The sequence below is a fragment of the Prenolepis imparis genome, unplaced genomic scaffold (assembly GCF_030444845.1).
Source record: "Prenolepis imparis isolate NDT839.2.m4 unplaced genomic scaffold, iyPreImpa1.0 SCAF_13, whole genome shotgun sequence".
Lineage (NCBI taxonomy): Eukaryota > Metazoa > Arthropoda > Insecta > Hymenoptera > Formicidae > Prenolepis > Prenolepis imparis.
The window spans coordinates 9,516,544-9,982,056 of NW_028141171.1; the positions used below are offsets into that span (position 1 = coordinate 9,516,544).

The 465,513-nt window shown below is 38.0% G+C and overlaps 11 protein-coding genes and 2 long non-coding RNA genes across 63 annotated transcripts; 7 read left to right on the top strand and 6 right to left on the bottom strand.

The window, feature by feature from the left end:
• Window positions 1–57,449: 57,449 nt before the first annotated feature.
• LOC145944888 (uncharacterized) lies at window positions 57,450–163,600 on the bottom strand. Its single transcript, XM_083053539.1, has 4 exons — window positions 163,576–163,600; window positions 139,754–139,952; window positions 139,624–139,664; window positions 57,450–58,138 (listed from the first exon to the last, which is right to left on the bottom strand). The coding sequence occupies exons 2-4, from the start codon at window positions 139,891–139,893 to the stop codon at window positions 57,762–57,764; spliced, it is 558 nt and encodes a 185-aa protein (XP_082909665.1). The 5' UTR covers window positions 139,894–139,952; window positions 163,576–163,600; the 3' UTR covers window positions 57,450–57,761.
• Ed (hemicentin protein echinoid) lies at window positions 150,351–175,534 on the top strand. Its single transcript, XM_083053537.1, has 7 exons — window positions 150,351–151,433; window positions 170,750–172,208; window positions 172,632–173,860; window positions 174,180–174,348; window positions 174,479–174,657; window positions 174,810–175,085; window positions 175,380–175,534. Exons 1-7 carry the CDS (start codon window positions 151,364–151,366, stop codon window positions 175,532–175,534), a joined length of 3,537 nt encoding a protein of 1,178 aa, XP_082909663.1. The 5' UTR covers window positions 150,351–151,363.
• Window positions 175,535–181,303: 5,769 nt separating this feature from the next.
• On the top strand, window positions 181,304–194,870 carry LOC145944886 (uncharacterized). 4 transcript variants are annotated; one of them, XM_083053536.1, is made up of 11 exons: window positions 181,304–181,533; window positions 184,886–185,355; window positions 185,665–186,103; window positions 186,395–186,598; window positions 189,762–189,832; window positions 189,919–191,239; window positions 191,379–191,497; window positions 191,594–191,881; window positions 192,003–192,540; window positions 192,950–193,203; window positions 193,267–194,870. In XM_083053536.1, exons 2-11 carry the CDS (start codon window positions 184,957–184,959, stop codon window positions 193,426–193,428), a joined length of 3,795 nt encoding a protein of 1,264 aa, XP_082909662.1. In that variant the 5' UTR covers window positions 181,304–181,533; window positions 184,886–184,956; the 3' UTR covers window positions 193,429–194,870. The 4 variants fall into 4 exon arrangements, with proteins under 4 accessions (XP_082909662.1, XP_082909661.1, XP_082909660.1 ...); XM_083053535.1 differs by lacking the exon at window positions 181,304–181,533 and adding an exon at window positions 182,092–182,711 and having other exon boundaries at window positions 193,253–194,870; XM_083053534.1 differs by lacking the exon at window positions 181,304–181,533 and adding an exon at window positions 182,092–182,711 and having other exon boundaries at window positions 193,282–194,870.
• LOC145944889 (uncharacterized) lies at window positions 188,593–196,143 on the bottom strand. Its single transcript, XR_014426760.1, has 5 exons — window positions 196,089–196,143; window positions 195,284–195,813; window positions 195,003–195,064; window positions 188,955–189,170; window positions 188,593–188,845 (listed from the first exon to the last, which is right to left on the bottom strand). It is a non-coding gene; the product is annotated as an uncharacterized LOC145944889 (long non-coding RNA).
• Window positions 196,144–196,498: 355 nt separating this feature from the next.
• Window positions 196,499–197,767, top strand: Kappab-ras (NFKB inhibitor interacting Ras like 1). Its single transcript, XM_083053182.1, has 2 exons — window positions 196,499–196,845; window positions 196,942–197,767. Exons 1-2 carry the CDS (start codon window positions 196,747–196,749, stop codon window positions 197,446–197,448), a joined length of 606 nt encoding a protein of 201 aa, XP_082909308.1. The 5' UTR covers window positions 196,499–196,746; the 3' UTR covers window positions 197,449–197,767.
• A 52-nt stretch (window positions 197,768–197,819) lies between these two features.
• On the bottom strand, window positions 197,820–200,839 carry Fa2h (Fatty acid 2-hydroxylase). The gene is made up of 6 exons (XM_083053162.1): window positions 200,298–200,839; window positions 199,449–199,674; window positions 199,161–199,321; window positions 198,924–199,056; window positions 198,284–198,403; window positions 197,820–198,223 (listed from the first exon to the last, which is right to left on the bottom strand). Exons 1-6 carry the CDS (start codon window positions 200,649–200,651, stop codon window positions 198,138–198,140), a joined length of 1,080 nt encoding a protein of 359 aa, XP_082909288.1. The 5' UTR covers window positions 200,652–200,839; the 3' UTR covers window positions 197,820–198,137.
• Window positions 200,840–202,137: 1,298 nt separating this feature from the next.
• Window positions 202,138–218,739, bottom strand: LOC145944632 (sodium- and chloride-dependent transporter XTRP3). 4 transcript variants are annotated; one of them, XM_083053125.1, is made up of 13 exons: window positions 216,461–216,595; window positions 215,483–215,590; window positions 211,674–211,906; window positions 211,210–211,230; window positions 210,763–210,984; window positions 210,506–210,616; window positions 210,175–210,416; window positions 209,536–209,683; window positions 209,259–209,460; window positions 208,999–209,158; window positions 208,760–208,922; window positions 208,461–208,661; window positions 202,138–206,540 (listed from the first exon to the last, which is right to left on the bottom strand). In XM_083053125.1, exons 3-13 carry the CDS (start codon window positions 211,878–211,880, stop codon window positions 206,388–206,390), a joined length of 1,830 nt encoding a protein of 609 aa, XP_082909251.1. In that variant the 5' UTR covers window positions 211,881–211,906; window positions 215,483–215,590; window positions 216,461–216,595; the 3' UTR covers window positions 202,138–206,387. The 4 variants fall into 4 exon arrangements, 3 of the variants coding, with proteins under 3 accessions (XP_082909251.1, XP_082909249.1, XP_082909250.1); XR_014426708.1 differs by lacking the exon at window positions 215,483–215,590 and adding an exon at window positions 207,839–207,912 and having other exon boundaries at window positions 206,402–206,540; window positions 211,674–211,933; window positions 216,461–218,739; XM_083053123.1 differs by lacking the exon at window positions 215,483–215,590 and having other exon boundaries at window positions 211,674–211,933; window positions 216,461–218,732.
• A 3,851-nt stretch (window positions 218,740–222,590) lies between these two features.
• LOC145944640 (venom serine protease 34) lies at window positions 222,591–249,048 on the bottom strand. Of its 4 annotated transcripts, none has more exons than XM_083053156.1 (8): window positions 248,769–249,048; window positions 224,440–224,657; window positions 223,999–224,217; window positions 223,681–223,879; window positions 223,337–223,537; window positions 223,071–223,222; window positions 222,819–222,975; window positions 222,591–222,706 (listed from the first exon to the last, which is right to left on the bottom strand). In XM_083053156.1, the coding sequence occupies exons 2-8, from the start codon at window positions 224,617–224,619 to the stop codon at window positions 222,681–222,683; spliced, it is 1,134 nt and encodes a 377-aa protein (XP_082909282.1). In that variant the 5' UTR covers window positions 224,620–224,657; window positions 248,769–249,048; the 3' UTR covers window positions 222,591–222,680. The 4 variants fall into 4 exon arrangements, with proteins under 4 accessions (XP_082909282.1, XP_082909280.1, XP_082909281.1 ...); XM_083053154.1 differs by lacking the exon at window positions 248,769–249,048 and adding an exon at window positions 242,657–243,882; XM_083053155.1 differs by lacking the exon at window positions 248,769–249,048 and adding an exon at window positions 228,647–231,035.
• LOC145944648 (uncharacterized) lies at window positions 225,699–227,220 on the top strand. Of its 2 annotated transcripts, none has more exons than XM_083053170.1 (4): window positions 225,699–225,922; window positions 226,022–226,283; window positions 226,385–226,992; window positions 227,046–227,220. In XM_083053170.1, exons 1-4 carry the CDS (start codon window positions 225,878–225,880, stop codon window positions 227,082–227,084), a joined length of 954 nt encoding a protein of 317 aa, XP_082909296.1. In that variant the 5' UTR covers window positions 225,699–225,877; the 3' UTR covers window positions 227,085–227,220. The 2 variants fall into 2 exon arrangements, with proteins under 2 accessions (XP_082909296.1, XP_082909297.1); XM_083053171.1 differs by having other exon boundaries at window positions 227,040–227,177.
• On the top strand, window positions 231,377–332,212 carry Shot (dystonin-like protein short stop). 41 transcript variants are annotated; one of them, XM_083053088.1, is made up of 46 exons: window positions 231,378–231,521; window positions 235,378–235,737; window positions 259,067–259,128; window positions 264,022–264,039; window positions 266,316–266,375; window positions 267,283–267,372; window positions 267,828–267,998; window positions 280,986–281,265; window positions 282,040–282,490; window positions 282,586–282,843; window positions 283,245–283,818; window positions 284,066–284,089; window positions 284,275–284,745; window positions 284,829–286,034; window positions 286,122–286,205; window positions 287,365–287,586; window positions 292,958–293,073; window positions 293,238–293,841; window positions 305,156–305,302; window positions 305,395–305,618; window positions 305,712–306,506; window positions 306,598–307,451; window positions 307,684–307,973; window positions 308,056–309,099; window positions 309,251–309,728; window positions 309,814–309,983; window positions 310,098–310,919; window positions 311,036–313,857; window positions 314,041–314,052; window positions 314,969–317,093; window positions 317,180–317,427; window positions 317,830–317,883; window positions 318,557–318,634; window positions 319,045–319,216; window positions 319,316–319,433; window positions 319,514–319,743; window positions 319,834–319,951; window positions 321,326–321,388; window positions 323,135–323,286; window positions 326,191–326,350; window positions 326,427–326,558; window positions 326,668–326,851; window positions 327,394–327,456; window positions 327,898–328,008; window positions 328,420–328,479; window positions 328,651–332,212. In XM_083053088.1, exons 2-46 carry the CDS (start codon window positions 235,635–235,637, stop codon window positions 328,808–328,810), a joined length of 16,680 nt encoding a protein of 5,559 aa, XP_082909214.1. In that variant the 5' UTR covers window positions 231,378–231,521; window positions 235,378–235,634; the 3' UTR covers window positions 328,811–332,212. The 41 variants fall into 41 exon arrangements, with proteins under 41 accessions (XP_082909230.1, XP_082909214.1, XP_082909215.1 ...); XM_083053063.1 differs by lacking the exons at window positions 231,378–231,521; window positions 235,378–235,737 and adding exons at window positions 244,357–244,923; window positions 252,693–253,505 and having other exon boundaries at window positions 293,238–302,742; XM_083053064.1 differs by lacking the exons at window positions 231,378–231,521; window positions 235,378–235,737 and adding exons at window positions 251,828–251,919; window positions 252,693–253,505 and having other exon boundaries at window positions 293,238–302,742.
• A 297-nt stretch (window positions 332,213–332,509) lies between these two features.
• LOC145944378 (uncharacterized) lies at window positions 332,510–335,522 on the bottom strand. The gene is made up of 3 exons (XR_014426664.1): window positions 335,401–335,522; window positions 334,299–334,524; window positions 332,510–333,039 (listed from the first exon to the last, which is right to left on the bottom strand). It is a non-coding gene; the product is annotated as an uncharacterized LOC145944378 (long non-coding RNA).
• On the top strand, window positions 333,836–335,678 carry Cpr5 (cuticular protein 5). Its single transcript, XM_083052664.1, has 4 exons — window positions 333,836–333,875; window positions 334,342–334,513; window positions 335,057–335,274; window positions 335,490–335,678. The coding sequence occupies exons 1-4, from the start codon at window positions 333,864–333,866 to the stop codon at window positions 335,673–335,675; spliced, it is 588 nt and encodes a 195-aa protein (XP_082908790.1). The 5' UTR covers window positions 333,836–333,863; the 3' UTR covers window positions 335,676–335,678.
• Window positions 335,679–388,117: 52,439 nt separating this feature from the next.
• On the top strand, window positions 388,118–390,357 carry LOC145944299 (uncharacterized). Its single transcript, XM_083052561.1, has 3 exons — window positions 388,118–388,192; window positions 388,542–389,268; window positions 390,284–390,357. Exons 1-3 carry the CDS (start codon window positions 388,118–388,120, stop codon window positions 390,355–390,357), a joined length of 876 nt encoding a protein of 291 aa, XP_082908687.1.
• The last annotated feature ends 75,156 nt before the right edge of the window (window positions 390,358–465,513 follow it).

A 465,513-nucleotide genomic window follows, 5' to 3' on the forward strand; every position in this document is an offset into this window, starting at 1 on the left:
TATTTATGTCCTGGGTATATGCACATATCTTATGTGTCGTGGATTTTTCTTCGTGTGCGCGTGTTTCAGCACTTAGCAAGATCGTGCGACAGTCGTATAATCTGACACGTCGTCGGGACACTATCGTGGTCTTTACTGATACGTGTAATCGGTTTTTAATCTTCGCGAATTACAATATATCAAATTAAAATAGTAAACGTGATCTGTAATATATATTTATAAATTTTTTACATTAATTTGCTTTCTTTTATAATATTAATAATTTAAAAATAATTATACGATTACGTTGACGAAAATTGTATAAGAAAAGACGTAGAAAAATCGCTCCGTTATAAATAGTTTCGATAAATCAAACACACACGATAATATAAATAAATCGCCGCGACCTTTTGCTTGCTTTTTGAATTCGATAGTGGGAAAATTTCACAGTTGAGTTATTTTTCTAAATTGTTAAATAGTAATTAGGAGATAATTTGGAGAGAATATATTAATATATTTAATCTACTTTCCATCGTTTAACATATCGTTCGCCAAATAATTTATTTCCCGTTAGAATAAATTTGGATTTCTCTCACTATGATCTTGAAATATTTTATCCGGTGGTATTTTCTTCGATCCCGAGAAAGTTCGCCCTAGGACAATAATGAATGCGTCTCTTTTTTATCCTTCTTCTTTCCTTCCTCTTTTCTTCTTTGTTACAAATAGATTCGAATTCATGAGCCAGTTTACTAGAAGCATTCCAACCATTACGGTATCTATTTCTTCCCATTTGCCTGCAAACTTTTTCCCCTTCGGGTGTATCTTTCAGGTAGAGTCGAGCGCTTTTACTCGCCTATGGAGACCGTCGATTTGCCGACTCGTAAACGCGCGATCGCTTACACTTAGACTGGTATATTTGAGTTCGTTACCCTTGCGTTAACATTTGTGCTATCATTCGCTATGAAAAATGGAGGACGAAGATCGATGTCGTCGCCAACTGCGGTCGTCGCCTTAGCGGGATACCGTATATACTTATCCGTACGATGCGTGAGCATCCCGCCGCTATTTCCATAAATAATGTACAACATTACGTTCCTATCCTTTCATCCTCTTTTTTATTTTTTATTTTTTTTCAGTCCTTTTCTTCGACCGATGCTAAACTAAAACGGCATCCCGGTGTCGAAGTCTTTTTTCAGTATTTTCGTCTACCGTGTAAACTATTACGTCGGATTATGCGAGATTTACGAGTATGATACAGTTAAAAACGCGTACAGTGTAATAATCCCAACCGGAACGAATGGAAGAGCGATATAACGCTAACATGATATAGATACGTAAATATTTGCAGTGTTGTTTCGGATAGCGCAAAATGAAACAAATTCTCATATATTGCATATCTTCAAATACAATTTTAACGATTTACGGTATTAATTTTCTAACGCGTTTTCACGCATCGCAATTGATTAACTTTGCATTGAAGGAAGTTTATAGTCGCGGAATTGACGATTGCTGATTGTATGCATGATCGCGAAATGGCAGAATTACCGTTTGAATAAGCTCAAACGGCTATTCGGCATTCCTGCCTGCGTCGTATAACTGTTGGCCACGTATTCCCTATATTACAATTGCTTGGGCCTGTTAAAATTGGACGCCAACGCGAAATGTCAGACCGTGATTGATTCTAAGTGACGAACGTCGTTATACGATGTCGTCAAACGTTCAACATTTCGCGTCGCTCGTACTGTTTGTCGTGCGCGCACCGACCGGAAATTTAATCAGCAGTAAATGGCTAATGCGTATACTCTTGCTGTCTCTAAACCGTCTCTTACAGTCTCTAACCATCTTCTTCCTTCTCTTTTCTTTCTGCCCTGTTTCCCTTTGTCGCTAGTTTTTGCCAAGCTTCAACCAAATTGAATTAAATCAAAGATTAATCGTGGTATATAGTTTGTATATACAATTTTACGTGAGTCTCTCATTTAATAAACATCACTGTTTACGATACGCAACATGAAAAATTTTCTCTAGGTATGGCAAATAAAACATTTGCTGTGCATATAAATTATTTTTATTAAATGCATATTTTTCTCAAATCTTTGTTTTTGAATATTTGTTTGCAAATTAAATATTTTTTAAGATATCAATTTGTGTTAGCTTTAAACGTCTCATGTTATAATACCTTGATCTTAAATACAATGTTGCGTTTAAAATTGATAATTAAAGTTTTTTTAATCAAGGCGTTTTAATCAAAATCTTTTCTTCTTGGTCCTTCAGGTTATCTATTTTTACAGAGAAAAGAGAGCTTTAGAATATATTTAGGAATATTTCTTCATCCTCCTTTTCTCTCTATCTTTTTCTTTCTCACATCTTTATATTTTCCGTTATATTGACAGAACAATTATTCGCGCGACGCGACGAGATAAGCTTCGGTAAAATTGAATTAAATCAGAGCTTGACCGCGGCCGGGCATTAATCAGCGTCAATTACGGTGCGTAAACGGAACGCGTGTCTCCGCGCTCTCTTTCTCTCCGTCTTGCTTCTTCGCCTTCTCTACTTCTCTCTGCCGGTGGTCCCGCTCTCCCTTCATGGCACAACGCCATCGTCCACCCCCGGCCATGCTCACGGCAGCGTGTTATTACGATAGCAGAGACCGACACGAACCCACGGCGGAATCGCGCAGCGCGACACGCGGCTCGTTTAATATCGATAATACCCCTTGCGCGTATAACTTGCGTTTTTCCCTCGCTTTTTCACCACCCTTTTTTCTCCCTCTTTCCCCCTCTTTTTTTCCCTCGCGTGCCCCTATCCTTATTCTACTCCGTTCTTGGCTGATTTTTATCGACATGCCGTTGCTTGACTAAGAATTCTTCGCGTTTTCACGCTGGATTTGTAACTTTTATTCGCCGCTTTCAATGATTAAAAGTGTATTATTTCTGATATTTTTCCCGAGATTCTGTCTAAACGTCAGGCGATAACGAAAACAGCGGTAGTTAACAATATTTGACACGTTTTACGAATTCAATAATAATGCAACATTTTCTTTAGATTAATAAACAATTTTTAATCTGTTTCTCTTTACAAATTAACAAATTAATAAAAAATAAAACAATTGCACGGAATCAAGATTGCGCACCTTAAGCGTGTATTTAAGTTTCGTCGTATGGAGACTTTTTCGTGCTTTTCTCGTCGCGCATATACGATATTCTGATGGTAGAGAAAATGGGCAGTATTTCATATTTAATCTCTTAACTCTTAAACGTCCCCGCGATAAATTTCGAGTATTAGCATAATGCGTTAGCGTATACGTGTGCGTAGCATGTGCAATTAAGTAAGTGTGCCATACTCGGCTTTTCGCGCGCGTTTTATCTCCCTCCTGAGGGTCGCCGCGATACGGATACGTGCAGTACCAATGTGCACGTGTGCATCCTTTTTGCACCAAAGGCGTGTCGTCGTTGGCCCCCTTGATCCCCCTTGATCGATGAGCTTCGTCCGTTCGTCCCCTTTGTAGTACTTTTCGTTCATTCGGCGACATTGCCGTTTGATAGCCTGCCTCGGAGTCTGCAGGAGCGAGATCGTAGCACAAATGCAATTCAAAGTTTTCGACGACGGTAAACAGTTTCCTCGTTGTGTTGATCCGACGGTGACTCAATCGCCCTTTGTAGCAACATAAAGCGAAATAGCCTTCCTGTGCATCTTCGTAAAAAGAAAAAAAATATATATATATGCGTTCCACTTTGAATGCATATCTCTGCAACGATATATTTCGAGCTTCCGTTATGAAATATAAATTCCGATATCGTTTAGCTCTTCCATAAAAACATATTTGATACGGGGATATTAGAATAGAAAAAACTAATTTATTTTTTTCCCCTACTAATGTAATGTTCCCGTTTATTTTCGTTTTCCTTCACTCCAACGAATTTTGTTTATGTTGTAAATTATTTTATTGTCAAAGGAATTTGTGTACTGGTAGGAATTTACGATTTCTCTCCTTTTTACGTATACGTTCTTTTTGCTTGGAACAATTTATACATTCGAACATATCACTGCACGATGAATAACTCTTACTATGTTGAATTTGACGAACAATTTCCGCAGATCTAAACACGCTGACAACAATGCTATCCACTGCACGCATTTTTACTTTGAAACAATAATGCTTTGATTGTTAACCATTTATTTTTCACTATCTTGAACTGACTATTATTTATCAATTCGAGATTTGGCACTATTTTAGTTTAGCGAATTGTAAAATTCTATGTGTAAATATGATTGATTATATGTAATATCGGATCGAAAAGATTAAAATCTAAACTACACACGAGTCATTTGAAAAGGCTGATTTCTCTATCTTGCTAGAAACTTTGTTAGAGATTTTATTAATATTGAAATTATTAGTACGTGATTACGGTAAAATATTTTTCAATTCAATTATATATTTCGAGAAGTACGTGTAAACGTAAAATATTTCGATGCGTCAAAATAGTCGTCTCCTAAAACGTTTTTGAACTAAAATCGAGAGAAAGAGAGAAACAGGGGAGGGAACACGTTAATATTTCATCCATTGATGTTTGTTTGAATATTTCATTGGGCTGTCCAGTAGATATATATTTGTAAATGTTTCATCCCGCCGCCTGGCCTTAGATTTATATTATTTTACACCCGCGGCCATGCTGCACGCGTAAAATGTACTTCGTATGAAAAAAAACCTGTATATATAAAATAACAAACTGCCAAGTCCTGTGGTTTTCAACCTCTCGCGTGACGCCGTTGTATGCATCAAAACGTAGATAAAACTTATAAAGAATTTTAATGTAGATTATTATATATACGCGACGGAAAAATACCGGCGTGTACCTACTATAGTTATTCCCCGTAAACGAAAATAGGAATGAGCGAGGCGACAAGTATGCTGCTGCAAATCTAAGTGTGAAAGTTATGCGAAAGCGCGTAATTTTGCCTGATTGTGAGTGAGAAACGCACTCATTCTCCGGTACTATGCTTTTTTTTATTTTGCATTTTACATTTGCTGCATATTTTCTCCTTTCCTCGTTATTTCGTGCGTCGCTCGCACGTTCTTCTAAATATAAGAACGTCTCTTTTTCTCAGAAAAGAGAAATTTTAAAAAATTAAAACAATTTATTTATTCACTTTTAACAATTTTTCGTGAATTTTGAATCAAATATATGTATATATATTTTTTTTAATATTACATCGAGAATTGAGAGATTGCGACACGTCGTAATTCGCGCGTATCGTGATTGACGAAACGAGTTAACTAACACGTTACATATCCGCGCTCCGAAGCTACGAGAGTAATGAGAGAACAGCGGAGAAAAGCTTGCGGAGACGACTGATACGTATGGCTATGTCGTTCCATGACGCTTCGTCCGGCGAAATCTCGTTTCGCGGATCGTGGCCGTTTCGTTGTGGCTGCGTGACATAGCCGGCAAGTTATGGTACTTCGTAGTAAAAAGGAAAAGATAATGGAAACAAGGAAAAATAAGATTCCCGAGCAAAAGATAGAGAGAAAGGAAAGAGCTGCTTTAAAATCTGTCTACTCTCAGAGCAATTATACAGTCTTCGAAGTCCTCTTCTTTTCTCCTTGTTTATATCGTCATTATAACGAATGTCTTTTTGTCTCGAATTTTTTTCATGATGTAATTTTTTAACTTTAATATTAAACCTTTTTGATATTTGTTTTTTTGAGCCATTATACGTATCTAAAATTTCTCTCTATTATATTTTTTGCATAAGATTTTATACAATACAAGAATTCTGAGATCACATTTGTGTAATTTATCTTGCGCATGATGCAAAAGTAATTTAGAAAAGCGATTGTGGTTGTAGGTGTTTACTTCTGCTTATCGACACGGCGCTAATTGCACTGCTTCTGCCGGTACGATTAGTCGTAATTCAAGCTTGGTTTCTGCATCCTGGTTAAGTTAACTTTGACATTTCGAGGGTAAAATCTATCGAATACTCCGAACTCGCGTGAAGTATCGGCGATCGTGCATTTAGCTAGAGGACGCAATGCATAATTTATTGCGTTATCTCCCTCCATTTACAAATCAAGTATTCGTGGTATTATCGATCGAATCGTTAAAAGAACAGCTAGTAGCACAAAATATAAAATTCTATTTTTTTCTTTAAGTGAGGGTTCGTCCAATTAGTGCATTTCTCTATTAATATAAAGCGATCGAAAGCTTACTTTGCAAAATTTCAACATTTGTTTCCAACATAGCTGACAAAATATAGGTTAATTAGATATAATAGATATATTTTTATGATGATATTTTTATAAGTACATGTATATTTTTAAATGAAAAAAACTAAATATATATATCTAAATCGATATCCTTGAATAATTATTATTTATAATAAATAAAGAAAAATTTGTAAATTAATTTAGAAACAAATTATCAATAAATTATAAAAAAATATAAATTAGTTATTTTAATCATATATATATAATAATAACACCGACTTCTCTCGACCGTACTGGTAAATATATTTTATTAAATAAACATCACGACGTTTCGACCATAGATTTAGGTCCTTATCAAGTGATCTATAGAGGAAAAATATAGCGTTACAATAGTAGTCAACTCATGATTAAATTGCATATGATTCAATCTGGAAATAAGTGTCTACTTGCGATAATCTTAAGATGTCAGAAAATTCATTTTTTTGTCAGGTACACATACGTCAGGTACATTCGACGAGCAAAAAGAAACTAAACGATCTTGATTATTTTGTCGTAAATGTTGTTTAAATTATCCGTGTCCTTTTGTAAATTGATTGTGTTGTCATTTTTCTTGATAAAGAACATTTCAGCTATCTCTCTCTTTCTGACGTGTTTTTCACTGTGTAACACATTCGGTTTGGACCAATCAAAGTCATGGTCGTAATCGATTTTATGTTTACTAACGACCGATAAATTGCTAGAGTGCATTTTTATATTGCTAAAATGTTCCTTAATACGTGTACTCAGATGTCTCTTTGTTTGTCCAATGTATGATGCGTCACAGTTTTTACAGTTAATCTTATAGACTAATTCGGTTTTATTCTCTATAGGTAGTTTATCTTTACCGAGCTTGATTAAACAATTTAGCTTTTTTGGAATATTATGTACCACGTTAAACCCCATTTTTCTAAAGATCCGATCAATGTTGCTCAAGCTTTCGACGTATGGTAATGAGATGAACGCCCTTGTGTCTGTTATTTCTTGATCAGTGTTGTTAATACCGCGATATTTCAAAAAATTAAGTCGCTTATGTACATAACGTTCGATAATACGTTTTGGGAAGCAATTGTTAAATAATATATATATAAGTTATAAAAATAATTTTTAAAAAAACATTTATATTTATTTATCCTTATATGTTCTATTACATAATGTATTACAGAGAAAAAGAGGAGACTTGATTCTAGATCAAAAAATTTACTCTTTTCATAGAAATATATTTGTGTATATATATGTATATGTACATATATATATATATTTCTTTTCTTTTTTGCTAAAAAATATTTTTGTCTACAACATATTTATATATTGCTTATTTATTTTGTTATAACTCTTTGTCTTTGTATTTTATTATGCATTTATTAATATTAAATATTGTCACAACGTAATAATATCTATTCTAATAATAAATAAATGTATAATAAAATATGAGGCATTATATATTCTGTCCTTTCAATCTAAGATCCGGTTTAAGTTTCATGCTAGCCTCTCGTGCTCGTGTTCCATCATTCGCGGTATAACAATAGCATCGTATCTGTGTTCGTCGCGCGTAGAATGCTCGATTTAATTACCGTCCTTGTCATCCAGTCTCGTCATATGTCGACCCGTTATCAACAGATCTTCGTCTTTGCCTTCTTCGACGACCGCTCGTTAACCTTCTCTCTTCGCTGTATATACTCTTCCTAAGAGCACAATTTCTTTAACCCGCCTTCCCTCCCGAAGTGTTAGGGGAATCTTTCGAGTGACGGTTAATTATCTTCCGCCGTTTTTGCCACGGCGACGTATTACTAACCAGTTGACGGTGATTGATTAGCATTGATCCATTGATTATAGATATCTAAAGATTAAATATTCAATGAGATATTTGCATAGTAAGCAATAATTCGCGTTGTCGTGACAACGTATGCTAGAAAGAAAGATATTAAAGTGACATATTTAAGATATGCTTTTCTTTAAAAAAATCCTTCTTGAATATAATCATTGTAATGTAATAAACTTATTAAACATCTTACTCGTGCATTTGAGATAATTGAATAGATTTTCGATAATGGGCGATAATGGAAAATCTTGCTTCAGAAAGCTCGTGAAAAATTCCGCTTTGAAATGTATATGTCGATGTATGTATTTCCGATGACTATCTGACGTTCTAGCGAAATCCCGAATCTAGTCAATCTCTCTCTCTCTCTCTCTCTCTCTCTCTCTATCGGTAGTGACCGGGTTCCGATTAACATGGCAATTCCGGTGTTCCGGGCGCTAACTGAATATCCGAGCGTGCAAATACGTCGCCCGTCAACGAACGCCTCGTGCAACGCAGCGGTGCAAAGTCGGTGCGGGATGTAGCGGGTTTGCGTCGATCTGAGGCCAGCCGATTCGCCGATGGCAATCACGGGCACGAAGAAATTCAATTTATCGGTACGGTCCTTGTCGCGCGCGGATCGCCTCTATCGAAATTCCCTCGAGGCTGCTGTCATCGTACTTTAACCCCGAGATACATTCGCGTGCCGCGTTATTGCCGCACGTTTTCATTTACTCTTATTTATCTCTCGTCGGAGCCCGAGCCAATCGCGAGCGTAATTGTAACAATTATGGAGCAAGAGCCAAGGTCCGAGGGAAGAATTAACCGGGCAATCTCCGATATATCTGGATAAAAAGGGAAAAGCGATCAAATTCAAAAGAAAAAGGCAATGGGAGTAGAATTAAAAATTTCTTCAATTAAGAAAGAACTCGCCGTACCTTCCTTAAATATTGTCACTACGTTTCTACTATTTCCAATGATAATTATAAATAGAGTTTATCGTCGTATAGTAAATACTTTCTGATATTTTTATTTCATATATATGGCCAGAAATAGATGGTTACTGTTTGCGCAATAGAATTTTACAATGCGATTATATTGGGTTTAACGCGTTAAAAAAATACTTTATCGCACTCGTATTCCGATTAAGATTATTTTTGCCGGGAATTTTTGACCCATTGTATCGAAGATTCTCTATTTTTCGGGGAAAAATATCCCAAGATCCGATAACACCGCGTATTGGTTTGATCTGCTCGGTAGGGATGTAACGTTTTAGATCCGACGATCGTGCGATGGATACACGGTTATGCGATCGCGGAGATCTATAAGCCGGCTGATCACCCTGATGCAGAGCAAGCAAATTCGACAGTCTGGGGAGACGGAATATTCAGCTGAGCGGGATTACCGATGCGGTGTCAGGGCGGGACGGATCGAGGTTACGCTAACGCTAACGCCGATGGTCGATATCGATTTATTCACAGGTTCAATTCCGGGCCACGTAGCTCAGGATCGGTATGCCGTGCGACCCCTACGAGAAATCCATTATTCGGACTGTCCTGCGTCGCCATTACTGTGTCCGCTCGGGTCGTTGTAACTCCTTGGCAAGTCGTTTCCATATCGGTGAAACGTGCGCGCGGAAGCGCGTAAATGTCCGTAACTCTATTTCAGATGACATTACGGCGATCGCTTTACGACACGCTTGGCGCGCCGCTAAGTGCACGTCCGCGCCGACGTTGTTCTCCTCCTCCCTTTTTCTCCACCCACACACGGCAGCTCGGTGCATACTAATGGCATCCTTTTTCCACCGTTATCGGAGCGCCCGGTCTTATCATAATTGGGCGAAAATGAGAGTGAACATTGCGCGATTCTTTCGCCTATCGCGTATACGCACGTCGCAATCGCTCGTCTACTGCCCTTATCTCGCCAATTGTCAAACATGAGCGTCGTGAGACGCAGAAAAGAAAGAGAGAAAGAAATTGTACATTTGTATTTTTTTTTTTTTTTTTTTGTATTTTTTGGGAAGAAGAAGAGAATTTAATTGGCAAATATCGCTTTCTATAGTAGAGTAAAATTAATCCTCGAATAATGTATCTATCTCTTAACAAGAAACTTTAGTTCAAAGTTTTTCTAAAAAGAAATGTCTTACGAGATACTCACGTCATCGAACAAACATCTTCAACTAATAAGTCGAATCAAGAGGAATCCCTCGGGATACTTTGTATGATCTGCTTTTCTCGTGCTGCATCGATAGAAAGATTACTAGATAAGGAGAGACGAATGAAAGTAAAGGAGAGAGAAAAAGAAGGAGAGAAAGACGGTCGACGTAAGACGAGCGGCAACGATAATTCCTCGATTGTTCTCGCCGTCAGAGTACGGTTTGTCGTAACTTCCGCGACAATGAAGAAGTTACAGGAATCACTGACGTCACTACCATTTTCATTGACTTTGAAATGCTTCGAACAAAGAAAATACTGTGCGCTATATTTTCGTTATGTAGAAAGAAGCTTTAATCAGCAAATATTCACGTAGCTTCAAATTAAAATAATGAATATATAATACTGCAATATTTATTAAATATGTATGAATATATACATGTGTGTGTCGATGTTCCTTTTCGCGTCCGCTTAATTCCGATAAAGCTTTTCAAAGTGCATGATCAATTTTCTAAAAATCTTTCAATACATTTTGCTAAATGAAACTTAAATCAAAGCTTGATAAATTAAAGCTAACTGCAAATTATGTACCGTGGACAAAGATCACGCTACGATAGCGGCCACCGTAATTTCAGGGGCGATTCAATCGGCGAGATAGGCGGGTGTTTTACTCGGGGGATGCGTCAAATGTGTTTCAATAAGTTCTCGTGTCGCGCGCCCGGCACACGTACTCCAAGTCACGCGCCGAATCTGCAGCGAATAGATTCAAAACGAATCGGGCGCGATCGACACGCGATACCTGCTCGCGTGATCTCGCTCGATTTACCGCAGGCTTTCCGCGTCATTGGCGTCGTCGGTGAGACAATATTTTACAACGATAAATTATTATGGCCGCATCGACCTCACGCCTAACGCGGATACACAAATCACCGCATCGCTCCTCTTTCCCCATCTCTCTTCCTCCGTTTTCCCTGCGTACGCGTTGTCTCTCTTTGCTATTCTCCCTCTTGCCTTCTCCACCTTCCCTCCCCCTCATCTCCGTCTCCCGTTCTATCGCATTGCATGTAGATGCATCGATGCACTTGGCTAGATGCATTAACTTTGTCACGATCGTGTCACACGTGACTCGCGTTTTTAATCCGCGGAATATTTATTCCCGTTCTACGTGACGATTATGGCGAAATGTCTTACATTTTATTACAGATTTTGGAATTTTTATCTGAAATGCATATTTACGCGTTAAAATCTGCAAAATATCGTGATCGATAAGAACTTTCTAATTGTGTTATTTAAAATAATTTTTTCTTTTTCACTTTGATACAACGCTTTATCTAAAATATTCAGAGATTAACGTGCTTCACACACACACGTATAATTTTGCGTTATTACAATATAACACATTGTAATTATCACCTCGAGCTTTCGCATTACGCTTATTCGCTTATGTAACCGCTATAATTCGTACCACGAGTACTATAGGAGCCAATTTTAACGATCCATGGCGAATTGAAGTGAAGTGAAGTTTGAAAAAGAAGCCGGAGAAAGAGAGGTCTCTTGAGGCAAGAATAGCGGATGAGTATATAGTCTTGCTCGGCTGCATCGATAAACTCGGAGAAACTCGAGAGGTCACATTGACGCTGCTGCAACCCCGGTGACGTTGATTAGGATTAGCGGAAGTTCGCACAATGTTGGCAATTTGCGGAGCGACGAAGTCGTCGAGTGGACGGTTGTTGAGAGAGAATACGGGACAAAGAGCAGAGGTAGGCGAGGAGGGAAGGCTTCCTGAAGTGAAATTTACATAGTTCACTCTCGATGATGATCCACGCGATACATTCTAAAACCTGTGTAAGCAGTGTTTCATTCCGAACGACGCTCTAAATTAGCGTTAACGTTAGAGAGCGTTAGGGGAAGCGAGCTTTTGGTTCTCTAGCGAGAAATGGTGCCGAGAAGTCAAACACGCGAACTGTATAGCCCCCTGCCCTTAATCAGAGACCGCGTAATACATATTGCGAGTTACGCCATGAATTTCGCGGGCGATAAGGATATACCCCGCGGGAGACATATGTTCGAAAATCACGCCTTTGTGAATGACCACCGGAAATTTTAGAGCCAATCTCTGGGGGGAACGGTGCGGTTCTTCAAGATCGTACGTTTCTCGGCGGACCGAGAGTTCGGTCGCGATTGAGAAAAGACTTTCCAGAGACTGCTTCCGCGTAACTTTTCCGTCGGCTACGCCTACTTCGAGATCCGAGATCGATAATACGAGCGGTGCTATAAGAGAGTTCTAGAGGTAATAATGCCAATCGAACATCCTAGATAAGGTCGTTCAAATATGGGAAGGCGGATAACGTTCTAAGATAGAGATCGACAAATTCTGACTCGATATGAATCGTATTTAGTTATTAATTGCGATATTAATACAATAATATCATTATTAATAAAAATGAAAAGAGAGAGAGAGAGAGAGAGAGACTGAAAGTATATACTGTTTGAATCTGTTAGCTTGTAGAATGACATTAATTAAATATTGACACACATAACCACGCGTTTATTGTTAGAGAATACTCCCGAGACTCGTTTTAGAAACGATTATAATCAATATGTCGATTTTGATATATTGTAGCATGAATGTACGCTGACCAATTACCATACATTGATCAATCACTTATCTGCTTCCTATGTGAGTTGTTTATTTTGAAAGCGATATAAGCTGAGTTGTGAAAATTTTACTAAAATCGATACGAAAACGCACACTGGTTTATATTCATCGAACGTTTCATTGAAATTCATCACCGAATTTGATTTCAAAACTCAATCTGCACCACACACTCAAGATACGTTTACGCGAATTGATACTCGATATATCCGTGTCACGGAATACGTAAAAATGAAAATTCACAGAGATATCAATCGAGAGAATTATTCAAAAATCGACATTGCTATATGGCGTTAAATGCATCCAATTGTCACTTTAGTTAAATCTGCGCAATTCCCCACGGATTAACACATTGATTGTCAGCAGTCGTTTATTGATATTTTAATTACTTTGGGGAGCGAATAAACATTATTAATTCTCAGCTATCAGTAATAATGTCAAACTTGAATGTGAAACTTGCGGATGTTTTATATTCATTTCGAAAGCAAGTATAATGAAAAGTAGAATTGCTGCTGCTTTCCAATTTATTGACATAAGTGATTCTAATCACAGTTTTTGTATAAATTCAATAACGATTGAAAATTAAATCCAAAATGGATGTAAAAATCTTTAAATTAAATAAAAATCCATATATCCGTATGTGTCTGACAACAAAGGAACGGCCGAAAGTGTCTCTCACCGATTTTTTAATGAGCTGTGAATATAATTACTGTTTTAAAGAACATTAAAAATCATAAAACTTTTATTTGAAACATTTTTTCATATCTTTTACCGTTTCGATGGTATGTATTAGCTCAGAAATAAAAATACCGATTTTTTTTTTTAAGGGAGTGTTTTTTTTAAGGGAGATACGCAGCTAACAAAAATATGGGTCTAATATTTTTCAATACTCTGCAACATATCCAAAGCTCATTAAAATCGATGAGGGACACTTCCGACCGTTCCCTTGTGAGTGTGTATCTGTGTGTAATATATATGAATCATCAAAGTTAATTATAGTATATTCTTATAATTCTTTTTTGTCGCAAAAGTCCGAGGAAAAGAAATGTTTTTATGTCATGCGCACGTTATCGTAATTCGGAGTATTTGAGTTTTATGTAACGGGAAGCGTTGTTGAGGAAGGATTTCCGTAGTACCGTTGCAACGATCGGTTTCCCATCGAGTCCAGTTTACGTTCACAAGAGCTGGGAACGACGGAATGTCGTTAAAACGTCAAGCAAATTGTTCACCAGTCTCTCTTGCCTCCGTTGTGGTAGGTTTAGTAATATCTGTTGTGTTTTTTCAATGTTAGGAGCAAGGTGTTAGAGACATGATGAGTAACGAGGGGAAGTTTTTATTAGTGACACGTAGTACTTTTTTCCAATCTATACAATATATATTTACGATAAAATTAAAAAAAATTTATATAACTGGTTGTTTACAATTAAATAAGACTTCAATTAATTATCTCTCGAGCGGAAAAAGAATATGAATGAAAATTTATAAATGCATTGCGATCGGTTCTCATATTTACATTTACGATTTAATGACTTTTATATTTTCATATTAATGTGAATATTTTTGCAAAATTAACTATTGATTATAAATTAGGTTTACATTTATATAAATTGTATGTGCACATTAAAATCTCAATTTATAAATTGGAAGCATTTCTGACAAATTCAAACAAAGCTGTTATTCTCTTTTACAACAGTAATTGGTCATTAAATTAAATATATTCGAGCAATTTCTCATAGCCTATTAATTATCGAGAATAATAATGGGTTACCAACGCTGTCGGATTAATGTTAATATGAAAATAGCAGTGACTTCACGGTCGATTCTTGGTCGCGGAAGTATCTTTACGCTGCAGTGCCATTGACCGTTTTTTATTCGGTCGAGTACTTTTCACCTGCTCGTTAAGCAAGAAGAATAGAATTAAAAGGTCGTTAGACGATTTATTATATTTCTTGAAACGACATTGTCGATACATCTTGGAAGAGAATCAGCGATGCTTTGGTCGGGACGTGAAATAAGTTAACACACTTTCTCATTTTTTCTCTAGCAATATTTAGCTTTATTATTCTCGCCAAATTGTTTTCACGCTCTCGGTTATTATTCCGAACTTATTCATATTCGAAAAAGATGATATATTAAATTTTTTCATTTAACTTTAAATAATATGATTCATAATATCGAACAATATTATGTTACTTTTAACATTAGATTTTAATTGTATTTTAAATTTGTCTTTTTATTCTCTTAAAATATTATATTTGTTCAAGAGATATTTCCTTTTTATGATTTTTATTTTTTACTTTAATAATAAAGCTTAATTATTATATACATATATGTATATATAATTTATGTCGTATATCTTAAAAATAAACTTAGAATTGTAATTACAAACTTGCACCAATCTAGTAATTATGTATTATTAAATCAAATCAAATTTGTTCAAGCAAATGAGCTTCTTATCACGCGCAATCATTCACACCCCGTCATACTCTCTTTAATGATAACAATTAACTAACACGCGCGCATGAATTTATCTGCTATATGATCTGTTGAAGCAGGATATTAGTGTCTGTTTTCTCTTTCTCTCTTCTCTTTTTTCTTTTCTTCTTTTCTCCCTTGCGAAACGATAGAGAAGAGGAATCGTATTTGCGAGTAAAAACTTGAATAAATCCGCAAATAAATTAAATAATTTCTGGCGCGTGTAGAAATCATAGTGGATACGTTAAATTTTCCGAAAAGTTCTACGTCCATCGTACGCGTATACTCGCATTGTTGCATATTGTCATGACGAAGTGATGTCGTCATCATGAAGAGTGATAAACACAAAACTGCGTTCCGGCCTAAATTTATGCGCGTTAACTACGTTGCTTGTAATTACTCTCTAATGGTCGTGCAGCAAGAGACAATGCGATTAATCGCGAAACGGCCGAAATGAGGAAGACGAGAGGCGCGCGCGATCCAGCGGCGGCAGCTTCTGCTGCTGCTGCTGCTGCTGCCGGTGCATCGCTGTCATAAGCTCTAAACACTTTGTTCGAAAATGTCCTAAAAGCTTGCTGCCTCTCTCGCGTTCGACAAATTGGAGCACCAGCCGGACAGTCGCGTCGTTAAAGACTGCTGCAGTATCTCGGGTCCGGTACGTTTTACCGCTCGTTAAATTGAAAAACTCGTTAAAAATTACCATTAGAGGTGCAAAGGGCGCGAGAAAAAAAATTCCATGGATATTGCGCGTATGAGAGAAAAGAGAAGTAAAACGGATACTTACAATTACCTGTGTTTAATGCCTCTTGATGAGGCATGATACTTTTATAATGCTCATGATTATTTAAATTTCGCGCGTATCATTTATTAGATTAATATACCTATACACTTGGAATCAAAATTGCGAATCAAAAATCTCAAACTTGTCGATATATTAAAACTAATTAAAAATGCGACAAAACGGAGAGCTAATGGGGGGACGAAATGGAAACGATACGACGATCTCTCGATCGTTATTCGGATACGATGGATTTGGTATAATTATACCTATCGAAGCACTGTCATTCGGCTAAATACGAACAGATGGACAAAGAGAAAGATAAATAGGGTTGATAGGGCGACGAGACGGACGGAATGAGAAGGGGGAGAGTTGATCGGGCGACGAGGAATGCGATCGAAACCGACCACCGGATAAACGTGGTGGGTCAAGTTAATTAATCTTATCGCTAATTAATTTCACCTGACGCACGATAAGCCGCTTCCGAACGAATAACGCGAAATCGGCCGCGATGCGACTCGCGGGCCGCGCATGCTCGCGCGCAACTGCGCCTAGTATTCTGCCTTGTTTATATATCCCCCGAAATAGATATACAATTTAATATATGCGCTCTCACATTGAGAGAGGACTCGGAATAACACTTTAAGCATTATACGGCTGCCACGCGATAATACTCGCCACCACATTAATGTCCATACGAACGATAATTCCCATTTAATAATTACCGGTGGCATGATAGCGCGCGCGAAGCCCGAGGTCATAATTACTACGCATCGACGGAGTACATCCCTGCCAATAATGTCCGCGAGCACTATGGGGGATTGCTTAAATACGGCTACTGATAATATTTTCATTAGCTGCGCCATTACCGAATTAATTAATAGAGTATGTATGTCATAGAGAAAGAGCAAGGTAGAGAGAGAAAGAGAAAGAGAGAGAGAGAGAGAGAGAGAGAGAGAGGAGACCCAAGAAAGCAAAGCTGTAGAGAAGCGCGTGTTAGAAATGCCAACAGATCTTACAGATTTTGTATTAAGATTTCTGACAAGTGACAAGAATATATATATAAAATTAGATGTAAATATAATATTACAGTGCGAGAAACGAGAAAAAGAGAGAGTGTATGCGTATAAAACATTTCATTCAATTTATTTGCTAAGAAGTTTAATATTAAACATTGCATACGGTAAAAGTATGACTTTCCCTGATATTTTTGTTGCGGAGAAATTTGGATTTATTAAATAAATTTGTAAAACATTTTGTTTATTTTTTTAACGAATTAATTAGCGCGTATTGTTTTTACTATAAATTAAATAAAAAGTTAATTAATTAAAGCTAAAATTATTATTTTATTAATTTATATATGTAGAATTAATATTCGTAAAAAACATAATTGTATGATAACATGCCAATCCGGTTGGTGAAATGTTTTTTTATTGACTACAGCGATCTCTCTCAGCGACTGCAAGCGCTACCCTCGAGTATAGGGATATTTTTCGCCCTAAGGCATCATCAGATCAAATTTGCAAAGTAAACGAAATTTCGGCTCGTAAACGTCGATAATCATCTCTTGTTGAATACTCATTATACCAACAAAGCAACCTTTTCCACCATAAAACGTTGTTTTTTGTATCACGAAAATAACCGGTATAATATTAAAGAGAATTATTTATATTCATGCGCTCAGAGAAGATTACACGTCGAGCAGATGTTTTGACATCATGTAGAGCAGGTTTTACAATCGCAAATTTGTCGTTTGTAAATGTTAAATCAGAAAACTGTGATGAAGATCGAGAGAAAATTGAACTTGTGTATATTCAGGGAAAAAAATGTAACAATTAAATCTTTCTAAAAAGGCGAAAATAGGTTCGAAATTTTAAGCATTTTAAAAAATATTTTGCAATACTAACGGTTTCAAGCATTCAAAATTTTTACACGGATACGTGCGAATTCTACGTGTCGAAACAGTTAAGCTGATTATAATCTATGTGAATCTGCATGTATATGGAAATCGTTCATCTGACATATTCGTGCTGCGAATAATAGAGAATAATAGCGTTAGGTCGCTATCACTACCAACTCCAAACTCTTGCAGCAGTCTATTATTTGAAAATACACAAAAACTGAAATTAAAGTTGATAAAGTAAAATTAAAGTTGACAGTTAAAATTGGGATGTATATTTGAGATGATATAAAAACGGATTTTTAAATCAATTCTAAATCGAGGGATCAAAAGTACTGCTTTTCTTAGTTTTTATTCAGATCTTTGGTATATTTCAGACATTATTCTGTCATTATTGATCTCTCGGTTATTTATTTACGTCGTTTTAACTTTTTTCCGCTTATGTTCTTGAGAAATAAAAATAACGCACATGATTAGATCATCCAATTATCTCGGAAAAAATACTGTAGCGATAGATTTTTAAAAATTTATTCGAATACTTGTATAAATAAGTCAAGTGTGCTGCCTGCACGACTACATATATGATTAGACACGACTGTTTTTCACAATCGTCACGTCTTGCGAGATCAGTCGAGTAGTCGTCAGGCTGCGCGGCAAACGAGATAGTCATGTCCTTGAATTTTCCGGGATGTCGCGCTGCTATAATTCCCATCCGCGACGAGGACGGTGGCGAAATAACCTTCGCGCGTTCTCACGCGAAGGGTATGCGCGCCTATTAGCCTGCGCACGACACGCTCGTGTATTATACAGACACTCCGACACTCCCGGGACGTCGTCGTAAGGAACGTAGAGTATATACGCAGAGATGCGTAATCCCAGACCTCGGCGTGCGCTTTCTCGGCGACCTCGTGATTCATACGTATTACGGATGAGCACCGGGTAACCCGTCACCGGGGTTCTGATATATGTACGTACATGCACACGCGTCTACGCATATGCGCGTGTGTATGTTGAGAAGGGAAGGAGGGAACGGATGTGCGATCGTAATAATGCTCCTTGACAAAGACACCGGTCGTACGACGACCCGGCGAAAGACGCAGCCGGGGGATGAAAGGTGAAAGGGGTAAAGGCGAACGTACATCGCGAGTGTGGGAGACGCAGCTAGACGATCCGCCCTGGACATCTCTCTGGAGATGGAATTTGCAATCCAGAAAATGTCAGCGTAGCGCACGGATGCGATATCGCTATCTTTCGATGTTATATTTACGATGTGATTCCTCGTTCCTTCGTTAAATTCGTCTCGATATTGTAAAAATATTGTGACAACCGCGCCGTTGCCGTTCGTATATCGCGGGATAAATCAAATTAAGCTTAATTGATTGCAAACTCGGGTAATACGAAAAAAGGTTCTTTATTACCGAGTGAATTGAGAATTAAAGTAAAAAACTGTCTGAAAATATTGCGATATATGGTATGGGATTTGTTAATAGCTTGCTTGTGAAAATGCCGATATGAAATAATAGATTCGAGATTTATGTAGCTTTATCACGCATATATATCATTCATCCATCATTCAGACTCTCGCATTATTGCTAGTACATATTAAAAGAGAGTATCGATTTCTTTAATTTTCAATCGTATAAATAACTGAATGATTGTTATAGTTGATTATATTATATATATACATATATATATATATATATATATATATATATATATATATATGCTTGCTATATGATGTTTTATTTAATTCAATTAAGAAATTACAATCTTTGTTTTGTATTTTACGATTGATTTTTTATCTAATTAATTCAAATTATTTGCTTTTTAAGCAAATTACTTTCTCTTTTGACAAAATTATATAAAAGTTAAAGAAAAATCTCTCCTGTACATTTTTATGTACTAAAACAACACAAGCGCGCACTACGCGCACACCATTCTTCGATTTTATATAAAAAAGAATATTTTTATATCAAGTTTGTTTAAACTTGATTAATATTTTCTGACAAAAAATCAGCTGATTAAAGCGTTAATTTGCTAATTAAATTTTAAAATAAAAATATGTTATAAAAATTAAAATATAATGTTATAAATAATATGTTATAATACTTTAAACTCGAATATTTTTTGACAGAAATCAGCTGATAACTGTCAAAAATATTAATCGAGTTTAAGGAATTATAACATATTATTTAAAACATATTATTATTTTAATTCTTATAACATACTTTTATTTAAAAATTTAATTAACAAATAACACCTTATTAGACTAGCATCAGAAAGGGAAAAATTGAAAGAAATGAAAATAAAAGTATTAGAAGTACGTACCAAATTTTTCACAAGCAATGATAAAAAATAAGTTAATTCTAATATTTTTTTTATTAAAATCATTGCACAATTATAATATCGATTTTTTATTTGAATAATTAACTTTAGAATAACCTTATCTTTTCTTCTTTGCCAATACTGAGAAATATACGTTGAGAAGATGACGGACCAGAAACCGCGCGCTGTTATGCCGCGCGTGCAATGCAATTTTGAAAGTGTACCGCTATTAATGAATCAGCGGTCAGACTCGCTCGTAATACGCGAGATAGAAGTCTGGCGAACGTTTAACTACCTTCACTTATTATTAGTAGCGCAGCGACGTAATAAACGCGAGAGTTCGTTTAAAAAGCGAACTTCTGTTGCACAGCGTTTCGCTGGCAGCTGCTGGTCATCGTGCTGTAGTTTGTGATTCGTGAAAGCCCGTCAAAGATACTGATTAATGCAAAACGCAAACGAGAGTCAGCGCTCGAGAATACGGATCACCGGCTTTGCTTCAGTTTTGGATTTTTTAGAGATCGCGATGTTTGATTCGTATTCGTGACACGCGGATTTAAACGTCACCGGCGCAAAACGATGGCCGAAAGAACACGACTTATAAATAAACGTAACATGTTGCTTGTGTACAGAGCGATTAATTCTTAACTGAAACAATACATTTTATTTTTCGCATTTTTTTCTCATAAAACAATTTGAAACGCAGCTGGTTTGGGTGAAATAAAGAATGATAATATTGAAAGACAATATTCGCGTAATATTTTTATTTTATGCATATAGATAAATCTTTATTCTCTGAGATGGGAAACGAAATAACAAACTTGAACAAAATAAATAGACAATCTTCTAAACTTTCCGAAAACTGTATATGTCTATACACATACATATTTCTGATTAAGGATTAATATACCGCTTCGAATAACAATTTGATAAATCCGATAAATTTAATTTGGAGTTTATATAATTACGTAAAATGGAATTTATATTTCTATTGCGTGCGCGCGCGGGATACATTCATCAAACCAGGGATTAAAAATATTACGATACTATAGTAACAATTACTGAAAGACAATTTCCTGTAGCACCGATAATACCGAAAATTATTTTTCCCGGATTATGACAGAGTGTTTCAATCCGCGTATTCAAACATACATGAAATTCGTACTCGCGCGTATTTGTGTAATGGGATTACGCTGCACTAATATCCCTGTTGATGCTTTGCAATAACACCCAGACTTATTGTTCGCGATTCTAACGCTGTTTCGCGCGATAGACGCGCCGCGATTGAAAAAAAAAAGTGATGAAAAATGTAGGTGGAACAAGTTTAAAGCGCGAAACGCTATCCTGTAGTCGATGCAATTTGAGCGCACGCATATTCGAGTGCGGGACCATTTTTCGCTTCTCTCTCTCTTTCTCTCTCGATTGCCTCGTCGAAATACATGGCGAAAAACGCAATTATTCGTACGCGCGCAGTTATCAGCAGCACCTGCAGTGCCACGCGTGATTGTACGCGAGAAAATGTTGTTTCGAACTCAGTAATTTCGCGAAATTGTATCATACGTAAGTACTGTTCAAGGAGACTATACTATACATACCCACACGCACGCACGCACACACACACACACACACACACACACACACACACACACACACACACACACACACAGAGAAGCCATAAACTTTCTGTTATTTTGCATTAGACGCTGAGTTAGCGAAATTTGAATAAGACGGGTTGGCATAATTTCTGAATTATAAATAACTGAAAACAAGATGCTTTATGCGTAAATTTACGCTTAAAAATATTTTTGCTGTATAAAAAATATTTTTTGTAATATTATTGTGAAAATATTTGAAAGAACAGATGGGAGACTATTGGAATATTAAAAATAAAAAAAATAATGCGCTCTGGATCTATTGTCGGTCGGTGAAAACGAATCGTATCACGCGAAAGATATTGCACATTGTAACACAATTCGACAATATTAATCCAAATATATTTCCATAAAAACATGTGCGGAGATCGTACGCAATCAATAATATTGCACTCTAAAAAATTGTTTTATACAATTGTTTTACTTGTTCGAAGTACATATTATTGTTACAAAAAACTCAATAGCCTTTCACTCTCATATTCTTATACAAGACACGGAAGAAGCACTGACCCGAAAAGGCAACAGGAGCTGCAACTATGGAAACAGCGTTGCGAGTTGCGAAGCAGGTAATCCGACGAACCAGAAAGAAATAGAGTAAGAGCGAGAATAAAAAGGAAAAGGAGAATAAAGAAAGGGAAAGAGAAAGACGAAACGGAGAAAGTGCAGAGAAGAAGAACAGAGGGAAGGAATAAAGCACAGAGAAAAGCAATTCCAACGGCAATTGTCCGTAAGCCGTGCAAAGATTGCGGGCCAATTTCCGCCCCTTCGTGCGTGCGCGAATTTATTTCTTCTCCGCTTTTGCCGTTTGCTCGGCCTCCACTTTTCTCGACCTCCCGATTTTTACGGTAGCCTCGGTCCAGCGGCATTTCTATCCGAACGTGAGGAATAACTGCGAATGCACAAAAGCGCGCGCACTCTTCGATCTTTGTAGTCTTCTTACAAAGCAATCCATTGTTTTCAAATTTGAGGCGAACGATTGGTAATGTCAATGTTAATAGTGATTTTTTTACACGAGAAGAAATTTCTATGCAAAAAAATGTACAGGAGAGAATTTGACACACTTTACATATAGAATTATTTAAAATTGATATATAAAAACGATAAATATATGTATAATCGTAAAAATATATTGTAATCGAAAAACTAGAAAAATAGTCGATAATACGAGAAAATTGAAATATACCTCCGTCTCTGGTGTTTCTGTGCGCACTATCCGAATTACTCGCTGAACAAATCCAATTTGATTGGGGGGAGGCTTGTGTTATCCAGTCACTGGGCACGCTCAGCCGATTCGGTCATCCTGTCGTCTCCGCGTATAGCGGCGATATCAGGTAAATACGTGCAGAAGAACTTTTGCTTTTGGCATTTGGCCAGATCAGACTGGAATCAGCCCCGTACACAACTGGAAGGGACGGATGAATCTTGTGGGTACGCCGCGGAAAACTCGGGGAAAAGGTCAAATAAGAGGAAAAAATGAGAGGTAGAAAAGTCGCCGATGCAGCGACTAACTGCAGCGTTTCGTACATCTCTTCGCACATGGCGTCTCCGTACGATTCACGTTCACGATAATAAACGAGCGCGTATATAATCGACTCGAGCGGGCATTCTCTTCCATCGCAAATCTCTCATCGTAATGTCGCTTAACTTTATCTAGCACTTATCGTTATAACCCGTAGCTAAACGTTTTACTTACTTAGTTCTGCGCTATGCAGCTCTTGCCTTATCTAAAAGTTGCAGATGATGTGACAATAGCAAGTATTTGCTCGTATAGCACGGTCTAATTTGTGTGTATAATGACGTAAAAGAAATCTCGTAATTTTTCAAATTTTATATTCTTGTGTGAAAATATTGAGATGTAATATGCTTCAATATTTTCGTAATTTTATAAATAATTTTATTTCTACGAATTCTCTCTCTATAACACGTTTATTTTACTTTTGATTGAAAAATCTTGTAACGTTACAATTCGACCTTCTGTCGACGGTCAATATAAATTTCCCACATAGCTTACAATCACTCCGCTATGGATCTCGGCACGATAAGATTCGAAACCGTCCCGGTTTAATCGTAGCAGGAGAAGAGCTTATCGCTCTGAGAGAATTAATCGTTTTAAAACTGCGCTCACTACGTGCCGCGAAGCGTAATAAAAGTATCCCGTGAGTTGATACGCGAAAAGCGTAAACTAGCGTCGGATTTTCAGAAGGTTTTACGAGCTCGATGAGGTAAATCGTTGCTCTGCGCAAGGTTGAACTCGTCGGGAATTTTAGTGCGCCCTATGACGCGTGGTATAACTTTTAGCAGCGCGTACACACCCACCCTGACTACGGGTATCCGTTCGCACACAGGAGTTTTGTGCAAGCACTAACTGACTGAGCCGCTATCAGATAGTATACTCCGTCGATTTTTCTTTTTTTTTTTTTCAGTCCATAGTCGCGAGACGCGAAGTAGAGCGGGTGTAACGAACGCTAAATTGGACAATGTGACCTACGAGCGACGCTATGGCTAAACCTCGCGCGTTTCTTCCGCCGATACCAATTCGTGAAGATTTACAACACAACCGGGCGGAATTGTTGATGCGACGCGAGAGAGCCGGGTACAAACGAGAGCAAAAAGCAAACACGATCTGTTTCTATGCGTCATCGAGGCGATTAACGTCCTGCGATTTCGATGCTCCATTGTACGCGAGCGAACTGCGACTAACCGAGGATTCATCGATCCCTAACTTTTTTTTTCTTTTAGTCGCAAATAAGCGAATCGTGGAATAGATACTTATTCGCGGCAAAGTTACTGCGGATATCGTCGAGAAAATACGGAGGATTAAAATATATAACAGAGCGTTAGATGCTTAAACGAAATAAATCGAATATTTACTTTGGCGGCAATTATTTTCGAATGTAACGACTTTGCGTTTTACTTCGCGTATTAGTTTACTTAATCGAGGAGATTAAATATAATTCACGCAGAAAAGTTTTTTCTCGCGAATAATCGCAGCGCTGCAAAATTGTCACAGTCGTGTGTGTAAACCGACCTAGAACCGAATAACAAAAAAAGGAACAACGAATCGCTACGTTGAGCAGTGTTATTTTTTCGTTATAAAACAACCAGCTGGAGCTTTTGTACTTATTCGTATGCTCGATATGCCGGACCGGAGAAGACAATTTAAATGAAAATGCTTAGTACTTTTTAATCTATCGTTTACGCGCAACTAATCCTCTTATAATCCTCGGTAGTTACTTTTGAAAACAATTTCACATCGTTTTTATCGCGCGACATCGTTTCTCTTCGCTCCGTGACCGATGCGAAAACCCGGAGGGCTATCAATTTTTTTTTTTTTTTTTCCGAGAGCCTGTAGCACTTGGTTTCCACCGCTCTTTCGGTGCACCGAATTTTTTGATCCACTTCATGTTTTTTTCAATTATTTCTCGACGGTGGCCTCTGTGTCCGTTCTCATTTCGTCTGCTCTCTGCATCTCTCTCTCTCTCTCTCTCTCTCTCTGTTTGAGTGCGCGTGTTGGAGAACGGAAAAAAAGGCCCGTCAGTGAGCTGGAAGAAGAGCAACTAGACTGCCACGGCGACTCCGGGGCGCTCGGGTTTTGATTAAAACTAAACAGTGAATAAAAATTCCTTGCACAGCACGTACACGACGCGCGGCCCCGTCGGAAATTCTTAGTTACGTCAGCGTTACACGCACGAAACGTCCAAACATTTTTTCTCCCCCACCTCTCACCTTGGTTCTCCTCGGTACACACAGTTACGGCGGGAGGAGTTGCTGAAGGGAAAGTAGAAGCAGTCCGATTTAATTTGTTTATTCCGCCTGGGCTCGCATTTCTCTTCTAACCGCCCTCGCGTTTGTTGCTCCGCCGAAGAGAGCGCACAATTTCCGCATTCGGAAAACCGCCTCCGGCGTTATTGCTGAAACGAGAAATCTTTCGGGGCCGTCCGACTAATGAAATGTTGCTTCGGTAGCTTTTGGTAGCGCTCGCGCGCGCACGGAAATACTGATTCTCGCCGCCAGAAAGAGAACGTCGGGCGAAAAGGTAGATGATGAGAGGGATTCATTCGGTGCGCGACATGTAACAAGAGCTCATAACCGTAGCTACGGTGCCTGCTTCCGCTCTTGCTTGCTATCCGCCCGGACGTATCTCGTGCACCCTTGCATCGTATTGACTATCTCATAAAAGCCCGTCTCGGTGTGTTGCTGTTCCATTTTTTCGCGAGAAAAAAAATCGGACGCATGCGAGAGCGCAGAAGAAAATAAGGATATTATAATCTAGATGTACGAAGGTCGATTCTTTCAGCCAGATGTTCTGAACCCTGATATGCGTGTTCTATAAAAAAAAATCGAGAAACACCATTCTCTTTACGCGTATTTTTTATAGATTAAAACGACACGACTCTATGACGTAACAAAACATGGTATCATTTTTAAATAATTCTTTAATTTGTAAACTTTTATGTTTATTATGTTGCACTGATGGAGAAAACGTGCGCGCGATGTAAATATTTCGAGAAATTCAGTAGCATAATATATTTTTTCCTGCATTCTGGTTGGTAAAAAATTATAAATATACAATGTTGTGGAGACAAAGTCTTCTCGATGTTGTCCGCAGTTGCTCGGAGAAACCAGTAACGATGGTAGTTGACAGAAGTGCACGATTTTGTCATTACGCGACGGAGAGTTCATCTCGGGTTCGACTTTGCGCTCGGCACGAAGAAAACGAAAAGAAAGAAAGAAAGAGAGAAAGAGGCGGACAAGGCGAGTATGCGACAATCGGGGCGATAGAGATAGAGGTTGGTCTCCTCGAGAAGAAAAGAAAACGGCAGGTCCAGTAACGCGTGAAGCACCATGATTACCCTTCCACCGTAGGCAAAAACCATGAAGAAACGAGACTAAATAGGCGGATGGACGAAGGCGAAGGAGAGAGGAGATGGAGAAAGAACCGTAGTACCGAGATGAGAGAGGAAGAAGAGGACAACGCGGTCGGAAAAGGGTCGCGCGGTCTCGACCAGAGTTCAACGGACTCGCGCGTTGAATCTAAGTACTCCGGTGTATAACTTCTCTCTCTCCTCTGTTACTCTCTCTCGATATATATGTTCCTTCTCCATCTACTCGTCGTACATCTTTTTCCGTGCCTAACGTTTCTACGTACGTGCACGAGGAGGTCGGTATCGGGTTGGCTGGCTGCGAAGCGCCGGCCGACGATGTAACGGTAGCCTTAAGCGCGGTCCGCGAACGTGGCTTAGTCCGGAGGATAGATAAACGTATAGTAAGATGGATACTGTCTACGTGTTCCGAGATAGAGTCTCTCGGGTTCTAAACTACGGCGCGAGAGTGTGCATAAATATCTCTTTGCTTGGCCGAGATTAAAGAAAATTTCGGTTACGCCGATTGAAAAATATAATGAGTATCGAATTTTCAAAAATATATATATATATCTTATATATGTATGTACTTTTTTTTTATATTTTGATAATATACAGGTTCATATATGTATATTTTAAAAGAACTTAAAATATAATTTAATATATTATAGGTAATCGAATTTCAACACTATTTCATAAGAATTGCGAAAAATGACAAACTCATTCATTAAAAAAATGTATGCGTTTAATTGCATTAATCAGGCGATTATTAAAATCATATTTACGATCATTGTGGCACAAATAGTGTAATTATCTTTTGGGTAGAGTACATTAGAGTCAGTTGGTACACTGGAAGAGGGTTGATAATAAAAAGGTTGGATAGTCGTTACGTCGTGTATACAAGAAATTGTAGCCCGTGGCTGAGAACCGGAAGACGATCCGTGCAGGGTTTTCGTCATGAATAACGCACCCGCTGCAGTGTGTCCGCGAAAGCGTAAAGTTTCGAACACGCTTTTTTGATTTAGCAAAGAGCAGATGGAACAGAGAGGCGACACGTGCACCCGACAAACGTGAAAAACTTATCGCAAATAACAAGTCCATATAGTTGTTCGTTACGCTGATGGTACGCTAACCGAACACCATCTGGAGGTCGATTCTCTTGTGATCGTACAAAATGTTTTTCAAAATAATTCTAGAATATCCATTTCATATATACTCGCCAATTCTTTGATTTGATTTGATTTTATTCTTTTTTTTTTTTTTTTTTTTTTTTACAAAAACATTGGAATATTGAAAAGTATCAAATACAAAATGCGTAGGAAAGAAAGTTTTTTAAAACAATTAATTAATTTAAACGAATGCTCTAGAGATTATATGTATATAGATTATATTATATATAATCTATTTATTTTTTTCACAATTTTTTTAGAGCATTCGTTTAAATTAATTAATTGTTTAAAAAAACTTTCTTTCTTACGCATTTTATTTTGACTAGAACAACCCAAGCCATTCTTCGGTTTTGTATTAAAAAAATGATATTTAAAAAAAATAATATAAAGTTTATTTAAACTCGATTAATATATTTTTTTACAGAAATCAATTGATTAAAGCGTTAATTTACTAATTAAATTTTAAAATAAAAATATGTTATAAAAATTAAAATAGTAATATGTTGTAAATAATATCTTATTTTCGATTATTATTTAATATTTTTTGACAGAAATCAGCTGATAACTGTCAAAAATATTAATCGAGTTTAAAGTATTATATAACCTATTATTTAATACATATTATATAATTTTAATTTTTATAAATTAATACATTATTTTAAAAATTAATTAGTAAATTAACGCTTTAATCATATATGTCATGTAGAGCTTCAATTAATTTTTTTTCAGTAGTAATATAAGACATTAATCAGACGTTGTGATTGCTCGGTAGATACACTGACAAATTATCCAAATTAATTATTATACAAATTAATTGTATAACAAATTAATTATTTTTTACAATAATCAAGCTTCAAATACACAAGACATCTCGAAAACATTTCTATGAATACGAGAGAGAAAATATTATTGCGGAGAAAGAGATATTATCTCTCTCTCTCTCTCTCAATGTCTCTTAATCAGCTGATTTTTCTGTCAAAAAATATTAATAAAATTTGCTAATTAAATATTCTAGCTTACCTATTTATATTTATATTGTGTATGTTATAATTTGCTAATTAAATTTTAAAATAATAATATGGTAAAAGTTATAAAATAGTAATACGTTGTAAATAATATGTTATAATACCTTATTCTCGATTAATATTTTTTCTTTCTAAAGCTATATCTTTTCGAACGAATCTCCTTCGAGTTTTAATCAATTATTAATATTAAGTCATGTATGTATATACTATCGCGCGCGCTATTAGAGTGAAGTTGCCGATGTTTGTAGCCGCGGCCATTACCGAAACGCCGCGAGTATCAAGCAGTTCGAGCTGCGTTCCGCTGTGATTAATTAGTAAGCATAATCATTAGAAACGATTTCTAACCTTTGTATTGTAATACTTATCAATCGCATATCATAATTTCAACGTTAATATGTAGTCGTAATTGTTCGAAACGCATATTTCGCGAAAAATTTGATGCAAAATCTTTTGCCAACATAACCCAACTTAATCTGTTGTCGCGCGCGCGAATGTGTTGCGATCCGTGGATATATTTATCGTTAATTCTAGTTTACATATTTATATTGTGTATGTTATAATGCGAAATAATAAGATTATTCTAATATGTATGTATTTTATTTGTTACAGATAACATGGCGATACACAGTGCGATTCACGCGTCGTGTCGGGAGTGTCGTGTAAAGTTTCGGGCAATCGTAATTATTCGTGTTTTCGCGAGTGTCGTGAGTGCTACCATGGACCAGAGAGGAGGAGGAGGCCCTGGGAGGCATCGGGCGACATCGGGGCAACTGTGAGGTATGCAAAATAAAACATTTTTTATGCTTATTGCTAAACTGCATTGTTTATGAGATATTCGACACACACATATGTATATACATAATTTGAATATTTTGTTTTCAGATCAATGTGCTGTATACTACAATTCCGCTATTGCACGTATCGGTGAGTGAGAAATTGTTTATTTTATAATATTTCTATTGCGGTAATGGGGATATATATAATATGTTATATAATATCTTATTCGCGATTAATATTTTTTGACAAAAATCAGCTGGTTATTGTCAAAAATATTAATCGAATTTAAAATATTATAACATCTCTTTCTAAAAAAGGCATGTTAAGGCGATTCTCGCAAGTATTGTTGCATCTTCTCCGCGATGCTGATTGACTGTTTTGATTCGCATTGTGCGTTATATTTGTAGCATCGAGAGGCTGTCATCGCGAGGGTTAGTAGTTTAACAGTTTGTTCAAAATAAAATAAAATTATATGTTTTAAATAATATGTTATAATACTTTATTCGCGATTAATATTTTTTGACAGAAATCAGCTGATAACTGTCAAAAATATTAATCGAGTTTAAAGTATTATAATATATTATTTAAAACTAATATCATTATTTTATTTAATTTTATTTTGAACAAACTATTAAACTGCTAACCCTCGCGATGACAGTCTCTCGATGCTACAAATATAACGCACAACGCAAATCTTGACAGCCAATGAGCATCGCGGAAAAGCGACAACAATAAACTTCGATATATGCGAGTATCGACTTTACATATCTTTTTTAGAAAAGGATTTTTATTTTTAAAAAATATTTTTTAGCTATATATATATATAGCTTGATGATTTCAAAAATAAAAGAGGATAATAAAAATCCGAATTAAAACGTCACTATCGTTAAGACGTTAAGACTAAAGAGTGAAGACAGACACACGAGTTTCGGTAAAAGGATGTTCAGTTTCCGTCCCTCAGAACTCCATCGACCCTGCTTAAAGTTTAACCTCGCCGCCCTCGATTGCCTTCGTTAACGTCGCCGGCGCATACGCACTTCCTTCTCTACCCGTACTCGCCGCCGCGCGAGTGCATCAGTTCCCCTTAAGCTGTTCCCAGAACACCTTGGTTGCGCGCCATTGCCTATCCGCATTCCCGTGGCGGTACATCCGGGCCAAAGTTTGCGCACTTAGGCGAGCTGGGAGTAACGAGACGAGGAAGAGGCGAAGCAACACGTTGCACGAAACTTGCTCTATTTATCAGCGGTTAAGAGATGCCCCGGCGAGAGTACTCGGCACGTGTATATTCGCGTTTGATGTAGGCAAAAGGACTAGTAATCGGGGGGGAAGAAACTAGTCTAAACCTGTGAAAGAAACGAAAGACGGGAATCACGAGAACGAAACTCTCACGTTATCAATATGATAGTGGCAAAGATCGATATTTTCCACTAGCAAGCTAAATTTTAAATTGAATTACCAACATTTCTTGTAATAGAGAGAAAGACAGAGCTCTCGTCTAAAATTTTTTTTATCTTAAATATGACAAGAAACTGCGTTATCACAATATTTTTTTTAATTACAAAATATTTAAAAAATTATAAAATGAACGCGACCGATAACGTCACGTTAATTAATTTGGACGAGGAAAAGTTGGTTTATATATCAGTATCCGGCTCGTATTAATTATAAATTATAACATTCGAAAAATATTGCTTATATTTTATTTACCGTTGTACCGATATACGAGAGGAAAAGGTTAATCCGCTTCGCAAATAGATTATGATTCTTGCGCGCGTAAATAAAATAAAATAAACTCTAAAAATACCACAATTTCGCCAAATTTACATATTAACGCGCAAGCAGTAGCGATTTAATACAGAACAATATGAATTTACATAGTTCGCATAATTCGCGGATTTCAATAAAGCATCAATTTAATAGCAAAACCTCATTTCACTTGTCGTCGTACGTAATCACCGTTGTGATGTTCGATTAATTAGCGCTGCCGTAAAATGAAGGCTAACGTATCGGTGCGCAGTATACACGAGCATGCTCGCTCAAAGCTTAATATAAATGCAATGTATAATTAATATACGCGTAATATGCAATAGTGTCGCGGTGCCGAATCGGTAAATATGTCTACTTGCCTCGCGCGACGGTCTAGAATAATCTTATCGCATAAATCATCGCGACTCATCGCTTTGATCGGATAAATTAAGAATCTATGAGAATTATTTTACGCGATTATTTTCTTCGCAAATTACGCACATACATACGCAGTCGAAACTCGATTCTAGTCGCAATCTCGCGTGAAAAATATGTCGTCTAGAGAAAATTCTTCTTACGCGAGCTTGACATTTTTCGCCTTAATCTCATTGCCACGAATTTCTAGCGTGCCTAAGTCGGGCGAAAAGAAAGACAGTCTCTCTCCACATCGGGGCGCGCAAGACTGCACCGGTACTGGTACTTAGAAGTGAACGATCTGCAGTCATTTCTCTCCTAGTTTACGGCGCTCTGGCGTCCACGGGGGTTTTTATGTTGTTTTTACGAGCGAACCCAAGCCTTTTTCCTTCGCGAAGGGAAGAACCCGCGAAGAAGTCCTCTTCGTCGCTTCGAGAAGAAGAGGACGGGGACCACCCCAGGATGCAGGAACAAAGGAACGAGAAGACCGTCGCGGTGTTCCGGATATGCGCGCTGTTTCGTTTCGCGTCGTAGGGAACACACAAAAGGGATTACAGTTTCCGAATCACTGGATGTCTCGCTTAGACGGCGTCGCTTCCGCGTATGGGGCCGGATGCGCGGGGACCCAGGGCGGAAGGACCGCGAAACGAAACGGGGTTGCGACAAACTCGAGTAAGTCTCTCACATCCCCGGGTCGACATTTGCCCGGGGATCGTACGCCCTAGGCCGTATGTTTGCTCTTTGTCGGGCGCGCCAAACTCTCTCGTCGCGGGCGAAATCGGGAACAAACGAAAACCCTCTCCCCCTCTCTGCCCCTTTACTCCAGCTCACGGTAATATCTGGTAGGGCGGGTCGATGAACCGCGCGGATTCTCTTGCGGTTTCTATCGCGGATTTCGTGCCGCGGAAGTCAATCGCGTTCGCGGTAACACCCGCGAAAAATCCGCGACCTATTGAAAAGTTCTACGATTCGCAGGATCCGACAGGGTAAAATGCGGAAACGCGCGCGGGCGAGAGAAGAAGTCGAAGAGTAAAGAGAGGAAATCTAAGAAGCGATTTGTCGGTTCTCAACGAGGTCGCGCTTGGAACTACGAAATCACGTCGTTCCTGCGCGCGCGCTCGCCACTTTTTTTCTTCTTTTCTTCTAATTTAACTCCCTCGAGTCCCTGCCGCCGGCAGATGCCCGACTCAATTGAAGAAATCCCTAAAGGGGGACTAGACTGGGGAAGCGGAAGGGGTTGACAACGTAGATTGAGAGCAGAAGGAAACGTGAGTCGCCGACGATAATTAGATTTGCGACAACATCGCCGCTACTTGTTTTGCATTGTTTCCGCATTATTTGCGACGGTATCGAACGAACATTATATTTTTCTTATATTACCAGCATAGCATAATTTCGAATTCATATAAACATTTGTTTTTATTGAGAGACGTAAGAGCGCACAGAGATCAAAGTTTATTAATATTGTCAATATGTTACGATCTTTCTAAAGAGATAAACTCAACTAGAGTCGAACTGAAATCTGTCAAGCGATAAAGCAAGAGGCTAAGAAGGTTAAGGAAACTCTTAGGCAGCTTTTAAATAAAGAACGAAGCTCGTGACCCACTTCTCTCGGTCACCGCAAAATCCCTCGAACTTTTTTTATCCGTTATTCGCAGATCAATTCACTCTTTTATCAGTCATCAGTCTTTTTATACCCGTATTTTTTTTACGTAAATAACAGACGTGATAAGCAGCTATGAAAGCGCCTAACAAAAGATAAAAAGAGTTTATGTTTGAGTTCCAGCTGTCATCAATATCGATATTATATATAGCTTCCGAAAAGAGATTTTAAATCACCGAAATTATGTAATCTTTTATTATGCGATACTAACCAATCCTGTAAAAAATAATACGGATGAATTCATGTTCTTGCATTTAAATATTTTCGATCATCTTCGTGTTTCTCTCATTTTTATGGACCACGAGATCGGAGATGTATAATATAATATAATATAAATTATTACGACAATGGCTTAGCTAGAAAACGGACGAAAATAAGCTCGATATAGGCAGTTAAAATTCTGAAAAGTTTATGAATCGAGAAGAATTATGGCAAACTTGCAGACACAAGAGAATCGAAATTCCATCGGTTTTCGTAAAAAAATTTATCAGCGTTTAGTCTCGTGATAAAACATTCTCTTTGACTCGTCGTCAAATCAAATCGTCTATATTCGGTTCTGCCGAGCAAGGAAAGTTCTCCCACATACTCTCTATCGAACATGCGGAAAAGAAATACAAAAAATGTTTTACCGCTCGATTTGTTCGAATTAAATCATATCATCAAATTAATCGATTAATTAAAAATTCGAATTATATAGCAAAATCTTTGTTTCGATTATAAACAAAAGATATTTCCAGGAAATTGTGTTGCCTGTTAGATAACAGAAACGTTACGTAATTTCTGATAACCGTCGTTCTCTGAAAATATCAAATATATACAAAGCTCTTCAATTCTGTCGGATAAAATTGCGAGATTGTCATTCTCGTGGAAAAATGAATAATTTTCATAGGAAAAACTTTTCGAGATTTATTATAAAAAAAATTACGAATTAATGGAAAAATTTCAGCAACTTTTTTCGCCAACTAACTTTGTCGTTTTTTAATTTCGTTTAATTTGTTGAAAAGAAGAGTACAGCGATATGTGATGAGGAAAGAGATGAAGTAAAGAAAGACAAATGGAAAGGTTAAAGTTAGGGAGGTCGCTTGCGTGACAAGATACGCAAGTACACGAAGATGTACATCGTGGTAGGATTGAACGATACGGGACAAATGGCATACACCACGAAGAAGGCGCATTATGGCTTTTAAATGAGTCGCTGACTTGTGTGAGGGCTTTCTCCCGTCCGAGTTTTCGCCCGCGCAACGTCTCACTGCGCTCGTAAAAGAAATAACGTTTCCCGACTACTTTGTCTTCCTCCCTTTTTCCGTCGCCTCATTTCTCGTTCGTCCGAGACGGCCGTAAAAAAAGATACACTATGACAAAGCACGGTCTTCGAAGAATCCAAACTTTTGTCAAAACTGTCCACACTGTGAAACTTTTTTCGAGAAGAGCTCTACGTATATTTTTCTTATATTAAAATAGTTGCATCTCTTGTACGAAACTAATTTATTTTTATTTTTCCACCAGTTATTTGTAATTTTTATATCTTAATATATCCAGCTACAGCGAGATCAATTTAATCTCAATAAATAAATAAATAGCGCTGTTAATAAATTGACAATATAATTTTCAATATCTTGCAATGTAATAAAATTACAAAAAAAATACAGTTATATATTTACCATTAGGAAGAAAAATAAGAAGTTAAAGATAAATATTTATAAAATATTTGATAAGATATTAATAAAATTTGAAAGAGAGAAAGAGTGAGAGAGAGAGAGAGAGAGAAGGAGGGAGAAGAGAAAGAGAGAGCTTGAGAAGAATAATTCTTAAATAGTCGGAAAAAGCGACGTTCTTTTTCATCGGGATTCCAAATACGAAAATCCTGAGCTTAGCTCCGACAGATCAAAGTGGACCGTATTTACGATCGAAGAGGAAGAACATGAGCTTATATAAGCCAGCCTGGTCTCTTGATCCCAAGACGAAACAAGTAATTCGAGCTGGCTATCTATTTATCGATCCAGCTTTCTCTCCCTCGTCCGGCTGCATCCTCTCTTTCCGCTTTTTTCCTCCGAGTATCCCCCTGTGAAACATCGCTGCTCGTGTTCATGCTCTCTTTGCCACTAGGATATTTTGTCATACGCGCGCACGCTCTCTCGTCTTGGTTTTGCGTTGCCTCTCGGTTGCAAACAGAAATGAAGATTTATCCCATCCGTGTACCGCGGTTGACTTCCGTTTGTCAAACTACCCCGTTTCTCGCGACTTCTCCGCTGCGTCACCCAGGTCGCCGATAATCGATGTCGTACTCGCGCGCACGTTGAAAGTTTCTTCTGTAAATTGACGATGAGAAACGGAGAGCACGCGGCGTCACGAGGTGTTTCGCATGGACGACTTACGTACGTGTGAACGCTCTTATTCTAAGCTCGCGGCGCGCCGCAAACGATCCAAATTAATCAAGGTGTTAAATTTGCGCGCGCGAGGTCGGAAACTCGTATAATTTTCACCCGAACCGGGTTAAGTAATACAGGGAAGTTAAATTGCCAACGGTTTTGCGTCAAGTCGAATCGGTCGATTCGAATCCGCGATGACTCGATGATTCGCCGAAGTAAGACACGGATAAATGACAAGTTTTTTCCTTCCTCGATCGACGAACGTGCTCCTTATTTTTCGCATATATCGTTCGCATGTAATTCCAAGTGAATAGAGACCGTGAATGACGAGATGTTCTTTTGTTGTTGAGAAGTAATCTGAGGTGGAACGAAAGAATTAAGAGATGAAGAGGCGATATAAACTTGTTATTTTTTTCTCAAGCACCAACTTCTCTCGACTTACTTTGCTCTTATCGCGCGTCAATGAGAGGAAGGAAGGCGCGGACTATTATCAAGCTGAGAGAATAAAAGAGATAAGGGCGAGAGGGGTGAAATGACGTCTTTTCCGCGCGCGCTGCTGTTCTCTTTTCTCTCTTTCTCTCACGAAGACGACTTTCTCGCTTTAGTAGCTTACCATCACCGGCTCCGATAGTGTCTCATTCGAACGTACGGCGGACGGATACCGGTGTTGTTGCCAGATATCGGATTTGGCTTTGTCGGTAGCCACCCGCCCAGCCTTTCCCAGGCCAGGATGAATCGAGTAGGATCGTGTTTCGGAAGTCTCTCTAAATCAAGTATCCGCGTCGCTCGAAACAATTTCTCGAGAAGTGTTGCGGTCTGTGAACCGTAATCGTCTTGCTGAATTTCGTTGCCCAAGTAACACACGTAGTTACCGTTATTGGGGAATTGTTCCTAGCGCTACTCGGAATCTTGGTGAAGAGGCAATGACGGGGGGGGGGGGAGTGGGGGGCTTAACCTGTTTCTTCGTATCGTGCAGTTTCTCCAACATTGATTACCTAATCTAATGGTTTCAACTTGATTTGTTAATGACTATTATCACTATTATGACGTGGAGCTGTATTGCAAATAATTTGTGAAAATAGTAATTTATTATTTTTTCTATGTAACATTTCTATCGCAGAATTGATTATTAATTTACTAATTTACTATAAAATTCATACGTCGAGAGAAATTATAATATGCAGAAAGATTCACGAATCAGTTATTTTATCAATTTCTGTTTAATTTCACGCTAGAAGATCATCCGTTTGCATTTGTTTTCGTAGAGAAATGAAAGCTAAAATTGCTCTTTTCGGAATATATGTCAACATATGATATATCTATATTTAGTATTAGGATTAAAATTGTAATCTCGTGAGAGAATAATATACATATACTCAAAATATACTGATTCGTACATAATAAAATGGGTATTACGCTACACACATTATTCTCACAATTTCAATAATAAGATTCGTCGATACATAATGCGCGTATGTAGATTATTATTACATTTCCTTACATATACCCTCCGCTTGTTTTGCGATCTCACGTGATAGATTGAGGTGTGTCAACGGCGTATAAGATAAGCAAGGATTTTGAACAGCAAACAGTGTTGATGTGACGGATCAGTTATCCGATGTTTATTATGGTTCAGCCATGCGAGGTGGGAAATGCGTAAAGGGGGTATATCGTTTTGTCACGGTAGAAATGTGCGATGTCCGTTTAAACCCTCTGATATAGACACGTTATTTTATACACGCAAGATGTGTAGAACACCTGCGATCTCTCTCCGCTTCAAGGCGCATATAATTTAAATACCGAAAACAATCCATCTTTTTCTCATGCAATCTTTTGTTGGGGAAAAAAAAAATTAAAACAACGTGTACATTCAGTTATTATTAAACACAATATTATATTTTGATTTTGAAATTCTCGTACACGTTATTATAGGGAAATTTTCGCTATATTTTATATATGTGCTGCAATATGTTTTATTATGAAAATGCACACTATGTACATACGCATAATAATGCTGTGAACAAAAGTAGCTTAACGGTATTGAAATATAAATGAAATGAAAATCCGAGGATTGCGTGGGAGTAATCCATGCACGACATTAATGTACAGTTTCACGATGTCGGCGTATGTACGCGATGCAACGTCCGGTGCCGTCTGAATTTAAAGCGCTACACACACGATGCACACATATATGTATATATATCTGACATTCTTACATCATGGTCACGGCCTTCTGTTTTAGACCAAACGATAAATGGTCGTTAGGGCACCTGCCAACCGCCACTCCCCGATGCCGGTTTCGTTGTATGTACATCGTGGATACGGTGTGATGCACATGAAAACCGTTGAAGCTCGCGTCGCCCTAAGTCGTCGTAAAGTCTCGTCTTCCGGTTTTGGGGTGCGTCGCCGCGACGAAGTTTACAGTTCTATCGTATACTTAAAAATAAGTCGCAACGGATTAAGTAAAATCACACATAGGAAAATATCTCTTCGTTGAAAGTATACTGTTTTAATCGTCGTTTCTTTTCGAGAAAAGTATATTTTCTTATAAATACATCTACATATACTTGTGATATTAAATAAAGCTTAAAATTACACATTAAAAACATATAAATATATAATAAACCAATATTGGATTATTAAATTTTGAATAAGGCGAATATTCTTTTGTCATTCGACATAACGCTATTAATCGTTCCTTCAGTTTTCGCACAACTGGGAATTCGAATAATTGAATTACATTTCTCGAAACTCATTCCGACGTCATGATCGAAGTTGCGTCAATTATGCATCGTATTGTCGACACCCAGACGACGAAAATCATAAATTATCCAATAGATAGGGATGCTGAACGTGAAGGCGAACTTGGTTAACGATACCCTTGATGAACGTTAGCAGAAAATTAACGCGTTATCATCTCGCGTTAGATGTGTCCTATAATAGATTCTTTCCTCAACTATTACGTGATCTAAAAGGATTAGAAATTGTTACTGACATTTAACAATAGCCATTCTATTTTATCAAATATTTTTTATTAGATATTATCTTGATTCGGTATACGATTGCCAAATCAGACAAAATCTTAAGAAACGATCGCATCATGAAGAGCGAAACGCTTTTTTACGCAAAGCGTGGAAACCGTGACGGCGCATGTTAATCTCGTCTCAGGTACGTTAGTCGAGGCCGGATATGAAAATGAGATGCTCGAGTCAATGTCACCTGCGACCCCTACGCGTTTACCTGATGACTCGATTTTCGCATCAATATCTTTATTTTTTCATCATTTTCCGCTATAAAAAATTTAACAAGCCCTGTCCTTCTCTCGTCATCTTTCTTCTCTCTCTTTCTCTTCACAGCATTTTATTATTCTTATTTAATTAAAACTTTATTAGGAGGAGAAAAAGATGGAAACTATCTTGATCGACAATCGCGAGGAGACAATCGGGAAGGTATCTCTATATTCGCGAAAACTGGCTCGATATAATTTCGCAGGTCACGCTCGACCGCGACCGCGATCTCCGCTTCGATTTCCCTCTCATTGTGAGTCCCGCGTTGATTCCCCTACTCGCGTCAAGGGCGACCTCCTCGCGCGGTCTACCCTTTATCTTTTCTGAACGTCTATCCCGGCGCGATGCGATGCGTGCGTAGGCCGTGCGACCGGAAGCCTCCGTCACGGCTCGTCGAGCCACCGTTTCGTGGACTTTGCCGTGGAAGAAGACGATATACATGCTCGCATGTGAATCACGTTTGTCTAAGTGGCGTGCCGTCTAGATCAGCGCGCGGCTAGATCAGAGATGAAAAACTTGGATAAGGAGCGCGCGCCTGAAAAATCCTGTGGGAGAATAAGAGAGCTCGTCTATATATGTATAAACAATTTTTCAAACGGATATTTAATTTCGAGACATTGGAGATATTAGCCGTAGAATTAAATTCATTTAAATTTATCCAAACTTGTTTCATCGACGACAAGGAATCGTGAATAAAAAGAAAAAAACTATGCGAAAGGTAGATCCGGATGATCATGAGCGGATGCGATCGTGTATCGTGCGTGTCATGTCTCCCATCGTATGCAAGTGATTATAGCTTCCTTGTCTCATTGTCACGCATCTCGCAACGCGTCGCGATCGTTCTAATTACGCTCTATCGCGCCGGTCCGGTCTCCAGGAACCTCCAGGTTCCCCGAGACTACCCTCGTGCACATTAACGATAGAAACCGCCTGAGATAATCCGAGACTCTCGATTCGCACGACCATGTATCATGCTTTCTCGGTATGTTTAGCGCCATAGGTACGTTGATATAGTATGCCGTGTGGACTCATTTTGTTAGATTTGTGTCCTTAATATTACCGCGCTAGCGCCAGTGTGTTGCGAGAAAGCGAGAGAGAGAGAGAGAAAGATTTATCCCAGAAATGTTTCCCCGCATCAGAATGTGTACACAACTGTATATTTGCATAATTGTGACGTTAACCGTGTTTGTGTAATACGCGTTATTAATGCACGAATTTGTCTCCTTGATTATGAAAACGATGCCGCGAGGTATCGGAATAACATCCGCGGATTTAATTCGAAGGGGAATAAAAGTGGGACACGATCGATAACCCATTAAATTTTAGCGTACCTAATTGCACGACATCGGGTCGGACGTGCCAACGCGATTCGACCTATATCCGAGAGATACGATATCGTGATCTTTGGCGAGCGCGTTGAGCGCGGCCTTAGAGGTAATTTGCAATCGTGTCGGCGCGCCGGCATATTTCGGATTAACGTCCTAATAACGGATGATATCTCGGCCCAGCGGGATACCGTCCGCGCAAACTTAGACGTACCTACTTGAGGAAGTTTGAGGGGTCGTAAGAGGATATATAGCGGCCTTGGCGAACCAGCTGGCACGCCGCCGCCGCTACGACGGATATAAACGTATCGCATGGGGATTTGGCACGGCGGGAGTGGGTGGCGTATAGATGAACGTACGTACGCGTACGCGAGCCATATTTAGCGGGGACGGGTTTGTGGTACCGGGGACGTATGTTAGGAACCACAAATTTCGGTCGCTACTTGGGGTTGCTTATTAACTCCGGGGCTCTCTCCAATGGGAGTAGGTGTACTTAAGGCGAATTTACACACATCGCGTTGCCCGAATTTCGGACGCGTCAACATCACGTGCCAGCGATATTTGAAAAATTAGACTCTTACGTTCGATCTGAAAATAATTCTGTAGGATAATTTTTTTCTTCGATGAAAATAATTTTTGAATTTTTGCTTTTCTTGAATCGTTACTTGAATAATTTATCCGAGAGTGTTTTTGGAAGATTAAAACATTTCGTTTCGTACATATAATATGATAGAGTTACACTTTTTTATAGGTTTTTATATAATATAAAATAATTTATATATTGTGGCAGAAATTAATTTGTTGCGAATTTATTATTTACGATAATTTACACAAAGTCGCGTTAATTCAAATTACAATCGACGCAAATATACATAGTGTGAATTTGCTCGTACCTTAACTGACCGTCACGACATGCACTTTCGTAGTCGGATTCATGGACCTTCGAAATGACGCGACTGCGGTGGTATTATGCCGGGTTGTCGACACCATAAAAGCCGTTTTCACGCTCCGCGCGACTCTAGGACCGGAGCAAGATCGAGCGATATACCTTCAGGATACTGCCACGGTTACGAAATCGATTCCTTCCGCAGTAGTACGCGAAAGATCGGGTCAGCGGCCGTTTCTCCAGAAGGCCACGTCCCAGCTGGACGAGGAACAACCTCGGACAATCCCCCGAGATATTCTTTCGAAAGAATATCTCCAAGATCTTGCTACGCTTTCGACATATATGAAAGCGTTTCTTATGCCATAAAAATGACCTCGCACAGATATTTCGGCCAAATTCGATCATATGGAATCATAAACATGGGCAGCATCCTATATCTTCCATATCGGAAAGAAAATCTATTTACAGAAAATTTACGCTATAGTTTTAAGTGAAAAGTAAAATAACGCTATGAATTTCATAATAAACAGCGAGATTTATGTGAGAAAATGAAATATTAATTAATTTTTTTAAGGGCACTTCTTTTTATAAAAAAAATATAAAATTTCTAGACCCATTAAATCACGCGAAATTACGAATCGGCGATCTATTTCACCCGGAAGAATGTCATCGCACAGAAATACAGGGCAAGTCGCTCGTAAGCGCCCGGCAATATGAGAAATTCGTTGGAGCGACGTTCGCCATCCAAACGTCGATCGAAGGATCAATTAACACCCTTTTAATCGAACGAAGCCGTGATGCCGGCAAACGTGGCACAACAAGGGCGCTCGGTCCTTCGCACAATGGTTCCTCGTCTCTATGGCATCGCGAACCTCTAGAACAATGGATCCCAATATCGTGCTCGTCGAGTTGCTCGGTCTTCCTCGCGTCCTCGGTTCCTCCGGTCTCTCTCGGTTCGACTCTTCCTTCGTTTAGACAAAACATCCAAGCCTAACCTAGCGTAACTTCGACAAGTAAGGACGATGACGGCGACGACGATGAAGCCGCCAGCAACTCGTTCCAGGCACGTTTCCGATATTGCACCTCGCCTTCGCTCAGGTGTGACGGTGGATTTAAAACTTTTAAAACGACACATTTAGGGACCTCATGTAGCGTGATCCTTTCAATTACGAAAGCATTTTCCACCCTATTAGAGCTTTTTATTAATCGTTAAGAAGAAAGCAAATAACAATATATTTTCAGTATTATATTCTAGGGTTTAGAGAGAAATCCTAATACATTGTGTGGGTTTTAATTAAAAAATTTACATAATTACTTATTAATACTTATTAATACACATGTGTTAAGTATAAATTTGGAGACAAATTATAAATTCATTCGATTATACAGATATTTAAGAAGTACTTGATAAAAATCGAAGAAGGGTCTCTTAAACTGCTTTTCAACCATTGCACTTGCGGACAAGAGTCTCGATTGATCGGTCGGAACGAAATTTCAAAGTGTCAACGACGCGCCTCTGATCGAATGGACGATCATCGTGCAGGGAGTTCGACGCTCGAGTTTGTAGGAGCAATGCGACACGTCGCGACGCCAGCCTGGTATCACGAGTGCTCGTAAAAGTCGACTATTTCGGCCGTTCGATGTCGTATCGAGAAGTCGTTGTCTGTACTTTTCCCGGCGATATGTCGATCGGCAAGTGGATCGGAAACGTCTCGCGCGAGGGGAGACAATCGCACAAAATTGTATGACGCAGAACGATTTCTCAGGAAGTGTTTCGCTGTGTAATATAAAAGCGTCTTGTCCCACATTATTTTTTGTGTGTCTTCTATAAGTAACATTTCTCCATATAAAATAAAATTGTCGAGGGAAATGTTTCTCAATTTGTTTGACAATTTTAATTATTTATAGATAGACGGATCGCGACGTCATTAGTTGTTCGGGAGGGAATGCAATGATTTACACAATAAGGATATAACATTAAAGACAATAATAACAAGATTTAAAGAACATTTATGTAACTAAAGTGCACGCTAAGTAGCTGAGTGTTATTAGCATAGCTAACAAGTACCAAGAGTAATCGATGCGACGAGCTCTTAAGCGCCAAGTGCGACTTCGCGACATCTCAAAGATGCATGAGTTCCATGACATGCTCGCACGTACAGTGCGTGGAAAGATCCTCGATAAGCGCGAACGACGCGATGTCGGTATTTTAGACTTCGATGTCTTGCACGCGATGCACGTTGGCCGGCGCGGATATGTGTAGATTAAAAGAATAGAGGGAAATGCTGCAGATACTTTTGCGTGCAAAGAAAATCGAGCAAATAAAATATGTAATTTGCACTTAGTCATTGAAATTTGATTGATTTTTTAAATTCTTAACTCTAATTATGTGTGGTTCAGCGTAAATCATCAGAATCAATATAATCTAATCGAAGATATTTTTTTATTTCAATTTTGTTCTGCTTTCAGCATAAAGATACATCTTATTTGCTAAATTTAAATTATATAAAGAGAGAAAGAGAGATTTGTATACAGAATTTTTATCTTTAGTAAAGTACTACACTTATATCACTTGACGAATTTCATCGCTGAAAGCAACAGAGCGAGCGTTCGCCAAAATAAATCATTCTCTTGACAAGTAACATTTTAAAGATACGGTTGATTCTACGGATGTCACGATCCGTATTGCCTCGATTTATTCGCGGGTCGCCGTCATTTTACGATACGTCGTAAAAGACGCACGACGATCAAAGATGCGGTAATGGCATGAGGTAATAGCATGAGATAAACGGGCGCGTGCAGCATGCAAACGCGGAAGCTGGGGAAAGCCGCTCCGTTCCAGCGATCGCCTTTAATATCTCCGGCGGTATCTTCGTCCTTATCCGCTTCCTTCGAGCCCGACCGGGCTCAATCTTCTTCTCTCGCACGGCGATCAGGTATGCCAGCATCGTCGAAACTTTTCCAATCGGGTCGAAAGTTTGTTCCGGTAATTAAAGCCGCATGAATACTCGATGGGGGCTTACCACCCATGTCGGTTACCGCCGCTGCTCTTGCCTCTTGCTTACTTCTGAGATCTGCCAGAGCGAAGAATGGTTAAAGACGAATCGTCAATTGCGCTCGTGTCCCGCGCTCGTGAGACCGTCCTTGTCGCCTAAAGCGAGAGGAAGAGAAAAGGGTGAGATGGGGGGCGGCGAGGGCGATCTTCGTTTCCGCCTCTGCTGCGCTCGACAGGCTGTAGATCCGGCCTTCATCATCGTCGACTACTTTATGAATTAGTAATGAACTGTATAATTCGATGTAAATCCGTGCCGTGTCGCTCGCTATAATAACGCCATTTACAATTTGTCTGCTAATAGCAAAATAATGTAGTTTACTTGTCATTAATATCACAAATAAATGGTAATTAAATCAGCATTTAAATGCTACTTAAATTTACAATTAAATGCTAATTAAATAAAATTAAGGCCAAATTTATCTATTATGGTAGAATTAAATTGGCAACTGATTAATTAACGGAAGAAGCCGACCGAGAATTGATGTTGCAAATTTGTGATGCAAAATTTTGTAAACTTGGTCAAATATCAGAATAAATAATTACTAAGAGACTAAAATATTATTTAATTAATGATAATACCAATATATAGTTAGATTTTTCTATACGTATATAAAAACGTGAGTGAATCGTATGTATGTAAGAGATGCGAAAATCGGTATCTGTGCCGATCTTATTGCGCTCCAATCTTGTTCCCGCTCGTTGCTCCAACGCGATTACTTTCTCACGAATGGGATTCGTCTCGCTTCTTTTCCTCCTTTGCATCCGCGAGTTACCGTGGGTTCGCGTTATCGCGAAAGGGCGAGAGGGAAGAGGAGGAGGACCTACCGACAAAAGCCACGTAGTTTCTCTCTCCTCGCTAACACGGAGCGACCGCGGCAGTTAGATTAGGCGAAACTGCTTAAACTGCTCCCTAGACATCCCTTCATTAGATTCCGCGCGCGGCCGTTACCCTTCCACGTGCTGCGAGAACCGAAAGCTCACCGGTCGTCGTGTGCCGCACGGCTGCATTCCCAATCTTCGATCGGCGGTCCTCTTCGCCGTCACGCTCTCGCCTTCCCTCTTTTCCCTTCCTGCCCTTCCTACCCTTCCGACTTTGCCCCGTCGTCGTCCCGAAGGATACGTCCGAGGATGTACGAGCAATTTGGACGCGTGCGCTCTATTTGACCCGAAAACATCGAGAACGAGTCGTTAACCCTGAGATGCGCGCTATCTCTTTTTTATTCGCCGCATGTTAAATCGACGATAACGGAACTCTGACGGCGAATATACATATAAGCGTCGTAAACGCGCTCGTGATTAATAAATTTTTGTACGATTATCATATAAAAATGGTGATAAAAATTTATTTAATGCGTAATATAATATAACGGTTGTGGAGGACGTAGTCGTTATATATATATATATATATATATATATATATATATGTGTGTGAATGTGAAAAATATTCAAGTCGGAACATTTAGGGACGGATATCGCGATTATTCGAATCAGTATTTTATGCTTCAAGAATACGAACGCGTCACGATCTTAATTGTGGATAAATATAACTGTCATAAGTGAAATCGAATTAAACTCTCGTCCCTGGTATAAGAACGCACGAATGAACCTAATGAAATTCATTTCCGCGTGTAGCGCGAGCGACGACCGTGAATTTGCACACGTCAACACATTTCTATACTCGGGCAGATTGTATTGAGAAATTAATGGACTTTATTTGCAAATCGCTCGATGAAATTTGTCATTGCGTATGACAAATATTACTGTTCACGTGTTATTAATAACGTTTTGATATAATATTATATAACATTTTAAGAAAATTCTGCACTAGAAATGATATAAAATATAAAAAATACATTGTATAAAGTAATAATACCTACAGTTTTACATTACAATAATTTTAATTTTAATTTTTTTAGTAAAAAGAACGCACGTTTCTCGTATAATTTTTCAACATTTTTTATGAATAAAATAATATCTTTTATATATAAAATAATATTTTATAAAAAATATTTTTAGCTATATACGTATTTATAAAGTTCGATTTGGAATAATAAATATCTCTGACTCTTTCTAGCCGTTTTCGAATTTGCACGTGCATTCAGCACCGGTGTGAAGTTAGCGCCCAACTTAATAATAAAAAATAAAAAAAAAAAAAAATACAGTTTGTACTTTGTTTGTACCTGTTTGTACCGTTTAATTTTTCGTTTGTACCTCAAAGGGTTACAAGATACCAGGGGGTTAAAAAATGGTCAGCGCCCAACTTTAAGATATTTTAATTTTATTAACGCCATTTGAAAGAGAATCGTTTGTACCTGTTTGCACCTCCTTTCAAATCGTTTGTACCTCAAAGGGACAGGAAGTACAGGCTTTTCAAAATTCGACGACGAAGTACTTTTGCTATTTTTGGAGATTTCGAAAAACGGCCGACGCCACTCGAAAGAGAATCGTTTGTACCCGTTTGTACCTCCATTCAAATCGTTTGTACCTCAAAGGAACCGGAAGTACAGACTTTTCAAAATTCGATCAAGAGGTACTTTTGCTATTTTTTGAGATTTCGAAAAACGGCCGACGCCACTCGAAAGAGAATCGTTTGTATCCGTTTGTACCTTCTTTCAAATCATTTGTACCTCAAAGGAACCGGAAGTGCAGGCAAATTACCTCTTGGTCGAATTTTGAAAAGCCTGTACTTCCGGTTCTTTTGAGGTACAAACGATTTTAAAAGAGGTACAAACGGGTACAAACAATTCTCTTTCGAATGGCGTTGGCCGTTTTTCGATATCTCAAAAAATGACGAAACTACCTCTTGGTCGAATTTTGAAAAGCCTGTACTTCCGGTTCCTTTGAGGTACAAACGATTTGAAAGGAGGTACAAACGGGTACAAACGATTCTCTTTCGAATGGCTCTAATGAAATTAAAATATCTTAAAGTTGGGCGCTGGCGATTTTTTAACCCCCTGGTATCTTGTAACCCTTTGAGGTACAAACGAAGTACAAACGAACTGTATTTTTTTTTTTTTTTTTTTTATTAAGTTGGGCGCTAACTTCACACCGGTGCATTCAGCTATTATATTTCGTCCTTTTAGATTATTTAGATCATAATGCAGCCGCTATTATTAACACATAATTTCTATTAACAGAAATTATGGAAACACTCTTCTCTCCTCTCCTCTTTCCGCTCTTTTTTTCTCTTTTCACACATTCGCACATTATATTTCGCGTATTTTTAGTTCGTATGTCATCTCCGTATTTTTGAAACTTTTAAGTCGATGCAATTCACTACAGCCAGAGCTCAGCCACGGACGTTAAAAACTCCATTACTGCGCTTTTTATACACAATGGATTATGTTTGCTTTCATCGGCATAGTACAATTTTTCTGCCGAATAATTGGGCGTTATGGAGGTGGACGGTATATCGAGGCAATTTGTCCTAAATGAGGTAATTTTCTGTTTCGCAACGGAATATTAATATGACATAAAGCAAATGTCGAGGCGCATTTGCAGTTTCATCGACTATTCTAGCAATTAATATAATTTGATACATAATGCATACATCCCCGCTTATTTTACGCTACTGTCAAATTTTTCGTCTGTATTTTCAATCTGTATGTTTATTTGCGTTTTGCCTAATTAACATACAATTACGCTTTCGTATATGCACGCATGAAAACTCTTAAATTATTTAGCTTTCAACAATATAGTTTACCGAAACGGTTACGCATAAATGTGTGCATTAAACATAAAAATACGAAAATAATTGTTTAGCTGTTTATTACTTAAGTGACCGTAACAAACGTATAACATTTTTACCAGTGTTTTTTCCATTTTACAAAATTAATGTATTATTTTATCAAGAAATATCAGAATATTAAAAAGTAGAAGATAAAATGAAACAATATAATTATTTCTCTTTGGATACCTTTCACATATATAGTGCAATTATAATACAATTACTGTAATAATTATTCGTGCTAATGAAACTTTATCAGAGAAACGAATCAGAGATGAGACACGTTGCGCGTTACGGACATTTGAAGCGAATATCGCGATGAATATCTCCGCGTGATAAAAAAAAACCCAACAAATTGGTAAGGTATTAAGCAGCCAGAACTGCGGCTCGGTTATGGTCTGTAAGTTACATCGGCGTCAAAATCCTTTCCCAGCGAAGGGCTCGTACAGTACTTACTAATGACGATCGAGACTCCCTTCAGGATCAGGTTGCCACACCGATTCGTGGACGATCGACTCGCGGACGCGAAGCGAGACGAGCGCGACCATGTTTCGCCGTAACTACGAATCGATTCTCGTTTTTCCCGGCTTCTCGACCGGAACGGAATCGACTCGCCGTCGTGCCGTGGACGCCCCATTGCATCCAGCTGAGAAGGAACCGCAAAGAGTACGACATCTCGCCGTCCTCCTAACATCCGTCCGGAAAGATTGGCGGCAGTGGCGTAACTAGGTGTATGCATGTGTGTGTGCTTGACTGCTTCAAAACATTCTCTTTCTCTTTTTTTTTTTTTTTTTTCTATAATATATTACGTATAGTTCTCTTTTTCTTCTCGTAGAACGTTCAAATTTGTCGCGATTGAAATTTACGATTATAAAACTAATTGACATCATTTATTATTGTTAGATTTTGCATCTTCAAGTCTTGCATTCTTAGCGCGATTTTTGCTTTCCTTCGTACCTTCAGGGTCTAACTTACGCCATTGATCGTCGGATATGCCGAGCTTTGACGGTGCGGAAAAAAAGTTTACGCTCGCTTTTGCCTATAGTAGTTAGCTACTTTCTGTGGCCGATGAGCAATCTTGCGGCCACGCATCGTTACGATACAATATTTCTAGCCCCAGAGGCAATTGTGTTCTTGCGGCGCACGTAATAAGCATGGCGAAACTTGTCGCCGAACAGCGACATTGAACGAGCACGTGCTCAGATGCAACGTACGTGATTATGGGTGATTCTGAAAAGTTTCTTTGTTCATACATTTTGCACGTGCAATATTTTTTATCAGATATACCTCGTGTTTAATCTTTTTTATACAGAATATACGCGGATTTTGAGAGATTTTTTTCATCATCAATCTCATCGTTTTATGACGCGGTTGAAATTCCTTCTTTAAAAATAGATGTTCGAAGGACACTTTGGTTAAGTGATCCCATAAAGAGGTTTATGTCCCAATATTTCATCGGAGATGCTGAAAACTGTCTGACAGGTAAAATGCGCAACGGCATTTCGATCGAACTGGAGCGGGAATCCCCTTTGGCCGGAGAATTTTATTCGAGAATAGAATAAAATGCCGTCTAGGCAAGTCAATAATCTTGAAGAAAGAATTCGGTATATTCTCGCGTGATGTCGGGATCTTTTTACTATCGATTATAAGCTTATTATCGATCGTGACGACCTAATTTAATTATAATTCAATGTATACAAAGGAATATAATATTTCATATACGCTTGCATTTATCAATTAATTGAATGAAAAATTTGTATTTTGCATATGCGCGCGATTTAAATATCACAAAGTTATGCAGCTTTAATTGTTATGCAACGTGTAAATTAATGAAGCGGATTCTCCCTCCGTATCCAACAACATGGCATACGTTACTTCCTTACTTGGCCTCTCTCGGCTTCATTTACCGCTTAATCCCGCGAAATTTAGTGCACTTATTTGCCTATTCGCAATATGCGGTTCTGCCCGCCGATTATCCCGGGCGCGTATTTCTCGCGACGAGAAACTCATCGGGCCGAGCATATTAAGGAAATCTCCGCTGCATAAAGGCGGGTCGGGCGTGCCCGCGCTTTCTTTGCATAGCCACTCCTCACGAAGATTCACTGTAGCGAAAAGCAACGCGCTTGTGCAACGGCAGAAGATTACGCGTAGAGGACATCCTCCGAAGACGTTGACTCCTGTCACACATCCATACAGCCATGGGCGATCGTGGAAACCGGTTTGTCTCGACGCGCGCGCCTTCCATCCGCTACATACGCTCGGTAAACCTTCCTTCGACGGCTTTTGTACCGGTTTACCGGACGAAAATTTCTCGAGTTTTCTCCATTTATGCAGTTTGTACAGGTGACATTTATTAAAAATTTCACTGTGCCAAGCTGTACTCCCCGATGGAATTCGTCGAACGATAATTGGACGCTCGAGAGACTTCTCTCTTTAAAGCCGATTTAGAAGACTTTGACTTTAAAAGTCGAAATAAGTCTTTCGTAATATGTGTTAAGCTCGATCGAATAACAGTCGGTGAATGAAGAAAAAATCTCGAGATTTTACGAGGGATTATCAACTGAATATTCTCGAGTTTTAGAACTTTATAATGTAGGATAGATTGAGGACATCTCTCTCTTTTTCTAAAAAGAGATAACGCAAGGTTGGAATATATATATTTTCGACTTTTCGCTATTGCCCTGAACACGTTTTATCAATATACAACGATTGTCGAAACACCTTCTGAATAGTTTAAAAATAGTCAAAGAGACCGAATGTGAGCAGATGTGAAGAAGTTTTAACATTTCAAGAAGTTGCTGTTTCTTATAGCGATGCGCACGGTTTACGTACAGAAAATAGAAAGAGAATTCTATCTTTAAAGATTATTGTGCATTATAAAAAAGTACGAATATAAATACAAATGCGAGCATGCAAGCGAGAGAATAAATAATATATAATGATACAGTAATTTTATTATATAACAGAAAAATCGATTTATTCGTACATACATATGTTGCGATAATGAGTTCGTTTAAAAATAGTATACTATTGACAAATTATGTATCTAAAATATGCAGAATATATTTTGAGACATCATATTAAAACTGTTGAAGCGAATAAATGTAACATATGCGAAACGCATAAAATATTTATTAACAAGAACTGCAAAAACAATCATTTTGCATAGGAAATTCACATTGATTGCACCGTGCTTTATAATTCACATTTTATCTCATTTGAATATTTTTAAATGTCATTTACAATGCGTTTGACTCGCTCTATAAGATCAGAAGATTTTAATTTTGAAAATCTGATAATTTGTTTACGTCAACAACAGTTCTATTTTTTCGTTATTATAAGCGGTTTTAACATTTTAATTTAATATAAATGTATGAGTGTATGTATGTATTTACTCATGCGTGGGTGTGTGTATATATATACGTATGTGTGTGCTTTGTCATATTAATTGTACGTCATTAATTGTAGAAAAATTAACAACAGATAAAGCAATTATTGAAATTTTACGAAACTTTTAAAGAAAAATATTCGATAATAATTATCTTTATTTTTTATTTATATTCAAAAAAATATTCGAAGGAACGTGTTTAACGAGAATGCGAGAGACATCGCGGAAGGAGAGGTCGCGGGGTTAATAATGTAATTAGGCCATCGTTCTTTGGACTGAGCGCAACTCGGCGTGCAATCGCGAGGCTTTCGACGGAAATACATTACGCGAGCAAAGTGGTTACGTTGCGTTATTGTCATCATCATCATTATCTTCATCATCGTACATACCTCTTTCGCCGGCAAAGAATACACGGCTGCTGCGCTTAGAAATCGCTCGCGGTACTTGACCGAGGCAACAATTTACACCCTAGAAACCCTACATCCCGGTATAGCCATAGTTTAGATTTATTCTTTTCCTGCGAGTTCGAACTTGCCGGTCGTCGAAATAAAGTAAGCGAACCAGGGACTCTCGTCTAGCCGCATTTGCTTCTCTCTCTTTCTCTCGAAATGTAGTACACTAAATCACAAACGACTATCGCCGTCGAGGGAAATATAGCGGAATCGCGATGCCTCTCGGTGTTCTCGGCGTTAATGGTACAAACGCCGCCGAATCGAGAGGATGGACGAAGGCGCGAGATTTACGGACGAAGCGCATCCGCGACAGAGCGACGGAGACTATAGTAGAGTAGATTCTGATATCCTGCCGGGTCCCTGGATATCCGGTCCGAGAAGCCGTTTCGACAGGCAGGCAGGCAGGCAGGCAGGAAGGAAGGAAGGAAGTCTCTCGGTCGCCCAGTTCGCGCACACAAGGACCGGTGTGCGCAGAACACACTATATATACGCGCTACCAAATAATATGCAAATTCAATACTCTTACCGTGAGATCGGTTCAAAGCGTCTCAAAGACGATAGTAGCTAGACGGTTTACGGTCCCGCAAACTCGCGCGCAGGTGGGTTGCCGCATGAAATAGTATGTTCCGCGTACCTGACAATTAAGGAAACATTCCGACTCCGTGCGCCTCAAACAAATTGCGGGATGATTGCGACGAGGAAAGACGACGCACGTTCTTTGTACTTGTACATTTTCGCTCGCGACACTGTTCTGTTTTCGCTTCAAGTTTTAGACGTGTATAAACGAAAAGAAAATGAGCTTTATTAGTGTGCAACAAAAACGCAACAAAAAAAAATTTTTTTTGCGTACGCAGAAGCATCCGAGTTTCTTTTCAAGCACAGTTTTCTTAAGTAATACAAATTTTCCATGTTTTACGGAATATCTAATGTGAGGAATATCATGTGCTCTCGTTAGCTTAAACTCGAAGAAGGAGAATTTAATATTAAACTAAATTAAGATTTAACGTTAAAGGGATCCAACGATATTTCATATTGAATTTTAACTTAAAAAGGGATCAGTAGGTTACGCGTTAAAAAATGAATAGTCCTGAAAATCCTGTAGATATTAAACAAGTCATATATACAATATAAGCTACGCTTTGTCAGGTTATATATTTATATATATAGAGACGTGCATTAAAGCGAGAATGAAAGATGAGAGCAGCGATTAAGTGCCGCATCATTTAATCGAAATGTTTTACCGGCGCAGATATATCACGCACCACGCGTGGACGATGCATATCGACGTACATAATTTAATGCACGAACAACGTCGACGATGCATCGTGCTAAAAATTTTCAATTTCCAATGAGCGCGTTGGTCGCCGCGCGTCGCGGTACCACACATAATTGATACCAGGGTCTCCGTAATTCAAATTATTTCGCCGTAAATTACGCATGTATGAGGGATATTCGTAATAACAATAATTATAATAATCTGATGGAGACTGGCACGAGTATCGGCACAGAAGCAAATGCAATTAGCGCACGCTACATTGGACCGCGGAGGGGAGGGTACCTTTGAAATTGATGAGTTAGGTAGATAGATTCTCGGGCACGCTGGATTTAGGTATAGAGCCGATTAGGTGCAGGGAAATGTCGCGTGTCGCTGGCCGAAAATCGCAAGAAATTTACGAATTGAATAAAAGCATCGTATAATATTCGTGGATTTCATGAATAAGGTTTTAACAAGCGGAATTGCGAACGTGGGTGACATCCGTATATTCGCGGATGAATAAAGGATATTAAATTCAAGAGGGAAGGAGATTAACGTAATGATTAATAATGCGTCACTAATTATTTCATTACTCGACTATTTCAGTTTTCGGTGCTAAGTGCCAATAGGTATATATATATTTCGATCCTGTTTGCGCTCGATATTTTTACCGTCAATTATTTTTACCATCGCGTTACTTCTCTTCTACTCCATCTACTCAAAAGTTAACGATCTCTTGAATAGTGAGCGCAGGAACTTTCTGTAAGGGATGTCAATTTACCCTTCCATCTCCATAAATTTTTATCATCTCGGGCCGCGCGCGATTCCGCACGGCCGTCACGGATGTAAAGGCAAAAGGTGAAGGAGAGGAGAGGCGCGTTGATCTCTACGTAGCGCGCAATCGTCGAAAACTTTATCATGATTCTCGACAAAGGCACCGGCGTAAAGACAAGGAGATCAAAGAGCGATCTGGGGCTCGCGTTCTTTCGCACATACTCGGTACCGGTAGCGTCCGCCATCATCCGCAATGCGCCTTACTATATAGTAAAAATGAGAATGCTCGTTCCATTAACGTTATACTCGCTACCCTTTGCATATACGCCCGTGCAAAGGGAGTCTCGAAACACGCGTGACAATGCGCGATGCTCTCTTTCTCGTGCGATGCAAAATATTTTGACGCGGCGTCGAACATGAGCAGCCGTTATTCGACGCGCCCTATTTCTGCCAAAACTTTTGCGCCGCCGTTAAAGCTAGAAATGATTGGATAAAACACATTAGCTTATTGCATTTTTTACTTTGTATTAAAATTATCTTCGAATAATGCCGCGAAATATTCTATCAGAATGTGAATTGGGAGTTTGAATTTACTTGAAATTAAATGAAAAACAAAAGAGAGAAAGAGAGAAGGGGCGGAGAAGAGAAATCATATTATATATTCTTTTAATGATATATGGCATTATAATATTGTCGTTCCTGCGGATTTATTTTTCAACTTAATACTCTCGCTCTCTGTTATATCTCTTTATTGTATTTGTGTCGCTTCTCTATCAACCTTTCTCTCTCTCGATGTATCACATTGGCGTAGCGCTTTGTCAAGCTGTCATCCAAGTATTGCTTTCTATGAGGAGCCACCGTCTCGCCGATACTTCAATTCAATATCGTTACATTCCCGACAACTCGACAATTTCTGTCCTACGTTTTTCGATTATTCGGCACATCCGCGAAATAGAAATATACGTTTACCTCTTTCATTCCAATTTTCGCGCTCGATACGAGATGAAGGATCGCGAACGCCGAGATTTACACAATGTTTAGTAAAAGAGGCAAGTTCCGTCGTTGATTAAATATACATTCTGATTACAGATATAATGGATAGATCGTATCTCCCCTTTTGCATGTTTTAGAAATGTTATTCATCGCAGAGTCAGAAACGACTCGGTTTATTAGATGTTTCCTCGGCGCGGTTCTTTCTAGTCTCTTTTCGAGTCCCTACGTAAGGTAACGTGTCTCACGAAGGTCTTCGAGGAGAGAGAGAGAGCTCATGGTTTTTACATATATACGTATACATAGTCTGAGACGCGTTGTACACGGAACGAATCCACTTCCCAACGCGGCATACTCTTCCCATTTCCTTCCACTCGATCGAGATGTTTCCAACGAGATTCGATGCTTTTCCGAAGGGATTTTTTTGTATACATTTATAATATATGTATACATGTTACATACATATGCGACTGAACACACGAGTCAGGCATAAATATGTATTTGTATATAAGTCACTTTTCGATCGAAATATCTAAAAGTACTGAAACCTGTTCAAAGATGAAAGAGAGGAAGGGTGATGTGAAGGAGGGGAGAAAAAAAACCCCTAATCGTAAGTCGCGCAAATTCTTTGGCACTTGGAACATTTTCGAAAGCGTCGCGCTTTAATCCTTCAGGAGAGAGTTAAATCCGGAATTTTAAGAATTCCGCCTCAGTGCCCTCCTTCCCCCCCCCCCTTCTCGTCTCCTCTTCCGCCGACCGTCGTAAGTCTCTTTTCTATCTACCGTCGTTCCCTTCGTACCCCCTCGAGCGAGTTTCTTGTCCCCGACCACGACGTCGCGGCGTCCAAGCGCATCCTGGACAGGAAATTAAAAAGGACCACCCGCGGATGCTGCTTGCAATCTCACGAAATTCCGAGACGGGAGCGATGATGCGAGACTCGTACTTTGCGGTACTTTGCCGGTGCATCTACGCGAGTAGATGCGACCTACTATCGATATTCGGATATATTGAATGAAACTGGTTATTGCAGGGAGGATTTTTTTTCCTTTCCTTTATGTGCATACATACGTTAGCAATCTCGTTTTCCCTTTTTCGCGATGCATTCAAGAGAAACGCCATTGGCTATTTAATATTTCATTCTGTGATCTCGCGCGCGTTTATATAGCGTTTATTAAATTAGTTATAATTCATTTTCATTAGTAAAAATGAATATAAATAGCAATCTCTCGCCCTCTTCCTCTTTTTCTTTTGTAACACAATAATATTTAAACTCTTGTGAAATAATAATTATGTTTTTTGCTAGTATCTAGAATCTCTTTGAGTGTTTCTAACTCATATGTAAAAAATACAAAGCTATCAATTTACATATTTCTGCACAAGTACATCTACATTTTTTTTGTTTCTTCCACATTTCTTATCTGTTCTTTTTCGACCATCGCGTTTTCTCGCAGACATTGTAAAAATACATACCTACATGTGTAAACGCTCGTGTTATGTCGATAATAACGACACGTTTAAAATTTTTAAGTGAGGAAAAAGATGTAAGTAATGCTGAACACGTGGAAGATTCATTGTTAATGAATAGAGGATATTAATTATGGACATTGAATGTAAAAGCTTTCAAGAGATCCTTAACCCCTTACCAGTGTCTGACGTCTATATGCGCAAAAATTTTAGTGACCACCAGTGTGTCTGACGCTTATAAGCGTCATCATAAAAAAATTCGATAAATACCAATTTCAAACATTGCGATTTCAATCAAACTTGGTGTGTAGGGATTTTTTGGGTCGCTGAATCCAAATTGAAGTTAAAATTGCAAAATTTTGAACAGTTGATCCAATATGGCTGCCAGAAATATAAAAAAACGTCCGATTGAAAATAAAATTGGTTTTTACGTCACATTCTGGGTTTTTGGGGCCACTGAATTCAAATTCAATATTATAATCATCAAATTGAAAATGGCAGATCCAATATGGCTGTCATGAATTTTGAAAATTTTCGATTTGAATATTTTCAAACTTTGCGACATCCATGTTGGATCCGCCATCTTTAATTCGATAATTTTGATATGAAATTTGGATTCAGCGACCCCAAAAACCCCCAAGGAATATTTTTTATAAAAATTGAAAAAAATTTTTGTCAACACACTTACGGCACAGAAACATTTTTTTCTGTACACTATTAAAGGGTTAATATTTTCGCATTCTATTCCTAAGAGAAATAAGACATTACATAACACACATACACATACGTGTATATATAAGAATTAACACTATATTTATTATAGCTATTTAATTATAAGTATTTTTATAATTTTTCAGATCTGTGCAGCATTCGTGTCAAATCTACACAACCGAATATGGCGAGCAGAAGAAATCACCCAAGAGTGAGTCTTTTTATAATATATAATATTTTATATTGTAGGCATATATATAACTCTTGCATTATTTATATAATATTGGGCTCCATCCGAGACTTCTATATCGATTGATTATTCTTAATTATATTCCTGATTACATTCAACAGACATAATCTCTTTGCCTACAATATATAATATACTCTTCTCTTTATTATTGGAGAGTTTATTAGAAATTACAAAAAATATCGAAATTGCTCGCATCCTTGTTTAAGCCTGCATGTTTATCACTCTCGATAATCTCGTGCGAATTTCGGATGCAGAGGCGTTAAACGCACGAATTTTGCGCGAATCATCAAACACGTACTTGCGTCTCTTTTTCGCCGCCCAGACTGCGAATATATACTGCAAACGTTCCCTTCTCTTCCCCTTTCACGGTCCCACCGATCGTTGCATCTGCCGTGCAGATATCGTCGAGTTGGGGCGGTACCCCGGCTGTTATTTCCAAGTCTTTTTGCGTAGGCGCTTTGCGTGGTACCTACCATTATATCCCGATGTCTTTGTCCGACCGGTTTCGCGACAGCTCTCGGTCCTCGTTCCCCTGGCATCTCGTGTGTAAAAACGTTATGCTTGCACGTGTCCCTCTTACGATCATCTCCGGGTCCTGAAATCGGCAAACGATCTTTCTGGTTAAAATATCTATAAATATATCGCATTTAATCTCCTCTCTTTCTTTCAATATTGAACTCGATTGACGCGATTTCAACGTTACTATTTTTGTCATTGTATAAAATTAGTCAGAAAAATAATACTAATTTAATAATAATCGATCGATTCTCTTCGTCGAGATATTTATATATTATGAATAAAATTACATATAATAATTAGAGTAGAGTTCAACTATTTTAGATTTCAAAACTTAAATAATATAATTAGGCAGGAACGTAATAATAGAGAGACGCGGAAGGATAAACATTTGTTAGTGTGAAATATCTATGTTGATACCTATAATAAAATATCTATACATCTCTTAACCATCGAAATGGTCGGACATTTCACATCCGCCATTAATTTCTTCGGGATATAATTATTCTCTCGATTACAAGTGACTTATCGCTTGTATTACCATCGCAAGGAGACGCGATCGGCGTGGATCCTAGACCGGGATACACATACAGACGCGTATAACGATCGAACGTTGTACATTACACACGGGGGGTATCGAGAAGAACAGAAAGGGGGCGGCAGGGTGAAGCGTTACGGAGCGAGGGCGCGAGCAAACGGAATGCCATAAATCTCATGTAAATTCGGTCTGCTTGATTTGCAAGCACAATGCCAGACGATTCTACTATCCGCCTCCGGCAACGCGCGGATACGCCGTCTATACGCTCCCCCCTGGACATCTACGCACTCCCGATCGAGTTTCGCGACGACGACTACGACGTCGTCGTCGTCGTCGGCCATGCTGGCTGTCCCGAAATGTGCGCTTCCCATGCTTCGAGTTATGAATAGTTAAACATGAGAATTTCTGGACGTGATAATGGGTAACAAATTTCCAGCGCAGACGATTATTCTGTATACGAAATAATTATACATATATGTGGAAGAAATATCAGGATAATTGCGATAATTTAATACGGATAGCGAAAATTAATTCATCCGTCATTATTTATAGTCTAATAAACAAGTTTGAGATGAAAATATTTTCTCGCAAAAACTTTAGGAGCTATGATAAATTATAATGGAGAAGGAGAGAACATTTATAAGTTTGTTGACGTTTATTCAACGAAAATCTGTACATGATTTAATATGTGATATTCAATGTGAATGACATAAGGAGATTAATGGGAATATCTTATATAAGAAGCAAGCTAGATATATAGAGATTTCCATTAAAATTTTAACTAAATAAATATTTTGACAGAAATATGTACAATATTTTATTAATATTTCTCTATGTATATGAAACATTATCATTTATGTATAGGTAAAATTTAATCGAAAAATGTCATCCTTAGCACACCAAATGTCGCGTATAACATATATTAATAATATACGAATCTTATTCCAAAAATTATGCGAGACATTTAAAAATATAATATATATGAATACATATAGCGAATGCACGAATATCCAAATCTCAAAGTATCATAGTGTCACTCATCTAGTTTTACTCTTTTCGTGCATCTGTACAACGCGATTCGATTTTATTCTTAGCGCCGCGACGGTGTCGCATCGATCGATCCTCGCCGTCGGTTTCGGACGTAATTATCGCGGTGAATCGCGCAGGACGCGAGCGGCGGAACCAGCTGATGTAGCCGCGGAATAGCTGGCGCGTTAACGTGGAAACGACTCGTGCCGGACGAAGCGGCAGCGAAGCGTCGAGACGGAACCCGCCGCAGTATTTCACGTCGCGCCCGCTACCGCCGAGGCACTCGGGACATTATATTAACGATCGTCGACACGTGGGGGGAAACGCCGACGCGTTAAGAAACCACCCCCTCAAGATACCGCCGCGTCGAGCTAAGATCCGGCCGAGTTAGGATTCCCCCGAAACGTCGCGGCCGAGAAAATTCTCTCGACACTTCCGTCGTCCTTTTCGTCTTCTCCTGGCACGCGAGGCCAAGTTCTCGACGACGAGCCACCGGCACGCCTCGCTTCGTGCCGTTTATCGTGTCCCTCTGTCCATCCCTCGGTCACGAAGAGGGATACCTTCGCCGACTCTCTCGGGAGACGACCGGAGGGACGATCTTCCCCGGCTTTCCTCGTGTCGCACGCGCGCCACCCGTTCTTCCGGTCCGTCACGTTCGCGACGAACACAATTCCGGGACGAGCGAAGCTCTCGTCTCTCGTGCACCCCACCGGAATTCGTAGCGCGAAACTTGAAGTCTCTTCTCGGGATATGGTATATAGTGTATATATATATATAGGGCGCGTATAGCGACAATCCGCATTCTCGTCATCTAGAGTAGCTTTGGAACTCGCAGGAGGGATCATTTCTCTCTGATTAGCTGAGGTTGTTACGGCTGCGACTGGTCGAGAGTTAATTTGAAATGGCTCCCGCTTTCAGCAGGAAACTTAGCCTGGATTTCGTAATCCGAATGTTTAGCGATGAAACTTGAAACGTCGCGATAAGAGAACGGTATAATAAACTTTCCCGACGATCAGTCCGCTTGAATAAAAATATCCGTGGAAAGGAAGGAAGTCGCGAATCTTTCTTCGAGACACTCTGCGTTTTATTTCATATAGACGGCGCTTGATTCCAAAAGGAATTCCAAGTTTATCAAAGCATAGAAAGTTACAAGTATCATTAAATAGTGAAACAGTACTTTTAAGTCCGATTGAGGTAATCGTTCATTTTTCGAAAGCCGAGTTTGATTAGATGCTTCCAGTTGAAGGAGAGTTGGTACGTCGACGGGAAACATTAAATTGAATTCAGAAAATAAGGAAAAAAGAATATGAAGAAAAATAACTCAATTTTTCTGTTATTCATAGCGAGGTGGCTCGGCAATAATTAAGTTATTTAGTAGACGACGTTCCGTGGCTTTATTCGTACGACGACGTGTTACTATATACGGGAAACCGCGAGCAGACGAGAAAACGTCGTGATAAATTCACGAGTCGTCTAGTTGAACGCCTAGATACGAAAGCGAACACAAGCACCTGCAAAACGGCACCTGTGACACACGTGTGCTAGCGCGATGAGTAGGTCGCGCGATCGATGAGATCGTTGGAAAAGAGGGTATATATACTACGTCCTTCGGTATACTCTCGAAAGAAAGAGAGAGAAAGAGACAAAGAGAGATAAAGCGAAGAAAAGAGGGGAAAAAAAGCATTGGACGGAAGGGTATTAGTTTGTTGTATCTCCGCGCGAAGACACTCCACGTCGCGTCGTTCGCGTCATGGCACTTTGGCCATCGAAGTCGACTGAAAATCGATAACGCGGATATCGAGCGTCCGCCATGCAACTGTGTAACAAGTTAATGAACTAACGTCGATACCTCGGGCGTTGAATTACGCTTTTCGTGCGCTAGGACGTCGATATTATTGGAGAAGCGAATTTATTTCTTCTGACGTGCAACTTTTCTCGCGACTATTTCTCGCGTGCCTCGGAAAATTCACGGGCTTGAACAAACAACTTGTTACTTCTTTCTCTCTTTTGCGACTCGTAATCTTTAGGTGCTTTTGCCTCGGCTGACTATAAGCGCGATGGAATGTTTTTCTTTCCAATAGTAGTAAACCACCGTAGAATGGATCGCGCAGAGAATAGCTTGATCAACCGAATAATCACATAATCTCTTTCTCTCAGAGGCTATTTCTCCTTTATATATATTTTCTTTTCCCTTTCATCCCCCTTTTTTTATTTAAGAATTGTAAGGCAACATTTTTCTTAGAAATAATCCAAACACAATGTAGCCTTATTCTTATTTTGTTTCTATATGGGCAAGCAATATCGGCATTTCTCTCCCTTGACTTGACTTTTGGAACGTACAACGCAAGAATGAGGACGATTACGTCTCGCAAAATAAACCGGGACGCGGCTCTTGCCGAAGGTATGCGCGGAATAATCATCCCTTATTCGCGGTTTGTTCTTAAAAGGCGGCGAGAATTCTGCGGCGAAGATCCGAGCGTATTCGAGCCGGGATTGCACGGCGATTCGGCGAAATTGAAAGCGACGAGTGTTACACGCTCGATTACGGCCGCTGTTAGAATAGATGACCGCGGAAGATAACGCGATTTGTTCTCTCTCACCTCGCGTCGCCCCAAGAATTCTTCAAACGAATCCCTCGTTGAAACGACCTTCCCACGAGGACATTATCGCGATTAGCTCGTTTTCCAGAGTAAATTTCCTCGTTATATAGACAAGTATTTATGTGCCAATTATCGCAACGGTCTTTCGAATCATCGAGAATATACGTCACGATAATCGAATATTACGTCATTAGCCTAATTGAAATCTTTTCAATGTCGGCCCATTGTCTATCATCGGCGTAACATACTAATTGACCATAAATATATATATATATTCATATTAGCAGATGGATATACATGCCACATCGATAGACAGATATCTGCCAATTATCGCGCCAATGAAATCGTTGAAAATATCGAATATTGCGATGTTAATACCTTTTGGGAGATCCAACGCGATGTCCGACACTTGAACGTCGTGTTCGCGTTAGGTGTTTCCATCGGCGAACAAGTTTTCCTAGCTGGCTCTAGCTGGGTCATCTTTGACCGACCAATTAACGACGAAGCTGCCGCTATGTATTATATTTAAGTCCTCGACTTTGCGTGACCGGAAGGACAAGCAAGCGGCCGAGGTCGAAGTGGCATCGCGCGTCTACCTTCCAGTTTTATAATCGCCTCGCTCGATAGACTATTATTATTTCTCTCTTCTCTTCTCTTCTCCAATCAACGTCATTAATTTATTCAGGAAGTTCAAGACATATGATGTATTTGAATTTTTCACGTCATGAGTTATGAATGAATGAGAGAAGGATTTGTTGCTTTCTTCGTTCTCGGTGCAACTCTTATATTCAATATTTTATATTAAACTTTGAATTTTCAAGATTTAATTAGCCGCAAATCTCATTTGTCTATTAGATCGATTCATAATAAGATGATACAATCTCGATGCTCAAAGATCGTTAAAAATTCAAACCTAAACATACATAACGGAAGAGAGTATCTCCTGATTTACGAAGAAGGCAAAATCTCATTATCTAGTGTTATCACTGGCAACACTGCGAAAAGAAGGCGATAGCTCGTTTGGTTCGCGTCTTTTTATTATATCTATATGGCGATCAGCTGTTACGTCGAGAGAACGTCGTCTTGATGACGTACATACACGTGTATGTGGATCGTCGCCTTTATCTCCAGAATAAGCCAACGTTTGCATTTAGAAAAAAAGCTGCATACAGAAAATCGTTGCATCGACGCGATGGCGATTTAGTCTAAAGTTTTTAAGATGGAAAAAAATATGTAGTTAAACGACGTAAGAAAGTAAAAAAAATGCTAACTTGCGCGAAGATATACAGCAATCTAATCACGAGAGAAAATAGCTATTCTCAAATCAACTAAAGAATTGCGTTTTCGAACTATACTTAAAGAAAAATACGAAACTTGGGAAAGATGACTGAGATATATATTTATAAATTTATTAAAATTATAATAAATTTAAAAAAAATTTTTTTTTTTTGTAAAATGAATAATTATTATAATAATTAGTTCGTTATCTCGATTTTATTAATTATAGGCATTATATATTTAAAATACTATTAATATACATAATTTAAAAATATCTTTAAAATTAATAACGATAAAAAATAAAACGATGTAGTAAAAGAATTAAATAACATGTTACAATTTGATTATAGTTTATGTATATATAACTTGAATAATTTTTCGCTCAACGTTAAAATCTCCTTCTACAATTTATTGCGCGTGTTTCAAATTCGTCGATCGTAAAAATGTAGCGCTCCGAGCGAAAGTGTAGCTGCGATCAATTTATGACTTCGAATGCATTGAAATAAGTTTGGATAATGTAGCCGTACATTATTATGTTGAAAAAACAATAACCGTAGCAACGTTTAAACTTTCAAAAAGTTTTCCTTTTATCGATTTTTTTATTAATATGTCTACACTTATTGCATCATTTACAGACTGCTAGAATCTAGTTTTAAGTAATTATAAAAAATCATCTTTATTTATCTATTTCTACTAAATCCACTCTTTCGATATAGTTAAGAGATTTTTTAAAAAAATTATACAATTGTTGCTAAAAAAGAAAAAAATAATGAAAAGCGAAAAATTATCGTCGATTATGTTAGTTTAAATACTGGTTGTTTGGATGTTTAATACTTCGCGATCGCGACACTATTTATTTCTATTTTTGTTATCCGGGACATTGACACTTTGAAGCATGAGGTATTAAGTTACATGAACTCTATAAAGGCCAAAACGCTGGGTTAGTGACTGTGTATTTCCCTCAAATTTAGTGGCATTTTGTGCAAGATCGTCTCTCGTGCCAGACAGATCGATATTTTAACGCGGCATCACTGGCAAAATAACAGAAATCTCTCATTAATCAATAACATAGCATTTGTTGGGCTAGTTTACCCGTATACAAAGCCATTATAAACATTATTTGGATTGTTTGCGAGTCAACAGGTTATAATGGCATTGTTCGCGCGAAGTATCTTTCTCCCGCGCATATTGGCCTTTATGCCAACTGAGACTAAATTATCCACGTGCAACCGTGCAGAAATTTATACGGTATGTATGGAAGTCATTATAAAGGGTCGCGCTGTGAAAATATTTGCGCTAACTGTGAAAAATAATTGCGTTTGAAGATCAATCAATTGCGATAAGTATGTATACATATATATAATCGACAATAAATCACGGTTGAAAACAATGTCGAGAATAATTTTTCAGATGGACTTGTCAGAATCTTTTCTTTCTGTTAAATAATTCTTCAAAATTCTTGAAAGTTCTTTAATAAAAGTCTCATTAAGGAAATGAAATTAATCTTAAATTTATCGAAGAATCTCTGAATGACGGAATCGAAGCATGACGAGTCAGGATATCGAGTGTATTATATTTCACGATTGAATAACGTACATTATGTATACCGGTATTTTATGCATCAAATAACGGAATGCGAAATAAGAGCGAAACAATGGTATAAATCATGTTTTCCTTATTTTGAGAAAAAAAAAAATGAAATCAATACTGGAGAGAATTTATGCAACGCGAGAGTCTGTTATTTTATCGCAGTGTTTTTTGTTCACGATTTTTTATAGAGTGAGATTAGTCACGCAGAAATAATTGTGCGCGAAAACCGACAGAGATACTCCGAAATTGTAGTTTTTTTTTTATTTTACCGACTTATGCTGCTATTCCGCGCGGCGGCTCAATTATCGTAATTTCGCCTTAAAACGCCGTCTCTATGGTACGCATCCAGTGAATTTGCGCAAATCTATAAAAACGATACCGGTGCACTCGCCCGGGCCGAGTGAAGCGGAGTGCAAAAATTGAGCGGATAGAGAGAGAGAGAGAGAGAGAGAGAGGATAGGTTTGAATAAGAGAGAAAATAGAGTTGGGTCCCCGCCAAGGCCCGCCAAGTATAGCCGACGATTACGACGTGGATTACGGTCGGGAGGATCCTTAGGTAACTTCCGTCCCGACTTCCACCTTCACCCGATATACTCGCGAGATCCTGGATTTTCCCGATTACCCGAAAGCCGAATTTCATCTCGCGCTCGCACGTCAAGCGATAGGATCTCCGTAAAGCGGTTTCGCTCGTGTACATTTTATCCCGTGAAAATGAGGCTTTGTAATTTCGCGGTGAATATGCAACGCCCGTAGAATCGAATCGACAGCCATTCCCTTGTCATCGAGATCCTTGATATATATAGTGCGAATGCGGTTTCCTCCAACTCCTTGTATCTGTCTCGCTTTTCGTAAAAACATTTTTCTCCGTCTCAGTTTTTTATCTAAAAACAATGAATGGATTTGAAAGAAAGTTATTGGCACGGAAGGAAAATGATTTTGGTAAAGAAGGTAAACTATAATTTTATATTTGACGGAACAATATTCAATCCTTTCTCCAAGTTACTTTTTTTTCGAGACAATCAAACTCCGAAGGATGTCAGAATTTTGTTGGAAACTTTTGATCTATCTTATACGCGTATTTTTTCGAAGATGAATTGTATCGCGAGAAATCGTTCGCGAGAGACGCATTTTAAAGTTCCGCAAGAAACGACTCGTCCGTCAGCCAGCATTCGTCTTCGCTTTTCGTATTTTTCTTCCGTTTCTTTGCCCGTATGGCTTAACGACGCCGCTTTCGGGATAAACCCCGGCAAGCTAGTTCGTTTAAGACTAAAAAGCCCGTCCTTCGTGTACTAATTACCGTGAACCGTCCAGCTTGCTCTCGTTTCTCTTCTCGCACCACTCCCTCTTTCTCTTTCTCTCCCACACATATACACTCTCTCCTTCTCCCTTTGTGCGGACAATGAAACAAAAACTCCGCCCTTTGTAGCGCTCGTTCGACCAAAAATCCGGGCTTTCCATCGTGCCCCTATTTCCCATGATCAAGCCGCATTATAATGAGCTCAGGAATGAAGCGCGATAGCGGAGAAATTCTGATTGGCCGATGGAAACTCTCTAACCGCGCGAGCTGCGTTCCACGAGCTGATTACACATTTTTACATTTTTACAGATATTTCGATATTGTGTTGGAGAGGAGCGAAACGTATCTCGCGCCCTACATTCCCGGCTCGTTCTCTCGCCAATCCCGTTCGACGTAACCCGTTTAGCTTCCTGATTCGAGAGATCGTTCTCGGTTTTAAATAACGCGAACAATACGACGGAGAGGAGAAAATTGTCTCCCTTTTTAGCTCGGCGTTCAAAGTCGCATTCGTAATCGCTCTTGTACTACCGTAAAAGTTTCGGCGAGCGTGTTGTTTGCCAAATCATAAAAAAAAAAAAAAAAGAAAAACAAACTTACCCAAGTATCCGACGAGACTTATTCGCGGTGATCGCAAGCTCCTTTGCTAAACTCATCCGCATCCTCGGCGCGGCTCGATTCGCCGGCTATATTCGCTCCGCGATTGCGCCCGGCATTGCTAAACCGATTACGCTTACGCTTAATAAAACAACAGTCGGATGCATTCAACGAGAGAGAGAGAGAGAGAGAGAGACGCTCTGCTACTGGCGCGGTAATTTCCACCCACGTAGTCCTCCCAACCCCTTGCATCTGTTTTCGTGCTGCATCTGAAGGCGGATTTACACGGTTCATTCTTGATGATCATCTTTACGAACGTTTAAAGAGTCGTTTGAAGAATCTTAGAATCGTTTAAGGAGGAGAAAGAATTTGAGAGTAAGAGAAATAAAATTGTGCCGATGACGCGTCTAATGAGAGAACCTTCTTCTTATCGTAGCGAGTTCACATCGAACTCAACGATGAATGAAATTGAAAAAGATTAGGACTAAGGGAGAAATCTATTCCTCGAAAGAGAGAGAGAGAGAGATGGGGAAGTTCGAGATAAATTTTAATGGCTGAGATTGCTAACGGAAAAGCTCCTTCCGCGTTTCCATGCGTCAACCTCCTCGCGCGATTCAATCGAGACGCTCATCGAAATGATGAGCGTGAATTCGCCTTTACTGTCGTATTCTCCGCATATCCGCCCTCCCATCCCATCTCATCGGTTCCTACTTCCGTAAATGGCACGTGCGTGCTCGAAAGCACTCCGTCGACCTCGTTTAGTAATGTCGCCGATACGCGGGCTCTTACGAGCCGCGGCGCGGCATTTCTCACGAATGTCGTTCGGATATCAAATTAGTTAGCTTTCCGTATCGCGGGCGCGCGATACATGCGCGTTGAAATTTTTTTTTTTCCTTTTTTTCCACCGGTTATTCGAAGGAAATATAAAGCTATTACTACGCTTTCGTCGGCTTTTAAGCGTCGCGTAGATATTACGGTCGGTTCGGGCCGCTACGTCGGGGCTCTTGTAGTGAAATAATAAAAAGGACTTTTGCGTGGAATTTTCATTTAGCGTTGAACGTAATTACACTCGCATGCAGAAACGATGAATCGCAGTTACCGGAACAAAAGCCGACTACTAATTATCGTAATTTAATTAATATGAAAAAAAAAACACACATACCGAACGATCGATAACATATTTGTCGAAACAAAGGGCATGTAATTTTCGCAATATGATAACATCGGGTCTCTCGCCCGCGTTAAAAGGCAATTGGAACGAATGCGCGCAACTCGAAAAATACGCGGCAAAGAAATTCATATTGTAAACTATCTACAAATGAAACGATGCGTGACAAAGACATTGTTGTAAAATCGTTATCCCCCTTCGGGGGACACGACTTTGAGCAGCATTCTCTTCCGCGTGTAAATATTAATATCGACTAAGGGTGGGAGGCAAGAGTATAATTACATAAATGTTGCATCGCGTGTCTAAATATTGTCGACGCAACTCTCGTCTTTACACTGGAAATCGCCGAGTGTAACTGACCTCGTGCACTCCTTGCGCTACGACGCCACAAAGCGCGATCGATCGTCTTTATTGTGTTATCTCTCTTTTTCATCGTGGTTCCGTATTGACGAGAGACTTGAGAATTAAAGAACTAAAATTAGAATTAAAATTAAAATCATTTTTCTCGCCTTCGCCTCTTTACGGCAAAGAGGAAGGGGACAGAAGGGTTTATTAAAAATTAAATCTCTCGAATTGAGATTTATTTAATTACTTACTGGTATCTAATCAATTTTAATGAAAATTAATTTCTCTTTCTATCCCGTTGAAATTTAAATCGAGAGCCTTACTAAAATCTTATTTGTTAGAGTAATTAAAATTAGACGAAAATATGTGCACACGGCAAGAGAAGAATAGATTAGCTATACAAAATATTTTTTTTTTTGTTGCAATAAGCTACGTAGATGGAAAAAGATTGCAAATACTTGATCGATTTTTGCGCTGAAGTATTAATGTCGAATCGATCTTTTCCGCTGTCGTATGCTCGTCGCGTCGTTGCAACGCGGAATATCGCGCTCGCGTTGTCCGTTTCATCCAACCGTAGTGCACTCTGTCCTGGATTGGTTCCGAGAGAAATGAAATTTCGTCCTCCAATAGGGCGTCGCGAATGAAACAATATGGTAATTTCCGGAGATGCGTTAAAATTCCATCCGCGCGACGGGACGGTCTTCTTCGGTCTGTCAGAGTTAATAAAATGATTGTGTAGTACACACGTGCTTCGGAAGAAATTTCACACTTGGCGCATTGCGAAGCATAAATGCAATTGGCAATGATATCCTTCGAATGTCTCTTGTATATAGCATCGCTTTCTTTTGAGCGTGTAAATTCTTGGGAAATTGAATTTTGTCATCGACAAAATTTTATAGTTTAGTTTTGCATTACTTATACGTGTACAGCAGGTTTGTGCTTTGATCTACAAATATCAGCTCGCGAGCAAACAACATATCCCTCTTAGTTACGATCAATAATGACTGATTTGCAATCTTTCTCTTATTGCTCACTTGAATATGAAATAAACGCGGCACTATCGTATATTCTCGTAGTCGCGGGCTGAAAATGTAAAGCTTATTTAAACGACTGGTTCGCGTTGCGCATTTAGTCCACGAATATAACGATATTCTCATCTCGTGTTTACATTACGTATACCATTATTAGACGAATAAAATTGAAAACGAGACAGTTCAACGCCAAGAGAACAGTTTCTCGAACATAACAGTGTTTGTGTACGACTCTGTTTTTATAGATTCTTGATATTTTTTAATAATATAACTGGAAAGAGTGTATACAGGAAGAGTAAAGATGTGCGTCCGCGTTGCATCGTAAACGTAAAAGCAGCGAGCGAGAAGCAACGGACGTGCTTTAGCAAGCAACGAGATCGGGCGAAAGCCCGGCTTTACTCGGCAACCCGCCCGAGAGAGGTTAAGAGGAAGGGTAAACGTCATTGAGGCCTGAACATCAGTCGCATAACGTGGCGTAAACGCAGCCATTGAACAATCGACGGCGACTTGAGAGACGATGATTTATACGGAAGCGATAACTAGAAAATTCGCATCCTTTCCGTCCATCGTATCGCCGAGAGTCGTTGACCTCTCTTCCGTTACATCCGGGACGCCCTGGTTTTCTCCGCACTCCCTTCCGTTCACTGATATTTTTCCCCGATGTTTTTATAAACGCTAAAGAAATTGGAGGGGGATTTAAAACTCGCAAATTGAGCTCGAAAGAGCGTAATTTGAAATCAATTCCAAACCGAATTTAATCGGATATTAATCCTGATTGACGCGCGAAGGGGCTCTCTCTCTCTCTCTCTCGCTCTTGATTTTAAAATATTAAAAATTCGGCAATTATATTTCGTATTAAAATTCTGTTTGCGTCGGCTTAAAATTGTGTGAGCGCGGAATAATTTTTCTCTCGTCGTGATTTAATTAGCGGGAGTTTTTTAAATACTCGTAATGTATTATTCAACAACTATTAAGGGGGTTTCAACATTCGTGAAACCGACTGGTACGTTTGGTCTTTAATATCCATCGTCGAGAGAAAAAATGCGAAAACAGAAACATTCCCGTATATATACTCGCCAAAGTATCTTCCATTTTTGCGCAGTCTTATACTCTTCCTTCTCCAGTGTCCTCCTCGGCGCGCGGGTTTCTGGCGATGCTGCGGAATAGCATCGTGTTGCCAACCATTGGCGGTATTGCAGTAAACCGACCGAAAGATCAGCCTTCCGACGAAGCCGCCCAAGCCAATTGGGTCGCGGATAATTTCATAAACAAACAATAGCTGCGCTAGCGGAAAATGCGAAAAGCCAGAGACAGTCGTGCGGAGACGAGCGTCTCTCTCTCTTTACTAAAAGCGTTCTAGTACTTCGTTCAGAGAAGAAAATATGCTCTACGTGCCTTAACACCTTTTGAAAAAGATGTTTGCAGTTCGCAACATATGTGCGCGACAAACTTGATATCTGGAGCGGTTAAAATAAAGTTAAAATATTGCACGTAAAAATAAATTTCCAAATGGAATTTATTTTCTGTCCATATAACTACTAGTAACTACTTAAAATACAACAGAGTGAATATTTTGAGTTAATATACTTTAGTCAAATATATTTACCAGATAGTTCTGCGTTATAATTTGTCCAAATCCAATTAGAACGATAAAACGGAAAGACAGCTCGAAGCAATTTCAGAAATGACTCTTGCCAAGTATATTTCGATTGTTTCTAAAATCTTGTCTAAATTATAATTATCATATAATTGAACATTTATATTCGACGACAAATGTAGAATATAAATTATTTGTTTTATCAAACAATCAAACAAAGCAAAGCTGAACTTGTTCTCGATTGAGTTAAATCGAGTGGAGTAGAATATTGTCATAATTCGGAGAATGTCCGCGCGAATGAATCTATTCGTAAATCACGATTCAACAAACGCATGTAGAACGCGTAGCGGTTTTGTAGTATCGAAGAATGTGATCGGCGCTGTCAATCCATTCACAATAACGGGACCATTCCCTTCGTGCTTTGCAATTACGCGCGCGTTGACCGTGGTACCGGTTCGTAAGCGAATATATCGACAGACGATGACGCGTTTCGGTTCGCGGTTGCTCAAATGAACGGTAAAAAAAAAAGAACGAGTTCTATATAGCTGTGTGACTTGTGGAGCGTGTACTTAGCAAAATTCGCGGGCACTTTGTAAAGCGCGTGCCGATAACCACGTATATAGAGTGATTCAGGGTCGATCGATTCTTCCAATTCGTTTTTTTTTTTTTTTTTTTTGTAAAACGTTTCCGGGTTTTATTAAATTATTTTCCATCATGTTTAAAAAGTATAATCTCCATATATATACATATTTTATTACATTATTCATATTTTTAGTTTAATATTTTAATATTTTTTTTTTTTTAATTAGAATGTAAGCTCTTCCACAAGCCGATTACTTTCCACAAGCACAATAAAACTAGGCAAAATCAATAGCGTTGTCAATGGATCTCTAAAGGTGTTTTTTTACTTTTAACTTTATACCACACAATGCTCAAATTTTTTTATCAAAGTAAATTGCGGAGAAAAAAAATTGAAGAACGATTCAAGTGTCTCGACGCGTGGTTTTCGATTAGGGGAAGGTGCGATCGGTAGCTCTCTGGTATCGCTCTGTGCATTCGATCCCGGATTAATGCCATCGACAGTGACGAAACAAACCCTCTCTCTCTCTCTCTCCTCTCTCCGCCGCGTCCGCGCGCGCTTTCAGCTTTCCCGTAACTTTATTACAACCGTAATAAAGTTGTACGCCGCTAGGCTATCGTTCGTATTAAACCGCGCACATCGCGAACGGAATCGATGGACGCGCGATTTCCATCGGTCTCGTAGTGCGGCTCGCCTCGCTAATACGATTGGCGGTCGGATTCAGATGAAATTGGAAGGTGTAGAAGATACGATCGCACACGGGGTAATTACCAAGGGCAAAATGCTAGTATCGTATCTGTATACCTTTATCCCGGATAATTTGCCGCCAGAAAGAATCGAAGGGGGATGCGAAAACGCCGCCAGATAGCACGGTAATTATCGGTGGAACGAGTGCTTCGCGCAAAATATACTTGCAGAAATAAATTTACAATTTAAATGCTTTATTTAAAAAGGCGACAGATGCAGTAATGACATAATATTGATTTTTTTTACTATATAATATTCTCTTTTTAATTATAACTTTTTCCATACGTATATATCAAAATGATTTACATTCTGCTTTCCATTATTTCTTGTTTCAATGAATATATATTTGTTAGTGCCAATTATTTTTTTCGAATTTTTGAGTCACAACGGCAACACGTTAGCTCTCGTATTCGTTATCATCTCGCAATATGGGAGATTCGGATCGGGTTACTTTCCCCGTCCATCGCGCGTATCGTCTTTCGCCAAGAGAATCGTACCGTGGCACTCCCCCGTGACGAGATGGGTTAGCACACTGAACCAGCGTTTCGTGGAGCGCCGCACCGCGCCGTCAGGAGAAGAGGTCAGGTCAGGTCGAACATGCTAAAATGGGAAAAGCGCGCGGTAATGCGCCGGAAGAAAAAAGGCAGAAGGCGAGCAAAGTAACATCGACGTCGTAGGGTAGTAGTGAATGGCCGGTGCGCGTTAGGAGTGGAGTGGTTGCTGGCCAAGAGAGTAGTACGGACAATTTTACGCACGTAAGTAGGTGAAAATTTAGAGCGAGATTTTCCATGGTAAATATCCGCGCGTATAGTAAATATCATTACGCGGAGATCCTTCCTTGATGCGACTTTGTCGGAGGGATATTTAGAGATCCTCTCTCCTCGGCTTCTTTTCCACTAGGTATAAAGACGAAGGCGAGACAAATAAGTGAATCGGGGGGGAAAGAAAAAAATTTACTTAATATCTCGATTATTTAAGGAAGCGGGACAATCTTTTTATCCTCAGGCGATTTTTTTTTGTCGACGTATAATAGTCTAAAATATATCGTACATGTTGGAATAACGGAGGAATAAACGTTCTTACTCAATGTCCCGTTCAAACGATACTTTATGGCCTTTACGACGAATTGATACCTCGTCCAGGAGAATTGATATCTCGCTAGAAACTATTGCTCCGGACAACAGTAACTTCCGGAAGATTGATTCATGTCCCGCAAGGAGAGATTCAGGCCGGTATAATTCCGGCGAATTGAAATTTCGCGATTCTCTGTAGATGCACGAGTGACACGCCCATGATATATACATATATATATATATATATATATATATATATATATATATCAAAATTTACATATTGGAAAAAGTGAAAAGTTACCATAAATTCCATATTTTATTAAAAACTGTCAGATAATTTAATATTTTTATTAAACGTACTTTCCATTACGTTTCCGATCCATCTTCGTGCTCTTATCGTTTAACTGCCATTAACATTGAAATTACTATCATGAACCGCGCGTTTGATTTTACGTGAGTGGATGTAGTGCCGAGTGTGAAACATGCATCGTTCCGAAATCATTCAGGCTGCAAATTTATGGCGTGAAATATCGTGCGTGTGCAATTAACGCGGCGTGAGTTTGTGTTGCAAATAGAGGACCAAAACTTGTTATGTTAATTATTATATAGCATCGCGCGCGCACATAAATTATTAAGTATACGAGCGATTGACATTATGTACAATATATGTATATCGCCCCGATATCGCTCTCTGATCGGCCACTATTGTCACCGTTTAACAAATTCATAATGAAAAAAAAAAAAAAATAGTGTGCGTAGTTCGATGCATTAATTGCACAAGCGACACGATCGTAAAACATCCCGATCGCCCTGCATCAACAGTGCGCGCAAACTTTAATATCGTTGTCCGCTGAAAAATATCGTGTCATCGGATTTCAGTCAAAATTACCGACATCATTGCCGATGACTTCTCTCGGCACTGTATTTTATTATTGCCGAACCTTTTCCGTGTAAATCCGCCGTGTTATTCCGTCGATAATCTCATTATCGAACGAGTGAGATGTAGCGAGGTATTCGAAAGCCTATCACAAACCGATTGAAATAATCGTACTGTGATTAATTAGCGACAGTCGACGTCCGCAGTTGATGTGAATGCATCGTCGTACATTCGCGGGAGAAAAAAAAGCAAAAAAAAACGAGAGATATCGACAGGAAGAGTCGTTAATGGCGTCACTTCTGAAACAAGTAACGTTGTTAACTATAACGTTCGTTGTATCGAAACTATTACAACGCACGTCTCCTGTTAACGGCCGCTGAAGGATTCAATTTCTGAACAATACGTCGAAATATCGGTCGCGCAAAAGAGAGAGAGCGAGGAAAAAAAATAACTCGAGGTAAAAGCGATTGCGTGAAACGCGTCGAAAAATCTGTTGCAAAGAATTCACAATATTTCGGTAAATCTCGCAATGCGATCAAATACGCGTGTGATAAATTCAGGTCAAGTTGAACCGGACAAACACACTCAGCGGCGATCGAGGGACCTGCTTACCTATCTACTACCTAGCCTTTGCACGTCTACCATTTCGCTCGCGTATATAACGCAATGTAAGTCAGTGGGGAATCACAATCAGCGGGAATACTCGCCGTACGGTCATGCGGAAAAGAGAAGGGAAAAACAAAAAAACGAAAACCCTCGATAAATATACCTACCCGCGAAACGAAGGCATTCATTCAGAAACTTCCACGTTCGTGCGCAGCTCTATTAAAAACGCAAATTTTTCCTACATGTATACGTACTACGTGCTTTAGAATGTTGTTTGCGAAACGGTATATCCTCGCGTGGGGATAGTCGGTTTGGTTTTTCTAATTTCTCGATTTATTTATTTTTTTTTTTCTCTTTATTGTTCTTGGGAATGAAAAAGTAGATCCGTCTATTTACTTTTTTCGATCTCAGTTGAAATAATCGCCATTTTTAATACAACTCGAAAAAAAGAAGAAGAGGTCTCGTGACCGGTGCGAGTTTAAATTGGAAAAGACCGCTATATAGAAAAGAACGTGTTGCCTCGGGGTATACCGGATGGACAAATTTGCTGCTCTTGAATCGGCAGGTCGCGCGTGCTAACCATCAATTTCATTGCACATGCATCGATCATGCGGATAAATGTAAAATTGTTGATTCTCGCGACGCGATATATATATAACTATAACGAGATTTTAGAATTCATACTATGATCAACGGAATTCCGCATAAATAGTGGAATTATCGTTACAATGCAAATAAAGAAAAAATACATGTTAAATGGATTTTCATACGCGACGGTTTTGGTGGCTAGTCGATGATGGAACAATTTTGCGCCCACCGCGTATATTTTGTATAGGTCCGTTTCGTGGATCGTTATGCACCCCCTCTCGTATCGCGCGATCAATTTGTCGGGGTAACGCAGGGGTAACGCAGGGGTAACGCATTTGTCCGATCGCACACAGGGAGATGAAAATAAGGAAAGTTCCACGCACAACGGAATTCCATAAGAAAATTCTATCCCTCGCGGCATGACGCTGTTAAAATATCAAGGGACGAAAAGCACAAATCCATCTCCATCGACTCGAGCAACATTGACGTCGAGACAATGTTTCGTTGATCGAGTTATGTCATCATTTTTTTATAAGCCTCACAACCCTTATCATTCATCTTAACCAGCCAGATGATATATATCGATAAACTTTAATTATTATTATTATTATTATATATCGTACAATAAATAATTGAGATTTAATTTTCTCTCTTTCTCTCGAAATACTCTTTTAAATAATACTTGAAATAGTCTTTTGATTGCACTTTTAATTTAACTTTAAAAACAGATCACGTAACCTTTTCAACACAGAATTTTTTCCGTCAAATTGAATCTTGCCAAAGATTAACATTTTTTCATTTGAGAATTACGTTGCATCTTTTTCTCGTGGTAGTCGTTTTCATACGATTTTTGTTATTACAATGCTGTCTATCTGTTTCTGGCCTGGAAAATTCGATACATCTCTATGATCTGCGCGTTATTATATTTTAAGTATATACCATGGACGCAGAAAGTAAAAAGTGGATCAAAACGAAAGTGGCTTTTCAGTCTTCATACATCATACATATACTCTTGCTTCCAGACAGAGTGACAACACTTTTATCTTCTTCATGTTCGGTGCAGATATCGATTTGTATTTGTCCATAAGTTAATGCGGTACAGCTTTGCGCATGTGAAATTGCATAACACTCGAGGGTCAGAATAATGACAAAAGCACTATACGGAGAAAGGGGGAGAGAGAGAGAGAGAGAAGGGGAGAAAGAGAGAGGAGAGAGAGAGAGCTATATATTCGAGAAGTCGAGGAAGGGTATAGTGCTTCGCTTTCGTGGCAACGTGCCACGTACCCGCCTCACGTTCGCTACCAAATTACGTAGCAAGGCACAAGCGGTATAAGCGCGCAACAGGAAGGCGTACCGAATCAGTACAAATAGCTTGATTCGCAGAATACTAGAATGGTACTGTATTCTAGACGGCGAGCGGCGGTAAACGGCTCTTAATCAGAACCGATGTAACCACTCACCTATAATCGGAAGCTACACGCGACGTCGCCTCGATGCAAATATGTCGGTTGCCTTCTATGAAGGATAGATCGAGGCGAAGGTTATCTTATTTAACATTTAATTATATTTCAAATTAAAAGAAGATTGTCAGAGCTTTTTAATTTATTATTAGACGTTAAATATATATATTTTACGCATCCCTTTTTATCAGACCATTTCTTCATCTTGATATCGAGATAGATCGTCAATCGCGTATGACATGGTTGAATGCATGAAAAACGTAAGGACTTTTTCAACGATGCGATCGTCGTTAAACGTGAGCGAAACTCGGGGAATCGGATAGGGATTTTTGAACCTCTCTACGCGATGTCGCGCCCAGTTTCCCCTCCGTGTTCTCCGTTTCCCTCCCTCGTATATATATATATCTCCCTCTCTCCCGGCACGCGTTCAATAATTCGTGACTTTGTCGAACACGCGATTCCTCGTGAATCTTTCACGTATGCACCGCTGGGAATGCGGTCGTCGCAGAGAAGTCAAACTACTCGCGTCGAAGATCCACGAGTATGGCACACCGCCGACCGAAATTGCCGGTCCTCGGCGGAAACGAACGGCGAACGCGGATACGAACATGAGGGGCCGCATGCTCGACAAGGGAGCAATCCCCGCAGCGCGTCACCGGCGCGGTGAAAGTACATTTTATATTTAAACACTGCGGCGACATTACTCAGAGCGTTGCATTTTCGATGTCGAATTGTGTGTAGGGTGTATCGTCCTAGCCCAAGTTACACTTGGAGCCAAATGGAACCTTCTCTTCCGCGACGCGGATAATTTCGCCGGAAATACGAAAACGAGCCGATTCCTTCCTCTTCTTTATACCTTGCAGAATTAAAGCGCGAACGCGCCAATTCGTTGGCGTGTCAATAACAGCCGGTACAATTTAGCGAACGTCAGGTTTTCCGCACTTTCTCGTACAATACGAGATATATCGATGAAATATCCGTGAGATTTAATGCTCGTTAATTTTTTTTTTTTTTTTACGTTTAATAAGAGATAATACCGTCCAAACGAAGCGGTTTAGTTCGCCACTTTAGGACGGATGAAAAAGTTAGCGCGAGAGGATAAAATACGCAGGCGCGTCAATCGAGATGAAAATTGTTTGCCCCGGACCGGGGGTTAAACTGCCGATGAATTCCAAACGACGGCCTCTACACTACACGTCCCGCGTAAAATGCACACGCACAAAACAAATGCACGGGCCGTTAATCGCCCGAGGGCCCTCCGCGACGGAAATCGCTATCGGTCGTTCGCGAAAAAAATCAGTAGCCTGTCCAACGAGAGAAAGAGAGCGAGAGAGAGGAAGAGAGAAATTGCAAAAAAAAAAACAGGAGAGGGGGAGGAAAAAAGAGAAAACATTTGTATCTCTCCGCGGGTCGGCCCTCAATCTCCGATGCGACGGCGTTGTCCATCGCATAGCGTCGATCCTCTTTCTACCGGTGGATTTATGGAGAACGATGCATTACGTAAATTGCGAACGCGCCGTAGGCGATAGGGGGAAGAGTAACAACAACGGCGTCCTGTTGTTGGAAATCACGTCGCGTCGATCGAAACGTCACCGGCCGACCGGTCGGTTCGCGACGTCACGTCCGGACCTACGTAGAAAGATAACATTCCGGAATCCCACGGATGACGTATACCGACGTACAGACCTGGCTCTGACCAAGTGTGGAGACCTTCCCCGAGGGAATCGCGCGCGGATATACCTAGATTTCGAGCTTCGACGTATATTTATATATGTATCTGTTTGAAGAGCCGCCAGAAATTTCACGTCTCCAGGAATATCTGAGAGAGCAAAGGTACAACGACGTGTACAAAGGTATTTCTCGGGATTTTACTGTAATTGACATATTCGTAGTTTGCACCAATTGAGGGTTCGGTCCTGCTAGGATTAACGTCGGATAAGCGGATTTTCCGGGGCGAATCGAAAAAACACCCTCGACGAAAACTAGCGCGCGCGCGGCCATTCCGATGTGTTCAACCGAAAAAATTCGACGGAAAAAGATGAAAAGGGACGCGTAATAGCTAACGAAATAGCGTTTCGGAAACACGACGCTTTTTTTCGAGCGCGCAAATTTGGGGGGGGGCAGAGGGATTAGCGAGCTAAATTTAAAGAGCGACCGCGCACCCTCTTTATTTAGCGTTCGCGTTCTGTTTTAATCCCGACTGATTTCATAACCGTCATTATTCTCGTCGTAGCTTCGACGAGCAATGGGCGGCCACTTTGCGGCCGTCCAGCGGACAATCGCGGGGGGCCGATGGGGGGCGTCGCATAGGTGCGTGCATGCGTGCGTGCGTTCAACGCGAACGAGTAATATGCGCGCGTGACGATAAAACGTGACTGTCCGGTCGATGACGATATCGGGCTGCGGGCAAACAACCGGTCGAGCAAATATTTCGCAATGACGGCTCGTGCTAGCCGCCCACATCAACCAAACCCCCGCGTGGTATTATTAGCTGGGATTTCAGGATGGTCTTAATTACGTTTTGTGCCGCTCGATGCAAATGTGGGCGATGGCCCATTAAGCCGCTTCCGCGACAGCATCTCTCTCTCCCTCTCTGTGTTGAAAATTGAAAATCATAAATCGTCAATCAACCGCGGGATCGACCGCGAATGATAATCCCCCTCGCGCTTTATTCGCTAGAAGAAATTGGTATGGTTGATTGAGTTGTGGAAAGTGAAAACAATGTGAGAAGGAATTTTTTTCGTGCGAATCGTTTATTGCATAATAATATATATATATATATACATATAATAATACTTTTATAATAATACTTGTCATAAATATCTCTTATAGCTATAGTTATTGTACTTGTTTCATCCAAACTTTAGGGGGAAAAAATGATAATTGTATCAATTAATCCAAATTGTTAATTCGGCGTTAATAATACGAATCGAATATTGGAAGCTCGTAATGTATATTGGAGCTATGAGTACGGTTTCGCATCAATCAGTCTTCTAAAGTTTGATAAGGTCTCTCTGCGAAGCACTCTATGGAATAATATCCAAAACACGGAGAATGAAACTGAGAGCAATAATAATACGATCGGGATATTGACGTTCTTTCGGGGGGGGGGGGGGGGGGAAGAGAGAAAGAGTCCGCTCGTATACGAGCGTGTTATCGAGCAGCAGGCGTGCCGGTCTCGATTGGAGCGATATGCGTCGGGCGAGGCGTGAAAAGGGTAGGGTAAGATGGGAAGGGGGAGAGGGAGGACAAGGGGCGAGATAAAGTGGTCCGTGGAGAATGCCGAATCCCGAGGAAAATATCGAGGAAATCTTCGGTGCCAAGAGGACCTTTGGCAAAAGAAATTGAAATAGTTTTGTAACGGCTTCTTAGAGTGAAATCAAGTGCTCTCGGATAGGATCGTTACGAGATAAAGAGAAAAAGATCGATCCTTTTGTGCGGGGGTTTTGCGCGAAAAGGGGCTGCTCATCTCTCTCTCGCGCCGTAATATCGCGATTGGTCATGTGAAATCGGTTTCCGCGCAATTCTTCCCGTTCTTCTTTTCCATTTCCTTCGACGGTTGCATCGATTGCCCCCCTCCCCCTTCGCGAAGCCACGTGGTTGGAAAACTGCATTTCATTAATTCTTCCCACCTCCCCCTGTTGTAGCTTATGTGTTGCCACGCATTTCATTCATTTTAAACGGAACGCGCGACCGGAAAGAAGCGAGGCAGAATGATAGAGGCAAGAAACAGTATAGGGTTCAATGTGGAAAAGTAAATCGATTTCCCCGGTTTTTCTACTGCACCGGCGCTATGTCAACCGACACGCTGCAACGAGTATCGGAGTTTATTTATTTGCGAAATCGTTAAAACGTAACGTAGATTGTGTTCTAAAAGGGAAACGGTCAGCGCGCTATGTTTCGTTATGTATTTCCAGTTAAATTAATAATTTTTATTTGAAATAGAACTTATTAAAGTAGAAGCCAAACCTTTGGCACATCGTTACTTCAACTAAGAGAAAAAAAAAGAAATGTAACGATAAATTATTACGTCAATCTTAATTTCTGATGGAATAATAATAAAGCGAAATGACGTAACAAAATATCGCCAAAATATCGTTACATCGTTTTTCTGAATTTAGCCCTTGGAATGTGAAATCTCGAACCCGCTGCTATTCGTTTCAACGATGCCAGTGAAAAACCGCGAACTTTCATGCACGCAAATAGACGACAATAAAAGACGGCGGCGGGCTTACAACGCGGATTTACTTGGCGAATGCAGAAGAGGCACATAAAAGGCTAAGTAAAGACTTGAGAGGAGAGAGAAAGTAGTGCACAAGCGAATGGAAAAGAATACTGAAACAGAGCCGGGGTCAGGCTGAGAAAGGAGAGCTTGAGGCGAATTCTTCCTTTTTCTTCCTCGCCAAAAGAAGCCGAAGGAAGACTGATACCACGTTTTTTGCCGCTTTTAATCTGCAAATGCGTCGTGGTTTAAGTTGGAATCCGGCTTCGACCTCCTCGAATATGCTTGTCGCAAACATAGATATATTCAAAATTTCGGGATCTTTACTTTGATTCAGTCGCTTTTAATACGCTGCATTTGAGTGCATACATGCCTGTGAAAAGGGAATTAATAATTTAAAACTTCCAGATATTGTGGCAAAAAAAAAAATAATATTATAATACCCACAGAATCCGGGAAATAATCACATTTTTCTACATAATATATAGAAAATTTTCCATTTGTGTGTGACTACATGTCCGAAAATAATTCCTCCAATACGCGCGTAAAATTCGCATGTCTTGCTTAAACCTCGGAGAGCCAAGTCTTGGCTTGATTAGGATCACGCACAGACATAAATCTGTCGCGAATCTCCGTAGTGTAAGTCTTCGTGACATTTTGGTCACTACGTAGGGATAGAATTTATTCGGGAGTTCCTATCCTATGGGCGAGCCTCGTGATTCTCCTCCAAATTGTATTTTTACGTTAGAACTTTTATCGCCGGCATACAGCAGAGAAGTCCTGCGTTTCGTCGTCCGACGTGTATCCCGGACGTAACTAATGGCAGATCGTCGTATCGGGAGAACCGTGCCAATCCTGAACGGGGGGATACCGATAAAAATCCTATACGTTTATATCGACGTATCTCCGTGAAGTAGCCTGGACGCAGGATATCGGATTTAGTACGGTCAACTTGTTTCTCTCGCCTCTCTTCTGCTCTCTCTCTCTCTCTCTCTCTCTCTCTCTCTCTCTCTCTCTCTCTCTCTCTCTCTCTCTCTCTCTCTCTCTCTCTCTCTCTCTCTCTCTCTCTCTCTCTCTCTCTCTCTCTCTCTCTCTCTCTCTCTCTCTCTCTCTCTCTCTCTCTTTCTCTTTCAGATAGGAACTTAACCCTCCGAGCGGCATTTAATTGGAGGATCGAAAATTCGGACGGTCGTCGTTGTACGAGAGAGTAGAGATCCATCTCTGTTACGGGATTAAACTGTAAAGGTAGCATATATAGTTAATATAACGTAAATTTTTCAAGTCTACTGAAACGTATCATTAACTACTATTACAGGATAATCCTACATATCATATAAATATGAATTTAAATTTAATTTTAATTAGCGTAATTATTTTAACATAAATCGATAAGAAGATTAGATATTGCAATATTGTTAAAGTTTTGAGATTTTATTGTTTTACGTTACTCGCACGGAGAGCGAAACGTCGAAAGTTAGTTGAAAAATTCCGTGTTGTGACATTTCCCGGATAATTCCCAGATGCTCGAGCAGCTGCTTGCGCATTGCATGCCTTCTTTCTAAGGCGTTAAGAGATTAACTATGCGCAGGGATAATACGATAAGCGTCAAATTTAATCCAACGAGAGCGACCGTCCGCACGAATTACAACGCTATATAGCTGAAAAGGAAAAAAAATGTACGCGCAAGCTGCGACAATCGCTTGGATTTCGCAGCGAGAAAATTAGTTTTTCTTAATTGAACGAGGGGGTATCCACACGTTCGATTCCGCGTAATTGGAATCGTAAACCGTCGTCGGACCCCCGACATGGGAGGGAAATGGGAGAGAGAGAGAAAGGCGGGGGCTATAACGGTTTCACGTCCTCGATGACTCTCGCGCGCGCGCCGGTCACGATTATCGTGAATGGATTTAATCGGAGATTAGAATCTCGGAATACCGGTGGCAATCTTCGGCGGTTGTATCAAACATCCCGAGAACGAGGAAGAATCGAGCAAAGACGGTTCTAAACTTTTTTTTTACGGCCGATTGATAAAAACACTGTAAAGCTTCTATATAAGAGGTGCTTAAAAGGAAAAAAACGAGAATTGAAAAAGAATAATTAAAAAAATGACATCTAAAATTTTACAAATTTTTTTTGCACAGGAAAAAAAAGTAACGCGGGAATTATAACGGAAAAAACTTTTCTCATTTCATAAGTAATCTAATGATCTTTTTTAATATCGCATACGAGCAGATTTTCCTGAAGGGGACACATCGCTGGACACGCGTTGTCGCATATTTTTTAATTCGCATTTGCCTTTTCCCTTCTATAAGCGTACGCTTTATATATACCGCGGATCGGAAAATTCTCAAACATATAACTTCATTTTCTGCGAACTCTCTTTCTCTCTTGCACGCGCGTATATCCTCGAGAAGTACAAGCCGGAGCGGCGACGAGTGCGCTAACCTCGGGGAAATTTACACGTGCGTACGTGCGCGCATGTATACATATATATATATGCAAGATGAATACTCTGAGATACGTAAACACGGACGGATACCGTACCGTGACTAGGTGTGAATCCTCTTCTTTTTTTTCTACCTCTCGCGAAAAGACGCCGCGCGGCCATCAGACTCTCACGTGCGAGCCAGTGGTTTTTCATCACTAGCGAGGGAATCTAATTAGATCTACTGGACGGGAGGGAGGAGAGAAGGGAGAAGGTAGATCCCCGTTCCGCGGGAGAGTGATTTAAGTGGTGACCGACTAGTCAATGCGCGCTCTTCTCTACGTACATATACATGCGGCTGTAGGGGATTGCGCACCTTGCCTGCAGTCCGAGAGTACGAAAATATCCGGCTGGCCGTCGGCCAAGTAGACGCCGCTTTTCCGTCGTTCTCAGCTTGTGGGTCCCTCCCCTCGTGCACGTACCGTCCAGGTATTTATGGATAGCCATTCGCGGATTTATTGGTATCGGGTGTATTTACGCGATACTCCGGCTCGTATAGTTCGTCCTAATAATATGCCGGCGCTGTGCAGGCTACGCGCTGCCAACGATGGTATCGTTCGTCTCGACGGCGAATATTTACGACGTTACATCTTGAAAAATCGCGCCCGGGGTGTGCGAATATTCTCTCTCTTTCTGTTTCTCTGCCGTTGCTGCAGCTGAAATTCGCCCGTGTTTTCCCCGTCGATCGTTTATTCCTTTATATATCGCCGATCCTTATTTATTTAGTCCTTTAACGACTCTGCTCTTCGATTGAGAGCGAGATGTTACGACTGATATCCCCCTTTGCTCGCAGCAAACCTTCCGACTGTCTGATACCGTGCAACAGATTGTTTTTTGAGGCATTCTTGATTTTTTGATGCGCCGTAAAACTTGATTGAACCGAGAATATGAGAGAAAGGGTTCCGCTTTTCGGGAATAAATCTAAGTTATGAAGTACGAAAGGCTACGACAATATATAATACATGTAGAAGCTAGAAAGAGTAAAATCGATAGTTTTCGATATAATGAAGAGGGGAAAAAAACCATTGAGGTTTTCTATCTATAGAGGGATCGCCTCGCGACTCGCAAATATTTGATGGAAAGACTCTTCCATCCAAACTGGTGGAAGGTGATTGCGGTTAGCCAGTTACATCGGAAATTCAATCGTTGTGTGCCAGCGAGCAAACGCCGCGAGACTCGCAAATCCCTCGCGGCTTCGATCCAAGGAAACTCGCTGGGAAAGCTGGCTATGGAAGTGAAGGGAAGAAGAAAGTAGGAAGAAACAAACCAACTCCTGGCACAAACTATTCACATCGTCGTCTTTCTCTTCGTCGTCGTCGTCGTCGTCGTCGTCGTCGTCGTCGTCGTCGTCGTCGTCGTCGTCGTCGTTCTCGTCGTCATTGCACGAGGGGCTCTCGTTTCATTAATCACAAGATTTATATCTGCAGTTTCATATCTGCTGATTTACGTTGCCCGAGAAATTCATTGATTACGCAAATTAATATTTGTAATGTAACATTGCGCACCCCCTCTCGACACAAGACGGGGAAAACTGACAATTCTCATCTTTCTTGCGTCGTCGAAAAACTAAGGTAGAAAGAGAGAGAGAGAAAATAACGACAACCGCGGCTCGTTCCTGGAATTCTTCTGTTTTCTCCAGGTTTCTTTTTTTTTTTTTTTTTCTTCCTCTTCTTATTCTCCCGTCCCGGCTTTCAGCGACTGCGAAAGGGCCGAGTCACGAGCAAGTCTCGCGGCGTGCGCGAAGCATATCACGCGATTCCGCAATCATACCGGGTAGGGTAACATGCACTCGCGTCCTTATCGCGGCCCGCAAAGTGAAATTATTCGTCGCGAGCCTCCGTTTCTGATACGGGGGTTCGGCGAGGTGCACCTTAGCGCGACGCGTTTGGTACACGTAAGAGGCCGCGAGGAGTAGTTTTTCGGATGACGCCCCCCTCGGAGATAAAAAAAATACTCCAGATACTTATCGAAGAAAAATGAACACCACTGACGTTTCTCATCATCCTCGGATATCAATTACGACGGATAATAATAAATAATAATTCGCGACGCGCGAGACGTGTCGAAACGTCATCGATTGTCATCGCGAGAAATGAGGCTACCTCTCTGCGAGCGTGAAAGCTGCGAGCTGGCGATCGAGGTTAATTAACCTCTGGATTAACGACCCGCTAATCTCTCTCTAGAATTTTGCAACACACTGGTTGCGTTATATATGGAAATATAATTCAATTAAGCAAGATTATTAGTATTTAATGCAATGAGATTTGAAGTTTTTTTATGAATCGCTAACCGCGGATAGATATTTGGCGGATCATTTTGCTCCGAAATTTGCAGCAGTCTAAACACGCACGCGTAAATTGTTAAAAAAAATTGCAAATTTATAAAATCATATTTTTCGACGATTATCCACTAGTGTAATTCAATTACAAGTAATCAATAACATTGAAAATTTACAAATTGCATCACACGCATTCTAGGACAACCGGACAAATATAAGGGCTCTCTACGCAATCTGCCGCTGATTAATAACGATTATCATGAATTTGTCATTCCGCTGCACAAAATATATTTATTATTCGCGTTGACGCACTTGCTTGTAATGAGAGTCTCGTCATTGACAGAGAGGAAGAGAAAGAGGAAGAGAAAGAGAAAAAGAATACGTAATGTGTGTGTCGAATTCTAATAATATACGGCCGCCTTCGCGCGCTCGAGAGAGGGAGGCGAGAGTTTCGCGTTCGAGACCGAAATTGATTTTTATGTTCGTGAACGCCGGCCAGATCTCGCGAGGAACCGCTCGATCGTGTCGGTATTTCTTAACGAGGGTATACTTTTTCAGTCATTAGCCGATCGCAATCGCGCTAACCATTGTGATTACGCGACGACGTTGGTGCACGGCACGTCGTCGTTGGGAGAGGCTCACGTGGCTAAGTGGCCCCCCGGCCGCAAGGTTTCGTTGTAACGAACACACACACGACGGGGGGGGGGGACTAAAGGGGCTAAAGACTGTCGTTACACCCCTACTGGTGAGAACATAGTCGGCGTATCGAGAGGGGGAGGGGGACACCGTGTGTTCTCGCCACGAAATATCTCGTGGCGGGGTCGAAACGAGGCGAGTCCCCCCGCGAGTCTGGCCACGAGAACCCGCTAATTACGATGACGTAATTAATAGAGATTAGCGGTTATCGAGGAACGCGTTTGACGGAAACGCGAACACCCCGCTATTTCTCGTCGACTAGAGGCTGAGGAGATTGCGCGCTATCACATCGCCTATTTCCCCTCCGAAGGCTCCGAAGCCTCTCGGATAACCCTCGTAAGGGCGGTCGCGTACGTGATACGGGAAATTTAAAATCATCCGCGATCCCGGAAATCCGATGAGAGACGCCGATTACAGTCTAGCCGATACAGTGCTAGCCCGAAGCGCGTATTTCGTGGGATGATCGAAAGAGAGGCGGAAGAAGGAGGGACGGGAGATAGAGAAGAGGGAACAGGGTAACAATTTGCTCTAGCTACGACAGTTTCTGCCTCCATCATTCGGGTATTCCAGCAGCGACGAATAAACGGTACCACCTGGCGAATTCGATCGGTCTATAAATTATCAAGACACGTTGTTATATCGACTCATATCGTCCATCCCTAGCTAGCCCGACGAAAATCAAACATCGAATATCAAGAGCCAGGCTAATACATTTTCTGACACATTAGTACATACGTGTATTTAATGACCGATATTATTACACGATTATAGACACGCGAAATAGAAATTAACGGTAGTGAATAATATTGCGTTTGCTGTGAAACTATTATAAATGCCTTTTAAAACCGTCAAATCAATTTCTTATTCTTACGTATTTCTAGTCATTTTGTTAACATTGCTGAAGAATAGGAAGGATCGTTGAATTCAGCAGGAAGAAAAAATGATAACGCGAAATATTCCAATGATGTATAACATATAGTTGAACAACACGAACGATGTTACGTAGATATACATTCTTATATTCCCGTGCATATGTTCCGTGCTCGAGTAAAGCACGTAGTTACGAAATCAAAATGGATGGGACAAAAGTTGCGCTTATCGCAAAACTTGCCTGAAGCATGAAAAAAACACATCAAAAATATGAACAATCCTTTTGAAAATCGTTTACGACGCGTAGTCGATTTAGAATATTGCTCGCGCGTACAGGGTAATCGAGGTTAATGAAAAAACAAAGCGATTGCGAAACACGCGAACTACTCATTCGGATATTCTCGTTACATTCATAAAAGGCATGCAAAGTATACACAGAACGCAACGTACCACTTAAATTGTAACACACCGTTAAAGAGGACGCGTTATCAATAACCGAAGTATCGCGTTGTTTTCTTTTTTCCCCAACGACCTAAAAAGCACTTCAGCAGTCTCCGTAAACTCTCTCGAGAGTTAAGATTCGTCAAGATCAGGATTCCGTTTCATTGCGCGTTTCGTGAAATTGAACATGTGTATAAATGCGTCGGGGATTTGAATTATATATCACCCAAGTACGAGATCGGCCATTAAAATGCGGTGCGGGGCGGTGTGCGAGTAACCCGATGCTCTGTAATATTAATCGTGGTGCGGGAAGCACCAGGCCGCGCTTTAGAGACGCGGCGAATCTGAATCTTGCTGGCAGCTTCTCCAAACAGGTGGAGGAAGAGAGAGAGAGAGAGAGAGAGAGAGAGAGTCGCATCGTTAAAATTCAATTCCGCGCCGCGAGCGCGTTAGGCCGTGAGCGAACGCTAAACGCGCGCACGTTCGAGACCCCGAAGAACGTTGTTCCCGCGCGTGACTGGTATAGGAAGGTCAGCGACTTTTGTTGTACGAGAGAGGCTTAGAACTTCTCGTGTGCCGCGTACCCAGCATTTTCTTCGCTACCCCCTTCTTTCGCATACGTATATGTACATATGTACGGCCATACATACCGTCTCTCCCGACGTTTTTACACGCGCATCTCTCTACTGTTGTAGACCTTACCTCCTATCTTCTGCCTACTTGCGTGCCCGGACCGTGTGTACCCGCACACGTTACTTATTCGTGTCCGGGATGTACAGAATGTTTCGAAACTATCGTCGAATGCAACTTGAATGCAACGAGATTTAATGGATATCGAGCGCATTTTAGCAAATTAAACCAGATGTAAGAGTGTAATGTAATTTTATTTATCAAATATATATGTATATAAAGTCAAACAGATTTCATCTTAATGAACTTTCCTCGTTCGAAACAAAACTGTCAGGACGGACAATATTGAAAATTAAATTATTTTAGAGATGGATTATCCTCTTGTGTGCGCAATCTTTTTTAAGGATTTTATTTTCTGAATTTATTAAAAACATATATTGTACATAACATGTATACATGGGAAGAACATCTCAGAGAATTCTGGAGCATTCTAAATTTCACTTTGCACGCGCGAGATTACTCTATCTATAGAGCATATTATTATTGTTATTATTTTACACAAAGGATTGTTCACGCATTCCCTTTCGAGTAAAGCAGATTCATAAACGTATGCGCGGTTTACAATTAACGGGTTTTCAGCGGCAAGATCGAAACCAGGACGGAATTTCAAGGATTAACGCTCGGTTAAGCTTATGCACCGAGCAACGACTCGATACGAACCAGCGTAACCGTTGGTGGTAGAGTAAACGCTCGGTGACGAATACCAATGAACCATATATGTCTCTATTTACACTCGCGTGCTATGTACGCGCCCCCGCGCACATTGGGCGTTGGAGGAGGAGGAGGAGGAGGCTGTTGCGTATCTGCATACCTAGGCATATCAGCATCCGTATACATGTGTATGTGTAGGTGTGCGTATACACGATGGCCGATATATGTATATGTATGTACATCGACTGTCGACGTGACGTTCGGGGACATCGGAATGAGCCTGGACCCCCTCCCCTCTTTTAGATGAGCTGAAATACTGAGGAACTTAAATATTTATTGGAATTTAAAAGTTCCGTTCCTCGGAGTATTTAAAAGTTTGCCGAAGCAATAACGGAGGGCGGGTCTCTCGGCACGAACGCGGCGAAGAAAACGCGCCCGCTCCGTTGCATCTCGCTCCGAGGAAACAACGTCCTGTGTTCTCGCCCTCGCCTCTTTTTCCTATTCCCCGCGCGCGTGAGAGCGATAGCGGTTGAATACCTGTGGAAGGTGGTGGTGATGCCGCGGCAAAACGGACGATAGGAGCCTCGCGAGGGCCTTCGTTCTTTCTCTCTCCCGTCCCGTATATATTTGTCCGTGTATTTGTCGATGCGGTGCCGAGGTGCTTCGAAATTCTCGTCTACGCTCCTAACTTTTGAATGTCGGCGAATAAAGGATGGAACCAAATGCCAATAAAATAACGACAGAAGACAAATATATTGTCATTAGATATACGGTGCTATTTCTCCACAACTATGTGTGAATGTTTTGGCAGCCGGAAAATCATTTATCTTTATTCGCGTATTCAAAAGTTTGAAGGGATGGATGTGATGACCCAGAAATACTATATATAATATATATACATATATACACGTAGAGAGAATATATATATAGAAGAAGAATCTCTCGAGAAAATAAATGCCATCTTTTCCGTAACTTTTAATATGCAACTTTCAGTGTCTTTATAATTAGAAGTTTCAACTTGAAATTAAAAATCTATTGAAGTTCAGTGGAATTTAAATGAAGAATAAGGTTTTGCTATACCTAATTGCAGCAGTCCTGCAGCTTATATTATAATTTACGAGAATTATCCGTTTTTCAAATCCTTTTAAACTCGCGGCTTGGGTAGGAGATGGAAGTAAAAGGCTCTGGCAACGTCAATAAATTTCCCCGCGTCTGCGGTTTTTCCCTCTATATCATTATCCGAATAACGAGACCTATAAAAAGTCGTGTCGAAGCTCTCTAGGCGAGATAAGTGCGTCTCGACTGGATGAATTCCGACAACAATCGGCGCAAAAGCGACGCTAATCGCCGACGCTTATAAGAAGGACGCGGAGATATATACCACCGGATGCTCTGGCACGCTTCCGCTCCTCTGGGCGGGAAAGTGTGAACGATAGCGTTACGGATGAGCGGAAGCAGCCGCCGCCTTCTTGGCGCAAGCTCATCACCCCGAACCTTCCGAGCCGAGCTAATAATATCCTCCTCGTCATCGAGCAAGAGCTTGTCCACGAACGCGACCAGCCAGTCACCGCTGATCGGATCGATAATTTGACTCGTCGTCGACTGCTCGGCCGACCATCGCATCAATCGGAAACAGCCACGCGACGAAAATTTTGTCTGAGCTTTGACGGAAATCGCCGCGGAAATTGCAATTTAATTACACGTACGTCTACATCAAACAAACGGAGAGAGTCGTTAATTTGTGACGCTCTCTTGCCGATAATAACTCGCGACAAACATGTTTTAACCGTATATATTATATTATCTTTTACATATTACTTTTGATCATTTTTTTTCTCCTTTAGAAAAATGATTTGCGAGACATATAAAATATCTGCGTATAAAATGCGTATATAGCTGCTACATCTTGTGTAACACGATGCATATAAGTTATATGCATCGTGAAAATATCGACGACATCCTTCACGTATTTATCTTTAGAAATATGTTACGTTCGTGTGCAGAGATAATATATCGTCCGGACACTTTAATTATTCGACGACCGACAGGAAACGCGGTTATTTTCGAAGAGGAGCAGTTTCATCACGGGCAGTAAACCAAACGGAAGAACGCGATTTTACGTCGGTCGATCACAGAGAGTCGTTTCGGTCCCACCAATAGTCGCATAAAGGCGCGTAGCCGCAAAAAGAAGAAGAAGGGGAATCGCTCGAAAAGAGGAATAAGAGACGGCATAGAGCAGAGAGCGAAGGGCGAAGAGGGGGAGAAAAAAAGAAGGCCGGCTTTGTAATGCAGAACGATCTCGCGATCCCAGGGGCGGGCGCGAGTCGAGACTTCCGGAGAACGCGCGGGAGAAACGAATTGTCACGCGGATTGTCGCTTTACCAAGATGAAACGCGAAGGTCGTAACCTTAACGAGACGGAAACCGTGCCGTCGTGACCGGGGAAGAGGGTGGCGCGGTAAATTTAATTAACCCGCGATGCGCCCCGCTGGGTGGGCTCGACGTTCTCCACCATCGTCTACGTCCTCCTACACGTATGAATTGTAAAACCGCGCCGCGCGAATAACTTGGAGGATATTAAAAAGAACGTGCGCCGGAAGCGCAAATGAAACACGCACGCCCGATTGTTGTGCGGCGCGAGAAATGCGAGAGAGCGAGAGAAGAATGGGAAAGTGGTGAAGGGAGAGAGGGGCTGAGAGGGAGGAAGGGGACAGCGACCGCGCGGATTCTTTGATATGCGGTGCAACGATGACTCGTCGATTTAGCTCGCGCCAATTAACGCAACTACGACGATGAAATTTGCATCCCCCCGCCCTCAGTTTCCATCTGAGGGGAGGGCGAGGGGAGGGAAAATAGAGACATCGCGAGCCGCGTATCAGATCGTTATGGAGAGCACAATGCCAACCGCATTCGCGACTTTTACGTTAATTACCCGGCGGTTTTGCATTGTGACACATCGCTCTGTCTGGATGTAATAAAGCGTCGCTATATTCATGCATATACAGGGTGAACTGAAAGTTTCGCGTTTCTCTCAATCGACGGGATAACAGGAATTTAAAGCGGGAAAAATATACCATCGAATATTTCAATGTCGAGACGCGTATATGATGGATTCTGAATTTAAAACGAAAGGAATGAAAAATTATTTAAAAAGTCAACATAAATGATAAAGGAAAAAAAAATATACTCCGATTAATTCGACAGACTTTCCATTTGAAAAAATTAGAAATTTAAATGTCGGAGAAACGAAAAGGAAATCTATACCACGCGCAATTGTTTTTACAAAGGGATTCGTATATATTTTGCGAAGAATAGCGCGACTTTTGATACTACCTGTATGCATCACAAAGGGTAACGCGGTTCGCGATTCTCGCCGGGGCCTCGATTCCTTTGCATTTCGTACAACCGTAATCAACGACAATAACCATCGATCTTCCAAAGCTCCCTGCGCTTCCTCCGACCCGCGGAAAGACGGCGAAGAAAAACGTTCTGTAATCTTGATCGGACTGTTGGGTTGTAGAAAGCGGTGATAAATACTATCAACCGCGATGGCTGACACGGCTGAACTACGACGGGCTGTGCGGATCTCCCGGATCTTACCGCATATGGCGAACATACAGTGCCGTCCATTGTCGAAGTTAATGGACAACTAGAGATGCCCGCAATAATTTTAGTAATAATAACGGTTTAGCTTCAACACGTGTGTATCTCTCGAAACAATCGATGCGAAATAAAAACGGATGTTAAATAAATGCCCCCAATATTTACGGGGGAAAATATTGATACAAAGAATAAGGTATGACGACCAATTAATCTTCCGGACATTTCATATCATCGTACGCATCGCATTTTATGTGTGTGTCCACATAGAAAGCGCAAAATCATTTGTCTCTCCCTCTCTCTCTCTCTCTCTCTCTCTTTCAGGAAATTAACGATTAAATAATCGTAATTGAAATAGTCAGTAATTTTATCGTCCGTTAATTCCGTATGCGAGAGAAAGCATATTCCGAATATTGAAACGGAATGGCGAATGTTGTAATGTAAAGTTTTGACAACGCTGCCGCGCGACGTCGGTGTAAAAGAAGAGTATTAAATTAATGTCGAATACGAAAGCAGAAGGGTGCGCGGTTTCACGGATGAACATAAAAAAGAAAAAAAAAAAAAAAAGCAGCTCCGTCGGTGCGGAATAATACGCGCGGATGGCGGTCGGAATGCAAATTGCCGAATGCGGTCCATTCGTGAAACGACGGTGACATTATGGTGACGTCATGTTGACGTCAAGGCGACATTCAAATCGCGGATTCAGACGTCAAATAGCTTTTTTGTCCGCGAAAAAATAGCATATGCAAATCGCCCCGGCGCGGAAAACGGTCGTCGGATTTTCTTTCATAAAATTCGCGCTGCGAGATTTCCGGCGGGAATCTCTGTGTGTTACGCGTGTTTCAGGCTCGAGTTACTTTGCTTACTTTTCCACGCTGGTCACGGGAGAAATATCATTGGAGAACCCAGCACTATGTCACCGTGGGTATGTCCTATCAGAATTCGTAATTAAACTTTTCAAAGCTCCGTCGTGATATGCGCGCGCGCGCGAATCCCGGGAACCGATGTAGCATTATGAAATATGAATTAATCGCCTTATTATAAATTCTCTTCGATGTCGACATATATGAAGAGATCGCGATAACATTACCGCGAAAGCCGAATCTAAACGAACGCTCGAAACCAGATTAATTCTTTCCATCGATCCTTAACGTATTCTCTCGAATATGAAAGAATATTATCTTTCAATCGCCACGCTCATCTCTCATTATATGTCATTGACAGCATAGTCGCGATCTCACCGATCTCGTTGAAAATCAATTAATTATCATTCAGACGCGTTATAAATCTTTTTCTTGCGAGGCTGATCCCGCCGCTATTTTCAATTTATTTAGCAAGCTTTTACGCTTTAGCTCGCATCCCGTCCGCCGTTGGCTATTTATTTGCACATTTAACAACTCTGATCTGAAATAAAGAAAGAAGCTTTAACGCGTATACTTCTCTCGTTTGAACGGTTTATTCCACATTTTTTTACGTTCTCTCTTTTTTTCCGCTCGCGTTGAAGCAGTGTCGAATATCTCCGCTTTCGTTTGATAAATATCAATCGACGATGTTCTTTTTCACATATCGCGCTTCATTGCGCGCTCATTTAACAGATTCTCCTCGTCGAGCATGCTAATTACTAATGAAAAATGGTCGGCGCGTTTTGTTGTCGGGAAATGACGCGGCGACGCTTCGAATAGACGTGATAATTATGAAGATAGCACGCAACGCACGAATTATTAATATTCATTAAAAAGTACAACGGCGAAACTTTTGTCTCCCATCTCTCTCGGCGGAAACGAGATGACGACTAACGTTTAAGAAGCAATTTTTTCTATAAAGAATAATGTCGCGTCATTATTCGTCAATGTTCGCATTCACATCCAACATTTTGACGCGAGAGGAGCGATAATGATCGCGATCGCGTAACGAGCGAATATAAGTCAGCCGCACACCGCGCGTTCATTTATACATCAATGTTCGTGTTCGACTACTTCTTCCTCTCCTACTAATATTACTTTCGCGCACGTTCTTGCGGTGCTTTTCCTCAACGCGTGAAGCGAACGTCGGAGACGGTTAACGAGTTTGCGCTCGACGCGGAGTCCGCGGCTGAAAACTTTTGCATTGTAATACGGAGACAAGTTCTCCTCGTCCCATCTCTCGCTCTTTCTCTTTCTCTTTCTCTTTCATCCTTCTTCTGCAATCTTTCGCTTGTCTTCTAAATTCACTGTAGTCGCCAAAGACTTTTGCGCACATTTCCTTCATCCTCCGTGTTCGTCATCAGAGACGGATCTCTCTCGATATCTCTTTCTGATACTTTAACAAGGATCACGTTGATTATATAAAGAAGAATAAGCAAAAAGATGCACACATATAACGATATGATAATAATATATTCGTTAAAATATATTTTATGATTATTATTCGCCTTCTGATTTAATTATAACATTAGATCGTCTTTCGGTAAATGAAACTTGCAACAATTTGTCATCCAGCGATGTTTCACGCTTTTAGACTCCGTATTTACTTAATCCGTCACTGTTAATCCGCCGTCTTCTCTTTATCTTCGTCTGTCCCTTCAGCGCACGCGGTGACGTAAGACACTCGCGATAATTAGGCGCGACTCTCCTCCTCCTCCCCCATTTCCTCGACGGTAAATACCGTTGAAAGTTCTGACATCGTCGGTTCAAATCCCAAGTAGATCCAGCGCGATACCCTTCTTAATCTCACCGAGAGTCCCACGTTAATTTCGCGTAGACGCGTCGCGAGGGCCGAGCTTTCGTCCTCGAGCCTTCTTCAAAACGTAACGGCGTCAACTTGAACGCCTTTCTAGGATGATAGAAACGCTGGCGCTTCTTCTCTCTCTCTCTCTCTCTCTCTCTCTCTCTCTCTCTCTCTCTCTCTCTCTCTCTCTCTCTCGCTCTCTCTCTCTCTCTCTCTCTCTCTTTCCCCGAGTTTCTATTATCCATTTTCCCATCCATCATGAAGGCTTTGTCGCCTGATGCGGGTATGTCGTTTACGTGCGCGAATTGTAAATTTAGCGCGAGAAGGTGTAAAATCTTTACAGTTGCTCACCGTCAATCTCAATTCTGCCCTAAATAGGTAAAGCTGCACGTTGAATTTCGTTAACGACGATTATACGAGAATTATGTTAATTATGATGTAATATAGGATATATAATAGGGTTGATATAATCGGGAAATATCGGGAAATTTCTCCTTGAAAAAGTTACGAAAAAGCCGTTGCTATTTTTCAATAATTTACCACCAATATTTTATATACTAGAGTAATAAATGAAAGATATTTTTGAGCATTATATACAAATAATATATAGGATTCATTATTTACATCGGTAAATGGCAATTAATTTAATTTATATCGGTAAATGAAAATTAAAACCTAATCAGTCGTGGTTCTACGCATGTTAACCATATTATTATACAGTTGTTTCATTGTTGTTACTCGTTGATTAAAACAAATGTTACGTGTGGTCTGTATATATTCGTGTACGAAAGGTGGGCCAACTAACAATCGGTAAATGAATGTAGACGATTCGTGATAATTAACGCAAGGGCGTTACATGGATTGTCCAGCCACAAAGAGATTATATTGCTTTCTAAATAAGCGATCATGTTGTTTTATTACGGAAAGCATCGCACGGAGATCTAATCACTGACCGATTCGGCCTACATTTTACAGTCTACAAAACATTATAGTAAGGACATTATCAATCATTGATTATTAATCGTATTAATATTTCCAAGACTGTGTGAAACGAAAACTCTAAAAATACACGCGTTGATTACGAACAATCTTGAACGATGAATCATCCTGTGCAAGATAACGCAAAGGTCACGATACTATATACGACATTCGTTCGCGCGATGCAGAGTGCCCTTTAGAAGGTAAAGTATTCGTTAGATAAAGCGTAGTAAGGGCTTTCATCGATAAGGCTTCAAGTACTAGCGAGCGCGCAAAATGATGGGGGAATGTTGGGGACGATTCGTTCGCGAGGAGACGAGAAACAGATATTCGAGAAATGGACAGATGCGCGAAATCGATTTTACACGCGCACCGGACACATACTTGGCAAGTTTTGAATTTTAACTTCGCAACATTGTAGCCAACATTGTACGACACACGAGGAGTGATCGGGTAACGTATCGCAGGAATGTACGTAATATGTTCAACGAGACTCGCTTTTAGCAGCGAAACGCGCGCGGAAGTTGTTTCGCGTTAACTGCAAGCCTTCTGTACAAAGTTCTAAACAGCCAATAATGGCGATCTATTAATCGCGGTATGTAGGCGACGATCGATCGAGCCGTAATCCGCGAATGTCGGCTCATAATAATGACGTATACGACCAATAAAATCCAGCCAGGTCGATACAAAGGGTATCAATGGCTCAGCAGCTAAATTGCAGCATTTTAAACGTATCTCTATATTCACTTCTAAACTATTGTCATAAATTTTAAACAGGTGAAAGATATATGCGAGAGGAAAAAAATTTTTATTCACGTTGGTATACTGTTAAAAGTGACTTTAACGAAATGATTTTAATGGAGGAGCTTCATTTAAATTTAGTTGCCGCACAAAATTGGTCTAATTTATTTATAGGAAGTGTTATTCGCGTAAAAGATTTAATTATAACGAGAACTTTATCGAGAATAACATATTGCAATTTTTTTTATGTGTCGGTTCTATATAAAAAACAATTAAAATCTTTATCTTATAGCTACATCAATAAAAGTTAATTAATCGACATTTTTATAAAACACAATATTTTTTACTGCACTTTCTCTTCTTTTTACACGAACATTGAATATAAATATCCTATAGTTGATAATATATTAAATTTCTGTATTTTATTAATAGCATTTCAAAAAACAATGTTTGATTACTCTATATGCCGTATCTGAAAGTTTAGCGAAATTACAAGCGTCAGTAATATTGAGATTCAACCAGATGTCCATATGTTATTTCAAAATTAAAAATAAAAACGGGAGTAATGGAAATACGGTCGCGAGAGGAAGCGCATTCACCTAAATTGAAAATTGATTTGCAGCATCTGTGATCATAAACATATATAATTTTACAATGTAAATGAAAGTAAAAATATATACAATTTTTCACAATAAAAGATCACAAATAGAAACGAAGCTCTACAATAGAATTGATTACCTACGCGTATGATTTCAACAATTTTATCAACGATATAAACTTATTCGTCGATAAATATTTACCGTAATATATATAAATTTGCTTGATAGAAAAATATTAAAAATGATTTTTCACATATAAAAAAGTTGTCGAAGAAGAGCTATTTATGAGAGTCGTGGAATTATTTTAAAAATATTCCGTCACTCATCTGCAATTTAATACAAGCGAATTACAAGCATTTCTTAATAGAGATATTAATTAGCACGAAGATCCAGGTTTTTTCTCATCTCATACTGATTCAATTATATCCGGAGAGTTCCTTTTAAATGAAATTCGCTACGGGGCTAGGAATCTCACAGAAAGCAACGATGAGAGAACCGACAAAGTGGCCCAATAAGTAAGCAACTACAAATTCTATGAATTTCCCGATTCTATTGTTTTCGAATGCATACACTCTCTCATAGACGCGCACAGCGCACACGCACGCACATAAGAGATTAAGCGTTTTCAAGATTATGATCATTCAAAGCTCCTGCGATTGTTTTCTATTCCAACAATCGTAATCTTGCTGGATTCGAAATTTATGCATTACGAATTCGTTTATAAGTATACAGGTCGTTTCAGAAATTAATTTTCTCAAATTCAACGAACAAATTAACAGAAAAGACCGATAAGTAATTTCATATATTAAGCATTATTTAATCACGCACACATTGTATTGAAAATTGAGAAATTTCGTCGAGTCAGCTTCGAGGCTGTAAATCGATAATACAATTTTCCATTTCTACTCACAAATTTTAAACGACCCATTTAATCGGAATCCGAATAATAATCAAATAAGTTGGTACAGTTGTGTTGTGATGTCTCGACATTGAAACAATCAGCACAGTCGGCGGGATGTGCGAGACGCTGTATACGCGCTCTCCGGGATAGAATGTTCTTCACGTAATAACGAACTAACTGCATTATTCCTGTAACGTGATTTAATATCTTGGCACTGCAACTGTACGTTGCTAGGAACGCAAAGACAATCCTATTACAATGCGCCTGGCAAGTTCCAGTTTCATGTATCAAGGTGAGACAATGGCATCGGGGATTTCGTGGGATCTTTATGTACCGGCGACCGACAAAATTTCCGTTGCATCCCGCATCTTGCAACTCGTCGGGAAAGAGAGAGAGCAGGTCCTCTCGTAAAACAACTCCGTCTTCCTCGCAATGGACATTAAAAGCGCGCGGGCAACGTACGACGGCCCGGTAGCTAAATTTATCCGCGAAATACTGAACATTCTCCGCCGCACACCGGTGGAAAACGAGCCGGCCCCGTTCGTGGCCCGCTCGTTTATAGAGCTCTCGTCGCCGTGTTATTATCGCGGCCGAGAGTTACGAGCATCGTCCGGTCGTGTTCGTCGGGGTTCGTCGGGGTTCGTCGAGCCCAGGCCTCGTCTTTAACCGGAGCGCGGCTGGCTGGAAGGTTCCTTAGCGAGATCCGAATCAGAAATAATTCATGCGATTGAGCTTTATTAGATCGTAAAAATGTGTTTGTAAATATGAGTACGTTCATACAGAATGGTGCGGTTCCGTTGGCTATACAATCTGGGAAAAGATTACTCTATGCGAGGGAATAATTTTATTATATAATTTTATATGAAGAATAAAATATACAGGATCAAATATTTTTATAAAACAAGTTGATTTTGAAAAATGGAGAGAAAATTAATATTTTTTTGCAACTTTTTAAAATTTGGACAACATACTTGTAATATAAATTGACGACGACACAAATAAACACACAAACAACTGGCATATTTCAATAACGACTATCAAAATATGCATAGAAAAAAATCCATTAAAAAAATAATTGAAATGTTTCTAAATAAATTTTTTCTAAATATCAGTATTACTTTTTTTTAATAATTGTATGTTTTAGCATCAAGCTTTTATATCCAGTTGCTGTTGAAATGAATTTATGGTACAAACGTCACTCAAAAGTGTTGTTAAAAAAGGAAAAAAATATTTTTTGTCAAATCTCAAATTTTGAAAACGGAACGTTGCAAAAAAATGTATATTCTTTTATTGTTCGTGTAGAAAATCCCCAAGTTGCATCACCAATAATGGACCATTTGACATATCTGTATGTGTATGCGCTTTATATTCCTATATATAATTGATATAATATTGATACAATATTTTTAAATAATTATTTTTTGCAAGATATATGCATAAAAGAAGAAAAACTATCTTTCTCGGGGCAGCTGCCTTATAAATCCACTCTTTTTCGACTATCCTTCGGCATATGAGAGCAATGTATCTCGGGTTCCCTGACTTTCAAGGATTCTCAAAGACGGAGGGTCCCCTTTTTATTATATTAAATTGAATATACCAAGATTCCTTGCATTCTTCACATCGATCGTCGTGGCCGCGTCCTCGATGGCCGTACGGTGGGTCGCGAAATCTCTCTCGGTAAATTGTTCGGCGAAGTTTATTCGAGATCTCTCCGGAAAGAGCGCGCGGTGGACCTCGCTCGTCCTCGCCAAAAGATCGAATTCGAACTCGGCGTTCATCATCCCGCTGGCTTTCCGCTAGATGCGGTCGCGATTCCGAGAGAGCGGGAGAGTTTTTCTTCCCGAAAAGCAAGTAGAGAAGCTTCGGGTCCGCCTTGTGGCGTGTCTCGGATCCGTTAAATGGACGGAGAGAGATCGACACGGCACGGATATACGTGTGGCCGCAAATATTTGCGGAGCGCTTTTGTGAAGTCGCGAGGCAGTTTCTGCCCGCCGTACGAGGAATCCGTTTGCCTTCGAGTAATCACCTCCGTACCTCTTCACCTCGCCGATCGATCGATCGATCGGCGAACGGGGTTGAACTTTGTCGAGAAACGAGTCCGGCCGCGAACGAGAAATGTGGAGAAGTTATCGTTAGCTGCTTTACTGACACCCCCGATCGGAACTTAAATCTGACTTCTCGAATCACCGAAATGTCATGCGATAATTTCGAACTAACGCAATATAATTTTTTTAACGCACGCTAAAGCGTTTTTATATCGGTAGCATATTATATTTTATATTTTATAAAAAAGATATCTATTTTTTTTTTTTTTTTTTTAGAAAAATACCATTTTGCGCCCTTATTCTTTTCCGATATCCCTCTGCTCTATTATGACCGAAATTTCTTCCTTTTACGATACGAACGCGCTATCAGCGTTCTTCTTTCGATATGAATAATGAAGGCAAGTATAGCTATTTTTCTCTCTTGGATGCTGCATCTCCGCTTCGCGTCGGTGCGATAGAAGCGGGAGAAAGCGCGAGGGAAAAAAAATGAAAAGGAAAATACATAACGAAGCGGGAAGGGACCGTACGACACTCGGGAGAATCGTTTCTCCTGGCGGATACGGAGTATACGCATTAAAGACATTTTGATATTATGCAAATGCGATTAAGCGCGCGGAAAGTAACATGGTTCGCGCGAGAGCGCACGGGAGAGAGAGCGGCTTTGTCGTTCCCTATGGTCTCCTCCCGGAATACTTTCGAGAAAAACGTCGGTGCTCCTGGTGCACGGTGCGCCGTTATCAACCGTATTTCACGTTAAACGCTCGATCGCGAAACGCCGGACGTATAAAATCATATCCGGCGTATGGCGTAAAACCGCGCTTGTGCTGCCTGCGATTTGCAAATCGCTTCCATGATAATCTGTCGAGCGAGGATGTAATGGGAACGAATCCGCGCTTTATACCCATTCAGCAGTTAACTTTGACTTTTCTCTGCCCTCTCTCCTCTACCGCTGTTGGTTGTAAATTTTTTTCCGGATAGCAAAGTAATTAGGTAAAGTAGCATTGTAAAGGTAAAGCAAACTTGGAAATGAATAGGTAATTTAGTTTTTAGTAAAAGACTTTAAAACTATACCAAGATGAAATGATATTTTGGAATGGTTTATGTCTCAGAATGATATAAATTGATTCAGAAACTTTGTTACGCAAATACGATTAAACATATGGATTTCAGAATAATTATTTTTTACTACAGTTGTGTTTTTATTTTATTTTTTTTGTATTTCGCAAATAATAGAATTATAGAATAATATCCTATCCGCGTTCTTTGAAATTTTATCTTATCCCATCCTTGTCACGTTGCATAAAAGATAAGTGCATCAGGCAGTCTTTTCAGCCTGTATTGGCCAACAATTATCGATATGTAAACGAGTTCTCAACAGTCAACAAGTGTTGGCCAACTCTATTGTCCAACAAAGTTGCGTATTCAGTGTAGAGCGAATTTCTTTGATGCCTAACTTTGTTAGCAATCCGTGTACATAGTGCACAGACATACATACGTAAACGTTTAGTTTTGCCCCGAATATATCCATTAACTGCATATCATAATATGTTTGTCATCATTACGTCTACGATACTGGGTACTCCTAAACGCAATATACTCGCACAAAACCACCTGCATTTAAATTCATAAATTGTACTTTTTTTCACAAAGTTTTTCATTTGTCTATTTAAAAAAAAATCACAGTCATTATACGAATGCGCGTATAATAGCGCGTATAATAGCGCAATAATTATACAGCCAACAGAGAAGCGTTAGTGAAGACATATAGAAATATAATATACGAAACGTTCCACGAAGCTTTTCTGTTTTCCGAAACTTAACTAATGGAACCACAACCGTAATGTTTAGTAATGTTTGGAATAACGTGTCGGAATGCAGTTTAGCAGTTATACTATAGCGAACGCGGCAACCTTTTGCTCTAGTTCGCGCGCGGAGGGGCACACGAATTTACCCTCGGGGAAAATTTTATGCATATGCGCCGGAAGTGGATCCTGTATAATCGCGCGCGCGCGCACGTAAATGCGTTCCTATCGATCAATGGTACGTTATGGGACACGTAGGATATTAGAATACTTCGCATAACGCTGGGGTTTATACGGAACGCCCTGCGCGCGTCCACATACGAAACGCCGACATTCCATTGATGCCGAAATGTACCTATTACGACGACCACGAGGCCGCAGCTCGTGGCTGCGGCCACGAGCTGGCGAGTCCGCGGGTCAAACGTGACCTAACCAGAGGCTAACCTCGGGTCGAAACGTCGCGTCGGGTCCAAAACGTCGAGCCGAAATAAATTTCGCGTTAGTATATATGCGCGCTTTATCGGATTTAGGAAAATATATAACTACGATACGTATAGTATGTACGCGTGACGTCGACAAAAGACAGGGTGCAGGGAATTAGAACGGAAGCGAACTCTGCATTCGATATTTGTCTGGTCTACTTTAACTGCGACAATAGTGCCTTGCAATGTGCGAGCTCTGAGAAATTCTCATCTACGCGGGATTATAATAAATTTACTATGTCGAGAGACTTGGAAATTGCACATATATTTGTGTAGACTTTCTATTGATAAAATGGAAAACCTTTCAACGAAATATTATTATAATTTGTTTTGTGCAATTAATTTTATGCAGAGGGAAAGTTTGCAAAAGAAATATGTAATTAAACATATACTATTGTGTACATATATATTTATATGTATGCATATGTATATTGTATATAATATATAGCCTATACTTAAATGTAAACTGTCTCGTTTTTTCACAAAACAGCCTCGACTCTCTCTCTCTCATAAATTTCATTGCCTAAAATAAAATTCGCCGAGCGTATTAAACTAACGGGGAAAACTTCGTCGCGAGTCGACGATGATTTATACAGAAATAAGTTACAAGCCTTGTTATAAAGTAAGCGCTGCGGTCGTTCGTCTTAAAATACGACGCAACGCGTTGTGCGTCGAACCGTTAGATCGTAACTTCACACATGTGACGATGCACAAGTGTATTTCTGCGAGAAAGACGACGAGAATAGAAAATCTGACACTACGTCGCGATTATTCGAACGATTATTTCACCAATGTTACATTACATGTCCGATGAAACAAAAACGGATACGATTATACGCGAATTGTCAGCAGTTTAATCGATCATGTATACAAAGGTGGTAATTAATAGGAATCGAATTACATATCGCGTATTAAATGTACCTATCAATTGCAAAGCGGTGGAGTCAACGTAGCAGTAGAGAGTCAACGTCGCGTGTTAACGTTAAATAAGCATCATACCGTCACATATCAAGCATCAATCCGTATTTCGCAATACAACGTGTTGCGTAAACGCGCCGGATTACTGTGCGTGCGGAGAGGTTTCTCTATTTACATCATACGCACCAGCGGCACGCTTATAGCAGTAGGTAAACGGACTGTAAAAGATATTCAGAAAGCCCGTGTGTGTTCTCCGCGATAGCGGGCGTGTTTAACTTAGACGAGCTAGCTCCATGTCGGAGCAAAGGTAAGTCGAGAGCGCCGCCGCCGCCGCGGCAGCGAGGTTGCATAAAGTCGAGGCAATAAAAATAGTTGTAAAAGTCGGGCGTTATATACCGAGGCGCGTATCTCGGCTCAATTTATGCTAATAGAGTTGGCCCGGTCTGGTTGAAGATGCATTACGTTTATCGCGCTCCGTGCAACGCTCCGTAAAGGGAGAGAGGGATGCCTAGATGAGACACGCGCGCATGATGATGACCGTCCTCGGCTAAATCGATTCGCATTCCACGCGAGATTCACTTTCGCCCCTGTCTCCGTATATACGTATATATCTCGTCGGGATTTAATTTCGGACAGGTGCGATTCAGCGGCGCTTTTCAACCAAACTCGTCATAAAGACGTTGCTCTCTCCCGAGAGTTGCGAGAGAACGCGACTCTTTATTCTTTCGGAGAGCGAGTCTGGCGAGTTTTCAAGAACATCGTTCACACCTGGACGTGTGCTCTCCCCAAAGTTGGAAATTTTTCGACGTTAAATATTTTATAATTCGGAAAAGAGTGAAGAAATTTATGTACGTTTTTTGGGAAGATTTCTGTTTTCCTTAATCGATTTAATCGATAACGGGAATTTATTAATTTAGAGAGAGAGAGAGAGTTATCGCATTTTCCTTATATTTCATCTATTAACCGCTCTGCATAATTTTCACATTTCGAGCTCATTAATCTCTACTTGTTTCTCATTAGAGATGATCACGTCAATTCCATTTTATATCAATACTCTTCATAATTATTCTGATTGTCGTTTAGTTAGCTCGTTATTATTTTGATATTATTGTGTATTTATATCTGTTTATATTACTCATCTTTTAATCAACGTATATAATATACCGCTCAAACAGATAATATCCTAGAGCAGTGATTCCCAATATCTTTTCACTCGCAAATCATATATTTTTTTATTTGTTATTTTAAATTTAAAATTATTCTAAAATTTTTTACTTTTTAAACTACAAAAAATACTACATTGTGTTTGCTACAAAATAGGTATAAATTTATGCTCTAACGCTACTAAATATTATTAACATAGATACTTCAAGAGCTTACAAGCCATTGTCATACAGTATATTAAACTTGTAGTGTATATTAATCAATCTATGTCTATATCAGTCTATCTCTGGCTTACGGCAAACTAGAACACAACTAGCTTACTTCTAGTACTATGTTATACTACCACTAATTGTTTCCGAGAATACATATTGTCATATGTAATAAAGTGTCTCATGTCGAGAGTAACTAGGGTCAGTTTTGAAATGTCATTACAAAAGAAAACCTAGTTGTATGTCGATAGCAATTGTGTGTTTTTTATTCGACTTTCTAACTACGATAACACTCGTATACACTGGTGCGAATACCGATGAAGTGGCGCAGTAACAGTAGAACTTGGAGAGAAAATACGCTTCGCAATCCGAAGCCGTTTGTCTCCAAAAGTTGGGCAGATGAAAAAAGAGAGTTGAAATATCAGTTAACATGTGCTCTCTGTGTAGTTTTCATGCGCTAAGTACGTTACAAGCAGTCGAAAGTTACCGCTCGTGCAAAATCACGTTGCAACGTGCTATTATTTATTGATCCACTTGAAAGAGCGGTAAAGTGGTTTCTTGTTTATTTCATCAGTCGAGTCAATAAATCCGCGAATACATAGAGCAAATACTCCGCCTACTATACTAGAAAAGTAACTAAGGAAATACTTATTCTATACTCGTCGCGACATCACGTCAAACTTTACAATATATCAGTCCCCCGATCCTCCTACGCGTACAAAGTTTGCTCGATTTCTTTTTCTTCCACGTAAACGGAATTGAATATCGTTGGATTAAAATACGGCTCGATACGTCGAATTAAGGGGTGGAAGGGGGTTTCTCGGAGAGACGACTCGGGCAAACGTTTTCGTCGCGATCTGTTTCCGCGCTGTGAACGATTTTTGCCAGGAAGAGGGAAGATCCACGTCCGCGGTGCGGTTCAGTGACCGTCGTTCAATCTCCAGGCAAATTGAATTTTTTCGGAGATCAAAGAACGCGGTATATAAGCTGGCGGGACAGAGGGAAATATCCGTCCTTTAGGCTTATAGAAACGGACGGATCTCCTCTTTTATGCGGTACTCGCGGACTCGTGGATGCTGCGGAAGGATGCGAAAACTTCCACCGAAAACCTTCATTCACGTTGACGGTCTCTCTCTCTCTCTCTTATTTGACCGCATGATTATTATCGAGGAATACGCGCATACGCGGTATTTCCATGCACGACCGTGGTGACATTCCGCGATATTTGACATTCCTGATAAAATTGCGGTTTAAGTTCTCGCGGCCAATGCGGGCGGAGAGGAGGAAGGGTCACGCTTGTTACGAGATGTGTAAAACAATCGATACACCAATTGTCGCGTATTCGCGTATATATTCGCCGTGTCGATTCGTGTCGTCAAGCCGATTTCATAAAACAGGAGCTATGTTTATTAAACGCGGTGCACCCGGGGGACAACTCCAAAATTTTTCGCAATTTTATTCCGCTTGACCACCGAACAACCCGGATATATCTATAGATACGGGCGGTTTTTATGTTGGTTTTAATGGTTGTTGTTACGGCTTTGCAGTCTCATCGAGAAATAAATGAATCAGTTTGTTGTCGCGCAATTTTGTCCAAATGTCAACACACAACGCGGTTTATTTTTCATTTGTATATATTTCCCGACTTCTTACCGTCGTTCTATCGTCCTCTCTAGCCAGCCACCGCTGGATGGATGAGCAACGAATTTCCGTGGAAAGAATGAACAATAACGTCGTGATTAAAATCTTCCCCGGGCAGAAACGGTGGAAACGGAACAAGTTGTTATCCGAACGAATTCTATCGCGTTCCTATTTCCGTTCCGCGGATACGCGGCCCGATTCCCAGTGCGCTATTTCTCATTACATGTTTCAACGAACTCTGAGGCAGCAGCATGTATGCGAGGTACCCGTTTCGTATTCTATAGCTCGAACCGAATAACGTTTGGTACCTGGTATCCCATTGAGCGAACGCGCACACGGTGCACCTCTTCCGATGTTGATACCGTTGCCTGCCATTGTGAGCACACCTGCCGGTGGTCGAAGATGCGAGAAAAGAGCAAAGAGCCTGGTGGAGTGAATTTGCGGGCGAACGGGCGAGAGAAAAAAATTGCCATATAATTCACGACAATAACGAGAGAGATCGAATTGCTTGGCGGTTATCACAGTATACTCGCGGAAAATTAATCCTTTAAATTGCCCACTGGCAATTTTAGCTCTATCGCGGTTTCCCCCCTCTCCCCATTCATTGCCGCGTTCGAGAGAGCGACGATTGACGCAATATTTTTTATGATTTTATTATTCTAAAAATTATCAAAGATATCGTTGGAAATATTTCATTCCATTCGAGATATGTCCCGCGAGTCGAGACAATGTACGGATTAATAATGGAACGCGCGATTTATTAAAGCTTTGAGAGACAGTTTTGAAAAGATTCTCGTTTATATTCAAATCTTTCTTCGTGCGACGAAAGAATTCAGCGCCATGAAAATCATGCACATTTATAAAAATGACGTTTGCCACGGATCGCCCTCCTTAATATAATTAATATAATTAATATAATTAATATAATTAATATAATTTTCCAAGAGTCGTATTTTATTTGGAAAAAGAACTTTGAGATGTTGGAGAAGGGACGATTTTTCTTAACGAGAAAGTTCCAAGTTTGACACCCCGTCTGACTTGGCATCCACGTCGCATCCGTCGCAGATATATATTCACGGAGTAACAGAAGCGCGCTTTCGCGCCAGAGAAACTTATTCGCGATAAAAACTTATCGGTCCGCCACGCCACGGTGCACAAGTAAGTTGTTGCCGAATTTCGGCGGGTCTCGTAGAATTTCCTATGCGGCGGCTTTCCCTCGAAATCCCAAACCGGCAGCCTCAGGAGAAGCCTCGTCCAAATACCGTGCAATTTGTAAAAGTGCATCGGCGGCCGAGTCCATCGTCCAAATGAAAAGCGAGTGCTACGTGGGCGCCCTTACGCCGACTTTCTACCGACCGTCTACCGCCTTTTTACCGCCGGCTGTGTGTACGGGGCGAGTTAATTAAGGAATACTTTTCGCGTCGAAGCTAATATACTCGGAACAGATCGAAGACGGCGGAGTTAAGCGCGGTCAGGAGACGGAGCGTCCGTACAATTTGTTAAGTAACAACGGACGCGATTAAACGCCGCGCATTTCCTCTTTATTTGGTCGCGAACAGAGAAACCTTCATTCTAAATGCTTATTAGGATACTTGGGACAAGACGTTACATGTCACGGCTTCTTTCGATACAGGAAATTATAATCGATCACCTATCATTTTAAAATGGCTAATTCTGTGCAATATTTAACTTAATTGTACATATATACCCTAGTAAATATGATGCTCTGATTCCAGACTTTATTTGGAATTTGATATGAAATATAGAAATTGCTAGGACATATTTATTTTTCAGCTCGAATTGTAAAATAAGAATCTCTATCCAAATAGCAACAATAAGTAATTTGACATCGAAATGACTTTTGTTAATTGGATGAACTCTAGAACTTTATATAGTTATTTTTTATATTTTTAAATTTTTTTATTTTTATTGTTTGAATATTATGTTAATATTTTCTGTCGATTCTATCGATCGAATAATTTGATACGTTCGAAATATTAATCTATACAAATTTCTTAATATAACAGAAATGTATCAAGATAATCAAATCTTGTTAATTCTGTTGAAACATAAATTTGCAAGATTATACATTTCAAGTGAGAAGATTGGAAATATATATAGACTAATTGATATCAATCAAGGAATTACATCAGCAATTACATTATAATATAGTCTATAGAAAAATTATATCTATAAGTACTTAAAAAATGAAACATTTATGTAGTTCGTAAAATAACAAAAATGTCTAGACAAAGAATTATATATATACTTTTCATAAATGGAAAAACTAGAAAAATGCAATATATACTTAAAAATATTATTTAATAGAAATATGAAGAAATGCCAAATTGAAAAAGAAAACAAAAATGAATTGTAGAGTTAATTAAAAGTGAAGCAGGGCCCCTTTAACAATTGAATATGAAAGAGAGTTTAATTTATAATGAGAGCCGGAGAGAGACGATGAATCGTATAAAAGGGCCCGGAAGTGTTAGCTCCGCCACTGCTCGGAATAAACAGTCGTTTCACGACTTACGGGGGGCAATTTCCAATTCGTCATTGTTGTGTCGCGCGCGGGGTTGAATCTTTGAACCCCGCGTCCCATCGCCCGTTAATGATCGGATATGATTCTATTGTTCCTCGAGTGACGCTCGATGCGAGGAAGGCGATAACAAGCGCCGACCGACGCGAATTGTAGGACATAAAAACGGATGAAAGGGGCGAATGTGGAAAAGAAGAAAAAAATGGCGACTTTGTAATCGCGCACTTCCTCCTACGATGCCATTAACCTAACCGGGCCGTTCTCACGGGCTGTTAATATCGCGGACTCGCTTATACGCGGAGCAGCGCTATTTAACGTCGCACGGAAGGAAGCTATTGCGGAGAGACGCGATGTACAAACGTTGACCCTTGTTCTTTAAAATGCTTTCATTCGAGAGAGGCTAAGATATTTTTCCCAGCGATTATATAGACGTCCGGGGGATTATATATAGACCAGCGAGATTGCTCGTTTTTCGGACGATTGATTTATTTAAATGCATCGCGATCGATATCTATTATATTTAAATAGTATCGTAATTTCAAAGAATAGTTTAACGACCCAAGTCTTTTGTCTGCTTATAAAATAGTAAAGACTCGACTTTATTTCCATCTGCCGATCTATAATTAAACACAGATCAGATGTTGGAAAAGAGATATCGATCTGTCGAGGGTCTCCTGTTCTCTTCGATTGGGAATTGCAGTCGAGATAATCACTTGCGTGTGGAAACCTGTTCGCGTAAATGCTATCGCAATGACCCACGGTATTTATCATCATCGTCGAACAAGTATACAAGGAGTAATTTTGCGAAACGATGGTCTCGGCAGTCTCATCTTTCCTCCGTTCGCTTGTCGAACAGGTTTCGCACGACTAGCAGAACTGAGTTTTCTGATCATCCGACGTAAATTCGTGAGATATCGCGAACGCAGCAAGTGGATAAATCAATTCGAAAATCTGGCAAATCTCTCTCTCTCTCTCTCTCTCTCTCTCTCTCAAGCTTTGATATAAACGTATCGCCAACGAAATTGTTCAAGTGCTTAAGCATCTTGGTTCGGAAGCAAGTTTTGCTTTGTGAAAACCGATTTAACAAAGTAAGCATCTTGTGAAAAATTCCTTTCCGCGTGAGAAAAAAAATTTTCATTTATGTACACACTCTACAATGCCATTACGAACGAACAGTCGTGAGAGGGAAGAAGAGGGAAACGAAAAATCTCGCAAAACTCTCGTATTTCTCAGGAGATCACAAGTGGACGGATAAGAGTGTGCTGCTCTGATATCCGATCGTGCCGTGTATATCTGGAACGAGAGCATCGCTTCTCTCGCGCGCGCGCAAACTATTCCATGCACGTTTCATGAATCATAGATATCGACAAGGGGTATCAACATTATCTCCGCTGATCATTTTAGGGGGATAGTTTCTCCCGCGCGCAAGATTGCACGGTATATCCTTTTAATGAAGCGCGGTTACTCGAGCGCATCCGTCTTCGCTTTCACGCTTTCTCCATCAATCATTTATCGTAAAGCCAGCGATCTTAGTCCGGTCTAATCGTACGCCGCAAACGACACCGAGAACCCAAATTACCAGCATCGCCCTACGTTGCGCACCCGTAGATATATAACTAACGTCGCTTAACGAGGCTAGTCGACCAGATCTAGTTTCTACTCCGGATGCGGCTCGTGTTCCATTGACCGCGACGTTATTGGCTCTCTAAAGGTACTACGATTCCGTAATTTCCATTAAGCTTTGTACGGGTATACTTATTTTTGCAAACGAGACAGAAGCAAATTTAGAGTAAACGCTATTTTCTCTGTTACTGTTTTGCATGTGTATTTATAGTTGCTTTCAATAAAACTAAAATAAACCGTGATTGTTAAAAAAATATGAATTTAAAAGGAAAAATATATGTGTGTTTGTATTTCGGTCACTGTAAACTGTGTTAAACAAAAAGAGAGCTATTAAAAATAAAATATTCCAAAAAATTCTCAACGCGCGTTTACTTTATTTATTTTTAGTTAGAATTCTATTTTAAGAAAAAGTTATTTAATTTTTTCATTCTTTGTGCAACTTTTATTGGAAATTTATACAGATTTTTTTTAAATCTCCGACATTAATTATAAAAGATAAAATTATATAATTTTTATTACTTAATTATAATATATAAAACTTTTTATATATACATTTAAATACGCGTTCCTTAAATCGAATCCTTTTACACAATTTGACAAACTATTTGCACATGTGAGATATCTTCTTGTATCGCTTTTCTGTTCTCGCTCATAACATCAACGAAAAACATTCAGCTTGATGTGAAGAGAAAACGTAAAGATATATGCTTACTTAACTTATGTCAGATGCCAAAGTTACGACTACTCTGGACGCCAATCTGTATGCTGGCAGCCCGCGAGTTTGCCTGTAAACGCGATTGTATCACTGCGCGTCACGGCAGCGCTAGACAGCGTCTGTCCTCGCTTTCTTTTCTCCCTTCCTTTCCCTGCCTGCTTTCCTTCCTTCCTTCCTTCCTTCCTTCCTTCCTTCCTTCCTTCCTTCCGTCCTTCCTTCCTTCCTTCCTCCCTCCCTCCCTTCCTCCCTCGTTCTCTCGTTATGTTTACGTTGCGATATCCGGCAGTTCGATCGGGCTATCTCTGATATCTGAACTGTCGAAAGAAAAACAAACTGTGTATATCTGCGTCGTTTGAGTTTTATGCACAACGGTGGCATCGTCTGCACACGCACGCGACTCTTACGAGGAAGGGAAAGAGAGAGAAACAATCATCTCCGATAAAAATTCTCGCACGTATATGACACACGACGATGCTCCTTTCTGTGTCTACTACCACGAATATTGTTGGCCAAAGTAAACTGAACAGCAAATTCTGCAATATCATCGAAGAATCAATTTATTTTTTATTCTTTTATATATCTTTTTAGTTTTCAATCTGATTTTTGCTCTCTCTTCCATATATTTTTTTTTTAAACGTACTGTATAATTTCTCAGAGATAGAATCAAGATTATTTTAAAACAATTATATACAGAGAATGATATTTAATATATATTTGGAAATAGGGGAAGAGGACAGTGCCTTGGATTTATTTATCTATTTTCTTCTGGAAGTTGTATTGTATTTTAATTATATGTATATAAAATTCGAAAATACACACATACAAAACTTCATTACTCTTCTGTTTAATTAATTATTGTCTATTTAAATATTAAATCTATTATATAGCTAGATTACTCTTTTACCATTTAATCTATTTAATTCATAAGCGTAATCGTAATCAGGTGTAACTAGGATGAAAATAAAACGATACTCGGATACAATGAAGTAATTTGATACTATACATGATCATTAATTGTGTGTTGTTCATTTATACTGTATAAAACGGAAATGGATATTTCCAGGCGAACAAACGTAATTGACTGCCATTGTTTAGATATCTCGTGTCATGCCTCGCTTTAAATGTCACAGAGCAATAATATATATCGCTTTTAATGATCTCTAACGAATATATACACGGTGTCCTATACGTAATTGCATATTTTTTTTCTCAGCCATATAAAACATCACTTAAAATTATTTAACTCTTACAATTTCTTCAATATTGAAAAGAATAATATATTTATTTTTAATATGATTTCCAAATCAAGTAAAAACATTTGGATTTCCTACATATATCGGGCTACAGAGAACTAAGTGTATACCAGAGAAAAATAAACGCGAGTTTGTGTAGCGGGAAAACATAACAAAAGTGTCGACAGTCAGCAAATATAAATGATCTCGTATCATTGTTCGTGTCTTCCTGTCTGCTTGTCGCGGTAGAGCTGTTTTCTAAACACGCACATGCGCGACCTAAAAATAGTTTACGACTAGTAGATCGCGTAGCTATGTAGCTTCTACTAGTTGCAATAGCGAGCGCGCCGAATAGAAAATGAATTCGGTGTCAAATATCAAACAGACCGACGTAACTCTCAATTAGTAGGATTTTTACGACCGCCCGCGCGATGGATGCCTTTTGTATATATGTGGAAAAGCGATGAAGACACGAGACAGGCTGACGGACGTAAAGGGAGCGAAAAGAAATATCGTATATGCGAGTAAACTGCACGATCGCGCGAAATCGAACTGCCATTGAACTCCACCGCGAAACTCGGCTCTATAATTGGATTTCGCGGAAACTTGATCGTTCATCGGAATTATTTTTGAATAGACTATTTTTTTTTTATTTTTTTTTTTTAAGCCCCACGCGCAGAATGAGCTATTTCGTGTCGGACTGATTTCAAAAACTAAATGAATAGGCGCTATTTCAACACTTTCCGTTTAAAAAATTCATTTAGGATATTTCGAGATTTCAATTTGGATCGCGCGTATCGTGGATATACATATATATAGCGATTTATATAAAAATCTACAAAAAAAGAGTTTTTTTTAAATAGAATTATCGCGTGTGTCTCTCTACGATTATATCGATTACGAGAAATGTTCTGCAATTCGTGATTTCTATAAATCCATTAACAAGTCGCGTGTCTATCAGAAACACCACCCCTGTGTACCGCGTGAGAATTAACCGCATATCCTCGTATTGCGGAATCAACAGGGCCAGCTTGTTCGATACAACGTTCTCTCGTATTTGCCATTATTGCTCGTACACTGACGCATTATGGACCTGTCTAGAGGCGCGAAAGCCTCTCATCGACGTCGCTCACAATAGGCTTGTGGCGGTTGACTCTTATCGGGGTATCCGATCTCCGGGGGATGTTTTCGTTTGAGGTGTCTGAGGAATGTATAGGAGGCTACAAGTTGTAAATCTTTCGAAGAGATAATGTAGGCTTCTGACCGTAAATACTTTACATCTTTTTCTTGTCTTTTGACCTTCTAAATTGGGTAATTATTTTCGAATAAAGAATTTTATCTTGTGTCGTTAAGATATATGTAATTTATATCATTAATATTTTACATTTTTACATATGTATAATATATATACTAAGTATGTCCTATATATATGTAGGGTAAAAAGAAATCATTGATTTTATATTTTCTTCATTATTTTCAATTAATTTTGCAATATTTCAAGTTTTATTTAATTATGATGATATTTTAGAGTTAATTGATTTGCCCTACTAAATGTATCTAAAAAGGAAAAGAGGACACGAGGCGACAGAGTCTCAATATTTTATTATATATAACTTGATCTCGTGCCTGAGACGCGATTTGCCTTAATTGTTAGTTTTATCCGTAAGAATAAGGGTGGAAATAATACTAGCAGCCTACGCTTTCGCGCTAACCTCTAGCAATACTCGAAGGAAATCACCGCCTGAGACTTTAATTCCTCGATTATCCTACATTGCCCCGTTAAAGGATATTGCTGGCGTTATGCAGGTTCTACAGGATAGCTTCTAACCCGCTTGTACAGCTTTTTCTCGGCGTAAGTCGGGAGTGATCCGAGTATATCCGCGATGTGCTCCGTATACTTCTTACTTAAGAAATCCCCATAAACACGCGCCGGAAAATTTATACACTTATTATATACGAGCGAAGTGACGGATATCTCTAATCTTTCCGCCGCGAATTCCCTGTACATCGAATAAGAGAGAATTGAAACATTTATAATACCGCGAAAAACGAATTGCGTATATATATCCTCATATATATTCTTACTATTTAATATATATGTATTTGAACCGATATTCGCAAATCGTATTCGTGAAAGACTATCTAAAAATGTTATATTGGAAGAATTGAAAAAATATCAGAATGATATATTACGTAACTTGAAAGTCTTTCAAGTTATTCGTTTTATTTCTCATAGAAATTTTCCGCGTATTCTTTAGGAAAAGTCATTGTTTGATGTAAGCCGCGGAATAATCGACGAAAAAAAATGATATTCGCAAACTGTTAAGACGAAAAAGAATCTCAGCTTGAAGCTAAATCTGGTTTTATTTCTCTTTTATATCGTAACTTTTTCCAGTCATTTATTACGAGATATCGTGTATATCTTGCGATTAAAGAAGCGAGCCACGTACAACAGCTTACTATAATTTCTTACTTATTAACTGCTTAACTTGTTTTCTGGATTAAAACTCGAATAACCTTCCTTAAGCATCGGCGTCCTTGTATACGGGATGCGCAACTACTCCTCCTCATCCTCTCGCGTCCCGCGAATAGGAACAACCCTGCTCGTCTCTGTGCTATTGCGCGCATATTGCCAAGCGATTACCCGCGACAGTGTCGCGTTTTCCGGGTACCAGGTCGGCCCGCGTCGGTTCTTTTTTCTCATCCCCCTGTTCCGGTAATGGAAACGTTTGGGCGCAACGGTTCTATCTTTGCCGATTCGGATTGAATTGCCTTTCCGGTTATCGTTGGTATTACTATCGCGGTCGTTATCCGCGTCCTTTTCCTCTTTTATCTCACCGCTCTTCTTCCCCCCTTTCGCTCCATCTATACGTCGCTGCTACTCGTTGGAAAACGCCTCGTTACTAGGTTTTCAGAAAATATTCCGATGTAAGCCTCTCTCGACCGGAGAGGCCGTACGATGCACACAGAAGACCTACGAGATGGCGAAACAGCGAGCGTCGCGATGCGACGTATAGAGCGAAGAGCAAGAGTTAGGTGATATATAAATGCAAGTATCTGTATCAGATTGCGAGAGCAATCGTATTTTTACCCGACTATAAGCGTATCTCACAGAATTAGCATATGTAGAACGCTTCGAGATAGCGATCGAAAATATATCTTTATTACTACCAATTATATATCGGATTAAAAATTGATAAATTCTTCACCTTTCTATATTCCGTTTCATTATATAGTAATTTAATAAACTCGCGGCTAAGAGAAAGAGATTAGCTCTTTTTCACATATAAAACATTTCTCTGCCGTGAACGAAGATAGATTTAAATATCCTTTCCATGTGCTTATTGCAATTATATATTATATGTATATATATAAAAGAGACATTTGTGTGACTCGATAGAAAAAGCGGGATACACGTATTTCCTTATTCGGTACCATTACAAGCAGGTCATCTATTAGAGATAGGAGAGCCCGGACACTTTTCGAAGAGCAGAATTCTGCCGACACGCAGTCGAATGTTCGCGCGCGCATTGTCAGCGTCTTGTTAATCCTCCCGCATCGTCAATCTTGTTCCCGCCGATGCAGCTTCCCATTTCCCATGCTTCTCCCGCGGAAACACAATACGAGCGTCCCGCTCGCTGAAAGCGCGACAAAGTCTGCATGTCCGGGGAAAAATCAGGAGCGAGCAGAAAACGCGACATTCATGTGAGAGAGAGAAGAGAGAGCAAAGTATGTATGTACATACATATACTACTGTGTATGTCACCGGCTGCGGTGACATCGTACTCTTGACCGAGATATCGATACCTTCCTTCCCCCCCCTGTATTCTTGAACCTCGCATGGGCGTTCCGGCCTCGAAACGTTCGCGATGTACCGGGAAAGATCGCGGGAGTAAAGCCATATTTGTAACTGAGAATCTGCGCTCGCAATGCTGTGTGTTACGCGGGTTGTAAAATGTAGGTCAGCAAGCTGGGATTTTTCATTAGGATCCGGCGGGCGGTTTTTTAAATTAATTATCCGCCTACGTAAAAATGTTTGCACAACATTAAGTATATGTTAATGCAATTTTGTAATTTCGTAATTAAAAAGATCAGTATGCGTATATATTCGTCTAGCTGAAACGTATAAAGGCAGCTCGTGTCCAAATGTTTCCTTTCTTTTGGCTCTCTACGCACAATAATGCTATTATTTCTACGCCAAAGTTATTTGAATATACCAATTATATTTTGTGGATATAATAATGTAACGTATACGCGTAATCGATATTTATACAAGACACAGTATTACATTTAACATTGCATTTGATATTATCCGAGATATGTACGTTTCGAGTTTGATTGTGCAAGCTATAAAATTTTATTTTATATCATAATATACGCAATATTTACACAAATATATAGTCCCCGATGCACTATTAACATATATTTTCAAGCTTTCGTTATTCGCATAAAATTGAGATTTTAAAATGCAGAGAGAAATATATTTATTTGAGTATATAATTCTATTAACGTACAATGCCGACTCCAATAAGTGAAATAAGAAAAAAGAAACGCTCGGAATCCTCTCTGGAAAGACTTATATATTATATATAAATTGCATCCATATGGCACATCATATAGTTCGGCTAAATATATTTTTCCCGAGAGATGGAAAACACACAGCGCTATTTATGCGATCCAAAAACGGATATTCTCGGGATCGCCGTTCACGATAATGTCCCGCAACGCGGCGTCCTCGAATAATCGGAGACTGGCTTTCATTTCGAAGGCGATGCACGTTGCGGCGCGCTTAATTGGCGCGAGGGCGGTTCTGTTCGTTCGCGGCAGGAAACCGGCGCACGCTAATAAATGAAGCGCAGACGGGAAAGCTCGCTTAGCACGTCAATTTACGTTTTAATTTCTCTCTTCCCCGGCTCTTACCTTCCTCCACCCCTATCCCTCTATTCTTTCCTCTTGCTCTCTCTCTATATTTCCCTTTGCTCGCCACTATCCTCCCACCTTGCCCCTCGATCCGCTTCCCCATCTGTCAGGAGCGATATATACGGTCGCCCATTCCGCATCTGTAATGACATAACGACGGCCGCATCTAGTTGTCAATAACGTGATATCCAATAACTTAATTATTCCACTATAGGCGTGTTGGGAACAGTACTGGATGCTCTAAATCGATCAGCAGCGTTTCGCCCTCGTCGAACAGGACGAACAACTTATGTTAGGGTTCGTATGCGGGAATCGCGAAGTATGCGTTCGCGCTCGCGCTATTATCCATCAACGGTGTCAGAATGTCTAATGGATAAATAATGCTAGTCTACGGCGTATCTACGTGTGGTTGACCATATAAATTACCCTTTATGCGTGCATTATACAACCGACGGCGTGATAATCTATATAAGCAACACTTGAATCTAATTTCGATCGAATACATTTTTTTATCGCTTTTATCGAAGCGTTATTATATAGGAAGAAACGACGAATTGCCAAGTTATTTATTTATAATTTTTATTTCTTATAACGTAATAGAAATACTAAGAATATAAACGAGAATATATGTATTTTTAAATGTGAAATATATATAAATTATGGATGTGATGTATTTCCAAAATTATTCTGTTAAAAAAATCTTAGTGCCATTTTATATATTTCTGTCAATATTAGTTAAAGTTGATTAAGGTTTAAAAAAAATTGTCCCCTTTTCTCCCTCTGTTCTTTCTCTTCGTTTCATCGTTTTTTTTTAATTTCAAGTAACAATATGAAAAGAGAACATTAAAGCTTAGTTAATTTTTAATCGTCGCAGAGACGATTCAGTTTGAAATTATTTTAGAATCGATCGAAATTATTGCTGCAACGTGATCTGAATTAATAAAATACACTCGAGCGATATCGAAGCAAAAATATCGACGAGTCTTGAGACATAACTTTTGCAAATCACATTTCGCGCATTTGTCGCCTCTAAATCGTTCTTCGCTTTCTACGCGTTCGCAACGATTTGCAAGTATTTTAGCTTCGAATAAGGAGCGAGCTTCGAGGACGCTCTGAACTTTTACTCGGTTCGCACGGGCTTAGTACTTATCGGGCCTTTTCACTCACCCAATCTTGAGCGCATTCGAGAGTGTGGAATAGCTTAATACTCGGGTTACAAGCATCGGACTTGGAGCAAACTCGAACGGAAGCAAAATGTCCGAGGCGAACAAAGCGCTCGTTCATCAACCATCTGGCAATGGTTAACGTAAATAATCTGTAGAGGTGGTGTAATAAATCTAGCGACGAAACGCGCGGGGAAAACATTCTCGTTCTTTCTCCTTCACGGAGTTTGCGTCCACTGTTTCAACCGGGTTCCCCAAAAAAAACCGCAAATATTTGGCCTTCATATAGAGATTGAATATTATGCTTAAAAATGTGCTCTGTTTGAGTTAACTCTTCCAAGAGGGAAACGACGATGGAACGCGCCGTTTATGTAAAACATATGCTTCATAATGTATTATATTAGCATATGACATGTGTATGTATACCTAACATATGTAGACGATCAGTTATTTTTGTTCCACATGCAAAGACATATAATGTCATTTTCGATAAAAATTTAATATTCTTTTTTTGTACAATGTATAAAAATTGTTACAAAGTTCTCACGTATATATGTTTGCCAAGACCGCATTTCGCGCTTCGCTTGAGCTACGGTCGCTTAACGATCTCTCGGAGTGTCGGTAGTCGCGTTCCGTTCTCCTTTTAACCGGGGCAAGTGCTAAAAGTGAGGGAACAACGGGGTGGACAAAAATCGTCCCGTCGAGTTTATCTTTGCGATAAAAGTTTACCTTTCGTTAGACGGGAAGTGCCTCGGTTTCAGAAGGCACTTACGTGCCGTGTATCCCGCGCGCTTTCTTGCGCTCCTTCTCGCCCGTGATTCGCGGGAAAGTACGGTTGACGACTACGCTTGTCTCTCTCTCTCGAAAAAGTGAACAAAATCCACCGAGTAAGCAACCGAGATGGCTCTTGTTTCGGACAAAGTCAAATATCGAAGCGACGCCAGTTCGAGTTTCGCGAAAAGAGAAAGAAAACAAGAGAGGGAGGGAGAGAGAGATCTGCGGTACTTACTTCGCCTCTAATTACAACGTAACTTCCCGACGAGAGGAAGGTGCCCAACGATGCGGGCCAACGATTTATCGCGGCCGGCATATTGCCGAGATATTTTCTCACCGAATCTGGCTACTCTGGAAAGACGAAGGCGGCGGCGCAGGCGGGGAACTTCTCCGTGAAATACGACTTTGAGCGAAAGCTCAGCGAGGAGCGTCCAGGGAGCGGGTCTCTCCCTCTCTATTTCCATCTTTCTCTCTTTCTTTGCTTCTATACGAAAGAAGTCGCGGAGTCTCTCGCTCGTAAAAGGCGAGATGCGAGTTTGCCGGGCCCTCGGGAAAAATGAATGAAAAATATTGTCCCGGACACAATGGCCCAGAATCCAGGGTGGGATATCCCTGGCGTCGTAGCCGACGCTCTTCACGATGGAGGGTGAGATCGGCCACATCTCGTGAACGGGAAAGAGGGTGGAAGAAGGAAGGGGGGATTGCCAAAGGAGCGGGTGGGAGTTGCGGGAGTAAGTTATAGGCTAGGATTACGAGATTGCCGCGAGGGGATTACGACGATGGCTCCTGGGACGTCCAATCTCAAGGATAAACACTTTCTGACGTTCTTACGCTCAGCCGGCTCTCCCTCTCTTTAGCGCCATACTTGGACCGTTCCTGCTCCCCTTGCGGCCTTCCTGGACGCGCTCCCGCGTCCTTTGTCCTCTGTCTCGCACCCGCCATCACGGGGCCATCATCCTGCCTTCCCAGCTCCTGTTTATAAAGAGCTCTCTCGCGGGTTGCCGACTACTTGCGCGAAAACTCATTTCTCCCGCACTGCGCCCTCCTGATTCTGTCTCTCTTTCTCTTTTTCTCGCTCTTTACGCCGACGGGCTTCTCGTGTTTTTGACGTGAACAGGCGCATCTATCGAGAAAGGTTTGGAAAGGACGTAATGAAGACCTTTCACGGTTTCGGCCCGAGTGGAGGGACGTGCCTTTCGATCGAGCGTTTGTCAAACATTCGCGTTTCAAAATGCAAGGCGGAGAAAATGGCGAAAATGAGAGAGAATGCTAGCCATTAAATTCAAATCGGTTATTCTCAAGTTCTTCTTCGGAACAAAAAACAACTTTGCTCTTTTTTAGACGAAACCTTTTTTAAATGAAACCCGTAACATCTAGATACATTGTTGCGTATTCACTATTATTAGTTGGACTCCAGTGCACTCATCGTATGTAAACAGACTGTTTGATAGCTCCTTGTTAACGAACGACAATCGATTTATTAATAATTTCCGGCATCTCGGCGAAACATTAATCCATTTTGCGGAAATGTAATATTCCGATGTACCTACGCGTTTGCTCGGAGAGAAGTAGATTATCGCATAAACCGATGTACGCGAACCGATTAACAGTGCAGCATTTAACGATCCACACCATTCACTTAATATTTCATCAAAGTTCGATCGGTGTCACATACAGAGTGTCGCGCTTATTTAAGCAACGCCGATCTCTCGCATCGCGCAATGTTTACGAAGCGTGTTTGATCGACGGCGTTCAATTTTGAAGACAGACTGACGAATTGAAGTCGATTCTTCCTTAATGAACGTGTCCAAATATAATTTATCGAGGGACGGTGAAACGCGCTCGCTAATTTGACACACTAATTCCGCGAAATGTCGTTCAGGACTTTCGACGAGGCGGGGGAAGGGGATGGGGGCGAGAAATGCGCTTTGACGGACTTAGGGAGTCCGTCCAAAGCAACCATCTCGACCGAAAAGTTTTCTTCCACCGTGCAAAGAACTATTTCCCACTACTTTTACTTCACCTCTTTTACCACACCTTCTACAGAGCGGCACATCTTCACCCTCGGCTACACCCCCGCTTCTTCCCTACTTACCTACCTACCTACCCTATTCGGTCGTTCTTTCCCTCGCTCATTCTATTCTCGACGGAACTACAGAAGTTTAGGAGGGATGCGTCTCGGACCTCTGAGTTGGCTCGTTCTCGACTTAACCGAGCTGCCGATATACCCGGGCATAATAATTCCCGCGCATATCGCGCGAGCTTTTCCTTAGGTCTTAGTAGAGAGCGGTGAATTCATTAGGAAGTTTCCACGCGGGCGTGCATCCGGCGAGGCTGCGCGCGCGCGAGAATTTAAATTCAATGTTTAAAATTGGTATTTCTTATAAAACCTCGTGCCGGGGATATATATGAGGTGCGGAGAATCGCGGTAGAAGGGAGGCGCCCGCGGTGCGCCTCCATGACGAGAGAGGGAGGAAGAAAAAGAGAGTTGCAATTTATTATTCCGCGAGCCAACTCCATCGGAGCGAAAACGCACGTAGAACGTATATAAATATGTCTGCAATGTATAGTAAACGATTTTCACGCACGAGAAGTTTACGCGCGAAATTAGTACGAAATAAACGGGCCAGCTTTATAACACGCTCTTAAAGATTTGATAAATTACGATATAACGCGAGATTGCGCGCGCTTCCGCGGGTCCTGTGTAAAGAGAGAATCATTTCCTTTAAAAATGACGTTGATTTTGTAAACTTCTTACAACAATTTATATGCATATCCCATTAAAATTCATAATGTTACAAAACTCGGTTTGCACCACTTTCGATATAAGCGGTTTAAGTGTAACGTATCACACAACTTTAATAATATAAGTAGATTGGAGAAAGAGCAGAAATGTATTTCGGTATTAAGCAACAAACTTTTATAATATATTAAATCGAATATTCTAATGAATGGATCCAATCGGTTATATTTCAGTAGCACGGATATTTGAAAAATGATTGTATCATTTGACTTGATATATCTTTTTCCTCATTTTTCGCTGACGTAAATTGAACAGTATATAAGATATATTTTTATATTTGAAAAGAATACGAAGTAAAAACTGAAAATAATAGAAAACCTATAAAATATTGAATATAATAAATAGCCTCAAGTCAAAGATAATATATGAAATACAATATCTCTCCTTACATATTTTTAGAAATTTATTTTTAATAAATATCAAATTTTTACACACACAAGGATGCTACACAATTTTTCTTTATAAAAATAATCTCCGGTATATATATATAGACAATACAAAATAATTTATAATGTATTCATTTTTCCATAAAATAACGATAAATTGAAAATAAGAGCTAAAAATATATTGTATTTTTATTGTCACGAGTTTATGACAAATTCTAGCAAAATATCATTATATCACCAATGAAGAATTATTAAAATACTAGTTCTAATAATAGTTTCAAAACCTTTGCATCGAAAAATCGCGATTATGAATTCTCAGGCGATATATAGTAGTTTATTGACTTTCAAATGCGATAGGCAAATATGAGGAACGCAAAGAAGGCGCGATGAGAAGAGAAAAGAAAAGTTAAGATAGAGTAATGGGTGAAGCGAAGAACGCGGAAGAAAAAACGAGGATGGAGGAAGAACGCGGCTAGAAAAGTTAAAGATCGGACGCGCGTTCTCGCTGTCTGGCGGAAAAGGCGCTGTCGTTTGTGTAAAGTCGCTCTCTCTGTCTTGCAGCCACGTAAACGCGCCGTCGACCTACGTAACGACCACGCAAACGCAATGCCTATAAATAAGGCGCTCGTGGCTAATAACCGGCAGCAGGCGCAGCCTGCAACGCGAACCGCCAGGCAATCCCTTTAACTTCGCTATAAGGCCGTCGCGCCGGTTTCGCACTTCCGGTCCTGATGGTGGGTGGTGGCGCTTATTCACTCCGGGGAAAAGTCAGCGCGCGAACGACAAATTATTAGTTACGGGGATTAAATCCACCGATACGGAGTTACGAAGCGCGAAACTCGTGGAATCCCCCCTCCCTCTCTCTCTTTCTCTCTTTTTCCCTATTTCTCGCGCTGTTTGTTTCCCCGTTTTATTTATCTTCCTTTATTTAACACCGTCCAATATTCTGTTGATTAAACTTCGAATTAAAATACCGAAAAGATAGACTCGAGCGGAATTTGAATGAGAGAAATAAGACTTTGTTATTTCATTGCTTTCCATCAACTTAGCACAGAAAGCCATTGTGTTTATTAGTCGTTTATAATTTGAGAGTTATCGGGAGACGCGCCCTGACATTTTAATTAAGGAAAAATTTAATCTATAGAAACTTGTTATTACAATTAATTTCGAATAATGTATATTGTATATAAACTAAGCACAACTCTCATAAAAATTCCGGAAGCTCGATTCCTGCTTCTTTAAATAAGCAAAGAATATAATTATAGAACGAATATACGTACTTACAAAAAGTGTGAATAAAGATTACTAGAGGAAAACTATATTTACAGTTTTTGCTTATCGCGCATACTTATCGTATGACAGAGAAAACGCAGGCTATATATAATAAAGCTGTGTAAACATATATATAGTGTATGCTGTTTTATCTCGTGCAGGTGATGAACCATTATCACACGACTAGACGGCTATCGAGGAAACCTTTTTAGCTGCATTTATATTATGCAACAGTAGAAAGAGAGAAGGCCACAAAACTTATTAAAGCTTAGGTTCAAGCACTGAGAAAGGTCATCGTCCAGACAGATTGCATATCAACATTGTAAATAATTTTAACTTTGACTGTAAAATATTTATGCACGTTTCTCTTTTTGTAGTAGTTTGTCTGCAACGTATGTATATCACCGAGAATATATAACCTCTTTCTTATTCTCGACATTAAATCCTGCCGAGCGTTTTCAAATGTGTGGGCGGGATAATATATACCGTCAAAGAGCGCCCAGGGCACACATTAATACCACGATTAATTGGAGCGGTCGTATCTCAGTGATGGCGAACAGAGCTTTTCGAGCTCCATCCACTCAAATTAAATAAGGAGTCCCTTTATACGCGACTCTCTGCAAAATGGCTCACTTAAGCTCTGATCATCCTTTTGTTATGCCGCTGACTGTAGTTTTCCGCCGTTAACGAACCAGATGTCAAATAATGACTGATGTCTAATGCTAGATCTCGTTTCGTTGTGAAGACCGCTTTATGCTTTGGCATGCCATATCCCAGATGCTGTATGAATGTATGTGTGCACGTGTTTGTACGAGAGAAATGTGGTAGGGGATGCAAGAAAGAGAGAGAAAGAGAGAGGTATGTAGACCAACGATGATGAGAAAGATCGAGATTGAAGATGAGACAGAGGGAGAGAGAGAGAGAGAGTGGCTGGGAGATGGAAATCAGAAGGAGAGAGCTGAACGTTAGGAAGGTAGGTTGCGAGTGAAAAGACAGGGGAGGTAGGCACTGGGCGAGAGGTGTATGCCACGGAAGGGAAAGGAAGGTAAATGCGTTGGTAGGAGCGGCAACCGGCTCGACTGGAATCCAACGGCGTGGAGCAAGCGATTTTCTTCTTCAAGCCTGCGAACCCGATAATCTTCCGCCGTGACAACATTTGCACACCCCCTCCCCATTCGGGATGCTTCTGCGAAAAGATTACCCTAATCGGCTTATCCGCAACTTTAAGTTCTTTCTTGCGAGTTTTTTTAGTTGACCGAGATTGTGACCGAAATTTATTTGCTCTTCGTCCCCTGTCTACCCTCTGTCTTCGAATGTTTGTACGTCAGTATATCTGTAAATATGTCCAAAAAGTTGTTAGATCGAAGTTATTACGATAACCAGTCATCATGAGTCTCGAAAAACGGATGTTATTCTTTCTGAAAGCAGAAAGAGAATGACTCGATAATGTATTATTCGTAAACCAGAATGTGAAAGTAGGACTAATGCTTGACATGGTGGACGCACGTGCGGGACATACGTGTAAGCACACGTGTCGTCGAGCATAACATTCTCGCCGACCAGAGAATGTAATAACATCGTATTGTTATTACGCTAAAAAGTGGTGGATTAATATAGAGATGGTTTCATGACTCTGGACTCTCCGGACAGTGATATGATTGCAAATGTAATGAAACATGGGAATGTTCGCGAGATATCAGAGAATCGGTCGTAAAAAGGGCGCACTTGCGTCTGTGTGCGTGTGTGTGAATGTGTGGATGTATGTGTGTGTGTGTGTGTGTGTGTGTGTGTGTGTGTGTGTGTGTATGCGTCTGTGGAAAAAGGCCACCTCCCCCGAGCCAAATAAATGGGGGCTTTGTAAAGGTGGCTCGTGTTCGTCGCTGAGCAAATGAACGTGTCAGCCGCACGAATGCGCGGCGTTCGAAGCGCAGCACACTTTGTACGATGAATTTCGTAACAGCGCGCAGAGGGCAAACGCGATATTGAATGAAAATGTTCGTGGTTCTTGCAAAGGGTTTGCCGCGAATTATAATTGGCCGAAGGTATTCGGCCACGTGCCATTTCTGCAACTGCAATCAGCGCACGTATATCAAGATATGTATCGAGATAGTAGGAGAAAGAGTGAAAGACGGAGGGTGAGAGGGGGAAATGGAAAGCGGGAAAGAATATTTATTACATTCCAGGAAAGATAAACTCTCTTTTCTGCATAACGATGAATAAAAGTGTAAGCTCCACGTTACAACGGCGCAATAAAAAAGATACAATACATACGATTGTACTATTATATTTATAACAATTAGAAAGTGAGTTATGGTAATTATCAAAGAAGAAAATTATTGCAAAGATAAAACTTAGAGATTAAAGAAAGTAGACAAATAATATGAAAATATTAAGGGAATAAAAATAACAATAATGAATTGAGAAGGAAGCCATTTAAATTGCCATCAGAGGAAAAAATATAGGAGAGAAATGGCACACGTAAGACATATCGAAAGAGAGGAAGAGAGAAAGAGGAATCGGAGTGAAAATCTCGATTATTCTACGCCACTGGAAGAAGCGGGACCGGTGTGACGGGTTCGCAGATGCGAGACCCGCGCGGCCAACGCCGCCGTTTCTCGACAACATGTGGTCGAAGCCAGTAGCCGATCACTCCGAAGCTGAATTCCTCGTTACTGTATATCGTCACACACGAGAAGAAGAGAAGTCCAGAAAAAGCGGGCTTCTTGGATTATATGGTCCTGCTTTTAAACCAAGAACAACTCAAGATTTAAAAATCCGGTTGTCTTCTTTCTTTCTTTCTTTCTTTCGTACACATATACACACAAATTGTTCGTCACAACATTTCTTATTTATACACGTGTTTAGAGCTACATTTATGCTTCAGAATAGACCTCGTCAAACATATTTCGATACACAAAAGCTAGCGTATTTGGGCTTAACGAGCCGATGGATCAACCAATACCTCACGTTTTCATTCTCGTTGTCATATGCAGTCGATACGTGCATATGCTTTAAACAGACTTCGCTATTAGATACACTGATGCACCATAAAGGGATTCCCTCGTCCCTGCCCTCGCAGCCATTGATATTTAAATATTCGTTCGCTTGGGTGCCCGAACAATATCCGGTTTCCGGCATCGAAAATTCAAACGTTGAAAAATACTTTCTATACGCATCGCGGTATTTGTCACGCTGACGTGACGTCAACCATCGTTGCTCATTCATCAATTTTTCGATTTTTCCCAGGAAAAAAAAGAGATATTTGACAGCACATAATACACCCAATATATACACCCAAAAAATACATGCACACATAACAAATTCGATTTCGACATACTCAAGTATTTGGTCAAACATCAGATTAAATATACATAAGATTGTATCGGTTATCCCTGTCGTACAGTAGTATAAATATTTTTTTGCAAAAAAATAATATCTGTACATTTGTTATTATGTTTGTCCTGCATCTTTTCAGAGATATTATTTCTTGTCGTCGCTAACCAAAATAAAACTAATAAATAACTGATATTTTATACGGTCTAAAATAATACAACGTTTTTCCGCGCAACGGTAAATAAAATCTCGGTTTTTATAAAAATATTGTATTTTTACTAGTTTTATTCTGAATAGCCGAGCTGGCTGAATTGAATCGGGACAAATCGATTAAATGCATCAACAGACTCCTCTGCTTTTTTTCTCGCTCGCTTACCCTAGCACGAAATCATACCAAATTCGCAAACGCGAATCGCGCATCGTGTTTGCGAATTCGGTATGATTTCGTGCTAGTCGTAAGCGAGCGAGAAAAAAAAGGATATATATATATACACACGAGCTTTGTCGGCGAGAGAGAGATATATATAATTCGTTAACAATACCAAACAGGGGAGGGGGTTGAGCATAAGCGAGTTTTTGGCGAGAAGATTCGTGACTGATCTTCCACGTCAGCATTTTCGACGGCCAATTATCCTGGTCCTTCTCATATAAAAAAAAAAAAAAAAAGAAAATACAAAAAAATAACGTTCGAGATGTCCGGTCACGTAAAGGTTCTGCCGGCTGAATACGTGAAACGAACGCGGATCTCGGAAATAAATACGCAGTCGTGATGGCATGCACGTTTCGTGCTTTCGAATGTCTTAAAAGCAACGGGGAACGTGTTTTCTACGTGTTTTCGACAAGATCGAGAGGATCTATTCGACAGGTGGAACCGACGACGGCAATGACAAGCGCGAGCTGGGCTATTCTCTCATGTCACGCATTCGCGCCGAGACATCCAAATGGACCAGGAATCCCCGGCGAGCGAGACGTGACTTTTATAAACATTTTAAACGTTCATCTCATAAATCGATTGATGACAATAGAGATTTTCTAGGCAGCCTTCTCCAAGCAAGCTACTTATGACGAAATTAATGTTTGCTCCGAAAAAGATCGAGACATATGCGGTTAAATTTCAGCATAAATAAATAAATTTCAGCATTATCCTTTCAGAGTAAATTACACACACACACACATACAGAGTCTAAATGTTCGTGAAATTGGTAAAAGAACGAAAGCAATCCACTTTACGATCCGGCGCCAGTTCAGCTTCCGCATTACGTACGCGGAATTTAGCGAAAAGTTTATGATTTTGACAGGCTGTCACGCGAATCGCAGCGCTTGTGTATGTGTATGTGTACCGATTTTCGTCGTGCGTACGCAGTTATACTTATACACGTACGTACATACGTACATTCAGCGTGCACGTATATGCGTATACATGGGGAAGCGCGCCGGAAATCTGTGCAACAGGTGGCATCGACGAACTGTGCGGGGGCAGTTTCGTGCAGTTTCGAAGGAACATTCGGCGGACAACGACAAAGACAATTTCGTATCACGCGTCGAATGAGACCGAGATTAAATGGACTCGTTACGCGAGTAATTCGCGCTGGTCGGATAAGTCCGGATAGAGGCGAGCAGATATCGATCTCCGGTCGGTCTCTCCGATAGGAGGAATTTCCGATAGAACGAGAGAGATAGAGGCGAGCAGAAGAGAATAGGGGGAGGAGGGGGAAGCATAACTGATTATTATCGTATGCTCTCTGCTGCGGAACGCAACTAATTGCATCGCGCGTAAGAAACGCGCGGATCGGGACCTTGAGGGAGAGTCGAGCGAGCGAGAAGCCGAGCTTGAAATTGCTCAATGCGGAATTGCTGAATGTGAATCATTTGTGGGAGGTGGAGCCCCGAGAAGGATGGCTTTTACGTAAGGCATTCCCTCGCGATTACGCGCGTCTCGGGATAAAATCCGCGAAGCCCGCTCTTAGGTAGAGAGAAGCTGCGATAGCTACCGTGTGTGTGTTTCTCCTTATACTTACATACATATATGTTCGCGCGGAGCCTATCACGCTGGAATGACTCCGTTTATCTACATCAGGGGTTTTCAGTCCAGATTGTCGGCTTTGTGCGCCGTGCATTCAGTGTAATAGCCACCTTTCACTTCCGTTTCGAGTTGAGAAATTTATCATTTTTTTTGTGTCTTTTAGAAAATTGAGATTATTGAGGAGATTAACGGAGATTAATTTTTTTTCTCTATCGCGCGATGAGCAGGCAGATTTCAATTGTAGAAAGATCCGTTCGTTGACTGTATCTATTTGTCTCGCGTATAACATATTCCCCGCGACAGAAGTATTACAATGTAATATTTCTCGACAATGTAAACGAGACCGGCGCGCACACTTTTTAGCGGGCGCATTCACTCCGTTTCCGTTTCTGCTTCGAGCGTCTGTCTTGATTCTACGACCTAAAATCGCCGGTTTCTTTCAGGAAAGAATGGCGAAGGGAGGGCATCTGGCGTCGTACGCGTATGAGTATGTCCCACGCTCTCGCCCATTGTTCGCGAAGGATACGCGTTCGAAGAGAGGAGTATTTCCCTCCAAGAATACTTTTCTCAGAATATTGTGGAGCCGAGACAGAAAGAAAGAGCAAGAAAGAGAGAGAGAGAGAAGGAAAAGGCGGCGGCTCTTAGCTTTGGGAATCACTGCAAGTGGCAGTGCAGCGAAAGCTTGACAAAAGCGCCGAATGCAGAAGGAGCAAAAGCGGACACCCACGAGTGTCGATTATGAGAACGAGCGATTTCGTCGAGGGATATATGCGGTCGCGCGCAGTGGGAAAATTTCGTGTCGATTGTTACTGCTACTCTCTCGTAAATAAACTGGTACATACATAGTTTATCTGTCGGATGAATCGCATTGAGAAAGCGAGGACTATAGGTATCGCTCCGTCGAAGATTCGACTTTCATATTTATACGGGATTCCTCCCATATTTTAGAACTTTAAAACGTCGGTAAAAACTTTTCCCCACTAAATTTCCATGCTAAATTAAGCACGGAATTATTTAATACAGTAATAAATATTAATTACAGCATTCTCTCTTGAAGTAAGTTTTAAGAGTGTAAAATGATATAGCGAATCCTTATCCTTAGTTAGTTAATATTTTAGGTACAAATTTAACTTTTAAAGTTTCGGAGGTAAGCTCGACTTACTAATCTACGAATCTTCACACAGGTGTTCGACGCGTTTCATTCAGGTACACGTGATTCTTCACGTGTTTATGCACGAAAACGCGCTCGAAACGCGACCGCGCGAATCGTCCAAAAAAAAATCTACCGCGAAGACGAAAGAGACAGGTCGGGGCTCCGGCTCCGAAAAAGCGCGCTGTCAATTCCGCCGTCAGCCTGTAAAAGGACAGGGTTGTCACGCGATTTATCAAAGTAAAGCGATGAGATTAAAGTTCGGACCGGGGACGCGGACGGGCGCGAGAAAGATGAGCGACGATAATGTAAAAGTGCAAGAGGAAAACGACGTCGCGTCGAAAGTTAGTCGCCGCGACCGGCAACTCCGGCTCTCCGCGTCCCTCCCGGATGGATCCACGAGGGCAAGGAGGAGGGAAAGGGGGGCAGGGAGACTCTCTCGTTTCACGAGGAGAGGACGGGCGAGCACGCGAGTAGAGAGCACGAACGAAGTAAGTAGAACACGGGCATAAAGTCGTTATCGGGGCCGGGGAAGGAGTTGGGCTTATCGCTGGTGGGCAGACTCTTTGACTTCTATCCGGCGAAGCGACTTGGCCGATTAGCGTGTCACGTTTCGACGACTCTGGATCCAATTATAGGGAGAGACGCGGAGGAATAAGGAAGAGAGGGAGAGAGAACGCCGGGTTTCTAATTTCCCCGATCATCCTCCCCTCTCGTCGTGTCTCTCGGTCTATCTACTGCATCGTGCATCGCCAACACGAGATACAGAGCCTCTCTCTTTCTGTCCTTCTCTCTCTCTATCCTTACAAAGGATTAACGTAAATTATTTCCCCTCCCGATCCGCAAGGATTACACTAAACTATCAATGTATCGCTGAGGCTTACGCTAAACTAGATGCATAGAATTTCATGGTGCTACGACATTTAAAAATTCCTCAAAAATCGATTAAAAACATGGAATTTCATCGATGCGAAAAAAACAAAAGATTGCGGTAAAGGTAAAGGATAATATTCTCTTCGAGGTATCCGTCATCGAAGATCTAGTTGATTCCGTCAATCGCGAGATTACGAGACATGGCACTGCTAGAGACGCGAAATTCATCAAACTAATGACTCCGCGTGCAACTAAGTGCAACTGTCAATCGTCCCGTTCGATGGCCAATGAATGAATGATTGTCTGTCGTTCCCAATAGAATATCGTGCACTTACAATATAAATCGAAAGAGAGACGATTTTCGTGGCCTTGAACGAGCAGCCGGATCGCGCCGCTATGACGCGGGGCACGGTTAAATTTAGCCGCCAACGTCTCTTAGGAAACGTTGAACCCGAAACCTTTCCTCATCCTCCTCCACCCTTCCACTCATGGGCAGCCTGCCATCGCTTTCCTCGTCTCGCTCGCGCCAACATCTTTCTGCCTCCCCCATCATCTCTCGTTTTCTCTCTCGTACCTTTCATCTCTGCATCCTTTGCATATATATATATGTATATCTCTTTCCCTTTTTCTCTTTCGTGGCTTTTTTGACTGTCCTTATTCCTTCCTATCCGAGGAGCGAGGGTGGACCAGAGAGCTCGACTAGTGTTTCTCTTTGTACCGCTTCTCTCCGTTCGTTCCGCGGCTTCTCTCGCCTCTTTTCGCAGTCTCCTCGATAGTAGCACGGATCTAGAAGCGCACAGACTCCGCGCGTAAAGGAGATAAGCAGTTTGACGCACTCTTCTCGACAAAGTGACGATAATGCGCAGTCGACGTCGATCTCTTTTTCTTCGTCGCGCGATGAGCGGCAATGCGCGTCCTCTTGTAACATTAAAGTTTTACAGTTTTGCGACACGTAAGAAGAGAGAGCATCCCTCCTTCCTCCTTATCTGCATATTTATCTCTCTCCTCTATATTCCTCTCTCATTCTACATTTCATCTCTCTTTCTCCCTCTCTTTCTCTCTTCATCTTCCGCTTGCTCTCATTTCTTCGTCGCGTCACGCTCTCAACCTCTCCCATCGCTTCTCCTCTTACTTGAGAGTGATGCATTTTTTGTCGGCGGTGCCTACCGCGGTCGCTCTGGAAAGACCGGAATGAAAGAACTCCTTGTTAGTTTCCGAGCTTTCGTTCCACCATGGCTACGAGCGTGTGTGGAATGCGCGGCGTATGCGCTTTGTGGAATATTACGCTCGTTCGTTAAACCGACGATCCTAGCCAAAGTTAGACGGAAATGACGAAGCTATAACGATCGTTTTGAATCGAAGCACAGCAGCCGGATTAGTGAAAGTCTCGGTTTATAAACTACAACATTAACCCAATTATGTCCACATGAGTTACATTAGAGAGTACAGTACACGCCTGCACATATACTTCATACAATCTCAGGCATCTACATGTGTCTATCAGTACATACATGTATAGTATATTCGTGAGATGCAGATATGATGTAAATAGTATGTTTCCTAATTATACGCGGGCATAACTTTAAAGATGAGTTCGCTACGCGAAAATAATGATCGTATCTCGACGTAAGCTCTTGAAATATAATGATTTGCGTTATCACACACACAATCTTTTATATAACACAAAATGAGTCGCTAAGATGTGATAAATTGCTGGGAAATTGCTCCAAGTTCGCGAAAGTGAAATCCACTAAGAAATAAGCTGGATCATGGAGTAAAATAAGTCTAAAGTGTCAAGTCATCGAAGCGGAATCGAAATATTTCACTTGAGTTAACACGACGCGGATGATAAAATCGACGACACAATAAAAGATAAAATACTGTACCCTACGAAATAACTCGCGAAAATGTGACGATTACGAAACGATCGGAAAATTATCTCAAGTTTCACGAGAGCGAAATCCTCCAGGAAATAAGCCGGATCATTGAATAAGGTCCATAAGTCTAAAGTGTCAAACTGTCGAAGCGATATCGAAATATATTTCATTTTACTTGCTAGGAACAGTTCCTTATGTACGAGACGCGCAAATTTAATAAGCGCGCGTGATTGAGAAATATTTCTACGGAGACTTATTCATAGATATATATATATTTCTGTAATTGCATTATATTCGTGTTTTTTCTCATTTGCATTTAGATTTTTTTCTCTAATATTAACGAAAGCGATCAGAGTTATGTGTAGATACATCTACGGATGTTCCATAAGCAAGTTTTCGTAATAATAGATGAAATAATTAAAGGAAAGCCGGGCGCGAAAACATTAATGGATAAACCAGAGATGTCGAACGTCAAGAGAGAGAAATCGCATTTCCCGGACGAATTTCGGAATGTGATTTACGACGCCGTGATATAAGAGAATGTGCGAGTTTACCCCCCTTTTAGACTTTGAGAATATAACTTGGCTTTAATGAAGATGTATGGGGCAGAGAGTCAAGAATTATCCGGAGGGTGCAATGATGCGATATAATACATCGCATTAACCCACTTGGTATTTTTCACATAAACTCGGCGAGTTTCACGGACTGATGGACGCCGCCGATGGAGTATTAATTACATGCCTAAATGAAATTCAATTTCGCCGCATTTTTCATATTTTTCATATATCTTGCCCTATCCTCTTCTCTTCGTTTTTTCAATCATTTTACTATCGCTTTATACATATACAGAAAACTTGAGTTTTATTTTTATCAAGAAATAATGTTTGCGATTGAACAGAAATACTTTGCAATGTATATATTATATATACATATATATTGCAAAGCGGCTATTAGGTACTGCATTTGAGGTATCCTAGAGAAGGCAAATCTCGTAAACTAGACGTTAATCGCAAGATACTAGCTTCGAGGCAATCGAAGAAGATTCCGATTTAACAACAGATGACAAAATATATAAGCAAGATCGAGGTATATTGATTTCTATATAAAATATTTCTTTATATATAGAGTTTCGGAAAAGGGAAAAGTACGGTGATAGATATTTCTGATTTCATTATTTTATTATAAGTTATGATTGTCTTATTCGCGCACAAAAAAATGAATATAAATATTATATAAATAAAATGCGAGATAATATAAAAATACATAAAATATTGAAAACTTAAAAAGAAAAAACTGTTATAACAAATAATAATCTTTTCACGCAAAAAATTATTATTTATTATCTGTAATAATATAAAATCAAAGACTATGTCGCTTCTCTCTTTTCCGAAATACTATAAAGAAATATTTAAGAAATCAATATACCTCGATCTTGCTTATATATTTTGTCGTCTGTTGTTGTTAAATCGGATCTTCTTCGATTGCCTCGAAGCTAGTATCTTGCGGTAAACGTCTAGTTTACGAGATTTGCCTTCTACCTCCAGGAAACCTCAAATACGGTACCTAATAGCCGCTTTGCAACGCAAAATGTATTATATTAGTATTCGTCCAGATTTCCAAATCTCTTACTAAACTAATTTCAACAAAGAGAATTACGGCGTTCTTTCTCGAAAGGAGAAAAGTAATCCCGGTCGTGAAAGAGAAGAAATATATCAAGGCATCGCTATTGCAACAAGCGGCCATCCAAAACCATTCGGAGCCGATTTTATTAACGATCACGTGCCGTAGCGTAAAGTTTAAAGGGAAATGGGAGTACGCGTGATTCTCGCAGGTAAAAAAAAAAAAGCGGTCGCCTTTGTAGTAAATACAGGTATACGAGAGAGCGTAAAACTTAAAGAGGGGGCCCTACTGCGTTTATACCCGGCCTTCCTCGCCTGAGGTCAAGACAATGCCAGGTTAGCATCAGAGAGGCTAGCCGGTTCTTGACGCCTTGCCAGGAACGGCGCTGGATCTTTCCCGGCCACGTTGGTATACAAAACGAGTATCTGTATTTGAGTATTCCGACGCATTTGCAGCCGCGCGATCGCTTGCCAAATCAGCGCTTTGATGTATAAGAGTCGCGTATGTCGGGATTCCAGGGTGAAGACGATTAATTAATCGGTCCTCGCCATCAAAACGAGGCGCGGCAACGAATATTTTCTCGTCGATTCCCTTTTTCGCGGACAACTCGACTCGAGATCGATTTTAATTCTTGCTTCGGAAGCAATCTCACTCGTTCATACGGTATTTGTTAGAGATACTTTAACAGACCTCGCCATCGAGCGAGTGAATCAATTAAACGAGTAAAAGGTACCGTCAAGGCTAACGACAATCACGCATCAATAGGCGCTATTGGTAAAGCGTCATGTGTAGGAATGGGGACGGGAATCGCAATGGGGGGAGACGGCCCTGAGTTCTCGGGTATAACGTCGACGAGGTAACAGCAGCGGGGCCCCGGTTGCAGCTAGAGCGCGATGTTGCCGCGCATTCTTGAACAGCGGGTCAGTGAGGAGATCCGGGGGGACGGCGGGACGGCGGGACGGCTGGAGGAGAGTGGAGAACGGGGAACACGCGCGGGTCGCCTCTCTTCGAAGTAGGGTTCACCAGAGTGCGGGGAAGAGAGCGTGCGTACGTGCCTGGCGGGCCCGAGGCCCGCTCGACGAGCGACGTTGCCGTCTCTCGATGACGCGGGCCCCGCAGGAAACGCTAGGTAGTTTTCTCGTACGATGCTCAGGCCACAGCCACTGGCGACCATCTGCTAGCCCTCGGGGCCTTTGAATCGCTGATGGGTGGCGTGACTCGGCAGCGCGGCCGCAGCCGGAGACGAGAGATGGTCGAGTTTCCGTACCGCAGCGAGAGGCTGTGCATGTTGCTGAAGAGAAGCCATCTTGGAAGATCAGCTCGATCGTCTCCTTCGTCTCTCGCGTCTTCGTATATATCGCTCGCATCGTACGAAGAAACGCACGCTTCCCTCCATCGATCGATGTGACATGTCTTCGTCTAGATGAACTTTGCCTTTTAACCTCATGTCTCTCTCTCTCTCTCTCTCTCTTTACTTACGTCCATTTAAAACTTGGGCTTCGTCGGAGCGATTAGACGCGCGACGTCATTAACCCCGTCGAGCGACGCTCATAACCCGGGAAACCGTTTAAATTTTGATGGTATGGGAGCTTCCAAGGGAAATATATCTCAAGTAATTACCGTTGCGGCTTGATGTCGCGTTATTACTACGGAAGACATCACACTTTCCATTCTTTTCCCTCGTTTATAATTGCCGGCGATCGTGTTAATCGCGTCTTCATACATCGCGGATTATATTTATAACTTGGATCGTATGGTTTAATCGTCGTGTGCTGTCGGAGAACACGAATATACAGAGGCCTTAATCAGCCGTTAAGTATATCGCGTTAAAAACACTGGGGAAGAAAAATAGGGTCATAGGAAGTATACACCTGAGGCGCGTAGCTCGTCGCACTTCCACCCCCCCGCCAAGATAAAAATGGAAATTGCACGATGGATGGCGATGATTTTCCGGCAGATAGTCGCTGATAAAAATAAGACAGCATAAACAACACGAATAAAAACAGCGTTAGCTAGACCACCCTGCGACCTCTTATCTCGCAGCGCCAAGTTATGAAATTTTCTACAGCTTCATCACTACGTTGTAACTCCCGCCCGAACGTCTTATCACTGTTTGTCGAGATAATACAATTTCGTAGCGCGGAGTGACTGGAATAACAGAGGAAAGGACGTTTCTCAAAGTATCGTATCCAACAAAGAGGATGTAACCGCGACGATGAGCAGGCATCCCTCTTTCGATTTAAAGCCGAAAAACTTACTTTCGATGACGCGACATTTTTTTTATTTCTCGGGTGTCTATTTCTCCTGATGTGCTCGACGAAATCGACATACGAAGGCGACGTGCGAAGGATACGGGTTCAGATATGTACCGTTACGTCGTTCACGCGAGACGCACTCGATAGGAAGTATGCCATGCGTGCTGTCAGAAGGTCATCGTGCGCCTTTTGCGTCGCTCTCGCGACGATTCTCGGAAGATTTTACCAGACGACACATATATATGTATGAATGAAGGGGCCCTCTTGCAATTAAAAAAAAAATAAATAAAACCTATTGCGTAAAAAATTGGATTGTAAAAGTAATATTCTGCGCGATGCATATTAAACTAATTCCGCTGCAGAATTTTCTACTAGATTATATAACGTTGAAAAGTTCATCCGATAAGGTCTGCAATATATAGAGATCCAAAAGTTAAAGTAGTTATTCAAGAATATTGTTTAACACAGTCATAAACAAGCAAAGTGTGTAAGCGAACTTTGATGCGGTACATTAGAGCATGAAGAAAAAGAAAGAGATCGTCGGGGCAGCACTTAATTTCTGCAGAATTAACATTCTCTCACGAGAGAACGCGTATAAGATGCACCGTTATTAATGTATAAACAGCCTTTGGCAAGTCTCGCCACGCATGCGTGTAACCTTATGCGCAAGTTTGTACATGAAACATTGGTATTTACGGGAAGGTTTAATTAGAGGTCTACGTGTTATACGGAAGCCCGTGATGGAGAGAATTTTGTCCAAAGTAAACATATATATGTATGATACACGTGTCTGTGCACGTATATGCATACATATTATACGTTTACGCATGTCGTTGAAAGATATTTTCTGATAATTAACTATAATGTGTATTATAACATTTCGGTGTCTTACATAACTTTGGTTTCATCATAAAAAATGTTCTCGTTATAAAAGTAAATAACTAGGATAGGTAATCTTAATTACAATATGTGGAAATAATGCATTCCTCGAAGAAATAGAGGCTCATGTAAAATGTCATTTCTATAAAGTAATTTTCATACGATTTATTATGTCATTATTTATTTATTTTAATTTCGATAGCCGTTACGGCCAATCATAGATTAATATACTTGCGTTTTAAATAATAATGTGTTATAGTTTATCTGTCAATGCCATGTGACTGCACATATGAGATTTTGAAATCTTAACTTTCAGGGTATTAAGACGATAACAATCCTTTTCTAAAAAAGATATGTAAAGTCGATACTCGGATATATCGAAGTTTATTGTTGTCGCTTTTCCTCGATACTCATTGGCTGTCAAGATTCGCGTTGTGCGTTATATTCGTAGCATCGAGAGGCTATCATCGCGAGGGTTAACAGTTTGACAGTTTGTTCAAAATTAAATTAAATTAAAATAATAATATTAGTTTTAAATAATATATTATAATATACCTTATCCGCGATTAATATTTTTTGACAGAAATCAGCTGATAACTATCAAAAATATTAATCGAGTTTAAAGTATTATAACATATTATTTTATTTTATTTTATTTTGAACAAACTGTTAAACTACTAATCCTCGCGATGACAGCCTCTCGATGCTACGAATATAACGCAATGCGAATCGAAACAGTCAATCAGCATCGCGGAAAAGATGCAACAATACTTGCGAGAAACGACTTACAATTAACATGCCTTTTTTAGAAAGGGATGTTATAATATTTTAAATTCGATTAATATTTTTGACAATTATTATCAGCTAATTTTTGTCAAAAAATATTAATCGCGTATAAGATATTATAACACATATTCTTTAAAACATGTTACTATTTTAATATTTTCAACATATTATATACACCCCATTACTGCTATAGAAAGGTTATAAAATAAACAATTTTTCACTCACCGATACGTAGTGGAGTTGTAGTACACAGCATACACATTGATCTGAAAACAAAATATTCAAATTATGTATGTGTGTGTCGAATATCTCACAAACAATGCAGTTTTTAGAAAAAATGTTTTATTTTACGTACCTCGCAGTTGCCCCGATGTCGCCCGATGCCTCCCCGGGCCTCCACCTCCTCTTTTGGTCGACCGTCATTGCTCCTTCGAAGCATTCACGACACTTGCGAAAATACGAATAATTACGATTGTCCGACACTTTACACGGCATCCCCGACACGCGAAACTTTACACGGCACTCCCGACACGACGCGTGAATCGCACTGCTACCTGTAACAAATAAAATACATACATATTAGAATAATCTTATTATTTCGCATTATAACATACACAATATAAATATGTAAACTAGAATTAACGATAAATATATCCACGAATCGCAACACACTCGCGCGCGCGACAACAGATTAAGTTGGGTTATGTTGGCAAAAGATTTTGCATTGAATTTTTCGCGAACTATGCGTTTCGAACAATTACGTCTACATATTAATGTTGAAATTATGATATGCGATTAATAATTATTAGAATGCAAAGGTTAGAAATCGTTTTTAACGATTATGCTTACTAATTAATCACAGCGGGACGCAGCTCGAACTGCTTGATACTCGCGGCGTTTCGGTAATGGCCGCTATTCTACAAACATCGGCAACTTCATTCTAGTAGCGCGCGCGATACTATATACATGGCTTAATATTAATAATTAATTAAAACTCGAAGGAGATTCGTTCAAAAAGATATAGCTTTAGAAAGAAAAAATATTAATCGAGAATGAGGTATTATAACATATTATTTACAACATATTACTATTTTATAACTTTTAACCATATTATTATTTTAAAATTTAATTAGCAAATTATAACATACACAATATAAATATAAATATGTAAGCTAGAATATTTAATTAGCAAATTTTCGCTTTATTAATATTTTTTGACAGAAATCAACTGATTAAAACGTTAATTTGCTTATTAATTTTTAAAATAATATGTTTTAAATAATATGTTATAATATTTTAAACTCAATTAATATTTTTGACAGTTATCAGCTGATTTCTGTCAGAAAATATTAATCGACAATAAGATATGATAACATATTATTTACAACATATTACTATTTTAATTTTTTAACATATTATTATTTTAAAATTTAATTAGCAAATTAATGCTTTAATCAGCTAGTTTCTGTGAAAAAATATTAATCAAGTTTAAACAAACTTTATATTATTTTTTTAAAATATCATTCTTTAACATAAAACCGAAGAATGGCGCGCGCTTGTGTTGTTCTAGTGTCTTAAACATCACATTTAACTTTTCTAGCTGAATGTTTGATCGTTTCTATTCGACGATTTGAATTGAGAGTATTATGTGTGTATGTATGTATGTGCAAAATATATGGATTTGTAACACGTCTGGAAAAGATATGATAAAGAAATAAAAGTACATAATAGTATTATAATATGCATTGGAATTGAATAATTGATAAACAAATTAATTATTTCATGATGTAATATAATGATAAACGCGACTAAATTGCGATATCTCTCGCGTGAGTAATTATTTTATTAATTCTATTAATTTAATAAGATGCTTTTGCACGACTGTGCTCACATTCGGCACATACCAGAGTATACAGACGTTATTACCGTAGATATTTAGATATTTGCAATGAAAAAACATCTTTCAACCGAGTTGAAATGTTAATATGTAGCGTTATTTAAAACCCTTTTCATTCCGAGACATCTTTAATCGATGAGCGCTCTCTGGGATTTTTAATCGACAGGATAACGATTGTTCACCCCGCGAAATTCGCCTGCGAGATTCTCTTCGCGAAATCGTTGTTAATCGCGACGAACGCGAGCGAGCGCGATTGTCAAGAAAGGCGCGTTCGCGAATTCAAAGCCGAGCGCGAGATTTGCTTCTGGTCCAATACGCGAATCGGAACGCAATTGTTGCCGCCGCAACTATGCGAGCGATGCTTTCTCTCTCTCTCTCTCTCTCTCTCTCTCTCTTTCTCTCAGAGAGACGGCCACCCTCGCACAGGAAGCGGAGTAGCGGGCAGATGCTTCATTAATACGCCAATCGTGAATTGTTACCATTTAATTAAATCGCATTTTCCGCGCGCTTTCCATGACTCCGCGGATCAGGAGAGACTGCTTCGGCAATCCGTAATTAAAACTGCGGCTCTTGTCCCTCTCTTCGTTTGTTCGCCCTCTGTCTCTCTCTCTCTCCCCTTCTTCCCCCCTATTTTCCTCCATCTCTTTCCGAACAACGATAATGAAGTCGCTGACGTCAACGTCGATCGAATCTCTGAACGGAAACGTCTATCCAGCTGTGAAAAGTTACGAGATCACACTTAGGATGAGGCGTCCTAAATAAGCATGACGCTCCTTCCGACGAGATACAGACTTAGCTCTCTCGTATCTCATACAATGCGCTTACAAAATGCTGGAGGGCTTGCCGATATCGATAAAACTTGGTAGGTTTGCATACTTAACGAAAATTATATTGAAAATACTTTTCGCGAGAAAGATGAGGACTATTTGTGAATATAGTAGAAATTAAAACATTTACGAGAGAAAAAAAATGCCAAAAAAAACGTTTTGAATGCTAACCATATACGCAAATTTTAAATTCATCGAAAGAGGGAAATGTTTTCACAAGGCATTCGCAATTGAACGTAAAAGCGAGCATTGAGCTTAATAACTGTTATTCCCACGACAACCCCCCTTTTGCATTTGGCTGTTCCTTAACGAGGAATTTTTAGAGCTGCGTTCAAAAGGTGGTTGCGCATGCCACATCTCGTATGTAAAAGCAAGAACCTCACCAGTGGGATGCATCCTTTTAACCCGAAACTTTTCACTCATGGGAATTTTGAACGTTCGTCCGAGATACGGTGGCATTACGCTTTGTACATAATGTATGTTAAACTCTTTTGGAGAGACTATATTATCGTCATTTCATACGCGGTATTCATGCGCGGTGAACGTGATAAGCGATGTCTATCTAGAAATTTATTATATAAATAACGAAATAAATTTTCGCTTTTTCGCGAGAATCTAGAGTGCAATCGCGATTGAAGCCGAGCTTCGAGTCTCTCGTCGCGGCACAATCCATGTTACAACTTCAATATTCTTACCGGTAATTCTAGACGGGCTTTTGCGATATCGGTTTATGCAATATCTTCATCGCGAGTTGCCTATCTGTTTCTCTGCAAATCTATATAAAGTCTTCTCTGTATTATCAATTAAAACTGATTAATAAAACAAATTAAATTTCTCGACAACGGTCACTAATTCTCTTTTTCCTTTGCCGATATTGGTGCGTTTCGAATGTGTGTGACACATGATTATTTTATTTCCAAGATTTTTATCTTTCGAATAATCATCTCCCGGAATTATCGATCGGTGGCGCAACTGTGTGAAAAACCGTGGATTCGCGGCCAAAAGGGAACGAGAAACCGCGGAGAGACGGGAGAAAAGAGAGAAAAATCCACGGGCAGAAGACGAAGAGAGAAAAAGGGGAGACGGAATCTCGCGATGCGTTCGCGGGGTCAAAAGGACTTGACGGGGTAACGAACCGTTGACGACGATGACAATAACGAGTTGAAAAGGATCGCGAGTGTGTATTTGTGTGCTGACTGCACCGCACTTACGGATGAGCCGGGCGCACTGCGGTTATCGCTTATTGCTCGACGCGAAGATGACCTCGGTCTCGGAGAAATAAAGACCCGATTGTGCGTCGTCGAATCGGCTGGCACCCGAATCCTCCTTCGAACGTGGACATATATAACATCTTGCGCGACCGCGAGCTGCTGTAACGTCTCTACGAAGAAAATCTTTATCATAAATATTCTCAGTCTATCTCTTCTGCGCAAACTAATTTTTTTTTTAATTTTTATACTTTACACAACTATATTAGGTATACGTAAGATGAAAAAATTAATTCATTAAATATTAAGAGGTAAATAACGTCTTTACGCAAAGAAAATCTTTATCATAAATATTAAATCTTCTACGCAAATTAAATTTTTTTATACTTTAAATAATTATATACGCAAGATGCAAAAATAACTTTTAAATATTAAGATAAGGATGCATTTTTTAAAGCTGTATCTACATTTATTCGATGCTTCTTTTGTTAATAATTCGTTTCATTATAATTAATTACACCTAGATTGCGCCATTTTTTTCTCTCTCCTGGGATATATTATGAAAAATTCGGACTATATGGAAAACGCAGTTTTAAATTCGAGCGTACGACGCTTCAGAGTAACAAAGAGATCAGTGTCAACGCATTTTTCTCTCCGGTAGAATAGCGGAATATATATTAATCTCTCGCGGTTGCAAATGGGCTTAAAACCGCGTCCGGTTTGCGTGATACAACCGGTTGTCCCGCGGGCGATGATAGAGCGCATATATACGCACGCATCTAGACACGCGAGTGCGTGCGCCGCGTGTAGATACGTATGTACGCATTCGTATGTAATGTTCGCGCGAGATCGGCGACGAGTCTCAAGTATCGGAAAGTAAATGACACGTAATGATGGCCTGGTCGCGCCACTTTGGCACTCGCGCAAAAATTTGAAGCGCGTCAATCGAGCCCGTGAATGAAATTCAAAATCGTTTATTGGGCGGATTTATTAACGCAACTTCAAGTGTCAACGATAACGCGCTTCAACTTTCCCCGAACAATTTTCCGATAATATCCCGACCATCGAACACGATGCAACGCGATCAATGTAGCGCGTGTAGACAGAGGTCGGACTCTCCGATTGGATCCGCGCCAGATTTATCGTTTGGCTATCCTACGACAATTTTGGTTCGTACATAAGTTACAAATATGGTACACATTACGTGCATATAATAGTCGTTGAATGAGAGTCTTCGCGGAAGGCACTGAAACTTTCTTTATCAAAGTAAGTCAGACACTTAGTACGCGTGCTAACTGGTGCGAGAGACATGTATTAACTCTCGCTCGTCTTACCTTTTTCGGGATATCGATCACCCGGGAGGGTCGAGAATACATTTTGAGCGCATGTTAAACGCATACGTCTCTCGCAAATGCAGCGAAATAGAATGTAGCGAACGCGATTCCAATAACAATGGCAAGACCGCGACGTTCTTTCCCCCCTCTCTTCGCTCTTTCGTTCTTTCGCCGCATCCCGCCGACCCGCTTTAGCATGACAATCCGAACAAATTGGACGGCTCAATTTGAGCGAATTGCAACGGGGCGAGCTTCTCTCCACATCGGCGCGAGATCTCCATCAACCCCCTCGGATACGCTCTCGCTCCGCTACCTCGAATCGGATCAACTCACTCGTGTCGTGTCCGTAGGTCGAAAATCGGCCTGGTCGCATTGTCGCGTTTAACGAACAAACGAATGCGTGCACGCACTCTGTTACGCACCGATACGCGCATAATCGGCCGCGATTGACTTTCTATGTACGCCGCTAATTACCCGGCGTTGATCGCGAGAGTTCGAAACGGTACGCGCGCGCAGTTAAACTCGCTTATGTTCTCTTTTTTTCCTTCTCGAACAATTCCACTTTTCATTAGATCGATTAGAATCTAGAGCAATGTCTAAATTTTAGCATTTGAATACTTTAATTGCAATTGACGTTACGTCGACTGTTGCGTCATTTTATAAATTTTTGAATACCATTAAAAAGTAATATCTTGTGTATCGATCTTTCAGAATAAACAGAGATTTGTCGCAAGCAATGATTAAATTTCGCTGCAGATATATATATCAGTATGTTATTAGTATTATTGATCATCAGAAATTATTTGCGTAATAAAAAAATACTTTTAATATCTTTAATTACGATATAGTTAAGAATTAAAAATATTAATTATTGGAATTTTATAATGAACATACTAGCGTGTTACGGCATTCCGCTAATGGATGCCGAATTGAGGACTTACATTATGAAAATCTACTTTGCCTATCCGGTTGAATAAAAAGTCGTTGCGCGACATCGAATCACTTTGCGCGATAAACGAATTCGGCTTGTTAATTAACTGATCGTATTAATAACACACGAACGATTACGATGCATATTTTATCATTGATTAATCGAATTCGTTATTTGCCGAAAACGGTTACATTAATTATTTATTTATTCAGGGTCGATCGACAATTTTTCCAGACTCGTACCCGCGTACACATCAAGTCTCGCCATGGGAAAACGCGCTACTGCTTTCGTTTCATAAAAGTTTTGTTAAAAGTGATGCTCCCTCTCGAAACGGGGTGACAGACGAGAGCGTGAACGAAGCTGTAAATAAAAATACACACAGGTCTCAAGCCGCGTTTACGATACCGCAACATAGCTGACATAATTGCTGGCAACGGAAATAAATTTCGTTGCCAAGAATATCCCACGTTGTCATATCGAATTCACTCTATTAGTAAAGAGAGACGCCGAGTTTTCGATGTCGCACTTCTTTCTCCGGGAGAACATTCAATACTCATAAAGCTTTATTAAAAGTAGGATTAAAGTGGAATTAAAAGAATTGGGACGCTATGTATTATGAAAAGAAAATGGCAATATAGAAGAGTGAAAAATAAAGTCGCGAAAGTGCCTGTCTTTTTGACACTATTGCCAGCCCCGAGTCAACGACTATGATACGATCGCTTAAAATAATGGGAAAAGTGCGCTAAAATATGAAACTTTCCGACAGTATCGTATTGTACGCAGTCGAGTCTCCGGCAGTCTTTCGACAACATTTTCTTTGATGTTTATCGAACGGCGAAAGGGAGCAAATATTTGTCGGCGATAATGTTATACCCGATATACGCATTGTCGCCAATATTGGGTGGTTACTTTGCCTATATTTGTGGACAACGCATGCCGATGCATGTCGATGTGAACATGATCGTGATACTTCACCGCGACATGTGGAGCTTGCATATGTTAGCTCTTCCCTCGTTTTTGGCCTCGGACGGTTGTTCTACGAGACAAAGGTAAAGATGACCATGATAGAGAGGGAGAGAGAGAAAGCGAGGCAACCACGTCCAAAGATTTAAGGCAGGCTGGCCAGGTAGGACGAAGGGCAGCTGAACATCCCGAAGGTCTTACGTGGGCGTGCCAGCTTGTGTTTCTAACGAAATTTCTACGGTGATGCGAAATGAATCTTCAACCGCTATCTTGGCCTCGTCTCGAAGGCGAAATTACACGCTCGCCTTTGTTCGCTAAAGACAAATAAGAACTCGTTTGTAAGCTTGAAAGATTGAAGTTTGCCTCTAACAGTGATCAACTCGAGAAGCGACGACGACACGCGCGCGTCGAGTATTCGTATACGATCCTAATAAACGTAGTGTTACGTAATAAACGCGTCCTCTGCATTCCACCGAGCGTTCCGGTAGGACGTGGCGCAACGTAAAATGAGATTGTCACACGTCGGTCTAGCTGTTCCTTCCTCTAGCTCGTAGCTGTATTTTAAATACACGATGTAGCTCGATCTCCCAGCACCGATCTATATATTTCGTGTGCTCGCGCGCGAGAAAGTGTATTTTGTTTTACAATAACAATGTATTTTCCCGGATGTATAAAACGATAAAGCGGTATTTTTATCGGCTATCGTCATCATCATTATTCGCCCATTAAGATTGTTTCGACATGCCGAAATTTATCGGATCGAAGTTTAATTTACATGGCCGCGGCCACTTGCAACTGGGCCATCGTGATCGACATCCTATGATGCGCCGCACAGCCAATGCAAAATACAGTTTTAATCTCCGCGACGCGGTTTATCATTTACCAAACGGCGAGAGACCCTCCCCCGCAGTACATCAAACGCTAATTTATGCTATCGCGCACATCCGAATTCCACGGCTACAATCGACAACGAAATAAGCTGCGATACAAACATTACATACACATAGTACGATACGCGTGAGTGTGTGTGTGTGTGTGTTTGTATGCGCAAAGAGCTCATTTTGTGTGACCTCTAAACCGGCCATCTCGGCGTTGGCTGCTATCTTTCCTCCGAATTGCGAATCTATGCAAATCATACCAGTTGAGTCTTCCATAAAGAGCCGCTTTTATTTAAAAGGAGAGGGGAAAAAAGCGGAAGATTAATGCATAGAATCGACAAACGGGGGGGCGATTGTGTGTTTATATAAAACTCTTTCAAATTCTCGCGATATCTATCACATCGCAATTGCGACTGGACACGCAAAAATGCTAACGACACCGCGATACTGTTATCGAAATATCACCATTTTGCCGCATCGATACATATATATATTTTAGAGTTACAGTATTCTCTGCTTGATATTTTATCAGATATCGAAATAAGCTCCACGCGAGAAAAACATTAATCCCTTTTTTTGGCGGCAAAATACATCAGGGATAAGAGAGAGAGTTTGCGAATGAAAAAAATCGGAATAAATATTTTACTAAGAAGTTGTAATTTCACGAATAGACTGTGTAAATGGCAAATTTTTGATAGCTGCGAATGTGTGCAAAACGAGACGATATATATAAGTGCGAGGCTTATATATACACGGAACGGCGAATTTCTATCTGGAGAGCCAGCGTTATTACGGGCGCGATCCATTAAAAAACCCCAACGCGCGCCCTTCAATCCGGGGTACAGCCGCGCTCGCAGCAGGTTTACGTCGTTCCGTATACAAGGCGATATACACAGGCCAAAATGCTTGGTGGTCCCTCGAGTACGAGAGAGCCCGCGGGAGAAAGAACCACCTGCCGTAGAGATCGGTGGGGGCAAACTGCCGTCGTGCATCTCTTACCCTATCCTCGCCTCTCCTCTCCAACCCCGCGCGCGTCCTCGAACCTCACGCGACTAGGGCCCAACGTTCGCCGACACCCTTCTGTCCCTTCCGCCTCGCCGCATGGTCTACCCCACTATTGGCATCGCCGCCACCACCGACAGGGTTGGCTCGTGCCGTATTAACGCCCCGAGCACAAGACAGATTTCTCTCGTGAATGGATTTCACATGTGAAGATAAGAGGAGACAAAGAGAAACAAAATAGATGGGATTTATTTAAATCCTATCGAGTTTTGTGTAGCAGAATAGTTATACGATTGAAACGCGCTTGTGATAATTATATTAATAATTTTAATTACAAGGGAGAATACTTAAAAAATAAAGAAAATAGGAGAGATATATTTATATTAAATAAAGAAGAAAAAAGAGTTATATAACACATATATAAGTGCAGAAGTACGATATAATAAAAAAATGTAAATCTATTCTTGATATTCTGCACTATATGTATATGTAATTAATATATATAAGCACACTGTATCAAGCAAACTGGCCGGAAAGTTCTCTTAAGTAATTAAAATAATTAAACTCATTCAGTCCCCTCGTGCAGTCATATGGCTACCGATTAACAGACCCAAATTAGAGAATTACGTAAATTTCGACGAAATTACCTTCCGCCAAAATTAGCTTGTCTAAATATAGACGTCATCACTGGTAGCATATTAAGTTCTTGGTGCAATTTTCAGCGGTTTATTTGAAAAAAATATTTTTAATTGAAAGTATGTTTAGAGAAGTTTTGATTATTTAACACTGCATCGGAATTTGTGCAATCGAGATATTTTTTATCTATAAATGAACATTCGATTGCTCATATATATATCGTATGTATCGGTTATAAATTCAGTGAAATTAAATTATAATAGCGAGTCACTCTCTATATGTACGATTGATGTTATAATTTTATACTGCACGAAGCACCAGTATTATTTTAAGAAAAAAATGGCTTAATTCTAGGAATAGATGATCAAAATGATTATAACCGCTTCACTTTGACATGTCTAATTGTAGATTTACTTTTTTTCCATTTTCGAAATATATAGTCATGTAATCTTAGAATCGCCAATCTTAGAAATCAGCAATCTCTTAAAAAAGCACGTTTTGTCTCGTAAAAAAACGTAAGCATTGATATACATATATAAGGACCTTATAAAAATTTACCGCCTTCATTAAATTCGTTGTTTCAAGAGAGCAAAACGTAATGCACCCTCTTCACATAACCAGAATGCACTATTACCAGCGAGTTGAAGTAGTTCCTAGTGTCGTCCAAGTACTTTACTTACGATATATATATCTCAAGAGGGACCATATATGCAGCAGGGACCATATTTCGAGACTTAGCCTTATTTAAAGCTATTTCATGCCATAATGAAAATACGACATGCTGAATACATTAAATAACAATAGAAACTTCTTCATGATACGCTCCGGAATATTATTCAGATATATATTATTTAACGCTATCGGGGAAAATGGTGACCGTGATGAAATTTATATTAAAAATTGCAATTTCTCGTCAAGAATTTTACCTGGGAATTATGAATCATCGAATTTGTCCTTCATTCGCGCACTCGTCCGTTGACTTCTCCCGTCTTTCTCCGCTATTTTCGCACCGTACAAAGGAGCATTTCGCGATTTCGTCCGATTGAGAAACCCTGCAGTAAGCGAGTTCTCTCACGGACGAGCCTCGAGTTAGCGCCTCTTGCACCTGCAGACGTGCATCCGGCTCTGGCCGGTTACCACCACCGTCTTCGTCATCGTCATCGTCATCGTCGTCGCTGCCACCACCACCACCATCGCCACCACCGCCACCACCACCGCCGTCGCTGCTACGATCGGTTGTAGTATGAACGCGGCACACTATGCGTGGCGGTTCAAATGGGTCGTGGTAGGGAAGAGAACTGAGAGTGGGGGCAGCAAAGGCGCGATGAGATCACAGGCTCAGTTGCCGTGCGACTGTCGAGGGACGCACTGGCGGTGTCGACGAACGTGCGACAGTTTTGGTTTTCGCGCCAGACTTGCTTTTCGCCGAAGGCTCTTTCATCTGTCTATCCTCGGGGGAAAAGGGAGCTCGACCGGTTTTACTCCGTCGTGTATTGTCTCATTGTACAACGGTGGTGATCTCCCGTGACGGGAGTAAAAAAAAAAAAAGAAATACTACAGTTTCCGAGTTGTATCTCTCTCCGCGTTCGAGACGAGGAGGAGAGGAGAATCTCGATTTAAATCTCCGACCGCAGGAAACCATTAATACCGTCAGGTGCACGCGGTTCACACGTACGTTTATGCACATACGTTCGCCGCCTCGTGCGGGAATGGGGTTTCAGTCTCATCTTCGTGCGCGAGTTTAAAACGCGATGATCGCGCGCGGATCGAAGCGCGTCGTCGTTTCCGCCTGATGTCTTCGTCAGGTCGCAGTGTCATCGTCGCTGACGTAAGGCCGCCGGCGAGTATCTGCCCGAGAACGACCGACAGATCCGGACGGTAGCGACCGACGACGACGACGAAGATCGAGAGAAGTGAGAGGTGGTGAACCCAAAGTCGATCGAAGGTCGAATTTTGCGAAACGAGTGCGATGAAGAATGGTGGAGCGAGGAGCGTCTCTCTCGCCGCCGACGCTTTAGTAGTGCAGTGAATGTCATTCGGATATGCGCGCGTGTTGTGTCACGATCTCCTGTGAGAATATAAATAAATAATAAATACGCACACCGCGAGAGATAAATTACACTGACGATGCGTATATTATTCGATTGCCACCTTCGGTGAGAGTTTCGGAATACAGGGAGGAATTTCGCATAACGACGACGACGACGAGGACCAGCGGACGAGGATCTCTCCGCGAGTGTGAAATTACTCTCTCTCTCCGTCTCCGTATAAACTCCATCTCCTGTAATCATGGATAGAAAGCCGAGGATCAACCGCCGCACGCAGATCGCGATAATGAACCTATTGCTGCTCTGCACCGGTGAGTATACTCTAGGTCCTTGTTACCGCGTACTCCTAACGAACGTTGGACGCTATGATTAAAAACTAATTCCGTCGAAACGCAGGATGGTAGTTAATTAATGAACGATTCACGAACCGGGGTGAGATAGACAGGGGGGTGAATCGGTCGGCCGCCTCTGCCGAGGTATAAATATCGAATAAATTGATAATTCTGCAGGGTATATACGATGCAACACGCTTCGCGGGAGGACGAGAGAGAGGAGATGTCGAGGAATTGAAACCGGATTTGCGCGTATGTCTTGCGTGGGTTGCAGATTGCAACATGCCCGGTGCGTTGTAATATCGAGAAGGGGAATGTTGAAACGTCCGATGTGCATTGCTGCATCGGAGATGCTGCATCTCTTATTCATGCCTTGTTTCTTCGAATATTCTTTCGCGATCCGAGTATAGTATTTTTCTCTAAATAAAGTCTTTTAACTTTTGTTACATATTATGTATTAAATAGGTCGAATAATATGTCAATAGTCGACGGGTTCATATCGAAGTACGTCGACACTTCCTCGCTCAAGCTGCGGCAGATATCGAGAACGTTTCTGTCTCCATTGGAACGACTAGCATCAATTCTAGTCGTACGATCGCTGGAAATAAAACAAGATGACAGGAGTACCAAAGAGAGAGAGAATAGATTAGACGTATATAAAAATCGTAAGCAAAGTAGTATAAAGTTACTATATATAGTATGTCTGACATTGCTACTCGTTCGTCAAGGAGGCTATGCGGAAGAAATATGTTGGAACAGCTGTGAATCGATTAGAAAATGTATGGCAGACAATAGAAATGTCAAGACGAAAGTTCGTTCTTTTCGAAGTTTCTCCACTATCTTTTTATACGGCGTCGTGATATAGCTGGTTAAATTGACATAAGAGAGATTCCGCAGATGCGGTGGCTGCAGGCGATATTTTAAAAATACTTCATCTGCCGCACAAGCGATTCTTCATTCTAAAGATCAAACTAGGAGATGAAAGAAAGACTTTCATTTATTACGAGTTCTCGGATATTTCGCCCATTCCATCAGGTGAAAAAGTACATAATGCGAAGACGAGTCACGGATGCGTGATCGCGCGTCGAACCGATCTTACAAAGAGCAGCTTCATGGAAGACTGCTTCGAAAATACCGCCAAGCAGCACAATTATGACCGTGTTCACTCTGTCAAGAATGATCTGATGCGACCAAGAATAATGATAATAATGCCGCTTTAACAACGAAATTAAAGTTTTATAAATAACATAAGCATAATCATGTCATTAAAATACAAAGAGAATGTTGCAAAGTTGTTGGAAGAAAGATATATACTCTGTGCGATACTTTCTATCTGTCTTTCTTCGTCATTTTTTTTATTTTCTTTTTCTTTTTTTTCTGAATTTATATTCCTTGGGAATATATAAATACAAATTTGCGCAATTTCGACCCGATTAAATGTCCTCGTGCTGATAAATCTTTCGAATATTACTCTTTATCGATATTACATCTTGATGCGAAATGGCATGTTAATGTTGCATCGATGTTCTTAACTCTCAGACGAGCTTCTTCCTCTCTTGGGATCTTTAAGCTGCTCTCTCAGTCAGTTTCACTTTATTCATATTCAAATATACATGAAAGCCGCAAAATGTATCGCGACATCAAATGCGTGCCTGATGTGTTGTATGTGTGTACTAAACCTTTGAATAAAATACTTAAAAATTCAAACAATGTATCAGAAGAGAAATGGCGTAACTTGTAAACTCTCAAAGTCATATTTAAAAATTATGGATGGTAACCGTGATACGAGGGACGGACGAGGGAAGTTTACTCGCGGATACGATGTTTGCGGGTGCCAGAAATGCAGATGCACAGCCATCGGTACAAGATGATGATAGTGCACCGATAGCGTCACGGATCGGTCCTTTGTGGCATGTCGAACCGCGCGGCAATCTAAACAGCCGCCAGTTCCCGCGTCAATCCCTCGGTGAACGGCGGTTCGCAAAGAGAGGAAGGGTGGATCGGGGGATGTAGAAAGAAGGGGAGGAGAAGAGAGAGGGAAGATTTGCATACGCGCAAGGTTTGCTTGCACACGCTTGCAACCGCGTACCTCATCCGCGATTTTTCTTCTTTCGGTGAATCGAAATGACCGCGGGCTAAGACTCGCGAACTGCAAAGGTCGAAATTAAAGTTGCTTTTGCCGCGAACGCTCGATTCACGCTCGGACGCACACGGGACTTTAATTGGGAGAGCGTAATTAGGTGAGAGGGCGCGTTGCAGTTACGAGCCGATTATGTTGCGCGTATAGATCGAGGGATGGTGGTGGCTTTTTCCCTTCTCTTTCCCTTTCTCTTTATCTCTCTCGAATCGACTCGTCGCGGTTCGCAGTTTGGAAAATCGCATCGGCGCCGCCGCATTAACGACGCCGCGTTTTCTAATCGTCGTTACCCACGAACGACCGCTTCCCACGAAGATCCGCGGCGATTCGTGGCAAATGTTATCGCTCCGCGGAATTATCGGAAAGTAATTAATCGCTAATCGGTCGGGGAGGTAGCCGGGGATTGGAAATCGCGATGTTCCTTCTTAACAACGATGATACATTTAATTGCGGGGAAAAACGTTGCGTTTCGAGTGCGTTTATCGGCGCGTATCTCGCGAGAGATACAATAGATTTAATCGCCACGGTCGCACGCAGTAGGTTGATTTATGTAGCAATTTGTATCTTGGAGATAAAATGTGAGATGCTGTAAAAAAAAAGCGCCGGTATAATTTATCTCGATAAATGTCTCGCAGAGTGTGTTATATCAGTTAATTAAGAGAAAAAAAGGAAGAGCTCCGAAAACGGTATTTGGTTACAGGGTAGTCATTTACAAGAAGATCGGTGGATATTTAGGTACGGGCGACAATCGTTCATTTAAAGTAAAGTGGCACGAGTAATCGATCGACGTCTTTGCGGCAGCTCTAATAAATTTCCCGCCCTTATTGCCGCTGTTTTTCCTCCGAGAGCCGAGTGCTTCTAAGCTGTCTGTCCACTCGATAAATTTCGACGACGCTTCCTGCAGGGGCGCGTTAAAGAAATGCAAGTTGCAACGCAGGTGCGAAAGCGCCGTTACCTCTCTCCGTCGTTGCATTACGAAAAGAAGATTACGAGCGCGACGCGGTGTTAATGGCACACAGGAGGGCGCCGACACATACCTCTTCTCCTCTTGCGCGAAACATGAACGATTAAAGGCTTTCGTAAACGACCCCCCTTATTTCTTGTCGTCGCGCAGAAATATAACCCGGAGTTATGCGCCCCTCGGATCCAAAATTATTTGCTTTCCATGTATAGCAATTATACAAAGTATCGTCCCTTTATTGCTTTATCCATCTTCATTTCCACCTATATCTCGACACGAATATGAAAATACCCGCGAGATATAATTTTTAGATTTCACTTTAATGGAATTTTAATTTGAATGAAAATCAGAAGAAACATTCAACTGTGAATAGAAAAAGATTACTTCTATAATCAAACTGTTGCAATTTCGCCCGAGGAGATTTAATAATTGTTATAAAGATTCCTCTATAATTCGTATAAATTTGTTTATAATATGAAGATAAATAATCTTATTCAATCAGGATTGAACCATCGCGAGTAAAGTTGCGGTGAAAAGAAGGTGCAAAACCGGAGACTGTATCATTACTCGCGTTTCGGGATTACTCGAATTTTCGGTATTCTGTGCCCGTTTTCACATTACTGCAGTTCTCCATTCCGTGCGTATCCGCGCTTCCTTACCGATTCCGCCGCGGGTCAAATATTTCCGTTGCAGCACGTTTGCTGCACCGATATAGCCCGGCCCGGAGCCGTTCTATTCCTTGAAAAGCGGAGAAACGGTCGAGGAATTAATTCTTTATATTACCGGACTGAGAGAGAGAAAGAGGAGATGCACACACACACACACAGGAAACGAAATGGATGCCGGAACGAGAGCGCATTTGTCGGAGGTAAACGCGCACGCACGTAGGGAGCATTATTTTGTTCGCGCTATATGTATATATGTATGTATACGTTTTCCCGGTTGTGCTGTGTGATGCGAAATAAAAAATTACCGACCCATTTTTTCAAATTATTTCGCACCTCGCTATCGTGCTTCGATGGCCGGGGGGGGGGGGGGCAGTCCGATGACCGGGGGGCAACGTATGTCAGTTTTCCCAACTTTCACCGTATGTTTCATATATACGGGATCGTATCGCAAAGGTCGAATACCACGATGTATCGAATAGTAGGTATATATCAATATATATAGATGTTACGGGAGTATATGTGAGAGAAAGAAGCAGCGGGCTTTTTGTCAAACAATGTGTGCATATATGTGTGCCGAGTGCTTCAGAGATCTCTCGCGTTTCTCTGCGTAATATACGCATATGTTTAAAAAGATTGAATATTAAATATCTTTTGTCGCGCAATTTCACATTTTTCCCGCGTTGCATAAAACGAGAAAGCACAAATATTTGTTGAAATATAATTGCTCTGTTTTATAAAGTTTTTTAAATGTAATTTAAAAAAGTATTTCTCTCTGATTATATATTTTTTAATTTTTCTCTGATATATATTTTTTATTTATAAAATTCTCTCCATTTTCTCTCTTTCGCTTCCTCTCTTTTAATTAAAATACCAACAAAAAATATTTTTAAGATAAGAAATCCCAACGTCATCGAAATGGCTCATGGCATTCCATGATTGATAGAAAGCAGGCGACTTCCTATGACATTCTATATGCCTTGCTTTGTACTACCATCCGGCCCGATAGCTCGTCGATCTTGAAAACCGATGAGTGTATTGGTATATGATCGTGTTTGAAATCAAAAGAAAAAGAGAGAGAGAGGAAAATCGAGAGGGCAACGTTTGATCGGACATGCTTCTTTCGCTGCAGCGGATTCGCGTTTTTCGCATGTGCGTTATGACTGCGATTCTCGCCGTCATATTGCACGGACGTATACATACGAGGGCCAATATTCACGCGGTGCAAGAATGCCTACGGCGATGATATTCGACACGGTGAAATAAGGTTCGGTTGCGCTGGCCGCGCGCGAGAGGCGACGTATTGTTATTGCTACGCCGCGCCGCAGACATTAACGCGTTTCGCTTTGTTATGTCCTACCCACGGGCGCTGTTGGGCGTGTATATATGTACAGGGTGTCGCAAAAGCAGAGACAGATATGTCAATAGGGCATAGAGATTAGATCGACGGGATTATAACGTCGAAATGCCGCTAATTTCCAAATTATAAGATTGAAAATTAAAGGATTTTTTAAATAAATTTAATTATAAATAACTAAAAGGACTCGATAAAAAATAAATAAATTTTCTATACTCTGATAAATAAATAGATAACGATAGTATGTGTTAGATGAATCAGTTTCGATTTAATTTTGTTCCGACAGAAAAAAACAAAGTAATTTGACGCTGATTATCACATATGGAAATATTAAAAATTGATTTGGTGAAATAATTATACTATATTTTTCTTGGGTCACGAGATCAGCTATCGATCCATGTTGAAAATTAGAAAATCGATTGTAAAATTTTAACAAAAAAATTAATTCCAATTAATCTAAAATTCATGCTATACACATATACAAATAACACAATATATATATTTTGTGGTCCCTTTCAGATTATACCAATTTTTCGTTAACAATAGCTCTCTCCTATAATGCATATAACACATATGTAATATAATATAGTTTTAATTTTCCATATTCTACGCTATCATATCAAATCATTCCATGTCGTATAACACGATGCTTTTGAATATTTCAGCGACATTAATACTTCACGTTTCTATAATTATTTTACATCCGTTTTATAATCGGCACGAAATACAATAATTCAAATAATAGTTCAAATTAATCGCATATTCACTCATATTTAGAAAATTGAAATATTAGGGACAGAGAGGGACAATTAGAGAATATAAGAGCGCGTAGAAAATAATGCATGCGTGTGTATCTTACTACAATGTTTCGAAAGATATTTAGATTACGAATAGTTCCCTTTAAGTGGCCGTTTAACGTCGCTAGGGGCGAAACCCTTCACGTTTATTACTACGGGAAGGAAGTTAGATGGTGCACGAACGTACGAGAGAACATGTTTGTTAATACCGCAGAGGCAACACCTCTGAAGAACCGTGCATTATGCCGGTGCTGAGCCCGAATCGGCACTAGTCACGTAAAGTTTCACCCATGCAGTTCCTCCCGTCGCGGTCTCACGTCCGAACAAGTAGCAAATGCAAACCCAGATCTTGCGCGAACCGAGTTTTCTAAATAACTAAAATCCATTAGCGGCGGCATATGCGTGCCTCTGTCGACGTGATGCGGGGGCGAAAACGCGCAACGAGAGAGAGAGAGAACCGCGCGGAGGCCCGAGGTATTATCGGAGTTTACCTTATATAAAGACAAGACACAGTCGTAGAAAATTCTCCATATATTTTCCACCCGAAGAAACACCTAAAGGCGGCGGTCACATTACACCAAGATAACAAGGAGATCGCACGAGAGAGACTAGGCTCTGGAATATAAAATCCGCGAAGAGAAAATTTCGATATTCTTTATGCCTTTATTTATTCTATCATTCCTCTGTACGCGGGTATACCGGCATTTTAAATAAAAGCACATACACGCGATAAAGAGAAGTGTTATCGAGAGCGTTCTCCATAAAATCGCCTCGCGATTATAGTTTATAACCTTCCGTGTTCCATTAACGATTAATGCAAAAATAATTAACGTAAATTTTACCTCAAGCTTTTTCGAAATGTACGTACATCGGTTGCCTGTAAAATTTCACGCGCACTCTATTATGATTGACAAATGTCCGTGTCAGTCTAAAAAAAATCCTTGTCAAGCGTATCGCGATACCTTTTCGAAACGTCAAACGATCTCCGAGACAAGTACACGATTTGAGAAACGCTGGCACGAACGCGTACAAATGACGATTTCTGCCAGCGACGTCGATAACATCGACGGTGAATAACATGCCTTTAGGTATTTACTATGCGCAATGTGCCGACGTTTGTTCGTTTGTGCTCGTTTCGCAGCTCTTTGGCCTCGCATTAGAGGCCGATCGGCACGTTTCGCGATTAATACTACAGGATGTTGCGACACACGCATCCTGCATCGCGTGTCACGTATTGCATTCGTGGTAGCGACAATTGTTATATTTACTCTTGTTATTATTATTTTTTTTCCAACTAGAAGAATAAATGAATAATATCTCAACATAATACATATTATATTTTTTCCGATAAAAATATTGTGCGAATAAAATATATATGCATTCGAGTGATTATATGATGAGTATCGTTGAAAGTACAGAATATCGATATAAGCTTTCCTACTTTGACATGTACAGGCAAAGTTTACAAAAGAAGCCTGACTTAAAATCCAATTAAGATCCATCGCGTCTTAATCTTTTTATACTCCTATATGATGGGAAAATTAAAACTTTTACGCCAAACTTTTATTTTTCTACTAACTCCTAATGTTCACGGTAGAACAAGTGAAAAATGTAACTTTTCACATAGCACATATACACGCAATATATATATGTATATATATATATGTATATATATATATGTATACACATAATATACACATAATATAATATATATAATATATATCATGCAATATCTAGCAGCTCGCGAGATTAACCCTAATCGTTAACGATCCTCTCGTATCGGTCGTGGTCGGTCCAATACCGTGGCGAACTAATTTATAGATGACCGCATAAACCGCCGAAATGTAAGGATTCGGCAATGGCGACGAATAGTATTAATCCGCAGCGGATTCGCGCCGCGATAATACACACACATATACGTATCAGAACCCGACATTAATCCGTCGCGTGCCGCATGCGACATCTCGCATGAAAAAAAAAGTACATATATATATACGTAGGTGTATATATGTATATCGCGTGTGCATTCATTACCGGGTATATTAATGCAAAAAAATTGCCGTGCCCGGCCCGGGCAATCGCTTATCGTCCCGTGCGTACGTAAACGAGCTTAAACCCAAGCAGCGTAATCGCTGATCGCGATCGCACGAGAGAGACCGCTCGACTTTCCTCGCCTCGCGATTACGCTCGTTGCTGCCAGACTCGCCACGATTTATCGCCGGTGTATCAGTACCGACAAAACCATCGCGCGTTAATGAGGTTTACAGAACTCGGCGTGTTACGTAAGAGACCAATTTTAATTTCGATAACGGGGAATCTTGGTATTTTCCTTTACACATATATCGGAATAACGAAGCTCTTTCTCTCTGCAGCATTTTATCGAGTTATGAGCAATTAAATGTAGAGATTTTCCGGGACACGATTAAATTGCGAAACGTTCGACGAAATTTCACGGAATATCTCTTTGATGCTATAGGTATATATATTTGTCATCGATATTGTATGAACACGTGAATTTTATAAATATCTTGGAGATCAATACCAACAATATTCTGGGGCGATAAATTATTTTGTTCATATATATACATATATATATGTATATCATAGAAATCACTGGAAAACTATAATCACTGTTATTAATTTGTATTACCGCATATTACTGTTGGGAATTATTATCTAATAGCCAGACATTATGGAATTAGCGTGCATATTTTTGGTTAGCGGTTTACACGGTCCCCTCGCCTTTTCCCGCCCCAAATATCCGATAATGATTTAATGCAATTAAATGCGACGAGCAAACTGCGCAACGCGATTACGATTTTGTGTGACAGATTCATGAGCGATAATTTTCTAGACCGCGTGCGTGAGTAGCGTGTGTATTAGGCGAAGGTCGCACACCAATTGTGTAATTTTTCATTTTGATCGCGGCCGATAACGCTAATTTGTTTTCCCCGGGTTTACTTACTTGCACACGTGTGTGTGCTTTTTATATTGCCGCCTATTGCTCTCGTTTATATTCAAATATATTCCGATACATCTGACATTTGAAATATTGGAAAGTGTTCGACGGTCCCCCAAATTATCGCCGTCGTCGATCATATATTTGCGCATCTCGTGACGTCGCGTCGTCCTCGAGAGTCGGCCTGCAAAGGCGAGAGAATAATCTTCCTAGCGGAAAATTCATCGGTGCCTCGCTCAACGACGGCTTCCATCGGTGCGGGAAATAACTAGGAGAATTTCGAGTAACTTTGCTACACACTGCGAAGCAGGCGCCTGAAATTTCGGTGCGAATATGGTTTTCATCGAGAGAGAATTCCTGTATGCATATGGCAAATAAGATGAAACGTACAAAGTAATCATTCTAAGAGATTTCTCCGAGTATTTATGTTACATTAATTATGTTATAGAAACTATTCTGAATTTACTGCAATAGAGTTGTGTAATTTTATATATACATATATACACACACACGTAGGGCATACATAAAGTTCGTATCTTTGTCTATAAAGAAAAGAATGAAGTGATTAAAACTGCACATTTATTAGGTTTTTTTTCTACATATGAATCTTGCAGAGTTTCACATTTTCCCAACGATGCGAGATCTGTTAGATACACTGAGAGAATTTTCTCTTAGAATTTACCCTAAAAATCATGTTAATCGTGGGACAATATGGTATAGAAAGAATTTTATGAGAATTTCTCTGATTAATATTTATCACAATAAAACTATCATAATAAAATATAAAACATGTTTGATTAATTTTATTAAACTGCATAGTAAGAGAAAATTCTCTGTGTATAATTATTGTAAAATTTGTGATAGTCTTTTAAAAAATTTATTACAATTTTATTAAAAATTAATGACATTTATAAAAATTAATTTTATAAATTAATAAACTTTATAAATTTTATTAATTTTTAATAAAATTTTAAAAACATTTTTCGATTTTAAATAACATTTTTCGATTTTTACAATGATTGTATCCGACAGATGTTGCATTGCTGGCAAAAATTTCTAACTTTGCAAGATTCATATGTAGAAAAAAAAAGACTAATAAATATGCACAGTTTGAACTACTTTATTCTTTTCCTTGTAAGCAAAGGTACGAACTTTATGAATGTTCCACGTATATAATCCATTAAAGTTGATACAAAAACAACTTGATTTAAATCTTTTTATTTTTATATGTTCGTTGATAAAAATATGAAAACAAATTCAAAATATGAAAGAAACATTTCTGCCGACTTTAGAAGAGCGACTCTTTCGCGTTGTTGCAATGTAAGCTCACATTTAAAACCGTAAAGTGATGAAACATCTTTTCTCACTTTAGAAGAGACATGTATGTAGATTACGTCGATCGCACAGCGCAACCGAGAGACGTGACAGTCGCGCCGACATCTGGCAAGGAGAAGGCGTCTTTGTCTGCGCGAGTAACGGGAGAACCGACAGCGAGTGGGTGAGTGGAGTGAGTAAGGAGCGGACGTAGTACCTCACGGCACTCATCTTGTGCCCATCGTCGTCTTTCCCTCCCGATCTTTTGTCCGCCGAATCGTAAATCTGTCCGTAAAACGGCACCTCGACCATACATCACGAGGAAGCGGCCGCGAAACCGCGCTTCCTTATTAACGTTGGTGCGATGAGCTCGCGGCCAAAGAGAGAGCCGCGTCTTCATATTTCGTTTGAGTACGTTTCTTTTTTTTTTTCTTTCGCATTGCGCTTAATTGGCCCGCGGCTTCGCCACGAAGCACGAAGTACTCTTGACGCAATGCGACCGACGCGACGGCGCGGCGGCAACGTTTCCCGAATGCGCGGCTTTCGTGCATCCCCCGGAGTTGAAAGACAGCGCCCGCGGTTTGCCCCTTCGTCTATTACTCGCGTGATTTACTGCAACCCAACTGCTGCGGGGCTGCTGCAGGTCTGCATCGGAGGCTGGCTGATGCCGTTTCGCGGGCTCCCAGATGCGGCGGCGCCATTGAAGGGATAAATTTACAAAGGGTCCGAAGTAGGTGTGTATGTGTGTGCGGGTACAAAATTCGATGGTTAATTCCATTTTACTCTGTCAGATAAAATTAAAACATTCGAAAACGAAATTTTAGCTTTATATATAGATTACATTTTACATAGGTCAATCGATATATACATATATATCGAGCATCTAAAAAAATATTCATCAGACCGTCAACGTTTATATAATTATTGAGTTTGGAAAATGTGCAAACACTTAATTGCAATGGTTACGCTGGGATGACGCTATAAAATCATTAATTTTTTCGGTGCAATCGTTCTCATTTCGTCGAATAACGTTTAATTCCCATTGGATTTTTTTTTACATCTTTTTTTCGGGTGATTTTCGATTGCCTGGTACGGCAACTCCCGAAACGTAGGAAACGTTTCAACAGTTGCCCACGGTTTTAACCGCGCGACAGTAAATCACAGTAGGATTGTGCTCGAAATACGATACCACGTGGCATTCCTTCGACAACGTGTTGAATTACATTTCCTACGCGACGCAAGCAAATTTTGGAAGCGAAACGGTTTCCGTTAACAAGGAAAAAAGCATTCCCTAACATCGATCGGATAAACTGTTAAATATTTCAATAAATGGACTGTTAATATTAATTTTTGCAAAATATATATTTAAAGCAATCCAATAGAGTATTAAAAATGTACGTAATTAAATTTTTAATTAGCTCCAAACAAATTATATAACAATTTGTATTATATAATTTTATATACGGAGAAAAGTTCAAGGTAAAATATAAAGACAGGTAATTGTGAAATAAGTAATTTATAACGTAATCTTGTTTTTATAAGGAACACATAACAAAAGTCTGTGTGCACAGACTCCTCCGAGTCGGAAAAGATATAAAGTATAACGCGAGCTCCCCTTTCTCTCTCTCAATCGCATTGTGCTTTAAGTTAAATACGCGAAAGATATTAAACTCTCCTCGTTCCTTTTTCGTTACTGGCTAGCTGGGATAACGCTCGTAAGATCGCTGTAAGTCACGTAAACGTCCGTTATCTGAAGTTGTATCTGCGCGTTCTTGTAGATCGCTTCCTTTATCGCCTGCCACGAGATAATGATTTCTACAACTTTTTCGCGCGGTACGTCCGAGTAACACGTCGCAGAAATTGCCCTTCGCGTCGAAAATTGCTCTGTCCAGAGCTTATCACGATCGATGCTGACGAGCGCTTTTACTTACGCCAATTGGCTAATCCCGTGTCCTCTTAATATTGCACAAAGTGTCGCCGAGAATATCGAGCCGCGCTACCTTAAAATGGCGCAATGTATCTTGAAAATTCATACTCCGTTGGCGCCAACACTAGTGAGACGTTCATGTTACACACAGGACTGGTATATGAGTCACTTGAACTTTGTGCGGCTTGGCTTCAAACTAACGCGCGTACTGTATGTTTCTCTCGAGATTAATCCCGAAATTTAAAGTTCGACTGAAAATTATACTATTCCACCTTGGCGAAAATTGTTCGAGGAAAAGAAAAAAAATCTAAAGAAAGAAAAAGAAATTAATTCCGTTCTCTCCGAATATAGGGTGAACTTTGAAACAAGAGAGACATAATCCGAACAATCTCTATCGTATTCTTTCACAGTGCGCACTTTCGTAACTATATAAATTTAAAATCTGTCCCATAATTCTCTCTTTTCTGTCTCATCAACGTTCTTTCCCGGAACGCGGAAAGCAATTTTCTTAAAGGAGAATTGCCGGGGATTTCCGAAAAAAACTTATTACGTACGCAGCATTGTATGTCGCCATGTCTTGCATTATGCAGTATTAACAGTTTCGCAATTGGCGCACGCCGTAGTAAGTGTGTGTGTGTGTGTGTGTCGTGCGTGTGTACGATCGAACACCTACGAGAGATCGGTACGATTGTTACCTGCATGACTAAGCCGTATTTACGCAAGTCCGTATTGCGCGAAACCTCGTTATGCCACTCTCTGTACAGGGTGTCTCGAATCAAGAATATTTACTTTTTTGAAGACAGAGTCCCGCGATAACATTTCAGAGTGATGACTTAAGTGGTGTACGACGAGCGCTCAATTAAAATGATATCTCATATGCACACGTGGATAAAAATAGTACAACTATCATTTTTATCATTCGCAATCGTGTCTGGTTTCACGAACATATGATCGCTCGTTACGCGCCACATGTATATACAATATGTATATGCACGTATATGTTCGCATAAAGTTACGGGTGAAGAACGACACGTCGCGTTCATCTCGTGGCAAAGCCGCCGCTTGTCGAAACGTCACAGGAATTATTCGTTATGCGTTATCCCTTGTCTTAATTACTCTGGTTCTCTCTCGGGTGATATACGCGGCCGGCTTTGTTCATTTGTGCCGGCTCACGCAGCCGTAAATATCGATTATACGGGATATAGCTTTGCGTCTATCGGGCCATTAATTTGTCGAAAGTTTGTTATCCGCCGCCGTCGAGCGTCACGCGCCGCGCGTAAATTGTTTGCAATACTCCTCGAATTCTGTGTCGCGCAGAATCTGCGCCGCGGTTACGCGAACTGACGCATCGTGGCATGTGCTCTGTCGCTCCCGCTCTACCAACAACTGAACTAATAGAGAATGATTCGTTATAATATCGCTTGCGATCGCTTTGAATCGATAAATTCGAGGCGCGTATTTTATTAATCAACGACAGCAACATGATTAAAAAGAAAGTATCGATGCTTCCTTTCTCTCTCTCTCTTTATTCGATCAACATTACTTTATTAATACCACTTACAGTGATACTAGAATCTTTCCATCAGAGCGATATTACTTGATGTATGTATTCGATACACCCGGCAATATCGAGATGATATGTATCTTTGCATAGTGACTGCGACGTAAAGCGCAACTCTTGTGCATTCACCATAATGCACGTGCGCGTGAAATGTTGATAATAGTGGTACAGATAGCAGTGGCGTATGGTGAGCAAGATATATGTATACGTGTATATATTCGTAGGAGTATGAACGTCTACATTCGCAGAAGTATATATGCTGGTCGGTCATACTTTCGGCGAGAGCAAGACGAGCTTGCCATTTATGCGAATCGAGGCGCAACATGCGACTGTTCCTCGTGGTTGAACATTCGTCACGGGAGAAAGTTTCGACGAAGGAAACGCTTTCGAGCACAGAGAGGGAGGGATCTTAATTTAAATCCGTCATCGCGCAATTGACAATAAAGCGGAAAGCCATAGAGTAAAACTACAAAGGGATGATAACGAGAAAGGCGATTCCGCAGAGACGGAATGAAGAGAGGTGAGACGGGGAAGAGACGGAAGGAAAAGGGGAAAGGGACTCGTGACAATAAGATATATTATATATAGGGGTTGGGGCGCCGAGGTTCTCCATCCACCCCCTTTTCTCGCGGCACGCATAATCGCGGCATAAGCAGAAACCTCGCTCGAGTACATCAGGATGTACCTCTAGGTCCTATCCTCCCGTTTTACGTTTCAACCGCAGACGTCGATAGATTCGGGATTTTAAAGGGATCAAGGAGATTTATAAGAATATGGAAAATTCGCGAAATTTTCACGATTCGAAATTAAACGCTTCTGAAACTCACGACGAGATTGTCCAGCTATCAAAAGTCCAAAAGTCTGATACTGAGAATAGCCAGATATAATATTTTATTTCGATAGATTTTCAACGCGAGATTTAATCATCGAGGTATTTAATATTGCTGCCATAAGTGATAGACGTTTATCGAATTTCTGCTATAAGAGAATAACGATTGGAAAATCGATAACCGTGACTGTGTGAGAAGTAACGCCGCTATGCTTTAAGCGTCCTCGCGTTCTACTTATTAGACTTATTTATTATTATTTCTTTCACAATAGAGATTAATGTGTGTATGCCTCCTTTTTTTTTTAAACGACCATATCTTGTCGCGAAAATTCGATCGCGCACGCAACGCGTACCGCACGCAAAGAACCAAGCGCATACTTTCAACGAAACTTGGTTAGAAATGGATTTAAGCAAAAGTAAGAGTCTCTCTTTGAAGGAAATGTAGAACAGAGCGGAATAATCTAGCGCGGAAAGTTGATTTTGCCAAGCAACGTAATACGTAATTCACTCGCTCGCGGAGCAACATAACGATTTAAAGTCGCTCTGAAAGCGCCTTACGACGACAAATTGTAGCAACACTTGCGATCGACGAAACGCTCTCTCGAAGAGAGAGAGAGAAAGAGAAGCGAAGAAATATGCAACGATCATAAAGGGATAATTTCCCGGGAAGCTCTGGCAAAGCATCAATATGGAAAGGAACGAAAAAGCAGTTTTGCCATCTGGATTGTCGCGCAAAAAAGTCACGTTTTTTTCACAAACACACGAGATCCATTATATATTTATATCAGTTTGAAGGCGTTTTTGCCTATAGATATTTTTAGGCCGTATTTAGATCGAATTTTCGAAAGAACAACGTTATATACCCGATAAATGATTAAATTTCGCAAAAACTTTCTCTTGATCTTTCGCGTATTCCATCCAACTTTGTGGATTTTTCTTCTCTCCGGCTCTCGTAACTTTGTAAAACTCACGGAAAAATTGCCGATATCGTTAAATGGGTTTAACGTTAGCTCAGCGAGATCAATGCTGTTCCAGTAATAATCCATCATCGGTAAATAATTACAAATATAGGGCGTTCCGTTTCAAAAATAGATTCCAATTAAAGCTGCAATACTGTAATATTTCGCGCGAATATAATAACGTCGGACAATGATAATATTTCTCTACTATAGAGAATTACAAATATGATTTCTCACTTTCTCTTATAATATTGTAATTCAATATATCACATAGCGAAATAGCTAGAATCTTATTTTCAGATGTTTTTGCAAAGAACAGAGAGATCTAAAAGGATTATTTTATATACCTTGGTCCATTTCGAAAATACCTGGTCCTCCGCGAGAGTTTTGGCGAAATCTACCTTCGTCTAAAAATCGCAAGCTGCTAGAACTTATTCACGTGTAATGTAATATCGTAATGGCGCATTCTCGGAGAAGCCACGAATCGGGACCTTTAAAAGGATGAACGTCAGCCGCGAGTCGCGGGAGGGGGAAGAGAAAAAGAGGAAGTTCCTGTCGTGAAAACGGAGCGAGGAGATTGCAGAAGGAAAATAATAGGACAATGCGCGCATCGCGCGAACGAGAACGGATATATACGATCGAGTTCGTCGATTCTCGATGTAGTATCAGCTGACGAGCAGAGAGATAGGTGGACGGATGAACGAACGTACGAACAATCAAACGCGCGATCGTAGACGAATAAATCGAAAAGGGGGTAGCCGAGATAAACGTTGCTGTCGAAATTCAAGCGAGGGAGAAAAAGAGAGGAACACGAGGTGCAAGATGCGTCCCGAACATTTCCAAACAAAATGGCGCAGGAGGACGAGCCTCAATAGCGTTGACAAGTCGAGTCGACCGGCGGTTTTACCGTTACGTGACCCAATGACGAGAGAAATACGTGGCCGCTTCCATCGTTCGTCGGTGCCTCGTAACCGATAGTAGTACGGTATATAACGCGAATGTGTAAATGGAATCGTTCACCGTGTACGAGAAAGTTCCACTTCACACCTTAGAAGCCGTGAGGTCAAACGTTTATTTCATTCGAATTCATTAGAGAGAGAGTTTCCGATGGATATATATTTCTTTCTCCAAAGATTTGTCGAGAATTTCAATACTCATTAAATATCCTTCTTCAGTATCCTGTTCAATTATTCATTATTCGCAGGAATCTGCGTTTCTTCGCGTATCCGCTGTTCGTTAAACTCGATATATATAATGCTGAAAATATATTATAATGCCTCTCTTTAACACCCATTTTCCCATTTCCCCATTTCTTTCTTCGTATTTTATTAGCACCGGAGTATTGAACGTATACCGGTATTCTTATTCACGATAAACCTGAAAATTCCAGCTCTGAATAGGTAAGCGAGTGGCAGGGCAGAACAAGTCCGAGATAGACAGACATACAGACGAACTCAAGTGGTTCATAGGGTTCCCATTTGAATATACGAAACCATGACAAGACGTACGCTTGCAACGTACGTCATGAGCTTCATTGTTGAATATCACGAGTCTCTGTGGGAGACTCAAGTCGAACAGACAGTATTCGCTATTCCCGCATTTGTAACTTCTCTGCGTGGATGTCTTTTTTATATCGTCATCGTGACTACTACGATTTAGATCGAGCATTTAGTTAACTTTGGTTAACGTTAGCCAACGACAGTGGAGTCCTAAACCATAAATATTCGCGATATTTGTGGTCACGACACTGCGGGGGAACTATTAGTTTTCAACGTCACCGCGCTGTGATATTCGATTTTCACACAGTGATTTGTGTCGACATTCGATATTACGTTACGATAGTGAAAAGCCACGATGCTGTGTCATACGACTATCGATTTTCATAATAGTGAAAACATCGTCCTTTAAAGAATGTACGAAAATTATTCGGCTAGAAGCCGAAACGTTTATTAATACTATAATTTGATATTTGATATACTAAAAATACATATATCGCGAATCTCTTCTCGCGTCTATATCTCTTGTCGATTAATTTAAAGACTATTTCTCTTTAAACCGTAGACAGATCAGTCTGAAAGGGAAGGAGATATATGCGTATAAAATTATCTAGCTTAAATTGGCGCTGTGTGTGAGATCATTGGATCATTAAATATTCGTTGAAACGGTCTCTCCGGGAATTGAAATAATTATAACCGGACTCATCAACGATATATATTATTGGAATATCTATTTCATTTTACGTTAGCCTGTTCTCACTGTCGATCACTGTTATAGATTTTTTAATAATTAAAACCGAACTCTATACGCGCGTCTCTCTTCATTTGCGTGAAGAATTACCGAAATTTTATACCATTTATATTTACTAAACAAATGTACGATACGCTGGAGAGGAATGGGTGGGAATGACGTGTTGTTTCCACGGTTGGTTGCAAAACGCACAAACAGCGTGGGAGAATGCAGAGGTTTTTTTTTGTTTCTTTTGTAAAGATGGAACAAACAAACTTTTAAACCGTGAATACTTTATGTACATACACGAAACAAACGTTACTTTAAACCATAAGAGACATATAATAAAAATATGTATTTTTAAACACGCATTTATAAATGTGGAAAATTTTTCTCATCGGTTATCATTTTTATATTGTGTCACTTTTGACCTTCTATTGCAAACTTTTTGCGCGTGTATAACACATATTGGTTATCGTGCATAACAGATTTGTACGTAATAGATTTTTTTTATGAAACATTCGGAATTTTGTAAAAAAAAAAGAAAAAAAAACAGAAACGAGCTCGTAAAATGTTTGTTGTCGACGCACAATGGTGTTACAATGGTGTTTCCCTCTGTATAAACACATGTAGAACATGTAGAATATTAAAGTTGAACGCATGCCGTGATGGAATAATTATTACGCGTTATTTATTTGAGTTACACGCACAATTTTCTCAACCTTTCTCTTCTTCTTCTCTCGTTCCTGTCTTTTAAATTAACCTTTATAGCCGTCATCCTTCGCGCTTTTAATTGGATAGCTCACGACGAAAACACGAGCGAGAGGGTAAACCAATTTCTCTTGCAGTATGCGAGCCGTTCCGGATATTCTCTAACGGTATCCCGCGCTGCTGCCGTAAAAGAGACAGGAATTCACGCAGCAGAGCGAGCTGTAGCCGGGCGACGAACCGTTTTCGCGTGTTCATTATTTCGTAAATGCGACACGGTGCGAACATCCGACGCTTTTCGCGTCGCCAAATCGCGTTATTCCTTCCCACTTGCTTCAATCATGCCCGGGCGACAATCGGCATTGTCATCAAGCTGCTGCGAAAACGGCGCGCCGCGCGGACTCGGCGTTAATTGCGCAAAAGGCGAGAGTCGGTTGAACCTGAAACTAGGTTGACAGCCGACAGGTAATTTGTATCGCATTAACGCGCTCCCAACGCATTATACTACTACTACTACTACCCGCACCGCGAATTTATATTCCCGTATCTTAATGGAAAACACGTGTATGTGCAAAAGTGTAAAGTGCGGCCAGAAGAGACCGATCGATCCTCGTCCATCGCTCTTGCGGTCGATTTGCTCATCGGGTCACCGGGTTATCGGGTTACCGAGGCGCCGATCGATCGTTCGTTAACGTTGTTACCGCGCAAATGTAGCCATAATGTATAATCTGAAAAATATTAAAAGACCATGTACCTATTTTTTCCTTTTTTTTTCTTTAATGGAGAAGAGAAAAATTCGTATTGTAAAAATATTCGTGAAAAACTTTAGTTCGATGATATTCGATCTTTGCAAGAGTCTATGATTTAACGAGCTTGATTTTTCTCTTGTTTTCAGCGCCCATCCATGCACGCGTCGACGAGACGCAGATGGACACGCACGAGGGCTCGACGGTGCAGCTGCAGTGCCGATTTCCGCCACCACGAGAGAACGTCACGTGCTTCTGGCTGACCCATACGAACAACAACCTCGACAACGCGGCGATCGAGAATCGCTCGCTGTCGCCGAACTACAAGGTGTTCATGAATCTGGAGGAGGGACGCTACGATCTGCAGATCAGGAACGTGTCCTACGAGCGCGACAACGGCAAGTACGAGTGCAGGGTAAAGGTCAGCAGCACCGGCATCGATCTTCACAGAAAGTACATCACCCTGACGGTGCTGAGGGCACCGGGACCGCCGTCGATATCGCCTACTTCCGCGCCAGCTACGGAGGGTCAGCGGCTCGAGCTTCAGTGTAACACATACGGCGGCAGTCCCGAGCCGGAAGTGAGATGGTACCGCGGTAACAGCACCATACCACTGCACACCGGTAAAACCCTGATGGTGGAACCTACGCGAGAGGACGACCGCGCGATCTTCCGGTGCGTCGTGAGAAATCGGGCGATGCGCGAAGGCGAAACCTTGGACGCCTCGGTGACGCTAGACGTCAACTATTTCCCGCGCGTGACCGTCGGCCCGGAGAACCCGCTCAAGGTCGAGGTGAACGGCACCGCGACTCTCAAGTGCCACGTGGACGCGAAGCCGATGGTCGGCATGGTCCGCTGGTGGCGGGACGGCAGTTTCATCGCTACCAATTTCAAGCATGTGATACCCAAGGTGACGCTGCAGGATGTCGGCACGTACACCTGCCAGGCGGACAACGGGCTCGGCAAGCGTACCGACGCCTCCCTTGTCCTCGACGTGCTCTATCCACCCACAGTGACGATCGAGGGCGATACCTTTCGAGTGGCCGACGTAGAGGACACGGTGACCGTCCACTGCAACGTGTCCGCTAATCCGACTCCGTCGGTGGTTGAGTGGCTGCGAGACGGTCGGCCGGAATTCAGGCAGTCGAACCGGATTTTGCGATTGACCCGAATCACGGCGGAGCACGCCGGTAATTACACGTGTCGCGCGGTGAACACGATCCATCCCACCGGTGGCGAACGCAGGAATCATTCGGCACATTCCACCGTCACCATTCGAGTGCGACACAAGCCTGGCCCAGCCAGAGTCACTCCGGACTCACCGGTCGCCGTCGAGGGCTCCCGGGTGATACTCACGTGCATGGCCAGCCCGGCCGGCTACCCTGAACCGCAGTACAAGTGGTGGAAGGAGGGCGAAGGCGGCACGATCCTGATGCCGACCCCGTCCGGTCCGAAATACGAGATCGACTCGGTGCACCTCGGCAGCGAGGGCACTTACAAATGCCACGCGATCAACGAAATCGGTATCGGCGAAGCTGCATCGGTGAACCTCACTGTTCATCAGCCGCCGAAGATACTCACTAAACTACAGCCTCATGTCACGAGAAAGTAAGTAGTAATGCGCGCGAATTTCTATTTATAAAAAATGACATAGTTATGTCTAAGTAGTTTCTTTTTTTATCGGATTTTTATCGGAAAATTGTTAAAATTCATATTTTTGGATACGTATATTTATATCGCATTTTACACGTTTTATTCTATATTTGGCGCGACGGAAAATAACAATTATATATCTATAAGTATAATCAATTTTTTTGTAAGACTGCATGGTCTTCTTCAGCTATTTGACGTGTAATTCTCCGGTTGTTTTAAAATGCGTTCGTGTAATTATAGAAGTCTACGGACTTTACGTTTGCTTTCTTCTACGCTTTTCTTTTGTGAGGTATACGCCGCTCGGGGAATGAAATAGCTGCGGGTAAAACAAGATATATGTTCTGTTCTAATAATGTAACGTCTTTTTGCTTATCGCAGAGTCGGCGAGTCGTCGTTTCAAGTATCCTGCGTAGCGCAGGGCAAGCCGCGGCCTAGCGTGCGCTGGCTGAAGGACGATCAAGAATTAACGGCCGACGAGAGGCTCTACAAAGTAATTACGACGGCGTCGGAGGGCCACGGTAGCGTAATAACCGTAAATTCCACGTTGAGCTTTTTGGGTCACGCTCGTCCGCAGACCGACGAAATCGTGGCGGGCGATCGCGGCAAGTACACCTGCGTCTTCATGAACGAGGTGAAGAAAGTCGAGTCCACGATGATGCTCAAGGTGGAGCACGAGCCGATAGTGCTCCATCAACACGGCAAGGTGGCCTACAATCTCCGAGAAACCGCCGAGGTGGCCTGCAAAGTACAAGCGTGGCCGAAGCCCGAGTTCCAGTGGAGCTTCGGTACCAACGCCGCGACTCTTCAGGGCTCCTCCAGCGACGGTCATTACGAGATCACCACCACGAGCGACAACTATGACGTGTACACATCCGTCCTGAGAATGACCAATATCCGCGAATCTGATTACGGCGATTATACCTGTCGCGCTGCCAATGCTCAAGGTAGCGTCACGTCTACCATCAGATTGCAGCCGAAGGGTGCGCCGGAAAGACCAACTAACATCACGGCCATGGAAATGGGACCTACATACGTTGCTCTTTTATGGCAACTGGGTTTCGACGGCGGCCTTCCTATCACCAAGTATTTTGTTTCGTACAGAAGAGTGGCCGGTGGTGACGAGATAGTTGCGCCGGATTGCGCACCTCCTCGTGGACCGGCCGGCCAATGGCTCGAGCTCGATTGTCGACGATCGAATCCGTGTAACGTGACCAATCTAGAGCAACATCAGACTTATACCTTCAAGGTAAAGGTCTACAACACCAAAAATCATTCCGATTATTCCGATGAAGTGACCGCCACCACGGCGGTGGCGAAGATACCTACGCCGCTGCGAGTGAGCTTCGATCCGGAGAGCGGCACACTCGCTATTAACGTAGGTGCCACGTGCCTGGCATTGGTGGCGTCTATCGAGAAGTTCGACGGAGGCTCCGATAGTTCGTGGAGAATCGTCGACGAGTGGCCTCTCGAAGTTCTCGGGAGTGCGCCCACTCAAAGGGAAGGAATATTGGACGATCCCGAAGCAGCAGATTCGGAACCTCGTCTCAGAGTTCGACTCTGCCTCAAAGCGGATCGGCAGAAGTGTGGCGAGTACGCGGAAGCCGAAAGTAAGTTTAATTATGAAAAGTAATGTGATTATAGAATTACAGAATTAGTTATAGTCAATTGAAAATAATGTTATATTTGTGCGTTTGCGAAATAAGAATCTTATCACCTTAGAATTTTAAAAAAGCATGAGATTTTTACTGATAAGAAAATTGAATTTTAATTACTTTTAATGTGAATATTTCCTTTATTAATTATTTATTTTCTGCAATTTTAAAATAATGTGAAATTTTAAGTAATTTGGGACAAATTAATTTTAGCGATTGTACGTTTGCCAACGACTTTCTTGGATTCAAGCAATTTTCTGATTCTTTTTCGCAGTTGGACCATCTTACATCGCGCAAGCCGGTGCACTCGCAACGCCAACTTTAATCGCGCTGATAGTGAGCGGAGCAGTTTTTCTACTCTTTGCAGCATTATTGCTGTTGTTCTGTCGGTGCCGGCGAAAACACGCGACGAAGGCGAAAGATTACGAAATGGACTCGAACGCGTAAGTTTTCATCTCGCACAAAGCTATCTCTCGTTATGAACGAAGAATGCTAGACGTAAGCTAAACGACGTGTTGCTTCGCACATGACTTGAATAAAAGAAGGCAGCTCATCTGTTCTTTATTTTTCCAGCGTTCGCCCGAGTCTCGTGGCAGGTAACGGGCAACAAACGCAACCACCGCCGCCCTACTATGCCGAGAATAAAGCGCTGGAGCATAGCTTGGATCATGCCTTAGCTCTGGAAGATTCGAAGACTCCCGCTTACTCGCAGTCGGGATATGGTTATCATCAACCTAATCATAACATCAACGGTAAACGTCACATATAAAAAAAGGATTTTTCTCTTTAACGATTGTGTCGCGTGCGCGCGTTGTATCTCAATAAAAATTCTCGAAAAATATCTATACTAATTCTCGAAAAATATCTAGTTCGTGTTATATGATCTTTTTCCGATTTTTCACAGGCGTGAATATGGGCTACATGGATAACAGTTATTCGAATTCCAACAACGGTGGTTCTGTGAACTCGCAGGATTCCATATGGCAGATGAAGTCCGCGGCGGCAAATGGCGTTAATCAGCCCTACGATCTTGCCGGATATGGCACTACGGAATCCGATTACCCCACGCATCCTCATTATCTACCGCAACGGGAGAATTACAGAGAGAGCCATAATCTGAGCCGACAGCAGTTCTGTGCGGAGCCCTTTGCCACCGTTGTCAAGTCTCAGAAACACGTTGGTCAGTATTAGCCTTACGATCGTTTCACGTGACTTCCCTCGTCCGGCGCTAGCTTCTAATGACAGTCCCTATATTACCGGTGTGCGTGTTGGGCTGCAGCGTTATAGATTATATCGTACGTTACATCGATCTTCCGCGGCTATGCTACATTGTTCGGCGATACCTTCTCCGTTCTCGGAGAGGCTTGTTTCGAGCCCTTCCGCTTCCCCCTGTTCTATCGACCCTTACCACCGACTTCCGCAGCCTTGCAATTCCGCTCGTTTTCATATTAATCGTTCGCTTCATTTTCGACAGATTCACCTTACGATGTGTCGGGATTACCGTATCAAGAGAATTACGATGAAGATACGAAGCCGCCGCAACAAGTCAGCCTCTCGTACGACGAGAGTCTGGAATCAGGCTACTCCACGCCGAACAGGCGTAGAATCATCAGAGAAATAATCGTTTGAGACCTGCCTACCGGCTCACGAGCCGGAAACACGCGTACCACCTGGCTATAGCAGCAAGCCCCCTGTCATACGGTGACGCAGCATCACCCGCATCTCTATCATCACCATCGACATCGTCATTGTATGGAGATAGTCCTTGAGAATCCTTCCGTGCCGCCGTCGGCGAGGACACCCGCCGCACCGTCAATCGCGACGTCGGCTACAGCAACAACGACGTCGCAACTGGGTCTTCCGATGCGTCATTTTCCGCAACGCGCGGCTTACGATGTAAGTTTAGGACGTGGTCCATCGTTGTTGCCCGCGGAAGATTACTACGCGAGAAATCGACACGGACTGACGTCATACTGCGATCTGGACGGCGTGTCGGCACCGGTGACAGTCCGACGGATTGATAAGTCTGGATTATTGGAGATCGCGGAGACGGATCCTGTGACATGTCCGCGTCCTTGCGTGCTCACTGGTGCGGAGGACGTCGCCGCACGCACTGTGCCATTACGGGTCGATCGTTCGGGACTGTTAGAAGCGGTTCCCGAAGCTGTCGATCAATTGGAAGAGAACTACAATGGCAATACAACAACGACGCTCGACGAGGCCGCGGCTTTGCCACAAGGAGAAACGTTAAAAGTGGATGCTGACGTGAATCCTCACGTGTTCGAGGGAGGTTGTCTGCTGGAACGGCCGTCTTCCTTGGAGGGGCAAGCCTGCCCGGACGAAGTCGACACGAAGGGCCATTCTATGAATACCAAGGCGCTAACCGGAAGTCCGCGAACTCAATTCGATGCTTCCAAAGCCACGGAGAGGCTATCGCACTTGCCGTTCTCACCCAGTCTTTCTTTGCGACTTCCTTTCCGGAACGACCCTTCGAGGACATCTCCACTGATAGGCCGTAGCGCGGACTCAGCCCGATCGCGTAATCAGAAGTCTCCAGAATGTGCCGCGAAGTATACTTCCGCTTCCAGGAAACTCGCAAATTCGTCGGAGAGTCCGATTACGCGAGAACGATCGCAAGTAGGATGTTCTAAGGATAACAACGATCCAACTCAATCAAATGTCTTGAAAGAGTCAACAGTCGACACGAGCGAAACTCGTCGCGAGTCGCTATTCGCGAAAGGAAGCGCGGAACAAGAGGACGATCCACCGGGAGAGGAAAGAGCCGAGGCGGAAGGATGCGAGCATACGACCGTCGAGAGTCTCGAACAGGACGAGGTATCGTTCAAAGGGTCCAACAAACTTCTCGACAACGACAGTGTTCAGACGCTCAGAGTGATTATTCTGTCGGAACAATTGTGAAGGTGATCGTTTAAATCGAATGCAATAATTACAGCAGTGATATCAGTATGCGAATGTACCGGGAATAAACAGATACGGTCTCCTGAGAGAATTTATCAACTGCCGACAATGAGGGCAATGTATGTTTAGCGAAACATTGCTCTTTCTTGTACGTTTAATTTATCGATTTTTATAGATAAGTTTATATAATTAAAACTATTTTTTTGTAAATTTTATTATTTGAAATTTATGTATTTTTGTTGAATATTAATCGCGTTATTTTGAAGAAATCCTTGGAGAAATCAAATTTGTATCATCCAGATCGCAACATATTCAGCCTTGTCTAATCTTAAGCCGTTCAAGACTGATTGAATATTATTATTATTAACGCTTTGAATTCGGCACATATATCAATATTTAACAATTGCTGAAATAACTGCCATTCCGGATTCAATGCGTTTAATTATTGTAAATATATTCAATCAACCTGGACATTCGCGCGCGCGAGCCACAACGAAATTTTTCTATGCATTATCGTAATGTTACTCTGTTGAATTTGACTAATGTGATGACTACGCTCGTGTCATGATTTCATTGCATTTATTCGTCTTTCCTGCGTAATTGCGTTTCCTTCTAGCGGGCGAATTTATATAGGAGACGTGCGACACTCTTCGTAAAATTGTGTTCGTAAGCGCTGTTCAAGTGTTACGGTGTTAAAATACTAGGACACTTCAATTTCCGGCCGCTCACGCGAGAAAGGATGTCGTACGTATAAATGGGAAGATATTTCAAGAATGACAGAGGGACAGATCGTTGAAGTCTCTCGAACCAATGGCGCGCAAAAGTTGTACGATTACGATGACGATATACGGCGTTCAATGCATTTTATACTTTTATATACGACTATGGGTGACTTCGTATCTTCGAATGACATGCGATCGCGGTTTCTCGCGATCAAAGATATATACATATATATATATATATATATATATATATATATATATATATATATATATGTATATCGACCGAAGCGATTAACGCCATCGGTTTTGTAAGTATGTGCTAGAGTTTATGGATAGTGTTTATAATTAAGAGATGTATTCTTTTTTTTCGCGGAGAACAGTTTTTGATCGAGACGACTGTCGGGCTGAAACGAGTGAGACGATTTAATTTCTCAAATGTTATCCGCCTCGTGACGGAGCCCGGACAATCCGAGTGTCCAAGAGATGTCTAAAGAGTTTTCTTTCAGATGTCTTTTTGACTATTGCATTGCACGGGAAGGCGACGGCGCATTGAATATTCATCACACGCAGTTGTAAATATTTCTAAGTAAGTTTCCTAAGGTACTTAACAACGTTGAAAGAGTCCGCGATATTGTTAGATGCGATACACAAGTTTGTAATCGTATTCGCCGCTTCGCAGTCACGAGAGACGAGAGATAAAACTTAGGAGTCCGAAAAAAAAAATAAAACGAAAGCGACAACGAACTTCGCTATTTCAGCCTGAATATATTTCGGACTAACGGTAGATATAAATGTACAGAGACTCCTCTTTTTTACGTTTGTGCGAATATTCTACGCGTCACTCCGTTTTATAGTTGTATGCGACGTGTAGAGATTACGTACGCAGCTTTTTTGTTGAATTTTACTCCCTCTTTTCTCTAATTTTTCATTTTTTTTTCATTTTTTTTATTTTTGTACTGTCGATCGGACGCCGGTAAAGTGTCGTCTTTCTTCGCTCGCGACAAACGTGAAAATATAACAGGATATAGAGTAAGAGAAACTAGATCGCGATGCTACATACACATCCGTTCAGTGTCACAGTTTTACGAATACCTGAGCAATACTACTTTAGTAATAAATCGTAAAGTATCTGTTGACAAATTTTCATCCTGAAGCTAAAAGATCGCCACGATTGCTCTACATCGTCTTTTTAATTAACTAATATTGCCGTTTTGCACATATTTTCATGTCCGCGGGAGCAGAAAAGGAGCAAAACGCTGGACCGCGCGTTCGTTCGCACATAATTTGTTGATCTCATTTGCTCGTAATGCAAATCTCTGGAGACATCGTGATCGGACGATCGCATCTTTACCGTTGCGATTGCACGCGGATCTGTGCGTGGCCATTAGTCTCGTGTATCACGACGTTATATAGGCGCAATTAAGAACGCAAATACTCTAAGTATGTACTCCACCGAAAGGATGTCGTGTTGCACGTACACAACGCGATCGTAACGAGTCTTGTTGGACGTAATAATCTTCTTCGCTGATTACTTCACTAATATGAAATAGGATTGTATTTTATCAAGCATAACGTCGGTCGAGTTATTTACTGTTCGCCCCAACAGGGCGAACTTTTATTGTTTCATTTCCTCACATTCCCGATCTTTCTTTCTCTCTGATGCATCTTTTACGAACGCGAATTCGTTTTACTAATACGCTGTCCAATATTGAAATATTTTCCGTTTTATATGCAAAAATATTTTATCTCTCATACGGTCTCGGTCTTTTACATCGAATCGTATTTTATTAATACTCCACCTCCTTTCTCTACTTCATCTTTCACATATTCTTGGTTTATCTGATTCGATCGTGTATTCATTATCGTGTCTCTTATTTATTAGAGTTCTCTTTTTATATCCTTGCACTATATTACATTCTCTATCGATGATATTAAACGCGCTGCCTCTTTGGCGCAAGGTAATTTCGCGATGATCGATGTATGAAAATCTCCTACTTCCATGTCTTTCATAGAGCGAAAATCGAGCGTTAACATTACGAACGTTATACGTGTTATTACTGCGTCTTGAAGCCGCCGATATTCGGAATCAACAAAAGGAGTCTTACCGGCACAATTACTTAAGGGACACGAATACACCCTTGTACAATTGTATTCCCGAGTCAGATAACGTAAATTCTAGCCCCCGCGAAATATACGAGGAAAGAAGGGTGGGTCGCGCAGAGAGCTAAATGCGGAGGCGGGAACACAGGGCGAACGGGAAAAGAACGGAGAAAATGTAGTCGACATATTTTTGCACACAACGAAATCGTAGAGGATACATGTACGTTAAACACGCGTATATACTACATAGGGTTAATAAATTCAAAGAACGCCAACAAGACCGTGTTCGATCGATTTTCGCTACCTTACGCGCGAAGAGAATGAGAATTACACTGCGGTTTTGTACATAATACATATAGCGAAGAGAAAGATAAAACGAGAGAGAAATATATATGTGCATGTGTGAGTGTACGGGTAATGTATGCTATGGGAAAAAAAAGGAAAATGTTATGTTATGTTATATAAGAAGAAAATAATTGTAACGAAGACGAGCAGCTCTAAGTTGTAGAATAACGTCGCTCGCCGAAGTAGATGTAAATACGAGAATGTACGTTTCTCTAAACCATCAAATAACGCAGTCCTCCCCTTCTCCCCCTGTGTATGTATGTATGTGTGTGCGTGCGTGCGTGTGCGTGCGTGCGTGCGTGTGCGTGCGTGCGTGCGTGCGTGCGTGCGTGTGTGTGTGTGTGTGTGTGTGTGTGTGTGTGTGTGTGTGTGTGTGTGTGTGTGTGTGTGTGTGTGTGTGAACGAGAGTCGCGGACCGGTTTATCTCGCTAAAAGTCGTCCATCACTCTACGAATATATGTAAAACGTATGTGTCGCGAAGGAATCTCGAGCGGAAGCGAATGCCTACGAGCGTCGGATGCTAGGATAGAATATTGGATCCCCCCAGCGAGGGTCTCGTCGGGCTTTTCGCCGAAAAATGGATCATTTTTTTTTTCTTTCGCGAAAAATCGCCGAACTCTCGCGCGACGATCCGATAACGCACCGCGTGCCGCGCATGCTTGCGTGTGCGTGGCCGCTCGCAATATTAATTAATTAATTAATAGCGCGTACGTCGCTCCCGCGCGCGCGCGCACGTGTGCGTGCACGCGTTGCACACACATCCACGAAAAAAAAATTCGTATATTAATTATTATCCATTATAGTTACGATATTATAATGAATTATTATTTGTACAAATTTTATGTTGCAATATAAAAATAAACGATGAAGCGACGATCTTGCTCGTCTTTAATCCTTCCGATCTCTCTTCGTTTTCTTCCTTATAATCAAATTGAGACCTACAGGATCTTCTGTCGATCTTTGCCAAATATAATAATAGTAGAATAATTTGCCATTATGTAATAAAACAATTTTTTTAAATTTGTTTCGATTAATATATTAGTTTGTCAATTTGTGAATTTTTAATAATAATCTTCGTAATATATATTTTAAGAATCGAACGATTATCCGAAGCAAAAGTCGGCGGTAAACAATCAAGATTCATGAGAATCTTGGATCCCAGAATCCCGCGTGCAATTTATATCACCATGAGAGCAAACTATCGAGAGGCGATCGTAGCTTTGTCGACCTCGACATCGAGACATCGACCTAGGAGGGCTCGATGGCGCGAGTTTGCGCTGTTCGGGCAGCTTCCTCCCACCTAATACACGTTCAATAAAACGCTCGAAGGCTTTTTACCGTGTACGATATTCGTGTTTTCCTCGCGGAAACCGAGGTGATATTTTACGCTCGTGACGCGAACGGCTGATGAAAAATGCGCGGACGGCTATATCGCCGGGAACAATCGATAATATGCAAGATGCGAGTTTTCAGTGGCACGCGTGAACCGCACGATGTAACGTGCAATATGTTGGCGGTGCTGTCGAAATGCGAGAGAACCAGGTAAGGGAAGCGAAATACGTTCACGAGATGCAACGCTCTTCTACATCACGTCTATTACATGGCACGTTTCCGACGTGTTACGAAATAGCAGGCTCCGCGAAGCGCATGATCCTACTGAACATGTAATGTTCGCGTAATCTCTTCGAGATTCTGACGGTGATTCTAATTCATTATGATATCGTAATAATGTTACACAGCTAATGTGTTACGTCGAGTCTTCTCGCGTTCTCAAATCACGAATATTTCTCGGATAGATATTATAAGTAATTGTAGGTAAGAGAGAGACTCCGATTGTTAAGTATTTTTCTCTTTAATCAATAATTTGTGTTATCTATTTATATTATTTAAATATTCTATGTGTACACAATAGTCAAATTCTTAGATTTTGCTCTGATAAATGTCAAATAAAAAAATTGCAATTTTTATAGTAAATTATAATAAATATTGAGACACGAGAGATGTTTTAACGAGACAGCCAAAAATTTCTGTTTCTAATCAATTTATCAAAGTTGACTAATTTGTATTTCGTCGCGATTTGCTGCATGAAAACTTTGGACGGCAATCATTCATGAGTCATGAGTTTACTATATTGAGAAACGCCTATTATTTCTTGCCCTTGAGATATCGCTCAAGATTGATTTTCCGATGTACAATGAAAGGTAACAGGCACCGGCGTTCTAGTCGCGTGACGGACGTCACACCACGTGGCGCATTAAATCGTTCTGACTGTTCCGAATTCCCGACCGCGTAGTTAATAATCAGTGTTTTAAAATTAAACGTTCAAAATATTATCTTACGTAAAAGAGAAAATTTCAATATTCTGTGTTATTCGTTCACTTTTGGAGTGTCAATAATATGTGATTCGATGTATGAAAGACTAGAATGTAATTTCAAGACATATACATACAATAACAACCGAGAGGAATATGCAACAGTATCATGTTTGTTGTAATCATGATGAATACCGTAGCGAAGAAATACCGGCATTATGTTAATTGTAATCCAAACACTAAACGTGCATAATGTTTTACGAAGCATTTTTGACATATTATCGCGTTGTGTTAAAAATTTGTCTCATGTATTATTCGTGAGCTCTCGTTTCTTCACGCTTGTTATGAACGTTATATCTGGAATTCAGCCGTGTCCTGTAGTCCAAACATTATCTATGCATCATATTTGTACGTATCGAAAAAGCAATATATTTTGTTTGTTTTGTCCGGTATAGAAACATGTTAAAAGTGCTTATAATATTCGCTTTTAAATATTTGATCTCGTTGGTGAATATATATTACATAATTATAAATTTTACATTCCTGATTTTTAATTATCTTAAATATCATATTAATTTCATGCAATCAAATTGTTTTTAGTCGAGAAAGAAATTATCATGACATTTCAACGTGTAAAACTTTTCACTTTTATTATATTTTTTTTACTTCTATGGAAAAGTCACACTAGCCTTGAGTGCGAGATAATAATAGTTGCCAATGACACCAACGTGTCCTAATAATAACAAATCGATGTTCCCTATATAAAAATATTCAATCATCAGTATTCAGGCGACAGCACGTCGCATCGCTTAGTTACCATGTGACATAAGGTTATTAATATTAGAGCTGTCAATATCCGATTACGAAACGATATCCGAGAAGTATCGAGTTAATCAGTTATCAAGATATATTTTAATTAAATTCATATTTTCTTCTTTCGCGAATTTGAACTAGACAACACAAGCTCGCGCTACGCGCTTTATTGCTCGATTTTATATAAAAAAGAATGATATTTTATATAAAGTTTGTTTAAACTTTATTAATATATTTTGACAGAAATCAGCTGATTAAAGCGTTAATTTGCTAATTAAATTTTAAAATAATAATGGGTTATAAAAATTAAAATAGTAATATATTGTAAATATGTTACAGTGCCTTATCTGTGATTAATATTTTTTGACAGAAATCAGCTGATATAACTGCCAAAAATATTTTTATAACATATTCTTATTTTAAAAATTAATTAGTAAATTAATGGTTTAATCAGCTGATTTCTGTCAAAAAATATTAATAAAGCGTTAATTTACTAATTAAATTTTAAAATAATAATATATTATAAAATGTAAAATAGTAATATGTTGTAAATAATATGTTATAATGCCTTAAATACGATTAATATTTTTTGACAGAAATCAGCTGATAACTGTCAAAAATATTAATCGAGTTTAAAGAATTATGACATATTATTTAAAACATATTATTTTGGACAAATTATTCATCATTCTTTTTAACATAAAATCGAAGAATGGTATGCGCTTATGTTGTTTTAGTCCCTGTTCTAGTCTAGTAGTCCTAAAAAAGGCATGTGAAGTTGATTCTCGCAAGTATTGTTGCTTCTTTTTTGCGATGTTGATTAGCTACTTCGATTTGTGTTGTGCGTTATATTTATAGCATCAAGAGGCTGTCATCGCGAGAATTAGCAGTTTGACAGTTTGTCCAAAATAAAATTAAATAAAATAATAATATGTTTTAAATAATATGTATATTTTAATACTTTAAATTCGATTAATATTTTTGACAATTATCAGCTGATTTCTGTCAAAAAATATTGATCGCGGACAAATAATTTTATATTATAACATATTATTTACAACATATTATTATAATTAAAATAATAATATTTTGCAAGTATTATAATATAATATGTTATAATACTTTATCTGCGATTAATATTTTTTGACAGAAATCAGCTGATAACTGTCAAAAATATTAATCGAGTTTAATATATTATAACATATTATTTAAAACATAATATTATTTTATTTAATTTTATTTTGGACAAACTGTCAAACTGCTAATCCTCGCGATGACAGCTGCTCGATGCTATGAATATAACACATAATGCGAATCGAATCAGCATCGCGGAAAAGCGACAACAATGTCAATAACATATTTTTTTTAGAAAAAAAAAAAGGAAGGATAAAGATTTAAGATCCGCTAATTTAGCGTCGGATGCGATAGTTTAATTTTGAATTTTAATTAATTTTAATACGCAAAGATCGCATCCACACATATCAATGTCAACACAATTAGATCGTCACGTTTATCAGTAAACTCTTAAATAATCTGGATTAATCATTACGCACTAGTTGGTCTCTTGTTTATCCTTTAATTTCTATTACTAATTAAGCTCCAATATTTATGGAAACGATTCTATCTGCGCAAACCGCATATATAATTGAGTTAATCAAAGTGTCTAGAGTTTATACGAGTGTTCAAATGCGATTGCATTCCGAGTCATCTCGAATTGATCAGGATGACGAGCTCACGAGGTGGTGACTCCAGCGTATTTGCTTTCGCAGCAACCGGCACGCGTCGGAGCGACGACGACGCCGTGATCGCGGATACCGCAGCTCTCGATTATCGACCACGGATGCACGCCCGCCATGGTCAAGGCGCAGCCGCGGCCCAGGCGCGGCCGCCGCGATCAAAGCTATCGGACTTCTTCCACCTCTGGGTCGACAACATCCGGCTGCTCTACTGGGGCAACTTAGATTTGGACCCGCAAATACCCGACGCGATGGGCAATCTACAGAGCGACAGCAAGAAGAAGCAGAAGAAGCGGGAGATTGCGTCGGTGCCGACGTCCACGTCTACGGAGGAGCTCGAGACTGTCGAGGACCAGAGGAAGGATAAGCGGGACCAGCCACCCAAGAGTCCTGATGGGTGCGACGAGCCGCACGAACCGATCAAGATCAGCTTCGAGAAGGTACAGACGCCAGGACACACCAAGAGGCAGGCACCTCAACCACCGAAAATCGTATTACCCAAGGTAAATGGTAGCATTTTTTCCCCCATGTTTTAAGTCAAATCCAACGCAACTATCGATTGGAGGAAAGATCTTTTCCGCGATGCGTAATTTGAGGCTGTGCGTATGTTAAAAAAATGAGAAACACGTTAAGTAAAATGACAAAAATTTATAATTCATTTAATTATAAAGAAACGCAAAATGGAGAACTGAATATTACCGATCTTGAATTAAAGAGAAAAAAAGTTTCCACAACGTTACATGCTTATCTTTATCTCAAATCACGATGTACGTATATATTATGGTTATGATATAGAATCGTCTTGTAATTAGGACACGCAGAAAAGTGAGAAAAGTGTAGAGCCCGAATGTCGCAAGGATACTGCAATGACGCCAAAACCATGCGTGACGACGACGGAGTCTTCCCCCCCAAGTATCACGACGCCGACGACGACGATATCGGCGCAGACCCCGACAACACCGCAGACCCAGCTGCCACCATTGCTGGTAACCGATTCCTGGCGCTTGGCAAACAAGGGTCTAGTTGTTACGGAAATGCCGACACCCCCCAGCCAGGATTCCTCGAGCGACAGTGTCTTCACCGACCCCGGGGAGCTCACCACGAGTCCGGTTATATCCGCTGAGATGCAAGTGAAATTGACGCTTGAATCGACTCCAAGGAAGTCAATCGACAACAAGGAGGAGAAGAAGATTCCGTTTGTGATCTCGAGATACAAGAAGATCAATTTATCAGTGATGAGTCCCCGAATAAGTGAGGAATATTTTATTAATTTTATAATTTAACACATGCATTGCTTATCTTCTTACGCAATTTTACCGAGTGATTAATCAGCTTTTAAGAAGTTAAATAAATCGTCAACGTCTTAAGTAAAGTTCGAGGACTTTGTGTGGATAAACTTACGTTGAAATACAATTATATAAGTTTGTATAAGTAATATTGTTTAAGAAGAGCCTAGAGAGCGCCTAATGTGTTGGACCTAAGTCAATATAGCATTTATGCGTCTCTGACACTTGATGTCTCAAATGAGCCTATCACTTTCAGGCGTGACGTCTAGCGAGAAGAGCACGATACCAGAAATTAATGCCAGCACTCTACAAAGACGACACAGTGTCTGCGAATCATCGATAAACGAAGGTACGGTGTTGAGAAGAGTGACCAGCTTGACCCTGGATCGTAATAGCGCCAAGAAGAAGAGAAGTCGCAAGAGTATCGTTATTCAGAAGGCGGATCATAAGCAATTCAAAGGTGAGAGAAAAATTAAGAAATAACGAATTGAAATTTGTTCGCAATTTCGAAATTCGTCAATCTTTTTAAGCGAAACAATAACAAGATTTTACAAAACGCTTTTCGAAGGTCTGAATTATTGCTCTTAACTCTGCGCCTCGCGAATCTAGGGCGTGATGATTTCGTTGAGATATAAAACATTTTTATAATTACGTATGGGTCAGCGCACGACCTAGAATCTATCTTCGCGCCAGAACGATATCGCGAATCTTATCTCATGACGGAAGAAAAGATACGGTACGCGATAACGTTACGGAGGGTAAACACATGGTATCTCGTTTTTTTCCTCTATTAGAATTACATAATTTACGAGACGCTCAACAAATCGCGAGATATCGCAACATCAGTAGATAGTGATCATGATCGGTTAATGCGCCGACAAGACAATCGCCGCCTTTCATCGTCGCGGCGCTATCGCGATTGGAAATGCTTTTTTTTTTCCACCGACCACCAAATAATCCGTATCACGCATCGGCGTGACCGAGGTTAAAACGAATGATATGTATGAATCAAATGTGCTTGTTTGCCGATAAGTCTTATCGATGGGGCGTATACGGGGTTAGGCTCGGATTTGCGATCGTGCTCTCCCGTGTCGTTCGTCAACGAGATGTGGCAGTTCCTTTACGGAGTAGAAGAGAAATACTACATCTCCGGGACAAGCGCGAGGTGTCTAATAGTGGATGTATGCGAAATAAAAAAATAATTGCGAGAAAGAAACGAATGAGTGTTATACGTGTATCCGGAACGTGCATTCGATGAAGAGAAATCGAGTTAATCATAATCGAGGAAGAGTATACATGACGTTAACAATTCAACAGTCTTCTCCGAAAAGTAGGTTTTTTTCTTTCACCGTGACGTTGTTATTTCAATAATGATTGTAGAAAAACTTAGAATTTTATATATATATATTTCATATATTTTTATTTATATATTTATATTATTTATATTATTTTTTTTATTTATATATTCTGTTAAAAATCTCTCATTAATGATGAAATGATTAGGAGATAAGATATATCTAGAAGAATTTCTCGTTTGTTGAGTGATAAAACGAGATAAGAATTACGCGATGATAAAGAGTTGCTTTGTTCTTAGAACATGCATCATTAATTAGGATTGATTATATGTTTATAGAGGTACAAGTGCCGTTAATACTGCTAATATAAAGCTTAAATTGAGATAAAACAGTTGCTCATTCGGAAATAGTTTAAAGCTTGCCAAACAATGTGAAGAGCGCATATCTAGATACAATTTGTTTCACAATCAAGTCAGTTTCCTCCTTTCTAAAAGAGGCATGTTAAGTCGATTCTCGCAATTATTGTTGCCTCTTTTCTAAAAGCGATGCTGATTGACTGTTTCGATTGTTAGTAGTTTAACAGTTTGTTCAAAATAAAATTAAATAAAATAATATCTTTTAAATAATATGTTATAATACTTTAAACTTGATTAATATTTTTGACAGTTATCAGCTGATTTTTATCAAAAAATATTAATCGCGGATAAGGTATTGTAACATATTATTTACAACATATTACTATTTTAATATTTTTAACATATATTATTTTAAAATTTAATTAGCAAATTAACGCTTTATTAATATTTTTTGACAGAAATCAGCTGATTAAAGCGTTAATTTGCTAATTAAATTTTAAAATAATAATATAGTAAAAAATTAAAATAGTAATACGTTGTAAATGATATATTATAATATACCTTATCCGCGATTAATATTTTTTGACAGAAATCAGCTGATAAATATCAAAAATATTAATCGAGTTTAAAGTATTATAACATATTATTTAAAACATTATTTTATTTAATTTTATTTTGAACAAACTGTTAAACTACTAACCCTCGCGATGACAGCCTCTCGATGCTATGAATATAACGCATAATACGAATCGAAACAATCAGCATCGCGGAAAAGATGTAACAATACTTGAGAATCGACTTAACAATTTTGTAGAAAGGGATGTTATAATATTTTAAATTCGATTAATATTTTTGACAATTATCAGCTGATTTTTGTCAAAAAATATTATTCGCGGATAAGATACTATAACATATTATTTAAAACGTGTTACTATTTTAATATTTTCAACATATTATATACATCCCCATTACCGCTACAGAAAAATGTTACAAAATAAATAATTTCTTACTCACCGATACTTGCAATAGCGGAATTGTAGTACACAGCACATTGATCTGAAAACAAAATATTCATTTTAATTTCAAATTATATATATACATATGTGTGTGTTGAATATCTCACAAACAATGCTGTTTATAGAAAAAATAGTTTTATTTTGCATACCTCACAGTTGTCTCGCTGTTGCCCGATGCCTCCCTGGGCCTCCTTCTCTTCTCTTGGTCCTTCGTAGCATCCACGACACTCGCGAAAACACGAATAATTACGATTGTTCGACACTTTACGCGGCACTCCCGACACGTGAAACTTTACACGGCATTCCCGACCCACGACACTTTACAGGGCACGACGCGTGAATCGTACTGTGTATCGCAATGCTATCTGTAACAAATAAAATACATACATATATTAGAATAATCTTATTACTTCACGTTATAACACAATATGAATATAAATATGTAAGCTAGAATATTTAATTAGCAAATTTTCGCTTTATTAATATTTTTTGACAGAAATCATCTGATTAAAGCGTTAATTTGCTAATTAATTTTTAAAATAAAAATATGTTATAAAAATTAAAATAATAATATGTTTTAAATAATATATTATAATACTTAAAACTCGATTATTATTTTTGATAGTTATCAGCTGATTTCTGTCAAAAAATATTAATCAAGAATAAGATATTATAACGTATTATTTACAACATATTATTATTTTACTTTTTTACTATATTATTATTTTAAAATTTAATTAGCAAATTAACGCTTTAATCAGCTGATTTCCGTGGAAAAATATTAATCGAGTTTAAACAAACTTATATTATTTTTTTTTTAATATCATTCTTTTTAACATAAAATCAAAGAATGGCGCGCACGTAGCGTACAACTTGTGTTGTTCTAGTTCTTATAAATTTAATATAAAAAAATTATTTTATAACAATTACATATATATTATTAATGGATTTTCCAGAACAAGACCTACCAACTTCTAAGATTTCCGCGTTAACAGGGAAAAGTGTGAAGAAAACCATCACGATCGTGGTAAAATCTTGATTTATTTATTAAATTGATAATGATTGATGTATCGATCATGATTATTTATTTTTATAACGTTCTGTTTTAATCAGACAGATCGGACAGACACCTGCGTGCTGGCGGATGAGTTTCTTTCAGCTCAAAGTAAATCGAACCAAACATACGGTGAACATTCCATGCCTGCAGATATACATGGATATGAGGAAGAGGTGAAGAAACTGAGAGATGAGATCAAACGACTGCGCGAGATATCTATAAATCAACAGAAAAGTACTAAAGGCCAGTCTACTCAAACGTCACCGAGAAGCTCGTCACCTATCGATGAAAGTGCTGGAGAAACAAACAACTTCGGCGTTAGCAGAAAATCATCGGTCAGAAATGATCTCGTTACAGATCCTGAGGAAATCAAGATGACACGCGTATTTTCTCCCGCATCAATCGACAAGGTCGAGAATCCATCGTGCTTATCGCATCAGATAAACGTGTCAAATAAAGACCCAGTGCAATATGCGATACCACCACCACCACCTCCACCACTACCGGAATCATTCTCCAAGAGCAGATCTATCTCAACAACGTCGTTGCAGTCCTTCATTCCGCCACCTCCGCCGCCGCCCTCTCCGTATGTCCTCGTGACGAGTACCGAGTCGGCACGAGGTAGCGAGAGAACGGTTGCATCATCGGTGACGAAACTGACGGATATTTCAAGGATACCATCACCGCCACCTCCGCCCATGCCGACGCAAAGTATCATACATACATTTCCACCCGCGCCACCACCGCCACCTCCACCACCGCCTACGCCGATGTCGAGTACGACGAGCACGATACCTCCTCCTCCGCCACCACCTGTGCAAGCTATCATAAATGCGATACCTCCGCCGTCACCTCTGCAAAATGCGATACCTCCGCCACCACCTCCACCCGCGCCTCCGTCCATGCCAGTGCATAGAATCGAGAGTGATATCCCTCTTCCGCCACCACCGCCACCACCTATGCCTCCTCAGGGTATTACGTGTGAAATCTCTGCGACTATGAAGAGCACCATGAGCGGGATACCTCCGCCGCCACCGCCACCACCTACCCCGATGTTAAACATGTGCGGGGCACCACCGCCACCGCCACTACCGCCGCCTTCGCTTGGGTTAATAACAGGTGGACTGATACCGCCACCGCCACCCCCGCCGCCGCCGTTACCTGGAGCGCAGAGTTCTGCGGATGGTCCACCGCCTCCACCGCCGCCGCCGGGGATGCCGATGTTAGACGGTATACCTCCCCCGCCTCCGCCACCAATCGGGGGATCAGGTGCAGGTCCTCCACCACCGCCGCCTATGGCACCCCCGGGGGGAACGTCAAACCCTTGTCCTTTACCCGCTCCACCGGTCGGAGGGTGGAATCCGCCTAGCAGAGCTAGTAGGTATCAAAATTACAAAAGTACAGAGTACTCTCGACTCTTATCGTTGTCTCGAAATAATCGAGAGTACGCTGTACAATTCTACCACCGCGGGATTCCGGTATTTGCACCGTGTAACACAGTGTTTTACCTTTGTAGTTATGAGAAAAGAACCTTTAAATCCTGATGTGCCTATGAAGCCACTTTACTGGACGAGAATTATAGTGCCAGTTACTGCGACTAGTCAAAGTTCCGCTGCTGCAGAATCGCCAACCCAGGTAAATAAAAGACAGAGATTATGACGATAAAATTAATTGTTGATATAAATAATAATTTCTTTAAATGCGTGATTGTTTTTATACTGCCTCTTCTAGGTGCCTTTGTGGTTAGAACTTGCGGAGGAAGAGAGCATAAACATGAAAGAATTCGCCGATTTATTTTCGCGGCAGGTGAGACAAAAGAATGCGACCAAGAAGACCGAGGAGACTTCCAGTAAAAGCTCTAAGATTCAACCAGCGAAAATATTGGACCCGAAACGTTCGAAGATGGTGGGAATTCTTGAGAAGAGTCTACACATTGATTTTAGCGAGATCGAGAACGCGGCTTATAATTTAGACACGAGTGTGATCAGTTTGGAGACGCTGCAACAGATCTACGAAATCGTAAGTAAACAATATGAATTAAAAATCTAAATATTTTAGCACATATAGTCTATTTTTCTAAATAGAATCAATTTCTGCTACGAATCTATAAACATCTACTTTGACGTTTCTTAACTTATAGAAACCTACGGAGAAGGAGATAGCAGAGATTGCTGCTCACGAAGCAGAGTATCCGGATATTCCTATCGATCAACCGGAATTATTTCTCAAGCGGTTAGCCGGCATAAAAAACTTCTCTGAAAGGATAGCCTGCTTGATGCTTCAGTCGGAATTTCAAGACGCGATATCGTCGGTCTCGTATAAATTAAATAACGTACGAACCACCTGCGATTTTTTGATCAAGTCCGAATCTTTGAAGAAAGTGATAGCCATCATACTAACTCTGGGTAATTACATGAACGGCGGAAATATGATGCGTGGCCAGGCTGATGGCTTCGGCCTGGAGATTCTTGGCAAACTGAAAGACGTAAAGTCCAACGCACCCGGGGTTACTTTGTTGCACTATGTCGTCAATGCGAAATTGGCTCAGGAGAAAGAGCATAACTTTGATGAACCGTTATCTTTACCCATACCCGAGCCGGCTGATGTCGAAGCCGCATCCACGATTAAATTTGACGATATTGCCAAAGAACTTGACAGATTGGAAAGAGAATTGCAGAGTAAGTAATATTATAATTATTGATGTTAGGCTGCTTAAAAATTTTTATAGTAGTGCCAAATATTGTTATTTTACTTAAAAAGTTCAGTGGAATTAAATATAAAAATATTAATATAATACCGTATTGTATAATTTTCGTTCATATATATATATATATATATATATATATATATATATATATATAATTTCTTATCTGATATAATCTATGAATTCTTCGTTTTCTTTTTAGTCTGTTTCTTTATAGAATATAATATACAATATTTAATATATGTATATACAAACTATTCATCGATAAAAAATTTATGCTTTGATCTAAATTTCGCAGATGTAACAAACAACTCTATATCAATTTCGTACAACGTATATAAATATGTAAAAATACTAATGCAAGTAAAATTAATTTGTTTTAGTATGCGCGCAAAAGTGTAACATTGTCGTGGAAACGGATCCAACTACATCCAAGATATTTAAAGAGAAAGTAGATTCGTTTATGGCGAGTGCGAATACCGAATTGGCGAACGAAAAAGAAGAGTTATTGGAAGCTAAAAACAAATTCAAGGCAATAATGCGATTTTATCAGTTCATTCCCAAAGGCGCCACACTGGAGACTGCGGAACCTTACGATTTCTTCAACCTATGGCTTGGTTTCTGTCGAGATTTTAAGGTATACTTTGCAGCGTGCGCGAAATATGTAAATAAATCAATTATGACAGAGCGCATTTTACAGGATATCTGGAAAAAGGAACAGCAGCGAATACGAAAGGAACGGATGGAGGAAGCTCGTAAGAAGCTCGAAAATAAATCCGATGTCGTAAGAGTAAAATTAAATCCTCACGGATTGAAGGCGCGATTACAAAAACTGGCGAGTAAGAAACAGACTCAAAGATAGTCTTATCAGAATATGCAGAAATTGATAACAATTTCAAACTTGGGCTTTCTTCGCCGACGATTTGTATATAATTATACTCGATAAATTACGAATTTCATAAGTAATCCCTTCGCGTTTAATATTGCAGCCTTCAAAGAAAATTTAATTGTATATTAATTTTTTATTTATATATTATTTATTTTTTTTGTTATTTTCGAGTCAAATCGAAAATGATGACTTCGCGAAATTTGTTCTCTCAGGACTACAAATTTTATTTTCAAAGCGTAATAAGCTTTGCGCACAAACACTATTAGTTTATATTACATCCATAGAAACTTCAAAAAAATCTATTCTACTTATAAACATGTATTATATATATAAACAAAATACGCGATAAATTAAAATCACGATAAAAGTCAAAAATTACTTTTCAGAGGCAAATCTTTAAATGCTCAAAATTAATGGGATAATATTATCGATTAAATTCTAATTAATTTTTATACCAAAATATTATACATACATAAATTAGAAGATACAAAATTTACGCAACGAAATGCGATCACAATACGATCCAGATACGATTGTCCAGATGGATTGTCAATCGCAAATGTCCTTAAATAATCAGTAGATGAGATTTGATCTATGATACGTAAATTATAGCTATTACAGACTGAAATGTTAACCGTACGTATTAAACCTAATGTAATTTCGGTAGAGAGAGATAGTTTCTTGAAATTTATTAATCATTAATATCGAGCATAATTAATAGTTCGACAGCAGCTTTACGGGTATCACTTACGGACACGTTTTCATCTCTATATTATTCGGAGCAATTTAGCAAATGTATATTATCGATGATTGGATTCTTTCACTAGAAGGAAATTATAGATAAAGTTCCTTTTAGCACTTTTCCGCATTATTTGCATTATTTAATATAAGGTACGCAAGCTTAAAAAGATTGTAAGAAATTTAAAAAAGAAGAATTAAAAAGAATAGGCCTATAAATATTATAAACATCCATGATGACTTTAGAAGAGAGGAAAGCTCTTTGTGTGCCTCTTACAATATACACTTATTCCACAAATTTTCGTTATTCTAATTGTAAGCCAGAGATTACAAGAAAAGAATCGTAAATCGTATGATTGCCAATCGTGATATTTGTCATTAAGTCACTATTTATTTATTTATTCATTTATGTTAATTTATACTAGATTATTATTAACAAATAATAATAATAATGTAAATAAATTGTTAATTGTATGAGATATTGATATTTAATAAAAATCTTTTATATTTTTCTTTTTTAAACAAAAAAACGGACAGGATTTATCCTTTTGCCTAGCTTAAAAATAATATTAATATCTCTATAGATACATTTAAGATAATATTAAGATCTTTAGATAACGTTTATCGTATCGCCTAATTATGTAAAAGCGTTATTGAGGAAAAAGAATTTAAACAGATCGAGTTATATTAATTATTATAAATTTTAAAATATATAAAATATATAAAATAAGAAATAAATATTAAATATAAATTAATGAAAGAATCTTACTATTATATATAGACTATATTAATCTTTATACACCGCTCACCTCATAAGATGCTCCGTTGTCGCCTAATGCCTCTCCGGGTCCCTTCTCCTTCTCACTGTCATCTATAAATATTAAAATTATAAAATTATTTAAAATTATATATAAAATATATCAAATCTTTACATAAACTTTTATTAAATATTTTTAAAAAATTTTTCTCTCAAAGTAAGATCTAAAGTACTTTATATTCATTATATATTATACACATTATATTAATAATTATCTACGTATATATTTACATAATATAGAAAATAATTAAATAATTTATAAGTATCGCTCACCTCGTGGGTTGCTCCGCTGTTGCTTGATGCCTCCCCGGGCCTGCTCCTCCTCTCTCATTCCTTTGTAGCATTCACTCGCGAAAACATTAACATTATCGTACGTTTGCGCGCGCTAATCGCAAAGTCGCAACGAAACTCGCCCGATACTTTATACGACACTCCCGACACTCCCGATACTCCCGATACTCCCGATACTCCCGACACTTCCGACGCTTCTGACGCTTCCGATACTCCCGACACTCCCGATACTCCCGATACTTGCGATTCTCGCGATGCTCGCGATACTCGACCGCAGGCGTTTCATTTTTCTACAACGAAAAATAATGCTCGAGAAAAGGACGAAAAGCCCGATTATTAAAGATTCGAATCACCACGATCCGCACGAAAGCCGCGACGTTTCACAAATGAGCGCAAACGACGAAGTTTTAGCGTTGGAGAAAACTCGAATGGCGCGGCTAATTTCACGCTGATAACCGCCGCCGTACTTGTTGCTTCGAACTGCGCTTTCCGTATACTCTTTCCAGTCTTTCCTGCACAATTTAAACAAATACTTGTACTTTCGAGGCGACTGTCTGTTATATATAAATGACTAAATATGCAAACTTTAATTAGAGATATATATATCCGCGGAACGCGTTACATCGAAAAACTGGTCATGATTTTGCCAATTGCTCGCATGAAATTTCGATCGATAAATTTTACGCATCTTAACAAGTTATCGGCCTGAATTTCGACAAACATGTGTTGCGCTATTGATAAACATTAAAATGTCATTAGTGTAAAGGTAATTAAGTGGATTACTTACTAATTAAACGCGTCGAAACACGCGTTGAACGCGGAGTCGATCCGTCCCGTGCCTGCAGCCTGGCGAAAAGGATCGAGTCGTCGAGAGAGAGCGGCAATGACGTCACGCGGCGCGCGATACTACGCGAGTCGTGTCGAGACTCGATGCACCGTGCAAATATATACAATCAAAGCCCAATATTGTAAACGTAATACATTTCCAACTAATAAATTCAACGTATAAATTTCGCTATATATATATCTAGTGTTAGTATATATAATAAAAAGTCTCGATATATGTCGTGTCTTTCGTCTTTCGTTATACTTTAAATCACTCAACGATTCATGTATTACTCCGCGCTACTCGAAAAGGCGGGCGACTTACGTGTAAGTAATGCGAAAGGTATATAAAGCGCAAAGTTGAAATACATATACTCAATTAGAGACATAATTGCAAGTATTACAAAAGTGATAAATATAAGAATGATCGTGTTCTATCTTTCGCGTCTCGAACCTCGAACAATACTGTGATACAGAGCAACTCGAGTCTCGCCGCGATGATATCAAGTCAAGGTCGCCGTTACGCGCGGATGTAGTAATGTATGGCTAAGTAGTTGAGAGTCTTTATGTCATCTCTACGCGAGGAAGTCGGTATCTAACGAGAAACGTTAGATTTAGGTATGGGGAAAACTACGAGAGTGGTAGTTTGCGGGATGAAAGGTGTCGGGAAGACGGCTTTATTGGAACAGCTGATATATGGAAATATCGATGCAAAGATGGTATGCGTTCTTAAAAGGTTATGTTATCGCGTGCGATTCATTGCATGTATCTGCAATGCAGATTTGTAATAACGCCTATATAATAATTAATTACAGGAAATTCATCCTACAATCGAAGACATTTATGTCGCCAACATTGAGACTGACCGGGGCACAAAGGAGAAGGTTAGATTCTACGACACAGCTGGACTTGAATCTCTACAAAGTAATGTAAACAATCAGCAGCTTCCACGACACTATCTTGGTTTCGCTGACGGCTATGTCTTAGTGTACGATACTGGTAAGCCTGAATCTCTCGATGTTCTCTTTCCTTTGAAAAAAGACATTGATAAAAATAAGGATAAGAAGGAAATAATTGTGATGGTGATCGGTAATCGCACGAAAACCGATGCTGTGTTGAATAACTTAGAGAATACTGCGAGCAAAGCGACTAATTGGTGCGCTAGAGAGAAGATTAAACATTACGAAGTGAACGTTATGGATAGATCTAGCTTATTTGAGGCATTTGTGTATCTGTCGTCCAAGTTGAATCCTCCAACTAATAAAAGTACATTTCCGCAATTGAGTATGGGTAGGAAAACTGTCAAGGCGGAAGCACAGTGATGCTAATTTAAGGGTGCGATGGGGAATTATATGGATACAAATCTCTATAGGGTTGGGACACGAGGGTTGCTCATGCGTGTTGTGCATTATACTCAGGTATAATTTATTTCATAACGGCTAAATACTACGATGCAGATATGCTTTGAGATCTCAGTAACGGTATATATACATATATGGCACAATATGACTTTTCCGTTAACTTTGAACATATTTGTGATATTAGGCGTGAAACGAGACAAATGGACTTACAATTAGCCATGTGTTTATCATGGATTATGTACTTAAGATATCAACTTTGTTGGTACAAAGCCGTATAAGATTTATTATCAAATAAATACAAAGAAAAGATTATCTAAATTTCTCAATATTTTGCTTTGTTAGTATATTAGATTGTCATTTTTTTTTTAAATATTTGCCGTACGTGCACATTTTTTAGTCATCAATATTATAAAGCTATATTGAATCTCTCTTAAGAACTTACATACTTAAATCTCTATGGGACTGAAACTATGGTGAAATTTACACAGAGTTATACTTAACTATTATAAGGAGTACAATCTGTACTTATTGCAATTACAGTTGTGATTATATTAATAACGCGAATTATTTATGCGATAAATATATTTTAAAAGAAGAATATTATCAATAAATATAAATGTTGGCGAAACATCTTTTTTTTCACTATTGTTTTACCATTCTAATGGTTTGTCTAATTTCCGCAAACTTAGATCCGTTTTAAGTAATCGATCCCACAAGTCACTGGTAACTCCAAATCCTGCAAATTATAAAATAATTAATACTCTATACATTCTCTCTGATAATTCCCATTCGTTACCTCGATTATGATGTAAAAAGTGATGATAATTGTGTCTTCTTTTCATTGTATACAAATAGGATTCGGCTTTCGGTGCTCCGTTATGCAAGTAATAGTGCATTAGGTCATAACATAAATAGCCTATAAAATAAATAGTTAAAATTGCAATTATATATATATATATATATATATATATAAATCTATAACATATTCACAAAGAGAATTTTCTCTTTGAATTTACCTTGAAAATCATAATAATCGTGGGACAATGTGGTATGGAAAGAATTTTATGAGAATTTCTCTGATTAATATATTTATCACAATAAAAATAATATCTATTACAATAAAATATAAAATATGTTTGATTAATTTTACTATGCAGTTTAGTAAAATTAATATTAAAAAAGTAAAAAAGTAAAAAAAAATATTAATCAAAGAAATTGTCATAAAATTCTTTCCATACCATATTGTCTCACGATTACCATGATTTTCAGGGTAAATTTTAAAAGAAAATTCTCTCAGTGTTTGGACTATAGAAATATATATATATATATATATATATATATATATATAATTAATACTGATATGAAATATATATATATATATATATATATATATATATATATATATATATATATCGGAAGATTTATAAGTAGCATACCCGTTATGGTACCAGCGGCGACAAGCTTAACTATTGCCAAAGAAAATATGGCTTTATAAATTTGCCAAACAATCGTTGCTACGATTAAACTGAATATCGGTGGAAACACCAGTCTTCGTTCATCCAATGGTGCCTATTGATATAGCTTTTCTTTACACATTCGTATACATTCAACGAATATTTAAAATATATTTAATTAAAAATATTAAAAATATTAATTAAGGCTCTAGATCGTACCTTATGATGATTCCCATGAAATAGAAAATGCAAAGTAATTAGTAATCTCGAATTATGCGGTGGTTTAAAGTGAAATACTTTTTGATGTACGAAATATTCCATAATGGTCCAGATAAATATTCCCAAAACGAATGACGATAAAATTCTTTGCAACGTAATTACTAAAATATGCAGCCACTTATATTGAGTACGATTATGATATTATATCGTAGATTACAAAAGTTTAAATTTTCTTGCTATACTTTTCATTATACTTTACAAATATTTAATTCAAATATAAATTATTACCGATGTTTGTCGAAATATTTGGTAGACATCCCATGTAAAAAAAATATGTAGCTATGGGAAACCAGACGATCGGTACGGTGTACCACGGCGTGATCGATAATAATTCTAAAATGTCCGATTGAAAAAATCGAATAGGTCGGCTTACTGGCAGGTTTACCCATTCCCAATATCGATCCCCCATAAGGCCCACTTGCCGCAATATCGGCGCATCCCAATTAATTAAGTTCTGAAATGAAACACAATTTCATTAATAATAATATTTTTTTTTAATGTATTATTTATTTGTTTAGCATCTATTTTTTTTCTATATCATCAGTCTTCAATTTACCATAAAGATCGCAAAAAAATAATGACGTAAGCTTTTGCATTTACTGCTTATCTGTAAATTTTTTTACTTACGCATCGTGAATGTAAAACGACGAAAAAACGAGATACACGTAAAGATAAATTTATCTTTATATAACCTTATATAGCTTTATATAACCGATATAGGTGTGCTAATTTTCTTAGATAAACCTGACGTGATATGAACAAATCATTTAATATGCAATGAAACAAAATGTCGTTTATTTTTGACGCCTGTAAATATCTTTATCATAATATGCTATTTTTACAATTGCAGCTATTTTTTAACACCAATATACACATACACATTCTTTTTTTAAGATTGAAACGAGGTTGTTTTTCTTTAAACTTACGTGTCTTTCCCGCATAAATACATTAAGATTATTTTTTCAAATAAGAATAGTTTAAAAAATGTTTTGAATAAAAACATTTTTTATATAATATATATATATGAATGTCATCGATTGATTATTTCTCATTTATTAATATTTATGTATTACTCACTTCGCACTCGTTATATCTCTCTTGATGTTGCACAGCAAATTCTTCGAAAAGATAGTAGGCAGATTTGGAATGAGGATATTTCGCTAACTCACCATCTAGAATTTGATCCTTAAAACGTAAAAGCGTATTTTTTCCCCCCGGATGAACACCTAAGAAATTTTGTATATCATAAACGCGATCGCGATATTTAACGTGAAATTTCGTTTTTTTCCGCGTCGTGTCATTACGATGATCACTTTCCGTTTTATTTGCGCAAATTGTATTGCGTACAGCGTTCCTCACTTTAAGTTTATTCGCACCCACAATTTCTGAATGAAATGTGTTATCGAATCCTTTATCTTGATGAACATTCATTTGTAAAATTGTTTTAAAAAAACTACGAAACTTGTTGCATACCGTGCACTCTAGTGCACTCGACGAAATAGACAACGTTTGCGACTTGGTAATCTGCTATAACAGATAAGATTTTGCCGTAAAGGTCGCGTGGGAGAACCCAATGATATCATTACATATCAGAAGCAACGATACTATCGTACTGAATATGGCATCGCAGTGATTATCAAGGTTATTATGTTTACACATACACTTTTTGACAAAAAAAATTGTAAAAAGTATTCAGAAAAAAAACACATGCAATAACAACATTAGGTATTATTAACACGACAATAGCGACAGTTATGCATTTTGATGGGCGTTCTTGTATGATGATTTAAACTGAATTTGCATATCTCTCCCTGCGACGTAACTGTATATTAACTTTCGTTCTTATTGAATGTGTTTTTCTGGCGGTGCTTAAATTCTTTTTTCAGTGAGTATATTTAATGAAAAGATACGAATAATAATTTTGTATCTACATATTATTATTAAAGTTACATTTTTGTGTGATAAATACAGAAAATGCAAAATAAGGCAATTTTCTCAAAAATATTAAACACGCTAAAAGAGAACGCATTTTCGGCAATAAATAAGCTTTTATTTAAACGCTCTGAATCTTGTATACACTGTGTACATAGTAAATGTCTAAGTTTCAGTCGCTAAAAAGTATGGCGACAATGTTCAAATTCAAGGACAACTTATGATTTGAACATTCACGCTATTAAAAACATACGTATTGTGTCGAGCAATAAAATACAATCGGAAGTACTCGCTCACTATCGAAAATCGATCTCTTTGCACTAAAATAATTATGATATCGTATAAACCTAAAGAACGAAAATATAATACTCGCTGTTTTATTCTCTTAATATTTACGCATAACTTAAGAAATTTTCTCTTGGGAGAGAAATTTCTCTCTTTCCCGAGTGATTGAATTGAACTTTAGCAGCGCCTAAGATAGAACTACCCAACATTAATTATGTCATTTATAACTATATGTACATATCACTTCGAGGAATTACCGAGCGCATCGGATACACAAACATTTAAGCGAAACTTTAAATACAGAAATATTGAAACGATGAGAGATTAAGCGTGTTCTCTGTGCTCAACGGTGCCATTTAATTTTCTTTATTTTACACGATAAAAAGATAGGTCAAAAAGGCATAATGTATCCAAATTCTTTAATTGTCAAATTTTAAGGAATTTAGTATACAAATATAGCTCGATTTGAAAATAGGAATGTCGCATGACAATATTGCGAATACTCTTTAACTTTTGTCTGGTAACATCGAAAAAGTCGATGAGAAGTAATGAGGGATTTCACACATATAGATCCTTTGCTTTTTTATATTTCTTTTTCGAATAATTCTTTTTTAAACATAATGATAATTGCTTTTGTTGGTATGTATTTATGTTCTTTAAGTCTAGGAAGACAAGAAAAGAAGAGAAAATAATTATTGCATTTTTAAATTAATATCTCTTTGTTTTATTTTTTTTAACATAAACAATAAGCAAAGTTCCAATTATGGAATCTAACAGACGCCATACATGTAAGCGTGAATTAAATATTATTTATTATGGATTAACACATATGCAAACTTTTTTGATTGAGAGTTACATCTCTGAGAGACTTTAAAAGTACTATTTATTTTTTCAAAATTAAACAATCTTTCTCTTGATTTTTGGAAGCAGTAGAGATATACAATATCTCTTTTCATATAGAAAAAACAAATAGTTTTTCAGAGAGAGTCGTATTCTATTATAATTAGAAAGCATCTTCTCCCTTTCATGTTTATTTTTTAATACTCATATATTTGCGATAAAATTATAATTATATTTCAAATAATTAATTCTATAATTAAATTACATTTTATGAATATATTATATTTCAATATAAACATTTCAATTATTTATTTTTTTAATTAATTCAGATAAAGAAATTATTTACGTATTATTATCACTTTTTTATATTAATTAATTCGTGCTTTCTTAATTATGATAAAATTTTAAAAATTACGAATAAATTAAAAAAAATAAAAATTTTATCCAATCTTTCAATAATAAATACATTCTTGTATATGCAATGCGTGCTGTATAAAACTAAATTTTCATACTTTTCTGAAAGCAGAAAGATTCAATCACATTTATCGAGTAAAATCATGGAAATTCTGCAAGATAAAAATTTTTTGAATACACGCGAGCTAATGTTAACGCGAACCTGAGTTTTATTTCTGAAAATATTTGGAATAATAGCTGAATAAATTTTGCATTTGAAATTAATGTTAATGTAACATTATGAAAGATTATGACTATTATCTCAATATGTGTATGTTTGCTATAAATATACACTAGAATAACCATTTCCTTTTGTATAATATATTTGAATAGCTCGCAGTCAATTTTAAAGTAAACAATCGCTCACAGAATAGTATACGATAAATTTTGCGAAATAGATTCTGATGCGGCAGGTATCATTATTCTGCAATTTGAAATTGATTGAGATATATTTGATATTGATTGATATATGCAGGATATACTTGTACAATATAAATACAGCCGTATATTTCCAAGGTTTTTCTCGATAAAGTAAGGAAAATATTATTTTAATAAGCAATTTTTCGAGAAATGTTTTAAATTTAATATAAAAAATAGAATTAAACATAATATAACTTCGCTGTATGACTTCTTTTAAATATGTAAACGGAAATGTAAATGCCGAAAGGTGGAATAATGGTCTCTGAAAAAAATGTGCATTTGCTGGGTCAGGTTTTACATTAAGTCGACGGTTATCTCGTCAACTCCTTCAGAATGGCTATTGCTTATCGTATATAACTCATATATCGAAGGAGAAAACGTTTCGCACATTGTCTACTTACATACGTCTACGTTTAGACGACTAGCTTCTAAAAGTTTGTGTCTCTCATGCACGAAGAAAAGGGGCATACGCTTTTACATGTAGAAAAGGGAAGAAAATAAGTAGGATACTTCGTCACACTATTCCTAAGCGATTCAAAAAATAGGTATTTTACGAGGTATTCTAATTTAGATGCGATTGGCATTATAAACGCCAAGTTATTATTTACAATGGCACACACGCGTTACGTTTTTCATCGAATTCGTAATGTCATTAATATAATAATAATAATAATAATAATAATAATAATCTCTCGCTCCTAGGGTTTCCTATTTTACATACCGTTGTTACTTTCCTCGCAATGCGAGCGCTTTTCGACGCACTTGCATTATTTTCACAGCACCGACCTGTCAATCTCCTGTCAATTTTATCAGTGTTCGCGAATTAATCGCGATATTGTACACGTTCTCACTGATTCGTTCAGTTATAATTGATCTCGGTTTAAAGTATGTATAATATAAATAGGACAGAGGGTTGATCACAATGACGTTTCTGAGCTTAGATCGTAACGTACACATATATTCGAAAGAATACTTCGCGAAGTTTGCACAGCAAAAATGCGATTCCCGCGGGGATCGCAATCTCTTTATTATTGACATTACGGTTATTCGAAATTCACATTGCCTTACGAACACGTAGGAGATGGAACTTGGCATACCGATCACTCGTTGATTATATCCTAAACGCGGAATCGGTACACAATATTTCCGTATCCAAAATAGCTGGGCCAGCCAAACAATGCCCGGCGAGGGGGCTATTTCACGAAAGGGAAAATCTATCTTGGAATAGAGCAGAGGTCCCGTATTCGCGCAAAGAGAACGCGAGATACTATGCAACCAGTACACCAGTGACACCAGTGTAGTCTCTCAATATATTCTGCACCGCGGTAATGTATTTTATCGAAATGTCACGTTTGTAATAGTGGCACCGCGTGACGCCCGTGAATACTCGTTTTTTTCTGGCAAAATTGATAGTAAACGCGTTAGACTATAAATATGAAGGCTTTTTAATTGTTAACTTAACGATACTCCTCGTCACAATTGATGACGAGTGAAATTTAAAAACGATCAAGCCAACTTTAAAGCCTGTTTGGATAATTATAATACTTTCTCGCGGAATATAATCTATATAATTGCTAATTAAATGAGTATCAACCCGTACTTGACGTGATTCGTTTACATAATATTGTTTGTAATACATAAGTTGTTTGCTGAACGAGATTGAATAATGCAAATCTGATCCACCATAATTCCATCGTGTTTCGAAAATAATCTTTCAATCTCTTTATGAAATATTAAATTAATTAACTTTTTAAAATCAAATATATAAAGAATATATGTACATGTATTATTCCGAAAGTTCGAAAACATAGTACAATATATACTTATAATATAATTATTTTTTCAGTATAAACATACGATTTAATCTCTTTAATATTTCTCTTGTTTTTTTCCGTAAAAAGTTACTTGTAGCTCAAAAGTGTTTTACTAATTTTAAAAATAGTTAGGTAAGAAAATAATAAAAGAAATAGCTTTGACCCGTTTAGAATCTGAGATCTATCTCTTTTGAAACAGTTTTTTGAAGCCAAGGTTGATCTTATCCGGATGGCAATGATACGCGAAAGGTAGAACCTCGGAGGAGTCAAAAGTATTTCATTCGGGATTCTGTAGAGAGCAGTAAACAATTCGTCTACATTTGGCTAACAACTCGACTACGTTTCAATTTTATTGTCTAGTCTTTCCGACGTTTCTCCATTGGAAAGATCAAACTACCGTTCTAATAAGAAGAAAAAAGAAAAGAATCGCGCCGTGTTCAATTAAAAATTGAATTGACTCGGACGAATTCAACGATCCCGCGTCAGATCGTCTTCGCATCACGCGATATTAAAAAGCCAGAACGTTCTATTCTCTCGTCGCTATTTCTCGCTCGCTATGCATCTATCGTATTCCGTGATTCGCGATTTTACCCGGAAGCGCATGTAAACGACGGTAAAGCTCGATACGCTAATCCGTCACGGCGCACAATTGGTCGCTCTCGCGTTACACCTCGCTAAAACTTATTTCGTATTACATATTGCTCCTAGTGGCGACCTCGATCCGATAGATTGAGCTCGATTTGTTGCGAATTCACCCTATATCCCTATCTAAAGTTTACGTATATACGAAAAGATCGGGGTCGACACACCCTACTTTTCGAGCAAACAAACGACGAACGCGAATTTTCGTCGTGAATTTTCATGCCAGATGTGTATAAATCATGATCGGACGCAGGTATAATACTTCGTAATACTACGTTAGTGCTTCACTTGCATCCGGTCCGATTCGCTCATCATCGTACATGAAAGGAAGTTTCAAGTAAACTTGAGTGTTCGCGCTACACGTTCGTTCGTTTGTTTGCTCAATATATTTGCTCATTTCGTAAGGACGCACCAATGACTGCAGTATATATAAAGACCAAACGTATGAAAAGATTTTTAACTTCAAAGTTAAAGATTTAAAGTAAAAAATTTAATCTCGTGTCGAAAATTTGCTCCCGCTTGTAACATACAATTTATTCTCTATTAAAATGTTATTTCTCGCAAGTGTTTATAAATTAATTATCGTAAATATCTACATGTATATTTTTTTCTATGATAATGTGTTAAGTGAGCGAACTTATCTCGCAAACACTTTGACTATTAATTTGACATAAATCATAGTTAGTCTTTATATATGTATATAATCATTGCCGATATCTCTCTCTTTAGCACGCAATGTCTCGCAAACAAACAGTACGAGTCACGCCGCTGTTATGCGCTCTTAAAAGTTCATTACTTTCATTTTAAAAGCCCTACCCTGCATTGCCTTCTTGGCGAGTTTGCTCATGGTCGGTGCAGTGTTCATATCGTCGTCGCTATTCATGTCCTCGTCCTCTTCCGGGAAGTCCTCTAGTCGGTCGTGATATTCATCAAGCTGAAAGTTAAGGAATTAATAATATTAGATATTTATAGAATATTGTTTGAACTAAGGCTATAACTAAAAGGAATAGACGAAGCCACGGTCTTGATTTTCGGAGCAAGAAAATAACTCCTCTTTTCGATCACAGTTTGTAGAGATATCTCTGGCAACTGTAATTGAAAATAGAAGTTATATTAATTTCTATTGTTGAGGTGTATGTGATTGTAGTTTCGAGAAAAAAAATCGAAAGGTTCAGTATCGTAAGTGATCTATATTGTGAATAGACGTCTATTTAATTTCCGTTCGCGCCCACGTAGCACATATTTTTAAACACAAGCTATTTATGAACTCTCCTCTTTCTTAAAGTTACAAATTTTTAGTTCATGATTGAAGGCTCATAAATAGCTTGTGCTTTTCATTTATTTGCTATTTTTTTATTTCCGCATAGCATCAAAAAGGCTGATTAAACAAGAACTTGTAATAATCATGCAATTTAATAATTGACTGACCACTTTTAATTCTCAACCGATCAAATGTACTGTCCTACGCATACATGAGTGTCTCTTCATTCCTGGTGAAGCATAACGTGAATCTTGATGATAGATGAAAATGTTGTGGAGTTTCATGTTTGACATGCTGATCAGGTCAAACTTCTCGAAATACATACTTACCAAAAGCAAGCATGCTGATTCATTGCATTAATGAAGTTTATATATATAAGTATTTATATCTCATAATTTTTTACGACGATTTTTCTCCGAAAATTTATCACAATTTTATTATGTTCAACATGCAAAGATCATTTCTGCCGATTATGCAAATTTCATTGGATTCTAATATAGTACGAATTTGTATTAATATAAAAATAGAATACATAAATTTAGAAATAGACGCTCAAAAATTTAAAAGTTTAAGTTTAAAATATTTATATCGCGCGCGTTTCCCATATAAAATAATTCTATTAAAAAAAGATTGTTTATACTGTTATCATTATAATTCTTTACATTAAATGTTCATATATGTTATAAGATTAGGAAATCTAATCATGCATTCTATCGATGCTGATGATATAATTTGCCATGAAGTGTGTTATATTAATTTGTATCGATACAATTTTTTTTTCATTACTCGATCGTGCAGAGTATTAATTAATCGCGACGTTGAATTCAGTGTGTATGAAGACAGAATATTAGAGCCGTGTAATTTTTCGCGCTATCTGCGATGCACGTTGACATCGTGTACGTGCGACGATGGATGCGCTAAAAATAACATTCATGAGGATGCATTCTCAAAAGTTGATACTGCAAACTCACGTGTATAACGTAGCTACGGGGATATCGAGTAATCGGTGTTACCACAGACAGAGAATGGAGATGCTTACCTACAACTGCAGATCGTACGTTCAAATGTGAATTACCTAAACACCTCGCGTGATACGCTTAATTGGCTCACCATGAGAAACAACTTGCGCCATAAGGAATTATGGCATCGATACATCTCATTTTTAACGAGTCCTTTTAATTGCGCAAGACTTTATTGCGATTAGGCATGAAATACTCGTCAGCCCGTGGTGCGCTAATTAAGCCAATACGCCGTTTAATAAACAAACTATCTCGGATAGGGAAAAACAACGCTACTCGGCTGAAACAGTCATTTTAAGGGGAGACACAACTACTTGCGTTCAAAATAATTATTTCGAAAGGAAAATGGACAACGTGCGTTTATCCTCGACACACGTCCAGTTATAGTGGACTGTTTGTCACGAATTTTACACACATTCCATCACGAACGATTACAAGCCATAACGCTATCTTCGAGGGAAACATTTTTCCTCAAGGCTCCCTTTATCATACAATTTTCAATAATCATAACGCATTAGATTTCTACGTATAAAAACACGATTGCTACGATTATATAATGACAAATTCTACTCACGTCAACGTCGCCCATCATTTCCTTGGTGGAAACGGTGGTGTCGATACGACGAATACTGCCTTGGTGGATATCCACGTCGAGTTTCACGCACTGGAATCGTCGCAAGAGGAAAACGATCGGAATCGGCGCGACACCCGCGAAAATTATAGCGGCTGCGATGCCCAGGACCCAGCTGGGATAACTCGTGGGTTCTGCTACACCCTAAAACAAAAACAAAATATTAGAAGAGATATTATTATATATTTTTATATAATTAAATATATAATTGAATATCTTTTGTAATTTATATAATCGCTTACCAATGTCGCATTCCATGCCGAGTATTGTGGTTTTTTGATGAACATGGAGACGATGCTTGATACGAGAATGCAAACCATTATTATGGGAGCGAGAAATCGCCACGTGACTTGCCAATAAATTCCCGGTCTGTATCCTGTCATCTCCTCGATGTCCTTTGTGAATCTGCGCAGCGTTCGCGTGATTGTTAAATCGATCGACCGTTTCGTTGGACGAAAAGAAAAACGGAAATTCAACTTACTTTTCGTGACCGTATACGAAAACCACGGAGAGCATTTCCATCAAGGCGACCATAACGAGGCCGATGGTACCGGCAAAGCTGTCAAACATTTTCAGCCAATACTCCCCAGCACCGGTGCAGAAGATGAGCCCCACGAAAAAGCAAACGATACAGACAACTCCTAAGTCCGCAAATTAAATGATTAAAGCAGATAATTTTATATATTTATTATTTTCCGGACGATACCGATAGATGATGAATCGATAGACAATTGCTCTCACCCGTCATATATTGCTTCTTTATTCTTTTGAAGAGATCTATGTCAAAGATTACGCAAAGCATGCCTTCGAGTATTCCAATTTGTGAGCCCAGACCGAGGGCCAGAAGCATCAGGAAGAAAATGCAGGACCAAAACGGCGCACCCGGTAATTCCACGATTGCTTGTGTAAACACGATAAAAGCCAATCCAGTACCCTCGGCAGCCTGAAAGCAATTATTATTTAATCATGTCATTAAACTGTACGCTCTCGATAAATTTATTTGTCAAGCATTGCTCACGTTGTTTAACTCATTGCCGAGACTGCATGATTTCATCGTGACATTCATTTCCGAAGAATTGAAGGTTTTCATAAAGAGATCGTAGTCCTCGATATTGAACGAAGTCGAAAGAGCCAATAGCCCATTATCCACCAGGGTGTTCTTCGCGCTATAAAATAAAAGCGATTTAACACATCTTCTATGCCCCTCATGTTGTTCGCCACATCAGCTATTAGCATATCCCGTCCCATTATGATTAAATCCCTCCCACTTCTAAATGCTCAACCATCTGACGCTTAACCGTTTAATTAAATTAAATTGTGATGATAATGTAAATCTGTGTGTATTATAATAATATGTGTGTTGGCAAAGTTTTGCAATTTAATTCGATAGCATCACTAACGTGAATTTGTTAAACGTTAATAGTAAGATCGATTTTCACAACTTGATTTAATTAAAAGATTTCTATTAATGTAACTCATATATTATACATTAAAAGCGTAACACTGTTAAAAGAGCGACGACGCATCTCTCGAACAAGCAGCAACAGTTAGCATTCGGTCGTTTAAAGATACATCTCCGCAGCCGTGGACGATTTTTCTCACTACTCTCTTCGCGATGGCGAATTTAGAAACGATGCCGCACTTGCGGTCGCATTACCTGACGACGCACTTCTCCACGTTTGACATTGCCTTGAACCCCAAAATGGCGAAAATGACAACGCTCGCGTAAATGGCAGTAAACGCGTTGCACACGCTCACCAGGATCACGTCCCTCACGCAGTTGTTGTTGGGGGTGTTGTAGCTGCCGAACGCGATCAGGGAACCAAACGCCAGCCCGAAGCTATAAAAGACCTGGGTCGCCGCGTCAAGCCAGACCGTGGGCTCCAACAGTTTCTCAACCTTGAACGAATAACGTAAATGTCATATCTAATATCCGTGGCCTTTTGTACCACTCGTCTCGATAAAGTCGGAACAAAATCGATCGTCACCTTTGGTGTGTACATGTGCGCCAGTCCGGCGCTTGCACCATTTAATGTAATCCCTCGGATGAAAAAGATGGTCAGTACGAGATACGGAAACATGGACGTAAAGTATACTACCTAGAAGAGAAATGATATTTAAAAAATGACATTTATTCAGTATCTGCGATATAAAAGAAAAAATGCATCGAGGCCAGTTTCTTCATCACGCGATTAATAAAATCAGATCAATCGACATCGATTCTGAATACGCGACGCGATCTTACTTTGCCGGACGACTGTATGCCCTTCATGACGATGAAGAACACGACGACCCAGCTGAGCAAGAGGCAAAGCACAATCCACCATTTGAGACCTTGGCCGTCCTCGATCGACGGTGCCGCGTCCAAGGTAGTTCTGTACCAAAAATATGCGGTCTCCGAACTTCTGGCACATTCCTCGACCGGTTTCCCGTCCAATTCCGGGCATTTCGCCCACGGCAGTGATTCCTAGTTACGTCAGAATATGCAAATAGATTATTAATAGATGCTTTAACGAGCGCACCGTTATTGCGCTGTAAAAGCTGAAGCTTTGAGTACGGAACTTTGAGAGCGTCACATGATGAAATTTGCATGTATGCTTTGATTTATGCAATTCTCTCATACAATAACCAGGGCAATAGCTAGGCAAAACTATACTATATTATTCATTGTTTAGAAGAGACTGATACTTACACCGAATTTGATCGTGACAGCCTAATTGAAACATAAAAAAAAATGAACATTAATAATCTTGCAGATATGTGGACAATATTACAGCGACGCCATCGGTAATTGTAGTCGAGGACATTTTATTTTGACTGTCGCATTTATTTAAAATGATATTACTTTTTGTATTCAAAACATTAATTTTTTAAATTGCTTGCAATTAAAATAATTTCTTATTTTTCTTATATAATTTAGATTCTCTCTAATATATATTTTTAATGACAGTATAGTTTTTATTAAAAATATTGATAGATTTTACACATTCTTGTATAATCTCATAAGCGACACGTGCTTATCTATTACATAAATTTTAATATTACCTATTCAAGAGGCTAAACTGACATGCAGAGTGAAGGGAGAGTTACTTAAGATGTCTCGACGCAGATTACCGTGGCGTCAATCGCCGCTACGAACGTTATCGATCTGCTTACCTCGAGCGAATTGAAGAGGTAGAAGAAGCACCAAGTAATAATTACGTTGTAGTAAAGTGCAACGAAAAACGTAACTATGCACGACGCGATTCCTATACCTCCTAACCAAGGATGTATATTGTTCCAAACCCCCAGGGCACCCTGTCGCATACGTTGTCCGAGACCCAGCTCGATCAGGAAGAGGGGTACGCCCTCTAAGATGAGCATCACGAAAAAAGGAATGAGGAAGGCACCTAGAATGTATACACACGCAAATATGGCTTTAACAGAATTATACGTACATATATATTATTTTCCTTATATAGATATTTTAGATTATTTTTTTTACATTACAATGCTATTATATGTTCGCGTGAAAGTGTTGAATATGACAAAAGAGTCACTGGAGAATATCTTTTGAAATATCTTTTTGAGAAAGAGAGAGTGGGCGTGAAATTTCCATTTTTATTTCCATTTGCAAATCTAGATCTGTCGAGATCTCGATTTAACAAAGGAAGAGGCTACGAGACAAAGATATTTATATTTTCAGATATCGTGTTGACAACAACAAATATTTTATACAACGACCGTTATTCATTATTCGGTCGAGTTTTGTTTCTGAATCGTGTATAGAAAATTTTAATATTGGCACTATTTTGGCATATCATGCATATTTTCTGCAAATTTGTTCTTCGAAGAACTACATTTAAACTAGATTACAATTTCTGCAGTATACGAAGAATACGAGTATGCATAAACGCAAGATAGAATTCATATGTAAAGATTGCTAAGTAAGCGAAAAATATGCTAAGCAAACTAACTTGATATCTGATTTATTATATGCCTCATTTGCAAGACAGATAATGTGCTTCTATCAAATCCGTATGAATACATTTGTATATAGGCGAATTGTGTTATTAATACAGAGTGAGAAAAACGGAGATTATTTTTAGAAAAACATTGCATACAATATATATGAAAAATTATATAATTGACATCGATCGCGTGTTTTATGCATTTAACGCAAGATTTTAAATAGATCTTTCCCTTTCCTTTATTGGATTCTAAAATAATTTTTAAATCACGTGTTCTTTTTTTTACTTTGTCAGCGGAATATTAATCATATTACACACGTTTTTAAATTACTCTTCTATTTTATAATACATCACGTTATCCGTTTTTTTTTTTGCAAATCTTCCCTTGTTCCTAACACGTTTCTCTCTCCCTTTGCCTTTAGATGTCTAGTTTCGCGGTCGTAGCTGGAGCGCCTTGTATTGATCGAGCAACCTAAGTCCTAACCCGTTGAGCCACTCCATCGCTTGAACGATCTCTTTGATAATCATACAAATGTAAATTAGAGCTAAAGGGAAAATTGCGAGCTGCGAAAGCTACTTTTTTTCTCTACCAATGTGTGTTTGTACAAAGCTATAGAAAAATAGCAGCAACACTTTTAACTCCAGTGATTGATTAATTGTAACTTGATTACAAATAACTTTCTAAATTTCGATACACTAATCTCTAATTTATTACGAGTAACTAAATAGTAGAAGCGGGTAGAATTGATGAAAAGTAAAATAATTGAAACGTGCAGAAGTAGATATAGATCTCTCGATCATAATAGCATTCTTTCGGATCTTACGAGCCTCACGTCATCGGTAATCCGATGTTATACATTGGCGTTTAACATGTCAATGGCTCGTAACGCAGACTCTTCGTTTAAAGTCGCTATTATACTTTAGAGCTGCGAAACAGAGAGCGGCAGATGTTAGGTCGTCGCGTGCTTTCCGTTACACAGTGGTATGAATCGATCGATAGGCGTTCGGCGACGCGGACGCGGCACGGTACGGCGCAACGAGGAAATTTCCATTGAAAGCCGAGTCTTTTTAGGTCTTAATGCATGTTGTATGTATCCCCACGTATGAGTTGAGAATCGCGAAATTTAATCGTCGACAGCGATTTGCAGTTACGCGGAAAAATTTTCGCCAGTTCGAAACCGGTCGGCTTGCAAATTTGCCAGTCTGACAAAAATTCAAGAATTCCTTCTATGTATTTAAAAGTAACATAAGATTCGACGAATTTTATTGCACATTTAATGTGTGTATAACATTTCATTTATAAAAACTTATTTTTCTAACGCGTTTTAAATTCATAATTAAAAGGAACCATTTAAAGCGCGACTTGGAAATACATGTATTTTAATTTTACGTGATTCTCTATTATATTTGCTCCAGAGATTTAAACCAGCGAAATTATAGATGTTAAGAGATTAATTCTGAATCTCTTATGAACTTCTGATTGTGAGTAGAGGGTCTACGGTGTATTTTTTTCAGACAAAAGTATTATACCTATGGCAAAACGAGATAGGTGTCTAAGTAGTAGTCTGGTAACGGAAGCTCGATCTGCGCAGTTGTTGGATGGTAACCGATATGATTTCGGTGTGCATATAAACTCCGACGTCATAATCACTCGAGGGCCACCCGCGTACACCTCTCGTGACCTATCTACCTACCCACATCCGCGAAAGTAGATGTATGTTAAATAGCTGTTCGTTCTCGCGATTGTGATAAAAAGAGCTACTCAGCGAAACAGAGGCTTAAAATAATTCGTATACGAGAGCAGAGCTTTACGCAACTTATTGTTAATTAAGGAACGGTATTTTCTCGGGCGGAAAATTTATGCTCATAAAATCTGTCCAGATTGCAATATATGTGCACATGTATATGCGGGTTGTACTCGTATTTCATACGGTACTAAACGAAATGCCACGCTGCTAATGCGTATGTCTTTTAGTATTTGCGGTTGGTCGACCTTTCATGTCAGGTTGAATTAAATCAGGTACAACCTTGAACTAACTTTATCTTGATGAATAACAGATGTCTCTTTTCCGTATTGATTTGGTATTATTTCATTTTACACATATATGTATATATATAACGCGATATGTATTTTTAGCTGAATTCTATAAATTATTTAAAGTAAGCCAAGTGCATTTTGAGATAGATTATCACATTTAAAATCTCGATAGCTTAATTAGATATTTGTGTGAAAAGTCGGAAATATTCAGATTTTAAGCGATATTTTTCAACATACGTGATATGACTGCAATATGATTGCATCTCAATATCGTTTTTCCAGGGAGAGATTTATTAACCTTCACTTATATAGAAGAGTCTATAAATTATAGTGAAGTATACCTTCAGGTATATACTCGGTATTTTTCCACGCAAAAAATATTGTGCCGCATTTACGCTACTTTTTTTTACTAGCATATATTATTTTTTATTAATTATTTTATTAATTATGAAATAATGAAAAATTCTTTGTTTTTTAAATCCAAACTGTGATTCGTTCTTTTCATATTAAAAGCTCTCTATTAAAAGTTGATATTTATAAAATTAAAAAATATAGTACAATGCTACATGAAGTTATTACATCTTAAAAATAGAAATAAAATAGATTTGAACGAAATTGCAGAGTTAATAAAAATTGAATTAGTCATGCGGAATAGAAAATCTTTCGTCATCGCGTAAGTTATATTAACCCGTTAGCGTGCAATCTAGTATATTAATATTTTTCACGATTTTGGCAAATTTCATTATTTATAACAGTATATTAAATAATTCTCTAGAGAAGAAAAAATGTGACAAGTTTTACTAGTAATTTCAAACCAAATATACATAAATGTACAAGATATATACAAGTGTTTTATAATATCGCAGCTGTTGAACATATTAATCGTTGAAATTGGCCGATCAGAGCGCGTGTGCATTTAAGAACGCGAACACACGAAATATTTCGTAGCAGTTATATTTAACGTCGGCGTGGGATACCTGAAAATAGTCGTTGACTAGTATAGTTAGCCTATACCGACTCCACTGCCCTCGCATCGTGCAACCTTGTCCCTGCTCTTCTTCGCTTTACATAGAGGCTGGCGCCGACTGCAAGTTGCGAGAGCTTTCAATGTTGCATGCAACTTTGCGGCAACTTTTTGGCGTACACGCTGTCAACACTCTCACTTATCAAGCAACCCGATATAAATAATTATATATAAAGTCAAATAAATCGTGCGTTTTACACTTTCCAAAATCTGATATTCATTCACATATTTTTCGCACATCTGCAAAAATATCTGAAGAAATCAAATGACAGTATTTTAAGGAAAGTTTAAGAGATTCTAGAGTTTTTGATATATGCAAAATGTAACAATTCAAAAATTGTAAAGTCAAGTTTCTAGATCAGAAGTTTTGGAAATGAGATTTTGTAAATTTGCATAGAATAACTTTTTTTTTAATTTTGCTTTTATGATATATATATGTATTGGACAAAAATTTAATTTTGCAAGTATAGACATCGCGTGTTACTTTATGGTGTATACGAGAAAAAACGTGCTTTTACAATATCTTGACTGTATTAACGTGGTAAGGGGTAATTTATGTATACATTGTGTGTGTATATATATATATAAATGTGCTCATACATATGAGAAACTGGGGTTATCTAGCTACTGATACGCGTTATGGTTCAAGAACACTTTGAGGTGTCACTTGTTGTGCGAAGGTCGCAAAAATAAAAACATACAGCTTATCAACAATATTACACACACATAGACAGTATATATGTGTATTAAAATAAAATTACGTACGTTATACATATATTTAATAATCTTAATTGGTCATCTTAATTAGCCATAATGTTATCATACAACTCGTACATCGGACGCGTTATTTATACGATTGCTCTGGAATTTGTGCGTGCAGTTGTGTGTCGCGGAATTATTCTAATCCTCGTATCGATTATATATTACTCACCACCTCCATTCTGTTGGCACAGATAAGGAAACCTCCAGATATTGCCAAGACCCACGCTGTATCCGATAATACTGAGAAAGAATTGCATTTTCCCACTCCATGCCGCCCTATTCTCCTCCTTCGTCTCCTGGCCGGTGGCATTTTGACTTCCGGTCGCCACAATCGTCACTGTATGGGCGGGTTGGCGATGGTCATTTAAAGGTGCCAGCTCGTGCCCATTTCTCGTCGCGGTCTCGACTACCATTCTCTCGTGGGTCCCGATGGATACACAAAGAATCGATTACCCCTTTTGTGGATAATATTACTTAATTGAGATCTTTAGCACACTCCTTGTTTGTTTGATCTCGTAGATATACGTCGCGACCCCACTTCTTCTCCCCACGTGCCACTTCTCCTCCACTTCCTGCTGCCTGTTTATTTCCTTTCCCGTGTGTAGCTCTTCTTCCTGCTTCTCCTCCGTCAATAATCTTCAATTAACGACACGATTTGACAGAAACACGCGTGTCTCACGCGTCCTCACGAGTATTTCGGCGATCGTTGTCACTGTCACTATTACCGCCGTGATTTCGCAACGAAAGGGATTGACGAGGTGACAGGGCAGCGGACATATAACAACAACGGGGATAACAATAATGTTAACAACGATAACAGTAACAGTGGTAGTACAACAGTAGTTATCTTCTTGTTATGTAATTATGATAATGTCAACAGTGCTTGCGCTGCTGCATCCGTAAAATACTAAGATCGGTTTTTCCCTCGAGGAACAACCGATAAAAATTCGCTTTCTAATATTGTATGTACAATTGTCGACGAGAAACGAAACGTTCTCTATATCTGTACTATGCTCTTCTCTTTTTGGTACTTGTGTGCCTCGATGATACTTCTTATTGACTGTTTGCGGACGCATACGCGACCATGTAGAAGCGAACTGCGGCAGGATGGAAAGACTGCGAGGTATGAGAAAGGATACGTCATAGGATGGGCTAGGAACTGGTGGAAACAGAGTGGGTGGCTCTCGTGGGTGACCCGATAAAGATCGAACACCGGCTGATGCGATGTTATACGAAAGAAATCCGCGATTGGATTGGGCCGTGTGTTATAGTCGGAGCTATTGAAGGATATCAACCACCGATGATGCAGGATACGCGAAGCTAGCACGCGCTACCTGACATTGATGGAAGAATCGACGATGGGGGTAAAGGGCTCGAAGGGGGTTACACCTTACGTTACGTTTGGAAGCAATCGTAGCGTGAAAAATGGAGTAGGAGGGAGCGAATGAAAACTACGCGTATCGTTAATAGCCACTGTCAGGATGAAATATCGATCGGTCCTCCGCGTGGAAGCTAGATATCTAAATGAAGGAAAGAGTTAGAGGAAAGTATAGAAAGAGAGATGGATGAGAGAAAGAGGGACGTGAAGAGATTAGAATTTCTGGCTCCTTGTAGCTGCTGGTAAGATGTTTGAAATCTAAAATAGCTCGATATATTCACGAAGATTTTCTCGTCAGCCGTTAAATCAGTGCCTCTTCAGCTTCAGCCAAAATCAGTTAGCAGTCTTCGTATATTTCGTAGGTCGGATTCCTTTAAGTCGCTGCCGTTTGGTATAGGTGGAAGTCACAAGTTCAGCATCATAATTTGTCTCCCTCGGCCTGACTTCGCATGCGAGGAAGACGTTGTCGTTGACGTTGCGCTCGTCGTCGTGGTTGTTTTAGATTTATTAAGAATACTCGATCGAAAAAATGCACTCTTTGCCGATGAATTATTATTTAAACTGGATAGTCTTCGGACGAATCGGATTGACGTCGCAGCGGACGCGCGTGTGTCGTTGAAAGGCAAAACTTCCAGGGCATTTGGTACCCATGTATACCACCTCCTTGCACTATTACTGCGCCAAAGTTGCCTCTGTACCCTCCACGTGCGTCGTTGTTCTATGTTCCATCAGCAGAAATGCGAAAAGCGCGAACGGCCAAGATCGCAACGTGTGACTCGATGAATATGCGCCTCGTTCGGACGTCGATATCGGACTGAGCTGCCGCTAGTGCGCGACGACGTGCGCGAGGGAACGAACCTACGGAACGGGCACCTCTGGAGCGACATCGACGTCTGTTCAACGCGACGAAGGTTCGTTCTACCGGTCCCTCGATTGGTCGAGGTAATTGTGCATGTACGCGCATACGCCAGCCGGCCGACCCTTTTCAAATGATAGAGAGCTGGGTAGCGAGTGTGTTGTTATTATATTATAAAGCAGAAAAGGTAACGAAGAGAGAAAAAGAAAAAGCAAATAAAATGGAGTAAAATTAATCGAGACATCGCGAAATTTCGAATACACTATAGAAAACGTAATCCGAATGTAATTATGTGAATTGAGATCGACAGACCGATTTTTATATAAATTCTCAAGTACGGTTGTTAACTAATTGCGCGATAATCTCGTCTTATCGCTAACTTTTTTCCTTGACAAGGCAGATTAGTGCACAAATTTAAAGAATGTGAAATTTAAATTGATATCCTATGTACGTCATAATTTTTTATCGGAACGTTTTGATAGTTGTTTTGTATTCCTATTGATCTTTTAGCACCGAGTGGATGAAAATGTTTTTCATTCCGTTGTTCAGTGACGCACATTTTATTATGACTCGTTTGAACTTCGCGCTTTTGTCGAGGTGACAAGAATTTAAACTGACAAACTGGCGTCATCGATCGAATTTTCACGAAGGGAGTAAATATATGCTCGCGCAGCTTCCCACGCGTCAGCGTCATATCCGCTCTGTCATATCCACTTCGATCGAAGAATTCCCCAACATCCCTTCTAGTGATGTAGATGACTTTAGACAATATCTTAATCCTTATTCGGATCGCTTTATTTGCCAATCGAGGGGGAAAAAGTAATTTTCGTCGAGATAATTACTTATCAAAAAACCTTTGTCGAATCCAAGTTGAAGTAGCTTAATGCGAAAACAGTGAGAGCAAAATAAATATAATAAATTTCTTTTTTTTTTTGGTATTTTTATTTATAATATTTTTTTCGTGTATTTTATCATATTCTATTCGTAAAAAGATTTCTTCCATTTTTTTTCTTTCTCCTTCACATTCTTGGCAAGTTCTTGACGTCATCGACTAAAGGGGGTCGCAATCACCCCATGACGTCATTCAACGCTATCTCTAGATATAACGTTTCGCAGAATTTCTGAACGCGCTATATACATACGTGTAATGTATACATTATATGCATAGAGCGAGTCAGTAGCTTCATCAAGTTATGCAATCAGTCGTGTAACCTTTTGACCTTGTTCTCGAGTTCTTCACTCTATCCGCCACTCTGTATATCACCGTTTACGTGATTTGCATCGAATAGCATTTGTGCATATGTACTCATGAGCGTGTCGGATGTACGACAATAACGATTCTCAAATAATGTTCTACATTGATTGGTCTGTGCCGAGTAAAGTTTAATCTCAGAACGTATATATCATTAAAACCGCTCCCAGTAAACAATAACAAAAATGTTTAATTAGAGATGTTTCAAAAAGTCCATAAAATCTGCTTAATTATATTTCACGGAATATTGGGTTCAGTCTTGTAGAAATCCGATATATCGTCTATCTTTCTTTTTCGCTTACCTGTGCTGATTATGGCATACCACGAGCACTGCTTGCATAATATCGCATAAACCTTGGAAGCAATTTTTTGAATACAAAATTTGAACAGTTCATTTTAGCCATTGTACTAATACATAAATATATCAAAGTCGTGAGTCTCAAATTAAAATATTATATATTTATATAAAAAATTAAATTACAATATATATACAAAATATATTTAAAAATCTATTTAATAAGACGAAAAGCATATAAAATAGATCTAAAGTGAAAGATGAAAACATATTTTCAGTGTTTTTAATATTTTAAAATTTCCATATTTATAGTTTGATGTTTATAAATTGTTCTAATGTGATTTTGAATATTCATATTTTGCAATATTTATTATACTTTTTTCAATAATTTGTTCTAGATTTTTATGATAATTTACTAGATTTTTCGGTAATTATGTTATTTATTGTTAGACTCTGTAAAATTCTGTATTGTCGCTATTGTTAGATGATTCGAATGCTTAATAGAAAAAAAAGACTGGAACAAAAAAATAACGTGCACGCAATAAGTAATGCATGTCCTTGCTATATAATGCACCGTGCTAAATATAATGAACAATCGACGATGGTCACCGAATGATGTACAAGAATATTTGTTGATCTCTTTTATTTTTTTATTAAAGAAGATTAATTTTATTTTTACTGTCGCTTAGAAATGTGTCGGAAGTAAAATTCACAGTGGATAGATCGTCTCGCGCGATTTCATCTTTTATTATATATTTTCTACGTGTAATATAAAAATGTTATAACAGATATCTGCGTTTGTACCTGTTTTATTCATTTAACATTGCATTCGAATGTGGTTATACAAGTCTATTGCCTCGTCCTCTGACAATGCTCATTCAACTTCTTTTTGCATATCGCTCTAAAGAATTTTTGTACTATTATTCTGAATAGTACCCGTGTTCCTCGGAAAAAAAACGTGGATTATACGGATCACAAACAGGTAACAGGATCTATTCGTCGGAGTTCTCACGACGAAATATTCGCTACTGGTCATATATTTTAATTTCATCTTGGAATTTTTTATAAAACATGAAAACATATTATTCATCACAAACGAAAGATATGTGATTTTCCAATTTTTGTGAATACATCAAATAGAATCGATCATCTAGCTTTTCAAAATGAAATAAAATTTCTGCCTTTATTAATAATTTTTTTTCACGTGATAAAAAATTATTATATGAATGATTTAAATTTCTCTGCAAAAAAGATATATTCGCAAAAAAGGACTTTTTGCGAAAAGTTTTTTATTTTATACGGTGTTCCGTCGTGATATGGGAAGAATATCTATTTACGTACTATCATTGGGTCAATAACTATGTCAAGGATATATTATCGCGATATATCGAAGAAATCAATTTATTTAATAATAAATGTGTGCCGTGGACACGAAACTATATACTATCACTAACTGATACGTGTTCGTAGAACATTGACTTTGCACGAGAACATTTAATATGGCATTAATATACAGTGATATAATAGTTTATATTTTGTGAGAACTATATATAACTATATATGTGTATATTTATCTTTATTTAAATAGCCAATCTTTATATAAATAGCTAAAAAAAAATACACACTGCACTTTACACAAATCAATTTCAATTTTAATGACAAATAATCAATATTCTCTATCATAGATCAAAGATTGTTTCGCTTTTATAATATACCAATTATTGTATCTGTTTATATCATATTTTATTTCTCTCTTATTCTCCTTTCTCTCCCTCTCTCTCTCTCTCTCTCTCTTGATAAGCATGGTAAAAGAGCATGATGTAAATCTTCGGTACATATACACCATGACAAGTAAGCTAATATGGTACTACATTGCTCGGTGTAAGTGGACGTTTACCATAGATTCCCTCCTATAGACAGTTTAACGTCACATCCTCATTCAGGAACTTATTAATAATGAGACATTGTTTACGAGCCGTTAATGTTGATCATTCTACACCGTAGAAATTGCTATTAAAGTTAATCTAAGGTCTCATAAGCGTACACACACTCTGGAACTAATAATTTATTATGTAGAATTTTCTCTTTATAATTCATTACAGTGAATGACAAATTTAGTTATTTTGGAACATCGTATATTCCCCTCCTCCCTTAATATGCGTTGAAATATATTACTATAAATATTCGTTCGAAGTTCTTCAGGATATCTACTTAAATCATGTAAATGCACACATGAAATATGCTACATAACAATTTCAATATTCAAGTCTCATTGAATCTATTCGAGATTTATTAAGTATATAATAATCTAGGTCTGAGGATATTGATTGCAGCGTCTTGGCTGAGGCAGTAGAAATATATTTTACTGTACGTTAAACATATAAATCAGAAATATGTATTTTAGCTCATAAATACATACATCAAATAATTCACATATAATTTTGGAATATTTCATGGAGAGGAGAAAGAAATAAATTTGTGTAAATAACATTATTACTATTTATATTAATATGTCGTTTGTCATTTATAAATAATAAACTATATAAAAATAATTTTTCACAAATAACAAGTGATCCTTTTCTTAATAAAAATAATTACGTGTTCCTCTTTATTCAGACTTGCAGTAATTGGTACCTGTAAGAGGATAAATAAATACGAAATGAGATGATAACGCATTGTATATTTCGTATGTTTATCCTACGTTTCAATAAGATGATAACAGGCATTGTATATTTCGTATATTTACCTGACGTCACACTTAGAATCCAATCTATGTAAGTGCCGACACGTGTGTTAATCCCTGGTTCGTTATTGCCGCAACCGGACCCGAAACTGATAATACCCACGAGAACCTCTCGTCTCGTCGTAGGATTCTGCCAAAGAACGGGACCACCACTGTCGAACTATAAATTATAGATACGAATATAACGAAGGAAAAAAATGTGTCTTTCTCTGCAATAATTTTATAGAATTTGCGCAGGAAAAAATACAATGCTACCTGACATGCGTCTTTCTTTTCCCCATAAGTACATAATTGACTATATAATAAATTCTGATCCCATCGACGACACTCTTGATTCGTGATTACGGTTAATATAACTTTCTGTAAGGTTTTTGATTTCATTCCGCCAAATTGTGTTGTTCCCCAACCTATATTTTAATTAAATTAGATGCATTAAAGGTTTGTTATTTATGCAATTTACATGAAACAACGAAAATTTAGTATTTCTAGAAACATATAGCGGTTTAGCGAATATTGCTCACCCAATAAATCTACATAACTTCCTGCAAAGGAATCGAACCGATGTTGAAACGGAAGACAAGCCGGCCCAACTTCTTCGTTGAAATTTATAATAGAATTCGTCGTCACTATAGCTATGTCATTGTCTAGACTCTCGTCATTATAAAGAGGATGTATATCGAATCTGGATACGGTGTAAAGGCGCGAGGCATTTGTGTCTGCGCCTGAAATGTTAGAAAATTTTTAGTCATTATAATTAGGTAACATATAAATTTAAAATAATAATAGAGATTAATAAAAATTAAATTGAATTATATATTTTATATGTTTTATTAGAAAATCTTCGATAAAGAGAAACACATTTTACCTGTAGTAAGATCGTGATCTCCCACAAGTACACCTACGTTACTTGTATTTCTATATGTCAGACAATGTGCGGCAGTCAAAATATGTTTTTGAGATATGATGGTTGCTCCACAATATACGTCTCTTTGAAAGGGATTGACGAGACCAGCCATCATGGGATATTCGTTCACCCCAGTTTCATTACCTCCCACTATTTTTGTCTGATAAATTAAAAAACGATAAAATATATAGACATTTCTGTTTGAAATTTATATACATATATCAAATTTATATTCATATATTAAATTTTTTAGTATTTAGTTTTATATGGTGTACTTACCGGATTTTTCCATCCGCATTTACAATTATCGTCCTCTGCTTCTTCGATCACTTGTAGTTGGCATAAAAATTTAACTCCCGATGACCAAAATGTGGTTGATAATTCAATGGTCATGACTTTTCCCGTCGATTCTACGCTAAATGTCTCGTTACCGCAATAGGTATAAGCCACAGATTTATTCACGTGTACAGTCAGACTGTCGAAGACACATTTAAAATTCTGCGAAAAATATTCTGGATATTATTGTAAAAAAATCTGTAATTTATTTGTGAATGTTAATTAGTAACAAATAATTTTAATTATATTTTTTTATGACTTAAAACTGAGAAAAACTTTTCTTTTCGTGAATGCACAGGCTCAACGATTACGGTAATAAATATCTTTCAATAATATTTAAATTTAAATAATATTGAATTTTTCCTTACAAACATAAAATCTTACCCAAGGTATGTTAAAATCATTGCATGTTAATTTCACTCGATAGTCACTTTCCGCAATCCACCTGCAGGATTGTCGACCTTTTGAAACGTTAGGATAATCAGGATTGTACACGTAATAAATACTACCAGGTTTTAAATATTGGGAATAATTGCAATTTTGATCAACTAAGCCATTTGACATTATAAAATATAATGACAGCTTCAACACGAATAATCCACCTATAAAAAAATAATTTATTATTAATAACTATATACGAGGGGAATGTCTTATTTTTCATAATTGTTGCAGATGTACAATATAGGAAAAATATATTATGTTACATACAATTTGCGTTATTGATAATCGTTAATCAGATTTCTGCGAAACGCGCAATATCATTTTTTTAACCAAGGTCACCCTATCTATAAGTATCGGTACTGAAATTACCTCGGAAATGGTAATGATAAATGAGTTAGTTCTGGCCAAGTATTACCTAAGAGTATTTCAAGACTAAATTATTGCGACATTATTACATAATAACTACACAGACATATTACATAACTACTTATTAAAAGATACGTATGCCTTCCTAAAATGTAAGAACTCTTTTTTACTTTGTCTATTTCCTTAATATCGTAGGAACGGAATTTACTAGAATATTTCTTTGGTAATCAATGAAATCAAATTTGCTTGCAAATCATCGTTATAAAACGGTACAACTCAGGGATAGGCAGTCATTTAATAAGAACTGCATTGCGGCTGTTATCGTATATTGTTCGTCCAGACAAATGTATGGTGATAAGCTCGCAAGAGTCAATCTTTTTCGTTAATTGTAAGTCGAATAGATCTGTTCTGTCAATGTTACGGTGCGGATTGAAACTTCCGTAAAAAGCTATTATTAAAATTTTAAATCTATTGAAAATAATTGGTGCGTATTGCTTCTATAATCGTACGGTTTTTAACGAGAATAAATTGAGGATAAGTAGAGTCGGAGCAATTTTATTATAAATGACAATTCTCTCTCTGTCTCTTTCTCTCCTCCCCCCCCCCTCTCTCTCTTCGATCTATGACACGTTTTCAGCATGCCCTACGTTGAATGAACTTGAGTGAAATGTCATACGCATGAATATGTGCGCTAGGTGCGCTTTTACATGTGTCGCCTTTCATTGATTCGCGTGACGCTAACAATAAGTCGTGCGAGAAATGATCACAAATGCATTTATGGCTCCATCTAACTGTGAATTCTGGTACCTCGTCGCCGATAGTTGCCATGGTGATCGGATCATGGCTGATTTCAAAACAAAACATCTGACATAAACAAGACATAAGCCTTCTAAAACTCATTCAGACTTGGTGCGATCTCAAGTATCACGTGTTTACGTTAATGACATCAGAATTGCAAATGAAATTTTAAAAGCTATTATTTATTACCTGTATTTTTTAGCAGCAGGTGTAGGCAATGCCAAATCGTGATAACAGTACTGATAAGCGTTATAAAGAAAAAGTATAAATATAGTTTAAGTGTATATTTTTCTGTATTTTTGTCTAATTTTTAATATAATGATTTACTTTATTATCTAACATAATTTTATTATAATTGCAGCACAGCAGTCGTAAAGTTTCAGTCACTGAAAATGAACTGGAACCAGTTCACAAGCCACTACATCGTTGTAGACGGTTTCATAGAAGACGTCATTCAAGAGTTAATGGTGAACTCCAAGAAGTGACGGACAAAAATAGAAATAATGACAGTGTTGCATTACCTAAGAAAAATGGCAAACATTGTATTCAAAAGAAAATTGATAAATTAGTTGATGAAAATCGGATATTGACAATGAAACTTGAAAATTCTGCGATAAATCCTGGTAAGTCTGTCTTTTTCTTTCATAAACATGTTTATTACAATATAAATAATATTTGACTAATTTATTAAAGAATAATTCTGTATTATTAATTATAATTTCAGAGACTATTGCAGAATTAAGAGAAAAGGATTCCTTAATGTCAAAAATCTGCAATAAATATCACAAATTGTTAAAACATTACGAGAGCCTTCAACAAGAATATGAGAAATTAAATACTGTTTTGACAGAACGTGAAACAGAATATCATCAGTTGCATGCATATCACAAAGAATTTATCGAAGATTTTCAAAAAGTAGAGAAAACCAATTCCAATCTTCTAACATTTAATCAAAGATGCAAAGCTGAAAATGTTCAGCTAAACGAAGATGTGTTGCTTTTGAAAAATGTGATATATTGTTTAAATGCAGAAGTAGAAAAATATCAAGATAAAATGAGAGAATTGGGACAAAGTGTAATATCTAAAAATATTAATGAAATATTAGATTCTAAAAGCCCAGCAGACAGTAATAAAAAAGTATTAGAGTCATGGGGTTCTGTGAATACTCATGTATTAGGCCCACTTTTAGATGCTTATCAGGAAAATCTATCGGAGAAACAAGAACTTATAAATAAATACGAAGAAGACATTGCAGATTTCAGTACCAGATGCAAAGAGGTTATCGCAGAGAATGAGTGCATGCAGAATGAAGTGGAAAAATTAAGATCAAAGGTATTTTAGTTATAAGAATTTATTGTTCACTTTACAAATTATTGTAGTAAAAGTTTTCTAGTGTACCAAGTATATGGATGAAATCAAGATGATATCCGAGGATGCTGACTTACTCAAGGAATTAAACGAGTGTTATGTAAGACAAACGGCCCATCAGAAGCAAAAGATACACGAGATCCATACATTGTATGAACAGAAAGTGGAGGCAATGTCATTCGATAATAACAGACTTCATGAGGAACATCTTGCGTCAAGGACAGAATTCAGTAATCTTCAAGGGAAATATGATATTCTTCATAAGGAATATGAAAAGTTACAAAACGACAATACAAAAACGATGCCTATTGATGTTCATAACGCTGCCGTTGAAGAATGTAGACAACTGTTTGAGAAACTAAAACATCAATATGAAACTGAGAAAGAGAAAGGATCTACTCGTATCAAAGAATTGGAAGAGTTGCAATGTCAAAATAAGACAAAATTAGATGTAGGTACAATAGAAAGAAATCAATTGAAAGTATCGAATAAAAATTTCGAAAAAAATTTAAAGTAAGTTTTAGTATATAGTTTTAATATATTTATTGTAAATTCCTTAACTTTGAAAATTTGATTTATATAATGTTACATAAATGTTTTATTTTGTTTTCTCTTTCTAGACATATGCAGCGAAAACTGGAGCATTTTCAAAAACTGGCACATTCTATGCGAGTATCTCGAGATTCTTTCAAAAAGCAATTGAGAAAGACTACAATATATTGCGAAGAGTTGTTCAGCGAATATGAAACAGCAGTCGCCGAACGAGATAAATTGATTGCACTTTTGCATGAAACAGAAAATAAAAATGCAAGTATTCATTTTCTCGGTGATACTATTACGCAACGAGTAGGTCATTTAAAAGAACAATTAAAGGTATATGAAGTATATCTATTGATATATATGTATATATATTTTTTCTTTATTAATAATTTTTTAAATATAATTATTGTTAGATTGTACACGAAGGTGCTAAACAGCATTTAGCATTGGCGGAGAAAAATATGAAAGTACAGCAACTCGGAGTGCATCGAATGAAAAACGAATATCATCGAGAATTACAACGTTTCAAGCATCTGCTAAGACAAAAAGAGGAAACAATTGGACGATTGCAGAAAGAGATTAATGCCACTCGTGAAAATTTGGAACATGTTTGGAAAACTGCTGCTGCGAATGATAAAAAAGGTAACGCAGTGCTGAAACAAGTAAAGATTCAGCACGTTTGATAAAATTTAGAAATTGATTATAGTAAAAAGGTAAAATGAATATCGAATTTTATTCGACACAAAAATTATACTGTAGAAATGTCACTGCCAATGAAAATTTTACATGGGCTAACATTGATTATCGCAAAAATGATATACTGCCTATAAACTATTATAGTTGTATTATATGTGTAGCATAATTATCGTACTGAATATAGTTGTAATATTGATTACGCACATACATGATTATATATATGTGAACTATACTATATTATTTTCTTTTAATGTCCTCATCTAAATCTATCTATAGCATAAGATATCAGAGCTATTTGATATTACATCACAATCAAAAATGGCATCAACATGTCACTCGATCACCAAGATAATATATTCAATACGATAATGTAATGACATACCTTGTGTTTGAAATATACTTAAACGCGCGTTTACTCATTCAATACTTAGAGGAAACAACAGATTTATCGATAGTATCACCGCCTTTATTTAGTGATGACATCAACCGCGGCAAAAGGTTTTGAAAGTTGTCATTCAACGACAGAGGTAACGTTGGGGACGACGTGAACGAAAAACTGACATCCCCACTTATATAGAAGTGATCTCACATTCCATTAATATTAACATGCAAACCATGCACATGTTCTCGTAATCATTCTATCGCATCTTACATCTAATAAGCAGTTTTTGCTAATTGTCAGGTTTTTTCTCTAGAATTCCTCATTCTTATGCAAACAATCTATGGATATTGGCTTGAAATTTTAGCATTGTTTAGTAAATCGTTTCTAAAACTATTCAGATAATTATTTAAATAATTATTAAATTATCAAAAGATATATTTTAATAATTTACAAGCATTTTTGTGATTGTGAATATTAGTATCAAGTATCTTGCTTTCTTTACTTTCTATCAGATAAATGAATCTTTATTATTAGTTACATATGTATTTTGCAAATTGAGAGAGATTATGTATTTAGATATAATTTTTAATATTTATTATAATATTTCGAATTTGATTTGAACGCTAAAACAATTGTTCGTTTTAGCTGCACTTTTCTGTACTTTTATCTTTTTCTATCTTTTATTATTTTCTATCCATGTCTCTCTTTTCCTAAAAACTATGTATTTCGTGTTACGAAATGCAATTGTAAAACGAACAGACGTGAATCTAATTGTCAAATTTGCCGCCTCGATCCTTTCGATACTTCGAGAATCGCAATTGAATCGAGAGATTTTGAACCGATCAGTTAAAGTTAACGTAACGGCAGAGAATCATGGAGTCGCGGCGTCCGGAATGCTCCATACATTTTCTCGCATTTTTTCCATTCAAAAGTGAGTCGTGCGTGCAAAAAATCGTCGCGAGTGTCTCCTACAGTTCCGGTCATTCGTCCGTGATGCCGTTTGCCATAATAATCTCCGTTATTTGTCAATGTCGCCACTTCGGTATCGGCGAGCCGTTCTTGCGTTGTCGGGGTTAGTTTTCCTAATCTTTCGCATATTTCTTCATTATTTCCTCGTCAAAGTGCGTCAAAATGCTAGTTACTAGGTATGTACATGTCAATTTCTCAATGATGTAATAGAGAGACCGTAAAAACAAGCTGAGATTCTCTCTCTCTCTCTCTCTCTCTCTCTCTCTCTCTCTCTCTCTCTCTCTCTCTCTCTCTCTCTCTCTCTCTCTCTCTCTCTCTCTCTCTCTCTCTCTCTCTCTCTCATACACACAATCTTGCAGAGCTTTTACGCATGAAAGATTTGTTATTAAAAGCCATAATTATACGTTCAGAAATCTCTAATCAAACTATAATTATTGTTACTTTCTGTCAGGAAGTATGAAGTTAATAATTAAGAATCATTAAATACAGATATTCACTAATATTGATATCTAAAACTGCGTCCTATTTTTGAGAATTTTTGAGGAAGATTATAACTAAAATCATTTTGTATTCGTAATAAAATTTTCACCGGGAGAATTAGATCTTGATTGAAAAGAAATTGTAGCATGGGACGCAATAAAGATTGCTAGTTTTTTATCGCAAGGTTCGACACACTAGTCGGCGGTTAGAGCAGGATAGTCTCAACTTGCTGTGATGTCACGCGTGCAGGAGAGAGCGAGCAAGAGATCGAATAAAAGAGAGAGAGAGAAACGACAAACAAGTAATTGCCCGTGAGCGCCTAGTTAAGGTTAACTGCCGCGCTGGTTACGACGCATGCCGGCTACACGCGACACGCATATTAATTCAAGAAACTAGTTCTTGCACAATGTACGTATATGACGAAGAAATTTCAAGCGAAATTCACAAGGATACGAAATTCGACGCGGCCGAAACGAAATGCCAGAGGTTTCGAAATCAAAAGTAGAAGTTACACGAAATTAATCGTGTTGTAAGTAACCAAATGATAATCTCCCTTTATATTATTACTGTTCTATTATTTTAATATACAGAGAAGAAAATGAAATAGAGAGATACTGCTGTACTTTTTAAAAACATAGTGCATATCGAACGATTACGATGATCGCGACAATTCGTTTTATCACACAATCATTATTATTATCATCGTATTATTGTAAAAAAATGTCGGAGTGATGACATCGAAATTATTAATATAAGAGTTATAATTGCTAGTAAAAAACGATAGGAATAGAAATCGGCTTTTCTACATTTACGAAACATATCGAATCGATTCAGAAGAAGGATATCGCGATAGGGATATTCGACGGCGGATGAATTAGAATCAAATAAATATTCGTGAAATTAAAATTTCGCGGTTATTTGACGGAGCGCGAGCCGCCCCTGTCGGCCGCTCGGGCGTTTCCGTCGCGCCTCGTGCGGACTCGCGCAAAGCAAAATGTCGTCTGCTAGGCGCGTCGTCCGTTGTCCGCGTACAACCGGGTCGTCGGGCATTCGTGACGCGAAAATCGTGGCGCGATAAGGTGATAATGCGCGCTGTGCGCGTTCACGACTCGGCGGTGCTCGACAGTTTATTCCGCCGCCACGTTTCCCCCTAATCGAGCGGGGATCCTCGCGTCGTTTCGCCGGGCGAATTCGACACAGTGCGAGTTGTATTATCGCGAGAGAGATATATATACCCGAGTGTGTGTGGGTGCTTGCCACCGGTGGAACATCGATTTTCGCTTGTTTTCCGGTCGCGAACGGACGGCCACTGTCGACGATCGGACACGTTTACGTCCCGGCGCGATTCATTTGGGGGTTTTTCATCCGGAACGATGCCGCCGTGAGGTGGCGATGCACCAGGAGGCGAGGACGGATTATTTTCAGCGTAAGTTTCTCTTCCCCCTCTCTCTTTCTCTCCCTTTTGCTCGTCCTCTTTCTCTCTTTCTCTCTCTTGGGCGTTCGTTGTCGCGTTCGCACGCGTTTTTCTCTTTACGCGTGAATTATCGTCGCGTGGCTCCATCGTCGTCTATAGTTAGTTGCACTCTCTAACTAAGCGTCGCGGCGACGACCGACAGGGAGGAGGAAGCGCAGCGTCGCGCCGCATGAGAACGCCGGAAGTAAGTCGAATCCTCGTTACACTTGGCGAACGCCTCGTAGGTTAGCCTAACCGCGGTAAAGTCGGCGCTCTCCGCGAGGAAGAGAGACATGGTGCGTGACCGCGACGACGTGTTTGGGTTACGTCGCTGACGTACGTGTTGCGACTGCGTGTGACCCTCGATTTGCTCGATTTCCGCGAAATCCCCGCAAATTTATTCGCTCGATCGATGCTGCGCGAGAATACGTATTTCGTTGTGCATTATATTATAATCACATGTTGCGTGTATCGGGAGATATAATCGCAGGTATGTTTTTACAAAAGAGAGTGAAAAGTTACGCAAGATATTCTTTTTTCTAAAAACAAAACGATGTCAGCTCTTGTCAAATGTCTATGTTTCGTGACAGCGATATTCTTTCCATTTCTTACTTTCGCTGATTTCTTAATTTTATGACGTTTTGAGAGCGAGAAGAAAGGAACGTAGATGCGGAACGCTGATAAAGATCAATATGACTAATCCTACTTTATTCGCGCAATTGCAAACAAAAGTAGACATTGCGAGTTTTCATTGTTTTTACACTTAATTAAGTTATGTATTAGAAAAGATAGATTGCAGCGACTAATTACAGATATGTGCGCTAGGCGATACTCAATTTACGCAATCAGCGAACCTTGTGATTGTCTAAAAGAATCACGATAACGGTGATAAACGTGATCGAAAATAAGCGTGTTGACAGGTGACGCGTGCAATTCTCTCTTTCGGAAGGTCGGCGAATTTTTGATTCATACTTATGACGGATTCGCGTCTACGTTTCTCGAAATATTTCGTGATCCCGAAAGTTTCGGTCGATACCGGTTTCACGTTTCCGCCGACCTTCTCGCGAAATTTATCGCTGCTGCAACCCTCGACCTACATATATACGATTAGAAACTAGTAGAACTTTCCGAAAAAATTCAGATATTCGCGTTCGTCGGTCGATCGATAAGCAACCTGTTTAATAATGCTGTTAAACTCTCTCTCTCATACACGACATGTATATTTACCTTTCTATTTCCGTTGGAAAAAGTAATATTACGGTTAATCTTATACGATTTTTGACATTTGACTTTATTTTCATTCAATTTGACTCATTACGATTTTTATTCTAGATTGAGATTATGTTATCCAAGTTTCCAAAGGAATTTTTTTCTTTCAGAATATCGAGATCGATAAAATTTTTTAGATAATTTACGCGATTTTTATATAGAAAGGAAAATATTAATTTTTATTACATCTAAATGTTGAATAAATCCAAATAATATTCAATGACAGCATTTCGTATATCATAGTTTCATGAACATATTTATATTGAAACGACATTATCGATGTTACGAAAATATTGATGGAAAATATGAAACAATACTCATATCTAAAGAATGACAACATGAGAGCTTATGTTCCATTCGTTATCTTCAAAGTAGTGAAATAGGTTGTAAAAATATATGTTTGTACGAAGCTAAAAGTGTGATTGAAATTGTGAATCGACATTGCAAGTAGACAGACTGGGTACTTTTATCTCGGTTTATCGGTACACATTTACGACCTAAACTCGATACCGTTTTATTTACTCGTCATGCAGATCGCGTTGGAGATGAAAGCTGCACTCGCCGCTAAAGTACGATGAGAATACGAGAGTTAAAATTTAATCGGTCGTGTATATCTATAAGAAACACGAAGAAGGCGCGCGTGTCACGGGCTGAATCTTTTATCTCGTGCGTGTGTTGTGATCGCGACCGGCTTCTACAAAGCGATACCGCGACAGATGTCTGAGCTTTCGTCGGCGACCGGTTATAAAACGTATAGCACCCTCGTGAGACTTCCTTAATGGTCGCTCTCGTAAAACGAGATCCCAGAGGCGTCGCTTCGTCTCTCTAAGCAAAACTGCATACTGCGTATATAAACCGCGTAGTCGCTTCGTGCACACGTGTTACGACTCGTTAATTTCATTAAATTCAACCGCCAATATACATATTGTCGACGAGCGCGAATATATGTATTTTTTCGGAAAATACGAATCCAATTCTGTAATTTTTTTTGTCACGTGTACAGCTGCCATCTCTCTTTAACACGGTCAGATATAATTGGATAAAAAAAGAGAGTTAATTCCCTCTTTGTGAAAATTTTCACGGTGTGTGACATTTCGTGAGTCTCCTCTTGACAAGCCTCGCGTTGCGAATCGCCCAATTAACGTCCAAACTGGCATTATTTCGCGCGAATCGAAGCCGTTCGAAGCCCGCTAAGTGGAACGGATATCCGCGCCGCGAAAGCGTTGTAGAGGAAAAAAAAAAAAAAAAAAGAGGAGCCTACGAGAGGAGCTCGTTCGCCTCCGCTTCTACTATACCGTGTGTTCCACTTCTTAATTACGCATGTACGAGGTTTCGTCGTGTGCGTTTGCCTTCTTTCATTCATATAGCGCAGATTTTCTCGTAGATGAATATACGGCTTAATGGCGGCCTCGTTATATACGACGGCGTTTGATACGATTTTAAACTAGCGCTTTTGTTTCACGGTGTTATATACGATAAGGAGAAAGGGCCGCGTTTACTTCTCTCTTTACCGATTGTTCGCGATAATTCAACGGTATCTGAACACGGCGACTCGACACTTCCGGAAATTCGATACCGATTGCTTAGTAATGCGAATAGAAGTGTGGATTCGACCACATTCGTGGACGCGTATCGCAAATAGAAGTCGATGTACGGAGCTGTGTGTGGAAGACAAACGAATAAGCTAGCGTTTTTATAGCGGTTTTCACATCGAAGATTACCGTACAATATTATGTATGATATACGAAAACGGAGCGTACACGCATGGCTATTACGCGCAATCTACGTCTAATCGACGCGAAAAAATAATGGTGGAAGGTATATAATTTTTACGGTCTACGAAATTTATTATTTAAAGAAAAAGAGACGGGTTTTTATATATAAAATTTGAGAGAGAGAGAGAGAAATACTTAATATTTGGTTTGAATATAACAAACATGAGACAATGTGATGGAAATCGCGCGGTTTACTCGTCTATACATATATATGTACGTGTAATTATTAATTCGTCAAGGCCAAGGTCAAGTGCCGCGACCTCGAGGTAGCTTGTATTTTCAATTCGTCTCCTAGGCAGCCGGAGTTCTCGGAAATATACGCTTTGAAATCACCCCATACATATGTAGCATCGCAAAACGGTCTCTCTCAATGAGTGGTGCGTGCGACGCTAATTCGTGACCTCCACCTAACCCTCATGAATTTTCCCCTCTTTTTCATCCTCCGATCGAGGGTTAGAGCCTCACGCGATCTAATCGAGAATCATCTAAAAGCTCTACCGAAGAAACGGGAAAAAAATATTCCTCCGCGCGCGGAGAAACAATGCATTAATCCCGTTATTACATACGCGTTGTTTCCTTCTATTTTTCTTTTCCGACTCATTGTCTCTTCTGTTTCGTCGCGCGAATGTATGTATACACACGTGTGTAAATGTAAACAAACGCGATCCGACGAGATCGTCACTCGCGTGATCCGCGCGGGCGCAAAAGCAAAACGAGAGAGAGATAGAGGTAGAGAGTGGGGAAAGCGGGAAGGATAAGGAGTGTGCGTATTATATTTCTCGCAGTAGTAGACGCACGTGCGTCGGGACGCACGTGTCACGTGGACAGTGGCGAACGACAAAAGCAGCCCGAATATCGGTGTATCGCGGTGGTGTTATAAACAAGTGAAGGATGAACGGCCGCGCGCGCGTTACGTGACATTGTAAGTGTATAGTGGTGATAATAGTGCGGTGGCAAAAGGACAGATATTATATTACACGTCGTACGACGCGGCTCTTGGAGCATGGTGTAAGGAAGAATAATCGCACGGCTGCCGGGGATCATGGAGTTCGAGCTGGACGGCAGCCTCAAGGAATGGGCGAAGGACAAGCCGTTGAGCATCCTGCAGCTCGATCCTGCCGACCGGGCCGTACTGCGTATCGCTGGTGAGTACCGCAATTCTATCGATTTTTCTCGCTTTTCACCTTAATTGCACGCTTGCGGCAGGTCAGCCTATATTGTGTACAATCCAAGGGATGTTAAAGTGCTTCGCGATACATTATCGTGTCTATTCGCGAGGATACGAGAAAAATCAATTCTGATAAATCTAAAATTGTTAAATGAATATAAATATAAAAAAATTTATAAGAAATTCAAATAAGATTTACATATAATAATTGACGCGAAATCACAATTCAGTCTGCTTTGAAAGACTATATTTTATTTATGAATTATATAAAACTCTCAATATGATATTATCAATATTCTTATGTTAAAGTGACTTCATATTTTAATTCATTCGATTCGGAAAATATATATAAAGATATAAAAATATGTACATATTTTTTTATAACGACGATCTCTACAGATTGTCAGATACACAAAAGCACGAGGCATAATAATTGCAGTGCTTTAGCGCTCGTCTTTAATATCCCAGATAGAACACGTAGAGAATAGCTGTCCTGCCGTTCAACTTGATTCTCTACCAGTTTCTTATTCACATTGGCGCAAATGCGCGGTGAGTTTGCGAAATCTAGAGGCACTGTGTCCGATGGTGCTGATTCATCTTAATGCGCTCGCATTTTCGTCGCAGTATGCGTGCGTTTGTAGGGTTATAATATTAACACATTGACATGTCCGCCTCGTCGTGGACACGACTATTTTTAGCCGATAGTTCTTTACTTTTCGCCGATAAAAATAGCGGCGTATGAGAGCAAGATGCATGTGCGCAGTGCATTATTTTCGGTGAAATACAGTACAAAGCACTGTTTGATCGCGATTTTATTCTTGGACGGCAACTGTCAACTTGAACTCGAAATATTTATGTAAACATCCGCGATTGTGTTCTCATCACGAGCAACACGTCGAATTTACGTGGCTTGTTTGAGATCAAACGAAATGTTAAATTGTTGATGTTATTATGTTGGAAAATATAAGCTTTGAGGTGCATTGATCAACGAAGAAATTAAAAAGTTTCGAAAAATAATAAATTATTAATCAATTATATAATGTGTTTGAAGTTGGAATATCATTTCGTGAAAACTCATAAATAATTAATAGTTCTAACATTATTTTCAATAGTTTTAAGTAATTCTTGATAGTTTTTAAACAAATAACTCTGGTTGTATTAACCCAAAGAAAATGCTTCAAAGACAAACTGACATGTCAAGTTTACGTAGCGTCTCATTTTGTTCTATGAGATTTTTTTTCTTAGCATTTTTTGTGAGATTTTCAATGATTTATAACTTTATGTGAATTCTAGAAAGATTTCTAGTTTTTTAAAGTTCTATTTTAATCGATATCGATTTTATTTTAATCGATATTATTTTTTAAAGGTGGAATTTTTTCTAGATCTCACGTAAAACTCAAAATTTTTGAAAATCTGACGAAAAATGAAAAGAAAAATGTCGCAGAACAAAATAAAACGCTACTTGACATCTTAGTTGTCCTAAGACATTTTCTTTTACAATTAGAACTGTTTCTTTAACCTATCAAGAATTGTAGATTATTGAAAATAAAGCTAAAAAAACTCTTAATTATTTATGAGTTTTCACGAAATGATACATTAGCTTCACACACAATTATATAAATAGATTAAAAATAAAATTTAAGATAAAAATTATGTAATATATAACAATTATATATTTTTTTATATAAATTAAAAAAGTATAGAGAGAGCAAAAATTAGAATGTACTATTTATAAATTTTTTAATTTTGCGACACACTTTCTCTGAGATAAACGTAAGTAAACTCATCGTTTACTACAAGATAGTTCAATTAGCACATACAACTCTAAATTCATTATGCACTTTAGCGTAATCTGACACCGCGGAAATGTAGACATCCGATCGTCAGCTGTATCGTATCGTTAGCATATAAATTCTTCTCCCATGGATTCTGCGATCTCTTTCTATATTATATAGAATGAAGCGCGTAGAGCATGACAAGTGAATATTTTTATTAAATAATTTTTTTAATATTAATAATATGAGAAAATATCATGTTAGGAAAAATTAAACTTTTAATATTGTTTGATATATTTACTCTCCTCTATGTGCCATTAAGGAAATTGAGATTATCAAGTTTTTTATAATAAACAATATAATTGCAGTTTATGTTCAGACAAATATAATCTAATTATAGTAATTTAATGCTATAAGAGCAGAGAATATAGGAGGTTGTATTTTTCATCTAAAAGTTTTTTTTAACAACTTCAAATAAAAAAAAATAAATATATAACTGAAAAATGTGCAACATCTAGATCTAGATAGAATATAACAAGTTTGCCTAAAAGCATTTTTAGACAATAGGCTCATATCATAAATGTCTGTGAAAATTCACTTGTCATGTTTCACGTCTTATCCTGTAGATTGGATCGTTCGTAACTGATGTTAGTTGACATTATCATTCATTGAATCTCTTTACCAGTTTATTTATTATCAAAAGAAATAGTCAGATAAGAAGTTTACTTTCTTTTGACATAGAAACTGCCTATTTATTCTGATGACGCTTATTTTACGAGCTTGAATTAATATTTTAAATACACTCTAACAATTATATGTTTTTTCATATCATTAATGAAAAATAACTCGAAAAATAATTAATGACATTAATGTGAAAAGTATGATTGGAGAGTCGTTGTTATTTCGATTATTTATTTCGTTATTACTGTTCTGATTGATGAAGATTGTGTAGATCAACGATGATCTTTGTAATAGTAAACAACTCGAAGTAATATATGCAAGCGCCTTCGTACAGCGGATTCAATTGCGATTCTGTTCCTCCGTCGTCAGTATTATCTCGGAGATGATTAGGGTCACGTCAAAAATAATGGATAATGAATGAAATTAATAATTCGTACTATTCTCTAATTGTAAGATCACGGTCGGCCTAAAGCCTTCGGGCGTTATCTTCAGACTTTCAAACATCGTATAATAAAACGTGGTACTTCTCTCTGTTTGTCGACTACCTTAATTTCTGAGCACAAAACTAACGATATTTAATAGGCAGTGTCAGATAAACAAACAGGTAGCTCCTGCTTCTTTAAATTTTCTTAAGAAAAAAAATATAAAAACCTTTTCAAATCTCTAGGCAATTAAAAGACAATAGAAATAATTATTTATTGTTTTTTTTTTTTCTTCACTGTTTGGTTATTTTATTTCGATAATTCATTTTTAACAGGATTATATAAATTCTTGTTCTCAAGAAGCTCTCGAATAATAAAAGATTTGTATTTCGAAAGATCATGCGATAAATAATTTCTATGATGGCATTAAATTTTAGTACAATTCCATCGCGTGTCTGTACATCATTGTGACATCATCGTCTTGCCGGGACCTTCAATGAGGGGTGCCGACGAGAGCAGAAACTCGAGATTATTCTGTAAATATCAAGTTGCGCGTCAGAGATCGTCTTATCGCGATAACTTTTTCACAGACTTCTCTTCTTTTCTTCGACCGGTTAAGCGCGTTTAGACTGCTCGGATTATTATCTGTCTCGGACATGCATGATGCTGCGTGGGTGACAATAGTCTTCATTATTTGAGAGGTTCCGGACATACAGAGACAGGCCTTTTTGTAAAGATTGAATGACCGAAGATGAATGAGCATAACAAATTTACATAACAATACGTATAACTTTTCTTTACGTTCTCTCACAAAACTTACGATTTTTTATCGCGAGAATGTATACAATTATATACATATATAATTTAATTTGTACAACACGTTATTAACTAGTGTCAAGCTAGGATTAATGTCAAGATCCTAATGTATCACGCATGGATCTATTCGTGAAGCATTAATGATCCGTGGCAATTGAAGTTTGTTATGCGCTATTAGTCATAAGGTGGTCAGCAGTCGTTTCGTACGTATCTGTCTATTTGTGCGACGATGATGTAATGTAGGAGCTACCTGTTATATGTTGCGTAATTGAATCATAACGTGTCTAGCTCTGTAGATCATCTATGAAATTTTTCTCAACCGGAAATTGCTTGTTTCAACCGTTGTGACAATTGATTTACATAGTGATGAACTTTGAATTTTGATTAAAAAATATAGAGCATTTTTATTAATCATTTCTCTCTCTCTTTCTCTCTCTCTTTCTCTCTATAAATAAATGATAAAAATTGAGAAATATAAATTTAAATTATTTTAATTACACTATATTTTTAAATAATTTTAATTTCATAGGTTTATATTTTATGTGACAACATAATATGCTAGGCTAGTGTATAATTCAAGCTGATCGCTAGGTTCTCATAGATAAACTCTTCAAGCTGTTGACAGTGACGTTGTTCTTGTCTACTGATTGACCTGATGGAATCGCTGCACCTTTTGCTGTAGGAAGTAAGGACAGGTTAGGTCAGTTCACATTGAGCCACGACCGTGGAGGCGGCAACAGGTGCTCGGGTCACGGTTCGATGCCCGGCTATACGCCATCAGCCGCCTCTCCGTTCGCCTCTCTGCCTATAGAGTCTATGCTTAGCGATGCTTGTTGCGCCCTCCACTTTTAATTATTGCCAGCTGGATGACTTTCTCCGTGAGAGCCATTTTGTGATTAGAGCCTTAAGATATCACCTTTATTTGAAAGAAAAAAGCGCGCTTTAATAATTTATTATTTTTATAATATGACCAATTCATAAAATAATATATACATATAACTATATAATATAGTTATATATACTAATATATGTATAAATAAATATATAATTTATATAGTTATGGGTTTGATTAAAAATTTTTGATATAATTAAACTTTCAATGGGTTAAGAAAAAGCAATATTCGAATTACTTTCCGAATTTTCTTTAGATAAAATTAAATCAGGGGACGCGCAAGATACGTTTCTCCGGATGTCAACACGTAAACGTAGAACACGGTTGTTTTAAACGCACAGATTCTTTCTTGCATTGAAGCGTGCAGACTAAACGTACGTGTTACGAGGCATTCATTCGTCGGTATGCTTTTAACGCTCGAGCACGAAGTCCTAATGTAAATTTAAACCGCGGACAATGATCACCCTCGAGTCCTCGAGTCGTGCGGCTTTTCGTATTAACTCTATAGTTCGTACGACAGGTCCAAAGACCTCGTCGTGATGTCACGCACGTTCCTGCATTTTCTCGTCCATTATTCTTACCAAAATAGAAAAGTCGCACATTATGTACTCGCACAATATTTAGTTTATAATGTAATTGTTGTATAATTCGTAGCACGAAATTAGAATATTTCGCGACACATTGTAGCATATCCACAACGTCGCGTTATGAACCTATGTATATAATGTGTCTGAATGGAGAAATATAAATAATTGAATCAATTCGGATTAAGCTCATTGCTCATATAAGAGCTTCTTGTACTCTGCAGTGATCTATCATAATATTATTCTTGAGAGAGCGAGAGAGTTTTTCAATTTTTTCAATATTATTAATGACTACAGTTCAAATTTCAAATATGACTATATTTGTATCACTATAAATAAACGATATATTATATATTATAAATATAAACATGTATATAGAATACAGAACGCATTTAACACGAAGAAACGTTATTCAAATAGCAAATTTTTATGAGCAAAGAAAAAAATTTTGAAACATCTTTTCGCACATACTTTTTTTTTCTGTAAAGACTTTCGAGATGTAAATGATACTTTTAGAATACTGCTCGTTCGACTCGAGTCTTGCATGTTCCTTTGTGGTGTCGGTTGCTATGTAAATACCATGTACCCGCCATATACCTGACGATACCGGGGTGCTCATCCTGACTTGTTGACACGTACGTTATAATTAAATCTCACATAATAACCGCAACTTGAAGTTATCACGAACGACAAGTTTCTCTCGAGTGTAAGGCTTTTCACTAAATTGCCATTTAAAAGAGATCTCTCTTGGAATAGCGGTGCGCGAAATAGCACTTGAGAAATTTTATTTTATTTTATTTTATTTTATTTTATGATCACAAAATTGCTGTCGTAGATATATCGAAAAATAATTTACGGTTATTCTATTCTAATGCTCGTCTAGAATAATGTAAAATTGTATCAAACTAGCGAAAAGTTTCGCTCGGAATACCGTTATAGAAGCCAAAGGTCAGACGAGTTAGTTCGTTTTATAAATGTCAGATTCTATTTGCGATTATTGTCCTTTTGATACTTGATTTGGTGATAAAGAAATATATATGCAAATTATATATGTTTTAATTTGTATTATAATTTGTATAGTATATAAATTAACACCGGAAATACCTTATTCTACTTTACCATCAGGAGATATGGAAATCCCATGAGAATATTAACATCAATTTCCCATCGATGCCATAACCGTTTTACCGTGTCTTAATGTTACTATCATATGGTGGCCAATAATATTTTCAGTCGCTGACAAATTTTTTTTAGGCATATTATTTTAAGATTACTCTGTTATATCGTTTTAAAAAAATTAAGGTGAACAATTTTAGATATGAAACGCTCCTATAACATCGATACAAACGAAAATTATCTCTCACATTTATCTACCCTTTCTCCTTATCTTTCTTCTATATTCTGACTTTCAAAGGAATTTGCTTGTGATATATATGACAAGACACGTACAAGAATGACGTGTCGTAGTTGACAGAGCGTTGTTGACGATTCGCGCAAATCTTCTACGATACGCACGTCGGTTTTGATTTTGCGATGGTTGATTTTGCACGTTGTCCATTTATTAAGTCGATTATGAGTGCATTTGCTTAAAAAAATGTTAATTTCTTTTAAAAAAATTTAACATTTCTCCAAAGCAGAATTTTTTAAAGAAATGTATTGAAATGTACATTAATTGTCCGTATATTTAACTTATAATATTGACTTGTACAATTTAGTGGAAACTTACCTTGTGGAATATTTTTGAATTTTTGTCGCATATTTTTCCGATTAAATAATTGATATATTTGCAATATCTAACACCTGCACGATACTTTCGATGCTCGAATAAGTTTTAAACTCACTCATAAATTACACATAAATACTTATGTAATTTTTGAAATTACTATTAAATACTTTGTCGACGATTAATATATTTGCGTGAAAATAATCGCCGTCCAACGATGGACTGATTTTATACGCGAAGCCGGCGTATTTATATATTTGGAGTAATCGTGGTCTCCATCATTGTACAGTTAGGAATGCCAGTTAAACTCGTTGCCAGCTACATAAAACGCGCATAAATTGAAAAAAGGTCTGAACCGTAATCGGTAATATTCAACATCTGACGATGAACCGGAAGATTGGCGAGCTTATTCGCATCCGCGTTTTTATTTTATTTTAAATTGAACGCAATTTAATTTGCAATCTCCAAGAAATGTTTCCGCCAGTCGATTCCCTTAACAAAATTTATAAAAATTAGACTTAGATGCGTTTATTTATCGATAACATTTAATAACATTTAATTAAGATAACAGATTATTAATGTAGCGTTAAAGATCTCTCTTTTGAGATCTATCTCGAATCAAACATTGTATGAGTTCTTGGTAGCAATTCATTGCAGCCACACGATTAGCCACTATACATCTTATACGTTGAATAAAAGTATGAATTGCTTGATCAAAGGTGTAGGCATTTCTACTAGACACGCATATCGCCGAGGGTTACGTGGCTGCGAGAAATAACGCGTGACCTCGTCGGGGAGATTTGACCGGTACTCTCTCTCTCTCTCTTTCTCTCGATTCGTCGAATGTGCATAAAACAGTCTCGCCACGCATTTCTGGCGGGGTGCATGAAAGATGACCGATGCTCTAAATAGTAGTGGTGCTTTCACGTGTGTCTTCCACTTGACCAAGCGAGTGCTTCTCCGAATCGAACTCTGAAACGTCGTTAGGAGCCAAATAATCGGGCGTGAATGCCTCAATGATGACGCCGTTATGATACAAATATACGACTGCTCTCCTGACAAATATCGTTCGAGAAACCGCGATTCTTGCACATCTTTTTACACGATATAGTGGCATTTATATGCAGTTAATCAATTAATTTTTTATCATAATCTCAGCTTTAAAATTCTAAATTTTTACGATTGTATCAAAATTTCAAGTTACGGGATCGTCAGATTCATCATCGCGATCGCTCTCTCTCCCTTGATAGGGCAAAAATAACATCCCGACCTAGAGGAAGAAAGAACGTACGAACGTGAGACGCGACTTCCGCACTCGTATATAACCCCTGCCGATCCGTGACCTGCCTTACTGCCTCCTTCAGCGTGTAGCTATTCTCCTCGGCGTTGAGGACGTTTCTCACCCCTCCGTCCTGTTCTCCATTCCCCTCTCTCATTTTGCCGCCTCTCCCACCTTTCTTTATCGGACCGGGCTCCTTCGCCAGGAGTGAGCAAGCAGGATCGTGATCGGGGAACCAGCCGATGGGTCGGCTAAGAGGGAGCGGCGAGGACGGTCGTCGGCGCAAGGTTTATACAGATACCGTGAGGAAAGCGAGGAGAGAGGTGGGGTGCGCGTGAGGCCCGTTTCTTGGATCTCTCTCTCCCCCTGTCAGGGGAGAGCCGGCCCGCCGGGTGGGCGGCAGTTGTCCAGGCGTCGGCAGTCTGCGTTTCGAGGCGACGTGGCCTGCACGGCGGAGCGACATACCGCATCCTCTCCAATTCTCTCTCAGTGCGCTCTCTTCTCTCTTCTCCTCTTCTGTAGCCTTCTCTATTCTGTAGCCTTCTTTCCCTCTCTCCGAGTCTCTCTTTCTCCCCTACTGTTCCTGCGCCTCTTCTCTCATCTCGCTGCCGCCTCCGTCCTTGCGCCTGACTCTATTTCTCCTCCTCCTTCTTATCCGTCCTCATCTATCGCGTACGCTTCTCCTTGTCGCTCCAGCACCTGGCTCGCGCGACGCGACTCTCCGCTCCGGATACTCGGCGACTTCGTCAACGCGCCGCATATATATATACATATGTACATATGTACGTTCTTCGCGACGGAGGAATTCGCAGTGCCACGTTTCGAAGCGCCCGGTCGTCGCCGTGTGTCGCTCGTGTGTCCAGGAGTTAGTGAACTGTGCGCGCGCGCCGGAGAACAAGCGGTCGCTCACTCGCTCGCTCGCTCGCTCGCTCGTTTTCAGCCTGGTGTTCGTTCGTTCGCGGGTGGCAGTGACATTATTCTAGTCTAATAGGTATACCTAGCGGTCTCGTAGAGTATGACGGTAACGACGATGCAGGATCCTCACGCTAATGTTTTTTTTTCCGAGCGAATCGACCGTTGTACGTCACGTTATCAGTCGTGATAAATGCGGCTTGTGGCCGTTTATGATATTTGAGTCACGTTGTTTTGCAATGGCGCAAGGATTCTGATCGCAATCTGTACTTATGAAGAGAGCTCGCAAAATTGATTTTTTTTATTGCGAGAAATTGAAATAAAAAAAATTTTCTGAGCTAATTATGCGCGAAAACATTGCATTCTGAACATTTATTAATTATGACAGTAATAATTGATGCAATTGAGTACATTCTTCGTCTTCGCACAGCATCGAAAAGTTAAATTTATCGAAATATTATACTTTTAATCGATTTTAATCCCTAATTTATTTTTTGACATGTGGCGATTGATATTTGTCGAGGCACATATATTATGCTATCGAAATATTTTTATTCAAAGTATTCAGTGTAGCAACGCCAGGCATCTGTTTGAGTCATACACTTCGTGATAGCAGCAGTTCCAACACTTCCCCATTTTTCCCCTCTCTTTTTTTCTTTCCCTCACGATCGATATGTTGATATTAATGAGTGGTGTACACCTTTTCTTTCTCCTATCACGGTTTTTTTCGCTCGCTTATCATTATCGCTCACGCGTGTTCGATATATCTGTTATCAGTATCGAATGTTTCATTGACACCAAAGTAATGATGCATAGTTTTAATTTTTGCATGACATATATATTTTGTACGTGATACTTAGATTGATTTTAGAATAAACTATGGTGGAAATAGGGATTTTTCAAAAGATTTGCAATATACATTAAAATTCTATATCTTTGATAATTTTAAATTTATACTCACTTTATTTTTGCAGACATTTTATTCAAAATTTGTTGAGTTTTATTTAGTTATGATTTAGAAAAAGATCACCGGAAGATTTATTAGCGTTTTAAAGATCTAAACACGCAATGTATATTCTTACTAATGAAGGATCAACAACAGTGTCATATGATATATCGACTATCAGTTAAGTACTGCGTGTTTATCTGTTATTATCGATATCGCAATAAACCGGATAAATACGAGATGCCAGATACCGCGCGAAATAAAAAACAGGTAATTTGCCTACGCTGTTTAATGATGAGCGACGCAAATGAACGCAAACTGATGCTCATATAACGCGAGATAACACGAGAGGAACACTTAGTTATCGTCGGAAAAATTTTAAATGTAATATGCGATGCTGCCTTTTTGTTCTCGTCACTTTAGTTTAATAGACGCGTCGTTATATTTTTAGAATTTTCCCAACATCGACGAGTTAAGTCATTGTATTAGGAAAAGATATGAATGACGGATGACAGAAGAAAGTAGTTTTTATCGAACACTGATTATGTAATAGATGCCGAGAGCGTGAAACAGCGAGACTGCGACAAAACTGGTTGAGACAGCACGAGAAGCACATTTAATGCACGTTTACTCACACACACGTGTCGTCACGACTTCTTAATTTGGTTAGATCGTGAAACTTTTACTCAAATTGGCGCTGTTCAGGGGATTAATTGTCGTTAATTCGTAGAAAATTTACTCGACACGAAACTCGAAGTATATGAAATAAAATCTCGATTTGCGTGGCTCGGTTATTACTCAAGATACTTGACGTAATAAAAAATAATTAATTAATTTTACAACAATATAAAAAACACCAACTGGAGGTATAAATTGTGCGTTTCGCATTTAACATTAAGAGAAAGGCTAAAATAAAATTGATCGGTGATACATATTTTGCACGAAAATATTTAAAAATAATGATTAATTTATTTCGATTGCATATTCATTTTCATTAAGTTATAGCTGTCTCTCTTTAAATTCGAATCTTAATATACATACATGGTGCAGGACCTTATATGGAGAAATAGTTTGCTGAATTATTATCAGTATTATTCATCTTTTGTAATGGAATTACTCATCGCTAAACCGCATTCTCTTTCTCGCTGATATTTTAAGCGATTCGCTTTTCCTTTCTACTTGTTATTCAACCTGCAATCAAATCACTTTTTCATCGCGCCGCGACGCTTTAAGTTGAATGTAAATTATCGCAAATGACTCTCGCGAGCGGTTCGACGACGAGATGAAATCATTCTCAGTTGTTTTCTCGGCTGGACTCCCCTTTGCTACGAACGTGAACTCATCGTCCCCTCGTAAATGATACTCTAGTCGAAGACAACAAGCTCAAAGACGTTCACGATGGCTATAAAATGTCTTTATACGGTTAATATGTCGAGACAAATTTGCGGATCGAATCGTGGTAAACATTTCGAGAGGTGCGATTCGATTTTGTGGGCGGACTCGTCTAGGCAAATACAGGTGGGGCCCGTTCGGGCCCGAATATACACGCGAACCGGTCTCTTTCTCTCGAAACTAAATTCGGCCAGTCTAAACGAGTTTTCCATTCTTGGTAGCGGCAGCAGGTAGAATTCACTTTTCATTACGAGATAAAAATCTCATCAGTTTTGGCAGTGAAAGCGATTCTATAAGGAATCTCCCCGATAATATGACCTGTTAATAGATATAAAAATATAAGTCGAGAATAGAATTTATTTTTTATGCTTTAATGAAGTATCTATAAATATTATTTATAGCTATTTTATATAAATATATCTATAATAAATAAAAATAAAATATATATAAAAAATATCAATTTTTATTTAGCGCAATATATTTTATAATTATATTATCACTATTATTAAAATTATCAAACTATTGTCTCACTCATATATTACAGTCACCTTTCATTTGTACACACTCGTCTATTAGTAGCTCGGGGTAAGAATAGAAGCGAGTCCGTTTACCCATGCTGTTTGACGTTGGCGGCGATTGCATTGTAATCGAACAAGGTGCATGTTCGTATATCCATGTAAATTACGCCTCCGCCGGTGCGCGGAAACTCGCAACCTGCTCTCGGTAAGAGCTCGCGACATCCGTGCGAACACTCTCGTATCGTTATCTCGCGTTAACCCACGTTCGCGGCTCGCACAGCCTTTTAAGGGCCGATCGAAGGCCTTCCCTTCATCGTTTCTGCATTCTTCTTATTGACAATGAGACTAATTCTTCGATTGAAATGAGAAAATTTCAGTCACTTTACAATTAAGCGGAAAAAAAAAAGTTTCTTTTATATCTTTGTATTTTATGATCATAATGAAAGTTTATTCACATTTGACATCATAAAAGTTCTCTAAGTTCTCTACGTCGCTTCAGGAAGCGATGTGTTTATTCTCCGACACTCTTCCGCCTACTTTGCTTTGAAATCGATCCTCGATTTCTCATTACCTTAATCGTCCTCGTCGCTTGTCTCATCTATGCATAATTTGTCATAATATAGCCAACGCCCTTCCGAGGTTAACCACGGTCGAACGACCTACGATGTGCTATGACGAAAAACACGGGTGTGTGAAGTTGGCACCCCTATGTTATGCTATCATAGTTCTGTTAAGAGTTCTGAGTTATTTAGAACCATAGGAAGAGTTCTTGATAATTTTTAGAAATAGTTCCGGTCATTACGATAACGAAAATCAGTTTCAAAAAATAGGGATGCCAACTTTACATTTTTTTTACACATCGAGTTCCAATAGTTCTGAGCAGAGTTTTAAGGTTCTTCTAAATAGTTATATAGTTCCTGATTATTTTTTGAAAGAGTTCTGCAATTTTTAGATAAAAAAACATATCTTCGATATTGAAAGTATGTTTCTTTATCTCTATAAAAATTGCAAAACTCTAAAAAAATAATCAGGAACTATGTAACTATTAAACAATTTAAATTTACTCACCTCACGGTTGCTCCTTTGTTGTCCGATGCCTCCCCGGGCCTCCTTCTCGTACAAGTTTCGAAACACTTGCACTCGCGTTATTTTTTTTCGTCAGCGACTTCGCCGCGACGCACTGAAGTCGCCGAAGGATGCAGCGAGACTCACGATCGACGAGATCAATTTCACGTGTGCGATCGCGATTACGATGTCGATACGTGCGACGCAATCGGATTTATACGATAATTAACCGCCAAAGACGCTAATTTAATACACTCGTCCTTTCGCGGACCGGCAAAAAGCGCGCGATCACGAAGAATCGAAGAAGAGCACTGGAGGTGGAGCTAGACTGGCACTGCCAGGTTCGGAACGCGCAACGACCAACGACACGTCGCGACAAGTTGAATGGTGGGGCATTGTAGGGCTCGCGATGCAACGTACGTGCGAGGTTCAGCGAATCACGTCGCGACTACATGCCCCCGCCAGGTCGTAGTGGTGGGGTATGTATAGTCGCGACGTGATTCGCCGAGCTCCCACGTCGCGACCCCTTCAATGCCCCACCACTACGACTCGGCGCGACGTATCGTTGCGCGTTCCGAACCTGGCAGTGCCAGTCTAGCTCCACCTCCAGTGCTCTTCTTCGATTCTTCGTGATCAATGGTCGCGCGCTTCTTGCCGGTTCGCGAAAGGACGAGTGTATTAAATTAGCGTCTTTGGCGGTTAATTATCGTATAAATCGTATAAAAGAAATATCTATTTCTAAAATATCTTCGATATTGAAGGTACGTTTTTTTATCTAAAAATTGCAGAACTCTTTCAAAAAATAATCAGGAACTATATAACTATTTAAAAGAACCTTAAAACTCTGCTCAAAACTATTAGAACTCGATGTGTAAAAAAATGTGAAGTTGGCACCTCTATTTTTTGAAACTGATTTTCGTTATCGTAAAATAACCGGAATTATTTCTAAAAATTATCAAGAACTCTTCCTATGGTTCTAAATAATTCAGAACTCTTAACAGAACTATGATAGCATAACATAGGGGTGCGAACTTTACACACCCGAAAAACACATGATAGTGTACGACGTATAGTCTCACATGTACGAGAAAATATAATACGGGATCAAAGTCACACGATAATAATAGTTTATATACGCTTTTTGTAATCCACGCGGGACGCGCGACTCGATTAACCGCGGCGGGCCTCAGAGAGGAGGTCCCCTTCAAGGTTGATCGCGGGAGCCCCAGGACCCCGGGAGTAGTAGTGGGCTGAGATCGACTATGTGGACCCGTTATGCGACTTGGCGCAAGAATGCCGCCGAGCCGGCCTCCGTAAAGTAAAGTCCGCGTTATGCTCGCGATACGAGCGCGCGTGCCTTTTCCTCTCTTTCGTCGGCTTCCACTTGCTCTCGCGAAGATCTTCGCGGATCCTGCCCTTCAAAGGATTTCGATAAAACCGAAAAAAATAATTTCTAATGCTATATATCTCTTGTGCGATATTTATTCGATTTGTTTAATGTTGCATTTAAACTTTCGCTCGTGGAGAATCTATATAATATCGAACATGCAAAGAAAGAGAGAGAGAGAAAGAGATCCTATCTCTAGCCTATTCCGATATTCCGTTGTAATGTCGTTGCGGTTTCGCTCCGTCATTTAACGGGTTCGTTGCTCGGTAATATCCCGCGGTTATATTTACGCTATATGTATACACGCGACGTAAGATACATTGAAGATATATTGGTGCGCGCCCCTTTAAGTAGAGATCAAATAAACAGATTCAAATACAATCACGAACAAGTGTCAGCAAATATCAGTATATATAGAAGCGATTATTTGATTAATAATTGATAAAAAAATTACCTTACGTGTACAGAATTTTATATAAAAGATTATCTAAAAGAGAAATTAAAAAATTGATAATAATAATTAACTCTTATTTACTATAGTTTGCGCTCTTTTGCTGGACCCGACCTTACACGGAGATTTTCGACGTACAATGTACTTCTTATATTAATGGATTTTTTATGGCTTTTTATGCATCCGCGTTTTCGGCATACCTTTATATACGTTCGCGATGTATGACGTGCTCTCTGCAAGCAGGCTATGCTCATATAAGGCAGACGAGGATGCGAGAGAGAGCGAGTTTTCTCAGAACGCATGATTCAGCACCCAGCGACATTAACAGCCGTCGTCGTCGCTCTGGTATACGGCCATTCGGCGTTTAATGAATTAACAAGGGCTCGTCCATTAGGCGTGTCCCGACGCGTTCACGGGATCAATTAAAGTCCACGGGTCAACAAGCAGCGAAAGATGCATTCGCCTCGCTTCGAGAGTATATATAGTTTAAATTGAATTCGGAACACGAAGAATATATACCGTTAGACTTTCAAAGAAGTCGGAAAAGGAGAAAGAGAGAGATGAATTGGTTTCGCATCGAGCTACCAAAGATTTGATTTTTAAGATCTTTCTTTTTTTTATTTGATAATCGATGAAATTTTTGGCGATATTTCTGCGTGACACGACGATCGCGTGTAGAATGACCTCACCTAACCGCGTGGCGTCCGGCGTCATTCTGTTTTCTTTCCGTTTCTAATTTCGTGCAGGGACACAAGAAGCGAGAGACGACCGACTCTCCTGCGTGCGTAAATATATACCTATGTACGTGGTTCGATTGCACGCGGCGACATGCATCCACGACTGCTTGCAGCGCAAGTGCAGCTGATCTTATCGTACGCGATGATGCACTTTTCGTATTCCGCATCGCTTCAATCACTTTGAACGATTAAAAATTCTTGTTTTTTTTGCTCTCTTTTGATTTTTTAACTTTAATTAAAATTTTTATTTTGATGGAAAGAGAGAGCGCGAAGATGATGACCTATCGAGTGACAGTTGAGTGCGTCTAGTCAGCCTCCGCGGCATCGGCGAATTGGTCCATGACGACCCTTTCCGATACGCAATGACGCGGGGCACCCACGTACCCATTCTCCGTTTACCATATGCGGAGAGTTCGATCTCGCGGTTAGGCGCGCTTCCATCGTCCTCTTAAGCCTCCGCCGATGCCAGGCGCGTGCGTCGGCGCTCAGTCTCCACGCGCCTTCGCGGATCGTCAGTTTGAAAAGGTCGCTCGATCCGTCCGTCCGATTTCGCTTTCCCGCTCGGTGTGTCGCGAACCGGTAGGTTCCTCGATTGTAGGTTTGGTGCCATCGGCATTTTTAATGCCATCGAGTAGAGAGAAGCAATTATCTTCGCCGGATTATTTTATCCAACAGTTTTTAAAGTGACAAAGATCGGACACTCGCTTTTCATCAAATTTGTTGTTATTATTCTTATTTAAATTCTGATTTATTTTTTCGGTTTTATGTGTAAAATCATATTTAAATTAGAACTTGCTATCAAAGCCCAAGTGCGGATAAATGAGATTGCGAAATGAATCACAAATTAATCATACTTAATCACGTTACATTTTATCGTCATTGTTGTGATTAGGTTATTCTCATCTTGGTTTTTAGCTTAATATGCTGGGATCGATTACAAATTTGATGGATACGCGGATAGGATAATGATATTTAATGGTCGGGTGTAACCATGATCGACTTTCCGAGTTTCTTAGGCGTGCACCAAGGCCGTTGAATTCTAATCTAACATGGATATATCGATTAATCATCCCTTCCACACCTACGTCGCCCCATTTCTCCTTGTTTCCATTGCTTTTCTACAATTTCCTGCATTTTTTTTCGCGGTTTCACGGTGGCTAGCATAAAAAGTAAGCTCGTGAAATAGAATATCGAAAAATTATCAATAATTTTTAGATTGACGTAATTTTTTTCTTAATGAATTTTTTTATATTAAAATTGTCGAGGGCTCTCTTCGTAAAGTCATTTATCTCTAAAAATTTCTCTTAACTCTTGAACGTCTTATTCGCACATTGTGCGTTATCGTTGCACAGGTTTTCCATCTTCGTGTTGTCACTGACAGGAGTACACGTGACGAGCCGGGAGTTTTTTCGAGAATTCACAAAGTGCCATACCGTATACGAGGTCGGAAAGATATAAAGCGACACTCGCATTTGCATACCGCGCGGCAGGTTGGAATCCGAAGGTAAGAGAATCCTTGGCCGATTCTCCGAACGATCGACGGAACGGTTTGAGAATTCGATCGCGTTCCAAGTTCGAACCTGGTGCACGTCGTGTGTGTAAACAGCGACCAGATAATCGACGGGCATCCCAGGACTCGTGCATCGAGCATTCTAAACGCTCTGACCACCAACGATACGGCAGAAACGAGAATCTATTCAACGAACGATCGATTCGTAAACTAGAAGCTCCTCCGACTCGAGGATGAATCTCGAGAAAAAGAGAGAGAGACGATAAACTTGCGAAAATGTAAAAAAAAATATTTATTATACGAACCGAACGAACAGTGAGTCAAAGTATCTCAAGGTGCGATTTTTACAAACAGATTAAAATCTCGAACGGTGAACGCGATTTAGACGCGAATAAAAATCGAATTTTTCGAACGAAGAGAACAGAGTGTGTCGGTTCGTGAATGGTGTCATGATAGTTGGCCTAGCCGGGCATGAACGTTGAAACTTGCACCCTTTACTTCGCTGGGACGGCCCGGGGTCCGGAGAAGGACAGGATGTCGACCCAGGCATATTACAAGGAGCGGCTCGGCTTCGATCCGGCCGACACCGTAGCCGAGCATCAGCGCGAGCAGCGCTCTCAACACGGTTACGAGGAGTCGCTCTCCAAGTTCAAAGGTCAGAATGCGAACGGATTCCCGGAGGAAAGTCCGGGATGCAATGGCGTGATTGGGGAACACCGCGCCGGCAACACCCAGGCTTTCTGGGGCTGCTGGGCGATGTTCATTGAGGCGCACGGTAGGTGGAAAAGAGGCGAACAGTTGGCATGCGGATGCTGGAAGATTTTCGTGAGAAGCTCACCCCCGTTTTATCTTCTCTTCACATTTTTTTCCTTCCTGTGAATTTATTTTTTCATCCCTTTTTTGTGTGCGTCAGAATTTTTATCCTATTCCCGTTCGTATTTTCTTATTATTTTCGATAGGTAAAACAAGTTTGTTAGCTGAATTGTCTATCTGATATTTTTATATAAAACCGGTATATAAATACGCGAGGGACGATTTATCCTTTTCGTGCGAAATAAATGTCTTCAGGAGTTATTCATTGCAAATTTTATTCTAAACACGCGGATGTCCTTCGCAGCATGCAAATTTCAACATTTTTACCCAATTTAAAAACAGATACTTAAAAGCGGTATTTATAATTACGGTGGCTCTATACAATTTATGACGATATTGAAATTAATATTTATGATGCAAGAAATATAAAAAAAAATTTATAAAATAATGTTAAAGATAATGTGACTTAAATTTGTATAAATAGTGTAGTACTTTTTTCTTGAACTGATATTATTAGTTATTTGAAACGCGCGTTTCAAGTTAATTACAAAATTTAATTACGGATTATTTATGGTATTTATAATATATAAATATTTTCAGCTGTACTGTATGTCTTTAAATATGTAGTGCGTTTGCTTACAGTTTGCAAATTTACTCACACAGTGTTTTTTATTAATTTTGCAATAAATTGATCCAACAATGCTTTTGTAACACGCGAGAGGCGCCAGAAGAGATCCGTCGAGTTTTGCTTTCGGAACGTTTGTTTGATAAATGTTTGAGTTACGAGTGTCGCTTTCCTCGCCTTGTCTGTCCTTTTAGCAGCGTCGGATATACATATTCAAAGAGAGTGCAGAGAATAATCTAAATCGTGTCACTGCGTTTACATAACATAATAAGTAGGCAGATAACGAAAGTCAGCGGTTCTCCCTTATCGTTTCGCCTATATACTTAAACCAAAATGCATCTCGACGCTGCTCTATTCATCTGCGTGAAAAAAAAATTTTCAGAATTCGACGTATTCGTAAAGCTGCCAGATCCGGTATTTCTTCTGCACGGCCCACTATTTTACAAACGTGCCAGGTGGACAAACAATAAACAATGGCCGTCGCTTTTCATAATCCCTACCCACTCGGATTGCGTATATATAAATGATTCGTGATACGCCCAAGTATTGGCTTTTCACTTAGCAAAAGTAAACGGCCGGAAGACTCGTGTACGAATGACGTCAGCGCCGTATCGTTAACCTGTTACGTTGAGATTGATCGCTAATTTATCGTAATTAACCCGGCATCTCGTGTCCGGTTAAGAGTAATTCGTTTCGTGATGCCACCGTTATATCGTTATCGCCGACGATGTTGTTGCATTCGTATATCGTATCCTATTCTATCGCGTCCGCCCGCTTAGCCTCTTCTTTTGACGGAGCCGACGATGCCGAAGGACGTGATATTATGAAATCGAGAGACTCTCATCCGCGCGTTACGATCTCCTCTTTGCATGAGCGAAGCAATTAATAACGGAAGCGTAAAATGCACGCGCGCGTCGTTGCTCGCGAATAAATGGTATACATGATATATGAACCAAAGATGTCAATCATGGCATTTTGCGCGAGGTAGGTTCTCTTTCATAGTTTCTTTAAAGACTTCTTCCCACGAAACGTTCGCTTGATGAATGTTTGAATATTGAGCGTATACAAATGAAACAACGCGTGAATCCTCTCTTGAATAACAAAAGTGCAACTAAAAGAAAAAATTAATAATATTTTGAAAAATACAAATAAATTTGAGAACGTTCACAAATTAATTAAAACGGGGCTTCAACCTTTGAAAATTCTTTTAATTAAAAAATTTGATTTATTATCAGGATATAATTGTATGTTTAATAAAATTGTTCATTCAAGTTTTTGAATAATCTCTTTACTTTTGGAATCATTGAATATTTGATAAAAGTATACCATATTATTTTGTATTAGCCTAAATGCCGAAAGGGTATCGCGTAAATTGCTGTCAAGAATTTCCGAAAAGAATAAATAATATGATGAATACGTTCATTGATATTTATCTTTAGCTCCTGTAACGTCAGTTACTTTTATCGGAGCTTCCACATTCCAGCATCCGTATCCGCCAACAAGGACTTTACTGAAGAAAGCATGCGTGTCAGCGCATTTCTTCGGGATTAGTTCATAGCTCTCTTTTTCTGCCGATGCGCTTACGTCTTTTTATAGGTATATAGAAAGAGAAACAATTGAAAGACATAAAATAAATACTAAATATAGGATTTATTTGTATTAGGAAAAAATATTTATTAAAAAATACATTTTATTAAAATTAGTAATTTATATAGGTAACTTAAATATGAATATAATTGAGGATTATTAATTATATGTCTGTGTTTATCATATAAGGATGATTTTAGAAATGTATAATCTATTATTTATTAATATGAATAATTTGAATTCTAAAGCATATAATTTAATCTCATGTCGTAATTTTTCGTCAGTCACAATCAAATCCTTATAGATTTGATTGTAAAATTTGATTGTCTGTAGACATAGATTGGCGAAAACTAGCCATTAGAATCGTGCCAATTAATGACTGACAGTTCACGCAAAGCTATCTCCGTCCTAGTTGTGCCATTGCGAGAATTGGATTCTCCGAAATTACGTTAGTTTCTCGTGATTGGGTCGTACTAGATCGCTATGGCATGATTGATAGAAATCGAAAGCCATCGTTGGCGGAATTTAGATTCTAACTCTCTTAGTAACATTCAAGATATCAACCGATTGAATTGAACCGTAACTTTGTTTACTCTCATTAATGTCAATACTGATTATACGCTGGAATTTCTTCCGAGACATAACAGATTAAACCATCTCTCAATCAATGCTCTCTTTAACTATGCCATTAAGTTTAAAAAATGTTTAGCACACGCCGGAAATACATTCAATATCGTAGAAATAACATTATTGGTTATATATAAGGTTATATACAAGGAGAGTTTCTATATTTTTTAATTTTTTTCATTAGAGAAGAATTTAAACGATATATTAATCTTCATGCTTGATTGAGATATTTTTCTGCCGATGCGCTTACGTCTTTTTATATATAGAGAGAAATAATTAAATAATATAGTATGGATTAACAAATAAACAAACATAATCGTTTAGTCACATGTTCCATTTTCTTATATTAGAAGAATTACGATTAAATATAAATTTCTTTACGCAAGCTTTTAATTCGAGAAAAATCGACCTTGAATTTCGTCAGAAAAAAATTAAGTCGCGATTTACAGGATCATATCTTGTATATTGTTAATTAAACCACGTTGTTCGATGTAGTGTTATTGGCAAAGTGTTAAAACTGGGCCAAACTTGGACCCAGCAACGAGGTGAGATAATCTACGAAGAACAAATGTTAGGTTCGCAGAAAATGGATATATGCGATTTAGCGTAAGTTAAGCCGCAAAGTTCGCTAAACCATCAGGCGCAGGTGCGTGCATATAAGACATTAATAAACTCTTTCCGTACTAAATAAAGTTTCCGATACATACTTGTCACGCAAGATCACAATCTACATCATCTGAATGATGAGAACACATTCTGAAAAAAGGTGTTTGAAATTAGAATTATTTCCTATTAATAAAATATAATGTAGCGGCTAATATAAATCATCTAGTTGCAAAAGTATTATAGTAGAGATAAGGTCTTGTGTTAAATATATTTCTCTCGCGGATGATTATTACATTTGACCATATTTACATTTTATTTCGTTAACGTTACCGTAAGGCATGTTGAGTAACTTGTAGCAGTGTCATTGAACGCGTCGTGCATGTTCATTAAAATATTTGATTCGCGATTCTCACAGTGAGAGCGACAGGCGCACTCGGGAAATGTGATCGTTCACAGAACAGGCCACTCGAGATATTTCTAAATCTAGAAGTGTTTCCGAGAGAGTGTACCTCTCGCCTTACCTCTTATTTTGTATCGTCTGGCGGCATTAGGCTGACACTTAGGCCGGCTTGTCGACCGGGTTTAAACATACCCGCGGTCGATGATACCGTCGTTCGAGAGTGGCGTTAACTTTTCACGGGATACGATGATGAAGTGTCAAGAGTACGCGCTGTAAATCATAGCTCAATCGAATCACGGATCCGATAAATCTCCACGCTAATTTTCCGCAATTAATCGTGAAGACGAATGACTTGTTAATTTAATTTCAGTTAAAACGTTCCACATAATACACACTATATTACATATATAAAATAACAGTCTAGTAATGTAATGTATTTTTACTATAAAAAAAAAAAAGTCGCTGCGGTCTGTATATGTTTCGACATCTCGAGTCGATCATCAAATTTATTATTTGTGTCGTAATTGATGTCGGAGATGTTTGCGTTGATTATTTACTGCTTAAATTTCTTTTAGTTACCGCGCGATTGCGCTACAAGAATGTAGTCATTATTTCGCAAGAAATTAATTTACATTTATATGTGCTCGATTTGACGTTTCTTACAATTTCAACTGTTGCGTCGTATCGACGATAAAACAACAAATCTTGAATAATAATTTCGGAACCGAAAAATATATTTGACACCGCATAATATGTGATGCATCAAAATTTTGTTCATAATTGTGTTTATTTAACACAATTATCGATAATCTTTAGAACACTATCTCGGACTTTCAAAGACAGTCTAAAGTAGGCTTCGCTTTTATTATCGTACGACCTATTGTCCGGATTTTTGTGCCTCGCATGCTAAACCGATGGAGCAGCTTGCCAAGCCGGCCGACCTTCTGTCGGTCGCTCTTCGTTCTTCGTCCGCTTGCCTACCAGTCTACCTGCTTGACCCTCATCTGACGTGACCCGATCTGGTTGCTTGCGACTTTGGTTTCATTATACTGACCTCGACCATCCTTAAAGGGCCCATTTCTAGGTGGCATTGCGCTACGACGTTCTCACTGTCATGTTGGAGAACTGAGCAAAACGTCACATCGACGCGATAATAGCTGCATCTATCAGTGTGATGAATTGCGAAATTCGATTTTCACAGTAATCTATCGTAGCTGTTGATGACGAGCTATTGATAGACACAGTGACATATATTTATAATATATGCATGATATCTATATAGTACATACATTCTACATTCGCAGTATAACACCGAACAAGGCTGCGCTTGTGACATAATTGTAGTAGCAACGATTATAGTTATGCGAATTGACATGAATCGTTGGTAATATATGCTAATGTTACAAGAGATACTACTTACATTTACTATTATGAATACAAGTGTAATGCGTTGTATTATTGCCTAATATTATTATTATAATTGTCATAACGCAAAATAGCCACTGAAGGAAGAGACCGTTCCACGTGTTTCTGATAACTTTTTTTCGTGTGTTTGCAGACGAACGAGATGCTATACAGAAGAAGACCTTCACGAAATGGGTGAACAAGCACTTGAAAAAGGTGAGACTGTTTCTCGAATTATTCTACCAGTTTTATTACTTATTTGGCGTTTTGCGAATAATTCACGCAAGTCTTTTGCTCACGCCATTATTTAATTAGCGCGATAGCACTATGAAATATATTCTACTGGAGTAACAATATACAAATGAACGAGCCTGGAACGAATTATAATAATTTGTAAAAAATTATAAATTGCATATCTCTCGTAAAAATGTTTTAATTATAGTAGTTTACTTTATATAATATTTACTTTGATAAATAAAAAACTTAATTGCATATACTTTCAGTATATGTACACAATATATGCTTGAATCAATCATATTTTTTTAAGAATCTGCAGTTGAAAAAAATATGATTTTGACACTCTGCTAAATATAGCTGCTAAAGACTTAAATTATTAGCGTATATTATACGTCAGGCTCATCCGTGGAATTATTAGGTGTGCGGCCTCTGCCTTGGTCTTATCGTTATGCGTCGAGATTTTCTTTTTCTCGTCTTTCGGTAAACAAATCTCAAATTTGTGCGTGATGACACATAATGGCTCGCTTCATCCATTTGCGGACTCTTTGTCCTACACGCATATAAACTATGTGACGAAATTACTCACGTAGGTGGATTGTCATTTCGCGTACAAAGTAATAAATCGTCCTCGCGAAAGGATTTACGGTCCGTGTTAACCGTGACACGAGAGAGAGAGAGGGGGGGGGGATATACATATATAGAGAGAAAATTTATTTCTCGTTCAAATTATTTTTACTCAATCGGAGAAGAGAAATTTATACGTTGATAGACACTTTCGAAGCACATAAAAAAACAAATCTACACGAAAGAGAGCGGCGTAAAAGCAGTGAATGCGCCGTCAAATCGAAACGATCCGTGGACGAACAATCGCCACGGCGAAAGTGCCAAAGTCACCGTTGGAAGTAGGAAACAAACGCGTAGAGTAGCACGAGCACAAACGAGCATTTGCATTTCGAATGCGATGAAACGACGACACGATAGTTGTTCCGCAGTTCACGCGCGACAAAAGGGGGCCCGACGCGGTCCCCGACTTTCGAAAGGATATATGTACGTCGTCGCGCCTTCTCTCGCATTCGTCGCCTTAACACAAGTAGGCGTCTCTCGCGTGCGCACGCGAATCGCTGCGTAAAAATAAGTAAACTCTCGTTGCGCAACGACGGTCCCGATATTGCGGCCCCCGTGTTGCGTATGTGGCACACACGTGGGTCGAAAGTACCTGGTCGCGCGAGAGAGGAGATACGACTATAGAAGGCAGCGGACCGAGCAAAAGACAACCGGGCGACACGCGCGATCGGGGAAAATAAATCGAGCGACAAATCGTCATGATACGTGTTTGTTTAATCAAAATTTTCGCCGGCCTATTTTACACGCGTCGGAAAAATGTCTATTTCTGTCGCTGTCACATTTTCGCAGACTAACATAAGAGATCGCGATTTTGAGAACTCTGTTGGCTCGATAAGAATTATCTAAAATAAATATCGTTTTTCTGGGCAAGAATCAGATAGCGATCGATAGTAGAGATACCGGTGAGCTTTGATCTTCGCTATCTGATCAATCTGAGCGCCGGACGCTGCATCGTATGTTCGTGATAAGAGTGCGGCTAAATGTTTCTCGACCGAGAGGACCAAGTGTCTGTTCTGTACTGTCTGTTGCTCCGCTTTGCATGTCTTCGAGATCGTCGAGCGTGAGTAACCGCGAGCTACGACTGGATTCTCCGCCATAAGAGAGTGCGTCGTGCACGCTTGCATTTCACAGCTATTGCAGTCGCGATTTTATGGCGAATATTTGCATATCACGAACAGTGTTGAGAAACATTAACATTCGCGCGCTTTTATATACTGAGATTTAAGAGAATTATCTACTCGGAACGATAATAAAATATATTATGTCTCGTAATTTCGCATCACGTCAGTCATATTTGTGAATCATTGCTAAATATACAATTCTTGCTAAAATATTTTTAGATTATGTTAGATAAAGTTGATAAATGATAAAGATTTTAGAAATCACATCAATTGTCACTTTGCGCATTTTTTTGATAAGATTCAATATAATATGGACTTTATCAGATAAATTCTTGAGATAAGTTTTAAGAGAAGTTATTATTTACGGCCCTTTAAGTAAGTGAAATAATATATTATATGATATTAATCGCGAGATCATTCAAGATATCTCACAATTATTATCGCTTTTTACACTACAAAGTAAATTAAAAAATGCCCTTGAAAAAATATTAATTCTTTCAAATTTTTAATTTTGAACGAAGATATCAAAGAAGATATGTAAACGAGATACATTTGCACATATTCGCTGCGAAATCTACAATCCAGATAAAGTCGTTTGCATATTAATCTACACGCAAACATAAATGTTTAATTAACTCGTCAATTACACTCTCGAGAGCGAGAGAAAATTCACGACACGCAGGAATCGTGTCTAGCTCGGTTCGGCAGTATGCACCGCGCGTATGTCAGTCAGGATTTAATACGGACAATGATTCATCCATCACCGCGGAGTCGAACCGAACCGAGTCGAGTCGAGTCGAGTTAAAGTCTGCCGCGAGGCAGACCGGGTCTTTGCAGCGGCGCCAGGAATGGTTCGCGAATCACGGCCGTATACGGGTGGAGTTGTCCCGTCGACGTATAATTATCGTAAGCTGGCATCGTTCTGTCGTGCCGTTTCCTGCTCCGTTTCTCGTTCTTCGTCTCACTCTCGTTGCATGCTTTTTTCCGTGATAAAGCAGGATTATAACGGATGCGATTTGCAGCGAGCGCACCGATGAATGCGCTTTATCGCCGGATGTCACTGATGTAGATCAAATGCGAAAAAATTTGTATAAATAGAACATTTAATTTATATAAATTTTTAATTTATCAAAATCACACAATACAGCACTTTTTATTGTCAAATGTCTCTCTCTCATTTTATATAAATTTTATCTTTATTTATATTTATGATTTTAATTAATATATATGAATTTAAAACTTATTTATAAATAAAAAAATTTTGTGAGAGAAAAAGAAGACATTTGACAGTAATAAATGTTGTATTGTGTGATTTTGCTTGTCTTGAATAAATCGCCTTTTGTGATTAATTTGATGTCGATCTCCTTTTAATAAAAACCGAGAGAGATCGAAAAAAAGAACGATAAGAACGAATATGTATTCTGAACCGAGTATAATACCTGCGAGTGTTAAGCGCGACTCGTGTGAATGGCGTTTTAATGATCGCGGCCTTCCTCGCAAACTCGTGTATCACGTGCACCTTTATAACGCGACATAATGTTCTATTGTTGATATGAGCAATCGGGCGGCCTCTCTCTTTCTTAGTGCAACGAATAATACGATTACAGGGTCAAGGTGTTGCGAACTTTTTTGCGTTCTCCAATCGTTTGTTCAAGCTACGCCTTCGCAATAAACAAATCCACCGATCTCTCTGATCTCTCTGACAACTTATTCATTGATATATATTTTCAATTGCTAATTAACACCATTGGAAAAATAATCTATTTTAAATTAGCTAAAGAATCCATATGGTTGAGTTTAAGAATGTCATTGGTTTCGGAACACTCCGTTTAGCGAATAGAATCGAACGCCTATCTCAAACCCTCGAAATGGCTAATTCCATCACCTAGGAGGTACCATAAAAACAATGACGATATTCGATATATTTACGTGTCGCGCAAATACCGGTTGCCGGAATCGACCCACGGTCGTTCGGTTTCGTGCGCCCACGTTTGGTCTTGCGAGCCTGACCTTATTCGGAAACCCTCTTCGAAAGTGCCCGTTCCCGATTTACCGTCTCTCCCGCCCTGGACGGTAGAGGTGGGGCTGTAGGGCAGGTGAGATAGCGTTCCTTCGGGGCACCGGTTGTCGGGGGGGGGGGGGGGTCGATCGAGCAAGCTCATGGGGCACAGGAAGGTTGAAAGGGGCGAGAAGAGCCTTTTACAGCTGTTTTGGATGCGCCTTTGATCTACAGCACGAAACATGCGGCGCTTACGTAATCACAATGCGACGAACACCCTACATTCTCGGCTTTTTCGTATCTGTTTTTATATTCATCGTATTGTATATTTGAAAGAGGAATATAACGTAGTGTATCTTCAAGTTGAAGATTTCTCTCTATTGATGTCATAATTAAATACATCATATTAATTCATAAAAGTTTAGTTAATTAATATAAGAGAGAATGAAAGCAATACAATTAATAATACATTTAATAAGCAATTAATACATTTATCTAATAATTGTTTATTAATGAATTTCATAAAGATCTATTTCTCTTGTATTTTCTTTTTAATAAATTATTTCTTCTGAAAAATTGATATTACAAGAGCTGTTTCCTTGGAACACAGCTTTTAACTGCATGTTTTTTTAAAAATTCTATATTGCAACTAGTCGATAGATAACAGATTAGTAGATTAGTAGTAGATAACAGATTGCGAATCGCTCTTCGTAAAAAGATGGCAATTTTGAGCTTCACATTTTGTAAGACCTTGTGGTTATTACGTTCGCGGAATCACGCGGATACAGGAAGTGGACGATTTTGTGCGAACCAGAGTAATGGAGGACAGAGTAATGAACATAGCCCAATGTTGCGTAAGAATGAAAGCTGTTTTTCGTCGGTCCCTCGAAGAACACTTACATCTGCGTAAAACGCATTATCTGAAAATCGCGTTACTTAAAAGTTGCGTGATCAACGCAACGTTTATCATAATAATAATTATAATAATGACATGTTACTGTCAACGTATAACGATAAGACCAAGAATGAAACGCTGTATTCAACGTAAGCTCTCCCACGCGATTGGCCTAATTATATGTAAATTGTTATCGCATTCACATCGATTTGTTGCATTTTTGTTTTCTGCAGCATTGGAAATACGTTAAGGTATGTATCATGATTACTCCTTTTATGATGTATCATGTATCAGGATGAAAATATGTGTGTCGATATGATGCATTCATTTATTATTGTGGACTTGAGTATTAACGAAACATTATATTTGACTGAAGATGATTTAGGAATAAGCAATATATCCGAATGACATTTTAATTGTTATTCTAATTATAACACAAATCACAAATTTCGAATAATAAAAAATTATAACGCAATAATTATAATGATAATGTGTCGCCTTTTAGATACGGTTATTAACCGCAATTCGCGCACATTTCCTCATAAAGACTGTTCTCAACATACACGTAAAATTATGAACATAGTTCGCAGCTGGATTAGAATAATTACTTTCGTTACTGTCGTAAAAGCATTCGCCATATACCGTTATGCGTCCCATCTGTTACTCTTTATTCTTTCGTGTCTCTAATGCCTTTATGACAAAGTGGCATTCGTGCCAAAACGGCACGTCAGGAATTGTCGAGTCGTGTCACGCGACAAAACAAGATATTCCGACAGTAATGTTCTCGCCCTTTACCGCAATGTATATCCGACCCTTCGCTCGTAACTTCAACGTGCGAGGATTTTGAATTTTTTGCCGCTCGAAGCGACTAGTCGTGAAATTTCCAGTCAATCACATTGTCTAAGGCAATTGAACGTTAATTGCGAAGAAAGTCAATTTATATGGGACAATTTTAGCGTTGAAAGATATTTTGCATGCACAAGAATAAGTGACTACAATAGTTTCTACATCTTTAAACGCATAATGTGAATAATGAATATAACAGTAAACATAATTGAATATAGAAATGAATAATGAATATATAATGAATATAAATATAGTATAATAAAGATAAATCTGTTATATATTGTGAACTTTATACGAAACGATTCTCATCTAACATGTCTGACAAATTTTAGAAGCATGTTTTATTTTAAGATTTTAAGACGAAAGAAATTTGTACGGATCTCCATTCCAGAAATACTTCCGTTTCGAGTTATTGTAGAGTTTTAAAACTGTCGGAATGGGTTGTTTATCTTTGAGTAAATGGAGTTTGCCAACAGTTGGTGAACAGTTGGAAAGTTATGCTTTATTATACGAGGAAAAACATAAATTACAACAATGTAATTATTAACGTAACAAAATAATTTTTAATATAGAAATATTTGCGAACTACGTTCAAAATTACTTTGCTTAATACTGCAATTAATAAAACAGATTTAGTCAGAATATATATTTCAAATTATATATGTATCTTTTTCAAATAAAAATAATTTATATAAATTTATATATTATATATGATACTTAAACTTATATGTTACATAATATAGTTAAACACATAAATAAATAATATACAATTTTTACGATATTTTAAACTACAAAACTTTGTATATAATTTGTGGGAGTCAGCTCTCTTATTTGGGAATTTTAAAGTTTCCGCTCGATTGCCATTTTTTATGGTAATGGTGCACGCATTGTGACATTCGAGGTCGAATCGTGTCAATATTTGTAAATTTCACATTTATAATCATCAATGTGATAAAACGGCGATTAATCCTCTTCATAATCGCGTTATAAAAGGAATGAACGTCACAATGTGAAACTGGAACGCGTCAAAATCATCTTTTGAGACATGTAGACATGACTTATTGCAATTAGTCACAATTACAAGATGTAGATAGAAGATGGATATAATGTGCGTAAAGCTGGTGTGTGATTTCGTTTAGAAGTTTATACATTATTAAAATTATTCAGATTTTTTTTATTAGTTCTTTAGCTCTTGATAGTTAAGTAAACAGTTCTGGTTATTAAAGAAATTGTCTCAGATATATTCAGCTTTACCCACATAAGGAGGAGGCGGATCACGTGCTATTCTGTCAGTCGCTTGACATTTACCCTTTGTAGCTGTACAAAACATTTAATGCACATTCGTGTGCAGAAGCGGATCCACGCACGAATTCTAATAAAACTCAATTATATTGATTTTGTTTGGTGAAATATTTTCAGATTAAAATATTTTTTACTTGTCAACACGAATATTTTACTTATCAACACGAATATAATTCGACCAAAAATATTTGCCACATTTTGACAGAAATAATAAAACTTTTAATAGAAGGAGAGTACGCTCTTTTTAACATTTTACGCTTTCGCTTGCTTTAAAAATGATCACTTTCGGATTCCAAAAAATCATCCTTCATTCGTTCCTGCTCGCACGAGCTCTCTTCAACTAACCCATGGTGACGGCTCTCATCGCTATCTTTTTCAGACTTACACGTGCCTACACGTGTGCGTCCTTGTGAACAACCAACCATGCTGTTCCCCCACCGTAAGTTTATAATTTTCGTTCACTATCTCGGCCGTGATGACACGCACGCATGATGATTTATCGTTGTGTTTACATATGGTAGCTCCCGCTTTAGTGTGGGCCACGATGTTGCAAATTGAAAAATTATGTAAAACGCGCAAAAGCGCGATATATCGCTCGCGTCGCGCTTTTGATCCCATGAGGAAGCCCCCCAGCCCCCCATTCGCTAGAATGCAATATGACGCGTTGTTCTCTCGTGTTGTTATTAACGCCAGCGTCTGACTAACACCTGCACGAGATGACGTATTCGCTTTGCAACCGTTGGAGTTGATCGTTGGTCGACCGATATGGTAGCGAATGGTAGCGTCGAGCTTAATGTGTGTTTTTTAAAAACCGGTCTGTAGATTTGCATGCGTTTACTGTCGCGCGTAATCGAATGAAATTTGAATGCCTGAAATCAGGAAACACCGATTTCAGACGTTTCGATAATTTTACTATTCCCTTTAATCTTCTATCACTTTTATGGCAAATTTTATGTCGTAACATAATTGACCATGTCGTAATTGTAAGATTTCGGATATTCGTCTGTGAACCTTGCATGCCTCTATTCTGCGTCATATGTGAATAGAACTATGTATTCGTTGTCGATGATACTATGTACACATTCACGACTCATACTCGCGCCTTTATTATTTGCAGTTTACACACAACGTGCAATTCTCAACATTCCTGCGATTTTTCATTCTCTATTTGTGGTAACCGCTTAGACGAGTACATTGCCGGTAGATTCTGTACCCTTATGCGTCCTCCCATTTAACTTTCCGATTTTCCTTCTCTTCGTGTATTGATATTTTTTTCTTTTTCTCGTTGGCTGTGCTTATTCGACTCATAAACGGCAATTAACTTGGAACTTTGGAATTTGTTGCAGGCGAGCAGACATGTCGGCGATCTATTCGAGGATCTACGCGACGGTCACAACCTCATCTCCCTGTTGGAAGTGCTTTCTGGCGAGCATCTTGTAAGTACATTTCTCGTAAAAAGCTCTCGGAACAATCTTTTTAAATTTAATTCTTATCACTTAAAAAAAAAGATATTTTTAAAATAATGAAATAGAAGGAAGAAAAGCAATAAATGAGACAATAGATTGTCTCTTTTCTCTTTTATTTAATTATCATTATCAGAACCTTTATATAATTAATTTAATATTTTGATTTTTTAAATAATTAAATTAAAAAAAATCATTTTTTCAAATATTAGTTTGATTTACTATTAAATGTCATTACAAATTTATTTTCTGTGAATGTTTTATAAATTGGAATTACTTGTATAAGTCTTTGATCACTGAGAAGTATATAAAAGTACATTGAATTCTAGTTGATTGTGAGTCGAGGTCTAAATAGATTGTTAGATCAAGCAAACGATAATTGTCCTCGATAGAACGCAATTAATCGACGATTCGATCGCGTGTTTCAGCCGCGGGAGAGAGGTCGAATGCGTTTCCACATGCTGCAAAATGTGCAAATGGCCCTCGACTTTCTGCGGTACAAGAAGATCAAGCTGGTGAACATCCGGGCGGAAGATATCGTGGACGGTAACCCGAAGCTCACTCTGGGCCTGATATGGACCATCATCCTGCACTTCCAGGTAAGTGTTTTTGCAGTTATTTTTAGTTTAAGAGACGTAAGAGGATAATGTATGTGGACAATCCGCGCGAACCTCCGAGTTAACGGTCGCAGTAACGATGTATTCTAAGCTAACGCATGGTCGGCCTTTCGAATCGACCATGCGCCTCGAGACAACGGCATCCCGGACGTTTTACGTTGAATTTGCCAGTAGCGTACGAGTATCGCGGCATCGTAAATTTTTATGCGCATCGCGCGCTCGTACAAGCGTGTCTTACGTCTATCTGATGTTAAATATTCCGGAATTTTTTGACGAAGATCGAATGGTGAACCATCATTGTCGCACATCTGTCACATCTTTTTCATTTTCCGTATATTTATCAGTACAACTTTAGATTTTATCAGGATTTTTCTAAACATAATATATCAAACGAAAAATCCCCAAGTTTTTAATCTTTTTTAATTTTGAATTCAATTTTTGCTAAAATGAATTATTTGATTTTTAAACGTTTAATAATTATGAAATTATCGATGTTTTTGAAGAAAGGTTAAAATAATCGTTATCCTTCTCAGTTTATCTTCTGGTGTCTAGTGTCTATAGCATAGCTTGTATAATGCAAATGAAGCGGCAGCATGATGGAAACCGCCCATCGCAATTTACTGTAATGTCCATTGGACTATATATGATGCGTCCAGTCGGCCGTGAAATTCGATAGAAAGTGAAATGCATACAGAGTGTCCGACCAGGACGTAATGCTTTTTTATAATCTCACGTCACTATCGAGGCATCGATATTTTTTATCTTTAAACAGGTCTGAAACTAAATAACGAAATTTGTGTATATCATACAAACATTATGTGACACATGGAATCAAGTTTTGATTCGGGAAAAGTTGAAGTTACTCGAAAATTTTTCGGGATAATAACATTATTTCCGAGACAGCCTATATATTATCCTATATACTTGTGATGTTAACGTTTGCGCGGAAATGATGTCGAATATTCATCAGTCTTCTGCATCATAAAACGCAGCAGCGATACGTTGTCGCGACATGGTTGGCGTCATGTTGCAAGTATTTTGCATTTGCGTACTCGCATGTGCGTGTACCGTTGGACTAACGGAATACGTTGGTTCTACTATAGGCGCGGCACAACACTTTCGTCGTATTGGAAATGACCGTACGGTCACTTTCCGCGGAATACTACAAAAGAGTAGCGCTTATGCAAGCTTTACTTCCTCTTGGACGTTTTCATCGAATTTTATTTTATTTATTTTATTCCGCGCAGCAATTCGCAATACAATCGAACTATGTGTAGCAATTAGATACGTTCGCACTATTATCGTGTGGTCTTGGGACTTCACGGTGAATGTAAGAGCAAGAGCTTGAAAGAAAATTTTTATAGCGATGCATTCTCCTATTTCGCAACACACAGACGCGGAAACGCCTGTGGAAGATAATTCGTAGAATTAACTATCGACGTTTCGTCATCGAGTTTCGCGTTGAATTCTCTATCTGCGTTCTCCAGTCCTCTATCTCGGGGCGACGCGTTGTGTCGTAATCTCGAGCCTTTTCTTCCGTTCAGTTTGTGTCACCGCGATGCGTAGATGCATAGAGATGCTGCTCCAGTATAGCAGAGACAAATTTATCCCGATACGTTTTACGCGCGCGCAAAACATTTGTCGCTCCGTTGCGTTTCGTATCTCACCAGCCAGTAGCCTGTGTCATACAACTTGACAGGTTGACCATTAGAATGTCGATCAACTCTATTTCTCTCCCGCTTTCAACAACGTGATATTTATATATTGTATGCGCGGAACTTCCGCTTTCCTTACAATCTGCTCTCGAAGAATGCTTCTAATTTTTTTTAATGAGGCTTGGAACGCCCAACTATTGAATTTCATCAGCGATGAGCGATTGAATAATACAGGGAGGACGATGTTTAAGCGACGCGACTCGACTCGACTCGACGTTAATCAAGCGTCGCGATAGGTCTTGCCGGTGCGTTTGTGTCCCACGCTAATTTTAGATTGCTCGTATCTGTCGATGTAACGATGTTGCGGTAGGTGCCGGTAAAACGAACGTATATAGCTCTCGCGCGGAATCACGTGCATTGTGCCAAAGAAAAGCGAAAGCGAGGACGGCCGCTCGCTCGTCTGTCTCGTGCCGGACCGAAAGCGATCGAGAATCGCGCTCGAATCGCCATACACAAGTATGAACAAGTACAATTCAACCTGGGAGAACAAAATGATTTCGCACAAATAAAATTAAAAAGCGATTAATTAAAAATGAAAATTATTTGTTCGGCATTTTAAACTCGAGAAGGTACTTAGACTCTCGATCTCGTAGCTCGATCGCCCGCGATCGACTTGCTTTTTCCGTTCAAATTGCTGCCGATGAACGTGGCATGAAATGAAGACGCATTAATGTCGCGATTGATCTCCTGACGCGTCTGATATCGGCGAATCTCGAAATGCTCGTTCGAGCCTGACGAAACGCGGCTTCTTGTATTCGCTTATGAATATTTCTTTTGATAGCGATTCGCTACCGTGTATGGTTCGCGATAAATGCATCGGGACGTATGCATTTATGTCGACGAGAAAGATCATTCGCGTTTCTTTCTGAAGGAACCGCAAAAAGTCGAGCGAAGGCGCGAACCGAGTAACCGAGTTACGCGAGCATATATAAAGACGACTTGTGTTTGCCCTCTCCGATGGCGCCTGCAGAATTGCAGTGTAGAAAGAAAATTATATAAAAATAACAGATATAAATTTAAATATGAGGAATGTAATATAAAATTTACATCTCTGTTTTTTATCTTATTTCTTTGCATTTTATTCATCTTTTTGCATCTCCTTCATTCCTTGCAGTTACTGCTAGTTGATGAGATTAAATGATCCATTCTCAGAATTTTATTAATGAACATTTCTAGGATTCATTCTCAGAATTTTATAATTCTGTATTTTATTTGAAATAAATGTACATTTTCTTTTCTGTGTTAGGCAGAGTATTTCATGATAAGTTTAGGAAAAATTTTAATATTTGAAAGCATATTTTAAGAATATATGATGAGAAAAATATTTTTTTATTTTGCGTTGCTATCGGTGTCAGGATAAATAAAACCGTATAGAGTCGATTATGTATAATAAACCGTAAAACATAGTTTTATAATTAATCTTAACGTCGTAAGTGATTCACCCTTCTAATAGTAAATTTTCTTTTCTTTTGCGCCGCAGAGATGGCGACGCAAGGTAAGTCGATCATTTACATCCTCTAAATGATCATCATCCTGAGCGCGATAAATAATGTTTGGGAACCAAAGTGATTACATAATACAACTGCATTATTTTCTGTATTACCGACTATACTTCCCAAGATGATCGCTTCGTTAAACACAGATGGCTCGTACAGGTAGTTAAACCTGAATTACAGCGAGCGAATGAATGGAAGCTCTCGGTTTTCCACTTGGTTCCCACCTTGAATACCCACACTCAGTTCTATACAGATTCATTCACGAAGAAAGAAAATTCCGTTTTATATATACGAACTTGAATTAATTAAATTATTTCATCATTTCCATTTTACTCAGAGTTCACGAATTATTGAAGTACCTGTTTCTATTCAATATGTGTACTCGAAATTGTGGGGGATTTATTTTAATTCTCTCTGATATAGAAAATATGTTCTACATTCTATTGTAGGATCACACATTGCTTTCTTATAAATAAGATAATAAATATTTTTCCTGATAAAGTAAACGCAATGTATAGCACGTGACTTAGCATTACTTGCATTATTTGCTAACTAATGTTGCAAAGTTATTTCTGCAGTTAAAATAAAATCAGAATTTATTATGCTGACGGTTTCTCCAGGTGGCCCCGTGCCAATGTCCTTTTTATTGAAGATCTCGAGATAGAGTTTGTGGCGTGAATATTAACGGCTCACCTTGCTAATTTTCACATGCTCGGCTACTTGTGACCTCCGATCTGCGCAGCGACATGATTCGCTATACGTAATTATATATATACAGGGTGTCCCAAAACTTATAATTAATCTTCCAGGGGCAGATTCCTGGGATCATTTGGAGACGATTTTTCCTCAGCGAAAATGTCGAGGGAGACCATCATTTTTTGCATGTTCCCAATTTTTGTCATCATGTATCTTTGTAACTAAGCCTTAAATTAAAATTCTATTAAAAGAAACTTTACTTGAAATTAATTGAAGAATGTGGTTTTGTTAATATTTTATTTTTAGAGGGCTTAGTTTACGAAAAACCCTTTATTTTTAATCGCTTATAACTCGAAAATTATTGGTGCCTCGACATTTTCGCTCAGGAAAAATCGTCTCCAAATGATCCCAGGAATCTGCCCCTGGAAGATTAATTATGAGGTTTGGGACACCCTGTATATATACATATATGTGTATCTGGTACTTTGTGACTGAATCGAGCTATTCAAGGTTTTTTTAATGAAGAAAACTCGGTCCATTTAAGTTATTTGAAAGAGTCGCGATAATTTCGATCACACGTTATTTACGTGCAGCTGATCGTATACGTAAGTGTGTGCGTTGTTTGCGCGATGTTTTGCTCGCAAACATTTGCAATAAAATTGCGTGTAGGTGGAATCGACAATGAAAACGATTATTTTGAAAAACATCGAGGCGCAATATTAAGCTCCGCAGGGTAACTGCAGTTTGCAGTTGAAGGTCTTCGCTAATCGATCGTGCAATTTAATCTATCGCCTCCGGAAATCTCCAGGTCCGCCATTTCCGATAAATATAATTTTTTGCTATTAGATGCAGATTTTTTTCTTACTACGTCTTGTCTTGAAAATTTTATCTGTTATGCACTTTGTCTTATATAAAATATATTTTTGATATTGTTTTTTTTCTTCTTAATAAAAAATATTAAGAATGTAGCTGTTCAATTATATTTCTTAATTTATAATACTTTAATAATTTTAATACTTAATAATTATCTGATAAAAAAATTTTTCATATCAGAGATTTTTTACTTCTTTTTTTTTTTTCAAAAATAAAAGTACTCGCAAAAAATTTAATAGTAATTTTATGGCGCTCTCTTAAATAGCCTCTTCGGACGCGTCGAGTGTTTCGATGATGACGCTATTACGAATGACATCATTCACCTGTGTGCGAAACCATTCAGGGTCCGTAAGTACAGGTTTCGGTGCGTGCTCGTTACGAGTTTCACTCTCTTCGCACGACAGCGCAAGGAAAGGCTTCTCGTCTGGAACTCTCGTTACCATTGATTTACGAAAAGTCGACATTAATTCCGACACTCGTAACCGTGTATTTAGGCTTTTTCACTACCGATTGATGGCCCACATCGATCGGTATAATAATCTTCAATTTACGCTGCTTATCTTAACGAGCGAACGAGAGCGAAAGTTGAAATTATTGGCCGCCGCTTATTGCGGAGATGTAATGTTGACGTTATACATTCTAGCCATGCGTAGACTATTCGTATTATTACATATTCCGATCGCGTGTACATACATACACAATAGCTTTATTTAAATACCTTGTTTGCGTATTTATGAGCTTTTCCCAATGTCATTATTGTCGGGGAGAAATTGCTCATTGTATTCGCTCGCTTGTCACTTTCTTATTCTTATAACCATTGTATAAAAGAGATATATCCGTACGTGTGCACGATACGTACCGTGCACATTACAGCGGCTGGATTGTATCCCATCTTCGCACCAAAGGCAACGAATTAGCGTATCCACGATGGCAGAAGCCACGCCGGAACGAATCAAGTAGCCTCGGGTGCGATGACTTCATATCCGCCTTGTGATCTTCGCGTGCAATTAGCATAAAGCTCCACAATTATAATATTTGTACTGCAACTGATGCGTTACGCACATTGCGAAAACTCGACGTGGCCAAACATTTTATAACTTTATATATGATAAAGTGCATTAATAGTCTCTGCCAACTATCTGTCAAAATATTTATATTTGATAGATAGTTCGATTAAAGAGAGATACTTTATATAATTTTGATTAAATTGATACGTCAAAAAGTCATCAATTTCATCAAGAATTATATAATGGATCGCGGGAGAATAATTTTCAATCAATTGATAGAATCTTGACAGCACGATTTTTTTTTTATTCATCGAGCTTTCTCGTTTGCTGCCGCTTGTAATTTTTTTTCTGGAATCCCTTTTTTCTGAGGACCCATCAGGGGCCGTCGACCCGTTTCCCTAAGTGCCGGCACGCGTATAAATTTGCAATGAAAGCTTGATTGTATGCCGTATCGGTCGGAATCGACGCGTGTACATCAGCGTCTGAGAATTCTTATTCTCGCTTCCGCAATTTGTTTCTAATTATTCTGGCTGAGTAGTCGAACTAATCTATAATAATATTAATGAAATATCTAACGAGATACATATAAAAGATCCTGTCTCTTTCTCTCTCTGTCGCTATATCGAGATATACCTTTCACGCGAGCTTTCACGCGATATAAATCTGTCTTATTACAAGCAATTTATGTGTCACATAATCTTGGATCGGTAGATACAGGGCATGTACCCCTCAGGACAGGAAAAGAATAAAAAGCTGCACAAGTGGGTCGCTTTTCCTTCCTGCCGTTTGTGCTCGATATCCGAACGTTTTCTATAGTCTTCTATGGTATTCTGAAGAAAAAACAACATGATGATATATCTCCATCGTGATTTGTTCTTGACGAAATCGTGGGCGATGCAAAATTGGAGCGTAGAATTAAAATTTGCCTCCGTTGTTACGATAAAAATCGATATTGACGGAGGAAAATTAACGAGAGGAAGCAAATTATCGAGGAAGTCTCTTTTTTTTTTACTGCCAGCAATTACGACATCGATTTTCCATTATCCTATTATCTCGATCGCCCTCGAGTCGCATAAAAGGGGAGATCGGGCTACGTAATTGTTTCATTCGGATTGACATTACCGCGTTTGGTCCACGAGAATCAAAAGCGTATCGATGTCAATTTATGATATGTGTTACGTGACGTATCTCCATTCGCAAAACAGCTTATTAACATCAAGACCTCGCTCGTTACATTCCTAAACACTTATAATCGGTTCGGAATGTGCGGCCCAAACAAGGACCCACGCCATTTTCCAAAAACGACGAGATTGTTCGTTAGAAATCCTACGTATCAGCTGATGCAAATGACATTTGCATCTTGTAGGAATAAATTTCAAGTTTCCGCATAGAGCATCTAGAGTATCTGCATGTTCCGTATTCGATTAATTATACGTAATAATACGTTTCTACGACTTGTTATTTTATTTTGAATCTTAAGCGACACATCTAAAAAACATGTTAACATTTTTATCTCTGGGATATTAATATTATTTTATTAATTTAGAAAACGTGAAGCTGCAGAATTACAAAATATATAATAATTATTGTTTTCATTCATATATGCGAACAATATATCTGCGATCTCGCGGTTGTTTCTCATCTCGTTTCTCACGGCTCTTTTCATACTCTTATCGTTATCATCGTTGTACTTATCAACGTGGCCGCTTATCAGACGCCTACCGAAACTCAGGCTCCTCTTAGTGATGTCACCAAGACAAAACGATTGCTTGCTTGCTCCGTTTCCTTTTTAGGCCTGTCCAAGGAATCTCGGTCTTTATCAAGGTCGCGTTCCCGATCGCGGCTCGACCTTGATATCGCGATAACCAACGCCGCCGCTCACGCGTAAATTATGCACGATACCGTTCGAGACCCTGAAGAGCGGAATATCGTGGGTCGCGTAAATATAATTGTATATACATGTACATATTTGCGCGCGTGTTTGCGCACCGGTGGAACGCGAAATCTCTAGAAAAGGAAAAGGAGGAAGGACGTGCCGCGACGATGACGTTTCGACGAGGAGGAGGAGGAAGCGTCACGAAGTCCACCGATCGTAATGTTAGCTCCGCTGCACGTGAAGTCGATCGATCGAGGACGCATGCGCGATCGAGAAGAGATTGGCGTGACTCGTGATGTACAGAGAAGTGCATTTAATTCAATCTATGATCTCTTCCGCTAATGTTGTCGTGAGAAACTACAATTTGGGAGAATAACATTATTAAAAAGGATTTTTTTCGAGCTGTAAAAAATAGCTATATGATCGATAGCTAAAAATGATAAGAGTTAGAAGAGGTCAAGTTCTGAATAGATTTTTCTAAACTTGAATATCGATAGATATTGAACAAATTTGATAGTAAAATAAAAAAAACAATGTTTGTAAACATCTCAAATTTATTTTCAATCAGTGACATAAGTAAGGAAGAGAGGGAGGTAGACGCATCGCGCATAGTACACTACGCGACGAGGTGCGGCGAAGCGCAAGGTAACATCAGGTGGGTGGTGATGGCAAAAAGGTGGGAGAGCAGAAGTGCCAGGGAGAAGAGGGAGAGCAACGTCTCTCACCTGTGCGCATTTCGTTGGCCTACTCTCGCCACGACGGCCGGATGCTACGCGGCGATCGTCCGGCGTGTCGCGTATAGAGTTGCTCGTCAGACGTTGGACTATCATTTTCAATCATCACCGTAGTCGTTGTCGTTGCTTTCGTCCTCATTAGTGCTCGTGATCGTGTCGTGCGTGGTCAGTTGTCAGTTGTCAATTCGCGAGAGTAGGTGCTTCGGGAGAGATCGTGATGATGAGCACGTCGAGTGCGCGCCGACAATCTTTCGCAGGTCCGTGTTGTTGAAGAAAGAGAAAGAGAGAGAGAGAACAAATTGTCATAACATTCGCACCAGCCCGCTGTGCTGTCTCTAACCGGCGCGGTTCCGCTTTACGGGCGCCCGGTGCCTAGTTAACATGCCGGCGTGAACGAGCTACAGTTAGCGCGATACTTAACTGTCGGAATCATCGGCAAACATGCAGTTAAAAAGATCAACTGGTTGTGGATAAATTTTTATGACTGTCAAATGGACTGTCGATGAATCCTTTAAAATGGTCTTACGAAGCTTTAATAAGGATATTGCCATAAAGGCGTATTAAAGGGACTGTAGTTCGTCTTCTCCGGTTCGTTCAGGCAATCGTATCGTCGATTCCAAACGTCAAAATATAATAATCTTAATTCTAATCACATGTTTGAATTGGAACATGACTATTTGATTTTCATTCTGACATTAACGTTGAATTTTTAATCTCGCGATTATATCCTACGAACAATTTGAACAGTTGAAAATCATATGATCGTACTTAGCGTACTTAAACGATGAAAATATACGAGCTGATACTTGTTATTATCACGCTAAATATTGTTATATGATGTTTGAATAGTAATTTCGTCGTGTTGGGCAAATACACTCGGTATCGCACGGCCTCGTTTAATTAAACGCGCGTTGAAAACGCGAACCGACGTGTGTGGTATTCACAAGGAAAAATATAAACACAGCGAGCGGTCTGGTGCGGTGTGCATCGCGTATGTAAATGAACAGTTTTAGCTCGCGGACGAGTCGCGGTTTGAACGATTCGGTCCGAGGAGGCAGGAGGAAGAGTGCGATACGCGTCTCGTGATCCACGTGAAACACAATGTCGATCTATCGATTCAGCAAAGGTGGCAGACTGTTCGTGCAAGGCACGAGGGAGGACGACAATCGTGACGGAGTTTCACCCAGTCCAACGGGATCGCGCTCAGCCGACGATCTGCGAGCTATACACACGAAGCGCAGATTGTCGACCGAAGTCTTAGGTAGCGTTTCGAAATCGCGGAGAAAGAAGGGAAAGGATTCACGTTGACGTCGGCGCTGACAGGAACGCTCGGGAGAGACTTGACGGTTGTATGAAAAGCGGACTCTCCTTGGCGTCCGCCGCGGAATCGTGACTTGCGAGTACTAATTAGCAGTTAGCTTAAAAATAATCTCTCTGAGAATGATGGTTATCAGTTAATTGATCTTTACTGAAACAATGAGAAATTATGAATAGTGAATACAAAATAAGACTACTTGTCTACGAGAGATAAGAAAATAATATTATAATTATTTTTATGTAATAAAATAAATATGTAGCAATGAAGGATAACAAATAAAATACTGCAATGTGTAATCTCTCACTGGAATTACGTACTTCCGATTTTAAGTTACCGCAACAAGGTGTATCGGTATATCGCTAACATCGATACACACTTTGGCGTGTAATGGTTTTCTCCAATGTTTCTCCGGGATCTTTTCTCAACGAGGTGTAATAAGCTGTTACATCATCGCGACTTAAAGAGGCACGTTTACCTCATTCAGCTAAAGTCAATTGCAGTATTACCGTATTCTGCCAAGTTAAATGGACATCATTTTCTTGCCACCAACTAATTGTAAGACACACATACACACACATCTGTAGATGATGTTGCGTGCAAGCACAGCTCGCACAGAAATCGGAAAATGATAATTATATACATAGATATTCAACAGCGTTGCCTTCAAAGTCGGCGCATGAATCGTCAAATGAATCCTTTTCCAAGTTCGATCGAGCGCGAAACCGTTGCTCGGTTCAACGGTTCGTCTTCTCGATCGAAGCTCCGATCTGAACCGTTCGTTCGCTCGTTCGCTCGCAGGTTCGTCGATCGAATCGACGAAAACGTCGAGACGAGGTGAGAACGGCACTAAGCGCATCGTCACTCGCATCGTTCGTAAGACAACGACTTTGACCCGCGGCGAGGAACGTAGCGTTGCCGAAGATCTGACGAAACGCGCCCAACCGAGGTATCTGAGGGAAGCCGCCAGTTTGTCGACTACGGCCATAACTCGACATGGTCCAACGAAAGCGAAAACTGTTCGGGTAAGCGATCTTGTCGTGGAAAATTATCGAAAGGTGGTTCCATTATTACTTATTGAATTATTCGATCGAGAAGGTAATGGGACTAATATTGCAACAATTGAGCAATTAATTTGTCGGGGATATATATATATCTTCAGCAAGTATCTATATTTGGTGAGCGTAGTTGATGAAAGTAAGACAGGCACGAGATGATGTTTCCACGAACATTTCAGAGAGCTGGGAAAGATACTCGCGTTAGAACCCGTCTCGTATACTTGATTTAAACGCTCTTCCAAAAGAAACACTCTCTCTCGTCGTAACGGACGCGTCGCCTTAATTAGGATTAGAACGGCAACTCGCCTCGGCATCCCGTAGCTCTATTACCGTTCTGCTCTTAATCCGTTATTTCGCTTCTGCGAAATTAACACTCGCGCACGAGAGAGAGATACATGTATATTATTTACCTCGTGTCGGCTCAAACTGGACGGACGTTAATTATACTGGCGCATGAAGAACGAAAGTCGGCGAAAATGCGGTTTCTACTTATTTGTCGATAACCGCTTTCGATGTTGCTCAATAGAATGGCGACAGACGAGAGATTCGCGAGGATCAAGTTTAGAAGACACGGTAGCCGATATAAACCTCGTTGAAAGCGCATTCGACGTGTGCGATAAATGAAATTACCTCGAAGAATTCGCGCCGTCCCGCATCCTTCTGCAGCAACCTGTTGCTGCGAATTGCGTAGGTTGGGGAAAACAGATGGTACAGTCGGAACGGCTGTTTCTCATCCTCGGAGTAACGCATATCTCACATGCGCAAACCACGATGACCCGAATACTAAACACCGGCCTTTATCAATGCCAATGGCAGCGGCAAGTCTCAAATGGACGCGATCTCAATTTCAGCTGGTCGGTGTTAATGTCAAGTCTATTGCCAACGATATTTGTCTCTATTATTTTACTACTTGAGCGAATTTGGTAGTCAGCCAGGCGGTCAAGTGCTCTTTCATCGTTGAACAACCGTGAGAGCCTGAAGTGGGGAGGTCTTTTGTGAAACATCTGAGGAATTCGATATAGATTAATTTACAATTTTATTCCACCATCTCTATAAGAGCTTTTATGGGAAAGAAAGAGGAGCGTAGATATACGTACATTATTTTTTCTACATTTATATCTTCTACATTTATATATATAATCTAGTTAAATGATTTATTATTTATTTCTCAAATACTGAAGCTGTCAAGAACCTGTTGTTTACTATATTATTATTGAGTTAAAATCACCTCGAGAAAAACGTATGAATGAAACATGAAAGACACGTGGAAATATATAGGAAGAAAACTTATCTTGTTTTTCCCTGTTTTACATCTGGAAAATGGGAAACGGAAGTAATTCTCTGTTGATCTATTATTAAATCAATTCTTCTTTGAAATGGTTTTATTCTTTCGCCGAAGAGAATATTACATGCAACGTTTTTATCGGTTACTGTTTTCTATTAAAATGTGAGCGAGACAATAGCGTTGGTTCAGTGAACGTAAACGAGAGATATGCCTTAGGTAACAATAATACGTAATTTCTGACAATCGATGAGTATGTGTAACTCGGGAAAATATAGGAAGGAGTACACATGGAGTAGATATATATAGGCATGATATAGCATATATATATGCATATATGTGAGATAAGATAATTCCTGGCATTAAAGTATGACGTGAGAAACTGAGCTATACTTATAGTTCTAATACACAAAAATCGCATTCACGTGAGACCCGTTTTTAGAATTATTTTGCTCCACATACATTCATGAAATTTTACATTATCATAATAAATCTAAAATAAATACCACAACATATACGAGATAAAAATTAAAATTTAATTTCAATTTTATACAATTAAATTAATAATAAAATTTAATTTTACATAATTAAATTAATATTTTAAAATCGTACGATTAAAGTCGTGACCAATGTTTTCTCGGCGCCGGCCGCCTAGCAAAATGTCAATAGTTCTTGAAAGGTTGCAGCATTCAGTTTCTATTAACATCAAATTCGAAATTATAATTGTGAAAGATTATACGAATACGTATGCATTTATATAATGCGCACGATTTTATGGTTGATAATTTTAAATAATAATCCAAAATATGGATTTCGAAATTCTCAAAATTCTTAAAATCCTCGAAGTCTGCGAAATCCTCGAGAAGTCCTCGAAATCTTCATAGATTATATAGATAATCCTTTTTTTCTGTTCGCAGATATCCGATATAGTGGTCGGTCAGGAACCGAACGTGACAGCGCGCGAGGCTCTCCTGAGATGGGCCCGACGATCGACCGCCCGATATCCCGGCGTCCGAGTGACCGACTTCACCGGTTCCTGGCGAGATGGCTTGGCTTTCAGTGCTCTCCTCCACCGGAATCGGCCGGATCTCGTCGATTGGAGAACCGCACGTTCGAACCAGCCGCGCGAGCGGCTCGATCGGGTCTTCTACGTCGCCGAGCGCGAGTACGGCGTTACCAGGCTTCTCGATCCAGAAGGTAACGACCGATTAGACGAGAAGTATCTCAACCTAACTGCAATCGAAAATTGTCGTAGTAATGTTAGTAATGATCTACGAAAAAATGAATTATTGTTCGTGTCATTTAACACTGTAAATTTAAAACGGAGAAAGAACCGGAACATATGCTCGTTAGATTTTCTCTGTGTATGCAATTTATCGTGCATCATTTTGGGCTTGCGGCTTTATCTTACAAAGAGACCTTTCACAGCCTACCTGTCGTATCTTCTCTACGTTTGCGTATGCGTGCGTGAGGTTTCCCGCGTGGGTTCCTGCACGGATGTATAGATAGTGGTGCACGTTCTTTCTGGTCACGGTACCTGACCAGAATCGCTTCCGGTCTCGGTTCATATACCGTAACGTCGCGCCATCGGCAGTCGTCGTAATTGTGCTTTCTATATACTTGGGTCTCGTAGATATATATCTGACATTGGTCAGGTTGCAAGGAAAAGTGAAACGGAATACACAGATAGATAGTATATCCATAATTCGATACGGCTTACTGCGACAAGTTTAACTAGATTTCTTCGGTAAATAGATAACATCTATATTGCTCTTTAATGATCTTTTAAATCAATATATCGGTAGTTTATCTCGGCGCTGATAACAAAATCACTTTCATTTTCAAGATATAAGATTAAAAAGAACGACGAGTCTGAAATTTAATAACAATTTCCAAAAAAAAATTGATCAGACATAATTTCATATTTGTCTTCCACGTGTATTTATGCAAACCCTTGTACGTTCCGTGCAGATGTTGATACCCCCGAGCCGGACGAGAAGTCCTTGATAACGTACATCTCTTCGCTCTACGACGTGTTCCCGGAGCCACCGGCCATTCACCCTCTATACGATGCCGAAGCACAAAGACGATCCGCGGAATATCGCGAGCTCGCGAGCTCGCTTCACATGTGGATCCGCGAGAAGATGGCCCTCATGCAGGAGCGATCCTTCCCGCCGACTTTGATCGAGATGAAGAAACTAGCAGCTGACAGTACCAAGTTTAAGAACGAAGAAGTACCACCGCGATACAGGGACAAACAGAGATTGACATACATCTTCAGAGATCTGCAAAAGTACTTTGAAGCGGTGGGTGAGGTGGACATGGAACCGGAATTGCATATTGAAGTCATAGAGAAGAATTGGAATCGCCTGATAATGCTACATCAGGAACGCGAGCAATCTATTATTGACGAAATTAAACGGTACATATACATTTATTATGATATAAATTAAACGTAAATATTTGTATGTATGTATGTATGTTTGATTATATATGTGTGCGCGTGTATATTGGCAGACTTGAGCGTCTGCAACGACTCGCTGAGAAAGTGCATCGCGAGATGAAAACGACCGACAACAGGCTGGAGGAGCTCGAGCGACGCGTGGAGGACGAGGCTCGCAAACTCGATCGTCTTCATCCTTTAGAGGCGAAACACGCGGTGGATTTGCTGGAGCAGGATATACGCAGCACGGAAACCCAGATACAGAATATATTCACCGATGTCCACACCCTTACGGAGGGTAGATACAGTCAGGCGCCCGAGCTTCACAAAAGGTAAAGCATTAAGATGTTTATTTTATATATATTATCACAAAAATATTCACACTATAAAAAGATTCACACTCTAAAATATTAATATGCAATTAAGAATCATCATCCGCGTGTAACGTGAGCATCATGCCTCCCTGAATATACTGAACTATATAATTACGTTGTTTCTACTCTCGTAATTTTCATTAATGAGTGGACTATTAGCGCGCTTTCCATATCAGCTTTCGAAAATCAAGCTCTATCGCGATTTTCAAATGATCTCGTATTATTTAATATTTTCTTGAATTTGGCAGTTTTTATTGTTTTATGTTTAGCTAATAATGTATGCTAAAACAATATTAATTAATGTGATAGGTAAAATAATATATTTGCCGCTGACAAATATTTATTCATCTGATTTTTAGAGTGCAGAAATTGCATCAAAGATGGGTCGTATTGCGATCACTCTTGCACAGACGTCTAGTGCAACCACTCTCCGCGGTTTCCTTCCCCGTTGAGGAGCGCGTTGTCACAAAACATCGCACTACGGTTCACGAAACGCGATTGGTTGATACCAATCCTCATTTCCGTGCGTTACACGATTGCATAGATTGGTGTAAGAACAAACTGAAGCATCTGCAAGAAGCGGACTACGGATCGGATCTGCCTAGCGTGCAAAATGAATTAGACGTACATCAGAGAGAGCACAAGAACATTGATCAGTTCCAGGCCAAGGTCGACAAGTGCGTACAGGCGAAGAACAATTTCCACGGCGAAGAGCTCACGTTGTACAGCCAGCATCTCGGCACTCTGCAGAAGCTTTACGCCGAGCTTCTTGCTATATCGAATAAAAGACTCTCTGATTTGGACACCTTAAACGATTTCATACAATCGGCGACTGGTGAGCTGGTTTGGTTGAACGCTAAAGAGGAAACTGAAGTCACGCGCGACTGGAGCGACAAGAACCTTAATGTACAGAGTATTGAGCAATATTATGAGGTTAGTTATAGGATAATTCTTTTAATGAAATAATAAAAATGCAATTTTGCAATATTGTAAACTTTTAACTAAAAAAGTAAAATAATACTTAAATATTTAAATAATATCTTACTGAAAAACTATAGTATCTAAGTACTTAAGTAGTACTTTTATATTGTAAAATTTTACATCATCTTTACGATATATAACAGTATTTCTTGTTTTGTTAAATTGAATTAATAAATTGGAGACTTTCTTCTTTCTAAAGCAAACGTATGGATCAGGCATAGAGGTAAAGAGTATTGAAAAATATACACTTATATTTTTTAACTTTTAATCTGGTATTTAATTATGTTAGATTATTTTCTTTTTTAATTACAAATTTATTCAATTGTGGCTAAATTCTTGATATAAAATTATATTTTCAAAATTTTATGCACACATAAATCGGAAAAATATATTTTTATTTGCTTGCAGTCTTTGATGAGCGATTTGGAGAAGCGAGAGATACAATTTTCGGCAGTGCAAGATCGCGGTGAGGCATTAATTCTTCAGCATCATCCCGCAGCGAAAACTATCGAAGCCTACATGTCAGCGATGCAAACTCAATGGGCCTGGCTGCTACAACTCACACTGTGTCTCGAGGTGCATTTGAGACACGCCGCACAAAACCAGCAATTCTTCAAAGACATTCAACAGACCGAACAGCTGATCTCCAAACACGACGAAACATTGAATACCATTTACTCGCAATCTGACTTCTCGTTGGATGAGGGGGAACGGCTTTTGAAGGGCATGCAAGAGTTGCGCGAGGAACTCAATAATTGTCACATTCACGTGCAGAGACTTGTGGAGAGAGCAAAGGACATCGTACCTATGAAGCAACGCAAGCAACCTGTTGTGCGACCGTTACATGTCACTTGCATCTGTAATTACAAACAAGTCAATGTAAGTATCATTTACAGTATTTCTTAATTCGAAGAAGTGGCACTTTGAATATACATATTTCTTATCAATATAAATGTTTCTAGATGTCCATCGAGAAAGGAGAGCAATGCACATTATATGACAATTCTGGCAGAGTTAAGTGGCGTGTGAAAAACACACAGGGCGTAGAATCTCCTGTACCGGGTGTCTGCTTTGCGTTACAACCTCCTGATAAGGAAGCATTGGATGCCGCGGAAAGATTGAGACGGCAATATGACAGAAGCACTGCTCTCTGGCAACGAAAAGAATTGAGACTAAGACAAAACATGATATTCGCGACTATCAAAGTGGTCAAAGGTTGGGACTTGCCGCAGTTTTTGGCAATGGGACAGGATCAACGTACCGTTATTAGAAACGCGTTAAACGAAGACGCGAATAAATTGCTTTCCGAGGGAGATCCAGCAGATCCACAGCTCAGAAGATTGAAACGAGAAATGGCGGATGTCAATCGACTTTTCGATGATTTCGAGAAGCGCGCCAGGGCCGAGGAGGAATCGAAGAACGCCGGGCGCATTTTCAATGAACAGGCGTCTTCGCTTCAGCAGGCGCTCGACGAAGCCGAGAGAATATTGAATACGCGCATAGCCGGGCCTTTACCTCGAGATATCGATAGTCTGGAATATCTTGTGCTGCAACACAAAGATTTTGAGCAGAATCTACAACGCCTAGCGCCAGACGTGGAAGAGATACAGCAGACGTTCCGCGGAATCACCTTGAAGACTCCGGCTATGAGGAACAAGCTCGATAACATCACGACCAAATGGAAACATCTGTGGAATCTACACAACTTGTACATTGAACGTTTGAAATGCATCGAGATTGTGCTATCCAGCCTCGAGGAAAATACGACAATTATTTCCGAATTTGAAATCAAATTAGCCTCTTTTGGTGAACTACCTGCGGACGTCAAGGGTCTTCAAATCGTACTGGAGGATCTTATGGTTCTGCAGAACGCTATCGCGCATCAGCAGGTGGCGGTAGATCAACTAAACGAAGATGCCCATAATGCCAGGCGTCTCGTGGAGAAGTCAAGACCAAATCACCGCGGTCCACATGGCGACATGGACAGACTGGATGCTGAAGTTAACAAATTGAACGCGCGATGGACAAACGTCTGCGGACAGTTAGTCGATAGGCTGCGAAGCGCTGAAACGGCTTATGGATTGGCACAACAATATCAAAATTCGTATCAGAACGAGGTGGACTTTGTCGACGAGTCGTACGGAAAGCTCGAGATGGAGAATACGAAGGTAATGTTAGATTTCGACGTATGTTATTATTCTTCTCTCATGTATTATCGATGAGATTGTGAAATCACGCGTTTTTTTTGTGTGCAGAATCTGCTGAGCAAAGTATTGGATCGCACGCCGGCAATCGAGGCGGTGAACATGACGGGCGGCAGACTGATTCGCGAAGGAAAGGTAATAACATGTGGATCGTGATGTTTAATTCGGTGCTAGTAAGCCTTATAGGTAGCCTTAGCTTACGGTGTGAATGCTTGCATGAATGGAGTTCTGCGTGTGTCTTACATACAGGTCTCATCACAATCACTATTTTACGGGTTTCGAGATTTTCAGAAATTATGTGCGCGATGAATCTTCTTCATTTAGCACTCGTCGGAGCGATCGCTTTTCTTTAGCGGCTGGGATATCGAGCGAGCAGAGTTGCAAGACGCACTGAGACGCGCTGCATCTGCTGTATATAAACATGAACGTTCCTTTACAGTCGAATCTGCTGCTGTTTTTTCGGCGTCTTCACGTCGGCGACGACACATTAATTTTCTATCTACGATAGAATTTTCTATTTGTATTCGGGGGCCCCGTGCCATTAAAAACGGCATAAACTGTCTTTTAACAGTCGTTCATTAAGTAAATATACTCACTTACATAACACACGGGACGATATAATCTGAAGCAACGCGCATTTATAATATCACTGGGGACTTTCTCTCCTTTTTAACCTTAATAGAAACCTCGTTAACTCAATACATCAGAAGCACGGTTGAATGAGCTGCACGACCTCGTGTTTAGCGGCGATTAGTGCCAATTTTTTTTTTATATCTTAGACGCGCATATCGCTTAAATGCTTTATAATATGATTGACACTTTTCCGAGAATTCTGTATTCATAGATGTAACTCCATAGCATGCACACGGTGGAGCCTGATCGATTAATATATAGTTCGCGAAGATAGATGTAACGAGTGTTTACGACACATTTTGACACGCATTTTAAGTGTTATTATCCCTTGTGCTCTTTTTTGTCAATATTAATTAGCGATTAATATATAGCGCGATTTACTTAATTGCTTGTCTTTAGCGCGATTACAACACGTAGTCTCCGAAATATTATTTGAAACATATTTAAAACTTAACGTACCCTCAAGTAGCTATCGCATTATTATGCCTCTATTTATCGGGATCGCATTGAGCTGTCAAAATTGTGTAAAGATCGCGATAACGATTCGCGTGGCAGTTTCAACGCCTCTTCTCGCTGTCGCTTTCGGAGGCTAACAGTAATTGGCACACACACCCAGCGATCTAATTTCACTAACCATAACGGACTAACCGGAAACCCCTAGATCTACGGACAAAGGCTCCGAGCGTTCAAAGAACAATTGGAAGATATCTGCCCGTCGTTGGACGCCTCGGTGAAGAGGCCGCGAAGAGATTCCGTTATTACGGTCGATAATGTTGCGCGCGATCTAGATACGCTGAACCGAAGATATACGACCCTCGTGAACCTGCTCGAGGAACGGATTAAGCAATTGGCTCTGCTACATCCTGAAGACATTTCCTTACAGGTGAGTCACGCATATTATTTTGGCCGTGATTGAAATCGTTTCTGAGAGAAGGTTGTATGACATAGTTTTGGTGGCCTTGTGGAGGATGGCATGAACCTTAATACGTCATACAACATTCTTTTAGAAACACTGTCATGTGTGATTTCATTGGAGTTGATCCCCGAATGGATATCGTATAATCTAGCGTGTGTATTTCTTGTGTCGCTATTATTGAGCAATCGAGTCGGCTGAAAATTGTTATAGGCGAACCGGTAGATATTTTAGATTAGGATTTAATCTTTAGCACATGCGTGTATGAGTGCGGCGTGTCGAAACGTGAACAAAATTAATGTCGGGAACCGAATCTCGACAAGGTCTGCAATTTGCATTGCTGATGAGTAAACGTCGAGAATCCACGAAGTGGATCCGCTATTAAACTTTCGATCGTGTAACACTTCAATATTCGGCGAATGGCTCATCATCATGATAACGAATTAGAACTATTTCTAATCACGCGATCATATTGCCTTGGCGAGAGTTTATTAACAAAGTTGTTCGCACACGAGCCCAGATTTTCTAAATATCATTTCCCGAAAAGAGAAAACGCGGTGTGAAAGCTTGAAAAATAATATCTCTTCTTTCTTATATAGGGTATAATTAAAAAAAAAATTACATTAAACGAGAATTAGTTTGAAATAAAAGTGCTATTAATTAATGTTCTTCGAAGGTAGCGCTTGCGATAATCGGCTGAATGTATGTCTCTTTAAATATTGAGAACAAAAAGATATACTCTTTTATAAAGTAACTCGGTCGAAACTTTTCCACTTCACCGAACCGCGAGTGACATAAGATTGAAATTAATGAGCAGAGATGAGGCAACCGGACATATGAACGAGCGCTCTCATCATGAATACCTGTATGCCCACATCTCTCGCAGGTATAATTATATTCCGAATGACGACGGCATCAGAAATAGCGGCTATTTTTCTAGTAATGCGCGGCAGAGACCTTGCAAATTGTTGGGAAATCGTACGAGGGAAAACGCCGGAAGGAGATAGACTTTTTTTCCAATTATCATCATCAGTTCAGCGTGTTGTCACCATCGAGTTCGTGCGTTATCACGTTCACGTTCACGTTCGTCACGCCGATACCTTAAGGCTTCGTCATGATTAAGCGGAACAACAGCACTTTGACACGCGACCGACTTTCATTTCGATTAACGACTGCTTTTCGTCTTTCCCGCTCGTGTGTCGGTCTCGTGTCGGGATCGATAGGCATGTCGGCGCAAAGATAGAAGAGCAGTGGCGGCGCGTTCGTCTCTATCGAGGCCCCTACTATGTTGTACTGTATTAATTAATGCGTTAATTTGAGTGAAAAAATGAGAAGGTATGTGTATATCTCTATGAAGCATAATATCGCGTTTATATTTCAATTAATTTTGCCACGAATCTTGGAAAGCGAAGGGGAGAGATTGTTTCGCTCATTACCTTCTTATCGCGTTTGCTGAATATAATTAAGTTTTGTTCTCCGTTAATTGAAACCTTAATTTAAATTTCTAGACGTGGAGAAATTAATAATACGCATGGCATATCTCGAAAACACGATAAATCTTTAATTTATGTTTCGCAGCAGATACCGGTTAAAATTAGCCAACAATCTCGATTTTTGATGCTTAAGTCGTCGCATCCTTAATGCTTGACATCTTCACCGTCGCGTAATTAATATATTTACGAGCCTCTCGGGGTGACCTCGAAATACGTGAGAAAATATCGAATAGGCAGAGTTACATCAACGATCGCTAAAATTGTGAAATAAGAGTTCTCTCTCTCTCTGTCTCTTACAATTAGAATAAAGGCGTGATTGCGTAACTCGCGCGCGCTCGATGAGGGCCATTTAAATTGCAGATCATTAAATCGGTCAAGGCCGGTTTTCGGCGGTTGAGCGTGTAATCCGTCAAAATCCTGAATGTGCGAAGAGCGCCCTGAGCGCACCCACGCACAGATGCGCTACTGGGTACGGCGGTGCGTCGGCGGCATTCGCGTCTCGTCCGAGAGCCGCGTCAGCGAGGAAGCCGCCGTAGTGAGGGACTCGCCAGGTTGCGCGGCTGACCGGTCTCTCTACATCCAACATGCACGATTTAGCCTCGTCGTCGTTGTCGTCGTAGAGTTAGGTAGAAACGTGACACACTCCGTCTTCGCTCCGATGTGAGCGATCATGATGATCGTGCGAAAGGTACTAGAGGATGACATATATCGTTTACCTCGTAGTCTGAAAACGGATGCCGGTATTCGGTCAGCGAAATTGGAGATACCTTTACGTGATTCAGTGATAAATTGACGAACGATTCATTATAAAATTTATTTTTATTTTTTACGGGAATAGGAGAGCGTGTTATGTTCAGAGTGTCAAGTTGTATATCGAAGTTCGATAATAGTGCTCGTGTTTAATAGATGAAGTCAATAAGGCAATGAATCTTACGAGTCTATGTTATTTTTTAAGTGTCATAATTTTTATAATTTTCACGTAAAATGACGTAGTTTTTTGAAGTTGTAAGTTAACATATGTTGAAATGATGATGATGATTGTAACTGTCTTCTCTGTGGTCTTCAAGAAAATGATAAATTTTTGTAGTCTCTATATTTATTTAGAACTTTGACACATTTTAAAATTTTCTGAATTTAATTTTTCACTGTTAAATATATTTCTTTAAGATGGCATCAAACTTGTTGAATATCAAATTGTGAGTGCGTAATCTTGTGAAATTCTCTGGCAAAATTCTTATATCTTCAAGTTACAATAATAAATTATTCTTGAGGACTTCTTTTTACGAATGTGTCGTTCTTTACGATGCTCTGGGCACATCTGGTAATATTTTTTACGGTTCTATTTCCGTCGAAAGTACAGGCCTCTTAACGTTTAGCTCGTGTGTTCTGCATAAACTCGAATAGGTGAATATTTCGAAGCCGATGTTTATTATTATTACAAATATGGACTAACTTTATCACTGACATTTCACATTCTCTTTCAGACTCGCTACTTTATTGCAACATCTATATTCGCATTTAGATTTTATCGAACATTCGCATATACATACGCTTATATAAGTGAAACCGCGGAATCGTCAACATCTTTACATATTCACGATAAAAAAATTGAAATAATTTTGAAAATTAAAATAAATATCTTCTTGTTATAGTTTCTAATTTAAACAAAATTCAGAAAAATTTAGATTTATAATATTCCCACATATACGTATGATATTTACGAAACTTTTCGCTGACGTTTGACTTAGTCATTACACTCTTATCGCTATGCGACACGTTTGATTACGCTGATCCGGCAAGATAAATAATTGTACCGAAGGCTCGTAAGTCTGCTATCGGTAGCACGATTCTCTAAGAATCGATTTTTGCACGAATGAAATAATTATATATAAGTATAGAAATATGGATGCATTCGCGTGGCAGACGTTGCACTGGGCAATTGCATTGTTATTTTCCCGGGAGAGCTCGCATCTTCGGATTCGTGTGTGTCGACGTGCATCTAAATAGCGGATTCTTATTTTAACGCGTGCACAGGGTGACCCAAAAATACTGGCTGGTATATTTGGACGACGGTTTTCTAGATTAATAGGCGGAATTGATTTCTTCATATCAAAATTTCTTATGGATCTCTTCCTTTGATATTTCGTTCGCTAAAGAATTTTTAATTTTAGTCGTTTGACACAACTCCAAAATTACTGACATTCTGAAATTAAAATCTAAAATTAATACTTTTCTTTGATCTCTGTTTATTGTGTAAAAATAATGATCTTTTAGAAGATTTTTTGTGCATACGTTCGTAATGAAGCTACATCACACGTGCATCACAAATCAACGGCGATGAAATGTTTGACAGTGAAACACAACGCTCGAAATACATATGTTGTGTATACTATTTATATAGGCGACGAGTTGAATGGTCTCGATAATTTTTCGAATGTGCAAATACAATACAAATTTTATTAAACACACATCAATGTAATCGTGCGACCGATAGTGTAAAGGCGATCGATACTGTCAGTCGAAGGTCAGCGATTACATTAATCAGATATAATTTTTTCTATTGATGAATTTATGATACAGATAAATTAATTACGGGTTATCAACTTTTTGTCGTTAATTTTAGACTTATTGAAATAAATTGCTTTATTGATGTAAATGTTGTAAATACAAGTAACATCATTATAAAGATGGAAATGTTACTTTAACGATACATTTTTTTCTCGTCGCATTTTATTCATACAGAGTGCCATAAATTGCTACTTCTTTTTAAATTTAAGTACAATTTTGATGCTAGTTTAGACAAGCTTTTAATTTATTCACGATGCAGCTGTGATTTTCTAAAATTCTTTCAAGATTTTACAATCTTTTTTTATATCAAACATTTCGACTTTGATATTTTTATCGCATGTCATCTCGTTTATGTTAAAATTTATGTACATGGAAAATTTTGCAAGGATATTTTGATGTAACTAATATTTCTTTTTTCATCGAGATTTCAAAGTGTTTCAAATGTTTCCCATTTTATCAGATCGCACGTGTTCTATCATATCTTAAGTTCATGTGTTCTATCATATCTTAAGTTCATGTGTCAAACAATGAGGAGACCAACCGATGACATAAGCGAATGACGTGCTGATTTCCTGGACGCCTGTGAAGGGAGTCCAATGTTCACGTCCGAAATTATGTATTTGGTATGCGATGTATCGCATTCGAAATTAGATAATTAAGGAAAGGCGCGCGTGCCACATCGCATTAGAATTTTGCGTAAGAGTAAAGTGCTTTCGGCGCATGCGTCGCGAACACCGCTATATTTAAGAGTCCCTCGTTTCGGCCGAAAGATTTCGCACAGCATATGGTCCAATTATATTCTAGTTTCTCATATATGTAAACTTATGCATCTCTCGTCACGTCTCGTTTAAATATGAAAGGTTCATGATTTATGTAGCGGACGATTATAGCATAGATGTCGACGTAGCTGTCAATCCGATTTAGGAATTAGAGATTGACAGATCGAACCAGATGTGTTCGGTGTCTTCGTAAAGGCAATAATGACATTAGCTGCTCTCGCGAATGATAGATTTAATATATCAAGAAATACATGTTTTTTTTTAATATTAACTTTAATTTTAATAATACATTTGATATTAAAAAATAATTTTTTATGCTGACATTATTAAAGAAAAACTTGAATAAGATTATAAATTTAATAAAAAAATTTGCGACTATTTGCGTTGTAAAATGACCTCGCGGATTCTTGAAACATCATTCATAGAGATATGAATATATTTAATCACGTAAAGCATACGTTTCAAAATATTTCCTGCAAGTAACGCAATGTTTACTTTCAGCGTGTTCTTCAAGAACAGAAGCCACTGCGAACGTTTCGTACAGAGTTCAACATATATGAAAGCACTACTAGCGAGGAGCGTTATACATCCACGACCACACACTACACTCAATCGCAGTGAGTATGAAAAGTTGATGAAAGTCTTGCTTATTCAGAGCAGCATTGAACGATTGAGGAGCTTTTCACAAAACAATTTTCAAAATTATATTTAGAAAATAGATTTTTTTTCACGGTGCGTTTATGCGCGCAAAGTATTTACATCTTTACATGACTTGTCGCAGATACACCTCTGAGAGACATGAGTCCACTGAGACGACTTTCTCGAGCGAAACCTCGAACCGAATTTACAGCGCAGAGCAGCCTCCGTATCGACCTAATGGCGAGACCACCAGTCCGGAGGTCGTTTCACCCATCGGTGGTAACTCGAAGCGCTCGTACGAGAGCGAGACGACGAGCTCCGGTAGACGACATCATCAGCAGCAAGAGTTCTCGTCCGTCGTGGACAGCGGCGGGTTTAGTAGCGAGCTTAGGGATCTTAGGAGGGTACCGCGTGTCGATGATGGGGGTGTTATCGGCGCGGAGAACGTGATTGACGTTAGGGGTATCGTAGATCCGAGCAGCGGCGAGGTCCTGACAGTGGGCGAGGCGATTCGACTCAGAATCCTCGACGTTAGGAACGGTAGGATCGTGACGTCGAGCGACGGCAGGACGAGCGTGTCGATCGAGGAGGCCGCGCGCGACGGTATCATCGACATCGCTCTGGCCAATCGGCTGTTAGGTCCATGCGGGGTGAAATCCGAGGAGGGCCGTCGGGTGTCCCTACTCGAGGCGATCCAGCGGGAGCTCTGCGACGCCGAGCGGGCGGACATCGCGGACCGAGTTAAGGTAACGACAGTACGCGGTGACAGCGGCGCCGGAAGCGGCGCCGTCGCGGGGGTTAGCGTTGTCGATGCGATGAGGCAAGGCTTGTTGGATCCGGCCACGGGCGAGGTCGTCGCCGAGAACGGTGAACGGATCTCGATTGAGGAGGCGTACTCGCGCGGCTATCTTACCAAGGTTGACGTGACTGTTAGGGTGAGTCGCAACGCTATCGCGCTTTCGGATGCGATATCTCAAGGTCTCGTGGACGATCGGTCCGGTCGCATCGTTGACAGGATTACCGGTGAGTCCCATCTTTTGGACGAAGCGATCGACAAAGGTATTATCGATTCGAAGGTGAGAGAGATCGTGGACACACGGAACGATACCAAAGTGACGGTGGCTGAAGCCATGAAGCGCGGTATATTGAACTCCAAGAGCGGCAGATACATGCACGGTTTATCGATGGAGAAGCTGCCGTTTAAGGAAGCTCGTCGTCGGCAGTTGATTGTTAAACCGATGACACTGAAGGATTGTTGCGACTTGGAAATCATTGACGACAAGGGCAAGATTATCAGTCCGGCTCATCGCAGCAAATTGAAGATACTAGAGGCTATATCTCGAGGCGTTTTAGACTCGGAGAATATTAAATCTATAGTAGATACTCGGACGGGTGAAATGATCACGCTCGCGGATGCCTTAGCCAACGGTATAATTAAAGTCGAAGGTACATATCGCGATATGCTAAAGGTCGAAGAGCTGTCTATCCCTCAGGCCGTCGAGAAGGGCCTGATTACGTCGGTAACGTATAAAACTATCTTTGACATCGACGGTTTCAAGGATCCGGTTTCCGGCGAATACATTAGTTTGAACGCGGCCTTGCTGAAGGGCTTGATTAGTTCAAAGTCCGGTGGTACTTTTACGATCGATCTGAAAACTGGAAAGACAGTTTCGTTGAGTGAAGCGGAAGAACAGGGATACATTAGATCGGAAGTGCTAGAGATGCTGAATCGTGGCATCGGCATCATCGAAAACGGACGCGAAGTGAGCGTTTTGGAAGCCGTATTGCTCGGCTTGCTTGATCCAAAGTCCGGCCAATTGCTGGATCCGCGTAGTAAGAGAATAGTTCCACTGGAAGAGGCAATCAAGCGTGGACTCATTACTCCTGATGGTGCCGCATTACTCACCAGCATGCTGAACATTGCAGTCACCACACAAACTGTGACGAAGACCATTAGGAAGTACGTGACGACGCTGCATACCGGCGAGGTCGTTACGAGGGATTACAAAATGAGTTATGAAGAAGCATTGAACAGCGGATTGATTGACGAAGATAGAAACGAATTCAAAGATCCTGACTCGGGAGTAACGATGTCTATCGAGGATGCTATTGAGCAGAGTCTACTCGGTAGTGATGCTCATCAACGTTTTAGTCATTCATCTCGAGAATGTACTCCGGATTCAGCACACACGACTTTCGAAAGCACTTTAACGACAAGTATCGATGACATATCTAAAAGAAGCGAGTCACCGCCTAGAGCAATTGGAACGATTACTACTATCATTACGAAAGAAATAACTCCACCAGCGTCTTCTACACCGAAGAAGGAATTGTCTTCCGTTACGATGACGATCGCACCATCAACTGATTATGTTTCTTCTGTGACAGATTCGCTCGCGTCAAAGACTGGAAAAACGACATCGTCTACGACAATTAATGAAGCAACCAAATCTCGGACATCCGAAATAACATCAAAAACAACTTCCTTTGAAGAAACACATGTAGTAAGTCATACAGGCACTCCTAAATCATCATCTGAAGAGAAAAGAGATATGGAAACAAAAGTAATCGCATCAACTACACCAACTACGCCAACTACAAGTTACAAATCAGAAATCACGAAATTTATAGACAGTGAACGTGTTTCCACCGATAAACAAGTGTTTGAATTACCCGTGGATGGCTGGACACTCGCTGAGGCTATCGACAGGAAACTATTTGATCCTGCGACAGGTCTTTTTATAATTCCAGGCACCGACAGATTAGTTTCCTTTGAAGAATGCATCAAGCTACAAATCATCAATCCAAATTCTGGTTTTGTTATCGATCCCAACAATGGAAGAAAAGTGTCCTTGGTTCGAAGCTTGGAAAAAAATATTTTGGACTCTACAGGTCACTATAGTTATCCGCAAAAGATTTCCATGAGAGAAGCGATCGCGAACGGATTGATTATATTGGAAGGCGGATTGAGTGCCGACAGTGATAATGCTAATCAAAGACTTCTGCAGATTACGAGAGTTTCGGGTCAACCTGACATAGTAGAATTGACGCATATTGGCGATCCTTCTCAACAAACGGAAATAAAGATCAGCGATGAAGTCTCCTTGCCAGATCCGGTACAAGTAACTCAGGGAGTAATTTACGATCCAGGAACGGCTTTGGTCATCTCCACAAAAACCGGCAAATCTGAAAATCTTCTGGTCGCGGTTTCTGAAGGAACAATACCATCTACCGCTGTAATCGTTAAGGATCCAATAACTGGGAAAGATATTAGCATGGCGGATGCTGTCAATCGAGGCATTCTTGATATGAGCACGCGCGAATATAAAATCGACGGTGGTAGGAAAATATCGCTGCTCGATGCAACGAAGTTTGGAGTAATAGCTGTTCTTGGTGCTCCTCTTGCAGCCACCGCGGCTGCTGTAGAAGCGGTGCAGAGAACGATGGTTAAAGATCCAGTAACCGGTAAGAAAATACCAAGGGAAGTCGCCATCGAACGTGGTATCATTTCAATGCATGACAGTGCAACTTCGCCGATTATTGAATCTGCAAGTGGTACACCTGATGGCGAAAATGAAAAAATTATCGCGCAAGTCACAATACACGATGAACCTGAAAAAGTTTACGTGCCAAAGGAAGATAGTAAGAGCGCAGCATTTACTGACTCGTCAACATCCATCAATGACGTTCCAGATGGCGAAAGTCTGGGCACAAAAACCAGAGCGCGAGTGACGGTCGAACCGAAATATCAAGTTACAATCGGCAAAGCGAGAACTATATCACAGAGTCCTGAGCGGGAGGCGAAGCCTATTGTTCTTCAGAAGATGCGAAAGAAGATAGTGAAGGTCGAAGAGGCATTGCAGAGTGGACTCATCGATGTAGAAACAGCGGATACTTTCGCGAAGAAAATGTGCAACGAGAAAGGAGAACAGATTACTCTTTCGGAGGCTATTCGCGACAATCAAATAAATGCTGATCAGGGACAGATCGTAGATCCTCAAAGGGGCGACGTGCTTACCATCAAGCAAGCTGTCGATCGCGGAATCTTGGATCCGGAGAACGCACACATACTAGTGCCCTTGGCAAAGAGTTTATCCGTGCATAGCTTGTACACGCAAGGCTTGCTAGATCCTTTGGAAGGTAAAATCGTTCATCCAGAAACCGGTGCGCATCTCACTCTCAACGAAGCTATAGTATGCGAAATAGTGGATCCTTTATCGAACTTAATATTTACCGTCAACGGTCGTACAGAAACATTGCAGTCTGCCATCGCGAATGATACTATTGATGCAGACAGATCGTTGGTGAAGACGCAAGGCGGTAGCGTGAATCTGGTCAAGGCGATAGAAAACAAGGTATTCGAATTGAAGGAACCAATCGAATCTTCCGATATACCACCGGCTGGAATGACATTCCCTGTCGCGTTAAAACGTGGATTGATAGACATGAGTAAGAAAGAAATTCGTCATCCGATTACAGGGGAACATGTGCCACTAGAAGACGCTATAAAAGGAGATTTCATTATGGCGTTACCTTATCCAGTGGCTCCTGATAGCATAGAAATAACGAAAGCTCTGGAATCGGGATTGATCGATAAGGATAACGATATATTTTTCCATCCTACTACAGGAACTCCAATTCCCATCGCCGAGGCTGTTGAGTCTGGTCTACTCATTATTAAACCGCCGGTCCGCGGTGAAAACACGAAAGCTGCTATCACCGAAACGATTACATCGTATCACACTATCACGACCAAGACTGTCGAACTATGGCCAGGTTACGCGTTGAAGAGTGCAACGGAAGTGCAAGATATCAACACCGGTAATATTATTACTATCACAGAAGCTCGACAGAGAGGTATAATTAAGGACGAATCGGAAAACAAGGAGGAATTCACGACTAAAGACATCAAAATGTCCTTCGATCACGCGATAGAGAAAGGATTCGTGGATATGACGAAAGATACTTATACTGATCCTTGCACCGGCACTACAATGTCTATCGCTAAGGCTGTCGAGGAAGGAATTCTTGATACTTCATCTAGCAAGAGCGAATCTGTATCACCTAGAAAATCCAACAACAGTTTGACCGTGTTAGAAGCGGTCGAGCAGATTTACGATGAAGAAACCGGAACGTTTAAAGATCCCGAGACGAATAAATCTTACAACTTGAAGGAAGCGATGGAAGTGGGCCTAATCGAATCCGATTCCGTGCTTTATAATGTGAAAACCAAAGAAGCAATTACCACCAAAGAAGCAATCGAACAAGGCCTACTCGATCCTGCCACTGGAAAAATGGAGACCGTGCGGGATCAAAAGAACCGTCCAATCAACATAGCGGAAGCTGCGAAAATGGGTCTTTTGGCAGTCATCGCCGCACCGGTTCTGGCTGGAAAAGCAGTATTCGACGCAATTTCAAGTCACAAGTCCAAGAAAACAAAGCCGAGTGTACTAGTGACGGCGAAATCATCCGTCGCGAAGAAGGAGCCGTCTACAGAAATTATTTCGACACAAATTCAAGTTAGCCAGAGACTTCCTCGTACTGACTCACACGAGAGTGAAGCGCCTATCTCGCAAGAAAGAAAAAAATCAGACGCGGCAATGACACAAGAACATTCATCGGCACAGAAAGAAGAATCTTTGTATGCAGAACAGATCGAAATTGAAGATATGGAAATAGAGGATGATAATAAATTGACGACAATCGAAGAAATGCCTAAGCAAGTTTCTATAATTATTACGAAAGAATTGACGCCCGAGATTCTCGCGAAATTTGGAGTATTTGATCCGGTGAGAGAAAAATTTTTGGATCCAGAGACAGACACTGTTACTTCCTTCAATGATTTGGTCTTGAATCTAAAAGTTTTCGATCCTGATCGGGTGCTTGTCAAGAATCTGTCTTCCAAGACGGACACGTATGTGAAATTGCGTGAGGCGATTAGCAAGCCTCTTATAGATCGAAATGTCGCTTACATGGTTGATCCGAAGACTGGTAAGAAGATACCGTTTTTCGAGGCTGTACGCTTAGGATGGATTAAACAGGAACTAGAAGACGAAGCAGAAAAAGAAAAACTCGCAGACTCGCAACCTCTGAATTTGCAGGACGCTATCGATACTGGTATATGTAATCCTATCACGGGAACGATTCAAGATCCTAAATCGGGACAAGCGTTATCTATGAGCGAGGCTATCGATATGGGATTCATCGATCCTGAGTTACTTAGTGTGAGAAATCCTATTACTGAGGAGATCATGCCGCTGTCCGAGGCGTTGGAAACCGAAGCTCTCGATCTCCGCAAAGGCGTTATGGAAGATACAGAAATCGACGTCGTCACGTCCGCGTTCTTACGAGGTTTGATCGTACCTACTTCTCGCAAGCCGATCTCGCTGGAAGCCGTTATCAGGAAAGGTCTTTATGATACCGAGATGGGTAAAATACAGGATCCATTTACTAAACAGCCGGTCGATGTCGAGGAAGGTGTTCGAAGAGGCATTATCGACGCTTTTATTACCGAGATCGAGGACACGAAGGCCGGTTCATCCGTTTCATTAGACGACGCGCTGACGATGAACCTGATTCACAGCACAGGTCGTTTATGTGATACGAGAGCGGGAGAACTTCTACCATTAGACGTAGCGCTTAACAAAGGTTTAATTATTACGACGCCGTTTGTGCTTTCATTGATTGACGCAATCGTTCAGGAGTACTATTCACCAAAGACCGGCCTTGTTTTAAATCCCATGACAGGCAAGAATCTAACGCTGAAGGAGTCGTTGGCTATTTGTTATATTAACGGCTCCACGACAGTGATAAAAGATGATAGGAAAGACAAAGTTATTTCCCTTAACGAGGCAGAGGAATGTAAGCTGATAGACCTAGTAAGAGGAACATTGATCTATCCACATTCCATGACGTTGGATATTGCTTTTGAGAAAGGATATATCTTGAGTACTGTGAAACCGTGGACGTTGCAAGAAGCTTTAGCTCTTCAAATTTACAATCCGAAGACTAGCAGTTTTAACATTGACGGTAATAATTATACTTTAGAGGAGATGATTGAGAAGAGTTTTATTAGCAAGGACAGTCCGTCTATTAAAGATCCAAGAAACAACGACATCATATCTCTGGGTGACGCTATCAAGCACGGCTTCGTCAACGCGAAGACTGGTACAGCTATCGATCCGTGCACTAGTGTGCCTCTTTCGTTAACTGACGCATTGGATCGCGGCTTTATCGTGCCAGCGAAACGCAAGATATCCTTACCGGACGCAGTCTTCAAAGGTTTATACGATCCGAAGACCGGACAATTCACAGTTCCTGACACGCAAGAGAAACTTCCTACCGATCGCGCAATTAAGATGGGCGTGATAGACACGACGACTGCGATTGTACGAGATCCCAACGGTGACGTGATGACGTTTAACAAGGCTATCAAGACCTCGGTAGTCGACCCTAAGTCTGGAACAGTCAGTTACGCCAGAGGACCGCCTGTAGATTTCCAAGAAGCGCTAGAACGCGGTCTGCTTCTTGAAACAAGAAGACCTATGAGTTTCAGCGAGGCCATTTCGAAGGGTATTCTCGATGAGAAAACCAATAAATTCTTAGATCCACAGACGGGAATTTATTTAACAATATTGGAAGCTATTCAAAAGAATTTGATAGACGCTGATTCGGTTACCGTCAAAGATACGCGATCCAGCATCTGGAAAACGATGACGTTGATGGAAGCTATACATCTGGGTTACGTGGATGGCACTACTGGTTATCTCAAGGACGCCAGCAAAAGTAACAGGAACGTATCTCTAAGGGACGCCTTTGAATCCGGTCTCATCGTTGACAGCAGAGCCGCCGTGTCCCTACAACGTACCATTCATCAAGGATTGTACGACGATAACACGGGCAAGATCATCGATCCCAGTACAGGAAGAAGCGTAACGTTACACGAAGCGATGAGGAAATGTATTATTAGCCCCACGTTGTCGTGTTATTGGGACAAGCGCGGCGAACGGTTGTTATCGTTGGCGGAGACGTGTCGCGCTGGCGTGATCGACAGACGCACCGGTATGTTTAAAGAGCCAGGCGCCAGTGGTTCAGTCTCGTTGTCAGTCGCATTACAACTTGGTCTCATCGTTGACATCGAGAGCATGGGATTCGGTCTTTACGAGGCATTATTAATGAACATGTACGACGTCTCATCGGGCAAGTTCGTGCATCCGACTAACAATCGCAAGCTAACATTGGCCGAATCGTGTCAAATGGATCTGATAAACCCGCTGATATCGATTGTCAAGTGTACCAAGTCTAACAGCTACATTCCGTTGGCTGAGGCGATCTCCGCCGGCATCATCGACGATATTCGCGGTATGTATATCAATCATGAGTTAGACAAAGCGATTAATCTGCAAGAAGCAAGGAAGAAGGGCTTCATCGTCACGTCGAAGACGCCTCTGTCGATCGAGGAGGCAGTCAAATGTTGTCTTTATCGCGGAGATAGCGGCAAGTTTGCCGATCCCGTCGCCAACGAGTATCACGATCTGCTTCAAGCAATCAATTGTGGCCTCATAGATTCCGACACTACTGCTCTGAAGGATGCTACGACTGGACAGATCAAATCACTCTTGGCAGGAATTGAGGATGGAACGGTCGATGTGTCTCGAGGGAGAATATTGGACCCGAAGACGACGCGCGCTTTTAATATCGATGTTGCTTTAGAAAGAGGTTTGCTGGTCACGATCGATAAACCTCTGGCACAACAGATGGTACATCGATCACCCTTGGAAGGTTTCAAAGCCGGACCTGGCGATAGAAGCGTCAAAGAATGCACTCTAGAAGAAGCGATCAATTTCGAACTGATTGATCCAAACACGTCGGTTGTGAAAGATCCTAGAACCGGTCGATTCGTGGCGACGACGAGAGCAATAACGGACGGTATCGTGGATCCATCCGTTAAAGGCACGATCGATCTGAACGGCGGAGGCAAAAGAGAACCGCGTTTCGTGCGTTTCGGTGATGTCACGGTTTTCGTTAGGGAACCTCTCACTTTCGAGGAAACTATCGAGAAGGAGTATCTGTCGCTGGAATCGGGCAAATTTACGGATCCGATCTCGAACGAGCAATTGACCCTCAAGGAAGCGGTCAGCCTCGGTATTATAGACCCTGATTCGGCGCTAATCAAAGATTCGCAGAAAAAGAAGCTGGTAAAATTGCCGGAAGCCTTCCGCAAGGGCATGATGGACGCGGAGAAGAGTAACGTGCTGGACACGGCCACGTCCAAATTGTACAGTTTGTCCAAGGCTCTGGAGATCAGTTTGTTGATTACTCCGAAAAACGGCGTTTCGTTTATCGAAGCGCTGCAGTTTGGCCTTTACAATCCGACCACAGGCGGTTTTCACGATCCGTTCGTTGTCACTTCCGTGTTAGATCGCAGACGTCTCACGTTGGCGGACACGATCGAGTCGGGTTTGATCGATCCGTCTACCACAGTGATCAAAGATCCGTTTACGGGTAATATCGAGAGTTTGTTAGAAGCGGTAAATAGCGGGAAGGTAGATTCCGTGGGGGGCAGATTAGTCGAGGACACGGACGGCAAGAGTATCGACTTCGTGAAGGCCTTGGAACGAGGTTACATACTCGCCGCTGAAGCCAGGGTAAGTAGGATCACAGAAGCAGAAATATCTTTTACACACCCTCGCGTCTCCCGCATCGATTGATTCAGATTCTTTTTTTTTTTTTTTTTAATTCTCCGTTTTATCTTACTGTTTGGGTTTCTATCATTTTTTATCTCACCCGAGTTCTACGTTGCTACTCTGTTTCCACTCATGATTCTCTAACAGCTTCCTGAGAGTTGGATGTGATTACCATTACATATATTCTCACATGAATCTACGTTTTACATTTTTACTGTCATGCGATTCTTTCCATCACACATCTCATTTTTTGCCTGAGACTTAACGTGAATTTTATCATTCGCGAGGAGAGACGCTTGCATTAGCGCATGATGGTCTCGCATAGACCTTTAATAGTCTTCATTCTTGACTCGCATGACATTTTTTTTTTTACATCGACAATTGAGAAAATTGACAGGTGCATGGACATATAAACAAGAATCATTTTCACTCTGGTCTTGTCTCTTTCTTCCTCTATTCCTCAGAGGAATCACCCCGTGCTTCCTTTTATCGGAATGCTCGCTTTCAATCCGTTTTTATTTCACATTATCAGTCCGTCTCCTCATCACGTAATACTATAATTCACACCTTTGTGCTTACCTTAATGTGGAATCAGTAAAGGGTGGGCTATCATCACGAACAACATTAATCGGACATCGCGTATGTTCCTTTGAAGGACTTGTCATTTATATAATCGGCGATCGACAGGCCATCAAGCGATGTATTGTGCATCGCATCAACAATCTCCTTCACGCAGAATATCATTAATCCCAAGCCAAGTTTGGTCGCATCAACAACGCTAATCTCTTTTCAATACATTATAAGTAGCATTAATCTATATAATTTTACCGTTAATCTAATTTTATCATTAATCTAATAATTTTCTCGCTTATTTATTTTATGATTAAATATCGTTTTATGCAATATAAGTATAAATATTACGATATATTTTTATATATATATCGTAAAAAATTTTTTTGCAAAAATGCAGCAATTATATATTCGATAAAATGAATTATAATTATTGGATCCGACTTTGATCCGATTCGAGGAAACTAATAACCTCTTCTTTAGTTGTAAAAAAAAATTGCTGAGCATACTAATGCGTATCAACATGCATGTATGGAATAAAAATTTGCGAATTGGCATTTTCACTTTTCATTCAAAATTAACACTCGTTTACAAGGAAAAAAGGATTTAATTGAGAAGTTTAATCGCTCGCATATAATTATATCGTTGCTATTTGTTTTTCATTACGAAGCATTCAAGCTTCATTAAAATAGAAATGGCAAACGCTTATGGCAAATAAATTAAATTTTTGAATAAGAAATAAAATCTGATTGAGTATTTTCAATAAGAAATAAGGCAATGATAAATAATGATACAATAAGTATTAATTGATCCATTTCTAACGTAATTTTAAATTAATGTTAAACGTGAAACGCTTAACAGTAATTAAGATCAACACAATAATTATAAATATCACAGCAGCATTAACAATAATTACATACTATTATGATTATAATTATCATGATTACATATTAATAATTACTTATAATATTATTTATAATATTATAATTACACAATAATATCAAACATCTCTCTAATAAGTAGATTCTCAAAAGATAACAGCCAGAATTCTAGTTGGTTTTATTTACCGCGCGTTCCGCAAAAAAATTCATACAATTAACACATTATAAAATAATATAGATGTATAATATCTTGTTTCAGTTTTGTCAATTTACTTGTTAATATGCTTTTAATTCACTAGTTAATTTTTAATGTCTATCTGTGTTCAAAGTTATGATATATAATTATTATACATTTAAATGTTTTTTCCTTTTTTTCAGGTATGATTATGTTTACTTATCACGAACCTATGTTTTCGCTAGCATGAGTTTTACGGAAGTTACTCCACGTTGTACATTACTGTATCATACATTATACGCATTATTTTTTACGCAGTACCATCACGTTACTCTCGTCATTGTGCGTTTTAATTTATTTGCTTGTTGGAATCTGTTTTATATATTACATGACTTTCCTACTGTTTATCGTATATGCTTTAAACTGCATATGAAAAAAGACCGATACGTAAGATATGCAGTTCTTGCAGATAAATTAAAGCTACCATTTAATATTACTGTATTTTACCTGTACGTTAAAAAGTGTGCCTGTGTTTGCATGCGTGAGATATGTCGTAAGCTTACCTATGTTTCTCTTAATATTTAATTAAAATGACGAGTATTTAATATCGTATTAAATATCGTCATTGGTAAGATGACGATAATTCTTATGATTTATCTTATTTATTTTCTAGCGCACAATTAGATGTAAATGGCAAATTGCATGAATATAGATCGAAATGAATTGTTTTCTTTTAACTTTATTTTAGCAAGCGGTGGAAGAAAAATACAAGCTCTGCGATGAAATGTTGTCTAAGCTTTTGCAATGGATCTCCGAAGTTGAGGACAAGCTGGCGAACCAGGACACCGTGAAGGAAGATGTTGAAAAGTTGAGAAAGCAGATAATTACCATGAAAGTAAGTACAATAAAATTAACAATCGAGCATTTGTAAATTCTTTAAAGTTAAAGAGTCAGATACTTCAATGTGGAATGTAATGTTATTCGCAGGATATTAAGGAGGATCTTGAGTCGCACAATCGGCCCATATCATCGTGTCTAGATCAGATTCGACAAGTCGTCTTGACTGGCGGCAACGTGTTGTCCAGCGATGAAGTGTCCACGTTGGAGAAGAATGGTCGGTCTCTCAAAACCCGATTTGACAAGGCGTTAGATCGCACTGATAAATTAGTGAAACGTCTCATTGGTGCTAGAGACGAATTGACAAAGTTCAAGTTTGTATTGCTTATATAATTATCGATTATTTTCTTAATTTAATTGATTTAACAACGAAGACTTTAATTGATTTATTTTTTTTTTTTTCACAGGAATGAGCTGACGACATTTTCAATTTGGTTGGATAAAACCAGATGTATTCTCGAAGATAAGGAACGTTCTCTGTCCGATCTGAACAAACTGAGCAGTAGTACGGATACAACTCGCGATTTCATTAGTGATGTCATTGCTCATCAAGCAGATTTGAGATTCATCACAATGGCGGCGCAAAAATTCGTCGACGAGAGTAAAGAATATCTTCAAGTTCTCAACGATTTCAGGACCAGTTTGCCGCAAAGATTGCCACACAAAGAGCTCACAGCTAGCCAAGATTCGCCAGTACGAGCCGAGGTATCCAGCGCGACAGCTCAGTACAAAGATCTATTGTCCCGAGCAAATCTTTTGTCAGATAGATTATCGGGCGTCGGCGGTAAACAGAGAGATTATCATGATTCTCTGAATAAGGCTATAACATGGTTGAGGGAAGTCGAACCGAAGGTGCACAGAGTTATCTCCGAGCCTGTCGCCGCCGAACCGAAACAAGTAGAGGACCAACTGAGCAAAGCAAAGGCGTTGAATAACGAGTTCCTTGCTAATGAGCGTTTAATCGATAATGCTAAACACAGCGTTGAGGCTCTGTTGAATTCTCTGGAAGGTCAACTGACGATCAAGGAGGCTCATGACCTCGAAGAACCGGTGAAGGCGTTAGAGGATAAGTACAAACAGCTCAGTAACGCCCTGGCTGAGAAATGTCAAGAACTCGATACAGCGTTGGTGAGAAGCCAAGGAGTACAAGATGCATTGGACAGTCTGGTTGCGTGGCTGAACAACATTGAAAGTCAATTTAAGTACGTATAAATATCAATTATAATTTCTGAATTTTATTGATCGTTTAACGAATAATTTAACTTATACTTTCACGCAAATTGTGTTGCATAGGTCGCTTCAACGTCCGGCAAGTTTGCAGAAGGAACGCTTGGAAGAGCAGCAAAGGGAGCAGCGATTACTTCAGGCAGATCTAGATAGCCATCGCTTGAGCGTAGAAACTATCACGAGAAACGCTCAGGATCTTCTTTTGAATTCCAGCAACGTTCGCATCGCCAAACGTATCGAGAGCAAATTGAAAGATGTACAAACCAGATTTGAGAAACTGATGGACAAGTCTTTGAGGCGTGGTGAATTTTTAGATGAAATAGCGCAAGCTCTGAACGAATTTCTCGCTGATGTATCCAAGTTTGAGAGTTGGTACGCGCACATGATGGAAGTTCTCGACTCGAGAGATCTGGGCAAGTTCGATATGTCGGAATATGAGGGCAAAATGGCTCGATTAATAGACATGCGGGAAGATCAACGCGGAAACTTTGAAGATCTCATACGTAACGGAAAGAACTTGATCTCCAAGAAGGATATAACCGAGGCCGGCGCGATTAGAGATAAGATCAAGGCGCTCGAGTCTCAATGGAAGGAATTGAATAATCTGCTCGACGAGAAACAACGATTGTGCAAATCGAGGGCGGAACAACATACGGCATATGAGAAACTGCGGGATCAAGTGCTCGAATGGCTCACTCGTACGGAGAATAAAGTGCAAGGACTCGAACCGGTTGCTGTTGATCTAGACAAACTAAAGATACAACAGGAGGAGTTGAAACCTATACAAAAAGAATATCGTGATTACGGCAACACTGTGGATAAAATCAACGATCTTGGTATCGCGTATGACAGTTTACTGAAAGAACGCGGCGAAAGTCCGACTCGTCGACGTGGCAGTACTAGCCCAACAAAGAGACCAGGTATCGTTTGCTAAGATTATTACTTGTTCGATTGCATAGATAACTTTTCGATAGCATGGCTATTTATCATGCCTGTGTTTGAACCTTTTGCGAGCCAGTTTATACTGCCAATTCGTGCAATTTATCAGTTATAGCAATTCTAGCTTATATCTTTCACGTTGCCTCTTTTTCAGCACACGAGCATTGCCATTTCCGTTATGTTTGATCTTTTTTTCTGTCATTTTTTTTGTAGTACTGCGAATGTCGCAAGACGGTCGCTCGCCGTCACCCACTAAATCCTACGCAGTTCAAAGTCCGGTCTCCCCAGGTGGTAGCAGCGGATTCAGCAGTCGCCGTTCGAGTCAAGATGGTTTCCATTTGGAAGAATTATCGCCGGTTCAACAGCAGCTTTCAGAAATTAATCACAGATACGGATTACTTGGCGTCAGACTATCGGATCGCCAAACAGAATTGGATAATATTAGGGAAGAATTGAAGAAACATTTGGACCATTTGAAAATACTCTCTCAATTCTTGGACAAGGTAATTATCTATTTTTTAAGTGATATATTTTTTTATTATAATCTTGTGCACACGCAGTAATATATAAAAATAATTTTAATAGATTCAGCGACAGTTGCCTAAAGAAAGTATGCTTGCCACTAAAGACGATGCGGACAAAACAATCAAGCAGATAAAGGTTCTCGTCGAAGAGATGTATGAGAAACAGTCTCTACTAGACAGCACTCGAACGCAAGTGCGTGATTTAGTCAGACGTAAAAAAGGAGCAGATGGTGTGGATAGATTGAACGACGAGATGGAAGATGTTGTTAGTCGATGGAAATCGATCTCGGATAAATGCAAGGACAGAATTAAATTCTTGGAAGACATTAAAGACTTTTACGATACGTATGAGAGTCTTGACTCTTGGCTTGGCGCTAAGGAACGTATGCTGAGTGCTTTAGGACCGATTTCGGCCGATCCTCGTATGGCTGCGAGTCAAATGCAGCAGGTGCAAGTCTTGCGAGAAGAATTCAGAACTCAACAGCCGCAAGCGGATCATCTGGCACAAGTCGGAGAAAGCATTCTCATCGCGATATCTATAGATTCTCCGGATGGACAGAAGATAAACGCGAGATTGCAGAGCATTCGGCAAAGATGGGCGGATCAAATGAGAAGATTGGACGAAAGAGCCCAGAGTTTAGGAGACGCCGCTGATACTAGTCGCGAGTTCGATGCCAGTCTCAACCGATTACGAAATGCCCTGCAAGGAATTTCAGACAACTTGGACGAGTTATCTCTCGAGAAGGATCCTGAAGAACAGCTTCGTAAAATCGAAAATCTAGAGAGGCAATTGGAAGGTCAAAGGCCGTTATTAGCGGATGTGGAGATGGCTGGTGCGCAGTTGTGCGAAGTTTTGAGCGATCCAGCATCGAAATCCGAAATCCAAGGAAAGCTTGCCACAGTTGGCAAGATGTACAACAACTTACAGAAGAAGTTAGATCACAGGAAGGCTGAAATCGAAGGCAATCTTCGAGATGGAAGACAATTTGAGGCTTCCTGTAGCAGAACTCTGGGATGGCTTGCGGATGAACTTGGCAACATGTCTGAAAAATTACTCGTATCTGCCGACAGAGAGGTTTTGCAACAACAACTTGATCATCACGAAGTATGTATAAATATTCAAGAGATTTTTTGCATTTTTTTCTCAATTTATATTTTATTTCATGCTCATTATTTTATTCTCAATTTATATTTTATACTTCTTGATCTACTTTTTATTATTATTAAATTAAAATTAAAATATTACTTTTTTTTAGCCTGTGTACCGAAACGTGATGGGCAAAGAACATGAAGTCATAATGCTGCTGAACAAAGGACGCGATATACTTGCAAGATCTCAAAAAACTGAAAATCGCTCTCTCCAGCGTGACTTGGATAAGATGCAATCACAATGGGATCGTTTGAAGAAGGACACCGTTGAAAGACACACTAGATTGCAGACTTGCGCAGAGCATTGCAAGAAATATTACAAAGCCCAAGACGTGTTTCTTCCATGGCTTCGACAGGCCGAAGATAAATTGGATAGTTTGATTCCCTCTTCCTTCAGACGCAAGGACATCGAAAAGCAGCTGAAGGAGTTATCATCGTTCAGGAACGAAGTGTGGAAACACTCTGGAGAATTCGAGAATAATAAGATGCTTGGCGAGACATTCGTCAGTGCTTGCGACATTGATAAACAAAATGTGAAAAATGAACTTGGTGCTATGAAAACTAGATGGGATAAATTAAATAATGGTACGTATTAATTAACTTATGTATTAATTAACGTACTTATTATTTAATATGTTCTAGTATTATAATTTAATTATTTTTTGTGCAGATTTATTATCTAGGACACAGTCTTTGGAAGACACCGCACGTCACTTAATGGACTTTAATGAGAACTTGCGCGATTTGCAGCATAGTTTACAACGTTGTGAAGATAAATTAGCTTCGCATGATGCTCTTGGTGGAGCGGCTAAGGATCCGAAACTTCTCGATAGAATAAAGGTAATTTAAAAGCGTTGTATTCTTAAAAAAAAAACCGCGCGGTTAATGCAAAATATATGTACTAATTATATAAAATATATGTACTAATTACATATACTAATTATATTTTTCCAGAATTTACGAGAAGAGACGACGAATTTGAAGAAACCTTTGCAATGCGTGAGACAACAGGCTAACGATCTCGTAAATAAAGCTGGTGAGCAAGGCGTCGATGCGACTCATTTACAAGACGAAATTGATAATGTTACCGATCGCATCAATGATTTGCAAGCGAAATTGGATGACAGATGCAACGAACTGCAAAGCGCAGCGACGGCAGTCGCGCAATTCAATGATCAAGCGAAGTCGATCAATCAACAGCTGACCGCTCTCGAGAAAGATCTAGATTCCATGAAGGCATCCGGTCGAGAAATTAAGATTGTACGAGCTCAATTGGAAGATATTGCCAAAGTCATCGGCAAAATTAATAAATTGTACGAAGAAATCGCTGATCTGCAGAATCATGGCGAACGTTTGGTCGATTACGGTTTCGCTGCTGATGCTGTAGCAACCAGAGATCAGGTCGACGGATTTAAACGACAAATTGGCAAGCTAGACGAGCGTGCGCGTACCAGAGAAGATGAGCTCACTTCCACTTTGAATAAATTACAAGAATTCTATCAATTGCACACGGATGTTTTAGAAGGTATCAGTGACGCGAACGAACATGTCAGAAAGTTCAAGCCTGTCGGATCCGAAGTGGACTCGATTAAGGCTCAGCAAGAGGACTTCCGAGCTCTTAAAATCAAGAAGATCGAACCACTGGCGCATGCTGTTAATGAATGTAATGCGCTTGGTCAAGGTCTAATACAAACTGCAAGACGAGATGTCAACACTAGCAATATCGAGAAGGATGTTGACAAGATGAATGAAAGATGGAATGATCTGAAAGACAGGGTAAATATTTCAATCTGTTTTTATTTAGATCTATATCAATATTACATGCAAAAATTAACCGAGATGGAAATATTGTTTTATTATTTAATTTAATGTATAATTGTATTTCTTTTTAGCTGAACGAGCGGGATCGCAAATTGGATGTTGGATTATTGCAATCGGGCAAATTCCAAGAAGCTTTGGACGGTCTAGAAAAATGGTTAACCGATACGGAAGAAATGGTTTCAAATCAGAAACCACCATCGTCAGATTACAAGGTTGTGAAAGCGCAGCTGCAGGAACAGAAGTTCCTACGAAAGATGTTGTTAGATCGTCAAAATTCTATGTCGTCTCTCTACAACATGGGACGGGAGGTAGCCGCCGATGCTGACTCGAAGGAGCGTAAAGCCATCGAGAAACAATTGAACAATCTAATAGGCAGATTTGATAATTTGACGGAAAGCGCCGCGGAAAGAATGGATGCTCTCGAGCAAGCTATGGTGGTGGCGAAACGATTCCAAGATAAATTGGTACCGCTTGCCATTTGGTTGGATAAGACGGAAAAGAAAGTAAAGGATATGGAATTAGTTCCAACCGATGAAGAAAAGATACAACAACGTATCAGCGAACATGACGTATTTCATGAGGATATTATATCCAAAACACCTGATTTCAGCGAACTCACAGAGATAGCCAGTCAATTAATGTCGCTCGTAGGCGAAGATGAAGCTAGTGCATTGGCTGATAAACTTCAGGACGCGGCAGATAGATATGCCGCTCTGGTCGAACGATCCGAAGCCCTCGGCAGCTTGCTGCAACGTTCGAAACAGGGTTTGCGTCATCTGGTTCTAACGTACCAAGATCTACAAGCGTGGATGGAGAGCATGGAGATTCGATTGTCAAAATATCGCATTTTGGCTGTACACACGGAGAAACTCTTGCAACAAATGGAAGATCTCGCGGATCTCACAGAAGAAGTCTCGACGCGGCAAACGGAAGTCGACAGCACCGTGGATTCCGGTCTGGAGTTGATGAAACACATCTCGAGTGATGAGGCGCTTCAACTGAAGGACAAATTGGACTCCCTGCAACGACGATTTAACGATCTCGTCACGCGTGGTTCGGATCTTTTAAAACACGCCCAGGAGTCCTTACCGCTGGTGCAACAATTCCACGATAATCACAGTCGATTGATGGATTGGATGCAGGGCGCGGAATCCGCTCTGCAGTCGGCTGAACCTCGCGAGGAGGAGATTATCCGACTCGAGATGGAGATATCAGAGTACAGACCTGTTTTGGACAAGATCAATGCGGTGGGTCCGCAATTATGTCAATTATCACCAGGAGAGGGTGCCGCGACTATCGAGGGTCTTGTAACCAGAGACAACAGACGATTTGACGCGATTGCTGAACAGATTCAGAGGAAAGCAGAGAGAATTCAGTTGAGCAAGCAGCGGTCCTTGGAAGTAATCGGCGACATAGACGATCTGCTCGACTGGTTCAGAGAAGTGGATAATCAACTCCGAGAGGCCGAGCCGCCTAGCAGCGAGCCTGAGATTATTAGAGTACAACTGAAAGAGCATAAAGCGCTCAACGACGATATATCCAGTCAAAAAGGCAGAGTTCGAGATGTCATATCGACGGCGAAGAAAGTAATACGTGAGAATGCTCAACACGAAGACACATCTACGATCAGAGACAAGATGGAAGATTTACGAGAAACAATGGAAATTGTATCAAGCTTATCGACAGACAGATTGGGAGCTTTGGAGCAGGCTCTACCGCTAGCCGAGCATCTTCGCGACACCCACGCTGGTCTGGTCAGTTGGCTCGAAGAGGCTGAACAACAAGTCGCCATGTTACCTATGCCAGCTTTGCGACCTGACTTGATAGCGGCGCAGCAAGACAAGAACGAGCTTCTCATACAGAGCATCAACGAGCATAAGCCTCTGGTGGAGAAGCTCAACAAGACCGGCGAAGCTCTCATTAAATTGTGCAATGAAGAGGAAGGCTTGAAAGTACAGGACATTCTGGAAAACGACAACGCTCGCTATGCGGCATTGAGAGCCGAGCTGAGAGGCCGACAACAGGCGCTGGAACAAGCGCTGCAGGAATCCTCGCAATTTTCCGATAAATTGGAGGGTATGCTGCGCGCCCTGTCTTCCACCGCCGATCAGGTGAACGGCGCTGAGCCTATTAGCGCTCATCCAGCTCGACTGCACAATCAGATGGAGGAGAATGCGGCTTTGGCAGACGATCTCGCTCAGCGATCCGAAGCTTACGCAGCCGTCAGGAAAGCTGCGGACGATGTGATCAGCAAGGCCGGCAACAGGGCCGATCCGGCAGTGAAGGACATCAAACGTAAACTGGACAAACTCAACAAATTATGGTCCGACGTGCAGAAAGCTACGAACGATCGCGGTAGTACTTTGGATGGCACTCTGGCCGTCGCTGAAAAGTTTTGGGCCGCGTTGAATGGAGTTATGGCAACTCTGAGAGAACTGCAAGACACACTCGCTGGACAGGCACCACCGGCAGCTCAACCGACCGCCATCGAGGCACAACAAGTGGTGTTGCAAGAAATCAGGCAAGAGATCGATCAGACCAAGCCGGATGTCGAACAAGTTAGAGCATCGGGACACAAATTAATGGGCTTGTGCGGCGAGCCGGATAAACCTGAAGTACGAAAGCACATCGAAGATTTAGATCAGGCTTGGGACAACGTCACCGCTCTGTATGCCAGACGTGAAGAGAATCTGATTGATGCCATGGAGAAGGCGATGGAGTTCCATGAAACGCTGCAAGATCTGTTAGAGTTTTTGAAAGAAGCCGAGATCAGATTTGAAAACATGGGTCCGCTCGGCAGTGACATCGACGAGGTGAAGAAGCAAATTAAACAGCTGGCCAACTTCAAGGCCGAGGTGGATCCGCACATGGTGAAGGTCGAGGCGTTGAACAGGTGACAATTAGTTTTCAAATTAAGATTACATTTAAACGTTAATGACGTTACAAAGAGTTCAATGCACAGCATTGGCCTTTTTGTACGACTCCCGTCCGAGAGTTATTTGCGATGAAACCTTTTAATAAAACGTAAATTCTAATCCCGACTTTTGTTTTTCTCTGCGCCGGTTCCCGAACATAGGAGTCTGACAAGGCAAGTCAATCTCTCTTTGTGTTGTCGCTGGTAGTTAGAGCATGGCTTCATGTTGTTGTCATCGTGTCTACTTCGTCCCATTTTAATTTAATCTTGCAGTCCTTAACACAATTTACATACACGTTTAATTGTATCCTTCCCTTATTTGTTACTAGAACAACACGAGCACGCGCTTGTTTTGTTCTAGTCTCTTTCTAAAAAAAGGCATTAAGTCGATTCTGGCAAGTATTGTTGTCGCTGATCAGCTGATCAGCTGATTTCTGTCAAAAAATATTAATTGCGGACAAATAAGTATATATTATAACATTATATTATTTATAACATATTATTATAATTAAAATAATAATAATTTAAGAAATATTTTTTTTTTTTAATCGGCTCTCAATATTAATAAATAATAAATAAATAAATATGATGTTTTAGAAGTCTGCCAATATGTCGGCCAATTAATTTTCGCGCTTGGCTCTATTGGCCGACTTCTAAAACATCATATTTATTTATTTATTATTTAATAATAATAATATTTTGTAAGTAATATAATATGTTATAATACTTCATAAATAACATGCCTTTTTTTAGAAAGGGATTTTTAAATAAATTGCTCATCCGCATGTAGCAGGTGGATCGAGCGATCAACCACACGAGAATTCGTAGATGATAATACAATTTATAATTTTGACAGAAATAATGTGGAAGCGGCATTGATTAATTCAGTTGATATTAATTCCCTCGGTAGTTAAACTCGTTGAAATTTTTATACCCGTCCTCCCTGTAGATAATGTGGTGTTCAATGTTATGTTGCTCGAGCATATATGTAGCAACATATACATGTTAAAAAAACGTTCTATACATGTTGCTATATATAATATCAAGAAATATATCGCGATACATTTTTTAACATTATCATCTTTTTTAGGCAAGCGGCCGAATTAACGGAAAGAACCACTTCCGAACAAGCAGCAGCCATCAAGGAACCGCTCGGTGACGTGAACAGGCGATGGGACGGATTATTGAGAGGTTTGGTGGAGAGGCAACGATTACTGGAGAACGCATTATTGCGACTCGGTCAATTCCAGCACGCCTTGGACGAGTTGTTAGTATGGATCGAGAAAACCGACATTACTTTAGATAATCTCAGGCCGGTAGCGGGCGACCCGCAAGTGATCGAGGTCGAGTTGGCCAAGCTGAAAGTTCTAGTGAACGACATACAGGCTCATCAGACGAGCGTTGACACCTTGAACGACGCTGGACGTCAATTAATCGAGGATGGCAAGGGTACCGCGGAGGCGTCCACTACAGCCGATAAGCTAGGCACGCTGAATCGTCGTTGGCGAGATCTACTGCAACGCGCCGCTGATCGCCAGCGAGAATTGGAGGACGCCTTACGAGAGGCGCAATCCTTTACCGCCGAGATACAGGATCTGCTGTCGTGGTTGGGCGATGTTGATAGTATGATAGTAGCTTCCAAGCCTGTTGGTGGATTGCCCGAGACGGCATCCGAACAGCTGGAGCGTTTCATGGAAGTGTACAACGAGCTCGAACAAAACCGTCCAAAAGTCGAGACAGTGTTACAACAGGGGCAGGAGTATCTAAAAAAAGCGGATACGACCAGCGCCGGTGGATTGAACCACAATCTGCGAACGTTGAAACAGAAATGGGATAATGTACTGGCGCGCGCCAGCGATAAAAAGATCAAATTGGAAATCGCCCTGAAGGAAGCCACCGAGTTCCACAACGCGCTACAGGCCTTCGTCGATTGGTTGACGAATGCTGAAAAGATTCTGACAAACCTCAAACCCGTCTCGAGGGTCATGGAGACCATACTTCAACAAATCGAAGAACATAAAGCGTTCCAGAAGGATGTCGGCGTTCATCGCGAGACCATGTTGAATCTCGACAAGAAGGGAACTCATCTCAAATACTTTTCTCAAAAACAGGATGTGATTCTTATAAGGAACTTGCTCGTCAGCGTGCAACACAGATGGGAGCGTGTCGTCTCCAAGTCGGCCGAGAGAACGAGGGCTTTAGATCATGGTTACAAGGAAGCTAGAGAGTTCCACGACAGCTGGTCGAACTTGATGTATTGGCTGGATGAAACCGAGAAGACATTGGATGAAGTCGCTGCTGATGGACTTGGCGGTAACGATCCGGATAAGATTAAATCACGCCTCAATAGACATCGCGAGATACAGAAGGCGCTGAGTGCTAAGCAAAGCACGTACGATACCACTATGAAGAATGGCAAAATGTTGAAGGACAAAGCGCCGAAGACCGACGAGCCTGCTTTGAGAGAACTTTTGAACGAGTTGAAGAACAAGTGGACTACGGTCTGCGGTAAATGCGTGGATCGACAGAGGAAACTGGAAGAGGCCTTATTATTCTCTGGACAGTTCAAGGACGCGATTCAAGCGCTGCTAGAATGGCTGAGCAAGACCGAGAAATACTTGGCCAACACCGGACCGCTGCACGGCGATCTAGACACGGTGACCAATCTAATGGAGCAGCATAGAACCTTCGAGAGAGATCTGGAATCTCGTGCCTCGCAAATGGAGTCTGTCATCAAGACTGGTCGCGAGCTAGAGTCTAAGGCCTCCATCGAAGACGCGTCGATGATTCGATCGCAGTTGTCCGAATTGAACAGTCTCTGGGACAGAGTGACCAGTCTCTCGTCGAAGAAGTCCTCGCAGCTGGAGGAAGCCCTCAGAGAGGCTGAACGACTTCACAAAGCCGTGCACGTGTTGTTGGAATGGTTGAGCGACGCGGAGATGAAGTTGCGATTCGCCGGACCGCTGCCGGAAGATGAGCAAGAGAGCAGGAACCAGCTGATGGAACACCAGAGATTCCTCCGCGAGTTACAGTCTAAAGAAATTGAGAAAAATCACACGTTAGAGTTGGCGCATATTATTCTCGGAAAGGCGCATCCCGATGGTGCTGCCGTCATCAAACACTGGATCACGATTATTCAATCCAGGTGGGAAGAAGTGGCGACTTGGGCTTATCAAAGGAATCAAAGACTGGAGAACCACATGCAGGGACTGCAAGTTCGTACTACACTATATATTATATACGTGTAATACTTTATCTTATGTAAAAAAATACTGATATTGTTATTGTGTGCATTTCTCAGGATCTTGACAATCTTCTCGAGGAGCTGTTAGCCTGGCTTGAAGGTTTGGAGAACACTTTGAACGTCTTGGAGGCGGAACCGTTGCCCGACGACAGGGCTACGCTTGAGATGCTTATCGCGGATCACAGAGAATTTATGGAGAACACCAGTCGAAGGCAAAACGAAGTCGACCGCGTGTGCAAGGCCCGTCAAATTAAGCCGATTAAGGATGCGAGAAAAATATCGAAAGTTAGATCGCCTGCGCCTACGTACGTATTTATCGATATAAAAATTTATATGTTTCATGTTATAATATATAATTGCATATTCCGATTTTACGAATGCAGATATGGACGCTGATAGTATCATTCATGCAAAGTATTGTGTTAGCTGTTATACCTGCTTTGTGTTCAAATTATTAAGTTTGCATCCTAGTCATTTGTGTTACATTTGTGTCTTTATGTATTTAATGAATTATTTTAGTTTGTTACATGTATCTTATTATGCATATTGCAATTGTAGCAAAAGTTTCAGATCACCGTATTTGAAAGAATCACCAGAATTTTTCACTTTGCTTGCAATTTTTTATGAGATTTTTTTATGTATTTAATCTCTTGTGTTTTGTGTCTGTAACTGTCGCATGATATGTTGCTTTTGCAATGGAATTTCAGTAAGGATCTCTATCAGGATAGCGAGCATGAGCAGCCTCAGCCTCGTAAACAAAGGTGCGTGTTGCTCATCGTAACATAAATCTTTCTTACGTACTAAACTTAATCGCACAGCTTTTTCGTAAGTATAGCGTGTTTAATACGCACATTTTTAGTAGATGTACAAGTTTCTTTTTGTGTTAATGTTTTGATATTCAAGACACACAACACATTTTCACTATACAATTAATTCCTATCCGCACAATAATTTCACAATAGCAAAAATTTTCGATTTAGCAATAACATCAAATGTATCAATAATGTCTCACTTGCTTTTCACTTGTAGTTGTCCATAATGTTTGAAGTGTCTGCGTTACGTTAAAGTGTCGCTTATATTTTGTTACTTACATAATTCATGTTATATGTATTACGTCATTATAATACATACATATAGCTTAAGATATCGTTACAATTGACAATTTTTTTCCAACATAAAATGGAACTGATTTTCTAATTCTAAAGTCAAATATAATTTATAATAAATATAACTTATCAAATATTAGCGTGAAAAAAATTATACATTTGATAAAAAAAAAATCTCGCCATTTTTCACACAGAGTCCAATACTCACATAAAAAAAACAATCTATAAACTAGATAGACTATCGTGTATCGAGATGTCGAGCAACCTTTCTATAGATGCTTTCTTTAGTAGAAAGTATTTGAGTGATGTGACGCATGTTCCTGTTTAGCCGAGGCAGCCCAGGTCGTGACAGAACACCAGATCTTTCGTTGCCACACATCGGTCCACGCTTCCCCCCTAAAGGAAGGTTCGTTTAATTTTTATTTCAGTTCATTCTGCGCTTCTATTTTCATCTGGAATCATAAGTTTTAATGTGTACGATTCGACGTATCATACGACTCGCTAATGAACCGGTAATGGGATTCTTGTTTTCTTGCGGGATGAAGTGTGGCTGGGTTTGATGAACTGTTCCTCGTTTCGCTCACACAAAATCGTCTGTTTTAAAAGTGTGAAGTTTTGGGTTTCTTGAGAGAGATGCGATATTTATTATATGTATTTTTGAACTTTTTTTTATTCAGTTCTTTATTTTCGCGAATATTTGACAATTTTTTACTGTGAAATGATGTAGTTGTCAGACAAGATATCATTCATCAATTTTTAGACTTAGACAGTTTGTATATATTTTTTCATATGATGTGTTTCCTTTCTTACGAGCAGCAAAGGAGCCGAGCCGGAATTCCGTAGTCCGCGAGTCAAGCTGCTCTGGGATAAGTGGCGTCACGTTTGGATGCTGGCGTGGGAACGACAACGTCGTCTGCAGGACAAGTACAATTATATTCAGGAGTTGGATCGCGTTGCTAACTTTAGCTGGGAAGATTGGCGCAAGCGGGTAAGTACAAATTTTAATTAAATTTTCAGATAAATCTGTCTGGTTTTTTGGGGAAGACAGTTCGTGTAAAATAATACGATGTTTATTATTTAATTGCAGTTCCTGAAATTTATGAATCACAAGAAATCCAGACTGACCGATTTATTCAGGAAGATGGACAAGAACAACGATGGACTTATTCCGAGGGAGGACTTTATTCAAGGAATTATGAACACGAGTACTTGTCATTTTCTTTCAAACGAAAGCATATCGGCGCGCTGTGCGTGTTTTCTAATATCTTGAATCTGTAATTTGTAGAATTCGATACTTCTCGTCTGGAGATGGGTGCTGTTGCTGATCTCTTCGATCGTCATGGCGAGGGCTTGATAGATTGGAAAGAGTTCATCGCCGCTCTGCGACCCGACTGGGAGGAACGACGAACCTATAACGACACTGACAAGATACACGACGAAGTTAAGCGGCTAGTTATGTTGTGTACGTGTCGTCAGAAGTTCCGCGTTTTCCAAGTTGGCGAAGGAAAATATAGGGTACGTATAGTTATAATTTATAGCTTTAATAAACAATCAGTTAATTAATATTAACAATATATTTTAATTACACGATATGTGGAATTGTAGTTTGGTGACAGCCAGAAGTTGCGATTAGTCCGAATCTTACGTTCCACTGTCATGGTACGTGTTGGTGGAGGCTGGGTAGCCCTAGATGAATTCCTTTTGAAGAACGATCCTTGTCGCGGTAAGTATTCCCCGCGAATTTTTCATCTACAAAATATTTGTAGACGATCCGAGATTAGGCTGAGATAAGTCGCGTTTTTTTTTTCAATTCACAATTCTTTAATAGCGAGAGAAAGCTGGTTGACCGAATGGTGGACCCGTAATTAATCGAGCAGGTCAATTGCTAAATGCGAAATATCTCTAAAAGACGAATTGCTCTTTACAAGCAACTGAAATAACTTTCAAAAGAAATATCAGTACACTATCTCCTTTTCTCTCTCCTTTCCTAAGAGGCAATTAAACTTACGTTCCTGTTTAATTTTCTAATTTTCGAAAATGACGTACTCTTAAATATATTTGTTATTATTAATAACATCATTAATAAATATCATGCGTTAACGTTTTTGTTTTCGTTCTTGTTTTATATTAATCGATATTAATTTGCTTTGCTGCATTAAATATACGAATAAGTAATGCCATTTGTGAGAATATCATTGTCATTAACGAAAGTGTAGTTGAATATTGATTCGATATAACTAAACTTCATACGCTATTATCCTGATACTAAAAAGATATTTATTATTATACATATACGATTTCGACTCCTGAGGTGTTATAACTTTGCCATTAATCACAGTGACATTAAACGTAACTGAATGTAAATCTAATATTTGATATTTAACAGTAGATATATCTAGCATTTAACGAATAATCGAGGGTAGTGTACACATTCGCTGTTTTTATTGCTTTTGCTTATCTAGTAACCATCTTTTTACCACACGTATTGATTTAATTCCTTACCATTTGATTGCTAAGTAAGGGTATTAAAAATTCGAAATTGTTTATTGTCGACATAATTTTTTCTCACATTGTATTTTATGTTCGCGCTACTCGCAGTAATTGCATGATGATTAATTCGACTGTGTATTAAATTAAATGAAAGAAATGTGCGTTTGCTCTATCGTACTTTTCTTTTATTCTATCTCTTTCACTTCGTCGATTAATACTCATCTTAATTCTGGTATATCAAGATAATCACTAATTCCTCCGTCAAAAAATCTTTTCTGGTATAGTAGATATTGTTTTATGGATAGAGAATAGGTAAAGGGTAATATTACAGTAGACATATATAATCTAATATCTTGTTGACTATGTACTAACACAACTATTCCTTATATCCGTTCCGTTCCTTCTTACATCCTGTACATCCAACTCTACGACAAATATTTCCGTTTATTTTATTTCTGTATGACTCTTGTTTTACGAATTTGTTTTTTGAATGCGTTTCGCGAATTGTAAAAAATCTTGACGAAAACCGCGACGAATGATTGCATGGCTGTACATTTCGCCGCTTTCTAATCGACTCTGTCTCTCGAATCGTGATTAACTCGTTAAGTTTTCCTAATGCCAATACCGGATCCTAACAAACCGGAACAACATGAGGGTTGGTGTCCGCTCGGTGAGAATTGTTTTACGTGCACATAATTCCTTCGTGGTCTATACGTCGAAAAAGAAAACTCGCTTGTTTGATTATTAAAAAGTCTCATACAAAACTCCAATTATGCGCGAGATATTTACAGAGAGATAATGTCCTGCGATAATTGCTATTACACTTAGTATAGGCCATGAAGGTAACATCCCTACGTATGACGCATGACGTGTTATTCGCTTACTCCGGACTAATTTTCTCAAGTGTCATCTTTTTGTTTGAGTATGTCTATATGCGTGCGTATACGTTTGTATCATGTGATTGAACGATTGGCTACTTTTCCGGGTAAGGTAAATATAATAGATTTGGTACCGAAGTGAAATACAAGAGCTATATAGTTATTGCGCTGCGTAATGTTTATTGTTTCGCCACTTCGATGAAGAATCGAATGTCAGTGTTGCGAAAAGAGTCTGTGTTTAGTGATGCAGAATTTTTTACGAACGTAGTTATGCCGCAATCGTTTTCGTTTTTTTCTTTCCTCTCCGCGGTCTATACTTTTGCAATTTCTTGATTTGGGTGGTTGGTTGAATTAGATTTATTCGATTTATTTTTCTCTCTATCCTCGCACAATCTTGTAATATATTCAATGTGACTGTTTTATATATTTATTTGCAAAGATCCATTCTCGTAGCCCCTCTGTAGAAATTTTCATGTCTTTGCTACAAGATGACCAATGCATGTTTAGTGTTTTCTAGTATATTATTATTTTTTTAATTAAATTTCCTACCGAACGAGAAGGAAATTTTATATATGTAAATATACTTAAAACTTCTCGTTCTTTCTTTTTTTCTATTTAATTTAACATTAAAATGTTCAACCGAGATACATTGGTTTCTTTTGGCATGGTTACGAGTATGATGCGTAAATTAATTTCTGAGATATATATTATAAAATGTACGATAAAATAAGCGACGTGACTCATTACGCTTTTATTATAAAAAAAATTAATAAATTATATAAAAATTATATATTTCTCGCGGATAAGATAATTTTCTTGCTAATCGTACATTTTATATAAATATCTTAAACATTGAAACGAGTACTTTATCAATGTTGTTACAAAATTGAGTCTCTCAGTGGCAGAATATTTAGATAGTGACTGTATCTTTTCTCCGTGATATGATAACTTTGTCTTAAATAATTATATTTATTAATAAGTATGTGTCCGAAATTATCTCGATTTTACTATAAATTAGAACTTTTTTTTTCGATCATATATTCTAAATACGCTGTTCTTTTCTTTTTTTCCATGACACTTTAAACATACATACGAACCTGGATACGCCACTTAAACATACACGTACTCGAAACATGCACGCATATCGTGATACATTTTTTTCGCCTTTTATTTTTTCCCTGTCCATTATTATCGCTATTCATTGATAACGCGCATGCCTTTGATATTGTGAATCTGTAAAAAAAAAATATATCGTCACACCTTCCGCTTCATACAATTCACAACTCTCGTTCCGGATGTTGTCGTTCCGATATTTACTCAATTTTTTTTGTTTTTTTTCCACCTCGTTGTTGATCTAACACGACATCGTTCTCCCGCGTTCGTTATGTCATCTCGATGTCATCGTTTCGCTCTTTCTCTCTCTTTCTCTGTCTCCGGGTTTTCTGTGCAAATTTCAAAAATCTCTCTGGCACCTTTTCTCATATACCCCGCATCCCCCAACGCCTCTTTCCTAACTGCGTGCACGCAACACACTGTAGCCAAGGGAAGAACGAATATCGAGCTGCGGGAGCAATTCATACTGGCGGATGGTGTTAGCCAAACCATGACGGCCTTCCGATCCAAACCGAGTCCGACCTCGACGTTGCAGCGTACTCCGATATCCTCTGCCAATGCTGGACCGATCACCAAGGTAAGGAAAGCGAGTCACTGTCGAGCTAGGGCTTGATATGCGACGAAGCACGTACAGTACTCATTTTCACCGAATTTCTTTTTTTTATTTCTCTGCCGTTAATTTGTACAAACTGTTGAATACTCTCTCTTGAAATTTTCACACCGAATCAGTAGATTAGAAGATTAGACTTTGGCTTATTGTTAGAAGAGTAGAAAAATTCAGTTGCACGTATAACTTTTACCTGGACAGCTCAATGTTCTACTCTCGTCGTCATCGAGAATCTACGTAAGTATGCGACAACGTTTTCCTAAATTGGTCAACCTAGCCATTTGATTTTTCGCATGAGCATGGCAGTTTTTCAGACAATTACGTTGTTGTTTGAACATGTAGATGCAGCTATAGAAAGAAATAACGCTTGTTTAGTTTCATCATATCGGTCGATCTTGCGAAAACGATTCGACTGTATCTATTAAAGACCAGATATTAGATGCGTTATGTCTGCGTCTTGAATTTTTCGTCCAACCTCAGGAGACGCGATTTCGTAAATGTTTTGCCTATCTTCTCCGGAAATCCTTTCCCGACCCCGTTGCTTTTGGCGAAAGGACACATCCCAACTTCTATACCAATCACCGATCCTTGCGAAATGTTAAGGAAAATTATGAAAGTAATTATATTAATTTGTGAAATATTTTCTTTTCTATACGATTTGTAATCCAAATGGTCGATTTTGCGATCAAGGGAAGAACGAATTACGTATTATTTTAGCGTGGAGATGTGGTAGCTGTTCGTTTCAGGAATATTTTTCACTCATTGGAGTGAGAGAGTTTTGAAAGAGCGATAAAGAGGGATTGCTGTGATTGCATGAGGAATCTAAAGATTTTCGTTTGTGGTGTAGCGGAGGAGTTTATGAGCCAGCTGATGCCGATATTTGAGAATTTGAGGCAAAAGGAGGACCTCCCGTGCTCGTATCCCCTTCACATGCACGCCCCCTCTTATCATTGGGTAAATAACGAATTTTCTCAATTTTCTATTGCCATTTCGTGTGATGTTGTTGTACATTGACACACTTGAGTTTGGGTTTCCAGTATGGTCGCGACACTTTGACATGTTTCTGTAGACTGTCATTGTGTCTGCTTGTGTCCTCTCTGCGCTATTCTTCTCTCTATATGTATATCACGAAGATCGCAATGAATAAGCAATTGTCAGAGAGAGAGAGAGATTATGAATAATGTAATATTATTTATAATCTATCACAAATGCTTCTTTAATCGCGATGCAGTTTATAATGTGATGAATGCATGTCGGAAGATTATCATATTTAAGAATAATAAGTAAAGGAAAATGGATAGGAGGCTTGGAAATAAAAGTTTTATTATTTTTAAGTTTTATAATTTTCAGTTTATTATTACACAAATGTCATGTCATGTCATGTCATGTCATTTTATTTCTGCCTCGTGCTCATCCATTTCTCTATAAGGAACGCATGACGAGGATCTCTTGCGTGTCTGATATATTTCGCGATCTGATCACTTCGATTAAAGAGATTCGTAGCACATGTTGCGCCAAATTCTGTGGAATGTAACACCTTGTCGCATCATTCACTTGCTATCACTTTGTATCGATTTTTCTTTAGTTTGATCGTCGAATATATCTGATTTTTATTGTCAGAATTATTTGGACGCCTCTAATTCCCGCCCCCTTTGCCCCTCGGTAGAGAATTATTGACACAATCTATCCTACGATATATAAGCATAAAGAGACTTCTGATTTTCATTTCATGAATGTAACACAAATCTTAAACGGTAAGCTCGCGCAATTTTTCGAAAAAATTCAATTCCTCAATTCTCGGGTGCATTTTTCGAAATCTCGACAGCGTTAATTATTATTGAGAACAATTTTTTTTACGCGAAACTTTTTTTTAAGCAGTTAGACATTTTGAAAATAAATTTACTGGAATAAAACACGCGTTTATTATTGCGACGAAACGGACACGCATCGGGGATATGTAGTTGATTTATTGAACATTGAATTTGCATAACGAATGTCGTATTACTGCGTGTGTAGTGGCATTGATCGGAGATACCTCGAATCATCATAAGCTACTGTATCTCTCCCAACATCTTCTGGTAAGTTTGCATGACAGTATAGCTTTACTCCACTCTGGTAAAAATAGTAGCGGTTTTATTTTATTCTTATATTATTCAATCTCTATTATTTTCAACAATGAAACAGCACTTCGACAAAAGTATAAAGGTCTGCAAATCGGTAGATTTTTACCAGTTGGCTACTGTGTACAAATTGGTGTTGCCTGTTAAACTTTTGGGCACATTTATTGATTTACATAAAAATTAATTTTTTTTGCGTTCTTGCACTTATTTACGTATTTTCAATAAATTATATATATGTTCAAGTAATAATTGAAGTCTAATATATTATTTATTATATATTATAGTAGTTTTTTTACGTTTTGCTGTAGACTTTTTTGTAGTAAATGTTAGAGGAAGCATTATCTTATATTACCGTAAAAATATCAAAAGAATTTACTAGTAATTAATTTATACAAATACAAATATTTTTTCCACTATATTAAATGTTATTTAATTTTATTTTTATTAAATAATTCACGAAAGTTAATGATATTGTATTTTAAGTAGAAGATATTTTTCTTCCTTCTTCAGTAGCTCTTTAATAAATTTTTGTCAAAACCATTTTATCATATTACATGTGACATACAATTTGCATTAGAACGAATATATTTTTACGGTGTTGATAATTTAATAATTTTGTTTATGGCGGCAGAGAACGCGTAACACAAAATCATACATCTGATGATTGTGTTGATTAAACACAAATCACGATGGCTTTTTTGCTTCCCAGCTTACGCTTACATGTAAAATTTATCAATTTTTTTAAATCATCTAGGTGAGAGAACGAAGTGCTCGCAGCGTACCTATGGGTCAAACGCGAGCCTCGCGCTCATCCTTGAGCGCCGGCACACCGGACAGCCTTAGCGATAACGAAAGTTCCTTCAAGATAACTGCTAGGAAAACCAGCACGCCTTATAGATCCACCGTAACGCCCGGTAAGCTATCATTCTAAATTCTCTAAAAACCTTCTAAAAATAACATCTACAATTAACCATGTCGCAATATCTGCAGGTGGTAGCCGTCCATCTAGCAGACCAGCCTCAAGACCTGCCTCCCGACCTGCTAGCAGACCTAGTAGTCGACCTGCATCGCGACAAGGAAGCAAGCCACCCAGTCGATATGGATCGACGCAGTCGTTGGATGGTACGAGTAAAACTCATGAATAAGCTCTTACTTTATATATATTTTTATCTTTATTTTGTTCGCCACACTTAAATAAATTTTCTAAATGTTATGTCTAAATGTTGTGCAGACGATTCGTGCACTCCGAGTCGCATTCCGCGAAGAACCGTCATGGGTGGCTCCAGCAATACACCGACATCCAGTAGACATAACAGTATATCCGGTAGGAGACTTACGACCCCGGTGAACGGTTCAAGCTCGCGACCCCGTACCCCGACAGGATTGATTAGTCCCGCCAGCGGGGTGCCTTCCAGGTTTGTAGTCCTCAAAACTTATTTTTCATCGAAATACAATTTAAAACAGATCACGAACTAACTCGCATCAGTGTGTGTGCCTTCAATAAAAACATACATTAACTGATTATTATAACGTTTGCATTAGATTAACGATAATCGAGCATCTAGTATTATCTCATCTTACATTGAAAACTGATTGCGATGGTTCGAGGAATGTTCGATATGTTATTTTTCCCTAGCAATTGATTTATTTACCGAATGAATTTTTCTTTTTATTTTTGTTCTGTTTTTCTTGTTTTTTTTTGTTTTTTTTTAAACCTTTATATTATGTTTCCACTGCATACATTCGATACGTACCACGTAAAATACCGTCAAAGTACTAGTACATAAAGAAACGAAGCTTTCTAATTCAAGGGATTCGCGACGCGATGACATTATATATCGATTGATCGAACCTTATTACATCTTGTGTTAATCGCAAAACATTTATACGACTAATCAATCGATATAATAATTTAATAATCATTAATTTAACGGATCTGGTTAACGACGTTTTTTAGGTTTGGCTCAATCCATAGAGCTTCAAGCATTCCAACCCTGACTGGTGTCGGAACACCTATCAGGTAAAGCAAATTAATGAATCGACAATTTCGAGTAAAACTGGCTGGGAAAGCGGATTCTTGCGGCTTTCGCTTTGCGCTTTGCATTCTGTCTTTATCATTCTATTTTATTTCGCATTTATAAAAATTACAACAAGAAACAAAATGCAAAGCACATATTGGAATGCTGCAAGGTGTTTTACGGTATAGGGTATCGCTTTCTATATAAAAGACGTGGTGACGGTGATATATTTAAACTTGTTTTATTGTTTTATTTCAATCCTTGATCGTATCTTTTTCTCATTCTGTTTCTTCATTTCTGTATCTTCGTTTCTGTCTCTTCATTTCTGTTTTTTTGTTCGTTAATTCTCGATGTAAAAAGAGATTCCTTTGTCGTATACTCTTATATACAATATATACAGTTTGTGCAATAAAATGACATTTCGATTGCTCGTAATGCCTTAGCCGCTCTAGGATACCTGTGTATGTGGGAGTGGATATAAAATCTCCTCAGTCGACCACCAGCAATATGTCGACTCAAAGCAACCATTCTACGATTTCTACTGATTCCACTGGGTATGGCTGAACTTGCGCTTTTACATGTGTAACCTGTTTTCCGTTTCTTCTTACACTCGTTTCGTTTCTTCTTCTTCTTACGAATGTTTTGTTTTCGTCTGTTGTGTCTGCGTTTCTTCTCGCAATTGATACCATCATTATTTTGACATTTGATATCTCATCTATCATTAATATCTGATTATGCATTCGCATATTACATTGCATAATTTAAGTCATTTGACAAAAATAGCTTGCTTCATCTAATAATAATATTGGCGATTTTTTATTTCGTTCATGTCGAGAATGCAGCTAAAATTTATGAAATATTGTTATTTGGATGTTATCGCTTATTACGAATTTTGTGGAATGCTTGTGTGTGATTGTGATCGTTTTATACTTGTCAACTAACAATATTTTTTTTCATAATGTTAGGAGCAGCTCCGTGTGTACAAATTCAGCAACTAACATACCAACAGCCATTAAACAAGCTAGGTAAAAGTATTAATATTCATTCACAAATTTTGTCTTTTTTTGACTCGTTCACTTAGAAGATTTTTGTCTAAAGAAAAAGGTATCTCGATAGCGATTTCAACAGTGTTGAAAGGTATAACGCATGCGGATGCGCATTCCTTATGCACTTCCTTACGTGATTATTTGTTACAGGGTACGCACACCGTCCAGTGGATCCAGCACGCCGCTACCGCCGTCGAAATTATCGAGGAAACCCTCCGGAGCCTCCGACACGTCCGTGTCAGGAACGACCCCGAGTACACGAAAGGGAAAACCCACGCCGATCGAACAACGCGCGCCGTTCCGATTATAAGCTTATTAACGGATACATATAGCTTGTGAAAAATTTGCGTATTATACATATTGTATGCCTGAGCGAGAAAACTATATATAAATATAAAAATGTCCCCGTCGCAAATTTAAAAATGGCTGCATGGTATTACAGGGAACATACGAATAGTTATATTGTGTAAGATGAGAGAGGATAGATAGTGCGTGTGTAATATACGAATGCCAAATTAACTTGATCAAAATTTCATAGGCAAATGAGGAATATAGAAATTACGATATGATCTTTACATTTCGTTGAGTTTTCATCAAGTACTGAATGCCATTAAAATTATACGAATATACCAATGAGTATTTGATACTCTCTTAGGGGATAAGGGGGATTGCAAACAGTTAAGGAAATATATTTATTTTGTGCCCGCGTTATATAGAGAAGAGTGCTTAAAGCGTATATCTATATATAGATTATAATAATCCACAGTGACATAAATTATTGTTACAAATACCTAAATCTTGGTATTACCGAAAGTGCAGGGTAATGCTGTATAATTGAAAATATTTAGGCGAGATACAGTAACATCTTCGCCGGCTTTCTCGATAAGGACAATACTATACTGAAAAGATTTTAACGTAAAAAAAAAGGAAATCAGCGATATATATGTATTATAATTACGCTTATTGTGTTTTCAAGTGTAATTAGTTACCTGTAACTACTTTTATAATTTAGCATAGTTTGCTCATTTATTGCACGCATACCTTTGCGTGTTTTATATTGTCATGTAAAACCATCGAGGGTTCTCCTGATGAGATTTTCGACTTCTGATATTGAGCAAATTGTATACTTGAAGACATTAATTTATTTAATATTTTTGCTTGACTTATATTTGTATTAATATTATACGACGAGTAAGTAACATCTAATGCGCATTTGTTAAAAAACAAAATAAATTGTGTATGCGTTTTTAGATTCTGATACATAGATTGTAATTCGACATTTATTTTTGTTATCCGTTTCGCAAATGGAATCGTAAATGTTTGATCAGTCGTATATTTTTGTTAAATTCAAATTAAATAAATTTTTTTTTATATTATATATGCGAGCAATAGAGAAAACATAATTTCGCAAACCATAAATATTGAATGATTATTTATTTGAATGAAAATCTTATTTAAGATTAGTATATTGATTTGAGAAATATTTTGACATGTTTTATGTTCTTGCGAAACGGAATATCTCATGGTTTTTAAGAAAACTATGACAGTAATCAAATCTAATTTATGATTACGCATAAGTTTAATCCTCGAGCGGTCGCATTTAAAAAATGCAATTTTATAACATTATTTTCTATATGTCTACATATTCTTTTAAAGAACTCTTTTATATGTCAATTTCTATGCTTGTTTTTCGAGCATTGAAATATATTACTATAAAATAGTAATATTACGTTATAAAAGATTACTTAAATGATAAATTTTGATGACAGATGTTAAATAAAAATGTATCGAGTGACGAAGTCACGTATATATGCATCCGCTCCAGGATTAACTTACGATTCGCTTTTGTTATACGTTTGCGAATCGATTTATTAATGATTAATAATAATTGATAAACAATTATTATATAATTATAATTATATATATGATTATATAATTTAATTATATATACTTATGTAATTTAATTATATAAATGTATACAATAATTATTAATAATTATAATCGATTAACGCGAGAGATTTAAGAGTTCGAAAGAACATACCTAACATCGTTAAAATACTAAAAAAGAAAATTGTGTGAATAGCTAAGTAAAATATATTCCGTTGCGTGAAGTGGCCTGTTAGGTGACGGGTAAAAAAAGCGAAACTCTGAAAAAAGACATTTCCATTTTTTTTACATGTATATTTTTAGATGCGATTAATATAACGAAATATAACTCGCTGCCTCTTATAAATATTACGTAAATGCGATTAATCTTATTAACAATTCAAGGTACGATTTTTGTTTCTTTTTCACATACCGAGAAGTACTGTATCAATGTTAATAATAATAATAATAATAATGCAGTGACAGAATATACATAACAGGTACACGCACACACATGACATATTTCAATGATGGGACTCTCGACTCCCGTTTCTTTTCTGTTTCTCATTTCCTAAGCGAATGTTGGACCCTATGTAAAAATGTATATATAATATTTTAATGCGTGCGCGCATATTTTTTTTCAAGTTTGTATTTTCTAATTCAACTCGCGGATGTTATCGTCAGGATACAAATCCTGTCGTTGATTACATGTCGATATGATGCCTACATCAAGCATTGCTATTTGGCTACGTAGCGAGATTTTATGAGAACGGATAGGGTTTTCCCAAACGAGGATAACGTGCCAACTCCGATCCTTTAATGTTAATTGGCAGATGCAATGTATAATATATCAAGCGGATACATTTCGGGAGGATCTGATGGAAGAGACGACAGCTTTGTGCATGCTTCGCTTAATAAGGCTTACCAAGTATCTCCTTACGGTGCTCCTGTCCGTGCATAATTTGCAGACATGTAATTTATACGAAGATACATCTCTATGTCTATACGAATTTTGTGCAGTTTTTACGACACTCTGAATCTACATTTTTACAAGTGTATAAAAATGTTCCTCTATTATATTACTGACCATTGTAATCGGTATAAATGTGTTAATGCTGTTGGAAAGAGATATGGAATATACGGATGTCGGTGGTACGTGTAAGAAAGAAATCACTGTCAAAAAAATGTGTAAAGTATCAAAATAGTGTTTATCATACAGTTCTATATTGTGTGTGTTCTCTTACATCCTTCCTTCTTTGATTTTAATTAGCTTTAGATTCGAAGTTTTTGATAAAAAGTATGATATAGCAACCGCAGTGATATATTTCAATATAATAATTATTAGCACATTGTTACAAGATGTGCCATAGGCTTCGGAATTTTTTTATAATGGACAGAATAGACATCTAAAGATGTAAGTAATTTAAGTTTAAAAAGAGTATAACAGTTAAAAATAACAGACCACTTGCTTAGTCATTTTATCTCTCGTTATGGCTCAGAGATCTGACCATTCTTCTTTAGATATAACTTTAGTGAACATTTAATCCTTGATATCCAGAATATGAAATATATATAATATTTCCATGCATGATGAAGCCACCGCATCCACGATCAAACCATGAACGTAAGAAATAACTGGATTAACTATAATCTATGCGGTATATACTAAGCCAATAGGGGAAATATTAAATAATGTTAATACAAAAAACGTGTGAAAAAAAAACTTAATATTGTAACAAATGCAAAATATTTTTTGGATCTTGCATAAATATGAACTAGTATGAAGTGTGTATAAACAGCAAAAGAAGATTTATAAATGATTAATAAATGAGTTTTTTGAATATTACATGAAGAGTTATATATTTATATGCTACCTAATTATATTCTCCTAATGTTTTTCCGATCTTCGAGAGTTCTCAATAATTTTGAAAATGTTTTATTTCTTCTTATTTTATTTCTTATTTCTTATTTTTCTTTTCTTATATTTCTTTATGTTCTTTCTCTGTAGATTACATAAAATATGTATAAAACAATTTTATTTTTTATTTTAAAATATATATTTAACGATTTCATTTTTGATTTTATAGACATACTACAAACAAATTTAGCTATATATTTTTTTCATGCAAAAGAAAAGTGCAAATTTATATAATTAAATGAATTAATTAATTTACATAATTAAATGAATTAATTTACATGGAAAAAAGATGAGATAATATAGCCTCTGATTAGATATGCAATATTACATTTTTTATAATGAAATGTCCATGCATCCCGTACAGCCGATCCCAATTATTTCTTACGGTATGGATCGAACACACGTGAATGTTCAGATACTCAATATCACGCATAGCTATATAGCACACGTGGATTAACGCAGGTAGAGTTACTGGCGTGAGCATATGATTCCTCGAGTGAATCCTCGAGTTACTCTACTAGACTTACTTGACCTATATATGAAGCAAACATGCTGGCATTTAATCAAAAATCGGCCCAACAATCCTCGGCTTATAAAGACGAGATTTTATTACTCAATATGTCGCAATGACATTAATTATTGGCTTACATCAGTGCTACTGAATACGATCACCCTCTTAGCGCATACTTTAGCTGGACCACCTTGATCGAGTGTTTGATTACAGGTCAACTGGCTGCCCCGAGACCTTCGCGGTCCTATTAAAATATAGGGCCGAGATAGTTTAGTTTAATTTGATAAAATTATAAAGAGGTTTTATAACACTATGGATAATAAATATTTTGGACATAATCATGACAGTTTCTTTTCGCGAAATTAAATTTTTTATTTGAATGTTATAGAAATAGTTAAAAAAATATATACATATATAGAGAATTATATCATTATAATTCTTTTTATAAGTCATGGTTTTAATTATTCCATCGAAATAAAACTGGAATCTCGAGAAATTAAATTTCTTTTAGAAATTAGAATGCATTAAATGGCTTTCTTTGTGAATGTTAAGTTTTTATTAGCATGCAATGTATATGGTTTTTTAATTATTTTTTTCTCGTTATATTTTCTCAGATAATAATAAAATTAATTATATGGTTTAAAATATGATATCTGTATTAAAGACAAATATAATGCAAAAATTTGATCCACCCGGAATGAAAATATGTCTGATTTTAATTTTGCCGAGGAAATATTAACTCTCGAGAGAATTTTAAATTGAATTAGAGAAGGCTCTCTCTTCTTTTTTTTAATCAGATATTTATATTCTTCAGTTCATATGACGCTCTTGGAATTTTCAGCGGTATGCAATATCGCGTACGTTGCAATCCACGTTGCATACGGTGCACATTATACTTTATCTATAATCCGCATAGTAAAATGTACGTATACTGACCCCGATGAGGGTGGGGTGGAAGATATAGAGATGCAAAGACGGGGGGTCCCTTCGACACGGTATAAAATCTAGTGTCTCCAAGTCGTGTAAAGCATAGTCAGTCAACGAATACGAGACACCACGTCGATCATCATGTCTTATAAAGTAATATTCTACATTTTATTATTATTTGTTAATTTTCGCAACCGGGGGTTTTGCGCTTGTACTTTTCATAGCGAAACCGTAACGTTAATTCGCCATTTCTTTTTTATGAACTATTTATTAAAGTTTTTTTTTAAATAAAATAGTTAATAAGATTTTTTAATAAACAAGTTTAATGAATTAATATTTTTGCCTTTTTTATGTTTCAAAAAGATATAAACGCCTTATAGAATATTTAACGAGATATTATTCAATGTGTATATATATATTTCGCGAAGAAAATAATCTTAAATAAGATCTTATAAGATTCTATTGGATATAAAATTTTATATTTCATTGCAGCTTCAATGCATTCCTTACGATGCATCTGACTAGGAATATCAGCGATATTAGGACACTATATGAAACCATATTTGAGTTAATCACCTAGCATGCCGACGATATCTGATATTTCCTTCTTGATGCACAGATTATCGGTTATTTCGTCGCCTTACTGGCCATCGCCCGCGCCGAGATCACTGGTCCAGGTGCAGCTGCAGTAGCTGTCGCGCAACAACCAGCTGCAACGGTTATCAGAGCCGAAAACTACAATTCACATCCTCGATATAGCTTCGGTTATAGCGTGGCAGATGGTCTCACCGGTATAACATCCCTGCGATATAATTCGTAGATATTATAGACCCTCCGTTTAATTGTAATTAGCGCAGCTCGAACTAAATGCACAGAATTCAGATCGTTTATCTAAAAAGTGCATAGCTACTAATTTTAAGGAAAAATTATTTATGCACAAATACTTTTCGCTTACAAAAATTATTAAGTGTCAGTAATTGAAGATATAATGACTCGAGATAAAATTAAAAATGTGCAATCGATATTAGGTGCATCGATTAAACCTTCGATGGAACAAAAGTGAGAGATGTCCAGATTTGCGAGACAAACTTCGTAATTAAAAGGAAGTCGAGTTTGAACGATGTTACCAAATTCGCAGAGTGAATTCCTGTCGATACTATTTAATTCAGCCATTTGTTGTCGGGAGTTTCTATAGAATTATATATAGGATATATAGAATTTCTGGGACTTTGCTCGTGGATTGAACTTAAATGAAATACCCCGTCGAAACAATGAAAGAGACATCTTCGAGACGTGAAACTTTTATTCGAGTATTATAAACACGTACTTTTCAGGCGACAATAAGGCGCAGGAGGAAATTCGCAACGGGGACGTAGTTCAAGGAAGTTACAGCTTAATCGAGCCCGACGGCGCCCGGCGCCTCGTCTCCTACGCGGCCGATCCCATCAACGGTTTTAACGCGATCGTACAGCGGAATCCCAGCATCACCGCCGCTGCAGCAGCAGCGGTGCATCCCGTCGTGGCACCGGTCGCCGTTGCAGTTCACCCGCAGGTCGTATAATCCAGTTACTTTAAAGCGCTCTTTCCCACGGTCCATTAATCTCCGCAAAAGAGAAAACGAGAGAGAGAGGAGAGAGGGAGATTCCTTGCTCAATTTGGAGTTGACTTTTCCTCTTACCAAGAAAATTATCGGCGAAAGATCTTGCAAATTAAAAATCAATGGCTTAAAAACTCGGCTTCAAAGGGTCCCGTTGTTTGATTGTACAGGCGACCGTCTTGGGCTCTTCTTTGGTGAGACAGCCGTTCATCTCGGGTACCACGAACGTCGTGGCCGCGAATCCGGGACTGGTGGGTGTGAGAGTCGGCCTGGGAGTTAGATCGGGATCTATTTACGGCACGCAGGCTCTCGTCACGGATGGCGGTATCGTGAAGGTCCATGAAACGCGTGCATAATTGCATCAGACAGAGCCGGTGGTTCCGCTTCGATCGACGCTACTTGGCTTCCCACCACGATGCATATCGAAAGTGTTTCCCTGCCCGTCCTTGCGCATCTCTCACATTATTCTTAGCCGAAGTATATCTGAAGTATAGATTATTAATATGCGTAAAGAGATATTATTATATTTATCTATATTATTTAAAAACCTAAAATATTTCTATGTATCTTGAAATAAAAATTTTTGGTAAAGGTGATAAGCAACCCCGTCTCTTCATTTTCAATGATGATGATCCTCAGAATAAGAACAATCGAATTTATTGCTAATTTCGATGAGAGATGCAGGAGATGGAAGATGCTCCGACACATATCGCGGCGAGAAAGATCGCGGGTCGAATGATCGATGAATGACGGCTTGATTAGTCGAAATGGAGTTGACATCGACGAGAGGATACGAGGGAAGAGGATCGACGAGGCTTAGGAGAAATCACCGTTAATGGCGCGACCAAAGGATTTCCGGCCGTTTCCGCGTGCTTTTTACGAGCTCGCTCGAGCATTCGCGCTCGGTCGAATCAGGGACTCTCAGCTTTTCAACGGCAGACATGCTGCTTAGTTGCCTTTTTCTGTCGCCATCCATCTTTCCTCGTGTCGTCGGTTTCGCACTCTCTTCGCGTCTAATCTCTCTAAGCCAAGTTATCTCCGGCGAGTCTCCGCATTTCCTCTGGTTACAACGATAATTTTTTTCAACCGTAACACACTGGACCAAGGGACTTAATCTTTAGCCTAATCTTCCAGCAGCAGTCTGAAATCGTGGATGATGAATTATTCGGCGAAAATCCTCATCGAATCCTGCTAGATCCAATGATTCCTTCTTGAATGCACATATTTCTTCGCGTGTTTAACAGTTAAAAATATCCTTAATTCTTGCATTCTTTTCTTTCTAATTTTACTCTCTTTCTATGTTGATTATTTTGTAAAATCTAGTGAAAAAGTTTCAAAGAGTATTCAACCGTAATAATAAAAATAAATAAGTTTCTTAATTTTTCTTCCCCCTCTGTGATTGCATTTAAATATTTAATGATTTAATGTGCAATCTTGGACGGTTAAACTTCTCAAGAGTGTTCCAGAGAATGTAATACTATGTAATACAGTCTATTGAATGTGTGTGAGAGAGGGAGAGAGAATTTAGGTTTACATTCTATCAACATGAATCGCGTCAATGTAATTTCCAATATCGCGCAATGCAATCCGGCGAAGCTTAAACATGCGCATGGCAATTTAGGTGTATAGTGGCGCAATACCATGCCGCGATACGAAGGATACATCAAGCACGAAGTCATACACAAGTAAATATGTACTGACTGATGTAGAGGCAAAACTAACAAGCAGTATCGATTAGTCCAGGCGTCTTTATATATATTGCGCGACGTCGTCTTCGGTTCAAAATTAATTCTCTTAGTATGCCATTGAAGGATGTCATAAACCTAAAGTACGAGATCCCTTTTAATTATCGTGTGTTATTATATCTTAATATATATATTTATGTATATAATAGTAATTGATTAAAAATATATCCAATTTTGTTAAATTAATTTATTTGAAAAAAATACTTTATTAGAAGACATATACTGCAAAACTTGATGTAGCGAAATTGAGGAACAAAGGACGAAATACTATATCGTAGAGAGTATATAATATGCAACGATTCTTAACGTTATCTGATTATCGCCATCGAAGGGATGCGAAACCTAAAACTTGCCAGAAATCAGGGAGTTGTGGTAAATCCGGTACTTTGTGAAACTTGGAACTTTAGAGAAACCCCAAACATCCGGAAATATATACTAACCAGCATATAGTCTCCGGAAAGTTATAACAGAGAACATTCAAACGATCTAATGATTATAAACCATATTCGTACACATAATACGCGTAGGATTTTGCTCTGATTGTACTTTATCAAGTTATTGTACAATTTAAAAAATAAAAAGATGAATAATTGCTCTCTTTTCACAAAGAGAGCTTAATCAGAAAATAAATTCTTTGTATAAATCCTGAGCGTGATATTTATAAAAGTCGCGTTGTCATTTCATATACCTCACGCTAATTCAAAAGATTTTTGATACTGAGCAACCATCGGTCGCTGAGCGTTTTCACTTTGTCGACCTGTGCAGCATATTCCCGGAGCATCTCTCTTCCGGCGAAGAAAGTTTCAAGTTTCTCAAGTGTTTCGGTTTCTGCGAAATCTCGAAAACTTCCCTCTCGCGCAAACTTACTCTTATTATTCGCCGAAAGGTCGGCGAGCGCACACGTAACGAAAATTTCGGCTTACAACGAGGGTTTCTCACTTGGTTATCTATCCACTTCTGGTGTTTCCGGCGTAGCTAATAAAGCCGCGGCAATTACTATCATGATACGTGATTCTTCGCCAAATGCGTTATCAATTAGAGACAGAGAGAAAGGGAACGAGAGGAAATAAGAGATAGCGAAGGGAGCAACCCCCCGAGCGTGATAATCGTGCGCAGATTGCGAGTCCGGAGCAAAGGCGGTGCATTCGACGGTTGGTTGGGGTTTTAAAGGGTGGGAAGGATACAATATTTCAGAGTGGCGACAAGGAGCAAACCACTGGCAAATTAATTAAATTCCTACAAGCTGCCTGGAGAAAGGTTAAGGGATGGCATAAGGGGGAAGGAGAGGAGGAGGAGAGTTGACGGTCGGCGAAGAGCGGGCAAGGGTCCTCTGTTCCGCCCGTGGGAATATTGTAATTAAGATATGCACTTCTCTGTACCCTCCATTTTCCTTCTCGTGTGCAACCCCCCTTGGACTAGTGCCGCGTCCATGATTTACGCTTCGCAGGACGACGCGGTGTTGTCTGTTTCGACCGCGTCTAAATTGCATACTATTATAGAGACCCCGGCACCCCGTTTCTTCCGTTGTGTGTCAAATCTTGAGAGTTATTACGTAATAATGGAATCCTCCCTTGATTCAGCATACGTTCCATTGAGAATTGCCGAATTCGTGACTTCGCTGTATATGCGAAACAACTCTAGCATGGAGAGATAACATACAACAGGTTGATGTGTAACACGCAAGTATAAAATCTAAATTATAGCGACCAAAATAATTAATATTTTAAATAATTATTATCGTACACGCTAAAGCTTTCTACTCGATGCATTAACAAGCAGATATATATAATGGAATTCTTTTATACATTGTGAAAAGATAATTATTTTTAAATAGAAACTTTTAGAATTTATATAAAAACTTATATAAAAATATTTCTTTCTAATGCACATTAATTCGGTTTATTTGAATAATTTAAGTAGAACGATTAAATTTAAGAGAAATACTTTTATATAAATTCTAAAAAAGTTTCGATTTGAAATAAGTTGTCTCTTTTCAAAATTTATAAACTAGAACGACACGAGCGCGCGTTACGTGCGCGCCATTCTTCAATTTTAAAAGAATATTATTAAAAAGATTATATAAAGTTTATTTAAACTCGTATAATATTTTTTGAAAAATCAGCTTATTAGAATGTTAATTTGCTAATTAAATTTTAAAATAAAAATATGTTATGAGAATTAAAATAATAATGTGTTATAAATAATATGTTATATAATCCCCTTTCTAAAAAAGGCATGTTATTGACATTGTTGTCGCTTTTCCGCGATGCTGATTGGCTCTCTGTCGATTCGCGTTGTGTGTTATACTCGTAGCATCGAAAGGCTGTCATCACGAGGGTTAGCAGTTAGCAGTTTGACAGTTAGTCCAAAATAAAATAAAATAAAATAATAATATGATTTAAATAATATGTTATAATACTTTAAACTTGATTAATATTTTTGACATTCGCCTTATGTGTTATATTTGTATAAATATTCTGTAATCAATGTACTATTAAAATGTATAATCGATGAATTTCTGGCTCGTCTTAAAATATTAGAAATTGATACTTTTTTGCGGCTGACCCTATGCGACGCATACTTATTTGATGTATATCATATTAAAAAATTTGTACGCTGGTGTCTGCATGGTACCAAAAGATTCTGCAATCAATGTACTATTAAAATGTATAATCGATGAATTTTTTGCTCGTCTTTAAATATTAGAAATCGATACTTTTTTGCGGCTGACCCTGTGCGACGCATCCTTATTTTATGTTTATCAAATTAAAAAATGTGTACGCTGGTGTCTGGTTGGTACCAAATAATTCTGTAATCAATGTACTATTAAAATGTATAATCAATGAATTTCTGGCTGGTCTTAAAATATTAGAAATTGATACTTTTTTGCGGCTGACCCTATGCGACGCATACTTATTTTATGTATATCATATTAAAAAATTTGTACGCTGGTGTCTGCATGGTACCAAAAGATTCTGCAATCAATGTACTATTAAAATGTATAATCGATGAATTTTTTGCTCGTCTTTAAATATTAGAAATCGATACTTTTTTGCGGCTGACCCTATGCGACGCATCGTTAATTTATGTATAGCAAATGAAAAAGTTTGTACGCTGTTGTCTGCTTGGTACCAAAAGATTCTGTAATCAATGTAATATTAAAATGTATAATCGATGAATTTTTGGCTCGTCTTAAAATATTAGAAATTGATACATATATGCCGCTGACCCAATGCGACGCATCCTTAATTTATGTATAGCAAATGAAAAAGTTTGTACGCTGTTATCTGCTTAGTACCAAAAGATTCTGTAATCAATGTACTATTAAAATGTATAATCGATGAATTTTTGGCTCGTCTTAAAATATTAGAAATCGATACTTTTTTACCGCTGACCCAATACGACGCAACATTATTTTATGTATATCAAGTTAAAAAATTTGTACGCTGGTGTCTGTTTGGTACCAAATGATTATATAATCAATGTACTATTAAAATGTATAATCGATGAATTTTTGGCTCGTCTTAAAATATTAGAAATCGATACTTTTTTACCGCTGACCCTATGCGACGCATCCTTAATTTATGTATAGCAAATGAAAAAGTTTGTATGCTGTTGTCTGCTTGGTACCAAAAGATTCTGTAATCAATGTACTATTAAAATGTATAATCGATGAATTTTTGGCTCGGTTTAAAATATTAGAAATTAATACTTTTTTGACGCGGACTCTGTGCGACGCATCCTTATTTTATGTTTATAGTATTAAAAAATTTGTACGCTGATGTCTGCATGGTACCAAAAGATTCTGTAATCAATGTACTATTAAAATGTATAATCGATGAATTTTTGGCTCGTCTTAAAATATTAGAAATTGATACATATATGCCGCTGACCCTATGCGACGCATCCTTAATTTATGTATAGCAAATGAAAAAGTTTGTACGCTGTTGTCTGCTTGGTACCAAAAGATTCTGTAATCAATGTACTATTAAAATGTATAATTGATGAATTTTTGGCTCGGTTTAAAATATTAGAAATTAATACTTTTTTGACGCGGACCCTGTGCGGCGCATCCTTATATTATGTTTATCGTATTAAAAAATTTGTACGCTGGTGTCTGCATGGTACCAAAAGATTCTGTAATAAATGTACTATTAAAATGTATAATCGATGAATTTTTGGCTCGTCTTAAAATATTAGAAATCGATACTTTTTTGACGCGGACCCTATGCGACGCAACATTATTTTATGTATATCAAGTTAAAAAATTTGTACGCTGGTGTCTGTTTGGTACCAAAAGATTCTGTAATCAATGTACTATTAAAATGTATAATCGATGAATTTTTGGCTCGTCTTAAAATATTAGAAATCGATATTTTTTTACCGCTGACCCTATGCGACGCATCCTTAATTTATGTATAGCAAATGAAAAAGTTTGTACGCTGTTGTCTGCTTGGTACCAAAAGATTCTGTAATCAATGTACTATTAAAATGTATAATCGATGAATTTTTGGCTCGGTTTAAAATATTAGAAATTAATACTTTTTTGACGCGGACCCTGTGCGACGCATCCTTATTTTATGTTTATCGTATTAAAAAATTTGTACGCTGGTGTCTGCATGGTACCAAAAGATTCTGTAATAAATGTACTATTGAAATGTATAATCGATGAATTTTTGGCTCGTCTTAAAATATTAGAAATTGATACTTTTTTGACGCGGACCCTATGCGACGCAACATTATTTTATGTATATCAAGTTAAAAAATTTGTACGCAGGTGTCTGTTTGGTACCAAATGATTCTATAATCAATGTACTAATAAAATGTATAATCGATGAATTTTTGGCTCGTCTTAAAATATTAGAAATCAATACTTTTTTACCGCTGACCCTATGCGACGCAACCTTATTTTATGTATATCAAGTTAAAAAATTTGTACGCTGGTGTCTGTTTGGTACCAAATGATTCTGTAATCAACGTACTATTAAAATGTATAATCGATGAATTTTTGGCTAGTCTTAAAATATTAGAAATTGATACTTTTTTGGCGCGGACCCTGTGCGACGCATCCTTATTTTATGTTTATCGTATTAAAAAATTTGTACGCTGGTGTCTGCATGGTATCAAAAGATTCTGTAATAAATGTACTATTAAAATGTATAATCGATGAATTTTTGGCTCGTCTTAAAATATTAGAAATTGATAATTTTTTACCGCTGACCCTATGCGACGTAACATTATTTTATGTATATCAAGTTAAAAAATTTGTACGCTGGTGTCTGTTTGGTACCAAATGAATCTATAATAAATGTACTATTAAAATGTATAATCGATGAATTTTTGGCTCGTCTTTAAATATTAGAAATCGATACTTTTTTGCGGCTGACCCTATGCGACGCATCGTTAATTTATGTATAGCAAATGAAAAAGTTTGTACGCTGTTGTCTGCTTGGTACCAAAAGATTCTGTAATCAATGTAATATTAAAATGTATAATCGATGAATTTTTGGCTCGTCTTAAAATATTAGAAATTGATACTTTTTTGACGCGGACCCTGTGCGACGCATCCTTATTTTATTTTTACCATATTAAAAAATTTGTACGCTGGTGTCTGCATGGTACCAAAAGATTCTGTAATCACTGTACTATTAAAATGTATAATCGATGAATTTTTGGCTCGTCTTAAAATATTAGAAATCGATACTTTTTTACCGCTGACCCTATACGACGCAACATTATTTTATGTATATCAAGTTAAAAAATTTGTACGCTGGTGTCTGTTTGGTACCAAATGATTATATAATCAATGTACTATTAAAATGTATAATCGATGAATTTTTGGCTCGTCTTAAAATATTAGAAATCGATACTTTTTTACCGCTGACCCTATGCGACGCATCCTTAATTTATGTATAGCAAATGAAAAAGTTTGTACGCTGTTGTCTGCTTGGTACCAAAAGATTCTGTAATCAATGTACTATTAAAATGTATAATCGATGAATTTTTGGCTCGGTTTAAAATATTAGAAATTAATACTTTTTTGACGCGGACCCTGTGCGACGCATCCTTATTTTATGTTTATCGTATTAAAAAATTTGTACGCTGATGTCTGCATGGTACCAAAAGATTCTGTAATAAATGTACTATTAAAATGTATAATCGATGAATTTTTGGCTCGGTTTAAAATATTAGAAATTAATACTTTTTTGACGCGGACCCTGTGCGGCGCATCCTCATATTATGTTTATCGTATTAAAAAATTTGTACGCTGGTGTCTGCATGGTACCAAAAGATTCTGTAATAAATGTACTATTAAAATGTATAATCGATGAATTTTTGGCTCGTCTTAAAATATTAGAAATCGATACTTTTTTGACGCGGACCCTGTGCGACGCATCCTTATTTTATGTTTATCGTATTAAAAAATTTGTACGCTGGTGTCTGCATGGTACCAAAAGATTCTGTAATCAATGTACTATTAAAATGTATAATCGATGAATTTTTGGCTCGTCTTAAAATATTAGAAATCGATACTTTTTTACCGCTGACCCAATGCGACGCAACCTTATTTTATGTATATCAAGTTAAAAAATTTTTACGCTGGTGTCTGTTTGGTACCAAATGATTCTGTAATCAACGTACTATTAAAATGTATAATCGATGAATTTTTGGCTCGTCTTAAAATATTAGAAATTGATACTTTTTTGGCGCGGACCCTGTGCGACGCATCCTTATTTTATGTTTATCGTATTAAAAAATTTGTACGCTGGTGTCTGCATGGTATCAAAAGATTCTGTAATAAATGTACTATTAAAATGTATAATCGATGAATTTTTGGCTCGTCTCAAAATATTAGAAATTGATAATTTTTTACCGCTGACCCTATGCGACGCAACATTATTTTATGTATATCAAGTTAAAAAATTTGTACGCTGGTGTCTGTTTGGTACCAAATGAATCTATAATCAATGTACTATTAAAATGTATAATCGATGAATTTTTGGCTCGTCTCAAAATATTAGAAATCGATACTTTTTTACCGCTGACCCTATGCGACGCATCCTTAATTTATGTATAGCAAATGAAAAAGTTTGTACGCTGTTGTCTGCTTGGTACCAAAAGATTCTGTAATCAATGTACTATTAAAATGTATAATCGATGAATTTTTGGCTCGTCTTAAAATATTAGAAATCGATATTTTTTTACCGCTGACCCTATGCGACGCATCCTTAATTTATGTATAGCAAATGAAAAAGTTTGTACGCTGTTGTCTGCTTGGTACCAAAAGATTCTGTAATCAATGTACTATTAAAATGTATAATCGATGAATTTTTGGCTCGGTTTAAAATATTAGAAATTAATACTTTTTTGACGCGGACCCTGTGCGGCGCATCCTTATATTATGTTTATCGTATTAAAAAATTTGTACGCTGGTGTCTGCATGGTACCAAAAGATTCTGTAATAAATGTACTATTAAAATGTATAATCGATGAATTTTTGGCTCGTCTTAAAATATTAGAAATCGATACTTTTTTGACGCGGACCCTGTGCGACGCATCCTTATTTTATGTTTATCGTATTAAAAAATTTGTACGCTGGTGTCTGCATGGTACCAAAAGATTCTGTAATCAATGTACTATTAAAATGTATAATCGATGAATTTTTGGCTCGTCTCAAAATATTAGAAATTGATAATTTTTTACCGCTGACCCTATGCGACGCAACATTATTTTATGTATATCAAGTTAAAAAATTTGTACGCTGGTGTCTGTTTGGTACCAAATGAATCTATAATCAATGTACTATTAAAATGTATAATCGATGAATTTTTGGCTCGTCTTAAAATATTAGAAATCGATACTTTTTTACCGCTGACCCTATGCGACGCATCCTTAATTTATGTATAGCAAATGAAAAAGTTTGTACGCTGTTGTCTGCTTGGTACCAAAAGATTCTGTAATCAATGTACTATTAAAATGTATAATCGATGAATTTTTGGCTCGTCTTAAAATATTAGAAATCGATATTTTTTTACCGCTGACCCTATGCGACGCATCCTTAATTTATGTATAGCAAATGAAAAAGTTTGTACGCTGTTGTCTGCTTAGTACCAAAAGATTCTGTAATCAATGTACTATTAAAATGTATAATCGATGAATTTTTGGCTCGTCTTAAAATATTAGAAATTGATACATATATGCCGCTGACCCTATGCGACGCATTCTTAATTTATGTATAGCAAATGAAAAAGTTTGTACGCTGTTATCTGCTTAGTACCAAAAGATTCTGTAATCAATGTACTATTAAAATGTATAATCGATGAATTTTTGGCTCGTCTTAAAATATTAGAAATTGATACTTTTTTGACGCGGACCCTGTGCGACGCATCCTTATTTTATTTTTACCATATTAAAAAATTTGTACGCTGGTGTCTGCATGGTACCAAAAGATTCTGTAATCACTGTACTATTAAAATGTATAATCGATGAATTTTTGGCTCGTCTTAAAATATTAGAAATCGATACTTTTTTACCGCTGACCCTATACGACGCAACATTATTATATGTATATCAAGTTAAAAAATTTGTACGCTGGTGTCTGTTTGGTACCAAATGATTATATAATCAATGTACTATTAAAATGTATAATCGATGAATTTTTGGCTCGTCTTAAAATATTAGAAATCGATACTTTTTTACCGCTGACCCTATGCGACGCATCCTTAATTTATGTATAGCAAATGAAAAAGTTTGTACGCTGTTGTCTGCTTGGTACCAAAAGATTCTGTAATCAATGTACTATTAAAATGTATAATCGATGAATTTTTGGCTCGGTTTAAAATATTAGAAATTAATACTTTTTTGACGCGGACCCTGTGCGACGCATCCTTATTTTATGTTTATCGTATTAAAAAATTTGTACGCTGATGTCTGCATGGTACCAAAAGATTCTGTAATAAATGTACTATTAAAATGTATAATCGATGAATTTTTGGCTCGGTTTAAAATATTAGAAATTAATACTTTTTTGACGCGGACCCTGTGCGGCGCATCCTCATATTATGTTTATCGTATTAAAAAATTTGTACGCTGGTGTCTGCATGGTACCAAAAGATTCTGTAATAAATGTACTATTAAAATGTATAATCGATGAATTTTTGGCTCGTCTTAAAATATTAGAAATCGATACTTTTTTGACGCGGACCCTGTGCGACGCATCCTTATTTTATGTTTATCGTATTAAAAAATTTGTACGCTGGTGTCTGCATGGTACCAAAAGATTCTGTAATCAATGTACTATTAAAATGTATAATCGATGAATTTTTGGCTCGTCTTAAAATATTAGAAATCGATACTTTTTTACCGCTGACCCTATGCGACGCAACCTTATTTTATGTATATCAAGTTAAAAAATTTTTACGCTGGTGTCTGTTTGGTACCAAATGATTCTGTAATCAACGTACTATTAAAATGTATAATCGATGAATTTTTGGCTCGTCTTAAAATATTAGAAATTGATACTTTTTTGGCGCGGACCCTGTGCGACGCATCCTTATTTTATGTTTATCGTATTAAAAAATTTGTACGCTGGTGTCTGCATGGTATCAAAAGATTCTGTAATAAATGTACTATTAAAATGTATAATCGATGAATTTTTGGCTCGTCTCAAAATATTAGAAATTGATAATTTTTTACCGCTGACCCTATGCGACGCAACATTATTTTATGTATATCAAGTTAAAAAATTTGTACGCTGGTGTCTGTTTGGTACCAAATGAATCTATAATCAATGTACTATTAAAATGTATAATCGATGAATTTTTGGCTCGTCTCAAAATATTAGAAATCGATACTTTTTTACCGCTGACCCTATGCGACGCATCCTTAATTTATGTATAGCAAATGAAAAAGTTTGTACGCTGTTGTCTGCTTGGTACCAAAAGATTCTGTAATCAATGTACTATTAAAATGTATAATCGATGAATTTTTGGCTCGTCTTAAAATATTAGAAATCGATATTTTTTTACCGCTGACCCTATGCGACGCATCCTTAATTTATGTATAGCAAATGAAAAAGTTTGTACGCTGTTGTCTGCTTGGTACCAAAAGATTCTGTAATCAATGTACTATTAAAATGTATAATCGATGAATTTTTGGCTCGGTTTAAAATATTAGAAATTAATACTTTTTTGACGCGGACCCTGTGCGACGCATCCTTATTTTATGTTTATCGTATTAAAAAATTTGTACGCTGGTGTCTGCATGGTATCAAAAGATTCTGTAATAAATGTACTATTAAAATGTATAATCGATGAATTTTTGGCTCGTCTTAAAATATTAGAAATTGATAATTTTTTACCGCTGACCCTATGCGACGCAACATTATTTTATGTATATCAAGTTAAAAAATTTGTACGCTGGTGTCTGTTTGGTACCAAATGAATCTATAATCAATGTACTATTAAAATGTATAATCGATGAATTTTTGGCTCGTCTTAAAATATTAGAAATCGATACTTTTTTACCGCTGACCCTATGCGACGCATCCTTAATTTATGTATAGCAAATGAAAAAGTTTGTACGCTGTTATCTGCTTGGTACTAAAAGATTCTGTAATCAATGTACTATTAAAATGTATAATCGATGAATTTTTGGCTCGGTTTAAAATATTAGAAATTAATACTTTTTTTGACGCGGACCCTGTGCGACGCATCCTTATTTTATATTTATCGTATTAAAAAATTAGTACGCTGGTGTCTGCATGGTACCAAAAGATTCTGTAATAAATGTACTATTAAAATGTATAATCGATGAATTTTTGGCTCGGTTTAAAATATTAGAAATTGATACTTTTTTGGCGCGGACCCTGTGCGACGCAACCTCATTTTATGTATATCAAGTTAAAAAATTTGTACGCTGGTGTCTGTTTGGTACCAAATGATTCTGTAATCAACGTACTATTAAAATGTATAATCGATGAATTTTTGGCTAATCTTAAAATATTAGAAATTGATACTTTTTTGGCGCGGACCCTGTGCGACGCATCCTTATTTTATGTTTATCGTATTAAAAAATTTGTACGCTGGTGTCTGCATAGTATCAAAAGATTCTGTAATAAATGTACTATTAAAATGTATAATCGATGAATTTTTGGCTCGTCTTAAAATATTAGAAATTGATAATTTTTTACCGCTGACCCTATGCGACGCAACATTATTTTATGTATATCAAGTTAAAAAATTTGTACGCTGGTGTCTGTTTGGTACCAAATGAATCTATAATCAATGTACTATTAAAATGTATGATCGATGAATTTTTGGCTCGTCTTAAAATATTAGAAATCGATACTTTTTTACCGCTGACCCATTGCGACGCATCCTTATTTTATGTTTATCGTATTAAAAAATTTGTACGCTGGTGTCTGCATGGTACCAAAAGATTCTGTAATAAATGTACTATTAAAATGTATAATCGATGAATTTTTGGCTCGTCTTAAAATATTAGAAATCGATACTTTTTTGACGCGGACCCTGTGCGACGCATCCTTATTTTATGTTTATCGTATTAAAAAATTTGTACGCTGGTGTCTGCATGGTACCAAAAGATTCTGTAATAAATATACTATTGAAATGTATAATCGATGAATTTTTGGCTCGTCTTAAAATATTAGAAATCGATACTTTTTTACCGCTGACCCTATGCGACGCATCCTTAATTTATGTATAGCAAATGAAAAAGTTTGTACGCTGTTGTCTGCTTGGTACCAAAAGATTCTGTAATCAATGTACTATTAAAATGTATAATCGATGAATTTTTGGCTCGTCTTAAAATATTAGAAATTGATACTTTTTTGGCGCGGACCCTGTGCGACGCATCCTTATTTTATGTTTATCGTATTAAAAAATTTGTACGCTGGTGTCTGCATGGTATCAAAAGATTCTGTAATAAATGTACTATTAAAATGTATAATCGATGAATTTTTGGCTCGTCTTAAAATATTAGAAATTGATAATTGTTTACCGCTGACCCTATGCGACGCAACATTATTTTATGTATATCAAGTTAAAAAATTTGTACGCTGGTGTCTGCATGGTATCAAAAGATTCTGTAATAAATGTACTATTAAAATGTATAATCGATGAATTTTTGGCTCGTCTCAAAATATTAGAAATTGATAATTTTTTACCGCTGACCCTATGCGACGCAACCTTATTTTATGTATATCAAGTTAAAAAATTTGTACGCTGGTGTCTGTTTGGTACCAAATGATTCTGTAATCAACGTACTATTAAAATGTATAATCGATGAATTTTTGGCTAGTCTTAAAATATTAGAAATTGATACTTTTTTGGCGCGGACACTGTGCGACGCATCCTTATTTTATGTTTATCGTATTAAAAAATTTGTACGCTGGTGTCTGCATGGTATCAAAAGATTCTGTAATAAATGTACTATTAAAATGTATAATCGATGAATTTTTGGCTCGTCTTAAAATATTAGAAATTGATAATTTTTTACCGCTGACCCTATGCGACGCAACATTATTTTATGTATATCAAGTTAAAAAATTTGTACGCTGGTGTCTGTTTGGTACCAAATGAATCTATAATCAATGTACTAATAAAATGTATAATCGATGAATTTTTGGCTCGTCTTAAAATATTAGAAATCGATACTTTTTTACCGCTGACCCTATGCGACGCATCCTTAATTTATGTATAGCAAATGAAAAAGTTTGTACGCTGTTGTCTGCTTGGTACCAAAAGATTCTGTAATCAATGTACTATTAAAATGTATAATCGATGAATTTTTGGCTCGTCTTAAAATATTAGAAATTGATATTTTTTTACCGCTGACCCTATGCGACGCATCCTTAATTTATGTATAGCAAATGAAAAAGTTTGTACGCTGTTGTCTGCTTGGTACCAAAAGATTCTGTAATCAATGTACTATTAAAATGTATAATCGATGAATTTTTGGCTCGGTTTAAAATATTAGAAATTAATACTTTTTTGACGCGGACCCTGTGCGACGCATCCTTATTTTATGTTTATCGTATTAAAAAATTTGTACGCTGGTGTCTGCATGGTACCAAAAGATTCTGTAATAAATGTACTATTAAAATGTATAATCGATGAATTTTTGGCTCGTCTTAAAATATTAGAAATCGGTACTTTTTTGACGCGGACCCTGTGCGACGCATCCTTATTTTATGTTTATCGTATTAAAAAATTTGTACGCTGGTGTCTGCATGGTACCAAAAGATTCTGTAATAAATGTACTATTGAAATGTATAATCAATGAATTTTTGGCTCGTCTTAAAATATTAGAAATTGATACTTTTTTACCGCTGACCCTATGCGACGCAACCTTATTTTATGTATATCAAGTTAAAAAATTTGTACGCTGGTGTCTGTTTGGTACCAAATGATTCTGTAATCAACGTACTATTAAAATGTATAATCGATGAATTTTTGGCTCGTCTTAAAATATTAGAAATTAATACTTTTTTGGCGCGGACCCTGTGCGACGCATCCTTATTTTATGTTTATCGTATTAAAAAATTTGTACGCTGGTGTCTGCATGGTATCAAAAGATTCTGTAATAAATGTACTATTAAAATGTATAATCGATGAATTTTTGGCTCGTCTCAAAATATTAGAAATTGATAATTTTTTACCGCTGACCCTATGCGACGCAACATTATTTTATGTATATCAAGTTAAAAAATTTGTACGCTGGTGTCTGTTTGGTACCAAATGATTCTATAATCAATGTACTATTAAAATGTATAATCGATGAATTTTTGTCTCGTCTTAAAATATTAGAAATCGATACTTTTTTACCGCTGACCCTATGCGACACAACCTTATTTTATGTATATCAAGTAAAAAATTTGTACGCTGGTGTCTGTTTGGTACCAAATGATTCTGTAATCAACGTACTATTAAAATGTATAATCGATGAGTTTTTGGCTCGTCTTATAATATTAGAAATTGATACTTTTTTGGCGCGGACCCTGTGCGACGCATCCTTATTTTATGTTTATCGTATTAAAAAATTTGTACGCTGGTGTCTGCATGGTATCAAAAGATTCTGTAATAAATGTACTATTAAAATGTATAATCGATGAATTTTTGGCTCGTCTTAAAATATTAGAAATTGATAATTTTTTACCGCTGACCCTATGCGACGCAACATTATTTTATGTATATCAAGTTAAAAAATTTGTACGCTGTTTGGTATCAAATGAATCTATAATCATTGTACTATTAAAATGTATAATCGATGAATTTTTGGCTCGTCTTAAAATATTAGAAATCGATACTTTTTTACCGCTGACCCCATGCGACGCATCCTTAATTTATGTATAGCAAATGAAAAAGTTTGTACGCTGTTGTCTGCTTGGTACCAAAAGATTCTGTAATCAATGTACTATTAAAATGTATAATCGATGAATTTTTGGCTCGGTTTAAAATATTAGAAATTAATACTTTTTTGACGCGGACCCTGTGCGACGTATCCTTATTTTATGTTTATCGTATTAAAAAATTTGTACGCTGGTGTCTGCATGGTACCAAAAGATTCTGTAATAAATGTACTATTAAAATGTATAATCGATGAATTTTTGGCTCGTCTTAAAATATTAGAAATCGATACTTTTTTGACGCGGACCCTGTGCGACGCATCCTTATTTTATGTTTATCGTATTAAAAAATTTGTACGCTGGTGTCTGCATGGTACCAAAAGATTCTGTAATCAATGTACTATTAAAATGTATAATCGATGAATTTTTGGCTCGTCTTAAAATATTAGAAATCGATATTTTTTTACCGCTGACCCTATGCGACGCATCCTTAATTTATGTATAGCAAATGAAAAAGTTTGTACGCTGTTGTCTGCTTGGTACCAAAAGATTCTGTAATCAATGTACTATTAAAATGTATAATCGATGAATTTTTGGCTCGGTTTAAAATATTAGAAATCGATACTTTTTTGACGCGGACCCTGTGCGACGCATCCTTATATTATGTTTATCGTATTAAAAAATTTGTACGCTGGTGTCTGTTTGGTACCAAATGAATCTATAATCAATGTACTATTAAAATGTATAATCGATGAATTTTTGGCTCGTCTTAAAATATTAGAAATCAATACTTTTTTACCGCTGACCCTATGCGACGCATCCTTAATTTATGTATAGCAAATGAAAAAGTTTGTACGCTGTTGTCTGCTTGGTACCAAAAGATTCTGTAATCAATGTACTATTAAAATGTATAATCGATGAATTTTTGGCTCGTCTTAAAATATTAGAAATCGATACTTTTTTGACGCGGACCCTGTGCGACGCATCCTTATTTTATGTTTATCGTATTAAAAAATTTGTACGCTGGTGTCTGCATGGTACCAAAAGATTCTGTAATAAATGTACTATTGAAATGTATAATCGATGAATTTTTGGCTCGTCTTAAAATATTAGAAATTGATACTTTTTTACCGCTGACCCTATGCGACGCAACCTTATTTTATGTATATCAAGTTAAAAAATTTGTACGCTGGTGTCTGTTTGGTACCAAATGATTCTGTAATCAACGTACTATTAAAATGTATAATCGATGAGTTTTTGGCTCGTCTTATAATATTAGAATTTGATACTTTATTGGCGCGGACCCTGTGCGACGCATCCTTATTTTATGTTTATCGTATTAAAAAATTTGTACGCTGGTGTCTGCATGGTATCAAAAGATTCTGTAATAAATGTACTATTAAAATGTATAATCGATGAATTTTTGGCTCGTCTTAAAATATTAGAAATTGATAATTTTTTACCGCTGACCCTATGCGACGCAACATTATTTTATGTATATCAAGTTAAAAAATTTGTACGCTGTTTGGTACCAAATGAATCTATAATCATTGTACTATTAAAATGTATAATCGATGAATTTTTGGCTCGTCTTAACATATTAGAAATCGATACTTTTTTACCGCTGACCCTATGCGACGCATCCTTAATTTATGTATAGCAAATGAAAAAGTTTGTACGCTGTTGTCTGCTTGGTACCAAATGATTCTGTAATCAACGTACTATTAAAATGTATAATCGATGAATTTTTGGCTCGTCTTAAAATATTAGAAATCGATACTTTTTTACCGCTGACCCTATGCGACGCATCCTTAATTTATGTATAGCAAATGAAAAAGTTTGTACGCTGTTGTCTGCTTGGTACCAAAAGATTCTGTAATCAATGTACTATTAAAATGTATAATCGATGAATTTTTGGCTCGTCTTAAAATATTAGAAATCGATACTTTTTTGACGCGGACCCTGTGCGACGCATCCTTAATTTATGTATAGCAAATGAAAAAGTTTGTACGCTGTTATCTGCTTGGTACTAAAAGATTCTGTAATCAATGTACTATTAAAATGTATAATCGATGAATTTTTGGCTCGGTTTAAAATATTAGAAATTAATACTTTTTTTGACGCGGACCCTGTGCGACGCATCCTTATTTTATATTTATCGTATTAAAAAATTAGTACGCTGGTGTCTGCATGGTACCAAAAGATTCTGTAATAAATGTACTATTAAAATGTATAATCGATGAATTTTTGGCTCGGTTTAAAATATTAGAAATTGATACTTTTTTGGCGCGGACCCTGTGCGACGCAACCTCATTTTATGTATATCAAGTTAAAAAATTTGTACGCTGGTGTCTGTTTGGTACCAAATGATTCTGTAATCAACGTACTATTAAAATGTATAATCGATGAATTTTTGGCTAATCTTAAAATATTAGAAATTGATACTTTTTTGGCGCGGACCCTGTGCGACGCATCCTTATTTTATGTTTATCGTATTAAAAAATTTGTACGCTGGTGTCTGCATAGTATCAAAAGATTCTGTAATAAATGTACTATTAAAATGTATAATCGATGAATTTTTGGCTCGTCTTAAAATATTAGAAATTGATAATTTTTTACCGCTGACCCTATGCGACGCAACATTATTTTATGTATATCAAGTTAAAAAATTTGTACGCTGGTGTCTGTTTGGTACCAAATGAATCTATAATCAATGTACTATTAAAATGTATGATCGATGAATTTTTGGCTCGTCTTAAAATATTAGAAATCGATACTTTTTTACCGCTGACCCATTGCGACGCATCCTTATTTTATGTTTATCGTATTAAAAAATTTGTACGCTGGTGTCTGCATGGTACCAAAAGATTCTGTAATAAATGTACTATTAAAATGTATAATCGATGAATTTTTGGCTCGTCTTAAAATATTAGAAATCGATACTTTTTTGACGCGGACCCTGTGCGACGCATCCTTATTTTATGTTTATCGTATTAAAAAATTTGTACGCTGGTGTCTGCATGGTACCAAAAGATTCTGTAATAAATATACTATTGAAATGTATAATCGATGAATTTTTGGCTCGTCTTAAAATATTAGAAATCGATACTTTTTTACCGCTGACCCTATGCGACGCATCCTTAATTTATGTATAGCAAATGAAAAAGTTTGTACGCTGTTGTCTGCTTGGTACCAAAAGATTCTGTAATCAATGTACTATTAAAATGTATAATCGATGAATTTTTGGCTCGTCTTAAAATATTAGAAATTGATACTTTTTTGGCGCGGACCCTGTGCGACGCATCCTTATTTTATGTTTATCGTATTAAAAAATTTGTACGCTGGTGTCTGCATGGTATCAAAAGATTCTGTAATAAATGTACTATTAAAATGTATAATCGATGAATTTTTGGCTCGTCTTAAAATATTAGAAATTGATAATTGTTTACCGCTGACCCTATGCGACGCAACATTATTTTATGTATATCAAGTTAAAAAATTTGTACGCTGGTGTCTGCATGGTATCAAAAGATTCTGTAATAAATGTACTATTAAAATGTATAATCGATGAATTTTTGGCTCGTCTCAAAATATTAGAAATTGATAATTTTTTACCGCTGACCCTATGCGACGCAACCTTATTTTATGTATATCAAGTTAAAAAATTTGTACGCTGGTGTCTGTTTGGTACCAAATGATTCTGTAATCAACGTACTATTAAAATGTATAATCGATGAATTTTTGGCTAGTCTTAAAATATTAGAAATTGATACTTTTTTGGCGCGGACACTGTGCGACGCATCCTTATTTTATGTTTATCGTATTAAAAAATTTGTACGCTGGTGTCTGCATGGTATCAAAAGATTCTGTAATAAATGTACTATTAAAATGTATAATCGATGAATTTTTGGCTCGTCTTAAAATATTAGAAATTGATAATTTTTTACCGCTGACCCTATGCGACGCAACATTATTTTATGTATATCAAGTTAAAAAATTTGTACGCTGGTGTCTGTTTGGTACCAAATGAATCTATAATCAATGTACTAATAAAATGTATAATCGATGAATTTTTGGCTCGTCTTAAAATATTAGAAATCGATACTTTTTTACCGCTGACCCTATGCGACGCATCCTTAATTTATGTATAGCAAATGAAAAAGTTTGTACGCTGTTGTCTGCTTGGTACCAAAAGATTCTGTAATCAATGTACTATTAAAATGTATAATCGATGAATTTTTGGCTCGTCTTAAAATATTAGAAATTGATATTTTTTTACCGCTGACCCTATGCGACGCATCCTTAATTTATGTATAGCAAATGAAAAAGTTTGTACGCTGTTGTCTGCTTGGTACCAAAAGATTCTGTAATCAATGTACTATTAAAATGTATAATCGATGAATTTTTGGCTCGGTTTAAAATATTAGAAATTAATACTTTTTTGACGCGGACCCTGTGCGACGCATCCTTATTTTATGTTTATCGTATTAAAAAATTTGTACGCTGGTGTCTGCATGGTACCAAAAGATTCTGTAATAAATGTACTATTAAAATGTATAATCGATGAATTTTTGGCTCGTCTTAAAATATTAGAAATCGGTACTTTTTTGACGCGGACCCTGTGCGACGCATCCTTATTTTATGTTTATCGTATTAAAAAATTTGTACGCTGGTGTCTGCATGGTACCAAAAGATTCTGTAATAAATGTACTATTGAAATGTATAATCAATGAATTTTTGGCTCGTCTTAAAATATTAGAAATTGATACTTTTTTACCGCTGACCCTATGCGACGCAACCTTATTTTATGTATATCAAGTTAAAAAATTTGTACGCTGGTGTCTGTTTGGTACCAAATGATTCTGTAATCAACGTACTATTAAAATGTATAATCGATGAATTTTTGGCTCGTCTTAAAATATTAGAAATTAATACTTTTTTGGCGCGGACCCTGTGCGACGCATCCTTATTTTATGTTTATCGTATTAAAAAATTTGTACGCTGGTGTCTGCATGGTATCAAAAGATTCTGTAATAAATGTACTATTAAAATGTATAATCGATGAATTTTTGGCTCGTCTCAAAATATTAGAAATTGATAATTTTTTACCGCTGACCCTATGCGACGCAACATTATTTTATGTATATCAAGTTAAAAAATTTGTACGCTGGTGTCTGTTTGGTACCAAATGATTCTATAATCAATGTACTATTAAAATGTATAATCGATGAATTTTTGTCTCGTCTTAAAATATTAGAAATCGATACTTTTTTACCGCTGACCCTATGCGACACAACCTTATTTTATGTATATCAAGTAAAAAATTTGTACGCTGGTGTCTGTTTGGTACCAAATGATTCTGTAATCAACGTACTATTAAAATGTATAATCGATGAGTTTTTGGCTCGTCTTATAATATTAGAAATTGATACTTTTTTGGCGCGGACCCTGTGCGACGCATCCTTATTTTATGTTTATCGTATTAAAAAATTTGTACGCTGGTGTCTGCATGGTATCAAAAGATTCTGTAATAAATGTACTATTAAAATGTATAATCGATGAATTTTTGGCTCGTCTTAAAATATTAGAAATTGATAATTTTTTACCGCTGACCCTATGCGACGCAACATTATTTTATGTATATCAAGTTAAAAAATTTGTACGCTGTTTGGTATCAAATGAATCTATAATCATTGTACTATTAAAATGTATAATCGATGAATTTTTGGCTCGTCTTAAAATATTAGAAATCGATACTTTTTTACCGCTGACCCCATGCGACGCATCCTTAATTTATGTATAGCAAATGAAAAAGTTTGTACGCTGTTGTCTGCTTGGTACCAAAAGATTCTGTAATCAATGTACTATTAAAATGTATAATCGATGAATTTTTGGCTCGGTTTAAAATATTAGAAATTAATACTTTTTTGACGCGGACCCTGTGCGACGTATCCTTATTTTATGTTTATCGTATTAAAAAATTTGTACGCTGGTGTCTGCATGGTACCAAAAGATTCTGTAATAAATGTACTATTAAAATGTATAATCGATGAATTTTTGGCTCGTCTTAAAATATTAGAAATCGATACTTTTTTGACGCGGACCCTGTGCGACGCATCCTTATTTTATGTTTATCGTATTAAAAAATTTGTACGCTGGTGTCTGCATGGTACCAAAAGATTCTGTAATCAATGTACTATTAAAATGTATAATCGATGAATTTTTGGCTCGTCTTAAAATATTAGAAATCGATATTTTTTTACCGCTGACCCTATGCGACGCATCCTTAATTTATGTATAGCAAATGAAAAAGTTTGTACGCTGTTGTCTGCTTGGTACCAAAAGATTCTGTAATCAATGTACTATTAAAATGTATAATCGATGAATTTTTGGCTCGGTTTAAAATATTAGAAATCGATACTTTTTTGACGCGGACCCTGTGCGACGCATCCTTATATTATGTTTATCGTATTAAAAAATTTGTACGCTGGTGTCTGTTTGGTACCAAATGAATCTATAATCAATGTACTATTAAAATGTATAATCGATGAATTTTTGGCTCGTCTTAAAATATTAGAAATCAATACTTTTTTACCGCTGACCCTATGCGACGCATCCTTAATTTATGTATAGCAAATGAAAAAGTTTGTACGCTGTTGTCTGCTTGGTACCAAAAGATTCTGTAATCAATGTACTATTAAAATGTATAATCGATGAATTTTTGGCTCGTCTTAAAATATTAGAAATCGATACTTTTTTGACGCGGACCCTGTGCGACGCATCCTTATTTTATGTTTATCGTATTAAAAAATTTGTACGCTGGTGTCTGCATGGTACCAAAAGATTCTGTAATAAATGTACTATTGAAATGTATAATCGATGAATTTTTGGCTCGTCTTAAAATATTAGAAATTGATACTTTTTTACCGCTGACCCTATGCGACGCAACCTTATTTTATGTATATCAAGTTAAAAAATTTGTACGCTGGTGTCTGTTTGGTACCAAATGATTCTGTAATCAACGTACTATTAAAATGTATAATCGATGAGTTTTTGGCTCGTCTTATAATATTAGAATTTGATACTTTATTGGCGCGGACCCTGTGCGACGCATCCTTATTTTATGTTTATCGTATTAAAAAATTTGTACGCTGGTGTCTGCATAATATCAAAAGATTCTGTAATAAATGTACTATTAAAATGTATAATCGATGAATTTTTGGCTCGTCTTAAAATATTAGAAATTGATAATTTTTTACCGCTGACCCTATGCGACGCAACATTATTTTATGTATATCAAGTTAAAAAATTTGTACGCTGTTTGGTACCAAATGAATCTATAATCATTGTACTATTAAAATGTATAATCGATGAATTTTTGGCTCGTCTTAACATATTAGAAATCGATACTTTTTTACCGCTGACCCTATGCGACGCATCCTTAATTTATGTATAGCAAATGAAAAAGTTTGTACGCTGTTGTCTGCTTGGTACCAAATGATTCTGTAATCAACGTACTATTAAAATGTATAATCGATGAATTTTTGGCTCGTCTTAAAATATTAGAAATCGATACTTTTTTACCGCTGACCCTATGCGACGCATCCTTAATTTATGTATAGCAAATGAAAAAGTTTGTACGCTGTTGTCTGCTTGGTACCAAAAGATTCTGTAATCAATGTACTATTAAAATGTATAATCGATGAATTTTTGGCTCGTCTTAAAATATTAGAAATCGATACTTTTTTGACGCGGACCCTGTGCGACGCATCCTTATTTTATGTTTATCGTATTAAAAAATTTGTACGCTGGTGTCTGCATGGTACCAAAAGATTCTGTAATAAATGTACTATTGAAATGTATAATCGATGAATTTTTGGCTCGTCTTAAAATATTAGAAATTGATACTTTTTTGACGCGGACCCTATGCGACGCATCCTTATTTTATGTTTATCATATTAAAAAATTTGTACGCTGGTGTCTGCATGGTACCAAAAGATTCTGTAATCAATGTACTATTAAAATGTATAATCGATGAATTTTTGGCTCGTCTCAAAATATTAGAAATTGATAATTTTTTACCGCTGACCCTATGCGACGCAACCTTATTTTATGTATATCAAGTTAAAAAATTTGTACGCTGGTGTCTGTTTGGTACCAAATGATTCTGTAATCAACGTACTATTAAAATGTATAATCGATGAATTTTTGGCTAGTCTTAAAATATTAGAAATTGATACTTTTTTGGCGCGGACCCTGTGCGACGCATCCTTATTTTATGTTTATCGTATTAAAAAATTTGTACGCTGGTGTCTGCATGGTATCAAAAGATTCTGTAATAAATGTACTATTAAAATGTATAATCGATGAATTTTTGGCTCGTCTTAAAATATTAGAAATTGATAATTTTTTACCGCTGACCCTATGCGACGCAACATTATTTTATGTATATCAAGTTAAAAAATTTGTACGCTGGTGTCTGTTTGGTACCAAATGAATCTATAATCAATGTACTAATAAAATGTATAATCGATGAATTTTTGGCTCGTCTTAAAATATTAGAAATCGATACTTTTTTACCGCTGACCCTATGCGACGCATCCTTAATTTATGTATAGCAAATGAAAAAGTTTGTACGCTGTTGTCTGCTTGGTACCAAAAGATTCTGTAATCAATGTACTATTAAAATGTATAATCGATGAATTTTTGGCTCGTCTTAAAATATTAGAAATCGATATTTTTTTACCGCTGACCCTATGCGACGCATCCTTAATTTATGTATAGCAAATGAAAAAGTTTGTACGCTGTTGTCTGCTTGGTACCAAAAGATTCTGTAATCAATGTACTATTAAAATGTATAATCGATGAATTTTTGGCTCGGTTTAAAATATTAGAAATTAATACTTTTTTGACGCGGACCCTGTGCGACGCATCCTTATTTTATGTTTATCGTATTAAAAAATTTGTACGCTGGTGTCTGCATGGTACCAAAAGATTCTGTAATAAATGTACTATTAAAATGTATAATCGATGAATTTTTGGCTCGTCTTAAAATATTAGAAATCGATACTTTTTTGACGCGGACCCTGTGCGACGCATCCTTATTTTATGTTTATCGTATTAAAAAATTTGTACGCTGGTGTCTGCATGGTACCAAAAGATTCTGTAATAAATGTACTATTGAAATGTATAATCGATGAATTTTTGGCTCGTCTTAAAATATTAGAAATTGATACTTTTTTACCGCTGACCCTATGCGACGCAACCTTATTTTATGTATATCAAGTTAAAAAATTTGTACGCTGGTGTCTGTTTGGTACCAAATGATTCTGTAATCAACGTACTATTAAAATGTATAATCGATGAATTTTTGGCTCGTCTTAAAATATTAGAAATTAATACTTTTTTGGCGCGGACCCTGTGCGACGCATCCTTATTTTATGTTTATCGTATTAAAAAATTTGTACGCTGGTGTCTGCATGGTACCAAAAGATTCTGCAATCAATGTACTATTAAAATGTATAATCGATGAATTTTTGGCTCGTCTTAAAATATTAGAAATCGATACTTTTTTACCGCTGACCCTGTGCGACGCATCCTTATTTTATGTTTATCGTATTAAAAAATTTGTACGCTGGTGTCTGCATGGTACCAAAAGATTCTGTAATAAATATACTATTGAAATGTATAATCGATGAATTTTTGGCTCGTCTTAAAATATTAGAAATTGATACTTTTTTGACGCGGACCCTATGCGACGCATCCTTATTTTATGTTTATCATATTAAAAAATTTGTACGCTGGTGTCTGCATGGTACCAAAAGATTCTGTAATAAATGTACTATTAAAATGTATAATCGATGAATTTTTGGCTCGTCTTAAAATATTAGAAATCGATACTTTTTTGACGCGGACCCTGTGCGACGCATCCTTATTTTATGTTTATCGTATTAAAAAATTTGTACGCTGGTGTCTGCATGGTACCAAAAGATTCTGTAATAAATGTACTATTGAAATGTATAATCGATGAATTTTTGGCTCGTCTTAAAATATTAGAAATTGATACTTTTTTACCGCTGACCCTATGCGACGCATCCTTAATTTATGTATAGCAAATGAAAAAGTTTGTACGCTGTTGTCTGCTTGGTACCAAAAGATTCTGTAATCAATGTACTATTAAAATGTATAATCGATGAATTTTTGGCTCGTCTTAAAATATTAGAAATTGATACTTTTTTGGCGCGGACCCTGTGCGACGCATCCTTATTTTAAGTTTATCGTATTAAAAAATTTGTACGCTGGTGTCTGCATGGTATCAAAAGATTCTGTAATAAATGTACTATTAAAATGTATAATCGATGAATTTTTGGCTCGTCTCAAAATATTAGAAATTGATAATTTTTTACCGCTGACCCTATGCGACGCATCCTTAATTTATGTATAGCAAATGAAAAAGTTTGTACGCTGTTGTCTGCTTGGTACCAAAAGATTCTATAATCAATGTACTATTAAAATGTATAATCGATGAATTTTTGGCTCGTCTTAAAATATTAGAAATCGATACTTTTTTACCGCTGACCCAATACGACGCAACATTATTTTATGTATATCAAGTTAAAAAATTTGTACGCTGGTGTCTGTTTGGTACCAAATGATTATATAATCAATGTACTATTAAAATGTATAATCGATGAATTTTTGGCTCGTCTTAAAATATTAGAAATCGATACTTTTTTACCGCTGACCCTATGCGACGCATCCTTAATTTATGTATAGCAAATGAAAAAGTTTGTATGCTGTTGTCTGCTTGGTACCAAAAGATTCTGTAATCAATGTACTATTAAAATGTATAATCGATGAATTTTTGGCTCGGTTTAAAATATTAGAAATTAATACTTTTTTGACGCGGACTCTGTGCGACGCATCCTTATTTTATGTTTATAGTATTAAAAAATTTGTACGCTGATGTCTGCATGGTACCAAAAGATTCTGTAATCAATGTACTATTAAAATGTATAATCGATGAATTTTTGGCTCGTCTTAAAATATTAGAAATTGATACATATATGCCGCTGACCCTATGCGACGCATCCTTAATTTATGTATAGCAAATGAAAAAGTTTGTACGCTGTTGTCTGCTTGGTACCAAAAGATTCTGTAATCAATGTACTATTAAAATGTATAATTGATGAATTTTTGGCTCGGTTTAAAATATTAGAAATTAATACTTTTTTGACGCGGACCCTGTGCGGCGCATCCTTATATTATGTTTATCGTATTAAAAAATTTGTACGCTGGTGTCTGCATGGTACCAAAAGATTCTGTAATAAATGTACTATTAAAATGTATAATCGATGAATTTTTGGCTCGTCTTAAAATATTAGAAATCGATACTTTTTTGACGCGGACCCTATGCGACGCAACATTATTTTATGTATATCAAGTTAAAAAATTTGTACGCTGGTGTCTGTTTGGTACCAAAAGATTCTGTAATCAATGTACTATTAAAATGTATAATCGATGAATTTTTGGCTCGTCTTAAAATATTAGAAATCGATATTTTTTTACCGCTGACCCTATGCGACGCATCCTTAATTTATGTATAGCAAATGAAAAAGTTTGTACGCTGTTGTCTGCTTGGTACCAAAAGATTCTGTAATCAATGTACTATTAAAATGTATAATCGATGAATTTTTGGCTCGGTTTAAAATATTAGAAATTAATACTTTTTTGACGCGGACCCTGTGCGACGCATCCTTATTTTATGTTTATCGTATTAAAAAATTTGTACGCTGGTGTCTGCATGGTACCAAAAGATTCTGTAATAAATGTACTATTGAAATGTATAATCGATGAATTTTTGGCTCGTCTTAAAATATTAGAAATTGATACTTTTTTGACGCGGACCCTATGCGACGCAACATTATTTTATGTATATCAAGTTAAAAAATTTGTACGCAGGTGTCTGTTTGGTACCAAATGATTCTATAATCAATGTACTAATAAAATGTATAATCGATGAATTTTTGGCTCGTCTTAAAATATTAGAAATCAATACTTTTTTACCGCTGACCCTATGCGACGCAACCTTATTTTATGTATATCAAGTTAAAAAATTTGTACGCTGGTGTCTGTTTGGTACCAAATGATTCTGTAATCAACGTACTATTAAAATGTATAATCGATGAATTTTTGGCTAGTCTTAAAATATTAGAAATTGATACTTTTTTGGCGCGGACCCTGTGCGACGCATCCTTATTTTATGTTTATCGTATTAAAAAATTTGTACGCTGGTGTCTGCATGGTATCAAAAGATTCTGTAATAAATGTACTATTAAAATGTATAATCGATGAATTTTTGGCTCGTCTTAAAATATTAGAAATTGATAATTTTTTACCGCTGACCCTATGCGACGTAACATTATTTTATGTATATCAAGTTAAAAAATTTGTACGCTGGTGTCTGTTTGGTACCAAATGAATCTATAATCAATGTACTATTAAAATGTATAATCGATGAATTTTTGGCTCGTCTTTAAATATTAGAAATCGATACTTTTTTGCGGCTGACCCTATGCGACGCATCGTTAATTTATGTATAGCAAATGAAAAAGTTTGTACGCTGTTGTCTGCTTGGTACCAAAAGATTCTGTAATCAATGTAATATTAAAATGTATAATCGATGAATTTTTGGCTCGTCTTAAAATATTAGAAATTGATACTTTTTTGACGCGGACCCTGTGCGACGCATCCTTATTTTATTTTTACCATATTAAAAAATTTGTACGCTGGTGTCTGCATGGTACCAAAAGATTCTGTAATCACTGTACTATTAAAATGTATAATCGATGAATTTTTGGCTCGTCTTAAAATATTAGAAATCGATACTTTTTTACCGCTGACCCTATACGACGCAACATTATTTTATGTATATCAAGTTAAAAAATTTGTACGCTGGTGTCTGTTTGGTACCAAATGATTATATAATCAATGTACTATTAAAATGTATAATCGATGAATTTTTGGCTCGTCTTAAAATATTAGAAATCGATACTTTTTTACCGCTGACCCTATGCGACGCATCCTTAATTTATGTATAGCAAATGAAAAAGTTTGTACGCTGTTGTCTGCTTGGTACCAAAAGATTCTGTAATCAATGTACTATTAAAATGTATAATCGATGAATTTTTGGCTCGGTTTAAAATATTAGAAATTAATACTTTTTTGACGCGGACCCTGTGCGACGCATCCTTATTTTATGTTTATCGTATTAAAAAATTTGTACGCTGATGTCTGCATGGTACCAAAAGATTCTGTAATAAATGTACTATTAAAATGTATAATCGATGAATTTTTGGCTCGGTTTAAAATATTAGAAATTAATACTTTTTTGACGCGGACCCTGTGCGGCGCATCCTCATATTATGTTTATCGTATTAAAAAATTTGTACGCTGGTGTCTGCATGGTACCAAAAGATTCTGTAATAAATGTACTATTAAAATGTATAATCGATGAATTTTTGGCTCGTCTTAAAATATTAGAAATCGATACTTTTTTGACGCGGACCCTGTGCGACGCATCCTTATTTTATGTTTATCGTATTAAAAAATTTGTACGCTGGTGTCTGCATGGTACCAAAAGATTCTGTAATCAATGTACTATTAAAATGTATAATCGATGAATTTTTGGCTCGTCTTAAAATATTAGAAATCGATACTTTTTTACCGCTGACCCAATGCGACGCAACCTTATTTTATGTATATCAAGTTAAAAAATTTTTACGCTGGTGTCTGTTTGGTACCAAATGATTCTGTAATCAACGTACTATTAAAATGTATAATCGATGAATTTTTGGCTCGTCTTAAAATATTAGAAATTGATACTTTTTTGGCGCGGACCCTGTGCGACGCATCCTTATTTTATGTTTATCGTATTAAAAAATTTGTACGCTGGTGTCTGCATGGTATCAAAAGATTCTGTAATAAATGTACTATTAAAATGTATAATCGATGAATTTTTGGCTCGTCTCAAAATATTAGAAATTGATAATTTTTTACCGCTGACCCTATGCGACGCAACATTATTTTATGTATATCAAGTTAAAAAATTTGTACGCTGGTGTCTGTTTGGTACCAAATGAATCTATAATCAATGTACTATTAAAATGTATAATCGATGAATTTTTGGCTCGTCTCAAAATATTAGAAATCGATACTTTTTTACCGCTGACCCTATGCGACGCATCCTTAATTTATGTATAGCAAATGAAAAAGTTTGTACGCTGTTGTCTGCTTGGTACCAAAAGATTCTGTAATCAATGTACTATTAAAATGTATAATCGATGAATTTTTGGCTCGTCTTAAAATATTAGAAATCGATATTTTTTTACCGCTGACCCTATGCGACGCATCCTTAATTTATGTATAGCAAATGAAAAAGTTTGTACGCTGTTGTCTGCTTGGTACCAAAAGATTCTGTAATCAATGTACTATTAAAATGTATAATCGATGAATTTTTGGCTCGGTTTAAAATATTAGAAATTAATACTTTTTTGACGCGGACCCTGTGCGGCGCATCCTTATATTATGTTTATCGTATTAAAAAATTTGTACGCTGGTGTCTGCATGGTACCAAAAGATTCTGTAATAAATGTACTATTAAAATGTATAATCGATGAATTTTTGGCTCGTCTTAAAATATTAGAAATCGATACTTTTTTGACGCGGACCCTGTGCGACGCATCCTTATTTTATGTTTATCGTATTAAAAAATTTGTACGCTGGTGTCTGCATGGTACCAAAAGATTCTGTAATCAATGTACTATTAAAATGTATAATCGATGAATTTTTGGCTCGTCTCAAAATATTAGAAATTGATAATTTTTTACCGCTGACCCTATGCGACGCAACATTATTTTATGTATATCAAGTTAAAAAATTTGTACGCTGGTGTCTGTTTGGTACCAAATGAATCTATAATCAATGTACTATTAAAATGTATAATCGATGAATTTTTGGCTCGTCTTAAAATATTAGAAATCGATACTTTTTTACCGCTGACCCTATGCGACGCATCCTTAATTTATGTATAGCAAATGAAAAAGTTTGTACGCTGTTGTCTGCTTGGTACCAAAAGATTCTGTAATCAATGTACTATTAAAATGTATAATCGATGAATTTTTGGCTCGTCTTAAAATATTAGAAATCGATATTTTTTTACCGCTGACCCTATGCGACGCATCCTTAATTTATGTATAGCAAATGAAAAAGTTTGTACGCTGTTGTCTGCTTAGTACCAAAAGATTCTGTAATCAATGTACTATTAAAATGTATAATCGATGAATTTTTGGCTCGTCTTAAAATATTAGAAATTGATACATATATGCCGCTGACCCTATGCGACGCATTCTTAATTTATGTATAGCAAATGAAAAAGTTTGTACGCTGTTATCTGCTTAGTACCAAAAGATTCTGTAATCAATGTACTATTAAAATGTATAATCGATGAATTTTTGGCTCGTCTTAAAATATTAGAAATTGATACTTTTTTGACGCGGACCCTGTGCGACGCATCCTTATTTTATTTTTACCATATTAAAAAATTTGTACGCTGGTGTCTGCATGGTACCAAAAGATTCTGTAATCACTGTACTATTAAAATGTATAATCGATGAATTTTTGGCTCGTCTTAAAATATTAGAAATCGATACTTTTTTACCGCTGACCCTATACGACGCAACATTATTATATGTATATCAAGTTAAAAAATTTGTACGCTGGTGTCTGTTTGGTACCAAATGATTATATAATCAATGTACTATTAAAATGTATAATCGATGAATTTTTGGCTCGTCTTAAAATATTAGAAATCGATACTTTTTTACCGCTGACCCTATGCGACGCATCCTTAATTTATGTATAGCAAATGAAAAAGTTTGTACGCTGTTGTCTGCTTGGTACCAAAAGATTCTGTAATCAATGTACTATTAAAATGTATAATCGATGAATTTTTGGCTCGGTTTAAAATATTAGAAATTAATACTTTTTTGACGCGGACCCTGTGCGACGCATCCTTATTTTATGTTTATCGTATTAAAAAATTTGTACGCTGATGTCTGCATGGTACCAAAAGATTCTGTAATAAATGTACTATTAAAATGTATAATCGATGAATTTTTGGCTCGGTTTAAAATATTAGAAATTAATACTTTTTTGACGCGGACCCTGTGCGGCGCATCCTCATATTATGTTTATCGTATTAAAAAATTTGTACGCTGGTGTCTGCATGGTACCAAAAGATTCTGTAATAAATGTACTATTAAAATGTATAATCGATGAATTTTTGGCTCGTCTTAAAATATTAGAAATCGATACTTTTTTGACGCGGACCCTGTGCGACGCATCCTTATTTTATGTTTATCGTATTAAAAAATTTGTACGCTGGTGTCTGCATGGTACCAAAAGATTCTGTAATCAATGTACTATTAAAATGTATAATCGATGAATTTTTGGCTCGTCTTAAAATATTAGAAATCGATACTTTTTTACCGCTGACCCTATGCGACGCAACCTTATTTTATGTATATCAAGTTAAAAAATTTTTACGCTGGTGTCTGTTTGGTACCAAATGATTCTGTAATCAACGTACTATTAAAATGTATAATCGATGAATTTTTGGCTCGTCTTAAAATATTAGAAATTGATACTTTTTTGGCGCGGACCCTGTGCGACGCATCCTTATTTTATGTTTATCGTATTAAAAAATTTGTACGCTGGTGTCTGCATGGTATCAAAAGATTCTGTAATAAATGTACTATTAAAATGTATAATCGATGAATTTTTGGCTCGTCTCAAAATATTAGAAATTGATAATTTTTTACCGCTGACCCTATGCGACGCAACATTATTTTATGTATATCAAGTTAAAAAATTTGTACGCTGGTGTCTGTTTGGTACCAAATGAATCTATAATCAATGTACTATTAAAATGTATAATCGATGAATTTTTGGCTCGTCTCAAAATATTAGAAATCGATACTTTTTTACCGCTGACCCTATGCGACGCATCCTTATTTTATATTTATCGTATTAAAAAATTAGTACGCTGGTGTCTGCATGGTACCAAAAGATTCTGTAATAAATGTACTATTAAAATGTATAATCGATGAATTTTTGGCTCGGTTTAAAATATTAGAAATTGATACTTTTTTGGCGCGGACCCTGTGCGACGCAACCTCATTTTATGTATATCAAGTTAAAAAATTTGTACGCTGGTGTCTGTTTGGTACCAAATGATTCTGTAATCAACGTACTATTAAAATGTATAATCGATGAATTTTTGGCTAATCTTAAAATATTAGAAATTGATACTTTTTTGGCGCGGACCCTGTGCGACGCATCCTTATTTTATGTTTATCGTATTAAAAAATTTGTACGCTGGTGTCTGCATAGTATCAAAAGATTCTGTAATAAATGTACTATTAAAATGTATAATCGATGAATTTTTGGCTCGTCTTAAAATATTAGAAATTGATAATTTTTTACCGCTGACCCTATGCGACGCAACATTATTTTATGTATATCAAGTTAAAAAATTTGTACGCTGGTGTCTGTTTGGTACCAAATGAATCTATAATCAATGTACTATTAAAATGTATGATCGATGAATTTTTGGCTCGTCTTAAAATATTAGAAATCGATACTTTTTTACCGCTGACCCATTGCGACGCATCCTTATTTTATGTTTATCGTATTAAAAAATTTGTACGCTGGTGTCTGCATGGTACCAAAAGATTCTGTAATAAATGTACTATTAAAATGTATAATCGATGAATTTTTGGCTCGTCTTAAAATATTAGAAATCGATACTTTTTTGACGCGGACCCTGTGCGACGCATCCTTATTTTATGTTTATCGTATTAAAAAATTTGTACGCTGGTGTCTGCATGGTACCAAAAGATTCTGTAATAAATATACTATTGAAATGTATAATCGATGAATTTTTGGCTCGTCTTAAAATATTAGAAATCGATACTTTTTTACCGCTGACCCTATGCGACGCATCCTTAATTTATGTATAGCAAATGAAAAAGTTTGTACGCTGTTGTCTGCTTGGTACCAAAAGATTCTGTAATCAATGTACTATTAAAATGTATAATCGATGAATTTTTGGCTCGTCTTAAAATATTAGAAATTGATACTTTTTTGGCGCGGACCCTGTGCGACGCATCCTTATTTTATGTTTATCGTATTAAAAAATTTGTACGCTGGTGTCTGCATGGTATCAAAAGATTCTGTAATAAATGTACTATTAAAATGTATAATCGATGAATTTTTGGCTCGTCTTAAAATATTAGAAATTGATAATTGTTTACCGCTGACCCTATGCGACGCAACATTATTTTATGTATATCAAGTTAAAAAATTTGTACGCTGGTGTCTGCATGGTATCAAAAGATTCTGTAATAAATGTACTATTAAAATGTATAATCGATGAATTTTTGGCTCGTCTCAAAATATTAGAAATTGATAATTTTTTACCGCTGACCCTATGCGACGCAACCTTATTTTATGTATATCAAGTTAAAAAATTTGTACGCTGGTGTCTGTTTGGTACCAAATGATTCTGTAATCAACGTACTATTAAAATGTATAATCGATGAATTTTTGGCTAGTCTTAAAATATTAGAAATTGATACTTTTTTGGCGCGGACACTGTGCGACGCATCCTTATTTTATGTTTATCGTATTAAAAAATTTGTACGCTGGTGTCTGCATGGTATCAAAAGATTCTGTAATAAATGTACTATTAAAATGTATAATCGATGAATTTTTGGCTCGTCTTAAAATATTAGAAATTGATAATTTTTTACCGCTGACCCTATGCGACGCAACATTATTTTATGTATATCAAGTTAAAAAATTTGTACGCTGGTGTCTGTTTGGTACCAAATGAATCTATAATCAATGTACTAATAAAATGTATAATCGATGAATTTTTGGCTCGTCTTAAAATATTAGAAATCGATACTTTTTTACCGCTGACCCTATGCGACGCATCCTTAATTTATGTATAGCAAATGAAAAAGTTTGTACGCTGTTGTCTGCTTGGTACCAAAAGATTCTGTAATCAATGTACTATTAAAATGTATAATCGATGAATTTTTGGCTCGTCTTAAAATATTAGAAATTGATATTTTTTTACCGCTGACCCTATGCGACGCATCCTTAATTTATGTATAGCAAATGAAAAAGTTTGTACGCTGTTGTCTGCTTGGTACCAAAAGATTCTGTAATCAATGTACTATTAAAATGTATAATCGATGAATTTTTGGCTCGGTTTAAAATATTAGAAATTAATACTTTTTTGACGCGGACCCTGTGCGACGCATCCTTATTTTATGTTTATCGTATTAAAAAATTTGTACGCTGGTGTCTGCATGGTACCAAAAGATTCTGTAATAAATGTACTATTAAAATGTATAATCGATGAATTTTTGGCTCGTCTTAAAATATTAGAAATCGGTACTTTTTTGACGCGGACCCTGTGCGACGCATCCTTATTTTATGTTTATCGTATTAAAAAATTTGTACGCTGGTGTCTGCATGGTACCAAAAGATTCTGTAATAAATGTACTATTGAAATGTATAATCAATGAATTTTTGGCTCGTCTTAAAATATTAGAAATTGATACTTTTTTACCGCTGACCCTATGCGACGCAACCTTATTTTATGTATATCAAGTTAAAAAATTTGTACGCTGGTGTCTGTTTGGTACCAAATGATTCTGTAATCAACGTACTATTAAAATGTATAATCGATGAATTTTTGGCTCGTCTTAAAATATTAGAAATTAATACTTTTTTGGCGCGGACCCTGTGCGACGCATCCTTATTTTATGTTTATCGTATTAAAAAATTTGTACGCTGGTGTCTGCATGGTATCAAAAGATTCTGTAATAAATGTACTATTAAAATGTATAATCGATGAATTTTTGGCTCGTCTCAAAATATTAGAAATTGATAATTTTTTACCGCTGACCCTATGCGACGCAACATTATTTTATGTATATCAAGTTAAAAAATTTGTACGCTGGTGTCTGTTTGGTACCAAATGATTCTATAATCAATGTACTATTAAAATGTATAATCGATGAATTTTTGTCTCGTCTTAAAATATTAGAAATCGATACTTTTTTACCGCTGACCCTATGCGACACAACCTTATTTTATGTATATCAAGTAAAAAATTTGTACGCTGGTGTCTGTTTGGTACCAAATGATTCTGTAATCAACGTACTATTAAAATGTATAATCGATGAGTTTTTGGCTCGTCTTATAATATTAGAAATTGATACTTTTTTGGCGCGGACCCTGTGCGACGCATCCTTATTTTATGTTTATCGTATTAAAAAATTTGTACGCTGGTGTCTGCATGGTATCAAAAGATTCTGTAATAAATGTACTATTAAAATGTATAATCGATGAATTTTTGGCTCGTCTTAAAATATTAGAAATTGATAATTTTTTACCGCTGACCCTATGCGACGCAACATTATTTTATGTATATCAAGTTAAAAAATTTGTACGCTGTTTGGTACCAAATGAATCTATAATCATTGTACTATTAAAATGTATAATCGATGAATTTTTGGCTCGTCTTAAAATATTAGAAATCGATACTTTTTTACCGCTGACCCCATGCGACGCATCCTTAATTTATGTATAGCAAATGAAAAAGTTTGTACGCTGTTGTCTGCTTGGTACCAAAAGATTCTGTAATCAATGTACTATTAAAATGTATAATCGATGAATTTTTGGCTCGGTTTAAAATATTAGAAATTAATACTTTTTTGACGCGGACCCTGTGCGACGTATCCTTATTTTATGTTTATCGTATTAAAAAATTTGTACGCTGGTGTCTGCATGGTACCAAAAGATTCTGTAATAAATGTACTATTAAAATGTATAATCGATGAATTTTTGGCTCGTCTTAAAATATTAGAAATCGATACTTTTTTGACGCGGACCCTGTGCGACGCATCCTTATTTTATGTTTATCGTATTAAAAAATTTGTACGCTGGTGTCTGCATGGTACCAAAAGATTCTGTAATCAATGTACTATTAAAATGTATAATCGATGAATTTTTGGCTCGTCTTAAAATATTAGAAATCGATATTTTTTTACCGCTGACCCTATGCGACGCATCCTTAATTTATGTATAGCAAATGAAAAAGTTTGTACGCTGTTGTCTGCTTGGTACCAAAAGATTCTGTAATCAATGTACTATTAAAATGTATAATCGATGAATTTTTGGCTCGGTTTAAAATATTAGAAATCGATACTTTTTTGACGCGGACCCTGTGCGACGCATCCTTATATTATGTTTATCGTATTAAAAAATTTGTACGCTGGTGTCTGTTTGGTACCAAATGAATCTATAATCAATGTACTATTAAAATGTATAATCGATGAATTTTTGGCTCGTCTTAAAATATTAGAAATCAATACTTTTTTACCGCTGACCCTATGCGACGCATCCTTAATTTATGTATAGCAAATGAAAAAGTTTGTACGCTGTTGTCTGCTTGGTACCAAAAGATTCTGTAATCAATGTACTATTAAAATGTATAATCGATGAATTTTTGGCTCGTCTTAAAATATTAGAAATCGATACTTTTTTGACGCGGACCCTGTGCGACGCATCCTTATTTTATGTTTATCGTATTAAAAAATTTGTACGCTGGTGTCTGCATGGTACCAAAAGATTCTGTAATAAATGTACTATTGAAATGTATAATCGATGAATTTTTGGCTCGTCTTAAAATATTAGAAATTGATACTTTTTTACCGCTGACCCTATGCGACGCAACCTTATTTTATGTATATCAAGTTAAAAAATTTGTACGCTGGTGTCTGTTTGGTACCAAATGATTCTGTAATCAACGTACTATTAAAATGTATAATCGATGAATTTTTGGCTCGTCTTAAAATATTAGAAATTAATACTTTTTTGGCGCGGACCCTGTGCGACGCATCCTTATTTTATGTTTATCGTATTAAAAAATTTGTACGCTGGTGTCTGCATGGTATCAAAAGATTCTGTAATAAATGTACTATTAAAATGTATAATCGATGAATTTTTGGCTCGTCTCAAAATATTAGAAATTGATAATTTTTTACCGCTGACCCTATGCGACACAACATTATTTTATGTATATCAAGTTAAAAAATTTGTACGCTGGTGTCTGTTTGGTACCAAATGATTCTATAATCAATGTACTATTAAAATGTATAATCGATGAATTTTTGGCTCGTCTTAAAATATTAGAAATCGATACTTTTTTACCGCTGACCCTATGCGACGCAACCTTATTTTATGTATATCAAGTTAAAAAATTTGTACGCTGGTGTCTGTTTGGTACCAAATGATTCTGTAATCAACGTACTATTAAAATGTATAATCGATGAGTTTTTGGCTCGTCTTATAATATTAGAATTTGATACTTTATTGGCGCGGACCCTGTGCGACGCATCCTTATTTTATGTTTATCGTATTAAAAAATTTGTACGCTGGTGTCTGCATGGTATCAAAAGATTCTGTAATAAATGTACTATTAAAATGTATAATCGATGAATTTTTGGCTCGTCTTAAAATATTAGAAATTGATAATTTTTTACCGCTGACCCTATGCGACGCAACATTATTTTATGTATATCAAGTTAAAAAATTTGTACGCTGTTTGGTACCAAATGAATCTATAATCATTGTACTATTAAAATGTATAATCGATGAATTTTTGGCTCGTCTTAACATATTAGAAATCGATACTTTTTTACCGCTGACCCTATGCGACGCATCCTTAATTTATGTATAGCAAATGAAAAAGTTTGTACGCTGTTGTCTGCTTGGTACCAAATGATTCTGTAATCAACGTACTATTAAAATGTATAATCGATGAATTTTTGGCTCGTCTTAAAATATTAGAAATCGATACTTTTTTACCGCTGACCCTATGCGACGCATCCTTAATTTATGTATAGCAAATGAAAAAGTTTGTACGCTGTTGTCTGCTTGGTACCAAAAGATTCTGTAATCAATGTACTATTAAAATGTATAATCGATGAATTTTTGGCTCGTCTTAAAATATTAGAAATCGATACTTTTTTGACGCGGACCCTGTGCGACGCATCCTTATTTTATGTTTATCGTATTAAAAAATTTGTACGCTGGTGTCTGCATGGTACCAAAAGATTCTGTAATAAATGTACTATTGAAATGTATAATCGATGAATTTTTGGCTCGTCTTAAAATATTAGAAATTGATACTTTTTTGACGCGGACCCTATGCGACGCATCCTTATTTTATGTTTATCATATTAAAAAATTTGTACGCTGGTGTCTGCATGGTACCAAAAGATTCTGTAATCAATGTACTATTAAAATGTATAATCGATGAATTTTTGGCTCGTCTCAAAATATTAGAAATTGATAATTTTTTACCGCTGACCCTATGCGACGCAACCTTATTTTATGTATATCAAGTTAAAAAATTTGTACGCTGGTGTCTGTTTGGTACCAAATGATTCTGTAATCAACGTACTATTAAAATGTATAATCGATGAATTTTTGGCTAGTCTTAAAATATTAGAAATTGATACTTTTTTGGCGCGGACCCTGTGCGACGCATCCTTATTTTATGTTTATCGTATTAAAAAATTTGTACGCTGGTGTCTGCATGGTATCAAAAGATTCTGTAATAAATGTACTATTAAAATGTATAATCGATGAATTTTTGGCTCGTCTTAAAATATTAGAAATTGATAATTTTTTACCGCTGACCCTATGCGACGCAACATTATTTTATGTATATCAAGTTAAAAAATTTGTACGCTGGTGTCTGTTTGGTACCAAATGAATCTATAATCAATGTACTAATAAAATGTATAATCGATGAATTTTTGGCTCGTCTTAAAATATTAGAAATCGATACTTTTTTACCGCTGACCCTATGCGACGCATCCTTAATTTATGTATAGCAAATGAAAAAGTTTGTACGCTGTTGTCTGCTTGGTACCAAAAGATTCTGTAATCAATGTACTATTAAAATGTATAATCGATGAATTTTTGGCTCGTCTTAAAATATTAGAAATCGATATTTTTTTACCGCTGACCCTATGCGACGCATCCTTAATTTATGTATAGCAAATGAAAAAGTTTGTACGCTGTTGTCTGCTTGGTACCAAAAGATTCTGTAATCAATGTACTATTAAAATGTATAATCGATGAATTTTTGGCTCGGTTTAAAATATTAGAAATTAATACTTTTTTGACGCGGACCCTGTGCGACGCATCCTTATTTTATGTTTATCGTATTAAAAAATTTGTACGCTGGTGTCTGCATGGTACCAAAAGATTCTGTAATAAATGTACTATTAAAATGTATAATCGATGAATTTTTGGCTCGTCTTAAAATATTAGAAATCGATACTTTTTTGACGCGGACCCTGTGCGACGCATCCTTATTTTATGTTTATCGTATTAAAAAATTTGTACGCTGGTGTCTGCATGGTACCAAAAGATTCTGTAATAAATGTACTATTGAAATGTATAATCGATGAATTTTTGGCTCGTCTTAAAATATTAGAAATTGATACTTTTTTACCGCTGACCCTATGCGACGCAACCTTATTTTATGTATATCAAGTTAAAAAATTTGTACGCTGGTGTCTGTTTGGTACCAAATGATTCTGTAATCAACGTACTATTAAAATGTATAATCGATGAATTTTTGGCTCGTCTTAAAATATTAGAAATTAATACTTTTTTGGCGCGGACCCTGTGCGACGCATCCTTATTTTATGTTTATCGTATTAAAAAATTTGTACGCTGGTGTCTGCATGGTACCAAAAGATTCTGCAATCAATGTACTATTAAAATGTATAATCGATGAATTTTTGGCTCGTCTTAAAATATTAGAAATCGATACTTTTTTACCGCTGACCCTGTGCGACGCATCCTTATTTTATGTTTATCGTATTAAAAAATTTGTACGCTGGTGTCTGCATGGTACCAAAAGATTCTGTAATAAATATACTATTGAAATGTATAATCGATGAATTTTTGGCTCGTCTTAAAATATTAGAAATTGATACTTTTTTGACGCGGACCCTGTGCGACGCATCCTTATTTTATGTTTATCGTATTAAAAAATTTGTACGCTGGTGTCTGCATGGTACCAAAAGATTCTGTAATAAATGTACTATTGAAATGTATAATCGATGAATTTTTGGCTCGTCTTAAAATATTAGAAATTGATACTTTTTTACCGCTGACCCTATGCGACGCATCCTTAATTTATGTATAGCAAATGAAAAAGTTTGTACGCTGTTGTCTGCTTGGTACCAAAAGATTCTGTAATCAATGTACTATTAAAATGTATAATCGATGAATTTTTGGCTCGTCTTAAAATATTAGAAATTGATACTTTTTTGGCGCGGACCCTGTGCGACGCATCCTTATTTTAAGTTTATCGTATTAAAAAATTTGTACGCTGGTGTCTGCATGGTATCAAAAGATTCTGTAATAAATGTACTATTAAAATGTATAATCGATGAATTTTTGGCTCGTCTCAAAATATTAGAAATTGATAATTTTTTACCGCTGACCCTATGCGACGCATCCTTAATTTATGTATAGCAAATGAAAAAGTTTGTACGCTGTTGTCTGCTTGGTACCAAAAGATTCTATAATCAATGTACTATTAAAATGTATAATCGATGAATTTTTGGCTCGTCTTAAAATATTAGAAATCGATACTTTTTTACCGCTGACCCTATGCGACGCATCCTTAATTTATGTATAGCAAATGAAAAAGTTTGTACGCTGTTGTCTGCTTGGTACCAAAAGATTCTGTAATCAATGTACTATTAAAATGTATAATCGATGAATTTTTGGCTCGTCTTAAAATATTAGAAATCGATACTTTTTTACCGCTGACCCTATGCGACGCATCCTTAATTTATGTATAGCAAATGAAAAAGATTGTACGCTGTTGTCTGCTTGGTACCAAAAGATTCTGTAATCAATGTATTATTGAAATGTATAATCGATGAATTTTTGGCTCGTCTTAAAATATTAGAAATTGATACTTTTTTGACGCGGACCCTATGCGACGCAACCTTATTTTATGTTTATCATATTAAAAAATTTGTACGCTGGTGTCTGCATGGTACCAAATGATTCTGTAATCAACGTACTATTAAAATGTATAATCGATGAATTTTTGGCTCGTCTTAAAATATTAGAAATTAATACTTTTTTGGCGCGGACCCTGTGCGACGCATCCTTATTTTATGTTTATCGTATTAAAAAATTTGTACGCTGGTGTCTGCATGGTACCAAAAGATTCTGCAATCAATGTACTATTAAAATGTATAATCGATGAATTTTTTGCTCGTCTTTAAATATTAGAAATCGATACTTTTTTGCGGCTGACCCTGTGCGACGCATCCTTATTTTATGTTTATCAAATTAAAAAATGTGTACGCTGGTGTCTGGTTGGTACCAAATAATTCTGTAATCAATGTACTATTAAAATGTATAATCGATGAATTTCTGGCTGGTCTTAAAATATTAGAAATTGATACTTTTTTGCGGCTGACCCTATGCGACGCATACTTATTTTATGTATATCATATTAAAAAATTTGTACGCTGGTGTCTGCATGGTACCAAAAGATTCTGCAATCAATGTACTATTAAAATGTATAATCGATGAATTTTTTGCTCGTCTTTAAATATTAGAAATCGATACTTTTTTGCGGCTGACCCTATGCGACGCAACATTATTTTATGTATATCAAGTTAAAAAATTTGTACGCTGGTGTCTGTTTGGTACCAAATGAATCTATAATCAATGTACTATTAAAATGTATAATCGATGAATTTTTGGCTCGTCTTAAAATATTAGAAATCGATACTTTTTTACCGCTGACCCTATGCGACGCATCCTTAATTTATGTATAGCAAATGAAAAAGTTTGTACGCTGTTGTCTGCTTGGTACCAAAAGATTCTGTAATCAATGTACTATTAAAATGTATAATCGATGAATTTTTGGCTCGGTTTAAAATATTAGAAATTAATACTTTTTTTGACGCGGACCCTGTGCGACGCATCCTTATTTTATATTTATCGTATTAAAAAATTAGTACGCTGGTGTCTGCATGGTACCAAAAGATTCTGTAATAAATGTACTATTAAAATGTATAATCGATGAATTTTTGGCTCGTCTTAAAATATTAGATATCGATACTTTTTTGACGCGGACCCTGTGCGACGCAACATTATTTTATGTATATCAAGTTAAGAAATTTGTACGCTGGTGTCTGTTTGGTACCAAATGATTCTATAATCAATGTACTATTAAAATGTATAATCGATGAATTTTTGGCTCGTCTTAAAATATTAGAAATCGATACTTTTTTACCGCTGACCCTATGCGACGCATCCTTAATTTATGTATAGCAATTGAAAAAGTTTGTACGCTGTTGTCTGCTTGGTACCAAAAGATTCTGTAATCAATGTACTATTAAAATGTATAATCGATGAATTTTTGGCTCGGTTTAAAATATTAGAAATTGATACTTTTTTGGCGCGGACCCTGTGCGACGCAACCTCATTTTATGTATATCAAGTTAAAAAATTTGTACGCTGGTGTCTGTTTGGTACCAAATGAATCTATAATCAATGTACTATTAAAATGTATGATCGATGAATTTTTGGCTCGTCTTAAAATATTAGAAATCGATACTTTTTTACCGCTGACCCTGTGCGACGCATCCTTATTTTATGTTTATCGTATTAAAAAATTAGTACGCTGGTGTCTGCATGGTACCAAAAGATTCTGTAATAAATATACTATTGAAATGTATAATCGATGAATTTTTGGCTCGTCTTAAAATATTAGAAATTGATACTTTTTTGACGCGGACCCTATGCGACGCATCCTTATTTTATGTTTATCATATTAAAAAATTTGTACGCTGGTGTCTGCATGGTACCAAAAGATTCTGTAATAAATGTACTATTAAAATGTATAATCGATGAATTTTTGGCTCGTCTTAAAATATTAGATATCGATACTTTTTTGACGCGGACCCTGTGCGACGCAACATTATTTTATGTATATCAAGTTAAGAAATTTGTACGCTGGTGTCTGTTTGGTACCAAATGATTCTATAATCAATGTACTATTAATATGTATAATCGATGAATTTTTGGCTCGTCTTAAAATATTAGAAATCGATACTTTTTTACCGCTGACCCTATGCGACGCATCCTTAATTTATGTATAGCAAATGAAAAAGTTTGTACGCTGTTGTCTGCTTGGTACCAAAAGATTCTGTAATCAATGTACTATTAAAATGTATAATCGATGAATTTTTGGCTCGTCTTAAAATATTAGAAATTGATACTTTTTTGGCGCGGACCCTGTGCGACGCATCCTTATTTTAAGTTTATCGTATTAAAAAATTTGTACGCTGGTGTCTGCATGGTATCAAAAGATTCTGTAATAAATGTACTATTAAAATGTATAACCGATGAATTTTTGGCTCGTCTCAAAATATTAGAAATTGATAATTTTTTACCGCTGACCCTATGCGACGCATCCTTAATTTATGTATAGCAAATGAAAAAGTTTGTACGCTGTTGTCTGCTTGGTACCAAAAGATTCTATAATCAATGTACTATTAAAATGTATAATCGATGAATTTTTGGCTCGTCTTAAAATATTAGAAATCGATACTTTTTTACCGCTGACCCTATGCGACGCATCCTTAATTTATGTATAGCAAATGAAAAAGTTTGTACGCTGTTGTCTGCTTGGTACCAAAAGATTCTGTAATCAATGTACTATTAAAATGTATAATCGATGAATTTTTGGCTCGGTTTAAAATATTAGAAATTAATACTTTTTTGACGCGGACCCTGTGCGACGCATCCTTATTTTATGTTTATCGTATTAAAAAATTTGTACGCTGGTGTCTGCATGGTACCAAAAGATTCTGTAATAAATGTACTATTAAAATGTATAATCGATGAATTTTTGGCTCGTCTTAAAATATTAGAAATCGATACTTTTTTGACGCGGACCCTGTGCGACGCATCCTTATTTTATGTTTATCGTATTAAAAAATTTGTACGCTGGTGTCTGCATGGTACCAAAAGATTCTGTAATAAATGTACTATTGAAATGTATAATCGATGAATTTTTGGCTCGTCTTATAATATTAGAAATTGATACTTTTTTACCGCTGACCCTATGCGACGCAACCTTATTTTATGTATATCAAGTTAAAAAATTTGTACGCTGGTGTCTGTTTGGTACCAAATGATTCTGTAATCAACGTACTATTAAAATGTATAATCGATGAATTTTTGGCTCGTCTTAAAATATTAGAAATTAATACTTTTTTGGCGCGGACCCTGTGCGACGCATCCTTAATTTATGTATAGCAAATGAAAAAGTTTGTACGCTGTTGTCTGCTTGGTACCAAAAGATTCTGTAATCAATGTACTATTAAAATGTATAATCGATGAATTTTTGGCTCGTCTTAAAATATTAGAAATCGATATTTTTTTACCGCTGACCCTATGCGACGCATCCTTAATTTATGTATAGCAAATGAAAAAGTTTGTACGCTGTTGTCTGCTTGGTACCAAAAGATTCTGTAATCAATGTACTATTAAAATGTATAATCGATGAATTTTTGGCTCGGTTTAAAATATTAGAAATTAATACTATTTTGACGCGGACCCTGTGCGACGCATCCTTATTTTATGTTTATCGTATTAAAAAATTTGTACGCTGGTGTCTGCATGGTACCAAAAGATTCTGTAATAAATGTACTATTAAAATGTATAATCGATGAATTTTTGGCTCGTCTTAAAATATTAGAAATCGATACTTTTTTGACGCGGACCCTGTGCGACGCATCCTTATTTTATGTTTATCGTATTAAAAAATTTGTACGCTGGTGTCTGCATGGTACCAAAAGATTCTGTAATAAATGTACTATTGAAATGTATAATCGATGAATTTTTGGCTCGTCTTAAAATATTAGAAATTGATACTTTTTTACCGCTGACCCTATGCGACGCAACCTTATTTTATGTATATCAAGTTAAAAAATTTGTACGCTGGTGTCTGTTTGGTACCAAATGATTCTGTAATCAACGTACTATTAAAATGTATAATCGATGAATTTTTGGCTCGTCTTAAAATATTAGAAATTAATACTTTTTTGGCGCGGACCCTGTGCGACGCATCCTTATTTTATGTTTATCGTATTAAAAAATTTGTACGCTGGTGTCTGCATGGTACCAAAAGATTCTGTAATCAATGTACTATTAAAATGTATAATCGATGAATTTTTGGCTCGTCTTAAAATATTAGAAATCGATACTTTTTTGACGCGGACCCTGTGCGACGCATCCTTATTTTATGTTTATCGTATTAAAAAATTTGTACGCTGGTGTCTGCATGGTACCAAAAGATTCTGTAATAAATGTACTATTGAAATGTATAATCGATGAATTTTTGGCTCGTCTTAAAATATTAGAAATTGATACTTTTTTGACGCGGACCCTATGCGACGCATCCTTATTTTATGTTTATCATATTAAAAAATTTGTACGCTGGTGTCTGCATGGTACCAAAAGATTCTGTAATCAATGTACTATTAAAATGTATAATCGATGAATTTTTGGCTCGTCTCAAAATATTAGAAATTGATAATTTTTTACCGCTGACCCTATGCGACGCAACCTTATTTTATGTATATCAAGTTAAAAAATTTGTACGCTGGTGTCTGTTTGGTACCAAATGATTCTGTAATCAACGTACTATTAAAATGTATAATCGATGAATTTTTGGCTAGTCTTAAAATATTAGAAATTGATACTTTTTTGGCGCGGACCCTGTGCGACGCATCCTTATTTTATGTTTATCGTATTAAAAAATTTGTACGCTGGTGTCTGCATGGTATCAAAAGATTCTGTAATAAATGTACTATTAAAATGTATAATCGATGAATTTTTGGCTCGTCTTAAAATATTAGAAATTGATAATTTTTTACCGCTGACCCTATGCGACGCAACATTATTTTATGTATATCAAGTTAAAAAATTTGTACGCTGGTGTCTGTTTGGTACCAAATGAATCTATAATCAATGTACTAATAAAATGTATAATCGATGAATTTTTGGCTCGTCTTAAAATATTAGAAATCGATACTTTTTTACCGCTGACCCTATGCGACGCATCCTTAATTTATGTATAGCAAATGAAAAAGTTTGTACGCTGTTGTCTGCTTGGTACCAAAAGATTCTGTAATCAATGTACTATTAAAATGTATAATCGATGAATTTTTGGCTCGTCTTAAAATATTAGAAATCGATATTTTTTTACCGCTGACCCTATGCGACGCATCCTTAATTTATGTATAGCAAATGAAAAAGTTTGTACGCTGTTGTCTGCTTGGTACCAAAAGATTCTGTAATCAATGTACTATTAAAATGTATAATCGATGAATTTTTGGCTCGGTTTAAAATATTAGAAATTAATACTTTTTTGACGCGGACCCTGTGCGACGCATCCTTATTTTATGTTTATCGTATTAAAAAATTTGTACGCTGGTGTCTGCATGGTACCAAAAGATTCTGTAATAAATGTACTATTAAAATGTATAATCGATGAATTTTTGGCTCGTCTTAAAATATTAGAAATTGATACTTTTTTGGCGCGGACCCTGTGCGACGCATCCTTATTTTAAGTTTATCGTATTAAAAAATTTGTACGCTGGTGTCTGCATGGTATCAAAAGATTCTGTAATAAATGTACTATTAAAATGTATAACCGATGAATTTTTGGCTCGTCTCAAAATATTAGAAATTGATAATTTTTTACCGCTGACCCTATGCGACGCATCCTTAATTTATGTATAGCAAATGAAAAAGTTTGTACGCTGTTGTCTGCTTGGTACCAAAAGATTCTATAATCAATGTACTATTAAAATGTATAATCGATGAATTTTTGGCTCGTCTTAAAATATTAGAAATCGATACTTTTTTACCGCTGACCCTATGCGACGCATCCTTAATTTATGTATAGCAAATGAAAAAGTTTGTACGCTGTTGTCTGCTTGGTACCAAAAGATTCTGTAATCAATGTACTATTAAAATGTATAATCGATGAATTTTTGGCTCGGTTTAAAATATTAGAAATTAATACTTTTTTGACGCGGACCCTGTGCGACGCATCCTTATTTTATGTTTATCGTATTAAAAAATTTGTACGCTGGTGTCTGCATGGTACCAAAAGATTCTGTAATAAATGTACTATTAAAATGTATAATCGATGAATTTTTGGCTCGTCTTAAAATATTAGAAATCGATACTTTTTTGACGCGGACCCTGTGCGACGCATCCTTATTTTATGTTTATCGTATTAAAAAATTTGTACGCTGGTGTCTGCATGGTACCAAAAGATTCTGTAATAAATGTACTATTGAAATGTATAATCGATGAATTTTTGGCTCGTCTTATAATATTAGAAATTGATACTTTTTTACCGCTGACCCTATGCGACGCAACCTTATTTTATGTATATCAAGTTAAAAAATTTGTACGCTGGTGTCTGTTTGGTACCAAATGATTCTGTAATCAACGTACTATTAAAATGTATAATCGATGAATTTTTGGCTCGTCTTAAAATATTAGAAATTAATACTTTTTTGGCGCGGACCCTGTGCGACGCATCCTTATTTTATGTTTATCGTATTAAAAAATTTGTACGCTGGTGTCTGCATGGTATCAAAAGATTCTGTAATAAATGTACTATTAAAATGTATAATCGATGAATTTTTGGCTCGTCTCAAAATATTAGAAATTGATAATTTTTTACCGCTGACCCTATGCGACGCAACATTATTTTATGTATATCAAGTTAAAAAATTTGTACGCTGGTGTCTGTTTGGTACCAAATGATTCTATAATCAATGTACTATTAAAATGTATAATCGATGAATTTTTGGCTCGTCTTAAAATATTAGAAATCGATACTTTTTTGGCGCGGACCCTGTGCGACGCATCCTTATTTTATGTTTATCGTATTAAAAAATTTGTACGCTGGTGTCTGCATGGTATCAAAAGATTCTGTAATAAATGTACTATTAAAATGTATAATCGATGAATTTTTGGCTCGTCTCAAAATATTAGAAATTGATAATTTTTTACCGCTGACCCTATGCGACGCAACATTATTTTATGTATATCAAGTTAAAAAATTTGTACGCTGGTGTCTGTTTGGTACCAAATGATTCTATAATCAATGTACTATTAAAATGTATAATCGATGAATTTTTGGCTCGTCTTAAAATATTAGAAATCGATACTTTTTTACCGCTGACCCTATGCGACGCAACCTTATTTTATGTATATCAAGTTAAAAAATTTGTACGCTGGTGTCTGTTTGGTACCAAATGATTCTGTAATCAACGTACTATTAAAATGTATAATCGATGAGTTTTTGGCTCGTCTTATAATATTAGAAATTGATACTTTTTTGGCGCGGACCCTGTGCGACGCATCCTTATTTTATGTTTATCGTATTAAAAAATTTGTACGCTGGTGTCTGCATGGTATCAAAGATTCTGTAATAAATGTACTATTAAAATGTATAATCGATGAATTTTTGGCTCGTCTTAAAATATTAGAAATTGATAATTTTTTACCGCTGACCCTATGCGACGCAACATTATTTTATGTATATCAAGTTAAAAAATTTGTACGCTGTTTGGTACCAAATGAATCTATAATCATTGTACTATTAAAATGTATAATCGATGAATTTTTGGCTCGTCTTAACATATTAGAAATCGATACTTTTTTACCGCTGACCCTATGCGACGCATCCTTAATTTATGTATAGCAAATGAAAAAGTTTGTACGCTGTTGTCTGCTTGGTACCAAATGATTCTGTAATCAACGTACTATTAAAATGTATAATCGATGAATTTTTGGCTCGTCTTAAAATATTAGAAATCGATACTTTTTTACCGCTGACCCTATGCGACGCATCCTTAATTTATGTATAGCAAATGAAAAAGTTTGTACGCTGTTGTCTGCTTGGTACCAAAAGATTCTGTAATCAATGTACTATTAAAATGTATAATCGATGAATTTTTGGCTCGTCTTAAAATATTAGAAATCGATACTTTTTTGACGCGGACCCTGTGCGACGCATCCTTATTTTATGTTTATCGTATTAAAAAATTTGTACGCTGGTGTCTGCATGGTACCAAAAGATTCTGTAATAAATGTACTATTGAAATGTATAATCGATGAATTTTTGGCTCGTCTTAAAATATTAGAAATTGATACTTTTTTGACGCGGACCCTATGCGACGCATCCTTATTTTATGTTTATCATATTAAAAAATTTGTACGCTGGTGTCTGCATGGTACCAAAAGATTCTGTAATCAATGTACTATTAAAATGTATAATCGATGAATTTTTGGCTCGTCTTAAAATATTAGAAATGGATACTTTTTTGCCGCTGACCCTATGCGACGCATCCTTATTTTATGTTTATCATATTAAAAAATTTGTACGCTGGTGTCTGCATGGTACCAAAAGATGAAAAGATAAATATTATAATTGTTGTATAATATGTAATTAACGTACAAGCTGTGGATCGAGAATGCGCTACGAATAATTCGAAACATCATTCTATCTTTGTTCCATATTAGTAGCACATTCTCGACCGCAGCTTATATTGTATTGTTGAAGGAAATAAATGGCGCGCGCGAAGCGCGCGCTTTGTAGTGTTCTAGTAATTTAAAATTTAATCGTACATTGGTCCGCGGCGACTTAGGCCCATATTCTGGATCTTCTTTTATCGATAAAATAAGATGCAGAATATGGGCCATTGTGCCAAAAAATCGATACTTTGTTGCCGCTAACCCTATACTGCGCGTACATAAATTATGTATATTAAATAAAAGAATTTGTAGGCTCGTATCTGTTTGGTATAAAAATAATCTTTTTACAATATACTATCGAAATGTACAAACAATAAATTTTTGGCTTCTTTAAATATAGTAATATACGTAATATAAAAATATGGTCCGCGGGACATAGTGTCGATTCTTAATATTTTAAGACGAGCCAAAAATTCATCTCTTTTATATTTCAATAGTACATTGTTTGCAGATAATTTTGGTACCAAGTAGACACCAGCGTACAAGTTCTTTTATTTAATATACATAATATAAGAATGCGCCGCGTAGGGTCCGCGGCGACGTAGTGTCGACTTTTAATATTTTAAGACGAGCCAAAAATTCATCTCTTGTAAATTTCGATAGTACATTGTTTGCCGAAAATTTTGGTACCAAGCAGACACTAGCGTACACATTTTTTTACTTAATGTACATAATAAAGAATGCGCCGCATAGGATTTGCGGCGACATAAGCCCATATTCTGGATTCTTTTATCGATAAAACAAAATCAAGAATATGGGACATTGTGTCGACATTTAGTATTTTAAGACGAGCCAAAAGTGTATCAAAATATACGAGCGATGAATTTTTGGTTATCCTTTAAATATTGAATTTCGACACTGGGTTGCCGCGGATCCTATGTGACGCATTCTTATATTATGTATATTAAATAAAAGAATTCGTACGCTGGTGTCTGCTTAGTACTAAAATTTCCTGCAAACAATGTACTATTGAAATATATAAGAGATTAATTTTTGGCTCGCCTTAATATATTAAAAATCGATACTTTGTTGCCGCGGACCCTATGCGGCGCATACATATATTATGTATATTAAATAAAAGAATTTGTACGCTGGTGTCTGCTTGGTATCAAAAGATTCAGCAAACAATGTAGTATTGAAATATATAAGCGATGAATTTTTGGCTCGCCTTAAAATATTAAAAATCGATACTTTGTTGCCGCAAACCCTATACTGCTCATACATAAATTATGTGTATTAAATAAAAGAATTTGTAGGCTCGTATCTTTTTGGTATAAAAATAATCTTTTTACTATATACTATCGAAATGTACAAACGATGAATTTTTGGCTTCTTTAAATATAGTAATATACGTAATATAAAAATAGAGTCCGCGGGACATAGTGTCGATTTTTAATATTTTAAGACGAGCCAAAAATTCATCTCTTGTATATTTCAATAGTACATTGTTTGCAGAAAATTTTGGTACCAAGCAGACACCAGCGTACAAATTCTTTTATTTAATATACATAAAAGAATGCGCCGCATAGGGTTCGCGGTTCGCTTAGTTGGCTTTTTTGGAAAGGGATTTATATTATATATATTATTAGGTGCGCAATTAATATTTACAATTTAAATAATCGATAGTCTTTCATTACTTATTTCAGATCAACGTGTCACACTTCGCGGTGCCAAGTACAAAATTCAACATGTCTCGATTTTCCAACCATGAGCCATCTCGCATCGAACAAAATTGATACTACGATGATGATTCTACGATTCTCTATAAATCAGTTACGCGCTTTAAGATGGTTCGGTAATGCAGGCTCGATCCTTTTCATCATTCTTTACAAGTAACGAGAGAGTCCTTGCAACAACTATGGAAAGCATTTCCGCTATAATTTTCGGCTTGCTCCTGATGTTACCGCTGCTCGTACAACTGCAGATGCTTGTCGTACGTGATCAAGATTAATTGATCGTAAATTGCACCTACGAATTGTTTTCGTCTAAGGGGTAGTAATGATTTATTGCGCCGCGGGAATATGTAGGTTAAATACCGCGGGGGAGAAAACAAATCCCCGTATGTGTAAAAGGACACACAATGCATTAAAGGAGGGAAGTAATTGAAAAGAGTGTCGCGTTCATTAATCATTTCGACCGTGTCTCACCGTGATATCGAAGTTAAAACGCGAAAGCGTTTGTCTCGTCTCTCGCGTTTGAAAAATTTATAACGTTTATTTATCACATATATTTTTTTATTCCTCGTGACGTGCGATGCCATGCATTGGATCTGGAATTTACAGCTACATCCTCGGAAGCTGCTCGCGACGCTTCGATGCTACTTGACAGAAAGTGCTCGTGATGTCCGGCGCGGCGAGCGTAATCTAGTGCAACACTATCCCAAGTTACCGGAACTGTTAAATTCCAATTCCGAGTCCAGGATGGTGATGTGGACCACCCCGAGGACCGTACTCTCGTCACCTGCTGTATCACCACGTGACAGCCGGCACCGGGAGTTTGTTAGAAAAACGATACCGCTGGCGCGACACTCGTCGACTTACGTGGCGACGCAGATCGAGCTTCCGGTGGTGGATATCACGTGCAATTACAACTCGTTTCGTTACTCGACCTTCGAGAAGAGCCTGAGGGAGCTATACGGCGCGAATTATCCTCCGGGCGAGGTCGTGCTAAATTATATTCAATTAAACACGCCGAATTCGCGGACGAGGCTCGGGAACGACGTCGGGAACGATCTGCTGGATCTTTTCGAGGTCGACGACGCCGGCGCGTATTCATCGGTGTCCATGAAACTTGAAACGGAATATCTGAATCTCCTGGATCATTTCGTATTGAAGCAACCGGTGAAAGCTCTGACCGCGGGCAAGTTTACCGAGACGCTTCCGCACGCGGATGAAAGAAATCTTGAAGCGTCGTCTGTGTACGCCGGTACTTGGAGCCAGTCCACCCTGAGAAGTTCGGTCGCTCAAGAGAAGGAATCCAGGTCATCTAGCAATCAACGTTCTTTAAAAGGTACGAAATAAATAAACGCGCGATTTTGCGAAGAGAATTTTCTCTTCTCACCACCGGTTTCTAATTTTTCAACTCTAATTCTTGACTGTTTATCTACTCTCGAAATCCCGATTGATAAATTGAGCCATACCGAGAAGTGGAATAAAGGCAATTCTTTGCTTCGTGAACTCGATGAACCATGGATGATTTTTCGTACAAATCAATTCAAGATAATAATCGAGTGTCAAGCGATGGTCCTCCCGAATATTGTTAACACGCGTCGCGCTATTCCTCTTGCACCACCTTACGTTCTCGTCATTACTGCAACGCGTCACGTTCTCGCCTGAATACTATTAAGCGGGCGTACAGTTAAGGGGAGCGTGCATCTGGCGCGTCGTCATTCGAGGAATCGTCATCGTCCTTGCTCTGAATAGGGATCGGTAATGGATAGGAGAGCCGTCCTCCCCGCAGAATAGCTCTCTAGGAATCGCGTCTATTTATTGATCGCCTCGGTGCATTGGAATATTCAATCCGTCTCTCAGCGCTGCGATCCGCGAGTACACAGCGGCGCATCTCTTTCTGTCACCGACAACTCGGGTCATTTCTCTTCCTATCCATTCTCTCCTTTTCTCTTTCCGCACCGAACAGATCTCACTAAGACGATTTTATCCTGTACAAGCGTAAATAGCCTTCGATGTCACGCCTTATCTATTAATGATCCTTACTAATTAAATCGGTCTAAGAATTTTTAAATAGCATCAGATATCTGTTTTATTAATAGTCCAACTTGACAGATGGAACATGAATCAATCAAGTAAGAGATCTATGTCTATATTTCTCCGAGAAGATGTTTTCTCTTAATAATAGATATCGAAAATGTACAATGAACTCTATATTCGAGAAGATCCAATAAATTATTATAAATATTTCTAATACGATCGTATTTAATCGTTATAATTCAGTAGCATGTAGCGAATTAACACGTTTATTGCTCACGTGTTGTAGATAACGGAATAATGATCCCGACCTGTCTTAGGTATTGAATACGGCCAAGGCGGCGGCGCAAATAGACGTTCCAACAGCTCGCAGAGAGAGCTTAAACGACGGTGAGAAGCGTTCGATCGACCAAATAGATAGTGATCCCATCCGCGTGCGCCAACCAGCTGGCTATCTGTCATGAAGTCGAGAGAAAACACACAGCGGAATGGTAAGTTTAGCGGCAAGGAGATAAAAGTACAGTACTGTTCTGGCTATGCTATTAGCTCTCCGGGTTAAGCCGGAAATTCCAGACCGGAAGCCGAGCCGGGGCTGCAGGTACGGCAGCTCTCGTCTACGATAGAGCATGGTCAGCGAGAACCGGACCAAAGGCGGAACGTGGTAAGGATAGTGGAATCCCGAAGAGGATGCTGGCGGTGAGAGAGACGATAAAGAAGAGGGAATTTAGAAATCTATTCGTGGATACGCGCGCGCAAGTCGAGCTACTCGGAGGTTTGCTTGCCACTCTTTGCGAGAGCTCGCGTCAGGATTCGATTAAAACGGAGGATAATTAACTAATCTCACGAGAGACTTTGATTGGAGAAACTCTTGGGGCGCTCTTGTCTCATGGCATGTACGAAGACGGACGCTGATCCTCGGAGTAATTTTCCGCAAGGGCTAATGGACACTCCCAGCTCGAGTTTTGATACGTTAATTTAGTCAGAATTCTGCTTTTCGTGTTAATCGTACTTTGGTTTAGGCATTCAGGGGATGTCGATGGTAACAATTGAGCAACTTGCAAATAGGGTACCTCTATCTTTGGAGAACTTGGAAATATGTGAATTAAGATTCTGCTATTGTTTTATGAATAATTAATAATGTAATTTCAAATTTTTAAATATATTTATATAATAAATTATTCGTATTTATTCGTATTTTATTATCAATATACGAATTGTTAATATATATAGCTTTTTTTCGAAAATCAAATCAGATAGAATGCGAAATAAGAGCAACGCGAGTTCTTGAATTCGATGTAGAACGAGGTCTGATCGGATTTCTCGCAAAAAGAGGAAGATTCGGGAAAACATGCAGCAGCCGACAATAGGATTCCGCGACAAGTCGATTTGTCGTAGAGTCAAGTTCGCCGACACGTCATTTGTTGCTGTTACATTCTTGACACCCTCTCTCTCTCTCTCTCTCTCTCTCTCTCTCTCTCTCTCTCTCTCTCTCTCTCTCTCTCTCTCTCTCTCTCTTTCGTTTTGTGGTGTCCACGACGAGAGATTCAGAAAGGATTTTATCACGATGGAACGATAATAATGTCATGGTAATTCGAAGCTTCATCGTGCATTCGTATTCAAGATTGCATATTAGACTTATTGAATCTATTTCAAGTAAGATATATTTTCGAGTACACATATTTCGTGTCATGTTATGTGCATATTTATCTTGTATATAGATAGCGTTGATAACTATTGAGATGAAATCTTGTTGTGATATAGAAATGAAGAAAATAATCCATTAGGCCAACTATTTTTCCGAGCTTTGAACTGTCAATAAAATATGATTTTATTCGGTGGCCGGATGACTTCTATCTCTATATATACGTCGCTAATTTGATGCAAATACAATCAGTGTGACGTCGGAATCAAGTCTAAATCATAAACGTTAAATTGCACCGAAATAAAATGTAAAATATAATGTCGTTTATTTCCGTCGTCATATTTAAATTTTATGATAATTCTAAAAAAAAGGAACATTTTTTATAATAATAATAATAATTTGCAATTGTAATTTGTAATATATATATATATATATATATATATATATAAAATAAAAGAATATATATACATATATTCTTTTAGTTGCACAATTGTAAAGATAATGTTTACACAGGTCACGTTATATTTTTTTATGGTATTATATTTATCCAAGATTCTCGGTCGATGACATATTAAACAAGTGCGGGTCAAAGTGGTGGCGTCAAGTGTGCGGAAAGATAAATAGCTTTCTTTAGAATCGAAAAAAGAAGTCTATTACCGGAGAGTGATGTCAAATTGACTACGTTTCGCTCTGTCATTTATACGTGTCATTAACTTATCAGTTCATATATCAGACATACAATCGTTCCGTAAAATTGGGAACATGATAAAAAAAACAATGAGTATGCAGTTTATTCTAACTATTTGACTGCGTATTTTTGCTAAAGCTTTCTGCTTTATAATCTTATTGCACAGAGATTATATCTATCGAGATAAAAGATATTCTAGCGATTCATAAATAAAGAAAGAGCAATGCATTATACGCGTTATGGAAATTATCATCTTGGTTAAAACAAGGTAACGATTGGTAGTTGACTCCCACGAGGAGTCGGACGGAAATGTCGACGCGCGACTTTAAGTTGACTGCTTTTAGCTCTGGCATTTATATTCATCGGTAACTTTGATTGTGCGCCATAGGAATTGAAAATGGTCCCCGAAACGAAGCAAGACGGCGGTAAAACTTCCACGGGGACGCTGAACGGGAACAGAGAGAGAGGACAGAAAGAAAGAAAAAAGGAAAGAGAGATAGACGGATAGTGAAATAGGGAAATCCCATGGCGCTCCATCGCGTTCTGGCAGCGAGTCTGCCAGACTCTAGGGAGAGAGTGGGCCTCTGTTATACCGGAGCTTTTATTTCCGAAGCATCGATCTCCATAAAGTTGCCGCCGCGAAATGAGTTCCTGCGGTCTTCCCGGAGTTACCCTAAAGCGCTTTGCACCTGTAGGAAATATCCGAAGCAACACGCGCGTGTATCCGGGCACAGTTGCATTTAATTAAAGAATGCAATTCGACTGGGCACACACATACATATACAGTTGCTAGACACGTTGCACAGCGTCGCGTTATTTATGAAAACCGAACTAAGCATGTATAGCAGATATACATATATATCATTATCGCTAACATAATTACATTTTGGATCGATAAGCATATAAATGTTTGATATTATAAAATATCAATTTAATCATCAATTTTAATTTTGGCTAAAGATATTCCCCGATTCTAACGAATTTATCTTAATATTGTAAAATATATTAAATTAAAGAGATCTATTCAGGTAAACAGGTGTTTTATAATGAAAAATATTCGACGAATATAAAAGCGAAAAATCGACTGATAATTTTAGAAATAATTAATTGGTAATTCATTGACAGAATCTCATTTTTGGATCTGCGTTATTTTAATCGTCAAATTTCGAAATTAATAGTTATTTACATTACATATATGTCTTTTTGTGCAAATTTTTCCTTTTTTGTTTTTTTCTGTTTCTGGTTTTTAAGATATATTTTTGTAAATCCTAGACATATTTTGTACACGTTTACAGTATCTAACAAATGAGATATATTCAGATTGGTGACTAGAACAGTACACAGTCGAGTAATTCGAAGGAACGCGCTGGTTCCTTTCTCTCTTTCTCTGTAAGTACATCTTGTTAACACTGTATTTACGAGTCGTTCTTCGTTCCCTCGAGGCTAGTCAGCGCTAGCTAACACATATTTTCCTTCGCAAAGCGAGTATCTCTCTTTCTCCGGTCAGATTCTCCTCTCTTGTCTTTTGCGGCACGTGCCCCTCTCGTTTCCTCTTCAACCTCGTGGCTTCGGGATGGTGTCCTTTTAATCTTTATGTTCTCACCTTCTCTCTTCGGGAAATTTATCCCTCGTTTTGTGTCGAGACTTTCAGTGGCATCCTTCAAAGGTGGTTTGAAGCATTAGAAAGTAGAATCGGAGAGAGCCGAAGCGATGGCGCGAAGCGAGAAGTGTCAATTTAGTCGCTGTTAAAGCATTTATGACGTTTAATGTAGACATAAGAAAGGAATCTCTCTCTCTCTGAAGGAGAGTCCTCGTTGAGATCCGTCAGACACAAAGAGATATCTCTCTTCTCGAGTGAGAGACACATTTCTTGTCCTATTCCCGTCCCATTACGACTCGCGGCGGTATCTTCCGTTCTCTCGCCCTCTTCTGCGTGTATGCCAGGACGATTACGTTGTAGGACAACGGTGATGCGGGTGGACGGATACTTAGACGTTTACAATTGCGGCGAAATGCACGTAAGGTAGGTAGGCAGGTAGATATACCCGCAGATATACACACAAACCGCAGCAACCGGAGAATCCCGTCGTTGTTGCTGTTATTGTTGCTGCCGTTACTGCTATAGCAGTAAAACAGAGTGTCATGGTGCTGGAGAATTGACGTAGCGAAACACGTTTCTCGCGCACGAGAATTGTCTCGTGTTATCCCTCAGATTCAGACTTCGGGGCTTTAATTGTGCATGCGCGGTAATTCGTGCCGCATCGCGAAAGAGTTCGGCGCGATTAAATCTCGAAACTCGAGGAAAAGTTTGCTGCGTGAAACGAAAATATTACACACGCATTTGAAAAAAAAATTGATGCAGAGATATCTATTTTTTTTTGTTACATTCGTTTTCTCGAATTTCGGTAAATTCTTTTCTCGGTAAATTTTTAGGTTTAATAATTATTTAATATTTTAGAAAAATATCAAATATCGGGCAATTAACTTCGATTAAATATGTACATATATCCTACATATATATATATTTTTGTAACAGGTTTGTAATTAGATTTCATTTCTCGATCCTCAATCTGTGAAATATTTCCTACTTTAGCACAGATATTTGATTTGACTTTTAATTAGATATAAGATTTATATAAAATTGGACACAAATATAGTGCAACGGTTGGATTTCGTTAAGAAGTATTTTTATCGAGGAAAAATATTTTTGACAAAAATATTCCGGGATTTGAATTGAAATCAACTTCAAAAAGAGGGATTTCATACGAGTGCTGCATTATGCAGTATGAGCGTGCAGTGACGTCCCCGCGGAGCAACTACATTAATCCTTTACGTGAATGACTCTCAAGCTTGGAGATACGTATTTGTATATGTACGTTCTCGATTCCTTCGAGACATTTGTATTGCTCGGGCTGAGATTCACCGAGAGAAATCACAATGAGCAACGCATTTCGAATAAATGCACCCTCTCGCGCGCGCGAAATCCATAGTAACGATATGTAATCGTTAAATGAACTAGAGGAAACGCGAAATAATCTGTCGAAAGCACACACACAATTTATCCGTTGTGGAAAGTGGTGAAATTAGTTCGCTTCGGTTAAGTTGGCAAAATAAATCAACGCGTCAGCCAACTGTTACGTAACGCGCGTTGACATAAATTAGTTATACATATTAGTATAGATAAATTACTGAAACGCTTAAACGCGTAGAGGGATGTCGCTCGATCGGCGAAGAGGTGGTTTCCTGTGAACTAGTAAAATAGGATACCTATATCGTTTTGATTATGATTGATGAAATCTCATTCGCGCGATGTGGAACGGAAACCTTCGAAATTTCACTCACAGCGATGTTTAACCGGCTGTCACTCTTATGTCTTTGATAATCAAAGCGCGTCGAGGAAAGAGTCGACGGATAAAGTGTCTCGCAAAATCGGAGGATAATAGCGCCGATAGAGGATTGATCTTTTCTCTCTCTCTCTCTCTCTCTCTCTCTCTCTCTCTCTCTCTCTCTCTCTCTCTCTTTCAGGCAGAACAACTTATCGGAGAAGCCGTTTAACGGTTCGTTACGAGAGAGCTTCTTCGCACTTTATCTCGTTTGAGTCTCTCTGACGTGAGCAGCGGTGTAGTGGGGTTCAAGAGGATTTTCCGGTACGTGGGAATCATTCCAAAAACGGTAGACAGATCGCGAACAGAATATCCTCGTCGACAATGCCGGACTCAAACTTGTCGTGGCTCTAAGCTGTAATAAAAGAGAGATCCGCCTCTCTTTTCAACAAAAAAATTCTAAATATGTCACAGATAAATTATAAGTATTTTTAAAATAACACCAATATATGTAGCCTTATGCACTAGCGGATCCTGACGTCGATAATGGGGGGGGGGGTTGCAAAATTATTTTATTTAATATTTTTGGTTTCATGATTAGCTTTTATTCCAGGATCAACGACGTCGATAGCTCTTTAATGTTTGTTTTTCTTTATTTATATTTTTTAAACAAATTCAGCAAAACTGTTTCTTTTAATTTGCAAGGGGGGGGGGGGTTTAACCCGCCAGTGTATGTATATACATATTGTATATATTATATAGACATAAAGAATTTCGCCTAATTATTTTCGTGCAACGAAATTATCTCATCATTTCGTCCTATGTCTGACTTAATCTATACTTAATTCCTTGAATGCGTAATGAGTATAATTTATAGTGTATCTTATACTTTTATATATATATATATAATATATATATATATATAAAAAAATATATATATATATAAAAGTATAAGATACACTGTGAATTATACTCATTACGCATTCAAGGAGTTAAGTTTAGATTAAGTCAGACATACGACGAAATGAGATAATTTCGTTGCACGAAAATAATTAGGCGAAATTCTTTATATCTATATATTATAATATATATACAATATGTATGTATAAGATACACTGTAAATTATACTCATTACGAATTCAAGGAATTAAGTATAGATTAAGTCAGACATAGGACGAAATAATGACATAATTTTGTTGTACGAAAATAATTAGGCTAAATTTTTTGTATCTATATAATATATATTATATAGATATAATATATATTATATATATATTATAGAGATATAAAGAAGTTCACCTAATTATTTTCGTGCAATGAAATTATCTCATCATTTCGTCCTATGTCTGACTTAATCTATACTTAACTCCTTGAATGAGTACAATTTCCAGTGTATCTTATACTTATATATATATACACTAGTGGATCCTGACGTCGATAGCTCTTTAATGTTTGTTTTTCTTTATTTATATTTTTTAAACAAATTCAGCAAAACTGTTTCTTTTAATTTGCTGGTGGGGGGGGGTTAACCCCCCCGTCCCCCGGATTCGCCAGTGGCCTTATGTAATATGTGAAACTCTATAATGAATCTGTCAATTTTTCATGGAATTCTTTACATCAAAACTAAATGAGGAAAGGATACGAATTATTTATACAACTGCACAAAATGAAAACGTAATTGCATCTGGTATTTTCTACATTGCATGGATCGAATGCATCGCGTTCGAAGGATCCATTAAAGCTCACGTACGGGCGCGTTAATTACCGTGAGAGAAAATATTTCTTATCCGGACTTCACAAAACCGCGCGTGCCATTGACATCCGTAGGTCCGGACGGTGGTGTCGCGTGACGTCCGCGAGAAATGCATTTCCGGGCGCATATTATATCCCGCGCATCCGTTCGTGCTCGTCGGAGCTCGACGCGGCACAGCCGGCTCGGGGAAAATTTCGCGGTCCTATTACTCTTTTCGCGTGGCGCGCTAATTAGTACCGCGGAAAGGTAGCGGTAGACTTCGTTAGGGAGTTAAGCTCTATCTACATTTCGCGCATTCGTGTTCGCGACGCATTATACCTACCGCGCTTGCATTTGTAAAACGAATCCGTATATTACATCGGTCGTATCTGTCCTATCTCGACGTGACTTTAAACTGGCAATTGCCTTTTTATCCTCCTTCCTGTCCCTATCTCGAAGCAACTTTTATCGACGAGGCGAAATTTGATAATTAGGGGTAGTTTTATAGCGTACAGCAGTCTTTTTGGTAGTCACAAACGCGCAGAATTCCCAGAATTCGGGTTCGTTTGACAATTTTATATATAGTTAAAAAAGTAAAAGAATTTAACGCTAAGAGAGAGAAAGAGAAAAAGAAAGAAAGTGGTATTCGAAGTGTATCGGATGGATAAAGAATTCGGCGAGAAGAAAGAAGCAAGCGTTGACGGAGGCGAGACGAAGGTTTTCTCATGGAAAAACACGTCCTCACCTATTTCCGGAGCGGAGAAAGTTTCTTTGTGTCTTCAAATTAAGTTAGACCACGTGAAAGACGTATCCTCAAAGTTTTTCCTCTTTCCCGTCGCCTTTTTCATCCACCCATCTTATCTTCGTCTTCAAGTCCTTCCACCTGTTTCGACTCTGCTTCATAGAGGCGAAACTCACGTCTCGGTCGCACTTTATAAGGAAGTACTTTATTTAGTAAGCCGTCAGAAATCGACAGAGTCTGCTAGCCGTGGAAGAAAAGAATAGGATACACATACACACTAATAATAAGATCAATATTTGTACTTTTACTTGTGCGAATCTTAATCTTTGTGATCTTGTTTTTAAATAATATTTCAAGTGTTTTTTATTTATCCAGTCGAAACCTTTCTATATCGAGCTTAGCTTATCTCGCACGATGCGGACGATTGTTCTTATACCGAAGAGAAGAAACTCGTTTTTATCTCGAGTAACTCTGACGAGGAGAAGTGATCGTCGAGATTTTATCGATTATCGGGATAAAGCAATCGCGCCCTGAGTGCAGTTTAAATACGATCTGTCTTGCAAATATCGAAATATCGCGAAATTATGCTCACGTGGCAGAGAGAGGATGTCGTTAAAGGATAAACGTTCGAAAAAATCGACGTGGGAGACCGTCATAATCGATTGTCGCTACTAATCTAAAGAGACTCGGTTGGCGAGTCGATGGAAAAGTCGGCGGAGAGCAACGTCATTGTCAAAACCAGTAATAGCGATGGAAGCGGCAATGACCCGTGCAAAACGCGGTGGGAGTGACGGGACTTTTGCACGGCAATCAGGGTAAAGCGCAAACTATTCAAGTTGCGGGCTTTCACCGTTGACTTCGCAAGCTCCAATCTTTCTCTTCCCTTCTTCCTCTTTCTCGTCGCCCTTTTCCTTCACGTTCATCCGCCCCGTTTTTTTTCCCCGTTTTTCCTACCCATCGATTCCCTTCTTCGCCGACATTCTCTCTCCTCGCAGAATTTTCCTTCTTTATCGTTTCTGTTTCTTTTCGAGCCTTCCGCACTGTATACAAAGTGAAAGCACTAAATTGAAAACCGTGGCTTTGTCGGCGCTATTGCGGCTTCTTCTTTCCGCCGACCCGGTTTTACCCTGTGTGTGTATGTATATGTATTGAATTTCGTTGCCTTTTTTCCCTCCTCTTTACTTTTGCCCTTTTTGTTTCTGCAACGCGGAGGACCGTTACTCTTGCACCGAGACGCGAAGACTCGCCTTGACGTCGCGAGGACAGGCCACCCTTACAGTTGACACTGGGTCCAGATTTATTGAACGTGCTGTTCGTGAGGCAGTCATTCTTTCTCACCGGTTACAATTGAATTTAAAATCGAGAAAGACTTTTTTTAAACTATCCGTCTCTGGACGAAATATCCTTTCGTCATAGAAGTCAACGAGCAGACAAGACGTTGCGAATATATATATGTATTTTGAATCATCAGCATATTTCTCTTTTCGCTGTTTTCGATACCCGGACTCTAATTGGATAAAATATTATCGAGAAATTAACATTACGCAAAGTAGCCGATGTCCGCGATAATAATGCGGTTAAAATATCTAGGTTTATAGGTAAACTTTGCTGGTGCATTATGACCAAAGTCCCTTGAGTACTTTAGTCTTACCGCAACACATTCTACTGAAACCTGTAAATGGCCCTACTAAAATGTCCACGAGTGGATGTTGGAGAAGTTTATGGATGGTTAGAGAATTGTGCGCATATGTTGGACCGTGCATGCAAAGGTTTTGAAAAATATTTTCCTCTACAGAATATTCCTTTAATAATATTGCAGAATATTCATTCTTTCTTATAATGTAATAAATCTCTCTTAAATCTTAGATTTCCTTTTTATTTATTTAAAACGCGCCAAAAATTATTCGTTTACATATTTCAACAGTACATTGCCTGCACATTATGATGGTACCATCACTATACCAGCCTACAAACTTTTTGGTATAATATACGTAATATAATTGTGCGCCGTATGGGATCCGCGGCTTAATAAATTTAGTTTTCTATATTTTAAAACGAGCCAAAAATGAATTTTTCATAAATTTTAACTGTACATTGTCTGCACATTATGTTGATACCATTAACATACCAGCCTACAAACTTTTTGATTTAATATACGTAATATAATTGTGCGCCGTATGGAATCCGCGGCTTAAAAATTTTAATTTTCAGTATTTTAAAAGGCGCCAAAAATTATTTGTTTACATATTTCAACAGTACATTGCCTGCACATTATGATGGTACCATCACCATACCAGCCTACAAACTTCTTGGTATAATATACGTAATATAATTGTGCGCCGTATGGGATCAGCGGCTTAAAAATTTTAGTTTTCTATTTTAAAACGAGCCAAAAATTAATCGTATATAAGTTTCAGTAGTGTATTGTTTGCAGATTATTTTGGTACCATAAGCATATCAGCGTACTACCTTTTTGGTCTAATAAACGTAAAATTAATCCGCGCCGTATGCGATCCACGGCTTAAAAATTTCAATTTTCAGTATTTTAAAACGCGCCAAAAATTATTTGTTTACATATTTCAACAGTACATTGCCTGCACATTATGATGGTACCATCACCATACCAGCCTACAAACTTCTTGGTATAATATACGTAATATAATTGTGCGCCGTATGGGATCCGCGGCTTAAAAATTTTAGTTTTCTATATTTTAAAACGAGCCAAAAATTAATCGTATATAAGTTTCAATAGTGTATTGTTTGCAGATTATTTTGGTACCATCAGCATACCAGCGTACCACCTTTTTGGACTAATATACGTAAAATGAATCCGCGCCGTATGGGGTTCGCGGGTAAAAAATTTTAATTTTCAATATTTTGAAACGAGCCAAAAATTAATCTTTCATATATTTCAACAGTACATTGCCTGCACATTATGATGGTACCATCACCATACCAGCCTACAAACTTTTTGGTATAATATACGTAATATAATTGTGCGCCGTATGGGATCCGCGGCTTAAAAATTTTAATTTTCTCTTATTTAAAACGCGCCAAAATTATTCGTTTACATATTTCAACAGTACATTGCCTGCACATTATGATGGTACTATCACCATACCAGCCTACAAACTTCTTGGTATAATATACGTAATATAATTGTGCGCCGTATGGGATCCGCGGCTTAATAAATTTAGTTTTCTATATTTTAAAACGAGCCAAAAATGAATTTTTCATAAATTTTAACTGTACATTGTCTGCACATTATGTTGATACCATTAACATACCAGCCTACAAACTTTTTGATTTAATATACGTAATATAATTGTGCGCCGTATGGAATCCGCGGCTTAAAAATGTTAATTTTCAGTATTTTAAAACGCGCCAAAAATTATTCGTTTACATATTTCAACAGTACATTGCCTGCACATTATGATGGTACCATCACCATACCAGCCTACAAACTTTTTGGTATAATATACGTAATATAATTATGCGCCGTATGGAATCCGCGGCTTAAAAATTTTAGTTTTCTATATTTTAAAACGAGCCAAAAATTAATCGTATATAAGTTTCAATAGTGTATTGTTTGGAGATTATTTTGGTATCATAAGCATACCAGCGTACTACCTCTTTGGTCTAATATACGTAAAATGAATCCGCGACGTATGGAGTCCGCGGTAAAAAAATTTTAATTTTAAATATTTTTAAACAAGCCAAAAATTAATTTTTCATAATACTTTAAGCTTGATTAATATTTTTGACATTCGCGTTGTGTTATATTCGTAGCATCGAAAGGCGCGAGGGTTAGCAGTTAGCAGTTTGACAGTTAGTCCAAAAAGTAAAATAAAATAATAATGTTTTAAATAATATGTTATTATACTTTAAACTTGATTAATATTTTGGCGGAAAAAAGGCAAAAATACTTGCGAGAATCGACTTAATGTCTTTTTTAGAAAAAGATTAGAATAACAAAAGCGCGCGTTACGCCATTCCTCGATTTTAAATAAAAAAGAATAATATTTTTATATAAAGTTTGTTTAAACTTGGTTAATATTTTTTGATAGAAATCAGATGATTAAAGCATTACATTGCTAATTAAATTTTAACATAAAAATATGTTATAAAAATTAATATAATAATGTTATAAATAATATATTATAATGCCTTATCTGTGCGATTAATATTTTTTGACAGAAATCAACTGATAGCTGTTATAAATATTAATCGAATTTAAGGAATTATAATACATTATTTAAAACATATTATTATTTTTAATGTTATAACATATTCTTATTTTAAGAATTAATTAGCAATTTTACGTTTTAATCAGCTGATTTCTGTAACAAAAATATTAATCGAGGATAAAATATTACAACATATTATTCACAACATATTGCTATATATTTTAATTATTATAACATATTATTATTTTAAAATTTAATTAGCTCGCTATATTAATATTTTTTAATTTATTCATTTAATTATAAAGTAATATTCATTTTACGTATATTAGATCAAAAAGTTTGTAGGCTGGTATGCTGATGGTACCTTCAAAATGTGCAGACAATGTACTGATAAAATATATGAAAGATTAATTTTTGGCTCGCTTTAAAATATTGAAAATTAATATTTTTAAGCCGCGGACCCCATATGGCGCACAATTATTAGCTGATTTCTGTTAAAAAATATTAATCGGGTTTAATGTACTATAACATTTTATTTAAAACATATTATTTTATAATTTATATTACATACTATTATTTTAAAATTTAATTAACAAATTAACGCTTTAATCAGCTGATTTCTATCAGAAAATATTAATCAAGTTGAAATAAACTTTATATAAAAATATCATTTTTTTTTATATAAAATCGAAGAATAGTGCGCGCATTGCGCGCACTTGTGTGTTGTTCTAGTCTGTTTAAAATATACGTTTTTACGTAAGCGATTCGATGTGAACATCAAATATAAATGAAAATAAAGTCTTCCAGATTTCTGCTCTTCTGTTCTTTCAATTACTATACGGAATACAGTAACGTAAGAATATTAAGAACAATACTGAAGTCTCAAATGCTTTCATATGTCGTTTGTTTCTCGTAATTTGCAACAACAAAGAAAAACTGCTAATTAATTTATTCATTTGTTCCACAGTACATCAATATCTGCAGAATAAGAATTAGTGTTTTAAATAAAAAAAGAGTAAAATTTCCACAAAATATCAATTTATATGGGGCTGTAAGTCTATTGCATTATAGTAAATTCCTTCGCTTCTATTTGTTTTTCTTTTCAGAATATACATATAATTTCGGAATATTATATATATCAAGAAGAATGTCTGCAGGAGTCATCAAAGAGAAAATGTTTGTGTTTCGTATGGATTTCAAGTTTGCACATATTGAGCTATTTCTATAGTTGCTTAATTACTTGAATGCTTTGTCTGTATAATGTTTTAACATTAATGCGCAAGTATAATATAATGCGAACTAGTTTTATAATGCGAAATAATTTAGTTTTGTATGCAAGTTAACTTTTCAATTAAGAATATCATTTTTTAATTTTATTTTTTATTTATCTTGTTTCTAAAATCAACTTTATGTTAACTAACTGCGTGCGTTCAAGCTATCAATAACAGTTCCACATTGAAGTTGATCGAATAAACATTCAATTATTAAATATAAATATAAATTATAAAATATTCCTAATATAAAATCGTAAAAGTATGAATTAAAATAATGAATTGTGTGTTTAATAGTTTAGTAACGAAAAATCGACATTGCTCTTTCTTAGCTACCCCAAGATTATAAGCAATCATTTTAATAAATTTGATGTTATAAGGAAGAACAACACTCTGGATGATTTTGTAAAAGATTTGGCTTATCAATATTATAAAGAAATACTGATATATATTCGAGATAAAATCGGTAACAAAATAAAAAAAGTAAAAATAACATTTAGGTGTTACTCAAAACAAAAATACATACATCATTTTATCGTTATAACGATAGAAAGATAATAAGAAAATTCCGAATAATCTCTTTTAAACAAAAAAAATATATATATAAAATTCGGTTTTTGTTAATAATAAATAACTTCATCTGCAAATTATACAGTGTTTCAGAAAAAGAATCTCTGATCTGTGAATGATTATGATAGATATATCAAGAAATAGATAGATATATCAAAAAATTACGATCACGGATTTATTTCTTACAAAAATTATCGCAAATGAATGTTGCAGATTATCATGAACTAGGACGTTTGAGGATTTTGTGTCTTTTTCGGTAGATAAAATGTGGATCTCTCGATAACTAACAATAAGATAAGTATTCTCTAGATTAAAAATAAATTCTAAAATTATACAAAACTTCATATTTAGTTCAAGCAAACTTTGATTTCAATAAATTATGTTATAAAAATATCAAAAAAATTACGCATTTTTGAGCGGAAAAAATAGAATATAAGTTTGATAGTAAAATACTTCAATCATCAATCAAAAAAAATTTTTAAACAAATTTATTTTTAATTAATTATTAATTAAGTAAAAACCAATTATTAAATAAAAATATTATTCTCTCTTAAATTTGATTGAAATTTGAAACTTTTTTAGAGAACATTCTTGGAGATTTGATCTTCGTCTATATAACTCTTTTATACGAAATCATTTTGTTTTATTCTTAATTTTTCAGTATATTATTTCATTTAAATATTATATTATATTTTTGCGAGTTTGTCGGGGTCAAACATTTGCGAAATTATTTTGTTTTTTATTGTGAGCTATTTCACAATAACACAATATGTATTATTTTAATATACATATAACATAGAAATAATCGCCAGAAAGTTTTAATATCATATTCATGAATATATAAATGTACATGAATAAAAAAAACGAGAATTTTTAATACTTTTATTTGCTTGGCATATATTTTTTAGTTTTTAAAAGAAAATGATGTAATTCGTTGTTTTAATGAAAAAGTTGACATATAATGTCTTAAATTTCTTTTTATATAAAGTTAACATATAATTTCTTAACTCTTTTTTTTTCAGAATTGCGCTCTAGTTATAATTATTGATAATTAATATACATGTACAGATAATATTATATATGTAATACATGCAATACACTTACCGATACGATGCACAGCTGCTGAGCTCTATAGTTCAAAGCGTTGATCTATAACATATAAAATACACAAATTATATATATATATACAATAATATATATACAAAATAGTTTTCCAAAAAAGAAATTATTCTTAATATTAATTTATTTTAAACTTTATTTTAATTTAATAATTATTTAATTTAAAATTTTTTTTAATTTAAATAATAAATTTAATATAAATTTGTTTTATAATCTTACCATATGGCTGCTCCGCCGTTGCCTGATGCCACCCCGGGCCTCCTCCTCCTCTTTTGTTCATATTTTAGCGTCTTTTTGGCACTTGCACAGCACACGCTCGCGAAAATACAATTATGCGCGCGCATTAATCAACAAAATAAAATAATCGCACGACCCTTTAAACTTTAAATCACACGTACACGTGACTCTATACGGCACTCCCGATTTTAATCGTACGCATATTTTATGATGTGATGCCATCTGTAAAAATAATTATAGAGATTATAGTCTTTCGCGATTAATCGAATAAATTATATAAATTATATGTAAATTATATATTTCATCGAATAAATTAGATCTAAATATATATAAAATATGATAAAATATAATTTTTATATAAAAATTTGTGTGTATTATTATGAGAATTTTATTGTAATTTATTTAATAAAAATTATTAAAAAATTTGAAAAATAAACTATTCAAAATTTATCCTATGCATTACATTATACATTTATGTAAAATAAATCGTTATCGCGCGGAAATAAACGAGAAATTATTATAATGTTACAAGTAATAAATAAATAAAATATGTCATAACCTATTTACGACAAGTTGCTCCGTCCTTGCCTTTCCGGGCTTCCTTCTCTTTTATTCGTACTATATGTACAGTCTTTATTCTCTTACACACAATAATAAGACACGCTCGCGGAAACACGATTAATTACGACACACGCGCATTTATCAACAAAATAAAATAATCGCACAACTTGAACGGCACTCCCGACCATTAATCGTACGCGACTCTATACGGCACTTGCGATTTTAATCGTACTTTATGCGCTTTTGTTAATTATATGCTACGCACATTTGAGAGAACGGCAGGCGACAATTATAATTATACGAAGATACGACGCGACGCACGTTTACGCGGGATGTCGCCGTAGTGATGCCAACTGTGTGATCTGTGTAATTAGAAATTATCTCTTGCGATTAATCGATCATTGAAAAAATCGATTAACATAGAGCGCTCGATGTGACAAGTGCTTCAATCTTTTCAGTGGCGTAACTACAATGTTGGGGGCCCCCCGGACAAAAATTGAATGGGGCCCTTCGTAGAAATTTAAAAATTATAATGTATACCAGGTGTCCCATTTTAAAGGATCCACTCAAATATCTCATTGTCAGAAACACTGCGTTAAATCGAAAAATGTTTCCTACAAAAGTTGTAAAGTAGACCTAAGAAAAGTATACAGAGTGTCCTAAAAAGATCGAGACTTCGGAATAACTCAAAAAGCATTAAGTTTAAAAAAATACTGTAAATACAGTTGTAAAGTTCAATTCTTGAATTCATTCGCAAGAGAAACGTATGCTCAAATTTAGCTTTTACATAAAAGTTGCAAGTTGATTGGCTATTGCATGGCTTTTAGCCAATCAACTTGCAACTTTTATGTAAAAGCTGAATTTGCGCATACGTTTCTCTTGCGAATAAATTCAAGAATCGAGTCCCTGGATATTTAGGGGCCCCTTTCAAGCGGGGGCCCCCGGGACGTGCCCGGGCTTCCCGGGTGGTAGTTACGCCACTGAATCTTTTCAATTATTGAGTTGGCATCACTGCGGTGAATTTATTAGTGCGTGTCGCATCGAACGGATCGTAGGTACGTATATTATTAATATATATATAATTGATGATAAAGATTTATCATCACAATAATACATGTGTTCGTACGTGTCTATTATCACTAATTGAATAATCGATAAATGTAATAACCAATGCGAATCATATTTTGATATTAGTCGCGATCGCGTTTAGAAAAGGAATTCGACAACACGAAGAGCTCCGCATTCTTCTTATATGTCTTCTTACGGTTTTAACATTTCCACATCGAGATTGAAAGGGAAGATAGTCGCACAACTGTCACATTATTTTTCGAAATACGAGAATTATGCCAGCAGAAAATTCGGTATCATTATTGCAACTGGCAAATTCAAAATTTATCGTTGCAATTATATTACTATTACGATCTAATTATTTTATGACATCACTGCGACATCTCGCGTAAATTTCGGGCGTTACGTCGCGCGGATCATAGATCATATAGTTTCGTATAATCAAAGATACGTCGCGTGCTGTTCTTTCAAATATCGTGCATCGAATGTAATTAACAAAAGTGTCGCGCATGTAATTAAGAAAAGTATACGCAAAATATGCGTACGATTAAAATCGCGAATGCCGTATAAAAAGTTATTAGGTACGATTAATGTCGGGAACGTCGAGAGCTTCGCACAAAGTATCGCGTGTGAGTGATATTGAGGTTAAATACGTCTAATGGTAAAATATCTCAATATTTATTAATTACATAGCAAGAATTCGGCGTTTATTTAATCTACATCTGTTTAAACGTGTTGGGAGCTTTCCACAAGGACACAGTGTGACACAAAGTATATCATTCTATCTTTGTTGTTCACTGCTATATTGAAAGAAGATAGAATGATACACTGTGTCGTCACACTGTGTCCTTGTTGGAAAGTTTCCTATATAATTTATTCGACGATACGATTAATCGCGAAAGACTATATAATCTCTATAATTATTTTGACAGGTGGCATCACACTGCGGCGACTTGCTGCGTATTTTGTGACATCATTTGGCATCACTACGGCGACATTCCGCGTAAACGTGCGTCGCGTCGTATCTTCGTATAATTATAATTGTCGCGTGCCGTTCTCTCAAATATGCGTAGCATATAATTAACAAAAGCGCATGCAACAAAAGGTATGCGTATGATTAAAATCGGGAGTGCCGTGTATGAAAAGTCACGTACGATTAACGTCGGGAGTTCCGCACAAAGTATCGTGCGATTATTTTATTTTGCTGATTAATGTGCGCGCACATGATTGTATTTTCGCGAGCGTGTGCTGTATAAGTATCAAAAAGATGCTAAAGTACGAACAAAAGAGGAGGAGGAGGAGGCCTGGGAAGGCATCGGCAGAGCTACCATGTGGTAAGCAGATATATATAATATTATAATTAACACAAATTAGCACAAATAGCTCACTATAAAAACAAAATAATTTCGCAAATGTTTGGCCCCGAAAAACTCGCAAAAATATAATATAATATTTAAATGAAATAATATACTGAAATATTAAAAATAAAACAAAATGATTTTGTATAAAAGAGTTATGTATATAGATGAAGATCAAATTTCCAAGAATATGCTCTCTAAAAAAGTTTCAAACCTCGATCAAATTTAAGAGAGAGTAATATTTTTATTTAATAATTGGTTTTTAGGTAATTAATAATTAATTAAAAATAAATTTGTTTAAAAAATTTTTTTGATTGACGATTTGAAGTATTTTACTATTAAATTTAATTTCTATTTTTTTTCCGCTCAAAAATGCGTAATTTTTGTGATATTTTTACAACATAATTTATTGAAATCAAAGTTGAATTAAATATGAAGTTTTTGCATAATTTTAGAATTTATTTTTAATCTAGAGAATACTTATCTTATTATTAGTTATCGAGACATCCACATTTTATTTACTGAAAGACACAAAATCGTCAAATATCTTAGTTTATGATAATCTACAACATTCACGATAATTTTTGTAAGAAATAAATCCATGATTTAATTAATTATTTGATAATTTGGAAATTTTTTGATATATCTATCTATTTTTTGATATATCTATCTTTAATATATCTATTATTCGCAGATCAGAGATTCTTCTTTTTCTGAGGAAGAAATAGTTTACGAGATACTTTAATTATGTCAATATATAACTTGGTTTTGCGGGTGTAACCCAGTAAACACAAAGTAAAAGTAACATAACATTAATGTTATAATTTCCTACTCAACAATGTAACTGCAATATAACATGCCTTGTACATAACAGTTACATTGTTGAGTGGGAAATTATAACATTGATGTTATGTTACTTTTACTTTGTGTTTACTGGGAATTATATTCGATTAGATTAAATCTCGGATTAAATGAAATGAGAAAAATATATATACGTGTATATATATATATATATATATATATATATATATATATATATATATGTATATGCATTACAATAACAATTTTTATACATGCATTGAAATTTTTAATATTTTATTTTCAAAGAATAATATAACTTCATTTCGCGCGCATAATTATATTTGATTAGATTGAATGAAATGAGAAAGATATATATATTTAATTTTATTCAATTCTTAAAATAAATATTGGACTTTCATATTTCTGTAATAAGAAGAAGAAACATTAAAGAATTATTTAATGTCCATCAGATCTATAACTTTAAATTGCGACCGCCTCTCCCATTGAACGAGAACGTGATAGGATTATTCCCATCTAACTTACTCATCGGTTCTCACCGCGAACGAGTGTAGATGGCTATCGGGTAGATGTAATATATGTGGAGGTCGATCCACCTGGAATTAATTAAGACTGTTCCGCAAACGTCGATTACTATCGTTTAGAAATCCCCGATAAGGGACATCGTTAGCTACGTACCTGCTGGATAACTGTCGGAACATTGTGAAATTTATCTGACCATTTCTTGCTTCTGGTTCGGGACATGATATGAGAATAGTCCGATAGGATATTCGCATTATTCCCTGACGCACGTCTTATCTCTTTCCATGAAATATTATCTGTAATAATGAAATTTTAGTAATCTAACAAATTCGCGAACATCGAATAAAATATTTTCTAGAGTTTCTTACAATATTCTGTATAGAAGATATGTGACAAAAATATATGCCTACATATAATTACACATGTATAATTAAAATTTATATTTTAAAAATATATATCTTATATAAATCTTATAAAATATATATATATATATATATTACATATATAAATAAGAAAAAATATATTGAGAATGTCTAAAAAATAGATATGTCTAACTAAAGAAAGTTTCGATATTTTTGTTACGTCATGTAGGGCGTTGCACCTTGTAGTAAATCTCTGTGGTTCGCCAACATTTTACAACACGGTCTGTCGGTATCGATCGACAAAAAGCCAGCACGCGAGATAAGAAATCTACGATTCGATCTCCAGGATTAGCGGGCCGAGACTGTTTAACTGTTTGGACAGTCTGTAACGGGAAGTTTGTAGGAGAGAGCGAGAGTTGAGATTAGGGATAACCGAAACTATCAATAGAGCGGGGCAACCTAGCCACTGGCTTGTTGTCGGACAGTCGCTAACTTGCTGTTGCGTTATAAGTACTATAGTTTAACACAGTTGGGCCGCGTATACATATATACATAGCGCAAGTGTACAGCTTACTTGTAGGATTGTTTGCACTGAGTGACGTTATATACACGCCAGTAACTGCTGTAATTATTATTACTCGTGTAATGAGCAGAGAGTCGCATAATTCACTCTACTAATTACTATCAAAAGTTATCAGTAATCAACGAAGCCAGGACAATGTGGGTATAGGTAAAGTGGGTACTGGTAAAACAAAAGGGCCTGGATAACTTAGTGGAAGAATACAGTCGAATAATCTGACAAGTGATAGATTCGCATTTTATTCCCCTTGTTTAATTGTTTCGAATAAATGTGAAGAATTTTTATATGTATTACTAGAACAACACAAGCGCGCGCTATTCCTTGCTTTTATATAAAAAAGAATGATATTTTTATATAAAGTATGTTTAAACTTAATTAATATTTTTTGACAGAAATTAGCTGAATAAAACGTTAATTTGCTAATTAAATTTTAAAATAATATGTTATAATACTTTAAACTCGAATACGATTTTGACAGAAATCAGTTGATAACTGTCAAAATATATTAATCGAGTTCAAAGTACTACAACATTTGATTTAAAACATTATTTTATAATTTTTATTACATATTATTATTTTAAAATTTAATTAACAAATTAACGTTTTAATCAGTTGATTTCTGTCAAAAAATATTAATAAAGCGTTAAATTGCTAATTAAATTTTAAAATAATAATAGGATATAAAAATTAAAATAGTGATATGTTGTAAATAATATATTATAATGCCTTATCTGCGATTAATATTTTTTGACAGAAATCAGCTGATAACAGTCAAAAATATTATTTGTGTTTAAAGAATTATGACATATTATTTAAAACATATTATTATTTTAATTTTTATAACATATTATTTTAAAAATTAATTAGCAATATAATGCTTTAATCAGCTGATTTCTGTCAAAAAATATTAATAACGTGTTAATTCGTTTTAAAATAAAATAAAATTTTAAAATAATTTTAAAATAAAAATGTTATAAAAATTTAATTAATATTATTGATTATATTATCGTCCTCGTTCTCATCAGACGAAATTTCAAATCAATTTTATGGACTCACCGGAGACTCGATCCTAAGATCCTTTTTCTTTTATTATTAGTAGGCAATCACTTTGCCACTGAGCCATTCGCTGCCCCGTAAAAATGAAATTAATAATTATGTTTTAAATAATATGTGTTATAATTCCTTAAACTCGATTCATATTTTTGACAGTTATCAGCTGATTTCTGTCAAAAGATATTAATTGCAGATAAGGCATTATAACATATTATTTACAACATATTACTACTTTAATATTTTTAACATATTTTTATTTTAAAATTTAATTAGCAAATTAACGCTTTATTAATATTTTTTGACAGAAATCAACCGATTAATGCGTTAATTTACTAATTAATTTTTAAAATAAAAATATGTTATAAAATTTAAAATAATAATGTTATAAATAATATGTTATAATTCCTTAAACTTGATTAATATTTTTTGACAAAAATCAGCTGATTAAAAAGTTAATTTGTTAATTAAATTTTAAAATAATAATATGTAATAAAAATCATATAAAATAATGTTTTAAATAAAATGTTATAGTACTTTAAACTCGATTAATATATTTTGACAGTTATCAGCTGATTTCTGTCAAAAATCGTATTCGAGTTTTTTTTACATATTTTTCTTAATGATTCTTTAACTACTTTTTTTATCTGAATAAAATATAACGATGTTTAATTCGATCTTTAATTAATTTCGTGATCTTTATTCTTTTTTTATAATCTCGTTATCTCTCGACGGACTTTTTTAATTCTTAAATGTATAAATGGACTTTATATTTCACGGAAAGCACGTGTTTATTATTTTGTATGTGCCGCGACACTTACGCACATACGCAGAGCGCGAGTTCCGATCGCTTTCTCAGTAGTACGAGTCAGCGACGCGACTCACTGCTCACGCGTCTCGCGCGAACGTGATTTACTACTTGTTAAGGCTCGGCGTAAAGCGCGACATAACTACTTGCCGGCGCGGCAAATTTAATTAGCAAATGAATTCTTTAACAGCTGATTTCTGTCAAAAAATATTAATAAAGTGTTAGTTTGTTAGTTAAATTTTAAAATAAAAATATGTTATAAAAATTAAAATAATAATATGTTTTAAATAATATGTTATAATGCCTCATCTGCGATTAATACTCTTTGACAGAAATCAGCTGATAACTGTCTAAAAAATTTAATCGCATTTAAGCAATTATAACATATTATTTAAAACATTATTATTTTATAATTTTTATTACATATTACTATTTTAAAACTTAATTAACAAATTAACGTTTTAATTAGTTGATTTCTGTCAAAAATTATTTAATAAAGCATTAATTTCCTAATTAAATTTTAAAATAATAATATGTTATAAAAATTAAAATAATAATATGTTTTAAATAATATGTTATAATTCTTTAAACTCGATTAAAATTTTTAACAGTTATCACATAATTTCTGTCAAAAAATATTATTCGAGTTTAAAGTACCTATTATAACATATTATTTATAGCATTATAATTTTAATTTTTATAACATTTTTATTTTAAAATTTAATTTAGCAAATTAACGCTTTATTAATATTTTTTTACATACATCAGCTGATTAAAGCGTTAATTTGCTATTTAAATTTTAAAATAATATTATGTTATAAAAATTAAAATAATATAATATGTTTTAAATGAAATGTTATGGTATTTTAAACTTGATTAATATTTTTGACAGTTATCAGCTGATTTCTGTAAAAAAATATTAATCGTAGATAAGGCATTATAAGAGATATTATTTACAACATATATATTACTATTTTAATTTTTATAACCTATTATTATTTTAAAATTTAATTAGCAAATTAACGCTTTATTAATATTTTTTGACAGAAATCAGCTGATTAAAATTTGTTAATTAAATTTTAAAATAATAATATGTAATAAAAAATATATATAAAATAATAATAAATAAAATGTTATAGTATTTTAAACTCGATTAATATTTTTTGACAGAAATTAGCTGGTTCAAGTGTTAATGTGCTAATTAACTTTTAAAATAATAATATATTAAAATAGTAATATATTGTAAATAATATGTTAAAATATTTTATTCTCGATTAATATTTTTTGACAGAAATCAGCTGATAACTGCCAAAAATATTAATCGAGTTTAAAATATTAACATATTATATAAAACATTATTATTTTAATTTTTATAACGTAGTATTATTTTAAAAATTAATTAGCAATTTAATGCTTTAATCAGCTGATTTATGTCAAAAAATATTAATAAAGGGAAAATTTGCTAATTAAATATTCTAGCTTACATTTTTATATTTATATTGTGTATGTTATAATGCGAAATAATAAGATTATTCTAATATATGTATGTATTTTATTTGTTACAGGTAGCATTGCGATACACAGTGCGATTCACGCGTCGTGTCGGGAGTGCCGTGTAAAGTGTTGCGCGTCGGGAGTGCCGTGTAAATTTTCGCGTGTCGGGGATGCCGTATAAAGTGTCGAACAATCGTAATTATTCGTGTTTTCGCGAATGTCGTGAGTGCTACGAAGGAGCAATGACGGTCGACCAAGAGAGGAGGAGGAGGCCCGGGGAGGCATCGGGCGACAGCGGAGCAACTGTGAGGTATGTAAAATAAAAACATTTTTTCTAAACTGCATTTGTTTATGAGATATTCGACACACACATATGTATATATTATACATAATTTAAAATTTAAATATTTTGTTTTCAGATCAGTGGGCTGTGTACTACAACTCTCCTATTGCAAGTATCGGTGAGTTAGAAATTTTATAACAATTTATTTTATAACATTTCTATAGCGGTAGGTAATGGGGGTGTATATGATATGTTGAAAATATTAAAATAGTAATTTATTTTAAATAACATGTTATAATATCTTATGTGTGATATTAATATTTTTTGACAAAAATCAGTTGATAAATGTCAAAAATATTAATCGAATTTAAAATATTACAACATGCCTTATTTAGAAAGGGAAAATATTAGAAATCAAAGGTCAAAGATAATTTCGAAATAAAGTTAAAAAACTAAAATTTATTCAATTTGAAAAATATTTTTGAAAATTCTTTCTCCTTTCGAAATGAGATCTCGAAAAAAGAAAAAAATATCTAACAACTTGAGAGGATATTTTTATATCGTAGTATTAAGTTTTTATGGCAAAATGTGTAGGAGTCTTGACATCTCGTTCCAAATTCGAATACTCCAAATCCCCGAAACAATCCTATCTCAAATGTCAATCGTCACGTTGCGCTATAAGACTCCACTTTTCGGACATTGCAAAAATAGCGGGCGGTTATTGAGCACGTTGCGAAATAGCAAATGCGCCGCGGGAGAACGCTCAGCAGTAAATCACTCAGCAGTTGCAAAGTTGTTCAACTGAACGTGACCGATGTGTGCCCGTACACATGGAGCGCACACGATGGTGCCGAGTTTGCCGGGTGGTGAATTGTACGTTGCGTTAGATTTAGTTAGCATAAAGGGTGAGTTCCATTTAACGTACTGAGTACGGGATAAGACCGTAACGATACTATGTGTAGAACTTTTGCTACCCGAATTAACGCTGGTTATATCGCTCTCGAACAATAACAACTTTCGCGCATATATGTATATAATTTATGCCACAGTTGTAGAGAATGGGGTTGGCAAAACGTTTGTTTCTCTCTCTCTCTCTCTCCTTTCATCTGTATCTATCTAATAAGAATTATTAAAATTAATGATGATCGCGCAAAAATCACACGCATATATATTATCATTTTTACAGTCTAAAAAGAGATTTCATTCTTCCTTTATATTCTCTAGTTAACTGCACTCTATTGTAATATGTTTTTCTATTTGCTCTCCGCAAAAGTGTATATTTTATAACAAATGTAATAAGAGAATTTCTCCTTTGTTCTCTCAATCTCTTACGCGTATCATATTGCAAACTATAGAAACATATTCAGAATATACGGTCAGGTTCATTCAACGAACTTTCTTTATGTTAATTAGTTTGCGAAAAAACCCGCTAATTCCAGAGTTAAGTTCCGCTAGACCGCACTGTAGACAAGTGCCGTTCGCCCTTTTATCCCCGCAAAAGTAAACGTAGAATGGAAGACTGACGTTTTCCCCGCGTGTGGTCGGATGCAGTTAAACTGACCGACGCTTTTCGCCGCGACTTACAGCGGCAACCGCTAGTCGAGCCCCTCTTCAGTAAAGACGGTTTGATTTCGTTTTCGGTTTCACCTCGTCTGAAAGATCCAGACCAGCCTCCGAGGCCTCATCGCGGAATAGCTCGACGAGGAAATTGAGAAGATGCCGTAGGGCATAGCTATGAGACATATTGGAATTCCAGAATTCACTATCTTATCCCCCACATCTCCTCTCTGTCTTTCTATTCCTTCCGCTCCTTCCTCCTTGGATTTTTCGTTTCCTCTTTTACCCTGGAAACTACTCGCATCCCCGTTTCGCTACCCGCAGCCTGTTTCGGAACTGGGGCAACGCCGAAGATGTCGTCGTACGTGATTGAATATCGATTATGTGTCGAGTCTCCGCCTAGGTAGGTATCCATGGTTAGTCGAGGACGTGGCTCCCGAGGACGACAAGGATCGGGAAAAGAGAGAGATTGGGAGCCGAACGAGCCGTGAACTCGCTTTTCATTCACGTTAGTTTGAGCGGTTTTCTGGGATCTTAACGGCGTAGTCGAGCCGCGCCTTCCTTGATCGATTGGATCAGATTTTTGCGCGATAGACTGCAGTTTGCTATGCCGTTGCTTGATTCTCGCTGATCGTAACTGCGAATCGTTTATTTACTTTATCGTGATTATCGAGCCGCGGTTCAACATTCTTAGCACAGTGTGAGTTTAGAGGAATGATTATAATTTCGTTTAATCAACACAACACTCGTTCGATATATCGTCAACATTTTTAAAAGAAATATCTGGAAAAAGAAATACATTGTGAATTGCCTTAAGATTTCAATATTTGTTTATTGCTTGAAAACAAAATATTATATTTTACTGAGATGTAAAAATTTTCTGTTATATGTCAGTGCATTACGTTATCGCGCTTTACATTAAAAGCGAAATTATTTCTAATTTTCTGTAGCTATTTTCTATTTCTAGTATCGCTTTTTTACGTAATAAAAGTACAATCCAATACGCGATTAACACGTTACATCCTTGACATCTCTTTTATCAGTAAAAAAAGAATCTCATTAATTTTCTTTTTTTTTTTTTTCATTGAATTACACAATTGGCTATCTGCTCGTTTTCATTTACGACGCTTCACATTTCTTTCTTTTTTCCCGATAGTTGCACGTGATTTTTCTCTTCTCGCTATTTCCTATGTCGCACCATGCAAACACGTTGAAAGGAGGACTAGATAAAACACGATCCTGCCCACATGGAGCCTCGAGGTAGGCGCAACTGCAAAGGAAAATATTGACTTTCCCGTGAAAGTCGCTCAGGAATCTGCGCACGCTATACTTATACGCGAGCTAAAATGCGTGAGGGCTCCAGTTTTCCATTTACTCTTTATTGCATCGTATAGAGAGAACAAAGAGGAAACAAAAGAAAGAAAAGCGAAGAGCAGAAATAGAGAAAAGAAAGTAAAGGAAAAAGAAAAAAAAAGAAAAGGAGAGAGACGGAGAGTTTTTTTTTTGGAATTGATATTTAACTGCGCGATGATGATGATGCAAGTTATCTCTAAATTCATATTTTTCACACACAATTCATATTTTCTTTCTTTAAATCTGATATTAAAATTATGTTTTTGTTTCACACGAATGGTCGAATCGTATAATTCGTTCCTATGTTTCAAATTCATAAATTCATCTGCATTATTTATCCAGCTGTATAATCAGCGTTACTATACTTTCTTTTATTTGACTGCATTGTGATTTTTCTATGAGAATTTCTATGAGAATTTTCTCCCTTTATCTGACAACCAAACGGAGAGATTTTATCTCCTCAATTATTATTTCTATAATGATATTTGATTATACGGCTGTAACGATTTTACCCTCAATAACTGGCATCCCCTGTTTTAATCATTTCATTATACAGAGCGACCCAAAAGTCGTATTCTTTTCAAAGATTCATCGAGGTAAATTTAAATAAGATTCTCTTTTTAATGCGCGCGTGAATATTAGATTAGATATTATCCTCTTAATTTTTAGAATTGAATATTTTACTAATCAAATTTTTAAAATTCTTTTAATAAGATCGATTTAGAGTTAATTGAAGAATAAAGTTTTCTGTAACAATAAATTTTTACCTCTACAAAGTATAATTGAACAACTTATCTATTTTAGAGAAAGAGAGAGAAAAATATTTTTTATATAATTTAGAAAGCGCGATTTTTTTTCTGAGGCATTCTGTATGTAGAGACACCGCTCATGATTCTTAATCATTCCTCGCTCCATCTTTACCTTCGTGATTTCGTTCTCACCAAATCTCACGGATTTTCCCAGTCGCGCCCTTCGTAATCTCATTTAAGACATCCCTCGCGACTTCCGCGTATTAATTTGCATTTTTCTCTATAGAAACATCGTCCTTTAATCACAATCAACTGCGAACCAATATTTCGAAATAACGTTCGTCGCAATTTTAAAGAATATTTATGTCTAGAAAACAAAATAAAAAATTGTCAATTTATATGTGCTGCTATGCATTCGCGCTTTGCAATTTATGCAAACTCGCGATATCGATATCGCGCCCACGATATCAGGAAATTACACTAATCATAGGGAGGCACATAAACTTGGTGCGCAAATAAAGCAAGTGGAGAAACCGCGTACCTCGATGTAAGAGATCACACGGAGTTGATAACGAGGCGCGGTAAGTACGAATCGAGCTCCTTCTCCTCCTCTTCCTCCTCCTTTCCAGTCCTCTCTTTCGCCGTCGATGACGAGAAGATATAAGACGAAGAGGCGTCGACGAGATTCTGTAAGTCCCGTCCGACTGGAAATAAGAAATGTCATTAAAGTTTCTCTCCCGATCCTGCGTGTCGATCCTTTTTCCTCGGGCGGTCCTGTTCGAGAGAGTCTCTGCTCGATCGCTCTTGCTCAACCTCTACCCTCTCTCCCCGTCCTCCCCTTTCACTTCTTCTGATTATTCGTTATTCTCTGAGAAAGGGGATGGAGGTGACGGTGGTGGTAGCTCTGGTAGTTATCTGCATTGGAAATTCAGGGTCTTTGGAAGAAGAGGAAGAGAGGAGGAGGTAGGTTGGTTAAGGTGGTAACCGCCAACGCGCTGAAGATACCCTTTTTCTCTCTCTCCCTCTCCCTTCCTCTTTCTCTCTCTAGTCTCCTTTTTCCTTTAATTTCTTCCACTTCTCGCCGGGTGAGCCGAAGAGTTCCTAATTGCGAGCTCCGATTGGTTATTCCGAGTGCCGCTCGGCGCGAAGGCGATACTGCTTTTGTTGTGCCGGCAGGATAGACAAAGTACGAGGACCGACAAAGTACGGTGCTTGAGTACCCTTTCTTTCGCCGCTTTCGCGCTTTTCTTACCTTCTTACCTTCAGCCTCGCACGTGCGCCGACTGCGGCCCGAATATCCATGAATATTGCGCAATCCTTTGGAAAACTTCGTTACGGGTTATATCTTTAACCTCCCACCCTCTCCCCTCCACCCCCACCTCTTGATCTCTTTTCGTGGAAAATGTATTATCGAATGGATGAAATATGGATAGCCTCGAACATTGAATTTATGCAAAGATTTCGTTGCTCTTTAGACGAAGCGCGCCTTGATTTTATTCTCGACCCAAAACGTCGACTTAATTTCGGACCGAATAATTGATCTTGACAGACCACTCTTTCCTCTTCGTCAAAGTTTTCGTTTCTAAATTGACAAAGCGAGTTGGAAAAGCTATATCGGAGGAAGAAAATAGAATGTTTTGTAGAACAAACGAAAAATTATCATTAAAATTCTCCGAATTGTTGTCCTATGACAAACTTTGCTCGCGCGCGAGATTAATTCTTCTTCGCGTTTGAGAATCACGTATAAAATCGCGACGCGGACGACTTCGATCGCGCGACAGTATAAATAATTTGATTTACCGTCACATCTTTGCTACGGAGCGTCTGCACGTCTCTCTTCTCGCCCCGCGACGTCGTTCACCACCCTGCAACCCTCTGCTCTTCTTATTTCCGCATCTAATAATCCGACGTACGTGGCCGTCGTCTGTCACGCGACAGCTGAGAAACGCAACAGGACATGCCGGTAGAATTCGTTCCTTGTAATACGGCACGATCCCATGAATAATAATGTTTACTTCGGGATGCGCAGAGAAAAGGGGATGCGCGCATTTTTCCCCGCTCCTGGCTGATTGCGTCAAATGAAGCGCGACTCGAAATCCTGCTGCTGCTGCTGTCGCACGTCGGATAAATCCGCATTGGCTCCGCGCGAACGCCGGTATTGAGTTATTTTTAAGATTTCTTTCGCCTTTGCCGTGTTCCATTTCCATCGCTATTGTGTAGGCGCCATCAGTAGCGCGCCGCGAGCGACTGAAAGCGACGATAATGCGAATAGCGAAGAATAAGGAGGGGGAATCCAAAGGAATAAATATATAGGTGATGAAAAATTTATTATGGCAATTTTTGCTCTCTCCGAATATAGAACGTCTTATCTATAACGCGGTATCGTTTTTCTTTCGGGTACATTAAACGAAACGTGTTTCGAGCGATTTCGAGAATTCGCATTCATGTAACATATTGTAAAAAAAATTGCTGGAAGGTACCGAGAGAGATGCGCACAACTCTCTCTTTACAACGTTGCGGTGACCATCTACTACAGGATGGATGCATAATACAGGGTGGATGCGACGTCGTGATTAATTTCAGCGGGGCGGACACAGTCGCTGTATGATAATTAAAATTTGTTGTCGAATAGCAATAACGCGCTCCAATCTCTCGGACGAGTTCGCTGTACGGTATTCTACAGGGTAGTGTCGAAAGAGGGAGAACGAGAGAGAAAAAGAGAGAGAGCGGAAGGGTGAGAGAGGCGAGCACGCGAGACCAACACGCGGATGAATACGAAGGGGTGGATGGAGCGGACGAATCGCGGCCTCCGCGCGCGGGCGATTCCGTTTCGTTAAGCAATTCCGACGCGTTGCGTCCGATAACGTGCGTGGCGTGTGAGTTTCCCCGGGATGTGCGTCCCCTCTCATAACGAACAAATTTATTCGCGGGCGAGTTTACGCGGGCAGCGTTCGCATGGAAAATTTACACGACGGGGGTAGGGGGTGGGTGTGTGTATGTAGTAACACAGACAGACACACGGGACGAACCCGGTGCCCGGTGGAGATAGGGGGAAATACCGCCGACTTTGCAGAATTTCGGCTTCTTTTTGCGACCCGGTCGGCAGGGGCTTTATCTACGGGCGCTACACTTCGCTACACCAACGCGGCTGTAATTCTTTGGCCGGTTTCCGTCTCGCGCCGGTTTCTGTTTCGGCGCATATCCGGCACATGCGCGTGTCGGATGTATATTTGATCGCCCGGTGTGACTACTTATGCGTATATGCTGTTACGTGCTGTCAATACCCGGAGGTTATCCCGGCGCCCGGTTAATGCCTGTGGCATTAACACGTGCGAATTAGACCAGAAATTGTATATAATCTAGTCTCGATTATAATATCCGTATAGTATTCATATTTCTTTTTCACACAGTTATTCCGCGAATTCGCGTAAAAAACTGCGAAGCTGAAAGGAACCTTTTTTGAAGGATAATGAGTAACGCAAAGCTTTATAACAATTTGGTAAATGACAGGATATCTGCTGTTGCTTTACAGAAATGTATAGATACTCATTAGTCAGCCATTATTTATTTTTACGCACAAATATGTGATATATTAATCTAAATATTATAGAGACTTTATCATATTGGTTGGGCTTTAATTTAAAAAGAGTGTTTTCATGTTTCCTTAATGGAAAAAAGCTTCTCTTTCGTTTTTCTCATTAAAATTATATAACTATGCAAAGTATGTATGTACATATAATATATGTACGCTATATGACGGTGCAACGTATGTATGTTATGCATGTATTTCGCGAAATGCTTATTTAAAAAAATAACGTGTATAATGTTTTTCATTAAGGATGGGACAGTAATGAGTAACTCTATACCTGCTAAAGAGATATTTATTTTGCGTATTGCAGTTATCAGTATTACTTCGAGAGAAGAGAGAGAGAGAGGTCATGTTTTTTCCAGATTTTAATTTATTCTGTCTTGTTAAATTTTATGCTTTATCACTCGATTCTCGAGTTAATTGGATATAATATTTTTCGAAATCTTTCTCAAGCAAACTTTTCTCAAGAGTTGTTATATCACTTATTGTAATTATAAACAGCGTTGTATGTACCCTCTGCATTTTTCACTTACACCATGTTTGTCGTTGGACGTTGTATTTTTTACAGATCGATGTTACTATTCTGTATTCAGTCCCGATATATCTATATGTAGATTGCGCAGGTTTATCAAAAAAGTTGATGGATCGATAAATCAGTCTATACACACGATCGCGTTGCGTGTTGTTATTATATTTTTTAAGCCGCGATATATCGAAATTGAGTTACGCTTCTTGTACACGTGCAGCATGAGTGTCACGCGACCGATTGCAATTGGATTAATTCGTCGCTGGGTATATCTACACACACACACACACACACACACACACACATATTTTTTTGTTGTAGCAGAACAGTGCAAACGATGCGCATCGACGACTGTTGCGCATATTTGATGCAACTCCGGGCTCCAGAAATTGATTAATTGAATTATCGATATATTTGAAGAAGGGAACATTCGGTCGTTTTTCGCGTAAAAAATATTGTTGCAACAAGATCTCAAAAACGGAGCTCATCCCACACAGTTTATAAATATTTTCCGGCAATACTCGCTCGCAACGATTTTTACACGATTTAACACGACGGATCGCGATGATTCTGATAGTATAGAGGATCAGTCACGCTTTCCGCTTTCTTCGTATCATTATTTAACATTTACAATTTTTCCACGGATATTTTTCACTTTCGCTTCTTCAAATCTGAGATTAAATCGATCGCAATCAGCTTCTCTATTGCCCTCTGGTTTCGTCAATTTTCCGCTTTTATCATTTTCATGCAATCTCGTACCATTATCGTCATTATCATTTCTTATCACCCCTTCGCGATTTGGATTTTCGCGATTTCACGATGTCGAGCTTCTCTGGTCGACTATCCTCCTCCTCGGTACAGACTTACGGAGATGCAGCAGAGATAACCCGCTCATTGCACACAGTTCTGCATCACAATACCACGGAATGCGATCGCGCCGTCTTCTAATTTCTACATGTTTGTTTCCATCCCGTCTTATCATCGCCGCATCGCCGTAAACGCGAATTCACTCTTATCAGCCGAAATGATACGAAACAGACGCGTTTCTTCCCCGAATTCACCAATTATACGCGTTCGTTAAAGTTTGCCGACTAAAAAAAAAAAAAAAAAAAAAATCAAATTCAGATTTTTTAAATAAATAATTATAATATTACGCAGTTGAGACTTTCGCCAATTCTGGGCGACGTTCTACATACTCGAGCTGAATCGACCTTACCAGCACATACCGCTTTAAATTGGCATACTTGCGAGAATTTTTCGGAGTATGGCGCACAAATGCTTCCCCCGTTTATTCGCACATGATTGCCCCAAATCGTTGTAAGTCACGGCGTTGCAGTTAACTCTAGCAGATCCTCGTGGATAGTCCGTCCTCGTCTCGACAAAACCGTTCCTCGATATTCCGGGCGCGTATCTTGCAAACGAGATTTCGAGCGGAAAAGCGGAGGTGTGGGAAAAAATTTCAACGGATCGGCGAGAAAAGAAGGTCGTAAAGACGGACGTTTGCGCTGCGCGAAACGTCTTAGAAAATGTTATGACTTCTGCATTGTGCGGAATTTTCTCGTATGTAATCTCGATACTCCTCTTTCTCTCTCTCTCTCTCTCTCTCTTTCTCTCATAATTGCTTTATCAGAGAGAGACTCAATTCTCGCGATAAGAAAGAATGATAAAACTATTCAAGTATCGTATCAAAGTCTTTAATATTATCGGTTCGATTTATATATCCGAGATGAAGCCCCGAATTTCGCGTGCAAGAGTCAGCTATCCATATTATGTTTCATTCACCCCCGCAAGCCAAAGTGGATCTATTTGCTCGAGACTAATATAATTTGAAATTGTAATTTACCCTTCTCTCGGATTAGACAGCTCTATATACGAGAAGATCAACGGACGGTTATATATTTTGTCTCGGCCTTTCGGCTCCGTCCAGAAAATGATGATCGCGCCTTAAATCACCCGAGACAAATGACGCACGAGCCCACAATTTCGTTCATTCGCGGGGAAGACGCTTTCGCGGTAATCACTGTGTGTACTCCCGAGTGCTAACAAAAAGCCCTAAAGTACTATATCAAAACTCGAGTGTGTTGGAATGTCGCCGCTCGGCGAGAAGACGGGATGGGACGGGAAGCCGCGTGAAAAAGGGACAGGAAAAAGCTAACATTAAGAGGCGCTGAGCTGGCGACACGGCAATCTCAGGAGTTGGCAGGAAAAAATCCGCCCGCCTCTGACGCTTTGAAAAAAGAACTCGCTAAAAGGTCGTTAAGGTTAATGTGCCGCGAGGAGGCGAGGCGAGGGCTTGAAAGCGCCGCTTTACTTGTCTGCGGTTCATTCCAAGAGAGTGGAGAGGTGCCGCTGAACGCTCGTTGTACCGCGTCAGGATGTTAGCGGGATGCTGGCAGGACTACTGTACTGAGGAGAGAGAGATGTCTCGTCACGCTGGTCGTATTTATTTTTGCGTCGTGACATTGGATTTCTGTAAAAAAAGAAAAAAAGAGAGAAAAGAAATGGTTAATCGTAAAAATGGAGTCTGCAAAGAAACTGCTGTTTTTTTCATTATTTATTCGTGTTTGTTAAATGCCCATTAAATAATGAACTTGTAATAACCCGTCATAATTGAATCTCATAATAATAATAATAATAATAATATAGATATTGCATTAATTATTCACGTATTGGCACAAGGATAAAATAATTGTTTTCGTTGCGCGCGTTCAGTGGAGCATACTTCGTGCAATAATAAATTTTAATTGTTGCCATTAAATGACACGCGTACATACACTGTAATAATTGTAAAAGACGGATTTGCATCTGGTAGAAAAATATTGATCAAATAATGTGTATAATGTGTATAATTGGAGTTGACGTGGTATACCACCTCGCTATATATGTATGCGCATAATTTTAGTTAATATTTCATCCAAGAAGTTGGTTATTATTAAAGAGAACGATTATTCTCCCTGTGTACAAGTGAGATGGAGCTGTATAGCGTGAGACGCAGAAGTTTTCAGTTCGTAAACTTTCGTTGATTATGCTGTTCGCTACCATTCATGCTGATTCAAATATGAAGGATTTTATCGAACGCGCGCGGTGTAACAAACTTTTGTTAAATCTTGCCATTACGATTTGACACATAAATGATACTTTATTTTCTTGAACACTTGTAATTTTTTAAAGTTATTCTACCTTTCTTTCTACAAATGTGTAAAATATTTTATACCTTTTTCATGCACAGATGTAAATGTCTAATGTAATGCTAATCTCTCGTATATAAAAAAATTATTTCTCATTGCGAAAGTCAGTAATACGAGCGTCTGTAGATTTCTAGGAGGAAACTGCGGAATTCAGGGCGCGGGAATAAAACCTTTCTTACAACATTTCCATAAGTTTCTCGCGAACAAGTAGGTACTGTGTAAGGGAGAACTGCAGGTTACTACGCAACATCCTACGGTTCTCAAATTCTCCGCTGCCGTCGAAATTATCCCTTATATACTATCGTCATATCCCGAATAATTCAATTTGCATCTGTTACTTACACGACTCCGACGATAGCCGGATTACACAATAGATTCCCGCATCGATTGAATTATCTCCTCCTCCTCGGCACGTGCGCCAACTTTCTCTCCGAAGAGGAGAAGGACCGTGTCGCATAATTTTAGCGATCGCGAGCCGGGTCCAGGGCGAGCTTACGCGCCTTGCATTATTATACCGACGGAATTGCGTTTTACGCGGCCGACAAATTTTATTACCCGGCCGGCGTTAATACGGCGAATTTGCCGCGGAGAAGCGAGGGTGTAAAAAGAGACAAGGAACCGGATTTGTATATGGGGGCGAAAGAGAAAGAGAAAGAGAGAGAGAGGAAAGGACGCCGAGAAAGGTGCCGAGGGCGCGTTTCGCACCTCCGTGGAAATCCTTAAAGCTCCCTAAAGCCGCACGGTGACGCCGGATCTCACGTAGTCCCCGGACAGCGAACGGGGGTGAGTTGGAATGGGGTGAGATGGGGAAGGGGATGGCAGGCGGTGGCGGCGAGTCCGCGGAATAAGCGTCGAACGATGGATGAATTGGGGCTTAACTCTGCGGTGGCGCGATTTGTAAGCCCGCTCGTTTCCCGTCGATTTGAATGGTTAACTCGGCGATTATCTCGCCGACCCCCGTCTTTCTTAACCCGGCTCTGACGTGTCGTGCTTTATGGTCCTCCCTCGATTCGCATATTTTTATGATTGCATTCGATAAGTTAACGTTTCCGGTGCAGTGATAGAGAAAAAAGAAGAGTAAGACTAATTGTCAAATTAAAAAAAAAAAAAAAAAAAAATTAAACAATATACAATATACTGAACAGTATATAATACAGTGTAATGAATGCGAAATAGATAATTAATTAATTGCGATTGCGTTTTGCGGGCGATCGTGTGCATTATTTTTCGACCTCCTCCTAGACTCATTGTCGTTACAGGGATTGCAGGAACCCGTTACAGGAACTCGCGAGCGATATATCCTAGATAAGAGCTATTGGTTAGTCAGCTCGTTCAATGGAAACGTTGTTCCCTTGAATGGCGTGCACACCGAGCTAAAAAGGAAAGGGAAAAACAAGGGGATGAAGTATAAGCCCGACGGTGAGAAGGAGACGGCGATAGACAGATAGATAGATAGATAAATCGAGAAAGAGCAGAGAAGAGAAAGAAAGAGAGAGAAAGAGAGGATGAGAGAGAGAAGGAGAGAGATATTTCGACTAAAGGATACGAGAAAGCGAGACGAAACGAAGGAAAAAGAGTAAGAGTCGGACGGGCAGCGAGCACGGCGTGAGATTCTCAGATAAAATATCCAATTTAAAGTTTCATCGTAATTTTACGATTCTTGGAAGTAAATTAATAGTATTATCTACTGGCACTTCCAACCCCAACCCTTCCCGCCCACCCCTGCTATCGTTTCTATCACAACCCCCGTCGCTTTCTGCCTAGCGTTCGCCTAACCTGACCTCCGCGAAGAGAACTTTGAAAATAAGCAGCCTATTACTCATTACTCGCCTTCGCTTATCGGAGGACTCAGACGCGTCCCAAAGAGTCTTTTTCGTGGTCGTGTAATGACTTCGACTGTGATATATAAGGTGTCCGAGATATAACCGGTACGTGGTTACGCGATATTTGATTGCGATATAGATTTTAAAAGTCATTAGCGACGAAAATTAGGAACGAGAAAAATGATTTCACGTGTCTTTACTTGTATGTGACACTATTAATATATCTTACATATTTGCGAAATTTTTTTTTTTTTAATTTTATCGTATATTTTTATGTAATACGATGTGCAAACATATATGCAACAATAGAAAAAAAAGAACTGACAAACGATGTAAAATCGCTTCGTTGAAGTCCATCCTTCTTATGAGATTGCTATCGATGGCCAACAATGCAACGTTCTGCAAATATCCATTCCCTATTTTTATATCTATGTCACTGAATGGTAAAATTTTACTGTCAAACTGTCGCGTTCACTTTTAGAAGTTTCCATGGTCTGCGTATTCAAATCTTTGTTCCATTTCTAGCGGTGGCACAGCAAACTAACACATACACATACGTACACAATTTATATATGAATACAAAGGCACTAACCAGTAGCGAAAATTTAAAAGCTTTTGCGGAGAGCAGAGACGAATGACAAATGCGGGTTATTAATCTTAAATACATTAGAACAATACAGATCTTGTTAAATTCCATCATGGAAAATTCTCATATTCTTCTGAGACAGGATATTAATTTCGCAGTAACTTGTCAGCTGATTTCACTGAGATGTGTCATAACTGACACTTGTGATTTAATTTGAATAAGAATATGAATAAATATTACCGAAAATATTGAGATAACCGTAAACAGAGAATAATAACATTATATAATTTTTTAATAAAAAAAAAAGATATAAATTGAGAATTAAGAAGGCTATAGGAGCCGTACGCGGTTTTCGGTGTGTTGATTCCAACGAAATTTTAATTTTTCGTTGGAATTAAATACTTGTGCACGGGGCACGAATTTTTTACTTGGTATACTGCCAGTATTTAATTCCAACGAAAAATTAAAATTTCGTTGGAATCAACACACCAAAAACCGCGTACGGCTCCTATAGTTCTTAATTCTCAATTTATATTTATTATAGAAGGAGCCTTTATATTCTTAATATTTAAAAAAAAGATATTTTTAAAACTATGTAATATATTTGAATTTTTGAATCAATAATATCCAGAAAAACTTTAATTTTTATTAATAGCTAAAAATTCCAAAGAGAATGAATGAAGATGGGGACATATTTTACGCTCGATAGAAAATAAAATTAATTGTTCACTGCTGCACATCTCTTAGATACGTGCATTACGCGTCTTATTCGCGGTCGGGATAGTGCGACTTAGCAAATAACGCCTGGCTATGACGGTAGGACAATCCGAGTTCTCGCACGCAGTAGTCGAGGACTATGGCATATGTAGGCCTGTCTGACGTATGCGGCCACTACTCCTTGCGGAATGGTGAGCCTGGCAAGCCCCGAGCGGAGAAGTCACTGGCAGACCATCTCAACGGCGAATATATGACCCAGATCTGTAATTTTTATCCGCTTCCTCGTCCTTGTTCTTATCCCCACCCCCTTCCTCCCCATCCCATTTCTCTACGCTCTCTTTGTGCCAACGCCACGGCAGTTCTATTCCGCGTTGCATTTTCTTAATTTTTGTCTCGGAGAATCTCCCGGAAATCTCTTTCCACTTGGAATCTATCTAATGGCTTACAGCCAAAAATTGACGAGAGTTATCAAGAATCATCATGACATCGAATTCGGACTTTTTTACGCGCGAAATCACGCGAACTTCGCGTTTCGGCTTTCGCAGCCATCGCGAAAATGTTCACCGATATCGAAACATTTTAACATTATATAGTCGTTTTCGATAATTAATAGTACGCGGTTATTGAACCGCATAATTGAATTGCTTTCCGCCATCTTTGGCCGCATTGAATATTCATTGTCTTCTGTGCATGCATAGAATTTCAAACTAAGTCGGAAGGTATCATCGCATGTCGGCGCATCGCGAGCTTGAGCGATTATGCTTGCATTTTCTTGCATAGAAAATAAAATGGCTGCCGCGTGTGACGTGGCCGTCTCTAGAATCTCCCTTGGATTTACCTGTCGCGTGACTCGGACGATCTCAGATCGGATTTGCCGATACCGTTTATGCGCCGGCCCGTGACTGACCGACCGACAGAACCACAAAGTACACAAGCAAGGATCTAAAAGAGATTCTCCGAGGAACGGTCGTGGACAGCCGATTGGCTTTAACGCGTGTTCGCGAAGGAATTATAATTCATTGATTCGATCTTAGAGACATTAAGCTAAAGTATAAGCTTTATTCTTCTAATAAATCATTACGTTTTAACATAATACAGTATATACGGGTGTCGGACACTTGACAGATCATTTTTAAATCTTGTCAATTTAACTTGTCTGAAGAAAAATCGGTAAAAGATGATAGAGAATTATATTTAAAGTTTATTTATCATATTTATTATATATTTATTTTATCTATTATATTTTTAATCACGTTTTATTTCGTATCTTATGCCTTTATGGCGATTCCTTTCTGTTGTCGTTTCTCTTGATTGTTAGATAGCTTCTAACTAATTAATACAATACTTGCAACATTACACGACGAAATGCTCGTAATATCTTAGTTTGGTGCAGAGTTCGGCTCCATTACGGCTCAGTAGTTTGGGCGTACGATAGGTGCATCATCTCTCCTTAAAGCGCTCCTGTCAAAGGAGCTGTACACACGTGTATATGGCTTACACGCGCGCCGAATCACGCGCGTTCCTACACATTTATGTCGTGGACCATATTCCCACTTCCTGTCATGACAGGACGGGTCTTGCGTAAAGACGAGACGAGAGTGAGAATATGGTCCACGACATAAATGTGTCGGCGCGCGCGTAGTAAGCCGTATACACGTGTGTATACGGCTCCTTTGACGGGGGCGCTTTAAGGAGAGATGATGCACCGCCGCGCCCGACACGTGCACACGAGGCATCGCGTATATCTAGGATGAGAATCTTAATATCCGCTTATATTAGAACGTTCTAATTGGTTTATTTTAGAACTGCCAAGGGTATTTGAATTATGGCGTTTTAATGTCTCCTCTATAACATCGGCGACCATCTTCGCGGTTCCCCCTTCGTCGTCCCACTCCCTTACCCCCCCCGTCTCCTTTGTCAGTGTCTCCTCTCATCTCCCTCCGTCTGTCGTGCGCGAGTCAATTTCGGTCGATAGACACACACGACAGCTGCAACGTTTATGCCGAGCTGCCGTGCATACCCTTAATATCCGCCTCAACCTGTAATTAAGCCTCCACTTCCCATGGATGTGTTCCTCGCTCGGAAACCGCCCTCTTTTTTGCCGATCCAACGGAACAGCGGATACCGGGTATATCCTTCCTGCGATCAGTAAAATTATCTCCCATCGGGGACCGGACGGGGCGAATATTTTTAAAGATTTCGTCGGCGTTGTATTGTTGAACGTTTTGTTTTTGCTCTATAATAAGAATTTTTAAGTGCTCCAAATTTATCGATAAAATAATTTTTTAAAATCAAATTTCAAGTCTCAATTAAACTCGCAGTAATTTCCGTAATTTACGTTGTATAATTAACGCAAAATTAATTGTTCAATAATGATGTTCATCAAATGAAAAAAGATTGTAATAAATACGTAAGGAGAGATATAAAACAACTCTCGCGTTGCACTTGAGATCAAATTGAAATTAAAATTTCAATCCGAGTTAAAATTAAATTCTCCCTAGAAAGGAAGATTAATTTCTATAAATTATTTTAAACCACGAGAGAAATACGAAATTAAAATAACTTATCAATTAGAGTCAGGTCACTTGTGGATTTGTAATTAACAAGAATAAAAGATTGAGACTGAATATAAAGCTCCATCGTCATGCTGTATTATAAGGAGAAAAAGACATTCAACGTTTATCAACCAGAAAAAGGTCTGATTTAAAAATAAAAAAAAATATAAATAAGCTGATTCCGTGTATAATCTTATCTTATTCACCCCGTGACCTCGATAAGTGTACTTACAGAGAAGGACCGGTATCGCTGACATATTTTAATTTAGTGAAGCGGATATATGTACGCCAGAGTAAAAGAGACCGCTCTTCGCAGAAAGATATTACGATGTTAGAGCGCGGGCGGGGATCATCTTCTCCTCTATACGAGCGATCTCTTCATCGCCATGATATATCATAAGTCCCACCATACCGCGCGTTACATTATCGCACGTTTCAGCTATAAAGGCATCTGTCAGGTGAAATAGCCACGGTCCTTCTCGTCTTCTCCTGTGTACCACGACGGATAAATTGAATTTAACCGCTCGAAAAGAGGTGGACGTGTTGCGACTTTTGAAGGGAGTCCTTTCATCCGAGCAACTCGATCTGATATAATCAGGTCCTTTCGGTGAGTCGGGTCTGATTGATTATACAGTCCAGATGTCTGTTATATATATTAAAAAAAAAGAAAGAAACAAGAAATGAAAGTATATCATCTTAAGGAGAATATATCTCTCGCCTTTTCGTCTATCTCTTTAAAAAGAAAGGATATCTAAATAAAAGTTTAAAATTTTAAAAGTACAATATAAAAACATTATTTCGATTTAAACCGTAATTATAATTTTTGCAGTTTTATATGATACTCTTAAAGTCAGTGAAATCATTCGAAATTAAATTAAGTTCTCGGCCATTTGGACATGTAATTGTCATTCATTTCATTTTCGCATATAAATATACAAAGTAAATTATGTTAAATGCGAAACTTGAACTTCAGATCTATCTTCGATGAATTCTGAGGATACCGGTTATAATAACGTCTACGATATTAAATGTATATTCGGAATGTTTGAGCTGCACCTATGGAACGGCTCCGAGTGCCGTGACTTGGTATTAAAGGTATCTTTCAATATGGGACCATGATTTCCGAGCTTTCTTCTACAGACTGACTCTCTTCTCTATCTCTCTCTTGCGTTCCCCTATACCTCTCCTGCCACCCGGTCGCGGATTCCACGTCATTCCTCTGCCACGTTATTCGCCCGGTATTATGAATTTAGAAATATCATAATATTGGCGACGTGTTTTCACGATATTGAATTTCAAGCGCGGCCTCTATAACGTCCAGTGCGAAGTCGTGGAATACTTGACATACTTGCTGCTTCGTGCATACGCGTCACGATTTCTCGGTGTAACATCGTGTCGCGGTAAATGCCGGAAATTACATGGCTGGTTTTGTCCTTTGTCGTCGGAATTTATTTTGTGGGATCCAGATGCAACAATTTGGTGCGTGCCAGAGAGAAAGAGAAAGAGGGAGGGAGGGAGGGAGAGAGAGAGAGAGGGATGAATTATCTAAATTTATATCTCATGAGAAATCAGAAAACAATTATTTAAATATTTTTTATAGAGAGAAAAGATCATCACACACTACGAGAGAGAGAGAGAGAGAGAGAGAGAGAGGAGAACGTAAATTCTCTACGTTAAGCTTAGTTCTAAATCAACCGGAGTGTGTGTATTTTACGCTACAGAATAAATTATCTCCAAAAGTAAATTTGTCTCTCCCTTTACAGAAGACCTAGAATCCTCAAGTCATTACTGTGTCGCGATGGCACATTGCCGCTTTTCACTATATACTCCATAAAAATATTTTCCTCCAGTCCGGGCCATGGAAAAAAAAAATGTCTGACATCTTTACTAGCAAGACGTTTATATACACCGTAGTTTAAGGAGAGAAGCTGCTCTCTATCTAGACGATTCTGTCGCGCCTCCGCGCCTCGATCTCTCTATCTCTCTTCGTGTCGGCAGCCCGTCGTGACGCTCGCGATCGACGTCCCATCCTTGAAAAGCAGCACTCTCTTTGAGGTTCCAGGAAAAAGTTGAAAGGCTCTCCCCTGCCTTCCACTACTCGAGCTTCGTTTTCAGTGCTTTACGGACACCACTATGTCGTCCTGCTCCGAATCGCTGTCTCTCTCTCTTTCTCTCTCTCTTCCTCTCTCTCTTCGAAATCGTCCAGATTAACTTTATATAACTTTGCCCGGGAGCCGTGTGTAAATCAAAGGAACGCAATTAATCGGATCTTGATTGCAATACTTCGCGGACTTTCAATATCCAATTCAGGCGGCCTGTCTCGTTCGCCCTCTCACCCTCCTTCTTGCCAATGCGGATTTTCTTCTACTCATTCGCGGATAACATTTGTGTTAATCTCGTGGTTGTTAGGATCACGTACTTTGATCTTCGCGAGTTTGTAGCCAGAATTTTGTTGTTCTTGCATAATTAGATGTAAAATATGAGAATTGCATTGAAACGACACGTTAATTACAGGATCTTAAATTATTATTATTTTATGTAAAATTATGAATTATTATTTTATGTAAAATTATGAATTATTATTTTATGTAAAATTATGAAACTTAACACAATCCTCGCGACGATTCTCCATCTATCAGATGTTGATTCCGTGTCAATTTGCGTGTCTGAACGGAAACAAGGAGAACGTCCTCCTCGTTGTATTCAGTGCAAAGTTCGTCGCGGGAACTGCGAAACCAAACTTCCTTTTCCGTGACGGAAGTTCGACTACCTGCTCGAGCCGGCCGTTGGGTGACAATGAGCCTAAGGTAACCACAACCGGGTGGTGTCTCCGCTATTGTTGTTGTTGGTTGCCGACAGAGTTAGAGAAACGGTACCTGACCTCGGTTTCCGTGATTTACAGAAGTACCTAACAGGGTCCTGCCTTTGAAGATGTTTCTCTCTCTCTCTCTCTCTCTCTCTCTAGCGCGCGCGCACGGGCTGACTACATAATGAGTCTTTCTACTTACATGGCACCTACGTACGTTCTTGCACGAGTTCCAGCACTTCGTTGCTCTGGCAACCTTTGTGTGTGTATTCCAGCGCTCTCCTCGATTCGACAAATTCGTATCGAAGTACCATCCTCCTTTAGGAGCTATCTCGGCAAAAGTATTTAATTCGAACAGCGAGATGCGGTGGTAGCGTTTGAATACTTGAAAATCTGCCGAGCATTTTAAAAGAGAAAAACAAAGCTTTTACTTGAAGAAAAAAAGTATAATTATATCGTTTTAAAAAATTATATCTATATATAAAAATTTATTTTATAAAGAAGATAATAATAAAAATAAATGTCAATTAAATTGACAATTAGTGATATTACTATTCAAAAAACGATTTAGATGCGCCTTGTTTATAAATAGGTATTGTTTTAAAAGTTATATAAAACGGTCGCTCTCTTTTCTTCTAGGCATATTATATTATATTATTACCGATATAATTAAGAAAAATAAGCGCTGCGCAACCGCAGGTGTGTTTTCCCCAACGTACCATCTTGCCGCGGCATTGCAGAGGCGTGGATTCTCGTTAAATGAGGTTTGGGATTTAATTATTTTAGAACGTTCAACGAGCTCCAAAAAGCTTTAATTCGAGAAAACCTATTCATATTTTATATTTAGAGTATAATTCAAAGAAATGTAAATTTGTTTGAAATTTTAAACGTATTATATTCTTATAAAGATTTCTGCAGGTTTATATAGGGTCATTGAAAAATTATTTCACCCATGTTGCTTGTCTATAATTTTTCTGCTGAGCTTTAATTAAAAATAATGAACTATAAATTAGTGCATTATACGACACAATATAAGTTTTTAATTATCCGCTTACGAGAGAATACAGAAATGTCAATTATAATTATAATAGATGACATATCATGTAATCTTTGTTCGAAAACAATTTGTTCTCTCTAATATATGTCTAATATTAAATTACTATTAATTAATTATCAAACAATTGTATATATATATCACACTTTTATAGCTATCGAAATCGTATGAGTATCCTAATAAATGGCTGTAATTGCTCGATAATAATATGACAGAATTTCTTCATTAATACATGTTAATATATTCACATGGAAATGTATAATTATCTATACTATCTAGTTTTACGCACAATGCGGAAGCGTATGGTAATCACTACAAACCGAATTATGATTTGTTATATTTCGTTATACGTATAATTAATCTCTCCGTGATTTTCGTAATAATCGCAATACAAATTGTAAAAATACGCGGCATAAAATAATCATTATAATCATTATAATCCGACGCGATTAATTCGTTTGAGAAATAAAATTATTAATAGAATGTAGAAGAAACGAGATAAAAAGAAAAAGATAATTGACATTTTTGTAGAAAGCTGTCTCCGAGGAGATTTTCATGAATCAGTATGATTGTATTGCAATCTTCATTAAGACAATATAATAAAATCTCAATCCAATATAGCGAGGATTACAATCTGTGCCGTTTCCGGAAGAGTCGTTGAAAATTCTCTACGAAACACGTAGAGCGTATAAACGCTAGTGCGCGACGCGACTGATATGGGAGAAGAAAAGAAAGAAATGGAGAACGTCCTCCTCTCCATCTTTGCCCGGCCCGAGTCAAGTCTATCCATTTTTTTTATCTTTCGGTCTCTTTCCATGCAGCAGCGAGCCGATAGAAAGCAAGAAAGAGGAGTGGAGGAGGAAAAAAATCGGATTGTCCGGTTTGTTGGACCGGCAGCGCTGACTCTGCAGGCTCAGCCAGTAATACATCAGGGGCTTACCAACCCCTCAAACGTAAAATACCCATCTAACCCGACTCACTCTCGGCGGCCTCGTTTCTCCCTCTTCCCCTCCCCTTTCACCCCCTCGTAACCCCCTTGACACTGCCTGAAATTCTTTCGTATACATATACATATATACAAAGCCGTACGTGTGAAAACACGTTGCAGATGCACGCATTGGAGCATTTAATTTCGGCATCGTGTTTATGCGCCTGAAATATGCCAAAAGAAAGAGAGAGACGATAAGAAATTAAGTTTTAAAGTTTTCAATATATTGTTGATTATTAATGTTCAATTTTTTTATCTCGAGCCTAGTCGGATGAAACTCATTGCTGTTCCACTTACGTTCGCTCCTTATTAAAGAGATACGCATAACTGCATCTATAATTTTCTATATGACGAACAACTGCAAAATAAATTTCGGGAGATAATTTCATCTGTGTGTGATTTTCACACTTCTCTTATTTGACGTAATCACAGAAATTAAGAGATGGGCGGGCTTATTTGTTAATCAATGTGTATTCGTGTTCTCTGTATCTCGATTTAAAAGCGCGTAATTTTATAAATTTGCAATGCGCTTTTTGCGATATATTTAGGGACGGGATTGATTACATGATTTGTTGGAAAAAGGACCATTTCGAGAGTGAGACCATGGCGGAAATGTTTCGCCTGTCGAGAACGCTTAAGCTCAAAGCGAAGTTGCAGCCCTAAAGCGGTTTTCGGCGTAGCAATGGGGAACGGAGAGAAACGAGGAAACGTTTACGCAAAACGAGGTTGATGCATTTTCATTCGATGACATCTCGATCTTATGAAACAAAAACGTATAATTATTCCCTGCTCGGAGAATTATCCCGCAAAATCTAAGTTGTTGGCAGATGTTTTATGTACATATAAAAAATGAATTATATTTTATAAAACTAGAATAACACATGCGCGCGCTACGCGCGCGCCATTCTTCGGTTTTATGTTAAAAAAATGATATTTAAAAAAAAATAATATAAAGTTTGTTTAAACTCGATTAATATTTTTTCACAGAAATTAGCTGATTAGAGCGTTAATGTTCTAATTAAATTTTAAAATAATAATATGTTAAAAAATTAAAATAGTAATATGTTGTAAATAATATGTTATAATATCTTATTCTCGATTAATATTTTTTGACAGAAATCAGCTGATAACTGTCAAAAATATTAATCGAGTTTAAAGTATTATATAACCTATTATTTAATACATATTATATTATTTTAATTTTTATAACATTATTTTAAAAATTAATTAGTAAATTAACGCTTTAATCAGCTGACGCTTTAATCATATATGTCATGTAGAGCTTCAATTAATTTTTTTTCAGTAGTAATATAAGACATTAATCAGACGTTGTGATTGCTCGGTAGATACACTGACAAATTGTCCAAATTAATTATTATACAACAAATTAATTATATAACAAATTAATTATTTTTTACAATAATCAAGCTTCAAATACACAAGACATCTCGAAAACATTTCTATGAATACGAGAGAGAAAATATTATTGCGGAGAAAGAGAAGTTCTTTCTCTTAATGTCTCTTAATCAGATAATTTTTCTGTCAAAAACCATTAATAAAATTTGCTAATTAAATATTCTAGTTATAGTAAAAGTTATAAAATAGTAATACGTTGTAAATAATATGTTATAATACCTTATTCTCGATTAATATTTTTTCTTTCTAAAGCCATATCTTTTCGAACGAATCTCCTTCGAGTTTTAATTAATTATTAATATTAAGTCATGTATATAGTATCGCGCGCGCGTTATTAGAGTGAAGTTGCCGATGTTTGTAGCCGCGGCCATTACCGAAACGCCGCGAGTATCAGGCAGTTGGAGCTGCGTCCCGCTGTGATTAATTAGTAAGCATAATCGTTAGAAACGATTTCTAACCTTTGTATTGTTATATTTATCAATCGCATATCATAATTTCAACGTTAATATGTAGGCGTAACTGTTTGAAACGCACATTTCGCGAAAAATTCGATGCAAAATCTCTTGCCAACATAACCCAACTTAATCTGTTGTCGCGCGCGCGAATGTGTTGCGAATTCTAGTTTATATTGTTACATTATATTTATATTGTGTATGTTATAATGCGAAATAATAAGATTATTCTAATATATGTATGTATTTTATTTGTTACAGATAGCATTGCGATACATAGTGCGATTCACGCGTCGTGTCGGGAGTGCCGTGTAAAGTTTCGCGCGTCGGGAGTGCCGTGTAAAGTGTCGGGCAATCGTAATTATTCGTATTTTCGCGAGTGTCGTGAATGCTTCGAAGAAGCAATCACGGTCGACCAAGAGAGGAGGAGGAAGAGGCCCGGGGAGGCATCGGGCGACATCGGGGCAACTGTGAGGTATGCAAAATAAAACATTTTTTAAGCTTATTGCTAAACTGCATTGTTTATGAGATATTCGACACACACATATGTATATACATAATTTGAATATTTTGTTTTCAGATCAATGTGCTGTGTACTACAACTTCGCTATTGCACGTATCGGTGAGTTAGAAATTGTTTATTTTATAGTATTTCTATAGCGATAATGGGGGTATATATAATATGTTGAAAATATTAAAATAGTAACATATGTTTTAAATAATATGGTATAATATCTGCGATTAATATTTTTTGACAAAAATCAGCTCTGATAATTGTCAAAAATATTAATCGAATTCAAAATATTATAACATCTTTTTCTAAAAAAAGGCACGTTAAGTCGATTCTTGCAAATATTGTTGCATCTTTTCCGATGCTGATTAATTGTTTCGATTCGCATTATGCGTTATATTTGTAGTATCGAGAGACTGTCATCGCGAGGGTTAGTAGTTTAACAGTTTGTTCAAAATAAAATTAAATAAAATAATATGTTTTAAATAATATGTTATAATATACTTTAAACTCAATTAATATTTTTGATAGTTATCAGCTGATTTCTGTCAAAAAATATTAATCGCGCATACAATATATTTACAACATATAACGCACAACGCGAATCGAGGCAGCCAATTAGCATCGCGGAGAAGAGGCAACAATACTTGTATTGAGAATTGACTTAACATGCCTTTTTTAGAAAGGGATTATTGTGTGTAAATGAAATATAAATCTCAATACGATGCTCTTTTCTCAATTTTTGATATATTGAAGAATTTTAGTTTATCTAACAATTATCGTATAATATAATCTCATAAAAAATAAAATAAAGTTATATATTATTAATTTAAATTTGTAAGAGAGAGAGAAAGAGATGATGATATATACATTATTTGGTTTTAAACACTCGTGATCGGTTTTCTACTTCAATATATATATATATGTATGTATGTATGTATGTATGTATGTATGTATGTATGTATGTATGTATGTATGTGTCTGTGCACACACATACACACATACATATGTATATGTATATACATTATATACATATTGTATATATATATAAATTGGCGACTTTTTACAATACGGGAAAACAGATTTGTCACGAACACACAGTTTGCCCAACTATTTGTCTGCCTGTAACCAACACGGCCGACGTAAACGTCAAGTATTACGATAAAATACTATGTTTGAAATAAAACTGGAGAGTTAACGTCATCGTATACTATCGCTAAATATGGACATTTAATTGTTTTGCGATAGACAGGAGATTGTTTTTTAGATGCTTTCCGAACGATATGCGATAGAAATATTTTACATCGCTGCGCAATTACATGTCGTGAGCAGAGTACAGCTTTATATTTGCTCTGGATCTGTAAATCAATCTCTGCCTTGTAATCTCAATTAATATTTTAATTAATTGATAAATTCTATTTTATCCTGCTATATAACTCTTTCCCTTGCATCTTTATTTTCCTCTTCTTTTATTTCTAGATTTTAAATACTTTTGTCTTTATATGATTTTTTCTCTATTTTTTAAGTTTGTCGTGACAATTGTCATTATGGTATGTAATTGCAGTAACTACGTCATTAGTGTCAAGTTTCTATTCGGAACATAATAAAACGTTAATTTTTTTATCTGTTTTTTTAAAATTTTTCTCTTTAGATATTTTCGTTCCTTACATTTTCAGAGAAATGACGAAGTCGGTCGGTTTGCAAGAATAGAAAAGAATATTAAAGGAAACGCCGGAATACGCGCTTTAATATTTCGATGGTGTCTCTAACTAAAATAAGAAGTCAAGCATATGTAAGACAGGTAAGAGCTTGATTTCTAAAAGCAAACGTCGCAAAATTTGTGTCATGAAACGTACAAGTATTCTCGCGTGTACGCGGAAATGAGTTCAAAGACTCGTATATGTAGAAACCTAGTGTTGCTCCTTTCATCCCCTTGTAGTCTTTCACGGGATTAAGAGCTCGATAAAAACGACTTATGACGACGTCTGTCTCATCGCGTAGAAACGTTTCGGCGAACGCTGATTCATCCTACCAGGAACGCGCGTGACAAAGGAATGCCCCGAACACATCATCCCGAAAGGGATGATTGTCCCGTTACCCCTAAAGAGTGGATGAGCATTATCGTTGCAAAGAATTCGAAAGAAACGTGCACGTCATGCATCTTCGTTCTTTCTGCATTTTTACAAAGATATGCAGAAGGATGAATAAAATTGTAGGAGTCAAATCTTAAATTAAAACCTTACTCACGACATAGTTCCACTTGCTTTTTCTCTCCATCCTTTATAATAAAAGAGATGTATTAAAAATTTAGGTAAATTAAAAACGAATTAAAATACAAGGCGATATATAATATAATATCATAAAATTATGATAAAAACAAATTTTTACACACAAAGATTGAGTGTTCTATTATGAGTGATTGACAATTTGTTCAGAGATACGAAATAAATTCTTTTTGGTACAGGAGCAATTCCTTTTTACGGCAAATACTGAGCCGAAAGTAAATCAAGATAAAAAGTTTAGAGATAAATTCCAGGCGATAGGAATCATACTCGGTATTCTTGGGCGCGAATAAGTAATCAGATTAAAAGTTTCGCTCCAATATAGCATGATTATCCGATAGTGAGTAAATCACGTGTTGGCAATTTGTCTTAATAGAGTATTGCAGAGAGTAATATTATAGCGAGCATGCGCGTTCCTCAATAAAAAAAAACGTATAAAAAAATATATTCTGCGCAAAGAGTCTTCTATTGTTTAAAATACTTGAACAAGATTTTCACATAAAATACTATTAATTTCACATATATATCACATCGATTAACGATACTCTCGCCATCGAAACTCTCCTAAATATTCCCTCGATATTCTCAGAGCGGCAAAGAAAGAAAAAGAAAAAAAAATAAGAAATCTTTCTCGTCTGCGAAGTTTCCGTCGGAATGGCTCGGTTCGTTCGAGACCAATGCGCGCAAAAGAAAATACGCCGAAATCACTCGATATCCATAAAATATATCGAAAGCTAAACGCGTCACCGGCCAATCTTTCTTCGGAGTTCCGGAGAAATTTCGCGGAAAGGTTTGAAAGTGGAGGGAAATCGACGGCACTCATGAGATAAATCCGTGCAGCAGACCCGTCGCCGTCTATGTCGTCTATGTCGTCTATGTCGTCGTCGTCGTCTTTCCGCTCTCGAACGTCTTTTGTCTCCGGCGGCATTGATTGAAGTTTGTCTTCCGTCAGAGGAGATCGTCGCGCGCCACTTCCGCCGTCGGAGAGGCCGTTATTCTATTACGCGCGTCGCGTGTCAAGCGTCAAATAAAGGGTAAATAAAAAAGTGCGCGGGTGAAGAGGGTGTCGAAGGCCCGTCGAAGGAAGTCAAGAGAGAGAGAGAGAGAGGGAGAGAGAGATGAAGGGTGAAAATACGCTTTCGAGGCGAGACGATGTCGTGGAACACCGCCTCTCTCGACTGGCACGTGCCGATCTTTATCGAAAGACACTTTCCGATGAGAGACGCGACTTTGACTCGTGCAATTTTGACGCGGGGGACTCTTTCGGCGAAAACCTACGGGCGGGAAAGCGCGAAAACCTATGAGCGGGATTAATGGAAGTTTGCGTTGCCTGAAAGCTCTCGCGTTACACGCTGACAAAATTGAAACAAAACACAAATCGAATGATGACGAGCAAATACACACGCAGTACACACGCGGGCGGGAGTTTGCGAAACGCCAAAAAGCATTTCGAAATGAATCGTCGCGCATTGTCGGGGACGTTTTTCGTTCCCTCGAAACGCTTTTTAAATAAACTAATAAATATTTGTACCGTTGTGTGTAATCGCGAACGATGCGGCGCGATCGTATTAGCGAAAAGCGCGCATTGTCCCCCGCATGTCGCATGCAATGCGACAGCCGATTACCGAGCGCAACGTATATATCGACATCGGGCCGCGCGTCCATGGTGTGTTGCAACCGGCCATTAAATCAAAAGCCATTAAACTAATCAACATTACAGCACTTTAGTAATGCTCCGCCCGCGCGTTGCACCTATCGCCGCGAATTACCGAGCGCACTCGGTATGCGAATTTTCGTTATTGTCGTTGCTTGTTCACCTATCGCGATTGGAAGCACCCAAAATTGTTCTACAATTTCTGCGGATTTTATGACGTAAATAAAAATTTTATTACCAAATACGATTATATGTGCGTGTATGGATTCGCGAATAGAATTAAATTTAATTCGCGCTACGCTTCTCTCTCGATAAAATAATTGATTCTATCAGAGTAGAGAGAAATTTATTCTACATAAATCTCAGAATACGCTATAACATCCGCGAGACAAGAGAAGCTCTGTCTTACTCGATTTTCTAAGAGCTCGCACTTACGCCGTGAAAGCTTTCGCTTTTATCTATCCCATTTTTATCCTTCCGCTGAACACCCTCGATTCGCATCAGCCGGGACGCTAGTAGTATTTATCAGAAATTGTTGCGACATTGTCACACACGTAAGACGATTCCTCGGACAAATTCAACTTCGGTACAAGTCTTTGAAACAGGTCTCGGTGCTACCGACAACAATACAATACTAACAAGGTACTAAAAAGATTTGAAAATAAAGTCGTCTTAGTCGAGAAAATGATTGGAATGTCGGAGCGCAAAATTGTGTAAAATTTAACAAGATTAAAATAAATGGACGTGTGTTATTATATAAAATTTATACAATCTGCGCAGGTCTACATTTTTAATTAATATTTTTAATTAACATTTCTAATTATTTAAATATAACAGATGCATTGACGATCATTAATTATTCTATTCGTATTATACGGACGTAATAATGTTTTATTCGCATCAGAAATTTTATTTAATGATGAGTAAAATGAAATAAAATAACTTTATTTTAAAATATATATATGTGTATATATAAATACATACACCTGGGAAATAATATTTTGTGTTATTATTTTAACAATAAATAACGATTTGAAAACTTGGTCCGCGATTGATTCAGCTTGTAGTGCAAAATGTGTGTGAGCTTATCCCTGTTATCGCTCTTTCCAATTTGAAGCTTCCGGTCGCTTCTAATGTGATCAATATTCTTTGTTGCATGCGACTTATAAATAAATTAGCGGATTAAAACAGAGTGGACACCTTCTTTCACACAAACATGATTGCTTTGGAAGATAATTCATGGGAGTATCCCACAGACTCTAGAGCTCTTCCGCATCTTACAACGTCTCCGCAGCGCGTCACGCGTTTCTTACCCTTAATAAATCTAATTCCGCCTCTCGAAACAACCCCTATAGCTGCGCCACTTTCGTCGGCTTTCAACGCCATCGCATATATATATATATATATATATATATACTGCGCCGAGATTTCAAAGCATTGATAGAGAAGAACTCTCTATTCACGCCGTTCGGTGTCGGAAAAGGTGGACGTGGGCGAAAAGGGGAAAGAGAGAGAAAGAGGGTGAGTTGGGGAAAGGCTATCTATCGGCGTGGATCGGAGATGGTCTGAGGGGGCGGGTGTGCGTTCACGGAGGGTACAAAGAGCCGCGAGGGTACCTGGGGGTAGATTCTAATGATGGCGCGCGCGTTGCCCTGCGGCAAATATCCTCACCGATAGCTACGAAGGTCGGTACAATCTGCCGTACGGCTCTCTTATATACAGTCGATCTACGGGATTTTCTTCTCACACCTCTTCTCTCCTCTCTATGCTTTTCTGGCACATCTCTTTCTTTTTTTCTCTAGCAAACGCGAAAGTCGATAAAGGAGAGAAACGCTACGGACGAGTAATACGGTATTCACGGCCATTATTATTTTTGCAAGTTATCTCCTATCTTTCGTTCTGCCGTGGTACACGCGTCCCATCCCCCATTTTTCATCCCTCTCTTGCTCACCGTTCGCGTCTCCCTCTCTCTATTTTTGTTCGAATGATTTCCTTTCATGTCGTCTCCGGCGTGTTTCTTTAAACGCATCTCTGTTACGATTTTGTGCAGCTACATAGGTTCGACATAAGTTTGTTAAAAATACTTGCACGAGAGAGGGAATAACTTTTTGTACATTCAACTGGCGAGTTACTTTCCGCCATAGAATTATTCACTATCCAAGTTTCTGAATAAAAAGTCGAGGGGGTAGATAACTCTTTAGTTTACGTCAATTTCGCGTCGTCAAGCGGCAGAGTGTTTCCGCATCTTCAATTCTGATTAAACAAACTCCCGAGGAAGGAAAATTAAATATTATATTCGCGAACAGCGATTTTTACATCGCGCTAACGACGATTATGACGAAATCGGGCGGAAAGATCGAAATCTGCACTCCCTCGGCAAACACGGCACGCATGTGCGCGCTATATTGAATTACTACATTTTATGAACCGTGGCATAGAGAGCGGACGGTAATTGGACCGGACGTTACAGTGTTTGACGCTGGTTACTGTCATGTTCCGCCGCAACCTGAATGGACGGCCGCATTTCCTATTAAATCCCACCGTGAACATATACGCGTTTGCGAAACTTTTCCTCTCTAATAGAAGGGACGGAAAATGACGAAATAATTAAAATAATTTTTTTTTTTCAATTTTTATATACAATTTTATTTCGATATTTATATATATAAATAATTATTGGCTGTGTCTATATATATATATCTCACCCTCGCATCTTTTCTCCGTTATATCCCCTCGTTACTTGCCTTTCTTTTTCCCTCTCTTTCTCTCTCTCTCTCTCTCTCTCTCCCATTTTCCTGTCGGCTTGTTTGCCGTTTTTGTATTCCACCCGGCCGGATCCGTCCGTTGGCGAGGAAAGATCGGACCCCGCTATTTTTGCTCGTTATTTTTGTTCATGCGCTAGACACCGATAGCGTCCGTACGCCCGCCGCGTTTGCGTTAATTGAGCTCTTTTGACGTGCTCGCCGAATAAATTGGCCGTGCATTCGCCCGACGTACGCGCGCCGCGTTGAGATTCGGCGAAACAATCATATTCGTGACACTGCTCCGAAACCTGCGGAACATTCGCCGAGCGGAAACGATCTATTGGTGCGCAACGAACGCGTATTTTTCACAGTCACAATCTAAACACTATCATTTTACATATCAAAAGTTGAACTCTGCGCTCCGCGTTGGTATTGTTCAATTTTTTCACACGGATCGAATATTAGCTATTTCTCTTTCGCTTTATATGTATACATATGTAGATAATTTTAAACAAATTAATATATATTTAAAACGGAAACACGCAGACACATTAATGAGTAAAATTTAATGAAAGATGTAAAGAGAGCTGGATTTGTGAAAAATCCCCTTTTTTACATATATAATCCCGAAGATTAAATAGAAATGAAAAAGAACTAATTTGTACAGTCATATAGATAAATTGAAATAACGATGCTAATAAAAAAAGAAGATACAGCTCGTTTCAGATCAGACACTTGTAATATTATGGCACTGAATACTACTTACTTCGACGTCCTATCGTTGCGAATATCTAGCAAATGAAGAAAAAAATGTCATGTCGAGAGAATGAAGTGTTATATTCGCGTTGAGACTGGCTGAGACAGCCAACGTCTTCCAAAGCGGATGTCGTCTTCCAAATTGAACACCGGGTGGGGGGGGGGGGGGTGAAGGAGACGCTGCGTCGTCTCTCGACGAGAATCCTGGCACTTCGCGCCCGCACCCCCCCGTTGAGGAATTAGGCGCATTTTCTTCAATGGTGTTATGTCCCGTACACCTCGCGAGCGAAATGGTCGAAAAGAGTTAGTCACGTGACCGTACGTGCACGAGAATAGTCGAGGGCCTTACTCCAGGGTGTTACCTTCCACCACGTGGGGTGGCGTGGAAGGTAAGTATTCCGGGATGTTTAGTATTCCGGCGCCATTTGATTCCTCGACTTCGGTACGTGGGCCGCATTGTTTTCGAGTCTGACATCTCACTAAGGCGAATAAGGAGGGTTGAGTTTCGTGGGAATTCGCACGAGGAATATTATCGTAGCGTGCGCGGCCACCGTCAGCCGTCTGACTCTCCTTCTCTCTTTCTCCTTCCATCTGTCTGGCTCTATAGGTCTCTTTCTCCTTGTTCTCCTCTCTCTCGTTGTACATCATCGAGGTTTTTTTTTCTATTTGCCTCGCGGTCGTTCCACCGTTACTTTATATTCTTAGCTATCGAGACACGTTATTTTAATCGCTCCCCAATTTTGTATGTAGCGAGAAGCTGATTTAATGCATAAGTAATAAGGGGCTTTCGCGTGCATATCGAGTTTTAAATAACTCACGTGAACTCGGCGTTTTTTACGCGAAATTTCCATGCAATAATACATCTCTATGCGCGTTTAATAGTTTTATATTATTTTTTAATCGTTCGTCAATAAAATCCACGTTCGCGAAATATATATATCGCTTAGCGGCGACAGATTGGACGCCCCATTGAAATAAGTAGAATCGATAGGAATCCTCTTGAGCGAGGATTTAATCCTTGCCGAAAAGCAAGGACGTTAATTAGCCATGTAACTCTTTATTACGGATAGTATCTCATTACTTACGTATCGATCCGATAGTTAAATAGTACGATTGCGAGAGAGACTGATACAAGTGGCGGCTTTTCGTGCTCAAGTAGCGATCAGCTCTTGCAATAGAGAAATCCTTTGTGATTTATCGAGGGATACGATTGTCGAGTGTGCTGGAATGAAACTTGGCAGCCGCCCGCGCAATGTATGGATTCACACTAGTACCCATAAGTGCGCGAACAATTTAAGTGAATGGGGCAAGATTATCGTCGGACGAAAGAGTTGGTTTGCGGCTGACTTTTACAAAGTATAGCCCTTTTAAGTGAACTTCCGAAAATTCGATGTTCCATTCAATTTTCTTCGTAAAGTTTGGGGAGTTGGCTTCACTAAGTAACTAAATGTTTCACTAGATGCAATCAGTTTCTTCGTCATATCGTACATCTTTTAGCTCGTATAAAATTGTTGCACAGAAAATAAATTATGAATCCTGTCTTTCTGCTTCGAGAGATTTCGATCGAGACAGAAAATAAAACTCTTTTTCGTTTGCCACTGAAATGGAAACTGAAATTGTGATTCATTAGCCCTTAAATAGCTTCGCACTCTATATCATCTCAACATTCATTATATTAATTCTCGGGAGATATATATGTATATGAGACTACTTTGCCTAAATATATTAGTACAAACCAAGCATGAGAACCGCGGATACTAAATCTTACCGCGTATCTACGTGCCATCTTACCGCAACGCGGACCCTTCTCTCCCTTTCGTCCCTTACATAAACCGTAATCCCCACATTGTAACTACAGAGCACACGTATATACACATGTACACTGAATTCTATGCATATCTATCGGTTACTAACGACACATACGCGGATACATATATATACATACATACATAACGTACGGTGCTTCTCGCCTCAAGATGGTTTTGCTCGTAAACTTGTCGCGCCAATTCCGGTTCGATGATCTTGCGATCTCTCGTTTCTGGGTCTCCTTGCCGATTAAGCGCCAGATTACTCTCGCGGACGAACCAATCCCGATAGCGATATCTTTTAATCTTCGATACGCGCTGTTTTACCTCGGATCGTCCATTTTGTCTTTTATAGCCGGCGATCGGGATTATATCGCTCGCTAAAAGACTGACGGTACAATTGTGAAAGGTGCAAGAAATAATGATCGACTAAGTTATCGCACAATTTTGTGTGGACGCGTCGCGCGAAATTTATATATATATATATATAACGTATCTTTATAATTCCATCGTTATATGAGACGTTTCGCGTCTCGATATCGAGATCACGTGTGGAAAAATGTCGCGAAAAATGGTAAACATGTTTTTCTGCTAGAGTATCTTCTACGGACGAACGATGACATCGAGAGAACTCGGGCGAATTTCTTTTTTGCGGACAGCAATCTCGAAAACACATACACGTTCGCTCTCTTTTCCTTTGCACCCCTATCAGAATGCAAACACGATTAATACGATGGACGGAATCTTCGAAATATCTTTTCGAGATTATTCGCGGCGATGACTTTTCGCGAATGAAATACTCTTGGTCGTCGCGATCGCTCCTTTTTCGATGATCGGACGTAAATAACAATATCGTGGATATAAATAACGCGCCGGGCAAAAGAGAAACGGAGCCACTTGGAAAGTTTATATTGCGCTTTCGCTGCGAACGCGCGTGATTCTAACACGAGGTTCTTCTTCCTCCGAGTCCTTTCCGTGTGCGGAAAACTTCTTCGAAACTTGCTTGTTTTGTCCGAATTTTCCGAATTGTTTTCGACCTCGACCACCGACCTCCCTCCCGGAAATGGTCGCGGAAGCGGTGCGCGAGATGGAGCGGAAATATCGTAGCGCTGTCGTCTACAGGGCGTCGCGTGCGAGAAAGCACCGAATTGGGAACCCGCGAGCGAACACGTGGTCACGTACGCGAAATATTTCCTTTCGGCGACGTGGAAATTCAGGTAAACAGATTCTTCGACCGGAATTCGGGATCGATAGGCATCGCGGGTGCCTTCCTCTCTGATGTTCGTCCCGAAACTGCTTTAAGGATGATGCAGAACTGGGATAACTTTTCTTTCTGCGTAGAGAAGGAACTAAAAATAAATAATAGTTAAAATTAGTTATGCTTCAACTTTTTACTTAAAATACATCATAATAATATATAAGAATAACGAAAATCACAAAATTAAATAGATATTATTAATAGCGACACTCATACAACACACACAATTTAAAGTATTATAAATATAAAAATTCAAATATAGAAAAAATGACCTAATAAAAGCCGAGCGTAAAAAGTAAGCGCAACTAAATTATATAGAAATCTTTAATAAGATTAGAATTTTTATATTTAATATATTAGAGAACCGTTTCCTTTTATTTAAAATATTAATCTAAGTATTTATATAAAAATATTAATACAATCTATATTTTAACATTGAATAACCAGGTGTTATTTTTGATTACCGGGTTGTTTGGAAAGTTTTTAAATATCTGTACATTTATATTAATAATATAATTATCTTATATATATAGCATAACAAGATAAACATAATAATAATTTAAAAAGATATATCGCGCATAACAATATTTCATCCTATTCTTTTGAGATTGCGTGTGATTCTTTAAAAATAAATTTCTATATATAAGTTTCGTCCTCTTTTCTCCTTCCCTCCGTCGCTAAAAGGTCGAGTGAGCTCACCGGTGTGATCGATCATGCAGCTCGCGAGTTTGAGATTTCGTTTTGCCAAGGAACGACGGCGGTTGCTGGATGTGTTTGGACAGCGGAACGAAACCGAAAAGAGTAAGAAGCAACCGTCGTCGGTTGGGTGCGACAGTGAGGGTGCAACACTACCGGTATTTCCGAGGGGAATAGAGGAGACCGTGAGACTCCACAATCCTCCCATCCGGGGATTCATCCCGTCGGGAGTCCGGTTGGCGCCAGTTACAGTGGGATCCAGACAGAAAGACGCCGCGCGTCTCGTAATCGTGGCGCCAGAGATACTCCTCGACGAAACCACGACAACCCCCTCGCTTGTTCGTCGATGGACGATCTCGTACGATCTTTCTTTGCCGTCGGCGTGTCGCCTCTTCGCGACGTTCTTCCCATAATCCGCTTATAAAGAAACAGAAAGTTCTCGGAAATCGACTTTTCGGGTGATTTTTTTCGCCAAACGTCGCCACCTGATAAATTAATTAACGCGGTTGACAAGTGGGCGTTAGCTGATGCCCGGGAGACATGTTGACAGGTGTTACGTCAATGTTATGTATATATATTTCTTAGATTAATCCGAGATAAATTTTTTTACTGAATTTCTGAGTCTTTTGAGGGTTCGTAGATAAGAAATCGTCTTGCTAATAGATTACTATATCGATTGCGGAATAATCTACTTATTGGATAGTCTAAAAGAAAATAATTTTTATTTGCAAAGTAGCAGACTATATTAATATATTAATATTATTAATATTATTAATATTTGATAAATTTTACGATTCTTGATAGAAGTAATGAATAACGAGAAAGAAAATAATATAAAAATCATAAAAAAATTTTTTGTAAATTAAAATACAATTTATTTTTAATACAATTTTTTTAAAATATTTGTTCTATATATAAATGTAAAAGAAGCACGTATATTCGATAGCCTCAGTTCAGCGAAATGCAAATGTGAATTTACTAACTTCGCGCATGAAGTAACTCTTCATAATAACTTGCGCGTATCTCTCTTAGGCTCTTATTTGCGTTGGCTTCTATCACGACGATGACAGAAGCCGTTGCTTATGCGCTAATTTTCATTTTAAAGGAATACTTTAACGTTTGCGTTTCGTTCCACGCATCATATATGTATATGTAGCATGCATTAAGTTGGTTTTAAATTTAGAGCGATAGCGAGGGATCTTATCTTGTAATATCTCGTGTAATAGCTATCGCGCGTATGATGCTATTAATATTTAACGAATAAATTCCTGTTTTCGAAGAATTTATTTTTAGATATTTACATATTTTCAAATAAGAGTTAGAAAAACCAACTAAAGTGCGCGCGAATAAGTTTTGCGCGTGGCATTTTGATTAGTCGAAACATTTACTGCTACTTTGACAGCGTATTTATCAGAAACTAACTTTGACAAATAGATCTTTGAAAGCAGAGCCACGGTGCGCTGAACATTCGAAAAAGATCGAGCGGAAAAGGAGGAAGCACATCGTAAATGTGGCGCAAGCTACTTTATATCTACCCTCTTATATTCCGTGTAGGGAGGTTACCGGCTCATGTACAGTCTATAACAGAAATTTCAGTACTATTATCGGTACTCGGACTCTGGATACTTGATGGTTCGAACCGTAAGTATCTCTCCGGCTCTGTTTTTTTTTCCTGCCCCAACTATATTTTATCGTGTTCCTCTTGCTCGGGTTTTTTTTTCCATATTTTCCCCTCGCGAAATAACAAATGAATAAATGAACGCTACAAATGACACGAGTGTGAAACAATCTAACGGAGTAAATGAAGAAATTAGAAGAGAAAAATAACACACCGTGCATTTTCCAAAAATATACAGCTACTAGATTATACAATATTTTTGACATTCTGCAATTGTCACGTCGCAAATGTATTTTTTTTTTTTTCGAAATTTGGAGGAAAATTTCAAACTAAAAAATATTTCGCTAAAAGTACCTATAGCATCCATTGTACTTTTTACTCAACTATTTTCCGCAATTTCCTCCTCTCTCTCATTCTCCTATGCTGCTGCCTTACCGAAACTTTGCGCATTTATCTTCTATGCCCGGCGCCTATGCCATCCTTTCTTTTTGACGTTCCTCGACTCTTGGCTACTGGTAAAACATGCATACATTTCCGACGGTTTTAAACCAGCGACTGGCCGCCGTTCCGCCGGACGGATATTTCTGAATTATGAACGGAGCATCCTTGAATCATGTATGTAATACGAACTCATGTAGCTGGACGAGGAGGAGGATTCTAATGCGAGAGTTAAAACGCATTGTTTCATGTGAAACAACGCATGTGGATCCGTATCGATACACTTGCGTAACTTTGCGTCGTATACTTTCCCTTTCACCTTTGCCCTTTCGCGCTTCGATACTCGCTTTACCTATTTCTTCACCTGTACATAATTAATAAAGTCAATATAATCGAGCGCGGACACCAATTACATACACTGTTGGAAATTTCACAGAGTAAAATCTTAGAGAGGGAGAGATGATTTTTACCTAACTGAAATAAACGCGCTTTAAAATTTGGAGCAAATCAAGTCTGTGCAATATATATATTGTGTAAACTGATTGGAAATACATGTAAAAATATGTAAAAATATTTCTACCGCGAATATTGCTATTGTTTACAAACGATAGCTACATTTATACTTTCTCTCGATATCTGTGTTTCACTGTTATATTTATATATAAATAGTTGTATAAAGTTAAAAAAATTGTGTGTATTAAAAAGGCGGTAACCATGTTCTACTTCCAGTTGCATTTACGACGCATAAACGGCACAGTAAATTTTTCCACAGATGTAAATTTAGAATTTTGCAGAGAGAGAAAGGCTAGAGTCCACATTATGCGGTTTATATATCGTCCAATTTGAATGAGCTTGCTGATACTTGCTCGACTGCCTCGTTGCAATTTTAAAGAGCGACTTGTTCGTTTCCACATGACAGTGCATTACTTAGCTTAATCTAATGTACACAATTAATGCGATACACCGAGGTATATTACAGTGTTCCGATATCACTTCGCACAATGATACTAAGCTCGTGTGGAAAGAAGGGAGAGAGAGATTGCGCATTGTACATATCTGATTTTCGAAACGTTTTGCGAGAAAGATTGACATATCATAGATATCGAACGTTTACCAAGCTTCAAAGCGCGAAAGTTTTAAGTAAAATACCAATAACAAATAACGAAACGTGACGGCGAAACGGCGCAAACAGTTTTTCCGTGTGCAATTAAACGCGCGGATAATAAGTGCCGCTTGATTATCATCCGGGAAACGTGACTTTTTGGATTTTCCAAACTGCGGAGAGAGCGTCAGCTCTTGCGCGCGTATTAGTTTGAGTGATGAGGTAGAAAAGCGAAAGAGAGACAGGGCCAGGGATGGAGGCGGAAGCGAGAGAGAGGGAGGGAGGGAAGGGAACGGAGGGTAACGAGGGTTAAAGTGCGAGTACTCGTCAATTATGAAACGCTTCGCTCCCTCTCCATCGGGGGAAATTGCGCCCTATTAAGGAAAGTACTACGTGTCCGAGTGAAATTTTCGGCCGGCCGCCATTGCGAGGAATAAAAACAACACGGGATCGTAAGTAAGGATATACAATGGCCGCGGAATAAATCGCCGGCTCGCACGCAGAGGGACAAAGCGATATCTTATAACGGCATTAATAAAATTATTATCCCCCGGCTACGGATCACGTGAGAGCGAAAACGACGCGATTTATCGCCCTTCGTCTCTACGAAGGGTGGCTCCCCGCATTGTACAGATACAATGAGGACATGCCTGTCTCGAGTACCCGCGACGTGATTTTGTCTTTGCTTCGTTACGAGTTCGTTATATCGTGATAACGAAATAGGAGCTCGGAGATAGGCATTTCGTAGCATCGCGAAATGACATTACGCGAGATAACTATGTACGCTATTAAGAACGTTATTCGAGTATTGTGTTATAAATTTTCTTTTATAATTCGGGACGACACCAGATTGCGTTGAAAAATATGTGAAAATGGTTCAAACGCATCTAAAAAATTATTTCCTGTCTTTTTTTTCTTTTACGGAGGATTGTAATTTCTTTATAACGCCAGAAACGCGAAAATGCAGGCAGATAGACACGTTTTACCGCAAGTAGTCCGAGTTTATGTACGTTTTGCAGCCTAAAAAAAATTTTGCTCGGATTGTCGACACGCCACGTTTTCCTTCTCGAAATATTTCATCCCGATCCGCGCTGATGGCCGTTTTCGGAAGTTTGTGCCGTTACTCTCTTCTTCTCTCGTCTGAAAAAGTTCTCGCGAGCGCGCGCATCCGCCACTTTATACGAAATTGATGAACTAAGGAAGAAGTAGATATTTTATATACCAGAGAGAGATAGAGAGAGAGAGAACGTCCGCGCGAGTCGGTGCGGCTATGCCGCATGTGGTATCACAGACTACGTGCGAGGATATATCACCATCCGCGTCTCCTCTGTGGCAAAGAAGCCTCGAGCACGTATCGCGATGGAGTTTTTGTTCGTTAACCAGAAGCCAAGTTTCGCGAAGAAGCGCGACCCGCGAACAAGTAATGACGTGTGGCGAGGAAAGATGCTGCAAACGCGTATAAATGAGAGCGACTGGGTTTGTCATTGTGCATCATCGCCGCGCGATATCAAAAATTTATTTCGATCCTTTATCTATATTTTTTGACTACTTTTGTATAGACCACATATTCTACAATTGTCTAAAAAAGTCACATTTCGTTTGACATTTCTATTTTTGCTCCGTTTTATCATTTCTATTTTTGCTCCGTTTTATCTTCTCTATATACAATATTATATATTCTTTATTTTATATTCTTTATTATAACTTTATTATATATTCTATATTTTATAATATAGAATACATAAATATAAAATATATTATATAATGGCCATCAAGTATCTTTATATATTTATATAATACTTGGAGAGCTTATTTGCGAAATGCAAGCTGTCCTACTGAGAGAAAATTAGTTCTGACACTCTTCGGACAAAATCGATTAGCGACCGTAGTGCGGAGCGGCTTTAAAAGTAATTTTGAATTATCCGGCGATGCAAGCAACGTTTTCGCGCGGTCGAGTGGCGATAAGAGAACTTCGGACTACATCGAATGGCCGATGCTTTAGGATCTTTTTCAGAAAGGGAAAAACCGCGCGCCGGTTCGTAAAAGTGGCACGGACGTTTTCCAATGACACAGGTCGTCCCTATATGCTTCGGCAAGCAGCGAAGTGTGATAACACCGTGAAACTTTTATGGGTAAATAAAGACCGATATATACACACATACACGAAACAATGCGGCCGTCATAAAATTTTTATGTGTCGCGTTTCTTCTTTTTTTTTGTTCTTCCGTCTTCATGGACTCCTTTTTAGTTCGGAAAAATATCCGAGTTCCAATATTCCCGAGAAGCCAGATCCCGCAATCGCGCGTTACGCGCTTCTCTTTTTTTATTGTCCCGTCTCCTTTTCAGTTCAATAAATAATTTTACGTCGCAAAAGTCTACGTTATTAGACTTCATCAACGAGTTCTGACTTTATTCATCGCAAACGTATAATACATTTCTCGGCTGCTTTGCATCTTCTATGAAGGAGTACATCTTTCTATCAAAAATGCAATTATATTAAGATGATATGAAAATATGATTATTATAATATTTAATGCCTCAATAAACCGTCGCTGTGCGCAATAAAACGCCTAATATATTCAACACCGTATTAATTATGCGCACATTAAATTAAGCCGTATAATGTATATATAGTTACACGTAAACGTCTCGTGTACAAGGAGATTTTACTTTTCGATTAAAATCGAGAAAATTCGTCAAAGGGAAAGAATTATCGAAGTTTGGAGGCGAAATTTACGCGAAACTGTATATACCTGTATTACTCGTTTGTATCACGCAAATACGGGCTCCGGAGAGCCTGTATAATAAAGTAGCTCTACAAGGATTTCGATCTAGTTCTTAGAGCACGACAGGATCTGGACATAAAGGCGGCATTCTCGAACAAGAAAGCGGCGTACATATATATACGAGACCAGGAAGAAAAGAGGCGAAAGGAGGAGAGAGTGGGAGAAAAGGGTGAAAGGTAAGGGCGCGCGAATTGCAGGCGCCCGAACACAAACACACACACGCACACAATAAAACTCTTCATCGATTTTCACTTAGAGAAAACTCGGGCACTCGCTTTTACATTTATTCGAGTTATCTTAGCTTGTCATTCGAGAGAGAAGTCGGTGCATCGACGAGATCGTGAAAAGGTGGGGTGGGAAAAAAAAACTCGCGCGCTTTCCATCGTGTATTTTCCAACTTTCCATCCCTTTCCCGATCTACCTCGTCTTCATCCCTTAACCTAAAGGGCAATATTGCTCATTGGCGCCCCTTATCGCGCGCCTTATCGCCGCGTTATTTATTATTGTCGACGCGGAGAGTACATTAAATTTCCATTACCTTCCCTTAAGCGTGAAGCGGAGCGAGAACTCGATTCGTAATTTATGCCTTCCTCGTTTCGATAGCGAATAGTTGCGTAATCTGCGTGTACAGTTTCTTTCTCGATGTTTGTTAACCATCGTAATTTAACAAACTTGTCGTTTCTTTTTTACCTATATTTTTTTCTAATATATATACATATACATATGTATATATATTATATACATAGATAATTTTATTCTATTGATAAAATTTATTATTAATTTTATTTTAAAATCTTCTATATATATCAAATGTTTCGTAATAATCAATATACAATGTAACGTAACCCATTTACCCGTACATTTATATCGCAGAAGCTGAAATACAGTGATATTTGTACGGTAGCTATTGTTTGTTGGAGAAGCACCGCGAAAGCAGAAGCGGCGGCCAACGCGAATCTCGCTCGCCAATCAATAGCGTTCACAATCAATATGATTGGTCATGTGGTGGAGATAAAATTGAGCACATTCATCAAGCCTTAGTTGGACTGATGGCCGTAAACATGTTCCCGTTTTGTGACAAGTCTGGGGGTATCAAATAATTTATGCAGCACGTAGGACGTGAATCGAATTGAACTGGCGACCAGTCCGTCAAAGATTCTTGTTCGTCCTATGTTAAAATAAAAATGGCACTTAATCTCTCCGACGTCTGGCGGAAATTTATCGTTGTTTCACGCGAGCGCTTAAACTGCCATTGTCATCCTTGCGGGGGAAATGTTTCAACTTCATCCGCATTTAACAGAGTTGTGTGAAGTCAGAGAGATATGTAAATATCACAAAAAAGTTCGACGGCGAAAGAGAGCTTAAAACAAATTTAATCATCAAACAATTAATTCATCTTTTATATGTATATTGATATTATTTTACATAACTATAGAACAACACAAGCGCGCGCCATTCCTAGATTTTATATAAAAAAGAATGATATTTTTATATAAAGTTTGTTTAAACTTGATTAATATTTTTGACAGAAATCAGCTGATAACTGTCAAAAATATTCATCGAGTTTAAAATATTATAACATATCATTTAAAACATATATTATTTTAATTTTTATATATTATTATTTTAAAAATTAATTAATAAATTAACGCTTTAATCAGCTGATTTCTGTCAAAAAATATTAATAAAGCGAAAATTTGCTAATTAAATATTCTAACTTACATATTTATATTTATATTGTGTATGTTATAATGCGAAATAATAAGATTATTCTAATATATGTATATATTTTATTTGTTACAGGTATAGCATTGCGATTCACGCGTCGTGTCGGGAGTGCCGTGTAAAGTGTCGCGCATTAGGAGTGCCGTATAAAGTTTCGCATGTCGGGAGTGCCGTGTAAAGTCGACAATCGTAAGTCGGACAATCGTAATTATTCGTGTTTTCGCGAGTGTCGTGAGTGTTACGAGGAGCAATGACGATCGACCAAGAGAGGAGGAGGAGGCCCGGGGAGGCATCAGGCGACAGCGGGGCAACTGTGAGGTATGCAAAATAAAAACATTTTTTCTAAACTGCATTATTTATGACATATGTATATACATAATTTGAATATTTTGTTTTCAGATCAATGTGCTGTGTCCTACAACTCCACGTATCGGTGAGTGAAAAATTGTTTATTCTGTAACATTTTTGTAGCGGTAATGCGGGGTACATAATATGTTGAAAATATGTAAATATTAATATATTTTAAATAACATGTTATAATATCTTATCCGCGATCAATATTTTTTGACAAAAATCAGCTGATAATTGTCAAAAATATTAATCAAATTTACAATATTATAACATACCTTTCTAAAACGGGCATGTTAAGTCTATTCTCGCAAGTATTGTTGCATCTTTTTCGCGATGTTGATTGACTGTTTCGATTCGCCTTGCGTTATATTCGTAGCATCGAGAGACTGTCATCGCGAGGGTTAATAGTTTAACAGTTTGTTCAAAATAAAATTAAATAAAATAATTATAATACTTTAAACTCGATTAATATTTTTGACAGTTATCAGCTGATTTCTATCAAAAAATATTCGAGTTTAAAGTATTATAATATATTATTTAAAACATATTATTTATTTTAATTTTATTTTGAACAAACTGTCAAACTGCTAACCCTCGCGATGACAGCCTCTCGATACTACAAATATAACGTATAATGCGAATCGAGACAGCTAATCAGCGTCGCGGAAAAGAGGCAACAATACATGCGAGGATCGATTTAACATGCTTTTTTTTAGAAAGGACTTTATCAACACCCGCGTGTAGTTCTATTGAATGCAATGAGATTATCGTATCTGCGATTATATATATAAAGAAACTCATCGTAACATGTTTTTCGTATTACGGCTGATAAGCTACGTAAGCGAATTATTAAGCTAGAAATTACGAGACCGTTAATGAACAGATGATTATATTAAAACTATTGCTATCTCCGATGCGTTCCGCCAAGCATACACAGTTCCGGAGTAGTTAATGAAACTATTTGAGAGGTATTCCGTATTATCTGTTTCAGCTTCACTGAACGCTCAATGCTACATACACGCGATACCTCGCGCAAAGAATAACATATACAATACTTCGTACGATCTGCGACATTTTGCTTATCGTATCAAATAAACGTAACAAGTATCAACGTATATGTATATAAAACAAATAATCTTTTCTAATGTGAATTAACAACATATAGGATATGAGATATAATTGATTTAATCCGAATAACAGATCGCACTTTTTCTATACAATTTTAATTTCAGACACTATATTAGTTTAAATTAATACATCTTTAAGGTTGCACAGTTCCGCCTAATTTTGATAGCGCGGTTGCACAAAAACATGTTTATTCACGCTCTCACACGTATATGTTAAAATTTGCTAATGTATCGCTCATTAGGCCGTAATGAAGAGTAAATAGAGTTTAATCCTCCCTTTAGTCGGAGGACAAAAAAGGACCGTAACAGAATCAGTGGTTCGTGCAAACCGTGATGCATCGAGCGCATGTAGTAAAAATGGGAGGGAAAAGTTAAGTTTGTTCCACTTTTATCGGTGTGTTGCCGGGCGCAGCAGCTACTATCTACTGCGGAAGCTCAGGATAGCGATATATAAATTCAATAATGTTAGAATATTTCTGATTAGATTAGAACGGTAGCCGGTTTCCTCGGGTCCCCGCGTGCATTATTTTGCCCCACAACCGGAATAAAATATATCCTCTTTAACGCAGTTATGTAAATGAGCGTCTCTCATTTCTTCAAACGTTCTCTCTCTCTCTCTCTTTCAGCGAAAAATACGAATCGATTTCGAATATATGAAATATATTGTACGAATGTACATAGAGAAAGTTATTATTAGTTCTTACTTTACACCTTCGTAGCTTATTTAGATCCCACTTACATAGGATGTTGTAAAAAATTTGCACACGTTTTCGAAGCATCAGAATTTATAGAAATGATTACGTAAGAGAGTTAAGAATTAATCGATATTTTGGAAGAAGTTGAGTTAATTCGATTTTCTTTTTGTTTTTGTTCGCGTACAAATACTTTGTAGCGTAGTTTCATATTAATGGACAGATATGTTTCCTTCGGCAAAGTTTCGCGCGTGTCACGTGTCGCGTGATGGCAAAACGCCAAAACGTAATATCGTCCAGCCGGCACTCGCCCTGTATCCTTCTAGTTTTTGTAAAATATTCACGTGAACGTAGATTGCAAGAAAACAAGCGGGGAGGGCAGCCGGCGCGATATCGCAAAGTTTACTGTATAGAGAAAGAAAGAAGACAGGGACAGAACGAAGACAGAGAAAAGCGAAGACGCACTCTCGAGCGCGGTTGTAAGGGGGTGAAGTGAATTCGAAATTTCTCATCGTAAGTTCCCTCATTTTCTCCCTCGCCTCGCGGATTCATGTATGTAGTTCACGTTTCCTCGTACATATGTTCGTGTTTTACAAAACTTTCGAATGTTTTTTTCTTTTTTTTTCTTTTTTACAAAAATGCCCTCCGTCAATTCTCGCTTATTTAAGAATGCATTCTTTGATATTTTTGATTAATTTTAACGCGAGCTTTTTGCGAAATTTGCTAGCTACATTGTGAATGATAACAATAAGATGCACGTACTATGGTTACATCGGATACGTAAGACGCCTACCATGTAATTCTATAATCATTCCATTGTCCTACTCCTATTGTACTATTGTCTCCTTGGAGAGATGCTGTTGGCCACTTAGACCTGTAATTAATTACGTGGGTAATTACCAATTGCGTGCATCCCACTCAACCGCGTACACAAGTATCATCGTGGCGCGATCGAATATCACTGCAATTTTGGAAGCTTCTGTGATCGTTGTTTCGGAAATAATATATTCACGCTTTAAAAAAAAAAAAAACAAACAGCGAGCCGTTTAAATGGAAGTATATCGCTTTTACAGTCGGACCACGCGCGCGAAGAAAATACTGATATTTCGAAAACAATCCTTCAAATTTTTCTCTCGCTTCTGACGTACATTAGATATATTTATATTAATTATCTCGATGCTCTGTACGTCTCTCAGGTTGATCGAAGTTTATTCGGCGGCTGTCTCCGCTTTATTAAATTAGTTCGAGTGAATGTGACAAATGTGGCACGGGCAATGTTAATTGATCTACAAGTGATATGCACAAAGGCCATATCAAGGGGCTATTGCTGAAGCCGCGTGAAATGTTAGCCGGAATTTGGACCGGGTACATTGTCAGCTTTGTCGACATTTTCGACGTTTCCAATATTCTGCTTTTGGCGTTAAGTGTCGTCGCGTGCAAGATTATGCTCACGGGAAATTAATTAAAGCGCTATAAATAAGTATATAGTGCTAAACCAAAATCTCTAATTGATTATTAAAACGAATCCGCCAAGTATTGCTTAAAAGTAATAAATTTGCTAATATAAAATGTATATAACATAAAGTGCACATGTCATATATCACTTGTAGAGAATAAATAAAGCATAGAGAGAGAAAAAGAAAGAATTAAACGTCGTAGTTGACGTTTATCCACATGTCCTTTACGTTTTTAGTATGACATATTGCGTAAGAAGCGTGAACTATATGAAAAATATAATTATTACCTGATTTGACGAAAACTATCGATCGCAACAATTATGTATGCAGCCAACAAAGATCGGCATGGCGTGAAAGTGGACCGGCTGACACAAGTATCAGGTGCAGTGGGGAACGATGAAAAGGATATAAAGTCTTTCAAACTGGCGTCGGATTGTACGGATGTGGTAAGTCCGTTACGGAGGTTTGCTCCTTTTCACGATTCCAGGGGGGGGAAAATCGTTTCTCCGTCTGCCATTGTAAGGCGGTAAGCCGATTCTTTGTCGTTGAATGAAAACGATCCCCTTGTCCCCCGACGCGTCCATATCGCGTCCAATGGTCGTAGGAATTCGAAGGACGACTGAATCGCATTTTTATTATGCTACACCATCGGCGACGAATCGGAAAAATATAGCGGGTTTGCATTTTTTTCTCGCGTTGCAGCGATAGCAAATGCGGAATCCCGGAGATTTTAAATTTACCATTCGTCTGTCTGACATATTTCAGTTTAATCTATTCAGCCGTTGTTGGTCACCGAGAAAAAAATTCCATCATTTTACACTGGAATGCGAATAATTTAAATGCGATTTAATTGCATTCTTTGATTTTCGATATAATTGCACCCGCTCTTTAGAGAAATAGCTGTTAATATAATAATTCGACGAAATCAATCTCACGCGCGTGGCGTAAGAAATGTACAAAAATATGCTTTCTAGTTAAAAATAAAATTATATATATATCCGTAAATTCAATCGAAATTACGTTTTAGTGTACCATTAGCATGCGATCATCAGTCGGGAGATAATATGCGCACCGGGCTTAGGCAAATTAATAATCGGCCATTGTATTTTATGGGCTTCGACGAGTGGAAAGGGGGTATAATAAATGCCGAAGCCGGAAAAACGTAATTACACGAAGCACCTGCACTATTTGGCTTATGAACGCATCACACAGATGCTAATAATAATATTAATAATATTATGCCTTTGTTACAAAGTTTCGTTTACAATTTGCGATGGAATCTTTCGCGTCACCGCAGTAATACAAAATAAAATTGAAATTATTTTTTTATCGTTTGTTTATTAATATAGAAAAATAAAATTTCTTAAATACCTCGTTTCTTCAAAGATTTAGAGATAATTCGAGAGTTAAAAGAGAATAAGAGAGAAGCACGAATGATAATTTTATATATATACTTAAATAAATTAGCCAGGCTTTCTGGCAACAAAATAATAAGACAGACCGGATTTATATTTCTCAAATCCTCCTCTCGTTACGATACAGTCTCCTTTACCGTCGTCGATCTTCTCTTAATGCGAGAATGAGCAGAGCGAGACCTCCAACCTCCAACTATCTCTCAAGACACGATCTACTCTCTCCGGTGGCAATTTGTGTCCTGTCTGCGCGAGCGCGTTTGCCTGTGTGAAGATCATCCAACCCGCGATGTGAACTAACGTACGTGTGAGACGAGGTAATAAAAATATTACGAGGACCTCTAATCTTTCTCGTATAATGGTATCCATAATTCCTCGGCGCGCTGTGCAGTCATGATCGAGCCTCTCGCCCCCGCTTCTCATCCCCTTTCTCTCCATCCAAATCCTTGAACTCGCCTCCACGTGGCCGCGGACCGATGGTCGATGGTTTCCCGATTCTTCCTCTCTTCTCTCGTCTTTTCTCGCGCCGTTTCGGTCTCATCTATTGGCGGCAGGCATAAAGGAAAGGGGCGATAAGTTTTAACGTCGCCCGCCACCCACCGGTTATCTTTTTCGAACGATCTACCCTTCCTTCCTCTGTCACTCCCCTAAGGCTATCCGTCTTTCTATTTTCACGGTTACCCTCGCGAATTAAAGTCTTCCGTTTACGATGAACTGATCCGCGATACGACCGCACTCTCGGCGCGATGAGCCGCCCCGTTATCAGTATAATCAAAGGGAAGAAACACATCAATCTTCTCTTATTAATACGTTAACATATAATTCTTACGACCGTATATTCGGATATAAGATGGCGTCGTCTCGTCGATTAAAAGTCGTAGTTATAACGCAAAGAATTTTAGTAAAGTGGCAATAACTAATTTTGAAGTTAAATCCATAACTTTCGCTACGAAAACTGACTGAAATATAAAGTTAAATTATATTTGCTCTTTTAAGCAGTCTTAGTGCAACAAGATCCTTTAATTATCAATTAAACTTTTTAAAGCAATGCGTAAACGCGTTTATGAAAGTTCCAGCTTCTCCTCCGAAGCGAAGTAGCTGTACGTGTCGGTTGTTCGCATGGGAATAACGCTTCTAACATGAGAGCCGACATCGGCAATAACTGTGTTAAAACGAAATAATAACAGTTTCAACGCAGAATTCTCCGAGTAACAAATATAAATGCAACGTCCACAGAAGTTCGAGAAAATACCGAAAATGCGAGCGCGCTCTCCGAGAAATTGATATTTTCTTGATAAAGGTGCATTAAGAGAGAATAAAAATAATTACCACATCTATTTCGGGAGATTCCATATCCCGTATATCAGTTCAATTTTAACCTTTCGATTCGATCATTCGTTTAATATTTAAAAGAGCGAGGGAAGATGAAGAGAGAGAGAGAGGGTGGAAATGAACGCTAACTTTCGAGCGATCTCGCATTCGTGGAATAAGACGGGAATATTGCAATTGCTGTTGCATGCACGTTAAAGCAGTTTAGCCAAATGAACTTGCATTCAACTTTCGGTTATTATTTCCTAACTTCCATTCCATCTAACCGCGTTCGGCGGTTCAACGGCCGCGCCTGATATCGAACGGAAGGAAATGTCTGATTAAATTGGCACTGCACTACGTGTTCGATACGCGTTTCGTCAATATACACTAAGCTTCAGGAAGTTGTTTCATATTTAGATCTGGCGTGTTCGTGAGTTCGATGCTTCGGGAATCGCGCGTGCACTTTTCATCCTGACGGACATAAGATGCAAAAATAGATGAAAATATACGAAGTATGCAGGACATGTTTATGTCGACCAATACAATTTTTTTTATTAGTTAAAGCAGAAATTGATTCAAAGAAGTCAAGAAAATGATGATCCGAAATAATAAAATACGTATAAATGTTTTGCACACTGATTTTCCGATTTTTGTACTTTCGCGACGTTACGTATGCGTGCGTTGCACATATCTAAAAATGGGGGATGATACCGCGCGAAGTCACGAAGCGTCCTTAGAGAGTACGACGAGCAGGAAGCGGCAGGAAGACGGAGGTGGATGAAACCTGCACTCGCGGGAATCCGAAATCACGTCCTTAATTTCCATAAAAGAGTGCAAGGACTCCTCATCCCCGACCGCTTCTTCAATCGAGAACGTCACGTGACTGCCGTCTCCCTCCTCTCTTTTACCTTCTTTATTCGCCCCCTCCTTTTTTTTCCTCTTTCAAAGAACTTTGAGCTCGGTAAGCATATCTCTCTGCATCCTCTTGCCTGCTGCTGCTGCATGTAACCCGAGCCCAGCTACTCACTCAGCACATTCTCGGCGAATCTTTCTTCCCCTTCTACTACTTTCTTAAATTCTCGTTGCATTCGTTTAAGCTGACACACGCGCGCGATGGTATCGTTTGACCGACAAATTGCTCGCATAGTCGAAATAACGAAATCCGGAATGAGAGGGCAAAATTATATTGCAATTCGAGCGAGCGCACAAGTTCTCCAAGAAAAAAAATTCAATAGTATTTTATATCGCATTGTTTCACATAATTATATCTCGAATTTAATAAAATTTGACACATGTTACTCACGTAATGAATTATTGAGGGAATAAATTTGCGAATAATTGATCATTGTATAAAGCGATGTTAATAATAAAGCGATGTTAATTACATTACTCGCGTTCGTCTTCGAGGACCCATTACTGGCCACACATTTTGAGTCAAATTACATAGTCAGTGACCTTATTTAAGCCGTGCGTTGCGTGCAGCCGCATGCTCGAGTCCTTCGCCAACTGTGATTAAATTGCAACAACGTCAAATTGCATAACGGACGCGAAGCGTGAAGACGCCAACGGTGAAGAATATCTCGCCCAGACGGGCAATCAGTTTCTCTGCCGCGCGCGTATAAATTATTCTGCAAATTGATAAAATAAAATCCACTTACCTCTTCGTCTCGAGAGAGAGAGAGCTATGGAGAGAGGGAGAAAGGAAAGCGCGAAAGTTGCAGGAGATAATTAATTAAGGATGAAACGTGGTCTCGCAGGCCTGGGCATGAACTTCGAGCTTCAACCCAGTTTTGTCCCGGATAATTTGTCAGCTTGCTCGAATTTTTGGGATCGAGCATAGTCCCGATGCTCGAGAGCGCGAAACTTTTGGCGAGCATCGTTGGAACTTTGACTTATCCTTGACGCACGTCGACAAAGAAATTTGTAATGCCCCAACTTTAAGAGGCGTGCCGAACCGAACTTTCTCTCCGAACGATTCGGGTTCGAAAATTAGCGAGTATTATCACAAAATTTATTAATTTACCTCGAAGCTGTTGGCACGTTGACATAC

Excerpts from the sequence above, each read along its gene's own strand:
- LOC145944888 (XM_083053539.1), bottom strand. The coding sequence starts at position 139,893 with ATGCCGTGTAAAGTGTCGGACAATCGTAATTATTCGTATTTTCGCAAG. Across the intron at positions 139,665-139,753 it reads GACATCGGGGCAACTGCGAG|ATCAATGTGTATGCTGTGTA; the intron begins GTACGTAAAATA and ends TTTTGTTTTCAG. Across the intron at positions 58,139-139,623 it reads TACAACTCCACTACGTATCG|GACCCGGAGATGATCGTAAG; the intron begins GTGAGTGAAAAA and ends TGCCGATTTCAG.
- Ed (XM_083053537.1), top strand. The coding sequence starts at position 151,364 with ATGGATAGAAAGCCGAGGATCAACCGCCGCACGCAGATCGCGATAATG. Across the intron at positions 173,861-174,179 it reads CGAGTACGCGGAAGCCGAAA|TTGGACCATCTTACATCGCG; the intron begins GTAAGTTTAATT and ends TCTTTTTCGCAG. Across the intron at positions 174,349-174,478 it reads TACGAAATGGACTCGAACGC|CGTTCGCCCGAGTCTCGTGG; the intron begins GTAAGTTTTCAT and ends TTATTTTTCCAG.
- LOC145944886 (XM_083053533.1), top strand. The coding sequence starts at position 182,522 with ATGTTAATTGTAATCCAAACACTAAACGTGCATAATGTTTTACGAAGC. Across the intron at positions 186,104-186,394 it reads AGTGATGAGTCCCCGAATAA|GCGTGACGTCTAGCGAGAAG; the intron begins GTGAGGAATATT and ends TATCACTTTCAG. Across the intron at positions 189,833-189,918 it reads AGAAAACCATCACGATCGTG|ACAGATCGGACAGACACCTG; the intron begins GTAAAATCTTGA and ends TGTTTTAATCAG.
- Kappab-ras (XM_083053182.1), top strand. The coding sequence starts at position 196,747 with ATGGGGAAAACTACGAGAGTGGTAGTTTGCGGGATGAAAGGTGTCGGG. Across the intron at positions 196,846-196,941 it reads GAAATATCGATGCAAAGATG|GAAATTCATCCTACAATCGA; the intron begins GTATGCGTTCTT and ends AATTAATTACAG.
- Fa2h (XM_083053162.1), bottom strand. The coding sequence starts at position 200,651 with ATGAATGTTCATCAAGATAAAGGATTCGATAACACATTTCATTCAGAA. Across the intron at positions 199,675-200,297 it reads AGAGATATAACGAGTGCGAA|AACTTAATTAATTGGGATGC; the intron begins GTGAGTAATACA and ends GTTTCATTTCAG. Across the intron at positions 199,322-199,448 it reads AAATATTTCGACAAACATCG|TAATTACGTTGCAAAGAATT; the intron begins GTAATAATTTAT and ends TGCATATTTTAG.
- LOC145944632 (XM_083053123.1), bottom strand. The coding sequence starts at position 216,704 with ATGGTAGTCGAGACCGCGACGAGAAATGGGCACGAGCTGGCACCTTTA. Across the intron at positions 210,985-211,209 it reads CTGTCACGATCAAATTCGGT|GAATCACTGCCGTGGGCGAA; the intron begins GTAAGTATCAGT and ends TGACGTAACTAG. Across the intron at positions 210,617-210,762 it reads GCATACAGTCGTCCGGCAAA|GTAGTATACTTTACGTCCAT; the intron begins GTAAGATCGCGT and ends TTTCTCTTCTAG.
- LOC145944648 (XM_083053170.1), top strand. The coding sequence starts at position 225,878 with ATGCCAAATCGTGATAACAGTACTGATAAGCGTTATAAAGAAAAA. Across the intron at positions 226,284-226,384 it reads AAATTCTGCGATAAATCCTG|AGACTATTGCAGAATTAAGA; the intron begins GTAAGTCTGTCT and ends TTATAATTTCAG. Across the intron at positions 226,993-227,045 it reads TGGAAAAATTAAGATCAAAG|TTTTCTAGTGTACCAAGTAT; the intron begins GTATTTTAGTTA and ends TTGTAGTAAAAG.
- LOC145944640 (XM_083053154.1), bottom strand. The coding sequence starts at position 242,687 with ATGCGACAAAAATTCAAAAATATTCCACAAG. Across the intron at positions 223,223-223,336 it reads AAGTTATGTAGATTTATTGG|GTTGGGGAACAACACAATTT; the intron begins GTGAGCAATATT and ends ATTAAAATATAG. Across the intron at positions 222,707-222,818 it reads GATTCTAAGTGTGACGTCAG|GTACCAATTACTGCAAGTCT; the intron begins GTAAATATACGA and ends ATCCTCTTACAG.
- Shot (XM_083053063.1), top strand. The coding sequence starts at position 253,322 with ATGAACGTTGAAACTTGCACCCTTTACTTCGCTGGGACGGCCCGGGGT. Across the intron at positions 318,635-319,044 it reads CGCTTCCCCCCTAAAGGAAG|CAAAGGAGCCGAGCCGGAAT; the intron begins GTTCGTTTAATT and ends TCTTACGAGCAG. Across the intron at positions 327,457-327,897 it reads GGTGTCGGAACACCTATCAG|CCGCTCTAGGATACCTGTGT; the intron begins GTAAAGCAAATT and ends GTAATGCCTTAG.
- Cpr5 (XM_083052664.1), top strand. Across the intron at positions 334,514-335,056 it reads CGTGGCAGATGGTCTCACCG|GCGACAATAAGGCGCAGGAG; the intron begins GTATAACATCCC and ends CGTACTTTTCAG. Across the intron at positions 335,275-335,489 it reads CCGTTGCAGTTCACCCGCAG|GCGACCGTCTTGGGCTCTTC; the intron begins GTCGTATAATCC and ends TTGATTGTACAG.
- LOC145944299 (XM_083052561.1), top strand. The coding sequence starts at position 388,118 with ATGGAAAGCATTTCCGCTATAATTTTCGGCTTGCTCCTGATGTTACCG. Across the intron at positions 388,193-388,541 it reads TACAACTGCAGATGCTTGTC|CTACATCCTCGGAAGCTGCT; the intron begins GTACGTGATCAA and ends TGGAATTTACAG. Across the intron at positions 389,269-390,283 it reads CAATCAACGTTCTTTAAAAG|GTATTGAATACGGCCAAGGC; the intron begins GTACGAAATAAA and ends GACCTGTCTTAG.